Source organism: Muntiacus reevesi, chromosome 19, assembly GCF_963930625.1.
Source record: "Muntiacus reevesi chromosome 19, mMunRee1.1, whole genome shotgun sequence".
Lineage (NCBI taxonomy): Eukaryota > Metazoa > Chordata > Mammalia > Artiodactyla > Cervidae > Muntiacus > Muntiacus reevesi.
The window spans coordinates 49,182,724-49,715,488 of record NC_089267.1 but is presented as its reverse complement, the minus strand read 5'-3'; the positions used below and the strand labels follow the sequence as shown (position 1 = coordinate 49,715,488).

Sequence of the window (532,765 nt, the reverse complement as noted above, 5' to 3'; positions counted from 1 at the left end):
GAGGATGTGACAAATTCACGAAGGTATTTCATAAGCAACCCAGAGTTTTGAGATTCTACCTTTTATCTGTAGAAGCAGGACGAAGCTTCATAGCTCACACATTGCTAGCCTGACTGTGCAGAGACTTCACTAAAAATGAAAGGTGGTGAAGTGGATAAGTAAATCCTTCGGAGTTTGATCATCACAAATTCTGCTTCTAGTACCACCGTGATGGAGGGACACAAGGAGATTAATTAGCCTCTTCAACCCTCACTTTCTCGGTCTGTAAATTGAAAATAAGAATGAAGTGTTATGAGGATTAAGACATTGATCTAAAACAGTCTCTGATACAAAGCTAACGTCACGTGCGTGTTACACTGTCACTAATGACACAGTTTGTATTTTCTAGGTGTTCTTTTATCTCATTCCCTTTTAGAAAATTGTGGCATAATAGGCAGCTAATTTGAAAATTTTCCTCTTAGAAATATAATTAACAATATTCAATATCGGTGTCCTTGACAGTCAGGGGTTATTGTTTTCAGAATGAATTTTTTAACAAGTGAAGTGGTTCTCACCCTGGTGATCGTAAGTTTTATCACCTTTTATGTCTTCTCTCCCTCCGGGACCTCAGCATTAAAAGCTCAGGAGTCCTAACCACTAGGCCACTAGGGAAATCCCATTTTATCTGTTTTATAATGACTTGTTTTTAATACAATTGATATTTTTAAAAACAATTATAATTGGCTTTACAAAGAACTTTTAAAGAATATTTAGAAGTTATAAAATCTCAGTATTTTAGCTTTTTAAAAAGATAAACATTTATTTGAGCTAAAAGGAATCTTGTTTGAATATTTTGGTTTTCTTGGAAGTAAGCCGAAAGCCTCCATTTTGGAATAAAAATCACTAATAAAAAACAGTTATCCTCAAAATTACCATATAAAATCATTTTCATTCCTTATTTTACATAATTATGTATTTTTCCAAAGAAGATATATAGATGACTAACAGGCACATCGTGAATTACTAGAGAAATATAAATCGAAACCAATATGAGATAAAATATGACACTCGGGTTGCTTCCAAATCTTGGCTATTGTAAGTAGTCCTGCTATGAATATTGGGATGCATGTAAAACCCCAGCGAGATACCACTTCACATCTGTCAGAATAGCTGTCATTAAAAAGTCTACAAATAACAAATGTCAGAGAGGATGAAGAGAAAAAGGAACACTTGTACACTGTCAATGGGGATGTAAATAGGTGCAGCCACTATGGAAAATAGCAGGGAGGTTCCTTAAAAAATTAAAAATAGAGTTACCATATGATCCATCAATTCCACTCCTGGACATATATCTGAAAAAAAGAAAACACTACCTCAGAAGGCTACACGAGTTTGGGGGAGGATGGATGCGTGTATGTGTAAGGCCGGATCCCTTCGCTCTTCACCGGAAATTGTCACAACACTGTCTGTCAGTTGGCTATAAGGCCAAAACCAAATAGGCTTCCCAGGTGACTCAGAGGTAAAAAAATGCACCTGCACAATGCAGGAGCTACAGGAGACCTGGGTTCAAACTTGGGTCAGGAAGATCCCCTGGAGAAGGGAATGGCAACCCACTCCAGTATTCCTGCCTGGAGAATTCCATGGACCGAGGAGTCTGGCAGGCTACAGTCCATAGAGTCTCAGAGTCATCCAGGACTGAAGCGGCTGAGCATGCATGCACAAGCAATACAAAATAATTTTTTTTTTAAAAAGCAAAACACAAGAAAGTATATGTGCACCCCAATATTCATAGCAGGACTATTTACAATAGCCAAAATTTGGAAGCAACCTAAGTGTCATTCAACAGACACGAGTGCATAAAGAAGATGCGATATATATAGATACACATGAAATATTTCTTAGCCATAAAAACGAATGAAATTCTGCCTTTTGCAGAGATGTGGATGGACCTAGAAAATATAATTGTTAGTGAAATGTCAGACAGAGAAAGACAATTATTGTATGATATCCCTTATAGGTGGAATATAAAATACAAATGAATGTATGTGTAAAACAGAAACAGACCCATAGACATAAAAAGTAAAATATTGGTTGCAAATGGAGAGAGGGAAGGGGGAGGGACAAATTAGTAATATGGAATTAGCAGCTGTAAACTACTATTCATGAAATAGATAAACAACAGGATATATTCTACAGCACAGGAAATTATTATCTCGTAATAACTTTTTCATTTTTTTATCTCGTAATAACTTTTTTTTTTAATGTTTTAGAGTTTTGTTTTTTTTTTTTTTAATTTTTCAGTGGGTTTTGTCATACATTGATATGAATCAGCCATAGAGTTACGCGTATTCCCCATCCCGGTCCCCCCTTCCACCTCCCTCTCCACCCGATTCCTCTGGGTCTTCCCAGCCCACCAGGCCCGAGCACTTGACTCATGCATCCCACCTGAGCTGGTGGTCTGTTTCACCACAGATAATATACATGCTGTTCTTTCAAAACATCCCACCCTCACCTTCTCCCACAGAGTTCAAAAGCCTGTTCTGTACTTCTGCGTCTCTTCTTCTGCCCTCCATATAGGGCCATCGTTACCATCTTTCTAAATTCCATATATATGTGTTAGTATACTGTAATGTTCTTTATCTTTCTGGCTTACTTCACTCTGTATAATGGGCTCCAGTTTCATCCATCTCATTAGAACTGATTCAAATGAATTCTTTTTAACGGCTGAGTAATATTCCATGGTGTATATGTACCACAGCTTCCTTATCCATTCATCTGCTGATGGGCATCTGGGTTGCTTCCATGTCCTGGCTATTATAAACAGTGCTGCGATGAACATTGGGGTGCACGTGTCTCTTTCAGACCTGGATTCCTCAGTGTGTATGCCCAGAAGTGGGATTGCTGGGTCATATGGCAGTTCTATTTCCAGTTTTTTAAGAAATCTCCACACTGTTTTCCATAGTGGCTGTACTAGTTTGCATTCCCACCAACAGTGTAAGAGGGTTCCCTTTTCTCCACACCCTCTCCAGCATTTATTGCTTGTAGACTTTTGGATAGCAGCCATCCTGACTGGCGTGTAATGGTACCTCATTGTGGTTTTGATTTGCATTTCTCTGATAATGAGTGATGTTGAGCATCTTTTCATGTGTTTGTTAGCCATCTGTATGTCTTCTTTGGAGAAATGTTTGTTTAGTTCTTTGGCCCATTTTTTGATTGGTTCATTTATTTTTCTGGACTTGAGCTTCAGGAGTTGCTTGTATATTTTTGAGATTAATCCTTTGTCTGTTTCCTCATTTGCTATTATTTTCTCCCAATCTGAGGGCTGTCTTTTCACTCTCGTAATAACTTTTAATGGAGTATAATCTGTAAAAGTACTGAATCACTATGCTATACACCTAAAGCTAATATAATTTTATAAATCAACTGTAACTTCAGCTTAGAAATATGAAACAGAAAAAGTGAAAACTAATGTAAGATTTGTGTTTTGGTAAGTCAAAGCGATAATAGCAGTGCCCACTATAGGAAGAGAAAGAAAAGAACTATTTCTAACTCCTAGGGGAAGGGGTTGGGGAATGTGAAGGAATGAATCACTGAACCAGAAGCCTCCCTAAGGAACATGTCATCGTTTGGGAGACTAAATTGATAAGGCCAGCTGATTTAAGCAAGGCTTTTAAGGCTTAGATGACAAACATTGAAGAATATTCCAGAAGGGAGATGCTGGATTGCATGGTGGGATGTTCTTGCTCCTGAGAGAAACAAAGAGAAAGACAGTGAAAGCCAAAAAGAGGAGGAAGAAGGAAAGGGAGATGGCCTGTGTACAACTAGAATTTAACACTGCTGAGAATCTCTGGAGCCAGGGCAGAGCTAGCACTTCAGAGTCAGCATTCTCAAGGATGAGGGAGTTGGGGTATTTAGCTTCGCTGTTGGCTCGGTGGTAAAGAATCTGCCTGCAGGGCAGGAGACATGAGTAGATGTGGTTCCGTCCCAGGGTCAGGAAGATCCCCTGGAGGAGGAAATGGAAACCCACTCCAGTATTCTTGCCTGGAGAATCCCATGGACAGAGGAGCCTGGTGGGCTACAGTCCACGGGGTCTCAAAGAGTCGGACATGACTGAGCACACACACACAGTCACTAGTGTGTGAGTAGGGAGTGGCTGTTCTCTGGAACTCCCAGTCTATCTGTGCTGGGAAAGAACTGACTTCCGAGGTGGGCAGGAGCCCACAGGCGGAGATGCAGGTTCTGGCAGTCAGACGTGCAGCTAGCCTGCATGCAGGTAGTACTGGCCAAGTAGACTGAGCAGGGCTGTGACAGCATCTTCTACGTGAAGACTTGCAAAGGAGTCCCACAGAAGTCACCAAGTCTGGACGAAGGACAGCGTAGCCTCGGGTGGGGGTAGAAACTTGTATGTATCTGGTCAGTTAGGCAGACCTAGGCTTGAATCCCAGCCCCGTTCTCTAGATTCTGTGCAACCACAGAAACTTATTTAGCCATTTTGTTCTTCAGTTGCCTCATTTGTAAAATGGGGATGTGCTAAGAACTAGCTTGTAGAGTTGGTGAAAACTGAATAAATAAATATTTGTAAAGAAAATAAGAAATTGGCTAGGACAGAGAAGACAACACAATAAGTGGTAACTAATATTAAGGCTAGTTATTTTATTACGTGAGATAAACCTGAGAGGGGGACAAATAGGAAATAAAAGGGAAAAGTTTTCTTTTTTTTCCCTCCCACCACTGTATGCTATAGGGAATCCCTCCCCACCCCCAACCTTACCCCTGGACCATAGGTCAAGCAGAGTTCCTTGCTCTAACCAAGTGCTAATAACCACTCAGTCATGTCTGACTCTTTGCAGCCCCATGGACTATAGCCCACCTTTCTGATGTAATTATTAAGAAGTGTTGGCTATTAATTCAAAGTTTTAATTGAACTGGAATAAACTTAAATAAACTTTAATATTACTTTTGTATTATGAAAGTTTTCAAATAGACACAGAAATAGAATCATACAGTAACCCAAGAGATCTCTTCTTTAACTTCAACATCTATCAGCATTATATCATACTAGAATTTTAAAAATATGAAAAATGTGTCTTCATTCCCAAAAGGAGTCCTGTTTTAAGTACTACATCAAGTCAGATTCATTAAGTTGTAAGGCATATCTTGATTTCATACCAATTGGCTCAGTGCATAAAGAATCCACTTGCAATGCAGGAGACACAGGAGATGTGGTTTCATCTCTGGGCTGGGAAGATCCCCTGGAGGAGGAAATGGAAACCCACTCCAACATAACTTACTGTTAGGTTGGTGCAAAAGTAATTGTGGCTTCTTCATTGTTGAATTTTGCCATTTAATATTGGAATACATTTTAAATAAATGTGGTTATGTTACACATCATTTTAATGGACATTTCTTGCTTTATGATTTTTTTGCTAGTTACTTATTACTTACTGTTTATTTTATATTTATTTTAGACTAGGGAAATGATGTTAGACAAAAAGCAAATTTGAGCAATTTTCTTATTTGAGTTCAAAATGAATCATAAAGCAGCAGAGACAACTCACAACATCAACAATGCATTTGGCCCAGGAACTGGTGATGAATGCACAGCCCAGTGGGGGTTCAAGAAACTTTGCAAAGGAGACAAGAGCCTTGAAAATGAGAAGTGGCCGGCCACCGGAAGTTGACAGCAACCAATTGAAAGCCATCCTTGAAGCTGATCCTCTTACAACTACACAAGAAGTTGCCAAAGAACTCAATGTCGACCATTCTATGGTCGTTCAGCATTTGAAGCAAATTGGAAAGGTGAAAAAGCTCAGTACGTGGGTGCCTCATGAGCAGACCAAAAATCAAAAATAAATCCTCATTTTGAAGTGTCATCTTCACTTATTCTATGCAACAATGAACCACCTCTTGATCAGAGTGTGACCTGTAACAAAAAGTGAATTTTATATGACAATTGGCAATGACCAACTCAGTGGAGAAAAAGAAAGTAGGGAAGAGAAAACAAAGGGGTTGGAAGAACAATTAATAAAATTGCTGCAGAGGTTCAGGACAGTGACTATCTGAGGAAAAGTTCCCCGAGCAGGAGGAGCATCAAGGCCACGCCTCTTCCTGATCCTGGAAGTAAGAGGCATGTAAGAGGCCACGCCTCTTCCTGATCCTGGAAGTAAGAGGCCACGCCTCTTCCTGATCCTGGAAGTAAGAGGCCACGCCTCTTCCTGATCCTGGAAGTAAGAGGCCACGCCTCTTCCTGATCCTGGAAGTAAGAGGCCACGCCTCTTCCTGATCCTGGAAGTAAGAGGCATGTAAGAGGCCACGCCTCTTCCTGATCCTGGAATACTCAGAGAACAGAGACCAGTGCACCTGCAGAAGGGGAATGGGAAAGATGAGGTCAGTATCTCCTGAAATGTGTTCCAAATTAGTTCCTTAGTAAGTTTGGGAACTACTACAGTCTCTCTTCCCTTTGGAGAATCACAGTGTCCTCTGCATATTAAATGTTCTAAGAACTCCTGCCAAAAGCAACCTATTTAATATTTATAACCCATGCGATGGACAAAATGTTTGTGTCCCCCCCAAATTCACATGTTGAAATCCTTATGCCCAGTGTGATGGTATTAGGAGGTGGAGCCTTTGGGAGGTCATGAGGGTGATGCCCCCTTCTGAATGGGATAGAGTGCCTTACAGAAGGAGCCTGGGGTGTTCGCTCACTCTCTTTTTGCCCTGTGAAGTCACAGCAAGAAGACAGCTGGCTATGAACTAGGAAACAGGCCCTCGTGCATGCATGCATGCTCAGTCGCTTCAGTCGTTTCCAATTCTTCGTGACCCTATGGACTGTAGCCCACCAGGCTCCTCTGTCCATGGGATTCTCCAGGAAAGAATACTGGAATGAGTGGCCACTTCCTCCTCCAGGGTCTCTTCACAACTCAGGGATCGAACCCATGTTTCCTGCATCTCCTGCATTGCAGGCGGATTCTTTACTGCTGAGCCACCTGGGAAGCCAAAGCAGGCCGTCATCAGATACCAAATCTGCTGGTTCCTTAATTTTGGATTTCCCAGCTGCCAGAACTATGAGAAATACATGTTTATTGTTTAAGTCACCTAGTACCTGGGATTTTCGCTATAGCAGTCCAAGCAGGACAAAAATCCCTGCATTTCTCAAACCTTCCTGACCACAGATCTCTTCTACATTGTGCATCCATTTTTTGGAATACACATTTTGAAAAAGATTATTCTAGCTTGTGAACTCAGAATAAAGACAAAGTGTGTTCTTCTTTGTATCTGTTTAAGTACATTCTCTGTAAATATTTGTTGGGTGGGTCAACCCTCATTATGTCACAGTTATCTACCTACCATGCTATTGTGTCTTAAAGGAAGATTGATTGTGTTAAACCAACCGTTTTCTTTAGGTCATGTTCCTGTGTGCAGTGGGTAAGCTTTTGGCCTCCTTTAAACAATCTCCCCATCAGATCTAGACATTCTCCCCTGTCCTTTCCTGGGTTAGGAATTAGGTCCAGCAGCCTGGATATACTTAATTCAAGTGCATAGCAGATACTGCTTTGGCTTAGCCGATTCCACTTTTACTCTAGTTTTGACTGAACTTAGGGTTAACACCCAAAAAAAAATGTCTTTTTCAATATAGGGGACTAGAATGAAAAAGTAGGAAGTCAAGAACACCTGGAGTAACAGGCAAATTTGGCCTTGGACTACAGAATGAAGGAGGGCAAAGGCTAATAGAGTTTTTCCAAGAGAATGCACTGGTCATAGCAAACACCCTCTTCCAACAACACAAGAGAAGATTCTACATATGGACATCACCAGATGGTCAACACCAAATAAGATTGACTATATTCTTTGAAACCAAAGATGGAGAAGCTCTATACAGTCAGTAAAAACAAGACTGGGAGCTGACTGTGGCTCAGATCATAAACTCCTTATTGCCAAGTTCAGAATTAAATTGAAGAAAGTGGGGGAAACCACTAGACCATTCAGGTATGACCTAAATCAAATCCCCTACGATTATACAGTGGAAGTGACAAATAGATTTACGGGACTAGATCTGATAGACAGAGTGCCTGATGAACTACAGACAGAGGTTTGTGACATTGTACAGGAGACAGAGATCAAGACCATCCCCAAGAAAAAGAAATGCAAAAAAGCAAACTGGCTGGCTGAGGAGTCCTTACAAATAGCTGAGAAAAGAAGAAAAGCCAAAAACAAAGGAGAAAAGGAAAGATATACCCCTTTGAATGCAGAATTCCAAAGAATAGCAAGGAGAGATAAGAAAGCCTTCCTCAGCAATCAATGCAAAGAAATAGAGGAAAACAATAGAATGGGAAAGACTAGAGATCTCTTCAAGAAAATTAGAGATACCAAGGGAACATTTCATGCAAAGATGGGCACAATAAAGGACAGAAATGGTATGGACCTAACAGAAGCAGAAGATATTAAGAGAGTGGCAAGAATACACAGAAGACCTGAACAAAAAAGATCTTCAGGGCCCAGATAATCATGATGGTGTGATCACTCACCTAGAGCCAGATATCCTGGAATGTGAAGTCAAGTGGGCCTTAGGAAGCATCACTACAAACAAAGCTAGTGGAGGTGATGGAATTCCAGTTGAGCTATTTCAAATCCTGAAAGATGATGCTGTGAAAGTGCTGCACTCAATATGCCAGCAAATTTGGAAAACTCAGTAGTGGCCACAGGACTGGAAAAGGTCAGTTTTCATTCCAATCCCAAAGAAAGGCAATCCCAAAAAATGCTCAAACTACCGCACAATGTACTCGTCTCACATGCTAGTAAAGTAATGCTCAAAGTTTTCCAAGTCAGGCTTCAGCAATATGTGAACTGTGAACTTCCAGATGTTCAAGCTGGTTTTAGAAAAGGCAGAGGAACCAGAGATCAAATTGCCAACATCTGCTGGATCATCGAAAAAGCAGCAAGAGAGTTCCAGAAAAACATCGATTTCTGCTTTATTGACCTTGACTGTGTGCATCACAAAAAACTGTGGAAAATTCTGAAAGAGATGGGAATACCAGACCACCTGACCTGCCTCTTGAGACACCTGTAGGCAGGTCAGGAAGCAACAGTTAGAACTGGACATGGAACAACTGGTTCCAAATAGGACAAGGAGTACGTCAAGGCTGTATATTGTCACCCTGCTTATTTAACTTATATGCAGAGTACATCATGAGAAATGCTGGACTGGAGGAAGCACAAGCTAGAATCAAGATTGCCAGGAGAAATATCAATAACCTCAGATATGCAGATGACACCACCCTTATGGCAGAAAGTAAAGGAGAACTAAAGAACCTCTTGATGAAAGTGAAAGAGGAGAGTGAAAAAGTTGGCTTAAAGCTCAACATTCATAAAACTAAGATCATGGCATCCGGTCCCATCACTTCATGGCAAATAGATGGAGAAACAGTGGAAACAGTGGCAGACTGTATTTTTTTGGGCTCCAAAATCACTGCAGATGTTGATTTCAGCCGTGAAATTAAAAGACACTTGCTCCTTGGAAGGAAAGTTATGACCAACCTAGACAGCATATTAAAAAGCAGAGACATTATTTTGCCAACAAAGGTCCATCTAGTCAAGGCTATGCTTTTTCCAGTGGTCATGTACAGATGTGAGAGTTGGACTATAAAGAAAGCTGAGCACCGAAGAATCGATGCTTTTGAACTGTGGTGTTGGAGAAGACTCTTGAGAGTCCCCTGGACTGCAAGGAGATCCAACCAGTCCATCCTAAAGGAGATCAGTCCTGGGTGTTCAATGGAAGGACTGATGCTGAAGCTGAAACTCCAATACTTTGGCCACCTGATACGAAGAGCCAACTCACTGAAAAAGACCCTGATGCTGGGAAAGACTGAAGGCAAAAGAAGAAGGAGACAGCAGAGGATGAGATGGTTAGACAGCATCACCTACTCAATGAACATGAATCTGAGCAAACTCTGGGAGACAGTGGAGGACTCAAGAACCTGGGGTGCTGCAGTCCATGAAATTGCAGAGTCGGACACGACTTAGTGACTGAACAACAATAGCTATTTTCTACAAATAATTTGAAACTCAGATTCCTTCTCTGAAATATCCAAAGTTAATACAGGTGGGATGTTTCTATCAACACCCATTTCCTATTCATGCAACCATGCCTTTCCTAACAAGTCTCAAGTTTTACAGCCTCTTGCTCTATGCCTTGCTACTGCAGCTGGAGGGTAGGTTTGTAGGGTCTGAAAACAGACTACCCTGTTCATCTTCCTGGCTCCTCCTCTTAAGCAGGGTGACTTACCTAAACTTTCTGTGCAGTGGTCATGTCATCCTAAAACTGGGGACAAAACAATAACAGTGCCTAATTCACAGGAGGATCAAAGGAATTTTTTTTAAATTCCTTTTACAAATCAATGGGATTTTAACATTTACAAAGAAAATGTAAAGTCTATAGAATATAGAAAAAAACATAAGTTGTGGTTTTAAAAATAAAAATAGCCATTCACAAGTTGCTCTGTGACACACATTGGGTAAAGTTGATACTTATGTTATTCAGGGCCGTCATGAATAAGAGAGTAACTCTTGCCCCTCTTTCGAGGTCATTGTACTTTAGAGAAGCAAACATCTTGGCTTCCGGCCCTTCCATGGCCACAATTTCTTGTACCCATGAAACCATCCTCTTTACCGTGTCATCCTGGGTCACCGGTCTCAAGAACCCACTTCCACACCCAAGTTATCTACTGGGCACAAACCTATTACTTTTCTCCACTTAGCTAAAATCGACAGAGGATGAGATGGTTGGATGGCATCACCAACTCAATGGACATGAGTTTGAGCAAGCTCCAGGAGTTGGTGATGGACAGGGAAGCTTGGCATGCTGCAGTCCACGGGGTCGCAAAGAGTCAGACACGACTGAACGACTGAACTGATTGAAGATGGATCTTCTGTGCTGATAGGCTACAAAATTTCATTTTCATTCAGTATCAAATACTTTAGGTTTATAAAAATATAAATGCCATATTTTAAAAACAAGAATTCAGGAAATCTTGAATTACAATATCAGAAAAAAGACTGAACCACCCTTGGTTACCCAAAAAGCCAACATATCCAAAATGTGATAGCTCCCTCGCCTTTTGCTTTATGGAATGAATGAAGTAGTTTCCTAAGTGATGAGACTACATGACATGTAAATTCAGTGACAGAACACATCTAAAAAGGAGAGAATCCAAGAAATCTTGGTTTGGAAAACATGACATCAGAAAATAAGCTGACATTTACAAAAATTTGCACCTTGGCCATGACCTGTAAAATGTTATTCCTACTATAATAAAAATAAACATTGTTTTCTGTTACAGTACAATTTTAAATTTTCTATTATACATAGACAAGAGCTTAAAGATGACAGATAAAAATGAAAACAGATGGAGATGTTGGAGGATATGACTGTGAGAAGATCATTTTTTGCCTTCACTTTCCTTTCATATGGTTTAGAAAATAAATTTTAAAACAAAATTATAGGAAAACATTGTTTTCTCTTTATTAACTCAAATGCTGCTTATGGCATTCACTATTGAATGTAAATTTAACAGTAAACATTTTAATGATGATCATGAAAAGTCCTCCTAACTGAAAACAGAACTGAGAAAGTGAAATAGTATTGAATGACTCAGAGTTAAATTCAATCCATAATTCCAGCAACTTTTTAGACTGTAAGTACCTCCAAGAGTCTATTCATTCAAGAGAAAAAGCAAACTGTCAAATGTAGAAGTGCATGTTAATTGCTTCAGAAATAAAAATAACTTGATAAAATAAACATCTTCAGTTCCCAACTATTACACTGAAATATTCATTTTAAATGTCCTAAATTTCCCTTTCTTTGGTTAAAGCTGATCTTGTCAGCAAATAAATGTGGAATATAAGTACAAAACTTGAAAACAAAACAATAAACTTAAGAAATACCGATTCAATGGAAAACATGGGAAACATTCGAGAGATAAATTACTCGTCAGCAGAGAAAAGTAATTCCATTGCTCCCTCTTAAATCAAAATGAACGTTTCAGCCCTCAACTTCTTTCTCAGCCACATAGTGAAGTTTTTTTTTAATGAAACAAAAGACGAATATTTTTAATGAAAAAAGGTACAATTCACAAAGAAGATAGACATCATAACCATTAGCCACATTAACAACAAAGAAACAAAGATACATAAAACAAAAATCAAAAGAAATATAAGGGAAAAGAAAAAATACGTAATCACAGTGAGACATTAACATTTCTCTGAGAACGTTTTATCAAGTGCAGTGAAGCTCTTTGCCAGAGCCTCAAGCAGTCTTATCTCCTTACACAGCCATTTGCCTACCAAAGATGAATAGACTAGTGAATATGTCTGCTTAACAAAGAAATTAGAATGAGGACCACCCGTCAAATACCGTCACCATAGTACTGCCATGACTGCTATAGACGGGGCACTACAGAGATAGTAGATGACTCTGCCTGGGCCTTAGGGACGGCTCTACAGCTAAGATGGGAAATGAGTCTCCTCTTAAACTATTACCCACAGATGATGGCTCACAGGGAGTCTGCGGAGATGGATTTTGAGGTCACCTCCATAATTAGTCAGTGTCTGTGTAGTGGATGGAGGTGCAATTACAGTTCAAGGGCACATATTTTATATTCCTGGAACATCTTCAAGCCATGCCTAATCACCTGCAGTTTCCTCAATGTACCCTGTTCCCTCCAAATGTGCCTTTGCTTCTGCAGCTCCCTCTGCCTGCTACACCCTCCTGGGTCTGGCTTCACGGCTACGTGGCTCTGCGAGTTCCACGAAAAGATGGAAAGTGAGTAGAGACAGACGCCTCTCCCCTTTCTGTTCCAGGCCAAAACAATTAAGGAAATGTAAAAATAGAGACCAAGGATTCCAGCACTGGGAATGAACCACTGAAATAGCAGAAATTTCAAGAGGTATCTATCAGATGCAGAGCAGACCTGTCCATACTGAAGAACAGCACAGAATTTGGCTATCCAACCATCACACAAAGGAAGAAGCCTGACCTCTGAGAAAATGAAGTAGGGGAAAAAAAAAACAAAAAACCTCACAACTAATTCCTTGATTGGAAGGGCAAAAGCAGGTTGTGAGATAGACAGGAGGAGGTGAGGGAACAGTTCAGCCTGATTGGTTCTGGGTGTTGGGAGAGAGGGTAGTGAAGGTGGGTAGAAGTCCCCAAAGCAAGGGCAGCTCCAGTGAGCCAGAAGCCAGCAGTGGAATGGGAACACACCAAGCATCTGAAACACAGCTGGAATCTGGGCCAGCCATGTTGAGGGGTCAGAAGCCAAGTAGACAAGGTCTCTACCTTTACTTCATGGTAAATACATGGGGTAACAATGGAAACAATGACAGGAAGAGAAGGGGACGACAGAGGATGTGATGGTTGGATGGCATCACCGACTCGATGGACGTGAATTTGAGCAAGCTCTGGGAGATGGTGATGGACAGAGAAGCCTGGTGTTCTGCAATCCATGGGGTTGCAAAGAGTTGGACATGACTGAGCAACTGAACTAAACTGAACTGAGCTACCACCTGTGACACTTGTTTATTTTTTCCCAGAGAAAATTTTTAAAAACTTTTTTAAATAAAAAAGTTTTGAAAATAAAAGTAATATTAAAGTTAAGGAAAATCAGAAATGTATAAAATACAAAGCTGCCTCTGGTTTCTTGTTCAGCATATATATGTGTGTGCGCATGTGTGCTAAGTCATTTCAGTGATTTCTGACTCTTTATGACCCCATGGGCTGTAGCCCTCCAGGCTCCTCTGTCCGCGGGATTCTCCAGGCAAGAATACTGGAGCTTGCTGCCATGCCCTCCTCCAGGGATCTTCCTGACCCAGGGATGGAACCCACATCTCTTTATGTTTGCAGGTACCCACCTAATAAATTTTGAAAAGATCACTTTTTATGACCTGCATTATATTACTCCAAACTTGTTTTGTGCATATAAATCTCTACTCACATATTTAATAAATGGGTTCACACTATTTTACAATCTGGTACTTTCACTCAAAACATATTTTGAAAAGCCTTCCATGACAGCACATTTGGATCTTTTTCATGATTGTAGAGTATTTGTTGTATGAATATAACATGACCTATCTAATTTGTAATATATGAATAGCTTTTCCCAATATTTCTGCAAATATAAACAATGCTTCTGTGGTATATATGTGACTATTTCTAATGGATAAATGTTTCTAAGTAGTGTCATTTGCTCAAAAAACATGCATATTTTAAATTTTAATAGATATTGTCAAATTTACATTCCCAACCACAATATATACAATATAGGAGATCCTTTCCTCACACCATTGACAATAGAGAAATATCATCAATCTAAGTGCCTAATAGCAGAGAAATGCTTAAGGCAACTTTATCATATGCACATGAGCAAATTGAATGCAACAACTTAAAATTATGGTGTGAAAGAATATTTAATCATTTAAGAATATGCTGATGGTATATTTTTAAGGAAGAAAAAAGAACAGTGTAAGAAAATACTATTCCTATGCTTATATTATGATACTGTTCTTATGAAGCTCTTCTGAACTCTAATACAATGAAGTCCCATTTTGATAGAAACAAAGTGAGATAATTCTCTTGAAAAAGATAAGTAAACCACAAAGTTTCTGACAAATGATGTGTCTCTAATTGAAGCTAATGTTGACATTTTCCCCAAATCTGTGAGTCAAGGTATAATGCAGACCAAACCCACCAGCTTTGTTACCTAGAGGGCCAACCGGAGACATGGTGAATGGACACAATTTTTGCTCTCTCTGTTGGCTGCCTGACGACTTGACAAACGTGGGGACCTTGCGGACTTAAAGACTCCACATGGAACAGTCTGCACAGATTTGCAGAGGGTGCGGGTTTTCCCTCAAGAGCTCTCCCAGGCTCCTTTTCTTCACATTTCCAACCTACCACTTCTAAGAGCATTCAACTTTTCCACAGAACTTCTGTGGAAAACGTGCCATGGACCAGAACCGCCCAAGTCTCAAATTATTTTTTCTTTTTTTTCTATTCTTCTATACTTCCGAACATTCAATCTCTCCATGCCTTGCTCAGATACTTCACTGCCATGCATGTCAGCTTCGAGTCAGGCAGATTCAGTCTCCATCTTTGTCCTACCTGGGTCGCATTTGACATGTGTGACCTTAGGCTGGTTGCTTATCCTCTCTGGGCCTCAATTTCTTCATTTTAAAAATGGGGACCATTAAGTTTATCTTAGAAAAGATTATTCATGTAGAGTACTTTATATAATGTCTACCACAGATAAGACTGCAATAAACGTTAACACTGTTATTATTGAGATTATTTCTAGCATACTTAAAGGCGTGTGGCAGATCTTATCTCAACAAGATTAAGTATACAATACTTGTTTTAAATGAATTTATCTAGATTTATATACCTTTTATAAACTTGGGCCAGTATTATTTTCTCTAGGCGACAACATTTTGTACAGGTTCATACTCAATATCACTGTATTAAAATAATGAAACACAAGAGATTACAAATGGAAAGGCAAACACTTCTTTGGGCTAGAAGATGGGGGGTGGGAAGCTGAAGCAGGACAGAACACGCAGAAGAATATGCATGTTTCTCAAAAAAAAAAAACGTGCCATGGACCTGAATTATTAACCAGGCTGACTTGAGTCAGGAGAAGAATTAAAATCTTCACAGCAGGATATAAAACATTGAGAGCTGAGATACATACATATATAAATAGATGCTAGATAAATATAGAATATGGACCAGATGCCTCTATGTATATCTCAGCCCAAGTTGAACTCTTCAGCATTTGTATCACATTACGAGCAGTTCCCTGATATCGTAGTTCCCTCTTAATCAACCAAGTAAGTGTCAGTCAGAGTTTAGGTCTCAGCAAAACGTCTGGGCTAAAATTTGACTTAATGATGTCAGAGAGTCTCAAAGCAGTTTGCGCTGAGTGAAGCAAAACATCGCCTCCGGTCTCCAGGGTGCTAACCCTCAGCGGAGAGGTGCTCAAGCATAGGGTAACATTTTCAGCAGCAGTTCTCAGGTTCAGAATGATTTCAACAACTTCAAAGTCATCCTTTGTTTCACGTAGCCCTATTTGCATGTTTCTAGCCCAATCATGGGAGAAATGAGCTGCCTGGTTTTAAACAACATCCCTCCTTTGCGACTGGTAACAAGCGGCATCTGGGCAAGACTGCTAATTGGCAATTTTAAAGACACGCGGGGCCAACAAGGTCTCCTGAGCAGTGATCAACAGACCTGACATCTAGAGGGAAAGGGAATATTGGGGATTCATAGTAGAATGTGTCTATTTTGTCTTTTTATCTATTTTATTTATTTCAAAGGGATGAATTTAAAAGAGTAAGCCACACAAAGATTCCATTTCTTATGAAAAGCACAACCTGCATTTTAATGCCCTATACTTAGTATGAAGTAAGTTGCAATATATACAGTATGACATTATTTTAACCCCACTAAGTGCTTTGATGTGGAACTGCTCAAGAAAGTTAAATTCATTAAGCTTACCCAATGTTTGGTTTTTCTCAGACTCAGTTAAATTGGTATTTCAAATATAAGAAGAACTAGATTTATAATAGGAGTTCAGTGCCACATTGGGTACTGATTAAATATTTGCCTATTTGCTAACCATAATCAATTGCAAAAATAAAATCGATGCACTCGGATCATACTCAGAAGTTTAATTCTTCCTATTAGGGTAGTGAGTCCTTATGCAAGACAGGAGAGCAGAGAAAGAGAAAGCAGAATCCATTTACCTAGATAGGACCAACACCCCTGGGGTCAGCTACTGAGTACTGTAGCTGCTGAAAATATTCCACAGTTTTAACACTATAACACCCAGAAAATTAGTAGAATAGAAAAGGTTATACACCTATTTCCCAGAGCACCTTGGCCTGGATTTCTGTAGATCCTTTCTCCACTTTAGTAGAAAACTCTGGCGAGGTAAAGATACAGGACAGAGTATCCGTCCATACACCCAGTATCATCTTTTACGTGAGGGGAAAGTTGGGGTCGGAGCTCATTTTTATTTGTCTTAGTTAAACCTATTGAAGGTTTTTAAAGACACACATTGTAAATTTATGTGAGGTTTCCATGACTGATCCTTGTAAACTTTATTTTAAAAGAAAATAATGTTTGAACATAATTTTGAAGGTATAATAACACTGAAAGCATTTATTAATATTAAAATGAATAAGGAAAAATATACCCTTATAAATATTAATATAATCAGAGATCACTATAGTATAGTTCTACCTTTCCTTTGGGTTTATTTCTCCATAAGTGAGATTTTTATTTTAAAACTATATGTCACATTAATTTGCAGGGCCACAACTTTGTATATTCAAAATTTAGAGAATAAATCTCAATGTAAATTCAGTATACTGCTTTCTGCTATCATTGTCTTCTTACCACCTAAATGTGGAATATAATTATCTGTTTTAAGGTTAGAAAAGTGGAAGCTGAAATTGAGCTATTTTAAACATAACTAAATTACTGATTAAATTTACTCAAGAAATAATGTTTGCTGGAGACTGTATTTGATAACATATTTCAATAGTCTCCATCTGGAAAAAGCTTCAGGAGAATTCCTGGCTGTCCTAGGGCTCACCAAGTCATCTGCCTGGATGCAAAGAAGTGAATGAGAAGACTTTAAGGATCCCTTTGAGCTCCTTGAGTCCATAAAACCTCAACAGTAGAAGCAAACCGTGAATTTCCTACATCTACCTGGAATCACACAGAGCGACCTATTCTTACTGAGGACACAGAACCTGACCTCTCTTTACGACGGAGAGGCCTCTAACAGAGCCAGCAGGTCGCCCTGTTATTAAACTAACCTGTGATGAGTGCCTGCTATTATTAATAATGCATACAAAAGCATAATGTTAGGGGCTAAAGGGTGTAAAAGATGGACATACTTCCTACCCCAAAGAGGTGCAGAGAGTGGGAAAGGTTTAATCAATACCTATTTTCAGCTTTGCTACATGAGCAAAAAGCTATACAAAAGATATCAGAAACATTGAACAACTAAATTTCTCCTTTATACAAATATACATACAAACGATCCCCTAGTCTCCCATAGAGGAAAGTTGAGAGGAACTACAAAATAAACATATAGCTACATACATCACACATATTTACACATATATGTAGGAATAAGTGGTGGCTCAGAGGGTAAAGCATCTGCCTGCAATGCAGGAGACTCGGGTTCGATCCCTGGGTCAGGAAGATCCCCTGGAGGAAATGGCAACCCACTCCAGTACTCTTGCCTGGAAAATTCCATGAAAGGAGAAGCCTGGTAGGCTACAGTCCATGGGGTCGCAAAGAGTCGGACACGACTGAGATATGTCACTTTCACTTTAAGGATAAACACACACACACACACACACACACACACACAACAGAGAAAGAAGGCCAGATGCTCAGAGTAGGAATATGTATTTAGTCAAATTAAAATTGTTTTTCTCAGGGAACCCTCCTACACCATCAGTGGGAATGTACACTGGTGCAGTCACTATGGAAAACAGTATGGAGGTTCCCTCAAAAAGCTAAAAATAGAGCTACCATATGATCCAGCAATCCCACTCCTGGGTACATATCCAGAAAAAACAAAACTCTAATTTGAAAAGATACATCCACCCCAATGTTCATAGCAGCACTGTTTACAGGAGCCAAGACATGGAAACAATCCAAGTGCCCATCGACAGGTTACTGGTTTAAGACATGATACAATGGAATGTATATGATACAATGGAATATACTTTTTCCGTTTAAAAAAATGAAATATTGCCACTTGCAGAAACATGGATGGACCTAAAGAATATTATACTTAGTGAAGTAAGTCAGAGAAACTTAAATTCTCTATGATAGCACTTACATGTGGAATCTAAAAAATAATACAAATGACTACATATAAAACAGAAACAGATGTATGACAAAACCCACTGAAAAAAAATAAATAAAATAAAAAATAAAAAAACAGAAACAGACTCACAGACACTAAAAAAATGAACTTTTTCTTGGAAAGGAAGTTGAGGGGATGGATAAATTAGGAGTATGAGATTAACAAATACAAACTACTATACACAAAACAAGCAGCAAAGATGTACTGTATAGCACAGGTAATTATATTCAATATCTTTTAATAACCTATAGTGGAATATAGTCAGAAAAAAATAACTTTGCTGTACACCTCAAACTAATACAATGTTGTAAATCAATTACACTTAAATAAAAAAAATGACTTTTCTCTTTACATTGCCATATTTTCTAAATAGTCAAAATCATGTGAGTTTTGCTTTGATAATTACAAAAAGCTTTATTTGATAATTACACAAATTATTAAAATATAAAATAAATTTAAGTCTGGACTTTAAATTTTTTCCATATTTTAAAAATTCATCTTCATGGAATTTGAAAGCATATTTCTAGTCCAGAAATAAAATAAAAGTGTTACTAGTGGAATAAAACCTGCATTTTTGGATATCATATCTAATCTACCCTATTAACATGATGAAAGGAGAACAGAAAGTAAAATTACAATTTGTATTCTAGTCCAAAATTTTTCTGGGCTTCCAGACACTATGATGATGAGTACTTTAAATGCATGAATGAACCAAAATTTAACATGAAATCACAAGTGCTTCTATCACAAATATAACCAGCTGTGTTTAGAATTTATGTCTTGATATTTTCAAAAACCAACAAATTTAAATGCACCATAGAAGCTAATTACTTCCACAACTTACTTCCTGTGGCCAGTGACAGAAAAATTTGCAAATAAAGCCAGGTTTATTTACTCTCATTGCCTTATTCAACAAATCTTTAAATAATATTTGTTCATGTCAGTCAGTATTCTCAGTCACCAAACACAGGGAATTCAAAAATTAACATGATTAGTTAAGAAGAAAGAAGACAATCCCATTTCTAAAATATGTAAGACACTTGAAGAGACATTTTGCAAAAGAGATTCAAATGGCCAATAAGCAAATTACAGTGTTCAACATCATTATTCATGAGATAGATACAAATTAAAGCCTCATTACATATCCAACCAAAAGACTTAAGATTAGACAACTGGCCATACCAAGGACTGGTGAAGCCTTGGACCTGCTGCAAGGCTCATTAATGGTGGGACAGTAAAATGTCTAATCACTTTGGAAAAGTATTAGGGAGTTTCTAATAAAGTGAAACATATGTCTCCCTACGATGCAGCAATCCCACTCCTAGAGAAATGACTGCATGTGTTCTAAAACAAGACATGTACAACCAATGTGAATATCAGCTTTATTCATAACAGCTCAAAATTGGAAACTCAAATACACATCAACAGGAAAGTGATACACTCATGCAATGACATAACAAATAAGAATCTAAAAAACAACCAGCTGATACAGTGATACAAATGGACCTCAGAAACATTATGCTGAGCAAAAGAATGTACACTGAATATTTCCATTTATACGAAATTCAAGAAGAGGCAAAGTTAATCTATATAATAGGGATCAGAACAGTGGTTACCTAGAGCGGGGGCAGAGGCATTTTCAACTGTTGACCGGGAAGGACAAGGAGAGAACTTCCTGAGATGACTGCACGTCTCTGAAATCGTCTATATCCTCGTCTCGGTACTGGCTACATGGGCGAGTACAGAAGTACAAAGTAACTGAGCTGTCTGCTACTGTGTGGTTGTTTGACCACATGACAATCACACCTCAACATTTTTTAGCAAAATTAACATTAGATCCCTATCTTCAAGAAATTATAATAAGAGAGGACTAACTGGGATTTTCTAGGCAAGATTACTGGAATGGGTTGCCATTTCCTACTGCAGAGGACCTTTCTGACCCAAGGACCAAACCTGCATCCCTTGCGCCTCTGATGCTGGGGATTCTTGACCACTGCGCCGCCTGGTGATGTCCACTCAGCGGCAGTGGGGTCTAAAGACACATGAGAAAAAAAAACAATTCTCGCTTGCACGTTCTTCAAAACTTTTTTTAACTTTGAGTTGATTTTTTAATGTGTTACATCAATTCTAGATATGATATGTGCTGAAATCTGTCTATATGGAAATCTGCTCCAGTCTGAATGTGTTCATTCATGTAGCCACTCAAAAGTCATTTATGGGTCATTTTCTCTGTTCCATATTAAAGGAAATGCAGAAATATAAAAGACCACTCTACTTTCAAACAGAGGGAAGACCAACATCTAAAACTCATATTTTTTCTTTTTCTTTTTTTTTTTACTTCATGAAATCCTCACTCTCTATGGGGCAAACACAACTAACACCCAGGAGAGAGCTCCTTGGCACAATCACAACGTCCTAAAAAGGCCGCATGAAGTGGGATGGTGGAGAGTATGTTAAAGGAGAATCACTTGGAGTATAAAATATTTTTTTTTAATTTTTTTTTTTAAAGCAAAAACTTGAAAGAGTTGATCTGTTGCTCTCATCCACAAGGACTTTGAGGATAACTTTCTTTCTCTTGTTATTTCAGATTTTATAATCATCATGTCCTCAAATACAAGAATCAAATCATTTTCAAGAACCCAACCACCATTATTTAAAAAGAAGGCACTGCTGTTGTAAGCAAAAATGGCTTATGTAAATGTCAGTATCTTTTTAAATAATCTAATTTTTCTTTCCCTAGGAATCATCACACAGAGATCTTTTTTCAGCATCTACGGTGGGCAATGTTGTCTGCTAGAGAAGTAAAAATATAGTTACCAGATCTGCTTTTCTGTCAAAAATGATTTGGCTGATCATTTTTACACATTTGCCATTGACGTTTGCATCTTTTTTCTAGTCTGCATTCCAGTCACAGCCTTCTGGCAATATGATGTTTTTGAGCACAGATTTGATATGCAAAAGCCATCCGTTTTTCCGGTGATTCACAATCTGTAATTTTAGAAAGACTTGGTTCTTTATCACTTGTCTCACTTTAATAAAAGATCTTTGCTTGTATTCTCTGAAGTCCTTTTGGAAACAAAATTCCCTAAAAGATTTCCAGTCTGTGAAAGTGACAAACTCATTTAAATAATCATTTCAACATTTCTGCTTATGGTAAAAATGCTGCTCTAATATTTAAAGTGGCTTAAGGAAATTCAACCAGTGAATATAAAATTAAGCATAACTCTTTCTTCTCTGAGAGGGCACACAGGCTGCAGGGAAGCTGGCAACTTAGAAGACGTGGAGTGTGCAGCTTTGCTCCAAGGAGCCATGCTGAATGCTCAGAAGGTTTTGCACTTTGTAGCCTATATTTATTAACTGGATTCTCAAGCTTCCCCTTCCCTCTTGTGGTAACCTGCTTATCTATGCCATCACATTCACCATTCTGAGGCTCCTGATCTTTCACAAAAGTCCATATACAGTTTTACACTAAGAAGAACATTTTCTGCACCAAGGCCAGAGTTTTGAAAATGTGGAAAACTCAGAAGCTAAAGTTGTACAATTTGACTCATTTTGGATAAAATATTGACTGTTCAGTTGATTATTTGAGAAAAATGAGTCTGGTGGTTCAAGGGCATAAAAGGGAACTACAGCAATTTTCCAGATAATTGAGGCTTGATTGTTGCTGTTTAGTTGCTAAGTCACATCTGACCCTTTGCGACCCCGTGAACTACAGCGTACCAGGCTTCCCTGTCCTTCACCATCTCCCGGGAGTTTGCTCAGCTCATATCCATTGAGTCAGTGATGTCATCCAAACATCTCATCCTCTGTTGCTCCCTTCTCCTTCTGCCCTCAATCTTTCCCAGGGTCAGGGTCTTCTCCAATGAGTCGGCTCTTCGCATCAGGGGCCAATGTATTGGAGCTTCAGCATCAGTCCTTCCAATGAATATTCAGGGTTGATTTCCTTTAGGATTGACTGGTTTGATCTCCTTGCTGTCCAAGGTACTCTCAAGAGTCTTCTCCAGCATCTCAATTTGAAAGCATCAGTTCTTTGGTGCTCAGCCTTCTTTATGGTCCAACTCTCACATCTGTTCATGACTTCTGGAAAAACCATAGCTTTGACTATACAGACCTTTGTCGGCAAAGTGATGTCTCTGCATTTTAATAGGCTATTTAGGTTTGTCATAGCTTTTCTTCCAAGGGGCAAGTGTCTTTTAATTTCGTGGCAGCAGTCACTGTCCACAGTGATTTTGGAGCTGAGGAGAATTCCCTAAAACACCTGGGAAAGTTCTCCATTAACTAGGGCTCTCCAAAGCAGGCTCTGCCCAAATGATCTGACTCACTCAGAAGGGCAGCGACTCCAGGGCCTCAGGGGGAGACACGTGGATTAGAGAGGAAGCTGACCCAGGCCTCTTAACACAGGAACCACCTCCCTCTAACTGTCCTCCTTCTCTAACAAGACTCCCATCTAGAGAAGGGGAAAGTGCTGTGACCTAGGGCAGGGATGGATCCTGTGTGGTGAGACCCCAGGGTGGAAATTCCGGCCCTGCTCTTGGGGATTCAACTTCATCTCCATGGAAGTTTTCTTGCCATTTAGCAGGAGGTAGGCATAGCAGTCAGTCACTCCACCAAGGCCAGCTGCTTGGCCTGTTTCTTTCCTGGATCAGTACATTAGAGTAACAGCAGTCTTTTTCAACTGTTTTTCCACATTCTGAAAACCACAGCCATCTTTCTGCCTCACTCACATTTGCTAAAAACCTCACATGGGTGGCCAGTGCAGATGTAAATTACTCTGTCTCTTAATTCCATTTTCTTCATCAAATTCAACAATGACTCATTATGGGTTGAAATGTTTATTCAGAACCAGTGAAAGATTACAGCTGGTAAGGCCAGAGGGCCTTTTTCATCACAATGAGAAATAAACATTGAATTCTGATGGTAACAAGCCATGTACTGCCTTCAAACAGGCATTGCAAGCATCTGATTTCAGGAAAATCTGAAGTCCTTTTTCAGGTTAAAGTGAACCAGAAATGTAACAGCTCAGGGCTGTGTGCAATTTTAGATTGAGTGTCCTCATTATAGGGTAAAAATAGAAATACCCAGATATTATTATTGTGTTGTTCTGAGGTAAAGTGGGAAATAAGCCTGTGGGACTTCAATGTCTTCTGGAATCCTGAGAATGAGATATTTATGAAGACCTTAAGTATACAAAACAATGAAGAAGATAAATGATGTGTTAAATTGTACACTACACTGAAAAGGTAAACATGGATTTGGGATTTTGCAAAAATACAAAATAGACTTCTGGGAAAGAGCTTGAGTCCTAGAGGAGGAAAACAGCTTAATCTCTTTTCTCTGTGCCCTCTGCCATGACAATGGAAGTAAATCAAGACTGCGGCAGAGAGTTACACTATTTTAAAATTTTCATACTGGTATTTTTATCTCTCTCCTGCCCTTTCTCAAAAATGATCACTTTCCTCTTTCACTTTTAGAGGAGAAGTATTTATATGTGCAAACACTGTTTTTGAAAATCCAAGGAAAAACCATCTTCTTCAAATTCTTGCCAACTTTTCCTTGTTTTCCTTTTCAAAACAGGACCCATACTGGTGAACCTAAGTGGAGGGCAGCAGTGGAGATGCAGAAGGAAGAAACTTGCGGACACATTGGAGGAAGGAGAGGGTGGGATGAATTGAGAGAGTAGCGGTGATGTATATACATTAACATACGTAAAATAGATAGCCAGTGGGAATTTACAGTACAGCACAGAGCTGGGTGCTTTGCGACAAGCTAAAGGGGTGAGATGGGGTAGTTTCCAGAGGGAAGGGGCATTTGTATACCAATGTCTGCTTCATGCTAACGTGTGGCAGAAACCAATACAACACTGTAAAAAAATTATCCTCCAATTAAAAATAAATAAAATTTTTTAAAAAAGAGAGACCAGAGCTTCTTACTCCTAACTGACAATGGGCAATGAGTGTAGGGAATAGATAAATGATAAATTAGATGGCTGTTCCACCTTCACCTTTCAACAAAAGGCTTCTCATATTGTGGTGTCCAATTGCTTTGTCTTACTATTTGATGTTTCAAATAGGCCAGAAAGAAATCTAGGCCAACCCCCTGTCTCCCCAGATCTTGAGGTATTATAGCAGACAGTGTGCAAGGAGGTGATTCATCTTTCATACCCAAAATTTTTAGCAGTACACTCTAATGTCTGATTGACAGGGTATCTTTTTAAAAAGACATTCTATCACAATCAGCTGGGAGGAGAGAAGCCCAGGTAAAGTTACGTATGATGTATGGCTATTCAAAACCCTCTCAGTCAAAACTGCTACATATGAGCAGGAAGAGGGTCAGTTCAGTTCAGTTCAGTCGCTCAGTTGTGTCCGACTCTTTGCGACCCCATGAACTGCAGCACGCCAGGCCTCCCTGTCCATCACCAACTCCCGGAGTCCACCCAAACCCATGTCCATTGAGTCGGTGATGCCATCCAACCATCTCATCCACTGTCGTCCCCTTCTCCTCCTGCCCTCAATCTTTCCAGCATCAGGGTCTTTTCCAATGAGTCAGGTCTTCCCATGAGGTGGCCAAAGTAGTGGAGCTTCAGCTTCAACATCAGTCCTTCCAATGAACACCCAGGACTGATCTCCTTTAGGATGGACTGGTTGGATCTCCTTGCAGTCCAAGGGATTCTCAAGAGTCTTCTCCAACACCACACTTCAAATGCATCAATTCTTCGGTGCTCAGCTTTCTTTATAGTCCAACTCTCACATCCACACATGACTACTGGAAAAACCATAGCTTTGACTAGACTGACCTTTGTTGGCAAAGTGATGTCTCTGCTTTTCAATATGCTGTCTAGGTTGTTCATAGCTTTCCTTCCAAGGAGTAAACGTCTTTTAATTCCAAGGCTGCAATCACCATCTGCAGTGATTTTGGAGCCCAAAAAATTAAAGTCAATCACTGTTTCCACTGTTTTTCCACCTATTTGCCATAAAGTGATGGGACCGGATACCATGATCTTAGTTTTCTGAAGAGGGTCACATTTGCCAAAATCTTAACCAATAGGGTGGATTAATTCTGCCTAAAGAAGTTAATAACTGAGCCTTGAAAAATTATAAGGATCAAGTGTTTACTTGATTATGTTTTAATCATAAGTCTTAAAATCAGACACCTGAGCAATAGAACTAGAGAAATAACTTAGAAAACGTTAAATGCTGTTAACATATAAGTGACCTATCAGTACTGCTTTCAGGACATGACTATAATATGAGTCAAGAGGTTTAAGTGATGACAGAGACGAGTCAAAAAGTCAGAAAGTCAGACTAGACTAGAAAGAAACCAAGAACAAACATCATAATCCTTTTCTTACTTTTCCAGTATTCTTTGAGTATATTCATTACATATGGAAAACGTACCAGCATCACAGACAGAGGTGACATGATAACCAAGGCCATTTACTAAAAGTGAGATCCGGTACAAGATGCTGAAGCCTATTTCCCTCTCCTCAAAGCAAATCTCTTACCACTTCTTCCTTGCTAGGTTTCCTCTCTGTTTATCATCAGAATAACCAACTAAGCTGCCATAATTAACATAATCAGATGTTGTCAAGAGAGGAGAGAATTCCTGGTGCATATCTTTAAGAATCTCATTTAGGGAGCTGACCTTTCTTTTCTGAGCCCTTAAGACGTCTGAATATGAAGGTCCAGTCAATCAGCATTTGAAAGCCTCTATCAGCATCTCATCACCAAGGATACTATGCAGAACCATGTGTGTGTACCTCAAAGGCCAGCACTGATTCATCAAAGATGAGGCAACCGGCAAGGCCACAAAGACTCTCAAGACAGAGCGTGATGTTAGAGAAGCTCTAGCAATACAAGATAGCTGAGATCCTCTAAATCTGTGAAAATAAAGAAACCAATCCTCCCTAGGGGGACAGAGGCAATGTAGGAGAAAAGAATATAAGGCAAACTACTGACCCATACTCAATAAATACATAAACACTGGGTAAAATGAGTATTTCCAGTCTTTATACGTTATTCCCTCTCTCTAAACTAAAAAGAAAAAAAAAAGTGCAAGTGTCAGTTGCTCAGTCGTGTCTGACTCTCTGCGACCCCACGGACTGAAGCCCGCCAGGCTCCTCTGTCTGTGGGATTCTCCAGGCAGGAATACTGGAGTGGGTTGCCATTCCCTTCTCCAGGGGATCGTCCCGACCCACACATGAGAAACCAGGTCCCCTGCATTACAAGCAGATTCTTTACCATCTGAGCCACCAGGAAAAGCCTTCCTCCAAATTCCTGGCTCTCCTTTTATGTGCAGCCCAATAACCACTTCTCCTGTAAGGTTCATTATGGCATATCACTTCACGCTGCAATTTATCTTTCTGGGAATCCTTACGTAGGTCATATTTGTTTCCAGCCTCAAAGTTAGAGTCTTGCTTGTGTGCTGAGCATGACAAGTAGAATCTAGGTGTGGTGATGGTAAAGCAACCCACCACCCCGACCGTGGTCAAGGCCAGGGCTTTGGACCAGGACTTGCATCTGGGATAGTCCCTCCCCCACCAACTTACAACATGACTGGCAATCAAGTAGATACTTAGCATTGTAACATCCAGTTTTCTCACCTGTGATCTGGGGATAATAATTTTTAAAAAGCTACCATAAAGACTTCCCTGGTGGTTCAGTGGTTAAGACTCCACGCTTCCAATGCAGGAGGTACAGGTTCCACCCCTAGTTGGGGAACTAAGATCCCACATGTCTCGTGGTGCAGGAAGGGAATAAAAAGCTACCATATAGAGTAACTGGGAGGATAAAATGCAATAAGAAATGTAAAGTACCACTATGTCCAATAAATAATAAACACTGTAAATATATGCCACAAAAATATTATTATCAACATTAGTATGATGAACTCAGTGTTTCACATATTTGTAGTACTCTGCAAAGGAAAATCCCCTGGAGAAGGGCATGGCAACCCACTCCAGTATTCTTGCCTGGAGCAATCTCATGGACAGAGGAGCCTGGCGGGCTACAGTCCATGAGGTCCTAAAGAGTTGGACATGACTGAAGTGACTTAACACGCATGCATAAAAGAATAAGGACTTCCAGCATGGTGCTAGTGGTAAAGAACACACCTGTCAATGCAGGAGACACAGAGATGTGGGTTCGATCCCTTGGTCAGGAAGATCTCCTGGAGAAGGGCATGGTCACCCACTCCAGTATTCTTGCCTGGAGCAATCTCATAGACAGAGGAGCCTGGTGGGCTACAGTCAGTCCATCGGGTCACAAAGAGTCGGACAGGACTGAAGCAACTTAGCATGCATGCACGAAGGAATAAAACATTTTATTTTGGGGTTCCCTACAGATTATTTATTTCATAAAAATTTACCATCATCAGAGTTAGATTGAAATCTCCCTAATCAAGCTGACAAAATTGGTAAATGCACCAATGATAATGTTTTTAGGGAATTCCTTGCAGTCTGGTGGTTAGGACTCAGTGCTGCCACTGTTGAGAATCAATCCCTGGTTGGGGAACTAAAACTCCATAAACTGTAGCACAGCTAAAAATATTTTTTTTTCCTTTAAAGGCATGCATTTTTTTCTCATAAATTCACAGGATAAGCAAAGATATGTAAACATACACACTTTTAAAATAGAAGTCATGTTAGAGAAAAAGTAATCACACATTTGTAATTAGCATAATCTCCTCAAATATATAGTAATATATTAAGTCTGTAAAGCAAATTTTAGTTTTAAATTTATTCTCCAGAACAAGTTAAATGTGTTCAAAATTTGCTCAGCAACTATCATTTGCTTTCTTCTTAGAAATCACTTTTTTTAAATGGTCTGCTTCTGTCCAGTACTAGCAAATAATAAAAATCCCAAGTGATAGAGTCTGATTATATTACACTAAGTATCAAGTTAAATAATTAAGAATTAATCTTCTTTCTAATGTCTTATATCTCATAGCCTCTCTCATAACTCATCACAAATCAAGTTTGACATTCCTCTTAAATTCATATTCTTACACAATTCTCTTTCCTTTTAATTAACTCCCAATTAGTGAAACCACTTTATTTTACTTATAAACTGTATTGTCATTTCTGAAAAAATTTCAAAATTATAAAAAATGTTTATAAATGTGGAAACAGATACGAAGTAGGAAGGATTTAAATTTACAAAGATATAAATACAATAATAGTGTGAAAAAAGAATTACCACAGACCCCAAAACCATTTTTTAATCACTATCACAGTTATGATAGAGAAACATAAACATGATACATTGCTATGATAAGGGATTTTTTATTCTGAAGTTTACAAAAATTAGACATTTTATTTCTTATTTTGATATATTTTCACAGCTAAATATAGGGGAACTTCATTGCTGGGGGAATGAAATTGAGAATGTTTATAGTAACTTTCCAATAAGTGGTAGAAGCTGACACTTGAACACAGGTACACCTTGCTAATATGCTAAATAACCTCTAGTTCACTTATGAACAATTAACAAGGGTATTACACACAGATTGTAAATATTTTCAAAGCACTAGAATACAATTAAATGCCTTAAGCATAAAACTAGAACTATTACTAATTTTATTTCTGATGACAAAAGAGACTCTTACACTGTTTGCAAATCACCTTTAGGAAACTAAGTAATCTTACAATGGAGGTCCAATACTGTATGGTGAATTGGGGAACCAGGACCCTGAATTCCTAGACTCTGCTGTGAATTGTTTGACTTTAGACAGTGAACCTGCAAAATGAAGGTGATGAACCCAATTCTGGCTAAAATACTATCCAATGCAATAGGATGCTTCAATAGACAGAAGTCCTCACTATCATTAATAGAAATGTGCATTCTAAACTGCTGCATAAACCAATTTGAACTTTAACCAATACAAAATACACCAAGATTGAATTATGTCCTTAAAAAAATAATTATATACAACTAAAAGCTGACATAGGTTGCTCTTACTGGTTGAATGATGTTGCCTCAAACTTCACTTGTTGAAGTCCTAACACCAAACACCTCTGAACGTGACTGTATTTGGTATAGTGGGGGTTGTGGTGATGGCTTAGTCGCTAAGTCGTGTCTGACTCTTGCAGTCCCCTTGACTGTAGCCCGCCAGGCTCCTCTGTCCATGGATTCTCCAGGCAAGAGTACAGGAGTGGGTTGCCGCTTCCTCCTCCAGGGAATCTTCCCGACCCAGGGATCGAACTAGCATCTCTGCACTACAGCGGATTCTTTACTGATGAGCCATTAAGACAGGGCCGTTCAGAGTGGGCCGTAATCCCATGAGACTGACGTTCTTGTAAGAGGTGATCAGGACACAGACAGGCACAGAGGAAAAACCTTGTGAAGACACGCAGAGAGGATGCCTCCCTTCAAGCCAAGGAGAGACAGCCATGACAACGCTTTGCTCCCAGACTTCTAGAATCTAGAACTATGAGAAAGGTGTGTTTGTTTCAGTCACCAAGTGTGTGGAACCTTGTTATGACAACCCTAGAAAATGAATACAGTTGGCTCTTCTATAGCAGCTATATAATCAAAGCATTCTAATGTACATAAGTACAAATATTAAGTAGAAGGAACACTAGGAATCTAATGAAATGTGAAGGTCTGAGAGGTCACATCTTCTCCATAAACATTAAAATAATCCCTCTCACAACAGCTCACTCAGCACCAAAGCCCTCTAGTGAGCATTAGAGAGGGTGAGCCTGCACTGCCTCAGCCACAGCAGTGCTCTGCAAGGAGAAAATAAAAATGGAAACAGCAACCACCAGCGTAAGAAAATAGAAACCTACAAAAGGCACATACCTTCAATAACCTCTCGAGAAATGTGAAAGTATGTTACAGGGAGTGAAAGACCTCCTGTTTGCACAGCCACCAAATACGCCACCCACGTCAATGGACTGGGTTCTCTGGAACCTTAATTTTATGACTAGCTAATCACATTTATATGATTTTCCCTTTCATTTTCCTTGAGACGGTAGCATTAATTAAGACAAATAAACCTTGCTCAGCAGGGTTCTCATCTATTCCTCCTGTGAATTCCCATTGCATTTTATTTCTAATTCTTAGGGCACTTATTAAATTCTGCCCTAGGGTGGGGGTGGATTTGTACCCTTATTCCAACAGGAAGCAAGGACTTCATTCATTTCTTGTCATAACTCTTACCTCTACCTATGTCAGAGACTTGCACGCAATTAACACTCAAGTACAGGATGCGGAACACATGTAAATCCATGGCTGATTCATGTCAATGTATGGCAAAAACCACTACAATATTGTAAAGTAATCAGCCTCTAACTAATAAAAATAAATGAAAAAAAATTAACACTCAAGTAATATTTATCAAACTGAAGTGAACTGAATTACCATTCAATAAACCACTGAAGTATTATTTTGCCTTTTAGGTCATAGACCAATAGTACTTCAGTAGGAAATTGAGTACAGAAGACTGTGTTCACACCGAAAGTCATGAGAAATGAGTTTAAAGAGATTAAGCAGGCATGGAGCTCCTTAAAATTCAAGAAAGTTGTATTTTATCCTAGGGGTGATGAAATGAATTTAAAGCAGGGGAACAACAGTTTCACATTTGCATTTTTTAAGAAAAATGAGTCTGGGTGTCAGTTGGAAAATGAATATAGTCATGATGGAGGCTGGAAGCTGCAGGCAGAGTTGAATTAAAGAACAGTGAAGAGAGGTCTGAGTGTTTTGGTCTTTGTAACTGGGAGACTAGTGAAATCATTGTCAAATCTACCAAAGTACAACCAGGCAACATATATAGATGAAGATTTAAGACTTTTTTTTTTAACTGAAATATTAAGCCTATTACACTCAAGTGTGTAAAATGCTTTATTTTGAAATGAATGGCTTGATCTTGATGTATTTGTACCTAGGTATATACTAAATGCAATGTCCTCCAAGATCAAAATAGACAATACTTCAAGTACCTCTCATACCCCTTCCTAATCAATAACTTAATAATTACAAGGGGGAAAAAATAGTGATTTTACAGAGAAAATATGGCAGATACCACCTTAACCAAGCTGTCAAAGTTAACATCATCCAAATGACAAACTGACAGTATGCACTTCCAGACGTGATGCACTGCAAAGGGCAAAGACGACAACAAATTCTGTGACCCTCTCCCATTGGGAGTACGGCCGGTGCTCCCTACCTGGAATCCCTACCCACACTCTCTGACTGCACTGACAGAAGAAGTGATGCTCTGACAAGTTCTGACAATTCTACTTTCTTTGTCCTGTACTATTTGCTTTTGGAACCCAGTCAGTCACCACGCTATAAGAAGCCCATGCCACATAGAGAGCCTGCCTACAGATGTGCTGATCCAGTCTTAGCTGAATTCTCAGTTAACACCAGCAACAGCTGCCTGCCACGTGTGTGGGCCACCTTGGACGTCTGGCCCAGATCAGCCTTCAGATGGCACTAGTTCTCACCGAAATTACACGAGAGATCACAAGGGAAAACTGCCCAGCTAAGCTCCAACAATCTGCAAAACCTTGGAAGATAATGAGGAATTGTTTTGGGTTTTTTTTAAGCTGCTAGTCTTTTTTTTTTTTTTAACATAGTTCTTTATTTGCCTGTGCTAGGTCATGGTTGTGGCACAGGGAATATTCATCAAGGAATGCAGAATCCTTAGTTCTGGCATATGAACTGTTAGTTGTGGCATGCAGAATCTAGTTCCCTGACCAGGTATTGAACTCAGGCCCCCTGCATTGGGAGCACAGAGTCTCAGCCACTGGACCACGACGAAGTCCCTAAGCTGCTAGATTTTGAGATGATTTGTTGTGCAGCTACAGATAAGTGAAACAGTGGCTAACGTTGTAAAACTGTAAGCTTCATGATGTTATCTTCCCTGTGTTCCTAGCTTCTAGAAGAGTGCCTGGCACACAGTAAATAGAAAACTAAATATTTGTGGTGATGAATAAACAAATGAATAACCAGCAATATTACTGATTCGAGGAAATGATATGAAAAGCCACTTCTCTATTCAATACTATGAAGCAAAGGTGAAATGTTTGACTTCTCGTGCCTTAATAAATTACTTGAGCAAGCAAAGTTTTAAAAGAATCATGCTATTAATGCTGTATCTACATTCAGAAGTGGGTCATCCATTTGACCTACCTAAAAGCGGGCCCCTTAAAAAACAGAAGGTGCAAAAAACCTAAATATTTAACAAAGGTCTCATTCAGGATGCTGTTTTAAAGGCTTTAGAATCTCTCAAAATCTTTTATCTTACCTTTTGTTATTCCTCCTGAAGCAGTATGGTCAGCAACAAGAGGAAAAGATGTAGCAAGAATAACCAAAGAGAAGAAAAGGTACTCATTTGCTTCGGTGACATTGTGAAATGTTAAGTGTTCTTTCATTTCTAAGCACCTTATCTGAACCAAAAGCATCAGTGTGGGCCAACACTAGGGACGGAAGGCTGAAATAGAAATGACTGTGTAACAAAGAGATAATAGCCTGAAGCACAGAGTTCGTACGAGTTGAATATTCTATGCAGGGCTTTCCCCATAGTAATAGAAATTTAGGTAATATATTAAATTTAATATTAAAACAAATAAAATAATATTAAAGTAAATATAAAGTAATATTAAATTTAAGTAATATAATATATAGTAACATAGTACAAATACAGCCCATTTGCACTGTTTCTTAATTGAATAATTAAAAAGCAGCATCTGTTTACATACTCACCAATTCATAAAAATTTATGTGGAACCATATGCCATATATTGAAAAAAGCAAGGTAAAAGGAAAATACAATTTAATTCTTACACAAAAATGTACTACTGTGTAATAAGCATCACTGAAAAATGAAACTATAATTACAAAATGAGATAATCTTCATTACATATTTCAGTTAAATTATTAATTTATTTGAATTATTATACCTTCCTAGAAATGCAGGAAGGCATTTAAAGAAAAATCTGGCTATAGTATTTCCCATACATAAGGTATACTAAAGTAGCAAATTTGCTCAAAATCATTCTAAGTGGAATTTTTATGACAAAACATACATGTATTAAAAGTAATCATTACTTATTCTTTTGAAAAAAAGAAAAAGGCCTGAGGCTTATTTTACAAATAAATCAAATATTACTTTTTTCCTCAGTAGCCTCACTGTTTCCAGATGTAAACGTCAGGAATCAATCCTATGCATAAATACTTTTATTATTTTCACTGGAACCAGAAGCAGAGTTCATTGTCACTCAGGTGCATTGTTGCAGCTCTCTTCTTTAAAAAAATGCACCTTTCCAAAGGTTATATTCTCTCAAATAACCAAGAAATCTTTCTGCTCCTCAAGACTACAATGCTGCCTATTTCCTCTCATCTCAGGAATTACTTCTCAACATCCAAGTACTAGCTTCTCTCGTTTTGACTGAATTCTTATCCCCAAATTATTCATCTTCATAGTGACCTACCCATTGCCTTTTCCCTCACAGGAAGAAGGAAGAATTCATTTGGATGTCACCTGCTATGTACTTCACAACATTCATACATTAAAACTTACAGAAACTCATCTCTGCTCAGGATTCTGTTCTAACTCCTACAGTTCTTCCGAAGACACAGTTCTATTGTCAGAGTGCAGACAACCGCAATGAAAAGCCACAGGATTAGTCACCTATATGCGCTGAAGGTAAAGCTTTGAGTTTCTACATATGGACTTAGATCTAAGAGCTTCTGTTATTTCACCATTTCTCCTAACAAGTAACTCAGCTCTATTATAATATTCCTAAAGCAGAAGAAATGGAGAAGCCAGATAAACAAACGGATAGTGCTCTCAAAGCATTTAATGGTCTGTCGAGACAAGTAAGCTAGAGCAGCTATAAAGTGATGAGCTGTATAATGTGATGGCTATTTAGGATGCATAAAATCATTTTAATCCTTCGTGTTCATCTCTTATACATTTTCAGCTCATACTCAGTAAGCTGTCTGTAAGCTCAGCCCCAATTCAGGGCACTCTGTGCCACTTCAGTTCAACCCCTGGAGGTAAGAGTACAGAAGTCACCATACTAAGCTAAACCTCCAGGGCCCCACTCCCCTTTCCTTGGGATTATGGGTGTTTTAGAGCATGGAGTAGACATGCAGGAGGGGATGTCCATGCCTAAGCATTAGTTGGGACCAAGAAAAGCCTTCTGGCACAGACAGGAGCCACTCCTGACCAGCTAATGCTGAGGTGCTAAACGTTGACCATGTGGAGCTAAGGGGATTGCAGCCAGATCACAGGTGGCCCAGCTCTCCATGAATGCCCTTCACCATACCTCCTAGCTTGTCCAAGATGTTCCAGCTTACACCTGTTTTCCTAATGTAACTGGTGCCCTCTTCACTCTCAAGCGTCTCAGTTTGAGCAATAAATTATATGGTGACCCTATTTATGGCAGAACTTTGCCAAATCCGCCCCGTTGGGCAGCTTTTCTGTATCAGCTTCCTGGATCCCAGTTCTGGTCATCCTTTGATTAACCTCCCTGTCTTCCCCCAACCCTGCTAACCACGAACCTCCAGGAATTATTTCCTTCTTCCTTTTTCATGCCCCATAAAATTTCTCTCCTTCAAACTCCCTCAAAATTACCCTCCTATCTCCTCTCCCTTCTCTTCTTTCATAGGAAACTTTAGACTCAGACAATGTTGATATTTAAACTGCACAGATGGTCAGTGCAACACGCTGGTCATGAAGTATTTTTAAGACATCCCTGATCCAGAGCTCATCAACAAAGAAGTCTCTCAGCCTTACTAAAGCAGTCTACCACGGCAGAGAAGACCCCAATGTGTATTTTTCCAGAGGTCCACAGAAGCTTCTCACACTCAGGGCACTGCGTAGGCCTGGCCTCACACAGCCCGGGCACTTCGCATGCCATCGCACTTAATTTCTATAATCCCACAGAGAAACAATGAAGGGAGTGCGGTCAGGGGCACAAGGTTGTGAAAACAGCTTATTACGAGTTTAAATCTGGGTTCCAACATTTGCTAGGCAAACTTTTACAGATCCCCGTACTTCAATTTTCCTTGTAAAATACAGTAACAGTACTTATCCTCCTACCAGTGGTAAATATTAAGTTAACACATGTAAAGTACCCAGATCAATGGCTAGTACAGTAATTGCTTTAAAAATGCTAGCAATTGTTACCTGTTTTACAACTGAGGACACTTCCAACATCATGCAGTACTACATAACCACAGCCATATTTCTAGCTGCCTATCCACAGTGTAGATCTGAATAGTGAAGATGGCTCAGAAACAGCATTACCATGATTCAAGTACAGGTATTGACCTTTATTTGGTAAAGAAAAACAGTTTTGATGATTTGAGTTACCAGAGTTTTAAAACACAATTTTAAAGACAGAATTCTTGTTTTCTTAAAAAAAATGGTTTTGAACCAAATATGGTCTAGGTATAGTTTATTCACATAATGAAACTGCATCTGAACACAGCTTAAAACTCCCATCTCTGTCAGTTTTTCTCTTAGCATTACAAAGGCCTCATTCCATCACCATGCTTCATTCCTCAGCACCTTCCGTATTATTTCCAGGGAAATCCTTGTGAAGTAGGGGATGCCTGTCTTCCCTCAGAAAAACACTGATAACTTGAAATTTTCCTTACCACGTTCTATGAATATCCCACAGCTCACAGAAAAAATATACCATGAGGATTTTAAAATCCTAAACTCTGGGCCTGACTACGTCATAAACTACAGAAAAATTGTAAATAGGTCAGGAGACTTCTCCGGGTTTCTCATCTCAACTACAAAAATTCAAGCCGAATTTGTTCCATCCTCTGTAGTTATATGCATCTTCACAGTAACCTTTGACTTAATAAAGCAGCACTATATTCATTTTACAGAGGAAGCAATCTCAAAGAGGTTGTGCAATCTACCCAAACTCCCGGAGGTATTAATACGACAGAGCTAAACTTACTCAATCTTGCTGAAGATCCGGGTACTGGCCCACACTGCTCATAAGTTTGTTAAATGATCAAGACAGCAACTTCCCAAGTCTTTTCCAGTGATCACACTTTATATTTCTACTTGCTCTTTTTTATCTCATCTTTCAACCAGTATTTATATCGGAAAAAAACACATGTATTTGATCACCAAATTCAATTTACCATGGTTTGATTTAACTATGCTTTAAAATTTTCTTATACTTTTACATTAAGTCCACAGAAAACTTATTTTTTTTTCAGAGAGTTGCCACCACCTGCCTCTCTGAAAGCTTTCAGACTTACCTGTTTGGTTGTCAAAGCAGAGGCTGACAATTAGTGTTTATAAACACTAATTCTGGCTTGTATTTTTTAAAAGTTATTTTATATGTAAAATTCATTCAAAACAAAGTAAGCCTCCACTAGTTCTTTTTCTCTGGAACAGTAATAAAAATATATTTTCTACCGTTTTGTACCCAGTCTCCTGTCTGCCTTTATTCAGGAAACACTGTTATTGGACTTCAATGTCAAGCGTCCCTTTTCTCAACAACAACAAAAAAAGTCCCAGTCTTAAGAGTCAGGAAAACTCTTCCTTTCACTATTCCACAGGAAGAATAAACCAGTCACCTACACTAGAAGATGAAGCTCTGAATGTTAAACGAAGGATTCGGGACACTTCCCAAGAGGCTACATGACCAATTTAATGCTGATGATAGATCTGCTTAAGACACAGTAACTTTTATTTACAGTAAATTTATACATGTGATTAGTCATGTTGATATTACATAAGAACACAAACTAAACCAAAGTTTAAAAGAGAGAAAAATCAATCCTATCAGGCATCCTGAAAATTCAAAAGAGTTCATAAATAGCAAGCTCTCACCAGGAGGGAGCTCAACACAATTGGTAATTTATATAATTTAACATGCTACAAATGAGGAAAATAAACAGGGCATCTGGACAAGGACAGGAAAAGTCCTGTCAAGATTCTCTTCATTTTGATTGTATTGCTTTCTTGCCTCCAGGGGGGAAGATTTTTACTTCAAAAGTAACAAAATATTTGAGAAGGGAATTTACATCTTGCTGTTCTAGGTGGTATTCTTCAGCTATTTTCTTAGCAGTCCATGTGTCTGGATAAAGTTTATGATTATTGAGAAGTGTCAATGCCTCTACAACGGTAATTTTGCCTTTAGGAATGTTCTCAACGTTCATCATGTCAAACTGATGGTCTTTCGGCAACCTGAACTCCTTAGGCTTCTGATGTGTTCCAGCATCCTTTACCTAGTATCAAAAGACAAAAACCAAAAATGAGGCTTTTAGGATGAGAGCAAAGATTTGACATCTACTTCTGTGCCTTGAATCTCTATTTTTCTTCTTCAAACAAATATTACCCATGCGTCTCCAAACTACATTTTCTCTTTATAATGAGTCTTAGTTTGATGGCGCTTTCCCATATTTCACAACCATAGTTCAATCATTAAATTTAGGTAGAAAACAATCAAAAGGATATCATCCAGTCACCACATTAGTTCATATATATTAAAAGAATAACAAGTTGATTGGAAAAAATAAACTGCTTTAGAAAGGCAGGAAACTGATCCTGCTCTAAGAACTTACCTGACAATCTTCATCCTTTTTCCTAGTTTTCCTTTCACATTCAGTTCAGTCGCTCTGTCCTGTCCAACTCTTTGCAACCCCATGGACAGCAGCACATCAAGCCTCCCTGTCCATCACCAACTGCTGGAGTTTACTCAAACTCATGTCCATTGAGTCAGTGATGCCATCCAACCATCTGATCCTCAGTCGTCCCCATCTCCTCCTGCCTTCAATCTTTCCCAGCAACGGGGTCTTTTCCAGTGAGTCAGGTCTTTGCATCAGGTAGTCAAAGTACTGGAGTTTCAGCATCAACATGTCTTTCCAATGAACATTCAGGACTGATCTCCTTTAGGATGGACTGGTTGGATCTCCTTGCAGTCCAAGGGACTCTCAAGAGTCTTCTCCAACACCACAGTTCAAAAGCATCAATTCTTCGCCACTCAGCTTTCTTCATAGTCCAACTCTCACATCCATACATGACTAGAAAAACCATATCCTTGACTACATGGACCTTTGTTGGCAAAGTAATGTCTCTGCTTTTTAACATGCTGTCTAGGTAGGTCATAACTTTTCTTCCAAGGAGTAAGCGTCTTTTAATTTCATGGCTGCAGTCACCATCTGCAGTGATTTTGGAGCCCCCCAAAATAAAGTCTGCCACTGTTTCCACTGTTTCTCCATTTGCCATGAAGTGATGGGACCAGATGCCATGATCTTAGTTTTCTGAATGTTGAGCTTTAAGCCAACTTTTTCACTCTCCTCTTTCACTTTCATCAAGAGGGTCTTTAGTTCCTCTTCACTTTCTGCCATAAGGATGGTATCATCTGCATATCTGAGGTTATTGATATTTCTCCCAGCAATCTTGATTCCAGCTGGTGCTTTCTCCAGCCTAGCGTTTCTCATGATGTACTCTGCATATAAGTTAAATAAGCAGGGTGACAATACACAGCCTTGACGTACTCCTTTTCCTATTGCAACCAGCCTGCTGTTCCAAGTTCAGTTCTAACTGTTGCTTCCTGACTTGCATACAGGTTTCTCAAGAGGCAGGTCAAGCGGTCTGGTATTCCCATCTCTTTCAGAATTTTCCACAGTTTATTGTGATCCACACAAAGTCTTTGGCATAGTCAATAAAGCAGAAATCGATGTTTTTCTGGAACTCTCTTGCTGCTTTTTTGATGATCCAGCGGATGTTGGCAATTTGAGCTCTGGTTCCTCTGACTTTTCTGAATCCAGCTTGAAAATCTGGAAGTACACGGTTCACGTATTGTTGAACCCTGGCTTGGAGAATTTTGAGCATTACTTTGCTAGCGTGTGAGATGAGTGCAATTGTGCGGTAGTTTGAGCATTCTTTGGCACTGTCTTTCTGTGGGATTGCAATGAAAACTGACCTTTTCCAGTCCTGTAGCCACTGCTGAGTTTTCCACATTTGCTGGCATATTGAGTGCAGCACTTTCACAGCATCATCTTTTAGATTTCAAATAGCTCAGCTGGAATTCTGTCACCTCCACTAGCTTTGTTCATAGTGATGCTTCCTAATGTCCACTTGACTTCCCATTCCAGGATATCTGGCTCTAGGTGAGTGATCACACCATCATGATTATCTGGGTCCTAAAGATCTTTTTTGTACACTTCTTATGTGTATTCTTCCCACCTCTACTTAATATCTTCTGCTTTTCTTAGGTCCATACCATTTCTGTCCTTTATTGAGCCTATCTTTGCATGAAATATTCCCTGGGTATCTCTAATTTTCTTGAAGAGATCTCTAGTCTTTCCCATCCTATTGTTTTCCTCTATTTCTTTGCACTGATCACTGAGGAAGGCTTTCTTATCACTCCTTGCTATTCTTTGGAACTCTGCATTCAAACAGGTGTATCTTTCCTTTTCTCCTTTGCTTTTGGCTTCTCTTCTTTTCTCAGCTATTTTTAAGGCCTCCTCAGACAGCCAGTTTGCTTTTTTTGCATTTCTTCTTCTTGGGGATGGTCTTGCTTCATCTCCTGTACAATGTCACGAACCTCTGTCCATAGTTCAGCAGGCACTCCAGCAGATCTAGTCCCTTAAATCTATTTCTCACTTCCACTGTATAATTGTTAGGGATTGATTGAGGTCATACGTGAATGGTCTAGTGGTTTTCCCTACTTCCTTCAATTTAAGTGCGAATTTGGCAAAAAAAGAGTTCATGATCTGAGCCACAGTCAGCTCCCAGTCTTGTTTTTGCTGACTGTATACAGCTTCTCCATCTTTGGCTGCAAAGAATATAATCAATCTGATTTCGGTGTTGACTATCTGGTGATGTCCATGTGTAGAGTCATCTCTTGTGTTGTTGGAAGAGGGTATCGACTATGACCAGTGCATTCTCTTGGCAGAACTCTATTAGCCTTTGACCTGCTTCATTCTGTACTCCAAGGCCAAATTTGCCTGTTACTCCAGGTATTTCATGACTTCCTACTTTTGCATTCCAGTTCCCTATGATGAAGAGGACATCCTTTTTAGCTGTTAGTTCTAGAAGATCTTGTAGGTCTTCATAGAACCGTTCAACTTCAGCTTCTTCAGCATTACTGGTCGGGACATAGACTTGGATTACCGTGATACTGAATGGCTTGCCTTGGAAACAAACAGAGATCATTCTGTCGTTTTTGAGATTGCATCCAAGTACTGCATTTTGGAATCTTTTGTTGACTATGATGGCCACTCCATCTCTTCTAAGGGATTCCTGCCCACAGTAGGAGATATAATGGTCATCTGAGTTAAATTCACCCATTCCAGTCCATTTTAGTTCGCTGATTCCTAATATGTCGACATTCACTCTTGCCACCTCCTGTTTGATCACTTCCAATTTGTCTTGATTCATGGGCCTAACATTCCAGGTTCCTATGCAATATTGCTCTTTACCATTTATATTCTGTGCCTCCAAACACCTTGAGTGAATTCAAATGTTGCCAGAGATCTTGCCTCTTCCGAAGAAATGAAATAACGCCTACAAGACCTCCACAAATATAAATAAAACCACCTATCCACACCCATCTTTCCACCCGTCTGATCCAAGCTTAATCCTCGGGTTTGTGCTCGTATTTCATTCCTCTATCAGCTTCATCAACTACAGCCCCCCGCCCCTTTACTTTCCCTTTGAAACGTGCCCTGCCTATTACTGCTTTTCAGTAAAATTATGAAAGTGCCTTGGCTGGTGCATAAATAAATTTAAAAAAAAAAGAAAGTGCCCTGGTCACCAACTTTTACAAACACTCATCAAACCCAACAACAACTCTTCTTTTATGACCAGTTTCCTTCTTTTCAGTTCAGCTTTAAAAATAGTACTTGTGATCCCACAGTTAGAGGATCACATCTTAGCCCAGAGGACACCGTTTGAGCCAACGCTGGCCGCCCCCACATGCCCCCAACTATCTTTTTTGGTTTCTATACCACCTCTCTCCTGGTGTTCCATCTGTCTCTGCGGAGGTTCCTTCCTTGGGGTCTATTTCACTGCAGCTACCCTGGAAATGTTAGTATGCCCCCGAGTTCTGGCCCAGGCCCCCTCTCACGCTACACATTCCCCCCAAGCAATCCCACCACCCCCTTATTATTATATCCACACATCAGTGACTCTCAAATATGGTCTCAAAGCTTGACCTTTCTCCTGACTTTCTGATCCCAATTCCCAAATGACTAACTACATTTTTACTTGATAACCTATAAGTACCTCAAAGATCAACTTGTCCCTTTTCTCTGAAAATACAATTTTGTCCCCATATTCTCTAGCTCAGTGACCAACCCCACCCACCTCCCATAGCCCACTTCAAAACTCAAAGTTTCTCTTATGTTATAGTTGACACTTCCCTCTCCTCACTCATTACGACCAACCAATGACCAAATCCTGCTCATGCTTCTAAGTCCCTCTCAAACCTGTTCGCTCCTCTCCCAGTCGCTAACTACCCTTGTCCAAGCCAATGTCTCTTATAGGGACTACTGCAAAAGCCTGGTCTGCTCTTCACTGGATAAAATGCCTTTCCCTCCCTCCCTCCCTCAAAACTGCCCTCAGAATGAAGCAAATCTGAAGTCACTCTTCCACAGGAAACTCTTCAATGACTTCCAACTGCCCTCAGGATAAAAACTCAAATTCCTTAGCAAGACAAATAACGACCTTCATGATCTGGCCCCTATTAACTTTCTACCCCAATACTTCCCTCTAACTGTGGGTGTGTGCATTCTCAGTTGTGTCCAACTCTTTGCAACCCCGCCGGGCTCCTCTATCCATGAGACTTCCCAGGCAAGAATACTGGAGTGGGTTGCCACTGCATCCCTCCTCCAGAGGATCTTCCCCACCCGGTAACGAACCCACGTCTCCTGCAGATTCTTTACCACTGAGCCACCTGGGAAGCTCCTAACTGTACTCAACTCTAAAGGCACCGCACACTCTCCTACCTTCATATTGCAACTCTGGCTTGAATCACTCCTAACAACTTCACTTTCCAAAAACTCAAGTTTCCCTTATCTTCCTAGTCCTGTATCTTCCTACCACCTAATACACACTTTTTGTATTCAGTTTTCCCTTCTGATTAATATTAAATACTAAAATTAATATTATGACACTGAAAAAATCTCATAAATTCAACATCCTCTTTTAATTACAAAAAAAAACTCTTAGAAAATTAAAAATAGAACAAAACATCCTAACTGTGATAAAAGTATTTTTCAATCAGACCAAACTACTTTATTTTAATAAATTACAGGCACCCTATGCAAGGAAAGAACAGGACAGAATAACAGACACAGCAAGAGGAGAATTAAGTATAAATACTAGAAAGACAGAAAATTGTAATTCCATTTCAATGTATGAGAATATCTTTAGAAAAATATAAGAGAATCAACTGAAAAACAAAGAGAAATAATAACCTAGCAAAGCAGGTACCTGCAATACAAAAATCACTTTTTTGTGTGACATGGTAGCAATAAGTAGTTAAAAACTCAGGGAGAAAAGAGACCCCATAGTAACAATCTTCTCTCTACCCTTCAAAGACTCAATAAAACAAAAATGTTAATTCTCCTCAATTAATCTATAAATTCCAATTCAATTACACTCATAATCAAACTAGGACTTTTTAAGAACCTGTTCATATGGGGAAAAAAATGTGTGGCAAGAGTCAAAGAACTTCTGAAAAGAAAGAAAGAAGATCATAACAGGTATCAAAATACTTTGCAAAGTTTTATTAATTAAAATAGTATAATTCTAGTGTAGACACAGAAAAATAAATAGAACTGATGAATCCATTAACAGACTTAAATGTGTATGTATTAGCATTTTAAACGAGTGGGAAAAGGACTGGGTTATTCAAGAAGTTATATTTAGACAACTGACCATCCAGTTGAAAAGTTCTCCCTCACCAAAAACTTTATTTAATGCCAAATAAAGATTTTAATATAAAATATATAATCATAAAAGTACTGAGAAAATATATAAGACTGTCTTTGTTAGACTGAGTCCACACAATGAAACACAAAAAGGCTAATATATCTCACAAAATTTTGAATAGCGATAAAAAGTCGGACAAAAATAAATTACTTGACATAATGACAGCCACAGCACCACTGAGGTCTAAAGACATCACAAGTCATTAAGAAAATTATGAACTGCCCAAAAGAAAAAGAAACAAACATAAATAGGCACTTCAGCCTTTTCTTCACTATCACTTGCCCATGAATGAGTCTTCAGATTTTCCCTAATTCCCCTTCAAGAAATTTTAACACCACTGTGTATCTCCTAAGTATTATATTTACATTCCTGTAATTTACACATAAGAAGTATTAAATGTTTTTTGTTCGCCAAGAGTTAATTTTATTTTTTTTAAGAGTTAATTTTAGAATGAATAAGTACATGTGAGAGAAACAATACAGAAGTGTTATCCAACACCTGTCTAAAGATAATATAAAGAACACGAACATCAACCCCTATATATTTGTTTGTGTGTGTGAACATCTGATAACTGAACCCTGTAACTGTTGTTGTAACAAGCTACAAACCTTATTTTACATGTGAGTTTTCTCTTCCCTAGTTAAAATTACACTAATAACTATTAACATATCTGTGCAGTTTATTGCCTATCTACAGAGAGAGACATTGCAGAATTTTAGAATGAAAAGGGAATTGTCACTGGCACTTCCCTCTCCTTTAATCAAACTCTTCTCCATACTTAGAAGCTTCCTGCCCCCATGAACTCATCTGGCTAACACCCACCCATTGTTCAGGCCTGAGTCTGAATGCCACTTCCTCAGAAACCATCCCTGATCCTTCTACCTCAAAAAGCTCCCTGATACGCTCAGTGCCTACGCTTCTTTACAGACTTAGTAATTACGTACCTGTGGTTGCTCATTTGTTTAATGCCTGTGTCCCTCACAACACTATAAGCTCTGTGAGAGCAAGGACTAGAACTGCCGTGTTCATCACTGGACACAGAGCACCTGTGCCTGATATTTACAGACAGCTTCCCACTCCCAGTGTATTCTGCGATCTCTCTGTTTTTACAAATCCTATCTGAATATTTTCTTAAAAAACAACAACAAAAAAAAGCTCACCAACAACACAACACTAAAAAATGCTCTGAGATCAGAACATACCTCACACCATTGAAGGAAGAGAAAATAGTATTAAAGCTCTCTCGGTGTCATTCAAATGTCATTCAAGTGACCAATTGTCATTTCGTAGAAGTTCCCTACCAAATCCTATAAACTCTGAAATAACAGGTGCATTCAACCAATACTTTCACAAGTCTGTTACTCATTTTTTCACAAGTCTTTTAGATTTCAGTAAATATCCAATGAACGGAGGCATCTGTGTCTTGCTTAGACCTCTGTGCTTCAACTTTGCCAAAGCTCCGCATTCTGGTTCAAAAGTACACTGACACTTTTACACTTGCAGAGCCCTCACTCCCTTTTACTATTTGCCACACTTCTCTACGTGATTCTCCTGGAGCTCCAAGGAGTTAAATTATATATTTACTTAATGAAAACACACATTACCTGCAAAGAAGACACAGGATCTTGGGAATCAACATACACGTCTTTTAGTAATGACAGCAGTTTGTCATCTTTTCTATCAATTTCTCCCTTAATTTCTGGATGGCCTATGGAAAGAAAAAGAATGTTACAACTGTAAAGCCAAAGAAAATTTCCTGTAAGATCCTAACACTTAACAGTCACTTCCCCCCCTCCAATTTTAAAAGTTTTATTTTGTATTGGGGTATGGCTGATTACGGAGAAGGCAATGGCACCCCACTCCAGTACTCTTGCCTGGAAAATCCCATGAATGGAGGAGCCCGGTAGGCTGCAGTCCAAGGGGTCGCTAAGAGTCAGGCACTACTGAGCGACTTCACTTTCACTTTTCACTTTCAAGCATTGGAGAAGGAAATGGCAACCCACTCCAGCATTCTTGCCTGGAAAATCCCAGGGACAGAGGAGCCTAGTGGGCTGCCGTCTATAGGGTCGCTGAGTCGGACACGACTGAAGTGACTTAGCAGCAGCAGCAGCATAGCTGATTAACAATACTGTATTTCAGTGAAATACAGTGAAACAGTGAAACAGTGAACAGTGAACAGTGAGGGACTCAGCCATACACATACATGTATCCATTCTCCCCCAAATCTTCCTCCTATCCAGGCTGGCACATAATATTGAGCAGAATTCCATGTGCTAAATAATAGGTCCTTGTTGGTTCCCCATTTTAAATAGAGCAGTGTGTACATGACCTTCCTAAAGCCCCTAACTATCCCTTACACCCCCACCCCCACCAACCATAAGTTCGTTTTCTAAATCTGTGAGTTGCTTTCTCTTTAGGACAGTCACTTTATTTTTTGCTTAATCAACATTCACAGGAACACAACAGGACGTGTTTTAAATGTAACTCATAATGCTAGGTCAAGTTCAGTGTCCACTGTTCTGCGAAGACGTCTAGAGAGCTCTCCGGCATACGATTCCTTCTGATTTTGATTCCCTGTATCACGCCGCAAAGCGCTGAAGCCGGGGAGGGCGGGGTCAGCATGGGCAGACGCCGACACCCCCAAGACTACGGAGTAGGCGGAGCCGCCGGCTCCGCGGGAGCAAGGGGACAGGCTCAATGTCACCAGCCCGTGGCTCCACCTTCCCGAGTTCGGCTGACCCGGGTGACTGCAGCTGACCCGGCCGCCCCCTCCACTGCGCCGAGGCCCACCACTCAACCCGCACCCGGAGCCCGAGCGCCGGGGCGCACTCACTGCTCATCTGCTCTCGCAGGAGGTTCTTGGTGGAGGGGTGCCTGGGAGCGGGGGAAGGCTTCATTCTGCTGATTTCCCGCTCCGCCCGGCTCTCTAGGTTGAAATTCCTGACTGCGCGAGCCACCGCAGCCCCCATCTCTTCACAGCATGATGCCCTGAGTTACACCACACGTGGTTAAACTGCGGCGCCGGCGACCTCCGGGGACGCACCGGCGCATGCGCACGCCTGGGGCGACCCGCGCTGGAGCTCCACAACGCGCGCTGAACGCGTGCAGCTCGCCCCCTAGCGGTCGGGAGGGCGCACGCCGCGGCTCCACCCAGAGCATCTCAAAGGGAGCGCCTCCCTCTGCGGCGGAGACACGCTCCCACCTGCGGCCGCTTCCCGCGGCTTGGGGCGGGACTTAGGGCTTGGGCACACCTTGTTTTTACGCTCTACGGCCTGGTGGGGTTGGGCGGGAAGCTTTAAAAAACAATTTTCCTGCCGGGTTTCCCCCCAGGTTTTCTGATTTAATCCCTCCCGAGTGAGGCCTGCCGTTGGTTCAGGTTTCCCACGTGATGCCAAAGTTGCAGGCTGAGAATCAGTCTAAGCAAATTGACCTTGAGTCCTTTCACAGGTCGGTGCAACCAGAGGAAGCCAATAAAAATGGAATTAATGGCTAAAGGAAGGTGCTAAAACAGACCTTTCCCCCTTTTGTGGAAGGAAAATAGTGAAAGTTTACTCACTCCCGATGAATATTCGTTCTGTCGCTCTTTTGTTTCAATGTCGCTTATTTTCCTGTCCCGTTTCCTGCTGCGTTTGAATCTGAGCCCTGTTCTCTTTTTCTGTCATCTGTTACATCGCGCTCTCGTGACGCATTTCACCTGTCGATTTCCCTTATGCTCTCCTTTTCCTTCTTTTTGTGTATTTTTAATTCTGATTTCTGTTGTGTCTCTGTGCCATTAAGCATTGAGGCATTGCGTCATTCCTTAGCCTATTTCTCCTTTGTTCTATACCTTTCTTATTCTTTTTAAGCCACGGAGACCTCCGTGTAACTTAGTGAAAGGAACAGCCAATAGGAAAAAAACAGGCAACAGCAGAAACGAGTGGTGGTAGATGTTTTCTTAATCTTCCTCTTTCTCTCTCTATCCCTCCCTCCCCTTCTCTCCCTTTTCCTCCTCCCTCTGAAAGGATTACTGTGTTGCTTTTATTTAAGTCTTCAAAAATATTGTCGTTACTTCATAAAGAACCCACTAAAAAGTAGCAGAGTTTCCAAAGTTACAGTATTTTTCAGACTGTAGCTGCAAGATCTGCTTTCAGGGTTCTCAGCTCTCCTTAGCAAAGTGAGGTTTAAAAGCAGTGAAATGATAGAACAGTAAGTTAAGTAATGATTTTTAAAGGAATCTCAAACTAAAGAAAGGGCTGTTTTCCTTAAAGGAAACGAATAAAATTATTGCATATAGTAATCACAGCAAAAGTTCTACAAGGAACATAGCTTCCACCATTGACTATAATGAACCGTTTTTCCTGGAATTGGTATTTGGAATTTACAGAGGCTAAACCCAGTGTTCTGTGGTACTGTTAATTGCGAAGTTATCCTGAAGGTGGCAGGCTGCTCCAAGAGTTCCATCTTTGAGACAAGCACGCCTAAGTGCTTTATAGCACAGGTATTCATATTTCTACGTATATACACCAAAACATTTTCCTTTGCCTCACACGTCTATGTGTTTCAACAGTTATGGTAGTAATTTCATTCACTGCCTGTTAAAAATGTTTTAAAAGTGAAAAACTCATTTTCATAGAAGTTCCACTGTACTTCCGGCAGCATGGAAAAGTAATGTGAAACAGAAGTTATAAGAAGTGTAGGGAGCTATGGGAATTACCCACATGAAAGAATTTATTGAATTTGCATATTTAAAAAGACTTTGGATTCAATACATCTGTATCAGGTGGCTCAGACAATAAAGAATCTGCCTGCAATGCAGGAGTCCCAGGTTCGATCCTTGGGTCAGGAAGATCCCCTGGAGTAGGAACTGGCAACCCACTCCAGTCTTCTTGCCTGGAGAATTCCATGTGCAGAGGAGCCTGGCTGGATACAGTCCGTGGGGTCGCAAAGAGTCGGACACAACTGAGAGAATCACACACACATACTTGGATTCAGTATTTAAGGAACACCCCGTCCAGGACCGCTGCCTTGCTGGGCCTGGAGTGTTCAAGTCCTCAAGGAGCAGGACAGGAGGCAGAGGTACTTGAGAAATACACAATTGCCTGTCATCCCGTGGGAGTCATCTAGAGCTAAAACCTGCATCACAAATTCGTAAGTCCAGCCCTTCTTGTTAAATATGCAAATTAACACGAAGTGTGAACTCGGAACTCTCTCTGGGCTCTTGTTAAGGTTGAAGTCAGGTGCCCATGGAAAGTATAACTAGGATGTTGCTCAGAATTCATCATCTCTCTGACTGCCATACGATGTATATATATTGCTGAATATCCTAGGCTACCAATGAAGTAAACCCAGAGTCTTGCCAACACAAAAGAACGTAAATTTTTTGAGGACAGTAATTATTGTCTTTGTTCACTGCTGTCTGCATCTCACTGAACAATGCCTCGTACACAGTAGGTACTAAGCAAATGTCAGATAAATATTGGTGGATAGTGGTTGTTCAGTCACTAATTCATATCCAACTCTTGCAACCCCGTGGACTGTAGCCCTGCCAGACTCCTCTGTCCATGGGATTCTCCAGGCAAGAATGCTGGAGTGGGTTGCCGTTTTCTTCTCCAGGGGATCTTCCTGACCCAGGGATCAAACCCAGCCTTCTGTATTGCAAGCAGGTATTTTATTGCTGAGCCACCAGAGAAGCCCAGATAAATATTAAATGAACCCAAAGATGAGCAGGGCTTCCCTGGTGGCTCAGATGGTAAAGAATCTGCCTGCAATGCGGGAGTCCTGGGTTCAGTCCCTGGGGTGGGAAGGACCCCTGGAGGAGGAAACAGCTGCCCACTCCAGTGATTTCCCTGGAAAATCCCCATGGACCGAGGAGCCTGGCGGGCTATGGTCCATGGGTTGCAAAGAGTTGGACGTGACTGAGCAACTTTCACTTCACAAAGATGAGCAGAGCCCTCAAGAGTCTAGGCCTTGAGTCTAGGCCTAGTCAGATAGGTTTCTGCCTGAACACCAGAAATGAGTCCTTGTGAAAGTCACTCACTCTGGTTATGCTCACTTCATCTTAGAACTGGGACAACAGTAGTTATCTAATGGATTTCGCACCATTTAAAAATATGAAGTGTCTGATACAGTGCCTAGCTCACAATATGATATTGAGTATTTGCATTGGTTTCCATTTTCCAGAGGAACAGAGAGAAGTTTGAAAAAGAAGCAGATATTCTGAAGCCCTGGTCTATAGGTGAGTAAAATGAATAAAATAAATATCTGAAAGTAAAGTAACTCAAGTTCTTCAAGAATTTAATTTAAAAATACAAGTATTCCAGTTTCAGTTTCTATTCTCTGATTAGCATGCTCTGCACACAGCATTGCTGGGCCCGTTAAGGTGGAAAATTGGGTGGCGTCATTAGCTTGCCACCAGGCTTTGCCTGGCATTGGCAGCAGAAACAGTCCCTCCTTGCTCCCTTCCTTCATCCTCAGTCTTTCTGTCTCTGTCTAGATTTTTACCTTCCTGCACTCCTTTCTCTTAGAGGAGGAAATGGCAACCCATTCCAGTATTCTTGCCTGGGAAATCCTATGGATAGAGGTGCCTAGCGGGCTACAGTCCATGGGGTCACAAAGAGTCAGACGTGAGTGAGTGTGCATGCATGCCTTTCTTTGAACATAATTCAAAGGCACTCTGTGTTCTCCAAAGGATGACAGTCACTAAACCCACGTGACAAGTGACTCAAGACGCTCAGGAAAGTCCCCAGAGGTTTCATTGACCAAACCCCAATTACAAGTGAGCAGCATGGCGGATTTGTGGAGGAATAGCTCATCCTGGCAGAGCTGTCCAGGTTCAGATGGAACTTCTCCAGGTCCTGGATTTCAGGACCAGGGGCCAAGGAATTTGTGAGTCCAGCTGAGGTCATTTACCAGATTCCCAAGCTTCACCGGTTCCATTATGATGTACAGTTGTGCATTTGTGAGACCTAGAATATTTCAGAAAAAAAAATCCTGAAAACCAGAACAAACTAGGCCTTGGTAGATCCATTATTCATATTGAGAAACTCTAGTAGGTTTCATAGATTAGAATTATCAACCAACAATTATACCCAGATGCCCACTCTACGGCCACCACACTCATGACTTTTGGTATTGTATTAGTTTCCTATCGCAACTAACAAATTACTGCCAAATAGTGCCTCAAACTGGAGGAGGAAATGGCAACCCACTCCAGTATTCTTGCCTGGAAAATCCCATGGACAGAGGAGCCTGGCGGGCTACAGTCTATGGGGTTGCAAAGAGTTGGACATGACTGAGCGCTGCTCAGCAGCAGCCATGCCTTAAAACAGAGCAAATTATAATCTTGCACTTCTGGAGATCAAAAGCCGGAAAGCTGGAAATGGGTTTCCGGAGACTAAAATCAAGGTGTCAGCAGAGGTGTCTTCATGCTGGAGGCCCTGGAAGAGAATTCCTTTTCTCGTCTTTTTGGGCTTCTGGACGCTTCCAGCGTTTGACAACCAGCAAATGAATCATTTCATTGTAATATCTCCTTCTTTATGACTCCCCTGCCTCCCTTTCCCCTCTATTACACCCTTATGACTACATTGGTCCTAATGTGGTAATCCAGGATGATATTCCATGTCAACATCTTTAATTCAGTCACATCTGCAAAGTACGTTTTGCAGGTTCTGGGGATTAAGAGATGGATGTCTTTAGGGTCCATGTTCTGCCCAGCCCAGTCACCATCTTCAGAACATCTGTATCTACCTGTGTGTCTATGATCAAATTAGTAAAATTCAAAACTAGAACGATGGAGAGAATGGCTAGTATGCTTTGTTCAACCCCACAATGCTTATATTCCAAAGAAACAACCTAGCTGTTGAAAGAATAAAGCCATTTTGTTCAGGCAGGTGTATTCTTTCTTTTCGAGTTTGCCTAAGAGCCATAGGAAGCTTCCTAGTAGATTAGTCAGTACCTTGCCAGATCTCTACACTGCACTGAGAAGCAATTCTTCCAGGGTCCCATTCTTTCGCCTCCTCTGGAGCACCTACGTCCAACAAGCTTCAGCGAGAAAGAGTATGTACTGGGTTGGCCAAAAAGTTTGTTTGGATTTTTCTATAACATTTTATGGAAAGCCCTGAACACACCTTTTGGCCAGCTCCATCATCTCCCTTGTATATAAAGCAGCGTGACTGCTTAGAGACACCAGAATTCTACCACCTTTCTCTCCTTCCCACTCAGTTACTTTCCTCTCAGTTTAGAATTTCACAATCACTCACCTATTCCTTTGTTTGCATTAATTTTTTTTTTTTCCCTTTTCTCGACCTAATCCACTTTGAAAAGGCAGGTACGCTTGGGGAAGGCAGGCCATTTGTGGAAAAGTTCATCAGTTCTTTGGACTTGTACTGGAAGAAGAGAGCTGTTGAAAAGTGGGAGAGAGAGAAGAGTGAGAGGCTACTGGGAAAAGTGGGAAAGGGAAGGAGAGAAAGGAACCAGAGAATAATCAGAGCAGAAAAAAGGCGTCGACAGCCCTCCATGGGGCTGAGAAAGCTCCACACCCAGCTCCTCTCCCACTAGCTTTTCCTTCTGCCATTCTCCTTGTGTAAACTCTTTATGAATGAACAACACTGAAAGAAACAATTATCCAAACCTGTGGGATGTAGGCAAAGCAGTACTTAAAGAAAATGTGTGTGTGTGTGTTTCTATTAAATGCATATGTTAAAACACTAGAAAGATTGAAGATAAATGAATTTGAATTAAGCATCCTACTCAAAAGCACAAGAAAAAGAATACAAATCCAAAACATTCTTTAAAGGACTGAAGATAAAGCAGAAATTAATTACATAGACAACAAAACCAAATAGTTCTTTGAAAAATTAAAAATCTGACCTATCTAAGTAAAAATAAAGGCACAAATAAAAAACCTTAGGGATTTTTTTTGGGAAAGAATATGATCACAAATATAGAGAATTTTTTTAAATGAGAGAAAGTGATAGATGCAACTTTATATACAACTTTAATATATGATCTCCTCTTCTTGAGTGACTTACTTATAGCCAATGAAATGTGGGAACTGTGAATAAAATGAAGTAGGACAGGATAGAATCAAATAGGCATAGATAACCCCCGGAGAAGGAAATGGCAACCCACTCTAGTATTCTTGCCTGGGAAATCCCATGGTAGAGGAGCCTAGTGGGCTACAGTCCAGGAGTTGCAAAGACTCAAACATGATTGAGCAACTAAACAGCAAACAGAACAGACAGACTACAGAATAGAATACTTCACTCTCGTGATAACCTTACATAAAGACTCCATCTGAGGAATCAGGAGTGAGAACCTTCTGTTGGCGTTGGACCAGCAAGCTGCCGTGTTGTTAGAGGGTCTTTAGAGAGCCTGTATGGATGTGAGGGGTCATAAGGAAGGCTGAATGCCAAAGAATTTGACGCTTTCAAGCCATGGTGCTGGAGAAGACTCTTGAGAGTCCCTTGGACTGCAAGGAGATCCAACCAGTCCATCCTAAAGGAGATCGGTCCTGGGTGTTCATTGGAAGGACTGATGCTGAAGCTGAGGCTCCAATACTTTGGCCACCTCATGTGAAGAGCTGACTCACTGGAAAAGACCCTGATGCTGGGAAAGATTGAGGGCAGGAGAAGGGGACAACAGAGGATGAGATGGTTGGATGTCGTCACTGACTCAATGCACGTGAGTTTGAGCAAACTCAGGTAGATAGTGATGAACAGAGAAGCCTGGTGTGCTGCAGTTCTTTGGGTCGAAATGAATTGGACATGATTTAGCAACTGAACAACAGGGAACCTGTAAGAGGCCACGTGGGAAAGAACATCAGGGGCCTCTGGGAGATAAGGGCAGCCCCCGGGTGACAATGAACTGAATTTTGGCAACAACTGCATGAGCCTGAAAGAGAACCTCCAGAAATTAATACAGCCCAGTCAAGTACTGTATTTCAACTGATTCACAATATATACTTGGTTAAATTCAATACCCATTAGTAGTAATACGGTTAGTCGAGAATAGAAGGAAGCCTCCTCTACTTGATAAAGGGTACATATCAAAAAATTGTAACAAATATAATTTGGAATGGTGAATATTAGAAGAAAGACCAGTAAAGGCAGTACTTTTTGCTACTGGTCCTATTCAACATTTTGCTGGAGGTCCTAGCTAATAAAGAACGAATAAAAGAAGTAAGAACTATGTTTTCTTTTGAACAGTCAGTGTCTCTATCTTCCCAGAAAATTTTGGAAATCATTCAAAGAATTATTAGATTTTAAAAAGAATTCAATAAGCTAGCTGTTCTGTACACCAGTGAGAGACTAGAATGGCCAAAAAATTTCATGTGCAATGGTCACAAAAACTATTATGCATCTAGGAATAAACTTCCAAAAATGTGCAAAACCGAAATTAAGTAAACCACAACGTGTACAAAAAGACAAAAAAGGAACAAGTGGTAGACATAGCATGTTCCTTGATGCAAAGTCTCAACAGTGTAAAAATGTCAATTATTCCACAAATTAATCCATAAGTTTGACACACTTCAAACTTCCCTGGTGGCTCAGATGGTAAAGCGTCTGCCTACAATGCAGGAGACCCAGGTTCAATCCCTGAGTCAGAAGATCTCCTGGAGAGGAAATGGCAACCCACTCCAGTATTCTTGCCTAGAAAATCCCATGGGTGGAGAAGCCTGGTAGTCCATGGGGTCACAAAGAGTAGGACCCTACTGAGTGACTTCACTTCACTTTGATACACTTTCAACTGAAATTTTAAAATGAAATTTGACAGCTCATAAAGTTCATCTGAAAGAGAAAGTGTGAAAAAATAGCCAATAATATTTTTTCACAAATGTAGCATACAATATATACTGTTTTGCCCATTTGTTCTTTTTCTTTTAAAATAAATTTATACCAATTCTCTCACTCCCCACCTCCTGCCTCTAGAAAACCCCAATCAGTTCTCGATATTTATAAGCTTGTGTTTTTGGCTTTGTTTTAAGATTTTACATATAAGAGAGGTTGCATAGTGTTTGTCTTTCTCTGGCTTATTTCACTTAGCATAATTCCCTCAGGGCCCATCCCTGTTGTTATAAATAGTAAGATTCCATTCTTCATTTACGGCCAAGTAATATGCCATTGTATGTATATGTACATGATTTCTTTATCTGGTTTTCCATCAGTGGACACTTACGTTGCTTCCATATCTTGGCTATTGTAAATAAGCTGCAATGACCTTGGGGGTGCATGTATCCTTTCGAGTTAGTGTTTTCATTTTCTGTGGATAAATACCCTCAAATGGGATGACTGGATCCCACGCAGAGCCAGACACCACTGAGCGACTGAACTGACTGACTGACTGATGGTAGTTCTATTTTTAATATGTTGAGGAACCTCCAGTGTTTTCCATGGTGGCTGTACCAACCTACATTCCCAAAGCCAATACACACAGATTCTCTTTTCTTCACATCCTCTCTAACACTTGTTATTTCTTGTCTTTTTAATAATAGTCATTTTTACAGGTTGTGGTGATATCTCACTGTAGTATTGACTTGCATTTTCCCCTGATTATTAACGATACTGAGACTCTTTTGATATACCTGTTGGACTCCTGTATGTTTTCTTTGGGAAAATGTCTGTTCAGGTCCCCTGCTGGTTCTTAAATCAGATTGTCTGTTTTCTTTGCTGTTGAGTTGTATGGATTGTATATTGGATATTAGCTCCTTATTACATATATGATTTACAGCTATTTTCTCTCGTTTAGTAAGTTGCCTCTTCATTTTGTTTGTGGTTTCCTTTGCTGTGTATAAGCTATTTATTTTTGCTTTTGTTGCTTTTGTTTTTGGTGTCAGATTCAAATAATAATCACCAAGATCTATGTCAAAGACCTTATGGCCTCTGTTTTCTTCCAGGATTTTTATGGTTTCAGATCTCACATTCATGTCTTCAATTTGTTTTAAATGTTACGTATGTGTAAGATTGTGTTCGAGTTTGATTCTTTAGCGTGTGGCTGTTCCGTTTTCCCAACACCATTTATTGAAGAGACTGTCCTTTCCCATTATATATTCTTGGTTCCTTTGTCATAAATTGACCATGTATCTGTGGGTTTATTTCTGGGCTTTCTATTCTGTTCCACTGATCTGTGTACTATACTGTCTTCATTGCTGTAATTTGTAATAATAGTTTGAAATCGGGGTGTGTGATGCCTTCAGTTTTGATGTTTTTCAGCATTGATTTGGAACCAACACATTTTTGAAAAACAGCAATAAGGAAGTCCTACCCTACAAGATATCAAAGTACAGTATAAAACCTTAAAGTGTGATATTGATCTAGGACTAGGTAAATAAATCCATAAATATAATAGTGACAAGATGGATTTAATTACATACTACATGCCATTTAAAATCACCCAGTGATGTAAGGATCTAACATTTTTCTCTCGTAAATGGATAGCCAGACTTCCAACATCATTGATTTACCAGTCCACCATTTCCCCTTCCCCATGATCCCACCTGTCACTTGCTTCCTTGTCTCTTAATATATTAACTTTATTTTTGGCAGTGCTGGATCTTTGTTGCTTTGTAAAGGGTTTCTCTGGTTGCAGGGGCTGAGCGGGGGCTACTCTCCTTTGCGGTGTTTGGGCTTCTCATCACAGTGGCTTCTCTTGTTGCAGAGCGCAGGCTCTGGGGTGCCCAGGCTCAGGGGCTGCAGCGCTCAGACCCTAGAGCGTGCGGGCTCAGTAATTATGGCTAATGCGCCCTGGGGCATGGGCTCAGCAGTTGTGGTGTCCGGGTTTTGTTGCTCCGAGGCATGTGAAATCTTCCCAGACCAGGGATCGAACCCACGTCCCCTGCATTGGCAGACACATCCTTGTCCACTGTACCACTAGGGAAGTCCCCCTGTCTTTTTTTTCCCTTTTTCTTTTTCCCTAGATGTGGCAGCTTTAATAGTGTATCTATCCTTCAAATACCCACTTTTTGCTGCTTATATAAGTAGGGAACATTTAGTCATGGCTAGGTTTTGGTTTAATTCCAACAAAGTAATTTTGTTCGGTCAACAGCAATTTAATCAGTACAGTAATTCTCCATCTTGGCCCCAGCCACAGAAGGTACTCCTGACAATTTGGGAAGGAAAAAAAAAAGAGGGGGGGTGGGGAGTCAAAAAGAACAAGCAAATACTCAAGAACTAATTTTCACATCAAACATTGTGAAAACAAGGTATATGAAATAGAATTTCAGAAGGACTGTGAAAAGTAAATTGCAACTAAAGCAGGTTACCTAAGCTAGTGAGCCTAACCAGCAATTCCAGAGCTTGGGTCTTCCATTTATGTGTCCATCTTCAGGTCTTTCTCCCCAATTGCAACTGTCTCTCTGACTTTTTCCTTAATGACCATAGAAAAACATAATGATCACTGTGAGGCGAGCAGAAGTAACGCAACTTAGATTAGGAGTAGGCCTTCCTACTATCAGGTAGCTTTCGCTTAACAATGACCACTGTTTGCCAATTAGGACCAATTAGCTTTCACTGATGTTTGCCAATTAGGAAATGGGGCGGAAACCCCCAGGAAAGTCCCGCGCGTGCGAAAGTATTGACCAATGAAATTGTTTTGCAAACGTGTAACCAATCCGCTTCCCACTCTATAAATTTGTGTAACAGGTTGGGCTCGGGGCTCTCTGACCCGCACCACTGCGTTGGTTGCGGCAGGGAGTCCTGACTCGAGTCAGTAATAAACTTCCCTTGCTGCGAGTTGCATTGTCTCGGAAGCCTTCTCTCTTCCCGCTCGGGGATTCGGACATCGGGCATAACATTTGGGGGCTCGTCCGGGATCCCTTTACCGGGGGAAGAGAACACTTCCAGGACAGAAGGGAAGGATAGATAATAGCACCGGTGCTCAGGAAAACTCAGGGGGCTCAAAAACCCAGCGCTGTGTTGTCAGCTGTCCGTGTGTTTGTCTTTGGTGTGTGTGCCGGCATTGTCTCAAGACAGGAAGCCCAGAGTAATTCCGGGGCCCTGCTGTAAAGCAAGGGAGGTATCTGGCACAGGAGAAAGCTTTCTCTAGCCGGTGTAAGGCCGAGGCCAGCAAGTGCACTGGAAGGCAGCCGGCTCTGTGGGAAGGAGAGCTTCTCTCCTGATCCTAAGTCTGGTCTAGTCTGGTCAGGGGGCCCGGAAAAAAACTCAGTGCTGTTATCGGCCGACGTTTGTCTGTCCGTGTGTTTGCCTTCGGCTCTCCGTGTTTGTCCGTGTCTGTGTGTGTGCCGGCATCGTCTCTGGTCTCGTTCCTACTCTGACTCGAGTTTCAGTGAACAGGCGAACGTTTGTGGGCGCAATTGATGAGTCCCGGCCAGGGCTACACTCTGGCGGACTCTGAAGGCCCTACAATAAGTGAGCCTCAGTAACTAGAGCTCAACCAGGTGAAACTCTCCTTTCACTACGATTGTCAGCAGCTGTTGCAGGAGCGAATTCTGGCAGAAGCGCGGAAACGGGTCCCAGGGGTCAACGGGAGGCCAACCGCCCAGCCTCATCTCGTGGACGAGGGGTTTCTTCTGTTGTGGTGTAACTGGGATTTTGAGCGAGCGGAAGGTAGGGAGCATCTCCGAGTGTACCACCAGACTCTAATGGCTGGCCTGCGGGCTGCAGCTAGAAAGCCGACAAATTTGGCGAAGGTAAATTTAGTAAGGCAAGAGCCCACTGAAAGCCCGGCAGCCTTCCTAGAGAGGCTAATGGAAGCTTTCAGGCAATATACACCTATGGACCCCCAGGCTGAGGAGTCACGTGCTGCAGTCCTGTTAGTGTTTGTAAATCAGGCAGCACAAAAGATAGAGGGATTGGGAGAACAGACGATACAGGATTTATTGAAAGCAGCTTAAAAGGTATTTAATAATAGGGAGACCCCAGAAGAAAGGGAAGAACGAATTCGACGGGAGGAAAGGGAATTAGCTGAGAAGATCAGGAAGGAAGATAGAGAATATAGAACGAGGGAAAAGCGGAAGAACCAGAGGGAGCTAGCCCAGACAGAATTGAGGGAACCTCGAGACCCCTGGACGAGAGAAAAGGAGAAACCAAAAAAAGCAGGCCCTAAAGAAAGATCAGTGCGCCTACTGCAGAGAACAGGGGCACTGGAAAAACGAGTGCCCTAAGAGGGACCTGAGGAGAGGTACGACCCAGAGACAGAGAATCTCCCCTGGAACTCGAGTTCTATATGCGGGGGAAAACAGTGACTAGGGGAGTCAAGACTCAGCACCCCTCCCCAAGTCCTGGGTAACGAAAAGTAGATCTGGGGACCCACCAGGTGTCCCATTCGTTTTTGGTGATACCAGAATGCCCAGAGACTTGTTGTGGCCGATGGCATTCCCTGTGGATGCAGTCATGAGGAACTGGAAAATTCTGCTGAAGATTAGACTGTGGATCATGGGGTTTGCTGAGAAGGCCCAGCCCTTGTATGAGGGAAGTAAAGAGACCCCAAACTGGACTTGGACTGAGCCAATGAAACAGGCTTTCCAGACACTCATATGGGCCCTACTAGAAGCCCCAGCCCTTGCCCTGTCTAACCCAAATAAGCCATTCCAGCTGTTTGTAGCTCCATGATTGCAGCGAGATACTGGCGGAGGCCCTGGCGGCACGAAAAGACTTAACTGATGTACCCCTAAACAACAGTGAGCTAGTATGGTTCACCGATGGGAGCCGCTACACACACTGCTGCTGTTCCTCTGGATTTGGTGAAATGCCATATGCAGGCGGACCCACAGAAGTACAAGGGCATTCTTAATGGATTTTCAGTTCCGTGGTTTGGCCAAAGGATGGGCCCCGACCCTCATTGGCTACTCCCTGCAGGGGCTCTGCAAGTTTGGTTTTTATGAAGTCTTCAAGGTTTTGTACAGCAACATGCTTGGAGAGGAAAATGCCTATCTGTGGCGCACATCACTGTATTTGGCTGCCTCTGCCAGTGCTGAACATTGCTCTGGATCCTATGGAAGCTGCTAAGGTTCGAATTCAAACCCAACCAGGTTACACTCTGAGGGATGCAGCTCCCAAAATGTATACAAGAGGGTTGCTCCTCTTTGGATGCGACAGATCCTGCTTTGAACGTACTGTTGCTGATTCTGTGGTGTCTGTGTTGAATAAAGAGAAGGGTAGCAGAACCTCTCAGGTCCTCAAGAGACTTGGATTTAGAGTTGTATGGAAGAGACTCTTTGCCCGCATCATCATGATCGGCACTCTGACTGCACTACAGTGGTTTATCTATGATTCTGTGAAGGTCTATTTCAGGCTCCCTCGCCCTCCTCCCCCTGAGATGCCAGAGGCTCTGAAGAAGCTTGGGTATGGACTGAATAAAATACAACTGGATGAGAGATAATCCAGGCTTGCAAAGCGTGCCAGCTGATGAGGACAGGAAAAAAGCAGCACACGGGAACGAGGTACCGAGGGGAAGAGCCAGGGCAACACTGGGAGATAGATTTCACTGAGGTAAGGTCACGCAAGTACAGGTATCGCTGTCTGTTGGTTCTGGTAGATACCTTCTCAGGGTGGGTGGAAGCCTTCCCCGCTAAGGGAGAGACAGCAATAGTGGTTGCTAAAAAGATCTTAGAGGAGATAGTGCCTAGCTATGGGCTGCCGGTGACTATGGGCTCTGATAACGGACCTGCCTTTGTGAGTCAGATGGTACAAGGGCTGGCCCAAGCTCTGGGGATGAAATGGAAGTTATATTGTGAATATAATCCCCAGAGCTCAGGACAGGTTGAGAAAATGAATCAGAATGAAGTTGACAATAGAGACTGGCGGGGACTGGGTGATCCTCCTTCTCTTCGCACTCTTTCAGGCACGTAGCACCCCTTATAAGCTGCCCTTTTGAGATTCTGTATGGAAGACCCCTCCTGTGTGTATTAGAACCTAGATGGAAAGGCCCTTATGTTGTTCTCCTTACCACTCCTACTGCTGTAAAGGTCGACGGGATTGGACTCTGAGTTCACTGCAATCACGTGCAGCAAGCCACACCGGAAGAACAGGAGCAGAATGGAAGGCAAGACCTCACCCGTACTCATCTGCTGGGAGGTCTCCTAATTCTCCTGCTGATTATTGCAGGAGCTGAAGCTGTATAACCTCTTGTGATGGGCCCCGGGAATGGGACGTAGGAAACAGATTTGGTAGACCCCGAGTGTGGCACAACCCGCAGGGCCAAGTACCTCAGATATGGGTGAATCAAGCTTTACTATCTCTGCAAGGCCAAGGGCTTTCCTACGAGCTGCTGTAGATGACTTGATTTTTCTCCAACAGGGTAGGGTCTGCAAGGTTTCTATGCAGACCATACAAGAGTGGTAAGAGAATCAATCAGTCATCTAGAGAAGTCTTTGACTTCCTTGTCTGAGGTGGTCTTGTTTAGAAAGAGAACGGGAAGCCCAGCAGAGATGGTTTGAGTCTTGTTTTCAACTACCTTAATTTCCACCCTCCTGGGTCCACTTATAGTGTCAGTGGCCCAAGATGGAAAAGAGGAAGATTCCTCTACTTGAACAACAGACAGGGGGGAATGTGAGGCGAGCAGAAGTAACGCAACTTAGATTAGGAGTAGGCCTTCCTACTATCAGGTAGCTTTCGCTTAACAATGACCACTGTTTGCCAATTAGGACCAATTAGCTTTCACTGATGTTTGCCAATTAGGAAATGGGGCGGAAACCCCCAGGAAAGTCCCGCGCGTGCGAAAGTATTGACCAATGAAATTGTTTTGCAAACGTGTAACCAATCCGCTTCTCACTCTATAAATTTGTATAACAGCTTGGGCTCGGGGCTCTCTGACCCGCACCACTGCGTTGGTTGCGGCAGGGAGTCCTGACTCGAGTCAGTAATAAACTTCCCTTGCTGCGAGTTGCATTGTCTCGGAAGCCTTCTCTCTTCCCGCTCGGGGATTCGGACATCGGGCATAACAATCACAAACAGGCATGACACTAGACGGACCTGCATTTGAACCTTGGCTCTATCTTCCTGAGTTTATGCTTTGGGGTATTTTTCATAACTTTTCTGGTCAACAGTTTCCTTGTCTATAAAATGGGAATAACAGTACTGCTCAGCAGAGAAGGTTACTGTGAGACATAATCCTTGTGAAGGTATAGGACTTGACATGTAGCAAACCTTCAAAACCGTTAGCTCTTCTTTTACATAAAAAAGATATTAATAAAATATGAAAAATTTGGATAGTAATAACATCATTTGGTTCATACTTTATAGTTTAGAAATCAGTATTTTCAGATACATTTCATTAATATGTTCTGGCAACACTCTCTAGAATTTTATTCACATTAGACATATTTTAGAAGGTGCGTTTAGCTGCTTGTTATTTTTAAAGTGGTGGGTATGGCCTTCCGTGGTGGTCCAGTGCTAAGACTCCGCACTCCCAATGCAGGAGACCCAGGTTCAGTCCCTTGTCGAGGAAATGGATCCTGCAAGCCACAACTAAGAATCCCACATGTTGCAACTAAGACCCAGCACAACCAAATAAATAAAGATTTTGTTAAATAAATAACGTGGTAGGTATAGGAAGTACATGATATGCTCTTGCCCATGGGCTTTGGAGAGCAATTTTTTATTGCTAGTGCTTGCCTTTGCAGGCACAATTCTATCTTTTTACCCCAATAGGCTCCGCTTTTACTAGCTTCACTCCATAAACTTTAGTGCACACAACTCCCTTCTGAATCTCATTTCTGTTGGATGTGACATTGTTAGCAGGGAGGCAGAGTTCTGTGACCACTACTGACCCTAAGCAGAAAACCCAGACGAGCTGGCCTGGACTTATCACCTATGGAACAATGAGATAAGAAATGGATATTGTTTTAAGCTTCTATGTTTGTGGTGACTAGTTATGCAGGGATAGAAAATGAATACAGCAGCAGGTGAAAGTAAGGTGGAGGTGAAGTAGGTGGTGGTGGATCCAAGCAATCCTAAAGTCTGATGAAGATGTGCCCCAACCCTTGAACCCACAAATCCAAGAAAATTCAAGGACTGCATCCCCTCCCCCACATCTCATGCAACACACCCAGTGCCTGACAACTTGCCAAAGCACTGTATGGGGCACGAGGTATAAAGTCAGGATCAGATTTTGTGACCAAAGGTGACAGTACTGTGATGTAGTGTTATCACATGAGACTAGTAACAGAAAGAACAGGCTCAGAGCCAAAAACACAAGAGAGTAGGGGTGAGCCTACATGAAGTTACACAAAGGTTTTGCCAGTGGAAGGGGTCAATCATGACATACTTTGTATAAAAACACATGCCAGTGATTTTGTTTAACTCATAAATGAGGGAACCAGCAAGATTTACAACCAGTTCAGAGAATCAAGACACATGTCATCAGGGATTTAAAATAAAAAAGGAGAGAGGTGTTAGGAATAAAGAGGAAGGGCAGGAGAATGGGAAGAAGCTGTTGTTGAGGTCATCACAGGTCAGCTAATAGATGTTTTTAAATGATGGAATAGAGAGTTTAATCTTCATTCCATTTGTCTTAAGTTCTCTTGAATGGAAGTCAGAGAGTCATAGACCTGTTTTAGAAAGATGATTGACATCTACATAAAGGATGGTTTGTAAGAGAGAGACCAGATAAGATGCTGTTTTTGTAGTCCGAATGGGAGGTAAGTTTTTTGGTCCGGTTTTCTTAGGGATACCTATTTAACAAGAGGTATTTGTAGGGAACTCTTTCCATATGTCTTCCCCTTAATCTGGATGAATAGATAGGATTCAGAGACAGGGTTCAGAGGTTGGAGCATGAAATGTGGTCAGCTATTTTCCTAATCTCATGCCACTCTTGGTGTTGTTAATCTTTTTTAGAGCTTTTGATTGAAGAGCTCAGAATGTCCCACTGTGATCCTGTTGACTTTCAGGCTCCCAACCCATGGCCTCAGGCACATAGTCCTTATACTTCCAGAGAAAGCTAAAAATGTCAGTTCTGTCTACAGGTCTCAGCTGTGTGATCTAGTAAGCTAGCATATGAGGTTTCTGTTTCTGTCAAAAAAAAAGCATGCACTTGGCTATATTTTGATAAGCAGTTTGAATGTGTTTACTATAAGAAATTTAAATGTTTATGCAAGTAAGAGGTAAACCTGTTTTTTACCAGTGTGGTTTTATTAGAAAACTGGTGGTAGCCCTTTTAAAAATAACTTTTGATTATGAAATTTCAAATACAATTAAATATACAGTTAGTATAGTGAATCAACATGTTACCCATTAGCCAGAATTAATCATTATCAATTCATGGCCAAGCTAACTTACTCTTGTATATACCGTCCCATTTTCCTGCCTTGCGACATTATTTTGAGACAAATTCTATTCATCTTATCACAATTCTAAGGGCATCTTGCCAAACAATCATAAGATAATGGCAGTCTTTTTCAAAGAGCTGTGAATGAGAAAAAGGTACAGAATTTTGGATGGGTATATATTTGGTAAATTTGTTATTATTGCTTTCACTGAGCTTGAGCAATAAAGTCATGGTATGACTGTTAAACGCTGCATGCATTTGAAGCTCTTGAAATTGTGTCTTGCCCTTTCTGCAACCTCACTGCCCACAGGCCTCCCTTTCACTGGTTTTCCTCCCTCGAAAAGGCTCTAGAGTTGGCTGTTCATCAGAAGAGTGACTCACATGAGGCCCAAACTGAGCTTACCCAGCTCATTTCTGTCCTGCTACAAGGCCATTTTTGCTGTTAACTAGTTTGTTGATCCAGATGACAAATGAAGTATGATTCACGTGAATGTCAACATCCCATTCCTGTCTCCTTGCCAGTCCCCTAACTTCACCCCCTGAAATCAGGGTTTGGGTTAGTGCCTAAGATGTACAAATGAAGAAGGAATTCATAGGGTCTGGACTCCATCTCAGGCCTGTCCGTGCTGATCGTACTCGGCCACCTCTCCAGTGGACTCTGATCTCTCTGCTTAGTGCCTGTGGGAACGACAATGGAAGGATAAGACCCCCTCCAGACAGGGGAACCTTGAAGATCATATCCAGATTACTCATCACCTAACAGAGAACAGACACTAATCACCCCTGCCTCCGGACACTATCTATCAGAATGTAAGCACAGGCTTATGGGTTATTAATTGGTTGGAATGTAACCGTGGGCTTATTGATTATTGACTGTTTGAACACATAACACGTGAATGATGGGGTTATTGTAGTTGTATTTACCCTTCCTTTGTTTATGTAAGTCTCAAGGGAATTGGGGTAGTGGGTTTGGACACGTACACATAATACACATGGGGTATAAAAGATTTTCACAAATGCTGGTTGGGGTCCTTGGCTAAGAGGAGACTCTGCCTTGGGCCTGCCGGTGTAATAAACTGCACTCCACTATCTGCATTGTCCTTCTGAGTGAGTTTGTTTCCCGGAAAGCATGGCTATAACACAACAACAGCTCTACTTTGCATGTGAGTGACTAATCAATTCTTTCATCGGAATCCAATAGAACAGATAGACGGTTCCTGTCCTCACAAATAGTAAATCATACAGCAAAATTCCTAAACTTAACACACGGGTCAACTAGGATCTAGAGGCATGGTAGCTGAATAATGACCCCAAACACATTCCGGTCCTAATCTCTGGAATGTGTAAAAGTACCTTGTCTGGAAAAAGAGACTTTGCAGGCATGATTCATTTAAGGCTCTTGAGATGAGATTATCTCACTGGACCTTAAATGCCATGATAAATTTCCGTAAAAAGTGGAAAATAGAGGAAGGTTTGACATAGAAGATGATATGATGAGTGAAACAAGATGCTATATTGCTGGCTTTGAAGATGGAGAAAGAGGCCATAAGTCAAGGAAACAGATTCCTCTCTAGAGATTCTAGAGGGAACATGGACCGAAAGACACCTTGATTTTTAGCCCAGTTAAACTGATTTCAGATTTCTGACCTCCAGAACTGTAAGCATTCCATTCCACTATTCCAGTGCTTTCTAGGCAACTCCAAGGCTTGCTTATGAAAAGCAGGATGGGATACATGGGGTTTTCACAAAAGACACACAAACAAGGGAGGTAATAAGTACATATTAATAAACAGGGCACCCACAACATCCTGGTGTGTATGACTGTGACCCAGAGTTCATCTGCAAACTGCTTCCTGCCTCTCCCAGCTCTCAGAACAGCCACAGACTGGACAGTTTGGCTTTACTCTTCTGGCTGTCAAACACCCAAAATATTTTTACTCTTTAACCTTGTTAATTTTCTTGATGCTCACAGGTGGACCCTGTCATCTTTTGCTAAAGCAGTGGTCCCCAGCCTCTGGGATCTAATGCCTGATGGTTTGAGGTGGAGCTGATGTAATAATAATAGAAATAAAGGGCACAGAAAATGTAATGCACTTGAATCATCCGGAATCCATTGCCCCACCCCCACTCCATGGAAAAATTGTCTTCCATGAAACCAGACCCTGGTGCCAATAAGGTTGGGGACAGCTGTGGTACAGAATAGCCTTAAGAGAGTTGGAGTGAGAGAAATCCTGAAGGTCAGGCTCATCTCACAGCTTTACCATTCCCTGGGGCTCCTCGGCCATGCCTTTCCTTGCCCGAACCTGGGCTAACCTCCGATGGGTGAGCACCCATGTGGTCTGCCCCAGGACACCTAGTCCAGGCCTGACACCTGTCATGTGCTCTCCTAATGCTGAAAGCGTTCCTGAGCTCTGATCCTGTAGTCAGTCATCTGATCACTCACTCTTAGATGCTCATAGTGAGAACTCTGTCCCAAAGGACAGGAGACTTTGAATCAAGGGGTGAAATTTCTGATGGTGGGATTTCAGCCTGTAAGACAGACTGCCCCAGGAAAACCTTGGAAGGGGGCTTGCTTTACCTTCTCAGGTCTCCTGTGAAATGCAACCTTGAGGCTGAGCCTTGTCGTGTGCCTTTAGAAATGTAAACGAGGACAACTCTGGGATGTCTCAGCTGGAGGCTGAGATGCCGCCATCTGGTGACTCAGGTCCAGCTGCCTTGTGCTACTGGAATTTTTCCACCCCAGGTGTAAATTCCCAACAAGAGGACACGAGTTGACTTGATGCAGGTTATGAAGTGGGTCATGGGGCATTGGGCATCCTCACCTGAACCTTATGGGCTTCCCAGGTGACATTAGTTGTGAACAACCTGCCTGCCAATGCAGGAGATGTAAGAGATGCGAGAGACATGGGTTTGATCCCTGGGTAGGGAAGATCCCTGGAGGAGGGCATAGCAACCCACTCCAGTACTCTTACCTGGAGAATCCCATGGACAGAGGAGCCTGGTGGGCTGCAGTCCAGGGGGTCACAAAGAGCTGGATACAACTGAGCATGCACAGGTACCAGAACCTCATGGAGGCGGGGGAGGTAAAGATCGACACACCGCCTAGAGAAAAACATTCCTGTCAGCTCCTAAAACTAACTCTCTGCTCCCTGGTTCTCTGACGGTAAAGACCCACGCAATGCAGTGCAAGAGACCCAGGTTTGACCTCTGGAAGAGCTTGATTAGTTTGATCCCAGTTTGATCCAGGGGAGAGCCCCTGGAGAAGAAAACAGCAACCCACGCCAGTATTCTACCCTGGAGAATTCCATGGACAGAGGAGCCTGGGGTCTCCTGGCAGTCTCCTCATGGACAATCCATGGGGTCACAACGAGTCGGACATGACTAAGTGACTACCACTTTCCCTGGAATTTCAGGCGTGTCACAAAGGCTTGTTTTGGAGCCTCTTTATGGCTTCAATGACCTGGTTTTTGACCTTGTGTGATTGGTCTTGATTTCGGTTCTGGACTGTGGTTAGTTGTAATCCAGTTTATCCCACAACTTTAACAAGAGCCAGTCTTCGACTGCCTTGGTCACCTTGTTCTGGGCTAACCTTTAGCTAAGTCAGTCCCATCTCTGAGCTCCATAATCAACAGCCGGAGAGAAAGGACTCATGAGAGATGAGAATCTAGGAATGGTTAGGGAAGGTTCAGAACTAGAACCAGTATACTGATTCCCCATCCAGTGCTCTTTCCTTCCTCGTGGACTGTCAGTCCAGCATTTGAGAGCTATCATAAGAGGAATCCAGACAGAGCTATTGGCAGGACCTCAGCATGTTGAGAGGAGTTGAATGCTGTGCCTTTTGTGTGCAGGCATGGGATCGCGATCTGGGCACATTAAAAGTGAGAGACAGGAACTTCTCTGGTGGCTCAGTGGTTAAGAATCTGCCTGCCAATGCAGGGCACATGGGTTCGATCCCTAGTCTGGGAACTAAGGTCCCACATATTGTGAGGCAACTAAGCGTGTGTGCTATAACTACTGAAGCTTGCGTGTCCTAGAGCCCCTGCTCCACAATGAGAGTAGCCGCTGCTCCCTGCAACTACACCCTGCACGCAGCAACGAAGAGCCCGTGAATGGCAACGGAGACCCATTGCAGCTTTAAAAACAAAAAGTGAGAAATAGAATATCAGCCATTTGTCCTGCTGGAACTGCGTAATTATTAAGAAGATGGATGATAGTTTTGAGTCAGAAGATTTAAATGACTTTGCACTTTTCCATACACGTGACGGTGGGAACGAGGAGTGGCAGGAGGAAGACTGGAGGTGTGTGCCGGGAGTTCAGGGACAAGACACATGGAGCCAGTTGGGGAAGCCAGCCAGGTTACCGAAGCTCACTGCAACTCTATTCTGAGATGGCACTTTTGCCAGACCCTGCACCAGCAGCCTCTCACTTGAGGAGTGAAGAGCTGCACCGGGTTCCTGCACCCTCAACAGACCTCTCCACTACCTACAACATCCCCCTTTCGTGGGGTCTCCTTCCTTTGGAACCAGAGAATGGCATCTGAGAAGGTTCACACCTAGGACCTCTCTGTTTTTAATGACCCTGGTCCTACAGAAGATAAGCAAAAAATAAAGGTTTCCTCTTTTTCACAGTTGTCAGAGAGGTTTCTCATAGGACAATATCCAAGGATAAGTTTATATGAGAGAAGATTGACTCCCGTGCTCAAAAATGCAAATAGCATTACAAAAATGTAAACAGTATTTAGATAAACAGCAGCATTTTGTGTGACATTCTAACTTGTGTTCTTACTGTTTCTACTTTTGCACTGACTTTCCCAGCTGTATTGTAGGACCCATGGAGAGGTTATCTCCGTCACCTCCTCCATCACTATATATGGTGATCTGAAATACATGCTTAATAGATATCTGTTCCTGATAATAAAATGCAAGTTTATAATTTTTGTTTACTTTAAAAGATCAATTTTATCTTAATGGGAGTTACTGATTTATTCCTCAATCTTTGCTGCATTTCCTCATGTAATCCGTTAAGCCTTTTAGGTAAATCCTCAGTTATTAATAGAAATATGATTTGAATCTGGATTACTATGAAGCAATTAGATTTGGCAGTTTGTTGATAAAATTAGAGAGACACAAAACTAGAAGAAACTCAGCTTTGACACCCAAGCAGGTGCTTGTGCAGAGTAAATAACTGTTTCTTTAAAACACTACTATTTGCTAAAGTTATAGTTATTTATGTATGATTAATTTGATATGAATATGACTCAGGGAGCCCAGCCTGGCGCTCTGAGATGATCTAGAGGGGTGGGATGGCGGGAGGGGAGGGAGGCTCATGAGGGTGGGGATATACGTATAGTTGTATAGCTGATTTGCATTGTTGTAAAGCAGAGACCAACACAAATAGTAAAGCAATTTCCCCCCAATTGAAAATAAATTTTAAAAGATAAATAAAAATATAAGATACAACTGTGTTTTAAATATCATTTGTAAAACTACGTTTAGTGCTTTGACATTCTACATATAGTGTGCTAGGGCTGTCTTTAAGTACTGCAGACTGGATGACTTAAACAACAGGAAGTTATTGTCTTTGCAGTTCTGGAGGCTAGAAATCTGAGCTCAAGGTTTGGCAGGGTTGATGCCTTCGGAGGGCTGTGGGAGAATCTATTCTAGGCCTCTCGCCTGGCAGCTGGTGGTTTGTCGACAATCCTTGGTGTTCCTTGGCTTGCAGAAGTGCCGATCTCTGCCTTCATCCTCACATGGCATTCTCCCGTGTGTACCGATATCCAAATTCCCTCTTTTGATGAGAACAGCACTCATATTGGATTAGTCACTTTTCCCACTGCAGGATGACCTCACCATAACTAAGTATATCTCCAGTGACTCATCTCCAAATAAGGTCATCATATTCAGAGGTATCTGGAGTTAGGGGACAGAGTTCAACCCACTACACATTCTTCAGTCAGTTCAGTTCGGTCACTCAGTTGTGTCTGACTCTTCGAGACCCCATGGACTGCAGCACGCCAGGCTTCCCTGTCCTTCACTATCCCTAGGAATTTGCTCAAACTCACGTCCATTGTGTTAGTGATGCCATCCAACCATCTCATCCTCTGTCATCCCCTTCTCCTCCTGCCTTCAATCTTTCCCAGCATCAGGATCTTTTCCAGTGAGTCAGTTCTTCACATCAGGTGGCCAAAGTATTGGAGTTTCAGCTTCAGCATCAGTCCTTCCAATGAATATTCAGGACTGATTTCCTTAAGGGTTGACACATTCTTACATTAAGAAATTCTTCTTTATGTCTAGAGACTTACCTGGTGGTCCAGTGGTTAAGACTCCATGCTCCCAATGCAGGGGCCCCGGGTTCAATCCCTGCTCAGGAAATTAGATCCCACATGCTGCATCTAAGACCTGGTGCAACCAAAGAAACATAAAAGAAAATGTAAAAAAAAATTTTTTTTCTTGATGTCTAACTAAATGATTGATTTGTTCAAATCAGGTCCCATTTCTTTTCTTCCTGGAAAGAAGGCCTAATTCTGCTCCTTAACTATGGCAGAGAAGATGAACTGTCTTTCTACCCCATTTTTAGCTCCCACGTAGGAGCAGGAAGAATGATTAATGTAATTGATAAACATTCTTTAGGTCACATTCTTTTGGATGAAGCTATTATGCCTTCAAGGCAGGACCCAGGCCTGCAGCTTCCTCTTTCCCGGCACTTCTGGATATCATCCTGAAAACAGACCAGCCAACTGTCTGCTCTTTCTCCTAGAGGGCGCAGTTCTGGCCAGCTATCCCGCCAGTAGTTCCAGCTCCTCGGCCAGGATGCAGCCGGCCCATTCCCCTCCCTGACAGATGCCTTCACGTCCCAGGGTTAGAGAGGGAATCAAAAGCTCCTGGCAGGCTCTGTAGCTCCTGGGCCGAAGCCTCCTGCATGCTTACCAGTCACTGTATGGAGGACATGGAAAGGGGGTGGTTTTTATCAGGGCCTGTTCTGCCAATAATGACCCCTAGCCCTGGTAAACGTGCTTCAGACTGGGCTTTCTCTCAGTTATTGGTGAGATCTCACACTTAAGGCTTAGGAGTCAAATGGGCAGATTCAGGAGAGAAGACATAGGATGCTCCCCAAGTAACCTTAAATATGAGCACTGTGTGCAGCCTCATGTTTTTCCTCTGCTTTGAAATTTCTTGGGCACTTGATCAAATATTAGGAAAGCTGGTATGTTGTTTCACTGTGGCTCTTGTTTTTCTTGAACGTGCCTCTGATACAAGCAACTCAGTGATATGTAAAGTCTGTTGGCATCTTCCCCTCTTCTTCCCCCATACTTTACTGCTGGAAACAAGTGGAGTCATTCTCCACCAAGAATAGCACTATGAGGGTGGGGCAAACTGAGAGAGTAGCGTTGACATATATACACTGCCATGTGTGAAATAGAGAGCTGGTGCGAGGCGGTTATATACCACAGGGGTTTCAGCTTGGTTCTCTGTATTGACCTAAAGGGGTGGAATCGGGGAAGCGGGGTGGGAGGGAGGAAAACTCAAGAGGGAGGGGACATATATATCCTTACAGCTGATTCATGTCGTACAGCAGAAACCAATACAAATTTAAAGCAATTATCCTTCAATCAAAAATAAAATTTAAAAACATGTGTTCCAAAAAAAGACAAAAAAGAAAAAGAGCTGGACTGTAAAGAAGGCAGAATGCCAAGTAATTGATGCCTTTGAGTTGTGGTGCTGGAGAAGACTCCTGAGAATCCCTTGGACAGCAAGGAGATCAAACCAGTCAATCCTAAGGGAAATCAGCCCTGAATACTCCTTGGAAGGACTGATGATGAAGCTGAAGCTGAAGCTCCAGCATTTTGGTCACCCGATGCAAACAGCTAACTCATTGGAAAAGACCCTGATGCTGGAAAGATTGAGGGCAGAAGGAGAAGAGGGCACCAGAGGATGAGATGGCTGGATGGCATGACCAATGCAATGGACATGAACTTGGGCAAACTTTGGGAGATGGTGAAGGACAGGGAGGCCTGCATGCTGCAGTCCATGGGGTCAGAGTTGGACACAGAAGGGCAACTGAACAAGACAACCACAGCTCTCCAGTGTTCAGCCAAAGTTTCCTGCCACTTCCTCACTGGACCCATTGCTGCCTGTTCTTTTCAGCAAGATTTCCCAATCCCTGACCGCCATTCCTAGCTTTTCATAACTGTCTCTACTCTTAGATTTGTGATTCCAAGGGGCACTTTCCATGATTCACTGATTGTGTATTCCCATTCAACTCTCTGCTCTGAGCACTCCATCTGATGCTCTGGACAGTTTGGGAAAGTCTTTAACCTAGAGAAGCTCAGCCGTCAGGCCAGCCCCCCTTTCTGTAAGCCAGGGCAGAGGGATGTGAGGCCTCTGCTGTAGACCTCTATCCTGAGTCTTTCGACACCAGGAAGAAAAGCAGGTGATAGAGAAGCCACGTCTGCACTGTATAGAATGACAGTGTTCACTTTCCAGCATTCATGGCTCAGCTGGTACAGGGGCAGGGGGACCCGCCAACACTTGCACTCACAAATGGCCATCAGTCAAAGCCTTTTCCACACCACTGTTACTCCCGTATTCTGAAAGGTGACAGCAACTTTTTCTAACACTTTCCCACAGTGTTATATCTATACAATTCCAGTTGGATTCCTGGGTTGAGAAGATCCCCTGGAGAAGGGATAGGCTACCCACTCCAGTATTCGTGAATTTCTCTGGTGGCTCAGATGGTAAAGAATCTGCCTGCAATGCAGGAGACCTGGGTTTGATCCCTGGGTTGGGAAGAGCCCCTGGAGGAGGGCATGGCAACCCACTCCAGTATTCTTGCCTGGAGAATCCCCATGGACGGAGGAGCCTGGAGGACTACAGTACACGGGGTCGCACAGAGTCGGACATGACCGAGCGAATAAGCCCAGCCCAGCATACCTGCGCTTACACAGCATGAAATATTACCTAGAAACAAACCACTGGGCCCCCTGCTTCCTGGATGCTTCCTCCCAGGCGTCCTATAGGCCTTTCAGATGTGTTTTGAACCGGAACTTATCTTCCAAATCCAGGAAGCAGTTACCTTTCCTCCTGTGTTTCCCATCACAGTGATGAATGTAACCACCTCTCCAGTGATCCGAGGCAGACCTGGGCAGCATCCTCAGCTCTCACCCCCTCTACACCCCCTTCACTATGCATATTCATTCCTTCTCATCTCTTTCCTGGATTACATGTTCCTCTCTGGCTTTTCTCCCTCTGCTTCTGTACTTACACTGCAGTGATTCTTTTAAAATAAACCAACTTGCTCATTATCTGCAAGCAAACAAATGAACATTGCTTATTAGGTCCTTTATGATCTAATCTGTGCTTTTCTTGGTTGCTTTCATAGTTCATCACCCTCCACTTGAATGTTTAATCAGATAAACTTGTTTTCTTTTCCTAGAACCCATCCTGACTTTCCGTATGCTATCCTCTTTACAGGAACAATCTCTCCACCATCCCCTAACTCAAACTCTCCCAGTCCTACTCCCAGTATAAAACCTTGGGCAACTTTATCTAACTTAGCTGTGTCTCAGTTTCCTCATTTGTAAAATGAGGGTAATAATTATACCTACTTCATGGGTGTCAGAAGAACTAAATGAAGTAAAATGAGTTTAAGACCTTAGGGCTTAAACTGAAGCATGGAAGTAGTCAATAAATATTAGTTATTATTGCTACTATTACTACTACTTGTTGGATTCAGCTTATTTGTCACTTCATTCAGGACTTCTTGCCTGACCCCGGGCAACCTCAGTAAGTTGACCCTCATAAAAATTGAGTACTTCCAAGAACCAGTCACCCTGCTTTGTAATTACTTATTCATTTGTCTGTTTTCTCCTCTACCCTCTGCCTGTAGTCATGCATACATACACACACACACTTCCCACCAAGGTAGCCTGTGATCCCTCTATCCCCAGTACAAGCTCAGATTTTTTGGTTGACTGTAAGAATATGGATGAAACATGATTCCAATGTAATATTGGATTACATGATTCCATATTCCAATGGAATATTGTCTGCTGTTGGAATGGAATACTATTCTGCTAATTCTCTATTTCCTGGATGAGCATTGAAGTGCTTGAGCCCTCATGAAGGGTGGATTTGTGGATGTTTGTAATCTTGTTAAGATCAAGATGTACCAATATTATTCATGGAGGAAGACCTTCCTGGCATGCCCACCCAGCTTAGGTACATCATGACTCCGATTGACCTTGGCAACACCCTAGCAACTAATAAACTGAATTCTGTGTGTCCTACTGGAGAGCAGAAGCTCATTAGACAAAATTGTAATATATAGTTTTAGTGTTTGTCTGGGAGACCCAGACTAATTGCAGCAGCCAGCTACTATCTTGGAAATGAGGTGGGTCCCAGCCATTTGCTGATGATACTCACTTTAAGTTCATGCATACTCAGTGGTATGGCGGATGTGTAATAACTGTATCTCCCAGGGCAAAGGCTCTCATTTGCAAGGGTTTGCTCATCACTATGGTGTTAATAGTCCTACCACAGCCGATGTCACCCTGATGTTGCAAAATTCTTGAAAATGCAATAAAAGCTTTTTGCAAGCCTTACAATCTGGCTCTAGCATACCAGTCTGGATGAGTGCGGTAGAGGAACTATGTGAACTCTATTTCCACAAATAAACGTTCATCATGAATGGAAAAAAAAAGTCTGAGAGACAGTGAGATTTTTGAGACTGGTCTGGCTCAGATGATCTCTGGGCTTTCCGTGGATATATTTGCCCCTCAGTAAGTAGGGCTCTTATCATGCAATGGAGATCTGATGCCATCCCTCCCAGGGAAAAGGGTGTGGTGAACAGAATAATGACCAACCCAGGTACCCATGTCCTAATCTGTGCAGTCTGTGAATATGTAATCTCATGTGGCAAAGGAGAGTTAAGAGTACAGGTAGAATTAAAGCTGCTATTCAAATGACTTTAAAATAGGGAGATTATCCTGGATTATCTAGGGGGCCCAATGTAATCTCAAGGTTTATTAAAAGTAGAAGAGAAAGCTAGAAGAAAGAGAACCTGAGAGAGGGCATCCTAAGCATGAATTGTCCCAGGGTTCCTTGCTTTGAAGATAGAGGAAGGGTCCATGAGTGAAAACCATGGACAGCCTCTGGAAGCTAGCAGAGGCCAGGAAACAGATGTGCTCCTAGTTCCTTCAGGAAGGAACTCAGCCCTGCTGACATCTTGATACTAGCCCAGTGAGACCCCTGGTGGACTTCCAACCTACAGAACAGTAATATAATTAAGCTCGTGTTATTTCAAACCTCTATTTTTGTGATCATCTGTTACTCCAGCAATAGGCAATGAATACAAAGGGATATCACTATTAAACACTACCAAGGACCCTCTGCATTTGTTAAGGACTTGTTTAACTTTGACTCCATGTCCTGTGGCTTTGCAACCTTAACTACGATTCTGCCCTTTGGTCTTACTTGTACTCCATCTTGCTGGCATTTGGAACCTGGCTTGACAGAGGAATTGTCTAACTCCCTGCACCACTGCCCATGTACCAGGTACCAGTCTGGTCACCTTGCATCATGTGCCCATGAGGCAGAAGGGCATTAATCTAGTGACAACCCCAACATTGCTCCTTCCCTGTCCATTTCCTCAGCCCCTGCAGCCACACGCTCAGCACTTAAATCCTATACAATTATACAAACACTTCCTCCAACCCATTAGGAAGGTCAGCCCTCCAGAAGAGAAAGAATTAATATCACCTGTGCCTCTTGGCTAAAGTACAAACATCCTAAGTTGGCATTCACAGCTTCTTATAGTTTTGCCCCAGTCTACTTTGCTGAAGGTATTTCTCAGTATTCCTCTACTGAGTTGTATGATCCCTATTTCACTGCTTCACATCCATGCATTCATCTATCCACTTAACATCTAACAAACATTTACTAAGTACTCTTCTAGCAACTGTTCTGGGCATGGGAAAATGTAAGACCAAAAACAAAAGTGTAAAACTTTCAGCCTAATGGAGGATGTTGAAATATACACACGAAAGTTCAGTAACTTATGACAATGAATGCTAGGGATTTATATAAGTTTCCCTGAGAGTTCGGTGGCCAAGATGAGGGGGCGGGCAGTGAGTGGCCTCATCTGTCTTCTCAGGGATTTCCTCCTCCCATTCAGAAGCAGTTGCACCTCAATGAAAATGACTTTGAGTTTGTGAGCTGGAAACCTGATTTTGGCCCCAGTTTTGCAATTAATTTCTTGAGGAATTAAGTTGAATTGGCAAGTATTTATTCATGAGGGAAAAAATGGTATAAAGAATATTTATAGAACTATGAGTAGTAAGAGTAGAATTAAGAATGCTCTGTCATCTGAATAATGTAAATAAGATTCCAGTTTACTTATGAAAAGAATCAGAACATGCCACCCCAAAATATGCCTCTTTGGTCTATGGATTATTTTTTGCTGAAAGCAATTAAGAAGCAGCAAACACAGAGTTCTTTTCCCTCCATCTGCTCGAATTTTCCTTTGTAATAGTGTTTCCCCTCCCCTCACTGACCAGGTGTTGACTTAAAAAATAGTCACAATGAAAAAGTTGAGAGTTATGTTTCATTAGGTGGGAATGTTTAGAACTTCAAGCCCAGGAGACAACATCTCAAGTAACCCTAAGAGAACTGCTCTGAGGAGGCGAGGGGAGGAGTAAGGTTATATGAAGTTTAGGCTTTTCTGTATATGGGAGGATGCAAGACTCTGGGTTCACTGAAATTGTTCTTTCACCTGCATCTCAGCTATCCTGGGCCAGTGTCCTGTGTTTTTTCCCATGCTGAGCTCCCTTGGGGCTCACCGTGGGGAGTGACTGCAGTCCTGGGGGCTGCTAGATGGCAGGTATTCATCCCCTTCCTAAGTGCCCTTAGGCTCGGGAACTCACCCTGGAGGGCTGCAGTTGCTGATGACTGTGACATCCTTGTTTACTGAGATGGCAGGAGACACTCCAGTTCTCACAGGAGAACAAGGCTTATCACCGGAGCCAGAAAACCAGCACAGAGATGGGTCTGCACAAACATACTTCACTTAAGTGACCCTTATCTTCCATTTGTTCCCCCAATATTTACCTTCCCACAATTTACCACCCTGAAAACCCAAACCTCCTTTCCTTTGTCTTACTGCCCTTTGTTTAAAAAATGTTATATAGCCCCCAAGTGTAACTAATTCTTGTGTCTTCACTCTTTTCCATGAGGACCTCCATGTGAATAAAAATTAAAATATTAGCATCAAATAAAGTTTGGATGCTTTCTCTTCTGTTAATCTGTTTTTTGACAGTTTAATTCATGGGTCTCAGTCATATAAGAGAAGCGAGTAGAGGAAAAGCTTGTTTATTTTTCCTCTTCTATACTTATTTAAATAAAACCCATTATTAATGGCTGAGGTCAAATATCATTTCTTTTTTTCTTTCCTTTAAATTCCTTTAATTTGCTATTTAACCCCCATGTGGCTCAGCTGGTAAAGAATCCACCTGCAATGGGGGAGACCTGAGTTTGGTCCCTGGGTTGGGAAAATCCCCTGGAGAAGGGAATGGCTACCCACTCCAGTATACTGGCCTGGAGAATTCCATGGACCGTATAGTCCATAGGGTTGCAAAAATACGGACACGACTGAGCAACTTTCACTGGTGCTCATCATAAAGGAACTGCTTTTTCCATTAAACAAATATGCGACTCAATGGATAGTTGTAAAGTGAACAATCTCGAATCCTTTCTAGAGTGCAAAACATAAACAGAACCTCAGCAGCCCTGTATGTACTTCACTGGGGCACTTTTCACGCTGCACTAGCTGAAATTTGGCCTCTGTACACCGGTATACAGAGTTGAATCTCAGAGTTTGGGGTAAAATAGAAAAGAATAGCTTTATTGCTTTACCAGACAAAGGTGGGGGCTACAGCAGGCCAATGCCCTCAAATTGTGTGTCCCAACCTGGAGGGTGGTGGTGAGGAGCTTCACAGTAAAGGGAAGAGCGTTATCACCTTGTGGACCTTCTTCTGATTGGTTGATGGTGAGGTAATCGGTAGTCAGCATCATCAACTTTCTGTTTCCAGACAGTCTGGGGTCTACATGCTTATGTGTGTGCTTAGTCATATCCAAGTGAGGCAGAAGGCGGATGGGAGCCCCCCACCCACTGCCCCCTGACCCCCACCCCAGGTAAAGCAGTTGGAGATTCACTCCCTGTGGACCGAAACTCCAAGACAAGAATAGCAGGACAAGTAAGGGAGAAGGCTGGGCCCTGGCGAGACCACGTATTTCTTGTTCGTGAAGCCAGGAGACCTCCCTGACTACACATGCACAGAAAAGTTTCCTGGAAGGCTAAAGGGGAGTTATGTAAAGGGGTGTTCCCTACCCATATGCCTTTTCAGTAAGATCCATCTTGGCTAAGAGACTCGTGTACACACACGGCAGGACCCTGAGATATACCAAGTATGGACTGTGAGCCACGCGTTCCGGGAAACAAACTCACTCAGGAGGACCATGCAGATAGTGGAGTGCGGTGGGCCCAAGGCAGAGGCTCCTCTTAACCAAGGACCCCAACCAGTTTTTGTGAAAACCTTATATACGTACCCAAAGCCACCTCTCCAAATTCCCTGAAACTAGTCTGAACAAAGGGGGAAAAAAAGATACATCAAAGTTAACCTGTGATTCGTATACCTTAAGCCTAGGTGGTTAACCGTAGACAATTATCAATAGGCCTGTGGTCATACCCCAATCAGCATAATAGAATGTAGGATTCTGTTCAGTTACACAGATAATTAGGGTATTCTTTTAAGCTACGGAGAGTCTAGGTAGGAGCCCCGGAGCTCTTCCTTCCGGGGGCCTGGTTTTCCAGTTCGTAAGTGGTTTCCACAGATACTGGGCATATAGCTCAAAGTCCACAGTCCGGCCCAAGATGGAGTCCTGCTTTCAAGTTGAGCCTGTTCTGTTTCCTCCTTCAGGCAGGAACTCAGGGAAGGCCTTGGAGGCTGAATGCAGCCTGTTTCCTACAGGCGATAAAGGGAGGGCACAGAAAGACTCTTTTGCCCAGGAGCCGGGCAAGGTCCTGCTCCAGTTTAATCTGCTACTCTATACTACTGTATTGAATTATAAGGATTTTGAAGACACGTGTATTAGCCAGAATTCTTACGATGGATGTGCTAAAGACCCTGATTAACCTAGCTTAAACAGAAGATGAAAACTGCACATAAAATCAAATGGTAGGATGCATGGAAATCGAACTGGACTTGGGAAGACCTGGGATGCAACCGCTTACTTTCTCTCACTTCCTCCTCTCTCTCTCTGTAGGAGAGCCTCATTATCTCAAGATGTTTCCCCCCAGAGCCTCTTACTATATAGCCATCAGACCAGAAAAGAGATTCTCTTTCCTCAGCTTGAGTGAAAAAGAAGAACCTGGGGAAGGCCTATTGTTTGACTCACTTGAGTTATAGGCCCACCCCTGGGGGTCAAGGCAGCAGGATCTGCTACCAGATGGAGGATGGGGCCGCAGAGAGTGTGGTAACAGAAAACAATAGCTATGTCAGAGAGACTTTTGTTGAGTGTCTCAGATGATCATTACATTCTCTAAAGAGGAGGAAAGTCGGCCTTTAATGTTGCAAGACTCCTATCATCCTCAGGAGAGGCAAAGAGGAGGAGCATGTTTAGCTTAAAAATACCAGAGGTGATTTTTGAGAACGGAAGACCTACTTTTCCTCAGATTGTCCTGTAGGCCAGCTTTCTGAGACTCAGGTCTCTCTGCCTCAGCACTATTGGCATTTGGGTCCAGTTATTTCTTGTGAGGAGCTGTTCTGTGCATTGCAGAGTGTTTGGTAGCATCCCTAGCTCTATCCTGTAGATGCCAGTAGCATCCTCCTTCTGCAGTCATGAAAAACACTAACACCTCCAGACATTATGCCTCTGGGAGGCAAGATTGCCTTTGTTCTGGAAGAAAGGAGGTGTTAAGGAAAAAAAAAGTCAGTAAAAGGACAAGAGTTGATGTCCGAGGCATGAGTGGACGCCTCATGTGCTGTGTCTGCAGCAAAGAGGCTGCCTCTTCTGTTACCAAAGATATGTCGGGTGAGTCATCAGAGCTTCTGGGTAAAATTCCTTTGAGACAACTTGAAGTGGGGCTGCTGCTTTCTGTTAAGTGGCAGGCTGAAGCTGAAAAAATATTTTTGTTATTTTTGACAGCTGCACGACCTATTTTACCTTTAGGCTGATGTGACCTGGGAAACATTAGTAATGATTGAATGAAAGGATGAATTTAATGAATGAAGTTAATTTTTTTTCTTAATGGCATGCTTAAATTCATACATTGCTGCTGTGGGATTAGAATTTTCAAAGCATTAGGAACTTTCATCTGCATTATACTACTGTAAGACGGTCTTGAACTTTCTGTGAAAATTGATCCCACACAGATAGTTCTAAGATTAGAAACTAAAATTTTGATATATCATCAAGTGTTCCATTTAAATTCCACAATAGGTGGCCTAAACATAAGGGAGAAATTTTTCTAAACAGGGTTCCTGAGGTGTCATCCTTGTATTTAGTAGGTTGCTCTTCACTTTTAAAAGAATTTACATCACTGAAAAGAATTTTGGAGACTTCCCTGGTGGTCCAGTGGCTAAGACTTCCCACTTTCAATGCAGGGGGCCCAGGTTTGATCCCTGGTGGGAGAGCTAGATTCGACATGCCACAACGAAGAGGTTATATGCTGAAACTAAGACACAGCACAGCCAAATAAATAAATACAAATTTAAAAAAGAACTTTCATTAATTTGCTTCAAAATAGCTTCAATCCCATCTGAAATATGTTTTGAAGCAGATAAAGGGTGGGAGAGTAGATAATAAACATGTTAGGTAGTTAGAATAGGGAAAAGGAGTCCAAAATGGCGGTGGCTAAAAGACCTGGAAGGGAAAAACACACAAAATAGAAGAAAGGAAGGTCCGAGGACCCGAGTGAGGACCTCAGATAAAACAAACAGCACTCCTGGCTGGCCCGATTTACAGAGGACAGGCCTGGGGAGAGAGAAACATATAAAAAGAGCAGCCAAAGCTCTCTCTTTCTCTCCCACGTGCTGGGGCGCTCTTCTCTTCGCGTCTTTGGATCGAAGTGTCCTCATGCCTTGAAGATGGACTTTCCTGCTATCTTCTAAATAAAATAGAGCTGTAACACTGATTTGTCTCAGAGCTATAACACGGTCTGTCCAAGACCCGAGAGCTGTGACCCGCCGAGGGGGCTTTAATGTCTATCACTCCAAATCTTTGTTGTGACGACGAGACAAAGAACCGAGGAGCATACACTCGTGTGACAAAAGGAAATAAAAATTCTTTAGTTATGTCTCCATCTAAACGATGGCAGTAGTGGACAGTCACTGGTTTTGTTTGCCCAGCATCCCTTGCCTTTTCTGGGGGGTAAGAGAACTTCACTACTCCATTCCTTTTGGGAACCACTTCTTTCCCATTCCATTCCATATGGTCAAATCCATCCCTCACCACTGCCTCTCCAATCACAAACCACATCATGATGGACTTAGGACTTGTGAATTGTGAAGTCGCTCAGTCGTGTCCGACTCTTTGCGACCCCATGGACTGTAGCCTACCAGGCTCCTCAGTCCATGGACTTTTCCAGGCAAGAGTACTGGAGTGGGTTGCCATTTCCTTCTCCAGGGGATCTTCGAAGCCAACCCAGAGATCGAACCCGGGTCTCCCACATTGCAGGCAGACGCTTTACCATCTGAGTCACCAGGACTTAGTACTTAGACTGGCTCAATTAGATTCTCCTGGCAATTTGAATCTTGGCTAGAATGATATTATTTTGGGTTTCTGGTCTTTCAAAGCTTGGCTCTTTGGTCTTTCCCTCCCAGCCCTTCTCTATTTGCTGAGTCATCAGTGCCCTTGCTTAAGGCATTCTTGCTTAAGTGATTCAGAATCAGTGTCTGCCACTGAAAACAAAATTCAATGAACTGTGACTAATACAGGAGACTGAGAAAAATATTGAGATTGGTTTGTGACCATGGCCACAAAGAAAAGGAGAAAATCAGGAAAAAGTATGGAATCAGAGTTGAAAGGGAGAAATCTTGGGTCTTTGTTTACCAAGTGTTGGAAGTATAGGGTCAATTTTATATATATTTGTGTTTCTTTGTGTTTTAGTCTTACATCCTTATCAGGCTTATATGCAGGTAGAGTTATGTAGAGGGCTTCCCTGGTGGTTCAGCTGGTAAAGAGTCTAGCTGCAATGCAGGAGACCCGGGTTCTATCCCTTGGTTGGGAAGATCCCCTGAAGGAGGAAATGGCAACCCACTCCAATATTCTTGCCTGGAGAATTCCATGGATAGAGAAGCCTGGTGGGCTACAGTTCATGGAGTCGCAAAGAGTCAAACACAACTGAGTTATGTAGTTGCCAGTGTGGCCTGATCAATGTCAGGACTTCCTGACTGCTTGAGATTCACCTCTTTCCACCTGAGCCAGTAAAATGAAAAAAACATACTATTATGTACACATCTCCCTCCTTTCCTCCCATTCTTGCTCTGCTTTTATACAAGCTAGTTCATATTATTGCTATTGATCTTCAACTTGCTTTTTTAGTTAGTAATATATTGTTGACATTAGTGTTTAAAATCTACTCATTTTTTTAAATGACCACTTAGTATCATAATCATTTGACTTGTCTCCAAATGATGGATTCTAATTCTCTCCACCTGGCCCCCTCCCTCTCCCTATTTTTTCCTCTTTCCCTGTTTCTTTTGGCTATTACCAAGCTATCATGAACATTCTTTTACACAGAATTTTGCACTTTTAAAAAATTAGTTATTATTGTTGTATCACTGATTTACAATGTTGTGTTAGCTTCTTCTGTATAGCAAAGTGAATCAGTTACACACATACACATATATTCACTCCTATATAGGTCATTACAGAGTATTGAGTTCCCTATGCTATACAGTAAGTTCTTATTATCTATTTATATATAATAGTGTGTACATGTCAGTCCCAATCTCCCAATTTATCCCCCCCCAACTTTTTCCCTTGATAACCGTAAGTATGTTTTCTACATCTGTGACTCTATTTCTGTTTTGTAAATGAGCTCATCTGTACAATTCTTTTAGATTCCACATATAAAGTGATATCATGTGATATTTTTCTGTCTGACTTCACTCAGTGTGACAATCTCTAGCTCCATCTATGTGGCTGCAAATGGCATTATTTTGTTCCTATTTATAGCTGAGTAATATTCCATTGTATACATGTACCACTTTTTCTTTGTCTACTCCTCTGCTGATGGACATTTATGTTGCTTCCGTGTCCTAGCTATTGTAAACAGTGTTGCAATGCACTGGGGTACATGTATCTTTTCAAATTATGGTTTTCTCCAGATGTATGCCCAGGAGTGGGATTGTTGCATCATAACATAGCATGAGGTTATGTAAAGGTATCTCTATTTTTAGTTTTCTAGGAACCTCCATAATGGCTACATCAATTTACCTTCCCACCAACAGTAAAGGAGGATTCCTTTTTCTCCACACCCTCTCCAGCACTTATTGTTTGTAGACAGGGAAGCCTGCTGGGCTACAGTCCAGGGGGTTGCAAAGAGTTGGACATGACAGCAACTGAACACACACACATTTTGATGATGAGCATTGTGACCAGTGTGAGGTGATACCCTGTTATAGTTTTGATTTGCATTTCTCTAATAGTTCATGATGTTGAGCATCTTTTCCTGCACTTTTTGGCCATCTGTATGTTTTCTTTGGAGAAATGTCTACTTAGATCTTCCACCCAGTTTTTCATTTTTCCATGGAGGTAAGTCCGGGAGGAGGTCATGGAGAGAACACAACCACTGGTTGACTCATGAGATGGACTCAGGCAACTGAAAGCTCCTCATCTCCTCCCTCATTCTTGGAATGCATGTTCTGCCCATCTTTCCTACACTGGGAGCTGTTCGAAGGACATAGCCTTGAAAGAATAAAGCATTGTTGAGACTGTCTCAATGACGTGTGTGATGGAACTCCATTAAGGCCTCTATATAAACTTTGAAGGTTGTGGAGGGCAGGTGCAGAGATCTACTCCTGCGTCAGTTCCCTTGCTTATTAAAGCAGCCACCTCCCAATCTGGAGTGGCCTGCCTCTTTTTTCAGTCTCTCCTTGCCCTCCATGAATGAGGACCAGTTTGCAAACCAATAGTAACCCCGGGATAAATTCCTAGAAGTGAAATTGTTCTAACAAGAGGAGTGGGCATTTAAAAAATGTAAATACGGACAAGTTGTCATCCAAAGTGTTTGTACCCGTGTTCATTCACGTTCTTATTTACCCATATTCTAACACTGGATATTATAATCTTTTTACATCTTTGTTAATCTGATACATGAAAAAAATTCAATTTATTTTAAAAGTTGCCTCCCCTAATGATGACTAAGAATCCCTTTTGTATTTTGTTTGTACTTATTTAGTAGAGCACTTAAAATATTCTGTCTTGTGGGCAGGGACTATTTTGTGTTCAGAACAGTAAATATTTTCTAAGTATCCATTATGTGTCTACTTGATTACACTGAATCAGGCTAAAAACAACATAAACAACAGTGTTTGGTACCAGATAATGTGGCAGAGAATATAAATATAAAAAATATTAATGGTAAAAGATTTTCCCAAGGCATTATTAGTTTTGAGTGACAGTAGCTCCCAATAAGTAGAAGGAATTAGCTGCAAAATGTACCCACCAGGTAACTGAATAAATTGAGGTGTTTTGTTAAGCTAGTTATTTTGTATTTTCCACTTGAGAACTACAGAGTATCAGCCAAAAAAAATCAATTTTGGTTTAGGCATAATTTATAATGACCTGTTTCCCCTGGAAGAATAATTAGAAATTTGGCTCAGCAGCTCCTTCATGTCACTATTGGCTTAGGACAGAAAACCATGACGGGCAGAATGACACTGAGCTCCTCGTTGGCTATGGGACAAGACAGCCACGACAGGTGTTTATTCTGGAGCTGAAGCTTCTCTCTCATGTCACTAGACTGAAACAGGGAAAACATCTAATTATTGACAGTTGAAGTCCTACATTGATCATTCTGTGAAATACATTTTAAGAGCTCAAAATTTTTTTTGCATAGCTTTTGTGAAGCATTGTTTTCAACTATTTTCTTAACAAAGAGAACCACCATATGTAGTGGCGCCCAAGGGAGAAACGGTGCCTAAAATCTATTTGCTCTGGTAGCAGAGCATATTGGAAAACACACTGGCATTGGGTTTTTACGGCTGTTTAACAAAATGTCAAGTCTTATTTCAGAGAAATAAAAGACTTTTTATTTTATTTTTTTTCAGAGAAATAAAAGACTTTTTAAATTAAAAAACTGTTCTTTAAATCAGTTTAAAGGAGGCATTTAGGAGAAAATTGCCCTCTCTGAACTAAACATTTTAATAGACAATTTAATATAATTTTCTTCTTTAAACTTCAACAATGCATCAACAATATTTACTGAACTCCTAATATATGATTGGCATTCTGCTAGCTTATAGGAATACAATGATGAACAAGGCAGACTAGGCTTGAGCAGTAAGAAACCCTTCTATAGTTGCACAGATGGTGAGTTGGTGACATATTTTTTCTCTGTAAATAGTTATATTCTTTGCTTTTCTATTTTTTTTTTTTTTAAATAAATGGTTTCCATTTATTCCAGTGAAGGACAGGGAAGCCTGGAAGGCTGCAGTCCATGGGTTGCAAAGAGTCAGATGCGACTTAGCAACCTAGTGACTGAACAATTCTACAAACAAACAGATAATCTAATCATTATACTATAAATGAGTTTAAATTTTAAGCATGTTCAAAATACTTTATTAATGTTAAGGGAGTGTTGTGCTTATTGACACTAAGTCATTGTCAGTATTTTGGGTTCAAGCATGGTTCAATTTGAACTTCTGGTATAAAATAACACTTCATGGAAAATATAAAACTGCTTATGAAAAATTCTAGAAAATGACACCGCATCTAATGTTTGTAACAGTTTGTCATTCTCCCTCTGCCCTTCTTGGTGTCCAGGACTGCTAGACAAGTAGGCCTGAGGCTCTGAAGTCCAAATTTCAAGACAAATGCAATGAAGCACTGAATGGCCATAGGCTACAAGGGAGTGAGCATGGGGCAGCCTTAGAAAACCTGCGGGTTGAAAGTGAAAAAAAATTGCTGAAAGATTGATTTGAGACTAGTAGGAATGTTAGGGACACCTCAAATAGATCAGGGCACTGTTCCCTAGCCCAACAGTGGAAGTGAAGAGACTCAACTGTGAAATTCCATCTTCCTAAAAGTTAAATCCTGATCTTCTACAAAGCACAGTTTACTTCCATTTAGAGTTTCATTTCACTGTTACATGCATGCATGGTTAATTCGCTCCAGTCGATTCTGATTCTTTGTGATTGGATAGGCTGTAGCCCTCCAGGCTCCTCTGTCCTTGGGGATTCTCCAGGCAAGAATACTGGAGTGGGATGCCATGCCCTCCCCCAGGGTATCTTCCCAGCCCAGAGGTCAAACCTGTGTTTCTGACATCTCCTGTATTGGCAAGCGGGTTCTTTACCAGCAGCACCTCCTGGGAAGTCCCATTTCACTGTTAACTGGCTGCATAATTCCACACTGGATGAAATTTTTTCAATTCCAAAGTGAAACAAGTAATATTTTACCTATCAAAATCATTCACTTTGCTTCTAAGCATGCTTTATACAAAAACGACATGAATGACACACAAGTGACACCAGAGTGGGCCAGGCCCCGGAACTTAATGGTGGTATTCTGGGGATGCTGTCTGTTTACAGGTTTGATGCTGGGTTAGCTGCAACCAAATAGTCTTCCTCACTCCTCAGGTTCACGGCTTCCACACAACCCTGGGATCCCCTGTCATTTAAAGTTACTGGAAAGCCCTTTTCGACACCACCATAAAGTGTATTATTCTAAGGAGGGCCGAGATGTAGGCCCTGCAAAGCGGCCACTAGGAAACGGGGAAATTTGAACTTCACAAGTTAGTTGGGGCGGGGGAGGGACGCAGAGGGCCAGCGCTCGCGATCGCCCCAAGTTGGGGTCACGGGATGTGTTCCCACAGGGCGCTCTCCAGCCCTGGGAGGCAGTCTGGGAGCAGGCAGGCTGGCTCACGGTGTCTGGGTCGTCGCAGGAGGCAACGCTGCTGAAGCTGCGGGCGGTCCAAGCGCCCCAGCAGTGAGCAGCGCCGGTGCCAGACAGCAGGAAAGGTGCGGCGCGGGGGCGGCGGACTTCCGGGGAGGGCGGGCGCGCGCCGGCTCGCCTTAGCAGGGGCCGCGGGTGCGCGGCGTGCGCGCCTCCCGGGCGGCGAGGCTGGGGGCGGCGGCGCGTGCTCGCCGGGGGCGGGGCGCGCGTGCTCGCCGGGGGCGGGGCGCGCGTGCGCGCTGGCTCGTCCGAGGCGCGAGGGGGCGGAGCTGTTCGCTGTCTGAGCCGCGCGGGCCCGCGGGGGTGCGTTCCCAGCCTGACGCTGTCGCCTAGCGCGGAGCGAGCCGGACGCGCCACCCGCAGGGCTGGCTGCTGCCTTTATTTACTAGGAAACACCGCTTCCCCGCGGGAGAGTCGGGGAGCGCGCAGACACACACACACACGCTCGCACACACGCTCACGGATACACACACGCACACACACGCTAGCGCGCTCGTTCCTCACAACTGCATCCCCAGGCCGGCGGAGAGAAGCTACTGCGGTTTCTCTTAACCTCGGTATCGGGCATCGCGGGGCGACGCACGACCATCGTGCATCAGCGAGAGCCAGGCGCCTACGCTGCCGCCTCGGGTAGGTAACCCCGCAGACAGCTCACCCTCTCTCCGCGTTACCTGTTCGGAGTTGGTCCTTCAAACCGGTGGGAGAGGGTGGGAGTCTGCGTGTGAGCCAGTCGGGGCGAGATCGGAGTTGAAATTTCAGGGGCTCTGCAGCCCGTGCAGCTTCTAGCAGCGTCTTCTAGCGGGACCAGTTACTACTCCCGCTTACTTATTCTACCCACCCCTTAGAGTTGCTGTCCTTTTTTCCCTTCCTCCTAGGCCAAGATGTACTTGGCTCCTTGGTTGCCAAGGAAACTTGCTTAAACATCAGCCTTGCGGCGTCCGTTGAAAAAACTGGTTTTCTTAAATAATTCTGTTATTTACTTTGATTTTTTTTTAAAAAACAAAACGTACACTGAGGACCATGTGGTAATTTGACACTCGTTAATCAAGAAAAGCGGTAATTGCCCTGCATGAAGTGCTTTAAAGGGGATTCGTCAGAGGGATTTTTCAGCGGATTGTGTCTTAAATCATAAATTACTCCCATTTTGGTGATCTTATAAAGAAAGCTGGTTCCAATTAAAATCCCTTCTTCTCCCATTATGTGTTGCAGTTCACTCAAGCGTGATTGTGTGATTGTCTTAACATTAAAAAGCAGTAAATGAATTAATTGTGGTTCCTCACACAAGGATGATCTTCTGTTGTAAAATGACCGGAACAGGAATGCACATGTGAATTCTTAATGTAGGGAGATAGCGTTCATAACATACATCTTTGCTAACATTTCTGTATTTATGGTATCACTCTGTAAGTGCAGTTTTCTGCTCCTCTGCCCTGTTTCTGAGAAGATTCTGTTTTCTTTTAAAACTCTTATTATTTTTCTCTAGGTGATTAGCAGTATTTTTTTGTTGCGGTATAGTTGCTTTGCAGTGTTATGTTTCTGCTATACGGCAAAGTGCATCAGCTATGTGTATACATATATCTCTTCTTATTGGCTTCTGACATACATCTATATGTAGATAGATATAGATATAAAATGTGTGCCCTGGCTTAACATACCAGATTCTAAGGTTTTAGAGCTTATATTAACATATAGAGAGGAAAGAAGCCCAGAAAAGCTTTGAAGATCCTTTTGGGTTTTTTTTCTGATGGACTGGATCCTTTCCTGGAGCACTGCGTGAGGCCCAGTGAAGAGGTTTGTCTCACAGGAACCCCTAATAACTGGGCTGTGAGTTTTACCTTGAGGCCTTAGGAGCCTAATGTGAACTTATAACACAGCACTCGGAGAGATTAGCAGTCCAGTAGTTAAACTCTGCACTGATTTCATGCCTTCATTACAAACAGAAATGACCACTGGCATTCAGCAGTTCATTTTGTTTTCCTTTGATATTTGTTCATCTTTTCTCTCTCCAATTAAATGAGGCCAGGAAATGCATCAGATTATTTTTATTTAGATTTTAAGCTGTGTTATAGAGTGTAACAATAAGAGAAAGAAAAAAACAGTAATAACTGAGGTAGGTAGAGGGGATTTGTGCAACTGACGGGGACTGAGAAATGAATAATGATGACAAACATTTTGCAATTCCAGATTACAGAGTATTTTTTGTGCATTTCTATTTTAATCTGCATGAGAACCTTGTAGGGTCACGAAATTATCCTCGATTTAAAGCTGAGGGATCTAGGCTCAGAGCTTGCTGAAGGTCACAGAGCTAGTGAATGGGAAAGCCCTTTTTGGATCCAGGCTCTTTGCCTTCAAGAAAATCCTGTGTCTGCTTGTCCAGTGTGTGCAGGTGTCTAGCAGGTAAGGTTAGGCCAAGCAGGGGGCACGTGGGTGAGGGGTGTGGACTGTGACCTCTGGAACCTGTGTGCGCCTCTGAATGGGGCAGCTCTCACTGGCCTGTTGCTGGTTGCCACACTGTCTCTAAAACGTTCTTCTTTCAAGAAAAAAAGTAACTTCCAGATTTTTTTTTGTTTTTTTGAAGTGTCTTTAATTTAAAAGGGCTTCCCTGGTGGCTTAGACAGTAAAGAATCTGCCTGTAATGCAGGAGACCCAGGTTGGATTGCTGGGTTGGGACGATCCCCTGGAGAAGGAAATGGCTACTCCAGTGTTCTTGCCTGGAGGACTTCAGGGACAGACGAACCTGGTTGGAAAGAGTCGGACATGACTGAGCGACTAACACTTAATTTAAAAAACTGTAAGGACCGCTTTAAAAATATATCTGGGCCACAAGTGGCCTGGGGCCTACTGGTTTGCTATCCATACCTGCTGAAGTCTCATTCAATTTAAGACTGTTTTTCTATAATAGAATACTAATGTAAACAAATACATCCATTATTATGAGAGTGATTAAGAGTTTCCTGATTTTGATATTAAAGTCTCTAGCAAAGTTGCTCAACATCCAATAAACATATCCAAGTTTGTCTCTGAGGGTTCCTTGGTCTCTTTCTTATACCTCAGAGAAAATGGAAGAGCATGAAGTGCTCTGGGAGAAGAATTTTTGAATATGGTGAAACAAAATCATTTATAGTTTAAAATATTTCATGCTCCTCATTTAATTTATTCTGCATACAGAACGAGTTGGTCAGTTACCTGTCATTGTAGGAAGAGGTAGAATGAAAAGTTGAACAGAAAAAAGAAGAGCATCCTGAACCTTTCAGTGAAAAGTTCCTTTTAAGGATTTAGGTAATTAGTTAGCTAAAACCTACCACAAAATATTGCAAGATTCCAAAGGAACAAATGTAAATGGAAACTCAAAGAGACATTTGACTTTAGGACCCTGGCAGAGAAGATGCTGTTTGCTCCTTAACTAATCTTATAATGAAGCAAATATTTTTGAGAGGCTGCCGCTTTCTCATATGTCTGCTAAAAGTACAGAGATATCCGTAGATTTCATCAAGGCAGACCTGGTGGTCAGAAAGGAGTTGTAGTTTATTTCCATCGTTTCTTTTGTGGATCCAAATAAGGTCTCATTGAAGAAGAAAAAGCCAGCCTTTGGACAGTAGCTTCTGCTAGTTCTGTCATTCTAAAATTACTCTCTTGAAGGAGGCTTTAGTGATAAATAAGTGAATTTCAGCTTTCAGTTCTTGAAAGTGTGTGGCACATGGAGTAAAGAGTCAGGCAGATGTCAGTCAGTACTAATAAAGTCCTGGCTGGGTGCTGTGGAGATAACACCTCTGCCCTTGAAGATTCAAAGCAAACAAGCATATTGTTCCTGGTAGCTTTTACTTTTCCAGAACCTTCTGCATGCAAGCTGCTTTCCCTGTTGTCTTCATAACACCCCGTAAAGCGAGCATGTTTTTTCTGTTTGACCGCTGAACAGGATTTTTTGAAGTTAAATTGGACCAATGAAAGAAAACTCGAAACCTCAACAACACTCCTCACTTGACACCCACACTTCTCTGCCAGTTTCCTAATGGGTATTATGGATATGCACATAATTGTGATTTTGAGGCAGTTGTGTGTTAAATGCTATGACAGAGATACAGAATTCCACAGAAACACAGATATGAGGAAAATCTTAAAAATATTCTGATTCTGGAGGTCAGGTAAGTCCTGTGTAGAAGGAGAATTAGTGCTGGACCTTGATGGCTTTGTGGGTCTGATTATAGTAAATGAAGATCTCTTTAGCTGTCAAAACATGGAAGCCAGACAGTCATTTGGAATTGTGCATTGAGAGGATATTGTACATGATCTCTGATACTGATGAGCTCATCATTGTAGCTGAAGGGATGATGCAGGATGTAGGCAGAGATATTGTCTCCAGCTGGAATGCAGCAAGAAGAAAGAACTGGGGATGTAGAGAGGGGATGGGGGAAGTCGGGTTGGTGAACAAGACCAAGAGGGTAGTTGTAGACAGAGAGAGAATCCAGAGAGTGTAGTACTGATTGTTCAGAAAGAGTGAACCTGAGGCAAAGGATGAATCAAGTGTTATGATCTCTGTACAGAGTCTGGTACATGGCAGATACCAGCTAACTACAATGGTGTGTCTGTATTCTTAACATCCAACATCTGGCATGTAATTTCATCTCATATTATCACTTTTCTGTGGAAACAAACATTTATAAATATTTTGTTGTTCAGTCACTCAGTTATGCCCAACTCTTTGTAACCTTATGGGCTGCAGCACACCAGGCTTCCCTGTCCTTTACCATCTCCCAGAGCTTGCTCAAACTCATGTCCATTGAGTCGGTGATGCCATCCAACCATCTCGTCCTCTGTCATCCCCTTCCCCTCCTGCCTTCAATCTTTCCCAGCATGAGTCTTTTCTAATGAGTCAGCTCTTTGCATTGGATGGCCAAAGTATTGGAGCTTCAGCTTCAGCATCAGTTCTTCCAATGAATATTCAGGGCTCATTTCCTTTAGGATTGACTGTTCTGATCTCCTTGCAGTCCAAGGGACTCTTCAAGAGTCTTCTCCAACAACACAGTTCAAAAGCATCAATTCTTCGATGCTCAACCTTCTTTATGGTCCAATTCTCACATCCATACATGACTACTGGAAAAAACATAGCTTTGACTAGACGGACCTTTGTCGGCAAAGTTATAGATATTTTATATAAATGTGATTAGAATGGACAAATACTTGAATTTTTAAAAATGGCAAAGAGAGTGTGAAAATCAGATGAGAAAAGAGCATTTATTAGTGTAAATATCAGTATAAACATCATAGGCTTGGAGGTTAGAGAGTCTCTTGCAAATAAGAGATTTTAATGTTAGGTACGTCTTTGACTTCATCATCCCTCATATCTGTTGGATAAGTGAGGAGAAATGTATGGTGTGTTAGCTGTTTGGAAATCTGTACTCACACTCAGAGAGAAGCCTTTAGTGACAGATAAATGTACTCTGTTCTTGATCCTGATTGGCTCAACTTTTTGTTACTTGAGTGGAAATATGAAAAAATGTGACAAGGGAAAGTTAGGTTTGAATTCAAGTCCTCAATCTGGAGTGACTGGGTGGGAGAACTGTTCGATGCTGGACACAAAGTAAGAGGATGAAATCAGATAGAAAACGTGGCGTAGCCAGCTAGAGTCTAGCGCTGAGGACATTCGGCTTGTCAGGAGTTCGCTTTGAAGTTGGAGGGATTTTAATTCCAGTCAAGTGCAATATAAGCCAATGTGATGATTTGTTCTTCACAGATATATTTGGCAAGTAATGGAAAATATTATGAACAGGTGATGTTAGGAGCCCTTCTTTCAGGCTTCAGTAGAGTGCTGACTCAGTAGTTGGGGCTCACACCGGCTTAGCTGCACCGTGGCATGTGGTATCTTCTGGGACCAGGGACCCAACCCACATCCCCTGCACTGGCACCCGGAGAGTCCCCTGCCTTCTTATTAAATGGAGCTTTTGGTGATGGTGGAGACAGACCTGGTTTTGTCTCTGTGTTAGGCAGAGCCTTACTCGCCCTTCCATCCTTCTATGCCTGATTTCTGTTATCTGAGAATTTCTTCCAGTTTGGAGAGTAGAACTTGAGAATTTATCCCAGAATGCCCTCTTGGGAATTAATAGTTGAAATTAATTTTGTTCACTTATTCCCTGGTTCTGTACTTCTGATAGGGTCCTTCATGCTCATACCTACTTGCCAAGATCTTTACCTAGGAGGGAGAAGAAGCACTCAGCTTTCTTTGTCTTTGTTTTGTCTTGTTTCATATGCACGTTGTGATGCATTAATGCATTTAGCTTAACTTGGTTTAGACATATGGTGCTGTAAATCTCGGTAAGGTTTTAAAAAGAACTATGTATAAAAAAATAACAGTTTTGCAAACCTGACTTGGAGTCAGATTAGTTCTGCATATGGTGAAAGCCCAGAAAGCTGTGAATTTGCCTAACGACATTTTGCAGGGTTGGAATTACTGACTGATAAGATGATTTTTAAATGAAGAGGGAAAATCTTTGGCAGTTTTCATCGACTCTTGACTTACTCCTACATGTTTATTTGAGGTATAATATATTCTGCTTTCTATGCCAGATGAGCTAGTTCCAGTTACTTAGAAGCAGGACTTGCCTGTAATCCCTCTACTCCCCAGCACAGCCTGTCTGGCTTACAGGATATTGTTCCAGTAAATAGTCCCATCCCGGTTGATTGCTTCAGTGGGAGCACAGTCACTGCTAATGGGACAGACGCCAAGAGCGGTAGAGGAGGCATTTTGCAATTGTTTTTATGATGTGACTTCTGGTGCCTCATTTTAAATCATTATTTAGAAATCTTATCATTTATAAATTTTGGTTCTTCCAGTTCTTGTGCATTGTCTGTACAAAGTAGCATGACATAGCCTTGGAGCCTGGATTCAAATGCTCAACCTGACACTTCTCGGCTCTGTGATCTTGGTACTGGCTCTGGGATCGAGCTCTATTTCTATCTCCCCTCAATCTCATTTTCCTCATCTGTAAAATAGGAACTGTATTACGCTGATGACAGGACTGTTCTGAGACTAAATAAGATATGTGTATTAAACATCTAGCACAATGCCTGGTGCATAATAAAATCTCAGTACTCACTAATTCCTTCCCTTTGTCTCCCCTTTCCCGCCTACCTTTTCCTTCCTCAACATGAGGGTAGAATTCACTTAAATTTTATATTCTATTAGTATATAAAAGGCTTCCCTGATAGCTCAGTTGGTAAAGAATCTGTCTGCAATGAGGGAGACCTGGGTTCGATCCCCGGGTTGGGAAGATCCCCTGGAGAAGGGAAAGGCTGCCCGCTCCAGTATTCTGGCCTGGAGAATTCCATGGACTGTATAGTCCATGGGGTCGCAAAGAGTCAGACATGACTGAGCGACTTTCACAGTATATAAAAGTCTTACTCAGCCTTAAGAGAGGAGCAGCCTCTTTTTGTGTATTGGAGTTTGAGTGAGCAAGGAATGTGTATGTTGGGATTATGTCTGTCAGAGGCTCTGGCGAGCCTCCCCTCTCTTTCCCGCTGTTCCTGGAGCCGCAGGGCAAAGGAGGGAGGGTCAGTTTTCCCCTCGGAGGCAGTTGGCTGGGGCTTTATTTTAGGATCTCTTCGGGGGCCCCCTCTGTGGAAGCACAGAGCTGCCTCTTGTGTCCCGTGTGGATTAGTAAAAGCAGCACCTAGTACTTGGTGGGTACAGACCTCTCAGCATTTCTGTGGGGTCACGTTCTTGCTGCCAACATCTTTCTATTCAACCTGGGGTTTCCCTTCATGCTGAATTATGTAAATCTTATGAAAAGGTCAAGAGCTCCCCAGGCTCAAAGAAAAAACTCCTCAAATTCACTTTCAAGTCAGATAGGATTAAAAGTCTTCCTGAAGAGAATACTTTCTAAAAGTTAAATCTGTTTTTTTCCCCTATTTCCTCTGTACCATTTTCTGTCCCCTCTCCCCTACCCCCGCCAAGCAAGTCTCGTCTTCGCAGATGGCAGAGTGATCTCCCTCCTGTTTTGGGTATCATGAGATTCTCTGATAACCTAGAAGCGCAGGTGAGGTTAGTGTGTCCTGAATTTCTTCAAGGTTATCCCCTAGCTCACAGGCCTGAGGTAACTCGGGAGGCAGTGGAGACCCTGGCAGCCTCCCATACTGGTGACTTTTGTAGTATTAGTAACAAAAAATATTTATAGAACAGCACCCACTCCAGTGTTCTTGCCTGGAGAATCCCAGGGACGGGGGAGCCTGGGGGGCTGCCGTCTGTGGGGTCGCACAGAGTCGGACACGACTGAAGCGGCTTAGCAGTAGCGGCAGCAGGAGCAGTAAGTTTAGGAAACTGTATACCCCGTGGACTCCGTGGACAGGAATTGGGGCAAACTTCGGGAGGTGGTCAATGACAGGGAAGCCTGATGTGCTGCAGTCTATGGGATCCCAGAGAGTCAGTTACAACTTAGCGACTGAACAACAAAAATACCAAGCTAAGATCTGTTTTTATCATACAGTGAATTACAGAGCATTTCATTTACAGAGAAGACTGTTTCTCGTGCTACATGTGTCATTTGAGAAACATGCACATTTAAGAAACCCATACGTATATGTATGCATATATGTATGTATTTATTTCAGTGTTTCTTTAAATGTGTTGCAATTTAATAATTCAAATGTATGTTTAGTAGTTAGTAAGTAACATCAGTTTAGATACCTAAAATAAGGGCTTAGGGAATTTGTTCATGCTGAATTTGTGATCGTTTTTCAAGGACAGAATATCCATTACCTATGTCTTTACTCTCTAAGAAGCCAGAAGATAATATAGTAAAACTTTTAAAAAGTTTCAGTATGTAGTAGATATTAATTACAGTGAAGTGTGAATTCTAGGATGAAAAATATGGTAGCCAAGATGATATTAGTACCAGATCTTGTGTTTGCATCCAATCCAGATACTAACAGAGTTCTGAAATCATATTGCTAAGGAAAAAGAGCCTTTAAATATGAGCATATTCTTAACCACGTCCCAAGTGACAGCTGTGCTTATTATTTTAGAGATTTATGTTCATAATTGAGGTAGATATCCAAATGGAAGAGATTTATTTTGATAGAGTCTCTCATTGACTTGCATCCTCATCTGTTCTGTCTGACATTCCCTGAAAGAGACTTTAAAAAAAAAAAAAAAAAAGGATGCTGTTTTTGTGAAAGGCAGTAGTGTAGGTATAATCCAGTAACCCCTCAACAGCAAAGATTCACTAGTCTTTCTCAGACTGATGTCTTTGAGCTGATATGGCTGATTTTTTTTTTTTTTAAAAGAATACAGAGCCTAAAGAATTATGGAATGAAGGTTTTGGTTTTTTCTTCTATGGAAACATTAATTAACTACAGTCTGATTTAATTTGGGCACAGCTTATCGTCTTTAGCTTTAGGTCAAAGCTGTTTATCATTTCCTGAAGGTATTTCATATCATCTAGAGACAAGGCTTCCCAGTTGATCAAATATCATTTGAGAAACTCATGCATAGCCTTTAGGCCTTTCTACACAGCGTTTAACTTGACTTTTTACTGAAACTCTATGATTTGTGAATGTGTCATCCATAGGGTTTTATGGTTAAAATTTTCTTAACTTGTCATATGTCACAGAGTTGTCAACTTCTTATTTCTGTTTCATGTTGTTCTATCAATATTGCTCTCCAGAAGTTTGTGGTTAAGTTATAGTCATTGCATATTATTAATTGCTTTAAAATGGAATATTGATATATTTAATGCATGTAACTGCCAAGGGGTTTGTAGATGTGGGTGGAACTCTTTGACCAGCACCTTCTGTCTTTGTGGCTGAACATCTGGTAAGCATGGAATTGGGACAAGAGGAGCCAGTACATGGTTCACCTACATGGTAGCATCAGCCATATGTATTGCCTTTGTAAATGAGGACATACTTTGCCCTTGGACCTAATGGAGCATGATATTCCCAGATCCCCTCAATATATGCCTTGCTTACTGTGTTCTTTTCAGGCACTCTATTCTTAGAGTTCTTCTACTTCCTCTGCGTTGACCCCGTTTTGGAAAATATCAATATTCTGTGATTGCTTCAGAATTTTTTGCTGTCATTGTTTGCTCATGTGCAAACTTGCAGTGCCTCAATCTGCAGCTATTGGTATACTGTTCCTTTTGTTTATTTTTGTGTTGATTGATGAAGAGACAGAGGCAAGGATGAAAGAGGACCTCTTGTATCTCAGCATTAAGTGAGCCCATTAAGTGGGTTGGGCAGTAACCAGTGAGGACCAAGATATTTAAGAAGCCCAGATAGTATCACTGACTCCAGAACTTTTTTAGCTCTCTTCTCTTCTTATCTGGAACCTCATGGTTGACCTCAGGGCTGGGAGTGGAATGAGAGTTTCAGGAGAGGGTTTTTCTACATGGTGGCAAAGCACCCATCAGTATCTTAGCCAGCAAAGAGAATCTCACAAGAACCAGCCATATTTCCCTCCCAGGCCAGCTCCCAGGCTTTCTGAAGGCAGTGCCAGTATTGATAAGGCCTCTTCTTAAGGCTGCTTTTACTGTGGTTGCTTGGGTCCCGGGGCAGAACTGAAAATCCTTCACCGATCGTATTTCTGCACATGAGGGGAGGCACAGCGAGGTGGATCAGGAGAGCAGGGGCGCTTGGACTCGGAGTGTTCTTGTTCCTGGCTCTGCCAGGGGAGCTCTGTGCCCGACTCTCCTTTATAAACTGGGATAATAGAATCATGAGAACAAAATTGGATATGTTTTTTAAAAGCTCTGTTTACTAAAAAAAAAAAAAAAAAGCTGTATTATTAGCTTGTTTGGCTGTTCTGGAACCTTGCTTTAGAAAATCATACTTGATCACTGTTCTGCAAGTTAAGTCCAGCCCTAACGTTGCAACCAGGCTGATCCTCAGAAGGACCTGAAGTTGTTTTAAAAATACAGGTTCCTGGAATCTCTATATTTTTTGTGTTGGAATCTCTATTGGTTGCTGAGCCCTAGTGTATTAGGACACCTTTCCTGAGTGATTCTCATGGTGGGCCTGATCCCAGAGCTGCAGGTCAAGAGCAGAGGGACCTGGTCACACTCTGCTCCTATTCCTCGCTCCCAAGGACCCACCAGGCCCCCTGGATCTGGGCCTCAGTTTTTTTTTCATTCACACTTAACAAAAAATAACACAGCAAATAAGTCCTGAGTCACAATGCTCTCTGGATCCTCAGTCAGCGTTTAAATATTGTAGGCAGTTCTTTACTAAACCAGTGCCCTGGATGAGAGTTGTAATGTGTGATTAACATCTCCACTGCTGAAAGAGAACTTAGGATTTTCCACTCAGATTTGTGTACAACTAAATCAGGTGAATTGCTGCAGAGAGCGTCTTTGTAAATATCCTCATTGCATTATTACCCAACATTGAAGTAGTTTGATTGATTTAAAAATGGACATTTCTTTGTGTGTGCTTAGTCACTTAGTCATGTCCTACCCTTCGCGACTGCATGGACTGTAGCCCGACAGGCTCCTCTGTCCATGAGCTTCTCCAGGCACAAATACTGGAGTGGGTTGCCATTCTCTTCTCCAGGGGATCTTCCAATCCAGGGATCAAACCCAGGTCTCCTGCCTTACAGATTCTTGAGACCTGGTTTTGATCCCTGGGTTGGGAAGATCCCCTGAAGAAGGGAATGGCAACCCACTTCATTCTTACCTGGAGAATCCCATGGGCCGAGGAGCCTGCTGGACTTTAGTCCATGGGGTCACGAAGAGTTGGACATGACTAAGTGACTAACACTCCTCCCTTTTAAGGGATCAGACTGTACGTTTCTGCACAAGATGAAATGAGATGCTTTTTATTTTATAACTTTTTAGATTTAGAGCATTGATGGTAATTACATGACATTATATAAGCCAAATGGGGAATACGATTTCCACAGGGGATGAAATCCTATGAGTCATTGATTAACAGTAGTGAATAGTGTGACAGAATAGTGTAGATCTTTACAGCAGGATTTTGTGAGCAGAGAAACCATAGTTTTGAATTGTCGTTTGCTCTTTGTTTCAGGGATAGTTTAGAGGGTGTTTTGCAGGGTTTTTTTTTTTTTTTAATATAGGTTTTTAAATTTAATATTCTGTTCTTAGAAACTGGCTGAAACAGTGTGACGATGTGTATGCATTTTCTATGTCTGAGGGGAATTTCATGACTGTCTTAATTATCATCATCTTAAAGCATCAAAATACTTGAATATCAGGCATTTTGAGGAGACATGCAACTATTAAGCACCAGCATATATATAAGGAGAAAAGGAAGCCTTGCTATGAGACATTTATGAAATTATACATGATTTTGATCAGAGAAAATGATCAGAGTTATGAATGGTGAGGATGTTGCCTATTTATAAATATAAGAGAAGTCATTTTAAGGCACGTGAGTATATGAAAGAAGGGCAGATATCATACTTATATTTATTTGTCTGTGATCAGTCTAATCATTATTATGACTGCTGTGATGGTTTCTCTGTTATTGAGTTAGGTACAAATCAGCTTAATCCCTTTTGCAGGATTATTTTTGAGTTGAAGGGAAAGTCTTTGACCTAAAGAATGACCATTTTAGAATTGGAATTGTTTTGTTGAGTTACCTTTTCCTCCCTGGAAAGTGAGATGAAATGGTATGTTTAGAGCTTTACCAAATTGGAGTTAGGGTATACGCTTTCTTCTGCCTTTTGTGTCAAGGACAGGAGAGACAGAGAGAAGGGTGAAGTCAACTGTATAATTGTATTTACCATCAGTTGGTTTTTAAGGCTGCAGCTTCATTAGGTGGTTAGCACTTGGCTGTTCTGCCAAAAGCATCTTTTTGGCCATCTGTGCCAAATTAGAGGAAGTGATGGCCTTGGGCACAGCTGCTGAGTCTACTGTGTATTTCTAACTCATTTATTAATGATAATGATCACATGGAGAAGTCCGGTGGCCAAATGTTTAGAATAAATTGAGGGAACCAAATACACACATAGAAATTTAGAGGTGCAAGAAAGAAAACCCTGTGTTTTACATCGTGAAATGAAAGCAGCTGTTATTTAAATCTGCAGTGAGGAGTTGGACGTTTTCTACCTTCATCTCCTTGTGGTAGCTTTCTTCTGCTGGTTTGGTGGTTAGTTGCGAAGTTGTGTCTGACTTTTGTGACCCTGTAGACTGTAGCCTGTCAGGTTTCTCTGTCTGGGATTCTCCAGGCAAGAATGCTGGAGTGGGTTGCCATTCCCTTCTCCAGGGGATCTTCCCGACCCAGGGATCGAACCCCCGTCTCCTGCCTTACAGGAAGAGTCTTTACCATGTGGGCCACTAGGGAAGCTTTCTTCTAAGGAGAAATAACTACAGGAGAGACTGACCTTGATTTTCAGCACTTCTTTGTGATGCTTCATGGATTTTGCTCTGAAGTTGATATTTTTATAGGAGATGAAGCTCATTAATACATCTCAAAATTCATTGATTGGGCCTTTCCTCAGCTCAGCAGCTCTATTAAGGAGGATCACTGAGGGATGAGTGACTGGCATTGGTTTGGCTGCTCTTCTTTTTTTGGTTCACTCGAACCAACAGCAGGACCTTTCCAGGCAGGGTAAGTCTGATGTCATTAGAAGTATCATTGAGGAATTGTAAGAAAATAAGCTATTCAACAGTCCTAAGGTTAAAAACAAGGCCACGTATCAGGATTTTAAATAGACATTTCTAAATTTTGCGTGGCCAGTTCATTCTCTAAAGTACCCCAACTGATGAATGTGTTGGAAGGAAACCCTGTAATGAAATTTACCTTTAAGAGAAAGTCACCAAAGTTGTGTGTTGTGACTTTGGCGTATGTCTTGTATTTTAGTAGCAAAGTTCCCCGTACATGCTTTTTAATTTTTTTTCCTCCAACCTGCCTCCTCCAGATCTTCCCCATCTTTAGTTACTCAGGTGCAGAGCCTTGTGGAGTCAACCTTGCTTCTCTCTCGGACAGCTCACATCCAGGCAGTCAGGAGATTCTGTTGGCTTTACCTTCAAAATGCACCCAGAGTCTGACCGTCTCTCACCATATTCCTGCTCCCACCATTGCCCCGGTCAGCACCAGCTGACGCTTAAATTACTGTAAGATTCTCAGCTGGTCTCCTTTGCCTCTTGTCGTCGTATTCATTGCTCAGTCATGTCTGACTCTTTGCGACCCCATGGACTGGAGCCCGCCAGGCTCCTCTGTCCACGGAATTCTACAGGCAAGAATACTGGAGCGGGTTGCCACGCCTTTCTCCAGAAATCTTTCCCACCCAGAGATCGAACTCACATATCTGTGTCTGCTGCATTGGCAGGCTAATTCTTTATCACTAGCGCCACCTGGGAAACCCTTGCCTGTTGAAGACTGTTTCCAGTACCACAGCCAGGGTGAGATCCTTCTACACCCAGAGTGAGGTCACCTTCCTCTTTTGCTCAAACCTCCAATAGATGCCATCCCAGGAAGCAACACAATCCTCACCATCTTTCCCCTCCTATCCCCTGTCCTCATCTTCTGCTGTTTCCTGTCCACCCCTGCCCCGGTCTCGCTGGCCTCCTTTTCTGCTTTAGAACCTCTGCACATCGTCCCTGGTTTCCTGTGCCTGCTCCTCTTCCAGCTTGTCCCCAGACTCCTTCCCTGACCTCCTTCAGGTCTTAGCTCAAATGTCACCTTCTCACTGAGGTCCACTGCGATCACCTACTGAAAAGGTAAACTATCCCCCGCCCTGCTTCATTCTCAGTTCTCCTTACCGTGTATCACTGTCCTCTTTCCACAGCTCTCATCACTTTAAAGAACAGATTTATGGAGGGTTCATTACAGATTGTAAGTGTCCAATTCAATAGTTTTTAGTCGCTGTATATAGAATGGCGCAGCTGTCGCCTCGGCCCCCTTTAGAACATTTCTATCAACGCCCAAAGCCGCCTTCTGCCCCTTCACAGTTATTTCCACACCCCGCCACCCTCGGTAACCTCTCACCTCTGTATCAATAAATGTGCCCTTTCTGGACCTTTGAATCTCCGGCTCCTCTGACTTGGTATCACCAGTGCTCAGGAAGTGTGGGTTAAAGGAGCTGGATGTTTGTGTGAAATTCAGTCATTACCCTCCTCGAGTGCGTCTGATCTGTGGCCGAGCAGGCTGTCAGCTCAGTATGCCGTCCCCAAGCCGCTCAGGCTCTCCTTCCCGCCGCTCCGGTGCCCCGACTCCCCTCTGCCCTGGCCACTTTTCTGATTCCAGTCCTCAGCACTGTCGCTTCTGTACTGGTCTCTGTGCTGCTTTCTTTTTTCTTCCATCCCTTCCTGTGGACTCTGTCAGATCGATATCTTTGGAAACTTGGCTTTATTTAGCGCATTCTTCTTTCTGAAAACCTCCTGCGACTCTCTAAGACCTGTGGCTAAATTAGCCTCAAAAAGCATTTCCCCACCTGCCTTCTAATTCTTCCCAGTGTGAACCATCTCCCTTTCTCAGACTTTGTAAGTAAACAGGCTTTCAGGAGGTACTGATTTCTCTGCAACCTCTAATTGTCTGATTCCTAAGCCTCTTTGTCGAGTAACATGTGATTCAATTAAAAAAAAAAAATCTTTAAAGCTTCTGGGAATTGGCTGTTTAAAGGAATCCAGTAATTTGTCTCTATTATAGTTCCTTATGTTGAGTATTCTCAAAGCAACTCTTCCAAACTTGCTTTATATGCACTTAAAAAATTTAATCAGGGGTTTCTCTGGCCACCAGTGTGGTGAAGAGAAGTTATAGGATTAATTGCACAGTGGAAAGAAAACAACACGTGTCTGGCTGAGGCCCTCCAGCGTCAGGAACAGCCCTTGGCTCTGCTTCTCTGTTCTGTGTTCACTGTTGTTCCCTGCTGGAGGGAGCTGGGCGGGACTGGGGTCCACAATGGAGACTTTTTCTTCTGGGATCCAGCCTTCTCGTGTACTGCGGATGCTACACCCCACCTTCTCCGTGCTGGTACTGATTTCAGCTGCTCTGGCCCTTTGTGATGACTGGTGATATTAAAACTGTCTTTGGACTACAGTGTCCACCAGCCACTCCCCCTCCACAGCCACAGGGGCTCTGATTGCTCGTAGCTGCCTTTGTTATTTTGTGTATCAGCAGCGGTGAGGTGGTGCATCCACGGGATGGCTTTAGAGATGGACAGCTCGTATGTGGAAACCTGGTTCATTCTTTTACAAGTTGTTTGGTCTTGGGAAACTTATTTATCTCTTTGAACCTGAGTATCCTCATTTCTACTCTGGAGACAGTTATCCCTACTCTGCGGTATAATTATGTGGATCAGATGCAATAATGTATATATGTTATTCTCGTTCAGCAAGGCGGTAAGCACTCAATAAATTTTTTTTCGCTCAGTAAATCTACTTCTATGATTATTCTTAAGCAGAGTCAGGAGGGCCTGTTACTGGAGAGAGCAGTCTTTCTTCCTGTTATCGCCTCTCCCTGGGTGTGAGGGTAGTGAGGATGTCAGCAGTTGTGTTTTGACTGTCACCTCTGTTTTCCAGTATTCCGGGTCGAAAGCTGTGATCCATGGGCCACACCTGGTTGTGCCTGTATGACCCTAGTACTCTCATTTCAGGATGAGAAGTATAAAAGATCCTGTGTTGTTGTCATTTATTAAATATGCTGCCACTGGTGTTTTTGCTTACGAAAGCATCACCGGTTTTCTCATTAATATTATCCTGTTCCGTCAGGAATGCTCATTCGGCACATAGTTATGAGGCATCTGTTCGATGTCAGGCTCTGTGCCAAGTTCTGCTAATTCAGTGGTGAGGAAAACAGATCATAGCTTCATCATCTTGGAGCTGACACTCTAGTGGAAGTGACGGGCATTCCTCAGACAATTTCACAAATAGGGTAAAATCACAATAGAGATAAATGCTGAGGCTCTTGGCGTTGGGAAAAGTGTAAAAAGGCTTTTGACCTGCTCTGAGGTGGTGGTGAGGAGGCCTTCCCTGAGCCGGTGGGGTCGGGGGTCTGAAGGACGTGACGAGATAGTGACGTGAAAGCCAGAGGGTGGAGAATGCACAGATAAGGAGAGAAATGCATGTGCAGAGGCCCAGGGCAGCGTGAGGGGCATGTGGTGGCAGTGCAGTGCAGTGGGCGCTGAGAGCCGGGCGATGATGCTCCAGGGTGGGGAGTGCAGGACCGACCACACCTCGGTCTTTCGTCTAGAAACCGTGGAAGCCACCGAGGCGGGCTTTTAGTCAAGGCTTGACGGCACCTGGGAGCTGACAGTGGCTTCTGATTGGAGGAGAGCAGCATCGCTATAGGAAGGCGTTACCGTCTGTTGCTCTGGCTCAGGTCAGAGAGGATTGGAGTAGCTCGGTGAAAGGAGGTGGCGAGGAGGAGAGAAGACCATTAAAGGGCTGGGGAAAGGTAGAATTTTCAAGTCTTGGTGCTGGATCGGATGTTGAGAATGAGGACCCTCATGAATCCTGGGTCTCTGGGGGTGGTGCTCTTCCATAGAGCTGGGTGGGTGCAGGCAGCGTTTGCAGGTGGTGAGACGAATCCATGCAGCTGCGTGGTGGTGACGTCCGGTGTGCTTGGGTGTATGTTGGTAAAATTCATCAAGAAAGGAATTCTGGGAGAGGTGGGGGGTGGGTGGGATGGGTGAAGGAAATTCCGTGTGCTTTTGGCAGTATTAAATTTGAGCTGTCTTAAGGTGTTCAGCTGAAGATGTCACACAGGAGGTGACATTTTGTGTGTTTGGTTATCATAGAAAACCCTGGTACAGTTTTTAATCGGGGTTGGAATTGCCTAGAGATAAAGTGGACCACTGAACTCTGAACCTCACAGAACTGCAGCACGTAATGATTAGGCAGAGAGGGTGGAGCAAGAAAAATGTGTAGCTAGAGAGGAAGAGGGAAAACCAGGGGAGGATGGAATCATAGAATCCAAGGAAGTTGCAAGATTCAAAAAGAGAAAGCATTTATCCACTTTGAATGCTGCCAATATCCATTAAGTCAGGGACTGAAAATGATGTTTGGATTTAATGACAGTCAAGCTAAGGTCCACACGGTGGACTTGGAGACCAGAGGCCCCTGGCAGCCCAGGTCACTATGCCACCATGTGAATCCCAGAACCACATCATAACTCTGAGCAGCCCCGAGAGGGCAGCGCCTCCCAATGGGTAGAACAGAAATTGAGTTGTAGGAAGCAGGGGGTTAAGCTCTTAATTTTCTCCCACACGAGCTTGCAGTAAGGCTCATACCTACTCTTGAGACAGTGTCTACTTATTCATTCAGCAGACTTTGTGAGGTCCTCTCATGAAAGCTGGGTGAGAGGTGGTCTGTGTCCGGAACGCACTCACAGAACAGCGGAGAGGAAAGATGCAACCACAGTGCATGTGTAACCGTCATCTCGGCCTAATGTACGCATCCCTAATGCAGGCGCAAACTGTAGGAATTCAGAGAATGGAAGGCTTCGTAGAAGATCTGGAATGCACAATCAAAAATAGAAACATGAAATGCACAACCAAAAGCAGCCTATTTCAGGGCCAGAAGCCCCCTGGAAATCTGAGATAATTAACACCTTAGGATTTACTTCAGAGTCACTGGTTGCTCATTAGACTTTCTCAGGTATTGCTTTTTCCTTTGTACTTTTGCAAACAAATTTTCAAAGGTTTGCTTACCAGGTTGAAATTTCAAAAAATAAATTTTTCTGAAAACTCTTTTAAACTTTTTTAAACTCTTTTAAAGGCACAGCTTTTATGATTCATATGTTCCAATAGCAAACTAAATTTAACTGAAGTACCCAAAAAGTCAACACTGCTTTTGGTAGGAAATATAGTGGAAAAGGTATGTCTTTGTTCTTTCAACCTGGATTGACTCTAGTTTTTTAATATTTTGAGAAATGTCCCTACTGAATAAGTGGAAGTGGTCAAATGTGGATTTTGATATTTGACTTAAGAAATATGATTCTTGCTTTTTTTTTTTGGAAGTCTGTTTGTATCTCCACTAAGAATTAACTGTACATGATCTCATTCCTTAAATGTTTCCTGAAGGACTTAAGACACATTTTATGTGAAATTTTAGCTCTGAGAAACTGGTTTTATAATGCAAAAGAGGTTTGATATGAGTGGGTAATCATAAAACAATTCAGGATAGCTGAATTGTCAGTTCTTGTAGCTGACTTCGCATAGTCCATGAAAGCCCCTTTTATTAGCACCTCCCTGAAAGTGATCCTGGAGAAGCGCCTTCTCAGTTTTCCCTTCTGGGTTCCCTGCTGTGCAGGGATCACTTGGGATGGTGCCTCCCAGCCACTGTTTTCCTCTGTTTTTCCTTCACTTTTCCCGCCTGTACCTCCCCACCCACAAGGAAAATAGGCAAACACTTTCTTCTACTGAATTCTCAGTTTTCCTGTGTTGTGTTTGGGTGGGATGGGGGTCAGGTGGGGAAAGTGGTTGTCATACACCTTTTTCAGAATTTAATAAATTCCTCTTTCTTGTACAAAACGCTGCATGCTTGCAGCTTCAGGAAAAGAGTGGCACAGACGTGCTTGAAGTCTGTTCATGGATCGCAGGTTGGAACCTTCTGCTGTGACCATCCCGGGCACCAGGATCTGAAGGCGCTTTCTCAGACACATCTTTGATTGTCGTAGTCTCTTGCTTTAGGGGCTTCCCAGGTGGCGCTCGTGGTAAGGAACCCGCCTGCCAGTGCATGAGACAGAAGAGATGAAGGTTCGATCCCTGGTTTGGGGAGATCCCTGGGTCTGGAGGAGGGCATGGCAGCCCATTCCAGTATTCTTGCCTGGAGAATCTCCGTGGACAGAGGAGCCGGGCGGGCTAGTCAACTGAAGCCACTCAGCACGCACGTGTTTTAGAGCCAGTGGTGACTCCGCAGTTGCTACTCCTACATCCTGGCACTGTGCCATTTGCAGCCCAAGGTCATCTGACCCTGCGTATCCCGGTCATCACGCCTGGCGCTACTCCCAGCACGGTGGCTGACCCCCCTTGCTGTCTTTCTAGCTCGTGCCCTCCTGCATATGTTTGATCCTGAGTGTGTGTGCCTGACCCCTGGCTCAGCGTGGCTGTACCTCCCTCTCATTCTGAGATCTGTGCACCCAGGTTTAGTGCCACGAGTATTTCCTCCGTGAAAACCCTGCTTCTGATTAGCTCTAACAGGGAGTATTTTTCCTTACTTCCGTTCTCATCGACTTGCCACTCAGTTTTCTACATAGCTATGTGGTGAAGCCTTCTGTTGTTCTCTGGTCATTTTGAGAGTTTCCTTAATTAGAAAGTGCATCAATGACAGGAGCAAAATCCCACAGCGTCAGAGCAGGAAAGGACATCAGTAGTGAAATCCTTCATCGTTTATTCCCCTAGCAAAAAAGTGGCAGTAACTTATAGCTGTGATGAGTGTGTGTATGTATGTATGTGTGTGTGGGTATGTTAAGACTATCCTTTCAGGGTCATATAAGAATCTCAAGGAGGGGGAGAGCAAGGAAAACGTGTAGAGAGATTGAAAAAGCCTTTCCTCAGGTGATTCTGATGTCCCTGCCTCCCTCTCCACCACTATCACTAATCCTCTACTGGCCCCCATCTGTGAGACTCACTCCCTGATGCAGACTGGCTTCTGAGCTAGCCTGGGAAGTCAGTAGGCAACCTGTTTCACCTCTTTCTTGTCCACTCAGTGCCAGAGATTTAGAGGGAAAAGAGGAAGAACTGAGAAATGAGTGCTCTGTGGATTGTCTGTGCTCCGGTCCACCCACTGACACACACATCTGCATACCTTTACACACATTTGCACACACTTGTGCAGCCCTTACCCATGCACACACATTCTCATCCCCCCTTCTTTTTGTAACAATATATTTGATTTATAATAGATGCAGATTTCCGTATTCTAGGGGTTAGAAGGACTTACAGGGTGGTGGTCTCACAGGACCCATGCGGTGGTATGATCTTCTGTGGCTGGACCTCTGTGTCCATAGGATCTCCATCACAGAGGACTGACCACGGGACTTGAGCACCTGTGGATTTTGGTGTCTGCAGTGGCTCCTGGAACCAGTCCCTGGTGGATATTGAGGGGCATAGCTTTACCTGTTTCTGCTGAGCTTCACATTGGATGATTTCACATAGGCCCCAGAGAACTCTCCAGACTGATTTGAGTTGGATCGAACTACTGTCCCCATGAGAAAGCAGAAGCACGGGGGAGCAAACTGGCTTATCCAAGGGAGACAGAGCTGGGGTCAGGACATGGGTCTCCCAGACTTTTCATTCGTTGGTCGGTCTTCTTTGGTTTCATAGTCCCTTTGGCGTCTCACACAGGACACGTTTTGTAAGCCTTCCCTTCTTTTTAAGGACTTTGAGCTCCTGCTGTTCTTCCCTTGCCATATGCACAGACACTCACCCCAGCCATCTGGGGAAGGGAAAAGTCATATCTGGCAGGGGAATGAGTATGCAGATGACTTCTTTTTATAATTACCCAGAACAAGGTTGTTGAAGGTATGAGTTATTTAGCCAGCTTCTTCAGATTTAGATTCAAAAGCTGTTCTCATGTTCAGAAAATATTTTATTTTGTACAAAACCCTCGGGACATTCATTCTTTCCCAATCTGTGATCTCACTTTTCAGCATGTCTCTCTGGCTTTGGTAGCTCACTGAAAGCTTGTATACCACCAACATTAACTTGACCCCTGGCTGAATTCTTTGCCTGTCAGCCCCTGTCCTCCAGGCTGTTGCTCATGGTAATATCAAAGATGGGAGCAGCTGGAATCAGATGCCTGTGATTATTAAGACAGTAATTACTGATCATGCTGACACCAGCAATTGTAACTAGTGCCTGAATAATTGAAAATGTTACCTATGAGGCAAGCAGCGATTCAAGGTGTCAGAAAAAAAGGCATTCTATAGAGTAGCCTAGGCATAATAGAAGGGCTTCCCTGGTGGCTCAGTGGTAAAGGATCCGCCTGAAATGCAGGAGATGAGGGTTCATCGCTGGGTCAGGAAGATCCTCTGGAGAAGAAAATGGTAGCCCGATCCAATATTCTTGCCTGGGGAATCCAATGGACAGAGGAGCCTGGCGGACTGCAGTCCATGGGGTCACAAAAGAGGCGGACACGACTTAGCGACAGGCAATAATATCATGTTTTCATTCTTGTTTTTTCGCAGATAGTCTGGCTAAAATTGCTCTGTGGAGGTGATGAACTTTGAGTTTAACCAATTGTCTCTTTTAACTTCTTTACAAAATAGAGTTATAAGATCTGGAGGAGCGCTGTGTAGGGCGAACAAGTCAGTTTTCTTCACGTTGTCAGGTTACTGTGAGATAGATAAATGCCCCATAAGCTGCGGAATGAGTACACCCGCTAGAGTGAGTTTGATGAGGTTGTTTGCTTACACTGCACATCCAAGTGTAGAAAGTATGTTCAAACTCATAGTTTCACTTAATGTCAGTGAAAGCATTTGTGGAAGAAGTTGTTTTACCCTGTCTTAGGGAGAAGTAAGTGTTGGCTAAGAAAGGCTAATTGATTTGCCCAAGTTACACAAATAATACAGTGTGAGGTTAGGTTAGAATGTCAGATTTGTTCATGATTTCATAACACTTTCCAGATTTGTCAGGTGGCAGAAAATTCTGTAATATATTTTTGCTATATTTCTAGTATTTAGGGGATAAATATAAGAGATACTGTCTTCTTTGGAGGAATCTTTTGGATCTGATCTTTATCAACAGAATAAATAGTCACAGGAAGGAAAAAAATGCTTTTAATAGACTTGTAAAATTTTCTTCACCGGAAGGTTGATTGTTTTTGCTCTTACATTTATACCGGAGTGAATGAGTGAGTCGCTCGGTTGTGTCTGACTCTTGGTGTCATGTTTGTGTCTGTGTCCCCATGGGCACAGCCCACCAGGCTTCTCCACCCATGGGATTCTCCAGGCGAGAATACTGGAGTGGGTTGCCATTCCCTTCTCTGGGGATCTTCCCGACCCACGGATTGAACCCAGGTCTTCTGCATTGCAGGCAGATTCTTTACTGTCTGAGCCATCAGGGAAACCTATAACTCTTAAGAATATAACTCTATTTTGATAACTGTTTTTACGTGTAGGATATGACTACCCTATATTGGATGTTCCCGTATTTTTGTATTGAATTTGTAAATCTCTTATTGTGACCTACCCTCAAGTATTGTAGTTTTAGTTTGGAAAGCATTTCTCTGAGCTATTTGATGTAGCTTCCCAGCCTTCATTGTTATTTGTTGTCTTTGGTCCTGACCCCCTTATCTCAGCACGTTGCTGGGCCAGCTCTTCACGCTGGTGTAGACAGTGCATATCAGGGCCAGCTCTTCACACTCTTCAGTGCGACCTGAGGCCGTCTAACCCGTAACTTTGCTTTTTCTCCCAGAGAGCTGGAAGCCCACATCCAATCCCATAGATCTGAAATCCCAGGGTGTACCCTAAGACTGAAGCATGTCAGGAGGACGTTTTGGGGCAGGCTCTTCTGGATGTCACAGCCCTCATGGAGAGAATCAAAGCTTACAAGCTTAGTTCTAGCCTACTGGGCCAGTGTCAGAGCAAAAGCTTGAACCCAAGTACAACACAGTGTCTGCCTCCAGATTGTCCTCTGGCCCAAGTCCATGTGGACTCAAGCCCAAGCTCTAGAAAGGGAGGGATTCTTTACAGTGAGTGAGAAAGATAATGCAATGGTTGAATTCTCTAAGGGATCCTGAATACGTGGTAGCATTGGAGTAGTGGCCTGTGCTGGCACTTAGAATTCTGGTCATTTTAGGAAAGGGTACTTTTGGGCAGTGAGTACTTCAGATGAGTGTCTTTGTGGCGTCTCAGGACTGTCGTGAGCCTTATGGCCACTGTCAGTGATTTTAGCAGGAGCCTGTGCCCTCTGGGGTATGCATCCGTAGGTTCAGCAGTGGGCATTGTTGCACAGTAGACAAGTGAGAATGGAGGGGCTGAAAGGATGGTTATGTTTTTTTGAGAGTCCATGAGATACACCCTGAAATTGACAACCTGTCTTCCCTTTGTAGTTGGAGTTTCCAAGTTATAGGTGTGGGTGCAAGACCAGAGAGGAAATATAACAGTTTCTGGAATCCTAGTGTGTATGGAAGTGCCTGAGGAATAAAGGGTGTATATGAATGATAAGATGTGATTTAGTTTGTTTTATGAAAAAGTAGTCACTTTACTGAAGAAATGTCAACAGAATTAATGTTTCAAACATTTAAAATGTGAGTTGAGGACAAAAAATCTATTTTGGAAAATTGATATGTATCATTCTAGCCAACATAACCATTCAAAGTTATTATAGTATTTTCAGTTTCTACTGAAAGTTGTTTTTTTTACATAAAACCTTCACCCAGATCCCATTTAGCTTGCTTGATTTTTTCATATCACTTATCACTGTCTGACACACCCTGTAATTTACTTATTTGCCATGGTTATGGTTTATATTCTCAGGTATAAGTTAAGCTCCATGGGGAATGCATTTTGTCTGTTCTGCTTGCTGATATAAAATGAAATGCCTGAAACATGGAAGCACTCAGCAAATACTAGTTGATTATTAAGTAAAAAAATCTATGAACTTGGAATTACATGTGTTTTGTGAGGAAGAGACAGCGAAGAATAGGGACATGGAGAACTCTTTTATGAGCTAGATCGTTGGACAGATTACCTATGGGTGAGGGTGTAGTTGTGGCAAGCTACTTTCAAATTTGTGATTTTTAGCTTATGCTTTTGCTCTTCCTAAGCCTCCCCCTCAGCAGCAGATGCCAACCCTGCTCTTACAGTCCTGGAGGAAGATCCTAGTGAGATCACCACTCTTACTTTTATTTCCTTTCCTATTCATCCAGATACTTTGTTTCATACCTTAGTTATTCAAAAGAATAAAATTTAACTTGATGCAAATTGGCTGGCTAAGGAAAAAGAAAGGGGATGGCCACTAAATGAACCAAGAGCAATTACAGGATGATACATACCTTTAGGTTCCAGATACTAAGTCAGGGGGGAGGGGGGGCGGATATGGTTCATTCTAAATGTTCTTGGCAATTTTTGTAAAATGTGAGGTTTGATTAGTTATTTGATTTAAAGAATTTATGAGTAAAACAAAACCCCTTGTTCAGAAACATCAGTACAATTCATTTCTTTATACTGGAGAAAGCCAGGATAAAGAAAGCCCGCTCCAGATTCTAATTGAAAAGAATGCTGTTTAATGAATGTCCTGAACAGTGTCTTCCAGGGATCTTTCCAGGGTTATCACAGCACCTTCTCTAGGCTTTTATTCACATTATGCTTTAGTAGGTAGAGTGGCAATAATTTGAAGGTACAGATGAGGAGGTATGATAGTGTTGAAGTCTGTAGCTGTTTTTACTCCGGTGTTATTTAATGACGACAGCTAGAACTTTTGTTGATTTTATGTTCTTAGCATTGTTCTTAATATTTATACGGCTTCTTAAACCCCTGTAACTATGCTGTGAGGTAGGTAGTGTTATTAACGTCATTTTATAGAAAGAGGAAACAGACACAGAACGGTTACATCCTTGTCCAAGGTCATATTGCTAGTGGGCTGGGAGTTGAAACCAGACTATTTCATGATAATATTTGCACCGTCATCCTTGTGCTAAATGCCTTTCTGAAGCCGAAGACCAGATTTTAAAGGGTCCACAAGAGAAATGGTTATGCTGAATATTTTCCAGAAAATTATCTCTGATACCTGACATCTTGGGAATTATTGACCATTTCTGAAAGAAATTTTTGCTTACTTGAAATCCCTGGAGTCCAGCTCTTCTGCATTGCTCATTCAGATGGCAGCACAGTCTGAGACTGGGGTGTGAACTCAGTCAGACGTTGCTAGGTCCTTAGTCCCAGCTCTGCCACTCACTAGCTCACTGACCTTGGGACAGTTACTTCATATTTACCTCAAACTTGACGTTGGATTGATATTCTCTGCTCGGTAGATTCCTAGCGGTGGCATTCTTAGCAATTTCCCCAGAGAGACTCAAAGTTCTTGTTGTTTTTAATGGTATGTGGATAAAAAGTATTTAGCTAAGACATTAAATAGTTCCTGGGACTTAAAATTTTTGTGATGTCAGTGGGAAAGTCTGTTTTTCTCTTCTGCAGAATTATTGAAACCATAGGATACAATTGTGGTGTGCTTTCTTCATGAAATAAAAATGGTGGTTTTGTTTTACTTATATTTTATAGCACTATATACTGTGTATCCTGTAAGAGGTAGAATATCACCAAAGAGCAATAATGTCTTCATTAGAAAATACACTTAAAAACGGATCTTAGATTTGGCACATTGGGAAAATTAGAATTGATAAAGAAAGGATTCTACTTCAGTCATTGTGAAATACCAAACATGATGGATTTGACAGCCTTCCCCCCCTTCCCCAACCTCCCCCACACTCTTCTCTCTGAGATTTGTCCTCCCACTTGTTGAGCCCACCCGAGCCTATTGACTGAGCCAAGAAAACAGACTCCTCTCCTCCTCCTCTTCTGACTCATGCCAAAAAATCATGGAGCAATTCAAAACATGCCTCAAATCACAAAATATAACGTGGAAAACTTTCTTGTCTGACTTTGGAATATTCTATCCTATTCTTTTGTCATTAGTGATGTTTTAGATGTACTTCATTTCTTCAGAGATCTCCCTGACCGCTCAGACCAACACATGCATCAACTCCGTCACATCACATCATTTTGTTCAGTGTTGCCCCAAAGTTTTAAACTCACATTAATTTTTAAATAAAATTTGGATTTCTTTTTGGTTTTGATATCTTGGTTAAGATTATGTGCGTATTCTGTAAAAGACTTGTAGTGCCTTTTTAATGACAGGGAAAAGTGTTTTTGGAGATGTTTGGAACTTCTGCATTTGTGATAAAACTGCATTAACTTCCTGAACAATAACTATTTTATAAACAATTCATTTTTTACCAAGTCTTCTGGGAACAAAGTTCCTTCTTACCCAGAGATCAGCGGGACATGGTCCCTATCCCTGTAATTCATAAAGATATCAGTTAAGGTGCAGCTCAACGCAGCTGAAGGAACTTAACCTCATGCCCACGCCCTTTCTTCTACTTTACATCTCTTTTGTAAAAGAAAATTATGCTTTAAAAAGCAGTAGCTTTTATCACTTGTCATGTTCGGAAAAAAAAAAAAGACATTTTGTTTTACAAAGTCATTGTAATCTTACTCTTTTACATGCCATCCTAGCATATGGTAAAAGCAGTTTAAATGTTGAATGAGTGAGAGAGAAGATGCTTAGTGAATAGTTATAGTAAATTCTTTGTTATTCAAGCCTGGTCAGATCTCTGTTTTCATGGAAAACCAAATGTTGTGTCTGAGAGAATTAGCATGTTTGTTATGAGATGGGAAGTGCAGCACACTCAGAGATCTGGGGGCTTCTGTTATACTTTTGTAAAATAAGAACCGTGTACAGCTGGAGATGCAGGAGAGCTTACCAATTAAAAAGAGTGGGTCTGGATATAGACTGCTTCCCAGGTGGTGCTAGTGGTAAAGAATCTACCTGCCAGTGTAGAGACGCGGGTTAGATGCCTGGGTCAGGAAGATCCCCTAGAATAGGAAATGGCAACCCACGCCAGTACTCTTGCCTGGAAAATTCCATGGGCAGAGGAGCCTGGTGGCCAGCAGTCCAGAGGGCCGAAAAGATTCGGACATGACTGGGTGACTGAACTGTATTACTAGGATGCAGACTGCCTACCTAGGTTTTCACCCTAGCTCCCGTACTGGTTGTGTAACCTTCCTGAAGTTACTTAATTTCTCTAAACCCTGATTTCCTAATCAGGAAAATGGGCATAAAACAGGACTTACCAAGAGGGCTTCCTGTTAAAGATGGCGGACTGAACACGTGTCTACATTGCCTCTTCAGCTGGTACAGAGTTCTTATCTTACAAGAGTATAACTTAGAAGCCTCCTTCCATTTCAGTGTGTTGTCCTTTTCATCTGGAAAGCCTCCTCTTCTCTCTCTGCGTCTTTCAGTGCTCCTCCACTTAATAACCTTCCTCCACTATTCTAACCAACATCCAGCTTGCCTTTGGTAGGGCGATGTGGTGCAGCAGAATGTAGCAGATGGATTTGAGTCTCAGCTTTACCAGTTCCCAGGTTTTTTTTTTTTTTTTTAAACCTCAAGCATTTTAGCTTGCTGGGCCTCTGCTTTTTCTTTGGAAAAAATGGGCCCATAATTCTTATAATGTTAGGTCAATGTAAGAACTATATGTAATATTGCATGTAATCCTAGCCTCTTTATTTAAGTACTTGAACTGTGATGCTTCACCAGTTTTAATGCTTTTTGCACATGTGAGATACATATCAGCTTTTTAGCACATCAGCAATCAATTTAAAGTACAGCTTCAATTTTAGAAATTGTAAAATGAGAGGAAATTGTGAATCTCCCAGCTGAAGAAAATGCAGAATGTCTTGTACTATTAGGGTGATGCCAATGTGGATGTTATGCCTTAGCACTAGTGGTAAAGAACCTTCCTTGCAACGCAGGAGACATAAGAGAGACAGATTCGATCCCTGGGTCAGGAAGATCCCCTGCAGGAGGACTTGGCAACCCACTCCCGTATTCTTGCCTGGAGACTCATGAACAGAGGAGCCTGGTGGCCTGCAGTCCACGGAGTCACAAAGACTCGGACATGACTGAAGCTGCTTCGCATTCTATGTGGATGTTATCCCTTCCTTAAAGGTTATAAACTATTTGAAGGACAGAAACCATTTTTAATTCTTTTATGTCTGTCATCATATCTTGTTCAGTGATTACTGGAAATATATTAAGCCTTTAGTAGATACTTGAATGAATGAAGAGTCCATGTTTTAAAATTTAATGGTAAAGCTTTCTCTGTTTGAAAATGGAGTTTGGATTACATCTAGATCATATGTTAGGGGACTGTGAACTAAATATTTTCTATTTGTTAGAAGGCAGTCATTAATAAGAAGAATGGTCATTCATTGTCTGAATAATAATTTTTTCACACCGATTTTTTAATGAAATAAAACAATTATATAAATGTAGCATATTTTTTCCATATTTTTGTCATACAAATATTTTTATATATTCAAGATCTACATTTTAACCATCTACAGAGATGCAAATAGTTGGTTTAATTTTCAGTGGTCTGAGAACTATAAGAAATTCTTTAATGAAAAAGTTTTCATGGCAACATATTTAAAAAGCACATTAGGATGTTATAATTGCAGGTTAGGTTATTTTGACAAGACTGTGTAACTGATCTAAGCATTTTATGTTTCTATTCACAGAGGAGTGATGGATCTAAAAATTGAAGAACTGGAAAGGGGTGTGTTAATGTGATTGGAAGAACTGACTTAAACGTATTTTATTTTGGTTCACAAGGTCTCCAGCTGTATTCATGAGGGTGACTGCATATTCATCCTTGTTCTCACTAGAGGGATTTTTAATATTCAGTGCAGCATTTCCTTTTAGGGCATGCATTTTGATAGTATGGGCTTCAGAGGTGGTTCAGTGGTAAAGAATCCATCCGCCAGTGCGGAAGATCTGGATTCAGTCCTTGATCTGGGAAGATCCCCTGGAGAGGGAAATGGCAACCCACTCCAGTATTCTTGCCTGGGAAATACCCTGAGGAGCCTGGTGGGCTACAGTCCACGGGGTTACAGAGGTGTCAGACACAGCTGAGTAACTTAACAACAACATTTTGATAATAGTCACTAAAACATTGTGATTTAATACTTGCAAATAAGCTGGCCTTATGATTGCATGTTTTTCATTCTAAAACAGGTATACATTATGCTTTTTCTACTTTGGGGGATTTTGTGGGAATAATTGTAGTCCCAGGGGGTTCAAGATACTGAGCAAGATATAGATCCTGCCTATGTAGACAGGATGATCAAATTATTTATGATTGAAACTGGAAAACCACAGAAAATAAATGGGGGTTCAATTAGTAATTACACTGGAACAATAGGCAAAACTATGGCTACTCCAAGATGGTTCATTCTCCTTAAAGAGCTCACTGTCTTGGGGGGGGGCTAGGGGCAGAAATGAGGCTAAGACAATAGCTTCTAACCCCCCTTCCTCAAAGAAGTAATCATATAGAGTGCTAATTATGCTGTGTGTTTGGATGTATAGGTGTTATTAGAGCTCATAGAAGAGTAAGGACCTGGGACCTTGGGGAGTTTTAGGGAAGGCTTCCCAGAGGAGGTGACCTCTGGGACTTGCAGGATGAATAGGAGCTAACTAGGTAAAAAGGACATGGGAAGTTCTGGGCAGAGAAGATGGTTGGTACCAGTATCCTGAAGGGAGAGAATAGCTCAGTGTGGATGAGTGGATCTGCATGATAAATGCTGTATCATACTAGATGCTTTCAAATACATAAAATGTGGAATAGAATAGTATAGAAGAGCTAGAAACTCTGCTGCGTGAGCTTTCATAGATTCCATGGATATTGGCTCTCCTTTCCTAACTAGATACATGTGGTTTCCTATCACCCTGTTCAAAACAATTGATGATTTGATGTGTCCAGTAATTTTAAAAGGATTTGCTTTCTCCCTGTTATGAGTATCTGTTTATCTGGCAATATTGTGCTGGGTCAGTTTATATTAGCTTTGTGTCCTGGAGACCGTTAGTGAAATCCAGCTATGAAAAGATATTTATTTAACTTTCTGTCTCTCCCCCACCCCCCCACCCCCATAGGATAATAAATACTCAGTAGATCATTATATACCTATTTATGGCTTATATTGTTAAGAAGATCTTAGTGACTCTATTTATTCTTTAATTTTCATATAATCTATATATTTTGATTTTAGTGTGACTTCAAAAGTAGTAGTTTTATGATTTATTATAAAACTTGGAATTAGAGCAGAATAATTAAGAGTACAAACTTTGGAGTCAAACAGTTTTGATCCCTGAGACTACCAATTTCTAGTCCTGTGCCTTTTGTGAATTACTTATACCCCTGGTTTCTTTATCAATAAAATGAAAATGATATCATCCACATTAGGTTGTTGTGAGTATTAAATGAGCTCATGCATATGAAGTACCTCTTACTGTAAGAACAATCAAAGAAAGCATTTGGCTTGTGGTGGTGGTGAGCTTTCTTTGGCATTGCCTTTCTCTGGGATTGGAATGAAAACTGACCTTTTCCAGTCCTGTGGCCACTGCTGAGTTTTCCAAATTTGCTGGCATACTGAGTGCAGCACTTTCACAGTATCATCTTGTAGGATTTGAAATAGCGCAACTGAAATTCCTTCACCTCCACTAGCTTTGTTCGTAGGGATGCTTCCTAAGGCCCACTTGACTTCACATTCTAGGATGACTGGCTCTAGATGAGTGATCACACCATCGTGGTCATCTGGGTCGTGAAGATTTTTTTTTGTATGCTGCTGCTGCTGCTGCTAAGTCACTTCAGTCGTGTCCGACTCTGTGCCACCCCATAGACGGCAGCCCACCAGGCTCTTCCGTCCCTGGGATTCTCCAGGCAAGAACACTGGAGTGGGTTGCCATTGCCTTCTCTTTTTGTATAGTTCTGTGTATTCTTGCCACTTCTCCTTAATATCTTCTGCTTCTGTGCTCATCTTTGCATGAAGTGTTTCCTTGGTATCTCTAATTTTCTTGAAGAGACCTCTAGTCTTTCCCATTTTATTGTTTTCCTCTATTTCTTTGCATTGATCACTGAGGATGGCTTTCTTATCTCTCTGTGCTATTCTTTGGAACTCTGCATTCAAATGGGTATATCTTTCCTTTTCTCCTTTGCCTTTAGCTTTTCTTCTTTTCTCAGCTACACAACCACTTTACTTTTTTGCATTTCTTTTTTTGGGGGATGGTCTTTCCCTGATGCTGGGAAAGATTGAAGGCGGGAGGAAAAGGGAATGACAGAAGATGAGGTGGTTGGATGGCATCATTGACTCAATAGACATGAGTTTGATTAAGCTCCGGGAGTTGGTGATGGACAGGGAAGCCTGGTGTGCTGCAGTCCATGGGGTTGCAGAGTTGGACACGACTGAGCAGCTGAACTTAACTGAGTAGGTAAAGTGCTTATTATTTATAACTGTAAAAATTAAAACAAAATAGCAGATATTTAATAGAGAGGTTTTAACATTATGATCTCAGGAGTAAAGCCTGAATGATTCTCTTTTATAGATTGAAAGAGTTGTAGGGTTTTGTAAGAACGGGACAGTTGTGTTCTTTTGGCCTCAATTTCTATTCAGCTGGTAAACTGTGCTCTAATCACACATTGGACCTTTCCTTTTAGAATTAAGCCATCTCCACATCTTTTTTGTTTGGAGGGAGAGCTTAGATGTTTTCACCCTCTGAAAGGGCAAGCATCCTTGTTACCTTCAGGAATGAGGTTCTATGCAGGAAAGTATATCAGTGGGGATCCTTGAATGTTTACCTTTCAAACTAAAGGGATATCTAATATCACTTATTGCACACCATGTGATGGTGTACTGGTATTAAAATATACTAGTTTACTGGTATTAAAAATATAGCAATTTGTGAAATAATCAGAATTAAAGATAAATTATCATATGCAATAATCTAATGATACTATAAAATAGATGTAGTAAAGTATAAGAAATATTAGTGAATAATAAATAACAATAATTTTCAAGGATTGATTCATCCTTTAACTCATTTTAACTCCCAGCCTTTAAAATGGTGTTCATTTCACTAAACACTGTAGAATGGAACAGATTGTAATTAGAGAATTTCTGAAGAGAACTAATTTAGTGAATTGGTCTCCAAATAATAAAGGAAGTTATCTTGAGATTTTTAATTGCTATATTTGAAATGTCTGAAAATATCAATAAAGTGTGTCCTTTAATTTTGGATTGTTGTAACTTTTAGGATTATTATTTTATATTCACCTAGTTATTGGGAGCATTTTAAAATATTAGAAGTTGAGAAAGATTAAGGTTTTTTCACGTCTCTGTAATAATAATAATAAGTATTTTTATGCCATCCAGGCAATAAGAACCTGGAGTTTATAACCTAGTTTGTGAAAGGAATATGTAGCAGTGATAGGTTGCTAGGAAAGTCTCTAAGCTAGTTAAACAATGTATCGTGAATTGTTCTGATCCTCTTTATTGCTCAGTTGTAGTGAATTAATTGAAAATGATGCTCATTTTTAGATTTGTCAAAACTTAGAAATAAATGAAAAGTGTAGGTATCCTATTTTCAATAATTAAAAAAGCAAGAAATAAGTATGAATGTATGACATGTTTGAAACAACCTGATGTTCGACAACAGTGAAGTGAATCCTCAGCAAATTATGATATATGTGTGTGAATTAGCATAGTTTGAAGGTTTGGATACAGTGTAACAAATACTATATTTTAGGTTGGAAATCATAAGTCTCTGTTTTATAAAATTAGCAGAAATAGGCACAGCTTTATATATTTCTTTCATGTGATTTTACACTGTTTTTACTTTTCAAAATGAAACTTAGAAGAGAGCCTGTTTAAGATGACGCAAATGAGTTAATTTTGATACTTGGGTGTATTAGAAAATGGGAGCTAGGGCCTCTAATGAGAGTTGTAAAGCATAGTCATGGATTCAGTGTTTATATATATAAATATATGTATTTTATATTTTCTTTTTCTGAGTCTTTTCCTTTATAAGTATTATAAGATACTGAATATAATTCCTTGTTCTATATTGTAAATCACTGTTTATCTACTTCGTATATAGCTGTGTATATCTGTTAATTCCATACACCGAGTTTATCCCTACTTCCACTTTGGTAATCATAAGCTTGTTTTCTGTGTCTGTGTGAACCTGCTTCTATTCTGTAAACAGATTCATTCATATTATTTTTTTAGATTCTACTTATAAGTGATATCATGGAATATTTGTCTTTCTCTGACTTTATTTAGTATGGTGATCTCAAAGTCCATCCATGATGCTGCAAATGAAAAATGTTTTTTTTTTTTTTTTACGGCTGAGTAATATTCTTTTATACACACACACACACACACACACACACACTGCATCTTATTTATCCACTCATCTGTTGATGGACCCTTAGGTTGCTTTCATGTCTTAGCTGTTATAAGCAGTGCTGCTCTGAGCATTGGGGTACGTGTGTCTTTTTGAATTAGAGTTTTAGTGAGTTTAAGGAATCGCCATACGGTTTTGCATAGTGGCTGCACCAGTTTACATTCCCACCAACGGTACAGAAGTCTTCTCTTTTCTGCACACCCCCTCCAGCATATATTATCTGTAGACCTTTTGATGACGTCCCCTCTGACAGGTGTGAGTCGTCAGCCAGGTACCTCACTGTCGTTTTGGTTTGCATCACTCTAATAATTGGTGGTGTTGACTACGTCTCATGTCTCTGGTGGCCATCTGTGTATCTTCTTTGAAAAACTGGCAGTTTCTGCCCATTTTGGATTGGTGGTTTGTCTTTTTGATATTGAACTGTATGAACTGTTCATATATTTTGGAGATTAAGCCCTTGTCATGTTGTTTGAAAATATTAGTATTTTCTCTTAGTCCGAAGGTTGTCTTTTCATTTTGGTTATGGTTTCCTTTGCTGTGCAAAAGATTGTTTGATTAGGTCCCATATGTTTGTTTTTGCTTTTATTTCTGTAGTGAGTGTTGTTTGGAAAGCTGGGCTGCTACATGTATATCAATGAAATTAAAACACTCCCTCACACCATAAACAAAAAGAAACTCAGAATGGGTTAAAGACTGTGTCCATGGGATTCTCCAGGCAAGACTGCTGGAATGGGTTGCCTTTTCCTTCTCCAGGGCGTCTTCCCGACCCAGGGGTTGAACCTGGGTCTCCTGCATTGTAGGCAGATTATTTACCGTTTGAGCCACAGGGAAGCCCCTAAATATAAGACATGACACCGTAAAACTCCTAGAAGAGAACATAGGTAAAATGTTCTCTGGTATAAATTGTAACAATATTTTTTCAAATCTTTATTTTTCCCTCTGGCCATCTGATGTTTTAATTTTTAATGTAACTCTTTAGCTATTTTTGGTTCTCAAATTTTAATTTTTAGTCCCTGAGATTCTAATAAGGTGAAAAACTTTAAAACTTACAAGCATTCTGAAACATTGCCTATCACAAGAGTATTCAGTCAGAGTGTATCTTGTCTATAAAACTCTTCAAGATTCTAAAGTATTAGCATCATGAAGGCCCAGAGTATGTTTGTTTTTTTTCTTTTTCGCATTTAAGTCACTGTGCTTTTCTTTCTTGTCTGTCTTTTCATTTAGCTGGAATGCTTGCCGACTCCTCTGCGACCTTCTAAGGCTGAGACCCTGAGGAACCCAGCTGGAGAATGCCGTCTGAACGCTTCCTCAGGTGGGCGCTGGGGTGGTGAGCCTTGTGTGACTCGAAATCCTCCTCCTGCAACGTCTAGGACCCGGCACCGGGAAGGCACTCAACAAGTATTGGAAGAATTAAAGCAAACCAATCTGTTAGTGTGTGTGAATTTAGTTTGGTAGCACAAGGGCTAACCACTAAGATGTAATTGCTGCCCAAACTTAGATATGTTTAATGGTTAAGTATTTCAAAGAGTACTTTTTATCTTTTTTATCCTTTTAATCTCTTCTTTATTTAGGATGCTAACCTCTCTCAAACTAACGGTGTACATCCATAAAGATATATTATGTAATGAATAATCAGAAGATCACATATACGTGACTGTTGTCCCTTTTAAAGCAATCATTTGACATGTAATCAGTATAAAAATATTAATGAGATGTTTTTGCATTCTTCTATTTCATACTGTGTCTTTGACATCCAGTGTACATTTTCCACTTAGAGCCCATCTCAATTTGGACTGGCCACGTTTTACTCAGTAGCCACATGTAGCTAGTGGCTATTATATTGGACAGTGCAGGTTTAAGGAGTTCCCCAGAGGGAAGGGTATTGGGGTTGCCTGGCCGAGGCCAGGTCACAGGTCACCCTCTGCACTCACTTGTGAATTTCAAGGTGGCGCTATTGCTTCCATGGAAGACCTTTCCCAATTTTAGGATGACCTTCAAACCTGTATACCCTCGGAAAATGTGGCTCCTGCCTTGTGTTTTGTTTGCTTGTTTGTTTAGTATTTTAGGAAGTTTTAGGAATATGTTTTTCCTTCCTTCTTTATCCATTCCTCTGTTGATGGAGGTTTAGGTTGCTTCCGTGATTTGGTTGTTGTGATCTGTGCTGCAATGAGCGTTGGGGTGCATGTATCCTTTCTGATGATGTTTTTTCCAGATGTTTTTTCCAGGGATTGCAGGGGCATATGGTAGCTCTGTTTTTACTTTTTTAAGGAACCTTCCATACTGTGCGCTGTAGTGTTCTGTACCAGTTTAGATTCACACCAACAATTTAGAAGGTTCCTTTTTCTCCACACCCTCTACAGTACTTTCTGTTTGTGGATTTTTTTATGACAGTCATTCTGGCTAGTGTGAGGTGATATCTCACTGTAGTTTTGATTTGCATTTCTCTGATAATTAGCAGTAGTGAACATCTTTTCATGTGCCTCTTGGCCATCTGTGTGTGTTCTTTGAAGAAATATCTATTTAGGTCTTCTCTCTGACGTCGTTTTTGGTTGGCACCAGGCTTGGAGGTGCTATTGGCATCTAGTGAGTAGACGCCAGGGATCCCTCTAAACATCTTACAGTGCGCAGGATAATGCCCATAGCAAAAAATGTCAGAATGTCAGTTTCACTGGGGTTGAGAAGCCCTGCTCTAGATCTGGCATCCAACCAATATAGCACATGGAAGGAGACCGTGGTATCGGTCTGCCACCACTAAGCAAAGTGCTTTATTTCTGGCTACCACGATCCATGTGGATTCTTCTCTAAATTATTTTTTACTTTAAATTTGCCATGTCTGACAAACTCTGATCCCGCTGCCACCTGTCCTCCCTAGCACCGTCATCTCCGCGGTGGACTTTCCTTCCCTGCTGCAGCGCAGACCTTCCTTCCCCCCGCTTTCTCACTTTCCCTGTGGCCTGTGGACCTGTCGCACCGGCGTCCTGTATGTGCTCCGCTGTGTCATCTCCCTCGCCCGTGGAAGCTCTGAGCACCTCCTGCCTTCACTGGGCCCTGTCTTTGTCCGGGCACCGCTTGCTTGGCCGCTCTCTCGAGAGGTGGCCTTGTTTTCTCAATTCTCATGGACTTTCGGGATGGGTGTAAAGAGCTTGTTGTCAACCCGGGGCATAGTTTTGCATCTCCGTCTTTACTCCTCATGTTGGTTGTTTGAGAAAGTGACAACACAGACGGGCTCTTCTGAAGGTGGTGCTCTTCAGCTCTTCCACCCTCTCCCCCTCCCCACGCCAGCAGGTGACTTGCTGTCATCCACTGTGCGTTTGGCGTTGGGCCGACAGTCTCCTCTTCACCACTGACCCTTTCCTACCTCCCGGTGCCCTCCGTATTCACACGGAGGATCTGCCTGACTTCATGGCCTTGGGTCTTCTACCTGCGTGTGACCTTCTCCCTCCCTGAGCCACCTTCTCCCGTGGTCACGCCATGGATCTTGCATCCCCGGAAGTTGCTCCGTTTCTGAAACCATTTTGTTCCTACCAGGGCCTGATCTCCTTCTAGCTTCCTGATTTACCTACCCTCACCATGGTGCTACTTTGACCTCATCGCAGCGTCTCATTTAGTGGCCGGGCCACTCCACCAAATCCATCAACATTTTCCTTCTCTCCTGTTTCCCTTCTTAACCAGTTTAGAATCTGTCACTCTTTTAAATCCTTAGCTGCTCTTGCTCTCTGCGTTTGCCTGACAAAATCCCAACCCAGATGACCCCAAGTATCTGTGTTCTCCTGCCGACACTGTCCAGGGGAGGTTGGTTCCACTGAGTGTTAAGATTCAGCAAGCAAAAAAATAAAACGCCTTAGGTTTTAATGCATGTTTCTGCCTCATTTATTCCTTCCCTCCTGCTGCTCAGAAAGGAGGCGTTTCTCACAGCTGAGCCCAGCCCTGCTTCTGTCTTTTGAATCCTGTCTGTCTTGTCTTCCCGGCAGCTTTTGACTGCTGGTAGTCTCTCAGTCGTGTTCCGGAGACACAGCTGTGCTTCTGTCGTTCTCTCCATCCTGATGAGTTTTGCACCTCTAGCCAAGACCTCTTTCTGAGCTTCAGATCCTGCTCTGGGCCTGTGCCTGTGCTCAGGGTTCCAGCCGTGCGTGTTCTGTAGACTCGGTGTCAGGGCCTTGCCCCCTCCTGCCACGGGCTCAGAGCACTTGCTGTTCCTCTGCCTGTAAAACTCTGCTCTGTAACTTGTTCACATCCTTCAGCCTGCAGCTCCAGCATGACTTCATCAGAGAGGCTAGCTTATTTGATTAAAGTTTAACTCCCTCACAAAACTGAGGGTTCTGTGAAGGCTGCTATGCAGATAAAGTGTTCATCATCTTACCTCCAGAACCTGGTACAATGCCTGGCCCAGGATAGTGAATAAAGGAAGGAAGGAAGGAATGAAACAAGGTTATCTATTTATAAACACATTCCTTTCTGCGTCGTCTTCATTATTTTTTTGGTCATTTACTAAGCATACTGTATCTTCTTTGCTTATTATTTTGACCTTACTGTTGTTAGCATTAATTGAGAAGTATTTACAAATTGTAAAGTGTTCTATTAAAAATAAATTTAAGTTCCTTGGTGGTTTTTTTTTTTTTTTTTTTTTTTAACAGCCTGTCCACTTCCCAGGTGATATTAGTGGTAAAGAATCTGCCTGCCAATGTAAGATACATAGAGACGTGGGTTCAATCCTTGGGTCAGGAAGATACCCTGGAGAAGGAAATGGCAGTCCACTCCAGTATTCATGGGATTCTGGGAAACCCCATGGACAGAAGAGCCTGGCAGGTTACAGTCAATGGGGTCTCAAAGAGTCCGGCATGACTAAGCAACTAAGAACCACTTAAATAAATAGGGTTCTTTTAATATTAATATATTTAATTTGTATTAAAATATTTTCACTGTAGAATGGAAGTGATTAGGGCACAGTTTATCAATAGACTAAACTGAGATAATCATGCATTATCCTAGTTCTCTTAGGTTTTTTGGTCCAGTCCTTTTCTTTTTGGTGTAATCTATTTAGGAAATGAGGATCCCTACAGTACTTGACTCTGTTTCATATACAAGTATGCAACACCTTATTGGTAACCTTACTTGAAGACTACTTGCATATATCTTGTGTATCTAAATACTAAGTAAACATTTATCTGGAAACTGACTTGAATTTTTAAATTTGAATTTCAGATATTTAAAAACCAGATAACCATTCTGGAATTTATATATTATAAACTGAGTGATCTCAGTCAAAATTTATGCTATAAAAATGAGACTCTGAGAGATTTCTGTAATCAGAAACGTTCACTCTGAGCTTGAAGTAGTGGTTTGTGATAACGCAGTGCTTCCCTGTGAGCGAGCTGAACTGTGTTATGAACTTCATGCTCTGCATTTGATTTTTTAGTTTTTATCATCAATTTCAGAATGAAAGTTAAAGATTTAAAGTCATGAATAGTTCTGTTCCCTGAGATCTCATTTATTTATCTACCTGTTAACTGGATGCTACATTTGACCAATCAGATGGTTGCTCCCTGGCATCAGTAAAAAGCAATTTCTTGCTCAGGGAGTCTGGGGCTTCCTGTGTTGTACTTGAGAGGGGCTGGGCCCTGTGAGAATCAAGAACAGCCAGACTCATCAGCAGCCTGATGGGGTATCTGAAACCCTTATACGGTCCATGTGGAAAGAAATGAGGAACATATCCCCAGGGAACTTGTAGACTGTCCCATAAAACCATAACATGAAGTATATATATCATATAATCTTTTCAAGCAGACACTTTTTTTTTAAGTGAAAGGAAACTAGTAAAATGAATTTTAACAATATATTTTTTAACCCAATATACCCTAGATATTATCATTTTGACATGTAATCAGTATAAAAATATTGAGATATTTTTGCCTTCTTTTATTTAATTCTATGTCTTTGACATCCAGTGTACATTTTCCACTTAGAGCCCATCTCAATTTGGACTGGCCACGTTTTACTCAGTAGCCACATGTAGCTAGTGGCTATTACTTTGGGCAGTGCAGGTTTAAGGAGTTCCCCAGAGGAAAGGGTTTTGGGGTTGCCTTGCCGAGGCCAGGTCACAGGTCACCCTCTACACTCACTTGTGAATTTCAAGGTGGCGCTATTGCTTCCATGGAAGACCTTTCCCAATTTTAGGATGACCTTCAAACCTGTTTACCCTTGGAAAATGTGGCTCCTCCCTTATGTTTTGTTTGCTTAGTATTTTAGGAAGTTTTAGAAATATGTTTTTCCATCCTTGTTTCCCAAGGACTGGCAGGGCACTGTTCTTCTAAGTTGGTAGTTTGCTAATTTGCAGACGTTTGATGCCAAGGAAGCCATTTGTGGGATATGTCTCTCCCCACCCTAGTTCAGAGATGGTGCACAGTGGTCTTCGGGTCACCGCCTCCCTGGCTTATGATTATTGGCTTTATCCTCTGGACCTGTGGCCTTGCAGCTGTGACCTGTGGCTGCTCGTGCTTTCACACTTAAAGAGTTGAGGGCTTTTGCAGATTTACATCTTGAGAGTTGAGTGGGAATTTCCTTTCAGAACATAATACAATGACTTGTTGATTAATAGGCCTTTATTTCTTGCCAAATGTTGGAGTATTTGTTTCTGCTTTTAAGGATTCCTAACATATTGGTTCCAAAACATTTGGTATCTTGTGCCAAGTGTTGCCTTAAATATTTAGCATGCTGTTTTCTTTAAGCTTGAATATTTCAAGCCCAGCTGAATGATCCTGTGAAATTGTGCAGCATCCCAATTGTTTCAGAGCTGAGCCCTTTATTCTTTGCCAAATTTCAGTTTACAGCTGCTCTTTCCCTGGCAAGATTTATTCTCTGTCAATAGATATCTGGAATGCAAACACTGATTCAGTCTTAATAATACGGATGTGAATTGTGGCTCTATATTTGGAAAATGAGTAAGGAAACGTTATAAGACAATTATTTTAATATATTCTCCTGTTCCACTACAAATGAAATTTCAAAATACATTTATTTGGCATTTAAGGTATACTAAAAGGGAGAAAAGTTATGAGAGTTTCACATAAATGTTCTAAGATTATCATAATTAAAATCTATTTTCTCTCTCCAAACTTAATCATTGCAAAGATAAATGTTTTTAAAGCATGATTTCTGACTTTTCTTATCACTATCTCATGTTATTATGCTAATGTGTATTATTTTTCAAAGATACTTTGATTTTGAAATTATGCATGGTCTAAATATATAACTAATATGGACTTCGTGATTTTTTTCCCCCTCTAGCATAGATTTTTGAGATCTTAGATCATTGCTTGCATTTGTTTCAGTTTTCTTTGGTTTTATTTTTTAAGCAGGAGGACAAATGGCATTATTATATTCATGGTAATAGATTCTCAAAATGCCTGCTCTTGGGCCATCAAGAGCATCTCTGTGAAAAAGATATTATTACCTGCCTCATAGTGTTGTTATGAAGATTAAATGAGTTAATAATGTAAATCACTAAGAATAATTCATGGAACATAGTAAGGGCTTTGTGCTTGTGAAATGTATAAAAATGTCATCCTTTTAGGAAGGATTTTTCAGACTGTCTTAAAGCTTATTTAGCTGATATACTACTTCTATTACTACTCTGTTCCTTCATTTCTTTGAGCCATGCTAATGAACGCCATTCTAGCCTTTGCATAGCAGTATGTATGAGTTATTTATGCTTCCGAGCATGATTTTCAATTACTGACTTTAAAAGTCTGCCTATAGCTAGAGATGCTAGATGAATATTTGATGACAGTAACCATTTCAAAACTCACTGCTGTATTTCAGCTGAAAATAATCCTCCCACCTTCCCACGAGAACTTACTATATCATCACCTCCTGTCAAATTTTTTTTTCTTTCAGTAGTTCTGACATTTCTGAGGCTCCCCAGTCAGAAATGTCCAATAAAGCTTATTGGCTGCACTCTGGCGTTTTATGGGAAGCGTTTGGTTTCCTTGAAGATAGTGATTTATGCTGAACTGTAATTTATCAGCCAGCTGACACCACAGCCCTGTCAGATAAACCAGCCATGCAGACTAGACTGGTGGTGATGCCTTGGTCCCCCTGAGCGGCTCTTTCACATTCAGAGGAAGGACCTGGATACAGGAGTTGTCAGATTGGGAGACACAAATCTCACCCATTCCTATGGCGTCTTTACTCGACTTCAATAAGAGTCCGCAGGCCAGAAATAGAGCTTATTCGTTCTTGTTCTCATCTCCTCTTAGTCCAATGCCGATTCTGAGATTCATAGAGTGCCATGGAAATCTTCATGTATCTAAGTTGGAATTGTTTTTAACTATCTACACATTCAGTTTGCATTTGGTGTTTATTAGCATTACTTCCACACTCTTTTAGGAAGATGTGGGGTTTCACCCAGGGGTTTTGAAAGGACGTGCAGTGAATATTTTAGGGTAGGGTTGGGAGTGAAGAGGAAGGTTTCACAATGAGCAAGTTTAGCAGTTGCGGAAAATAAAGCAGAAAATAGATGGCATCGTCATTCGTGAGTCTAGTACAGTGACCACACATAGATACTGCAGGCTAATAATACAGATGCAGTTTACTTTCAGCCTTAAAGTTTTTCCTTACAATGGCATTTCTTTTGATGCACTCTTAGTGATGCATAATTTCCCAAGTTTAATAATAAGCTGCTACGGCTTAATTCATGGCCTTTTGCATGAAGTGGTCACAGGCAGCCCTTTTTATACCCTACCCAACACTTGCTCAGTTTCGTCTTACTTATTAACAGAGTATTGTGTCTTGTGAGGAGACACGGTGACTTCTGCGTCTCTGGTGAGTCCCGTGGGTCCCTGGACTCAGCGCTGGCTCGGTGCATGCCAGAGGTCCGGTTCTGAGCTTGTGCTCACCTCACACAGGTGGTACAAAGCTAGAAAAGGAATCCGAGGCTAGGAAGGGGGTCCCAGAGTGGACGGAGTCACACGCGTGTGTGCATACACATCCAGAGATGTGTGCGCACATGTCCACACGCTGGGGAGGCAGAGGCCCGGAAGAGAGGTTTACAGGCCTGCAGATATGGGCCGACACACAGCAAACACGCATTCTGAGGGGGATAGGAGGAAGGGGAGAATTGCTGTGGGGCGAGGAAAAGGGAGAACTGGAGACAAAGAAGGCACGAGGCGGCGGCTGGGGCGGCCACCCTGTCACAGGCTGGAGTCCGCCTTCCCTGAGTTGCCGGGAGGGAGAGCGTGTGGGGGTGGCCGGGCTGCTGAGAGGAAGAACAGTAACTTGCTCCCTCTGCCTGCAGTGTTCAAGAAATGTTGACAGGCCAGAGGCTCTGCCAGTCGGAGTCGCACAACGACAGCGTCCTGGCAGCCCTGAATCAGCAGAGGAGCGCCGGCGTCCTCTGCGACGTCACCCTGATTGCCGAGGAGCAGAAGTTCCACGCTCACAAGGCCGTCCTGGCAGCCTGCAGCGACTACTTCCGGGTGAGTCACGGCGGTTTCTTGTTTCTTTCTCGCAGGGCATTACACAAATAGAGGGAGGATGACGGTTTCCTGAGCTGTCACAGAACCATCAGCCAGTTAGGTAAGAGTCCCCAGAGCGGTGAATGTCGGGGGGCTTCCCTGGTCAGGCTGAGATTGGGGTGCTCCTCGGACCTGATGGCCCCCAGTGGAGAGTAGGCCTCTCCTTTGCACCTGAGCTGCGGGGTGTCCGACGGTTCACCCCCGTAAGGAAGTGTGTTACAGGGTGCCGTGACGGGAGTGCAGGCCGGCCAGGGTGTTTCTGCGTTGAGGACCAGAAGGAGAATCTGTGAAACAATGTATTTTTTAAAAGTCCCTAAGTATATGTCGTGTGTCTGATTTTTTTATTTTCTATGGTTCTTGTTTTATTGCTTTCCTACTCTCTGCTCCAGGGAAAGAGATGCAATCAGCCCCATAAGGAGTATTTATGGTTGACATGTGGGCACCCGCTTCTCTGAGGACATGTTGTCTTGTTTAGTAGAACTTTAGATTTTTGTTTCTAGTGGCTAATGATATGTGATAATGTGTTTGTTGCTGTTATTTTGGAAGGTGAATATATGGGATGGTTATAGCTAAATTTAATGTTATTTATTTAGTATTTCTTATGATTCAGGTCTAGATAAAGGACTTTAAATGCATATCTCGTTTAATCTTCATAACAATCCATTTTATAAACATATACACATACTATAAAAATCGTTTTACATGTAAGGAAACTGAATCTCAGAGGTTAAGTAATTTGAGGTAACTCAGAGTTTAAGTAGTAAGTCACACGGTTTGAAGTGGCAGATCTTCAACTGAAATCCACGCCCGAGTCTTAACCAGCACTCTGTACTACCCCTGATGTGGATAGAGGAAAGAAAATCATGACAATTATTAACCAGATTTTTTGAAATATTTAACTATGAATGTACATTACTTAATTGCTATTTAATTTTTTTCTATCTTTTATCAGTTAACTAGTGAGTAGGTAATATTTTAAAAATATAATAGCATACAATCTTTTTCAAAGTCTCAAAATGATAAACCAACTCCAGTCTGAGTCAATTTGTTGGTTTGATTTGGAATTTCTTTTTTCCTTTTTTGGCCATGGTGTATGGAATCTTAGTTCCCCAACCGGGGATCAAACCCATGCCCCTTGAAATGGAAGCATGGAGTCTTAACCTCTGGACCACCAGGAAAGTCACTGATTTGGAAATTTTCAGTAGTAACCTTGTTTTTTGATGTTTATGAGACAATATCAACTGTACACAATTAAATGCTGATTAGCATTTAAAGAGAATTTTCAAAGATGCCAAATCATAAAAGAAAGATTTTTTTAAAAAGTGCTTTGGATGTGGTGAAACCTGGTGATGTAAAGGATAAATATCTTTCTTAAATTGAACTTAAAATATCTATCTAAAGTTAAGAGTAGGGATTTAATTTCTAAAGTGCAGAAATGAAGCAGTGTCTGTAAAGTACCCTTCTGGTTTCATAAATATAATTTACATTTTATCCACTTACATTATCAGGCATTACTCTTCCAGAAAGCTTATATTGCTTGGAGGGCTTTTGAAACAAAATACTTTGGGTTGTTATGTATAACTTGTGCACATTATTTAGTATGAGTGTTGTCTTCTTATAGATCATAATGTAGCCCTGCTGGTGCTTAGCTTTTTTCCTCCTCAATCTTTGTGGGTTGCGTTTTGAATTTAATTGGGGTTCGATTTTGCTCATGTGTGTATATGAGAGAGAGAATGTGCAAGTGAGTGCATGCATGTGAGCCCCAAAGAGCACGTTGCTAATTGTTGGCATTTAACAATGTTTGCTGCTACTCCGAGTTTATCTCATTGCCGCATTGCCCCTCATACTCTGATGGGTCTTGCACAGAGTGCCTCCTTTAAAATACTGACGTTATAAAGCCTGTGAAGAAAGCTTTTTTATTCCCATCCTGCAGATACAGAAACTAAAGTGCAATATGTGTAAATAACTTGCCCAAGGACTGCCAGATACTAAGTAGGAGAGCTGATTTTCATCCATCGGAGCATTTGTCTCCTTAGGTACCAAGTTGTGCTTTTTCTACATAATGATGTGCCCCGCTGGATTCATACACAGTTCCTTCAGTCTCAAGACCTGCTTGTGAGGTGAAATTTCAGTGCCTGTGTGTTGATTATTTAGATGAAAAAACTAAGACAAACTTGGACCTACTGCATTTATTTCCTAGGCAGTTTGCTAAGTGCTATAGTTATAGAGTATTTAACCAGACATAAACTGAACCCTATAGAACTTGTAATACAGTTATTACACTGGCAGTCATTTTTCCCTTGTACCCTGTATCTTTATTAACCTGTGTTGCATAACAAAAGACCCCAGAACTTAGAAACTGGATCGTTCCTCTGGTCTAACAGCTCCCCAGATCTCTGCTGGCTTCATTCTCACATCAGCAGTTAACTGAAGAGTCGGCTGGAGGTTGGATGGCCTCACTTGGCTTTGTTTGCATGTCTGGTGATTGGTAGGGTCACAGCTGGGGTTCACGGGGACACTTGGCATGTATTTCTCGTGATCAAACTAGCCTGGGATTTTTCACATGACAACTAAATTCTAAAACCAGCAAGTAGGCTAGCTTCAACACTCCTGTTTGTGTCCTGCTTACTAATGTCTCATTGATCAAGCAAGTCACATGGCCAAGCTGAATCAGTGCAAGAGGGTATCCTAAAGGACATGGATGCAGTCAGGAGAAGAATTTGTTACCATTTTTGCAACCTCCCACTGTCAAGAGCTGTCAAGGATCTGTGGTTTATCCAAGTTGAAAGCCAGCAAGTAGATCTATCACAGGTTCAGGGATACTGCTAGAAGAAATGAAACTCTTTTTTTTTTTTTTTTTTTTAAATGTTTTTTATTGTGGTAAAAGTCACATAACATAAAACCTGCCATTTTAACCATATTCAGCTGTATGGCTCAGTGGCACCCAGCTCACCCACATTACCATGCAACTCTCACCATTATCCATTTCCCCAGCCTGTCACCCTCCCAAAGTGAAACTCCATCCCCACCAAATACCAGCTCCCCATTCCCTTCCCCCTGCCTCCACCCCTGGCATCTACCAGTTCATCCCTTGAATCTATGAATTTGACCACCGTAGGCACCTCATACTGGTGGAATCAAACAGTATTTGTTTGAACTTAATGTATATTAGCGGAGAAGGCAATGGCACCCCACTCCAGTACTCTTGCCTGGAAAATCCCATGGATGGAGGAGCCTGGTAGGCTGTAGTCCATGGGGTTGCTAAGAGTCGGACACGACTGAGCAACTTCCCTTTCACTTTTCACTTTCATGCACTGGAGAAGGAAATGGCAACCCACTCCAGTGTTCTTGCCTGGAGAATCCCAGGGATGGAGGAGCCTGGTGGGCTTCTGTCTATGGGGTCGCACAGAGTCAGACACGACTGAAGTGACTTAGCAGCAGCAGTAGCAATGTATACTAGAATGCTTTTTTAAGGTTATTTTTGAAAATTTTTTATGTATTTAATTTGGCCATGCTGGGTCCTTGTGCTGCTCGCGCTCCCCTCTAGTTGTGGCAGGGGGGGGTCCTGCTCCTAGTTGTGGGGTGAGGGCATCTTACCACGGTGGCTGTTTTGCTGCGGCCGTGAGCTCTCAGGCACGTGGGCTTCAGCATTTGTGGACCCTAGGCTCTAGAGCACGGGCGCCATAGTTGTGGCACACAGACCTAGCTGCTCCGCAGCGTGTGGGATCTTCCTGGATCAGGGATCGAACCCCTGTGTCCTGCATTGGCAGACAGATTCTTTACCACTGAGCCACCTGGGAAGCCCCGAGGTTATCTTAATATAAGGACATGAAATTCACAGTGGATTGCATTATAGGAGAGGATCATTGAACTTGGGGAACCTGAATCTTTTGTAAATGGGTGGGAAACACGCCTGTCCTTTGCTCTGGAGGAAAACATTACTGTGCTGGACAGTAAGCATGCCTTTATTTTCTTGGGCTCCAAAATCACTGTGGGTGGTGACTATAGCCATGAAAGTAAAAGATGCTTCTTGGAAGGAAAGTTATGACAAACTGAGAAAGACAAACCTAGTATATTAAAAAGTAAAGACATTGCTTTGCTGACAAAGGTCTGTAATGTCAAAGCTATGGTTTTCCATTTGTTGTGTACAGATGTGAGAGTCAGACCATAAAGAGCGCCAAAGAATTGATACTTTCAAATTGTGGTGCTGGAGAAGACTCTTGAGAGTCCCTTGGACTGAAAGGAGAGCAGACCAGTCAATCCTAAAGGAAATCAACCCTGACTATTCATTGGAAGGACTGATGTTGAAGCTTCAGTACTTTGGCCACCTGATGGGAAGAGCTGACTCATTGGAAAAGACCCTGATGCTGGGAAGATTGAGGGCAAAAGGAGAAGGAGGTGGCAGATGATGAGACAGTTAGATAGCATCACTGACTCAGCAGATATGAATTTGAGCAAACTCTGCGAGATAGTGGAGGACAGAGGCGCCTGGTATGCTGCAGTCCACAGGGTTGCAAAGAGTCAGACACAATTTAGCGACTAAGTGACAACAGTGTTCTGACATCTGGCAGATTATTTTGAAGCTAAATTGTTCTGATTCAGGAAATTTGGGACAGCACAAGTGAGAAGACCCAACTTTGGATGTAAACGGTTTCTTTATATTGATATGAGAGATGGTATCAGCTTTTCTGGCTTAAAATATAAATAATGAGCAGTGGAGCACAAAGTCCTGTGGCTTTCTGTAATCATCAACATTTTAAATGAAAGAGTAGAGGCACATTCTTCAGCCAAGTAGTAAAGTCTTCTTTAAAAAAAACAAGTTTAGGCTTAATAGCAGCACAGTATGGCATTAATCAAAAGCTATAACTGTGTCAGACCAAGGGCACCTTTTATAGGAGTAAACCAACAGTGGAAGGAAGAAACAGAGGAACGCAGAAGTCAGATCTGAGTTTGAAGGTAGTGGGAGGGAATGTATCTCCCTGTTGACCCTTGTTTCCCACAATCCCTGACAAATAGCGGATGCTCTTCTAATTATTATTGTTGTTGTTATTCACCCTCTTTCACTATTTATTCTTTGATATAGACCAAGTCCTCTGACTTCTGTGAACCTAAGTTTTTTTAATCTGTCAATTGGTGATCATAAACCATAACTCTCAGAATAGATTGATACAGAGATTCAAATATGATAAGGTCTGTGATGCACTCAGTGCTGTATCTGATGCGCAGCCGACCTTCAGCAAACATTCTCTGTTTCATTTGGAATTCCCGGTCAGTCTGCCTGGCCACTGTAGGAAGAGAATACTGCTCATCATTAGGCTTACCTGGCTTCAGACTCCCTTACCTTTTGATGGGTCAGGATGACCTTTTGGATTCATCCTTTGCTATCTTAGGGCTTCCCTGGTGGCTCAGTCAGTAAAGAGTCTGCCTGCAACGCAGGAAACTCGGGTTCAATCCTTGGATTGGGACGATCCCCTGGAGAAGGAAATGGAAACCCACTCTGGGTTTCTTGCCTGGAGAATTCCATGGACAGAGGAGCCTGGTGGGCTACAGTCCATGGGGTCACAAAGAGTCAGACACAACTGAGTGATGTATCTGGGCCATAGTGTTTCCCATCTTGTCATTTTCTGAATCTGACACCTTCCTTCTTGCTTAGAACATTCCACCAGCTGTTTAACTTCTTCCTCCTCTGGTTGTCCCTCGGCCAACCATTGTGCGGATGACTGTGTGATGAACTTTCACGGCCCTGCTCAGGTCCTCTGGAGATCCTTACTGCGTGTCTGCCAGGCGCCTGGAGTGGCCTCCGTGCTGTTATTATCATTCATCCTCATCTGTGTTCTCCCATCTGTTCATTTGATCTTGAGGCCATAACTGTTCTCCAAACACTCTATTCCCACTAAGGGCTTTTCCTCCTCTCAGCCTTGCTGGTTACCATTCCTTCTACCTTAATTTCCTGCTAACCTCTGGTCTGCCTTCTGTCTTCGAAGGTTTATTATCACAATCAACAAGTGTGATGTCCTCCACACAGCCTTATCCTGGGCACTCTCTGCCACTTCACTAAATTCATACAGAATGTCCCTCTCTTCTGAAGGCTTAAAACTATAGCTTGTCTTCCTCAAGGAATAAACGGTCAACAAGAACGAAAGGGCAACCTAATGAGTTAATACCCAAAATATATAAGGAGCTCATGCAACTTAATACCGAAAAGCCAAATACTATGATTAAAAAATAGGCAAGAGATATTAATAGACATTTCCCAAAGAAGATACACAGCTAGCCCACAGGCATATGAGCCTGAACAGGTACATGTTTCACAACACTAATCAGGGAAAACCACAGTGAGAAATCGCCTCACACCTGCTAGGATGGCTATTACCAAAACAAGAGATAAGAAACGTTGGTGAAAATGCAGAGAAAAGGAAACCCTATACACTGTCGGTGGGAGTGTGAACTGGTATAGCCACTATAGAAAACGTAGTTTCTCAGAAAAAAATAGAACTACCACGTGATGCGGCAATCCCACATCTGGGTATATTTCAAGAGGAGATGAAATGAGGATCTCAAAGAGACTTCTGCCCTCCCATGTTCATTGTAGCCTTATTCATAATAGCTGAGCTGTGGGAACAACCCAAGTGTCTGTCCGTGGATGAATGGGTAGAGAATATGTGGTGGTGTGTCTCTGTGTGTGTAATGGAATGTTATTTACTCGTGAGAAAGAAGGAAATCCTGCCATTTCAACAACATGGATGATTCATGAGAACATTAAGTGAAATAAGTCAGAGAAACACAAATATTGTGTGATCTTACAGAAACAGAATAGAATGGTGGTTTTCAGGGCTGTGGAGTAGGTAAAATGGGGAGATGCCGGCAAAGGGCGCAGACTTCCAGTTATACAATGAGTAACTTCTGGGGATTCTACTGTGCAGCAGGGTGACTATAGTTAATAATACTATATTGTAGACTTGAAAGTTGCAGAAAGAGTAGCTCTTAGAAGTGCCTAGTACACACTCAAGTTAACTATGTAAAGTGATGGATGTGTCACCTAGCTTACTGTGGCAGTTGTTTCAAAGTATATGTGTGTATCACCACATTAACAAATTGGAAGATAAAAACCATATGATTATCTCAATAGATGCAGAGAAAGCCTTTGACAAAATTCAACACTCATTTATGATTAAAACTCTCCAGAAAGCAGGAATAGAAGGAACATACCTCAACATAATAAAAGCTAGATATGACAAACCCACAGCAAGCATCACCCTCAATGGTGAAAAATTGGAAGCATTTCCTCTGAAATCAGGAACAAGACAAGGATGCCCACTCTCACCACTACTATTCAACATAGTCTTGGAAGTTTTGGCCACAGCAATCAGAGCAGAAAAAGACATAAAAGGAATCCAGACAGGAAAAGAAGAAGTGAAACTCTCGCTGTTTGCAGATGACATGATCCTCTACATAGAAAACCCTAAAGACTCTTCCAGAAAATTACTAGAGCTAATCAATGAATATAGTAAAGTTGCAGGATATAAAATTAACACACAGAAATCCCTTGCATTCCTATATACTAACAATGAAAAATCAGAAAGAGAAATTAAGGAAACAATACCATTCACCATTGCAAGAAAAAGAATAAAATACTTAGGAGTATATCTACCTAAAGAAACAAAAGACCTATACACAGAAAACTATAAAACATTGATGAAAGAAATCAAAGAGAACACAAACAGATGGAGAAACATACCGTGTTCATGGATTGGAAGAATCAATATTGTCAAAATGGCTATTCTACCCAAAGCAATCTATAGATTCAATGCAATCCCTATCAAGTTACCAATGGTACTTTTCACAGAACTAGAACAAATAATTTCACAATTTGTATGGAAATACAAAAAACCTTGAATAGCCAAAGTAATCTTGAGAAAGAAGAATGGAACTGGAGGAATCAACCTGCCTGACTTCAGACTCTACTACAAAGCCACAGTCATCAAGACAGTATGGTACTGGCACAAAGACAGAAATATAGTTCAATGGAACAGAATAGAAAACCCAGAGATAAATCCATGAACCTATGGACACCTTATCTTTGACAAAGGAGGCAAGGATATACAATGGAAAAAAGACAACCTCTTTAACAAGTGGTGCTGGGAAAACTGGTCAACCACTTGTAAAAGAATGAAACTAGAACACTTTCTAACACCATACACAAAAATAAACTCAAAATGGATTAAAGACCTAAATGTAAGACCAGAAACTATAAAACTCCTAGAGGAGAACATAGGCAAAACACTCTCCAACATAAATCACAGCAAGATCTTCTATGACCCACCTCCCAGAATATTGGAAATAAAAGCAAAACTAAACAAATGGGACCTAATGAAAATTAAAAGCTTTTGCACAACAAAGGAAACTATAAGTAAGGTGAAAAGACAGCCCTCAGATTGGGAGAAAATAATAGCAAATGAGGAAACAGACAAAGGATTAATCTCAAAAATATACAAGCAACTCCTGAAGCTCAATTCCAGAAAAATAAATGACCCAATCAAAAAATGGGCCAAAGAACTAAACAGACATTTCTCCAAAGAAGACATACAGATGGCTAACAAACACATGAAAAGATGCTCAGCATCACTCATTATCAGAGAAATGCAAATCAAAACCACAATGAGGTACCATTACACGCCAGTCAGGATGGCTGCTATCCAAAAGTCTACAAGCAATAAATGCTGGAGAGGGTGTGAGAAAAGGGAACCCTCTTACACTGTTGGTGGGAATGCAAACTAGTACAGCCACTGTGGAAAACAGTGTGGAGATTTCTTAAAAAACTGGAAATAGAACTGCCATATGACCCAGCAATCCCACTTCTGGACATACACACTGAAGAAACCAGATCTGAAAGAGACACGTGCACCCCAATGTTCATCGCAGCACTGTTTATAATAGCCAGGACATGGAAGCAACCTAGATGCCCATCAGCAGACGAATGGATAAGGAAGCTGTGGTACATATACACCATGGAATATTACTCAGCCGTTAAAAAGAATTCATTTGAATCAGTTCTAATGCGATGGATGAAACTGGAGCCCATTATACAGAGTGAAGTAAGCCAGAAAGATAAAGAACATTACAGTATACTAACACATATATACGGAATTTGGAAAGATGGTAACGATGGCCCTATATGCAGGGCAGAAGAAGAGACGCAGAAGTACAGAACAGACTTTTGAACTCTGTGGGAGAAGGTGAGGATGGGATGTTTCGAAAGAACAGCATGTATATTATCTGTGGTGAAACAGACCACCAGCCCAGGTGGGATGCATGAGTCAAGTGCTCGGGCCTGGTGGGCTGGGAAGACCCAGAGGAATCGGGTGGAGAGGGAGGTGGGATGGGAGACCGGGATGGGGAATTCGTGTAACTCTATGGCTGATTCATATCAATGTATGACAAAACCCACTGAAAAAAAAAAAAAAGTATATGTGTGTATCAAACCATCCATTTTATTCCTTAACCTTACACAATGTGATGTGTTAGTGATGTCTCAGGAAAGCTGGAAATTTATTTTTAAAGGAATTGAAGCTGATGTGTCGTGTTCTCCAGTCCCTTTCACCAGGGATGGCTCTGAGAGTGACCATGACTAGCTGAAGACTAGTGAGGTCGTCAAAGTACCGTTGGACAGAATTGAATGAGGAAGTACTGAGCCAGAGATAGCAAGAGGAACTGGAGGCCTTATGATCTGGAGTGTGTGTGAGAAATGGGGGTGAGTCAGCCTCTCACCCTCTCCCCCATGGCAGTCCTGGGCCATGGACCACCCTGCAGCTTCTGGAGGCTGTTTAACATTTGCTATCTCCAGCTTCCGTCTCCATGAATGCCTACACTTTCTGGCCAAGGAAACAGATGTCTTGACTGTCTAACATAGCTTTGCATATGTGATGGCAAAGTGATTCAAATATGACATTTTGGAGAGTTAAATATTTGAGCATCATTTTTCACTAGAACCTCAGTGTGCTCTGCCTATAGAATTTTTAGTTTTGAGAGATGAGGAAAAGCCCATTATAATTAAAAAAAAAAAAAAAAACTGTGTTCCCTATATTTTTATAATCATAGTCTCCAGTCACTATTTGATTACCATGGCACTGCTGCTGCTGCTAAGTCACTTTAGTCGTGTCCGACTCTGTGCGACCCCATAGACGGCAGCCCACCAGGCTCCCCCGTCCCTGGGATTCTCCAGGCGAGAACCCTGGAGTGGGTTGCCATTTCCTTCTCCAATGGCACTAAAGGCTATTAAATAAGTATATGATATATGATTACAAAAAATTTTTTTTAATTCAGTGAGCTTTTCTTACATACCTACTATTTTCTAGATGCAGAATGAATTAATAGTCTGGTAAGAGATGCAGACAGGTGATCAAATAACTACAGTGTAATGTAATTATATCAATGATTTGCATGGTGGTGGTGGTTTTTCCAGTGGTCATGTATGGATGTGAGAGTTAGACTGTAAAGAAAGCTGAACGCCAAAGAATTGATGCTTTTGAACTGTGGTGTTGGAGAATACTCTGAGAGTCCCTTGGACTGCAAGGAGATCCAACCAGTCCATCCTAAAGGAGATCACTCCTGGGTGTTCATTGGTAGGACTGATGCTAAAGCTGAGACTCCAATACTTTGGCCACCTGATGCAAAGAGCTGTCTCATTGGAAAAGACCCTGATGCTGGGAAAGACTGAGGGCAGGAGGAGAAGGGGATGACAGAGGATGAGATGGTTGGATGGCATCACCAACTCTATGGACATGAGTTTGGGTAGGCTCTGGGAGTTGGTGATGGACAGGGAGGCCTGTCATGCTGCAGTTCATGGGGTTGCAAAGAGTCGGATACGACTGAGCGACTGAACTGAACTGAACTGGAGGGCTTGAACCTTGTTTTAAATCCATCTTCCTCACACCCATTATATGTACTATCTATCTGTTTAACACATTCAGTTCAGTTCAGTAAGCAGGTTTCCTATAAAGATTTTAAGGTAATAGCACTGCTGACATTAAAACATATAAATGAGGGAATTCCCTCGTGGTCCAGTGGTTAGTTCCATGCTTCCACTACATGGGTTTGATCCCTGGTCCAGGAATTAAGATTCTGGCAAGCCTTGAAGCAGAGTAAAACAAAAACAAATTGTTGGGTTCATGCTGTCTCTTATTTGCTTGTTTTAGAGACTCTTCATGAATGGTTCTGATTTTCAGAAATCCTATATGAGACATACTGTGTTTATCAGATTGAGGATAAACAGCATCATTCTGTTGACAGTTACATTGCTTCTGGCTGCCAAGCCTGCAGCCTCTTGCCTTTATTCCTTGCCCGTTCATGAGCTTTCCTCACTGATTCTGTGAGTGCCCAGTGTTTCCAGTAAACTGTCTTTTTGCTTAAACAAATAAAATTAAGAATAAAATTACATGTACATGGGACACTGTCCATGCTACCTGTATAAATATCAAAGGACTTTGCATAGTCCGTTTTTTTCAGTCACCCCTGCCACAGTGGGTTATCTTCTGGGAACCTTCTGAGCAGTCTCTCGGCTCCATGCTGTAATGAAGATTCACTCTTTAGATCCACAGGGTTGTTGTCACAATCTGATTAGTACAGTCCTTAAAAATTAATTGTTAGCTAGGAGTAATTTGAAACTAACCTCCTTTTCAGGAAAAAAAAGGAATAAAAATAATAGTAAAATAACCCTCAAATCCTTGAGTACATATAGTAGTTATTTTTAGTGTATCTTTTTGATGGTTACTGTAAATATCTAAATATCTACTACTGTCCTAAAGACAGTACACATTGTACAGTTTTTTAACTGAGTGCTTGAATAGCTCTAAAATTAAATCCCATGATGTTCAATATTTTCCATAGTCGGTTTACACTGGCCTGTGATTAATTACCTTGCTTTGGGCCAAATGAGCACTGTGGAGTTCTGTGGTTATTGGGTGTTGATGCTGAAACACCAGCCTTCTTAATTCTTGCGTATTTGCACACTGCTGTGTTCTTTCCTTGATATCTGCATTTTGTGTATCAATCACAGATGCACCAGAATATGGTTTTCATAGTACATTTGACTTAGGCATTGTATGGTGAAATGATGATTGTTTTTCATCAAATGAGTACTGTTTTAACAAGGGAATATTATTTGGCCATGGGAAAGAAGGAAGTCCTGTGATTTGTGACATGGGTAAACCTTGACGGTATTACGCAAAGTGAATGTACATCACAGTGCCTATAGTTAACAGTACTGTATTGGAGACTTAAAAGTTGCTAAGAGAGTAGACCTTAATAGTTACCACCCACACACAAAAAGGCGTGTGGTGATGTGAGGTTATAAATGTGTTCGAACTTCGCTCAGTCGTGTCCGACTCTTTGAGACCCCATGAACCGCAGCTTGCCAGGCCTCCCTGTCCATCACCAACTCCCGGAGTTTACTGAAACCCAATAAATGTGTTAACTAACCGTATTGTGGCAACCATTTCACAAGATACACATTATCACCAAGACTGACGTCCAGGAGTTTACCACCTATGTTTTCTTCTCGGTTATTGACAGTTTTTGCCATGAAAGTGTTGAATTTTGTCACATGCTTTTTCTGCATCCACTGAGATGATTATATGATTTTTATCTTTAGTTCTGTTAATGTGGTGTGTCACATTTAATCTGCATACGACAAACTATCCTTGTATCCCAGGAATAAATCCCAGTTGATCATGGTGTGTGATCCTTTTAATATGTATTTGAATTTGATGCTGATATTTTCTTGAGAATTTTTGCATCTATATTGATTAAGATTGTTGGCCTGTATTTTTCATTCCTTGTAGTGTCCTTATTTGGATGTCAGGGTAACAATTGCCTCATAAAATAAGTTGGGGAGTATTGTCGCCTCTTTAGTTTTTTGTAAGAGTCTGGAAAGGATGGCATTCATTCTTCCTTACATGTTTGGTAGAATTCACTGTGGAAACCATCTAGTCCTGGACTTTTCTTTGTTGAAATTTTTTTGATTACTGATTCAGTCTCCTTGTTTGTAACTGGTCAATTCAGACTCCATTTCTTCATAACTCAGTCTTAGTAAATTGTATTTGTAGGAATTTATCCATTTATTCTAGCTTATCCAATTTGTTGGCTACTATTAAACTACTATAATTATTTATAGTAGTCTCTTATGTTCCTTTGTATTTCATGGTACAGCTATAATCTCTCCTCTTTCATTCCTAATTATATAAAGTATGGTCCCACCATACAATGAAATATTATTCAGTGACCAAAAAAAATGAACTATCAAGCCATGAAAATACAGGGATGAACCTCAGATGTGTATGACTAAGTAAAAAAAGACAATCTGGAAGGTGCATAACTATTTGATTCCAACTATGTGGCATTTTGGAAAAGGAAAAATGATGGAAACAGTGAGAAGGTGACTTATGCCAGGGCCTGGAGGGAGGGATATATAGATGAAGCATAGGTGATTTTGGAGGCAGTGAACTTTATCTGTGTGGTATGATAATGGTAGATGTAGGTCATCATACATTTTTCGGATTCACAGAATGCACTGCACTGAGTGACCCTTAATGTAAACCGTGGGCTTTGGTTGATAATGACGCGTCAGTGGCACTTCATCAGTTTTGCCACACTGGCATGGTGATATTGGTGGGAATGGGTCACGTGGAATTCTCTGTACTCTCTGCTCAGTTTAACTGTAAAGCTAACTGGTCTAAAAATAATTCTATTAATTTTTAGTTATTAACTTTTAATGAAAGAAAATATATTGCAGATACGTCACTGCTTTCTTATAATTGTTCTGTTGTTTTCAGGGAAGATGACCTTCCAGTCCTGTTTTTTTGGCACTGAGTGAACAATTAGGTTGTGAAAATGAAACGCACCCCTTTCGGAAATAGGCAGCTCTCGTAAATAAGTCATGATTCTTAGATGAGCAGGATTGGGTGTGTGAAGGTGGCGAGCAGCGCTCTGGAGATGATCTGACTTGCTCTTCCATGAAAGGGCGTCACCATCCTCTGTACAGCGGGCTGAGCAGCTGTAGGCATAGGACGTTATACCGACCGCTCCAAGAGGATGGTGCAAGTTCCGGTCTGAGTTCAAGCTGGAAGGCAGGAGACTGATGCCCCAGCTCAAAGACAGTCAGACAGCAGGAATTCTTTCTAACGCGGCCTTTTAGTCTATTCAGGCCTTCAACTGCTTGGATGAGGCCCACCCTCGTTGGGGAGGGCCATTTGCTTTACCCAGTCTACCGATTCAAATATTAATCTCCTGAAACAGCTCCATTGCCTACCCATAAATAATTCTTTACTTGGCAATCCTGTGACCCACTCAGGTTAACACTGTGACCATCCTGTAGACTCTAGTTAGGGTTTATTTTTTTTTTTCTTTTTTTTTTAGGATTTGATTTTTACTTCAGTGAGGTGGGAAGTGCTTGGACAGTTTTGACAGAGAGGTAACATGACTTCACCTCTGTTTTGAAAAGGTGATTCTCCAGTTGCTGTCAGGAGACGAGGGTGGACGTAAGGATTCTGAAAAGAGGCTGTTAGATTGAGACAGGAACAAGATGGTGGCTTACCCTGGGACAGTGGGGCTGGAGGTGGTGAGGACTATTGGAGGCATTTTGAAGGAAGTTCAGTGCAGTTCAGTCGCTCAGTCGTGTCCGACTCTTTGCGACCCCATGAACCGCAGCATGCCAAGGCCTCCCTGTCCATCACCAACCCGGAGTCCACCCAAACCCATGTCCACTGAGTCGGTGAAGAGCCTGGGGAATTTGATGGGGAGCTGGTCTTGGAGTGTGAGAGGAAGAGAAGTGTTAAGGCTGATTCCAAGGCATTTGTGTTAGGCATTGGAGGGCTGAAGTTGTCTTTACTGTGATTAGGAAGGTTGTGGAAAGACTAGTTTTGCAGTCATTCGGTTATGGTGACAAGAAAATACAGGCTTTACCACCTGTTATCTACGAGTTGCGCGGATGGTCTCGCCCACCACGGGGAGGCTTTCGTGAGCGGAAAGGTTTCGGTTCTCGTCATAGGATCTTGTTAACTTCAGTGCAGCGCCTCACACATGGCTTGTGCTCACTGAGCACTGGAATGAACATACGAACTTGGCTACAGGTGATTGCAATGTAAGCGCCTTCTGGAGTCTGGCAGAGCAGCTGTATAGAGTTGGGTTTCTATAGTGGTGGTGGGTTTGGTACAGAAGTAGGGTGTTATCTTGGTAATGCAGTCATACAAAGGTCTTGAGTCTCTGTGGAACGGAAGCATCAAGCAGATGATATTTTTATGTATACAGCATTGTGCCAGGCCAAGAGCTGGGCTGAAAGTGCTAGCTGGAAGCCTCCTCTCGTCTGATAGGGGCCGAGCATGCATACTTCAACAGCAAGAGGAGTGTGCCAAAACAGTACAGCCCTGACAGTACTGATAGTAATAGTAATAATGCTTACCAAAAGCACTCTTGTTTGATTCTTGAAATAGCCATTTAGGTAGATGTTTTTACTCATGGTTAAAATACCAGGCTCACTACAGTAAGCATAGCTTCATCTTCATACAGACTGCATAGCTTCATCTCTTTGAGTGTCCACTACCTGGGGGAAAAACTGAGTTTTTTTCAGTCTTCTGTATTACCTAGCAAAGTATCTTGAGCATAGTAACACAGTGAATGTTTTTACAGAATAAATGGGTGAAGAAATGAATTGTTTTGAAGGATGGAGAAACGCTGGTCTGTAGTTAGCTGGGAGACTTCTTGGACTAGGAGGCTGTTACCTATACAGTAAGGACTTCCCTGCTGGCTCAGATGGTAAAGCGTCTGTGCCTACAATGCGGGAGACCCGGGTTCTGATCCCTGGGTCAGGAGGATCCTCTGGAGAAGGAATTGGCACCCCACTCCAGTACTCTTGCCTGGAAAATCCCATGAACGGAGGAGCCTGGTAGGCTACAGTCCATGGGGTCGCAGAGAGTCGGACACGACTGGGTGACTTCACTTTTCTTTTTCACGCATACAGTAAAGTCCCAGGAGTGCCTTCCAGTCTGGGGAAGCACTTGGGTGATAGTGGAGGTGAGGGCAAGCAGAAGAAATCATGGGCAGCGCCTCTTGTTTTTGTGGTGGCTGTTGTACCAGTGAGTTACGCATTCAGTCTTGTTTGATTGTGACATCATCCAGGTGTGACAGCTATGCCCACCTCCCCGAAAGAAAATTCAGACTGAAAGCGTTGGGGAAGTGTCCTAAGGTCCGGCGGTTATCAAGTTGTGGAGCAGCAAAGCAGAGCCAAGACTGGCGTTTGTTTTATCACGTTGTTTACACCATGCGGCAAAGGGTGCCCTGTCCCCTTCCCTCGCTGGCAAATGAGAGGAGAGGCCTGCCGCAGGCTGTTTCCTTCCGTTCCCTGCAAGTGACGCTGGGGAGCTCGTCACGCTTGTTGGGGGAGCTGCCTGAGCTTCTTGAGGCCGGCGGGCTCTCGGGTCCTTGACATGACTCACGTGTCCCTGGTTGCCTCTAGTGACTTCACTTTTTAAGGTTTCACTTAAAAAACTTTATTTAAAAAAATGTCATACGGCATAACAGCAAAAGAGAATGTATTTTTTTGTATTCCAGTAAGGAACTCACATTTCTATAAGAATTATAGAGTCAATACAGTTTTAGACAAAACCAATCTGATTTGTAACTGCTTTCTTCAAATATTTTCTGACTGTATATAGTCCTTGTGCAAACAACTTTATCTCTAAGTCTCCTTTCTTCTCCTCCACTTGTTAAAGTATGAATTTTCACTGACTTTATGGGTCTGATGTGGAAATTAAGTGAGATCATAAATGTCATGTGCAGACCATGGGTCTGAAACATCTTGGGTGCTAAATTGATGGTTTACTGGTATTAATGTTAGTTTTTATTTTCCAAGCAGAGGAGAGGAGTTTTGGTTTTTAAACTGAAAATTCTGTTAAGAAGAAGCCTTATTTTAAGACTACTCAGCAAAGATAATTTTTGCCAGTTTTGTCTGTTTCTTAGATTTTAATGCTTCTTTTATTTAGAAATTATTTTTCCCAAGGCAGTACTCTTGAGTTCTAACTCTTCAGTCTTTTGAAATGCTCCAAGGCACCCCAGATTTTCTTCACAGTTAATTTCCTTAGGATTTGCCAGGCATGGGTTGCTTTTGCTTTAATTTTCAATCCAGGATACCTGTAAACATAATTTTAAATGTCTGTGAAGTTTTTTATGGCATTAAAAGGAATGCAAGTGAAATGTTCCTTTGCTTCATGTTTTACAAAAGTGGAATTTGTGTGTATGTTTTGTTGTTGGAGTGCGTTTGCTGTTTTGAACAGACTTTGTTTTCCACTTTGAATTCCTTGTTTGATAGAAGTGGGATGAGCTACTGCTGGATGGTAGAAAAGAAGGCTGCGTATATTTCATGCTCACACCTCCCCAGTATCGTATGATTTCACATATTAAAAGTATGTCAGGGATTTCTTGACCTTAATCCTAGTGTCTTAAAAATGTATACAGAGATTAGCTTTTGGGGGTAATTTACGGTCCTCATGAAAGAGCGTTGATACCGTTTCTGGGGACTGAGGGGCGTTGTCGGTCCGAGAGCTTCGTGCACAGGCTTCTGTGTCACCAGCCTGTAGACTGTGAGGACTTCTGTTCAGCCTTCTACAGAGAAAGGCAAAAAATCGAGCTGAGATGGTCCCATCAGGCTACTGATTTTTTCCCCTTGACTTTGGAGCAGAAAGGATTGGGGACTGTTTTTTTCTTTTTTTTTTTTAAGCAGGCAGAGTTGCCCAGGACTGAGCGACTTTCACTTCACTTCCTAGGAAAATATAGAATGCCTAGGTCATGCTCCTGGCTCGTTAAAGATTATCAATAAATGAAAAATAGTGGAAGCCACAGAACAGGTAGTGATAAAAGGACAGCGATTGAGGGAAAGACTGGTAGGTTCTGGTACAGCTTGGGGTGGAGGGCTGATGGTAGAAGAGAGTCAAGACCTGTACATAGGTCTGTTCTTCCCTTATCTCCCTGACCCTCACAGAATACTCAGCCCTGGCCTTTTCACATAACTAGTGCAGCAAATATTTTTTGAAACATTTATGAGCATCATTCACACCATCACAAAATATTATAAACTGAGGCCTATACAATGCTTTGTTTTCTTAAATTATTTCTGTTGAGGCATCATCATGTTATCTTAGATACAGAATTTATTCTTTATCTTTTCTCAGTTTTGTGTGTGCATAAGTGAAGAAAGTACTGATAAAGTGTTTTATTAAAGAAACAAATCTGTTAATAGCCTATATGTTACAATTGGTTCTAATATTGAAAAAAATCCAAATGACTTTAAACCTTTCCACCTAGGAAAGGAAATATCATTTTTTTTGATCTAAGAAAACTAACTGGGACTTCCCTAGTGGTCCAGTGGCTAAGACTCTGTGCCTGCAATGCAGGGGCCCAGGTTTGATCCCTGGTCAGGGAGCTAGCTCTCACGTGCCGCAACTGAGACCTGGTGTAGCCAAATAAATACTTCAAGGAAAGGTAACCTAGAAGAATAAAAAGTACATTCCTCTATATCTCTTATTCGTTTTTTTTTTTTTTTTCTTTTTCTTCTTCTAAGCAGTAAAATAGTCGCTAGTTTCACTGAGTCTTGGGCAGCAAGTTAAAAATGTGGAGTAGCAAGGTTATTGTTCTTTACTGGAGATTTTCCATCAAGGCAAAGCAAAAATATTTGAGAATGTGTGAAAGTATTTTCTGGACCTTAGCTCTTACATCTGGTATATGTTGCTGTCTGCTTATAAGATTCTGCTTCTAGCTGGTAAATCAGAGATTCCCTGTGGAGTGTTAATTATATCAAGGGGCAGGGATAGGAGGAGGGATAGTGTTGGAATGCGATGTGTTTATCATATATGCCATGAGTTTGTTACTGGGTTGTTCATCTCCTGTGTAGCCAAGTACACATTAAATTCCATTAGGTTAGCATTTGAGGTCATATAACATTTCTGGTTTTTAGAGGACATATTCTTCTTTGAATGCTGCAAGAGGTGGCTGCTGAAAATAATATGAACCATATCTTCATATTGTAGCCAAAAGTCAGTTTCAAGAAGTTTGTGATAAATCACCTAGAATAAACAATGAATTATGTCCTGATAGCTGGAACGAGACAAGCTTTCTAATAGAGATGACAATTATTACTCATCACAAAGTATATGTGTGATGGGAGCTAATCTCAAAGCTATAATAAAAAGAAGCATGTGCTTTTTAATATAATGAATGAAAATGTCACTTTAAAAGGGCAAGGAATAATCTTAAATTATAAAAATGTTGAATTCCTTTGCCATAAACTTTAAAAACTCTATAAATTCTTCTAAAACCCCAACTCACTCAAGTATTTTTTTCAGAGCAGTAATTTATCTTGAATTAAAATTAGGCATCAGGATCACTGCAAATGAATCTCCTAGTTATTTAAATATTAAAATAAACTTATTGGAAACTGCTTAGGGGAAGAGAATATTAACAGTATAAGGATTGGCCAGGAAATGAATATATTTCTTACTAAGGAAGTAATAGTTGTTATTCATGCTGCAAAGTCTAAGCATTTGTCCATTTATGTCATTGAGTTAACATCTGTATTTGTTTACTAGCCTCAGTTCTCCGTGTGTTCACATTCCTTATCTTCATTTAATCCCCCAGTAACCATCAGATATGGATATCTACAGCAGCCTTACAGACAAGGAAATTGAGCTTGCTCAGTGTTGGATAATTAAAGATTGAACAGTTTCTCCATGCCTCAGTCAAATCCAAGGCTAGGGCGACATGTTTCCCAACTCCCTAAATTTTCCTTGACACCAAGCTGTGTGAACCTCAGAATTTTCTGCTGGTTCCCACTAGATGCAGGCATTGTTAGGCAGAATAATGGCCTCTGAGGTGTTCACATCCTAATCCCTGGGGCCTGTGAATGTTTCCCCACATGTGAAGGGACCCTGCAGACGTGATGAAGGCCACTGAGGTCAGAGAGAATTCTGGATTATACAGCTGGCCCAATGTAATCGTGAGGGTCTCTGAAAGATGGAAGAGGGAGTCAGAAGAGTCAGGGAAGATGTGCCAACAGAAGCAAAGGTTGGAGTGATGTGATTGCTGGCTTTGACGAAAGGGACCCTGAGCCAAGGGATGTCACAGCCTCTGGAAGCTGAAAAGTCAGGGAAACAGATCCTTCCTAGAGCCTCTGACACTGTGATCTTAGCACACTGAGTCCATTTTGAACTTCTGACCTCCAGAACTGTTAAGATTTGTGTACCACTAAGTTTGTGGTAATGTATCATAGCGCCAGTAGGAAACTAATATAAACATCTTGACAATAACTAGCTGGAGTGGTTTTTCCCTTGATGTTTTTGTGAATTTTCAGATATGGTTTTGCTTACTATCAATTCTGTAGCCCGCCTGTCACAGGGCTGCCTGATAATGTTAGGAAATGACAAAATCTTAGGTCTCAGATTTGAAGAACAATTTAACTATATATGTGGATCATTGTATAAGAAGTGATGGGATTCCTGTATCTCAAAGCAAAATATCACAGGAGTCAGATGGGTTTCGTGTATTGGTGCAGAATTTGTTATAGTTACAGTTATTATTATTTTTACTGTTCCTTCCTGAGCACCATAATTCAGAAGGAGCCCCTAATTAATGTTTCAGCTTTGCCTTGTAAATAACAAGGGATCCCTGTGTGACCAGTGAACTTTCTAACCTTGAATAGAAGAAATCCCGTGACTTGTGGTTTTGTGAGAAAAGGATATCCCCTGTCCTTTAAATAAGTGAAAGATAGTAAGTGCTCTTAAAATAAACCTTGTGTGGAATCACACTCTTGGTACTTTGTGAAGAAAAGATCTGTGACGTGGCCTGTTGTAGTAGAAGACGCAGATTTCAGTAGTTAGTATATCAGAGCAGTTTGAAATCAGAAAAGCACTCTGGGCTAGTGTTGGGTGAGTTCTGTTTTAGAATCTTCTGTCTCTGTTGTTAACTTGCCACATTATCTTAGGAGAGCTATTTCAGTTCTTGTGCCTTGGCTCCTTTGTAAAACTGGGATAATATTATCGTACCTGCTCTGTTATCTTGTTGAAAAACTGCTGAGATAATAGAAATTGCTGACGTGTGTCAGTGATTGGAAAGGAATAATAGCCTCACCAACGCTGGGTAGTATTTTGCTATTAGTAAGAAAGGCCCTGGTTCATACACACAGGCACATTCACACACACATACCCACACCAGCTCTAGCAATGAAAGATGCAGTAAAGCCTTTGGAGTCCGTGAAAGGATAAAGTAACATTTAGTAAATGACGAAAGTGTTTATTAAGAAGTTATTCATTGTTTTGATATAAGCTCCATGAAGATCTTCAATCAGAATTTATATTAATTTTTCAGTGAGCCCAGAACTGAAATGTTTATTGCCTACTGAGGTAAAGGAAGAAAACAGCGAACTATGGGAATTAAGCCAGCTTTGCAACTTGCTGTGATTTACTGACTCAGATTATTTTCTTTTGTCACAGTTTTTGTCAAAATGGATAAAGGATTAGTTGTCATGAAGTTTAAAAGTGTGAAAAATTAGCCTAAGTGCAGTGGTTTCTCACACGGAGCTTTGTGTACCCCTCAAGGGGCAGATGAGTCCTGGGTTGTAGGAAAAACTTACTATCTGTAACTTTCATATCCATTTAATTTCTGCTTTGGGGTTTATTTTATAATGTATGTAAACAGATTGGTATATAATATGTCTACATAATTTATAAATTATATGTATTAGGGCTCCTGCTCAAAACATGTCAGTAATGTTTGTAAAAGCAAAAAGCTCAGAGAGTACTGCAGTAGCAAAACGGAGTACTGAATGTAATATTGAGCATTCTAGCCTTTTCATGTATGAACTAGGATTGTAGTGATGCATGTATTCAAGGTCACAGCTTTGCTAACATTGTCAGAAACTGAGAACCAAGGTAAAAGGAAATTGTTGGCAATTTAAGTAATTGGCAGTTAGGTTGAAAAGTTACTGCGCAGTAGAGGAAAGAAACCTCCATTCCATAGACAGATAACTCAGTTCCACTTGAAAGCGTCATCAGGGCAGAGATTTTGTCTTTTTTATTCACTGCCAAACCTGCAACACTTCTAACAGAGCAGAGCATGTAGTAAGCACTCAGCTAAAGTTACTGGGTGAACATATTAATTTGAATGTATTAATTTGCTTGGTTGGTGTTATATACCAAGAAGCAACATGCCATTTTGCTTATAGGTGCAGAATAGCCATAGTAACATGTCATAAAAGAACATGGTTGTTGTTACAGGAAAGTTTGACTCATTTTTCTCTCCTTTGCTTGAATAACTAAGGTGAGTACACCTCTTGGGCCATGGTACTCTCTTTGATATTCTGCACTTTTTTTTTCTAATTTGCTGTCTTGGCTGTTTCTGGATCTCTCTGTGTGTCTGTTTGCTTTACTTTGTATCACTATTCTCTCTTTTCTTCATTTTTCTTTTATGTTTTTTCACTGATCTTCCCCTTAAAAATCTCTCCCTAGATAATAAATGCACACTTTGCCTTTATAGTGAGTAGATTTTAAAGTACATGTTGATAATTTATCAGTTGGACAAATGGAAAATATGTTAGTTAAATTTTTAGTTAAGGGAAAATGTTTTCTTTTTAGGTCATTGTTTAGATTATTGTATCTAATATAGCGGTGTGAAACCTTATGTGAAACTGGTCTGCTTACCTATAAGTATAAATTATTGATACAGTAAAACACAGACATGTGATTTATCATATAAAGGGCTAAGCCATTCTGATGAAGTTTCATCTTTTTGAGATTCAAAAACCATTTGGCATTTTCCCTGCCTTAGGGTGTCTAATACAAATTTCAGTCCTCATTTATGTTGCCATGGAAACAAGAAGTAAATAGGCTTCTTAGATTTTGGATCCTAGATAAATAGGAATTGACTTTTTATGGTGAAGTCATGTGTGTTGCTAAAAGAATCTATCAAAAAGGATTTAAAATTAAAAGGCAGTGAAAACATATAGCAAAGTTAACTGTAAAGACTGATGGATATAATTGTCAGAAAGTAAATAGGTGTGTTTGGGACTTGGGGGATTAACAAGCTGGGTCTGGTTGTGTCTAAAAGATTTTACTTGAGCTCAGAGACAGATGGCAAAGCGAATTCCAATGGGAGATTTCTTTATTCCCAGCATTCTTATTCATGGTTTAGGCCCACAGAGGGAATGCCCTCATCATTGGGAGAGTAACTGGTTTGCTTACCTATAGCATCCCAACGGGATGCTGATAGCATCTCATTCTGGAGAAGGGCTGATGGAACAGATAATGCCAAACACAGAACAGAAGGCTGGGATTCATGCAAGGATTAGGTGGGTGAGAGCGCGGAGCATAAAGAAATGAATTGTGCACGCTAAGGGGCCAGGGTTCTCCTTGCTTGAGGTAGCGATAGACAAACCAAATAATCAGGAAGGCAGAGAAGCCGGAATGTGGCAGATGCAGCCAGCTCATCCCGTCCCCTGCTGGAGTGGTTGCTTTTTAGTGTCTGCTCAGTTGCAGTTTTCATTTTCTAACACCCCTTACACCTAGGTGGGGCCGCCGGACAAGTTCTTGCCAAAACGATAGGAGGAAAATGTGTAAGTTGCTCTTGGGACAAAGTGGTTTTGAGCAGATACACCTGCTCCACAGTCTACTCCTCTGTCCAGAAGTCAGATTGGAAGGACTCGGAGAAGAGCAGACCCGTGAGATGAAAGGGCCCTAAGCAGCCATGTGCATGTGGCTTACGGAATGTGTCGTGAGTGAAGCCATGGGGATTCGGGCTTGATCTGTTATTAATATAAAACTACCTAATGTCACATTGCCTTAATACAGAATTATCGCCAGGCTCAACAAATGGTTGAAAGTGTGACAGAAGTGGAAAATGGTTATTGATATAGTCAGAAAGAGATTTTACATTAAGTATAAGTAATACTGAAAGAAGAAAACTGTTTTCAATGCTACATATATACAAAGGGAAAAAAGAAACAAAAATCTGAAAAATTATAACACAATGTAAGATGGTAGAAGTTAGACCAAAACAAACATTTTAGTAGTAATATTTAGTGATAATGATATATGTGAACTGTTCAAAGTCATTCACTGGAAGGAACAAACTTAAGTTGATTAAAAATATAAATCTATGTATATTTTGTTTATAAGAAGCATACCTCAGAAAAATATATCAGACAGTAATAACATATGTGTGATAATATGACCCAGACTAGAATTCAAGAACAGAATTCAGTTCAGTTCAGTTGCTCAGTTTTGTCTGACTCTTTGAAACACTATGGACTGCAGCACGCCAGGCTTCCCTGTCCATCACCAACTCCCAGAGCTTACTCAAACTAATGTCCATTGAGTCGGTGATACCATCCAACCATCTCATCCTCTGTCATCCCCTGTTCTTCCTGCCTTCAATCTTTCCCAGCATCAGGGTCTTTTCAAATGAGTCAGTTCTTTGCATCAGGTGGTCAAAGTATTGGAGCTTCAGTTTCAGCATCAGTCCTTCCAGTGAATATTCAGGACTAATCTCCTTTAGGATAGACTGGTTGGATCTCCTTGTGTCCAAGGGACTCTCAAGAGTCTTCTCCAACACCACGGTTCAAAAGCATCAATTCTTCAGCCCTCAACTTTCTTTATGGTCCAAGTCTCACATCCGTACATGACTACTTGAAAGACCGTAGCTTTGACTAGACGAACCTTTGCTGACAAAGTAAAGTCTCTGCTTTTTAGCACGCTGTCTAGGTTGGTCATACCTTTTCTTCCAAGGAGCAAGCGTCTTTTAATTTCATGGCTGCAGTCACCATCTGCAGTGATTTTGGAGCCCCCCAAAATAAAGTGACTATTTCCATTGTTTCCCCATCTATTTGCCATGAAGTGATAGGACCAGATGCCATGATCTTAGTTTTCTGAGTGTTGAGTTTTAAGCCAACTTTTCCACTCTCCTTATTCACTTTCATTAAGAGGCTCTTTAGTTCTTCTTCACTTTCTGCCACAAGGGTGGTGTCATCTGCATATCTGAGGTTATTGATATTTCTCCCAGTAGTCTTGATTCCAGCTTGTGCTTCCTCCCGTCCAGTGTTTCTCATGATGTACTCTGCATATGAGTTAAATAAGCAGGGTGACAATATACAGCCTTGACGACTCCTTTTCCTGTTTGGAGCCAGTCTGTTGTTCCATGTCCAGTTCTGACTGTTGCTTCCTGACCTGCACATGGATTTCTCAGGAGGCAGGTAAGGTGGTCTGGTATTCCCATCTGTTTCAGAATTTCCACAATTTGTTGTGATCCACACAGTCAAAGCCTTTGGCATAGTCGATTAGAAGGGACAGTAAGTGACATTCTGACCAAAGTAACAGTCCATCAAAAAGGTACGGTTATGAACCTTGTTGTTGTTCAGCTGCTCAGTCATGTCTGACTCTGCAACTCCGTAGACTACAGCACCCCACCCAGGCCTTCCTGTGCCTGACCATCTCCTGGAGTTTGCCCAAGTTCATGTCCTTTGAATTGGTGATACCATCCAACCATCTCATCCTCTGTTGCCCTCTTCTCCTTCTGCCTTCAGACTTCCCGAGAATCAGGGTCCATAGTTTCAGGGGTCATTTCTATAATTCGTTATGAACCTATATATCCACTTAATAAAGAATATTAGGAAAATAATAAGATCATAAGGATAAATCAACAGATTCTCAATCATAGTGGGAGATTTTTAACGCTCTTCTCTCTGAAACTCACAGATCATATAGACTCAAAGTAATAAAAAGGTAGCTACAGGATCTGGATAGCACACACTCTCAACACATACGAAGTAGTTGTAGAAATTGTAAAGTAGGTCATTCCGACCACATTGTAAGTAGGTCATAAGAAACTCATTAAAAGCAGAAATCAGTAACAAAAGTTAGTGGTCTTACACCCCATATACTTGGAATTTTTTTTCTTAAAAAGCACTCAGTCAATTCCTTATTTAAAAAGAAAACATCAGAATTACAAAATATTTAAAACTGAATCTTAATTAAAGCATTGTTCTTAACATGAATTTGAAGAAGGACAATTACAGCCTTCTTTGCAGTTTGGGTTCCCTGGGAAGACTTTGAAGTCAGCACCCACAGAGGGAGGTGGAGAAAGCAGGGTTTAGGAGGAGAAGCTGACCTTTGATGCCAGTCCAGCAACAGTCTCAGCTGAGTCTACAGGAAACTCTGGAGCTGAATGCGCTTTGGTTTTGGGCCACGGTGTCCAGGACTTTATATTCTTGCACTGACCACTCACTGACTGTGGGCCACCCAGGAGGGGGCAGGACCTTGGACAAGGTACTCTCAGAAGCTGGTCAGTCCCTGAAGAGGCTGGGGGCCGAAGTCTGTCTGCCCACCGTAATCCCAGTAGCTGGGGTCACAGATTTCTTCATTAAAGGTGACTGGGGGGCCACATCACAGTGTCCTTTCCAAGCCATTTGCATTTATTTAAAAAAATAGAAAAGATCTAGAATGATGAACTATGCTATCAAATCCAAAAGCTGAAATTAGAAAACAAACCCTAATAAAATAGTTGGGAGGGAATATGAGTAAAAGCAAGTATTCTTGAAACAGCATACATATATATTTTTATGTCCAATATTCTTAAGCTGTATTTTAATATTATTTAGATAAGTTTTGGCCAGATTTATAAGAATTTTAGAAAAGGAAGAGTCAATATATAAAAAAATGTTTTTAATTTATATAAAATGAAAAAGGTGACATTTATAGATGAAGAAAGGAAAAATGATTATCAAAGAAACCATAGAAACTTTATATCAATAAACACCAGAATCTTAGTGAGCATATTTCTAAGAAAATATAAATTACCACAGTTGAATCAAAAGAAAAGGGAAGAGATAAGAAATTGGAGGAGTGTCAAAGTAGCTATATACCTCCTCAGAAAGGCAGTGGGCCCAGATTTTTTACATACTGGTACCACTAACTGTTTATGTAACAGCTGTTTCCCATAAACCTGTTCTAAAGGCTAGAAGAAAATGGAAAGCTACACACCTAATTTTATAAGGCTGATGTAATTCTGTTACCAAAAAAAAAAGGGCAGCAAGAGAAATGAGAACCTAATCTCACTTAAGAGCATAACAGAAATTGTCAGTAAAATAAAGCCAAATTCAACGTCTGTTTCCAGTCTGCTTTTTTCTAACTCATCCTCATCTCAATTACTTCCTGTTCGTTGAAGCACTGTCTTCACTTGGCTTTGGGGTTTTGGTTTTATAACCCACTTATTGACTGATGTTTCTCAATATTCTTTGCCTGGTTTGTCTCTTCTCACCAACTTCTTAAAATGAAGTGACCCAGACTCGGTCCTTACACTTTTCTCTGTCTGTAGCAGCTTTCATGAAAATCTCACACTGTCTTATGTGTGTGTATATGTGTGTGCATGTGTGTATTATACATACGTGTGTGTGTTAGTTGCTCAGTTGTGTCTAACTCTTTGTGACCCCATGGACTGTAGCCCATCAAGCTCTTCTGTCCATGGGATTCTCCAGGCAAGAATACTGGAGTGGGTTGCCATTCCCTTCTCCAGGGGATCTTCCTAACCCAGGGATCAAACCCTTGTCTCCTGCGTTGCAGGGGGACTCTTTACCATTTGAGCCACCAAGGAAGCCCCATTATACATATATATGTAATATAAAATGATATCTTATTCAGGGTTCTTTATAGAAACAGAGCCAGTAAGATTTTATAGAGAGAGATTTTTTTAATAAGGGATTGCCTCATGCAATTACAAGTCCCAAGATCTACCCAGCCAGCAAGCTGGAGACCCGGGTGAGCCAATGATGTAGTCTCAGAGTGAAAGCTGTAGTCTGAGACCCAGGAAGAGCCAGTGTTTTAATTGTGTCCAAAAGCAAGAAAAAGCCGTGGGAGTTCTATGGTGGTCCAGTTGTTAAGACTTAGGGCTTTTTACTGCCATTGGTCTGGGTTCAATTCCTGGTCAGAGATCTAAGATCCCACAAACTGTGTGGTGTGGCCAAAGAAAAAAAAAAGAAAAGCCAACATCTCAGTGTAGAGGCAGCCAGGCAGAGAGTCATCTCTTATTCTGCCTTTTGTTCTATTCAAGCCTTCGCCTGGTCATATGCGGCCCACCTGCATTAGGGAGGGTGTCTGCTTCACTCAGACTGTCAATTCACATGTTAATCTCATGCGGAAACACCCAGGCTAACGTTTGACCAAATATCTGGGCTTCCTGTGACCCAGTCAAGTTGATCGTAAGCTTTACTATTACAGATGATGACTCCCAAATTTGTATCTCCAGAATGGACCCTTCCCTCTATCCAACTTCTTGCTTAGTATCTCTGCTTGGATGTTGAAGAGGCATCACAAATATGTCTAAATCAAGCTCCCAGTTTCCTCCCACTTAGCTGCTTATTGCACAGTATTCTCCATTTCAGTTAACAGTGACTCTCTCGATAGTGCAGGCCCCAAACTGCTGGGTAATTTGGGAGTCCTTTCTTTTGCTTCCAAACTACCAGTAAGCTGCATGGTTCTACTTTCAAAATATATTGAGACCCCAGCCATCCCTACTCCTACCACCCTGGTGCAAGCTGGGATTTTTCCTGGAGTTTTTCAGCGTCCTCCTATTTTATCTTTCTACTTTTGTCCTTGAGCCCTTGGAGTCTATTTTAGTACTTCAGCTGCAGCGATCTTCTTGAAAGCAAGTCAGATTATATTGCTTTTGCTCAGCATCCTCTGATGATTTCCACTTTCATTCAGAGTAAAAGCCAGTGTCTTTTAGGTTACCTGATTCTGCATCATCAGGCCTCTTTGCCATGACTCTTGCCCTTCCATCCCCATCACACTGACCTCTTTGTTGTTTCTCAGACATGCCTGGCATATGCCCACCTCAGGGCCTTTGCACAGCTGTTTCCTCTGCCTGCATTACTCTTCTCTTTGATAGCTACATGACTTTCTCCATTGTTCCCTTTAGATCTTTGCACAAATACTACTTTCTCAGAAAGTAAGACTTTAATTTTATCTATGGTAACCTTGTTTTTAAAGAAGACTATGTATTAAGTATATAACTAGAAAATAGTAAAGACAAAAGCCACCATTTAGTTTTTGTAAACTTTTGGAGTCATACGTACAGTCAGCCAAATCTTTTTCCTAGGGAATTTGGACTGTATTTATTCACCAGTGACAGGAACACCTGTGTCCATATATACAGTTGTGACTATAAAACTGATCAGGGATACCTTTTGGAGAAGGCAATGGCAACCCACTCCAGTACTCTTGCCTGGAAAATCCCATGGATGGAGGAGCCCGGTAGGCTACAGTCCATGGGGTCGCGAAGAGTCAGACATGACTGAGTGACTTCACTTTCACTTTTCATTCTCATGCATTGGAGAAGGAAATGGCAACCCACTCCAGTGTTCTTGCCTGGACAATCCCAGGGACAGAGGAGCCTGGTGGGCTGCCGTCTTCGGGCTCACACAGGGTCAGACACGACTGAAGCGGCTTAGCAGCAGCAGCAGCTGCAATGATACCTGTTTCAGCTTTCACAAGTAAAAGCGATCTTCATTAATACTAAGTAATATTTTTGTTTTTATCTGTCCAGATCTCTGTGTTTACTAACTGGTGTGAAGGTAGGGGAGCAGAAGGATGGCCCAGGGACTCTGGGACACTGACTTTGTTTTCTTCTCACACCTGAGAATGTGGCCTTACTGATACGGAGATTGAGTTAAAACCTAGGAGAGTGATGATTATACTGGCTCCCCAATATAGAACTTCTTAGATTCTCTGTGGATATGTACTACTGGAAAGGGAACATAAGTGCTGAATGCCAAAGACTTGTGACCCGGCAGACGTCTTGCTGTTTTCTTGGATCCAGCTGGCCTAGTTGGACATGTGCAACATCACCTGAAGCTGATGGGGAATTAAGACCCTGGGAAAACTAGAAACTAGCTACTTGTAAGTTTTAGAGTCATTGGCTAATTAGTTGGGGACCTAATGCAGTAGCATTTGGTTGCATCCCTTCAGCTTTTAATTCCCAAAATACTAGAATCTGGTCCAGAAGAGGTACTTAAAATGCTGCAGTATACTTCTTTGGGTGATTGTGACTTAAAAAAAAAAAAAATAACCCTGCAAACAAACAGTGCTCTCCAAGGAGTCATAGAAATTGACAGAAATAATCGCAGTTGAAAATGTGTTGAATTTCTCACCTAAGTCATAAACACGTGCTATCTGTGAGTAGATGTTGGCGTTCTGGAACTTGTATCCGCTGATTAGTCATTTAGTTAATATCTACCAAGAAGAGGCCTCATGAACTAGCTTTTAAATTTAGCCAGAAAAAATAGCACCATTAATGATGGCCTTGACATTCAGCAAAGCCAAATTAAGCAGTCAATCTGACATTTTATAGACAGCCTGTTACAGAGCCTCACACCCGTTGGATGTTCGATAAGCATTAATTGCCTGGCTGACAATGAACAGCCACACATCTGTCTGTTACAGAAGCTGCAGTGCTTGAGTAACCAGGAGAAGGCTGATTTTAGATGTACTGTGAGATAGGATCTTGTGGGCACCAATATGTGCATGGGGTTGCGGTTTTGTTTTGTATGTTAAATTAAAATGGATTCATAATTTCCTTTTGAAACTGAACACATTCATTATAAACAGTATTCCCTTTGTCTATTCAAGGTGAGGTACCAGTTCATAGTGGTAGTGATCAACTGTTATTTCCTCTTTAATAGAAAGCTGAGAGCTTCTAAACAATCATTGTCACATCCCCTTTTAAAATTATGTACATCAGTGCCAGAGAAATCATTAACGTTTTGGATCAGATAGCCATTAATTTCATTATTGTGTTGTTAGTGCACTGTGTTCATTATAGTGAGTGGAGAATGGTGAACTCTGGTCTGCATTTTATTCCTTTATTTAAACTGATTCATTTCTACTGAATATAAACACTATGAAGCTAGATAAATACTTGTAATAATAGCAGCTGATTTTTCCTCATTTAATTCTCTGCAGTCATTGTGCTAGGCTCTTTGTATGTATTTAAGTTTGTATTGAAAGATTTTTTTTTTGCTTGTTCTGCCATATCTTTTTTATGCTTTTAAATTTATGACTTTCACACTGCTTTATTTAAAATCACAATTTCACTCATGCTTATTTAATCACAGTAATACAGTCAACCTTAGCTTCATCGGAAAGAACAAGAACACATGTTTGAAGTATAATGAAGCTGATGAAGACTTTAAACCTTTAGAGATTGACTACTGAGCAGAGACAGATGTTTTGTAATAGCGGGACATGATATAAAAGATAGCTGATCATGTGAATCTGATGAGTTGGTGAAAGAATTATTGGAATCTATAGATCAGCCTTGATTCTGTTTATCATTTTTATTTTAAAAAAAACTGCTTCAAAATGAATTGTCCTCACTGTGGGATGATCCAGCGGATTGCCAAATCAATTGCTTTTAATTAGCTTATCTGATGTTGATTGGATTTTGGGCCTGCATGCCTAGATAGGAGTCCAGGATTGAATTATCAGTTTTCTTCTCATTTAGAGAGATGTGACTCTGAAGTGGTGAGAGTGCTTTTCATATCAAATCATTCATATCACTTTAAAAATTATGTATCTATGCATATATATTTTCATAGGATTAAAAGAAGTTCTCCATTTAGTTACCTTTGAAAGTATTTGAGCTCTTGCGGATTATTCTTAAACTGTTTTCCTCCCGTTTTGTAAGATGTAGAGACTTATCATGTAGCCCACATCGACAAAGCATCAAATGTGTTTGCAGAAGGAGTGAACTCAGGGATGACCCAAACACTTTAGATTAAACTGGCCTGTTCTGCCTTGCATCAGGAAGGCTCCAGGGAAGTGGTTGCCTGGCAACTAATGGAGATGGAGAAAACTGCGTTAACTGCCGGGCCTCTTGCCGCCTCTGTGTGAACGCCTGACAAGGGGAGAGCTGCTTCAGTGTATATTGCCTGATTCACAGCTGTCAAACCACAGTGGTGAATAAAAGGAAAGACTGAAAAGAGATGGCACAGCTGGACTGGGTGCTTGTATTTATAGCCTTACACGTCGTCTTTTATGTAAGCATGTTGCAGAAAAAGATATTAAGGGAGGACTTTGAAAATAAAAGAGGAACTGTTGAAATTTGGGATTAAGTTTTTAAGAACAATCATTAACTTACATTGAGTTTTTAAAGAGTAGACTAAAAAGTGATAATTGAGGTGTTCCCACGCTATTATCTCAACATTCTTCAAAAGTGTTCTGTATAGAAAAGAGGTAAAGCATTTTATATGATGAGGCCCTCAATTTTAGGACAGAAGCTGTGTTTTAGTGATTGTGCATATGCATACTGTAAGGTACAGGGCTGGTACTTCTGCTCCTGCTCCCTTTCCATCCATACGACAGACGTAATAACTCGATCCTGGTTGGTCTCACTTGAGCCTGGACGGGACCTCACAGCTCTCAACAGGACTCCACCAGCCACTACCAATATTAGTCTGGGCAGGCAAGAAAACTACCTTGGTGTTCTTTTTTTGTTTTCTTTTTTTTTTAAGTTGAAGTATAGTTGATTTACAATATCATGTTAGTTTCAGGTTACAGCACAGTGATTGCGTGTTTTTGCAGATTATATTCCATTATAGGTCATTACAAGATGATAGCTGTGATTCCCAGTTCCATACAGTGTATCCTTACTGCCTGTCTGACTTTTACATAGAGCAGTTTGTAGCTGTTAACCCCATACCTCTAGTTTGTCCCTTCCCCCTTCTCTCTGCCCTTTGCTGACCACTAGTTTGTTTTCTGTATCTGTGAGTCTGTTTTGCATATAGAGTCATTGGTGTTACTTTTTAGATTCCACGTATCAGTGACACCATGCGGTGTTTTTGTTTGTCCAACTTATTTAACTAAGCCTAACACTCTCTAGGTGCATGCATGTTGCTGTAACTATCAGTATTTCATTCCTTTTAATGGCTGAGTAAGACTCCATTTCATCCCACACATGTACTACCACTCAGAAGTGCAGTTGTCTGTTATTGGACACTCGGTTGTTTTCTTGCCTTGGCTATTGTACATAGTACTGCTATGAACACTGAGGTGCATGTGTCTTTTTGAGGTGCATGTGTGTTTTTGTTTTTTTTCCATATATTTATTCCGGAGTGGACTTCCTGGATCATATGGTAGTCCTGTTTTTAGTTTTTGAGGAAACTCCATACTGGTTTCCTTAGTGCTTGTACCAATTTAAATTCTAATCAACAGTGTACAAGATTTCCCTTTTCTCTTAAGTCCTCACCAATATTTGTTGTTTGTAGACTTGTTTGATACTAGCCATTCTGATAGGTGTGAGATGATATCTCACTGTTGTTTTGCTTTGCATTTCTCCGATAGTTAGCAGTGTTGAACATCTTTTCATGTGCCTATTAACCATCTGTGTATCTTCTATGGAGAAATGTCTGTTCATGTCTTTTGCCCATTTTTTGCTTGGTTGCCTCGCCATTCTTTATGGCAAATTGAAAATCCTTAAGAGGTTCTACTTTTAGTAGAGGGATTTGTGTCAGTCGTAACTTTGAGGTGGCCACCCAAATTTCCTCTTCAGGAAAATATAAGAAGGAGATAGACCAGAGAAAGTCAACTGAAGTAGTTAGGAATAGGAAGATAAAGTGATGGATTTGAAGGCTCCTACCACTGCCGCCATCTAAGAACATGGGATAATTTACTCCTTTAAAGGCCTTGTTCGTGGAACTGTGGGTCTGTCCTTAACTAAGCAGTAACTTCCCCTCCCTTCACCGTAAATCTGGAGATCAGTTCTTGCTTGCTAGAATTTGAACTCCAGTCTCCTGCCTGGATTGCAGGATTTCTAACATCGACCTTGAGTGCTAACATATTATGAGCCAGATAATATGGAGTAGGTGCTGTTTCCCATAGACTTAAGAGCTGTTATCACATATTGGAAAGGCCATTAAGCAGAAATGAGAGTGAGTTTATTGACTTTCTACTGAGACCAAGGGGAGAAGGTTGTCAGGAGGGTGACTGTGATTCAATATTCTGAAAGTATTGCTAATGCTTTGCATTCTCCTGTGAAGTATTGGGCTTCCCTGATAGCTCAGTTGGTAAAGAATCCGCCTGCAATGCAGGAGTCCCCGGTTCGATTCCTGGGTTGGACAGATCTGCTTGAGAAGGGATAGGCTACCCTCTCCAGTATTCTTGGGCTTCCCTTGTGGCTCAGCTGGTAAAGAATTCGTCTGCAGTGCAGGAGACCTGGGTTCAATCCCTGGATTGGGAAGATCCCCTGGAGAAGGGAAGTATTGGGTGTCTCATCACTGCAAATACTCAGATAGGCAAGGAGGGTTGAGCGGATAGAGTACTGACCACAGTTCTGTCTTTCAGACTCTGAAGTGCATGTGGGTTACTAGGGGCTCATGTTAAAGTGCAGTTAGGTGTGGGTGGACCTGAGATTCTGCATTTCTATGAAGTTCTCTTTGATGCCAGGACTGCTGGCCTTGGGACCACATGCTGAGCAGGCCTTGGGACCACATGCTGAGCAGCGAGAGGCCAGTGATCTCTAAAGTACCTTCCAATTTAAAAATTCTGTTTACAGAAAAAAAAAGCTAGAGTTTTACTTCTGATACTTAAGACACTTGCTGTGCAGCTCTGATAAGCCACATCAGAGCCCCTTACGTGTCTTACTCACAGAATTCTCCCTTAACACCTATTATATTTTAATCAACACAGAATCTCTCAGTCTGCCTCCTCAGTAGCCCTACCTCTTCCTTTTCTCTTAAGGCTTTCAAAGTTGTCTGATATTACAGCCCTGTAAAAATGTCCTTTCTTCCTAGCGACTTCCCCTGATTCATGCAGACTCTATTTCACATCTGCATGGTCACCCCTTCATGTGGACCCCAAATTCTGCCTTTTTAGGACAGCTGTCAAAATGTAATCCCGGTTTGGTCTTAGGCCTTGTGTCCGTAGTAAATTTTGAAAGAAAGGATTGTGCCACTGTCTGCCGTATGAGGACAGACCAAAAAGGTCTCTGCATAGGAAAGATTCATATAATAATAGCTTACCAAGTTTATTCAGTAAAAGTGCCATCCCTAAGTATCTGAAAGACATTTAAAAAGAATGAGTTTCTTTACATGGTGAATAGTGAAGTGTTGAAATCCCATACCCATGGGATACAACCATAGACTGGAAGGTACCATAGGCCTTTCCTGGTGGTTCAGCGGTTCAGAATCTGCCTGCTGATGCAGGAGACGTGGGTTCGATCCCTGGGTCAGGAAGATCCCCTGGCGAAGGAAATGGCAACCTACTCCAGCATTCTTGCCTGGAAAATCCCATAGACAGAGGAAGCCTGGTGAGCTGCAGTCCATGGAGTCCCCAGAGTCGGACACGACTTCGCAACTAAACAACAACAAAGAGGATAACATAGAAGCATCAAAGGAATGAGGCATCTGAAAGGGTGACCCAAGGCTAGAACCAGATGTGTGGATGCCATTTTCCCGAGTATCTAACTGGTGACAAAGATAAATATAACCTGACTTCATGATGGGCAAACAGCTTCTGGTTTTCATGGGTACTGTCTCTTTAGCTAAGAAAACACCTTGATTTGTGTCCTTTTTCCATTCCATTCTCCCTCAGCGGACCCAAGTAGTTGAAATATGGTCACATCTAGGAGGCGGAGAGTTCTAAGGAGAAGTAGGATAAACCATCATCATGCTGGTTTTGAAGGGCTCATTATCACCTTGTAGTTAATTTAAGAAGTAACGTGCCAAGAACAAAGCTGTGAAGCACAGTTAGATTCTTGGAGTAAACAAGCTACATATTTGAAGATGCTGGGGAAATCATTATGTTTCACAGTTTTTAGCATACAAGGTGGATTTTTCCTTTACATGGTTAAGGTGAGGGAAAACGGGTATTTCAGAAACAAATTCACTTTTTTTTCTGTCTGATTCTGTTTATAGTAATATTATTTTACCATTTTTATTTGTTCTGAAATTTTGTTCTCTGAGAGTATTCCTATATTGTTTGAGGAAGAATTTTAAAAAGCCATACGTGTACAAGGAAGAAAAGACACTCCAGCCAGATCTCCCCCCTCTTTCAGGCCATTAAGCTCCTCGAATGGCTTGGATTGCTTTTTCATTTGTGAGATAAAGAAGGTAAATAGTCCAGTTTGAAACTATGGTCAAGACCCTTCTATCCTTAAAATCAAGGAAATGGGCTATTGTGTTTAATTGAACAGTCTCATCAACTGAGATTTACTACCTGTTTTATATGTGAGGTGTAACCAAAATGCAATAAAGGATAATCACCATTAACACTAAATTGAGCAAAATGTAATCTTTGTTGATTCAGAGGTTAGTTCTGATCTCTGTGATGCCTCATGGCCATTGTAAACAATCACTAATTACATAATATATAAAAGGCTTTGGGGATCAGGCTGGGTCTGCCACAGTCTGTGAATTGCTCTTTTCTTTTTTTTTTTTTTTTTTTAAATTATTTTATTAGTTGGAGGCCAATCACTTTACAACATTTCAGTGGGTTTTGTCATACATTGACATGAATCAGCCATATAGTTACACGTATTCCCCATCCCGATCCCCCCTCCCACCTCCCTCCCCACCCGACTCCTCAGGGTCCTCCCAGCCCACCAGGCCCGAGCACCTGACTCATGTATCCCACCTGGGCTGGTGGTCCGTTTCACCATAGATAATATACATGCTGTTCTTTCAAAACATCCCACCCTCCCCTTCTCCCACAGAGTTCAAAAGTCTGTTCTGTACTTCTGTGTCTCTTTTTCTGTTTTGCATATAGGGTTATCGCCCCCATCTATCTAAATTCCGTATATATGTGTTAGTATACTGTAATGTTCTTTATCTTTCTGGCTTACTTCACTCTGTATAATGGGCTCCAGTTTCATCCATCTTATTAGAACTGATTCAAATGAATTCTTTTTAACGGCTGAGTAATATTCCATGGTGTATATGTACCACAGCTTCCTTATCCATTCATCTGCTGATGGGCATCTGGGTTGCTTCCATGTCCTGGCTATTATAAACAGTGCTGCGATGAACATTGGGGTGCACGTGTCTCTTTCAGATTTGGATTCTTCAGTGTGTATGCCCAGAAGTGGTATTGCTGGGTCATATGGCAGTTCTATTTCCAGTTTTTTAAGAAATCTCCACACTGTTTTCCATAGTGGCTGTACTAGTTTGCATTCCCACCAACAGTGTAAGAGGGTTCCCTTTTCTCCACACCCTCTCCAGCATTTATTGCTTGTAGACTTTTGGATAGCAGCCATCCTGACTGGCGTGTAATGGTACCTCATTGTGGTTTTGATTTGCATTTCTCTGATGATGAGTGATGTTGAGCATCTTTTCATGTGTTTGTTAGCCATCTGTATGTCTTCTTTGGAGAAATGTCTGTTTAGTTCTTTGGCCCATTTTTTGATTGGGTCGTTTATTTTTCTGGAATTGAGCTTCAGGAGTTGCTTGTATATTTTTGAGATTAATCCTTTGTCTGTTTCCTCATTTGCTATTATTTTCTCCCAATCTGAGGGCTGTCTTTTCACCTTACTTATAGTTTCCTTTGTTGTGCAAAAGCTTTTAATTTTCATTAGGTCCCATTTGTTTATTTTTGCTTTTATTTCCAATATTCTGGGAGGTGGGTCATAGAAGATCTTGCTGTGATTTATGTCGGAGAGTGTTTTGCCTATGTTCTCCTCTAGGAGTTTTATAGTTTCTGGTCTTACATTTAGATCTTTAATCCATTTTGAGTTTATTTTTGTGTATGGTGTTAGGAAGTGTTCTAGTTTCATTCTTTTACAAGTGGTTGACCAGTTTTCCCAGCACCACTTGTTAAAGAGATTGTCTTTTTTCCATTGTATATCCTTGCCTCCTTTGTCAAAGATGAGGTGTCCATAGGTTCGTGGATTTATCTCTGGGCTTTCTATCCTGTTCCATTGATCTATATTTCTGTCTTTGTGCCAGTACCATACTGTCTTGATGACTGTGGCTTTGTAGTAGAGTCTGAAGTCAGGCAGGTTGATTCCTCCAGTTCCATTCTTCTTTCTCAAGATTACTTTGGCTATTCGAGGTTTTTTGTATTTCCATACAAATTGTGAAATTATTTGTTCTAGTTCTGTGAAAAATACCGTTGGTAGCTTGATAGGGATTGCATTGAATCTATAGATTGCTTTGGGTAGAATAGCCATTTTGACAATATTGATTCTTCCAATCCATGAACACGGTATGTTTCTCCAACTGTTTGTGTCCTCTTTGATTTCTTTCATCAGTGTTTTATAGTTTTCTATGTATAGGTCTTTTGTTTCCTTAGGTAGATATACTCCTAAGTATTTTATTCTTTTTGTTGCAATGGTGAATGGTATTGTTTCCTTAATTTCTCTTTCTGTTTTTTCATTGTTAGTGTATAGGAATGCAAGGGATTTCTGTGTGTTAATTTTATATCCTGCAACTTTACTATATTCATTAATTAGCTCTAGTAATTTTCTGGTAGAGTCTTTAGGGTTTTCTACGTAGAGGATCATGTCATCTGCAAACAGCGAGAGTTTCACTTCTTCTTTTCCTATCTGGATTCCTTTTACGTCTTTTTCTGCTCTGATTGCTGTGGCCAAAACTTCCAACACTATGTTGAATAGTAGTGGTGAGAGTGGGCATCCTTGTCTTGTTCCTGATTTCAGAGGAAATGCTTTCAATTTTTCACCATTGAGGGTGATGCTTGCTGTGGGTTTGTCATATATAGCTTTTATTATGTTGAGGTATGTTCCTTCTATTCCTGCTTTCTGGAGAGTTTTAATCATAAATGAGTGTTGAATTTTGTCAAAGGCTTTCTCTGCATCTATTGAGATAATCATATGGTTTTTATCTTTCAACTTGTTAATGTGGTGTATTACGCTGATCGATTTGCGGATATTAAAGAATCCTTGCATTCCTGGGATAAAGCCCACTTGGTCATGGTGTATGATTTTTTTAATATGTTGTTGGATTCTGTTTGCTAGAATTTTGTTAAGGATTTTTGCATCTATGTTCATCAGTGATATTGGCCTGTAGTTTTCTTTTTTGGTGGCATCTTTGTCTGGTTTTGGAATTAGGGTGATGGTGGCCTCATAGAATGAGTTTGGAAGTTTACCTTCTTCTGCAATTTTCTGGAAGAGTTTGAGTAAGATAGGTGTTAGCTCTTCTCTAAATTTTTGGTAGAATTCAGCTGTGAAGCCATCTGGTCCTGGGCTTTTGTTTGCTGGAAGATTTTTGATTACAGTTTCGATTTCCTTGCTTGTGATGGCTCTGTTAAGATCTTCTATTTCTTCCTGGTTCAGCTTTGGAAAGTTATACTTTTCTAAGAATTTGTCCATTTCATCCAAGTTGTCCATTTTATTGGCATAGAGCTGCTGGTAGTAGTCTCTTATGATCCTTTGTATTTCAGTGTTGTCTGTTGTGATCTCACCCTTTTCATTTCTTATTTTGTTAATTTGGTTCTTCTCTCTTTGTTTCTTAATGAGTCTTGCTAATGGTTTGTCAATTTTGTTTATTTTTTCAAAAAACCAGCTTTTAGCTTTGTTGATTTTTGCTATGGTCTCTTTAGTTTCTTTTGCATTTATTTCTGCCCTAATTTTTAAGATTTCTTTCCTTCTGCTAACCCTGGGGTTCTTCATTTCTTCCTTCTCTAATTGCTTTAGGTGTAGAGTTAGGTTATTTATTTGGCTTTTTTCTTGTTTCTTGATGTGCGCCTGTAATGCTATGAACCTTCCTCTTAGCACTGCTTTTACAGTGTCCCATAGGTTTTGGGTTGTTGTGTTTTCATTTTCGTTTATTTCTATACATACTTTGATTTCTTTTTTGATTTCTTCTATGATTTGTTGGTTATTCAGAAGCGTGTTATTTAGCCTCCATATGTTGGAATTTTTAACAAATTTTTTCCTGTAATTGAGATCTAATCTTACTGCACTGTGGTCAGAAAAGATGACTGGAATGATTTCAATTTTTTTGAATTTTCCAAGACCAGATTTATGGCCCAGGATGTGATCTATTCTGGAGAAGGTTCCGTGTGCACTTGAGAAAAAGGTGAAGTTGATTGTTTTGGGGTGAAATGTCCTATAGATATCAATTAGGTCTAGCTGGTCCATTGTATCATTTAAGGTTTGTGTTTCCTTGTTGATTTTCTGTTTAGTTGATCTATCCATAGTTGTGAGTGGGGTATTAAAGTCTCCCACTATTATTGTGTTACTATTAATTTCCTCTTTCATACTCGTTAGTGTTTGCCGTACATATTGCGGTGCTCCTATGTTGGGTGCATATATATTTATAATTGTTATATCCTCTTCTTGGATTGATCCTTTGATCATTATGTAGTGTCCTTCCTTGTCTCTTTTCACATCCTTTATTTGAAAGTCTATTTTATCTGATATGAGTATTGCGACTCCTGCTTTCTTTTGGTCTCCGTTTGCGTGAAATATTTTTTTCCAGCCCTTCACTTTCAATCTGTATGTGTCCCTTGTTTTGAGGTGGGTCTCTTGTAGACAGCATATATAGGGGTCTTGTTTTTGTATCCATTCAGCCAATCTTTGTCTTTTGGTTGGGGCATTCAACCCATTTACATTTAAGGTAATTATTGATAAGTGTGGTCCCTTTGTCATTTACTTTGTTGTTTTGGGTTCACGTTTATACAACCTTTCTGCATTTCCTGTCTAGAGAAGATCCTTTAGCATTTGTTGAAGAGCTGGTTTGGTGGTGCTGAATTCTCTCAACTTTTGCTTGTCTGTAAAGCTTTTGAATTCTCCTTCGTATCTGAATGAGATCCTTGCTGGGTACAGTAATCTAGGTTGTAGGTTATTCTCTTTCATTACTTTCAGTATGTCCTGCCATTCCCTTCTGGCCTGGAGGGTTTCTATTGATAGATCAGCTGTTATCCTTATAGGAATCCCTTTGTGTGTTATTTGTTGTTTCTCCCTTGCTGCTTTTAGTATTTGTTCTTTGTGTTTGATCTTTGTTAATTTGATTAATATGTGTCTTGGGGTGTTTCGCCTTGGGTTTATCCTATTTGGGACTCTCTGGGTTTCTTGGACTTGGGTGGCTATTTCCTTCCCCATTTTAGGGAAGTTTTCAGCTATTATCTCCTCGAGTATTTTCTCATGGCCTTTCTTTTTGTCTTCTTCTTCTGGGACTCCTATGATTCGAATGTTGGGGCGTTTCACATTGTCCCAGAGGTCCCTGAGGTTGTCCTCATTTCTTTTGATCCTTTTTTCTTTTTTCCTCTCTGCTTCATTTATTTCCACCATTTTATCTTCTACCTCACTTATCCTATCTTCTGTCTCCGTTATTCTACTCTTGGTTCCCTCCAGAGTGTTTTTGATCTCATTCATTGCATTATTCATTTTTAATTGACTCTTTTTTATTTCTTCTAGATCTTTATTAAACATTTCTTGCATCTTTTCAATCTTTGTCTCCAGGCTATTTATCTGTACCTCCATTTTGCTTTCAAGATTTTGGATCATTTTTATTATCATTATTCTAAATTCTTTTTCAGGTAGATTCCCTATCTCCTCCTCTTTTGTTTGACTTGGTGGGCTTTTTTCATGTTCCTTTACCTGTTGGGTATTTCTCTGCCTTTTCATCTTGTTTAGATTGCTGTGTCTGGAGTGGGCTTTGTATTCTGCAGGTCTGTGGTTCCTTTTTATTGTGGAGGTTTTACCCAGTGGGTGGGGTTAGACGATTGGCTTGTCAAGGTTTCCTGATTAGCGAAGCTTGCGTCAGTGTTCTGGTGTGCGGATCTTGATTTCTTCTCTTTGGATAGCAATGGAGTGCCCAGTAATGAGTTTTGAGATGGGTCTATGTGTTAGGTGTGACCTTGGGCAGTCTGTATGTTGACGTTCAGGGCAATGTTCCTGCGTTGCTGGAGAATTTGCGTGGTATGTCGTGCTCTAAAGCTTATTGGCTCTTAGGTGGTGGTTGGTTTCGGTGCAGGTATGGAGGCTTTTGGACGGTCTCTTATTACTTAAAGATCCATGTAGTCAGGAGTTTTCTGGTGTTCTCAGGTTTTGGGCTTAAGTCTCCTGCTTCTGGATTTCAGTTTTATTCTTCCTGTAGTCTCAGGACTTCTCCAACTATACAGCACTGATAATAGAACTTCTAGGTTAATGGTGGAAAGTTTCTCCCCCGTTAGGGAGACCCAGAGAGGTTCACCAAGTTACATGGAGAAGAGGAGAGGGAGGAGGGAGATAGTGATGGGCAGGAGGAGAAAGAGGGGGACTCAAGAGGAGAGAGACTGATCTACGAAGTTGTCTGATCCCAGAGTGTTCTCCGTAGCCCAGACACCCACAAAGATTCACAGAATTGGATTGGGAAGAGAAGGGGAAAGGAGGAAATAGAGGTGTTCTGAGGTAGAAAAGAGAGTCAAGATTGGGAGAGAGTAATCAACACACTCCTGAATAAAAATGGGAGCTGAATATTGGATTCTTAAATGTTCACAATTTATATCATATACTGAAAAACAAAAATTAAAAATCTAGAGTATAGGTTAGACTCTTAAAAATACTATATTAAAAACAAAAACCCAAACACACAAAAGAAATTTTAGAAATATATATGAAGTTTGGTATAAAAATAGGGCTTCTCTTCTTCTTTTTTTTTTTTTTTTTTTTCTCTTTCTTCTGCAAGGTTATAGTGTATTGAAAATGAAGATTAAGGCATAGTAAAAGGAGTGCTAGAGGGCTTTAAAAGAAATCAGAGAAAAAGAAAAAGAGAAAATAGAAGAGAAGAAGAAAAAAGAAAAGAAAAAAAAAGAAGAAGAAAAAGAAAAAAGAAAGAGAAAAAAATTGTTTTGCCTAATTAAAAAAAATCGTAAAAATCTATGAAAATGAAAGTTAAGGAGTAATGGGGGAGTAATAGGGAATTTTTAAAGGAAAATAAAAGAGAACCAAGAAAAAAGAAAAAAAATTTTTTTTTTTTTCCTTACTTAAAAAAAGAAAAAAAAAAAAAAAAAAAAAAGAAAAAATATATCTAGGAGTTTCCCTGGAGCTGTTGCGGTCAGTGTGGGTTCGGCTCAGCTTCAGATAGCTCCTCGTTCCAGCTTACACTTCTCGATATCTACAGGCCCTTCCGGTGTAGTCAGTCGGTGGTTTCTTCAGGGATTTTAATCTGTTGCACCGGTCCCTTCTGAAGCGGTTCCCTTTGTTTATTTGGGTTCTGTTGCCGGTCTCTTCCGCGCCTAATTTCCGCCCTGACCCAGGGGGCGGAGGTGGATTCTTATTCAGGTAGCTAGTTCCGTCGCGCTGCGGGGAGGGGCTGTGTGGGGAGGGGCCGGCGCTCCCGGGAGAGGCTTGCGCTCTTTTCTCGGTCTGCGCTGCTCAGGCTCCGGGCTGCTCTGTCTGAAGCGCGCGCCACGCTGCGCGCGGCTCCAGCCCTCGGGCGATTCACAAAAGCGCGGCACACAAAGCCGGGTCCGCGCTCCGTCCCCACGCCGCCGGAGCGGCCCAGGCAGCCAGGCGCTTGACGGGCGCTCTCTCCCCTGAATTGCTCTTTTCTATACCTCCCTTAGACATGTTTACTTTTATTTATCTCTCACAAAAGATAAGAGTTGAATGTGCCCCAAGCAATCCAGTTATTTCATCTGTAAAATCATTCGTGTTCCTGATAAAATGAGAAGTCACGATACATCTTGTTCCTATCCAGTGCAACTCCAAAGCTACATGCAGCTTATCGGGTAAAGAGGTCATATTTTGCCAACTAAGTGCCTAACGAAGTCTGTCATCTGTCATTCTACTTATCTTGGAGGATGTAATAGAATTGCCATCGGTCAGTTTTGTGGCATCATGTCCCAAGTCCCAACCTAAAGTTGGTTGTAGCCCATCTTGTGACTCCATGACAACTAATGTGACCCAAGGAAACTTAATTCATGTACTATGATTTTAGGACTCAATTCGTGTCATTTCCGTGTGAATTACAGAGGAATGACACGTTATAAATCCACAACTCTATCTGTGGTAGGCACTTCAAGTGGATTGCATTCTCACAAACTGGGTTTTCCATTAGAAAGATTTGTGGTGGTTGCCGCACATCATCAGCCAAGAGTAACCTGCGATGATTGTAAATCTCAGTCTGGCCAAGGCTCTCCCGAAGACAAAACAGTGTGAACCAAGAGAGAGCCTGCAGTGTTTTCCTGTTTCCAAGCAGAAGCCTCCCATGCTTTGGCAGAATGCTGTGGCCTGATAGAGGACACTGCCATATGTTGTTGCTTTTTTCTAAATGTCTAGCTTTGAACTAATTTGGTAGGTGCTCTTTCTCTTTAACTTTTTTATCCCAGGGTCTAAAATGCCTTACATCCGGAAATTCTTTCTTACGTCGAATTATTTTTGTTTCTGATGATGTAGAACAGCTGGTCACTATCTGCAGTTGAATTTTTAAAGAGTTTGTCAGGGCATTCATTCATTCACTCATTCATTGCCCTGTATTATTACTAAAGTCATGTAATGCTCGGGTCTAGGGGCTCCATGGTAGAGAAGGCAAATATGGTGCTCACTTTTATGTACATTATAGTTTAACTTTTCAGTAAGTTTGATGCTACAAAATAATGCCCTTGGTCTCACCACCTCTTCTGCTATGGAAGGAGATTCTGTTCTTCCCCATGGGCTCTAGCAGGTCTCCAGACATTGTTTAACAAGCTTAGGCAGCCGGCATTTCACTGTGTCAGAGGGCTGGATTCTTCCTCATTTGGTGTTATCCAATGAGGCACTTCCTAATTGAGGTGCCTGGTAAATGTATTAAACTCACGCCATTGACTTTGATTTCTTAGTTCCCTTTTTAAAAAGTTGATTTGTTTATTTTTGGCTGCACTGGGTCTTTGTTGCTGTGTGCAGGCTTTCTCTAGTCGAGCCAAGCAGGGGCTGCTCTTCATTGAGGCGTGCAGGCTTCTCATTGTGGTGGCATTTTTTGTTCCTGGGCACGAGCTCTAGGTGAGCGGACTCAGGAGTTGTGGCACACGGGCCTAGTTGCCCCACAGCACGTGGAATCTTCCTGGACCAGCGATCAAACCCAGCCCCCTGCATCGGCAGGCAAACTGGTCCACCAAGGAAGGCCCCCCTTTTACCTCTTAATTAATGAGCTCTGCTGATTTTTAAAAATGATGTGTTGTTTGTAACATTAAGTTTCTAAGACCAAATGATACGATATCAGAACGGAAGTTGGGCGTTTTTAGAAATGGAGGTGATGGTTTGTAGGATGGAGTCAGTCCTTAAAGTAGGGTTTAGGGGTATGTGGCGAATGTGAAGTCCTGTGCCCAGACATAGGAATTTTGAATGGAATTGTCACTAGGAAGGTCTTTGAGAGGAATGGATTTGGGCAGAGGGCGGGTGGAGGAGGCTGTTTCTTAGCTCTGGATTAGAAATAAGAGTTTCTATTTAATGAGCATCTACTCTGTGCCAGGGATTATGCTTGACATTAAGCCTAATTGTATCTAAACATCAAGTCGACCCTGTGAGGTTGGTATTGTCCCCATGTACAGATAACAGCCTGAGGTTCAGAGAAGTTAACAAATTATCCAAAGGTCATGTGTTCAAGGTAAATAGCCTCCATGACCAAGTAGGTTATAGAACCAGGATATGAATCAGGTGTGTCTTCCTACACAACCTATAACCTTAAAAATATGACAGTTTTCAAAAGACAGTTGTTAGGAATACACAGGTAACACATGTTCATGATAATGATCCAAATGATGTTATATGTAAATGGAGTAAAATAGTAGTTCCTTCCTTTCCTCTATAGTTATCGCTACAATATAACCACAGTGACCAGTTTGGTGTTGCTTTGCTGCTTATACAAACATGTAACATTTTTTAGTGGTTGTATTCTTTTCCCAACTCTGCCAAGCCAGGTTTCAGGTTCATAGCTCACAAATCTCTGGTTGAGGATGGAAATCAGTTCTATGTATCATTGTCCTGGTTGCTTTTGAATGACCATGAAAACAGATTCAAAAAGCTTCCTTGGCAGGTTGTTCTGTTATCTAAACCTTACTCTAAAAAGGAGCATTTTCTATTTCATTAACTCAGATAATTTTTTTGCAGTTTGAGTCATTTCTGTCCTGCTCTTTATATGGGTTGATGGAGAGCAGCTGGTTACCATATCAGGGGCAATTACAACTTGGAAACCTGAAAAAAATCAAATTAATGTGGGGAATATTAAAAACTGAAACACTTATCTAATGTAAAATAAAGGACACTGAAAACAGCTGAAATTTCTTTCAGTTTCTTTTAAAAGAAGCTGTAAGAAATCTAGAAACAAATTTAGAATTACACAGATTGAGAGCTTTGTATTGTAACCTGTGCTTTTTAATTTTTAAATTTCAGATCTGCAGATGCCTAACAGAATCCACTTAACATTATATCTTTCCTATGAGCATTTTTATCTATAGCCCTACTTGATTTAAAAAATAAAGCAAAATAAAAAATTCTCAGACCTGATACTTCTGATATGTCAATCCTTTAAACCAGAGAATACATAGGAGAAGCTTCGTTCTACTTCATTCTTATCATAAAGTATAGATAATTTCACTAAGAGCTTGCCATATATCAGGTACTCTACTGACTACTTTATATGTACTATTATATAATCTTCAAGTTTATGAATGGGTACAGTTTTTAGCCCCATTTTTCAGATAAGAAAACTGAATCACAGACAAGGTATGTGTTTATCCGAGTCACCTGTGATTGTTCAAACTCTTAATTTTTGGTTACAAGTTTGCTGTTTATCACTGTTCTTCACCTGTCAAGTATTATGTAATTTCGCCTCTAGTGTTCTTAACCTATGCATAGTACCTTTATTGCCAGTGGCATCAGTGGGAAGTCAGATCAACTCACTAACTCACCAAGTTGTCAAATTTGCTGATTGACCATTCACCCTGGACAATTTCTAAACAGATATTAGAGTTCATTTATTCATGAAAAGGAAATTTTTGAAAGTTAAATGTATTCTAAATGTTTGCTATTTTATCTTACAAATACAATTGCATATGCTACATGTTACATACTCCCAATGTCTTTAGGACACTTTGAATGTTATTTTTTATTTCCTCACATTGTAAGCATTTAAAATATTCTTTACACAATTTCTCAAATGGTAAGAGAACAGTAATTGTGTGTTTCTAACAAGTTATAATGTTAACTGTAAGTTATCAAAGAGAATCTTATTCACTGTGAAACTTAAAACTCTACTGTGTGGAGCAGAAATGAGGACCTCGGGAAAGAACGTTGTTGTCCAGTCACTAAGCTGTGTCTGACTCTCTGCAGCCCATGGACTGTAGCCTGCCAGGCTCCTCTGTCCATGGGATTTCCAAGCAGGAATACTGGAGTGGATTGCCATTTCCTTCTCCAGGGGTTCTTCCCAACCCAGGGATCAAATCCGCCCCTCCTGCATTGGCAGACAGCTTCTTTACCACCCCCTGGAAAGAATAATGGACCATCAATTAAATCTACTCATCCCATACATATTAATTTAAAACATAAAGAATTGTGAAGATCAAAAATGAACTTGTCAGAATAAAATATTGCTATAATATGGATATTAATCCATTGGCAAGACAAAAAAATCACTTTTTAAAATTAAAAATATTTAGTATGAGGTTAAATAGTACTCTCGTGTTCAGTAATTTGCTTGAAGGTCTCATACAACTCACTGAAAGCTTGTATACTCACAGATATGGCTTATTATAAGGGATAAAAATCAGAACCTTTGTTTGAGGAGGACTTACAAATAGCTGTGAAGAGAAGAGAAGTGAAAAGCAAAGGAGAAAAGGAAAGGTATACCCATTTGAATGCAGAGTTCCAAAGAATAGCAAGAAGAGAAAAGAAAGCCTTCCTCAGCAATTAATGCAAAGAAATAGAGGGAAACAATAGAATGGGAAAGACTAGAGATCTTTTCAAGAAAATTAGAGATACCAAGGGAACATTTCATGCAAAGATGGGCTCAACAAAGGACAGAAATGATACGGACGTAACAGAAGCAGAGACGTAACAGAAGCAGAAGATATTAAGAAGAGGTGGGAAGAATACACAGAAGAACTATACAAAAAAAGATTTTCACGACCCAGATAATCACAATGGTATGATTACTCACCTAGAGCCAGATATCCTGGAATGCATAGTCAAGTGGGCCTTAGGAAGCATCACTACGAACAGAGCTAGTGGAGGTGATGAAATTCCAGTTGAGCTATTTCAAATCCTAAAAGATGATGCTATGAAAGTGCTGCCCTCAATATGCCAGCAAATTTGGAAAACTCAGCAGTGGCCATAGGACTGAAAAAGGTCAGTTTTCATTCCAGTCCCAGAGAAAGGCAATGCCAAAGAATGCTCAAACTACTGCACAATTACACTCATCTCACATGCTAGTAAAGTAATGCTCAAAATTCTCCAAGCCAGCCTTCAGTAGTATGTGAACTGTGAATTCCAGATGTTCAAGCTGGATTTAGAAAAGGCAGAGGAACAAGAGATCAAATTGCCAACATCCATTGGATTACCGAAAAAGCAAGAGAGTTCCAGAAAAACATCTATTTCTGCTTTATTGACTATGCCTAAGCCTTTAACTGTGTGGATCACCACAAACTGTTGAAAATTCTGAAAGAGATGGGAATACCAGACCACCTGGCCTGCCTCCTGAGAAATCTGTATGCAGGTCAGGAAGCAACAGTTAGAACTGAACATGGAACACCAGACTGCTTCCAAATCTGGAAAGGAGTATGTCAAGGCCGTAAATTGTCACCCTGCTTATTTAACTTATATGCAGAGTACATCATGAGAAACGCTGGGCTGGATGAAGCACAAGCTGGAATCAAGATTGCCAGGAGAAGTATCAATAACCTCAGATATGCAAATGACACCACCCCTTTGCCAGAAAGCGAAGAAAAACTAAAGAGCCTCTTGAAGAAAGTGAAAGAGGAGAGTGAAAAAGTTGGCTTAAAACTCAACATTCAAAAAACGAAGATCATGTTATCCAGTCCTGTCACTTCATGGCAAATAGATGGGCAAACAGTGAGAGACTTTATTTTGGGGGGCTCCAAAATCTCTGCAAGTGATGACTGCAGCCATGAAATTAAAAGATGCTTACTCCTTGGAAGAAAAGGTATGACCAACCTAGACAGCATAGTAAAAAACAGAGACATTACTTTGCCAACAAAGGTCCATCTAGTCAAGGCTTTGGTTTTTCTAGTAGACACGTATGGATGTGAGAGTTGGACCATAAAGAAAGCTGAGCGCCAAAGAATTGATGCTTTTGAACTGTGGCGTTGGAGAAGACTTTTGAGAGTCCCTTGGATTGCAAGGAGATCCAACCAGTCCATCCTAAAGGAAATCAGTCCTGAATTGGAGGGACTGATGTTGAAGCTGAAACTCCAATACTTTGGCCACCTGATGCGAAGAGCTGACTCACTGGAAAAGACCCTGATGCTGGGAGGGATTGGGGGCAGGAGGAGAAGGGGACGACAGAGGATGAGATGGTTGCATGGCATCACCGACTCAGTGGACATGAGTTTGGGTAAACTCCGGGTGTTGGTGATGGACACAGAGGCCTGGCATGCTGTAGTTCATGGGGTCGCAAAGAGTCGGACATGACTGAGCAACTGAACTGAACAAATCAGAACCAGCCAAGGGAAGAGACACAAAGGGCAGAGTCCGGAAGGGGACCCAACCTGGAGCATCTGGCCCTCCTCCACCTGTGAAGTCCTAGCCTTACCCACTCTTGACCAGACTCTGTGACAGTATGCATAGGGGACTGCCAACTAGGGAAGCTCTCTCACGGTTTTGGTGTCCAGAGTTTTTACTGGTTACTCACAGTCATCTTATGTGGCTGACCTTTCATCTCTAGTGTCTCCTGGAGGTCAGACTACTACCTTTGGTCTCTTGCTCTTCTGGACATGACAGCTGATACAGTATGAACCAAAGCTCCCGTCATAAATCATGTTGTTATACTGTCAGTGGCCATAGCCCCAGAGAACAGAGATGCTCCTTTCAGGCAGGATACTTTTAGGCCTGGAGAGGTCGTTTGGATAAGGTTAATTCTTTACTACATAGATGTACAGTTTTCTAAGTAGTGTATTTCATCATCAGTGGTCGAAAATAGAATATTCTCTTTATTACCTGTTAAGTCGAACTTGTTATAGGTGTACAAATTAGTGGTTTTCATTTTTTCAAATTTTATTTATTTATTTTTGGTTGTACCACGTGGCTTATTGGATTTTTAGTTCCCTTACCAGGAATCAAACCCATGCCCTTGGCAGTGAAAGTACGGAGTCCTAGCCACTGGACTGCCAGGAAATTCCTGCATTTTTTTAAATTTCAAAATTTTCATTTGACAAACTGATTTTCAATCCATTGGCCATTTGGAGAACTGGTTTGGGGGCAGATTGATTTTCACTGAATATCTTAAGACAGTGGTTCTCAGATTCCGGTAAGCATCAGAGTCACTTGGATGGCCTGTTAGAACCCAGGTTACTGGTAGCCCGCCAGGCTCTTCTGTCCCTGGGATTCTCCAGGCACGAACACTGGAGTGGTTGCCATTTCCCTCTCCAATGCATGCATGCATGCTAAGTCGCATCAGTTGTGCCTGACTCTGTGCGACCCTATGGACAGCAGCCCACCAGGCTCCTCTGTCCACAGGATTCTCCAGGCACGAACACTGGAGTGGGTTGCCATTTCCTCCTCCAAGGTCTAGGTTGGAGCCCCATCAATTTATACTCTAAAGAGTTCCCGGGAGATGCTAATGTTGCTGACCCAGGGGCTCACTTTGAGACCCACTGGAATAGAGTGTGTGATGTGTGTCAGGTGTGAGGAAAGAGATGCGTCACTGAAATGAGGCAGGAGAAAAGGGCAGCGAAGTCAGGAAACAAGACACTACTCTCCGTGGAATGCTCCCATTTCAGCTTAGCTCTGGGCCCCGGATGGAGACTGTGAGTTCAGGGAGCGAGCCTGAGCCCGAGGCTCCCCCGGGGCACAGCTGTGGGGTCCGGTCTCTGTGTGTGAGGCACCCGGGGCCCGGTCTCTGTGTGTGCGGCGCGCGGGGCCCTTGTGAGTTCCTGTAAGCGGACGCCAGAGTGAGCCGCAGTGGCTTGTGCGAAGGACGCCTTGCAGAAGCGTTTCAGAAACCAAAATCCGTCCTTAGCTTGTTTCTTTCGTAGTTTCTCGAGGACTTCACTGTGTTCCCTTGCTTTTTCAGTCCCGTAACTGTCTTCCTTTCTCTCCCACCTCAGGCCATGTTCAGTCTTTGTATGGTGGAAAGTGGTGCTGACGAGGTGAATCTACGCGGTGTGACCAGTCTTGGCTTAAAGCAGGCCCTGGAGTTTGCATACACAGGACAGGTATGGTACCAGATGTCACCCAAGAGGCTTAACTTCACATGGCCAGAGGAGATTATCCTCGAGGAATGAGGTCTAGGTATTTTTCTTGTTATTCATGTCCATGTTAAAAAAAGTTTTGCCTCCACTTAATAACTAAAATAATAGAAAGGTAAGTAGAACACTTTGATTTTAAATATGACCCAGGAAACATAGTATTTTAACCTTAGCTCAGTGGCTTGCTGATATGATTTTTAAATATCCTAAGGGATTATTATTATGGGAAAGAGTTTGCAAGATAACTCAAATTTTCCTTGTTATCAGTTCACTGAAGCTCAGTGACTCAATCATGGCTTTATGGACCCAAAAGATCAAATTAAAGCTTTAAAGAGCTGTGTCTAACATCTTGGCACCCTATCCTCTGCATTTATTTCAGGGTCAGGGCCTCAAGTAATAGATTAGAATGTGATGGTTTAAAAGCCAAGGTTTGTTCAGCACTAAAATCATTAGAGGACCTACAGGGATCTCCAGAGAACATTCATTTTATCTCTTGCTTTTTAAATGAAAGAATAATAGTGACAACTAACATGTGTTAGTGTATGACTATCAGAGAAAATCAAAACAAAACTGCATAGGAACAATATGAGCATAGATCTGAAACTTCATCTTTCTTACCTAGTTACATGTTAGTGAAGCAACTAGTAGAACACACGAAACCTATCCTTATAGAATTTTTTTTAAATTGAGATGTAATTTTTTTAAGATTTATTTTTGACGTGGAGCATTTTAAAAGTCTTTGTTGAATCGGTTACAATATTGCTTTTGTTATTTATGTTCTGGTTTTTTGGCTACGGGGCATGTGGGATCTTAGCTTCCAGATCAGGAATCGAACCTGCAGTCCCTGCATTGGAAGGTGAAATTCTAACTACTAGACTGCCAGGGAAGTCCCAGTTGCGATGTAACTGACATATAACATTGTATTAGTTGCAGGTATACAACAGAATGATTTTCAGTATGTACAGCAGAATGATTTACAACAAAACGATTACTGTAATCAGTTTAGTTAATGTCTGTCACCACACAAAGTTGACAAATCTTTTGTGTGATGAGTGCTTTTAAAATCTCCTTTCATAGCAAGTTTTAGATATACAGCACAGTATTGTTAACTATAGTGGCCCTGTTGTACATTACATCCCAGGACTTATTCATCTTAAAACTTTTATATTTTATAAAAGTTTGTACCTTTGACCCCCCCTTCACCCATTTTGCCCACCCTCGTCACCCCCTACTTTCATTTGAGAGCTGCTCAGCTCCGTCAGATCAGATACTGAGCAGTTGTTTATCTCCTTTTACAGAGTTTTGTTCTTTCATTTCATTTCATCCAGCTTATGTTGAGAGTCTTCTGTGCTCAAATAAGGGCTCCTTCTCTTGGCAGGCTCGCGTCCTGGTGGGGAGAGCTGCATACATAATTCCCTGTCCTCACGGTGGTGGGAGGTGTAATAGGAGCAGAATACAGACACAGTGGGGACAAGAGGATGTGGTTAGATCGGTTCCTCAGTGCAAACCTTCGCAGAGAAGGTGGTATCCGGGCCTTGAAAAATGTTGGGAGTGGAGTTTCTGACTGGCGTTCTTTCTTCAGAGGCACATTAAGATATATGATACTGTTCATTCTCCTTTCCAGAACTGGTAGAATGTGAGATAGGGTTCGTAGAATAACTGGGGCAGCTCTGGCACCTGGAATGAAAACAGTAGGTAGAAAGGGCAAAAATTAGCCATCAGGTAGTGGGTACAGAGGAGGATACAGAGGAGATGGATCACGAATTCAGCATCGGCCCAGCCACATTTCACGCCTTGGGGAAGCAGATAGTGATTGTTCAGAGTTGTCAGAACGTGTTCTGGTGAGGTGAGTGAATAATGCGTTGTGTGCCGTTTGGCTCATAGATGTAAGACAGACCTCGGCTCTAGCTTGTGTCTCGTGTGCTTTTCTCTCCCCACACCTGAATCACAGCTGCACCTGCCTTTGCCTGTCTAAAGCACGCTTGATAACCCACAGCTCATACTTCACTGGTGACCAGTGGGGATACAACAGTAAATATTGTTTCTTTTATAAACCTGCCCAAATTAGTACTTTCTGTATTTAGATGCCTTAACAACAAAATGGCTTAAGCTTAAAGGCTATAGGGTGCAAAGCGTGTTTATATCACTGGCAAATGGCAGAGCATAAAAACTGCTGTGAATGCTGAGGTAAAACCCTCGAATGTTTAAGAGGCTGCCTTATTGTTTGCCTCGTTTTGTGGTTTCTTTCACAATGGTTAAGTTCACATATTATATGTATTGAATATATGTATAAACTTCTGTGTATATATGCATTTATATACTTATGTATTTCCTTACCCTGAAAGTCCCCTTTTCTTCCCCTGTTCATCTCTCCCCCTCTCCCCTTGACAACCAGTAACTGTCTCTATAGTTTTGTCTTCTGAAAAATGTCATATTCTTTTTGGAATCATACAGTATGTAGACTTTTCAGATTGGCCTCTTTCACTTAGCCATATGCATTTAAGTTTCCTCTGTGTCTTTTATGACTTGATAGATCATTTTTATTGCTGAGTACTATTGCATTGCATGGATATATGAAGGGCATCTTGGTTGCTTCCAGTTTTTGGTGATTATGATGAAGTTTTATATATACACACACACACACACACACACACATATGCACACATATACACACATGTATGTATATACAGAAATTGGAAATGACCCCAATGCTGGGAAGGATTGGGGGCAGGAGAAGGGGGAGACAGAGGATGAGATGGTTGGATGGCATCACCAACTCAATGGACAGGAGTTTGAGCAAGCTCTGGGAGATGGTGAAGGGACAGGGAAGCCTGGCGTGCTATCATCCCTGGGGTCACAAAGAATCGGACGTGACTTAGCGACTGAGCAACAATACACGGACACAGTGTGTTGTGTGTTTAGTGTACCTGTGGCACAAAGGACCTATGGCACTTGAGCTGAAGGTTAGGGCATTAGGGGAGCTGACTTTTGAAGGGTAGTGAAAGTTGCTGTCATGTCCGACTCTTTGCGACCCTATGGACTATATACAGTTCACGGAATTCTTCAGGCCAGAACACTGGAGCGGGTAGCCATTCCCTTTTCCAGGGGACTTTCCTAACCCAGGGATCGAACCCAGGTCTTCCGCATTGCAGGCGGATTCTTTACCAGCTGAGCTATAAGGGGAGCCCTTTGAAGGGTAAGGAGACTGCTAGGGAATAGGGAAGAAGTTTGCAGAGGAAAAAATGTGTGTGCGTGCGCACTTAAAAACGAAGTTCTAGGGGGAGACTTGGAGTTGCATTTATCCTGCCCAGTGACCCATTCTTGATGTTGCAGCCACACAGAGGGGGCAGTCCTGCAGCACGTCCAGCAGTAACTCAGCTTTTCAGATCGTGCGCTGAAGGGACAGGAAGTGGGCTGGCATTTCATGGAGCACCCTCTGCGAGAACAGGGGCACTGCCCCAGGCATTTCAGGTGCGCTGTGTGGCCTAATACCCCAGACAGCTCTGAGGGATTTAGTGCCCCTGATGTAAAGATGACAAGCCCTGGAAGGTGCAGTAAACGACTAAGATCAGTCTCCCAGGGCATATTGACCCAGTGACCCAAACCCCGTCCTCTTAATTTCAAATCCTCTTCATTTATTCTTAACCCTTTCTTAATGCTCTATGTCATTAAGAAAAGATTAAGTCATATTTCTTGTACCTTGATTGAGGAGGTGGGGAAATATTTGGACATTTTAGAAAGCGAGCTCTTTTTGATGGCTCTCCCGACCTGGGTGCTTTTCCAGGGCTGAGTTCATGAGGGCTCTGAGTTGTTGCATTTGTACTTTCTATGTGATTATTCTTTGCTGCAGAGCAGAAGTTGGTACAGTCTTTCTTGAACAACATCCATAGCAGTTTGGTTTCTTAAACACCAAAATGACTTTATGATGAATCTGTTTTCTGTTTGAAACATGAACATGCTGCTGCTGCTAGGTCACTTCAGTCGTGTCCGACTTTGTGCGACCCCATAGATGAAGGCAAAAAATGGAATTGTAGTATACTTGGGAAATGCAGAAAAGCTTTGTCTTACTCGAGAAATGAAATGAACATTAAGCAAAGAGTTTAGAATAAAAACATGAATAAAAGCATGGTTCTTCAATTTCTTATTTGTAATTTACTATTGTGGACATTTGCTGAAAGATGCTCTTCAGCCATATGTATGTGGATTTGTAAAAATCTGAGTTAACATTTACATTATCTACCTAAGCTATTCCTACTGATAGTTGATTATACCTTCAGTCTGCTGTAGTAGGCATAGTATAAAATGTTAAGTATTTTAAGTGCCTGAAAATCATTCCTGCCTTGGGAAGGAAATTGAAAGTATAGAGTGGGCGTGATGAATGAGTACCACCGTGTAACAAGGGGTGTGTGTGTGTTCCTCCTACACACTGTTCTAAAGCATAGCCTTCTTAAAATTGGTCACAGGTATCACCCAGGAAATTTTAAAGAAAAATCAAATTGTCCTCCTAATGCTAATACATCCTTTTCTTCTCAGGGAGCACACACTCCGGCTTCACGCACATTAGAGGCGCACCTTCCTGGGGGAAGACGCTGCTTGGGTCACGGCCCGCGCGGAGCCCCGCTACCTGGCAGGGCTCGTGGGTGACCTTGCACAGCCACACACAGCGGAGCTGGCCATGAGCAGGGGAGCCAGGCTGCACGTCCTGTTCTGGGCTGGCTCCAGGAGCTAGCGTAAAAGCAAAGGGTGTGATGCAAAAGTGTCACTGGGCGGATCTGCCAGAGGGAGGCAAAGGCAAAGGGAACCCGAGAAAATGCCACCTTTCACTCACCGGTGAGCAAGGGAATCCTGTTCCCCTGCTGTCCCTCAATCTCCTTGCTTTCCAACTCTGGCCAGGAATACATCCATATTGCAGCCCAGTCCTCATAGAAGAGACATGAAAAGGAAGGGGAAAAAACTGTCTAGGGATGGGAGGAGGGAAGGAGGCTCAGGAGTGAAGGGATATATATATATATAATTATAACTGGATTCACAGTACAGTTGTTCTGTAATACTGACTATTGTACCACAGAAACCAACACAAAATTATAAAGCAAAATATATATATAAAGCAGCGTTCCACTGCTTAAAAGATAAATAAAACTTTTTTAAAAAAAGAAAGAGATTGGGATTGACATGCACACTACTATATATAAAACAGATAACCAGCAAGGCCCCACTGTATAGCACGGGGAACTCTGGTGAGTACTTTGTGATGACACATATGGGAAAAAAATCTAAAAAAGAGTGGATATATTTATATGTATAACTAATTCACTTTGTTATACAGCAGAAACTAACACAAGATTTTAAACCAACTACACTTCAATAAAAATTTTTTTTAAAAGAAGGATTCTAATGGAGATGATGCCTGCCTCAGATGATGCCTCAGAAAACCCAGCCAGTCAGTGAGGAGCAGCTAACACCTAACACTTACCCTTTCATAAGGATATGAGCACTGCTCAGCAAGTGTTAAGTGAAAAAAAGTGAAAGTGTTAGTAACTCAGTTGTGTCCAACTCTTTGTGACCCCATGGATTATAGCCCACGAGGTTCCCCTGTACGTGAGATTTTCCAGGCAAGAATACTGGAGTAGGTGGTTATTCCCTTCTCCAGGGGATCTTCCTAACCCAGGGATCAGACCCAGGTTTCTGCATTGCAGGCAGATTCTTTGCTGTCTGAGCCACTAGCTCAGCAAGTGGAAGAACATGCAATCCTAAAGGTCTTTGATTATGCCTCTTGGAATTTGAGTAGGGACCAAAAATGAAAGCAAATAGGACTGAGAACTACAATAAAGTTTGCTTTGTTAACACTCTGGCTGCCATGATGTTAAGGACGAAAGACTATATGCCAAGTGCTGTGATAGAGTGCAAATTGCTCAGTCGTGTCCAACTCTGCGTCCCCACGGACTATACGGTCCATGGGATTCTCCAGGCCAGAATACTGGAGTGGGTAGCTATTCCCTTCTCCAGGGGATCTTCCCAACCCAGGGATCAAACCCAGGTCTCCTGCATTGCAGGCGGATTCTTCACCAGCTGAGCTATCAGGGACTAAATGCCTTCCATGTAGTAGAGCAAGGGGTTCAAGCTCGTTAGCCTCCTCTGAACTCTCCTGAGAGCTCTCTGTTCTGAGTGTTCTGTCCCTTGCTGCCTGACGGAGCATTTCCAGAAACCCAGTAAAGAGAGGCTGTGCACTCAATGACAGGTTTGTAGTCCCCTCTGAATTTCCCAGCGTACCCCTCTAGGTACGGCTAGCTTTGTCAGCCATGAACCAGGCGCATCGTTTCTGGGCAGATGAAAAGGATTCTTTGATATCTGTTGTTGCCTTGCTTTTCTTTTCATAGCCAGTAGCTGCAGCCTCTGGTTCCTCAGCATCATGGAAGAACCTGTCTCTGTGGGGGCACACATCCTGATTACCGTTCTCTGGTGCAGAGAATGCTTTAGTCGACTCTTCACAAGGATATTTTGTATAACTGTTAATGTTAATATTTTGAACTCTTTGGAAATCTAGAAAAGTATGACACTCTGTGAAGTGAGGAAGACTTTTTTTTTTTTTTTTTTTTTTTAGCTATAACTGTGCTCATGTAATTAGGAATTGAAAACTAGAAGACATAGCTCCTTAATTTTCTTGCTCTTGTGTAGTCCAGGTTTTCTTCCTGATTCTCATTTGTTTATCTAATGTGTTCACATGACTTTTTTTATAGCCCTGATAAGCCAGACACTATAGCCTTATTTTGATGATCGTTGAAAGTGTATTTATTCTCTGCAATGGAATACTTTTCTCTGGAGACCTCAGCATCAGGCCTGGTAGCAGAGTGACAGGAATCTTAATCGGAACTGCCTTCTCGTAAACCATTCCTTCAGGAAAAGATGTATCACTTTACATGAGAAAAAGTCCCCATCAGATTTACTTATTATAAACATAACCTGGTGGAGCTAAATGTTACTAGCACATGGAAAAAATCTGGGAGAAATATTTTTTAAATGCTTCTCTTAGGAGTAGCATTAGAACCATTCAATGGTTTAAATATTTTAGCTGCAAAATTCTTTCTTCACCTGGCAGTACCTGCAGAAGCCTGGCAAGTAAGAGGCCCCCAGGGTATGCACCCTGTGCCCTGGGCTCCAGGACACACAGTCTACAATCCACAGTCTAAGGAAGAATATTTTGAATTGTACAGAAAGTGATTATTTTCTTCTTACCTTATTTCTTGTCAGAGTTGTGCCAGAGTCCATAACTGGATTGTTGACATAGAAAAGTTTGAGAAGAGTGAAATGAAGGGGAAAAGTTTGAATTCCATCAGTGAGTTTTCATGTTCTTGGATCCTTTGAAACTCTATATTATTGCCTTTAAAGAGATTTTCTTTTTTTTTTAATCAGTGGATTATTGAAACAAACGAGCAGATGTGTCTGCTTAATGTTTCGGGGTGAGGATGTTACAGGTTCCCATGCATGGTTTCCTAGAAAGTGTCAACCAGCTTGACAGACAGGAACCACCATATGCCAAATGAAATTTTTATGGCGTCTCAGGATGTCAAGTAAAACGATAAATACTTGTTGTGGTTTGGTAGTCAAAACTATAAAGACAGGTTGGGGACCTAAACATTTATTGTGGAAAACTGAGAAGAGAGATTTTAAAAGTTCCGATCCTGGCTGACCCCAGAAGCTTACTTTTCTCAGCTGAGGACCCAACAACAGTGTCAGTAGATCCAAAGTCTGTCTGTTCCTTATGATTGACAGCGATTCAAAGCGAAGGTCTGTTGGGAGTGCCGCTACCTGTAGAGCAGGGTCAGTTCTAACTGACAATCTGCCTGTGCCAGCCTGTTAACCCTTTCAGTTCAGTTCAGTCACTCAGTCGTGTCTGACTCTTTGCGATCCCCTGGACTGCAGCACGCCAGGCCTCCCTGTCCATCACCAACCCCCGGAGTTTACTCAGACTCATGTATTGACTCATATCCCTTTATCCCTCGTGAAATCACTGTGTGTGTCTGCTCAGAGAAGACTCAGGCTGTGGTTTGTACTGCAGGCATTACAGAGCCATCTGCTCAGCATAGCAGTGTCTAAAATGTTGCAGAGTGAGGAAGTCTAACTGTGGCCACACTTCTGAGGTCAGCTTTCCAATTTGGTAATAAAACTGATTATTTTGATTTTAAAAAAGGTATTTCCTGGCTTTTTCTTTACAATTTGTAAATTTAGGATTTCTTAGTTGTCTGATCGTCACTCTGCAGAAACAGAATGGCCCCCTCATTCACTCTGCGTTTGTTGCAGTGTTGAGACTGATAACAGCACGCATGGACCAAGAGGATAGGAAAGGGTTTGTCACTCACATAGCGAGACTTTCGGGGCCAAAAGGGTGGGTTCCAGTAGGTCCAAATATGTCCTCAGAGAGCAAGTAGGGGTGATCCATCAGCGTTGGTGTTTATTGTGGTTAGGAGGTGGGGCTGGAGGATTCTCCGTGTAGCCAGAGGCTTGTGTGGTCTGAACTTTCCACCAGCATCAGGGGAGAGAGACCTCAGACTTTTCCTGTGTTTTCCCCCAGGTGTGGAGCAGGCAGGGAAGAGGGAGTGGTGGGGCTTGAGAGCTGTCACCAGTGGAGACGGACTCCATTGCGTTAGTGTAGCATTTTGCTTGAGTGATGGTCACATTTTAGGCACAGACATTTTCCTTTGGCACACTGTGGAACTCAGTCACTTATTGAAAGCAAAATGTGTTTGAACAGTATGCTTACAGCATTGATAATCTTTCTTGGCGGAAGTTCTGTGCTGCGGGACCCCTTGTGGACCAAGGTGCTTGAGCTCGTGCATAGACGTGCAACGGATGGCGCTCAGAGGGCCTCTGGATCTCTGAGACCATATCAGATGGCAAGGGTGAGTGTGGCCCCTCTCGGTTCTAACCTTGTCTTCATTACACAAAACTTCATTTAAATGAGCTGGATTTGTTCCTTGGGTCCTCCTCTCTCCCTCCCAGCGCCGCCCTACTGCCAGGATGGGGACTAGAAAGAGAAGTGTCTTCTGTGTGCTCTTGATAATGGCTTTATTGTCTCCAGTGGAGCAATAAACAATCATTTCTTTTCTATTTGATGTCCTCCAAAGTAGAAAAAAATAATATTCAGTAACTCAAAAGAGTAGGTCAGCCCCTTTAAGCTAACTCAGGGTGGATTTTGCACTTCTGTGCACTTGTTTCTCTCTGTTTTGGCAGAAAGTCCCATTGCTAGACACTTTTCATTTCATCATGTCCATCTGAATTTTTCCTTGGCTATGGCAGATGAGCAGCAACTCCTGTTCGGAGTATTTCTAAGCAGACATCATTGCAGCTGTGTTCTTTCTTGATGATTGGAATTGCTAAAGTTTGGCTGTACTCAGAATCATTCCCTAAGGAAATTGTGACCTTTCCTTTAGGTGTCTCATGAAATCATCTCCGTGTAGAGAGAGCTTACCAGTTTATTTAGCGGAGATTCTTGATTAGCTCTTTAGTTACCATAAGATGATGTCAGCCTATTGATAGCTCTTTAAAGGATATGAACTTTTCCACCTATTTAGCAAAAGAGAATAATTACACTCCAGCCTCAGCCTGTTTGCTAGAAAGCTCTCACTAAAAGTTGACTGGAAGGAATTATACATACAATGAATTCTCAGAAGATACGCAGCCTGCCAGTCTGACTTGGTGATTCTCAACCTCATCTGTGAAGCCTTAATATATAAACAGGCCAACTTTACTATCCTGAAATGAAATTCCTAATAATGTAACTTACCCATGCAAATGACTCTAAACACTCGTAAGAATATCTTGCGTGTGTGTTAGTCACTCAGTCATGTCTGACTCTTTGCAACCCCATGGAGTGTAGCCTATGGCCCATCCATGGAACTCTGTAGGCAAGAATACTGGACTGGGTTGCCATTTACTGCTTCAGGGATCTTCCTGACCCAGGGATCGAACCTGGGTCTTCTGCATTGCAGGCAGATTCTTTACCATCTGAGCCACCAGGGAAGCCAAGAATATCTTAACCATATATAAATAACAAGCAGAAGGAAAGACAGTATATTGAAAATAATGTGTAGTTCAGTATGTAGAGGTTGCACGCACACACATGTCCAGCAGAGCACTCAGATATGCAGGGTTGAGGGCGGTTCTTTGCATTTGGCGGCTGTCCTGTGCTTTGCCTGGCTACTGTCAGTAAAGGCCAGTAATATCCCCCTTCCCGGGACAACCAAAAATATCTGTATGCATTTCCACATTGCTCCCTACAAGGCTGTACTGCCTGCTTTAAGAGCCACTGCTCATCTCCTCTAAATCTTATGTCTAGATCAAGATATCAAGGGAGAAGATCAGAAAACTACATCTGAATTTTGAAGAATCTCTTTATGAACTTTTACTTTTTATGTAAAGTTTACAAAATACACTTACATTTTTGTTAAAAGTATCACCAGGTAGGTCATTTAATGATAGTCATAATGTCTGAAGGAAATCTTCCATTAGATGTCAGGGCCTGGAGAATCTAGAGTTCGTTTCAGTATTTTCATCTTTTTATCTTGTATTAGGCTACATTTTCTTTTTTGATTTTAATGCTAGGAGGCTTAGAGCCATATTTGCAGGCCATTACTAATAGTTATGAAGATGTGTGTATACGTATCTCCTCTCAACTTCATTTGTTTCCTGTTTTCTCCTGGCTCGAATTATGTTTCCAGTTTTTAAATGCTTGTGTGGATGCCTCAGATCCTTCTGGAAATGAGTACATGTAAATAAGAAAAGTGAACGAAAATATTTAGGAGCTCTATCTGAAAATTTTTGGACTCCCAGGGGGTACTTTAATGTTATTTAGGCATGAATAACATGATGTTACATTCTATTAGTTCTGCCTCCAAAAATGAAGTGTCCCCAGAATCCCAGGTTGTTCCACAAATAAGCCATTCTACTTGCTTCCTAAATTTTTTCCACCCCTATTTTCAGAACTAAAATTAAGAAGTGTGCTAATTTTGTAAAGATAAATTACTATTTTTCATCTTTTGAAAATGAAAAAAATCACCCAGATGTTTATACAAATATAAAGAATGAAAGTGAAAAACCATATTCACTCAAATTCTCACTAACATACTGTATGTTATTTTTCTGTTTTTTTCTCCTGGCCTTTCCCCATCTCCTGAGTAATTTAATATAGATTTTTTTTGTGATTATAATTTAATGTCTTTTCTGGAATTAGATAAAAGTACATTTATCCACAAATTCATAGTATATGCTCCTTTATTGTAATACAGGTTTGCTTTTTACAGATTTGGAAATTTGTAGACCTGGAATTACTTGATCAAGAAAAACATATTTTTTGTGAGAGTACCTTCGGAAGTTTTGCAACAGTTGCTGTTGGACAGTGAATTTTATAAACTTCTTGTCTTAAAAAAGAATTCTTGAGCCCTCTGCTGGAAACGTTTAGTATTTCTGTTGAGTTAGTAATGGAGTTTTATAATTCTAAATGTAAGATTTTTTAAAAGAAAACAACCTGATAGCAAAAATATGTGGGCCTTGTGGTTAATTTCAAGATAAAAACATAAGTAGCCAAACAAAGCTTTTGAGATTTATACTGCAAGTTGATGTTCCATTTGAGTGGAATAATCATGCAAACATTTCAAATGAAGAGCTAATTCAAATACACTGAATGTTCTAAGTTAATTTGTGAATACTTTATTTTCTTTGTATCCTTTATAAAAAACCATTTATAGTTTATTCTCAAATTGAGATCCATTAATTCAGCAAATGGTTAATGAGCACCTACTATGTGTTAAGGACTCACGAGACATTAGGGTTGCATTGATGGAAGTAATGCCATGAATGCTTTCTCAGGGTGGGCTGAACAATGAAATGACAGATCAACACACCATTGCATTTATTGGAAATGGATTACCATGGGCCTGAATTATTCATGTATGGAGCATGTTGAAGTATCTGAGAATGTTCAGTGCTCCAAAAGTTAACACTAATTCAGATAGGAGAATGAATAATTGAGTTGGAGTACTTTATGGAGTACTCCAACCAGTCCATCCTAAAGGAGATCAGTCCTGGCTGTTCATTGGAAGGACTGATGCTGAAGCTGAAACTCCTATACTTCGGCCGCCTCATGAGAAGAGTTGACTCATTGGAAAAGACCCTGATGCTGGGAGGGATTGGGGGCAGGTGGAGAAGGGGACGACAGAGAATGAGATGGCTGGATGGCATCACCGACTTGATGGACATGAGTTTGAGTAAACTCCGGGAGCTGGTGATGGACAGAGAGGCCTGGCGTGCTACGGTTCATGGGGTCGCAAAGAGTCGGACACGACTGAGTGACTGAACTGAACTGAACTTGCAGTTAACTTTGCAGGGAGAAAAGGCAGCCATTTGACACATAGTCATTGAATAGATGCAGATCTTGAACAATTAAATTGTAACCATGCATCCTTATGGTATTATATGTGTATCAGGGTAGTAACAGTTTGGAACAACCCAAAGAATATAGTCACTGACCTAGAGGGACGCAAGCATGATTCCAGCCTGTGGCAACTTTAGAGAATTGTTGACTGATTTCCACTGTAAGTATCAATGCTGCTGACTGTTGCTGGAAAAAGTTACCATTTTCACTTCAAATTCAGATTCCCAAATCTCAGTTGGATGCTCACCCTAGCCAGGCAGTGTTAATTTGTTTCGCTAGTAAATTTGCTTTCCTCCTCTTCCTGCCAAGTTTTTCATTTCTTCTCCTTTTTTCAAACCCTGTCACCCTCTCATTACCCTGCCCTGGTACACATACTGCAAGGGAAACTCATCTTCCATTGAGAAACATGCAGACAGGAAATACATCTTTTCACTATCCCCAAACTTCCCACATTCTGTGTCTTCCCATCTTTTATGCTGGAAGAGACATCCTTGCTTTGTGAGAGGCTAATCTCTCCACTTAAGCTCTGGATCCTCCTTCCTCTTAATGCTCTCAGACATCATTCCTAAATCCTCATGTCTGTCTCGTCTGTCATCAGTTTCTCCTCCACAGGCGTATTCCCACCAGTGTAAAAACATGCTTTATTCTTCATCTTTCAAAATTCCCTTTCTTGTTTTTCGCTTCTTCCTCAACTATCATTTATTTCTCTGCTTTCCTTCACAGCAGAACTTATGAAAAGAGTTGCATAAACTTACTCACTCTTTCTCATTTTTACTCCCTGTTCCATTTATCAGGTCTGGAAGTTTCCATCTTCAGCATCCCACTGAAACTGATCTGATAGTCACAGATGTTGGTGGACTGGTTCATAGGTCCTCTCAGCTGCATTCAACACAGTCAGTCTGCCTCTGCATTGAAGCCGTTTTGTGAAGACACCACACTCTGTGGGTTCTTATTCTTATTCCCCCCAGCTCTCCTCCCCATCATTCCTTTTCAAGTGTCTTTGCTTGCTCCTCCTTCCATAGGCTCTGAGTTCCTCATGTGTCAAAACCCTCCTGTTTATGTCTTACCCACTCCCTCAACACTATCATCCAGACCCATGTTATTTGGTACAACGTTATGTTCTTGACTGCTAGTTCCCACGTGCACTCCAGACTAGAGATCAGCAAGGTTTTTCTGTGAGGGTTCAAATAAGAAATAATTCAGCTTTTGCAGGCCATATCCAACTCTGTTGCAACTATTCAACTCTACTGTTATGGAATGAAAACAGCCAGAGACAGATAGGTAAATAGATGAGCCTGGCTATGCTCCAATAAAACTATTTATGGATGTTGAAATTTGATTTTTCATATTTTTTTTTACATTTGTTATTCAGTCACTCAGTTGTGTCTTTGTGACTCTTTGTGACCTCATGGACTGCAGCACACCAGGCTTCCCTGTCCATCACCATCTCCTGGAGCTTGCTCAGACACATGCTCATTGGGTCAGTGATGCCATCCAACCATCTTGTCCTCTGTCATCCCCTTCTCCTCCTGCCTTCAGTCTTTCCCAGCATCAGGGTCTTTTCCAGTGAGTCAGCCCTTTGCATCAGGTGGTCAAAGTAATGGAGCTTCAGCATCAGTCCTTAAAATGAGTATTCAGGTCCGATTTCCTTTAGGATGGACTGCTTTGATCTCCTTTTAGTCCAAGGGACTCTCAAGAGTTTTCTCCAACATCACAAGTCAAAAGCATCAATTTTCGGCGCTCAACCTTCTTTATAGTCCAACGCTCACATCTGACTACTGGAAAGACTAGATAGACCTTTGTCAGCAGTGTCTCTGCTTTTTAATATGCTGTCTAGGTTTGTCATAGCTTTTCTTCCAAGGAGCAAGCGTCTTTTAATTTCATGGCTGCCGTCACCATCTGCAGTGATTTTAGAGCCCAAGAAAATAAAATCCGTCAGTGTTTCCATTGTTTCCCCATCTGTTTGCCATGAAGTGATGGGACCAGATGCCATGGTCTTTGTTTTTTGAATGTTGAGTTTTAAGCCAACTTTTTCACTCTCCTCTTTCACTTTCATGAAGAGGTTCTTTAGTTCCTTTTTTGCTTTCTGCCGTAAGGGCGGTGTCATCTGCATATCTGAGGTTATTGATATTTCTCCCGGGAATCTTGTATCCAACTTGTGCTTCATCCAGTCCAGTATTTCTCATGATGTACTCTGCATATGTTAAATAAGCAGGGTGACAACATATGGCCTTGACATATTCCTTTCCTAATTTGGAATCAGTCTGTTGTTCCATGTCTGGTTCTAACTGTTGCTTCTTGACCTGCATACAGGTTTTTCAGGAGGCAGAAAAGGTGGTCTGGTATACCCATCTCTTTAAGAATTTTCAAGTTTGTTGTGATCCATACAGTGAAAGGCTTTAGTGTAGTCAATGAAACAGTAGATGTTTTTCTGGAATTCTCCTGCTTTTTCTGTGATCCATTGGGCTTCCCTGGTGGCTCAGATGGTAAAGCGTCTGCCTGCAATGTGGGAGACCCAAGAGGCTAAAGAGCCTCTTGATGAAAGTGAAAGAGGAGAGTGAAAAAATTGGCTTAAAACTCAACATTCAGAAAACTGAGATCATGGCATCCGGTCCCATCACTTCATGGCAAATAGATGGGGAAACAGTGGAAACAGTGACAGACTGTATTTTTCGGGGCTTCAAAATCACTGCAGATGGTAGCTGCAGCCATGAAATTAAAAGACGCTTGCTCCTTGGAAGAAAAGTTATGACCAACCTGGACAGTATATTAAAAAGCAGAGACATTACTTTGCCAGCAAAGGTCTGTCTAGTCAAAGCTATCAGAGAAGGCGATAGCACCCCAACTCCAGTACTCTTGCCTGGAAACTCCCATGGACAGAGGAGCCTGGTAGGCTGCAGTGCCTGGGGTTGTGAAGAGTTGGACATGACTGAGCGACTTAACTTTCACTTTTCACTTTCATGCATTGGAGAAGGAGATGGCAGCCCACTCCAGTGTTCTTGCCTGGAGAATCCCAGGGATGGGGGAGCCTGGTGTGCTGCTGTCTATGGAGTTGTACAGAGTTGGACATGACTGAAGCGACTTAGCAGCAGCAGCAGCAGCAGTCAAAGCTATGGTTTTTCCCGTAGTCATGAATGAATGTGAGAGTTGGACTATAAAGAAAGCTGAGTGTCGAAGAATTGATGCTTTTGAACTGTGGTGTTGGAGAAGACTTTTGAGAGTCCCTTGGATTGCAAGCAGATCCAACCAGTCCATCCTAAAGGAGATCAGTCCTGAATATTCATTGGAAGGACTGATACTGAAACTTTGGCCACCTGATGTAAAGAACTGACTCATTTGAAAAGACCCTGATGCTTGTGAAGATTGAATGTGGGAGGAGACGGAGCATGAGATGGTTGGATCGCATCACTGACTCGATGGACATGAGTCTGCACAAGCTCTGGGAGTTGGTGATGGACAGGGAAGCCTGGCATGCTGCAGTCCATGGGGTCGCAAAAAGTCAGACACAGCTGAGCAACTGAACTGAACTGAACTGATGTAGATAATAAAAAGATTAGTGGTTGTCAGGGGCTCGGGGGAGGTATGGATGAGTAAGGCAGAGCACAGAGGATTTTGGGGGCAGTGAAAATACTCTGTACTCACTCCTGATGTTCATCTAAACCCCAAGCCAAAAGTGAAGCCTAATATGAATTGTGGAGTTCAGGTGCTAATACTGTGTTGGTGTGGGTTCAGTGATTGTAACAAACGTACCATCCTGGTGGGAACTGTTTGTAATGGGGGAGATTATGCATGTGCAGGATTAGGGAGTATATGGGACTCTGCTTTCTGCTCAATTTGTTGTGGACCTAAGAGTGCTCTAAAGGATGAAGTTTATTAATGAAAAAAATAAAATTTAAAAAACGCAAGTAAAATTTTTGTCTTAAACCGTTTTTTTCTTAGCTCACAGGCCATATGAAAAGTATGTGAAAGAAAAATTTGGTCTGGGACTTACAGTTTGATAACTATACTCATATATTTCTGACTACTTGATATCTCTATTTGGATGACCAATAGCCATCCAGTAAGCCACACATTTAACATAGCTCCAAAGTGGAACTTTTGATATTTCCTTCAAATCTGTTTCTTCCTTTGTTTTTACTCTTGCCAGTTGATGGTACCTCAGTCTATCCTAGTGGCCAAAGCCTAGATTCTAAGTACTGTACAATGAGGAAGCTTGTTTGTCTTGCTCATGTTCATACCCAGGTGCCTAGAAAGGTGCCTAGACAGTGTAGCACTCAGAAAAGATTTTTCTGTTTGAATGGGTGAATTTCTCTGCCTTCAGTTTCTGCATTTGCCTTATGGGGTTAATATTTACCTTGCAGGAGTGAGGAGTGGGGAACAGTATAAGAAAGAGAGATAACATGTATGAAATTACCTCCCATGACACCTGGTCTGTAGTAGGCAATGTAAACATTAAAAATAGAAGTCATCATTTGTGAAGTAATTATTTTCTGTTCATGGAATTAACAACAGTAACAATAGCACCTATATTTTTTACCCTGTGAAACATGCCAGGGATTGTTCTAAAATTTTTACCAGGGTTATTCCATTTCATCCTTATATGAAGACTTTACAAAAGTAGGTCGTAGTCATCCCCCTTTTTAAAAATTTAGTGATGCTAAAAGCAAACATGTCAGTAACTTGCCCATGTGGCTCCGGTGGCTCCTGAAGCCATCCTTTTACTCCCATTTCTTATGAAGCAAATACAAGGACGTCCCCAAAGGAACATGGAGCTGAAGATCAGTGAGGTGTTTCTTCACGTGAAAAGTTATTCTATAGGGACTTCACTGGTGGTCTGGTGGTTAAGAATCTGCCTTGCAGTGCAAGGAACACCAGTTCGATCCCTGGTCTGGAAAGATCCCACGTGCCAGGGAGCAACTGAGCCCGAGCTCTAGAGCCCACATGCTGCAACTACTGAAGCTGTGTGCCTGGAGCCCTTGCTCCACAACAGAGGAGCCACTGCAGTGAGAAGCCCTTGCAGAGAGTAGCCCCTGCTTGCCACAACTAGAGAAAGCGCGAGTACAGCAATGAAGACCCACCATAGCCATAAATAAATAAATCTTAAAAAAAAAAAAAAGTTATTCTACAGCTTCCTTCAGTGACGTGAGGCGTTCCCAGCCAGGTGCTCCGGCAGCATCCTTTGCCCAGGCCGTCATAGCCTGAAGCATAGTGTTTTAAAGTAATGTTCTTTTTCCTTTGGCCATACAAGCATTATAAGAAACTAGCTCTGTATGGAAAAGCTCAGATTCATTCATAAAGCTTAATGGAATGAAACCTCCCGTGTTCATCACACTTGAAAGAGCACTGGTTATAAAAGTGAATCTTAATAATTAATTTGGCATTTCTTATAGCCTGTAATGACCTTCATGTTTCATTATATTTAATTGCTGGGACTGCTTCTTTCTCTTGGAATTAAAAAACTCTTAAAAATTTGTTCTGCCTTTTGAAATAATTAAGCCATATTTTTAAAGTAATGTAAGTATATATAATTCATCTTTACATCTTTTTAAATAATATATTTTGTTAATTTAAACACAATGAAGAAAACTGTTGGAAGTGGCTATCTGACAGAATTATTGATCTTAGAGCTTTGAAATACCAGAACTATGAAAATGGAAAAGGGGGACAAAAGAAAATGAGGCTTGCTCATGCAATCTGAGGGGACCAAGTTTTTTGTGTGAAGGATTATTTCACAGCTTCATTGAAATGAAGCACCTCCAGCCAAGTGCTCCTATAGCACCCCTGTGCCCGCTACCATCTTAGCAGCTTAGTAATTCCATCTGACTCCTTTTTTCTCTCTACTTGAGCACCTAGCTCGAGGATTTAATCCATCACCCTTTCACGTGTCCTAAAATAGGAAAGGAAGAATAAGGAGCAACATATGTAGACTTTTAAAGTTTCATTAATGGTAATAAAATTCTTGCAGGGCAGCTTGGAGTATCCTAGCAATATAGCGGTGGTGGTTCAGTCACTAAGTCATGTCAAACTCTTTGTGACCCCACGGACTATAGTCCATCAGGCTCCATCCATGGGATTCCCCAGGCTGGAATACTGGAGTGGGTAGTCATTTCCTTCTCCAGGGGATCTTCCTGGACCAGGGATTGAACCCGTGTCTCCTTCCTTGGCAGGTGGATTCTTTATCTGCCTATAACCTTAGAAACTTCACATGAAGCAAATGAAAATGTGTAAACTTGTCAAGGAAAATAATAGAATCTCCAAGTGATTATCACCATACTTTTTTTTTTTTTACTAATATGTTTTTTATTGTGGTTTTACCTTTGTGGTTTTAAGCAGTTTTTGCAAGATATTCTGAAAATCAAGTCTCATTTTCTCTCTTTTTTGGTATTCTAATAGATGGAAGAGTTGATTGCTTTTACATAAATTGAAAATCAATTAGTATATTTAAGTGTTTGATATTAAGATCATGTAGGAATTTGTACAAGTGTACTATGTTTGGAAGAAAACCACCTGACAAAATTTGAAACTTAAGGAATCAATAATCAAATCACAGATTCAACATGCGGAACATCCAGCCCAAAGGTGACCTTTATTTGTGCACATTACTATGACTGTTAGTTGAAATGTCTGTTGTGTCCTTTTGTTTAACTCTTTCAACTAGATAATCCTTGATTTGGGTCAGCATGTGACCAGGCTCTCTCATGGAGGCTTTTGACGTCTTCTAACATTTTCTCCAGGACCTGTATTTTTCACTCCTATAAATTTCTTTACTAAATAATTCCTGAGGTATTCTTCTAAGGTGTTCAACAGCAATGAACATGAAATAGGATGGACCCTGTCATCATAGTCTCATAGGTAAGACATAAAATAAGACACACATACACACCTAACTAACTCAAGGCAAACCAGTCACATGAAAAAGAAACAGATAATGGTTATTGCAGATTTATATAAGCAGATACTCTGCTAAGAGTCATGGCCTATACTTTGATTGTCTGCACAACATCCATTCCCTCTTTCTTCTTTATATCAAATTCCAATGTAATTTGGGACAATAGTGCATCTAGCTATAAAAACTCAATTTCCCAGGTTCTTTTACAGTTTTGAGTAGCCACATGAACTAGACTTGGCAGATGAAATGTAAATGGAAGTCCGTGTGGTAGTATTTTTAGGAAATCTGTTATTTCCTGGTAAATAATATCAGCTGGCATACTATTTCTATTCCTTTTCCTCTCATTTCTTCTGTTTTGAGTGCAAATGCAATGGCTGGAGGTGTGATAGCCTTTCTGTGACCATGGAACCACAGGCTAAGATTGGAGAAGTAGGAAATTGCAAGGAACCTGATTTGTTGACACTCCAAGCTGTCTAAATTTATGTTTCATGAGAAAAATAGGTCCCAAATTGCTTAAGCCATTTAGCTAACACAGCCATATACAGTTGTAATGACATATATGCATTTTCTCAGTCTTTAAAACAATTTTTTGAGATAGGTTTTATAATTTCATTGTATTAAATGAGGAAACTGAGGCAGAATTGAGTAGTTATCTCAATCTCATTCTGCCAGCTGGGATTTGAAGTCAGGTGGTGTGACCTGGAGCTCATGGTTTTAGTTCATTAGACATCTGTGGTAGTTTGGAGTCCCAGGAGATTAATCCCAGTCTCAGAGTAGCGTGAAGGGAAATCTTGCAAAGCTTTGTATAGGAAGTGGACTTCACTGAATCTTGACAAATGGGTAGGATTTTGATACAGAGATTAAAGAAGAGAGAAGGGCATTCAAGGTGGAGAAAAAGGTATTGCCTGTATGTGGAGGACAGTGGGCTATTGGCTTTAGGAAAGGAACCATAGGGTTGCAGAGTTGGAAGGTTTATAAATTAGGTTGGGGCCACATCCTAAGATTTCTGAATATAAAGACAAGAAGTTTGAACTTCTTCCATTCATAAACCGGGACCTGATTTATGGAGAAATACTGAATTCTGATTGATGTCACGCGTATTAAGTGTTTCAACAGAAATGTTTATGAACATTTCCCAGAATTATAGATACATCTAGAAAGTTGAATTCATACTTTATTATCCTTATTTATTATTTTTCTTTCTTAGAAATAAAGTGTCTCTTATAAAGTAACTCTTCCTAATTTAGAAAATCCTTTTACTTTAATCTTGGGCGCCACCTTGTGGTTTAAAAAATCCTTAGTGTAATGGTTTTGAAAGAAAACTAAACTGATGGCAGTTTTTCATAGCTGAATCTTGAGGTTCAAATTCTGTCTATTGGAAGTCTGTTGAGCTTTATACAAAGCATTTTATGTATCCTTAATATCTGATAATTTGAAAGTTATTTACACTGTTGTATTCAGTTTACTTGTTTTTATTTGTAAATTCAAATTGTGATAATTTGCCATTTTTGCTGTATTATACAGAAAAAACTTCCCAAAGAAACAAGTATAAAGAAGAATAAGTGTGCTCATTTATCCTTATAGTCTTAAGCCGCATCTCATTCTCACTTACACGAGAGCTCGCAGAAGTGCCTGTGTTCTGTGTGCACAGTTGGTTTGGTAAAGACCTTCGTTGTTTGACTTCAGCATGTTCAGTTCCTTCAGACTGCTCTATCCGCAAACCCAGAAGTAATTTAAACATCTCCTGTAGCAAGAAATGAGGAAGAGAGCTTTGAAGAACTGAGATACAACATTTTTTTGAAGATGCTAACTCACCTGTTCATAAAGCAGGATGAAAGCTCACACCAAGACTTGCCATGGCTGTTAAAGACAGTCCCGACCAGTAGCAACTCCAAGAAGCAAGGTAAAGTGAGAGAAAAAAACAAAGAGAAGAAAAACAATAAGAAGGCAAAACTAGAAGGATGAACAGACACCTGGTGATCTGGGAGAAGGAGCTGCAGAAGGAAAGGCAGGAACGCCTTGGCGTCTGTGCGCTCCACTCGCCCGAGCTCTGTCCTCCCGGAGCCCTGCCGGGCGAGGACCTGGCTCGTCTTGTAGCCTCTGCAGACTCTCCCCTCTCCCCCACGCTCTTCTTTCCTAAGTTTCTGGCCTTGTGTCCAGCCCGAGGATATTGCTGGGACCCGGAGCCCCAGTCTCGTTCCAGTTTGGAAGGCCTTGTCAGAGATCGTGCAGCTCCCCAGGTGGCGCTAGTAGCTAAGAACCCGCCTGCCCCTGCAAGAGACCGAGAGACGGGGGCTCGATCCGGGGTTGTGAGTATCCTCTGGGGGAGGGCATGGCAGCCCACTCCAGCGTTCTTGCCTGGAGAATCCCGTGGACAGAGGAGGCTGACAGACTCCAGTCCGTGGGGTCACGAGAGTCAGACACAACTGAGGGACTTAGCACACACAAAGATTGTGCAGATCCAATCTTGCTTAGATCAGAGGCCGGAGGACACCTTTGGCCTGGGGATTCAGGAGTGTCTCCTTCTGGCAGGGCGGTTGGACCCTTCATGCCTGAATTCTGATGTGGTCACTCTCACTGGTGTCTTTAGAGACCACCGCCTCCAACTGTAGTTGTGGCTTTTGCCTCTGTTGCTTCCTCACACTACCCAGTGTCACCCTGACTCCAGCCACTGACCGCTTCTTATCCTCAGCCGATCACAGTGAAGGCAGAGTCTCAGCATTTGGGGCAGGGGTCAGCAGTGGATCTTCACTCAGCTGACACGGACTAGCTTGCCACCAGCTGCAGGAAAGCGTTTGAAATAGGACTGTCCAGCTCCTCTTTCAAGTTCAGCCCTCTGTATTCTGTTACCTGGAGGTCAGGTGTGAATGGGTGGCAGGGAAAGCATGTTCCATACGACGGCCTGTGAACAGGCAGCTCGTGCCCACCTGAGACTGCATCAGAACCTCTTTGAACAGTCTGAAGACACCCCACTTCTGCCTCCACCCAGGCAGGGGAGCATCTCTGAGGAAAGAGGCAATGCCAGCCCAGTTGGATGGCCTTAGTGTTTTTCTGGACTACTTGGCTTTCTGCATCCTGCATTTCTTGATCTTTTTTGTTATTCAGCCATTGGCCTTGTCCTCTGTCTCGTCTGAGCTAAGCTCCTCCAGTTTGATGCTGGACGAGGTGTGTCAAGCGCCGGCTCTCCTACTCTGTGCTCTGAACCGTCAGGGACGCCCTTCCCTCCTGTGGCTGGTCCTGGAGTGATCCTTCTTCCCATCTGACCTGCTTTGAGGGCCAGACTAGATGTGGGTGGCTATGCATTCCTGAAAGGCCTAAGGGTAACCAGCGTGTGCTCTGCAACACTTAAGCTTAGCGATCTCCATTGTCATCTGTCAACTGACGTATGGGAGAGCCCTTCCTTCTACAGAAGGCCGTTTTCACCCGGCTCGTCTAGACAACCGATCGATTGGCCATATTGTACACCATGATGAGATCCAACCTTTGTTTTTATGCCCAAACACAAGTTCTCTGGAAAAATACATGAGGACAGCCAGTCACCAACAAGCTACAGAACTGACTTTGAGGGCTTCCCTGGTGACTCAGATGGTGAAGAATCTGCCTGCAGTGCGGGAGACCCGGGCTTGATCCCTGGCTTGGGAAGATCCCCTAGAGAAGGAAATAGCAACCCACTCCAGTATTCTTGCCTGGGGAATCCCATGGACAGAGAAGCCTGCCAGGCTACAGGCCATGGGGTTGCAAAGAGTTGGACAGCGACTAATGTAAATAAATGTAAGTGGAGCTTCGAAATGCTGGTTCTGTTTCTATAAGTGAGACCCAGCTTTTCTAGTAGGTTTTTGTTTTTGTTTTTTCAAACCACTTCCTTTAAAATCACCAAGGGATTTTCTGTGAATAAAGCATTTTTTTTTTTTTTTTTTTTTTTAGAGAAACTTATGTTATAATGAGAGAAGAAAAAACTACAGAACAGAAATCAAGAAACAAAGACAAAAAACAATCCCAGTATGGGTTTCTCTTCTGAGGTTTCTCCAGGTGGCCCGCTGGACGTGTTACACGTGCTATGGAATATTCATCTTGTCTCTCTGTGATATCTGTCTTTGTGTTTGGCATTACTGAGCCTTAGAGGTTATCATGAATGCCAGTTGTGTGAAATAAGCGCAACTGACAGGATTTAAAGGCTAAGACTAACCTTTCTAATCCATCTATTCCCCATTCTGCGCCTTAGGCCATGCCTCTTCTGCAAGAATACACTACATCCTTGCTTCTGTGAAGGGAGCTGCAATAATTTCCTGAATGTCAGTCAAAGCCTTTCTCCTCGAGGAGTTAGAAAAATTCAGATTTTTCCCTCTGACTAGACAGGAAAGGAGCTGTAAAGACTTTTCAGAATAAGATGAGTGTTGGTATTTTTGCCACACATGCTTAACTTTTTCACTTCTTTGATCATTGAGAAATAAAATGTATAGTCCTTTTCCCTCTCTCCTCTCATGTTAGGCTTATTAATAAAGTTAATTCTGAACTTAAAAATATATCTAGAGGACTTCCCTGACTGTCCAGTGGTTGGGACTCCAGACTTCCACTGCAGGGGTTGCAGGTTTTATCCCTGGTTGGGGAACCAGGATCCTGCATGCCGCCTGGTGTGGCCAACAGTAAATAATAAATAAATAATTTTTAAAAATTAAAAAAAACATGTCTAAAGATAAATTCTTGATAGCTCAGTTGGTAAAGAATCTGCTTGGAATGCAGGAGACCCCGGTTCAATTCCTGGGTTGGGAAGATCCCCTGGAGAAGGGAAAGTCTACCCAGTCCAATATTCTGGCCTGGAGAATTCCATGGACTGTATCTATAGTCCATGGGGTCGCAAAGAGTTGGACACAATTGAGCAACTTTCACTTTTCACTTTCAGAGATAAATTAATTCAGTAAATTACTCTAAGGTAAATTCATCAATGTTAAGTGAAAGCTTTTTGTTTGTTATTGTTCTAAGTGCTAGGGATACAAAATGGCTCAAGTTCTTACTCTCCTGGATCATGTATCCTAGAGAGTGGAGGAACAGAAAATCATCAGCAAGACAAATATGTAGTATGTTGAGAGATGTTAAGTTCTATGAAGAAGAATAAAGCAAAGAGATTGGGGATAGGGGTGATGGGGAGTGAGGAGTGGGGTGCTGTTTTACATAGGATGGTCAGAGAAGGCCTCTTAGGTAAGATGCTGTCTGAGCAGAGGTCTGAAGAGCATGAGGGAGTGAGCCTCTCTGATATCTTGAGGAAGACCAATCCAGGCAAAGAAAGCAGCTAGATGTAAATGCTAAGGTGCTCTGTGTATTTGAAAGGTTCAGTTCAGTCGCTCAGTCGTGTCTGACTCTATGCGACCCTATGAACCGCAGCATGCCAGGCCTCCCTGTCCATCACCAACTCCCAGAGTCCACCCAAACCCATGTCCATTGAGTCGGTGATGTCATCCAGCCATCTCATCCTCTGTCATCCCCTTCTCCTCCTGCCCTCAATCTTTCCCAGCATCAGGGTCTTCTCAAATGAGTCAGCTCTTCACATCAGGTGGCCAGAGTATGGAGTTTCAGCTTCAACATCAGTCCTTCCAATGAACACTCAGGACTGACCTCCTTTAGAATGAACTGGTTGGATCTCCTTGCAGTCCAAGGGACTCTCAAGAGTCTTCTCCAACACCACAGTTCAAAAGCATCAATTCTTTGGTGCTCAGCTTTCTTTATAGTCCAACTCTCACATCCATACATGACCACTGGAAAAACCAGGAAAGGAACTTATTTGAAAGGAATTTATATGATATAGTGAACACTATATCATATAGTGGCCTTTTTTCCAGTGAGATAAAAAGTTGGGCAGTTCTGAATGAAAGAGTGACATGATTTCATTTCTGTTGTTATTTTTTTTATTTTTTATTTTTTTCATTTCTGTTTTTAAAGAACCATTTGATTGATATTAAAAGCAGTGCAAGAAGGCAAAGGAGAGAGCAGGTCAACTAGTTAGGAGGCTGTTATATAGGAGACAGTAGGTTGGACTAGAGTGATAATGATGAAAGAGGTACTGAGTATGTTTGATTCTGGAACTATTTTGAAGTAGAGCTAACAGGAGTGTCTGATGGGTCAGATGTGAGGTATGAGAAAAATAAGAGGAGTCAGGAATGACTGGGGTTATAGTGTAAATAACTGAGTTGTTTTTTGCTGAAATGGCTGGATTGGGGTAGGAGCAGGTTTGGTGGTTGGTAGAGAGGATGAAGGGTTCAGTGTGGAGCACTTTCAGTTTGAGCTGTCCATTAGATATCCAAGTGGTGACACAGAATAGGTGGTTGAATATTAGCCTGAAGTTCAAGGGTGAGGTTGGGGGCTGGAGAAACAAATTTGAATGTAATCAATGTGTGGATAGTTTTAAAGCCATGGGATTACGTGAGGTCATCCACGGAGTTAGAAGAGGAAAGAAGAGATGGGGGACTGAGCTCTGAGCATGTCCAACGCTTACAGTTTGGGAAGGAGATGGAAAGGCAAAAACCGAGAGAGAGAGAGTGTTGTCCTAGGGGCAGGGGAAGAAATTGTTCAAGAAAAGGAGCAGTCAACTTTGCTAACTGCTGCTGGCTTGAGTAAGATTAAACATTGAGAAGTGGCTCTTGGATGTAGAAATCACTGATGGCCTTGATGAGAGCATTTTTAGAGAAACCATGGGAACAAAACTCAACAGGTATAGATTTGAAAGAGAGCAGAGTAGAGCAAACAATGGGATTTGATATAGACAACTTCCTCTGAGGAGCTTTGTTATGATGGGAAGCATGAAGGGTCTTTGGGGTCAAGGGACAGGATTTTTATTTCTTAAGAGCTCGAATGGCATATTTGTATGCTGGTGAGAGTTATCAAACAGTAGAAGAGAACAGCTGATGATACAGAAACGAGAGGGGAAGTGTCAGGCAAAGAGAGATGGGATCTAGTCTGGAGGAGAATAAAATGTGCTGGGACAGATATGAGTAGGTGGGTTGGTAGACTTGGTGGTGGGCGCCTTTGGAAGATCATAAGGTTAGCGTAAGAAGAGAGGCAAGGAGTTGGAGGCTTGAGGAGAGAGGAGCGTGAGAGGAGGACTAGAGGGAGAGAGCGAGCTGACTCCATCAGTGTTTTTCTGGCTTCGCTGGGCATTGGAAGCTCCAGTGGGGTTTGTCAAAACACCAACTGCTGGGCCTTACTTGAAAGTTTCTGATTCAGTTAGGTCTGCGGAGGTGCCTAAGAATTTGCAATTTTCAGGATTTCCCAGGTAACACTGATGCTGCTGGTTCAGAGACTAGACTTCAGGAACCTCTGGGCTTGGAAAATGGGTGAGGAAGACTGGAGCAGCACTGAAGTCCTCCTGTGCCTGGCAGTCTTGGATGTAAAGTGAATTTAGTTAACTCAGTTGTGTGTTTTTCTCCAGTCCTGTTTACCAGCTCAAGAGCTGGCAGCTGTAGGCCCAAAGTTGGACCTAATCAGGAAAAAATGGAGTGCTATTGCCAGTATATCTGGGACATTTTGCTTCCTCTCTGATGCCTTTCTATACTAAAAATACTATTTCTACATCTTTTATTTGAAACAAAGGATTAGAGAATCAGAGATCGAGAAGGAAAAAAAATGAAAGCTTGTGGTTGAAGTTATTATAGGATTTAGAAGTAAAATGGAGTAATATCTACCTCTGGTTTCGTATTTCAAGGAGAAATGTAAGCCCTTTTCCCTCAAATACCTGTTAACTGTACTGTTTCTGCAATTTACTGAAGAAAAACATTCTGAAGTATACGTTGAAAAACTGAAATTCAATTCTTCTGTATTTATAAGATGACATTCATCACAAACTGAATTTTAAGACTATTATATTGGTCTTTGCAAATGTTCATATCCTCCTGCAAAAATAAGTGGTTAAGTGTGGAGGTTTGTGCACAAGAAATGAGTATTGGAAATGAGAACTCAGCTGTTAGAATGAGGGCCACAGCTCATTAATCAGAACAGAAAAAAAGGACTGTCTTCCCTAATAAGAAGCGGTATTAATTCAGATGTAGTATGTTAAGGAGCAATTTAAATATAGTATATTTGCATATTAGGCAAGTTTTAAGTAACTGATTATTTTCTTTTATTAAAAAAAAAAACAACAGATTTTGTTGGAGCCAGGCGTGATCCAGGATGTGTTAGCGGCTGGCAGCCACCTACAGTTACTGGAGCTTCTCAATTTATGCTCTCACTATCTCATCCAGGTATGTAAGCTTGCATCCTGCTAGTCTGCCCTGCTCGTTCCGCCCCCTGCAGTAACCCAGCAACTGGAGCCCAGTGACAGATGAAATACAAGAGGGGCGGGTGGGAGATGTGGCCTGTGGTGGTGGAATTTTTCCAGGACACAAACTGAGGCTTCTAGGAGGGCAGCTGCAGCTCTCAGCGTCCCACCTCATGTCCCCAACCGTCTCCGCCCACCCTAGGCCTCCACCCTCCTTGGGCAGCAGGGCAACTCAGCAACCACAGACAGGGTTCACTGCAGGGGCCCTAGGAGATGACACCGGCAAGGGGCTGGACTTGAACCAGTGCTGTCTGGTTGTGGAAATGCATGAAAAGTTGGATAGTCATTTCAGATTTCGGTAACAGTAGCTAACATATCATGAAGTCATACATAATTAATTGCTGCATGAACTTCTCAGGCAGGAAATTCTGGAGAAGTGATGAGTGATCTGTGCATTTTTGCCCTGATTTGCTGGGGTTGCAGGAAAGGCTTTGCGAAGGGGAGGGGGAGAGTAGCCCGTCCACTGAGCACCTGCCGCTTGCTCACTGATGCTTCACGTTTGGCCATCGCAACAGGGTGCACATTATGATGGGTAAAAAATCAAAGATTTGAAATAATCCCAGTGTGCCCATAGCTGGTGAGTGATAGGCCTTTCTGGTTCCAAAGACCTTTTTGTTTCTCCTTGGATGAAAACCCTTTGTTTCAATAGGAAGACACGGGATATCTTAGGCAGGTAGTACATCTTATTTTGCAGAGAGTTAAGTACCAACCTCCTATCTTGAGATCCTCCAATTTATTCTGCTAGTATGACTGTTAACTTGCATTTGTTACATGATTATAACAACAATGAAAGTAAATTTGAAAAAATAATAAATCTACATAATTTAATTCTACTATCCTTGTGCACATGACATGTTATTAGTAAGTAGAAAAATCCTATTTTTTCTACCTAATTATTTCCTTCCTAATAATTTCTCTAATTTTAAGTATAGCCATTCTGTTACTCATTAGGTCATTTCCAAAGCCCTTTCTCGTATATCATATTATTTCATCCCCCCAGCAACCTCAGGAAATAGGAACCAGTGCTCCCCAGGGAGACAGTTTAAGGAATGTCAGCAGTGTTCAACCAAGGGGCAATTCCAATACAGCGGATGAAAGTTTTATCATTATCTCAGCGCATTTAATCTAATAGTAAATGTTTAAATGTTTTATCTTCTTTTCCTTCCGATTCCCCTCAATATCACTGGGTGATATGGGATAGCTATTTAAATCCCTTTCTGCAAGTAACAAATGAGAATAACATTGGTTATAAGACTTCGAATCTGTATGTTCGATTTGTGAAATTGAAATTACTTTTATTTGACATTTTTACAACAAATATTACAACTTGTGCTTTCAGCATCATCACCTGATTCACTTTTTTCCTGGTAGATAATAATTAGTGATGTGTGTTGACAAAAGTTTGCGTATGGTGCTCGCTATCATGATGCATATTAAAATAGTGTGTATATACAGGTGTGTGTGTGTGTGTGTGTAAACTACAATTCTCTCTAAATGAGAATTCCAGATGAACATGGTACGTTCATGAGTATTTTTCCCTACCCATCAGATGAACCTGTCAAAATGTTGCCTAACTTGTGTCACTTTGGAATTTTTAATTCTTGCAGTTCATTGTTTGCTCTGGAAAAAAAGTGTAACTTGCATATAGATGTGTTTTCTGGATAGGTCATTTGTTATTAGCCTGCCTAATCAGGGGTTAAAAATTTCACTTTCTTTTCACCAGTGTTTTCATTTCATTCTCTTACATAACTTTCCTTTTCCTTTTTATCTCTGATGTTACAAGATGTTCAACTTTTAGAAGGAAATTTGACTGTAAGTGGATTAAAACCATTGGTCTGCAGAAGCCTTCATTGTGTCAGTCTTTTACAGACATATCCCCTGCCTCTCTTTTAGGATTATCAAATTACCAGAAGGGGTCGGTCTGCTTTTATGTTTTGACAGAGTCAAATAAGTATACCTATTTATGATTTTTTTGGTATTTTTGCTTAACTAGTTTTTAATTTCCTATGGAATCATTTTATTGGGTATATAAAACATTTCTGTTAAAATGAAAAATCTTTAGTGATTTAACCGTAGTTAGAAATTAAGACCCATCACCAAAGCTAGTATATTCTCCATCCTTGTTTGGTGCTTGCCAAGTCGCTTCAGTCGTGTCCAACTCTTTGCAACACTATGGACTGTACCCACCAGGGTCCTCTGTCCATGGGATTCTCCAGGCAAGAGTACTGGAGTAGACCTTGTTAGGTACAACAAAGAGTTTGTGAAGCCATTTTCCTAAGATGCCTGCTATTATTTTGTTGTTCTCAGAGTACCATTATTTCAGAGATGTGAAGGGTCGACTTGGCTTTGGTGCCTCCTCCTGTCCTCTAGGGCTCATTAAAAAGCATATGCTAGGAGAAGTGCTGGGTGGACACTTCCAGAAACCCACTGCCCCACCCAAGCCACCCCGAGCCTCCCCAGCCATCAGCTGTCGTGTTGACCTGACGCTTCTTCGGCACATGCCTGGAAGCTGCTGCTGTCCCTCAGCCAAGGGAAGGGACACTTTGAGGTCACTGTGTGGCCTCCTTTCTCTTGCTTTTTCTCTGGCAGGCTGTTGAGGGCCAGGAGCCCACATCACAAGAGCAGCATCCCTCTGTGTCAGGGAGGATAACCACGAATTAGCCTCTCAGGCTGTGAGGTCTTCGCTTATTCACTTTTGGCCCCAGGCCCTCTCACTGAACCTCTCATTGAGAACACACGTGGTCTCAGTGCGTGTTGGTGGGATTAACTGGTAGCGTGGCCGTGTAAACAGCTAACTCATTGAGGACAGGATGGCTGCAAGGACGAGTGGTTACTGTAATAGCCCATCATCCAAGGTGAGGGGTTTATAGACAGCTCCTCAAGTGTGCATCCTTTCTCACTGCTTTGCAGTGAAGTTCTGTAGGATCCCATCCTGTATAGCCTGTCGTGCTACATGTTATTAATAAGCATGACCTGCTATCTGAGATTCAGTCTCAAATGAAATGTGAACGTTGCTTTCCCTGTTCCACTTTCTGCTCCTCTTTCTTGCCCACTGTACTCTTTTTAAAAATTTCATCAGAAAAGTGAGCCAATTCACTAAAGAGCAATATTTCTTTTAAAGTAGGCCCAGTAAAACATGTAAATTTTCTTATTTTTCAGAGTATGCATGTGTACACACATGTCAGTCACTATGTTAAATCTTATAAAGGAATCTCTGCAGACCATCCTCAGGACATGGGCTCTGAATAAAGGGATTCTAATGTGGCTGCTGATTTACTGAGTCCTTCAGATAAACATTACTAACTTTTTGAGTCCAGCTTTCCTAAACTTTGATTTTTCCTTACCTTTTTAAAGTTAGCTTCTGAACATCTCTAAGCATCACACAGGCAATTCAGATCCAACATGAGAAAAACCTATCCTTTTCTCTCTTGGTGGTACCATTGATCTGTTAGTTGTCTAGAAATTTGGACGGAGTCTGAGAACCCCCTTCCTCATCACTGTATCCAGTCAGTCATCAAGTTGCATTGATTCTGCCTCCCGAATATCTCTCAGACCAGCTCCTTTCCTCCAGTGCTCATTTTCTTACCTTTCTTTAGACTCTCACCATCACTGGCTGTATGTTATGAGTTCATCTTTCCTCCTAAGGGGCCTGCTTGTTTCTCACCTCTGTCTATGCCAAACCATAGTCCCCAGAGCCATCATTATCTTCCACAGGAAAGAGAACCAACATTTATTGAGAGCCTGCCTATACTGAGCCTTTTGCACAGAGATTCCCATTTCTCCTCTGCTGAGAAGAGAGGAGAGTTTCTCCTTACAGGTGGAGAAGCTTAAAGTCAGAGCTAGGATGTTGATCTGGTTTGGAAAACCCTGCTAGCTTCCCTAACGACCCTTGGGCCACATCACTGCACCCACAGAAACCCTTAGCCCGGCCTCCAAGGCCAGGCCTGATCCTCCTGAGCCTCATATCTTGTCCTCACAGCTTTCCTAGTCTGCTCTGTTCTGGACACTAAGGCCTTCCTTTGATGTTGGAACTTGACACTGGGAGGAAGGGCTAGGTGGTGGAGATCCTCAGTGGAGAGGCAGCACCTTCAGTCCTCACCTTCAGATTGTACCAGGGGTCGAGAGCAGGGAACACACACAGACACACACACACACACACACACGACCCTCCCCAAAACTCCCCTAGCATAAGATCAGGGGTCCTGGCCACTCGATTTTGTGCTGTATCCTCTGAAAGTCATGTATTAGGAGATACACATACTTTGCTCAAAATGACTTTTTTTATAGTTAGCTTTGTAGATTTTGTACTCAAAAAAAAGGTTTGTAGATTTTGTCCTCCCTCCCCTAAATAACACAGGGTAGATCCTATTATTTGATGAGTAAGTGATCTTTTGGTTTGCCAAGTATCAGCCCTTATTATGAAATGCAGTTTAAATATACTGATGAGAAAGAACTCTCACTAGACTTTCTGAATAAGACCACCAAAGTGGTGAATTAACTCCTTTTGATAGGAATATGCTTTTAGTATCTGCTCCTAGGCAGCAGGTGGCAGTGTGAATCCACCAGAATTCAGTAGTTAATTTAAAGCAAAAATCAGAAAAAATGAAAAGAAAAATTATTTATTTTGCTACATATTAGTCTTCTGACCTAATCAGTAAAAAAGTCATTATTCACACCACACTGGGCAATATGCATTGTAATTTTTAACAAATAATAGGAAACTGTTAATGTGTTCACAGGAAATACAGTTTTGTCTTGGGCTGCTGTGGTCATTTATCACCACACTTTGTGAAATCACTCATTTGTTCTAATTTGAATGTAAATGACTCTAAGGTTTTACAAATAAGGTGACAGACTCACATAAATGTAATTGCAGGGTTCATCTCCCTCTTTTTATATATCACTCATTAGGTTATGAATTAAATACATCGTATTAAACCAGGGGCATGTCCAATGATGATATTGTAATGGCAAATTACTCTATGCTATTAGAGGTGTATTTTTTATTCATGGACATTAATTTGTCATTAAGCGGCATTAGTTTAGCACTTTTATGGGGAAGACGTGACCTGAAAGAGGAGACGTGCTGCTGCGATGTGAGAGGCAAAGGGTAGGAGTATTTCATCACTGTAAGGAAAACTGGGTGGGGGGCGTCTTTTTTTAAAAATTTGTTTTGTTTTCTGTTTTCACAAGCATGAAAGAGCATTTCCCCAGATTGAAGGGATTGTTCTGTTTATGGTGTGGATTTTTGGATCTCGTAAAGCGAAGCCCAAATTCTCACTATTAATCATCCAGAAGCCAAGAATTAAAGGGAGCAGGAGGGAGGAAGTGACTTCCTGCCCTAAATCTCCCTCCTCTGTGACTGATGCTTATTAGTCATCCCTTGTCTTCCTTTAGTTTTACGCTAAATGGGCTGCCGTGAGAATTAGTCATCTTCTGTCTTCAGGGAAGGTACAGAGGTGTAAAGGATGTTATTCTCCCATGATGGTATTAGGAAGAATTCTGGGTATTATGGGTTTTTGTTTTTCATAAGTGGTGATTTTTTAGTGTTCTTTTACTTAGGAATTGTTTTTTCCCTTTCAACTTCGAGAAGCGCTGGATCCTTGAAATAACTTCACAGCAGCAGAAAGTATCTGAGTGCTGGTTTTGCATCACTTTCCTCATGGGCTAATGTGGTTGAAAGTGTCTTACCCACCCCAGTTATACTGTGGGGCTCTTGAAAGCAGGGATCATACCTGACACTTCCTTATTTCTTACCCCCTCCCTCCTGTCACATCACAGGGGCTCAGTGTGTTTACTGGTCACCTCAGGCTACCATAACAAAATACCACAGGCCGGGTGACGTAAACGGATCTTTATTTCTCACAGTTCTGGAGGCAGGAAGTCTAAGATCAGGTGCTAACGTGGTTAGGCTCTGATGAGGGCTCTCTTCCTGTCTTGCACGTGGCCACCTTCTGGCTGCGTTCTCACATGACAGAGAGACAAGCTCTCTGGTGTCTCTTCTTAGGAGAACTCTGATCTCATCATGAGGGCCCCACCCTCATGACCTCATCTAAACCCAGCTGCCTCCCAAAGGCACACCTCCAAATACCATCACACTGGGGCTTAGAACTTAAACATACGAATTTTGGAAGGATGCCGTTCAGTCCATAGCAGTGTGTACTGAGAATGCTACACCCACTCAGCAAACTTCTCCTGCTTAAATACTGAAATTTTGTTTTATGGGCAGAAAATATGTTAATAAATAAGTCTTTTGTTACCCATTGAATACAGTTTTTTTAAGTTAAAAATACTTTCTATGGGGATTGCATTTAGCACCAAAGATCTTGCATATTTTACAGTATTTTAATAGATTGTCATTTTTTAACTAAGTAATATGGCAATGACTTATAGGAGGTTATCTCTTCCAAACAATGTATTATTATAATTTTAATTATTAAATTAGCACTGTCTCCTAGATACATAATATATAGTCAGTGTTCTAAACGGAATAATTTATCCTCAAGGTTGAGAAGTTATAACTTACATTCATTTTTCTCCACCACTGAGCTATTTTTTCCCACATTAGATAAGACAGATGATTGTACCAACATATATATTTAATATGCCCCTAATCAAATATACTGTGTGCTATTCCATAGTTCACTAGAGCTGATGCTTTTGTATTTGGAGAAAGTTAAAGTTGAATTTTGGAAAATACATTACAAACAGTTTAATCTTTCAGATTTTTTTTTTTTTTTAAGTCAGTGAAAATGATCAGAAAGGGTAAGAATGTATCAGCCTTACTTAATCATCGCCAACTACTAATTATTTGTTCTAATCATGACTATTTGCTGTCTGGCATGGGTAAGCTAGACTGTCATATTTGCCAAATGTCATTAATATTTGGCTCTAAAATATATCATAAGTTTTTTAGTAGCCATTTTAGGATCTCAGTCAATTTTTTTCACATGTTATTATGTTGGCTCCTTTTCCCTAAGCCCACTCCAAAGGATGTCAGTGACAGCCCAGAGACATGCCGGCTGACCAAGGAAGTCATTTTGTCATTTTAATTTGTTATATGGATAATCTAGGGTTCACCATGTCTTCTTTGTTTGTGAGTATTTAAGGAGAAGGATGTCTTGAAGGATTTTTCTGATGTTCGTAATTTCTGTTTTCAGTTAACTATTTGCTGTCCAGTGGGCAATTGTAAAATCACTCTCAATGTATTTTTCTCAAAAATAAAATGCTTCCAATGTTTTACTAATGCCAGAGTTCAGAATCAATAAAGCAAACGAAATCAATCACACTTAATTCCACTATCAATACTCAAAATTAGAGGCATTAAAAGAAAATCTATGTTTCATTTAAGATATTCATCCTCCTGCCCACCCTCCACCTGCAAATATTTCTGCCCGTAGTTAAATGTCTGCTCTGTTCTGAGGCTGAACTGCCTTTCAGCAACTCGATCTGTCAGGCACCGCCTGCGTTTCCCATAGTTCCAGTATCTTCTCCGCTGGTACCTTTGTTTCATTTTTCAAATAGGATCAATAAGATGGGAGAAACTTTTCTTCTTCTCTCATCACCACGACCCTCTCCTATTAACTACCAAACTGGGAACAGTGTCTGTGTGTCCTTACCGGTTATTCATTCTTCAGTTCTATTGAACTCAGTCCTTGGCCTTCATTACTCCTCAAAGGCTGCTCCCGCAGAGGTCACCACAGCCTCCAGACTGCCAAAGGCAGTGGGCCTTTATGGCCTTTAGTGTGACCAGTCTATGGCCGTTCAGTTCTGGTAGCTCCTTTCTTTCCTGCACCTCTCTTTCCTCAAGGCTCTCTCCTAGTTCTCCTTTTCAGTTCTTTCACAGACTCTGCTATCAGCTCCATGAGTAGCCCCTGGGTGCTCTGGCACCACATGGGTGCTCATCTCTTCTGCTCGCCGTCGCTTCTTTCGTCCGCGCCTGGAGGCCTCTGTCCCCTCGCCTGCACTCCAGCTTCAGTGTTCAGCCCTGTCTCCTGGTTACAGGCTGTGTTTCCAACCCTGTCCTTTTCCTCTCTCATCTCCTCAACGTGCCCGATCCTTACTGTACTGAATGGCGTGTTTTACCATCTCTAAGCCAGCTGCTTAGTCAGCATTTCCTCTTGGATGTTCCACAGACATGTGACCCAAGCCAGAAATTCAGGAGTCATCCTAAAATACTCCATCTTTGGCACACAACCTTTCAGTCTTACCTCCTTAACTTCTTGTACTCTTATTTTTGAAGAGGAGTTTTAGGTTCATGACAAAATTAAGAGGAAGATACAGAGATTTCCCCTGTACCCCAACATGTGAATAGCCTTCTCCATTATCAACATCCTCTACCAGAGTATACACATGTGTTACAGTCAATGGACTTAACGTCACTATCACATCACCATCACCCAGAGCCTGCAGTTTATGTTAGGGGTCGCTCTTGGTGTTTTACCTCCTGTTTTAGGTTTGGACAAAATGTGTATCTACCATTATAATATGATAAGAGTAGTCTCACTACCCTAACAATCCTCTGTGCTCTGTCTGTCCATCCCTCCTTCTCTGTCTTAACCCCTGGAATCACTGATGTTCTGTCTTCATAGTTTCATTTTTTTTCCAGAATGTTGTATAGTTAGGTTCATATAGTATGTAACCTTTTCAGATTGGTTTCTTTTGCTTAGTAATACACATTTAAGTTTCCCCTCTGTCTCTTCATAGCTTGATAGCTCATTTCTTTTCAGCTCCACATAATATTCCATTGTCTGGATACCACAGTTTATTTATCCATTCATCTACTAAAGGACTTCTTGGTCACTTCAAGTTTAGGCAGTTATGATGAGCTGTTATAAACATCTGTGTGCAGGACTTTGCATAAACTCCCTTAATTTTTAAAAATCTCTATCATTCTATTTCTGTTACCACCATCTTACTTCAAATCCTCAATACTTATTTCCTGGGCTAGAGAAACTTCCTGATAACCAGTGAACCTACCTGTCTTCACTGTTGCCTCACTCCAAAACAAGGTTTATTCATCTTAAAATGATTCAAATGTTGCATTTTTTAAAAAAAAAATCGTGGCGTGCAGCATGTGAGATCTTAGTTCCCCAACCAGGGATCAAACCCATGCCCCCTGTATTGGGAGTGTGGTGTCTCAACCACTGGACCACCAGGGAAGTCCCAGCACAGGTTCTATTTTTACTGTGAAACATCCTATCTCTTTAGCCTTTTAAAAAACAGTTTACTTCCCACACGCTACAGCACGGTCATTGCAAACTTCATGCACGTCCCCCTACTCAAACCTCTTTACATGAAGCCTCCTTCTCCATGGATTATTCTTCTCTCACAGTGTCACCCTATGAGTTCCTCTTTAACCTGCAAGGACTTTGCTCACATGTCATCTCCTCTTCCAGAGCTGATCAGTCCATCTCGGAGTTAGATTTCTCTCCTTTTCATTAATTACGGGGTACCCTTCTGGGGTGCTGATCATACCATATCACCTGTGTTGATTTGCTTCTCTGTCTCCCTGTGATACAAATTCATGTCTGAGTTGTGTGACCTTGGGCAGAGATCACATAAAAAGAGGTTACACAACCTCTTTGCCCACATGCCCCATTCATAAAATTCAGATATGATATCGTATATACAAGGTACACCTTAGGGGCGTTGGCGTGTTCATGCTATGGTGCATGCACAGTGTGTTATAGCATAGTACCCCACACACAGTAGGTATCCTGAGAACCAGAGCCAGTACGGTGGCATACCCATTTCCATCACTCCTGTCTTCCTTCATTCCTGGAAATGTCACAAACTTTACTACCTACTTCCAGTCAACAGCATATCGGACAAGCCTGTTCCTGGAAATTTTGGAAATAATAACCGTTCTGGAAAATGTATTTTTCCTATGGGCTCCTTCTCTTGGCTTTTATAGAAGTGCATGTATTATTTTAGAAAAAAAGTCACAAATAATTATATGGACCATCTCTTTCTCCCTTCCTTCTAATAAGTGAAAACATAGCACTGAACTGATACTTTAATAAATAGTAAAAATTGATGCTTTTAAAAGCAACGTAGTAGTTGGTGCTGCTGCTTTGTAGATAGGAAGTTTTTGTTTTATTGTTTTCCCCCTGCCCTTCTTGTAAGTAAAACATCTTGCTCCTTCCTCGTTTACAGGATTCAAGGAGAAATTAGAAAACTCTTTATTTCTAGCTCTAGTGCATCGTAGTTGCTTAGAAACACGTTTGTTTGAATTCCTTCTCCATGTGCCAAGTGAGTCCCCTGTGAGAGGAATTTTTTGCAGTATAGCCGCATGGTGTCCTGAGTTCCCTGATTAGGGGATGTATAAGCAGTGCATCTGTTTAACAGAGGAAAAGTGTAAGTTACTCCTTACTGGAAGACTGCCATCCAAATGTCTGCCTCCCTCCAGGCGTCTTTCCTTCCCCGACGTCTCTCCCACCTCCACGTCCCACTCTCCCTCCACAAATATCCTGTAGAGCACGCTGCCTACCTTTTCTTGCTGCATCTCAGGGGGCATGTGCTCGGGCCCTAGGAAATGATTGCTTATCTGTGTCATTAATTTAGCTCCAGGTACAGGTAAGTTCAGTGGTAAAGAATCTGCTTGCCAACGCAGGAGACACGGAGATGCAGGTTCGATCCTCAGGTTGGGAGGATCCCTTGGAGGAGGAGATGACAACCTGCTCCAGTATTCTCTGCCATGGACAGAGAAGCCTGGTGGGCTACAGTCCACGGGGTCGCAAAGAGTTGGACATGACTGAGTGAGCTCACACACACACACGGACGTACCATGGCCTCAGTCCCACACATTCATATCCTACATATATCATACAATAGATCCCACTTCAGAGTCTGGGATGAGGGACTGGGGTTTGCAGCTTGTTCTGTCGCTTGAATGTGTTTTTGCAGGTTAGAGCTCTTCCTTTTTTCACTCAAATGTATACTCTGTATCAGGGGTTCTTAAACTTGACCATGTGTGGAATCACCTGAATGGCTGGTTAAAACAGGCTGCTGGGCCTGCCCTACAGTTTGATTCAGGAGATATCTAAGGAGCCTGGATATCGGCATCCTAACAAGTTCCCAGGTGATGCTAATGTTACTGCTCTGGGGACCACAGTTTGAAAGCCACTGTTAGACGCTCTTGCCACCTCACTGCACATCAGTTCTCAGCCTGTTAAGTAACTGATTTCAGATTTTGAAAGTGTCATAACATCTAGATAAATTTGAACTGGTCCCAGTTATAAATATATAAACATTTTACATTACATAACAAAATTTGTAAATGTGATGTAAAATATTGATATTATATGTCCTGCATAGCATCCAAAATATAAAAAACCAAAACAATACAGAGTTAAACAAAAACAACCCTTACCAATCTTCATTCTCATGTATAATAATGATTGACAAAGTCTCTGTGAATAAACTGAGAGATTGTTGAAATTCTGCAGCACTGAGCTAATTTTCAGCAACTGACTTTGAGTAACACAGCTTATGATGTATGTAAATGCATCATAATTACTTCCAGGCTCTACTATTCTTTAAAAATATTTTAAACTGATTTGGCCTCTCATCATTCAAAAAAGGTTTGTGATTCTTGAAATTTTCATTTTAAAGCCCCAGTTGCTCAGATAGGCTATTTTTCAACTAAAAAAAAGAAAAGTATACATTAATTTCCTCTATAGAGTCCATAATTTAGTGGCAGTCGCCTGAAGTGCTGAGGCAGCTCTGGTAAACTTTTTGATAGCATTTTGCAGCACATCGTGACCAGGGCCAGAATTATTAGTTGTTGATGATGGCTGTGTCTCTGTACTTCCTTCATACTGGATTTCCAGCTTACTACAGACTTTTCCAAGGAACAATATAAAATTATTCATGAGCCTTGGATATTTATGCATACAATTGATTATGAAAATGTACTAGTAACCTAATTGTAGAGTTCCTCTGTTACACAGCACAAATATATTTATACAGGCCTTCAAAGACTTCAAGAATTGGAGCATGCTGGGGTTTTCCTTATATTTTTGAATTGCTTCTAATATCTTGTTTTAGTCTAAGCACACTGTATTTATGCATATTTATATCAATACACAAATATATAGTTGCATTTGGTTGTCCATATATTTTTGTTTGTATACAAATATATCTTATCTCTGTATATTTATACAAATAAAAATATCTGGTTTTACATTATTTTATCATATCACAAATAATCTGGCCTGCATTGTCAGTGATTTGCTCCTCTTTTTTTTCCATAACTATTAGATTTTATCCCATCAACTCTAATATTATGGAGAAAGCTCACAGGTTCCTTTACATGCTTGATATGTCCGATGACTTTTTTCTACATGATTCATCTTCAGGCATTGGATTTTATTTGTTTCAGCATGTTCCAAAGGGCCAGCTCTTCACCACACATCCACGACAAAGCCCTTTATGTTGCTTTCTCTAATCCTGGAGTGCAATCCTTTTCTGCAGCACCAGGTCATGTAGTCACATAATACCTTGATTTATAACTCGGTTGTAATCCAAATAGGAAACAGGTGGAATCACAACTGGGTATGGTGCCTTGGATATTAATGGCTTGGCTCAGCAGTGGAATTTCTAAAGCTGTATACACTCTTTTTTGCCTTAATTATGCATTCATTAAAAGCTTTTATACCCAACAGAATAAAGTAAATATTTTTTGATCTCCATAGTGTGCTCCCAGACTGTAGATTTGCACAGCAGGGTCTTGATAATCTGAATAAATTGTATTTCCCCAAGGAGTTTATCTTTCAAATAAGGTCATAAAGAAATGCAGCTCCTCCATCCTTAGATTTCTCTGTGTGCCTTTCTGGCTGTATGTAATACAGAGCATGGGAACCAGAGTATATTCTAGTAATGCCCAGCTGGTGATGGTCTGGTATAATGTCTCAGTCCATTCTCCCTTTTTATCCCTGATAAAGTGTTTTGTAAGTACAAAAGTAATGATGGTTTACAACAACTATGATTTTTGCTGTCATTTGTAGAAAAATAAAGTCTATATTAGACATTCAGCATTTTCCTCTCTTTACCCTGTCTGTGAGTAAAATCTGTGGAATATGCAAAGCTATAGCTTAAGAAGAGTTAATAGTATTTTAAAAAGGAATAACAATAATGGTGATTTAGTCACTAAGTCGTGTCCGACTCTTGCAACCCCATGGACTGTAGCCTGCCAGGCTCTCTCTTCATGGGATTCTCCAGGCAAGAATACTGGAGTGGGTTGCCATTTCCTCCTCCATGGGACCTCCCCGACCCAGTAATCAAACCCAGGTCTCCTGAGTTGCAGGCAGATTCTTTACCGACTAAGCTACAACGGAAGCCCATGAGTAACAATAATGAGATAGCTTATGTCGAGCATCTACTATGTAGAAGGTCCTTTACATATGTTTTTGGCAATCCTTACCACAGATCACCTTTCCCATTTTTCTAATGAAAAAATTAGACTCACCATTCCATTCAAAGAATTGGACTTCCTTTTTCCACTTTCCTGCTGAGAGGTTCATCACTTGCTAAGGTCATCCATATGTATCAGCTTCAACGCATATGCTTTCCCTGCCACACCAGACTGAAGATGCAGCCAGTTCCTTGTCCACACAATTTACAACCTAGAGAAGGAGACAGGGAAAATATAAAATTGTAGACTCAAATAAACATGCAGAAGTTGAACTTATCATTTTTCTCAGTTATAAAGAACAGCAATATACCTACTATTGAATTGTAGCCCCAAAACGACATACGGTTGTGAAAAGTTTAGGCAATAGCTATTTTTTTTCTCTCTCTCTTTCTGGGCTGCCATATTTGTATAGTTATTTATTTTATTTTTGGTTGTGCTGGGTCTTCAGTGCTGGGTGTGGGCTTTCTCTAGTTGCATCGAGTGGAGGCCGCTCTTCCTTGCGGTACCTGGGCTGCTTGTGGTGGCTTCTCTCATTGTAGAGCGTGGGCTCTGGGCATACAGGCTTTAGTAGCTGTGCTGCGGGCTCAGCAGCTGTGGCTTCCAGGCTCCAGGGCGCAGGCTTAGCTGCTCTGCAACATGTGGGATTCTCCCAGACAAAGGATCAAACCCATGTCCCTCTTAACCACCAGAGAAGCCCCCTGGCTACCATATTTTTTTCTAGTGTGGCTAATGTTCTAGGCATTTTAAATATTTATATATTAAAAATATTTAATCAGTTTAGTATATAATAAATTATTCAAGTATTTTTAAATATTAGAATACTTCTAGAGAAGTAGGATAATCAGTGTTTTCCCTGTAAACTAAGAAGTAAAGGCAATAGAAGTTGAAATTTTAAAGGTCTGATAGTCTTTATTATTTATTCACTATCCACCAATCAAAATTTATAAAGTAGCCACTTGATGAAGATAGAGAGGAAGATCTAAAGAAGTACAGATTCAGTCTGCACCTTTACACACAAGTGAAAGTGAAGTCGCTCAGTTGTGTCCGACTCTTTGCGACCCCATGGGCTGTAACCTACCAGGCTCCTCCGTCCATGGGATTCTCCAGGCAAGAGTACTGGAATGGGTTGCCATTTCCTTCTCCAGGGGATCTTCCCGATCCAGGGATTGAACCCCGGGTCTCCCGCATTGCAGGCAGACGCTTTCACCTCTGAGCCACCAGGGAAGTCCCCTTTATGCACAAGGTCTGAGTAAATGGCTCAAGTATACAAATAGCTCCTGAAATTAGAAGTCAGCAGAGGGAACAGGCCTTCCAGCTAGAGTGGTTTGGCTTTCTTTTAGGAAGAGGAATCTGATCCTGGTTGTCATCCTCCTTCCCAACACTGATGGTGTTTGTTGTACTTCTGTTATACAGCATAGACACTTATATATTCTGGTTATCACTCAATACAGAGAGAAGTAAGGTTCCTTTCAGCATTCTAAGAAGCCTGTGAAAAGACAGAAGACCCAAGATTCACTGTGGAAGCCAGGCCTGATACATCTGGCACAAGTGGGTGTTGCCCCATGTTTATCAGTTTTATAAAAGCCATGATGGGTAGTTAGCATCAAGAGAGATCTAATATTGAAGTTCAGATTTAATACTTGAGAGCACCTTTCTCAGTTAATTGTGAGCAATCAGTTAATGTTGCTCTGTTGTAAAATCAGACCTGTAACCGAATTGTCTTTTTTTCTTTCCACTTGAAGTCATGGATGTGGTTTAAAAAAAAAAAAAAAAAACTTCTAAAAAACGTGTTGCGTTTTTTTTTTTTTTAAAACAAGGGAAGTGTCTCCTGGATTATAATAGGTTAGAAGATAGTGGATCCAGAGGACCTTTTATAATCTATCAATGAGGCTACCCTGGAAATTAACACCTGGAGTGGCATATCAGTGAGAACTTTGGCCTAATCTGGGAGGAGCCTCTCAGCACTGTGGGACAACAGCTGTCATGAAGTGTCTCCCACATGTTGGTCAAATTCCTGACCAAGGGGAGGGACTGAGAATTGGAATATTTCCTGCCGTATCAGTAAACAAGCATGTCATAGTCATCAGTGATTGCAGCCCTCCAGGGTGAGTTCTGAGCCTAAGGGCACTGAGGAAGGGGACAAATACCTGTGATCTAGCAGTCACCAGAACTGCAGTCACTCCCTACGGTGAGCCCCAGGGGAGCTCAGGATGGGAAACACAGGATACTGGCCCAGGATAGCTGAGATGCGCATGAAAGGAGTGATTTTGGTAAGCCCAGACTCTTGCATCTTCCCATGTGTAAAAAAGCACTAAATTCCTTAATTTGAGATCTCTGGTTTTCTGCCCTTGTGGCTCAGCCAGTAAAGAATCTTCCCACAATGCGGGAGGCCTGGATTTGACCCCTGGGTTGGGAAGAGCACCTGGAGAAGGGAAAGGCTGCCTAATCCAGTATTCTGGCTGCACTCATGAGTTTGTGACATGACAATAGAAAGTGGGAGGATGGTGTTGGAGGGAGGTCCCACCTGACTTTTGAATGTCACAATTGTAAACACTTAAGAGAGCAGAAAGGATAGCTGAGATGCACATGAAAGGAATGATTTTGGTAAGCCCAGACTCTTGCATCTTCCCATATGTAGAAAAGCACTGAATTCCTTAATTTGAGATCTCTGGTTTTCTTTAATTAACAATAATCTGATGTTCAGAAAACCTGCCCTTTGTTGTAATACTTCTATATAACCTGACTCCTCCCTCCTCACCCCCTCAGAGAACCTGGCCTCCTCAGAGCAGTTCTCTTAGGTTTACTTGAGATGCTATCTCCTGGGCTTGAAGTCCTAAAAATTTCCACCAAATAAAACATAACTCTCAAAATACAAAAACCAAATGTGTTGGTTTTTAAAATTCATAATCCAACAAATATTTTAAAATTACAATCTGTGATAAAGCATTGTCATTGGTATTGTACAGGATACAAAAAGCATAAGATATAAAACCTACCTTTTACTAGCTTACTGGAAGCTTTTTACTTACTGGAAGATATCTGCATGAACAGCTTGGTGACAAGTTCATTGGGATGTGACAGGAGACTTGAAGTGGGAAACATGAGGACTTAGTGACAAAAAGCTTCATATTTACTATGTCTGACTTGGTACTTGGTCTCTATAAGCAGCCAATACAGTGTTTTTATTTAACTTCTAGTTAACTTACTAAAAATCAGATCATACTGGTTTTACATGTAGAGTAACTGTAGCAGGCTATTTTGAATCTATTTGTGAATGGTTATTTTTTTTTTTAAGACTTCTTGACTTCCATAGCAAGATGACTTATCATTTAGAGACATCTTCAGACATTATCAACATTTTATAATAGAACTTCAAGTTTCATGCATGCTATTAGATGAGAGGCATAGAAACCACTATCTCTCCTGACCATCTTTATCTTAGTAAAGTATTGACATGTGGTAATTGAGGTGACATTTTGAAGGGAGGTATAAATGAAGGGGATCAATAATTGGAAAAGAAAGGTTATAATTATAACAATGAAACACAGCATTGTCAAGATAGTCACATCTTTTAAGTATTATTACCTAGAAAAATTTGGAATCCCATTAAGTTTGGTCTTCTTGTGAGGGAGGGGTGGGGAATTCAGGAAATCAAAGAGCATTACTTTTAATTTGACCTTGAGAGAGGTTGTTTATCTTGAGCATAATTCATAGTTTTCCATTCTTATCATGCAGGTTGTTGATGCTCACTTTTGTTTCGTAAGTCAATAATGGTCTCAGAATTACATAAAGTGACAAGAGAAATAGGTGTTATTAAGGCTGTGTTTTGCATAGGTATCCATGGTATTAAAGCATCTTCATTAGATTTCCTAATCTTGTCATTTTAACATGGACTCCTAGATTTGAGGAAGAGTATGTGTGGGGCTGACATTGGGGATACACTACAGTAGATGCAGTCACAAGACAATTAGTATTTTCTGTGCTCTGTATAATTCCCATGCCAGGGCTCTGATTAAACTTCTGTGCTGGATGGGCCAGGGGCTGCTGACAGTTAGGCCAGGATACACGTGAGTGTGTCTGAAACAAAGACAGACTACATATTAGAAATACGCATTGTTGATTTCCATCTTGTATCAGTGTTGGCACATGTCAACACACATCTCTAGGCTGTGGCGTACATGAGCCAGGCTGTGGGTTATATACACTGAACCTGCAGACCTCAGCTGTGAGGCTGCAGCATTTTCTCCTGTTCAAGAAAGTGTATTAGAATGCAGTGTCTGGGTAACACTGGTTCAGGGACGGGCTTAAATCTTCTCTGACCTTTCTTTTGTCTTGTATGAACTTTCATCACTAATTATTAATAGTTGCTTAATTAGGATATTGAAAGACACTTGCTAATACATAAAGACCAGTCGCTAAGATGGTTACAGATGAGAACCCCGCCACCCATCACAAAAGTGGACTTATTCTGTCTCCCTTGGCTTGGTAAAAGGGCCAAAGAGTTCACCCACAGCCCCCAACCTGCCCCCACTTTCACTCACATCCTTACCGCCTGATAATTTGCCTCACAGAAGTAATTACCTTTGAATATAAGCCAAAATAAGATAGCAGTTTTCCTTTCCTGTGCTTTTTTTTTCTCTACTGTGTATTCAATAGTTAATCTGGGGAGTAACCATTTTTAATTAATTAAGGAAATAGGCCACACCAAAAGTAGGAATTTGGGGAATATATAAGGTTTAAGAACTATTGTACTTGCAAAACTGGTGTTTCTTCCATAGCTACTCTAGTATTGGGGACACATTTTATGGCTCTTCTTTTGTTATTTAACTTGTCATTCACACTATAAGAAACAAATAGAAGGGAAGAGAGAAGCCAAATAGCCCTAAACCAGAGGAAAATAAATACTATTTAAAAAGATTCCCCAAAGAACAACAATGTATACACCATAATTCTGAATAGAAAGTAAATTTCAAGTGAGAAGCAGTGTGACAGAAATGAAACCTTTTTAGAAAAATAAAAGATTTTCCTTTTACTCAAGAGAGTTTCTTGCTGCTGAGCTATAACTTCAATTCAAAACCACTGCCTCTCCTTGGTTACTTGGATTTCTAAGTCACAGTATATAAGAGAAGGGAGACCATCTCATAGCTAGAAGAAAGTATCATTTGAAAAGCTACTTTGATCTGAATAGCCAGTTGATAGAGAAAGTAATTTTCTTGGGCTCAAAAAGAAATTTTGGGTGGATTGAAATATTTGAATTTTTTTCACAGCAGATCTACTATATTGAGCTCATCTTTAAACACTTTCAATTCTAGATATTAGTAACAATTTTCCCATTTGGAAAACTGGCCATGGGCTTTGCCTTGTGTATGTGTAGGAAGACCAGAAAGAGACAGGGAAGATGAGGGAGGAAAGTGAGTTATGAAAATGGCCCAATTTGGATGATATTCAAAATTGGGTAGACATGTTGGAGAGGCATGGCCCATTCTGGTTTTGCTCGGTTATAACTAGTGGAAAAAGCTCACGGTTGTTCTTTGACCACATTCCTATCCCTGATAAACACCAGGGGTGGGGCACAGTACAGTCCTTGGCACCTGGCACTTTAGATTTAGTAGACAGATCTGTCATCAGAGGGCGTTTGCTTCCAGTGACAAGTGGAGGGCTAGAAATCTACAGGGGACAGGGTGGGGGCCCAAAGAAGGAAGTGGTCAAGGAAAGCTGAAAAAGGAAAATGGATCCATTCATTCAGTAAGTGTGGCTTGAGCCCCCACCATGTGCCTGCCAGTGTTTGGGGCGTTAGGGATATAGCAGTGAGCAAAACAGATAAGTCCCTTTTCCTGTAGAACTTGGGACTTGGGAAAGGGGACACACACGTCATGAATAAGTAGGCAAATAAATGCAGAAGATAATCTCAGATAGTGATGCATGCTCCAGGCAAAGAAAGGGGAGTAATGTGATAGAGGGAGGCATGGAGAGGAAGGGGGACATGCCACTTCAGATAAGGTCAGATAGAAAGATGCAAACACAATTCCTCATCCGTAGCAATTTTGCAAGTGTTGCTTCTTCTGGAATATTCTCCCTCAATCCCATCACCATCCTGTTTTAAAATGCAGGTTTTATTATATTCAGGTATGGTGAAACCAATCTCTTGTGGGCTCTGCTCCTGTCTCCCGGGTCCTGGTGCACTCAGGTTTTGATTGAGTCTGTTTCCCCAGGCCTGTGTAAGTTCTGGTGGCTCTCTGCCCTTGCAACAGGCCACTGCTAATCCACACCCCCCAGGAGACACTCAGACACAGTTCTGGCCCCATCTCTGCGGGGTCTCTGGGTCCTGGTGCGCAAGGTTTGTTAGAGCCCTCCGAGCGTCTCTGGCAGGTATGGCCCTTGATTCTAAATGTGACTTTTCCCCTCCTACTGTCTTGCTGGGGCTCCTCCTTTGCCCTTGGACATGGGGTATCTCTTTTTCATGAGATCCAACATTCTTCTGTCAACGGTGGTTCAGCAGCGAGTTGTAATTTTGGAGTTCTCGCAGGAGAAGATGAGCATGTGTCCTTCTGCTCCACCGTCTTGTAGTCAGCAGGCTTGGCCCAGACTTGTCCATGAGTATCTAGGAGTCTCTGACGGAGGTGTGGGTCAGCGGTGGCCTGCAGCGGGGTCCGGGGCACTGAGTGAGTGCAGCAGGGCGTGCATGGGACCTTTTGAAGGGGGTCATTGTCTTCATTATCTTCATCACCTCCACCATAGTTTGGCCTCAGGTCAAACAACAGGGAGGGAACACAGCCCTGCCCATCAACAGAAAATTGGATTAAAGATTTACTGAGCATGGTTCCGCCCTTCAGAGCAAGTCCCAGTTTCCCTCTCAGTAGGTCTCTCCCATCAGGAAGCTTCTTCCTGATAAGCCTCTTATCCTTATCCATCAGGGGGCAGACAGAATGAAAACCACAGTCACAGAAAACTAACTAAACTGATCACATGGACCACAGCTTTGTCTAACAATGAAATTATGAGCCATGTTCTGTAGGGCCACCTAAGAGGACGGGTCATGGTAGAGACTTCTGACAAAACATGGTCCACTGGAGAAGGGAATGGCAAACCACTTCAGTATTCTTGCTTTGAGAACCCCTTGAACAGTATGAAAAGGTGAAAAGATGGAACACTGAAAGATGAACTCCCAGCTCAGTAGGTGCCCAATACGCTACTGGAGATCGGTGGAGAAATAACTCCAGAAAGAATGAAGGGATGGAGCGAAAGCAAAAACAACACCCAGTTGTGGGTGTGACTGGTGATGGAAGTAAAGACCGATGCTGTAAAGAGCAGTACTGCATAGGAACCTGGAATGTTAGGTCCATGAATCAAGGCAAATTAGAAGTGGTCAAACAGGAGATGGCAAGAGTGGACATCAACATTTTAGGAATCAGTGAGCTAAAATGGACTGGAATGGGTGAATTTAACTCACATGACCGTTATATCTACTACTGTGGGCAGGAATCCCTTAGAAGAAATGGAGTAGCTATCAGAGTCAACAAGAGTCTGGAATGCAGTACTTGGATGCAGTCTCAAAAATGACAGAATGATCTCTCTTCATTTCCAAAGCAAACCATTCAATACCACAGCAGTTCCAAGTCTATGCCCCGACCAGTGATGCTGAAGAAGCTGAAGTTGAATGGTTCTATGCGGACCTACGAGACCTCCTAGAACTAACACCCAAAAAAGATGTCCTTTTCATTATAGGGGACTGGAATGTAAAAGTAGGGAGTCAAGAAACACCTGGAGTAACAGGCAGATTTGGGCTCGGAGTACTGAATGAAGCAGGCAAAGGCCAACAGAGTTTCTCTAAGAGAGCACACTGGTCATAGCAAACACCCTCTTCCAACAACACAAGAGAAGATTCTACACATGGACATCACCAGATGGCCAACACTGAAGTCAGATTGATTATATTCTTTGCAGCCAAAGATGGAGAAGCTCTATACAGTCAGCAAAAACAAGACCAGAAGCTGACTGTGGCTCAGATCATGAACTCCTTATTGCAAAATTCAGACTTAAATTGAAGGAAGTAGGGAAAACCACTAGACCATTCAGGTATGACCTAAATCAAATCCCTTATGATTATGCAGTGGAAGTGACGAGTAGATTCAAGGGATTGGATCTGATAGACAGAGTGCCTGAAAAACTATGGACAGAGGTTCATGACATTGTACAGGAGGCAGTGATCAAGACCATCCCCAAGAAAAAGAAATGCAAAAAGGTAAAATGGTTGTCTGAGGTTGCCTTACAAATAGCTGTGAAAAGAAGAGAAATGAAAGGCAAAGGAGAAAAGGAAAGATACATACATTTGAATGCAGAGTTCCAAAGAATAGCAAGGAGAAATAAGAAAACCTTCCTCAGTGATCAGTGCAAAGAAATAGAGGAAAACAATAGAATGGGAAAGACTAGAGATCTCTTCAAGAAAACTAGAGATACCAAGGAAACATTTCATGCAAAGATTGGGTCGATAAAGGACAGAAATGGTATGGACCTAACAGAAGCAGAAGATATTAAGAAGAGGTGGCAAGAATACCAAAAGAACTATACAAAAAAGATCTTCATGACCCAGATAGCCACGATGGTGTGATCACTCACCTAGAGCGAGACATCCTGGAATGCGAAGTCAAGGGGGCCTTAGGAACCATCACTACGAACAAAGCTAGTGGAGGTAATGGAATTCTAGTTGAGCTATTTCAAATCCTGAAAGATGACACTGTGAAAGTGCTGCACTCAATATGGCAGGAAATTTGGAAAACTCAGCAGTGGCCACAGGACTGGAAAAGGTCAGTTTTCATTCCAATCCCAAAGAAAGGCAATTCCAAAGAATGTTCAGACTACCGCACAATTGTACTCATCTCATATGCCAGCAAACTAATGCTCAAAATTCTCCAAGCCAGGCTTCAACAGTACATGAACTGTGAACTTCCTGATGTTCAAGCTGGATTTAGAAAAGGCAGAGGAACCAGAGATCAAATTGCCAACATCCATTGTATCATCGGAAAAGCAAGAGAGTTCCAGAAAAAAAAAATATGCTTTATTGACTACACCAAAGCCTTTGACTGTGTGGATCACCACAAACTGTGGAAATTCTTAAAGAGATGGGAATACCAGCCCACCTGACCTGCCTCCTGAGAAATCTGTATGCAGGTCGAGAAGCAACCATTAGAACTGGACTTGGAACAATAGTCTGGTTCCAGATCAGGAAAGGAGTATGTCAAGGCTGCCTATTATCACCCTTCTTATTTAACTTATATGCAGAGTACATCATGAGGAATGCTGGGCTGGAAGAAGCACAGGCTGGAATCAAGATCCCTGGGAGAAATATCAGTAACCTCAGATACGCAGATGACACCACCCTTATGGCAGAGAGTGAAGAACAACTAAAAAGCCTCTTAATGAAAGTGAAAGAGGAGAGTGAAAAAGTTGGCTTAAAACTCAACATTCAGAAAACTAAGATCATGGCATCTGGTCTAATCACTTCATGGCAAATGGGGAAACAATTCAAACAGTGAGAGACTTTATTTTGGGGGGCTCCAAAATTACTGCAGATGGTGACTGCAGCCATGAAATTAAAAGACGCTTGCTCCTTGGAAGAAAAGTTATGGCCAACCTAGACAGCATATTAAAAACAGAGACATTACTTTGCCAACAAAGGTCCATGTAGTCTAAGCTATGGTTTTTTGAGTAGTCGTGTATGGATGTAAGAGTTGAACTGTAAAGATAGGTGAGTGCCGAAGAATTGATACTTTTGAACTGTGGTGTTGGAGAAGACTCCTAAGAGTCCTTTGGACTTCAAGGAGTTCCATCCAGTCTGTCCTAAAGGAAATCAGTCCTGAATATTCATTGGAAGGACTGATGCTGCAGCTGAAGCTCCAATATTTTGGCCACCTGATTCGAAGAATTGACTCATTTGAAAAGACCCTGATGCTGGGAAAGAGTGAAGGTGGGAGGAGAAGGGGAAGACAGAAGATGAGATGGTTGAATGGCGTCACTGACTCGATGGACATGAGTTTGAGCAAGGTCCGGTGGTTGGTGATGCACAGGGAAGCCTGGTGGTCCATGGGGTCGCAAAGAGTTGGACACGACTGAGGAATTGAACTAAACTGAGGGTAAAACCAACAAATCAGGAGACCACTGCCATTGAAATGACACTTTGTTACTTACAGTTCCCAAGAGGAGGCAGCATGGCAAAGCCCATGGGGCCACAGGGGGAAGTTCCAGGGTTGAGCAGGAGGTGGAAGGAGTGAAGGGAAATAGTGGGCAAGAGCATTTGCTGTGGCTTCCTCGGGAAGGACACGGCAGATAAGCAGGCTTAGCCAGTCTAAGGTATGTAGGCCGTCTCTAGGTGTCTGCTACTTATCCCTGGGTTCGTTGAGCGTGTGTGTGCTCAGTCACTTCTGTAGTGTATGACTGTGGACCTCATGGACTTTAGCTCACCAGGCTCCTCTGTCCATAGGATTTCCCAGGCAAGAATACTGTAGTGGGGTGCCATTTCCTCCTCCAGGGGATCTTCCCAGCCCAGGGATCAGACCTGCATCTCCTGTGGATCCTGCATTGGCAGGTGGGTTCTTTATCACTTGAGACACCTGGGAATGCAGAGGAATACTGACAGCCGGAGTGTAGGAGCCAGCTAGAGGAGTTGGGTGGCAGTTTGGGCTCTTGGTTGGTTACTCTGCATATGAAAGGTGCATCCTTCTAAAACTTGACTGTCCCAAGGGAGAGGCGGTCTCTCCCCTGTCAGTGAGGCCTCTGATGCCAGAGCATCAAGATACAAGAAAATATAGTTAGTATGCACCCCACCCCACCCTTTGCCAAGTGAATCTGCTCTTCTTCAGTTATCAGCTGCATGTTGGCTCCCATGGGCCACCATTAGTATCTTTCCACTCCAGGTCAAATCTGTCCACTGGGCATTATATAGCTCTCTGTTCTACCCTTTGTCACCTTTACCTCAGTGATAACTTTCCATTTATTTTCAACGTTTTTTGTTAATGGCTTACTCTTCCAGTAGACTGTACACCTTATGAAGCCTAGGACCTGCCTATTTATCTTCGTCTCTGTTTTATGTATGCCTGGTGTGGTTCTGGCCCATGATGTGAATGTGTAAGTCATTGAAACGGTGGGAGCCAAGCAAAGGTGTGTGGGACTCTTACACTACAGGGTAAGCAGGTCAGCAGGTTATGGAAGGCTCCGCATTGTAACTGAGTTTGGACTTTTCTCCATTAAGCAAAAGGATACCTGTTGATGGGTTTTAAACAGATGATCACTATGGTTCGAGTCTTGTAAAAAGAGAGGATTGAGAGTCTGGTACTGGGAGCAGGAAAGTGCAATTCAGGACGCTATTGTAGGAAGTCTGGATAGGAGACGGTGAACAGAACAGGAAATGCTAAGGAGGAAGAGCAAACAGAACTTGGTGACCAGCTGGCTATGAGGGAGGGATATGGGCCACCTTTGGGGACCCTGCCGTGGGGACAGAATGTGGTCATTCTCCAAGAAGGGGAATATAGGAAAAGGTGCAGATTTGCAAAATATAAGTTCACTGTTGGTATGTTGAGTTCAGTATGGCTGTGGAATATCCAAGAGAAGATGTCCTCTTATCGGCAGTTGGGAAAATGAATTCAGAGCTTAGGAGAGAGGTTTGGGCTAATAATACAGATGTGGGAGGCCTTAACATCATTCAATTTATGACTCAGTTTATGACTCAATTGTACGGTTTTTACTTGGCTTGCCTCCTTTTCCCTGACTTAACTGGTGCAGCTTATTTAAGACTTTGATACATGAAGGGACCAGATTCTTCACTTTGCCCTCCTTGCATCAGTGATGAATCAGGGCTTATGGATGCCAAAGAACAGTGCTCAAATGTACTTAATGTTTCCCTGCCTGCCAAATCTACTGTCTGCTTTCTGTGGACCAAGCTGTGTGGTAAGTGCTTTTCTCTCATCTCTATAACAGCCCTATGAACTGGGTGGACTCTCCATTTTGTAAATGAGGAAGAACAGAGGTTCAGTGACTGATCCAAGGCCATAGCCAACAATAATAATAATTAACACGCTGGATTTGAACCAGGTCTACCTGATTCTGTGGGCTTTGCTCTTTTCCACCAACCTGGATTGCCTCTGAGTGCCTGTGGCTGTTGATGGTTTCTTCTGCTCCTGAATACAATTGTTCTTTCTCTTTCTTATACATATAAAAGAGTTCTTTCAAAACAAGTCTAGAAATATGTACAGAAACATTAATAGTGATTATCTCTGCATGGTGAAATAGGAATGATTTTTGTTTTCTTTTCCATACTTTGTACTTCCTGAGTTTTATGAAATGAACAAATATATTACTGTTTATAACCAGACACATAATGGCACTATTTCCATAACAGTGATGATTTTTTTTTTCCATGCAGAGAATTATAGGTGAACATTCAATGCAGTTTAACCATTGCTTCCCACCTCCCCCATCACATTAATGGGAATCCTTAAAAGCAGCACTATTTTTTGCTTGCACATGGTCTTAGCCAATAGAACAAGAAGTGATGATTTTGCTCAAGACTCCCATGAGCACATGGCCCCAGTAGGAGGGATGTATATTGTGGTATCAAGACCTCAGGAAGGTTTTCTTTTTTCCTCTCAATTCCCCACTTTACACAGTGTGACTCCCGAGGTGCTAAGTATGCATAGCAAGGGGAACCAGGAGCTTGGACAGAGAGAGCACTGGCAATTTGGGGAAATTATGCTTTTAAGCAGAAGAGAGGAGAAATGAAAAGGTAAAGGCAGGGGGCAGACTTTTAGCTGTTGTTTCTCTTCTGCACCAGTACATGTCAGTTGAGTTTGCCTTTGCTCTTCACTCAAGCACTGACACTTGTCCATTTAGCCTTCGTTCTCCACTAATAACAAATGCTTTGTTAGATTGGATTTGGGAGTGATATAAAATTATACCCTTAGGAAACAAAAATATTTCAGGACTGGAAGTAGGAATTAAATGATTACATTCAAAAGGAACACAGCAGAAGAGAAACACACTTTTTAAAATCCCATATTAAGTTAATTCTCTGGTCCTCTGCAGTTTTGAACTGGACTGACTTCTAATCAGCAGAAACCCAGTATCTCTATACAGAGATACTTAAAAAGAATATTTGATTGCACTGCATAATCCAGCCCCAAACTCATGGCGTGTACACCTTTTTGGCAGGATGAGTGGGAAAAAAACACCGCCCTGTGCTGTGCGCGTTCATCTTTTCCTTTGCGGAGCTTGGCGGTTCCTGCCTCTGCGAATGCTGTCTTTCTGCGAGGTGCCGCTGGCTGCCCCGCTGAATTGAGGCGAGGTTTGGGCGTGCGCCCCCGGTGCCTGAAAGGCGCCGACACCCCACGCTCCTGAGGACTGCAGAGTGACTTAGCAGTGGTAGCCAAGTCGCTCAGTCGTGTCCGACTCTGCGACCCCATGGGCTCTACAGTCCGTGGAATTCTCCAGGCCAGAATACTGGAGTGGGTAGCCTCTCTCTTCTTGGGCTCTTCCCAACCCAGGGATCAAACCCAGGCCTCCTGCATTGCAAGCAGATTCTTTAGCAACTGAGCCGCCAGGGAAGGCCTCAGAGTGACTTACCTGGAAGCTAAAATCGTATCCAGGGCCCAGTAGCAGTTAAACTTGCTTCCTAGATGTACTGACTAGAGATAACTTACTCATTCCAAGAAGATGGTCCTAAAGTTGGCTGTAGAAGCTCCACGTGCAAGGGTTACCTATTCTTTTCTTCCATAGTAGAATTTACCAATCTGAAAAGGTAAGACTTGGAGAAGGAGTTTAAACAGTACTTAAAAAAATTGGTACTGGAGGCAGAATCTGCAGTATTCCTTTGATAAAGTCTGCTGAATGGAAAGCCAGCATATTTTAATTGAGTGGCTGTGAGTGGATCCTTAGATATTTTGAGTTGCAATGAATTTTAGTGGTTAACTGTAGTAAACCTCATTTCAAAGACAAGTTATTTATTCTTTTTCAATTGTGTTGGCAAATAGAGCTATTAAGAGCCAGAATCTTATGTCTGATTCCTGAAGTCATGTAGCTTGACTCCTGTTAGGAATGTAATTAAAGTGTCATCTCCCACCAAAAGAAATAGAATCTAAAGAAAAAGAATCAGGTGACTGTGATGATGATGCAGCTGTTACTCCGAGACCTGTTTTTACATCTTCACTATACTTTTCATTATTTAGAAAAACATTGTACAGTAGAAACATAATGGAAGTCATATATATTAATTTTAAATTTTCTAGGAGCTGCATTAAAAGTAAAAAAAAAAAAAGGTGAATTAATGATAATATGTTTAATCTACTATATCCAGAGTAATACCATTTCAAGATATAATCAATATAAAATTATTAATGAGACATTTTACATTCTATTTTTCTTACTCTTTGCTTTCATATATATTTAACATTATGCATGCATGCTTGGTCAGTCACTCAGTCATGTCAGACTCCCTGTGACCCCGGGGACTGTAACCCGCCAGGCTCCTCTGTCCATGGGATTCTCAGGCAAGCAGTACCGGAGTGGGTTGCCGTTTCCTCTTCCAGGGGATCTTCCCAACCCAGGGATGGAACCCACGTGTCCTGCATTGGCAGGTGGATTCTTTACCACTGCGCCACCTGGGAAGCCCATATGTAACACTCACAGCACATCTCACATCACACTAGCTACATTTCAAACGCTGAATAGGTACATGTGGCTGGCTAGTAGGCTACCAATCTGGACAGTGCCAGTTTAGAACATATTCCTTTAAACCTTGAACTATTATGGAAACAGATACATTAGAATATATAGGTTTTAGAAAGAGTTCTTAATACTTTTTAGATTACTAAAAATAGGGCTAAGTATGTTGAAAATAAATCAGTCAATGGAGTAAAATAGCCGTCTGATGGTGTTCTGCATTCCTTAAGTTACTGGGAAATATTGTAATAATACATGTTGAAAATCAATCAATCCATGGAGTAAAATACCTATCTGATCGTGTTCTGCACTCTTTAAGTCATTGGAGAATATTGTAATAATAATTGCAAGTTGAAAATGAGGAGAACTAGGACAAAGCCTACTTTCAGTCTGCTTGAAATAGGTAAGTTTTCTATCAACAAACCTGTGTTCCCAATATGGTTCTTGCAGAGTTACAAGGCAGAGGTTTCATAGATGCTCTGGCTTCTGGGGGCCTTATTATATAGCTTGGCTATGAGTTTGAGAACTTGTAGAGACAGGTAAAATCCCACCCCACCCCCTCACAATGAAGCATTGCTATAGAAACTCTGAAAAGATTGCCGTTGACTGTCTGAATTGTTGAGGCTTCCAGAAAGCAAAGAACAATTATAAATTGTTCATCTCAGGTGGGTTCAGTATAGAATTACTCAGGACAGGAATCTTTTCTGGGAGATTTCCTCATTCCCTGAGACTTTACATGTAAAAATCTTTGTTTTAATTCATTGTCAGTTGTTTTTAACTCTGTGTTTAATTTGGGGTTTTGGAAAAAGAGTAGGGCTCCCATTCTGCCTGCCCTCATTTTATCTTTAGTGGAAGAAATGTATCACCTGAGAGCTATAAAATGAAAAAATTGTTTTCATTGGGAAAATGTTCCTAAAAGATTGCAAAGTAACATTTTTGCCAGTGAAACCAGAAACCCCTTTCGGTACCTTTTATTTAGACGTCTTGAAGTACATGGGTTTTAAGAGGGGCAAAAGAAGGGGAAAAAAATGTTAAATTCTAGAACACCAATTCTCTGCCCAGATCCTCGTCATGAGGATTTTGTTGTTTTGTATAGTTCCCTTTCTCCCACTCCTGTGATGCAAACTTCAGGGAGTCTGAATTTCTTGCTTATTCTTTCTTGGATTGATTTCTAAGAGATCTTTTTCCATTTTTATTTTTATTTTTTTGACACCCAGGAATTAAATAGCTTTAATTACTTGGATCTGTACAGACTTGCTGACCTCTTTAACCTCACTTTGTTGGAGAAGGCAGTGATCGATTTCTTAGTGAAACACCTCTCTGAGCTCCTGAAGAGTCGGCCGGAGGACATTCTAACGCTGCCTTATTGTCTGCTTCAGGAGGTTCTGAAGAGTGACCGCCTGACCTCCTTGAGCGAAGAGCAGATCTGGCAGGTAAGAGCACTCTGCATGGGTCCTCCTCCGGCGCGAAGTCGTGGGATGATTAAAAGTTAAGGGATTGAGGAACAGTGACAAGTATTTTGTCTGGTTTGCTCCACACTGGAGTTGAAGTCTCTCAGAAGTCATGTCCTTGATGGGCAAGTAATTGGAGAACACCAGCCCTTGAGGCTTCATCCCGCTCAGCTTAACTGAGGGAATCACAGGCAAGATTCCTCAGACCTTCACCATGGCTTTCCAGAACCTAAGGGGGTGACATCAGAAAGAGTCAAGGGTTTCTATCCTCTTGCCAAGCATAGTTACTGAAGCTGAATATGAGAAGGACAGGTTGTGAAGTGGTATTTATGCCTATTTAAGACCAATGGAATCAGAATAAACTCTGGGCTTTCCTGTAAACAGTTCAGAAACAAGCCTTCATGCAGTAGAGAGCAGCTGGGACCGTAAATGAGACGAAGCTCTTTCTGCCTCACATTGGGAAAGTCTCTTTCCTTCCTTCATTCTGTGCTCCTTGCTGTTTTCCTAAGCCCTGCCTTTTCGCCTGACATAGCATTCCTTTCAGGTGCCCTTTGTTTAGGGGACAGGGGATGTTTTGTGTCTTCAAGTTGATCATCCCGTTGGAATCCACTGTGCTCGTCGGCAGTGACTGTACCTGAACAATCCACAGTGTCTTTGAAACACTGTCACCACAGTCTGGCTGTTTTCCAAGGACAGTCAGAGTCCGTCTTTCCCCGCTCCTCCTTACACTCTCCGTCTTCCTCTCTGAAGCAGTGGCTAGCCGTCTTGTTACTTCTTGGATTCCGTACCTTCAAGATTTCACGGTCATTTGAAAAATGTTTATATACAGCATACAAGGGAAAATATGAAGTCTTCTATTAGCTGATGAGGCACCTTGTATCTTATCAAAAGACATTCAGAGAATACTTTAATTCTGGCTGAAATGGAGTCATAGATAGTTGTGAATTATCCAATGTCTGATTCTCTGATGGTGGTGATTTAATTGCTGAGTCGTGTCCAACTCTTTGTGACCCCATGGACGATATAGCCCGCCAGGCTCCTCTGTCCATGGGGATTCTCCAGGCAAGAATACTTGGGGTGAGTTGCCATTTTCCTTCTCCAGGGGATATTCCTGACCCAGGGATCCAACCCACGTCTCCTGCATTGGCAGGCAGATTCCTTACCACTGAGTCACCTGGGAAGCCCACATCTGATTCTACTGATGGCTAATTTTCCTGATGCCTTTCTCCCGAATTTCTTTATCTTACTTTAATCAGCAACTTTCCTCTTCACCACTGCTTCCACCAGTGAGGATAAGAGCTGCGGTGTACTGAGGGCCTTCCAGGACCCAGGCTCTTTGCAAACTTACTAGCCTATCATCACAACAGGCCGGAAGGCTGGCTGTTGTCATTCCATCCTCCGGACAAGCAAGATGAGGCTTCAGTGTCTTGCCTCAGGGTTACAGAACAGAGCCAGGCTTCAAATCCATGTTTGCTGACACCTGCCCTCATCTTTCAAGTATCCCACGCTGTCTTGACAAGAAAATATAAGTGAAAAAAACAAGCCACAAATTATTTTCTGCTTCTTAGGTATACCTCCTAATGTTTCTTCAGGCAGAGGTCAGAGGTGTTGGTGAGGATGAGTTTGGGCTATGAATTTTAATTATCTGTGGAAAGCACAAATCATCAGACTTACTCTGGTTAATTCAAAGTGAGGAATTGTCATATTTTTCTTGACTTCCCAAAGGGAAAAAGACTTAGAATGAATTCTGCATTTGATTATTTCTAACCAAATTGAGACGTGGGCCAACCATCCCTGTGGCTTCTGTCTCTTTTTGTGGCATGGTTGAAAGCACTGCCAGATATCAACATGGTAATGTACAGATGTGCGAGTGTCCAAAAATTTCACGCTATTCACATAGGAGTTGCTGTAATTGCCTCTCTAAAGGTTACTAATATTATAATGTAGAATCTCAAAAGCTGCTTTCTGCTGCAGGCAATATTTTCTTAGACCTGGTACTAAAGAAAGAATTAAAAGACTCACAGAAATATTATCAATTTAGGCATTCAACGGGCAATAAGAAACTGTTTTTGCATTATCTTAGTAAATAAGTAATTCCCTTGTACTCAACCCAGTAGAGAAAAATCAGATCAGTCCAGTTATATCACCTCAAGTATAGTTAAGTTCATCATTTTTGCTGAGGTTATACTGGTAATGCAATATACCAGGGAAGAATCTAATATTCAGCCCAGGGTGAAGATTGGGTATGCCAGAGGATTAGTGTCAGGGTGACTTTATAGAAGTGAAACTTGATGGACAGGTTGGAGACAGATCTACAGAATCTCATTAAATTGCTGAATTGTTCATTACGGAACGTTCTCACTGTAATAAAGTGCTCATTGACTTTGACAAATCCCTATCCCATGTCCTAAAGAACAACAGTGAATCTTAGGGGTGTTGGAGAGGAAAGAGAAAATTGGCACAAAGGAGGACAAGCAATAGGAAGCGGATGAAGGCATGGTGCGGTTTGATTGTGTGCCGCTGGTGACTTATGTGAGCGCTCAGTAAACACACACATACGCCTTACACGTGTGGCCCTTCCACTCTCTGGCCTACTGGTAATGTAATCCGGGATATCCACCTCATTTGGCAAAAGGCCCAATTTTTATTATTCACCATACTTCACACAATTTGACTCTGAAGACATGTCATGAGGACTGTCACTTTATCCTGACTGAACAGGCTGTTTTTTTTTTTTTTCCTGCTGTCCCTTATCCAGTCCCTTTCCTGCCAAAATGTGCTAAAGCCCGTGATAACCATTCTGTGCATCTGAAAAACCTGTGAAATCCCCTGAGATTATGCTTTTTGTCTGCTCTCTTTTCTTCTACCTGGCCTTTTAAAACTTTATCTTAAGTCTTCTCTCTCACAGAGGCTTCTTTATCCCCCCTAAACAATTATTTTCTCCCTTCCATAGCCTGAAACTGCTGGGTCTGTTCATTAACTTCACTTTATATCCACGGGTACAGTTGAGACTTTACATGTACACACTTTGGATATATAAAGGCAGAGAAGTCCCCTCAAAAAACCTTTTTTTTTTTTTAATTCAGTTCAATTCAGCCCAACAATTTGGTGTTAGAGTTCAAGGCCAGCAATTTCTCAGATTCCAGATGAAAGATACCAGATTGGTCATTGGGTTCGAAGAAAGAGCAGACTAAAAACGAGCCAATCAGCGGAGGAGGAAGCATGGGGGCGTGAGGTCACTGGCATCCCTGACCCGGCAGATCTCCACCAGTTTTACTTTGCTTTCAGGTTTTAGCTTTGACTTAGGACCTTGTTTCAGCAGGGGCCTGCTACATTTCTCTCCTTAGATTCAACATAATAGTTTCAGACTACTGAGCCAGGGGTCCTGCTCTAAAACTTAGAGTGAAACCATGAAACAGTTCCATTCCACTCCCACATATTGGGTCTGTTCTCATTTCATAGGAGGTACTGGATAATCCGTTTTTTTCCTCAGGAAGGTACACTCTCTGCCCTTTCTTTTTTTTTTTTACCGCAGTCTCTTTTCTGAGAATAAAGGGGAAGTTACCTTCTGTGACAGTGGTAGAAAGACCTATATATTATGTAAATTCTTGTATTTGCTAGCGTAGGGAGAAAGTGTGGCTGTCCACCTATCAGTATTTTTTTTTTTCAGCTGCGCCACATGGCATGTGGGATCCTAGTTCCCTGACCAGGTATCAAACCCACAACCCCTGTGTTTGAAGTGTTGAGTCTTAACCACTGGACTGCCAGAGAAGTTCCTATCCACCAGTATAAACTGAGCACCTACTAAATGGCCCAAACCACTAAATGTAAGGCAGAGGACAAGCTAGCTAACTGCATTTCCCTCTCCTAATCCTCACCCCAACTGGGAGGGATCCTTCCGGTTTTAAACCATTACCCAGCTCTCTGGATTATTATTTCGTCTCTGAAGTAGCAGAAACAAGGATATTTAAAAATGGGTACAGTAGATTGTTGAATTACAAATGAGTATTTATAGTATACCTGTTATGTGCTCGGCACAGTTTTAGAAGTTAGATCCTGGGATAAAAAGTTGTTTAAATGTGTTCAGTTGTTGGGTTAGAGAGATTTAGCTTAGCTTTATTTCTGAACAGGGAAAAGTTTTGTTTATCGTTAATTCTTAATTAACTATTTCCTACTTTCAGTGAAAAGCACTTATTATTTAATAAGTGTTAATTATACATCAGTGGTTTTCATCCTTTACTTTTTCATCCCTTGGCTTGAGGGCTCCTCCTTATATTTTGAGCCTAACTTTGCCTGGACTTCAGTAGATAACAAGAGCAAACGATTCAGTGGTCACATCACTGATGTCAGACAAGACCAGACCTTGGCAGGGGAAGTCTTTTTTATCCCAGTCATGTCCCGTTTTAGTTTGGCAAAGACGAACCGTGTCATGTGGTTTGGGGCTGGGGGGATTGGAGTAGGTAATCATGTTTACATTTGTCTTTGATTCTTCATCCCCAGAGCCAGAGGCTGTACCTGTAGGGTTTGTGTTGAATGCTACCTTCTTGTTCTTTTACACTCTATAAATAATGAATTAAAAACAATAATGTATAGTTTTCATATTAAAATGTATTGAATGGATAATAAGGCATCCTACTATTCCTATAAAAGGCTGGATTTATTCTAAGAAAATTGGTATACTAAATGAGTTCCACCTTTTAAAACAGCATTTTTTTCCTTGTGTTTTGGTTGGAAATTTGCTTCTGTAAGTCATACTGTTAGTAACACATTCACTTTATATCTCTAGAGATGTAAGTCACATATTGTTTAGAGTAGTCAACAACCTCTGATGCAGTGATTTTTTTGACAGGCCCCTCCTGGGCTTTCATCTACTCCACAAACTACCCACCTTAGGTTTGATTTAATCATTTCCCTCAAAAGGAGTCCCAGAAAGTGAACCCAAACAAAAAGCTACTGTCCCTTTATAGTTGGAAAATAGAGGACACTAGCGATGTGCTCAGCGTTCGTCTTTTATCTCTAAGATGATAAACTGTCCCAGATGCACCCCTGGCCAGGGAGAGGGAAGGACTTCAAACAGTACTGTGTGTCCAACAATGCCGTCGTAACACTTCACGTTTGAATATCACATCCCGGTTTCCAGAATGCGCCTGGATTTTGCATTGCTTTGTGCTCCTGTGGTGCAAATGGGGAACCTGAAGTAACAGAGCTAGAGATCAAATTCACGTCTTCTCATTCTTGGGTTTTTCCCACTTTGGCCCATAGCTCCCAAGTTCACAACTGAAGCGCAAAAATACTTGGAGTGTTGTAAAAAAAAAAAAAAAAAATACTTGGAGTGTTGTAGACACAGAGGTGCATCAGGTTGGTCCTGAAAAGAAATCGGGAAGGGCTTGGCTGTCCCTGTTCCCTGGCATGGTGCCAGCAGGTTGAATGGGTGGTGGCCAGCTCTGCGCCTTCATGCCTGTGGCCTGTGGCTGACTCTGACTTTCTGCTGCCTCTGCCTAACTGGGCACCCCCACCCACTGCCTGATTGCTTCCCAGTGGGGACTGACCTCTGCCAAATACAGTAGTGGTTTCTTTGCTAATTTGGGGTGTATTGAAATGGTATGGGTGGGTTGGAAAATGAAATTCTTTTGCTTGGACATACGAGCATCACCCAGTATCCCTTTGCCTTTTCTTCAGTGCTTTATTCATTGTTAATTCTTTTTTAAAAATATTTATTTATTTATTTGGCTGCACTGGGCTTTAGTTGCGGCATGTGGGGTCTTCTTTAGCTGTGGCGTGTGGGATCTAGTCCCTGCCTGGGAATCGAACACAGGCCCCCTGCACTGGGAACGCAGTGGAGTCCTAGCCGTTGGACCGCCAGGTAAGTCCCTCACTGTTCATTTTTGTTCACTGTACGTACTCTCGTAAACAGCTTTGCAAACCTTTGTCAATCACTGCAGTAGAGTCCAAACCTCAAAAAAATTAGACCGTGGGTGACCATTTAATCAAAAAGCTCCATAAGCAGCGTCCTCATTCTTACACTTGGCAGCTGGAAATGAAATAAAATATTGTGGCCTGAGAACTCTTATCCCCACCCCCTGATTACAGTCTTTCATTATATCCCTCCCCTTCCTCAGTTTAATTTCATATATGCGTGTATCATTACCATTTTTTCAGAGAGGCCCTTTCTGGGCATCTTAACTAAATCTGTACCATTTCTCAGTTTTCTTCCTGAAGCTTCTGGCAGTCCCTCCCAGATACTTACAGTCTTTTCTGCAAATGTGATGAGGGCATCTTCACTTCCTTTTTCCTAGATGCTACCCTGAGAATAAATAGTGGTTCGTTCACATCCCAAATAGCGCCGTGCCCGGAGGATGTTGGATCCCGGGAGTGCCCCCAGCTGGACACTGAGCCCTTCTGCTATTTCAGGTCTTGGTGCTCAGAGGGGCCGGAGTGTGTAGTCAGCCCCTTGTCCTGATTCACATGCGGCTCATTCCTTGTGAGGACTCATCCCCGACGGGCTTGGCTAGTGGTCCCGCTGTTGCTCGTCTGGGCTGTGTGCCTTGGAGAGACGCACGCCACGTTCGTTTCAGAGGGACTTCGCTCCAGCTAATCCTCGTGCTGGAGCTGCGCGCTGTCAAGAGGCCGTGCAGGGCAGTGATTATCAGAAATTACGGGAGACCTGACTTGTATTCATGGGCTGCTGTTCCCATGAGTTAATAGTTTCTTTTTCCTTCCTTTTATTTTGTTTTAAATGAGCACAACAGAACAACCAGGTGATTTATGAGATATGACATATTTATGTTCTCTGCTTCTAATTTTCATTGTGATTCATGTTGTTTCCAGACTGATATTTTTGTTGTTGCTGCTGTGAGAAGGAAAAAGATGACTGGAGAATATTACTTATGCATTGGTAGCCTGCAGTCATATTCCTGCTACCTGCGTTATCAGGGATTTAAAAATAAAACCCAAACTGTATGCTAAACATGAGGTAGAAACCTCGAGGCCAGGCACAGAAGTTCATCAATAATAATAACGGCAATAATAATTTTTACAATCCTTAGAGAGCTTTATACTTTTTAAGCATTTTTACACACATCATTTCATTCACATTTCCCATCAGCCTTGTTAAGGTCGATAAGGCAACGCTCACCCACATTTTAACAGGTGAGGAAACGAGAACTCACGGAGGACAAGTGATTGACTCCCTCCACAGTGGTTTCAGTGGAGGTCTCACTGTGTCCTCTGCAAATACTCCAAGTCACTAGGAAGACAGGAACTCAGCGTACCCAATCCAGGTTCTCAGAAGGCGAACCGATCTGTTGCTCTGTAATGCGTGAGCCAGCAGTCTACATTTCCTAATAAATTACCAGTTTTCTCTCTCACCTGTTGTGCTGCTTTGTGGGAAGTTGCAAAAATGACTCTTAATAAAAGTCATACAAAAAAGTGTCGCTGAAGGTCTTTCTTTTCTCAGAGCCTGGAAACTTGAGGCTCTAGATGGTTTGGTGAGAAGGAGTGAAGGGAGGACCCTGGCAGAGGTAGGGAACCACCTTCCATTCCTTGCAGGTACAGAGTGATCAAGAGCAGGAAGAGACATCCCATAGTGGAGGATCCCTTAAAATCCGACCAGGAGATTTCGATAAGTGTGAAAAAGATCTTAGAACACAGTTATTTCTGTTGCAGCCCTGCAGACTGAGTGATGGAAAGTCTTCAGACTGTTGTGAGAGTGAGGATGGATCAGATGGAAATTATTAATCCTGATATCTTCATTTTATACTTGAATATTAAAATTGAGAAATTTACGTAGTAGAAAATGACATCTGGGTAATGGCCTACATGTGGGATTTAAGAGAAAGGGAGAAAAATATTAATTTATTAACACTGATAAATGATAGTGTCTTTCCGGTAGAAATGAGCCTGTACCCCATGCCCTGCATTGCTAGACTATCTCTATAGGAATCCTTACCAGGCCAGTTGGGTGCCCGTTGCCATGGTGTTTGTGCCAGTTGGCCATATCAGACCGTGGAGGTTGCCTGTTCTGGGTATTCTAGAGGAGAGGCTCTCAACTTAGCCATGGAATGACCCAGAGGCTCTAGGTTTGTTTATATAACAAAGAGATGTCTGGGGAACCTTTGGCATTTATTTTTAAATGCCGACATCCTTTCACTCTGCTTCACTCACCCCTGCCTCCAGGACTTTGGCTACAGGTAAAACTAAAGAATAACATCTCTCAACTTACCTGAAGGGGAAAGGTGGCCATTCTAAGATAGTACTCATGGGCAGTCTTCAGATACATGAATAGTTGAGGTTCTCCTCTTTAATAGGACCACCTCTTTGTTACTTGGGGGTGCCACATTGGACAATGAAAACAGATTTCAATATTCCAGTAGACAAAACATAATCAGAAAGAAAAATTCTCTTAGGTAAAAAATCTTTGATGAGTTTTAAAGATAAATAGCACAGGCTTTTGCATTGTTCCTCTTTGTCTCTAGGAAGTCAGTTTCAGTAAATGGTACAGATACTACTTATGTTTCAAGAACAGAAGCTAAAAAGAGCCGGGCCAGCTGGAGGCTGAATACACTTATCTTCCTTGTGTGTGTTCTTGTTGATGAGAAATGCCCACACACCAGCTCCTCTGGCCACACAAGGAAGTCAGGAAATTGAAGTAGTGATGGATGGTGTGCTGAAGTTTAAACGTTTTAGGGGGACCTATCTTATTAACACTTTAAAACAAGTGAGCATAATATCATTAATTTTGATTAATTCATTTGCTCTTAATATAGCTTTTAATTTGTAATTCTAGGTGAATTACAATGTAATTTGGCATTAATTATACTAAATTGACTATAAGTCAGCCAATCACAAGGGGAAATTACTCACAGCTGAAAGTAAAACTAGAATTCTCCATCCAGAAAGGACAACGCTTAGTTCAGAGGCAAATAGACTTCAGACATCCCTCTCTTTGGCTGTGAGAATGACGTTGAACCTGCCGAGGACTGTAAGCAATTTCTTATTCTGCTCACTGCTGGGACCGTATGCTCTGGAGTGAAGCCCAACACAGAGAGTAAATAATAAAGTAAACAAAGGGATTGATTTGTCGGGTTGCCGGGTCTCCTGAAGAATCTTTCTGTTCTTCCCATCTCTTGTACGATTTAAGCCACGTAGAGGGGCTGTGTAGTGCTTTCGAACGATGAATTCCACACCTCTTGGATTCAAGAAGTTAGAACAGACACTGACCCAGGTCGGCCTGCTTTTCATCCTCCTGGCCTGTGAACCAGCTAAGGAAATTCTCTCTTAAATCCCATGTGCTGGCAGTGTCCCAATGCCACTCTTTTTTTTCTTTTTTAATACATATTTTTATTTATCTATTTGTTTGGCTGTGCTGGGTCTTGGTTGCGGCATGTGGGATTTAGTTCCCCAACCAGGGATCAAACCTGGGCCCCCTGCATTGGGAGCTTGGCGTCTTAGCCCCTAGACCACTAGGGGAGTCCCCCAAAGCCACTCTTAACTGACCAATATACAAACTACCTTCTGGGCAGAAGGACATCTGTACCTTAAAAGACCAGTGCTACTCAGGGAGAAGAAGGGAACCCTCGGGAGATGCAGAGCCTGGTCATTAATAAAGCTTGTTGGAGGCCCCTGTGCACACACCACGAGTAAGATGGCTATGATAGGATGGGCCGCCTGAGAAAGTGGTGGGAGAGTGAAGATGGTTTTGTAAAATAATTGTGTTTGAACCATTTGCCAGATATCTTTCTAAGAGAGTTGTCTCCTAAAAACAGTCAGAATGAAAACTTTGAGATGCTAGAAAGTCATGTGCAAATTTAGCAATATCCTGTTTGAGGTATATGTGCATGTAAGTAGAACTATGGAAAGTTTGTACATTCTTGATACTTTTGTGGTGAGCACTTGACCCATAAAATGAGATCTAGCTATGAGGAGACTAAATATTGCATGGAAAATTCCAGGCTGTTTTTAATCATTCTTTTTACTTTGTCTATTATGTACCCGTCGTATCATTCCAACTCACAGTCTAGCAAATAAAATGGCCCAAGTTTTATGTAAAAGTTTTGAGTGTAGAGTTTAAAAAGTGTCCTGCCCCTGTCTCTTCCACACATCCAGGTGGGGTTCACACCACACACACAAACACACTTGCGGGTAGACAGACACATACACGCACATCACAGATTGCGTGCATGTTAATTTTTACAGCTAAAAAACTTTCCTTTGTTTTGCACTATTGACCTGAATCATAATACTCTCATGATTGGCTGGTTGATCCCAAGATGAAAGAAGAAGATAGAAGTTAGAAACTTGTTTTTGCTACTCCAGGTGTATATTCTATTATCATAAATTATTTAAGAATATGAATGACGATAGTCTGTGTAGTTGCCACATGAATGCAGCAAAAATCAATTTTTTCCAGATCTCTTTGTGCCAAATTTCGCCTGGCCTATCACAGAAATTTTTATTCCTTTTCCTCAACTATTCTTTTTAACGTCACCATAGGTTTGGTTCCACCTGCCCCTGTGGTTCCCAGTTCAGCTACGTGTTCCTAACTCAAAATCACACTTATTTGATCTGTACCCTCTGATGAATGAGCGCCTTTGAGCTCCAAATGTGGTGGTCCTTGAGAACAGGAAAGGATTTGGGGGCAGAGAAACTGGTACTGAAGTCAGCAGACCAGAGGGATTGAGAGAAAACGTTTACAAGATATTTCTGCGCTCGGTTTAGAATGCCAGTGGAATAAATGGGTCTGTTAATCAAACAGCACTGAGAGGTTAGGTCATTGGCAGCCTTTTTAGTCATTTCGTGCTTTTCAAGAGTGAATTTGTTAGAATTATGGTGAATACCCACTTAGAGCCTCAGCTGATAACCCTACCTGTGTTTTATAACTCTGCACTGTCAGAACTCATAATAAGTCAAACATTCTTTCAGTGGTGCTCATAAGGGAGGAAAAAAAAAAACCGCACAAATTTAAGAGTAATTTCAGATTGTAAATGAAAAGGAGAGGCACGACTGTTCATTTGCACCAATCATGCCTCCCTTTCATCTGCTCTGATTAGGCCTGGTGCGGTTTCATCAGACCCCTCCATCACTGAGCTGTCACTCCAGCCGTCTGTTGATTGAAAACAATCAAGGCTCTGATGGCACAATTATTCTGACCCTTTAACTAGAGGCTGCTGTGATAATGAAAGGTTGATTATGATAGTTTGTGCCTCTTTCAGTTTGCCAAGAAGGTTAATTTGGGCATCAGACGGATGTTTAATGGGCGCTTGCTGGCTACACTGAGGTAAATGAGAACGTGCGGTCTTGGATATTGCACGGATATAGTTTGGCTGTCAATCATTGTCATTTGGAGTTTGTGCCTCGCACTCTGGAAATCACATTTTATTTTTTCCTTGGGATTTAATTTATTCTGTGCCCCGAGGAAGTTCTTTCACTCACTGACCTTCACAGCAGCTCTCTCTGCCTTTTTTTTTTTTTTTCCTTTTTTCAAATGGAGCTCAAAGGCACAACACATCTAGAAGAGCATTTTTCTTTCATTTTCACTTAAAAATGGAAACTTTAAAAAATCCATCCTTATCGCTGCCTTCCAATAGAGCAAATGTTCCCGTCCTGGCTGTGCAGTAGGGGAGTGTAAGTGACAGGGGTGCTTTGGCCAGTTTGCTAAGGGAGCAGCTCCCACAGTTGTGCACCGTTTCCTACACCAACCAGCAAAGCTGGGAAATGCACAATGGGCGCACATACGAACTGAAGGCTCCATCCTCCTCATGGTCCTCTCCCCAGCGTGTCTCACAGCAGTCTGATGGATTCTTGTTTCCAAGGGCAGCGTCAGACGCCTTTTCCCTCCTTGGGAAGCATGAGGGGAGGGGTTGAGCTGGGGAGACAGATATTTGTCCACAGACCAACCAAGGTTATTAAAAGTTGCAAATTTCAATTTGTATCATCCCAGCACCTAATCTTGTTGCTTTTTGAAGCGTAGGGTAAAAAAGATGCAGGCATCTAATAGTGCTGGTGTTTACAATGCATAGCTCATTTTAGTCCTCTTTTATGCACACCTTTTAAAACAAAAAATAAAGGAAAAGGAAAAATAAAGGAAAGCCTTCCTTTCTGTCTCCAAGCTCTGCATAGCGGTCTCATAGATTAGGGACCTGAGAGCCAGACTCACTCTTCTGCGTTTTCATTTATGTTGTCTTCAGGTCCTCCCTCCCACACTGTGATCATTCAGCAGCGTATTTCTACTTAGCTGTGGGACATTTTTTCTTAACATGTCAGTTGTAAAACAATTAAGTGTATAGATGTTAAAGTGACAGCGTCATAATGATTATAATTTTACTTCGAGTGTTCTATTTTCACATTATTTCTTGCTTTAAAAAAAAGCTATTCTTTTTTGAATGGTAAAAGGAGTCATTAAGTGATAATTCAGTCTCACGTGAAGAGGCTCAAAAAAATGAATTAAGTCATTGAATTCAGTTACTGTTTTAAGGCAGCCCTTATTTAAGTAACAGTGCTGTTTAAAATATTTAAAAATATATGAGAATAGGGTCGTGCATGTATGTGTATATAGTCTAACCAGATTCTTCATTGCACTAGACCACGAATAATTATTTTTGTTTAGCTCTCTGGATAGCATGGATAAAATCACCCTCAGGGATGCTTAGTAAAATTACTGATTAGTTATGTCTTGTTTTTATTTCAGCAGTAGAGAATAAAAAGGTAATTAGGGGAGAAAAGTCTCAGTCAAATCAGTCAAGAGAGGTTTTTTTCTTTATTAGTATTTAAAAAATAAGATGACTTGCCACAGTGGTGTCTATCTTTTATTTTTAGATTTATTCTGTTTGCAAATTAATGAGACTAAAGCAAAAAAAAATTTTTTTTTGAAGTATAGCATTATTTCAAATCGTTTTTGGTCCAAGCCTGACTGTGTTTCTACCTTCCCCCAGCCTGCTGAACCCTTTGTGGAAAACTAATACCTAAAGATAAAGAACTTGTTCTGTGTCCTTATGAGCTCCCCGCCACATCCCAGAGCCGCGCTCTCGTGGCGCCTCCGTTCATTGGGACCACATCCCTCAGCGGTGATGTCCCGGTCCCAGGGGCCCAGAGTGTCTCACCCCTCACCTCCTGGCCTCTGCTCCCAGGGCGGGGCTTGCTTACTAATGCCAGTGTCTCTTTCCTCTTCAGCTCTTCTGTCTCCACCTTCGAGGTCCCCCTTGTTGTTTCAACGCATTGTTCCTCCGAATGTGGTCACGATGTCTTGGGTCTGTGACTTCTTCATATTGCAGTCTCTCATAATTCCTTCAGCAAATTTTTAGGCCATGGGACTGAAACATGCTTCCTCTCTCAGGATCACAGCTACTGTTCATTCCTCCTGGTGCTCCTTCCTTCGCCCGCTGCAGCCCTCCCCCCCAAAGCTTTTCTGAGATTGTCAAGCCGCTGGTTCTCCTGCACTGGGCCTGGCTTCCCACACACCCATTTTCCATTGTTACTGTTCAGTCACAAAGCCATGTCCAGCTCTTTGCGACCCCACGGACTGCAGCATGCAGGCTTCTCTGTCCTTCACTATCTCCCAGAGTTTACTCAAATTCATGTCCATTAAGTCGGTGATGATATCCAACCATATCCTCCTCCGCCACCCTCTTCTCCTCCGGCCTTCAATCTTTCCCAGCATCTGGGTCTTTTCCAATGAGTCGGCCTTTGCATCAGGTGGCCAAAATATTGGCGCTTCAGTATCAGTCCTTCCGATGAATATTCAGGGTTGATTTCCTTTAGGATGGACTGGTTTGATCTCCTTGCAGTTCAAGGGACTCTCAAGAATCTTCTCCAACACCACAGTTCAAAAACAATTCTTCAGCACTCAATCTTCTTTACGTAACTACATCTATATGTAACCATCCATTTTCCATACATGGCTATTGCAGATTGGCTTTCTAAGTCACCTCCTCCACTCAAAAAAAATCATAATTGTGCTGAAAAGAGTGTATCTTTTTTGAAAAAAATCACTTTTATATTATATTCACAGGTGCTTCAGGGTATGAACAGAGGATTCTGTGTTCCCCATTATTTGTACTGTGATGAAATGAAGGTGAAAAATGCAGTGTGAAGTATCTTTCTCACACATTAGTAGCCAGGCTGAAATTCACATGGTGAAGGGGGTTCAGTGGTCAGCATGGCATCTATGCATGTTCTTTGCAACTTACTGAGTGTAGGCCCTGGTACCCCAGCCCACCACTTATTACCCCCTGATAATAGAGGCTGGCCCCTGGCTATGTTTAGTCATGTGCTCTAGATAGTGGGCTCCCCACTCCAATCACTGTGCTCTCAGCTCTAAATTAATGTTTAAAGTAACCTTTGAGGATTCTTTTCTTTTTCTTTGGAGGCTGCCAGCATTAACCCTTACCTGCAGCTTAAGTACTTCCTGAACATCGAATTCATCACGGTACCCTTATTTGAGGGATTTGACTGTCTCTGTGTCTGTGACCTGGGGCAGCTGCTTAGGCCTGTGAGCTCCTTTTGGTCATTAAAGGTTTCATTTCAGGTGGGGAGTGTATGTGCCAGTGAACCTGTAATTGATTCATTATTATCGAATCAGTTCATAAAGAAATATTCAAAGGTTTGATGCTCTCAGGATGCTCCAGGGCATGTTTACAAATTAAACAGCTTTAAAACAAAACAAAACAAACTTTAAAATGTATAAATGTACCAGCAATATTTAAAACACCCGTAAGGGACATGGCAACATTAAAAGATGGTTTTTGCTTGTGTCTGAAAATCTGCCTACAATAGACTGAAGCTTCTAAAATTGTAGGATTTTTCTTCCTCTAATTCAAGCTCAACATTAAGAAAACTAAGATCATGGCATCTGGTCCCATCACTTCATGGGAAATCGATGGGGAGACAGTGGAAACAGTGTCAGACTTTATTTTTCTGGGCTCCAAAATCACTGCAGATGGTGACTGCGGCCATGAAATTAAAAGATGCTTACTCCTTGGAAGGAAAGTTATGACCAACCTAGACAGCATATTAAAAAGCAGAGACATTACTTTGCCAACAAAGGTCCGTCTGGTCAAGGCTATGGTTTTTCCAGTGGTCATGTGTGGATGTGAGAGTTGGACTGTGAAGGAAGCCAAGTGCCAAAAAATTGATGCTTTTGAACTGTGGTGCTGGAGAAGACTCTTGAGAGTCCCTTGGACTGCAAGGAGATCCAACCATTCCATCCTGAAGGAGATAAGTCCTGGGTGTTCATTGGAAGGACTGATGCTGAAGCTGAAACTCCAATACTTTGGCCACCTGATGCGAAGAGCTGCCTCACTGGAAAAGACCCTGATGCTGGGAGGGATTGGGGGCAGGAGGAGAAGGGGACGGCAGAGGATGAGATGGGTGGATGGCATCACCGACTTGATGGACATGAGTCTGAGTAAACTCCAGGAGTTGGTGATGGACAGGGAGGCCTGGCGTGCTGCGATTCATGGGGTCGCAAAGAGTTGGACACGACTGAGTGAGCTAAACTGAACTGAACTGAATTCCATACTCCCTGAGTATATTTTACAGGGATACGTTAAGACACTTGAGGTCAAGAGTAAGGCTTGAGTTATATGGTACTAACAGAACTTGGACTAACAGAACTTGGAAATGAATGGCAAGTAAGACTGTATATATATATAGAGAGAGAGAGAGTGAGAATTTCTTTCTCACTGGGTAAGTTCCTGGCACACAGTGGACACTCAGTAGGAAATTGAAGGGATTTCCCTGGTGTCCAGTGGTTAAAACTCCTGCTTCCAGTGCAGGTATAATTCCTAGTCGGAGAACTAATATCCCGCAGACTGCACAATAAAGTAAGAGAATTCTTGGTTTATCATAAAAGAAATACAAATTTAAAAAAAATAAATTGAGGATGGATGAATAAAAATACTAAAAGATTCATGATTATATCATTTACCCCAGAGCCAAAAGAAGAAGAAAGTAATCAACTTAATCAATCATTATTTTAGTTTTCTCAAGTCAGATAGATTAGTGTATACATATAATTTCCTTGCACTAAGTTAACTGAGTTGAAATTTAAGGGAACTGATGGACTTGAATTCAAATATTTTTAATGGGACACTCAAACCAAGTAAAGAAAGTGAATATAAACTGACTGTTATGCAAAGACAGCTAAGTTTATGTCTGTGTCTCTCTTTTCATTCATTTGTTCATCCACTCATTCGTTCTTCTCTTACTTGAAATTTAACAAAAATCCTGTATCTTTAATTACTGGGTTAGAATTATTGAATTCATTGGTGTAGAAATAGGCTCATCTTAAGGGCTAGATTTTAATCTGCAACAGATTATCTGCTGTGATTTTACTATCATTTTATAATGTGAAGTATTTTAATAGTGTAGCAAATTCCTTATCATCTCTAGAGATATCTCAAAATTTATGTCAATATTGCACAACATTTTTTTATGTAAAAATTGTCAGAATGTGCTGGCTTTAACGTGAATTCAGAAGGATAATTGAACTGAGAATTAGCTCCATCTCTTGGTGGCTCATTGCCATCATCATAATTCTGTTTATTGTCTAAATGTCATAGTTTTCCAGGCACTCTCACATGTTATCTCATTCAGTCCTATGTGGACACTGTGACATAAATAACATCATCTTTGTTTTGCAGATGATGAGACCTAGGCTCAGTATATTTGTGTTTTTCGTAAACTCTCAGATACGTTAAGAAACCTTTTCTCCTTTTCATTGTGTCACATTCACCTCCATGGGCATGTACCAGTTAGCGGTAGGAAAAAAGCATCAGAATTTCCCTGTCCTTTCAGTTGACTTCACCCTGATAATGCACCCTCATTGCCTGCAGTACCTGGGAGATGATGTGAAATCGTGTGACCCAGGGAGGGTCACTTCTGCTCCCTGTTGCCAGCGGGATACCGTAGGATTTTCTTCTTTGACCAACTTGGTTTTCTCTGATTTTCCTGCGTTGTTCTGACAGTATAAGCTTAATATCTCACCACCACATGCAGTGTCCCTTTTATTTCCAGCATGACATCATGTATAAATATGCATCACTAATATCTTACTTATATATAAATGTGCATCACTAATACCTTACTTAGAAGTTTCACCCATCAATCTAGTATCAGGTGATACTCTGATGCCATCGGCAGTTAATAGATGAGTATTATCTTTTTGGTTCAGACCATTATTAGACCATTTAAGTCAAGTATAAGAAGTTATTTCTAAATGTACTTATATCTTGCTAAGTGTGAATAGACCAGGAATGGGTCTCATTTTTCCTGCGTCGGTGATGTTGATTGTCTTTATTGTCCCAAGGGACGTTCTTCCCACCTAAAAAGCTTTGTATATTCTAGATATGGGGATGGTGTATTTAAAGCCTCTCCTGAGGTAAAGCTTTACGTGACTAGCTTATTAAATATTTTCATTTTCTAAATAAAATCTCATTCTGGGATTTTAAATAAATAACACCTTGAAGCAGCCGCCTTACTAGTTTGAAATGTGTGTTCTTTGGCTGAGATCATTTCATTTCTGTGTGGGCCTGTGTTCACATGCACTTTGACCTGCCAAACACAGGTGTATGTTTCTGGTGAGTTCAGAATTATAGACAAAAGCCGTCACTTCGTTGTTCTGAGAAGATATTTACAAAAACTATTTGTGCTATGGAAATCTGTGGCTTGGATACTAGACACAGTGATTAGCTTTGATTGTCTTTCCTACCTATAGAAATTTTGGAGGTTTCTGCTTTATGTTTTTAAATTTTCAAAATTTTAATTAAAAATATTTCATTATTATTTTGTTGGTATTTGCCTTACATATTGAGGTGCTCCTATTGTTGGGTGCATATGGATTTATAATTGTTGTGTCTTCTTCTTGGATTGAACCCTTGATTATTATGTAGTATCCTTCTTTGTCTCTTATAACAGTCTTTGTTTTAAAGTCTATTTTGGCTGATACGAGTATTGCTACTCCAACTTTCTCATCACCCATCCAGTCTAGTCTTTTGGTTGGTGTATTTAATCCATTTACAGTTAAGGTAATTATCAATATGTATGATCCTGTTATCATTTTGTTTATTTTGTGGTTTATTTTTTGTAGACCTTTTCCTTCTCTTGTCAAGTTTACTGACTATAGAGAAGTTCCTTTAGTGTTTGTTGTAAAACTGATTTAGTGGTGCTGCATTCTCTTAGCTTTTGCTTGTTTGGAAAGCTTTTGGAAAGGGTCCCTATCAAATTTTTGTTTGGAAAGGGTCCCTATCAAATCTGATTGAAGGTCTTGCTGGATAGAGAATTCTTGGTTGTAGCTTCTTCCCTTTCATCACTTGGAATATATTATTCCATTATCTTCTGGCTTGAAGAGTTTCTGTTATGAAATCGGCTGATAACCTTATGGGATTTCCCTTGTATGTTATTTGTCTGTTTTTCCCTTGTTGGTTTTAATATTTTATCTTTGTCTCTAATTTTTATCACTTTGATTACTTTGTGCCTTGGGGTGCTCCTCCTTGGGTTTATCCTGCCTGGGACTCTTTGTGCTGGATTTGGTTAACTCTTTCCTTTCCTTTGTTTGGGAAATAAAAACAATTCACTATTATTTATTAAGTACAGTTGATTTACAGTGCTGTGTTACTTCCACTTGTAGAGCAGAGTCATTCAGATATATATATATACACCCACAAGCTGAAATCAGAGTTGCTGGGAAAAATATCAACAACCTCGGGTGCCGATGATACCACTCTGACAGCAGAAAGTGAAGAAGAACTCAAGAGCCTCTTGATGAGGGTGAAAAGCTGGCTTAAAATTCATCATTCAGAAAATGAAGATTATGGCATCAAGTCCCATCACTTCATGGCAAATAGATGGGGAAAAAGTGGAAACAGTGACAGATTTTTTTCTTGGGCTCCAGAATCACTGTGGACAGTGACTATAGCCATGAAATTGAAAGATGCTTGCTCCTTGAAAGAAAAGCTATGACAAACCTAGACAGTGTATTAAAGCAGAGATATCACTTTGCCAACAGAGGTCTATCTAGTCAAAACTATGGTTTTTCTAGTCGTCATGTATGGATGTGAGAGTTGGACCATAAAGAAGGCTGAGCACTGAATAATGGATGGGTTCAAACTGTGGTGTTGGAGAAGACTCTTGAGAGTCCCTTAGACAGCAAGGAGATCAAACTAGTCAATTCTAAAGGAAATCAATCCTGAATATTCATTGGAAGTACTGATGCTGAAGCTGAGGCGCCAATACATTGGCCCCTTGATGTGAAGAGCCAACTCACTGGAAAAGACCCTGATGTGGGGAAAGATTGAGGGCAAGAGGAGAAGGGGGTGACAGAGGATGAAATGGTTGGATGGCATCACTGACTCAATGGACATGAGTTTGAGCAAACTCAGGGAGATAGTAAAGGACAGGGAAGCCTGGTGTGCTGCAGTTCACAGGGTCGCAGAGTCAGACATGACCTAGTGACTGTAAACAACATTCTTTTTCCAGATTCCTTTCCCTTTTAGTTTTTTTTTTTTTTTTTTAAATGGAATACAGTTCTCTACCCTATAGCATAGGTCCTTGTTAGTTGTCTGTTTTACATATAGTAGTGTGTATTTGAGGATTCTACTTTAAAATATTACTTTTTGGTGGATTTGTAAGTGACATATATCCCAGAGATAAACAGACTCTGGCATCAACTTACTCATTTTACAGATGAGATGCCAAATGACTGGTCCAGTGTTGGCCATGTATTCTTGCTGTTCTTTGTATTGACTTTTTAAAGATCAGCTCAAATTGGTGGCTAGTTCTTATAGATGGAAAATATATCATGGTACACTAACTTCATCTCTTTTTCCTACTTTTGTGTTTCTTTTTTTTGATATATACTTTCAGTTCAGTTCAGTTCAGTCACTCAGTTGTGTCCGACTCTTTGCGACACCATGAATCACAGCACGCCAGGCCTCCCTGTCCATCACCAACTCCCGGAGTTTACTCAAACTCATGCCCATCAAGTCAGTGATGCCATCCAGCCATCTCATCCTCTGCCGTCCCCTTCTCCTCCTTTCCCCAATCCCTCCAATGAGTCAACTCTTCACAGGAGGTGGCCAAATTATTGGAGTTTCAGCTTCAGCATCAGTCCTTCCATTGAACACCCAGGACTGATCTCCTTTAGGATGGACTGGTTGGATCTCCTTGCAGTCCAAGGAACTCTCAAGAGTCTTCTCCAACATCATAGTTCAAAAGCATCAATTCTTTGGTGCTCAGCTTTCTTCACAGTCCAACTCTCACATCCATACATGACCACTGGAAGAACCATAGCCTTGACCAGACGGACCTTTGTTGGCAAAGTAATGTCTCTGCTTTTTAATATGCTATCTAGGTTGGTCATAACTTTCCTTCCAAGGAGTATGCGTCTTTAATTTCATGGCTGCAGTCACCATCTGCAGTGATTTTGGAGCCCCCAAAAATAAAGTCAGCCCATCTATTTGGCTGAGATCATTTCATTTCTGTGTGGGCCTGTGTTCACATGCACTTTGACCTGCCAAACATCTCCCCATCTATTTCCTATGAGGCGATGGGACCAGATGCCATGATCTTAGTTTTCTGAATGTTGAGCTTTTTAAAGATTGCCTTGTGTTAGAAGACTGAACCAAAGGACAGCTCAAGCCCTCGTATTTGCCCTCACAAACACCTGGGACTTAAATGGGGCAGGCCTCAGGGCACTTTTCCTGTGGTTCCTCCAGTCCTGTGTGTTTGTCCCTGTCTCTGGGAGACATCCTTGGTTGCAAGGGCTCTTACTTTTGATGCTTGGCAGTATGTATTTTTTGAGCCAAATGTGTATTAAAGCTGGTTAACAGGCACTTTTTTTGTTCTTTCAATTTTCTGTTTCAAAATAATTTCAAACTTAGAGAAAAGTTGCAGGAATAAGAATAGTAAAGAACACCCATATGATTTGCTCATTTCTTAGCAAATTACTTCATTTGCTTTATCATATGTTCTCTGCCTCCATCTCTAGATATCTATCTCTCTATAAATATCTAGTAGGAGAATAGCTATTTAGGCAGAGAGGGAGAGACACACATGTGTGCTTTCCTTCTGAGCCATTTGAGGGTAAGTTGTATACATCATGACTTTTTTTTTTTTAAGTGTCTAAAAAAACTCCTCATCACTGTTCTTTTCCACGGATATCTTTAGTAAAAGGCAAAATACATATATGATCTGAAGAGAAGCTAGAGTATTATCAAGCACAATTTTTTTGCTAAAGGTGAAAATAAGAGCATTTGTCAATCTTTCAACTTCATCAAGTTTTAAATGAACGATGAAAGAATATGTGTTATTACCATACCTGCTAAGCTGAATATTCTATTTAAAATCTGTCAGGTCCTTTTTTTTTTCCTGACAGTATATGAACCTGGGACCTCATCAGTTTTGATTCAACTGAAATATATTTCTCAGAGGAAAAAACAGCCTATGTGTCATATATAAGTCTGTAGTCAGCTGTAATGGTTAATGTACAACCTCCCTTGAAAACTGTTTTACAAGCAAAGTGTTGACACAGTTTTAATTATAGCACTCGAGTGAGCACTGTTGTAATTTTTAATATTCCTCCATTGTAACATGTTCATTGTTCTGGTGGAGCAACGTACTCTGATCTTATGTCCCTAGTTTCTGCTGCTTTCGGATAAGATTGTTGCCTTTTTGAACAGAAATCTTTCATTTCATCTCAAAGAGGAGAATAAAGCTGAAAAATTCTGTGCATTTATTTATTAATGTGAACTTCCCTCTATGTCAGTCATTATTCTGGTGTAGTGCGTCACTATTTAGAGCTTGCATGACCCATATTAAATAAAGGAGCTTCTGTGTAGTTGAACACGGCAAATCTCAACACCTCTTCACTTGCATGAGGGAAACTTCCCACATTTTTCATCTGAAGAAACTGTGTATAATATTTAAGGGTATCTTGCTAAAGTGTTAACAGTTTATTGAAATTTAAGGCGTTATAAAATAACATGAATTAGTGTATCTGAACACAACATATGTAACAGTCAGCGCAGCTCCCCTCGGAGGCCGTGTATTAGAAGATGGTGAGCATCCTTGATCCTCTGTTAGGAGGGAAAACTTCTCAGTGCATCGTCACTCATTCCATTAACACCTGCTCTGCTCCCCACTCCTTGTTTCCCAAGCAGCCTTCTAACATGCCAGGTTCGTTGGTGGAGCTTCAGGAAGGCCAGGTGGTCGCTGACTTGCTCTGATGCCCTTCCTCTGTTCCTTTCTGACTTTGCAGGAGTGTGGAATTTGCGCTGCCTGTCGGTCACTGAGGGGAGATGGGTGCCCTATCATCAGTAGGATGACAGGACGGGCAAGGATACAGACGCTTGTGTCTTCACAGCAGGGCGCCTGCAAAAGGCCGGTCTCAGTTTTCTCCATCAACAAAGCAGTTTGCAACCAAGCTTTAGAATAAGAGAGTAATTATAGCTGCCCCGGGCCAAGGGGGTAGAGTCGGACTGTGGGCAAAAATGCGGCTTCTTGCTTACTCAGCTTTGGCTGATGCGTTCTGGGATGAGAACATCCTCCAGTGAAAAAGAATACTTGTGAACCAAGAGAAAGGGAGAGTTACTGCTTTCGACAGGGCTTTACCTTTTGTTAGTGTTGGTTAAAAATACTCGATCACTCATCTGATGAGAACTGCTTTGTAAAGGTCATTTTAATACACATACTTGCAAGATATAAAGGCAGTTTTATGGAAGAGCGCATTGATGTGTATTCTTGCATTTGGGATAACTTCCTAATTCATATATTTTCCAGAGAATCTGTGAATATAAAATTTCTTATTGCTTTGGCATTGCTTTGGGGGTCATGTTGGGCAGTACACGTACTGTGGACATATATAAGCAGAGGTAGATTTCAAAACAGCAGCTTCTTTCAGAGGATCAGGAATTTTATATTTGAAAACAGCATCTTCTATCTCCGTGTGTTTGAGCAACAGTAAAGGAATTTGGATCACAGCTTGAGGGCTTATCGTGTTAGGAATGTGACGTCCGTTCATTTATTTCACATATTTGTGAAATACATCTACATAGGTTGCATACTTTAATTGAATCAGAAAATTTTACATAATTTAAAATTATATACTTTTATATTTAGTATTGTATATTATATTCATAGAATAGCAATCAGTGGGGATACACTGAGAAAACTAAAAGGAGGGGACTATTTTCCATGTATTTTTGAGCCAGGTTTAGTTAACAGGGGATAACCTAGAATTCAAATATATATTCCCATTAAAAAGTGAGACAGAAGTTCAGTACTCAGAGGAGCCCATTCCTCTAAAGACTTGTTCTTTACTTACAAACTCTATAATTGGCACCATTAAATCATGGTTTTTATGCAAAAATAATCCATAAATGAGAATCATTGAAAAACATTTTCACCTATCTAAAACAAAACATGCATTTTTTTAAAAACAGACTTTTTTCTCTACTTTAGACAACACAGAAGTTGGGTTTGGTTTTGAGTGCCTGGATTCTATCTTAAAATAATTTTTGATGGATGAATAATGATTATATGATATAATAGAACATATTTATAATTTGAAAATGGCATTTCTGGTTCCAGCTATTCCATTAATCAAGTATATGACTTAGAGTATGTCAAATAACTTGTCCGGATTTGATTTCTTTTTATAGGATTTAGAAGTTTGAACCAAACATACTCAAAAGTTTCTTCTTGCCCTGATATTTTACAATTTATTTGAGGGATTAGCATATTGCAATGTGCATTGCATTGCTAATAATTTCAAATAGAGGTGGCCAGCACCAGTCGTGGAGGGAGTAAAATGAGGACCATATATAAATAAGCCCAGTGCAGTACATGTTGCCTTGTGAAGTTTTGAGAGCTTTTAGGGCTTTCTAGGAAAGCCACAAAGATGAGATAATGAAATAGGAAATTGAAGCCTGTGATAGATAGATCAGTCATGTCTGACTCTCTGCGACCCCATAGACTATAGCCTTCCAGGCTCCTCTGTCCGTGGGGATTCTCCAGGCAAGAATACTGGAGTGGGTTGCTATGCCCTCCTTCAAGGCATCTTCCCAACCCAGGGATTGAACCCAGGTCTCCCAGATTGCAGGAGGATTCTTTACCATCTGAGCCACTGGGGAAGCCTACAGATAGACAGATATGGATATATACAGAATCTGATGTCATTGCTTCAAAAGAAATGTGAGAAATAGCCTAAGAATAGTTATAAAGAATTTTCCATTATGCACCAAATGTGTGTTGCCTACTATGTGCTAGACATTTTTATCAAGAAACTGAGAGATATGTTGACACTGGAATAAGCAGAAGCAAATGCTCCCTTGAGGAAGAAACAATTGTCCATCAGGGCAAGATGAAATGGATTGGGTTAGGCAAGGTGCTTGGGAGATCTCCTGTGGTCTTTGGACATGGCAGTCCCTGTGTTTCAGATGGTTGAGGAAACACCTCGCCTAATGCCCTGTTTCCTAAGTACTCTTTGATCTGTCCTCCCAGCCTGAATCCTTGTGTTCTTTTCCACTGTTGCTATCTTTGCAACCTAAGCAAGTGAGAGATAAAACTTTCACTATATGCTCCACCCCCCACCAATTAAAATATTCTAGAAATTAGGGTGATGGGAATGTCGGTGCGTCAGAGTACTAAGATAGAATAGGATTTTCGCCTTCCCTAAGTTATGCTTTCTAGGTATAGTATCACCAACAGCCAAAAGCTCCTTAAGTAAACATTTGCAAATATAAGCCCCAAAATACACTACAGAGCTGCCTGTGGTCTTTGGGTTTCATGATGCCCAGTGGTGAATCGGCCTTCTGTGTAGCTTCTAGTGGTGGTGGCTTAGTCCTAAGTCATGTCTGATGCTGCAACCCCATGGACTGCAGCCTGCCAAGATCCATGGGATTTCCCAGGCAAGAATACTGCAGTGGGTTACAATTTCCTTCTCCAGGGTATCTTCCCGACCCAGGGATCAAACCCAGGTCTCCTGTGTTGCAGGCTGATTTTTTACTGACTGAGCCCCCAGGGAAGCCCTTAAATGGGCTTCAGGATTGCGTGGACCACCGTGCCCTTCACTCAACGTGGCGATGGATAGTGCTCCAGTGAGGTTCATGGTATAGAAGAGATTTTAAGGTAGCCCAGTGGTTTGGATTTTCTTTGCCATTTCTTCCATTATCTGGATAGGTAAGAGTTATCCACGGTTTCAATGACTTTTCTGTTTTATATTGTCATCAAAGGAAAAACTGAGTATGACGACACTTTTATTTATGTATTATTGCAAAAGCAAAGCTGCAGAGTGTTTCTATGGCCTCCCTTATGCCATCAGAATCAGGCGCTGGTTTATAGAGCCAAGGTCTGAAAGGATGCTGTCTTGCCCATAGTAAGATCTTCCCCATATCTTACTATAAAGGAAACACGTTGTCTTACCCGTAATATTAGCTACACATGCCCTGTATCTTTATTAAAGCATCCTTATTAAGTTTCAGTTGATTTTAAGCCTTTTAAAATTTGAAACAGCAAACTTCGTTTACTCTAATCCAGCAGCAGTTTACAGTCTCACGGATGGGAATCTGTCTAAAACCTTCCTGCTCAAAATGTGGTTCTTGGACTAGCAGCATACACATCACCTGGGAGATGGTTAGAAACGTGGACTTGCAATCCTTCTCTTCCTCCTACTGAATCAGAATCTCTATTTTGACCAGAAACCCCAGGTAATTCATGCACATGTTAGGTTTGAGAAGCACTGGATTTAAATCTGTCACTAATACTCTACCTAGGTGAGATTGGTTGAATTCGGCAGAACTGTAAGTTATATTTACCTTTGATCTGGAGAAAAGATAAACCCAACAGATATGAATGACTATGTAGTCTGAAAATATTTATAAATAATAAATGTGTGAAAATTATATGAAAAATGTGAGAAGTTAGACATACTGGCAGTAAGTAAGAAAAAGAGCCCAGAAAATGCAGACTAAATGTGTGTGCACAAAGTTTTCTGTAATACATAATATTTGGGGAAATTAAGCATGGACCCTCTCATGATATTTGTGACGTAAGGGGTGATGAGTAGGCAGAAAACCAGAAATGAATCAGTGATATATCGCAGTGGTCACTGCGCTACTGCCCGTTTGTTTCCTTAGAAATTTTCTTAAAAGCAGAGCCTGGCTGCGGCTTATGTTCCTTTCACACAGTAAGTGACAGTGTTCACTAGAAAGATCAAGGTAGATTGGGCAGTGTTAGGAGATGGGCTGGAAGATTGATTAGGGCATGGGAAGAACTGATTTATGAGGAAGGAGGGAAGTAATTAAATGGGCCGCACTGTGCTATAAAAAGAGGCTATAGAGACGTGAGCATTTATTGGTAATTCTCCAGAGCTGTTTTTCTGTAGTATCCATGTGCAAGATGCAAAACATTAGGCCTTAAGGATTCTGAGAAGTTTGTTACAAAACAAAGCAATACCAGCTGGAATGGCTCAAATGTGGAGCAATATGAAGGATCAGGTTTCAGAAAATTTTACCTGATAGAGGAGTGACCTTCAGTGGGATGACTTTATCTCTGAAAACTTTTGAAAGCTCTGTGGGACAAAGAATGGAAAATCATTGATTAAGTTGTAGAATTATCTCCCCAGGGAAATAATTGGGACCCATTTCTTGAAACTTCTAAAATTAGGGTGGAGGAAAACCAGGATGTTGCCCGTGGGAAAACTCTGCACTTCTGGCAGAGACCTGGTGATCCATGAGTGACCTGTTTCTACTGCACTGTCTTTGATTATTACTGTCTTACTGTACACAGGTAATTTTTTTCATCAGGCTAGTATCTTATTTAAATAAAAAAAAAATACTAGTTTCTGGAAAAACAGCTAAAGAGTGTCACTCATCTGCCCTCTGTGGTGTCTGCCTGTGTGGCATCTATCGGCTCCCTGGCAGCCAATGACATTCTTTTTCCATTTCTCTTCACTCATTATTCATTAAGAGATGCAGTTTAGCATATATTGGAAGCAGATTCACTGGCTACATTCTCTTCATCTGGAAAACTAAAAAGACATGCCCGAAACATGCCTTGCCTTTTGGGGCCGTTTGTCAAATGGATACAAGTCAGAAATTATCTAATGCTTCAGAGAGTTTAGCAATCCTTTTCACCAGGATGAAAACCCGGCTTATGTTTGTCAAGGAGTAATGGTCTGAGGCCATGACATTTCCTTCTGTCTCTGTAGGTGTTTTTTCTCTAGTGCAGTGAATCAGCTGAAAAAGGAAGCCCAGAACCCCAGTTCCATTGGTCAGAAAGCAAGTAAAACACAGTAAAATTAGTCAGTATTCTATTTCTTTTTTTAATGCAAATTCTTTCAGGTTCACATTTATATTGCTTAGGAGATCTAGTTTAATATCGGTACTATTAAGAATAAAGGGCTTCCCTTGTGCCTCAGCTGGTAAAGAATCCGCCTGCAATGCAGAAGACTTGGGTTTCTATCAAATATGTTGACTGGAATTATTAGATATACTTCTTTATACTGGTGTTTGACAAACTTTGCCAAACTTAAATATTAAGTCTCATTAATTAACTTACTATAAGTACTCCATATCATGAATTGACTTTTTATTGCTATTGTTTTCTAAACTGTTATTCAATTTTGTTATTTATGACTTAGTGCCTGCTTTAGTTTAAAGAAATTCTATTTTTCTGTAGCCAAAAGTTTTTACTTTTTCCTTCTTGAAAGATTTCTAGACCTAAACAAAAAGGCTGGGATTAAATTCTGCTCTTGTGTCCATAATACAAAGATAATTTCCTCTATATCCTGTTTTTATGAAAATAGCTCTATCAAATTGCCGTCTCTTACAGTGCAAACAACTGTCTTCAAAATGAAGACTAATTGAGGAAAAATAAAATTGATAGGTTGCAATCTTTCCTTTTCTTCTCTTGCTTCCTGACTGATACATCTACCAAAGGAGCAGGGGAAAAAGAAGTCCTTTTTCTTTTTAAATCATGCTACTAGTGTCATATTGATTTTCTCTCAAGTACACCCTCTGGTCTCAGATGCTCACATATTTTCTCACATTACTGGCACTGATTCAGCACCTTGACTCACTGGTTGACATATGTTGCTTACATTGATGACATGTTCACTGCTGACATTTCCTGGTCGGGGTGCGGGTGGGGGCATCAAGCCTCTGATGCCTAAAACCCAAGAGAACAGGTTGTTGCACCACCATCTTCTCATTTTTTGGAAAGTAATTACTGTTCACCCCCAGTGACACTTTTAAGCCTTTGTCAGTTTTATTTAACATTTTCCAATCTCTCCAACAGTGTTTTGAGTTCTTTGTGTCTCTGCTGATGCACAAAGGGGAGAAAACATCCCTCCAGGGGGTATCACAGTATTTGAGTGGTACATGGGTTGGAAGGAAAAGAAGGCAATCATGACGGGTCTGAGGGAGCAGGCGGCCGGGCCGGCGCGCCCCCTGGCGGCGGCTCGCTCTTACCTCCGCTCTCCGCCCCCTGCCTGTTTCAGCTGGCCGTGCGGTGGTTGGAGCAGAGCTGCCACCACCAGTACATGGATCAGCTCCTGCAGTACGTCCGCTTCGGCCTCATGGACGTGGACACGCTGCACGCCGTTGCGCTGTCCCACCCCCTGGTGCAGGCCAGCGAGACGGCCACGGCGCTGGTCCACGAGGCCCTGGAGTACCACCGGAGCATCTACGCCCAGCCCGTGTGGCAGACCCGCAGGACGCGGCCGCGCTTCCAGTCGGACACGCTGTACATCATCGGCGGGAAGAAGCGCGAGGTCTGCAAGGTCAGGGAGCTGCGGTACTTCAACCCGGTGGACCAGGAGAGCGGCCTCCTCGCCGCCGTGGCCGACTGGAGCGAGCTGGAGCCCATGCCCGCGGCGCGGAGCCACCACTGCGTGGCCGTCATGGGCGACTTCCTCTTCGTGGCGGGCGGGGAAGGCGAGCAGGCCAGCGGGCGGACGTGCGCCGTGCGGACCGCCTGCCGCTACGACCCGCGCAGTAACTCCTGGGCCGAGATCGCGCCCATGAAGAACTGCCGGGAGCACTTCGTGCTGGGGGCCATGGACGAGTACCTCTATGCCGTCGGGGGCCGAAACGAGCTGCGCCAGGTGCTGCCCACCGTGGAGCGCTACTGCCCCAAGAAGAACAAGTGGACGTTTGTCCAGCCCTTCGACCGCTCCCTGTCCTGTCACGCTGGATATGTGGCTGACGGTCTGCTGTGGATATCAGGTAGAACATGCTTCCTGGGTGGGGTTTATTGCAAAACACTCTCATCATGAGTTGAGAGGTCGCGCTTTGCTAGTTGTGGCCACGTGTGTCTGAACGATTCAGCCAAGGATGCCACTGTAGCTAATTCACGTTCATTTACCGGCACCTGTTTCTACAGAGAGCAGTGTAAGGGGAAGTAATTGACCTTTCTGTGACTTTCTGAGTGATCAGTGGGGTAAAATTTCAGAAATGGAAGTGAATGGCCCATTACATCTCTTTTCCTACCAAACCTTCTATTGTTCAGATTGTCGGCTTTTCATGTTCATGGATTGTACTGCTCTCCTTGTGGGCCTTTGCTTTTCCTTTCCCCTCGGACTGTCTGAGGAGGAGCCAGTCTATCGGAGACAGGGCAGGTGAAGAAAAGCCCAGTTAATCCGTATGGATGGGTGTGGCAGTGGGAAGAGATCCAGGTCAGAGCCATTGCTGTGCATTGAGGGAAGAGGTTTAAATTGTTGGCTAAAATAGCATTTCCCTTTTATCTGTGAATTATAGTATCTTCCTAATTACTTGGGGTTCTGATTATTTTGCTTCTTTTTGTATTTGGTTTTTTTGGAAGGTAATATAATGAATCCCATGCTCCTATCACCCAGCTTCAGCAGGTACCTGCTCGGGGCCAGTCTTGGCTCATTCACACCCCCATGCCACTTCCAGCTTCTCTTGCCTTTGCATTGCTACAGAAGGAACCTGTGAGGCATGTGTTATTAACATCACATTATCAACTTGTGTTTCCAATCCTGTTATTGAAAAGAACCTCATATGTACTCTTTTGAAAGCTTTGCCTATTAGGGAAGAAAGTTGCATCTCCTCTCAGTTGGAGGATACTCATTTTGTGCCCCAAATGGAACTTATTAGGTTTCTGTGTCAAGGACAAAGAGGAATAGTCAAATCAAATAAATACTAAGAGTAACTTAGAGATGTTTGTACTTGGAAGAAACAATCACTTTTAAGTACACTGGTGAGGACTTCTTTCCTTCAGTAATCTTCTCTAGTTTAAAATCTGCTCCAACAAAATACTCCCTTGCATTTAAAGTAAATTCACTGAACTCTGCCCATTTTTCCTTCTGCTATCTTCAGTAACTAGGGAGACAGCTGTAGTCTTGGCGTCTCTGGGTAGTGCCTCAGTTATTGGCAATTCACTGATTTTTATTGAATAAACCTGGCTCTTGTCTGGATTTAATTGCTCAATAATTAATGAATGAAGATTGAGGCCAAGGAAGAGGGTAAATGAGGATAAATTACTGGTCTTGTATACCAAATCAACATTAGATATGAGTGTGTATGCTATTATATGTCGATATAGATAAGACCTCATTTATCTGGTGACTTACTCCTTTTTCTTTAAGTATATATTTCAGCAGATAAGGAAAAAAGCCACCAGGACTATATCCTGTTAGATTTGTTGAAGAAACCTTAAACTTGGCTACAAGAGAGTCATTGCTATTAGGAAGAACGGATCTGTACTTCACTTAGATAACAAAACATTAATGGACTTATAAAATCAGTGTACTTTATGTTGTCTTCTAACTTAACATTCCTTCTGTTGACTCATTCAGTTTTCACCTATGGCTAAGGTATTGCATTCCTAAATTTTGCATTGCCTCTTCTAAATTTTGTATAAACTTCTCATAATTTAATGATTATTCCTTATTTTTAATTTTGGATATAAAACTTTTAAAAAAATGCTGGAGTTTCCCTTACATAGTCTTAGAGGTATAACTACTTAACACTTTCTTGAGTGAGGCCTTAAGAAAGCCGAGAAGCTTATCTTAGCCTAGATCTAGATCTCTCAACCAGGTATCTAGCTGACTTCTCTCTCCATGTGGGTCTGTATGTTTCCTTTTCCGTTTTATTAAATGTATCAGTTTATTTCAGTTCCTGCTGCTGTATCACTTTGTTTTTTCCCTATCATAAAAGGAAATAATTTCCTTTGTTCTCTTTTTGCACTAATATATTCTGCCTGTGTTAACCATACTTAATGAAAACAATCACAGTTTTCTCAGGTTTGTTTCTCCCTACTGTGTACTTGAGATGAAAAGCTTACTTCCCTGTGTACGGTACAATACCTTTAATTGGAAAAAAGAGGAAATCACCAGTGACATTTCTAATACCCTCAGTCGTCTGCCTATTTCCTCAGGCCCAGCTTATAATAAATCAGTTGTGAATCTAACCATGGATAGGAAAGGGTTGCTAGGGGGTCCTTTAAAAAAAACAGAAAAACAAAAGGTATATATAGTTCACCCTGACTGTCTCTGATTTAGAAGTGTTACCCTGATTTCTTTCTGGAGTAGATAAAAATATTTTGGGCTATTCCTTATCCTTTACCAAATAATTAATATTTTCCAGTTTAACTGATGGTGGATTGGGCCATTGGCATCCTCCTGGTGTTTTGTAAACTTTGCCTGCGGTGACGTGGATTTTAGGGGCTTATTTTTGTTCCGTAGAACACAAAATGAACGCCTCTCTAGAGACTCACTATTTCCCGAGTGCTCACTCTCTCCTCTCCCCTCTCCCCTTCACTGTCCGTTTTAGGGTCAGGACGCCTGGAAACCTGCCCCTGGTTTTTAAAATGAGACAAGCAAAAAATAAAATAAAATGAGACAAGCAGAGATGAATTCAGAAAATCGGGCTGCGTGGATATGCCCATTAGCATGTGATTTAAGATGTTAGAGACAGATTTTACAGGCTCCTCTAGCATATGACATCGTGACCCAGTTCACAAACGCGCACATCATTTCTACTTGAAATTCACAATCGTTAAGCATCCCGCTGTTGTACTTTTTAGAGGTATGCTCTCCACTGCAAGAGATTGTTTGTGAACTACTGAAAAGATCCTTTTTCAGAAAATGTGAGTGAAAGTGAATCGCGAACTCATCTTGCAGAATAACTTACTTTTCATTTTTGTCAAATGGCAGCAGGATAATGGGACGCCAACCACAAAATTAGCGCCTTAAAACTACAAAGACAAGACAGATGGTGCTGCATTTCCTCAAAAGTGCACTTAGTGCTGTCTCCATTCTCTCAGCAAATGGTCTGTTCTTATTAAGTCAGTGCTGGATCAGGGATGCATAAGATTAAATCCGCAAACACACTTCCTGCCCTCTAGGAGTGGACAATCAAAGAGTTTTTTTTCAGCTATTTCATGCGTGAAAGAACATTTGCTGGGGCTTCTTTAACTCCCTAGAATATATGTTTATTTTCATCTTGATTAAATTTAGATGAAGTTTGCATTTGCCCCATTTAAAGTAACTTTTATTTATTCAAACGCACTAAAGGGACTTTAATTTTTCTGGTATGCATTATAATTAGAACAATATAAAATATAGTAAGCATTTTGAAAATGCCATAGCTATAGCTTTAATGTGCAAATATTACTGCATCTAAAGAAACTGTATAAGAAAAAAAGGAAAAAAAAAAAAGAAACTGTATACAAAATCCTGGGGACAAGCAGGGGACATGCCTGAGGCTGGTTGTGTGAACTGAGGTCTCAGACCGAGGGCTCACGCGCGTGTGAAACTTGCTCCGCTCTTTGCCAACCAGAAAACTGAGCAGGTTTCCTCGCCTCCCTGAGTCTGGTTCGGGGCTAGCGCTGCAGCCACGAAGACTCAAAGGCAGGTCCCACGCCAGGCTCACAGATTTTAAATGGATGCTTACAGGGCCGTGTGATGTGTGTGCGACGAGAGATGTCTTCCCAAGATGCAGAATTAGCGTGAAGCAGGCAGTGGCCAGTGTAGGGGAGCCAGGGGCGTCGAGGAGGTTGGTGGCATCCGCAGCCTCCCTTGGCCCCAGGTCCCTTGGCTGCTTCCTACTTGCCGTTAACCCCGGCCTGTGCTCAGGCTTGGGCTTCACGGCCCAACCGTTGCCAGAACTCTCTCAGCCTCTGGCAGGCACCCCGTGCTGGAAACCCTGCGGTCCACTTTGTACGTGGACCTGGGCAGCCGAGCTCGCTGGGAGGACGCCAGCTAAGGGCGCTTGGTATAGATATCTGCTCAGCCCCCAGGTCCTCGCTGGACCCCACCGCTAGGGTCCCATCTACCTCCTTCGCTAGCTTCCTGCCTCCTGTTTCTCAGAGCAGACGAAGTGAGGAGGTTCTCGCAGCAAGTTAAGTACAAGAAGGTGGTGAAGAATCCGAGGAGCCAGAGGAGCGGAGATGGTCTGGAAAGGGGCAGAAGGTTGGGAAACACTAGCGGGGAGCATGCCGAGGAAGGAGAACGAGGGAAGGAGCCTGAGAATGGTGATGGCAAGGCCGGAGGAGGAGGAGCATCCTAGAAAGCAAAGCCGGAGCGGAAGGGTGGCTGAGGGGGGTCCAGTACTCTGGGGACGGCCAAGTCCAGAATGTTTCCTCTGCATTTTTCAGCCAGGAACTACTTGGTGGTTTTATTGGAAGCAGTTTCAGGAGAATGAGAGAAGGTAGAAGCTCGAATGCAGTGGTCAAAGGTGTGGATGGAGAGTGAAGACGGGAAAGCTGCACGTATAGGCCACCTTTGCAGAACGCTGGGATTTCATCAAAACTTGACTCCCTGAACTTGAGCCTTCCCTCAACTTCCCCATCACCATGCTCCGTCCTGCAGGGCGACAGGTGCTGTGCTCGGTACACGCGTGCTTCAGGCTGCGTGAGCTGCACTTCTCATCACACGTTAATAGCATTTTGGCTTTAGGAAGAATAGAGGAGGAAAGACGGAAGGAAAGACAAAGAAGTTTGGCTGAGAGAATGGAGATAGCTAGAGGAAAAACAATCTAGGTCAAAGGAGGGACTTTTTTTGAGGAATGAATGCATTAAGCAAATTTGTAGGTAAGGGGGAGGACAGAGTGAATTTGAAGTGAAGGACTAGGGGCGTCTTCTGGTTGGTAAGGGCTGAGAGCAGCTCATGGGTACCGGGAATGGGAATAAGTGGGGGGCATGCAGGTTTGACTGCAGACACAGGGTCCCAGACAGGACAGTGGGCGTTAGGCAGGGGCCCAGCTTGGACAGGAGAGACCCCCCGCCCCGCCCTGCTCCAGGGCAGGATGCAAGCTGGGTCGTGCCCTTTCAGGGTCCGGAAAGGGGCCCGAGGGCAGCGGACTTGGGAAAAGTTTCTGAGAGGAAACAGAGGGAACTAACATGTTTCTACAAACTGTGTCAGAACCCATGCTGAATGAGAAAGCACAAAGTTATGGTGGCCCAGTATGCCAATTTCTGTTCTGTTTTTTGGTGGTACTCAGCAGAGCTGATGAGGGCAAATCCTTGAATTCACTCACGACGGAAAGTTTTTAGACTGGGGATGGCCCAGAGGATCTACTGGGAGAGTTCAGCACGCTGGGATCCCAGTTAGGTGGGGTCCAGGGCCTCAGGTTTGCTTGAGGGAGAAATAAGTTTGTTGTGATGTGGAATGGCTGTCTAAGAGGCTGTTTTTTGCTCCTGAGGAGGAGTTTGGGACTTCATAGCTTGACATTCCCAGAGAAGGCAATGGCACCCCACTCCAGTCCTCTTGCCTGGAAAATCCCATGGATGGAGGAGCCTGGTAGGCTGCAGTCCATGGGGTCGCTAAGAGTCGGACACGACTGAGCGACTTCACTTTCCCTTTTCACTTTCATGCATTGGAGAAGGAAATGGCAACCCACTCCAGTGTTCTTGTCTGGAGAATCCCAGGGACGGGGGAGCCTGGTGGGCTGCCGTCTATGGGGTCGCACAGAGTCGGACACGACTGAAGCGACTTAGCTGCAGCAGCTGCAGCTTGACGTTCCGCTAAGAAGTTCCTGAAAGTGTTAGTCGCTCAGTAGTTGTATCTAACTCTTTGCAACCCCATGGACTGTAACCTTCCGGGCTTCTCTGTCCATGGGATTTCCCAGGCAAGAATACTGGAGTGGGTTGTCATTTCCTTCTCCAGGAGATCTTCCTGACCCAGGGATCGAACTAAATCTCCTGCATTCCTGGCGGATTCTTTACCCTCAGTTTCTAGTAAGCTGGAATTCCACAAAGAATGAAATCTTTTTGTTGTTTTAGGTCCTAGCAGCTAGCTGGGCCCAGCAGTTACTTTTTCTTCTGTTGTTTCCACTCCCCCCACCCCCCCAATTATGCTCCAGCATTTACTACTCCCCATCTGAAAGAGATTAAAACAAAACCATTACAGTATTATACTGAGATGGAAGCCGAACAGAAATGAACCATTCTACAATGCTTTTAAAAGACTAAATGGTTCAAAGAAAGCAATCAGATCACCTACACATTCTCCAAAATAATCACCAAAGCTTTCATCCTAAACTGACTTCCTTTTATTCTGAAGCAGCATTTGGTTTCCCCTCATATTGCTTCTGAAGAAATGATGCTTAAAGAGGTTAAGTGTTTTTTTTGGATAACACAGTGATTATTTGGCAAAGAAGGAATTTAATTTCTGTGTCTCTGGTTTTTGAAAACCATAGTTTTCCCATGAAACCAGACAAATCAGTTACAAAAAAGAAAGATCTCAAAAACAGATGCTTACATTGTAAAAATAACTTCCAAATGGCATGACTGAAAGTTAATGATACACAGAATAGTTCATACCTGGACATTTGTGTAGGATCAATGATCATTTGATTGTCTTTAATTAATTGACCATCTTAGGGCACAGAGTTGATCTATATTATGTCTTTCTTTTTGTGTTTCTATAGTTTAGATTCTGAAACAGAAATGATATAAAGTTAAAATGTATAAAGGAACAGTGATAATATGGACTACTCTAAAGTATCAATATATTGGCTTAGATTAGAACATTGTTTTCTGAAAGGATTACATATTATAATATAGTAGCCTAATGACCTTTCAAATTGGTAGCTTAAGTAGGTAAAAAAAAAAAAAAGCAGTTGGCTCCATTTCTTTCATGGTGAGAACAGTTTTTGTTCAGATGATCAATTTGTGTCTGTCTAGATGAATTTAGAAAAAGAAAGTAGAAAAAAGAGTGAGCTGAATTGTTCTATGTAAGAATATGAGAAATATGTCATTTTTCTTTATGCCCAAGAGGAGAGAAGAAGAATAAAGCTATTGGGTGGGCCAAAAAATTTGTTCGATTTTAAGTGAAAATACATATTTTTCATTTTCACTAGGAACCTGATTGAAAAACCTATTCACTAACCAAAAAAACTTTTTGGCCACCCCAAAACATCATAGAAATAGGGAATGGGTTGAAGAGTTTGTGTAATAGCAGGAAAAAGGTGAAAGATTCAAGAAGAAAACAGCAAAAGCAGGGCACTAGAGACAGGCAGTAGTGACCTTTAGAGTTTAATCCTGGAAGCTGCAGAATCTTTGGAGGCAGGATTCCAGCTTCCTACAGAATGAGGAATTGGAGTTAGAGTGGATTTTATTGAGATTTTAAAGGTCAGCTGACATCTGCATTGTAGTAGATGTTACCATCACTTATTATTTCATTTAGTTAAAATAACACATGGTGCATACTTTACATATTTTGGGTTACACATTTGTATCTGCTCACTCTAGGTAACATATATATATATATAAAATTTATATTTTCAAGTGCATCAATCTTTTCATTATAGGTATTTTATAAATTTGAGACTTTCTTTGCAGGGTTTTGAATGTATTAATTACCTGTCCATTTGTGTGGTTTCCTCAAGTGTGACAGAAATAATATGGATTCTAGTCTTAATTTAATGCATGGATTAAGGATGCTTCTATTCAAGATGCTAATTTAGTGGAAAGAGTCTTGGCTTTAATTGTTTATTTGGCAGTATTAACACTCCCAAAATATGGGCAGTATAATATCATGTAAAAAATAAGATAATAAAATGTTTATTTTTGCATTCATTATAAATATTCTCATGGTATCCCTTTATTAAGGAATATTAATGTTTGGCTCTTTTAAAAAACAACTAATATGAACTTAAATAATGCCAGTATATTCTTTTGATAATTAGAATATGAGTGTGAAGTTTTTAAAAGTCTTTTGCAAATTGAACCAAGTTTACATACAGAGCAGAAGCTAAAACTGTTAAAAAGGAAAAAGTCTTTGATGCCCTTATAAACCGGTCAGTAATTCTGGTTATTAGAAAAAAGAACTATAAGGAATTTATTTCAGGCTGCAAAATTCATTCATTTATTAGTTCAGTATTCCATACTGGTTACTTTTTCAGTATTCCATATGTACTCATTTGTACCTTTTATGAAAATGGTTAGAAACCTTTATGAACAAACTACTACAATATCGTGGTAAACTTCCCTTTATGGAGGGCTGCTATTCCAAGTACTCTCATTCATCTGAAACCTGAGAGAGAGGTTTCTGTCTCCATTTTGCATATGAGGAACCTGGGCTTGGCCGCTCAGTGGCTTGCCCAAGAAGAGAGTCATAAAGGAGCTGTAAGGGGGTCACACATGACAGAGTTTGTGCTGAAATTCTCCCTCCCCTACCCCCGGGTTACTGTGAAGCTGGCACTGCAGGCCTTCAAGGGAATTGCAAAGAACTCTAGATGGTTTTCCACAATCTTGAACTGGCTGACAGAATTCCAGCCTGGAGCATCTTCCCCAAGAGCATTGTTGTTGTTGTTCAGTTGCTGAGTAGTTCCGACTCTTTGGGACCCCATGGACTGTAGCATGCCAGGCTTCCCTAGCCTCCACTATCTTTGCTCAAATTCTCAAAACATTTCTGAGCAAAGATAGACAGGAGTGAAACATTTTTCTTAAGCTTTCCTGTTCAACTTCCCACAAAACGTTGTGACAAATGGATGAGTGCATGCCAGGGAGAAGATGCCAGGTGACTGCCACACAAACAGCCTTTGTCTCCACTACTGCGAGCTCACTACTCCTAAATTCATTGTGCTCAAAAGCAACAACTCACCAATGCTGACAGTGTCTGTGAAATAGTGTGGGTCAATATATGTTAGTCAGTTTAGGTCAAGTCTGTTGGCCCTGGTTTTTTTTTTTTTTTTCAGGGATCTCTGTTGATAAGTAGAGAGTACTGAAGTCTTTAGTAGGAATCTGTGGTACCTAATGTAGTGGTAGTACCCCTACTGGAACAGAGCAGGATGCAAAGAACTGAATGTGCCCGTGCTCTTAGCTGAATCAAGATTGCCAGGAGAAGTATCAGCAACCTCAGATATGCAGATGATACTACCCTAAGAGCAGAAAGTGAAGAGAAACCAAAGAGCCTCTTGATGAAGGTGAAAGAGGAGAGTGAAAAAGTTGGCTTAAAACTCAACGTTCAAAAAAAGAAGATCATGGCATCCGGTCCCATCACTTCATGGGAAATAGATGGGGGAAAAGTAGAAACAGTGACATTTTCTTTTCTTGGGCTCCAAAATCACTGCAGATGGTGACTGCAGCCATGAAATTAAGAGACGCTTGCTCCTTGGAAGAAAATCTGTGACAAACCTAGACAGTATATTAAAAAGCGGAGACATTACTTTGCCAACAAAGGTCCATCTAGTCAAAGCTATGGTTTTTCCAGTAGCCTTGTATGGTTATGAGAGCTATGCCATAAAGAAGGCTGAGCGCCAAAGAATTGATGCTTTCGAATTGTGGTATTGAAGAAGACTCTCAAGAGTCCCTTGGAGAGCAAGGAGATCAAAGCAGTCAACCCTGAAGGAAATCAACCTCAATATTCATTGGAAGGACTGATGCTGAAGCTTCAATACTTTGACCACCTGATGCAAAGAGCTGACTCGTTGGAAAAGACTCTGATGTTGGGAAAGATTGAGGGCAGGAAGAGAAGGGGGTGACAAAGGATGAGGTGGTTGGATGGCATCACTGGCTCAATGGACATGAATTTGAGCATACTCCAAATTTGAGCAATGTGAGCAAAGATAGTGGGGAAAAAAAAGCAGAGCCAACAGACTTGACCTACCTTGAGTAACATATATTTACCCACACTATTTTATAGACACTGTCAGCATTGGTGAGTTGTTGCTTTTGAGCACAACGAATTTAGGAGTAGTGAGCTCGCAGTAGTGGAGACAAAGGCTGTTTGTTTGGCAGTCACCTGTCATCTTCTCCCTGGCATGCACTCATCCATTTGTCACAACGTTTTGTGGGAAGTTGAACAGGAAAGCTTAAGAAAAATGTTTTACTCTTGTCTTGATGATAGAAAGCATTTCTCACTGCTGGTAGCATGGTGGTAACTTTTCATTCCTTCTGGCAGTTTTTAAAGACTTATTTGACTTTGAGGGAACCTGCCGTATATCTTTAAGTCACAGTTCAAAAGTATAAGACAGGGTTGTTCATTTTCAATTTTGGCTGAAAAGTCTTAACTTTGACTCTGGCACTTCAAAGTTAGGGAAAACTTGGCTTTAAAAATGGTTGCTGATACGAGATGGCATATTTAATGACAGATGTATCTATAGAAAGCTGTTAAGATGCAGATTATCCCCCCTGGGGTGGGGGAGGGAGATCAAAACTGCCAATCTATAAAATATACTCGATAGAGGAAGGCATGGAATCTATCTTTGCAAGTGCTTTGATTGCAGGGGACAGTATAGCAGCGTGTGGCATCATAACCCAGAGCAGACAAATCAGCTTGATGACTTTCAAAGCCAGGAATACTGCTGCAGGCAAGGGTACTCCAGTCTAGGAGAAATTAAAACATATAGAGACTGTTATTAATTCCATATCTATTTTTGTATAGTCAAATCTGTATGCAAATCCTTAGCATCTCATTTCAGAAGATTAATCTAAAAGTGAAGAGTGTTATGTGAAGGGAATGTAATGATAAAGCTCTGAAAATGAGTAATACTGCTAGAGAAATGTGGGCTGCAAACTTGGATGCTTTTTTAAAATTTATTTTTTGTACTGAGTAGAAATGCTTTTTATTTATATGCTCATTTGTAAGTTGTTTCAAAGGGGGAAAGCAATAGAAACAATTCTTAAGGTTTTTCCCTCGCCACCCTGACTTGGCAAAAGTTACAGCACTCGGCTTTTTAAGCACCTCCTGTGGTTTAACATTCTAGAAGTAATCAACCAAGTAACTAACTAGGACTTTTATTCTTACCCCCAACTAGTAACCCAATATCTCATTTCTAAACATTGTCATATGAGCGAAAATTTGTATGTAAGGGTAAGGAATCTAATTACTGGGTGCAGATTAAGGGGGAAAATTGTATTATAAAGGCATCTGAGGAAGACAATAAATAGTAATTCTGAAAAGCAGGAAGATAAGTGGTGTGCCCTGCTTGGGAGAGAGGGTTCAGTGGCTGCATTCTAATCCACTGGTTGTACATTTAATCTATAATGGGCAGAGTCTGATACGTATTGTAGTGTAAATATCTTCAAATGGTGTCATAAACAGATAGTTTACTGCAGTAGATATTAATTCTGTCTCATATTTCTAAAACAAGTAGAGAAGCTGTCAGAGTTTTGAAATAATGTGGGGGGAGTTCACCTTCTGTTCCCTCTCATTTGGAGAAATGATTATAGGCGAGCTGGACATTAATCTGGAGGTTATGGGCCAGATCAAAAGCACTTGGCAATCATTTTAACCCTGAAGACTTGTGAGGTCTCAATAGATTTGATTACTTTTCTGTAGTTATGCTGAGAAAGAATTATTGGACATTCAATTTTTAATCAGATACAATAAAGGAAGGTTGAGGGGAAAGCAAACATCCCTCTGTATTTGACATACGTTTTGACTCTACATAGGCATTTCAGCCTCAGCTTTCTTAAGTGTATTATCTTTTTCTTTGATTTCATCTTTAAAAATGAGACATTCAGTGAAAAATCCAGAGAAGACTATTTGAGGGCAGGAAGCTTATTTCTCTCTGTTCTTTGTGGATTTCTTCTGCAGACAACCCACTTTGCTTGATCTTGAAAGTGGTTGCAAGCTTCAGAGAGAACTTACAAAAAAAAAAAGCCTTCCAGTTAATAGTAGCTATGGTCAGTTACGTGAAAGATATACTCTCCTTACAGGGATTGAGGCAGTAATGGTTGGCCTGGGCTGTTTCCTCTCCTTTATATATCCATTAGTATTGATTGATTATTCCACTTTCGTTAAGCTGATGCACTAATTCTGTGGTGTTTGGTTGATTTGACTTCTGGCCATGGAGTTGATAGTCGTGACCTATCCAAAGTATTTGAACTACCAAAGCAAAAATTTTACTGGACAAAGTTAAACAAGGGAGACTTTATCCAAGACTATTGCACTAGGGGAGGGAGATTAGAGTGCAGTCTGAAGTCAGCTCCTCTGAAAAACAATAGGGTTTTTAAGCATTGGGGTGAACTAGATGAAATATCCTGAAGTGCTTCTGGAGGAAGGTTGATCCGTGTGATGTGTTGAGCACATTCAGTTATCCTGAATCTGTAAATGTTTTTCTCTGTGGCTTGGTCATTTGTGTTTCCTGATTTGCATCCTTCAGAATTAGGCTCCTAGCCTCCATAGAAACTGAGAGATGGGAACATTATCTTCCTTGATGATAACATCTCAATGGGATGGCTCCCAGGTCTTCGAGGAAGATATTCCTGGGTTGTAAAACTTGTAGGAAGCTTCATAAATGATTTATGTCATTCCGCTTACTTCATCTCATCAAGTAGGTTATATCATCCACATCATCATCATCAGAAGTACAGTACAATAAGGTATTTTGAGAAAGAGTCCACATTTACGTAACTTTTACTAGAGTATATTTTTATAATTGTTCAAATTCATTATTAGTTATTGTTGTTAATCTCTTACTGTGCCTAATTTGTAGATTAAACTTTATCATAGGTATATGTAAATATAGGAAAAACAAAGTATATACAGTATTTGGTGCCATCCTACACTTTAAGGCATCCACTGCAGATCTTGGTACCCCTCAGAGATAAGGGGGGGATTATTATTTAGAGTTAAATTAAATTCATATTAAGTTTAAAGTAAAGGATTTCTTTTTTCTGTTCAATGTGACTACTGGAAAAATTAAAATTGCATGTGTGACTCCTGTTTGTGGTGCTTATTCTATTGGACAGCACTGGCTCTGGATCTCTTTTGATAAGTAATGTGCTTTTTTAGATATGGTTCTTCCAAAGAGACATCAGGATATCACTGTGTCGGGACTTGCCTGGCAGTCCAATGGTTAAGGCTTTGTCTTCCAATGCAGGGGTATGGGTTCGATCCCTGGTTGGGGAGCTAAGATCCTGCATGCCTCTGGGCCACAGAAGCAATATTGTAACAGATTCAATAAAGACTTTAAAAATGATCCACATCAAAAAGTCTTAAAAAAAAGAAGACATTACTGCTCACTGTGTTAGCAGACCTAAGACTACAGCTGTAAGATGACCAGTTAGCCAAGGACGAGAGTTTTCCGTATAGCTATGTCCCCGGCATAAATACTGTAGAGATTTGTGTTGAGTGTGGTATGCTTGCTCCCACCCCCTCACCATATTTTGCTCCTCATTCCAGCCATGCAGGGCAGCTTGCCAGAATTGGGCGCCTCGTGGTAATCTCAGCGTGCTTGTTGCTTGCTCTCAACTGGATTGCTTCTGAAATGTTTCTTGAAAATGAAACTGCTTCAACAATAAGCTTAACTATGTCATGGGTTCACCACGAGGGTGTACAAACAGATCCTCAGCAGTAGCTAATTTTGCTTTAATTGTATCTCGTTCTTATGTTGGACTATCCCATTTCTTATTCATGAAAGCGCTAACACGTGCTAATCCGTTACAGGTGGAGTAACTAACACGGCACAATATCAGAACAGACTAATGGTGTATGAACCTAACCAGGTAAGACTCATCTAAGAAAAGCTCATTACCTTAATTAAAATGAATTTTTAAAGATTCCTCCAGTAATTAGGAGTTGGAATGCCAAGTCTATACACACACATGCATCTTAAACTTATATAGAGAAAAGGAAGCATCTGGATAAACTGTTTTTGGCTTGCTTTTTTTTTTTTTCCCCTTACAAAACATGAAATCTCAGCTCTTTTTGTTTTATGCTCTACTCAATGGTTAACTCTTTCAGAGTTTTGCATAATGTAGGAAAGAGGGAAAATATGTTGATGAGTTAAATGCCCTTATTTCCGTTTATCTCAAGTGTCTTTGAGATCCTAAGAAAGGATTTGCACTGTCCTGTTGCTGCAGCCTTTGAGAAGGCTTGTCATGCTAGGAGGGGAGCACGCTTATGGTTTTGTTATTCCCAAATAAACAGTAGCTTTTATTTAACCCTATATAGTCAGCATATCCCAGGGCATTGCGAAGGATAAATCAGAAGTATCTGAAGAGTTGGAGTATGTTTTTCATCTAAGAGCTGGGCCTGGACTGGGCACATTGGGATGGTGCCTGTCCCTTCTGCCCACTTCTCATGCACACTTCATGACTTCTTTCCCCACAAAAGAACTATTTTTCTTTTCCTTCTACCAAAGTATCTGTAACTGTGACACATGTTTGCTGAATTTTGCCATTTCTGTGATTTTGGTAATGTAAGTATTTTTCCTGGTTATGACAATATTCCAAAATGATTTGGAGGTCAAATCTTCATCAGCGAAGATACTGGAACTGGGAAACAACAGGTTGGCTTTGACAGTCTAGGTCGGGATTAGCCGTCAAATGTATGTTCACAGTGACCTCAATCTATTTTGTATCTTTTACTTTTTACAATTCCTTGATTCTGAGTGTAACAAAAGTATTTCTGTCTTTGCAAGTGTGTTTCCTGATGTCATTAGGAGCTGTCGATTTGGGAGACCATGTGTTCCTGGGCTGGGTGTCTCAAGGGGTATCATTAATTACAGTTGCTTGAGTTTGGTGCACACGTGGTTAAAGAGGAAGAAGGTGTTAACACTTCTCAAATGAGTTCTCTTCCATGTTTGTACACACATGCTCTTTTTTAAAATTCTGCTGGCATATTGTTTACGGTGGTACTGGCAAACATCACATCTGCTTGCATCTTGCTCAGAATCTCAATAACTCTATCATTCAGCCCTGGTGCTTATTTCTCTGCTAGGCCTTTGTGGAAAGTCAGTAATGCCTGCCATCTGCCACAGAGCACATCGCTGCCTGCCGACAGGCAGGCCGGGGTGACCTCTGCTTCCCCAGCACTGATTAGGATTCACACGCTAGCTTATTAGGGATGACCCCGCCAGGCCTCTCTGTTTCTCTGCCTCTGCAGCGGTTGGCGGCTCACCTGGCAGGCACGGCAGTGAAGGAAGCTAAAGATATAATCAGGGGATGCAGGCAGGCTTTGCACAGCAGATGGCATCCAGAGTCCTGTGGCAGGGGACTGGACTGCTAGTGCAAACACTGCGTCCTCAGACTGTGACGCGTTGCCTCATAGAAAGCACCTCCAGGAAGCACCATCAGTGTCTGGAGTTAAATCCACTCATGTGTAATGTATTAAAGGTAGCTCTTAGAATATCTAAAAGAAAGGTTTAACTGTTCTATTAAAGATACAATTAATTGGAAGGAGATTCTTATTGTGACATGTTTAAAAACTGGTGGAGCAGATGAATGCAAGCCTTAAACAATTGGACAAACCACTTTCTTTTTTCTTGTGAGTATATCTTTAGAAGAGAAATTAGAAATGAGCCAGTCAGTATGCCATTAGTGAATGGACCAATATTTATACAAAACTTCTTTTTTTTTCTGATTCTGCCTTTATACCTCTGTGAACTGGTGAAATTGTATGTATTCAAAACATGATGATTTTTCTGGTCGAAACCCAAATTTTTCTTGGCAAAAAGAAATTATCTGTGTTCTTCCTGTATGTTCAGTGTTTATATAAAAGGAAAATAGTTAGGCTTATTTACTTGTCCATTACTTGAGATTTAAATTAAAGTCATATTTGATTTTCACCTATTTTTATATTTTAAATAACCTTATTAGAGAGGAGTTGAGGATACTTTTCTTAATCCTGAGAGTGATATAAAACCAAACATTAGAGGTTTCACCATTTCCTAAAGAAATGGTCTTCTGTAACAGAAGACCAAATAACAATATGCCTGGAAATAACTTTTCCCAATTTGGTGAAGATGTGAGTGTAAATATATTAAAGGCTGTGAGGGGTTTGTTGCTGAATCAACACTTTTCTCTTCCCTTGACCTCAAGAGGTTCATCCTGGAAAGAACAGCAAAGCTGCCCTCTCATTAGCTTATCTAGGGTCCCCTCTGAGCCAGTGATTTCATCACAGTAAGTTTTCTAGTTCAGTTCAGTCGCTCAGGCATGTCTGACTTTTTGCGACCCCATGGACTGCAGCATGCCAGACCTCCCTGTCTATCACCAACTCCCGGAGTTTACTCAAACTCATGTCCATTGAGTCAGAGATGCCATCCAACCATCTCATCCTCTGTCATCCCCTTCTCCTTCTGCCTTCAATCTTTTCCAGCATCAGGGTCTTTTCAAAAGAGTCAGTTCTTCACATCAGGTGGCCAAAGTATTAGCATTTCAGCTTCAACATCAGTCCTTCCAATGAATATTCAGGACTGATTTCCTTTAGGATGGACTGGTTGGATCTCCTTGCAGTCCAAGGGACTCTCAAGAGTCTTTTCCAACACCACAGCTCAAAAGCATCAGTTCTTCAGCACTCACCTTTCTTTATAGTCCAACTCTCACATCCATACATGACTACTGGGAAAACCATAGCCTTGACTAGACGGACCTTTGTTGGCAAAGTGATATCTCTGCTTTTTAACATGTTGTCTAGGTTAATCATAACTTTTCTTCCAAGGAGCAAGTGTCTTATTTTCATGGCTGCAGTCACCATCTGCAGTGATTTTGGAGCCTCCCAAAATAGAGTCTGTTACTGTTTCTACTATTTCCCCATCTATTTGCCATGAAGTGATGGGACCAGATGCCATGATCTTAGTTTTCTGAATGTTGAGCTTTAAGCCAACTTTTTCACTCTCCTCTTTCACTTTCATCAAGAGGGTCTTTAGTTCTTCTTCCCTTTCTGCCATAAGGGTGGTTCATCTGCATATCTGAGGTTATTGATATTTCTCCCAGCAATCTTGATTCTAGCCTGTGCCTCTTCCAGCCCAGTGTTTCTCATGATGTACTCTGCATATAAGTTAAATAAGCAGGGTGACAATATACAGCCTTGACGTACTCCTTTTCCTATTTGGAACCAGTCTGTTATTCCATGTCCAATTCTAACTGATGCTTCCTGATCTGCATACAGGTTTCTCAAGAGGCGGGTCAGGTGGTCTGGTATTCCCATCTCTTTCAGAATTTTCCACAGTTGGTGGTTATCCACAAAGTCAAAGGCTTTGGTGTAGTCAATAAAGCAGAAATAGATGTTTTTCTGGAACTCTCTTGCTTTTTCGATAATCCAACGAATGTTGGCAATTTGATCTCTGGTTCCTCTGCCTTTTCTTTTTTATTTATTTATTTATTTTTCTCTGCCTTTTCTAAATCCAGCTTGAACATCTGGAAGTTCACAGTTCACGTACTGTTGAAGCCTGGCTTGGGGAACTTTGAGCATTACTTTACTAGCGTGTGAGATGAGTGTGATTGTGAGGTTAGTTTGAAGATTCTTTAGCATTTCCTTTGTTTGGGATTGGAATGAAAATTGATCTTTTCCAGTCCTGTGGCCACTGCTGAATTTTCCAAATTTGTTGGCAAATTGAGTGCAGAACTTTCACAGCAGCATCTTTTAGGATTTGAAATAGCTCAACTGGAATTCCATCCCCTCCACTAGTTTTGTTTGTAGTGATGCTTCCTAAGGCCCACTTGACTTCACATTCCATTGCTGACTGTGGCTTAGATCATGAACTCCTTATTGCCAAGTTCAGATTTGAATTGGAGAAAATAGGGAAAACCACTAGACCATTCAAGTATGACCTAAATCAAGTTTCCTAAAGTGCACATTATCAGACAAGTGTGCCAGGCAGTGTTCTAAATGCTTTAGGTGCATTAGGTCATTTAATCTTCACAACAGGCTTGTCAGTTGGGTGCTGTTATCTCCGTTTTACAGAGGAGGAAGCAGGCACAGACAGGTTAAGTAAATTGCTAAGCTCACACACAAATTATAAACTCAGTATTCTGGATCCAGAGCCTGTTTTGTTATCATTACACCACTGTACACAAATACCTATGCATGAGCACTCCTAAGTCATTTGTAGGAGTATGTTCTCTCAACTGGGAGGTAACTATCATGAAAACTTCTAAATTCTCATATGCTCCTCTTATAAATGCAAAATGCCCTCTAAAATGCAGCCCAAACAAGAGGAAATGCCTTATGTAAATTGCAAAACAGAGTTAGAACATGTGGAATCTTCTGCACTTGTTCTCAGGTAAGACACCTATTCCTTTCAAACTAAGTAAACAATATTTAAATAGAATATGGCCCACCTACAACTACTAATGAGGCACCGCTGTTTTCTGCCATGGACATCTCCAGCTAACCGTTCACCTGCATTTCTTTTCTTTTCAGAACAAGTGGATAAGCCGTAGCCCCATGCTGCAGAGGCGGGTCTACCATTCCATGGCTGCTGTTCAGAGGAAGCTTTATGTTCTTGGAGGCAATGACCTGGATTACAATAATGACCGGGTCCTTGTGCGGCATATAGATTCCTACAACATAGACACTGACCAGTGGACGCGCTGCAATTTTAACCTGTTGACTGGCAAGTACCTTTGATTACGTAAACCAGGAGAAAGAAGAGATTCAGGAAGTCGACAAACTTGTTTTTTTAGACATCTTGAGGGCAGCTCTAAATATTAAATGCATGATAGTGGAACAACTTGGTTTTATTACCAAAGGTGAACACTGTTTCTCTCTGACTCAGTTAAAATCTGACTCAGTCCATTGGCTGAGCATCCAGCTTCTCAGGGCCTGTGTTTACCTCTGTGTGTGTTCTCACATTGTCGAGAGAGGCATGTCAAGTCCATTATTGTCAATCAATATTCATGTAGCAACACTGGTATAAGTAGGAGGGATCAGGTGCTGAAAGAGTTAATGACTCTATAGCAGCAAGTTATTTTTCTCTTCTCACTTTTAGTCTTATTTCTTATGAGTTCAGGAGAATGGTCTTCACTGTTTATCACTGTCAGATATCATTTTTTGCCTGTATTTTCTTAAAGAGAAAACGCTGGAGATGTTCTATGTGTAGGGGTTTGGCAGCACTTCTGACCACACCTATCCAGCCATCACCACGAGCAGCACTAGGGGGCGACCATCCTCATCCCAAAGTGAATGATAAGAAAGCAGCAAATAGCCCACCCCTGACATTTCTTTATGAAGTTGAAAACTTCCTCCCTTCTTGGCTTGCGTTATTAAGATCCCTTCCCTTCCGTTAAGGTCACAAACTCAAAAGGTGGGCAGGACTGTGGCCTGAAGGCATTTTAATACGCTGAGTGGGTGCTCACAGCCCCTGCTGAGGAGGCCACGTTGGGGGCCTAACCAGTGTGAGAGGATTAGATGCTTTATACTGAGCTCCTGTTTTTTTGGAAAATGATCTGAGGCCCACCTACAGCACTTAACTCTGAGTTCCCGTAGTGGTACCTTAGCCCCTCGGTCCCCCGATCTGTGATTCTGTCTGCTATAGGATCCAGCTTATTTATTACCCGAGTCAATTCTGTGTCAGCCCATCAATAAGAAGAGACTGTCTCTCTCTCTGATGGCCTCCAGGGAAGAATATGTGGTAGTGAGTTATTCTTTTTTTTTTTTTTTTTTTAATGGAGGAGGAACCTTTTATCATTTTGGCGTGTCTATATCTAGGGACTACCCAGGCTGGTCCCAGCTCAGGAACTTTATAATATAGTCTTAAAACTGTTGTGTATGTAAAGAAAAAGGAAAGTAGTAACTATCAGTCTTTTTCTGTCATTTGTCTTCATTTGGGGCACGCTAGGGGCTTGGCTCTGTTTTATTTGCTTCTTGGGTTTGCAGCTGTTACAGATGTAAGCACTTGCCTTAGAAGTATTTGTATTCAGTAGAACAAGAGGTGTTCTACATTCCTCAAATATACTTTATATCCATTAGTATTAATTAATGGCATACAACATGGTATTAAACTCTTCTATACGGCTTATTATTGCTGTCTTTAATGCTGTATTTACTAATTTGACTGGCTGTTGAGTGTTATCACCCCGTTCTGACCCAACACTGATTCATTCTCTGAGAGTGGTTAATTCTTCCCTCTGAGACCTGGGAGGCAGGGGTTAGTTGCGGCAAAAATCCTGTGAAGTATACACGTGTGCCCCGGGGGAAAACTACCCCTCAGTGGCAAAAGGGTTAATTAAGACATGCAAGGAAATGGATTTATTTTTCCTCTTTTATTCAATTCTCTTTACTTTAGGCCAAAATGAATCTGGAGTTGCTGTCCATAATGAGAGAATATACTTAGTTGGTGGATATTCGATTTGGACAAATGAGCCTCTGGCTTGTATCCAGGTGAGCGGTTGAAGTCCCCTTTTGAAGTTCATTCAAGTGGTTCAGTGAGGTGATTTTTTTGCAGTGCTGAATTGAAGGAAGAGAATATTTACATATAGAAAGAAGATTGAGCTCCTTTGTGCAGCTAGTTCAGCCACTAAACTTCATTCTGCATCCTAAAAATGATATCTAATGATTGAGTCCTGTTGAAAATAAAGATGGGAATGAGCTTTTTAACAGTATACATAATGTATACGGGAAGTGGGGGAAGTGGAATGCCTTTCCCTTTTTTAAAACCGAAACCTGTTGAAATCTTGGTAACTGTACTTTCACATCTGCAAAACTTATTTTCTGTATATTCCAGTTCGTTCATTTAACAAATGCCCCCTACAGGGGTGTTCTTTCCTAGCAGAAGTGAGTAGTCGTGTTTTGTGATTGGTCTGCAGGGGGAATCTCTGCCCCCAGAGTATCCTTGGCTCATCAACATATGAGCAGCTCAGACTGGGCAAGTTGCTAGCTGGGCTGTTCAGAACAGCCATGGCTATTGTTGATATATATATAAAGTCAAGGTGGTATTATTTATGGTTTGTTTGTTTTACAATTCTTACCAGAGCTGTTTTTCTACTTTGAGTTCTGTGATAGCATATTGACATGTGTTAGCCCTGACCTTTCCCTGATCTCCAGAAAAACATATCATTATAACTATTCATAATATCTAACCTCATCTTTGTGGGAAGATTTTAAACAGATGCTTCAATGTCTTTAATAGTTGCAGGATTATTAGAACTTTTAATTTCTTCTTCACATCTCATAAGGTATGTATCCGTTTTTCAAGACACTTTTCCATGTTTTCTAAGTTTTCAAAAATGTTAGTATATAGATGTTGAGTTGGTTATATTCTACTTTACATTTGTAATATTGCTTTTTTTTTTCCCCTTCCATTCTTGATCTGTCTTGCCCAAGATTTGTCTGGGGATTTTAACTTATTTCTACTGTTGATATAGATAAGTAGTTTTAAGTCAGCAAAGGTAGCATAGAAATGAATATTTAACAGACTTGTCCTGATGGATGTAGTTTCTGATCTAACAGAGGGAACGTAATGTGTTAGTTTAAGGTATATGATATAATTTTGTATACCTATACATTGCTAAGTAATCACCACAGTAAACTGAACATCCCTTACCTCACATAGTTGCACATTTGTACTTTTTTCTTATGAGAACTTTTAAGATTTACTTCCTTAGCAAGTTTCAGACATGCAATATGCAATATAGTATAGTCAACACTAAGGACACTGTATCCCTGAACTCATCACTTTTTTGAGGTATCTTTTGACGACCTCACCCATTTCTGTCACTCCCCACTGCTTGCCTCTTGGAACCACCAATCTGTCTTTGCTTTCTATTAGTTCAGTTTTTTTTTTTTTTATTCCACATATAAGTGAGATAATAGAGTTTTGCCTTTTTCTGACATATTTTTTTGGATTGGCCAGAAAGTTCGCTGGGGTTTTTCCATAAGATGGTACAGAAAAACCTGAACGAACTTTTTGGCCAACCCATTACCTAGAGTAATGATGCCCTCAAGGTCCATATATGTTGTTGCAAAAGAAGGACTTCCTATTTTAATGTCTCTTTCTGTATATATATGTTTGTGTGTGTGTGTAGATAGATATATATCTCACATCTTTATCCATTCATCCATAAGTGGACACTTAGGTTGTTTCCACATCCTGGCTATTATATACAATGCTGTAGTGACCATGGTACAGATGTCTCTTCATGATGCTGATTTTGTTTTCTTTGCATAAATACCCAGAAGTGGAGTTACTAAACTATAAGGTATTTTTAACTTTTTGCGGAAACTTCAAACTTTTTTCAATAGTAGCTGCATCATTACTAGGAAGCATTACAAAGCGAGTGGATAAAGGTGATGGAATTCCAGCCAAGCTATTTAAATCCTAGAAGATGATGCTGGTAAAGTGCTACACTCAATGTCAGCAAATTTATCAGTTTTCATTCCAATTCCAAAGAAGGGCAGTCCCAAAAATGTTTGAACTGCTGGACAGTTGTGCTCATTTCATATGCTAGTATGGTTATGTTCAAAATCCTTCAAGCTAGGCTTCAGCAGTATGTGAACTGAGAATTTCCAGATGTACAAGCTGGGCTTAGAAAAGGCAGAGGAACCAGAAATCAAATTGCTAACATTCACTGGATCATAGAGAAAGTAAGGGAATTCCAGAAAGACATTGTTTCACTGACTATGCTAAAGCCTTAGACTGTGTGGATCACAAAAAACTGTGGAAAATTCTTCAAGAGACGGGAATACCAGACCACCTTCCCTGTCTTCTGAGAAACCTGTGTGCAGGCCAAGAAGCAACAGTTAGAACCAGACATGCAACAACGGACTGGTTCCAAAGTGGGAAAGGAATATGTCAAGGCTATATATTGTCACCTTGCTTATTTAACTTATATGCAGAGTACCATGAGAAATGCCAGGCTGGATGAATCACAAGCTGGAATCAAGATTGTTGGGAAGAAGTATCAACAACCTCAGATATGCATATGATACCACTCTATGGCAGAAAGTGAAGAGGAACTAAAGAGCCTCTTGATGAGGGTGAAAGAGGAGAGTGGAAAAGCTGGCTTGAAACTCAGCATTCAAAACACAAAGATCATGGCATATGGTCCCATCACTTCATGGGAAATAGATAGGGAAACAATGGAAAGAGTGACAGACTTTATTTTCTTGGGCTCTGAAATCACTGCTGATGGAAACTGCAGCTATGAAATTAAAAGACGTTTGCTCCTTGGAAGAAAAGCTATCACAAACCTAGACAGCATATCAAAAAGCAGAGACATCACTTTGTCAATAGTGATCCACCTAGTCAAAGGTATGGTTTTTCCAGTGGTCATGTATAGATGTGAGAGTTGTACCATAAAGAAGGCTGAGAGCCAGAGAATTGATGCTTTCAAATAGTGGTGTTGGAGAAGACTCTTGAGAGTCTCTTGGACAGCAAGGAGATCAAAGCAGTCGATCCTAAAGGAAATCAACCCTGAATGTTCATTGGAAGGACTGATGCTGAAGGTCCAGTACTGTGGCCACTTGATATGAAGAACCAACTCACTGGAAAAGACCCTGATGCTGGGAAAGACTGAAGGTAAAAGGAGAAGGAGGTGGTAGGAGATGGTTAGATAGAATCACTGACTAAATGGACATGAGTTTGAACAAACTCCGGGAGATAGTGAAGGTCCAGAAAGCCTTCTGTGCTGAAGTCCGTGGACTTGGGAAGAGTCAGATACCACTTAGCAACAGAACAACAGCAAAGCCACACCAGTCTACATGCTTTCCCTCCCTGCAGTGCCCAGGGCCACTTATCGTGTACACTAATTAACTCCTCATTACACCTGGCTGTTCCCAAACAAGTCTGTTTTCAAAAAGATGGAGGAGTACATGTGTGTATCTTAAGCCACTGAGGATATTCTAGAGTAGCCTCAGGATTAAGGTGATTCTGAAAGAGGCAATTCATACATTTTAATCAAGTAAGTTTTAATCAGAGCTTGTGTTAATGGAATAAATTTCATCTCTGAGATTGGACAATAAAAGATTCTAATGTATCTGCTTTTTTAAAAAAAAATGAGCATTCTGGGTAGTTCTGTGTTCTCGTAGCTACCTTGAAGTACCACATCAATCAATCATTTGCAAAAGCTGTGTTTATTTCCTTGGCTGGCATGTTAGTCCCACAAAGCACAGATAAACTTGATAAAGGCTTTTAAGAGCCTTTATTGTTTGTAGATAATAAGTTCATATAAGCATATGAATTGTCATTTAAAGAGAGGCTTGGAGTGTTAAGTCTTCATGGATAACAGACTCATCATATATCTTCGATTTTAGCTATGGACAGCTGATTATGGATTACATTATCATTCATTCTAAACCAAGGCTGTACAGTCTCAAGTATTTATTTTTTGGGTGACTACATAACTATTTATTTTGGTTCATTAACAGTAAATATGTTGATGGTTGAAGAGACTAGCTACATGTTCAAGCCATTTCCTTACTACTTTCTGGAAGAATATCCAGCAGAGAAGTAAGCTCATGAGAGATTGAAATAGTATTTATAAGAAGATACTGACTAGACAGTAGAAATTCCTGAGTACATATCATCAGGTTGAAAATCACAGGAGACAAGACAAGAGGGTGGAGGAGAGGACATGAGCTGACCTCGTCTATGGAAATACTAAAATCACAACTTACTGCGAAACAAACTCTGACAAATGCTGGAAGCTACCAAAAAGATACCCTACATCCACAAGATGGTAGGAGGGGTCAATTGTGATAAAGTTCAATCCCATACATGCTGGGTGGGCACCCACAAACCAAAAACTAATTATATCACGGAAGTTCTCCCATAGGAGTAAAAGTTCTGAGCCCCACATCAGGCTCCCCAGCCTGGGGGTCTGGCAACAGGGGGAGCTCCCAGAGAAGCTGGCTTTGAAGGCCAACGTGGTTTAGTCACAGGAATTTCACAGGACTGGGGAAATAAATTCCATTCTTGGAGGGCACTCACAGAGTCTTGTGTACCAGAATACAGGGAAAAGAGTCGTTGTCCTTGTAAGAGATTAGGCCAGACTTACCTGTTAATATTGGAGGCTCTCCTGCATGGGGGGTGGGGGTGTGTGGCTGTGAAGTCAGAATGATGTAAATCACTGCTGCGGAAAAGAATAAAGAATGAAAAGAAATAAGGATAGTCTAAGAGACCTCTGGACAACAGAAAATGCACTAATACTTGCATTATAGGGGTCCCAGAAGAAGAGAGAGTGAGCGAGAAAGGACCTGAGGAAATCTTTGAAGAGAGAGTAGCTAAAAGCTTCTCTAACATGGGGAAGGAGACCGTTACCCAAGTCCTGGAAGCACAGAGTCCCAGGCAGGATGCATTCAAGGAGGAACATGCTGAGACAGTAATAAACTGACAGAAATTAAAGGCAAAGAAAACATGCTAAAAGCAATAAGGGAAGAAAATAATGTACAAGGAAACTCCCGTAAGGTTATCAACTGATTTCTCTGCAGGTAAGAAGGGAATGTGGCGTGATACATTTAAACTGATGAAAGGGAAGAACCTACAACCTACTCAGCAAGGCTCTCCTGGAGATTTGACAAGAAACCAAAAGCTTTACAGACAAGCAGAAGCTACGAGAATTCAGCAGCACCAGACCAGCTTTGCAAGAAATACTAAAGGAACTTCTCCAGGTGGAAAAGAAAAGGCCATGACTAGAGACAAAATTATGAATGGGAAAGCCCACCGGTAAAGACAAACATGCAGTAAAGGTAGGAAATCATCTGCACACAAATATGGTGTCAAAATCAGCAACTGTGAGGAGAGCACATGCAAGATACTGGAAATGCACCAAAAAGACCCCACTTACAGGCCAATATCACTGATGTGAACATAGATGTAAAAATCCTCAACAAAACAATTGCAACAATACATTAAAGGGCTCATACACCATGATCACGATTGAACCCTGGTGGCTCAGACGTTAAAGCGTCTGCCTACAATGCGGGAGACCCAGGTTCAATCCCTGGGTTGGGAAGATCCCCTGGAGAAGGAAATGGCAACCCACTCCAGTATTCTTGCCTGGCAAATCCCATGGACAGAGGAGCCTGGCAGGCTACAGTCCATGGGGTCGCAAAGAGTCGGACACAACTGAGCGACTTCACTTTCACTTTCACAACCATGATCAAATGGGGTTTATCTCAGGGATGCAAGGATTTTTCAATATCTGCAAATCAATCTGTGATACACCACACCCACAAATTGAAGAATGAAACCCATATGATCATCTCAATAGATGCAGGAAAAGCTTCTGATAAAATTCAACACCCATTTACAAAAAAAAAAAAAAAATCTCCAGAAAGTAGGCATAGAGGGAGCCTACCTAAAATAATTAAAGGCCATATGTGACAAACCTACAGCTAACATCATAATCAACAGTGGAAAGCTGAAAGCATTTCCTCTAAGATCAGGAAAAAGACAAGGATGTCTACTCATACCACTTTATTAAACATAGCTGTGGAAGTTATAGCCATTGTAATCCAAAAAGAGAAATAAAGGGAATCCAAATTGGAAAAGAGGGAGTAAAACTGTCACTGTTTGCAGATGACATGATACTATATATAGAAAATCCTAAAGATGTTACCAGAAAACTACTAAAGTTTGCCAATGAATTTGGTAAATGCAAGATACAAAATAAATGCAAGGAAATCTGTTGCATTTCTATACAGTAACAATGAAAGATCAGAAAGAGAAATTAACATAATCCCATTGCATCAAAAAGAAAAAGATAACTTAGGAATAAAACAAAAGACCAGGACTCTGAAAACTGTTAGATGCTGATAAAAAAATTGAAGATGATACAAAGAGAAGATATACAGTATCTTTGAACTGGAAAAACATCATTATAGTTATTAATAAAATGACCAATAATGCCCAAGGCAATCTACAAGTTGAAATGCCTTCCCTATCAAATTACCAACAGCATTTTTCACAGAACTGGAACAAAAATTTTTTTAAATTTATATGGAAGCACAAAAGACCCCAAATAGCCAAAGCAATCTTGAGAAAGAAAAACAGTTGGAGGAAAGAGGTTCCCTGACCTTCGGACAGTACTACAAAGCTACAGGCATCGAACGGTCTGGTACTGGCAGGAAAACAGGAATATAAGTCAAAAGAACAGGAGAGAAAGCCCTGTGGTCAGTTACACACCAGTGGTCAATTAATCTACAAGAAAGGAAGCAAGACTGTATACAATGGAGAAAACACAGTTTCTTCAATAAATGGTGGGAAAAATTAAATTACAGTTTTTAACACAATACACAAAAATAAACTCAAAATGGATTAAAGACCGAAATATAAGACCCAATACTGTGCACTCCTACAGGAAAACATAGGCAGAACACTCTTTGATATAAATTGCAGCAGTATCTTTTTTGATCTGTCTCCTAGAATAATGGAAATAAAAACAAAAATAAACAGATGGGAGTTAAACTCAAAGCTTTTACACAGCAAAGCAAACTATAAAAAAAAAAAAAACACAGCAAAAAACAACCCACAGAATGGGAAAAAATATTTGCAAATGGTGCCTCTGACAAGGGATTTCCAAAATTTACAGACATCTCATGTGGCTCACTATCAGAAAAACCCAAACAAAAAATGAGAAAACCTACATCGGTGTCATGTGTCACAGACAGCCACATCTGCCACATCTTGGTCACAGATGACCAAGAGGCACATGAGAAGACACTCAACATCGTTAAAAAATAGAGAAATGCAAATCAAAACCACAGTATCACCTCACACCAGTCAGAATGGCCATCATCAAAAAGTCTACAAACAATAAATGTTGGAGAGTGTGGAGGAAAGGAAACTCTCCTACACTGTTGGAAATGTAAATTGGTACAACCATGAGGGAGAACTGTACGGAGGTTCCTTAAAAAGCTAAAAATAGAGCTACCACATGATCTAGCAATCCAACTCGAAGGCATGTATCTGAAGAAAACCATGTTTCAAAAGGATACATGCACCCCAATTTTCATTGCAATACTGTTTACAATAGCCAAGAAATGAAATCAACCTAAATGTCTATCAACAGGAATGGATAAAGATGTGATACATATATATAATGGAATATTACTCAGCCACTAAAAAGAATGAAATAATGCCATTTGTAATGACGTGGATGGATCTGGAGATTATCATGCTAAGTGATGTTGGAGAAAGTCAAATTATCATATGATGCTATTTTTATGCAAAATCTAAAAAAAAAATGATACAAATGAACTTATTTACAAAACAGAAACAGACCCACAGACTTAGAGAACAAACTTATGATAACCACTGTGGCAGAGTCGAGGGGGAGGGAGTTTGAGATTGGCATGTACATGCTACTGTATTTAAAACATAACCAACATGGAGCTACTGTATATCACAGGGTACATGGCTCAATACTCTGCAACAACCTAAATGGGAAAAGAATTTCAAAAAGGATAGATACATGTATAATTGAATCACTTTGTCATATACCTAAAACTATCGACATTGTTAACCAACTATATTCCAGTGTAAGATAAAAATTAACAACAAAAAACACATTTTTTAAGCTCCAAAACACTGAATAAATTGAGATATGATCTGTGAAGGAAAAAAGTATAGGAAAAAAAAAGAAAAAAGTATAAGAAAGAGTGGAGAAAATAGTATAGATGTTAAAAATATCAAAAGTTTTAAGTTTTTTTAATAAGTCACAAATATGTAGAATTCTTGGATCCTAAAGCCATGGCTGGCTAAGATTAGTGAAAGTCACACTTAAATAGTTCAGACTGGTCTGTTAACATCCAGAAGGACTAGTCTTTTTTTTTTTTTTTCCCCCAAGTTGAAAATACCAGCCAATAACCTGTCTATTAGACTGACCCTTCTGGGCTCATCATTAAAGTTTACTTAACTATCATTTGTAGGATTCAGCCACACAGGGATGAAGCATGTCAAATGTTGAGAAACCATACTTTTTTATCTTCTTTTCTGCTATGTGACTGACCACAAACTGTTTAACCCATTATGAGGATAAACAAGAGAAAGCTGAGATGCTCTTAAATTAACACTTTGAAGATTAAGCTTTGGACTTGTTAGTGACACTTACCCGTGGGAGATGTTAAGTCCTGAGGAGTCAGGTGCTCTCGTTAGTTCAGTGGGGTGTGTAAGCAAGCAGCTGGCGCAGAGCTCGACTCTAGCCTGGTGTCCCGGGGACGACAAGCATCAAGGAGCAGCTGCCTCGGTGATCAGTCCGTGCTGTCAGGTCACCTCCACCGCTCTTCACCTAGGATTACTTCTTCTTGGTTGGAGGATGTGTTGCCAAATTGGCACCTCCTTCTCCCCAATGCCTTCTGTCTGCCAGCTTTCATGGGAGTGTACTGGAGAAAAACCACCAACCCTTTTGTTTCCTCCATCTCACGGATTAAATAAATTACATCTGCCTCGTGGCTTCCCAGGTGGCACAGTGGTAAAGAATCTGCCCGCCAATACAGGGGACGCAAGAGACAGGGGTTTAATTCCTGGGTCGGGACGACCCCCTGGAGGAGGGCATGGCAGCCCGCTCCAGCATTCGTGCCTGTGACTGCCGTGGACGGAGGAGCCCGGTGGGGTACAGCCCGCGGGGCTGCAGCGTTGGGCTTGCCTGAGCACAGAAGCACTTACCGTGAGCAGTCCTCTCGGTCCAGGAAACCGGCCCAAGTTCTCTGGATGTGACTTCACCTTTCGTGTTCTAAAAATGCATTCAGTCGGGGAGGGGATGTCACAAAATGGCATGAAATCCTTATTCTTTCTTGGGTTGCAATCCTGAGACAAAAAACTGGCTCTACCAGCTGTGTGACCCTGATTAAGTCACTCAGCTAGTCAAATTCACAGGGTGGGGGAATAATACTTGTCACATTGATCTTTAAGTTTCTCCAGGAGAGAATATAAGAATAACCAAGAAATGCTTGAAAATGAATGAGACATGCTCTTACCCAGTCAAAGGAACTGTAAATGTGCTACTGTAGGAAGATACATAAATCAACAAAAGAGAACAAAGAAAAATCTGTATGTAGCATGTATTGAGCTATCTGAAATGAGTAGTGACAGGGCATATTGTTCAGTAAATGGGATGGGACAGCTAAATGTCCATTTGGGGAAAAAAGCTACAGGTTTGATCTTTCTTTTATTCTAGGCCTTACTGATGTCCTCTTCTTTATGGGCTTGGATCCCCAAATCTCAAGGGCCCCTTTAGTCTGAAATAATGCATTATTGCATTAAAAATGTAAGAATTATCCACGTAGGTGACAGATGTGGGCATCAGAGTGGATGAGGCCCCTTAAGAGTGCCACAGGGTCTGTGGTTGGAATATTGGGGCATGTCTGCATTTAGGAGGTGGCTGGAAGAAGTGGACCAAAGTGGCTGGCAACAGGACCATATGAATGACAAACTTACTTTTTTTTTTAAGGTCATAGAACCCAAGGGAGGAAAAATTTTAAATGAAGTTAGAGGAAGCTCATATGAAGAGAGGATAAGATGATTTAGGGCTAGGAGTTTTATGGGTTCAACAAATACGACATGACCAGCTTGTCTTATAAAAGCATCTTCCTAGTAGTAAAATTAAACCAGAAATCAGTGAGGTGGCAGCAGGCACTGACTGACAAAGATTCTTTTCCATGTAAGGAAAGAGATGAAACTCCAGCTTAACAAGGAGATAACTGGGGAAAAATCTCCAGAAGCAACTGATTTTCTTGAACCTGCTATGAAGCTATAATATTCTCTGTGCCAGACCCTGAGTGAGATGATCTCACCAGTGTTCAGAGCAAAGCTGCAAAGTCAGTGTTTATTTCACACTGCAGATGAGGATTTGTAAGCCAGCATACAAACAACGCTTACTAGTTTGGGCAAGTTACTTAACCAGTCTAAGGCAGTTTTATTAAAGGACAATAATGCTGCCTACATCTCAACGCTTGTTCCGAAGGCTAAATTATTATAAATATATGTACATACACATAAATGTGTAGAATAGCATTTTACAGGAACTAAATACATATTTCTGGTACAACACTGTGAGAAAAATAGCAATATGTAAGATATAGTCATGTCAGCGTAACTGAAATTAACTGCAGGTTTTCTTTCATGTGGACACAGCTTTACTTTGAACCACCACCTTTAACATACAGATTTCTCCCTTCCTTTGTAGGTACTCGATGTAAGTAGAGAAGGCAAAGAAGAAGTATTCTATGGGCCTAGACTCCCTTTTGCTTCCAATGGAATAGCAGCATGCTTCCTCCCCGCTCCGTATTTCACGTGCCCTAACCTTCAGACTCTTCAAGTGCCTCATCACAGGATTGGCGCGGTCTGAAAAGCCAGTGCTTTAAGCATCATGAACAGGAGGACAAAAAGCCTGGCTTTTGGATACTGGGCATGAAAACACTCAGTGCTCAATGCTTCCTTGTTCTGTTTTCTAGATCTTATTATATTCAGATAAACATAAGCAAAAAATGAAGTTTTCTAAAATACACATGACTGAAAACGCCTGTCACTCTCCTCCGTGTGCGTCAATATATAGTATGTGTGACTTTTACTGCGGTGTTAGCCGAGAGCCGACTGAACGGTCTGTGGGACTTTAAAGCATCCCTTATACACCTTGTCTAATGAGTGCTGTCCAGGACACTACACTCTTAGTGAGGCAGTTTATTTCACAAGTACTGCCGTCCGTGATCTTCAAAAACATTGTCGGTACTTAATCTCTTTATTAAACCCTGGGTTTGCAATTTTTCTGTTAAAAATCCAACATTATACAATACTGCTGTGGAAGCAGAGTCCTCGCCATTATGACATCATAAATTTTTAAATGCCGTATTTTATTCACGGTAATATGAATAACCGAGGTGCACTGGGACAGCAGATGGAGGACCTGGATTTTCCCCCTTAGTTGCTCTGTGACCTTGGCTTAACTTTACAGTGCTTCAGTTTCCTCACTTTTTAAGGAGGGCGATTATTGATTTACGTATCAATTCAGAAGAACGCTGTGAGAATTAGACAAATGCTCTGAAGTACTTTGCCTAAGAAAAAATATCACTCAAATTACAAGGCATTTTACTGTCTTTAGAAGAACCGGGAGATTATTTTTGAAGTTTAAAACTTACTGGATAGAACTTGGAAGACATGCTATGAGATGATTCTGAAAAGCGTGTGAAAGAGACATACTAATTAGAAAACAGGGAGTTTACCAAAGCCAAAGATTCCTACACTTTTACAAACCCTTGCCTCAAATTCATTTAAGACTGTTTAGTGAAAAGTGACATTTTAAAGCTAAAAAAAAAAAATTAGTTGGACTAACTTTGGTATCATAAAGTGCTTTGACATAAATTTGAACCTAGAATTGGTAGTTCTAGTAAAAGTTTTTCCACTTTGTTAAAGGTTATGTCAATCTTCAGCGCTTGTGGGATTCTTCTCCATCACCAATACATATTACTACCATTTTTAATAATACAGAAGAATTTTTTTAGGCTAGGTTTTTGGATTTGCTTTGTCTATAACAAAATGTTAAAAAATTAAACAACTCAGTAATCGTATTTGAACGTAAATTCCATAACTATAATGTGAGTTTCCCCCCTTTCTCTAATCTTGTTATGATAGGTCATCTTTCTTAAAAGGAAGATTTCACTATTTTTCCTTGGTATAGTTTAAGCATTCAGCAATCCTTGGCTTATAGGAAACTGTCATTTTGTTCATGTAGCCACTTTTAGTAAGCAGAAGTGAATGAAAATATTTTTTATCCTAAATACAGAAATCACTAACTTTATATATTATATAATACCTAAAACACTTATTTTAAATATATATTAAATATCAATATATTAAAAATAAATATATAATTTTTGGCTGTTCAGATTAAGAGGGGAGGGGAGACTAGGGTAAAGAGAGTGGTAAAATTTTAAAAGACTTTAAGTTTAGACAAAAAACCTAGAGGAGTATTTGTACAGTTCTGAAAGTTGACAATTGATATTTAGAAGGAAAACAGAGTCGCTCTGTAAGGTATAAACCATCCAAATTTTTAAAAATGCCTTACTTACAGTGTGAGGAGAGTGGATTCCAACATTTCAGAAATCTTTCCAACAAGGACCTACACAATTATTTCAGATTTACTAAAATTTCTACTTAACACACAGATTTCTTCAGGAATTTTACCTTATAAAACAATCTATTTTTTTTAAACATTCTGTTTTTAATCCTAGATTCTCCACCCAATTATTAAAAGGGAAATGGTCTTGAAGTGAACTTGACTGATAAATGGAAAGGCAGTCTGAGATTATTCTCATTTGTGAAAACTTCTAACCATTTAAAACAAATCAGTATATACTATCAAACCTTTCCTTGTATAGTATTACTCAGTAATAATTGTATAATAGTAATGATACTATAAAATTGAAGTCAGAATTTTTATATAAATTTTACATAATTTTCAGAAACATATAATTGTAAACAAAGAATAGCATCCAAAGTACAGCAAACCCTTCCCCACAAAGAGAAATTCCAGCTCACTGAGAATTTGATCCTGTCCCTCAAATTACCAATCGTAAGAGCTAATAAGAAAAATTCTAGAGAACAGTGGTTGGTCATAAAAATCTAAGTCCACCGAAACTAGTCAGATACACGTTTTCTACCACAGTGAACTATTCCACAGTAATACATCATCCATTTGCACTCTTCAAAGACCATATTGTATTTGTATTTATTAATTTCAATTTCCATGAAACGTAAAACAATTTAAATATTACTTCAAGATTGTACTTTAAAAAAGAAAAAGCAGTAACACAGATATTAGCAGTGTTCTTACTCTAGGAGGAAAAGTCAGAAAAGACATGAATCTCTAAAATAATATGTATGTAAAACGCAGTAAAATTCCTTAGATCTTTAAGAGCAAAATGCCAATTTGTTATTTTTAGGGTATTTTCCACACCATTTCTCTCTGTATTTTCCTCACAGTGTAGCCATATGTATGTTGTATACCCTCAGCCATTAAAATAGCTGAAAACTTACCTTTCTTTTGTTAAGGCAGAGTATAAAAGCAACAGGAGTAAATAAGATAAAAAATATTCCTCAAGGTAACATGGTTCGTTTTTATTTTGCTTTTCAAAGAGTCAATCTGTCATGAAGAGGAAGTTGAATAATCACAAGTGCAGTGCAAGTTGAATATATGCATTTTTATTATATCTCATTACTTTGTACACAAATAACTTAAAAGTGTGTATAAAATAGAAATGCCCGGAATTTTTCTAAAAGCATAATTCACAAGTGCAATGAACTGGGTAACTATCTTCACACCAGAAATGTCAATAAGCAGAAGTTGGTCTGTTCTAATCATTCGATACTGATTTTGGTAAACTGAACAATATAGTTTATCACAGAATCAAAATATAAATCTCATATCTTACATCAAATATGTGAAAGAATATACTATTTTGCTAGTTCCCCAACTGTTTTACACAAACAGAGCCTATTATTTATAGTAGCATACTCTCCATTTGACTGACAACGCAGTATTTTTAACCCTAGGAGGAGGAGGCAGGAGATCAGTTTTTGGAAGATAAAAGGTTTATGTAAAAAAAAAAAAGAGTATGAATCAAAACCCAGTGGTTTAGAACAGATAACACAGTTTTGGGTGAAGTTTCTATGATATCTGCCTTTATCTCTGAAAAAAAGTGTTAAGTTGATGCGCAGAACTTAGAGAAAGTAGTTTTCTTAAAGGTTTTTCCCAACTGTAACAGCTTGTCAAGTTCTTATATGATTATATAATCCTAAAAATAAAAACTGCCAAGATTCTATGAATGTACATGGAAAGGAGTCCATGTAATTAGTTATAAATAGTAGTTTTAAAGATTTGTGATGAAGTGCAGAAGATAAAAATAACAATGTGTAGTGAAGATACACACCTAACAACCACAAATAATTTTTTTTACTTACCCGAAAAAAACAAAAAAGTCAAATATGCTTAGTAAGAAAATAAAATATGCTAGGGATAAGGAAAGATGTAAAAGTTTATACTGTGAAACTCTTCCAGTACAAATGCACTGAATACTGAATGATTTTGTACAGGGACAATACACCCATGTTGTCTTCTCCCCTATGAAAACCTAATTAAATGTTCAGTTGAAATTTAAATCATAACCAAATCTGAGTGTCTAATAAAAGTCCTTTTGATCACTGTGTTGTCCTCCAATCATCTTTTACACTCCACCTGATATTTTAAAGAAACTGACTGGGATACTTACGTATAGAAAGTGAAAGTGTTAGTCACTGAGGAGTGTCTGACTCCACTCAGTGTGAAGAGCTGACTCATTGGGAAAGACCCTGATGCTGGGAAAGATTGAGGACAGGAGGAGAAGGGGATGACAGAGGATGAGATAGCTGGATGGCATCACCGACTCAATGGACCTGAATTTGAGCCCACTTTGGGAGATGGTGAAGGACAGGGAAGCCTGGCCTGCTGCAGTCCATGGGGTCGCAAAGTCGGACATGACTGAGCAACTGAACAAGTGTCTGACTCTTTGCAACCCCGTGGGCTGTAGCCCACCAGGCTCATTTGTCCACGGAATTCTCCAGGTAAGAATACTGGAGTGGGTAGCCATTCCCTTCTCCAGAGAATCTTCCTGTCCCACAGATGGAATCCAGGTCTCCTGCATTGCAGGCAGGTTCTTTAACATCTGAACCACCAAGGAAGCCTAACATGTATATTTTAATTTTCCTAATTGAGTATCTTAAAGTTAGGTTTCTGTAGAAATGGTGGTAAGCTGGCAAACTAAATGAAGCCCACAGTGTAGAATGAACATGTCCTTCAGCGAAAGTAGCCAAGACAGTCTACTCTCTTGCTTGAGTCGAGTTTGGAAAGAGAAAGTCTAGTGTCAGGTGGCAGAAATTCTCCTGACAGGAGGGCTTCAATGTCAGATTAACAATGGGAAGTAAATGGAGGTCCTTGAGCAGAAAAGTAACAAGATGAAAGTAGTCTTCTAGGAACATTAACGTCAGAATTAAGTGAAGAATAAATTTCAATAATCCGGAGATAAGGAGGCGATTATAGTGCCTAATAAATTTGGATGCACGTGATGGCAAAAAGAAAAAAAAAGCAAAAGCTTGTACTGCTGATCAGATGAAAAGTGGGGAACAATGAAGAATCCAAGAAACATCAAGGTTAAGTGAACTGGGAAAGTGGTGTATGCTCTGGGTAGAAAATGAAGGCAAAGACTGTCACCTTCTCTGGAAAAGAAGGTGACAAAGGCAGCTCGATGTTGCCCTGAGATTCCAGGAGAATTAACTAGATAGGTTTAAAGAAAAAGTAGTACTAGATACAGATGTGAAAGATAAAGTTATTAGCTAGTCTTCTCAGTTCACTACCAGAAGAATGTTGAGACAGAGCGGGTGAAGGGCCAGATCTTACCAGTAGGGACAAGAAGAGAAACTGTGTATGTAGGAAGAAGCAGTATCGCTGAGGAAGGCATAAGAAGATAGAAGAGAATGCAGTCACAGAGGCGCCAAAGCCCAAGGAAAATGAGAGCACATTCCAGATTCGACCACAAGAGACTGGCTTACCTTAACAATGGTAGAAGCAGTCACCTCAGATATTACAGGGATTTTAGGGGGAAAAGAACATGAAGGAAGCAACTACAAGGTTATTCTAAGTCTGGGAATGGAAAGAGATAAGACTATAGTCGTAAGGGTCAGTGAAGATTTTTAAGAAATGGAACTGAATCATAAATTTTCTTTTTTCTTCAATGAATAAAACAGTTTAAAATTTTACTGATACACAAATTAAAAAAATATATCTACATATACATGTTACAGACTTTCTTGTTATGAGTTTTAAGTATAAATTTATTCTTAATATACACAGGTACATATCCTAATGCATGATTCAGTAACAGATTTTCTTAACCCTTAAAAAGTTTCATAAGCTAACAGCAAGATTATCTAAGACATCTTTATCAATTTCCCTTGGGGAGGAATACACACACACACACACACACACATAAATAACCCTTTAAAGGCACTCCATTAAATATTTTAAATTTCAACTGCTAAAACTTGCAAAATAATACATCATTAGTAAGTCACTATTATAATGAAAAGAAATTCATTGCTATGACGTCTTCAGTAACCTTAAAGAGGCTTTTATTCATCCCATTTATTGAATTAGTTTATTTAGGGGTAAAATAGACCATTTATAGGTCATGAAGTCCTTTAGACTTCACAAATTCCTGTTAGGAAAGGGCTACTAACTATAGTTTCCTGACTGTAGTGCATTTCATTTTAAAAGATACTTGAGCCAGAAAAGGGCTGAAAATGTTTTCCTGAAGGAATAGTAAAACCATGATAAACATTAGAGCCCCCAAAGAAAACAAATTATTTCAAAGTTAGCAAACATGACATGTAAGAAAACACTGAAAAGAAGTAGAATCATTCATCTAGGACATACCATTAGAGAAGAACAAAATTGAGAAGTTTCTTACTTTTGTGCATGAGATACAGGAATCATGTCTGTATGTCTAAGAGAATGTAGGTCACCAAATACTTTCACATAATTTTAATTACATGATTATAAATCGGTTATCCCACTGATTCTTACCAGAACATGGTGAAATTTCAAGAAGTATTATTACTCATTTTTCTCCATGAAGAAACTAAGACTAAGAAAAGATTAGGAATCTGCTCATGGTCACAAAGTAAGAGCTGAGTGGGAATCTGCTCATGGTCACAAAGTAAGAGCTGAGTTTAAGACCCCCATGGGTTCTCTCAGCACTAAGATTGGAACTGTTTTTACCCAATAATGCTCACTAGAGAAAGGAGTCAAGGACAAAGCTCAACCAGTAAAATAAATCTGAAATTTCAGATAGTTAAAGGGTTGAGAGATGAATTGCTATAGGAAACTAAGCTGGTTCCCTGCAAATATGTAAGATGCTAGTTTATAAGAGGTTCTAGTTGAGGAGCAAGTAGATAATTCGGCTGACTTTTCAGAACTCTTCTGTTAATTTGTAACCTTAAAAAATTTCCATAATATTACTTATTCTCTTTTTAAAGGCTCTTATTTATCCTCCTCTTGATATGACAATTCCAAAAGAAAGGATGAATAGAGAAAAACATCTGGCAACTGTTGGACCCAAAGTATAAACACTGTTAGCCCAAGTTAAAAAAAAAAAAAAAAAATATATATATATATATATATATATCTGTATAATCCCTTAGCCAGATTCAGTTTCACTGCTCAGAGTTAAGTGTGCTCTGAAAGAATTTTATTAACTTGCCTCAAACATAGTATAAAAAAGGATCACAAATATACAGTCCTATCTCCTGACCATTCCTCAGAAGAAACAAAACAATAAAAACAAGCAAACAAGAAAGCAACCAAGTGACAAAACCAGCACAGGGAAGCCAGGTAATGTGAAATAGTGTCATGATTAAATATAACTTGTAAAGAAACAAAAAATAGAAATAAATTACTTGCAAGGCAAAAAGTCAACACTACAGTAAAATGCCCATGGATCAAACCTGCATAGACATACACAGACAACACTCCCAGATAGGAAAACTTTCTTTAGGTTTCTTTAGTTTACTAAAACTGCTTCAAAACAGAATGCAGTTTTACCAAGTTCCAAGGATTCTATAACATATTTAACTCTTATTTCCTTATTTATATACTTTATACTTACAGGTATGTACGGAAAAGATCCTATAAGGTATTTTAACAGAACATTATACAATTAATGAAGGTAGGAGTCAAATGGCACAAAGTGGCTTTAGGTATTATAATTAATGTTGAGGATGAAATCACAAAATAGATTCGACATGATCATTTTGCAGGTTCTGTATCTCATCTTGTCCCACTTGTCCTAGCTGAGATAAAAGCTTGCTATAGGCTTCCCTGTAAAGACAAAAGAAGAGAGAGATATATGTTTATTGCTGTTGTGCAGTCGCTAAACCGTGTCTGACTCTGTGAAGTCATGAACTGCAGCATTCCAGGCTTCCCTGTCCTTCACTATCTCCCAGAGTTGGCTCAAACTCATGTCTATTAAAGTCGGTGATGTCATCTAACCATCTCATCCTCTGTTGCCCCCTTCTCCTGCCCCCAGTCTTTCCAGCATCAGGGTCTTTTCTCTTTTAAAACAATCTCTTTAGGAGATACAGACTTATCCCACCATGTTTCATTACTCTAAATGGCCCAGCACTATATTCAGTCATAAGCCTATAGGGAAAAAAAAAAAAGAGCTTTTATCTATTTTTGACCAAAAGCATATTATCTAGTTGAGTCACTAACCCTATTCACCAGAATAGACTCCAAATCTTTATAAATGGGAAAATAGGCCATTACTAGAAAATGAAACTAGATTTTATAATCATTGTCCAAAAGGATATAATCAAATTATCAAACATACCTTTGTGCAGTATTTCTGCCAAGGCCCCATTTCCGCTCTGAATTCTTCAGAGCCTGAGTAAGGGAAGGAACCAAGTGGATAACAACCTGCGGGTCCAATGCTGCTACTGCTTCTAAAATGCTGTAAATCTGATAATCATATCCCATACCATAATCTTCAATAAACTGCCTGAAAGTAAAACAGGTTACTTAGAATTACTCTTGGGGCAGTTGCTCTGGCTAGTATCTATCTAGCCCAATTACAGCAACGAGCTGTAACCTGAATGCAAGAAAAATACTTTATGTAAGATTATCATAAGGATCTATGACAGACGCCATACAAAGACTGAAACTTGAAAATATAAAAAAGAAATGGCTTCAGCGTGAGCCATGACCAGAGTGAGGGCATTAAGAGGGAGAGGGAAGAGTTGGAATCCCAAGAGGAAGAATTAAGAGGGAAAAAAATCTAACACCAGGGAATTTCCGGCTACACTCTGCATGTGGTTAATCTGGGTGGTAAGGGTGTAGCGTACTAAAATAGAACACGAGTCCAGCTTCCTGGTTATTTTGTGTATCTTTTAGTTAATTTTTCCTATCTCTAGATAAATCAAACAGTATTTCTATGAGGAAAGCAAGTTAGTTCTAATAATTTTTATATTCCTTAATTGAACAAGAGACTTTAGACCCACAGAAGAATAAAATATGAAGAATACATAATAAAGAATTATATTTACATAATTATACATATACATAAAGAATATATCATTCTATTATATAAAAAAGAATTATATATTTTAACCATAAAATTTCTAGTCTTCCCACCCTAGCCAAAAGTCACCTCTCTTAGTAAACTGTAGTTAACAAACATGTAATCTTTGTTCATTATAAAATCCTTCCTCATCTCTTAGGGTTTTACAGTTTTCTTAAACCCAGTATTTATTTCAAATGATCACAATTTTTTAATTAAACCTAGTATTTATTTCAAATAATCACAATTTTTATATTCTATAAATAAACTGTAAGCAACTGACAAGTTGCAACTACGTGATAAGAAAGCAAGCCGAGGAATCAAAAATCCCCCACAGAAGGAAGGAAATGGACCCAAACTATTCAACAGTGGTGCTATGGTAGAGATACATGAAACGAAGGTCAATGGGTAGAAACTAGGAGAAAGATACACTTTAAAAGTACTGCCTTAACAGAAAGCCTAAGATTCTATATGGTGCAAGGCAGGAAAATAAAAGAGAAAATGTTCTACAAGTTGCAGTTATTCTGATGAAGGGACAGCATCTACATATAAAGTCTGTGCTTCACAAATTACATCCAATGGAGCTCTGTGGGTTCACGGCATCGGAAGTGAACAGGAAGACCAGTGACAGGCACGTCCACACCGGATGCTGAGTGGCATCTTCAGCAGCTCCAAAGCCTGTATACCTGTTAACCATGCCTCACGTTTTCCACTTTTCCCTCTGAAACACATGCAGGCATCTTCCTTACTAAATTCTCAGGTAATTTTAAGTCCTCTTTCTCCCTAGTAATTTTATTTTTTAATAAAACAACAACGTAGCAAAACTACTGCCAAAAACATCATAATTGGAACTACAAACAAGTAGTAACACATTATGTTTTGGATAATTAGTTATTTAAAAAACATGTTGACTGTCAAATGGCTGGCAATAGTCTCCTTGCCAGTTGGCATATTTTCCAGTTACCTAAACACAGAAGTCAGCTGGGCGGCAGGTTCTCCTCCTGACCCCACTTGGCAGGCTTTGACCATGCATTGCAGGTTCTCGGTGGCCAGCCTTTTAACTAGGAGGGAAAATTACAGCATTACACATTGTGCCTGAATTCACCATCTGGATCCTCATTTTCATGAGCACTCTAGATTTAGAAAAACATGTTGTTTTCTTAAAGTATGTACATGCTTTTTTGTTATTTTTCAAAGTGAAATAGTTATGAGCTTTTTGTTTTGTTCTAAAGTCTATCTTCCATTTTAAGAAAATATAAAACACTTGAGTCTATTTTTCACATGTGACTGAAAAAATACTGTAACTGAAAAAATATATGTGAAGATATGCATTTTTTGTCAGAAAAGAGTCCATATTCAAAAATGTTCTACCATCCTAATACTGTAAACACTGCTACACACTGACAACAGATAACCTTTAATAATTCAGCTGACTTACAGATTGATTTTTTAAATTCATATTCCTTCCATTCACAAATACATATGTTCAGTTCAGTTGCTCAGTCGTGTCCGACTCTGTGACCCCATGAACCGCAGCACGCCAGGCCTCCCTGTCCATCACCAACTCCCAGAGCCCACCCAAACCCATGTCCATTGAGTCAGTGATGCCATCTAACCATCTTATCCTCTGCTCTGTTGTTCCCTTCTCCTCCTGCCCTCAATCTTTCCCAGCATCAGGGTCTTTTCAAATGAGTCAGCTCTTTGCATCAGGTGGCCAAACTATTGGAGTTTCAGCTTCAACATCAGTCCTTTCAATGAACACCCAGGACTGACCTCCTTTGGGATGGACTGGTTGGATCTCCTTGCAGTCCAAGGGACTCTCAAGAGTCTTCTCCAACACCACAGTTCAAAGGCAAAATCAATGCTTCGGTGCTCAGCCTTCATTATAGTCCAATTCTCACATTCGTACATGACCACTGGAAAAACCATAGCCTTGACTAGATGGACCTTTGTTGACAAAGTAATGTCTCTGCTTTTTAACAAGCTGTCTAGGTTGCTCATAACTTTCCTTCCAAAAAGTAAGCGTCTTTTAATTTCATGGCTGCAATCACCATCTGCAGCGATTCTGGAGGCCAAAAAAATAAGTCAGTTACTGTTTCCCCATCTATTTGCCATGAAGTGACAGGACCAGATGCCATGATCTTAGTTTTCTGAATGTGAGCTTTAAGCCAACTTTTTCACTCTCCTCTTTCACTTTCATCAAGAGGCTCTTTAGTTCTTCTTCACTTTCTGACATAAGGGTGGTGTCACCTGCCTATCTGAGGTTATTGATATTTCTCCCGGCAATCTTGATTACAGCTTGTGCTTCATCCAGCCCAGCGTTTCTCATATGCAGTAAATTAGAAACTACTAATAGTTCATCTTTTCTTAAAATTAGATTTATATATTTGTTGTTGTTCAGTCACTAAGTTGTGTCTGACTGTGACACCATGGACTGTATATACACATAAATCCGTCAGTTCATGGTATGTGTGTGTGTGTGTGTATATATATATATATATAAAATCAAGTATTGTTGATGCTAATTTCCTTTTGAAAGGCAGCAAAGTTACAAAGAGATCATTTACGTTCTTTCAGTATTTAACCAAATCCTTTACAGCTGTGCACTTCCACATAAAAACGGTTAAAAAAAAAAAAAAAAAAAAAATCAAGAAAGAACCAAAAATTCACCATGTTCCAAGTGCTAATACGTTTTTTATGCTGTTTTTGGCATATTAAGTAGCTGGGGAGAAAAATTACTTTCTCTAAAGAATAAAAATATTTTCATGAAGTAATTAGCCTCAACTAATAAATGAAAAAAAATTTTTTCAGAAACTGTAATCCACTATGGCAAGAGTACACATGAACCTAACTTAAATAAGTAGCAGATAATGTTTTCCATAGCATGAGGATAGCGGAAAAGGAAGAGATAGAATACTTGTCTTTACTGAACAAGTAAGTTATCATACTAGATGCAATTCTAGAGCCAGTATAAATGATTCTTCTTAAAGATGCTTCTTTGAGAAAAAAAAAAATCCACAAGTTCTTTTGTGGAAAAAGTACCAGAACATGAAGAAATACAGTTCATAAAGTATTAATAGTAAGCACTGTTTCTTAAAAATAACAAATTTAGGTATAATTCACATATAAAAACTAACCTTTTAAAGTGTACAGTTCATTGGCTTTTAGTATGTTCAGAAGAATTGAATATACTTGGTGAAGTATATTCAAGTGGTGAAGCTGTCACCACTATCTTATTTCAGAACATTTTCATCACCTCCCTCTAAAACCTTATAACTATTAGCAGTCATTCCCCATGTTCTTCCTCCCTCAGCCCCTGGAACCACTGATGTACTTTTTGTCTCTATGGATTGTCTGTTCTGGGAATTTCATATAGATGGAACCATACAGATTTGGTCTTATGTAACTGCCTTCCTTTCCTTAGCAAAATGTTTTAAGGTTCACCCATGCTATAGAACACGTTAGCACTTCATTCCTTCTCATGGTTAAACACCATTCCATTATATGGATTTACTTCATCTTGTTCATCAGTTCACTAGATGATTAGTTGATGGATATCGGGGTTGCCTCCATTTTGGCTATTACAGATAACACTGTAGTGAGCATTAGTGTACATGGTTTTCAAAAAAAAAATCTATCCTCTTTGTTTATTTCTTTAAGTGAACTGGGCATTGTTTTTAAAAACTGGGTTATCTTTCAGCTTTTTTTTTAATAACAGCTTTATTATCATATAATTTATATACAATATAATTCACCCATTTAACACGTACAATTCAATGGTTTTTAGGATGATACACAACTGTGCAACTATCACTGCAATTTTAGGACATTTTCTTTATCTTGAAAAGAAACACTGCTCCCTTTAAAGCTCTTACCTCCTATCCTCCAGTACCCCCTCAGCAACCAGTAATCTACTTTCATACCCCCTAAGCAACTGCTAATCTACTTTCCATCTCTGCAGATTTAACTACTCTGTATATTTCATATAAATAGAACCATATAATATATGGTCTTGTGTTAAAGTGGCTTCTTTCACTTATAATAATGTTTACAATACATTCTATAGCAATACACACCATAGCAATACTTCCTGCAGCATGAATTAGTACTTCACTCCTTATATTGAATATATATTTAATATTATATCTAAATAATATTCTCTTGTATGAATAGATCACATTAAAAAAAATCCATCCATCAGCTGATGGTGAGTCCACCTCTGGCTATTACAATACTGCTACAAATATTAAAGTACAAGTTTCTGTGTGGACATATGTTTTCGTTAATCTTGGGTATATATTAAAACTTAGGAGTGCACTGCTAGGTCACAAGGTAACTCTATGTTCAACTGTTTGAGGAATTACTAGACTCTCTTCCCAAGTGGCGACACCATTTTATATTCCCAAAAGCTGTAAATGAGGATGCAGATTTCTCCATGTTCTTGCCAATTCTTGTTATTATCTTATTCGTTATAGCCAACCTAGTGAGCGTGAAGTGGTATCTCATTGTAGTTTTGATTTGCAATCCCCTCTTGACTAATGACAATGAGCACTTTTTCAGGTGTTTTAAAGCCACTTGGTTATATTCTTTGGAGAAAATTGTATTCAAATCCTTTGCCTGTTTTTTTAAAAAAATTCTGAATTTTATTCTTCATATACTCTTGATACAACTTCCTTATCGTATCAGTAATATGCAAATGCTTTCTCCCATTCTCTGAGTTGTCTTTTTATTAATACTTTTTTGACAGTGCTCTTTGAAACACAAAACTCTTTTATTTTGATTAAGTTCAATTTATGTGTCTTGTTCTGTGGCTTGTGCTTTTGATGTCCTGTTTAAGAATTCATTGCCAAATCCAAGATCATGAAGATTTACTCTTGCTTTAAGAGTTTTATAGCTTTAACTCTGACATTTAGGTCTATAATCCTGTTTTAGTTAATTTTTGCATATAGTGTTAAAATAAAGGTGCAAGTTCAATCTTTTGAATTTGGCTATCCATTTGACCTAGCACAATTTGTTGAAAAGACTATTTTCCCACTATTGAATCATCCTGGCACCCCTGTTTAAAGAAAAGAAAAAGTCAGTTGACCATAGATACATGGGTTTATTTCTGGACTTTCAATTGTATCTCACTGATCTATATGTCTACCTTCATGCCAGCACCACACTGTTTTGATTACTGTTGTTTTGCACTAAGTTTTCAAATTGAAAAGTTTATCTTCCAACTTTGTTCTTCTTTAAGATTTTTTTTGCCATTCTAGCTCCCTTGTAGTATTGCATGAATTGTAGAATCAGTCTGTCAACTTTGCTACAAAGAAGCTTGCTGAATTCTGGTAGGGAACCTTGCTGAACTTATTTATTAGTTCTAATAGTTTTCACTGGGTCCTTAGGATTTTCTATATATATATGATATCATATGTATATACATATATATCCATATAGTATAGTCAAAGCTACAGTTTTTCCAGTAGTCATGTATGGATGTCAGAGTTGGACCATAAAGATGGCTGCGAGCTGAAGAACTGATGTTTCTAAACTGTGCTGCTGGAGAAGACTCTTGAGAGTCCCTTGGACTGCAAGGAGATAAAAAAAGTCAATCCTAAAGGAAATCAGTCCTGAATTTTCATTGGAAGGACTGATGCTGAAGCTCCAATACTTTGGCCACCTGATGTTAAGAGCTGACTCAGTGGCAAAGACCCTGATGCTGGAAAAGATTGAGGGCAGGAGGAGCAGGGAATGACAGAGGATAAGATGACTGGATGGCATCACCGACTCAACAGACGTGAGTCTGAGCAAGCTCCGGGAGATGGTGAAGGACAGGGAAGCCTGGCGTGCTGCAGCGCATGCAGTCACAAGGAGTCAAACTCTACTGAGCGACTGAACAACAACAAAATGATATGATGTGCAGACATGGATAATTTTCTTTCTTTCTTTTCAACCTAGATGCCTTTTGTTTCTTTTTCTTCCACTGACTAGAACTTCTAGCACAATGTTGAAAGGAAGTGGCAGGAATGGACATTTTGGTTTTGCTCCTAACCTTAGGGAGAAAGCATCTTAAGTGTGATATCAGCTGTAGGATTTTCAAAAATGTCCTTTATCTGATGGAAGCAGTTCTCTGCTCTATTCCCAGCTCACCTTTATGTAATGCCCATCTTTGTGTCTGATGGTTCTTCTTGTCCTGAAGTCTGCTCTGTGTGAAATATAGCTACACCTGTGATTTGAATTGTTAGCACTGCATATATTTCTCCATCCCTTTACTGTTAATATAATTGTGTCTTTATGTTTAAAATCCATTTCTTATAGCTGACATTTAGTTAAGCCTTCTTTTTTATCCACTGTCAGTCTCTTAATTGGTTTATTTAGACTATTGATATCAGTGATTATTGAAATAGTTGAATTAATATCTACTCTATACATAGTTTTTCTAGTCTTTGCTCTGGTCCTTTTTTTTTTTTTAATCTTTCCCTCTTTTCCTGCCTTCTCTGAAGGTTTTAATTGAGCACTTTGTATGATTCCATTTTCTCTCCTCTCTTAGTACATCCTTTACCTCTTTAAAAAATTACCTACTACAGGTTAAAACTAAACAGAAAGGTGGATACAGAGAATCACAGCTAACCAGGAGCAGAAGCCTTCTGATGTAGCTGGTATTGGTAGGAATATTTAAGCTGAATTTGACAAACTGTTGTATGCTCAGTTTTGAAGGCAATGATTTACCCTATGACCTCCATTCTCTGATGCACCTAAGAATTGTTATTCAGGCTGTCCAGAGTTTTTCCTGTGAGGGTGAGTGATGACTTCCAAGCTCTTTATTATTATAGCAGAAACCAAAGTTCCTCCAACTATTACTGTGAATTATTTCCCCCTTCATGTCTCTTAGATTTTTCTTCTTGTATTTTGCTATTATTAGGTACACATATATTTATAGTGGTGAAATCTTCCTGACTCACCCTTTTATCGTTATAAAATGTTCCCTCTTTATTTCTAGTAATATTTTTTTTTTGTCTAATGTCTTTTCTGTCTGATGTTAGTATAGCTACTCTGGCTTTCTGCAGTTACAATTTGCATGATGTATCCTTTTCCATCCTTTAACTTCCAATCTTTGAATCAAAAGTATTTGCTACAGATATGGTACCAGTGCATGGTGGCCTCCACAAGTTTGATATTCATTCAACAAATACTGGTTAAGTACTAACTTCGTGCCAGTCTCTGCATGGTTACTAACTGGAATACAGCAGTCAACAAAACTGATACTGTTCTTGACCTCATGGAGCATGCAGTCTTGTGTCAGAAAGATGTATCTGTAAGTACTTTTGAAGATGATTAGAACATTAATAAAAGGGCAACCAGACAATCCCATGAAGACAACTGGAAGGTTTAGTAGACATCAAAGGAATGCACCTAAAATCTGTTAGCAATGATACTTCTGCAATAAGCTGATACATAAATATGTAGTGACAATATCACTTAGAGAAAATAAGCAAAATAAACCAAAAAAAAAAAAAGAAAAATTCTCATAATCTCTGTCTTTTGATTGGATTGTTCAACTTTTCACAATTAATATTACTATAGATATAGTCGGATTTACATCAGCCATTTTACCTTTTGCTTTCTAAATGTCTTATGTTTTTTTGTCCATCTAATCTCTCTTCTTTTTGCATTGAGTATTTTCAAATGTAGCATATTAGTTATTTTAATGAGTGTCCATTAGTTTTGAATTATTTCCTTAGTGGTTGCTCTGGGTTTATCATGTACATTTTAACTCTTCAGAGCTTCAGATTTACATGAACCTAATTCCAGCAAAATATAGACACATCGTTCATATACAGTTCTACTCACTTTCCCTTCTTTTGTGGTATTACTGTTATACATATTACATCTACAAATTTTAAAACTCAGTGATACATTATTATAATTCCTACCTTGTAAAATTCCTATGTTTTCAAAGAAGCTAAAAAGGAGAACACATATATATTTTGGGTTTTGTTAAATTTACCTTCTTACTTATCATTTATTGTTCTCATCACTTGTTCCTGTTTAAGTTATCATCTGAAGTCACTTCCTTAGTCTAATATTACTTTGTTCCCACCATCTCCTTTATACTGTTATTGGTAAATATATTAAATTTCTATACATTATAGGACAACTATATACATATTATTTCATACACTTTTAAAATCAGTTGAAAGAAAAAAGGTGAAAATATGCATTTATGCTGCCTTTCAACTACAACTGACCCTTGAACAACATGGGGCCTTCCCTGGTAGCTCAGATGGTAAAGAATCTGCCTGCAATGTAGGAGACCTGTGTTCATTCCCTGGGTCAGGAAGATCCCCTGGAAAAGGAAATGACAACCCACTCTAGTATTCTTGTCTGGAGAATCCCATGGATAGAGGAGCCTGGTGGGCTACAGTCCATGGGGTTGTAAGAGCTGGACACGACTGGACAACTAACACTGAACAACATGAAGGTTTGGAGCGCTGACCCCCCATGCAGTTGAAAATCCATGTTCAACCTTACAGTCGGCTTTCTGACTATAAAGTCAGAAAGGGTTCAGTCATGGTTCCACATTGACAAATTCAACTACCCATAGTTTGTACAGTAATATAGTACGGATTTGTTGAAAAGAAACACTGCAAATAAGTGGACAGTTATTTGTGGCGTTCAAACCCATGCTGTTCAAGGGTCAACTGTACATAATCACCTTTGTTGTTCTTTTTTTACTCGGAAGGATTCAAGTTACTGTCGGAGCCGACTTTCATTCTGAAGAACTTCCTTTAGTAATTTTTATAAGGCAGGTCTGCTAACAACCAATTCTCTCATTTTTTATCTGCAAATATCCTGAGTTCACTGTCATTTTTGAAAGGGCAGCTTTGCTGACTACAGGATTCTGGGTTGACGGTGCTTTCTTTGATCACTCAGAGTGTTATCCCACTGCCTTCTAGTTTCCATTGATTTTGCTGAGAAGTCAGCTGTTAATCTTCCCAGGGTTCCTTTGAAAGTAGACTTGTTTTTCCCCTTGCTGCTTTGAAAATTTTCTCCTTGCCTTTGACTTTCAACCTCCCCCCTCCCCACCCTCCAACTAAGTTGCATCTGTCTGTGGATCTCTTTAAGTTTATTCCATTTGGAATCAGGTGAGCTTCCTGAATGTATAGATTGGTATTAGTCAATAAATTTGGAAATTTTCAACCATTACTTCTTCAGCATTTTTCCTGCTCCTTTCTGGCCTCTCTTGATATTCTATGTAGGACGGTGTGCTTAATGATGTCTTGCAGTTCTCTAAAGCTCTATTCATCTCTTTCATGTTTTTTTTTTGTTTGTTTGTTTTTTGCAATGCATAACACCTAACAATTTATCTTCAAGTTTGCTAATTCTTTCATCTATCAATTCAAATTAAACTTAAGATTTTCAGTTTAGCTTTTAAACTTCAGAATTCCCAGTTGCTTATTTTTTGTTTTAATAATTTCTATCTCTCTACTGATATTCTCTGATATGACATTGTCATCACATCTTCCTCTACTTTATTAACATGATTTCCTTGAGCTTTCTGAACACTTTTATAATGACTACCTTGAAGTTCTTTGTTTATTAAATCCTCTATCTGATTGCTTATACTGACAGGATCTGTTGACTGATTTTCTCTCAGTAAACGAAACTGTATGATCTTATCAAATCCAGGCTTTTTTAAAGGGGGGATTTCTGAGATTAGTGTTGATATTTGTTCTCACCCCAGGGCTCTTTGCAGCCAATTCTCTCACTAAACTAGTTCACCTACAGATTAGCTTACACCTCCAATAAATCTATCATTCTCCTACCTATTGCCTTTTAACCACAAACTCCACTGCTTTTGACAGCACCCTCAGGCTTGAACTTTTTCACATTTCGTTGTAAATGAAGTTTGTTCCTTTGGGAGAGATTCAGAGTTATCTGTCCTATGGCTTTCTCCTACCCCCTCCCACTCTCAGGCAAAATTCAGAGGTGAAGTTCTGTTGCTGGGGACAGGGATCATGGGGTCCACTATTTTCTGACTGACATACCCACGTTAGGTGCTGCATGCTTGTGGAAGGAGGGGTATTAGCTACAGATCCTCTTGGTATGAATTCTCTACCTCTAAGCTGCAGCAAGGACAATCAACACTCCAGTATTCTCACTGATAACATACTCAGTATAGTCCTCCCATCTCACAAGTGGGAGCTGAGTGGAAGAATGAAGGCCTCACTTCTCACCCACACTCCCCTGGAATATAACCTTAGCATCAGGTGGCTAGGAGGCAGGAGGAGAAACACTGATACTCTGCCTCTCTTAGGAAGACAGCCCTCCTCCTGGAAGCTGCAGGGAGAGGGAACCCTCATTCTTTAATTTACCAGAGTTGCCATGCCTCTGAGACAGGAAGAGAGAAGGTAGTAGTCTTGGTTCAAATATCAAAGACTTGCTGTTCCTACCAAGCTTCAGTAGATTTTCTTAAATACAATTTCTCCATTTGCTGTGTACCCTTTTAGGACCATTTCCAGAGAATTTAAACGCTTTTCTTTTAAATAATTTTCACCAGTTTTTCTGAGGATCAAGGCTGCAGAGCTCCTCATGTCACATGCTGGAAGTGAACTCAAGCTGTTGTGTACAGGTAGTTTGGCCAGACACTGAAATATCCTTGGGCATAGCACTAGTTTTTACAATTTCACAAACTGTCCTTCCAAAACACTGAGACTACAAGGAGAGTCAGAGGATCTTCTCTGAGCCAATCACACACACCTGTGTTTAAACACTGCTCCTTCAGGTTGTAGGACAATGTGGAGACAGAACACTCATTCTGTATACCTGCTGTTTGGAACATGCAACGCACCACTAGCTACAGACGAGCAGCAAAATTCCCCTCCCCAAACCTGACCTCCTTCATGATAAATATTGTACTCACTGAAACAACAGGCTAGCTAAAAAGCTATACTGTCTGCTCTGTCTCAAATTTTTTACTGTATAGTACAACAGACTTTCACTGAAATTAAAAGCATGCAAACGTTTTCAAAGAAGGTAAAATTTCTAAAGAACAATCTGGGATCTATCTCTGGATATTCTTTACTGAAGCAGTGTTACTATGAAGTAAGGGTATTTTACGTTAACATAATAGAACACTTTTCACAAAACCAAGCTTGGAAGCAGAGAAGACCGTTTTTAAATATCAAAATAACACGGATTAGAACAAAACATGCATAAATTTTTGAGATAAAACAGGACATTTCAAAGAGCTGTCTGAGCTTTTAGCTGCCACTCTGCATGCTGCCCTTGTATTCTTTAGGATATATACTGTACTCACTTATCACAGTAGTTAGAAGTACTTAAGCAGAAGCATTTGAGAAGCCTGCCCCAAACGATCACATTATAATGATAAATACACACACAAAACATCTATTTACACTAAAAATCCCTTCAGGATAGAACTACAGCCACTATTCTGCATATTCCCAATAAGCTTGTTAAGGCCTGCTACTCACAGCAGGGACTAAATAAATAATATTTTTAAGTGATCACAGGCAGTAAGGCTGATGAGACTGAAAACAAAAGGATCAACATGTACTTACAGGTTTGTCCAGAGATCAGCTTACATATTATAGCAGAATCTAGAATAGGAGAAAGTAGGCTGCCCGCTCACCACTTGATATTTAGCAAGTTGCATTCAGTATCAGAGACAAATTGAACAAAAATTAAATAAACATAAATCAACAACTTGGGAGGGGGAAGAAAAAAAAAAACTAGACTGAATCATGTCAGTTTTTAACCATTTTATCACACCCAACCTCAGCTACTGGCTGGAGTTCATTCTTTAGTTATAATAAAAATTAAGTTGATATGAAATAACCATATATTTTCATAACTGTCAATTTAATTGATAGAATTGAATATTTTCTTAATTTGTGAACACAAAAGTATAACAAATACAAACTCTTAAATGAACTAACCTTGAGGTTCACTGACCAGCACCAAGCATTTTAATACTCCAGGGAGGAGTAGTTCAATTTCAGAAACATCAGTGTTAGTTTCCTTAACAAGCTGGAGGATGAAGGCCAGAATGGATGCCAAACGAGGAGGCAGCAAGGATCCTTTAAACTCAAAGTAGGACTTCCTGAAAAGAAGCACAATTTTGTTCTTCTTTCTCTTTAAAGTTTCAATAGAGCAGAATCAAATGTCATACACTTGAAAGATGATGGCCTATTTTATCTCTGAAATCCACAAAGCACAATTTTTAAAAGCTATGTATATTTTACCATATTTTCTTCAAACCTAAGATTTTTGAATCAATGACTGCATATCCTACTGGCATGCTATAAAGGCCAAAGCAGAATACAGATACAAACTAAATATGAAGCAACCTGGTCTTAAAATAAACAATCAAAATCTAATAAAATCTGTTAATTTTTTTTCTTTCTAATATAAGCTTTATCTCCCCTATGAGCTCCTCAATGATACATTTTCTTAATCTGAATAGCATAAAGAGTCTCTCCTCAAATTTATTTATCTATGGATTTGAAAGAGAGTCTTCTTTTTCCAAATAAATAAGAGAACTATACTAGAAATCATCTTTCCATTCCAACCTGTATCCTTCCTTCCCTTATGAAATAAAAGAATTAAAGAGGCAATTTAGGATTTAATATCTTCTTTTAAAGCAGGACAACTTTAATCATTTGAACTCAGAGGTCGTAAAGATAACTCATCTGCCTCATCTTTGTATCTCTACCTCTTAGAACAAGTCTCAACTCATAGCAAGTATTCAGTGTACTTTTTTATGTGAATGAATGAAAAGTGGAAACTGCAAAGTTTCTAGAAAGTCTAGACAATATGAAAAAGTGCCAAATATAGCTAAATCTAAACCAGACATCTACATATATTTTGCGAAGTGACATAATTTGCCAAAATGGGGCATAGAAATCACTAAATATTATAAATTCCTTAAGGGCAGAACTATGCCTTCATCATTTCTACTCCATACAAATATTAACTTCCAACAAATATTACATATTAGAAAATTCATTTGTTCTTTGAGATCAATTGTTTTATGTGTTTTGTTTAATGCTGAATTTCTAATGCCTAGAACAAACATTCATTGAGTATGTGGTGTGTTTGGTAAAAGTTTAAGAACAGAAAGTAAAATATGGTCTCTGAAAGCAATGGCTCACAGTCCAGTGGAAAAGTTAGACAAGAAAGAAAAGAACAATTATAGTGTGATAGGTGCTTTGGAAGATAATCTCAGAATTCTTGGGAATTCAGTAGAAGGAGTCCTAAGCTAGGGAATTATAAGAGTAGAGAAGCTTGGAATAGAGGAAGTCATAGGAGACAATCTCTCTGTCTTTCCTGAGTGTTAAAAGAACAAAAGAAAAAGGAATTGCTACTTGTTTAGGTCTTCAACTAGAAACAGTAAGAAAAACATTTTCACTATATACAAAGTGAAGAGGAAAGTCAAGGAAAAATCGCCAGGGTTAAACACTGGGCGTTAACAGCTTTAAGGTCTTAAGGATTTGATTCCATTTCAGCACTTGCCATTTGGTTTACTAAAATTACCTATCCAGTGTCTCAAACACAGTGGTAGAGGACTATAATCATGCTGCAAAACTCATATACAAGTTTGGCAAAACTATCATGATTCTGAGAACTGAATTACACAGAGCACATGGCTCCAGAAGAAGGAAAGAAGTATCATGGTACACTGAGATATTAGGTGTAGGTCCCATAAAGTCTAGGAGTATTTAACCCAGTAGATAGCATTTTAATGGAGAAAATGGTCTGAACAAAGCTGTGATATAGGGAAATGTGAAGCATTCTGGAAGGGTAATAATTAAACCAACATCATTAGGGTTTGTATATGATGACACATATATAGGAAAGTTAAGTGACAGATCATGGACAGCAAACAAAGAAGGTTTGAGTGCAAGGAAGTGTCATACTGGAAAAACATTTTAGGCAAATAGATGCGGAAACAATGGAAACAGTGGCTGACTTCATTTTTCTGGGCTCTAAAATCACTGCAGATGGTGACTGCAGCCATGAAATTAAAAGATGCTTACTCCTTGGAAGGAAAGTTATGATGACCAACCTAGACAGTATATTAAGAAGCAGAGACATTACTTTGCCAACAAAGGTTCGTCTAGTTAAGGCTATGGTCTTTCCAGTGGTCATGTATGGATGTGAGAGTTGGACTAAAAAGAAAGCTGAGCGCCAAAGAATTGATGCTTTTGAACTGTGGTGTTGAAGAAGACTCTTGAAGAGTCCCTTGGACTGCAAGGAGATCCAGCCAGTCCATCCTAAAGGAGATGAGTCCTGGGTGTTCATTGGAAGAACTGATGTTGAAGCTGAAACTCCAATACTTTGGCCACCTGATGTGGAAGAGCTGACTCATTGGAAAAGACCCTGATGCTGGGAGGGATTGGGGGCAGGAGGAGAAGGGGCAACAGAGGATGAGATGGTTGGACGGCATCACCGACTCGATGGACATGGGTTTGGGTGAACTCTGGGAGTTGGTGATGGATAGGGAGGCCTGGTGTGCTGCGGTTCATAGGGTTGCAAAGAGTCGGACATGAGTGAGCAACTGAACTCAACTGAACTGAATCTGGGGGAATTGTTTAGGTAAGACTGGAAGAAAAGCCTAGAGATAATGAAATTAGTTATGACACTCTGGCAACAGTGTAGGTATAATGTGATAAAAAAGGGATGTGAAAAGGGAAGGAGACAGTCATTTGCCAAAGGCTGAAAAGGGAGAGGAAACAAAAAATATGAAGCTTTCAAACCTGATTAACAGGACACTAGGAACACACAGAGAAAGTCAGAGGGAGAATAGATCTCAGACATGGAATTCTGTAACATGAGGTGACAGATTATATTAGGATATTCAAGTTATCAGATCATTAAAAACACAGGAAAAAAACACTAAGAATAATATATATCACCATAGCATCTTAAAAGTTTAAAAACTAATTTCATATGAAGCTAAATACTTCATGAAGACAAAAAAAAAAAAGGTGGTTTCTAATGTTGAAGTTAGAAGATATGGAGTTTAGTAGAAAACCTAAGAAGTTTCATTGACTCATTTGCCTAATAATAAAACTGAGTTATTAAGACAGAGAAGACTAAAAGAAAAAGGACTTCACATTGCTTCCTTTTTCATATTAGCATTCTTTTCACTTAACTATCTCTTATAATTACTTCATTTTGTACAGTACAAAATACAGTCAGTGTTTAACTGATAAAAAGTAATACATATACATGTTGTTATTTAGTTGCTAACTCATGTCTGACTTCTTTGCAACCTCATGGACTGTAGCCCACCAGGCACTTCTGTCCATGGGACTTTCCAGACAAGAATACTGGAGTAGGTTGCCCTTTCCTTCTCCAATACATACATACATACATACATATAGGACATATATGGGCTTCCCAGGTGGCTCAGTAAGAAAAGAATCTGCCTGCCAAGCAGGAGATGTGGGTTCAATTCCTGGGTTTGAAAGATCCCCTGGAGAATGAAATGGCAACCCACTCCAGTATTCTTGCCTGGCAAATCCAATGGACAGAAGAGCCTGGTGGGCTACAGCCCACGGGGTCACAAAAGATTCGGACACAACTTAGTGACTAAACAGCAGCAGCAGGACATATATAAGAAAAATAATAGCAATACAGAGAAAACAAGCAATTCAGAGAAAACAATCTAAAGAGCTCTGTCTTAGGCTGCCAAGTCATTCTGATAAATTCTGAGATACTTCCCAGGAAAAGTTTCTAAACTCAGAATCCTACAGGTTGCCAATACTTTTGTTATCTTTTAATGGAGAAAATTATTATTTAATAGAGAAAATAAACTATTCTGTTTTTAATAGAGAATAATACATTGTAAACACCACTTATTCTTAATATTTAGATGTACCTTATGACATGGACAATGCATTTCTTTAGCAGTGACATCGGTGGAACACTGGCTGAGTTCTTCAACGCCAACAGAACGGGATGTTGTCCAACACCTAAAACATGAGCTGAGGCTGGAAGAAATCGCCCGATATACTGCTCGATAACATTCCCCAGCAACTGATTCAGATAGGCATTTGGATTTTGAGACTGACAACACACAACACACATGCCCTACAGGAGAGAAAAAAAAAGGGAAGTACTAGAAGATAAAGTTTAAAGAAAAATCAGGAAGTTACTAACTTTGCCCCCGGCATTGATATTTATATCAGAATGTGTGACTTAACACAGTCAACAAGAACGCCTTCCAGAATCAACAGGTAATGCTTGTAAGAAGCTCAGGGAGCAGCTGAGTTTGGTTAACTTATGTAATGGTACCCAATCGAACACGTGTTTGGGGCACACCCAGAGGAGGCAGGGGAGGAAAGTGGGAAGACAGATGAAGCTCCCTTCTGGGTCTCATCTTCAGGAAACTTCACCACCACACTCATCAATGAAATATATATGTAATTACAATGTTATAAAATACACATTAGGACTATTTTATTTAATATAAATTTATTTAATTTTAATTGAAGGCTAATCACTTCACAGTATTGTAGTGGTTTTGCCATACACTGACATGGATCCACCACGGGTGTACATGTGTTCCCCATCCTGAACCCCGCTCCCACCCCCCTCCCCATCCCATCCCTCTGGGTCGTCCCAGTGCACCAGCCCCGAGCTCCGTCTCATGCATTGAACCTGGACTGGCGATCTGTTTCACACTTGATAATATAACATGTTTCGATGCCATTCTCCCAAATCATCCCACTCTCATTAGGTCTATTTTAAAACTTATGGTACTGGTCATTTTATCTGAATAAGACTATAAAATTTATGCTAAAAACTTTCAATGTTAAGAAACATAATACATTTTTTAAATAAAAATAACAAAAGCAGAGAAATGCAGAAGATTAAGACTCGGAATAATGACAATTGATTTTGAGGTTTTTTTATTTTTTTTTTGCTTTTTTTTTTTTTGAGGTTTTTTTTTTATATGTCAGCACTGTGCCGCATGTTTTGTATTCATTATTTCATTTAAATTTCTCAAAAAACATCCTCACTGACTTAGTGTTATATCTCTGATTTTACAGCTGGAGAAATTGAGGTTTAGAGAAGAGTTTGATGAAGGTCAAACAGAACTCATAACGTCTTATTATATGTCTGTTGATTTAAACTCTTGTATTTGTATAGAGTTAATGAGATACTTTCACATGGATTGCAGTGTTTGATACTTAGAAACAAATCAACACCCTAAAAGTTTTTTTCTGCTAATATTACTAAATATTGCATTTTACTAAATAATCACCAATAGAGCAAAAAATTATGCTCTAAAGGTTCACCTACAATTTGGTACCTTAGTGACTTCACAATGTGGTTTTTCCAGAGAAATAATCAGAAATGACTGTCATGTCTCTATTTTAACTATAAATGGTATTTGTCTAGTAAAATTTTGAAAGTTTATTTCTAATGAAAAACAGTACAAAGCTGTTAAAACATAAGCACTTAAACAATTGAAAAAAACAAAACAATGGACTCCCCCACCCATTTCTTTCATGCTCTGTTTGAGGAAAAGCATATTACATCAGAAGATAAAATAATAAATGAGTACTTCTAAAAAAATTCTGATGAGAAGAGCTTATACCTTTAAGAAGCTAAAGATAGAGCTCCAAGTCAGTTCTGCCAAATGGATAATTCAACTAATTTTTAAACTTAGGAAGTTTATAAGAATTCTTAAGTGAACTGTCTTGGTATCAGAGGGCCACGCTGGGGCAAGCACTCCACACAACTACTGATATAAGCAGCCACCATGGAAGCTAAGAAGTATTCTATTTCTTTCTGCGGCTCTACAACACTCACACTCAGCCACTCTGTGACTGGTGATCCTAAATGTTTCTAAAATCTGTGTGCTCTGCACCCACTGCCTTAGTTCCATACCTTCAGATGATAAACTACCCGCTGACTTCCAAATCTCCAGTCTAACCTCCTCGCCAACTTAAATGTGGCCACCAGGAACACCTTTCTAAGACGTAAATAGGGTTTGTCACTCCCACTTCTCTGCTCGCAATCCAACAACATTCCCCTGGTAGGAGGGCAAGTGCAAACTTTGTAACAGTACACCAGACTCTCCGCTGCGGGCTCCTCCTGCATGAGCCTCCAGCCACAGAAGAATCACTTGCCTTTCCTCATGAGTCATGCTTTCTTCTAGCTTATGCTCTCCACATGCTGTTCCCTCTGACAGTCCTGTCCTTCAGCTCCTATCCACTCTGCTCTTTAACACCTAATATCCTTTACTACAGCTATCTTCTCTTGCATCTCCTCGGCCCAGTCTGGCTGACAGACAGCGGAGGCCTCTGAGGAAAAAAATGCTGAGCCAATGCAGGATTGTCTACGCTAGTCAGTCTCTTCGCTCAACTTTAAGCTTCTTGAGAGTGGAGGTTTTGCCTCTTTCATCTTTGTTTTCAGAGCTCAACATAAAAGAATTTTAAACCTGTTCAGTGGAAGTACATCATCACACGTGTACATGGAATACAACGTATGGCTTTGAAATCTGCAATTAGTAAACTGCTTTAAGGCAAGCGTCAATTTTTTTTTTCCTTTTAAGGAGTCACACTTACTATACCTGGAGATACAAAGGAAGACTCTTCTGAATTGCAGTCAGCATAGGCGCAGGCAGTTCCTTCTCTTGCTGTAACACTGTATGCGGCAGCAGCAAACAGTCTATGATCCGGAATAGTAATTTTTGGGCTTTAGAGGTGGCAAAGATCAGTGCCCATGATTTAACTAGAATTCCTAACAAAGAGGAGTGGTAAGAGAAATTATGGTTATCTTCTAGTCAGAAAATTTTGTCATTCCAGTTTAAAAAAAAAAAAAATACAGAGGACCAAGTTAAAGCTGGCAATAGGAAGAAAGATGTATTAACAGTCAAAAGACATATGTGAAGTATTTCACTAAAGAGGCAACTGTCTCAGAGTTCTGGGCCAAGAAAAACATACATTTCCTGTGCAACTGGCATTTAATACATACACACAATGTGTGGTTATACATTATGTGAAGTTAATGACAGAATGTTGCAATAAGCCAGATCTTTCTCTCTCTCTTTGCTCTGGCTGCTAGGAAACTCAGAGGCCAGTCTGCAGCCGAACCTTAAGAACACTGAAGACCATATATTATGCTTTTATGTGTATATTCACTTTTCCCTGGGCTTCTTCATGCTACTGTAAATTTTACTGATAGTCTTATTTCTTTATATTTTGAATTACATTTTCACCCAGTTTGCCACAAGAGGGATCGCTAAATTTAACTGTTGAAGTAGGAAAAAAGATTAGCTGTAACATCTTGAAGCAATCACTTAACCTCTTGGAACTTCAGTTTTTGTAATTTATATCTATTTAACATAAACACTGAATTTAAATTTTGATTCTAAAAGAAGAGAAATGGACCTCTTTACTACATGAACTCTATTATATGGTTTCCTAATGGTAGAAGTCTGTCAAAAAACCGCTACAACTGAATGATGGTAAATCAACAAATGAGCACTTTTTGCTTAACAAAGTAATTAAGGGCAGATATATACTTCCCTTTAGAGTATATTACTGCTACTGAGCCCTCTTTTACTGAAAAATATGAATTTAAAAGGAGATCATTAACCACTTGTCCAAACAGCAGTAGCACAGTTGCTGCATAAACTTTTATATTTTATTTCATCTTAGAAAAGCAAAAAAGAAGATAAAATTCAAAGTCATTTCCATAAAACAGAAAGTTTAAAATTCAAGCTCTGAAGGAAAACAAAAATATGCTTATAGATTAATATACAGTTGTTCTGTTGTTGTTTTTTTAAAAAAAAACAACCACTAATAATCACTTCTAAGAACAAACAGCAACATTAATCTTCTGTTGTAAAAGGAAATACAATAATCAATCATAAAGAAACACAATGCTCACTTAGCAATATTTTAAATAACGCTGGCCTGTTGCTCGTTTATCCAGTAGGTGAAAATCTTGAGGATGACAGCAATGTAAGAAGAGCTCACATTCTGAACAACATTAATACACTGGTAAGAGGAACCGTCATCACCACCACCATTTGAAATGATTCATATCACTAAGTGTCACACAGGTATTAACTTATAAAGAGCAAGGACCTTCCAACTGAAAACACCTCATGTACCCTTGTATTTTATCTTCTGCAATGGTTATAACACTACTAAGACCTGAAATTTCATGAGTTCATAGAAGGTAGAGATGATACATTTGTTTTACTGCTATCAAGCCCCTAATTTGAAAATTTGAGGAAAGAGCATTCAAGGGTATGTGGAATTAAAAATGCAAAGGAAAACAAGTTTAAGTAAAAAACTCTGGAAAAGGTTTAAATACACAGAGCAGCTTTGTAAGAAACCAAGTATTTTTCCTGGCTAAGAACTATTCCAGTATTCTGGCCTGGAGAACCCCAAGGGGGTTGCAAAGAGTCAGACAGGACTGAGCAACTTTCAGTTTCATTTTGGTTTCCTTTGTAGCTCAGTCAATAAAGAATCTGCCTGCAATGCAGGAGACCTGAGTTTGATTCCTGGATGTGGAAGACCCCCTGGAGAAGGAAATGGCAACCCACTCCAGTACTCTTGCCTAGAGAATCCCAGAGACAGATGAGCCTGGCAGGCCACAGTCCACGGTGTCACCACAGTCGGACACGACAGTGACTAAACCGCCAACAAGAACTATTACTTACTTACTGATAAAGCTGAAAACATGGGAAAACTGTAGGGAATATATTCCCACAATTGAAAGTCACACTACAAGAGTTCTTATGTATTTACTTATTTTCCACTCTATGTATATATTAAGCCTTAAAAAAAAAAAGACAATTAAGATCATTATATATTTTTAGATGTAGTTAACAGAAAGCAACTTTGCTCATTTAGTAACACTACAAAATACACTACATACTAATAGCTAGATTTATATTTAAGGTTATTAAGTTCCAGAAATATTTACTTAATATATGCCATCCTCTATACTGGAGAATCTCTTTAACCACTGTGTCATCAGTTCCCAAATCAGTGCCTGATGTATACTCAGTAAATGTTCTTATTTGTTCAGAATACAAGACGATGATGGGAATAATAAGATATGGCCACTAACCATAAGCAAGTTTAAATTTTACTGGAGGCATATCAAGTACTCAAATAATTGTAATAAATGGAAAGCTACAAAAAAAAAAAAAAAAAATAGAAGAGAAGGACAGATGAAGCAGAGTCAGGGAGAGCAGGTCTTCCTGGGCTGGACAGTGAAGGGTCATGTGTAGAATTTCAATTTGAAAGATCAAAGGGGAAGAACGATCCCAAGAGAGAAACATGATCAAAAGGAAAGTCATGGAAACAGAAAATCCACAGAAAAACCAGAGATATAAAGGATGGGAAAAAAAGGACATAAAGGGAAGGGAAGCTGAAGACACTACTGAGACATCAATCCTGCCTTCTCAGAAATTACCTGGAGACAATTAAGACCCCAGATACCTTCATCTGGAGTGATGCTGTCAAGAGGTAGTGCCTCCACCAGCAGCGGTGCAACCGAACAGCAGAGGCATTTATCCCCAGGGAGGACCCAGCCAGGTAAACAAAGTGCCAGTGTTTCAGTGGTTAATTTTCTTTCACTCTAGACAATGTGATATCCCAACGCCAACACACCCCAAACAGGTTCCAACTCTCAACAATTTGTATTTGCTCTTTCTCTGTTTTCTTCTAAACCTGTGTACCCGTAAAAGACATCTGTTCCTAATTTCTGTTGACTAAATGGGCAACTCTATAGCAGTGTACTCTATTCCAGACTCTGAGGGGTAGACAAAGGAAAGAATACCGTATCCACTGGCCATTAAATAAAAAACCAACATGCAACAAAACAAAGAAGGCCCCCTAATTCTTCATAAGGAGAATTATGTCCCAGGTCTACATATCACCAATCCAAATGATTTTGCAGTTCTTGATAAGACAATCATGTATTTTGTAAAATAAAGCCATCCTTCTAAAATCATACATTTAGCTTGGCAAAAATCTAATAGCAACTAATAAATCATAAGCTTAAATGCTGAAACACATGTTAATCTACATTTTACTAAGTTAAATTTATGATAAATTCTCACTTATATTTTTCTCTAAAATTAAAATGACCGAATTGCTACTGCTGCTTTCACTACATCCTACATCATCCATATTTACACATTTTCACATTCTCCTTTATCTTTCACAACAAAGATAAAAGGTTTCAGACAGCCCAAATCAGGTTTATTCATATGTTCACAAGATCAAAGGGAACAGATATAAGGTTTTGGCCACAGAGAAAAAAAAAACAAACTTAAATTCTGTATAAAAACTTCTAAGGATATCCTTCTCATTTCCCTTTATCCAGTTCCTATTTTTGGTTAGCAACAAGGTTTTAGTGAACAAAGATATTCAAATTACTGACTTCCTAAAGAAGGATGACCTCTGTTGTTACAGCGCAGACACAGAAGAAGATTTCTTTTCTTTTTTGAGAGGAGAAAACATATTGTGAGAAACAAGATTTGAAGCATAAATATCTTTTACCACTATAATAAATCCTTTCCTGACCTCCTTCATACAGAGCAGACCATAAAAAACAGAAGTGATGGTTTTCTGAAGTTTTAAATTCTAACAAAGCCTAGATAAGTGTTGGAAAAGGGTTCATTTTAATTATGCAGGCATTCACAATGTGAATGATTTACAACAGACTATCCGTAGCAAGCTGGAGCTGGTGTGTTTTTTGTATTGATCATAATTAATTTTAGTATTAACCAAGCATAAGCAAAGTTCTGAAAGGAGATAGGGCAAGACACAGATACACCTGAAAATCAACATGATTTATTTTAAACTAAATCACTGTCTTTTGGATGATTCTTAAGATTGTGTGGAGAGTAGTGACTTAGTCAGTGTATCAGTATATTCCTATCCATCATGATACCACAGGTTCAGTCTAGGGAAGTTTTAATAAAGTCGGAAATACATACCCATCATCGTATAAGTCAGGTGCAGCCCTGCACTGGAAACTTTTTTCCCCAAATAAGGTTTTATATATTTTAATATTTCACCAAGGTATTCTAAGGACTTTGTGACCATGGCAGATTTATCAGAAAATGTCTGCAGATTCCCGTAAGTTATACCAACAGCCTATAAATAAGAAAAAACATGATTTAGCTTTCCAAGTTTTCTACAATTCAGACTTCGAAAAATACAATTTCTCTTTCTACCACACACATGCACATACATAGTCCTTACATTTAAGCCTTCATCCTTAACTTTCCAATAAAAGTTCACAGCAATTAAAATCCAGAAAAAAGAATTATCTTGCCTTTTATGATTAAAATAAAGGCTAAAGGAAGAATAAAAAAAATCAGTTCACCAATAATTATGAGACAGCAAAGTATTAGTTAAAGACACATGGGACTAATATACAAGAAGCTTATAAACAAATTTCCTATTAGGCATTCCAAACAGGATGGCTCACCATATTTCTAGCATGTAACTGGGAATTCTAAATCCGCAAGTTTCTACAAGAAAGACCTACTGGTGAGGTTAATAAACTCTTACAAGTCAGACCTCCATAAAGTTCAGGTTTATGATACGAGTTGATTTTTTCCTCAGAATTTTGTTTATAAGCCAATACTTGCCAGCTTAACTTTCTCAGAGGAAAAAATAGGATGAGGTACAAAGGATATAAATGGCAAATTGGGGAGGCAGAGAAGTGTGAGATGAGGTAGTGAAAGAATAATGGTGAAGTCAGAAGAAGGAAGTAAATACGTGAGAGGCTGGTTGTAAAAAGGTTAAGAATAAGCAAGAGCTGAGAAGTTACAAAAAGAATCAAGAGAAAACTGGCTAGGGATGGGTGAGGTTTGAGGACAGTAGTGATGTTTCTGAACCACTACTGAGAACTAACAATGAATTTCAACCACCCAAACCAGACCATGAATGGCACCAGGATACATGGTTACGTGGTTTTTCTCCTGAAGCTCTCAGAAGACAAGACAAAGGAGAGAAACCGGGTGGTCGTACTGATACAAAATGGAAGGTTTACAGCTGGAACCAAAAGTCAGGGGTGGGAGATTTTGAGTGTGTTGGTTAAGAGTAGTTGAAATGAGGCCTCCAAGAGGTTTACTTGAGCTAGATAGAGAAGAAAGTGAGACCATCAGAGGACGCTGCACTTGGAAAATAGGGAAAGGAAGGTCCTGATGAAGTCAGTCCAAGAGCTGGAAGGAAAGTGGTGACAGTCAGCGAACTTTCAGATGCCCCCACCGACGCCATGGCTCAATGATTAGTCATGGGAGTGGATGGATGATTGCAGAAGGGAAGATCACCGACAGACGACTGGAGGAGACTTGACATGAGGACTCAAGGTAAGTTATCCAAGGTGGTAATAAAGTTAGCCATGTTGATGGTAAAATGTAGAATGAAGGAAAAGATAAGAAACCTAGTGAACGTGAGTGATTAGGAAGTGAACAGATGAGAACAAAAGATATACACTCAATGCATCCCCTTTTCCATTTAGATCTCTGCCCTTGGTTTTCTATACTTCTTTTCCTGGACCAGAAATTCTCAAACTTTTGGTCTCAGTTTCCGGTTTATACACTTAAAAATTGAGGATCTTAAAGGGCTTCAGTTCAGTTCAGCTCGATTCAGTCGCTCAGTTGTGTCCGACTCTTTGCGACCCCATGAATTGCAGCACGCCAGGCCTCCCTGTCCATCACCAACTCCCAGAGTTTACTCAAACTCATGTCCGTGGAGCCAGTGATGCCATCCAGCCATCTCATCCTCTATCGTCTCCTTCTCCTCCTGCCCCCAATCCCTCCCACCATCAGGGTCTTTTCCAATGAGTCAACTCTTTGCATGAGGTGGCCAAAGTATTGGAGTTTCAGCTTCAGCATCAGTCCTTCCAATGAACACCCAGGACTGATCTCCTTTAGGATGGACTGGTTGGATCTCCTTGCAGTCCAAGGGACTCTCAAGAGTCTTCTCCAAACCACAGTGCAAAAGCATCAATTTTTTGGCGCTAGCTTTCTTCACAGTCCAGCTCTCACATTATTATACTATTTGAACTATATCTATTGATATTTATTATGTTAGGAATTACAACAGAAAATTTTTAATTATTTTTTAAAATTATAAACATGTTACTATAAGTAATATATTTTTAGTGAAAATAACTTCCTTTTCCAAAACAAGCAAAAAAGTACTGAAAAGTGGCTTTTTTTAAATTACATTTCTGCATATCTCTTTAACGTCTGGCTTAATAAAAGATAGTTATTCTCATATCTGCTTCTGCATACAATCTGTTGCAATATGTTGTAGATAAAAACAAATAAGTCTCATAAATACATGTAGCTGGAAGAAAAAGTATTTTAATAAATGTTTCAGATAATTGTGAAATTCTTTTGATATTACACCACAACTTGACAAGTGGTATTTCTTAAACGCGAGTTGTCATGTGGTATCCAAAGTCACTTCAATGCAGAGTCTGTACTCTGCTACATTAAAAGCCATTGGTCAATCCTGTGCCTTGAATGCATGTTTTCCACCCATGCACACTTTCCAAAACGTCTGTACTTGTTATCTGAAAAATTTTGGTTCCCAATTTGGACAACACATTTCACTGTCTGTACTTTTTAAAAATCATATTTGTTAATATAACAAATAATTGTAGTTGTTAACACCAATGCTATCCAAAAATCTTAAACTGTTAAGAAGTTTTCAAGCTCCTGGTGGCAAATATAAGTGCTCCAAAATTCTAATTTTCTTAAAAGCTTAAATTATATTAATTAGCAAAAATGCTGTCTTTGAAGTGATTTCATAGTTGCTTTCTTTGAAATGATAGGCTCATTTTTAAGGAAATATTTGCCAAATACTCAGGTCTGAATAACCATATTTTGTCAGTTGTTCTTTCATGATAAAAGTGTCCATTCAGCTTGCAACTCAATTACATAAGTGTTTCTTATTTAAATAGTCTTTCTTCGGTGTGCAGCAAATATACTTTAAATACACTTCCTATCGCCATTCACAGAATACAAAAAGGGCATGTACTCAAGGATCAAAATTTATTAAAATCAAAAACTTTATGGCTTCATTAGTGATATTCTTAAGTGAACTGACTTTTCTCCCCCTGTGTGACTGCATGGCCTTGAAAATTATAATGATATAATTATATCTAGTACAATCTTGGGCCATGGTGTTGATTTCTACTACAGCTTTTACGTTCTTTGTATAAACACCAATATACTTTTAAGCTCACAGAACCCCTGAAAATTACTGACTCCTAGAAGTCTATGAAAGAGACGTTTGAGAAAACCAGTGCCCTAGCTTTCAGTATTTCTCTATGTTTCTCTTTAACCTCTCTGAATTCTGCGGTGTGTATTTTTCAGTGCCTTGACTATCCCCCGACCTTCATGCCATGCTATCATTTCTCTGCTAAGAAGAGTTAACATAGCAGATCCCAATGTCACTGTCCTTAGAAGGCTTACATGCAAGGTTGGCCCTTGGGTGGTTTTTGGAACCTTATATTTTTCCCCATCACTTTCTGATAAGAATGGCTCACTGTGTTTCAACAGTTTGTGCAACCAATACAGTTATGCTGCATACCTGCTTTCCTTCTAGGAATCTGGATTTTTAAAAGTGCTGAACAAACAGGGCCTAGGTGGCCAGCCCCCACTAAAAAAACAAAAAAACAAACCCCTGGGCACTGAGTCATTTAAGAGCTCCCCCAGTAAAGTATTTCCCAGGTGCTCCCAACTCCTTGCCAGAAGAATTCAGCATGTCCAGGGCAACACCACTAGAAGACGAAGCTGCGCTTGGCTTTTCTAGATGTCACCCATGTACCTTTTCTCTTTGCTGATTGTACTTTGAAACCTTGCACTGTGATAAGTCATAGACCTAAGTACAACTATATGCTGAGTTCTGTGAGTCACAGCACGTGGTGGGGGAGAGAGGTCCCTGAGCACCTCCTGAGACAATTTCAAACTAGATGGGTTTAAAATTGGGCTTCTCACCTACTGTGGCCCCATCCTAAATCATGATCTCTGCTAAAGGTCATCATTCTTCTAGTTAAACACAGTATTTCACGATCACTCAAAGATCCTCTAGTTCAATCTTCAATTCCTCCTAAATCCCCCATTAGTGCTCCTGAGCCTTTAATGGACTCTGTACTCTGTTGTTACCAATTTTCTTAAAGTCATTTGAACAAATCAGAACTACTTAAAAATTTATAAAGCCTGTTCACAGGATAAAAACTAAACTTCTTATATCAAGATGCTCTGAATTGTTAACCTGCTGATTGACCTATCAACTAATTGGCACTTACCATATCTTACTAACTTACATATCATACTATCTTATCTTATTTTAACCTCTGGGCATATCTTGTATTCTCAGACAAGTAAAAGTTCACTAAGATCAAGGACTAGTTCTTTTGGTTCTTCAAGTCCCTAAGAAATCTTCACTTAATACTATCCAGCATTTAGCGAATAACTATAGTTTAGTGAGTGGTGAAAGAGCAATTAATTTGGATAGGATTAAATTAGGAGAGCCTTTGAATATGATTGATGGGGTGCTTGACTTTTACATTCTTTTCTGGTCCAGGATAGTCCCTGGCAAAGGTGTTTAATTAGAGATGGAGATTCAATCAACAACTAAAGAAAAGGCTCCAGAGACATGTGTATTTTACATTTGCATATACTGAAGATCCCCTGGAGAAGGGATAGGCTACCTAATCCATTATTCTTGGGCTTCCCTGTAAAGGATCTGCCTGCCATGTGGGAGACCTGGGTTCGGAAGATCCCCTGGAGAACGGAAAGGCCACCCACTCCAGCATTCTGGCCTGGAGAATTCCATGGTTGCAAAGAGTTGGACACAACTGAGCGACTTTCATACTCACTTACTATACCATTATGAAATATTTTTAAGATTAATATGACATCTCTAACTGTTGTACAATTGTATTTTAACTTAATGAAAACCAATGGAAGAATTCACATTTATGGAAAGAGCTTACAGGTTGTAATGATTTTCATTGCAGTTAATATCAACCACTGTGGGAAAATAAACCAAGTTTTACTGTGAATAGCTCACAAAAACACTAATCCAAGCACATTAACAACCTCAATTAGGCTATAAAACAAGACTATCACATAAGATAGATCCCTACAAAATTAATAATTAAAAGTAAAATGTTGAATGTGACTATTTATTACAGAGCCAAAACAAAACAAATGGATTAGATTTTAAAGCCTCAACCATGTTATGGATATGAAGTAGCTGGTGCTTATGTTGAATACACACTAAAATTTTACTGTAAAATTTATAGTTTGTTACAGGGTGGTAAACATTAAGTTGGAACTATTATGGACCATATATAAGGAGATTTAAGTACCTGTAGAATATGGTTAGCCAGCAATTTTAGCAATAAGATACTCCTACAATTTCGATCAATTTGGAGTAAGGTTTTTATGTGGCATTCTTTACTCTTATTATTTTTCATTAAATGTAATTCCTCTGCTGTCCTCAAGAATGAATTGTACACTATATCTTAGATTCACATTTCTATTCTTCAAGAATTTTATAATAGCAGCAACCAATAATATGATTCAGTTTAAAATAACTCATTTTACAGAAAAACATAATGAACACTTCAGGAGTTTTGGAAAAATAATTGTAACTGACTTGGACAATTATATTAATGAATAAAAAAATACCTCAAAGAACAGAACAAGTGCTTTTTTAGGATCTTCTGGGATGGGTAAATATTCAACTTGAGACTTTGAGAAAATATTCTTTACTTCTGAGAGCTTAAATAGCAACCTTGTCAGTTCAGCCAACTGTTCCATGTAGTCCTTTTCTGTCAAAATAAATTATATGTTTATTATATAAATTTATGCTATATATATGTATATATACGTATATTCCTGGAGTAGGAAACAGCAATCCACTCCAGTATTCTTGCCTGGGGAATTCCATGGACAGAGGAGCCAGGCGGGCTACAGTCCATGGGGTCACATAGAGTCAGACACGACAGAGCATGTAAACACACACACACACACACACACACACACACACACACGGGGTTAGTGGACAGAGGAGCCAGGCACACACACACACACACACACACACACACACACACACACGGGGTTAGTGGACAGAGGACACACACACACACACGGGGTTAGTGGACAGAGGACACACACACACACACACACACGGGGTTAGTGGACAGAGGAGCCACACACACACACACACACACACACAGGGGCAGAGAATGCAGCATTCTTCATTTGTGACAATGATTTGTTTTAAAATGAACATTTCTACATTTTTGAAAACTAAGTTTCTCTCACTACAGGAAGGCTTTATTTAAAAACAAACAAGCACTTACTTGTGAACATCCTAGTGCCAAAAGGTATTAATGTAAAGCCAACTGATATAATAAAATATAAAAGTAAATGTGGAGCATGTTTTCAGTCCAGCCTTTCCAAGATTTACAACTGGCCATAAACAATAGCTTTAGGAAAAGGAAAATGCACATGCTCCAGACAACCAGAACAGTATGGAATATTAAAAAAAAAAAAAAAGTTACAAGGAAAAGGAGGAAATTATTCATAATTGGATATTCTTCTTTATAGGGTGTTCACAGTATGATATCTGGTTATTTACTTCATATCTCCACTTTTTTTTTCTGATCAGTTTCTTCAAGGTAAAAAAAATAGCTTGTCACCTGAGAGCAAATTTTTGTTCTGAGCTTCCAAGGAAATAAGTTCTTTTATCTTTATAAGAGAGAAATTTGTCATATACAGTAATGGGAAAATATCAAGAAAAAAGAAACAGACTGCAAATGGAAATAAACTTCTGTTCATATTAATACCTACTTACAAATATATATATATTTTTAATCTTTTCTATTAATTTATGTAACAAAACAGGAAATTCTAAACATACTTAGCAAGCCAGAAAGCAAAACACTTGCAGTACTTACCAACTGCCTGATCAGGATTTATATCAATGAATGAGTCATCTGGCACATGAAGGTTTTTTACATACATTTGCAAAATGCAACGGATCCATGATCTTACAGTTAGGGCTTGAAAAGATACACAGCCTGAATGAGAAAGTGCTTCACATAACATGCTGTAAAAATAAGTTGATGAATATTAAAAACAGAAACCAAAACAAAACCCTGACGATGTGTTCCTGAGTACAGAGATTGAGAAATAAAACATTCTAATACCCCCCAGTTTTGGTCCCATTTATTTTACACACACACAAATGCAGACATACTTTGCTGAAAATAAACACTACAGATACCACAAAATATTTCAGACAAATACTCTTGTTCTCATCTATAATGCCCTAATTTTTAAGTTTTCCTTTTTCCACTGGTGGCATACATATGACTTATGCCAAGGGAGAGACATGGTAAAAATGAGAAAAACAGGGAAGGGGTTTAAGCACCTTTGTGTGATAATACTGAAGGAAGTGCCAAGCACAATAAAAAACCATGGCTCTTAGAGTAAAACAGAGAAGCAATCATGACCACATACAGAAGAAAAAAGATGAAATACATTTCTACGACGGTCTCCCAACCAATCCAATCCCCCCTCTTCCTTTTCTGCTCCCCCCGCCCATAGGCAGTCATCATTAAAGAGCTCCAAAATAACATCTGAACAAGAGCTTTTTAAAAATTACTTTACAAAGTCAAAGGTCTGGCTTAATCTGATTTCTAATCATTTTATAAGAGAGGATGGGGATAAGTCTTAACCTAATTATAAATGTTGTGTAAAGTTAGACACTTGAAAAATACATAAATCATAACTCTAAAAGTACTGTTTTGAAATACTCTGAATACGCATTTTCATAAAAAAGGAGAACACAAAACAGAACTCAGATGGGTTGTTTATTACCTATACAACCTCCCAATGCTACTTAATATCTTTGCATTTCACTTCAGTTGCTTCATTTCAGTTAGTCCTTCCTTGCTGCTAACATACCAATATTATTTTAAAAACAAATCCTTTGAGATAATTTCACCCAAGTATTTAACAAATAATATAAACAAATGTTTGTTGTCATCAAAGAATTCTTAAGCTGGAAGGGATCCTAAAAGTAATCCAATTGAAGCTGAACTCCCTTACTGTGTAACTGAAAGTTAGTGAGAAAATGATTAATGAGTATGCTTAATGAACTTCCTTTTGAGAAGAATACCCCTCTTCATTTTCACTGACTGGCAAGGGGACCAGATCTACATTGGTCTCTTAGGTTTGTGTATTCATTTTATTTTCCCTTATCTTGATATTCTTATCTGAATCACCCTGATTGTTCTATACCATTTCTATTACTGATTGTACATTTTTTCTGTTGGGGTTCCTCAGATCTCTTAGGTAATGCAGACACTTAAAGACATGAATATCAAAGTTCAAGGTGATGAAGTCTCTTGTTCATCACTGCACAAAAGTCCGATCTTTAAAAACCTAGTGTGAAGAGGAAAGCTATCATTAAACTAAAACTGCGATAATAAAACAGTGTCTTACAGATTTAGCAGTATTAATTGTATAATTTCTTTCACAATGGCGAGTGCAGAAAGATATTTCAGGATGAGGGTAAGGCCGCCCTAAAAAGCCATTTTGACAAAGCAGCAGCAGCATTGTTTTAAGAAAACTTTCCTACTGTTAATACAGTCAAAATGTGGATACACAGGAAAGCAACCAATTGCCCGAGTGAGAGTGTACATAGCAAAGACCAGTTTTTATTTTGGAAACTCTTAGCTTCCTTGTGAACTAATCCATTGTGGGTTTACATTAACGTGTACACCTGAAATAAAAACACTTACCTATTCTGCAGGAAATGACTTAAATATCTGGCTACAACTTGGGGCCAGATGATATCATCCCAACCAAAGAGTTGTATCATTGATGTAACTGGCTGAGGCTGAAGATCTGATGGGGCAGTGCTGGGCAAGTCCATCGCCAGCAAAGTAAAATCTAGATTTACAATAAGAGAAACTTACAGTGTGAATGTAAAAAAGAAAGAAAAAACCACTATCTCCCTTCAAATTACGTTAATAGTGATTTTTTAAAAAATCGGCACTAAACAGTAAATGTCACGTTTTAGAAATGTAGAACAGAAAGCTAAAACTGAACTAAATTCATAATGTCAGACATTTCTGTGCTGATTATCTGCATCTCCAAGAAAGGGTCTGGAAAACTGTCTCAGCGTCATCACAATGCATCTATAATAGAAAGGCCCTTCAAATGGCAAATTAAAAAAAAAAATTATTGCTTGATTCATTGCAGTCGCTTCTCTTGTTGTGGAGAACAGGCTCTAGGGAGCACGAGCTTCAGCAGTCACAGGTCCCTGGCTCTGGAGTGCACGCTCAGTAGTGGCAGTGCATGGGCGTATCTGCTTCAAGGCATGTAGGATCTTCACACATCAGGGACCCAACCCATGTTTCCTGCCTTAGCAAAGGATTCTTTATCACTGAACCACCAGGAAAGCCCTCAAATGGCAAATTCTAAACCTGATGTCTCTGCTAAACAGCCCCTCTCACGCAAATGACCCATTACCAAAAACATTTCTAGCATCCACTCTTTTCCAATCAAGTTAATTTACTTATCACCTACCACAGACATGACTGAATGACTTCCACTTTCACTGACCACAGATGAAGAGCTCTTACTCACCATGGACACTGGACATTTTCTTCTAGTAAACAGTGATTTCCTACAATCAATCTGTGATACTCCACCTCCCTCAGAACTCACAAACCCCAGGAACCAGAATTTCTTAGATCCCCATGGTAAACAGACTTTATTTTGTGATTTCCTGGGATTCCCCAACCTAATTTGCAGTGCATCAATTTACATGCATGTGCACTCTAGTTGCGTCCAATTCTTTATGACCCTATGAATTATAGCCCACCAGGCTCCTCTGTCCATGGGATTCTCCAGGCAAGAATACTGGAGTGGGTTCCCATTTCCTTGTCCAACACCAATTTATGTTTATCAGTAAATTATTTATTAAGCACTGCCTCCTGTAATGCTCTCTCAAACGGTGGCTGTTTAAATCCTCCCACACTCTCATACACGGGACCCACAAAGGGTGAGCAACTTCTGGTCCACACTGCTGCTTCTAGACCATTCTCCCTTCCTCTTCTTGAAAACCTTTGGCTTTGAGTCTCAGGTCAGCAGATTACACCAACACTCTCTTCATTGTACCTGTCTGTTTCCTCCTTCACCACCTCTCATTCCTTGAAGACGGTAGCTCACTATCATCCTTTCTAACTGCACTCCTGTCATAGTTCTTGATGATTTTTTTTCTCTCAGTCTCTTGGCCATGAACTTCTCCCCTTCAGTAAGACCATCCTCCACTATTTTCACCACTCACTCCCATGGTGATACAGAGAACCTGACACTGCCCATAAGTACAATATCACCAAAATCCCGACTTTGAAGACCCCTCTTTCTGGCATCAAATTAGCTTTAAAACTCTCCTACTCTAGGTTCCCAGCTCCTCCAGCAATCCTTTGATTCCATGAGGACCTATGATTCATTGATCCTACAACTTTCCCTATGTTCCTCACTGACTTTGTGCCTTCCCTTCCCTTTCCAGGCAACTTGACTGAATGCTCCATCATTATACTCATTTCCATACACCATCAATTCCCTTGCCTCTTACTTGATTCACTGAACTTGCCTGGAAAAAAACACCATCTGTTTAATTACAACTCTTTGTCTTCTCCCCACGGGCACCCATGGCCAGTGTTAAGTGACCGGTGAACAACCATGTGGACCGATCTCACTTTAAATTTATGACCAAAGACGGTAAGTGGGTCCTTAGAGCTGGCCATCATTCCTACCATATTTCCCTAGTCCATTTGGTCTTTCATTCTCCTAGAGGATTACTGCATACCTTCTCTCCCCTCTCCACCATCAGTCAGCATCTCCTCCCCATCTTCATTTTCAGTTAGTGACTTTTACTATTTCACGGAGAAATGAGAAGCATCAGGAGAGAACCACCACATCTACCCTGCCACCTCCAAGTGGACCCACTTATTCTGCCTCCTCTTCTGCTACCACAGGAGATCTGAGGCCGAGTCCTCTATGAGATCCCATTTCTCCTGGGAATTAAAACACAAATGACTGTCTTGCAGCATCAAGTTTTCTCTCACTCCTACACATTCCTGTCAGCATTATAAATATGCTGGAGTTTCTCCCATGTTTAAAAAAAAAAAACCCTCCTTGACCCCACCTCCCTCCCCAGCTAACATCCCCATTTTTCTACTTGTTATAGCTGTGTATGTGGTAGTCACTCAGTCGAGTCCGACTCTCTGAGATCCCATGGACTACAGCCTGTCCATGGAACTCTCCGGGCAATGACATGGACAGAGTTGCCATTCCCTCTCCAGGGCATCTTCTGACCCAGGGATCAAACCCGGGCCTCCTGCATTGCAGGCAGATTCTTTACCATCTGAGCCCCCAGGGAAGCCTCTTTTAATGGCGATATACTCAAAAAGATTTACTTATGCTTGCAGCCAGCGATTCCTCTTCTCGCATTTTCTCTTGGATATCTTTAATGGGCCTTTGCCTCTACCCACTACAGCAAAAAACTGCTCTTCAAGGTCACCAGTGACCTCTGTCCTACAATGACCAATTCTCAGGCCTCATCCTAATTGACCCATTAAACACATTCGAAATGTTGATCACTATTCTTTCCATAAAATGCTCTGTAATTTGGCTTCCATGGCACTACATTTAATGGGTTTTCACATCACCTCACTGGTATTCCTTACAGTCTCCTTTCTTGGTTCCCTCTAATCCTACAAATCTGAACATGGGAATATCCTGGGACCTGTCTTCAAACTTCTCTTTTTACTCTTAACTCTTGTTAGCAGTCTTATCCAGGTCATAGCTTTATAAGACTATTTGTACATAAATAGTTCCCAAATTTAAATCTCCAGCTTGGACCTCTTCCCTGAAACCCAGGTACATTATCCAGGGGTCTACTCAACATCCCTACTCAGATTTTAAGGGAGATAGATATATAAAATATATCTGTATATCCAAAGTCAAAATCCCAGTCTTCACTCATAAAAATTTCTTCCTGCCACAATCTTTCTCATCTCAAACGAGGGTTTCTCCCTTTATTTTGCTTACCATATCAAACCCACTTAGAAAATTCTGTCAGCTCTACTTTCAAACTGGAAATCTGACCACTTCTCGCCACTTCCACCGCTCCCACTGTGGCCCCAGCTGTCCATCTCTAAGCTGTTACAAGAGGTCTCTACGTGACCTCCCCACCTCTCAATAGTCTAATCTCCGTCCAGCAGCCAGAGCAATCATCTCACCTCTCTGCTCAAGACTTTCAGGTCTCAGGGTAAAGGTGAACCTTTTTACAACTGTGCATAAGGCAGAACAGAAAGCAGTTCTCCACAGCCTGTGGACGGCATCTCTGACTACTCTTTCTCCATTTCTTATGCCACAAGAGCTTTGAAGGCTTCCGTGCAGTTTCTCGAACACACCAGACATGCTCTTGCCTCTGGATTTTTGCATAGCTCCTATCTGCATAGCCGCATAGCTCACCTCCTTCGGGTCTTTGCTCAAATGATACCTATTAAAAGTTTTCTGGGCAACTCTTATTTGAAGTTATAACTTGCCTGTGATCTTCCCTTGTGCTTAATAGCTCAGCTGTGTCCTACTCTTTGTGACCCCATGGACTGTAGTCCGCCAGGCTCCTCTGTCCACGGGATTCTCCAGGCAAGAATACTGGAGTGGGTTGCCATTGCCTCCTCCAGGGGAATCTTCCCAACCCAGCGATTGAACCCAGGTTCCCTATCTCTATCCTTTTCTATATTTTTCTTTTTATCCATTTATCATCATCTGACACATTACACATTTTACTTACCTTCCTTCTTGTTCTCTTCCTTCCATAAGAACATGGAGCTTATGCATGAAAGAAGGAATTATAGTTCTTTTTTCCCCCATTGATAAATGCCAATGGCAAAGTATACATTAACTATTTTTTAACGCAGGAAATTTTTGCCTCCTGTCTTTACTTCATTCAAAACAAGCCCCAAACCCACATATATTTGCTTTATATCTATATTACTATTTATTTTCAGTACCTAAGACAGTACTGACTAACTTGTATCATTTTGGTCATTAAGTGGGAGCTGGGGTGATGAATGGTAGAAAGATAAGTCATATCGACTAGTAATGGCTGCTTTGGTTAAACTGACAGTCAGTATTTCTTCTCACAGACGTTACAGTGGTTAGAAAACCATTGCCCTGTCACGGTTCTCCAATCTACACACCACGGTAACGTCTTAATTACGGAAGCACTAGCGGAATTCAAAATCTTTTCAAATGTATATCATGAAGTCTTTTATGTAATGCTTTTAGCTAAGTTTTTCTTATTCACACCAGGGTAAAATAAACCTTGGTTTAGAGCTTAGGTTTTTAAAAGCATTTACATTTAAATACATTAAACATCTTCTTAAAAACCACATTAAAATACATGTAGTCACCATATTGATCTCTCTCTATTCCAGTACTTCTTAACATACGTTGGATAAAATATCCCCTTGAAAAAGATAAAGACTTCTTTTTGGGAAAGTGCATATGTGAATATATATATTCAAATTCTTGCCTATAATTTCATCTGATTCAGACTCCCTTAAAGTCTAAGGACATGTCTATAGGCTAATAATCAAATTAAGTAAAGATTACAAGTTAAAATAGAATCTAACAGAAGTCTGAACAGCAACATTCTATGTACTCCATGTCATTCTGATCTCATTGGCTTTATGCTGAAGTGGAATTCAAGCCATCTTTTTTTTGCTCTTTATTCAATTTCGTATTTTACTAGGTATCTGCACATACAATCTGAAAATAAACGACCTGAACTAGAAGTCAAATACTGCTTTACTTTCCAAATAACGCATGAATAAGAAAAGCTCACGTACATTCAGTATTTTTAAGGTTAAAAATGATCTTTCTAGCAAATCATCACTTAATTTTTACTTTTACTAACAGGAAAATAATAAACAAGCCAAAGAGTCCTAATTTTAAAATACATAATTCTTTTCTTGCTGGTTGTCACAATATTTATTGCACTGTAATAAAATAAGAGGTTGCTACTAAGCAAACCGAAGAAAACACTGACAGAGTCTGCAAAACGAGAAGCTAACTGGCCAGTTAAGAAGGCTGACCTGCGGCCGCATCCGCGAGTTGCGAGAGAGGCACTGTCTGTGACATCCTCTGGCTCTGCAGGAACGAGAAGAAATGCCGCCAGAGCGCACCGGCCGCTGCCGCGAGGGGGCGCTCTTTAGTCGGTAATGAAGACTGCACAACGAGGTCCCCACTCTCCCTCTGAAGTTCCTGACACAGTTGTTGACGCATGCTCCTAAAAAAAAATAAATAAAAATACAGCTAACGCCCAACAAACAAATACAAAATTTTTCTTTAAATACATTCTGGGCTTTTAACATTTACACCGTGTGAAAACTGAAGGACAGTTCTATCTAATTAAAACCTTTATGCCAAGACATTATGCATTTCTGGTTATTTGATGGATGAACGATGGCATATTAAGCACCATAAAGTTAATGTTAATTACTATGTCAAGCATTAATTATATGCTTTTTAATACGTCAGATCCAAATGAGAAACAGGCAGCTTCAAAATGAAGGTTTGCATTTTGCAACTCACTATGACAAGTGATTTTACTTACAATCTAGACATAAAAACAAAAATTTAAGCCACTTCTCTTGTGAGCTTTAGGATATGATGTAGCAAGAGGAAAGTATTTATGGCTTATATGTGATATTTTAAATTAAAATACTTTCCTTGTTTAGAGCAGACATGGACATTAAGCTAGAATATAAAACTGTCCTAGATACTTAGTATTAGTCCTTTGGTCCAAAAAGACCCATAATCATTTTCACATGGTAGAAAATAATAAAATCATTCTTCTCCATAAATCAGTAAAACATGAATTCAACACTGCCTCAAGTTTTGATTTGTCATTTACTCACTTTTCCTATGCAAAGTTGAGACATCTCTAAGACCTTAACAGAAGCATAACAGGGGTGAATACCAGAAGATTTTTCTAGTGATCTGGAATAGAAGGCATTAATGCAATGTGCCCAACAATTAATAATATTATTTAATATTATTATTTAGTTGCACTAAACATGCAACTGTGATATTATTCCTGTTTCTGTATATATAACTGTAATGTTATTCCTATTTCTGTATATATAACTGCCATCTCAATCAAGTAGACATAAATGCATAAATAGCATCCTTAGACTTGTTTTCTTCAAATAAAGAGCAAACAGTGAAAATTAATCAGTGGAGCTAAGCCAGAATACTTCCTTTGATAGTAGCAGTATTCCATTAAGAAAAATGACTAGTACTTTAAAAAAAGGAGGAAAATTACATAAGTCCAACATTCCTGATCTGATGTTTCAAATCAGTTCATCAAGAGGAAGTGGACACTCAAAATAACTATATAAAATATGGAGCTAACTAATGCATGAATCTAAAGCAATTCCACAAAAAGATCAAGCTGGTTGCAAGACCACATCATCGTATTTTTCACATACCTACACAAAAGTAAAGATTTTAAGTATAAATTATATAACATTAGGACTCTAAGTCTCTCTACACTGAAATTCTTGGATAACCATGAGACACAACTTAATGCTCCTTGCAGTACTGGGGGTGGTGCCAAATACCTGGAGAAAGAATATCATAGTAAGCAAGTTTCCTAAAAACTAACCAAATATCTGCTATGTCCTCTTCGTGTAAAACTTGCCTGAGCTGCTTTCAACATGAAGTAGTGGCTAAAGATTATTTCAGGTCCTTTAGCTTTGAGTAAGATGAATATCAAACCACTAAAATCCATTTGGCAACTAACTCAATTGCCTGTATCAACAAAGCAAAATTCATGGATACATTTCAAGACACTGGAGTCCAAGTGAAATAATACCACCATTTGCAAAACCTATCTAAAGCTTTTTCAAGTATATTGGTCTCAAAGGATAATAAATAATTTACTACATTTGGGTAGGACGGATTTTACTATTTCTAAATAAAATAAGCCATTTTCTTCACTCTTTACAATGTATTCTCCAGGAAGTGGTAACATTTCTGATCATTCCTTATGAAGCTGGAAATTCTTTAACTAAAAATCAGAACAATTCTATGAGATGGGTGTCACTAATCCTCTTTATAGAGGATAAAGATGATAATGATATCCCCAAAGGTCACACAGCTAAGAAGAGCTGGTCCCATAATCTGAATCAAAATCTGACTCTGAAACCCATATTTTCCCTTATATACTAAGACACACACCCTTTAACACTAAGACGTGCATGTGTGTGTGTGAGCACACACACACATAATTAAAACACTGATCAATTTTCTTCTCTCCCTACTTGAAGAAATTTTACAAAGTCTAAGAAAAGAAGCTGGGCAAGCCACATGTAGCTTTGCTTTGTAAAGTGGTAGGGATGTAGGTTTTAAGTAGAAGATTGACTTTAAAATCATTTTGGAAATATACATGCATAACCAGCCCACTTATGTTCTAAAAGATCCAACATAGCAGGAAAAAAAAAAATCTGCTGAATGTCAAGTTATTTAAATTGCAGCTTTCACAGAAATAATAGCAACATCTAGCATTTACTAGTACTTACCACGTGCCAAGAACCACACTAGGAAGTTTGTAAGCACTGTTTCTCACCCTATGAGGTAGGTATAATTATGGTTCGAATCTTATAAACGAGGAAATTGAGGCAACAGAAGTAGCTTGTGTTGGGTAAAACTGCTGGTTATTAGCAAAGCTACACAGAGCTGTGTGACCTTAAAAAAATGAGTAACTGCCCAAATTTCATTTCTAAAGAGTTAAAATTAGGAAAAATCATTTATCATCTGCCTACCAGGGTTATTGTGAAGATTACATGTGAAGAATAACATCCTCAAAGGTGTTCAGGAACCTATCACTACACTATGTTGTTGTTTAGTCGCTAAGCTGTGTCAGACTCTTCGTGACTCCATGGGCTGTAGCCCACCAGGCCCCTCTGTCCATGGGATCTCGAAGGTAAGAACACTAGAGTGGATTGCCATTCCTTTCTCCGGGGTATCTTCCTGACCAAGGGATGGAACGTTCATCTCCAGGGTTGACAGGCAGATTCTTAACCATTGATCCACCTGAGAAGCCCATCGCTACACTATGGAAATGCCCAAACTGGTACATACTTCGTTATTCACGTGTTCGTATGCTTCTGTTTTATTAACAGCTCTGGTATCCTGCTTTTTTGGGCTTACCTCCTTTAGTTCAAGCACTTTCCTGATCCTGAACATAACTGTTCTTGTGCTCCACTTTCCAAGATTTGTTTTTTCCTGTTTTTATTCCCATGTTACTTTTTGTAGTGATTTTATATATCTCACCCTCCCACCTCCCCATCCTCAAAAAGACATCCAAATATACTGAGGCATCTATTAATATGATTGATAAGAGCTAGCAGAAAGCAAGGGGGTTAACAACAATTAATAACTGAATTCCTTTTTTAAGTTCTACTTCAAAGCCTGCCAACTTTCTTCAATCTACATCAGTGAAAAATATAATAGGAAGCTCTAAGTTTAAAAAAAGTTGTTCTAAACCACTATGAGTGATGATTCCAAGTGTCTGATGAATGTAACTAATGGAAAACTGGATGGGAATCAGGATACTCTACCATTTTTAGTTTCAGTTAAATTTACTGAAAAAAAAAAAAAACACCTTAGGTACTTTGGATCTTCTTGTTATTCTTATTCACATCTATAAAACAGGGCTATAATCTGCTTTACCACCCAGAAAGAATATAAGATAACCAAACTAGTGAAATTATCAGAAAGCAAACAAACAACCTCCCAAAAGCAAGGTTTTAAAGCTGGAAGGTATCTTAAAAACCATTTAATCCAATCCTGTCTTCAAAAAATAGAAACAAAAACAAAACAAGAACAGACTCTATGTATAAAGAGAATTCTGCAAAGTCTCACTAGAAGATAATGGGAACCTAAGTCCTGCCCCCCAATTCTGCGTACATTCAGGTATCAGGGAGACGCAACAGGTTGGAAACCAGGCTGGTGAGTAGCAGTCCAGGCATATCCCGGAGGGACTGCCTGGAATGGGGCCTCCATCTATTTGTTTGTACACGGAAGGAAGTGAGTGGGTGCTAATGACTGAGTGAATGTGTGAGGTCAAGGCAAGGAGTTTGCTGGCTGTTTTGACTATTAAGTGATGATTAAAAAAAAAGTCCAGTACTGGCAGTGATATTTTTGGTCATATATAATGCACCATCGTATGCAGGACAAGAAGCAACGGTTAGAACCGGACATGGAACAAAGGACTGATTCCAAATTGGGAAAGAAATGCATTAAGGCTGTGTACTGTCAACTTGCTTATTTAACTTTTATGCAGACTACATCATGAGAAATGCCAGGCTAGATAACTCACAAGCCGGAATCAAGACTGCCGGGAGAAATACCAACAACTTCAGATATGCAAATGATACCAGTCTAATAGCAGAAAGCAAAGAGGAACTAAACAGCCTCTTGATGAAAGTGAAAAAGGAGAGTGAAAAGCCGGCTTAAAACTCAACACTGAAAAAAAAAAAAAAAAAACCTCAACACTGAAAAGATGAAGACCATGACAACCAGTCCCATCACTTTTTGGCCAGCAGATACGGAAAAAGTGGAAACAATTACAGATTTTCTTTCCTTGGGCTCCAGAATCACTGTGGATGGTGACTGTACCCATGAAATTAAAAGATACTTGTGACTTGGAAGAAAGCTATAACAAATCTAGACCATGTACTAAAAAGCAGAGATAATCACTTTGCTGACAAAGGTCTGTAGAGTCAAGGCTATGGTTTTTCCAATGCCATGTACAGATGTGAGAGTTGGACCATAAAGAAGGCTGAAGGCTAAAGAATTGCTTTCAAATTGACGTGATGAAGACTCTTGAGCGTCCCCTGAACTGCAAGGAGATCAAACCAGTCAATCCTAAAGGAAATCAACCCTGAATATTCATTGGAAGGACCGATGCTGAAACTCTAATACTTCTGCCACCTGATGCAAATAGCCAACTCACTGGAAAAGACCCGATGCTGGGAAGGATTGAGGGCAGGAGAAGGAGGTGACTGAGGATGAGATGGCTGGATGCATCTCAATGGACACGAGTTTGAGCAAACGCCAGGAAACAGTAAAGGACAGGTAAGCCTGGCGTACTGTGGTTCATACGGTTGCAAAGAGCTGGACACGACTGAGAGACAGAACAACATAGGAGTAAAAAGCCTCCTCGGGGTGTAAGGAAAATTATCCAAAAGAACAGCTGTGTAGGAGACAGAAGGCTAGTCTGTGACCCCGGAAAGCTAAGACTTGGTTCTTCATCTGTTAAATGGGAATCCTGCCCTACTGTCCTTACAGAGCTGCTGAAGTGTCAAATTACACAACTTAGGTAAAAACAGTTTATAGGCTATAAGGCAAGGTCATATTCACTTTAGTTTTATTGTTATTCATTCTAATTTCTAACAATCATGTCCACACGTTTAGTACAGCATTACCTAGAAAGACATGGGCTTTAGAGACAGACACACCAGAGAACAAATCCTATTCTCAATTACTAGTGACATGGCCATTTCCTCAACTGTTACAAGAACTCCCAATAAACATAATCAATAAATGGAATAATGGAATATTACTGGCCAGAGAATCAAAGACTGTTTAGTGAGAATATATGTGCTACCCTATTCTGTTTTTGACCTTTATTAACTGGTTTAATTCTGTAGGCATTATTTTTCCCATTTTGTAGACAAGGAATCTAAGAACAGAAAGAATAAATAATTTGATTGGGTTATACTGTTGGTAAGCAGCAGAGACAGAATTTGAATCTAGGCAGTCAAGCTGTCATGCAACTCTGCTACAGTTACCCCAAACACCATTTTACTACCCAAATACGTAACACGTGTCTCAAATGCCATTACTTCTGTATTCATTCATTCACATGCTAAGTTCCTAAAAGGGGTAGTTACAAAGCAGGATAACATCCATTCAGATGGCACAAAGGATGCACACATATTCAAAGTTTAATAGTTCCAGGAAGTAGACAATTCTATAGGGATTCCAAATTTCAATGTCATGTGACCATTTAAAATTTTCCTGTGGAAAAAATTTCCTTGTCCCTATCCCCAAAAGCATGAAAATACATCAATAAAAAGTGATTATTTTTATAAGTTATCCTTATAATTTTATTAGTCTCATATATGTAGATGACTATGGGTCTCGAATGACTTAAAAATTATGGTGGTATTTCATTGCATTTTACGGTACACTAGTTAACAGGGATCTACTTTGGTAGTTTTCAATCTTGACTACCATCAAAATCATCTGCAGAGCTTTCTAGAAATGTGGAAGCTCTGACTTCACTGAAGATTCTACTGCATCTACAAGTCTAGGGTCAAAACTTATTATTTTAAAAACAATTCTCACTCATAGGGTCTGGGGAGGGGCCTAAGAGTCACCTGTCGAGCAGGCAGATTTTGCATGCTCATGGCCTCACTTTAAGCAGTTACCTTCCTGGCTCTCCTTGTCTATAAAATGGTGACAATAATAGTATCTACAGGATTAAATTAGTTCATTAAAATCAAACACTTAGAACAGGGTTGTCACACACATTCTCATTTAACAGTCTGATTTTCTGGCTAACAGTAACAGATATTCCATTTATTGAATATGTCTTACTTGATTCTTGCAACAGATGAAGAAATGATCATGGAACAAGTAGTCCATGAATCACACTGAGTATTCAATTTCATTCTGTATGGGAGAAGGTTGATAATCATTCCTGTACTCTATAGGCATAAGGGGAAAACAAAATTTAGGTTTTACACAATGAAGTACCATCTCATGCCGGTCAGAATGGTTGCTATTAAAAAGTCTACAAACAATAAATGCTGGAGAGGGTGTGGAGAAAAGGGAACCCTCTTACACTGTTGGTGGGAATGCAAACTAGTACAGCCGCTATGGAGAACAGTGTGGAGATTTCTTAAAAAACTGGAAATAGAACTGCCATACGACCCAGCAATCCCACTGCTGGGCATACACACCGAGGAAACCAGATCTGAAAGAGACACGTGTACCTCAATGTGCATCACAGCACTGTTTACAATAGCTAGGACATGGAAGCAACCTAGATGTCCAGTGGCAGATGAATGGATAAGGAAGCTGTGGTACATATACACAATGGAACAATACTCAGCTATTAAAAAGAAGGCATTTAAATCAGTTCTAATGAGGTGGATGAAACTGGAGTCTATTATACAGAGTGAAGCAAGTCAGAAAGAAAAATACCAGTACAATATATTGACACATATATATGGAATTTAGAAAGATGGTAACGATGACCCTATATGCAAGACAGCAAAAAAGACACAGATGTAAAGAAGAGACTTTTGGACTCTGTGGGAGAAGGCAATGGTGGAATGATTTGAGAGAATAGCACTGAAACACACATATTACCGTATGTGAAACAGATCGCCAGTCCAGGTTTGATGCATGAGACTGGATGCTCAGGGCCGGAGCACTGAGATGACCCTGAGGGGTGGGATGGGGAGGGAGGGGGATCGGGATGGGGAACACATGTACATCCATGGCTGATTCATGTCGATGTATGGCAAAAACCACCACAATATTGTAAAGTAATTAGTCTCCAATTAAAATAAATAAATTTTTAAAAATATATAGGTTTTATAGTAATTCGGAAACTAAAGATCATTGACGACAGCAGAATAAAATGGGCATGGAAATGATTCTCAGAGGACGGGTTAAGGACGAGAAAAGTGAAAACGAGGGAACTAAAAACACACAGGCATATAAATTCCACACATTTACTCTCTCTAATTCAATGCATATTACACAGGCTCCAGGCAGTAGGGATACAAAGTCATCACAACAAAGTCTCTGCCCTGGAGCTTGTGTTTTAAAGAGAGACAGACAACTAAACACAGATGTGGATCACCACAGGTTGTGGTGAGCTTTATGGATAAATAGAAATCAAGGTACAGGGATGATGGATGATGATGATATTTCAACTAGGAATATCAGGAAATACCTTCCGAAGAGGTGGCACATGAGCAAAGACTTAAATGAGTAAGGGGGAGAACCACATGGGTACACGTGGAGAGAGAGTTTCAGGCAGAAGAAACAAAAGGGCATAGGCACCTAGGCTAGTGGTTTTACGGGCTCAAGAACAACAATTAGGAGGCCAGTTGGCTGAAGCACAAAGGATGATAGGAGGAAAAGCAGATGAATCAAAGAGGAAACTAAGTTCCAGACCAAGTAGATTCTTCAAAGAACTTTAGATAAAATCAAAGTGGATAACAAGCCACAAAGCAGAAGTGTTACATAATTTCTTTTCAAAGGAACCTATGAAAAAGCAAGGTATTTTGGGAAGGGGAAAAAAAATAGTAACCACTCTGACTATAATGGAGAATTTTTATAGCAGAATTAGAAGGCAATAAATTTAAGAGTAGAAAATAAAGACAATATTGAATACTGGTTCAGTCACATGTTCTTCTCATTCACTTCACAAGAAGTTATAATGCCTGTCACTGTATGCGAAGCCAGAGGTTCGATTAAGGCACATCCTGCTCTTAAAAAAAGAAAATCTAGACTTCATTCTGAAGGTATTAGATTGGTACAAAATTGTGGTTTTTGCAATGCGGAAATCTGCCTTTGATATTGGAATACACTCTTAAATAAGTGTACTTATGTTATACATCATTTTAATGTGCATTTCTCATTTTATAGTTTTTTGCTAATGGCTTATTACTTGCAGCTTATTTAATATTTATTTTTGACTATGGGAATGTTAGACAAAAAGCAAATATGAGTGGTTTTCTTATTCAAGTTCAAAATGTGTTGTGAAGCAGCACAGACAACTTGCAACATCAACAACACATTTGGCCTAGGAACTGCTAAAAAATGTACAGTGCAGTAGTCATTCAAGAAGTCTGGCAGAGGAGACAAGAGCCTTGAGGATGAGGAGCTGATAGTGAGACTGACATCAGAAGTTGACAACAACCAATTGAGAGCAATCATCAAAGCTGATCCTCTCACAACTACGCGAGAAGCTGCTGAAGAAATCAACATCGACCATTCTATTGTCATTCAGCATTTGAAGCAAATTGAAAAGGTGAAAAAGCTTGATAAGTGAATCCCTCATGAGCTGACCGCAAATCCAAAAAAAGTGTTGTCTTTTCTTATTCTATGCAACAACGACGAATCATTTCTTGACTGGTGTGTGACATGCGACAGAAAGTGGATTTTATACAACTGGCGAGGATCAGCTCAGTGGTCAGACCGAGAAGCTCCAAAGCACTTTCCAAAGCCAAACTTGCGCCAAAAAAAGGTCATGGTCACTGTTTGGTGATCTGCTGCCTGTCTGATCCACTACAGCTTTCTGAATCCCAGAAAAACCATTCCCTTTGAGAAGTATGCTCAGCAAACCAATGAGATACACTGAAAACGGCAACACCTTCAGCCGGCAACGGTCAACATAAAGGGCCCTATTCTGCGTGACTACAGCTGACTGCAGGTCGCGCAACCAGCACTTCAAAGGTTGAATAATGAATTGGGCTATGAAGTTTTGCCTCATCCATCACGTTCACCCGACCTCTTGCCAACCAACGACTACTTCTTTAAGCATCTCAACAACTTCTTGCAGGTAAAATGCTTCCACAACCAGCAAATGCTTTCTAAGTGTTCACGGAATCCTGCAACACGGATTTTTACACTACAGTAATAAACTTATTTCTCCTTGGCAAAACCATGCTGATTGTAATGGTTCCTATTTTGATTTAATAAAGATGTGTTTGAGCCTAGTTATAATGATTTAAATTTCATGGTCTGAAACTGCAATTATGTTTGCACCAACCTAGTAGTAAGGAACCACTAAAAAATTTTGAACTGAGGAGTGACAGTGAGAACAGCGCTCTGGGAAAGATTAACCTGGCAACGGCAAACAGAATGGATTAGAATAAAAACTGAAGAGAGACAGGAGAGACCAATTATGAAGCTTCTGTAAACATGCAGGTATGAGTTAATGTGCAATTTAAGCTACTTTATGAAGAAACAAGAAAGCTAACAGTAGTTATCTGGCATTTTGTGAAGGAGAGAAAGGAGCAATCTACATTATTGTTAATTTTCGGGAGAGGAAAACAAAGGTAGGAGGGACAGTTAATTACTACACAAGAAGAGTATAATTCGATTTGCAAACAGAAAATTTAAGTAACAAAACCGCCAAAGTTTCTGGAAATCTGGACCTAGAGTCCAAGAGAACATTCAGACTCAGAAGTCATGTGTGCCCAGTAGTTCAGCTGATTTTAATGAACATTTTAATGTCTTATTAGTTACCTGAGGTAGTGTATTAGATGCAATCAAATATGGTCAGTACTCTCAAAGAACTTATAATTAAGTGAGGAGACAGAGGTATCTACAGAGTACTACGATACACACAAGGGAAACATTTAGTCCACCTGGGGGTTTGATGGAGGCCTCAAGGAGTAAATACACTATTATCAGATTAAGGCAGCTGTTAACTGAAAAAGAAAAACACACACACACACACACACACACAAAGCTTCAGGAAGTTGTAATAACATAAGTAAAGCAAACTGACATGACACTGCATGGTATGAGGAAACTCATGAACAGGCGAGTATTTTCAGAAGATGAAAAGTCGAGGGGCAGAATGATGGAAAATGAAACTATATTATTGATGGAGACCAGGTCACGGAGGGCCATGCCATCTAAAATGTTAGATATAAGTAAACAATTCTTTAAGGTGGGGAGAATTAACAGAAACAAAACCAACTTATACACCCAGCATACCCACATATGTTCTCAATATAACTTAGCGCTTATAAGCCCTATCTTTGACAAATATACATTTAAACACCCCGTGTAACTGCACAGAGCAATGTTACAATGTTATCCGTCTTTGAAATATCTTCATTAAAAAATTCAACCTCTTAAGCATGTGTATATATGACTTAGGGGCTTCTCACGTGGCTCAGTAGTAAAGAATCTGCCTGCAAATGTAGGAGATACGAGTTTGATCCCTGGGTTGGGAAGATCCCCTGGAGAAAGAAATGACAACCCACTCCGGTATTCTTGCCTGAGAAATCCCATGGAGAGAGGAGCCTGGTGGGCTCCAGTCCATGGGGTTGCAGAGTGAGACCCGACTGAGCACGCACACACACATGCATGATCTGGTACGTATACAGCTAACTCTTGAACAACGGAGAGGTTTATCTGCATATATGTCTTCCAAATCTGCAGTTCCTCTGCATCCATAGATTCAACTAACCATGAACTGTGTAGAACTGTAGTATTTATTACTGAAAAATATCTTCACATAAGTGGACCTGGGCAGTTCAAATCCATGTTGTTCAAGGGTCAACTGTACAAATAACCACTCATCACAATACCCTTTTTATATTTTTTGCCAATGCTTGAATGCTATCTTATGCTCTAATTTCATAAAACCGAGCCTGATCTGTAGACATTCATATTATTAGCACTGCTGCTACTGCTGCTGCTAAGTCGCTTCAGTCGTGTCCGACTCTGTGTGACCCCATAGACGGCAGCCCACCAGGCTCCCCCGTCCCTGGGATTCTCCGGGCAAGAACACTGGAGTGGGGTGCCGTTTCCTTCTCCAACTGCACAATGCAATGCAACTGCTGTTGGTAAATGGGGTCTGTACTGCACTATCTTAAGTTGAACGCTTAACTTTTTGTGGTCTGTTCCTGCCATTTATTCTGTTTGGAGGAACAGCTTAGCCTGTGATCAACAAGTAATAGTCCTGAACTCAACACAATGACTCAAAGAAACAGTGTCACGCTGGATATTAAGACTGAAGTTTTACAGCACCTTTAGATGCCTTCAAGGAAATAAATGGCTGAGGGTAAAGACAACATTGAGACTTGGCTAAAGTTCTTTGACATTAAAACTGAAAGAAACCATAGGCAGATGAATGTCATGACTTAAAGGGATTTCTAAAAGAACAAGAGAGTAATCATCACCTGCCTGTGACAACTCGTTTTCAAAGGAGTAATGCTACAGTAACACTGTACTGTTTATGTTCAGTTAGACCCCTTCTTTCCAGGAATTTACCCTCCAAATTTCATAGCAAGTATATGGGTACAAGATAACAAAGAAAGAGGGGAGGGATTTGGGCTCAATATAAAACTGCTTAGTTTCCAAGTTTGCCTGCTACCAGAATACTGTTTGGGAAGAACATGAATGATCCAGCATCTTTGTCCTTGATGTCAGAAGCACTCAAGAGTTAAGATCCTCCCTTTAAGAAGTCTCATAACAAAATGTACACATCTTTGATAAAATATCTATAGCTGTCATACCAGCCTTTTGGGATTTCAAACATGGTTCTCTTCCTCTTTCACTATAAGTGGGTATGTGTAATTGAGAAAGCATACATACATTAGATCTTACCAAAATAGTTATCTACAGAATTCTCATACAAGCAAAAATGAGGGGGACCTTATGAGTCGGTTGAAAGAGGAAATCAGAATGTATTTTTTTTTTTTTTGCAATAATGGTATACCTCATTTATTGCACTTCTCAGATACTGTGTTTTTTCCAAATTGAAAGTTTGTGGCAACTGTGTTATCAGATGATGGTTAGCATTTTTGAGCAATGTTTTTCAATAAAGGTTTATATGTTGTTTTTTAAGACATAATCTATTACACACTTTATAGATTACAGTATAGTATAACTGACTTTTGTTTGCACTGAGACCAAAAAGTCTCCAGCTTTTTTAGTTATCCCAAACTGAAACATTTTAGCTGAGGCCTCAGACACAGGAGAGCAGTGAAGAGCTGTCCTTGGCTTCCCATATTCTTGACCTACATGACCTGCAGGCATTGTATTATGAAAAAGTTGTTCCGATGTGTTTTATGCCACTAAATCTTGGCATAGTTTATTATGTTTTAAACAACAGGCTCCCACTATTATACTAAGTACTATGGTAGAAATTAGGAATTTAAAGATGAGAAAGATACAGACCTGATTCAAGGATTTCATACATGAGGAAGAACAAAGACTTTTTTTCATTAAAAGTATAAAGAAGAGGTGGTGTCTGCAATGGTGCACAGGAAAACTTTAAATAGCTATGTTTCGAGACCCTGAGGGACCATCTGCAACAATCTCAGAAATTCTACACTTGTTTTAAGACAAATGAATTGCAAAGACAAGATTATTTGAAGAAAGACAACTTTAGTTTCCTAACTATCCACGGCAGTATATCTATTAACAAGCAACTACTGAGACATTCTAGAGATAGTATCACATTTACTCTCAATAAATTTTACTCAGTTCAGTTGCTTTACCATTTCATTAATAATTGAGCTTTTAAAAGTGAGTTTCATTTTAATAATCCCTAGATAGAGAGCAGCTTGTTTGCAAACTTATGAAGTTCATCTTTTAAAGCTAATTAATAAAACCATCCTTCAAAAGCTAGCTTAATTTTCACCATCCCAGTAGCCGCTTCTGAAAACAACTGTACCTAATCAGCTGTACCCTCTATTTACAGCTGCAAGGATTACACATCTTACTAGATGTGTTTAGTTGCAATCTTGGAGAAAGTAGTTTGATTCAAAAGAATTCAGGATCGTTTTATTAAAGACTCAAACATTTGGGAGGTCAAATATTCCACAAGTAAGCTAGGGCTAAATTCCATTTGTGAGCACTTTTTCCTAATTGGTGGTAATAAATTCCTAAAGAGAAAGGGTCTAATGGCAATGTTGACTGATTCTTAACTACATTAACCCAAATGTTCCTGTCACAGTGAAATCTGCTCTATAATTTACCTTAATGGACTAGGTGTATCAATAAATATTGAAAATGTCCACTCTTTTTTTTCCTTTCCATTTAAATCAAATCCAATTCTATGTCAACAGATTGTACCAATGTATAATTACAATAGCTAATGCAATGGGAAAAGTAGTGTTCCTTGATAAATATTTTTTCTAAAACCTCTCAGGCATTCTGCATCTTCAATATTTCTCTTACATTCAAGAAATGTAAATTACAAAAAACAAGACACCATGACCATTGCCAACTGTGATAATGGATCTGATAAACCTCATCATCAGCCCGACTAACTGACCAGGTTTTCAGGTTTCAAAACTCAGTCAAGCAAAAGAGTTAAAAAGTACCTAGGGATGTAGAAGAAAGAATGTGTGCTCAGATGCTCAGTCATGTCCGACTCTTTGTGACCCCCATGGACTGTAGCCTGCCAGGCTCCTCTGTCCATGGGATTCTCCAGGCAAGAATACTGGAGTGGGCTGTCATTCCCTTCTCCAGGGGATTTTCCCGACCCAGGGATCAAACCCGCATCTCCCAGGTCTCCTGCATTTGCAGGCGGATTCTTTACCACTGAGCCACTTGGGAAGCCAATAAGAAAAAATATTCTTTATCAAAAATATAACCAAACTCTAACAGGAGTAACAGCTTAATCACTAATATAATGCAAAACCTGGGGTAGATATGCTTTAGAAGTCTACAAACCCCTTGAAATTATGAGTAAAGTTTTGTGTAGATATATTTTTGTGATGATAAAGACTGTAGGTTTCATGAGACTTTAAAAAGGGTTTGCTTCAAATGAATGAAACCCACTAATTAATCCTGTTTCCCACTAAGTGTTTCCCGTACATTTCCACCCCTGACTCCTCTGCTCCCTCCTTTTCATTTCTACACTCTGTTCTTCCCCTGTCCTCAACAACCCAGCTGTAACCTGTGTATCAAATGTCTAACTTGGAAAGTTTCATCTGAATTCTATACAGAGAAAGCAGTTGCTAGTCAACAAGTAAGATCAACTATCAAAATAAATAAATGTATAAGCTTCTTAGAACAAACCTGCATGTTAACAGCCCATTCATTCCTTAGTTTTAATTTTGTAGTTATTTCATATGCTTAGTTACACATTCATTTCTTTCTGGAGACCCCATCTGCCACCTTTAGGACAGTTCTTTAAAAGGGAGGAAAAGATAAAAGGGGAAAAAGTTTTGCTAAAAGATTACTCCTTTTGCCAACAATCTGTGAGGGTTACTATGAAGCTCCATTACTAGGGTTGAGAGCCTCAAAGGCTTTTGTTACATCACTAATTTTTTTTTTGCAAGGCTTCAGCATATGAGCTGATTTATTTGGTTCTGCATGTTTGAGGCCTGATACATGCTATTTGTACATGGCAGGTTTCATCTGTGTAGCATAATTGATAATATTTATCTGCACAGCAAAAAAGCTCATCTCCTGACGCAAAAAAAAAAAAAAAATTGTGCATAAACTGTGGTAAGCAATGGTAAAGAGGTGAATAAAGACTTATTATCTCTCATAAAATAGAACTAAACTACAGGAAAATCACCAATTGTGTATGAATGTGCAACAGGGCGAAAGGAGCAAATACAGCACCGAAAAAGAAGGACTGGAAAGACCCTTGCTTACAGTGATAAAATAGAAGGGCTTTGTTACCATTCTGTGAATTTTAACCAGAAATGAGAAAAAACTAACTTACTTTAAGCAAGAAAAGATGAAACTTTATGACCAAAGGAATATTTCAAAATAAACTTTAACATAGCTCCCATCATTTATAACCAGCAGAAGAAAATTAACCCCTGAAATTTACTTTCACGGGGAAAAAATGTTTAGATTTTTGTTGCTGTGGCTCTTAATTGAAAAGCCTTTGATAAAGCTTAATGTCTTTAAAGGAAAGTAACTTTAAGAATACAGAAATGAAAAGGTAACCAAATGTAAAACCCCTTTCCTTTCAGAAATGATAATCAGCCAAAAAGCATCTGTGTAAAAGATTCTGAAAGGAAGGCACATCCTACATATTCTAATAACAAGGTTATTTCCAAATTTCCAACAGATGACATATAACACAATCCTTTTGCGAAAAAATCAGTATTTTTCTTTGTGAAGAAGGTACACATCAAGTTAAGAGTTTGCTCCTGTAATTCATCATCTTTCAGAACCTGAGGTTACATTAGGCTTCAATCACCCCCTATCCTACTGTTCTCAGCATTTGGTAATATAGATAGTAGAGCTAATTTTCTGTCATTCAGGAAGAACTGTTGGATCACTAAACTTGTATCATCATCACCTCTGAAACACAGTAAAAATCACTGTTAGAACCAATGGTTTATTAGGTCGAACCCACCATCAACAATGTCAACTCTGCCTGGTCGTGTTAACAGGAAAATGTTTTACGAGTTCCACCACTGGGCATCAATTTAACTCCTAGCACCAGCTACACTGTAAAACCGTGAACGTAATTTATATGGTGACCTGCGTGTGTGGGAAGCAATATCTAGGTGAAACTTCTCACAGTCTGACAAAATGCTTTGATTTGCACCATTCAGATGATTGAGCAAAAAGAGTTTAAGCAATCACCACCGATAGCCTTTATCTCCAAATGCACTAAAAATTTATTACTCTATGAGTACAACCTATTGCTTTAGAGCTAGGCTTGATAGAATAGAAATGATTGGATAAATATTACATTTTCAACTGGTACACATCTTGTCCATTAGGTTTAAATATTGGACAAGCTATGTGTTTAAGATAAACATCAGTCTTGGCTGATTCCATCACACAGTACATTTAGAAAACCTACGAATGTTTCCATAGTAACATTTTTGTGCTTACACATAGCTGAGGATACATGTTCGCAGCCAATTAGGAGAAAGTAAATGGAGAGACCGCTGAACTCTTCTTAAACGGTATACCTTGGTCTTTTACTTAGCACTTAATACAGCCGACAGTGTTTACACATCTATTGCTGTGAACGTGTCAACCAAATAATCACTCAAGTAGGAATGAACATAAATACATTGCTCACTTACCTTTCCTAAATACAAGTTTACGGTTCAGGCCTTCTTAGAAATTTTAAACTAGCCTAGCTTTCATACTCCACATGGTTTTTCCAGTAGCTACTTCCATGCATGAAGGGAAAGGTATTGACCTGGCAACCTCTATCCACCTGCCCAAGATTTAGACACCTTTAAAAATGGCAAAGGGTGTTTCTGATCTACAGGTGCAGAGCAAAGCTGTCATGATTACCGCACCACAGCTTTTAAATATCCTTTCTAGCGGCATGGGAGGGATCCCACGCACATAATCTTCGATGCCTCTGCGTTCTGGAGCAACTATAGTAGCCTTGACTAGTGTGATTAACTCAGTGTTATGTGGTACTATGTTCTAATTTGGTTTGCTTAGATGCTGTATGGTAAATAGTATCTCTACTTGGTGGTGAAAAAAATGGACTTAGGTTAAATGACTTGATCAATAAATAACAGAAGTGGAACAGGTGTGTCCGATTCCAAATCATTTTCCTCTATAAGCCATATTGAAGATCCCTAGTCAAGATGAGACTGCAGTAATTAAAATCTTACACCTGAAGTTTTCAATAAGTGCTTAATAAAATAGTAAAACAAAACTTGAACATACACAAGTTTATTTATAATTGGTATATCTTTATTATACTCCTAATCACCAGTCTTCATTCACTGAAGAAATATACTACTAATCAAGGGATCACCAAGCAAAATGACTACTGGTTATTAACTCTGATAGTTGAACTCTTTAATTAAGTTTTCCAGTCTTGCTTTCATGCATTCTGTTTGCCATGCTAAAAATAATAACTGCAGTGGGCAAAATGGATATAAAACAAAAACTTAGTATTTAGAAACAGATCATCCTATATTCCATACACAAAGCCACTTGTTACAGTACAACTAGAGACTTAAGCATTTAACTTGGACTATCTAGCAAGATCTTCTAAACTGTTTTTCTTATCTTGTTCTTCAAAATTAGAAACTAGAAAATCCCACCTGTCTAGAAAGAAAAAAAAAAGAAGGTTGTCTCTTCTAGGGTTAACAGATGCTTTTTGTTAAGATTTTAGGTAAGATTAACCTTTTGCTCGCAATAGGACTGGTTATTGGTTTTATTTTTCCTTAGTGTCTTTAACTCAGGTAAAAATCAATATAGAGCGAGACAAAGGGCTCTAGAGGGTCTGGCTACACCAGCTTTGGGTTTGGCTCTTGCACAATTCTACAACACGCTGAAGCTGGGAAGGATTAGCCTGCTTGTGTTGAGTAAACCGATGATACTCAATAAACAGCTTCTGTTGTAAACCCCTTAGGACGTGCAAAGCCACACTAGTTGGCAACAGACCAGATAAGCTGCAGAACCAGCTGTAATCTCATTTAGACCTGAGCTGATCCTCCTGTCCTTTCATTCCACAGGATCAAAGCAAAGCACTGAGGAGGCAGCTGTCTTGTAGCGGCTTCGCGAGCCGGATGCAGCAAGCACTTCATAAATTCCACTCCTTGAAGCAAGTCTCTACCTAATCTACCCAGAGCTAGGACAATCAATGAATTTCTGAATTCATTAGACTGATTATTACAGGGTAACCATTTTCTCTTTGGAGAAATGTGAAGACTGTCTGCCAACTGTACAAAGCGGCTCCTGTTTCTGCCCTTGCTTTTTTCTTGAAGGGCCCAAAATGCCTCCCACAACAGTAAATAAAAATGGTTTAAAATTTACTTAGCTCATTATCTTTAATGCATATTAACAAGCCAACAATAGATGATGGCAAATTCCTCCAACTGTCATAGCTGACCATCATTCAAACGCATCCAAGCTTTAACAGTGGTCCGTAATTCCACGTTCAGTGATATGGGGGCAGGAAAGGCCAACCCTTACTGTCATATAATACCATATGTCAGCCAAAAGTAACATTCAGAAAGAATTTATAGAAAAGGTTTCTGAAGTTTGTTAGAAAATTTTATTTAACACTTATGTAACTTTTCTACAAAACTGCACAACTTTTAAAGCATTCCAAGTATTTCAAATAAGTGTTTCTTCCCTTTCGACACAACGGACACCACAATCTCATTTTAATGGAAATTTCCTTTAACAGAAATCTAAATTTCAAGTAATGGTTCTTTAAAAAGTAGTCATCATTCCCAAATTTAAAAGGATACTAACTGGATTCATAATGGGCTCGGAAGAGAAGGTTGTGGGTCTCAGATGACTCTGAATAGTAAACATGAAAGAAGTGAAAGCCCAAACAGATGGGCATGGCTACATATAAAACATCAGCATTAAAAAGAAATCAACTAATAATCTAATGCCGAAAGCCAAGAGTTGAGGGAAACCCTATGAAACATCTAGTCAGAGAGTTGGCACAATTTTCTTGGTAACTATTTCGGCCTTGCAGACCACATACGGTCACCTGTTCCTGCTATTTTAAAGTTTAAGCAACGTAAAAACCATTGTCAGCTCAACGGCGGTGCAAAAACAGTCCATGGGCCAGACATGGCGGGCAACAGCTTGTTCACCAACCCTTTCTGGTCCAAATGACTCACTTTACAGGTGAGAACACAGAGCCTCAAGAACATGAGTTCTTTTTCTGTCAGCATCGCAGTTCAGATCTACCGAACCCCACTCTGGGGTTTTCCTATTGCTTCCCGACATTTATTCCACCATTGCTTCCGGGGTGGGGGGGGCGGGGAATGGTGTGAAGAATCTACTGTACTTGAGAAACATTTGCGAAAGGCCGACCAAGAAAACACCGGGACTTCTCAATCCACACAGTGTACCCAGTGGTCACACAGGGACTGATTCAATCATTTCCAAGCTAACAAATTCTGCATCGAATGGTCTGTCTCTCTCCAATCCATTCTTCAGACATAAAAAGGTCTCATTTAACATAATCACATAATAACAGCAAAAGTAATAAATATCAAAACCTTAACTCTTCTAATATTTGCAAAATCCAGATCTTGGTAATAATAACACCACGATAGGAAACCGCAAAACTGTATAATTATACTTTAATTGTATTGTGAGGCATGCATTAATCACAAAGTTTAAGTACCAAGGATAGAATTATAATAATTCTGTAAAACAAATTTAAGCTAGCTAAGTAGGTCAGAACCACTAACATGCAACAGGAGACCTCTGGGAATTTATCAGTTAATGGCTATTTATGTGCAAATGAGTGCCCTCCAACCCTCCAAAATCCTGTGTAGCTGAAGGGTATTTCTGTTAACCAGGAGCACTGCTTAACTGCCGAGGCATAAATTAAACCATTTTATTGGAATGATTTTTAATTCCTCGACTTTCCTCTTACCACATTCCCCGATACCTTTCTAGAAGCACAATTTACAGAACATATCTAAAGTAAGAAGAAAAAAAGAGGTGGCAAGAGAGTTTTCAAAACTGGTCTCTCCTATCATCTACATGCGCATGTACACTATGCTTTCAGTAAAATTACAACATTCCATACACACCTTCTAAAAGAAATTTACACTCTCAAAAAACTACAAGTTTCAATACAACACTAGACTAACACATCTTACAATGAATTAAAATAAATTCTGTTCTATAGCCTTATATTTTTATCTTACAGAGGACAAAGAAATTCAATAGTTTGCATATACCATAATTTTTTTCACAATAGTCAAATGATATACTTTCAAAGTATACTTTAAGGGATGGGACATTAGCTTTTTCCTGTTTCTTTAAAACAACCCCTTATTGCCTCTAAAGAAAGTGAAGCATTTGGGTGGGGGAGAAGACAGAATAAAATTTCTCAGTGTGACATAAATACAGTTAAAAGAAACCACTGAATATCCATTATCAGGACCATGCCAAGCTTACTCAAATACAGAGGTAGCATAAGTTAGCTACTAACTTGTATATTTTGTGTGTAATAACTGTTATATAAATTAGTCTTTTAATATAGCAGCAATTTTAAAATTTCAATTTGTGCTAGCACTCCCTTTCTCTCCCATCACTAGCTGACAAATAAAATACAACCTAATGCTAAGTAAAAGATGGAGAGACCAAGGTAAGACATAGTGTCTTTAAAATTACAGTATTTTATAGCAGAGGTAAAACCTCAGCAATTCAAGCTAGAGACAAAAAAAATACAATACTTGTGGGAACTCTCTATTTTAAACATACAACTAATAAAAGTTTGTGGTAAACTTCTTCCAAGAGATAAGAAAAAATGTTCCACTCATCTTTTCATAATTGAATTTTCCAGGGTTGTAAGTAAATTATAGCAGAGCAGATGATTATATCAAGTTTGCTTCTGATGAGTATGCTTTGAAAACTGGATTTGGAGAGCGATCATCAAAGGTATCAAGTGCTCCACTGGACAATTATGTTTGCATATGAAACAAAGAACAGAAGACTCCAGCCTAACACCATGTGTTAGGCTTAAATGCATAATATGCATGAGTCATAGAAATTAAGATGCATTTACAGCCTGAAAACATAATTTCATTACAACTGTCTGCTTTTAGGAAGAAAAATATTAAGTACAAAAGATAAAATTCTCACACAAATGTGACCATCTGTTAAAAGTCATTGCCCTGCTTCAAAAGGGAACTCTCAGAAGCTGTATGTACTGTAAGGGTTCTCTTGGATCCACCCCCCACCCCGGCCCCAATATTTCTATCCTTTTTGGATAGGGATAAACAGCATTCATGCCAATCTTCCAGTCACAGGCAGATTTTCTGTCAGATCTCTGTGTACCCAGCACTGCCCTAAGGCTTAATTAACCCTGCCCAGAGATAAACAGGACCTTCTCTGATTGCAGAGACAACAGATACATAGCCAGCCTGCTGAAAAAGCATCAAAATTAAGAGATAGGTCTCATATTTGGACAATTCCCTTCAAAACTACATAAGAACATCACACAAGGAAGAAAACTGTCCAGGTACTATATAGAAGACATTGAAAATTACAACCTCTGCATTTACATGGCTGAAATACCAGATGAAATAACATCATATTAAAGGTTTTTTTCTACATCCTTAGGGTAATGAGATCAATACTACCAATGAAGGAAATCACAGACCACAGAACAAATGAAAAATTTCAGCAGTCTAGAGGAAGTCGCTAAACCTAAAATGTCCATAATAGCTCAAAATGTTGCTTGAATATTATTGCCTGATTACACAGCCCCAGCCTGGGTCATCAGATCATGCCTTTCCATTATTCCCTATATCTTTTAGTCATGACTTCAAAACTAATGCTCTTTGCTACCATACTGCACTTTTAAATCGCTTTTATTTTTTAAAATATATTGTCGTATTACCAGCTTAAAACAACAACAACAACAAAAAAACCCCACACACAATAGCTTTCTACTTAGATTCCTTAACTTTTTAATCCATCATGACAGAACCATCAAAGACTTACTGCGCAACATCATATGTTAGGCACTTTAGCTGGATATCTAGTGCTGAAAATAAAATTACAAGTAAGACAAAACCCCCGCCCTCAAAAAGTATCCCTCCAGTGAAGAGGATGGACAAAGACAGATGATGGTGTTTCACGTGAAAACACAAGAAGGCACAAGGGAAGAAGCCACTTGCTGGCTGGGTATCCACGTACCTTTCACCCACTCAGCCTACTTAGTTAAAATTTGTTAATTCTTCAAAGTTTTATTCCCTGCACAGGAAAATAAGAACTCAAACTGACTAGAAGCTTTCATCAGACATGCTGTTTAGTAATGAACTCTGACTAGGCTATTATGCCTCTATCTTAAAAAAAAGAAAAAAATAACCTATGCAAAGTACCAACCTAAGTATTTATTAACTTATTTTTAAGTTAACTAAAAACCACCAACTACTGGCCAAAGGAAAAATATTTGATAGTACTTGCAGTGCTATAAGTTGGTGCTAAAGACAAGTGTTTTCTTATGTCATTCTTTTTTTGTATTTTTATTTTGTGCATGCTACATGAAACAGGGGGATAAAAGCAGCTGCACATTAAGCAGAATACAAAAATGAAGTCAATTAAGTAAAATTTAGTTTAATCATGTTCAGTTCAGTTGCTCAGTTGTGTCCGATTCTTGCAACCCCGTGGACTGTAGCACACCAGGCCTCTCTGTCCAACACCAACTCCTGGAGTTAACTCAAACTCATGACCATTGAGTTGGTGATGCCATCCAACCATCTCATCCTCTGTCATCCCCTTCTCCTCCTGCCTTCAATCTTTCCCAGCATCAGGGTCTTTTCTTTGCATCAGGTGGCCAAACTATTGGACTTTCAGCTTCAACATCAGTCTTTCCAATGAATATTCAGGACTGATTTCCTTTAGGATGAGCTGGTTGGAGCTCCTTGCAGTCCAAGGGACTCTCAAGAGTCTTCTCCAACACCACAGTTCAAAAGCATCAATTTTCCGTGCTCAGCTTTCTTTATATAGTCCAACTCTCACATCCATACATGACTACTGGAAAAACCATAGCCTTGACTAGATAGACATTTGTTGGCAAAATAATGTAAAACTGCTTTTTAATATGCTGTCTAGGTTGGTCATAACTTTTCTTCCAAGGAGTACGTGCCTTTTAATTTCATGGCTACAGTCACCATCTGCAGTGATTTTGGAGTCCAAAAAATAAAGTCACTGTTTCCACTGTTAAATCATATTTCCATTTATCAACTCTAAAAAGAAAAGCAAATTTACCCCCAAATATTAAAGCATTCAACACATAATTGATAGATTCTGAAACACTGAAGTAAGCTAATCCAAGCCTTTACCCTTCAGGTGAAAGAACTGAAATATGGATGTCACCCTGAGGTCCCACCGAAGTTACAGTACTAAAAGATCTTACTATCATTTCACATCCCATCTCAGTTTGCTTCTCCACTGAAATTTACTGTATTCTTAAACCAGCAGTCTCACCACTAAAATGTAAATACTGTATCGATGAATATTTGAGGACATATACAACGTATTTAATAAGCAAGATTACAGGTGAGCACCAACAGGGAGCGATTTTAACTTTTTCACTAACTTGGAAACTTTGTATTAAACATGAAAAGAACTGAAACAAGAGTGTGTAAAGGATCTCTAACTTCTGTGATTCCAAAATAAAAGGTGTAAAAGACAAGAGAAGTAACGTATGAAAATTTAACCTTTTTTGTTCTCTCTCTGTTGTCAGCATCATTATTCCAATGGGAATAAATATATCCATCTGCTATGGACTGAACTCTATCTTACCAGATTCACATACTAGGAAGTAACTAAAGTTAAATGCAGTTATAAGGTTGGGGCCTGACCCAACAGAATTAGCATCCTTGTAGGAAGAGACACCAGAGTCTGCGATAATGTATCCGCAGGTAAAAGTCACATGAGTACAAAGGGAGAAGCCCCTCTCACTAGTAAAAGAACTCTCACTAGAAATGAGCAATGCCAGGACCTCGATCTCAGACTTTCAACCTTCGGAACTGACAGCAAAGAAATTTCTCTCATTTAAGTGAGCTAGTCAGTCTGTAGTATTTTGTTACGGCTACTTGAACAGACTAAGACATCATCTGCCCATAGTTTTTAAAAGGTTATATATTTAAATGATACAAGCTTCCAGTGCCTACTAGTCCTAACCTAAATGAAAAATGTGGGAGAGTATCCAAAAAGATAAGACATATGACTTATGACTATGTCATGATATGAGATATGACTATATCAGTCCATATGAAAATGGGAAAACAGAACCATGTTTACGATCTCTAAAGCAGGCAAGATGGACTTGTCTTCTGGGAAACCGGGCTATATAATTACATCTTGTCACAAAACTCACACTGTAATGTTAATTCTGAATAGCCTGGACCATTAGTTTGGCCCTACCGAACTACCAAACCTACCATTTTACATGTGTAATCTTCAAAATATAAGAAAACACCATTCATATATTGGATCAAACTAATGGTTCAGACCTTTTAGAAATCTGGAAAAGAGCAACTGTGGAGATATAAAAATGTGGAACCATTAAATAGCTGGTTTCCACTGCACTGTAGCTCTACAAGTATAGGATACAGCTTCACGCACCCAGAACACTTGTTAGTTCAGTACTGACACAGAAAGTATCCAAGAAATGTATGCTGAATTGCACTGGAATTCCTCCCAGAAAACCAATAGAAAAAAACTGTCAACTGTTAAATATGTGTATGTATATACACATAAATATTTTTAAAAGATTATGACACTTATGTACATAAAAGCCTTAAAACTTCTATATATCCAAAAGGAAATGTAAAATGCACATTTCAATGCATTTGAAACATACACGATGTTCCTAAAGTTGATGTATTTAAGCCATTATATGTAATTTGCTATGGTAGATTATTATTAAAAATCAAACAGGGTTCATTATTGAGAGGTCATTAGAACAATATCTCATTCAGTGTTACAGACTCAAAGAAAAGTTCATTTTATAATAAAATTTCTTCACTCTCCCCCAGAATAAGAAAAATGATTTTTCTTTCCCCAATTTTTTCTGAGGACCTTCCTCTCAAAGCTTGCCATCATTCTATTTCAACCTGGAATGGTGGTTGCCTGGGCCAGACATAAAACTGTTTTCCATCCCTTCACTATTCTATCCTGGAGTCTTCATTTCTTGAACCCAAGATGTTCCTTGTTCTTGGTTAAATCCTTTGTTTTCCTGTAGGACATTTTCTCTGATAGTGTATCTCAAAAGTATAAAACTAAAAGAAAATAGATAGTGGCACAGTTGTACACAGCATCTCTGGTATGACAGCATTTATGTAAACTTTTGAAAATATACAATGCCAATACTATGTATTGGTTTCAGGTTCTATTTTGTCACATTAAATTAATATTAAAGTACGCTGCCTGAAAAGATCAAAAGTTTGTAGAACATTTAAAGAGGTGGGAAGAAAAGATACATTAAGGTTTCGGAGAATGGGAATAGGAAGAAAATAGATGTCAGAAAAAAGAAATGCAGAAAAATCTATCAATGACATAGTGCTGTTATTAAAAATTCACCAAAGATCATTCCATATGCTTATAAGCGGCTAGGTTATTTTTATTAATAGAGGAAGAATGTTGAAGATGTCAAAAACCATATGAAAAACTTTTGAACAAATATCTACCTAAGCACAAGCTGCTCAACACTTAAAATCTAATTTTTCTGCCACCAATCAGCTATGAGACAGACACAGTGTGAATGATACTGCCAAATAATCACATACAGTATTCCGTACAGGGTAATCTCAGAGAAAATTCTGTAAGTGATATAGAAGAGTTTTAAGAAGAGTCTCTTCAACACTTTTGTATCGATCACTGTTATTTCCTTGTTTATATGTCGGCTTCACTACACTGTGGGGCACTTGAGAGCAGCGATCTGTTTTCAGCATCTGTTTCCTCCAACACCAGCACAACGTCTGCCGCAGCAGGTACTTTCTGGGCACTCAGGAAAGGAGGACTGAATGAAAAATATAGTTATTCTGTTTCATGCAAAGGCACAAAACTAATACAGTCAAAATTCTCCAAGTTGTAAGAAAAAAAGAGGGGAAGGGAGACACTACGAAGAAAGAATAATTTCTGCTTTCACTTTAAACATAAAGAGCATTTTTTTCAGGGAATAAAATTGAACTGATTGTAAAAATCTTGGAGTGGGAAACTCTGTCTTAAATTTACTTGTAGTGTAATACATTCTTTCACCTCAGTTCTCTGAAACCAGAGGATAAGCAGTAATGGTAATAAAAGCAATTGACTTACGTTATGTCTTTTGGGCTTCAAACCAGTTCTTTAATATATATTATTGCACACATTTTACAGACTCGAAAAATTGAGGTTCAAAGAGATTACACGACTTGCTGAAGATTAAAGTGAAAGAAAAGTGGCAGAGTCAGAAATAAAATTCACATCTGCAACCTTTGAAAAAAATACAGTAATATTTTTCACTATAAGCAAAAGACGTAATTCCACGTGTGATTCACAGAAATTAAAATGAGTGAAGAGGAAACGTGCTCTGCTGGTTTTGATGCTTGATATATTGACTCACAGAATTGAACTACAACTAATATCCTGAATAAACTGAGCAACCTAAATTTTCAACCAGGATCTTGATAAATCAGATAGAGGTACAAGAGCCAGGCAAACTTAAAATCACCTATAACTCCTAAACGTTCACAGGGGTTAAATAAAGTTTATTATACAAAAAGAAACTATGAAGTCTTATACAATATGTGTATCTAGAGAGATGCCTTTGATATCCCTTTCATTAAAAACAAAAAAAAAAAACCTCTCAAGTTGTAGAAATTTCCAAGGTACAATCTAATCCCACTTGAAATAACAGGTGGTAAAAGAGGCAGCATGGATAAGAGAAAAAGCAGCAGCAGCTTAGAAGAACATACCGCAAAATGTTCACAGCACTTCCCTTCATGGCAGGCAGTTGTAGGAGGGGAATGACTTTTATTTTCTACAGCATACAACTGTACATTATTTATATTCTTTAAAGGATACATGAATTTTGATAATATAAAAATAATACGGAGAAGCACTAAAAACCCTCTCTAGAGGCTTTGAGTGCTTAAGTTATATTGAAAACTTTACAAACTCTACAAGTTTTCTATCTCTGTAGTTTTCTATAGAACTATAGTTTGGCTCCAAAGGGCAAAATCTTAATTTTTCTAGTCTAAGGTTTTCTATTACTAGTTGAAAATTTGCTTCTACAGAATGTATTCAATTATGTATTTTCTGTTGTCTGGTTGGTGGTGCTACCTAGCCATCTCATCCTCTGCCATCCCCTTTTCCTTTCGCCTTCAATCTGTGTAAATATAAACCTTGAATATAATTAAATCATGGCTCCCAGTTCAGTCGCTCAGTCATGTCTAACTCTTTGTGACCCCATGGACTGCAGCATGCCAGGCTTCCCTGTCCATCACCAACTCCTGGAGTTTGCTCAGACTCATGTCCATCGAGTCGGTGATGCCATCCAACCATTTCATCCTCTGTTGTCCCCTTCTCCCATCTCCCAATTAAAAAACAAAACAAAACAATGTCTAAGGCTCTATATTTTAAACCTAATCACTTAAAAAGTATCTTCCACATATAATCAAACAAGCCCATAGAGATCAAAGTCTCATTTACAATGTTGAGAATGGCACTTTTAGAGTTGTGCAGTACACAATTTGCACAACAGTTCTTAAGAACCCTACCAAGAAACTCAAAGAGACATTCATTACAACTTTGTATCTATTAGAGAAAATTTCAAACAGTGTAAGTTTTTACCAGTAAGTAAACTATGAGAATATTGTGAAATCACCAAAAATAATGTAGATGTCACTGATATGGAAAGTGATTGATGATACATTAAGTGAAAAAAAGCAGGTCACTAAACAGTATGTAACCCCATTTTTTCACTCTAAGTTTTATATCATAAACATAATAGCCTAACACTGATTTTTTTTTTAAAATCACAACTGCAGGAATAAAATGAAACAAAAGTATTCCTACATCATAGGGCTATTCCGGGTTTTGCTTTTTTTTTTTTTTTTTTAAATCATTGACTTACAGGAAAAAACTTTTTCTTCCATCCCATCCCCTCCTTAGGAAGGAGATTTATGCAACATAAGCTACATAATCAAGAGCATTTTTCACTTAGTATTGATATTTTTATCAGGTACCTTGGAAACTGTGCTAACACTGGTTGGTAGTCTGAATTAGACTTTGAAGATTGCTAGTTAAGTGTTGTTATTTATAAAAATACATAATTGAGAGAGAAACAAACCCAACTGAGGCCCCTGAATGAAAACTACTACAAGAAGAGTATACTGGGCTTTCTTGCTCTGGGTAGATTCATTTCATAAATGCATTAACTCTTGATTAACTAGAAAATTTCTGAACAACCGATTTCTCAATAATAATGTTTTTTAAAGCAATTTATTATTAAGTATGCTCTAAAATAATACCCTTTTCCTTTGCCTCCTATCATGGGCAGCTTTTCATCACCAAAGAGTTCCAAATTCCTGGAAATCTATCAAGGATGCTCTTTTCTTCCTTATCTTTTATGCCGGTTTCCAGGAAAACTGCCGGTAGGAGGCAGCAACGGCTGGTGGCAACGGCGGCGGCCTCACTCTGCACAGTAGTTAGCTGCTGGCTTCATTCTTCTGTCATTATAGAAGCAAGATGACACTGTTCTCTAATCCAGCCAAAGCTGATAAGTACCATCAACCTGTCACTTCCTACATTTCAAATTCTAACATCACAGCATCAAAGAGTTTTTACATTTCGATTTCTTTTGCTGGCAGCAGCCGGTAGCCTCTCATTCTCCCACGGTGTTCTAATGCTGCATTTGCACACCGGGGTTACTCCCAGACTGAATAGCAGGTCATCCCCTGCTCACTGAGCTCATCTGTGGCCCATGTGCTAGGCAATTTAGATCCAATCAGCCCTTATTTAGCTCAAGAGTAATGAGCAGCATAGTGACACAGACTTAAGCCTGACCCTCAGGATACTGCTCATCAAGCAGTAAAACTGTGACAAAATCATTCATCTTCCACCCGCTGGCAAGAAATAATACTCGCACTCACTGTATTACTTTTCAAGATAAAAAAAAAAAAAAAAGTCCTGAATTTTCATGATGTGAGACATTAATTTGCAGAAAGCTGAATTCCCTTAAACCCCCCTGTTGCTATGAGCTCACCAGGGGGAAATAGGCCTTAGGAGACTGAAATGGAATAAAGAAAATTGCTCTAGCTTTCTTTTCATTTTAAATAAGCCTTAAATCTGACAAGAGATATCCTAAAGAGAGAAAAATATATATCTTGTAAGGTAAAGAAGAAACAATTGAAATTAAGAGTTCCAAAGGCTAGTTTCACTCCTTATAGTTGTTCTCAATTTTGTTAAAATATAAATAAAATTTGAAACAGAGCAATTACTTACCCTTCTCCACAAGGTAGATGGTGAAAGGTAAGGAATTGTTCCTTACAGGCCATATGATGGCAAAAGTAAATCCGTATCATAAAACAAAAATGTATTCTGATGTTTTCTAAGAAACACATCTTAAAATAACTTTAGGGGAATTATCAGAAGATGGTGAGGATACCTAGGAACATTTAAAAACTATAATAAATCTACTTTTCCACAATTTATAGTGCCTTCTGAGGCCTTATTAATCTAAAAAGAATGGGATAATTAAGAGATCAGTTTCCTTCTCTGACACATCACATCACATTAAAAAACAGTGAGTGGTTTACTGTACTACACTTATTGAACGTAAATGCTTAAATTATTACTTGCTTCCTCACTTGTTTCTTCTGAGCACTTCCCTTTTAAAGCCAAAAGCCACAACAGTAGTTTATCTCCCGAGTTTCTTAAGACTGGGTCCGCCTACTGAAATCATAATTTCAGGTCTTTTTATCCATTCCACAGTTGGAAACAAGTTAACTTCAGCAAACCCATCACAAATGGGATTTACCGGTCTTCAATATATTTATTGCAACAACTTTTCTTTGGTTTAAGAAACATAGCCCTGTGTGGTGCCATGAAAGAGCACAGTAGCAAATGCCTTCCTATAAGCCTACCGAATTTCATCCAAAGCTTCAAAGATCTGGGTGGTCCAAATACCTGTAATGAACCATGGAGTTCAGAAAAGGAATCACAGGCATATAAGACTGGGGAAAGTAACTTTCACGTCATCCCAGCATCTTTTGATTTATTGCCATTTTGCTAAAGAGAAATATCCCAGTGCTTGGTATAGAAAAGAATCATGGCACTTCTATTCCTTGAGCTCATCCACTTTCAAAAGAATGAAATGTTTCCTTTCCAGAGTGTATTTCTTTTGCCCTTCTCCCTTTTCACCCTAATGTTTATCACAATTTGTTTCAGTGTTCTTATGCCACTGTTATCTTCCTTTTCCTAATTATGAGAGGTGGAATTTACTGCTTTCATTCAAACTTTGCAAACAACTATGAATCAGAAGTCATGAAGATCCATTCATCTACTTCTTGAAAGTAATCTTGAAAAAAAATCTATAAAGTTCTATTCACTTCTCTACTTTTATAATTTTGGAGATGAACCTAAATATTAGATCTGATCCAGGTTATAACTGGAGATTACATCAGGGGCACAGTAAACAGAAAAAAATAGAAGATTAAGAAAAGTGGCCAAGACTGAGAAGTTCATGGACACGTTGATACCATTTTCTTGTACCAAGGCTTCTGAAATTCACACAGCTGTGCGTTGCTGTTAGTCTTATTTTCTTACATTGTGCTGCAGTCACTCAAAAGGCCCCTTCAATAAGGAATCTTCCACTCCAGGGAACTGCTTTAAATTATTTTATCAAGTATTTCCTCCACTCCATTATTTCAGTTCCCTCTTCCAAATATTTAATACCTTGCTTCCAACACAATCCAAATACAGATGATCTCTACTTTTACATTCAAAGTGTTCCTGTGGACCCAGCCTCAATGGAGAGGTTCTGGAGACTCTCAAAAGCAAGGGAAAAGCTCAAAGGCCCACTTACTCCACCTGTTTCCATATTTTAGTGGGAGAATAGTTTTGGTTATAAAAAAAAAATGGTCCCAAATTTTCAGCTAGGGTAGATATGAGTTTCATTTTTCTATAACATCAAAAACCTTCCAATTAATTGAGAAGAATGGACTCCTGTCATTCTCCTGCAAGTCCCTCCTGCCCAATGGTGCTTAGAAGAAAAAAAGCAGAGTTGAAATTCAGATTATGTATTAAATCCATTAAACCCATAGCCTGGCTGCACAGATACTGCTCTCTACATTCATGTGGATACTGGCAAGAATTGTTGGATAAGCAGGTAAAATCTGGGGACAAGTATAAATCATTATCAAATAACACTGAATGGTTGAAACAATAAAATAAAAATGATGAAAAGGTGATGGCTTCAATAAACACTTAAAGTACCTTTCTATTTTCTCAGTCTGTCTTTCATGTAATAAATACATGAGTTCATATCATATACACTGCACTTAACTGGTTTACAGATGTATGCCAAGTGCCCGCCTACAATAATGCCTGTTATCACTACAGGCACTCACAAATATTAGCTGGATTTGCTGAATAATTTGCTTGATGTATCCTCTGTAGGAAAAAAAAAAACACAAAGTAGAAAGCAATAAAGAGCATTTGAGAGAAAGTGTTAAGGAAATTTCAAGGAAAGTGAGATTATTTCAGACTAGATACATGGACAAGCATACGTTTCAAGAGAAGTTTGGAATAAAGGATAACACTGCTGACATAAAAATGAAGAAAACGTAAATGAATACAATAAACATGCCGAGAAATTATTATGGTCAGTGGTCTGGGGAGGCACAGCATCTCGGGCAGTGCTGCCCACCGCAGCGGCCACTAACAACGAACAGCCCCTGAGCACCCGGTAAGAATCCAGTGTACCGGAGGCACTGCATGTCACATTATATTCATTAACTTAAACTGTCACACACAGGTAGTGTGTATGGACAGCAGAGACCTAAGCAGATATTCATACACATCCTATAAAGTAAGGACTATTTAGAAACTTGCAACTGAAGCTTAGAAAAGGTTACGTAGCTTCTCAAGATTGCACTGTTGGTAAGCAGAGGAGGGACGATTTGATCTCAGGTTTACTGACCCTAAAACTCCTGCTTCTTATACTATGCTGCAATAGGAAGAACACACAAACACTTCCTTAACACGCAGAAGAAAAAAAGGACAACTTACGGGTGGGGATTTGTCCACTACCGCCTGAAATCCTGACTAGTCCCATGTACAACGCTCCTACCTGAAGCTCACCGATTCCGTCTCTAGCCCCGATGTAGGAACTACTACCTTCTCAAATCACCTTTTCCTTTCCCCAGATCCCTCTAAATAAGTCTTCTGAGGTTTTTCCCCTTTCTTTTCCTGTACTCTGCCACCCCATCTCGTTGCCTACTGTAACCAACACTGACCATTTCTGACTTATGATCTTAACAACTGCTTTCACTTCTTGAATTTAACCCTTTTCAAATCATTGGTTATCACATATCTGCAGCCCATTCAGTCCTCAGATCTAACTCTGCTGTCCCGGCCATTCTCTGATCTGAACCCTCAACTGGTTTTGACAGGAAAATGTAACAGTAAAAAAGATTTGGGAGATATCTTGGTAATTAATAGTTTCATTTGATCAAATGAGAACCACAAGAAAAAAGTACAGAAATAATGTAAAGCCAGACTGTGGATAACTTCAAAAACTGTGATAAGGAATTAGACATTACATTTTCTTTGTGTCTTATCAGGTTGTCATTAAAGGTGTTAAAGAATGACATAGCAGAATTGCTCTCCAACAAGATAAATATGGCAAGAATATGAGATGAGCAGAAGCAACAAATGAAAAAATAGATATATAGGACTTCATTAAAATTTTTAAAATTTATGTTACAAAAGATGTGAAGAAAGTGAAACGGGACTTCCCCAGCAGTCCAGTGGTTAAAACTCCACCTTTCAATGCAGGACGCTCGGGTTTAAATCTGGGTTGGGGAACTAAGATTCCACATACCACATGGTGTGGCCAAAAAGTTTAAAAAAAAAAAAAAGAAAGAAAATTAAAAAGATAACTCATAAAATGCGAGAAAATATTTGTGTATCATACCTGATGAGGGATTTGTATCTAAATATATTAAGAATTCTTATAATTCAGTAACAAAAAGACAAATAATTTAAAAATGGACACAGGGTCCAAATAGATTATTTCTCCAAATAAGACATAATGATCAATAAGCACATGAAAAAAATGGCCAGAATACTGGAGTTGGTAGCCTTTCCCTTCTCCAGGGGATCTTCCCAACCCAGGGATCAAACCCAAGTTACCTGCATTGCAGGCAGATTCTTTACCAGCTGAGCCACAAGGGAAGCCCAAGAATACTGGAGTGGGTAGCCTAACCCTTCTCTAGCGGATCCTTCCCAACCCAGGAATTGAACTGGGGTCTCCTGCATTGCAGGAAGATTCTTTACCAACTGAGCTATCCACTTCATGAAAGGTATTACATTAGGAATGGGTTAAGGACCATCTAAGTCCACACACACACAAACACGTGAGCACGCTGAGGCTGCCAGGCATAAAGTGTAGCACAAAGAAATGAACACATCATGGCCTCTTTTGAAAACAGCAATAATAATAATAAAAGCAACATCCATTTATTGAACAATTACTAATATGCCAGGCACTGTGTCAGTACTTCACATTACTAGGGTTATATTATATTTAACCCTTAAAATAACCTGATGAGGTTTGTGCTATTATCCTAATTTTACTAATAAGGCTGAAATTTGGACACATAACTTTTCCCTTATAATATTTAAAACAATCACTTTGTACTTATACAAGGAGAATGCATACCTATTAATAGATCTAGTTGGAGACTAAATAAATGACCCAAATATTAACTCTTATGCATGAAAAATTAAGTAAATAGCATATGTTTCAGCAAAATACAAAAAAAAAAAAAATTTCCAAGTTATTAGGGTAAAAGGTTTATATTACTGCATGAATTTATAAAATATGTAATATAAAAGGGCTATAGTAAACATACTTTGTGCAATTCAAGCTTGGCAAAGAGTACATAAGCAAATAAAAAAGTTAATTCACAGTATACATGTAAAAACCTCATTATGAACTATTTAATGAAAAGAAATCCATACACTTTATATATTTCCACAATGTTAATACTAGTATATTCCCTTAGAGATGCTTATGCTTTCTCTGAAGCAACCAAAACTGGTAGATGGATCATTCTTAGTGAGCAACACAACTGTCTGATTTTTCAAATAAAAACTGTAAATGTATTTTTCCATGGGACATACTCATGTGTTCCCTCTCTCAAATTATTAGAACACTGTCCTAAAAATCTGTATCAAATCAAAATCTGCACAAACTATACAACTCATATACATAGTATAAATGATGTCCCTACGTGTATATAGCCACACATACACATATATGCACATATGCACAGATGTTCCTATATACACATGATGAAACAGCAGAAACCCAGACGCTCTGGGCAATCTGGGATACACTAATCAAACTGCAAATAAATAACACAAAGTAATTCGATTATTTTAAGAAATCATATTGGTTTTAACTTGTTTTGTAGTAAACAATTCTTCAATAATGAAAAGCTGTAACCCATTATACTAATAGAACACCCAATAACAAGAGGAGGAAAAGGCTTGCATACTGTCAACAGTTCTCTATTTTTTTCTGAAAAATCATGTAAATTATTTGGCGATCAGCAGAAGAATATTTCCTTTTGAACTACCTCTTTCTCTGCCTAGAAAATCTCCAGTTCTCTCCCAAAGATTAAAATAAAAATTCTTTTAGAATAAACGATGTCATGCCAATAAAGATTAAAATAACTAGAACTATTGAGCATGGAAAATATTTGAGGAGAATGCTACACATAGTTCTTATATAATGTGTACAAACACACACACACACACCCAAGCTAAACGTCAAAAAAGATATATAACAGATGAACTTGCAAGTTCGTGGAAAAAGAAGAATGAAAAAAATGTATGTATTTTCAAATGTATTTTGAAGCCAGGAAAAAGAATCAAACCTTTTAAGGAGTCGCACTTGAGCACATGCAATATCAAAAACAGGTCATCTTCTCTTTTGAACTATTTCTTAGTCTGCACATTTGACATCTTAGACAAGTTTTCAGCTGCCTTTAGACTTCTTTGAAACTAGGCTCTAGTTTAATACAAAATAGGATGTCAGTTGATCAATATCCATTTGGCTTAAATTCACAAGTCCACAACCTCCCTTAAGTGGTAGAACAAACAGGTACAAAGCCTGAAAATTTATTGTTTCTTTTTAAACTCTGAATGATATTTGCAGATGCCAAAAGGCATTTTGAAATCACTCACCTCTACTTCAGTAAAAATGAAACAGGGGGATGGGGAGGAGGGAGAATCTCATGAGGCCTTGTATGTCAAGTTCTTGCCCAGAGCTAATTTTCAGAGCTGTGCTATAAAACCCTGAAAATGGAGGTTTATAATGGAAATGCTGACAGACCCTTAACTATAGCAGCATGAATGGATATAATTAAAGAAAAGCTTTTGGCTACACCTAACTCCACAAATGAAAGGCTGCCATTTTTATATTAACCTCAAATAACAGCCAAGTGAGAACTAGAAATGTGATTCCAGAAAGGTAATGTGAAATGTTAAAGATGACTGCTAAAACTATTTGACATTCGGAGTTTTAAACATGGAGGCATTTAGTTAACATAACCAAGTCAGTATTTTCATAATGCTACTTAATCAGCAATAAAGAATGCTCTGGTGAGCCATCAGCTCCAGTTAGCTGAAAGTGGCATATGAAGTTATTATTTCTTAACAGCCTAGAGGGAGCCGCTTCTCTCTTTAATCAGTGATCTTAGTTCCTTCCTACCTATAATTTCACTGTCATACAGTTATAAAACTATTACCCAGTTCAACACACACACACACACACACACACAAGCACATATCCTGCGCACACATTTATGCAAGGACTGGTAGCTTACTCCCACCTGAATTACAAAACAGAAGAGATTGCTAAGGTAAAGTATTTCATTCTTTCCTTTGTCGGGGATGCAGTCAGGAATAAATATCATCAATCTATGTAACCCACCTTTCTCTATCTAAATCAAAATTCAAAGAACTTAGCTTTGTTCTTAACTTAAAAGAAAAAGAAAAGCTTGTGCTTTAATTTTTAACAACTATTCAAATTATTTTTGAACTTCTTAATAATATTAATAGTAAAAATATCATAGCATACCCAAAAGAGTCCTCTGGAAAGAACTTCAATGAAGTTCTAAATCTGGAGTTAAGAGATCAGGAACACATCTCCAAATGATCAAATACCTAGAGGACTTTTCCTGTGTTTCCCCTCCCTCCCTCCCTTCTTTTTTTTTCTTTTTAAGGTAAACAATCCTGAATGATCTCTGGGGCCCTTTCCCTGCAAATATCCCACACTAAAGCAAGTCTGTCTTGACAATATTTGCTTGGAAGTATTGAAAATTGATGGAATAAAAGAAAACCATGCAAGTCACAGTTCCTCTTATTATGTCCTGCACTCAGTCTCATTGAAGGACTCTTGCAAATTACCATGCAAGCTTTAGAAACGTAAAAGATGGCAGTGCCTGTACCATGACAGCGTTAATAATGACCTGCACATTACTGCACCATCCTTATTCACACAGACCTCATACTTCTGTTAAAGCTGCTTGATAATGGTGACAGAAAGTTACACATGATTTCACATTCTCTTATAGCAATTGCTTTTGATCACAGTTGAAGAGTATAAAGCAAAACCAAAAATAAACATTTCTACAAGAATTAAATATTATCAGCATAAACATTTGTGTCCTTTTTTTATCGGTTGGTCCTGTAGAGCACATACTCCTTGCCCCCTGTTCAAGATGACACCAAATTAACACACTCAAACCAGATCCAGTTTTGAAGAAATTCTTAATATAAATGTAAAGTTACTCTCCTTTTATATAATTGACAGTCTTCATTATGCCCTCTTGATTCCTACCTCTGTACTTCTGAACAGTGACCCTCATGGGTTCAACAAAAATGCATTATAGTGAACAGCTTACAAGGTACTTGCAGCAATATTTTCCCAACACTCCTGGAACTGCTTTGGCTTTAATGCTAAAAACGTCTATTCCTTTGCCCAGGCTGCAGCATCACCAGGCTGGTTTAGACCAGTTCCCTCTTTTTCCTTGTTTGTTTATTCAGATGAATATAAATAAACAATCCAAAAATGGTACCAGAAATGTGAAAATCTCTAACCATGCCCCAAAAGCACAGGGAAATACTGCTTACCACTTATTTAAAAACTGAACAAACAAAAGGAATTTGGCACTTGGAAAAGTATAGCATCTGCTAATAGACTCTACTAGACTAAGAACAAACATATGTATTTCATGGAGAAGATCCAGAACCAGTAAAAGCTTCCTCTAATGAAGTTGGCTTTTCATTTACTTATCTATCTATCTATCTATCCGTCCATCTAAATATTTGATTCAGCTTATATCTAGGGATATGGGGATGATTATCTGATCAAGAACTAGAGTACATGAATATAAAAACTACAGAAAACCTAATGAGTGAAAACCCGTGAATTGATCTCTATGAACACACAGACCAATGTAAAGTAAATTAGGTGAAACTGCTATGTGGAAAGAGCCTAAAGGCAATAAACAGCATGACCACTGTTCTCACCCGTTACTGTTTGGGCCTGAGTGCATCTGCACATTTGTGTAAGTCACGTAGATCTGAGAACACTTAGGTTTTGTATGGATGACTGGTGGACATCATCTACACAAAGCTTGCTGTGGAGCAGTCCTAGCTCACTCTTAGAATATACTGCTTCAGCTGGGAGCATTTCACGTGTTTGGGGTTTCCCTGGTGGCTCAGTCGGTAAAGAATCCACCTGCAATGCAGGAGACCTCGGCTAGATCGCTAGATGGGGAAGATCCCTCAGAGGAGGGCAAGGCAACCCACTCCTGCATCCTTGCCTGGACAATCCCCATGGACAGACAGAGGAGCCTGGCGGGCTCTATAGTCCACAGGTTCACAAACAGCAGGACATGACTGAGTGTTAAGCACAGCTCATTTCATGTGTTTGAGGCTACAACTCTGCAGCAAACTATTTAAAGAAAATAACCTTTTTTTTTTTTAATGGTACAACGTGGCCAAAATCTCCTTAAGTACACCAAACTGTGTATGTTTCAATGACAGTCACCTCAGATTTGGGTTCATGGTCTTGCTTAGAATGTCTGAACTATCCCTCTGGATAATAATGTTTTTAGGAGAGGTAGAGAGGCAAGATGGGGCCAAGAGGCATGGCTCCTGGATTGCACCAGAGCTGAGTTTTGTAAGCTTGCATGTAAGCTTTCTTTCAAAGCAGCACTGTTTGAAAGGACAGTTTGAAAACTACTGATTTATACTACATTGCAGTAAAACTTCCTTTAACTACTCTCTTTACAACAGAATTTCATGAGTATGTCAAAAGGAAGACTTTAACATAGAATCAACACAGGTAATGATATAAAGCAAATTAATACATTACCACATTACTGGAAAACATACCTGATTCTGGCCAGAACAGCTTGTAGAAAGTTCAATACTGTCCTAAGTTCAGATTCTTGACAAGCTCGTAGAAGCATACTAAAACCATCATTAAGCAGTTTTTCATGAGAAGGATGCAAGCAATGGCTTGTCTCAAACACCTCCTGAACACTGTCCATATATATGGAAAGAAGTGTCCACAGAGTCTGTCTTTGTCCCATTTCATCATTCTTAGATACCAAGAACTCCTTTGCTTTCTCCCGGAAAGCATTTGAAAATTTCTCAGCCAAAACACCAATGTCCAGATTTTTCTGAGTATACATCAAGAGGAAGGCCATCTGACCATTCCAGATGAGAGGAGAGGTTTTAAAAGTAGGCTTGAGGAAATCTAGGAGGCCTAAAACATGACTTGCTACATCTTCCACCTCTGCCACAGCTGCTAACAATAGGAAAAGACTGAAAAAGTTCTGCAGACCAACTTCAGTTAGTTCTTCCATTCTTTTTTGATGGAATTTAGAATATATCCTGTAAAATTAAAACAAATAAATTCTTAACACTGTTTCATTCACAAAAATCCATCTTTTAAAATAACATTTAACTCAATACTTATGACAGTCTCATCACTTTAAATTTTTAGCTATTTCTACATAATGGGGGTTATTGTATCACTTTTGTTGCTTAGAAAACAAAACTCACAGATTATGCCTCCCCTCTCAACCTTCGAATTTCTCAAGGATGCAGCAAGCATCTATAAGTGAATCAAGATTCAGTGGCTTTCCCCAAAGGACAGTAGAAATACTTTTTTCTATATAGTACTTGGCTTTTCCTTTTAATCTCCCTGTTACCTTTCTTTTCCAATGTTTATTGACAAATAAGAATATGTAATTCTTTTAAGTACAACTTGATGTACTTTATAGAACTCTTAACAGGACAATTTTATATAACAATGTTCCTTAAATGCTTTCTCTCTCTAGCGTTCACAAAGACCTGGCTTTATACTTATATGTTAAGACAATGCAAAATACTGGAAAAATTATTTTTACCCACTCACAAACAAAAATTATTAGTGCTCAAATATCCAAGACTAGCCGTTTAAAAATCTGTTGTCAACACTACTTAATATAATTTAAGAGTTGATATACCTTAATTAATTAAGGGATCAGAATTGAACACCATTCATTTTTAATCTTACTTAGAGACTGTTAAGTTTCTCTGCAACTTTTATAATTGGTTTATTCAAAACAGAAATGATTAATGGTTATGAGAGGTTAAATGTTTATTCATAAATAATGAAGCTGATAAGCTCCTGAAGATAAAGATCTAATTATCTTCATATCTTCCCCATCACACCCATGATAGGCTTGGTATACAGTCTTGTTATGAATTCCAATTTCTTTAAGCAATAAAGTTCAGAGTATTATGCCTTGAATAAAAATATTTAAGATTCCAAACCAAACTGGCAAACAGAACAAAAGAAAAGTTAACTACTGTTTGAGCTACCTAATTACTGGAGGTTTAACAAAGATACCATTAAAAAAAAAGTATATTCTAAATAAAAAATCCAAACTGTATCACCATAATGTTGCAAGAATTATTCATTGTGTGACTCAAACAGGAATTTCATTTAGAGATTATTGAGAAGTATCTACCAGAAATCATAAGTATTCTGCTGCAAGAACTTCCATTGCTTAAGCTAAGTAAGCGGTGGAGAACAGTCAACTGCACAGGGCTAGAAAAGGGGCTCATGGGCAAAAGCAGAACAAGGGAAGAAGTAAGAATCACACCCATTTAACAAGCAAAACTCTCAAAAAAGGACAACACTAGACAAATGTGACCAAACGTTTATTTCACCACACCAGATATGAAAATGGCATACTCCTCAAAGGAGAACATCAGAGATTTTGGCTCTATTATGTTCTGGTTAGTTTTCATTCAAGAAAGCTGGGCTTTTGAGACTGGTGAACTCAAAGAACACAAAATTTTATAGACAATCTATTATTTGCCAATGCATAATCTGGACATGATTTTTATTTCTGTAAGTTTTAATAAAATATATGCAAGGAATTACATGAAACATTACAATTAACTTTGGCAAGAAAAACAACAGTTCTCTTTTATACCTGCACTTAATATATGGGATTTCATTCTTTAGGACTGATGAGATAAACAAGAAACTAAAATCTTCCCCAAGTTAGGGACATTAAGTTGGTTTCTTACTGTAACAAATTGGCAAGATCAAAATGCTCCATATTTTGCTGTCCTTTAACAAATACATTTAAGATGTAAACCATAAAGACATCCAAGTACAAATTAACTTAAAAAATACAAATAGTAAAACTTCTCCAAAGATGTAAATGGACATTAATGACAAAGAAAGATATGGCACGCACCTTCCCTTGACTTGTTTCCAAGGATGAGGACCATTGTTTTTCATTGCTTTCTTGACAACTTTTGCCAAAATGCAAAGGAAAATAGTGTAACTACTGCTGGATTTACACAGGTCATGATCTTGTTTATCACAGCAGCAGGTCTTCACCATTTCTAGCATAGACAAGGGTGACTTAATGATATATGTAAGGCCTTTTAAAGGAAGCCAAGAAATACTGAAAGAACTATTCTAAAAGGAAAAAAACAGAAAACAAGTATTAAATCTCTGAATAAATAACAACAGAAAGCTGTAAATCCCAACTAGCTCATTAAAATTCTGACTCTTAATCATAAAAAGTACACAGTCATTTCCACATATTCCTCCTAAAATAAAAATTCCATTCAAGCAGAAAATACAAGGGGTGTTTCAAATTCCTGAATTATCCCCCAAATGTCTTTTTAAGAGTTAGTCTGTTCAAATTAGGATAGTGTCAAGATTCATACATTGCATTTGGTTGACATGCCTCTTAAATCTTTTATCCTATAAAAATTTCCAATGCTTTCATCATATCATTTAACAGGTAATTTATTGTGCATTTCCTAAATGCTGATTTTAGGGGCTTACATGTTCCTACATTTCAAGATCTTCCTAACATCTTCCTGGAGTCACTTAATCTAATGTATTCTTTCATCTGCTATCTTTTCTGTAAACTGGTTGCTCTAGCTAGTGGACTGATCAGATTCAGGTCAACTTTTTGGTGAGAATCTTCCATGGCAGTCCTGAGTACTTCCTATTTCAATTAGCAAAGAGGCACGTAAGTTCTGACTTTCATTCTTTTTGTGATGTTAAGACTAATCATGCTGATCGATCCGTTTGAGTGATCCCCACCGTTTGAACAGCCAGGGATGATCATCATCCAGATGGCTTATTTCAACAGATGTGCAAGATAGTGATTTTCTATCACTCCTTCTAAACTAGCTCGAAATTTGGTATTCTAAAATATAGTTTATATTTTCCTTTATTTACAGTTTCCAGAATAACAACTTTTCTAAAAATACCACAAACTCGAGGATTTAAACACATAATCCACAGCTGTTGTTATTCTTTATCATGCCCAAATTTACCCAGCACTGGTGAATGGGAGTTCCTTAAAGCAGGCTCCTGTGTTCTTTTGACACAACTCCAGCTTACTTGGATACCTTCTCTGTTTTCAGGTATAACAAGACATTACAGACCCATCTTGTATACATTCTGCCTGAAAATTAGAATTGGTCATTTCTCCAGCCGGACTGACGATATGTTTCAGAGAAAGGTATTTTTCTCATTTTTAATAAGTTCAATTATCTACAGACCCAAACTTATAATTTACTTGTAAGTCCTCCATATTTTTTTCTATCTATCCTTTAAATGTTCTTTAAAAATTTTCTCTTCCAAACTTACCCTCTCTTTTTAAATTCACTGTCCCTATTTTAGTTTTCATTTGCTGTGCTATTTGCTTATACTACCATACTGGACTACTATCTCATCTGTATCCACCTCCTTTATACTACTTTCAGAAAAAACCTTTCTCATACACATACATATTGCGTCACATCTTTGCTTTCCGATGTCTCCTGGATAAATCATAACTCAACTGCATGTCATCTTTAACCCTTCAAAATCCAGCCCTGGGCAAACTCTTCTACTTTCTTCATCTCCTGTATTTCTCCAATCACCTCAGATCCGTCATTTAGAACTATTCAACACAGGAGGCATAAACCATGTTTTTTCATGCCTCTATACACTTGTCCAGACTATGCCTTTTGCTTGGATGTTCATTTTCTTCTGTACTTGGAAAATTCTACTTATTCCCCAGGCCAATTTAAAAAATTATGAGTTCATCAAGTCTTCTACAAGCCCATACACTGGGTCAGATACTCCCTTCTTCTAGCATTCCAGAGTATTGTAACTCTTTTCTTTTTTTTCTACAATATGTGTGCTTCTGCCTAGTAGCCTAGAAGCTACTCAAATGCCAAGACTAGTTCTTATTCAAGATAGCATTAACTGTTCAATGTGTTGCAAGCAATCAGCAGTTGTTAGAAAACATTTATAAATGAGGATTTAAAAAAATATCTTTCTGGCACAATTCTGGTTTCTTTGCTTAATCTCACCCTTAAGAGAAAAGGGACGTCAGATGCTCTGTTCCCCTACGTCAATGCTCTTTAGACAAAGTGAAACATAAAGATATTTTTTAGTTACTCTAATCTACTTTGAAAAATTAATTTTAAGAAATCTCTGTAATTATATATAATTAAACCATAAAAACATTCCTCAAATACCATGTTCAAATTCTTCAAATTCCTGGAACAAATTCATACTCTATTTACTCACCAGGTTCTTACTGTAATATTCCCACAGAATGGTGACAATTGCAATGTTCGGCTCCCAGAAATCACAAAGGGTCAAACAACAGTGAAGATACATTCGTAACTGCTCTTCTAGTATACCATCCTAAAAAATAGAAATTGTGAGGAACGAAATAATGACCAACACACATTATTATAACTTGACACTGCAGCAAATAACCTGCTCCTGGAAAGAATATAAATGTATATCACCAAGTCATACCCATTCTCATCTTCAGACCAGAAGGTCTGAATCAGCATAAGGTATATAACTTTGCTTTAGAGAAGGTTAATATGGTAATTGAAATTACATAACTCAGTTAGACTTTTAACTCAATTATTTAACTACAATAGGTATTTAATAACTAAATAGTGTAGAACCCAGAGACTGAAAAGAAACCCTAACCAGAAAGAAGCATAAGTTATCTAAAAATACAGAAGACTCGATCATCCTTAAGCAACTCTTTATAGAAATGCAGGAGTTGTTCTTCTCGAAACCAGAGCATTGGTAGAGCGCATGTGCTTTAACCTTTTAGAATGCGGCAATAGGTAAGAGTAAAAAGGTGACACTTTAAACTTATATATCAAATAACATGCATGTTTGTTAAGAGCTGACGTAACACGGAATTCCAATCAGTTATTCAAAACTTACTATATATCAGGCACTATCCTAAGGTTCTAGGCAAAATGCAATAAATGAGTCAGATGTGGTACACACACTGATAGAGGTTACACTTTGGGGAGAATGGAAAAAGAGGACACAAACAAGGTAAATGTAAACAGTTACAACCACCGCAAAAGGCAAAACAAAAGCAGAGTAATGTGGCAGAGTAACTGACAAGCACGCGGGCCATTTTTTAAAATCAGGGACTACGAATCGAAAGGCCTTTTTGAGGGCTAGCAGTAGTAGTGTCGGTTGCTCAGCTGTGTCCGACTCTCTGCGACCCCATGGCGTGTAGCCTGCCAGGCTCCTCTGTCCATGGGATTCTCCAGGTAGGAATACTGAAGTAGATTGCCATCTTACTCTTCCAGGGGATCGTCCACACCCAGGGATGGAACTCTGGTCTCTCGCATTGCAGGCAGATTCATTACCATCTGAGCTTTTGAGGGCTGGAATTTGGGTTCAATGATTGGATGGAAAAGAGCCAACCACATACAGAAATGAAAGTAAAGCAATGATGGCAGAGAAAATACATGGAAACTTCCTGAATTAGCACTAAGCTTGGCATTATAGGATTAAGTCAGAGATAGTCAGGAACCATATCTCATTTAAGGCTTTACAGGTCACAGTCAGAAGTATGGACTGTATTTTAATTATGTTGGGAAGCCTTTACAGGACTGTAAACACAGGGGTGGCATGAAATGAAGGTTTCAAAAATGCTACACTGGATCAAGCAAGATGACAATAGCAGATAAGAACAGAGGTATAAGATCAGTTAGAAGAGCTGAGAGAGAACTTCCAGTGTAATAGAAAAGCAGACAAAGGTTAAGTACAAAGTACACATGCTGGAAATGTGAAGGTGCCTGGTAAACAGTATGCTTTAACTAAATAATTGTTGAATGGATTCAGTATTGTCTCTTTTCAACAAAGGTACGTGGTTATTTCCTCCCAGAAGATTAAAATGTCTCCTTTTTTCTACTTCCTTCTCCTCCCACCAACTTAAAATTCTAGGAGATAACTGTGAAACTCGAAGCTTAAGACAGGCAGACAATTTTAGAGTTATGTTGATGGGATTTGTTGATGATTTATATTAAGATATGAAGGAAAACATAGCAATTAAGGGGAATTCTTAAGTTTTGGCTTAAGAAAATAGATTGATGGAACCACTTCTTAAAGTGGCAAAGAACAGGGAAGGGACAGATGAGAGAGTGCACAGGGAAATGAGTGGAAATACTATACAATTTACAGGTCTACAGCTCAAGGAAAAAGTCAGAGCTATTGGTACAAACTCAGATATTACCTTCATATTGATGGTTTTCAGAGCTAAAAGTCAAGATAAGATCAATCTAGGAAAGACTGTGGACAGAAAACAGAAAAGAACCCAGAACTGACAGTTGATTGCTATTCCAAAATTTAGGTATCAAGAAAAAGGAGGCCTGTAAGCAAAATCCAATAAAGTAGGCAGGAAACCAGGCATCATGGACTCAGAGAGAAGTATTTCAGAAAGAGAAGGGGATCACCACTTTCTGTACAAAGTTACATACCCTCATCAACACATCACACACCATTCTTACCTTCCGATCTGCCTTCAAGTCTATGAGTTCCCTAAGGACTGCGATAATGCTCCCTAGGCCTAGCGCAGTGCCTGCTTCACCAAAGAGACTCCGTAAATGTTTTATCAACAAAACAGATCTGAGTTCTAGTGTTTCTTTTCATCAAGTAGTTCTATGATTTAGGGAAAGATATTTAGTTCCTCTGATAATTAAACTCATTTAACCCTTGTTGGTCACTAACGTTCTGATTTTATCATGGAAGTATTAAACTAGATGTAGGTTTATTCTCATGGCACATACTGATGTGAATTAAAACATAGTAATTTAATTATGTTGCAAGATTAAAAAGTGAATTACATGAAAAAAGTGGGTTCATTTTGAAGAGTTTTGTATTGCTTTGTTTGGTATCTGAAAATCATTTTACATGTAAAATTCACAAAAAGGTATTTAAACCATAAAAATATACAAAGTTTGGGAAAAACAAAAGGCTAAATATCAACTATGTGTCTGGTATTATATGATGTTTTACATATTTTATTTATGTATGTCTCATACCATCTCAGTTTTACTACATTCATTTTACCAAAAAACAAAGGGTTGAGGTTCAGAAGTTATAAATGGCTTACTTGGCCAAGTGCATATGGGAAGGAGTTAGGACTCATGACTCCAAAGCTTGTTAGACATTCTATACTACACTACATTCCAAAAACATGAGGGAAAAAAATTAACATCTGATCGACACCAGATTTGATCAAGATTGCTCTTAGTGACCAGAGCAAGATTTGAATCAAAGTTTGTGAGACCAAAGCCCATGCTCTTTCCACTGTAACCAATCAAGAAGAAATTAAATACAGTATCCTGGGGGATTTTTCCTCTTTTTTTTTTTTTTTTAAGGAAAGGAGATAAATTTCCCATCCTTTTCTTGCTAGTGGCTACAGATTAAAATGAAAAGAATTATCTTATAAAATACCATTTTCTCCATAGTTCTGGCAGGGTAAGTCAGTTGAGTGTGACTTGAAAAGCAAGTTTCTCTTTTAAATTAATCACAGATAGTATTTGTTGTAAAGCACATGCTTATGTTTTGTATATTCAACCATTATTTTGTTTTGAACCATGTTCCCTTAGTTTTTCTTAAAAATTTCCATTAAAAATTGTGTGGGTGGGCGCACATCAGCTGAATTAAACGATTTGCCTATCTTCAAGTTCAGAAAGTCAAAGAGATAAGAATTTACAACAGTTAGAAGTAGAGGAGCCAACAGACATCTTAGTTCAAAGTCATAATAGAAAAACAGCTGAAATATGGTGAGGAAGAATATTTGAGAACATCTGAGTATATTAATTTCTTCCTACCTTGCATTTTTCTCATCACAGACTTACTGGAGAGGGAGAAGATCACAAAAACAAATTTAAAAAAGTGGAAAATTGAGATAGTTGCTTTCCACAAGTATTACCAAAACAGATCTTACAAATCAAAGTACGTTACTAATCAAAGACATAACGGCAAAGAAGTTTTAAAACAAAGTTTTAAAATAATGAAAAAAAAAAAAGCAGAGTTTTACTAAGAATCTTACAAGATCAAGTGTTTTGAGGGAGTTTGGAATGACTTCCCTCATGGCTCAGACGGTAAAGCGTCTGCCTAAAATGTGGGAGACCCGGGTTCGATCCCTGGGTTGGGAAGATCCCCTGGAGAAGGAAATGGCAACCCATTCCAGTACTCTTGCCTGGAAAATCCCATGGGCGAAGGAGCCTGGTGGGGTACAGTCCATAGGGTCGCAAAGAGTTGGGTATGACTGAGCGACTTCACTTTGGAATGACTAAAAAACACATATGAAGATTCAAATTCCAGCTCCACCACTAGCTAGCTGAGTGAGCCTGGGCAAGCCTTAGTGTCCCAGCTGTCTAAAATGGAACTCCACAAGACTGTCCCAAGTGGAAAATGGGCACTTGGTGCTACGGACAGTGCTCACACAGCAACGGCTGACACTGTCAATGAATTTTTTCAGCTGAAACATTGAATCTTGACAATCATATGATAAATGCAAATAAATAAATAAATAAATGCAACATATTCACACTATTGTACCTTAAGTGGACATATTTTAATTTTGTGTGTTGAAGCCAAACTCTACCTAAACCAAGAATTTTGATTAACGTTATCTAAATCTACGCTCTCTGACTTTTAATAAACCAGAAGGTCCGTGGGGCTCTTTTCCATGTAGATTCAAACCTACCTATCTCAAATCCAGAGCCCACACTACTCTTATTTCTACATTTATCACAAGATCCTGTGGGCTCTCTGGGTGTCTCATCTCAGCTGAATGAGTACTATAAACTATTTCATATAAAAAAGCAATCCTAGAATACTCCAGGGTCTGCTGCTGATCTCTGTCCTTTTAAAAACACTTCCTAACACCATACACAAAAATAAACTCAAAATGGATTAAAGATCTAAATGTAAGACCAGAAACTATAAAACTCCTAGAGGAGAACATAGGCAAAACACTCTCCGACATAAATCACAGCAAGATCTTCTATGACCCACCTCCCAGAATATTGGAAATAAAAGCAAAAATAAACAAATGGGACCTAATGAAAATTAAAAGCTTTTGCACAACAAAGGAAACTATAAGTAAGGTGAAAAGACAGCCCTCAGATTGGGAGAAAATAATAACAAATGAGGAAACAGACAAAGGATTAATCTCAAAAATATACAAGCAACTCCTGAAGCTCAATTCCAGAAAAATAAACGACCCAATCAAAAAATGGGCCAAAGAACTAAACAGACATTTCTCCAAAGAAGACATACAGATGGCTAACAAACACATGAAAAGATGCTCAACATCACTCATCATCAGAGAAATGCAAATCAAAACCACAATGAGGTACCATTACACGCCAGTCAGGATGGCTGCTATCCAAAAGTCTACAAGCAATAAATGCTGGAGAGGGTGTGGAGAAAAGGGAACCCTCTTACACTGTTGGTGGGAATGCAAACTAGTACAGCCACTATGGAAAACAGTGTGGAGATTTCTTAAAAAACTGGAAATAGAACTGCCATATGACCCAGCAATACCACTTCTGGGCATACACAATGAGGAATCCAGATCTGAAAGAGACACGTGCACCCCAATGTTCATCGCAGCACTGTTTATAATAGCCAGGACATGGAAGCAACCCAGATGCCCATCAGCAGATGAATGGATAAGGAAGCTGTGGTACATATACACCATGGAATATTACTCAGCCGTTAAAAAGAATTTATTTGAATCAGTTCTAATGAGATGGATGAAACTGGAGCCCTTTATACAGAGTGAAATAAGCCAGAAAGATAAAGAACATTACAGTATACTAACACATATATACGGAATTTAGATAGATGGTAGCGATAACCCTATATGCAAAACAGAAAAAGAGACACAGAAGTACAGAACAGACTTTTGAACTCTGGGGGAGAACGTGAGGGTGGGATGTTTTGAAAGAACAGCATGTATATTATCTATGGTGAAACAGACCACCAGCCCAGGTGGGATGCATGAGTCAAGTGCTCGGGCCTGGTGCACTGGGAGGACCCTGAGGAGTCGGGTGGAGAAGGAGGTGGGAGGGGGGACCGGGATGGGGAATACGTGTAACTATATGGCTGATTCATGTCAATGTATGACAAAAACCACTGAAATGTTGTGAAGTGATTGGCCTCCAACTAATAAAATAATATTAAAAAAAAAAAAAAAAAACTCAAAAAAAAAAAAATAAATAAATAAAAATAAAAGAATTTAAAAAAAAAAAAAAAAAAGGTATCTTCCTAGAACTTTTATTTTGAAAGATCAAATGCAGGCATATTAAATTTGAGTATATTCCATGCACCAAATTGTTTTACTGAACTAAAAACAGAAACATCTTTTAGCTTATTTTATAGAAATGGCAATATAACAACTGGGGGTTCATTTTTTATGCATAACTAACTTGCCTATCAGAAACCATCTGGAGAATGAAACTTACGTTCAAGCTCAAGAGTAACTGTCAGTCTGATGGGATTTTACCAGGATTGGATAAAGAGAGTTAGTGGCTGGTGACTCAGTGGTAAAGAATCTGCCTGCCAAAGCAGGAGACATGGGTTCGATCCCTGGGTTGGGAAGATCCCCTGGAGGAGGAAGAGGCAACCCACTCCAGTATTCTTGCCTGGGAAATCCCATGGACAGAGATGCCTGATGGGCTACAGTCCATGGGGTCACAAAGAGGCAGACACGACTCAGTGACTAAACAAAGAGTTAGATTCAATACTCCACTCAAAATCCTTCTGTCCAAGAAACGCAGTAATTCTGGATTAGCAATTAGATTATTGACCCACATTATTCAGAACTAACCATATTCTGAGTTGTTTTTAGCCTTAACTCTCAGGATTCTTTGACAAATAAAAATATTTTAAAAATATTAGGCCTGCTTAGGATTTCTTCTTACACCCTTTCATGACCTTTGAAAGAAAATTGTTGTGAACACAGAAAATAATGAGGCTTTATTTAAAAAGTGGCATAAAACTAAAAATGTAGCTTTTCACATGGAAATAATGATGTTGTAAAAGTAGAACAAATGTTTACTGTTAGTATTCACAAATATTACACAGGATTATCTCATAAGAATGCTTTTAGAGCAAATACTTAACTATTCAGTTTAAGCAAAATTTAACAATATATGTTCTCTTTACTAACAAAGTCTCAGTGTTTGTTTCTGGAAGATTCTCTATGGCTACAAAAAGATTTGGAACATTATTTGCTTAATCGAAACTACAGAGGAATGCCTACCAATTTTATTTGAAGACTGCTGTATATGTAAAACATTTTTTTTTTTTTAATATTGCAAACAGACTCTTTCTTTCACAGTTGGAAATGAGGTCAAAAAATACAAGCACGGTCAGATTTTAATTTACCTCAATGGGGGAAAACAGATCATCACACTGAGAGCTCTATCCAAATATATTATTTATTCTTTATGACCACCTAATGAACCCACAAAATTGGTTTCAAGAACTCCACCAAGTAGTCCTATACTACTTATAAAATCTAATTTGATATAATCAAGGCAAGACAAAATTGAGATTACTAGAGAGAATGGACCGCTTTTTTCTGAACATTACAATGACCTCTTCTCTCACAGGAAAGGTATTTCTTTGACTTTATGCTAGACCTAAATTCAGAGAAAGTTTCTTAGATTAGCTGTTCTATCCTTGCTTCTAGGATGATTGACTTGGCCCAGTTTTCTCAGGTCTTCCCTGGTTTTATCACCAAAAGTCCCACATCTTGGGATATCCTAAGCCAGGTAAATCTACATGGTCAGTCTACCTCCTTACAAGAATTAGGGATGTATCTTCACAACAGCTTTAGTAGATACCATTAAAACACTGATGATGTAAATAATGGCCACTTTTTAAGGATTCCATACATTCTTGAAGTAAAAAAAAAAAAAATACATGTCTGAAACTTGGAGCTACTAAAATCAGTATGTTCTCAAAAAGAACACAGGAGAAAGCCAATTAAAATGATACAAAAAAAGAAACAACAATTTTTACAATGGTTGAGATAACAGCTCTTTTGCTTCAGATACAACTGATGTATTCACAGTTCTTTGGCATTCTAATCTAGAAATCTTAGCTCATAATTAGAAGTTTTATCTTATAACTAAATGTACTTATATTTTCACCTAAAAAAGTTAACAGTAATGATAATAGGGAAAACAAAATTTTAAGCTATTAAAATGATTTTCAAAGATATGGGTAAAAAATAAACGTATGTGTACATGTGGGGCAGTCTTGTACTACTATATTTTTTATTCCTCTTCAGGTTTTTAACAATCCTCATTTCTTAACAGAAAATGAGTCTATTACCCACACTAAAAAAAATACTAAAATTTCCCTTTAGAATCTTACATAAACAACTTATGCCACAAAACTTTACAGAACTATAATACAATATGTTTAAAGAGATGATGAAGAACTCACTTAAAACTATTTTAAAAGGAGGTCAAATCTGACCTCTGGGCCATGAAGCACTGCATTAACAGTTGTGCAGAAAGAAAAATGATAAGCTATGAAATGAGGCTCAGAAACTAGGACCTTATCAGTCAGAGTACGATTCAAGCCTGTAAGACAAATTGCCCAGCAAGGCAAGTCGCCTTCCTGCTGTGACGAGGATACAGCTGAGTTTCCAATGCCACTGACTATCTCCCTCATCGTGTCTCCTAGACTTGATATCACACAGTCAAGGAATGGCTGATTCTGAAGCATCTGCTCCTTATTTTGAATACATTCTGTCAAAGTCAGCAACTAGGATAATTATCTTTGTCCTTTAACTGGAAACGCAGTGCTAAAATAAAAGCCTTCAAAATAAAAACTATTGTACGAGGACCCTGCCTTAACAAAGAATGCTGACTCTTATCTCAGGTTTCTAATAAGTAAACCAAGTTTGTTATTTAAATCATCTTAACGGTTTGCTTGGTCCTTAAAAATAAAATCTGTAACATAAAAATTTAGCAAAGCCCACAAACCATCTCACTTTAAATGTGTACCTGAACACTGATGGACTTTTTCAGCAGTTCTTCTACAAAGCTCCAGTTTGATTCCATTTGTCTCTAGAAAGGGAGAAAATATTGCAGTAAAATTATTGTTCTTAAATACTCCAATTATCAGGAGTTGTTTTATTAAAGTGGTACTTCTATAAAATAAACGTTTTAACAAATAGTAAACTTCTGCTATCAATTATTATCTAATAGGAAATAGAGTCTTTTACACCACCGAGGGTCTTCCTTATTCTGTACTTTACTCAGTAGAGATTTTTACCTTTCTTTTATGCTAACGGCCTACAAAATGGTCTACTCTAGTAGACAAGTAACTAAACAATTCACATTTGGTACCTCATTTAGCCAGTGGTCACTTACCAGGCAACCTCAAATATCCAGAAGCCTCTACAATAAACAAAGGAAAAAACAACTCAAAAAGCCAACATATTTTCACAAAGGCTGAGCAATGAGAACAACTCTACTTTTCCAAAGGGAAAACCTGGAGGAACTTTTCACAGGATGCCTGGTTCACTTGATTCCCAGATGGATCAGTAGTAAAAAGAACTGCCTGCAGTGCAGAAAAACCAGATTTGATCTCCGGGTCAGGAAGATCCCCTGAAGGATGAAATGGCAACCCACTCCAGTATCCTTGCCTGGAGAATCTCATGGACAGAGGAGCCCAGTAGGCTACAGCCCACGGGGTCGCAAAGAGTTGGCCACGACTGAGCACGCATGCTGGTTCACTTGATATTCAGTTCTTAAAGATCTGGATATATGGATACTGGTCAAAACCAGAAGCCAAGAAAGTGCATTCATAAAGATGCAGATCACAGGAAGTTTCAAACAAGGGAAGAACAAAAGGTGCAAGAGCAAGCCTGAGACCTCAGAAAGCTAAGCCAGAGGCCTTAAAGAACAAAGTCAAAGAGATTCCTCACACCCTCCTATCCCTATTATAGCATCCATGCTGTTCATAAGGATGAACTCCAGTGACCAATAAAAAGTTAAAGCACGTTCAGATTTTAAGTGACTGGATAATGCTCATGTAAGATGGATGCTAACGACAAGAAATCACTGAACAAATATTTCCTTAATAAAGGTGCTTAGTGACTGTGGTAGCCAGCTCTAAGACAGCCCCTAGAGATCTCTGCTTCTTGGAATTTATGCCCTTATTCAATCCCCTCCCACGCTGTTGGTCTGTTAATAGAAGACTACCAGCACTAACAGTACTGAAAGTATGTCAGTCCCAAGATTAAAGGACACGGAAGCTTCTGTCTTAATGACGATCTCTCTCGTTGACTCCTGGGAAAAGTTATGCTAAGAACAGTACCGAAGAGGCTTACATGATGGGTAATTAAGGCCTTCTGTCAAGGTTAGCGAGAAGATAAGCAAACCCTCCAGCCCCAGAGACTGAGGTGCCAGGGTACAGTTTGATTACAAACTCATGAGATTCTGAGCCAGAACAACCCACTTAGGCTTCTACTGGGTGTCAGACCCTCAAGAACTGTGTGAGGTGTTCATTCTTTTAAGGAGCAAAATTTTGTTACACATCAGTAGATAGCTAGTATTGTACAATGATGTAGTTTTCAGAAAGGAATTATTGGTTTTCTCAACTATATTTATGTAAATAAAGTACATGCAAAATATTTATCAGGAAAAAACATTTAATATAGAATTTGCCCTGGGCCAAAGAGAACTACATGGACATCATCAGATGGTCAATACTGAAATCAGATTGATTATATATTCTTTGCAGGTGAAAACAAAGAAGCTCTATACAGTCAACAAAAACAAGACCTGGAGCTAACTATGGTTTAGATCATGAACTCCTTATTGCAAAATCAAGATTTAAATTGAAGCAAGTAGGGAAAACCACCAGACCATTCAGGTATGACCTAAATAAAATCCTTTACGATTATACAGTGGAAGTGACAGATTCAAGGGATTAGAACTGATAGAGTGCCTGAAGAACTATGGATGGAGGTTCGTAACAGGAGGGGGTAACCAAAATCATCCCAAACAAAAAGAAATGCAAAGAGGCAAACTGGTTTTCTAAGAGGTTTCACAAATAGCTGAGAAAAGAAGAGAATCGAAAGGCAAAGGAGAAAAGGAAAGATACAGAGTTCCAAAGAATAGCAAGAAAAGATAAGAGCCCTAAGTGAACAATGCAAAGAAATAGAGGAAAACAACAGAATGGCAAAGACTGAAGATCTCTTCAAGAAAATTGGATACCAAAAGAACATTTCATACAAAGATGGGTACAACAAAGGACAGAAACAGCGAGGACCTAACAGAAGAGATTAAGAAGAGGAGGCAAGAATACATAAAAGAACTGTACAAAAAAGGTATTAATGACCCAGATAACCACAAAGGTGTAGTCACTTACCTAGAGCCAGACATCCTGGAGTATGAAGTCAAGTGTGCCTTAGGAAGCATTACTATAAACAAAGCTAGTGAGAGTGATTGAATTCCAGCTGAGCTATTTCAAATCCTAAAAGATGATGCTGCTAAAGTACTACACGCAATATGCCAGCAAATGTGGAAAACTCAGCAATGGCCACAGGACTGGAAAAGGTCAGTTTTCATTCCAAACCCAAAGAAAGCAGTGCCAAATGTTCAAACTACTGTACAGTCGAGCTCATTTCACATACTAGCAAGTTAATGGTCAAAATTCCCCTGCATACCGTCACACGTTGATGCTAATAGTTTAGTTTCAAAAAACTAAAATCATGTCACCCAGTCCCATCACTTCATGGCAAATAGATGGGGAAACAATGGAAACAGTGACAGACTTTATTTTTTTGGGCTCCAAAATCACCGTGGATAGTAATTGCAGTCACAAAATTAAAAGACATTAGCTCCTTGGAAGAAAAGCTATGACAAACCTAGCCAGTATATTAAAAAGCAGAGACATCACTTTTGCAAACAAAGGTTTGTACAGTCAATGCTATGTTTTTTCCAGTAATCATATACAGATGTGAGAGTTGGATCATAAAGAAGGCTGAGTGCCCCCAATAATTGACGCTTTCAAATTGTGGTGCTGGAGAAGAATAATGGGGAGTCCCTTGGACAAAGGAGATCAAACCAGTCAATCCTAAAGGAAATCAACCCTGAATACTCATTGTAAGGACTGATGCTGAAGTTGAAGCTCCAATACTTTGGCCACCTGGTGCAAAGAGCTGACTCACTGGAAAAGACCCTGATGCCAGGAAAGATTGAGGGCAGGAGAAAAAGGGGGCAACAGAGGATGAGATGGCTGGATGGCATAAATGACTCAATGGACATGAGGTTGAGCAAGTTCCGGGAGTTGGTAACGGACAGGGAAGCCTGGTCTGCTGCAGTTCATGGGGCCACAAAGAGTCGGACATAAGAGCGACTGAACTGAACTGAGTCTCCACGTCCAGCCAACTACGTAACCTGAAGCAATGCTCATTTTAAGGTTGTATTTTACACCTTTATCTAACCACTATTCCAAAAGTTTCAAAGACAAGAACCAGTTGGCCAGACTGATTGTACTGATGATCCCTGCAATGTCCCAAAGTAATTATTCTCTTTAAACTATATTTGCTTTTAAAATAGGTGATTAAAATTGTAAGAGGTAACACTCGTCAGGAGCAAGGCAAAGATGCCCACTTTTATCACTTTTAACTGGAAGAAATCAACATTGTTAAAATGACTGTACTACCCAAGGCAATCTACAGATTACCTATCAAATTACTCATGTCACTGTTTACAGAACAAGAACAAAAAAATCTTATCTGTATGGAAACACAAAAGACCCCGAACAGCCAAAACGATCTTGAGAAAAAAGAATGGAACTAGAGAAATCATGTGCCCTGACTTCAGATTATATTAGAGACCTATAATAATTTTTTAAAAAGTGTGGTACCGGCACAAAAACAGAAACATAGATCAATGGAATAGGATAAAGTCCAGAAATAACCCCCCACACTTCCGGTCACCTAACCTATGACAAAAGAACATACAATGGAGAAAACAGCCTGTTCAACAAGCAGTGCTGGGAAAACAGGGCAGCTGCATGTAAAAGAAAGAAATCATAACATTCTCTTAACATCATATGCTAAAATAAATTAAAAATGGAATAAAGACCTACATGGACCAGATACTATAAAATATAAATAAATCACAGCAACGTTTTTGGATCCATCTCCTATAGTAATGGAAACAAAAACAAAAACACACAAATGAGAGCTAGTTAAACTTAAAACCTATTGTACAGCAAAGCAAGCCATAAACACAATTAAATGACAACTCACAGAACGGGAGAAAATATTTGCAAATGATGTGACTGAAAAGAGATTCATTTCCAAAACATACAAACAACTCACATAGCTCAATATCAAAAAACCAAACACTCAATCAAAAACTGGGCAGATGACCTGTACAGACATTTCTCTAGAGAAGACAGATGGCCAACAATCACACGAAAAGATGCTCAATATTGCGAATTATTAGAGAAATACAAATCAAAACTATAATCAGGTATCACCTCACATTATCAAAAAGTCTACAAATAATAAATGGTGGAGAGGGTGTTGAGAAGAGGAAATCCTCCTATACTGTTGGTGGGAATGTAAATTGGTATGGCCGCTATGGAGAACAGTAAGGAGTCTTCAGTCTTTGAAAAACTAAAAATAAGAGTTACCGTATGATCCAGCAATCCCACTCCTGGGCATATACCCAGAAAAGGCAAAAACTAATTCAAAAAAATACATGTACCCCAATGTTCATAGTAGCACCATTTACAATAGCCAAGACATGGAAGCAACCCAAAGTCCATCCACAGATGAATGGATAAAGAAGAGGCTGTGTACACACACACACACACACACACACACACACACACACACACACACACACACACACACAGGAATATAAGTCCATCCACAGATGAATGGATAAAGAAGAGGCTGTGTACACACACACACACACACACACACACACACACACACACACACACACACACACACACACAGGAATATAAGTCCATCCACAGATGAATGGATAAAGAAGAGGCTGTGTACACACACACACACACACACACACACACACACACACACACACACAGGAATATTACTCAGCCATAAAAAAGAATGAAATAATGCCATTTCCAGCAACACAGGTGGACCCAGAGATCATACTAAGTTAAATAAGTCAGCAAAAGACAAATATTATATATCACTTACATGTGGAATCTTAAAAAACGATACAAATGAACTTATTTACAAGACAGAAATAGACTCACAGACAAAGAATACAAGCTTATGGTTACCAAAGGAGAAAGGGGGAAGATATAAATTCGGAATACAGGATTAACAGATATACGCTACTACTAACACACTACTACATATAAAACAGATAAACAAGGATCTACTATATACCACAGGGAACTCTATATTCCGTATCTTGTATTAACCTATAATGGAATGGAATATGAAAAAGAACACTTCTGTATACCTGAAACACTAGAAATCAACTATATTTCTAAAGAATAAAAGCAAAACAGTTGCCTGAGGTTGTAAGAAGATAACAATCTAGGTTGGGAGACAAGCATTAAACAGAAATATATGAATATGTAAAGCCTCTAGAATGAAAAGGGAGATACAGAATTTTTCTTATAAGCCAGTACTAAGCAATTGGCAAGTTTTTATTTAAATACACATATAGCTAATGACTAGATTACAAAAACTTAAAAAAAAAAAATCAACCATATCTGAAATCAACCTAAAATGGAAAGATTTCACATTAACCTTCAGGGCAAAGCAGTTTACATTTAAAAACTGAAACATCTTTATGATTATCACAAGACTGGAGGTAGTTCTCTGCTGCAGAATATATGACTAATCATTGTTGCTTTCTATCATCCTCTCACACCAGGTAATTCTTTAGTGGAATAAAGCATGATCGATGCATAACCATTTTCTATACAGCAGCCAGCTATGCTAATACATCATAAAGAGAAAAGAAATTCAGATAATTTTCAAAACTCTCATCTAAGTAGATCTCAAACACAAATTAACATCCTATAGAATCTCTGAAAGAATGAGTTAATATACACTTATGATCAAAGATTAAAATAATTATATGATTTATAAACCAAATTGAGAAACTTCTGAGAATAAAAGGGGGAAAACTAACCAGATGGAATGAGGGGGAAATGGACACAAACTGTGATTGTCCCTGGCAAATTGGTACACATGGTTACCTTCCCAGAGGTATCCATAAGATGAAGTCCTCAGAAAGTTCCTAATATCGAATTTATCTAAGTAATAAAAAAAAATAGGTTGCTATTTTTCCTTAGTAGCAACTATTTTAGTAGCTATTGTTTTTTAGTTGTACACAGTACAACTACTGTGTACCTCAGTCTCTTTACCTGTAAAATGGATATAATACTAATCTCTCGCCTACTTCCTAACACTTCACTGAGATAAAAACCAAATAGTCACTCTGAGATATTAAACACTTTGCAAATGCAAAATGCTGAAGGTAACAACCCTAATGAAAACCATCATTAACTGGAGAGTTTGAGTTTTTCTTTTAAAGCCGTTAAGAAATCAAGAAATGTTTGAAACTCTTTGAGGACTCATGAATAAAGGCAGAATCTGTTTGACATATATACACAAGTATGACACAACTTTATTATTTTTATTATATAAAAGTAGTTTTTCCCCCAAATACTCTGGCTCTCTTTCGGAGCAGGAAATGGCAACCCATCCCAGTATTCCTGCCTGGAGAATCCCATGGACAGAATAATCTGGTGGGCTACAGACCACAGAGTTGCAAAGAGCCGGACACGACTGAGCAAGTAACACATGGCTCTCTCCTCTAAATCTCTCTACAACTTATACATAATTTTAAAGATTAAGATTAAAAACATATGTATCTTGACAAAAGCAAATCATACAAGAACTACTGGCAATCTTAAAAGACATAGGTTAATCTATTCTAAACACAGACAATTCTTTCACTATCTTGATCCAGAGCTAATAAAAGCAATAATGTCCCATGGAGTTCTCTGTATGAAACAGAAGAGTGGTTTCAGCAATGGCAACTGAGGGTTGTACCAGTACAATTCAACACTACAACAGTAATAGTAGTGATATATATTAATGTGGCTAGATTACCTACCATACTGGGAGTATGTGGGGGTCAATATCAGCCACTACTGCAATGTACTGCTTATTGAAATAAGTGTTAATGGCAGTTCCAGCAAGCATTAATAACTTGAAAGCATATTACTTGAAGAGGCAGCACAATTTATTTCATGAGTATCCTATCATGGGCACCTATTATTTTGATAGCCACTCAACAGGAATTCACGAAGTGCTTAACTAATTGCCATATTCATTTACAGTGATTTAAAAATCAGAAATATGTATTTGGAAGAATTAAGGCAAAAGAAATAAAAATGCTTATGAAAAGACCTTTGAATTATAGGTAAATTTTTTAAGTTGTTGTTCTAGTATTTTAAGACCTAAAAGAAGTGAAACATAACCATATTAACTCCCTTAAGATACTCAATAAGAGCACTTCTGCAGTAATAATAGCATTTATCCTTTTCCACACACCAGTATGGGAAGGACTCACAAGCATAAACAAAGGACTTACGACCTTTCTCCGAGAAGCTCATTCTATTGTTCTCTCTCAAAGAGTCAGTAAAATGCTTAAATACACTGATCCTGAGCAGTATATGGACTTGTCGGAGCACTTTCTGACTTGACTTACTTTATCTTGGGCTCTCCTAAAGGATCTTTTTTACTAAGGGATCACTTAGAGGCCCTCCCCATTTCTAAAACACTATGTCAATACTAACTGACCCTCAGATTTCCATGGATGATTTCTGGGCTCTGTCCAGTATTCCAAAAAGAGAAAAATATGTGAAGTCCATCAAGGAACATATTTCATAAAGCAGTGGTTTCCATACCTGAAAGAGATTCACGGAGCTTTTCAAACATAAGAATTCCCAAACTCCAGATCAGATTATAGTACTAAAACAGGATCTCCAGATTTTAAAAAATCTGAATTTTTACAAGCTCACAGAGTAGGCCTGTTGATCAGAGAGCTTTGTAATCATCCCCACAAAAAAAGACCAATTTTGAAAATATAGACACATTGGTTTCAAGATTCTAGATGCTTACTTTATGGAACTAATGGCTTTATACAATACTAAACGACTTCTGCGGAGAAGGCAACCCACTCCAGGACTCTTGCCTGGAAAATCCTATGGATGGAGGAGCCAGACAGGCTTCAGTCCATGGGGTCGCCAGGAGTCGGACACAACTGAGCGACTTCCCTTTCACTTTTCACTTTCATGCATTGGAGAAGGAAATAGCAACCACTCCAGTGTTCTTGCCTGGAGAATCCCAGGAATGGGGGAGCCTGGTGGACTGCTGTCTATGGGGTCACACAGAGTTGGACATGACTGAAGCAACTTAGCAGCAGCACCAAGCTACTTCTGACAGAATGTGGTCCACTGGAGAAGGGAACGGCAAACCACTTCAGTATTCTTGCCTTGAGAACCCCAAGAACAGTATGAAAAGGCAAAAAGATAGGACACTGAAAGTTGAACTCCCCAGGTTGGTAGGTGCCCAATATGCTGCTGGAGATCAGTGGAGAAATAACGCCAGAAAGAATGACGAGAGGGAGCCAAAGCAAAAACAACACCCAGTTGTGGATGTGACTGGTGATAGAAGCAAGGTCTGATGCTGTGAAGAGCAATACTGCATAGGAACCTGGAGTATTTGGTCCATGAATCAAAGCAAATTAGAAGTGGTCAAACAGGAGATGGCAAGAGTGAATGTCGACATTCCAGGAATCAGTGAACGAAGATGGACTGGAATGGGTGAATTTAACTCAGATGACTGTTAAAACTACTACTGTGGGCAAGGAAACCCTTAGAAGAAATGGAGCAGCCATCATGGTCAACAAGAGAGTCCAAAATGCAGTACTTGGACGCGATCTCAAAAATGACAGAATGATCTCTATTCGTTTCTAAGGCAAACCATTCAAGATCACGGTAATCCAAGTCTATGTCCCAACCAGGAATGCTGAAGAAGCTGAAGTTGAACGGTTCTATGAAGACCTACAAGACCTTTTAGAACTAACACCCAAAAGAGATGTCCTTTTCATTACAGGGGACTGGAATGCAAAAGAGGGTAGTTAGGAAACACCTGGAGTAACAGGCAAATTTGGCCTTGGAGTACTGAATGAAGCAGGACAAAGGCTAATAAGAGTTGTGCCAAGAGAACACACTGGTCATAGCAAACACTCTCTTCCAACAACACAAGAGAAGACTCTACACATGGACATCACCACACGGTCAACACCAAAATCAGATTGATTATATTCTTTGCAGCCAAAGATAGAGAAGCTCTATACAGTCAGCAAAAACAAGACCAGGAGCTGATTGTGGTTAAGATCATGAACTCCTTATTGCCAAATTCAGACTTAAATTGAAGGAAGTAGGGAAAACCACTAGACCATTCAGGTATGACCTAAATCAAATCCCTGATGATTATACAGTGGAAGTGAGAAATAGATTAAGGGACTAGATCTGATAGAGTGCCTGATGAACTAAGGATGGAGGACATTGTACAGGAGATAGGGATTAAGACCATCCCCATGGAAAAGAAATGCAAAAAAGCAAAATGGCTGTCTGAGGACGCCTTACAAATAGCTTGAAAAGAAGAGAAGCCAAAACCAAAGGAGAAAAGGAAAGATATTCCCATCTGAACGCAGAGTTCCAAAGAATAGCAAGGAGAGATAAAAATGATCAATGCAAAGAAATAGAGAAAAACAACAGAATGGGAAAGACTAGAGATCTCTTCAAGAAAATTAGAGATACCACGGGAACACTTCATGCAAAGAAGGGCTCGATAAAGGACAGAAATGGTATGGACCTAACAGGAGCAAAAGATATTAAGAAGAGGTGGCAAGAATACACAGAAGAACTGTACAAAAAAGATCTTCACCACCCAGATAATCACGATGGTGTGATCACTCACCTAGAGCCAGACATCCTGAAATGTGAAGTCTAGTGGGCCTTAGGAAGCATCACTATGAACAAAGCTAGTGGAGGTGATGGAATTCCTGTTGAGCTATTTCAAATCCTGAAAGATGATGCTGTGAAAGTGCTGCACTCAATATGCCAGCAAATTTGGAAAACTCAGCAGTGGCCACAGGACTGGAAAAGGTCAGTTTTCATTCCAATCCCAAAGAAAGGCAATGCCAAAGAATGTTCAAACTACCGCACAATTGCACTCATCTCACATGCTAATAAAGAAATACACAAAATTCTCCAAGTCAGGCTTTAGCAATACGTGAACTATGAAATTCTAGATGTTCAAGCTGGTTTCAGGGAAGGCAGAGGAACCAGAGATCAAATTCCCAACATCCGCTGGATCATCAAAAAAGCAAGAGAGTTTCAGAAAAACATCTATTTCTGTTATTGACTACGCCAAAGCCCTAGACTGTGTGTATCACAATAAACTGTGGAAAATTCTGAAAGAGATGGGAATACCAGACCAGCTGAACTGCCTCTTGAGAAACCTGTACTCAGGTCAGGAAGAAAAAGTTAGAACTGGACATGGAACAATAGACTGGATCCAAATAGGTAAAGGAGGAGTATGTCAAGGCTGTATATTGTCACTATGCTTATTTAACTTATATGCAGAGTACATCTTGAGAAACGCTGGGCTGGAAGAAGCACAAGCTGGAATCAAGATTGCCGGGAGAAATATCAATAACCTCAGATATGCAGATGACACCACCCTTATGGCAGAAAGTGAAGAGGAACTAAAAAGCCTCTTGATGAAAGTGAAGGAGGAGAGTGAAAAAGTTGGCTTAAAGCTCACATTCAGAAAACTAAGATAATGGCATCTGGTCCCATCACTTCATGGCAAATAGATGGGCAAACAGTGGAAACAGTGTCAAACTTTATTTTTTTGGGCTCCAAAATCACTGCAGATGATGATTGCAGTCATAAAATTAAAACACGCTTACTCCTTGGAAGGAAAGTTATGACCAACCTGAATAGTATATTTAAAAGAAGAGACATTAGTTTGCCAACAAAGGTCCGTCTAGTCAAGGCTATGGTTTTTCCAGTGGTCATGTATGGATGTGAGAGTTGGACTATAAAGAAAGTTGAGCACCAAAGAATTGATGCTTTTGAACTGTGGTGTTGGAGAAGACTCTTCAGAGTCCCTTGGACTGCAAGGAGATCCGATCTAGTCCATCCTAAAGGAGATGAGTCCTGGATGTTCATTGGAAGGACTGATGTTGAAGCTGAAACTCCAATACTTTGGTCACCTGATGTGAAGAACTGACTCATTGAAAAAGACCCTAATGCTGGGAAGGATTGGGGGTGGGAGGAGGAGGGGACAACAGAGAATGAGATGGCTGGATGGCATCACCGACTCGATGGACGAGGGTTTGGGTAGTTGATGGGAGTTGGTGATGGACAGGGAGGCCTGGCGTGCTGCGATTCACGGGGTCGCAAAGAGTTGGACAGGATGAGCGACTGAACTGAACTGATACTACTTCTGAAGATGGAAGAAGTTATATACAAATAAGGTGTCAAATGAATACATCAACCAGCTGGTTTTTATTTCATAGCACTTTTTAAATGACACTGAAAAAAAATGTTTCTAACTAGAAATTAACATACGAGTTAAAACCTGTCTTTTTATTTGAAGTAAACTTCTTGGTTTACTTCTTGGTTGTTTAACAGATTAAAGTATCTCCCCCCCCAAATTCTCTAACTCATTTCTGGAGATGTAGGCTTTCCCTTTGGCAAACTTAAGCGATTTTAATTATCACTTTTTAAAGATTTACAAAGATTCAGCATGTCTAGTTTCAAAAGCTAAATTTATTTCTGTAGGATTGTAATCTGATTTTTATTGTTTCTGCTCACTTTCTAATTTAACAAAAAAATATATTAACTAATAATTTAAGAAAGTTTAAAAAAATAAAATCTTACCATTTCATCTGGTGTTCCATGGCGATCGAACTGATAAAATGATGCTACATGAGTAGTAATCCACCAACTAAAACCCAATGGGTCTCTTGGCTGGACTATAAGCACAGATCTTCTTTGGTCATTTGATTTTTCAAAAAGCGTTTTGAGTAGCTTATTCAACCAGTTCCAAAATGACTATAGAAACAGAGGCATCATGATTTAATTAAATTCAGACACTGATCCAGAAACCTTGATTTGGGTTTTTTCCTTCATATTTATAAGGAAATACACACAAAAGAAATCAAACACATATGTAAAAGTCAGAGAATAATAAAAATACCAGGTTGAAAATTAGAAAATGACTAGCTCTTGCAGCTCCCACAATCACATCTTCTCCCACCCAGGAGTAACCATTATCCTGACTTCTATATCATTTTGTAAGTTTTTCCACTTAAATATACAAGCCTTAATTACACATTGTTTGGCTTCATCTTTTTTTATGTGTTTGTATTCTTATGTAACTTTGTTTCCATTCTATAACTTGATATATATCTTTTCTTATATCTTTTACTATCAGTTCCAAATTCTTCTGAACTTTTTAAAGATTCTCTTATAAACAGCTTACAGTCTTTGACAGCATGTTTTAAATGAGCAATTAGTAGTCCATTTCAGTTACTGTAATGATAAAACTAAAATCTACCACCTTTCTATATTTCTATTTATACACCTTTTTCCATCTACACCTCCTTCCTGCCTTCTTTTTGGTTGACAATATCACTGTTTTCCCCTTTATCAGGCTTTAAGTTAAACAATCTACGTTTTCTTCTTTTAGTGAAACCTTAGAAACAACAGCACACATTCAAATATCTCAGTAAGTTAACATGTATCTTGCTCTTCTCTTCAACTAAACAAAGACTTTAAAGTACTCTCATTTATGCCCTACCCAATTTATAAGCTAGTATTACTGTGTACTTTATTTCTTAACCCCACTCGATTATAATTTATACAAAACATTTACCACTTATTACTCTCTTCCTTCCTACAGCTCAGATAACCTTCCTTTTTACTGGGGCATCATTATTCTTCTACTAAATTTATCTTTCAGGATTCCCTTTAATTCTGCTTCATTGAAAACTGTTTCATCCAAGTCTTGAAAGATTGTGCTGGATGAAGAATTTTATGTTGAAAATTAGTTTGTTTCAGTAAAATGATGATACCATTCCCACTGGCCTCCATGGCTGTTGAGAATCAGCTGCCAGTCTAATTGCCATTCTTTTCAAAGCAGCATTTTTCTGTCAGAATGCTTTTAATCTCTTCTGTCTCCAATGTTATTAAAATTTAAGTTATTATTAAAATTATATAGAATATTTTCACTGTCCTAGAAGTCCCCTTGGAGAGGGCAATGGCACCCCACTCCAAGTACTCTTGCCTGGAAAATCCCATGGACGGAGGAGCCTGGTAGGCTGCAGTCCATGGGGTTGCTAAGACACAACTGAGCGACTTCACTTTCACTTTTCACATTCATGCACTGGAGAAGGAAATGGCAACCTGCTCCAGTGTTCTTGCCTGGAGAATTCCAGGGACGGGGGAGCCTGATGGGCTGCCGTCTATGGGGTAGCACAGAGTCGGGCACAACTGAAGTGACTTAGCAGCAGCAGCAGAAGTCCCCGTGCTCTGCCCACCCCTAGAAGCCAATGATCTTTTTACTGTTTTCAGTTTTGGCTTTTACAGAATGTCTTGTGGTTGGAATCATACAGTGTGTAACCTTTCAGGTTAGCTTCTTTCAGTTAGTAATATGCATTTAAGGTTCCTATGGCAACCCACTACAATATTCGTGCCTGGAAAATCCCATGGACAGAGGAACCTGGCAGGCTCCAGTCCATGGGATTGCAAGAGTCAGACACCACTGAGTGACTAAACCAATACCATCTCCACCATCATGTCTTTTCATGGCTTGATGGCTCATTTCTTTTTAGTGCTAAATAATATTCCATTGTCTGAATATACCACAGTTCATCCATTTACCTACTGAAGGATATCTTGGATGCTTCCACATTTGGGCAATTATAAAATAATTGATAAATGAAGCTGCTATCAACATTTATGTGCAGGTTTCTGTGCTGACATGGGTTTTCACTGGGTAAATACTAAGGAGCACACGGTTGGATCAATATGCTAAGACCATGCTTAGGTTTGTAAGAAAAGGGCAAAATGTCTCCAAAGGGGCTGTACCATTCTATATTTCTACCACAGTGAATGAGTTTCTATTGTTTCACATGCTCAACAGCATTTAGAGTTGTCAGTGTTCCCAATTTTGGTCATTCTAATAAGAATGGTATCTCTGTTCTTTCAGTTTACTTTTTCCTGAATTTGTAGTGTCTTTAAAGAAATTTTTAGAATATTACAATTGAGTTTCTGATTCAGAGAGCTACAGAGGAGTTTTGTTTTTATTTTAATTTATGGATAAAGTCTTGAAAATGTATATAGGAAGAAACCATTCTAAATTCCTAACTGAATAAGAACATATAAACCACTTTAAGTATCATTTTACAGTTAATTATTTGTTTACTTCTGCATATGGCTATTTCTCTTTTCCCCCTAATCCAGAACACTTGAAATAAAATAAAGTCCCATTCTGAAGACCTGATTCAGTGTGAGGTAAAATAAAATTTGCCACCTTCCCCTTTGTGTTTTTCTTTCTCCCTTCTTGAAATAAGATACTGTAAAATTGATTAATAAATCTAAATCTGCCTCATTTCTTGACTGTTTCCTGAATTACAAGAGCATTTTTTAAGTATTTTAGCCTAACGGATTCTTGATAGAAAAAAAAAAAAAAAAGAACTTGAGAAGATAAAACTGAGTCAAATCTCATACCTGTCTTAGAATTTTCATATTGCCAATTTAGGGTTAAAAATACAGTATTTAGTACTCAGTGCTCTGTTTATAAAGAAAACAGCTTTGTAAGATTTCTCTTTGCCAAACCAACTGCATAAATTCAATGTAAGGGTTAGTAACAATAACTAACAGTTTTATAACTTACTTCTGAGAGAGACCATTTACTTCTGTGATTAAGAAGGTGAATGAGTAGAACCCATAATTCTTTAATGCACGGACATGAGCAATGGTGACTCATTAATGCCTCAGAAGGCCTAACCTTCAGAAAAGAACCAAAAGAGTACATTACAAGATAGCAGAATTTTACACATCACATATCTCCCCTCAAATGTTCTAAAAGATTGATTTTGATGACTTAAAATTTATGCTCAATTACATAAAATTGCTTATAAAAAACATACCATTTCATTAACTTTTAAAATAAATTTCCATCTAAAAACTAAAGTACACAATGAATTTATTTCCAACTTAAAAAAAAAAAACGGCTTTAATCATCTCATCCAATGGAGAGCAAAGTTGTTCTGTAAAGGGCTAGACTGTAAATATTTGAGTTTTTAATAGTGAAATAGCCTTTGTTACAACTATTCAACTCTGCTATTGCTCTGCAACTTTAGTCATAGACAATGGATGAAAAGGATGGGAATGTGTTCCAGTAAAACTTTATTTACAAAAAGTTGATGTGCTAGATTTGGCTATAGGGTCATGGTTTCTAAACCTTGATCTAATCCATCAGTCAAATAAAAAGACTTCTAAGAAAATGATTAGAGGATAAGTTTAAATTCACTGTAATTAAGACTAAAATTTTTTTATAATTAAGCAAACTTATTAGGAATTCATAAAGATTAGATGATTTTTACCATTTTTGTAACAAATATACCCTCAATGCTCCTAAATATACCCTCAGTGGCATACAGAGAATATGCACTATATTTGCAGGGATAGTCAGACTTCTGAAATTCATTATGTGTTCATTATTTCACATATTATACAATTTTCTAACATAGTAAAATAACCATCAAGATATTACTTTATCATATCTAGTTAACCTACTAATTACATTATAAACACAGAGTAGATTTAGACAATATATAAAATATGATCTAAATTTTAAAAAATTAAAAATCCCGATTTCCCATAGGTAACAATTATGCTTGTAACCTGAAGCTCTGACAGTCAACAGATTTCCATCGATTGAAAATAAATGTATACCATAGCACTTTTAAATCACTGCTTTAAGCACTACGATAAGTAATTTAGTAAAAACACATAATGTCCTCCAATTCTAGACCTTTTATGAAAACAAACAAAACCACTCTAAATGTGCCAACTAGCTTTACCTAAGTACTCATTTATTTTGTTATATAACAATAGGTTATTAAAGGGCTGGTCTCTATTTGATGAGAAATTTCCAATCATCATAAACATTGTTTTATTTGACCAATAGAAAAGGCTTATCTTTTAAACACCAATACTAGCCTGTTTTAAATGTTTAACTCAAATTCTTTTCCCAACCAACTCCCAAATAAAATATAAAATTAGAAGAATTAACAAGTAAATCATTTTAGGTTAGATTCTTATAGAACAAATCACATGCATTAAGTACTGTCATTAAATACCAAAAATGCAAATAAACTCTTAAGGAATTACCTTGTCATACCTGTTGAGGGACAGGTTTATTAGATCACAAAGAAGATTTTCACAATGTTCTTCAAATAAGCTGACATTAGTTAAATTGTCACCTGCCAGATTCATAAACTGATGACTATATACAACTTGTTCTAAAAATGAAATAAATTGTTTAAAACTACAGCAGTTTTACTAATTCAGAAGAAAGTGACTGTACACCTTTAAATTGACATAACAAAACTGCAACAGAAACAATTAAAAAATTTTTTTTCTGCAAATAAAAGTTTAATGTGAAAACAATTCCTTTCTTATATGAGCAGTGATGTTTCAATCCTCCCAAGTATCATTTAATAGATTTTCTTTCCTTAATATGGCCATCTAAAGAGCAACAATGCAACAAAAGAGAAAAAAATACAAGGGAAATACTAGAAAATCTTTACCCATATTTCTAACCAATAATGACTTTAAAACATTTTTCTTTTAACAAATACTGATAAACTAACCATGTACAAGTCTTTTTGGCATGACATAGAGCAAACCAAGGTAACAGATACCAAAATTTGTACCTGTGTCAGAGTAAGTTCACCTAACTATTGCTTTAAAAAAACATTATTTGAAATAGTCAACATGAGGAAATGACATTTGTGTATACCATTCTATGTTCATATGTATGCATGTAAGTACTCACATACACATGTATACATATATGTATTTTTGCATTAATTCACTGAAAAACTGGTACTGAGGTAAAGAATGTCTTTAAAACCTAAATAATTAATAATTTACAACTAGATAATATGTATAACAAACAAGACCAAGAATAAATAGGCAACATGTGAAATAAAATTTTATCATCCATAATACATACAAACTACTTCAAAAGAAAAACAGCAAAGAGTAAAACAAAAAATAATGCAACATGTTTTGTAAAATATAATGAACAAATACTTAATAAAGCAAATATAAAGACAATAAAATTAAAGATCCTTCAACTTCACTGATAATCAGGAAATTGCAAAACAGATTCAATATCATTTTTCACATATTAGTTGGCAAAAAATAGAAATAATAATAGCCACTACTGGCAAGAGTATGAGGCAAAGATATGCTCATGGTTAAGTGTATAAAATTGGGGAATCTTACTATACAACATCAGAGCAGCATATACAATATTAAAAGTGCAATATGCTACTTCAATTCCAAAAACCTATTGTACAAAATAGCTTGCACAAGTATTTGAACATGTATATACACCCAAGGATGCTCAGTGAAATATAATTTGTAATGTTAAAACAAACAGAAATAACAAAAATATTAAAAAAGAGTTGGCTAAAATTATGATAGGTCCATAAGATCTATAACATAAATCAATCAAGTAAAACTGTATGTACTAACATGAACAGATTTCTAAAAGCACTGTTAAATAAAACCCTCCGCAGAACAATAGGACAGCACTTGTGGTCAGAAACAAAAACAAGAACTCTCCCTGTGCACGCTTCTATGCATGTACACTAACAGTAAGTATGGAAGGGTGGTAAATGGGCCATACTTGCCAGTAGTTATCCTTAGAAAAAAGAAGCTAAGACCTTCACTTTCTAGTTTCGTTACTGTTTGACGGAAAATAACCAGAAAGCACTTATTGCTTGTATAATTTTAAACAATTTAGATTAAAACATGTTTAGATTCAAAAAAAGGACATAAATCAGAAATCTATAAACTTACTCAATTTTTCACCAAGCATGTGAAGAATTTCCAGCACCAGCCAATGGATATCTAGGTGGAGATGTAATAAATGCCACGACGGTGGGTAAAGCTGTGAATGATATTACCAACTGTGATTGGAAATTCATGATACTTCATTAGGTATTTTATAGCATGTCACAGCAATCCTCCCTAAGCACAAGTTAACCTACCACTATTCAAAAGTGCAAGGGAAACCTCTGTCTTGTTTGTGAAGAGGATTTTCTTCACGAGAGATATTTAAAAGCAGGATATAGGATAAACTCTTAACTGATGTTGCAGAGAGACCCACCCTGGGGCTGCTGAATAGAACAGGCTTGCTTAGTAAAGGTTCCTACCAACCAAGAGATATTCTACTACAGCTGCAAACCAGTAAATGAATTTTTTTAAAACACCATTTTCATGATTTTATTTTAGACTTTAGCCAGGAAGTATGGTTTTAAATGTAATGAATACCTAGCAAAGTCCATAAAATATTTTAACAAGAACTTTTAAATCATTTAAGACACTACTGTCACGTCCATCAAGAAACTAAAGTTAAAAGTGGTGAAGAAATTTACCCCTCAGTCCATTCCTTAGGATTCAAACCTAACTCTATTCGATTCAAAAGCCAGTGCTCTTTACTGTGCTGTGCAGGTTATCAATAAATTTTCTCCAATCAACATTTTGATTCACTGAAATACAATGATTCGTACTTTTTAATTAAGACATCTAAGAAGGACAGAGAGGGATCTTGCCTTATCAAACATACAAACAAAACACTAGTAAAACAACACTGACTCAGGAATAGATGATAAACAGCAAACATAAGGAAGAGAGAAGTGGACACACATTCAAATCAGTGGGCAAAGCATGGGTTGTTCAGTAAGAGTCAGGATTATTAACTTACTCATTTGCAAGATACTAGATTTCCTACTTCAAGGTATATTTTTTAAAACATGAATTAGAGATAAATGTTAAAAAAAAAGTGCATATTTTACAAGACCATAGGAGTTATATCAAAGAAAAAATTGATAAATATAATTCCACAGAAAAAAATGGTGTACCTAGCAAGTCAGGTTAATTGTTGAAAAAGATAAATGAAAATATTTGTAATACATAATACCGAGAAACAGTATTACTAATTTTAAGAAGTCCCTTAAAAAGAATAAAAGACAGATGTTCAACTGAAAATAGCAATTAAAGCATTATGTTGCATATGGGAATGGCAAAACATAAGAAATATGTAAAGTCTTGAAAGATGCTATTTCATGATTTTTTGGTTTTGCTAATGTTTCAGAACAGTATTTCAGTGTATGACTTTTTTGTTTCTGTGCTGGTGATTCCATTTAAGTAACCTATATTTTCAACAAGTCTGTCTAATTAAAAGCCTATGAAAAGTAAAACTTAGCTTGACGACCCTTGTGTCCATCTTTTAATTTCTGCTTCTAGATAAATTATTTTTATTTTTCTTAAGCATTTAATGGAAATTCAGAAAATAAAAGCCAGTCCAACTTACAGAGTAAAAAGTAAAATTATTCTCCTCCTCACAATCCATCCATGAATCCTTATTAACTGACATGATTAAAAACAATTACCTAATTGGTTTCTAGGGATTAGATATATTCACCAGTGAAAACACCTGGAACTCTATTTACTTGTATTATCACATATATTGATCCCTGAGAAGTTGGATTTTTAATTGCTAAATTTCACAGATATATTAAACACTTTATTGTACCTTAGGTATTTTGGCAAAGACTCATTCCTACAAGCTGAATGTTATCCAAATTGGTGAAGTCAAATAGAATAGACATAACTCAGGAAATCCCATGGGGAATTATAATCACTCACAGAAGTTCACATTTTCCTATGGAGAATTTGTTCAATACATCCACAGGCTGGGTCATGCTAACAATATAATTTTTTAAAAGCCAAAATTCAGAGAGAATAACTATCACAGACAGAAAAAAAATGGCAGGCATGGTCAAAACATTCATATTCTGAAAATATCTCAAAAGCCAGAAAACATAACAATGTGGTTTTGAAAGCCTAACTTTTTAAAGGTGATGATCTTAAATCCTCCTATAAAATAAACTAGGGTTTGCCCATACCTTGATTAATGGGGGATAGGGTACAAATTTTAGAACATAAAGGTTATTTTATTTGCTTTGAAATGTTTAAGTATTTGTACTATTACAAATTAGAAGAGCTATCAGTGATTCAACATAAACTATTTCTAAGTACTTAATGTACTTTACTTTATTCAATTCTCCCAATAACTCCAGGAAGCTAAACCAATTACACAGATGAGAAGACTGAAGCAAGAGGTGCTATTTGCCCAATGGCACATAATTAATAGAAGGAGGAGCCAGTATTTCAACTCAAGCAGTCAGGTCCAAGAACTACACTCTTGACTCATTTCCCTCATTCTTGGGTGCATATTACGTGTAAGAAGAAAACAAAAACTGGTACTTCAAAAATTAAATATAACAAATCAAACCTTAGTCTGGTTTTGATTTACAAATGCTCCTGTATTCGTAGTGGGAAGTTCTGACAGGTGTCCTATATACAAGAGTAACCCATGAAGCTCATCAACCAACACTGAGGGAAGCTGTGCCTCCAAAGTCTCGTAGGGATGGACAGGAACATGACTTTCAGCATTGTGTACTTGCAGGGACCTAAGACATGATGAGATCCAAAGGCAGTTAGAGTCTGGATAAATTTGCACTCAGAAATTCATGTATTATTCGTATTACTCATCTGACAGCCTACCTGAAGATGAAAACTTTAACATAATGAAGAAATGTTATGCAGTTCTGCCTAATATTGTGTGCCTTGCAATGCAGCGTTGATATCTTCCCTAAAACCAAAACAGGTAACATTAATCATGGTTTAAAGAATCAGTGATCAGTGACAAAAAAATTCTGTAAGCTGTATAAGCAGAAATTCTCTACCTTTTCATTTGTTTCAACTGATTCTCACTATCCCCCCGCCCTTTCCCCTGAAAAAAACTGCTCTTATTAAGGTCATCAGTGAAACCCATGTTATCCAATCTAATGGACACCACCTGTCTTCAATTAACTTGCCCTTACAGAAGTATTCCTTACACCTGGTTCATTGATACCACATGCTGCCAGTCTTCCTCCTCCTCACTTTCCTATAATCCTCATATTTTCTAATTCTCATATTTTCTCTGCTTTTGTTTTCTGGCTGACTCATTTTCCTTAGAGTGGTTATGAATGTTTTGCATATAGTAACCACACAGATAATTTTTGCTGATGTAAATACTGAAGTAAGGGAAAGATGGCATGGGTTGAGGCTGAATGAAAAACAGGAGTAAGTGACAGGCAGCCTTACAAGTCATTATGAGTTCTGATTTCATTCTAAATACAGTAGATGGCCTTTCACTGGGTTCTGATTTAGGAGGAACGGGAATTGATATACATTTAAAGCAGGTTTCGCACTCAAGATTATAGAAGTGCTAAGGAGGATGTGTTAAGAGACCTGTAGCAGTAATTCAAGAGCTCACAGGAAAATGGATAGGTTGAAAGTATATTTTGATCATAAATCTACTGGGAATTTGATGAACTAGATATGAGTTTAAAGGGAATTTAAGAATCAAGAATGACTTAAAGGCAACAGTTAGCACCAGGTAATAAGTGGAGAAAATATGGGCAGCATGAGCTGGTTTTGGAGGATATCATGGATGTACTTGGAATTGAGCAATCCAAGGACAGATGTCAGGCAGTTAGACAAGCCAAGCCTGGAATGCAAGCCTAGAATGTTTCAAATTTTGTTGTTGTTACCATTTAGAAATAAAGGAACTGATGAGATGGTTCCTGTAGGAAAAGATGTACAGAGAGATTTGAGGAGCCTGATTATCAGCAGTAGACCTGAGGAGAAAGGGGCTTCCCTGATAGTTCAGTTGCTAAAGAACCCGCCTGCAATGTAGGAGACTGTGGTTCAATTCCTGGGTGGGGAAGACCCACTGGAGAAGGGATAGGCTACCCACTCCAGTGTTCCTGGGCTTCCCTTGTGGCTCAGCTGGTAAAGAATCCTCCTGCAATGAGGGAGACCTGGGTTTGACCCCTGGGTTGGGAAGATCCCCTGGAGAAGGGAAAGGCTACCCACTCCAGTATTCTGGCCTGGAGAATTCCATGGAGTTGCAAAGAGTCAGACAGGAGTGAGCGACTTTTGAGGAGTCATCGAAATAAGAGAGGCAGGAAAAGGAGGAAAAACAAACAAAGCTTCTTACTATAGGCAACGAATTCATATTAAACATAAAGCAAAAGTTATTTTTTGAGCAAACATGGATACCATTTTGGCAAAACACGAATGTTAAGTGTAAACATACTGTGCATGTATCTACATATCATCAAGCACAATGCACTTCTACAGCTTAATTCTGCTTTGCTTACAGAAGTCATAACAATCTCCCAGTGGCACAATTCTCAGCCCAAAAGGGCGGTACTCTTAAAAAAACAACTGCTGTGAACTGCTGCATCCAGCCAAAATGGAGTAAAGGGAATCATATTTACTCATCTCTCATCTTAAACTAGAAAACTAAAAAAAAAAAAAAAAGAAAAGAAAAAACATCCATAAAAGAAGAGTTTTCAGGCCTTGGATAAAGGCAACACAAGACTGCTAATCAGAGAGGAGATGAGTTCCAAGATATACCAGCTTCCCACCTAGAGACGGTTTCCAGGCTGCAGCACAGGGGCAGAGAATTCAGAGACCAGATCATTGACTTGAGAAAACTTGAGATCTGAGTGTAGGGAAGTCTAAATTTGCAGGGCAAAAGTACCAAAGAAGAAAAAAAAAAAACGGCTACACAAAAAAGAACCTGGAGATGTGCAGAGGGTCCCTTTTGAGTCTTTGGCTAAGTACTGATCTGCAGGCCAGAGAAAAATACCAGAAAACAATTCCCTACAAAGCTTATGAAGATCAAGAACAGTTCAAGTTCCCACTAGCAAGAATTTTTAAAAAAGTATTAAACCAGAAAAAATCCTCAGAAGCCTTACTAGCACTGAATAACATTAGACTAAAGGCTACTTTTCAAAAGTCCTAACAAAATTTACAAGCTTCAAAAAGATCCAATGGATTACAAGTACTCAACAATGAGCCAGAACAAAATTCAACACTAGTTTTAGGAATACAAGACAACTCAGAAAGCAGCGATGTAAAAGCTACAAAGTCCATCACACAAGAAAAAAATTACTAAATGTTCAAAACAGCAGAAGAATATATCCTAAAACTAGGAGGAAAAAGTCAATGCAAACAAACCTGGAAATGACAATTATGAAAGAATCTGTAGTTAAAGTTAAAAATAGCAGCTATAGATATACTCCAATATGTTAAAGACAGAACAGAAATGGAAAACATAAAAAAAAAAAATCCAGATGAAATGCGTAGAGACAAAAAAATATAATACCAAAAAAGGAGTAACATTAACAGCTATATTTAATACCAGGTAGCAGTAAAAAAAAAAAAAAAAAAAAATTATATTACATATACTATTCTGCCTCAAGAGGAAAGCAATCCTTGGAGTAAAATCAACAGGAGAACAAGAACCATGTGTCCATCAGTAGCTGACCCTAATAAGGGCTTCCTGGAGAGGGCTGAGGACCAGGGGTTTACAGGGGTTTACTAACAAACCCCTGGTACAGCTGCATGGAGGGGTAAGCTGATGCATGTGTGCTATGCACTCAGTCGTGTCCAACTCTTTGCAATCTCGTGGACTGGAGACCACCAGGTTCATCTGTCGATGGAATTTTCCAGGCAAGAATAGCAGAGTGGGTTGCCATTTCCTACTTCAAAGGATCTTCCCAAGCCAAGGATGAAACCTGCGTCTCTTGCACTGGCAGATTCCTTACCGCTGCACCACCTGGGAAGCTCAAGCTGACAAAGGGATAGTCTTCAATACTGCTAACTTGCCCAATAAATCTATCATTGCTAAAATGTCAGTGTACAAGTAACCATTTCAACAGATGGCCCACTGTAGTGATTTTAGGTCCATAACTGCTTTTCAAGGAATTATCCTGCATAATAAAAGCCTTCCACAAACCCAATTTAATTAAGTCATTCTATATAGTAAAGGTATTTTCGCTGTTTCCACTACACTCTTGTAGAGGCTCCCCAGGGGTTTAAAAGTAAAATTGTGACTTTTTGGCACTGCTTACAAAGACACCTATAATTGCCTCCCTTCCAAAAATTAATCCCTAACATAGTCGGGTCCAATCTACATAATTACCACTTACTCCCTTTTCTCCCAGCTTTTATGTTTTTACACACGCCAAATGTCTTTGCCACAAAGTTATTTCATACCTGAACTCAGCCTATCCCCAACACTTCTCCACAAGCTTTTGCCTGGCTCAGGCCTCCTCATCCTTGAAGCCCCAGATCTGGTATCATTCAGCAGTGGGCACATAAACAGATAAACCCCTCGGTTCCTGTAGCAACTTGCACGTCTTTATTATTACACCTTTCCATTTCCCATGCCAATTATGCTTGTTTATCTGTTTTACTCAACTGCAAACTTTTCAGTAGCATAATTTTCCTCGTTGATTCATTACCACCTTGCACGTGAAGGAGGGACTTGGGTGACAACGGAACAGGAATATTCAGTATTTACTGAGGACAAACTGAGAAAGCAGAACAGCCCTGGCAGCAGACAACAATTAAGGCCATGAAGTTTTCTAATGAAATTAAACAGTTATACATTATCAAAAATAATCACACAAAGTCACTCCATGATTTTGGCGAAACAACAACAAAAAAACCGCCTCAGTGATCATGTTTGACACAGAAACCACGCGAAAACAAGGTACAAAAACAGAATATTCCCCTCTGCCAGCTAACGTGACCACTGCCTCATCACTACCTAGAACCTACCCTTGCCTCCTTCTGCTTGTTCCACCTTCTGGATAAGAATTTAAAATTACCATACGCTGTCACCAAGCCGCTCCAGCTTCCTAACAGCATCAAATCCAGAATAAAGCCGCAGGCCCCTTAAACTCTACCCAAAATTAGTCCTCGCAAGCGCATACCCTACACAAGCCCCTCCCTAATTCTGCTTGCTGAGAGGCCCCAGCTGTTCCTCGTGATGCGTTTCTCTCCCTCGCTTCCTAAGCCAATAAAACACTTCTTTGACCACAGGTGTGTTTCGCGTGATCTGTGGTTGCTGGGCGTAACAACAGATCCTAGGCTGAGCACCTGACATGCATTATGCCATTCAGTCCTCACGAGAACTCAGTGAGGTGGGAACTATTAGGAACCCGGGCTGACCACACAATCATGATTCTGAAGACTATACTGCACCGAAACTGTTCAAAGGAGAGGCAGCTAGCCTGTACTAAAACCCACTGCCCTTCAAGTCCCTTCACTACCTTAATTATACCAATGACCCCACAATAAAAACAACAACAAAGCAGAAAAGGCAAACAAGAAGATGGCATGCGGTTTGGCACTTCACGTTTTCACCACACTCCCCACCTCCAAAGCAAGTTACTAACTCACTTCAGAGATGTTTAGGCTTAAATCAATTTTACTTGCAGGTTTGGAAAAAATACCATAAATCTACGAGCAAAATTTAAGTGTCATACTTTTTCTGAACACTAAATATAACTGTCTCCTGAACTTCTGAACTAAGACTTCCTTTCACGTTATGATGATATCCAATGACATCTCATAGGCCCATATACAATCCACTGAAACAAGAGAACCATTTCTTTTTGTCTTTAAACACTTAAAACTTACCAAAATCACAGCTGGCCTGTACTAAGGTTTCCAAATTGTAGAGCTGTTGCCTAGTTTGAAAAAAGGTAGGGTAAGAATTAGTTTTCCAATAGTTTAAAGCATGTAACAATTAGTTACAGATAGTGTTTCCAAATCTCTTACACAGCTTCAATGCCTCTCATTCCTGAATAATGTTTGATGCTTCCTGAATGTTTATTAGCATCACCTTCAGGTAGTAAACACTTTGAGAGAAGATAAAACGTGCCTATGTCTGTCCTCCCCAAAATATATAAGAGCTACATTTATCTCAAAAATTAAATATCATAGATTTCAACATCAATAAGATACTGTTTATATCTCTAAGTAAACATCCTAGGTTAACAGTTACATAAGGAAATGTTAAACTGTGTCATGTAATTACACAATAGGAGTTCTGAAAAGGAATAGAATATGTAATGTAGACTAATCAGAGGAAATTTTAATTTATGATGTTCCACCTTAATTTCTCAGAATAATCTTCTCTTGCCATTCTTCCTAGTTGCCTTTTTTAACTCCCTAAAAACAGAGCCGTATTTATAACCTATGTCCTGGATAAGACTAAACTCACTCTTTAATGTTTAAGATTATACAGAATCACTCAGACTGTTTTCCTAACAAAACATATAACATGGCACAGGTTCCATGGGATCAGGGTGAGAGGAGAAATCACTCAACCTTTTTATTTTCATTTAAATGTATCATGTATACACTTTTTTCATTATGTACATTTCAAGTATACAACACTATAATTCCGCATCTATGTACACTACAACACGATCACTATCACAAGTCTAATTACTCTCCATCACCATACAGTCGACTCGATTCACCCTTTTCACCCAGGTCCTCAACTCCTTCCCCTCTGGTAACCACTAACTGGTTTTCTGTATCTATGAGTTTGTTTTATTGTTTGTTCATTTGCTTTATTTAGATTCCATGTGAAGTCATACAGTATTTGTCACTCTCTGGCTTATTTCATTAGGTGTAATACCCTCAGGGTCCATCCATGTTGATGCAAATGGCTGGATTTCATTCGTTTTTAAGTCTGAATGATATTCCATTGTGTATTTATATGTATGCATATATTCATCCATTCAGCCATCGAAGGACGCATAGGTTGTTTCTATATCTTCACATCCTGACTACTAAAAATAATGCTAGAATGAACACAGGAGATGAATATATCTTTTCAAACTAATGTTTCTATGTCCTTTGGATAAATACCCAGAAGTGGAATAGCTAGGTCATAGGGTAGCTCTATCTTATTTTTTAAAACCTCTATACCATTTTCCATAGTGGCTTTAACAGCGATTTACATTCTCACCAATAGATCACAAGGTCTAATGGTCTATAGACCAATAGGTCTATAGGGTCTATAGACCTATATGGGATCTTTTCTCCATGGCGTCTTCATTTTGTTATTTCTTTTCTTTTTGATAACAGTCAGATGTGAGGTGACAGCATTTCCTTAAGTCATGTTGAACATCCTTTCATGTGCCTATTGACTGACTCCAACTATTCTTTAGAAAAATATCTACTCAGATTCTCTGCTCATTTTTTTCACATTTTTTTGTTGTTGTTGAGTTAAATGAATTTTTTATATATTTTGTATATTAACTCCTTATATTAACCAAATATATCACCATCTCCCCTCCAGGAGGGTGCCTTTTCACTTTGATGATTGTTTGCTGTGTGTAGTTTTTTAGCTTGATGTAGTCACATTTACATTTATTTTTTGCTTGTTTCCCTTGCCTTTAGAGTCAGAGCCAGAAAAACATTGCTAAGACTGATGTCAATGAGATCACTGCCTTTATTATCTTCTAGATATTTTATTGTTTCAGGTCTTATATTCAAGCTTTTAATCCAGCTTGAGTTAATTTTTGTGTATAAGATGGTGGCCTGGTTTCAGTCTTTAACATATGATTGACTAATTTTTCCAACACCATTTATTGAAAGGACTGCCTTTTCTTTATTGTATGTTCTTTGCTCCTTTGCCATAAATTAACTGTCTCTATTTAGGTGTAGATTTATTTCTGTTATCTCAATTCTATTCCATTCATCTGTATGTCTGTTTTTATGCCAATAACATGATGTTTGTTTACTATACCTTGGTAATATAGTTTGAAATCAGAAAGTGTGATGACTCCAGCTTTGTTCTTCTTTCTCAGGATTGTTTTGGCTATTTGGGATCTTTCGTGCTTTCAGGTAAACTTTAGAATTACCATGTATACATTCTTAATGTATTTTGAGACAATATTTGCCTTTGATAAGTAACTCCAAATCTCAAATCTGAATTATGGACTGGGTTTTAAATAATAATGAATCATTTCAATTTAATTAATTGTGATAATGAGGTAATGTTTATTTCTTTTTAAGTTCATATTTTTAAGAGATACATACTGAAGTATTTAAGGGTGAGATGGCATGATATCTGGAATCTGCTTTAAAAATATTTAAACCAGAGGAAGAGGGAAAGGGACAGAAGGAAATGTGATAAAACCATGATGTTCATCATAACTGATGGAAGGTATGTGAGGGCTCATTACACTATTCTCTCTATATTTGAGTATGTTTAAAATTTTTCATTAACATTTTTTAATGTCCAGATTAATTAATCATATTTCTATTACACAGTCTGAAAAGTCTGAGTTCATTCTCTAAAGATTACTGAAAAATTATGTCTATTAAGCAGCCCTAATGCTAGGAAGATTGAGGACAGGAGAAGGGGGCAACAAAGGATGAAGTGGTTGAGTAGGATCATCGACTCAATGGACATGAGTTTGAGCAAACTTCAGGGCATAGTGAAGGCCAGGGAGGCCTGGTGTGCTGCAGTCCACAGGGTCACAAACAGATAGGACTGAGCGACTGAACAACAAAAAGCAGCAAAAGTATTTTATTTTTCTTCCAAAGTTATGGTATACTTCAAAGCCTTAAGTATTTGTTTTCAGTAAATGATGTCAAGCATGTGTGTGTGTTTAGTCGTGTCCAACTCTTTGTGACCCTATGTACTGTGGCCCACCAGGCCCCTCTGCCCACGGGATTTCCCTGGCAAGGATACTGGAGTGGATTGCCATTTCCTCCTCCAGGGGATCTTCCAGACCCAAGGATTGAACCCATGTCTCCTCCGTCTCCTACATTGCAGGCAGATTCTTTACTACTGAGCCACTGCAGAAGTCCAATGTCAAATAAAGCAGAATAAAATTCTGCAAAACCACTAAAAAAAATAAACTCATTAAAACCATTACTCCATTAAGCATTACTGCTTAAGTGTTGTTACTGATAAGATAACCAGGTGAGCAGCAATCACAATCCTACAGGTGTTTTTGTAATATCAGTATTAGAAACCACCCAGAATCGCTTCTCGGCCTTTTGGCTAAGATCAAGTGTAGAAACCACCCAGAAATGTAACTTAAAGCAAAAAACAAAACAAAAACACAAACTGAACAGCATATTCATTCAATGGCAGTTTTTAAAAAAAGACAAAACATACCTGAATAGATGAAACAGAACTCTAGATGAATTCACTAATGCTGTTTCAGTAACCCACTGAATGCCAAATATTTCCACTGTATCCTCTTCAAAATTAGTTGGCAAAGGATCAAGATTCAAAATTACCCTGAAATAAAAATTCTGATTCAATTTCATGAAATGTATGCTGTATCTCATACTATAGCAGGAGTTTCTGGCATTATATGAATCCATATTACCCATGACATGTCAGCAATGTTAAAAGTCAGGTAATGCCTTGGTACCCTGTATCTCACTAATATTACAAATGAACTATATTAAGAATTCAAATCTTGTGTTTTTTAAAAAGAAAAGTTTAGCTAAAGAGCACTGTAACTTCAGGGAAAAAGGTAGAACATACTTTCCATAGGGGACATGCTTTCCATCTGTGTTCAACAGTGGTCTTCGGTTGTAGAATTTCACCCTTTGAGGGGACATTTAATATTTAAAACAGTTAAAGTTATTCTGAGTCCTGTCTAAAGATGGGCATAATCAAGTTGAATAACATCTTTTAAGGTCTGAAAGAAGGTACAATTGTAAAAATCAACAAAAATGGTTTCTGTTCTGAAAAAAACTGCCTCAGCAGGTATTTCCAAAATATTTCAATAACAGCAGATTTACTGAAATATGAATATACAACTGTTCAAGACAAGAGATTTGAAGAATAATATTTCTGTGAATTTACACAATCTGGAGCATTTACTTGAAAGTTTAAAAAAAAAGCTTAAAAAAAGACTATAAGACTTCTCTATGTATAAATATACAGAATTAGAAGACTCTGGGGCAACAAAAAAATGTGCCACTTCAAAAAGTCCAGATAGTTTATAATTCAACTTTAAGTAAAAGGTAAAACTAGTGTCCGGGTCCCTACTCCAAAGCTGAGGCAGCGGTGAGGTAAGACAACAGCAGACAGCAAGGAAATTATCCTTCCAAAAATCTTTCAGGTATGTGTATGCTCTAACAGGAAACCAACTGAACTATTAGCGTATATCCGTATGGTAATTCGAGTCGATTTACAAAAACAGTGCCTGATGAACATTAAAGTTTAATTGACTGAAGTCTATTAAATAACATTCCTAAACAGACTCCTAAACTCTGAATAGGGAAAAACAGTTTCCGATTTTTTTTTAACCTACCGCTTAAGAGCTCCGCTGGAAAGGTAGGACTCGCCAGAAAAATGTTTTCCTCCTCCTCTGTTGTCAAAATCACAAGAAAAGCAAGGGGGGCTGCACCATTCTGTCTCCAGTTCCAGTTCCAAGCTGTCGGTCAGAAACGTGGACGCAGGGGGACAGTTATCCATTATTCACCATGTCCTGAAATGTTTGGAGTTCATTAAAGACTATCAGTAGGGGCTCCAAAGAAGTTGTGATGTGATTCCTGGAGGTGGGGAGGGCCGAGAGATTTGGGGTGACCTCAGGAAGTTCCCCAAACGCCCCCCACCCCCAGCACACAGGAAAAAAACGAGAGGCGAAGTAAATCCTCAACAAATATATACCCTCCCACACCCCCCTGCCCACCGACTCCCCGATATCAAGGCTGTCAGAATTTACACTGCGCCCCGGAATGGCTGTGGCAGGAACTTAAAAATCCCCTCTACGTCAGATCCTGAAGCCCAGTACAGGGTGAACTGGGGGAGAAAAAGAAAGTGTTTGCAGGACAGATTCAGCCTCAAGCCCAGAGCTCGGCTAGACCTGCGCCCTCCGCCAAGTTACTACACCGCACTGAGCCAGTTTCCCCGCAGGGTCGGAACTGCAAGCTCCCGGCCGACTCCAGGCGTGGATCCAGTGGGCCCAGAGCAAATCCCGGCTCTCCCCGCCTGGGCACGTCCCGCCAGGCCCGCACAAGGCAGCGATCTGCGCGGGCCGACCACAGGGCGAGGGGGTCCGGTGTCCTGCACACCCCAGCGCCCTTGGTTTGGTACTCATCGTACCTACTCACTCTGAGTCCCCGAGACCCGCCCCAGCCGTGCCGGCCAGAGCCAGCGAGTCCGGGGGTCTAGATCCCAAACAGACGAAATTCCCGCCAAGACGCCGCGCTCACGAAGGGCGGGGCTACGGAGAAACCCGCCCCCCGGAGGTGCGCTCGCGAGATCTCTGAGGGACTCGTCGGCACGCCTCAAGTTCTCGCGAGAATCTTCCAGTCGAGGACTCCGTAAGGCTTTTTGCATTTTCACTTTCTCCTTATTTTTTTCCCCCCCTTGCTTTGGTAGTTTTAATTGGTACTTTGGGCCGGAAGGCGGGGCCTCACTTAAGAAGGAAACGGGCTGAGGTGAGCAAGGTTTAGGGACCGCGGGGTTTGCAGTCTGGGCGAACTTAAGAAAAGCGCTCCGCTGGAGCCAGTCGCAAACCAGTGTCTGAGGGCCGCGCCTCAGCCTCTCATTCCTGGGTTAATCCCAGCAACCGCTTTGTTGAGGTCGAAGATGCCTTTTGTTCATGGATAGTGGACAAGGCAGGTGCAAAAATGAGGTTACTCCAGTGGGTGGAAACACTGAGTAAGTCACATGGAACTTGATTTCGGTATAAAAACTGTTGCGCGACCCCCCCAACCCCCCAACCTTTAACAACATTATCGGGACAGGTTTAAGACACTTAACCTCGGACACTTTTGTAAAGACTTTTCAGTCTAAATCAGAGATAACATCGTTCAGCCGTCTTCAGCGTCAAGAAAACATGGGAATTTCTCATTTAAATGTCCTGCTGTAATTTGAGTATTCTCTATTGCCCTTTCGTCCACATACAGTTTGTCTTGGGTGTAATAGCGAAATAGACCCCCTTTTCCTTTTTCAAGTGTCTGTTTGAGTAGTCAGTTTGGTTAAACAAGTGAGTGGAGTGTAAAGAGTTAATAAATTCTCTGAAATAATTTAAGCTACTACTTTCATAGGTGGTGTATCAGTATGAACTCCCAGCAAGTAACAGATGACGTGCTCAAGAGAGGGAGTTGTAAGGTGCTTAATGAAAGGGCACATTACAAAGATGTGGGTGGTGTTACCAGGAAGCAAAAAGTGATGGTGAAGCTCCCAGAACTCATCAGAGACATGATTACTTTTAGACTTAAGAGGTAAGGGAAAAGAGATTGCCAGGACCCAGGGAGACTTAACTGCTGCTGGAGATGCCGCCCAGCTGATAGGCACCTTTGCTACCTTAATGAAGGAGTATAGCCAATGTCAACCTGAACCCAGCAGGAAGGAGCTAAAGGATTAGGTACAGGCAGACCTCGTTTTTGTGGTGGTTTGTTTTCTTGTGCCTCCCAGATAACTGTGTTTTTACAAAGTAAAGGTTCGTGGCATCCCTGCATTTAGCAAGTCTATTAGTACCACTTTTCCAATAGCATTTGCTCACTTCATGTCTTGTGTCACATTTTGGTGACTATCACAGTATTTCAAACTTTTTAATTAGTAGATTTATTATGGTGATCTGTAAGCGTTGATGATACCATTATGATTCCTCTTGGGTGCCGCAAGCCAGGGCCATGTAGGACAGCAAACTTAATCAATTGTTGAAGTGACAACATACGATTTAGACTAGTACATAAAATTAGCTGAAAAAGCATCAACAGGGTTTGAGAGGATTGACTTCAGTTTTGAAAGGCATTCTAGTGTGGGTAAAATGCTATCAAACATCATTCTCTGCTACAGAGAAATCATTCATGAATCATCAGTATGCCAAACTTCATTTTTGTCTTATTTGAAGAAGTTGCCACAGCTACCCCAACCTTCAGAAACCACTACCTTGATCAGTCAGCAGCCATCAACACTGAGGCGAGACTCTCCATCAACAAAAAGATGATGACTTGCTGAAGGCCCAAATGATGGTTAGCACTTTTTTTAGTAATAAAGTATCTTTTAATTAAGTTATAGACCTTATTTTTTAAAGACTTTGTGCTATTGCACATTTGATAGACTACAGTATAGTGTAAACACAGCTTTTATACACACTGGGAAACCAATTTGTGTGACTCGCTTTATTGTGGTGGTCTAGAACCAGACCCGCAATATTGCCAAGGTGCACCTGTACTGAAATCTCTTTCCCTCCTCAAAGTAATAGCTAAGCAGTGTCCCTCATCACTGGTGGCCAAAGCCAACTTAAAAGCAGAGGGCAAGGATGTAATTTATAAAGTTTAGGCTCATGGAGTAGAGTCCAGGCTGAAGAAAAATAGAGTGAATCTGACAGAAATGGAGTTAATTTCATCAAGAAGATAAAATATTCAATGTATATATATATCAAATAACAGAACCTCAATGTATATAAAGAGAAAAATACTATCATTTATAGAAGAAGTAGGATTCCCTGGTGGCTCAGCCTGTGAAGAATCTACAGGTGCTATAAAGAATCTCCTGTGCTATACAGGAGACCTAGCTTCAGTCCCTGGGTTGGGATGATCCCCTGGAGAACGGCATGGCAAACCACTCCAGTATTCTTGCCTGGAGAATTCCATGGACAGAGGAGTCTGGTGGGCTACAGTCCATGAAGCTGTAAAGAGCTGGACACGACTGGGTGACTGCAGAAGAACATAAGACACTGAAGTCTTCCCTGGTGGCTCACTGGGTAAAGAATCCTACTGCTAATGCAAGTGACACAGGCTCGGTCCCTGGGTCGGGAAAATCTGCTGGAGTAGGGCATGGCAGCCCACTCCAGTATTCATGCCTGGAGAATCCCGTGAACAGAGGCGCCTGGCAGGCTATGGCCCATCGGGTCCCAAAAAGTTGGACATGACTGAAGCACTGTGGCATGCATGCACTTTTCCACAAGGTCTGTGTACATGTTGTTCTCTCTGCCTCCAATGTGCTTCCTTCCCCTTCGTAGTACTACTGCACATCCTTCAGATCTTTTCTCATATATCTAACCCTCAGAGAAGTCTTCCATGATGTCTGTAAATTATACCAACTCCCTCTATTATAGGTATCCATGGAGCTCACTTTGGAAGGACTCACCACAAGTGCAACTTTATAGTAACATATGTAATTGGCTTCCCTGGTGGCTGAGAGGATAAAGCGTCTGCCTGCAATGCAGGAGACCTGGGTTTGATCCCTGGGTCGGGAAGATCCCCTGGAGAAGGAAATGGCAATCCACTCCAGTATTCTTGCTTGGAGAACCCCATGGACACAGGAGTCTGGCGGGTTATAGTCCATGGGGTTGCAAAGAGTCAGACACTACTGAGCGACTTCACTTTCACTTTCACTTTTCATGTAATTGGTAATATTTATATCCTACACTATTTACCTGGTGGCTCAGACGGTAAAGAATCTGCCTGCATTGTGGCAGACCCAGGTTCGATCCCTGGGTCAAGAAGATCCCGTGGAGAAGGAAATGGCAGCCCACTCCAGTATTCTTGCCTGGGAAATCCTGTGGACAGAGGATCCTGGTAGGCTACAGATCATGGGATCACAAAGACGTGGACACAACCGAGTGACTAAAACACATACTACAATGTAAGCTTCAAGAGAAGAGGAACCATGTCTGCTTTTACATAACATTATACCTTCAAAAATGCATCTTGAGGATGTTCAATAAGTTGATATTAAAGAGTAAATGGATATTAAATGAGTGATGGTATTGTTGAATTGGGTTTTAGGTGTGGTAGAAAGACTCAAGATGATTGTATAGGTAGGTCTGTCTCATTTCAAAGCCTGTCTCATTTCCCATTTGTACCTCATAAGCTTGTTGTGGCAATTACATTAAAAATGTAAGTAAAGCTTCCGACATAGTTCAGTATAAGCAGTCTGGCCTCCTTTCATGTCCACCTGAAACCTTACGGCTGGTGATAAGGTAGAAGGTCCCTGGTGGCTCAGAAGATTAAGAATCTGCCTGCAATGCATGAGACTGACGTTGGGAAGATCCCCTGGAGAAGGGAATGGCTTCCCACTCTAGTATTCTTGCCTGGAGAATTCCATGGACTTGGGGTCCATGGGGTTTTAAAAAGTCAAATATGACTGAGTGACTAACACTAGACTACGTGGTCGTCAGAAGATGGTAAGCCCTGTGTAAAGACATATAAACACACTAGAAAAACATTACACAAGTCAAGAAAAACACATTTCTAGGCCAAGCTGGCCTTCTGGCTGCCAATTTGCAATCCCTGAATTCTAGTCTATGTCAGAGTAACATTGTGAAAATGAAGATGGATTGGAAAACACTTAGTTTAAACCATTTTGTGCCCTTTACTTGGAGCTTCTCAGGTGGCTCAGTGGTCATCTGCCTGCCAATACAGGAGCCGCAGGAGGTGCGGGTTCAATCCCTAGGTCAGGAAAATCCCCTGGAGGCGGCAAAGGCAACCCGCTCTGGTATTCTTGCTAGGGTAATCCCATGGCGAGAGGAACCTGGCAGGCTACATCCATGGGGTCACACACAGTTGGACACGACTATCCATGCACGCACACATGCCCTTTCCTTCCTGCTTCTTAAGGTATGCATTAATATATGGTTCTATTCAGAGTTAGAAAGTGGATAGGGAATAGGACACCTTAGTTTATAATCCCTCTAAGAGAACAGGAAATGAAAGAGGTGATTCTCCAAAGCAAAAGCATAATGTTGATGCCAAAAGAAGGAAGATGAAATGCTGTACAGGCAAATCAGCAGATGCCCAACACTCCTTTCCTCTTCTCTACCCGGGGGGATTATCTTCTTATGTGACACTTCTTACATACCACTTCTGTGCTGTCACGGCCTACCACGACATCTCCCTGTCTGGAAAAAAGAAAGTATTCTCCTTTTTACATTTGTGTAAATGTGCTACAGCAAAAAGAGCTGTGATGCATCTGCCTGTCTGAGAGACAGCTTCCTCCAGAGAGAACTTTCCGCCCCACAGACCGCGTCCTGCTTCCTGCTCTGCCTCTTTTATTCAGTTACCCAGTTACCCTTTTCCTGATGCCTCCCCAAGTTACATCTCTTCAGTCCTGTTTCTAGCTAAGACTTTGGCCATTTTTTTGCCTGGCTCAGGATATCATCTTAGGGTCTGCCTTACAAAGTCCTCAGCTCTGGCCTTCTGGTTCTCTGCTTCTCTGTTCAGACTACATCGAAGGTTCTATTCTTTCCTAAACATCCCTGAGTCAGATTTTCAGGTCATACAAGTAGAATACATAACTTTTATACATAGCATGTATATGCAGGATAATATACTTTGTGTACACAGAGTAAATTGTGCCATATCTGTCTCCTCACTAGGCAGGAAGCTTGAGATTTGTCCATTATTATGTCCTCAGCGTCTGGGATAGTACCTTAGTAGGCCCTTTAAAAGACTTTTGAATAAATGAATGAAATGTTGCCTCTTGTCTTTATCAATATTTGTATTTGGGGGGGGTCATTTTGAAAGTTGTTATACTTTATTAGTTTTGTAGTTTCAACTGAGACATCACCCGGAGAAAATTAACTATAACCCAATATTCTATCTGAGGTAATAGATCATTATTGCAAAGTAGGTAGCCAAAATTTGGTTTTATCATTGTTAACTGATCATACACCTTTATATATATATATATATAAGAATTCACTAGGGGCTAGACTTTTAAGAGTGAGGATTTCTTTAGAGAGTAAGCATAGAAGTGCTCCCCCCCCTTTCTTCACGTCAAGGGAGGAGAACTTCAGGAACCACTTAAATGGGCTGAAGTGTATTCCCCGGTGTTTGGGGGCACACACGTCCCTGTCTGTGCTGACAACGCCGAAGATTGGCATGGTGGCAGAGTCAGGAGAGAGTGCTGTGGAGGGAATGAGCTGTAATGCCTCTGGGGTAAATACATGGTATGTGGCTCCTGAAGGAGGGAGCAAGACCTGAGATATCTCGGGAGGAAGTTTGTGAAGAAGACTGCCTGAAGGGCTCGGGTGACGCCAACAGAAAGAGGCTAGGTTCCTTGCCCATATAGGGTATTATAGAATACTGAATAGAGTTCCCTGTGCTATACAGTAGGTCTTTGTTGATTATCTGTGTTGTATATAGTAGTGTGTGTATGGATATATGTATATGTATAATTGAATCACTTTGCCGTACACCTGAAATGAACACAACACTAAAAATTTATAAATTTTATAAATTATAAAATAAAAAAAAATAAAAACAGACTGGAGGTAGGCACAGGCAGTCAGGCTCCGAGGGGCAGTCATTCACACTTGGCAAGGGGAGGTGCAAATCTCTTGGCTATTTAAAATCTGTTAGTGGCCTCCTGTTGTTCTTAGAGCGAAACCTAACTCGTCACTTTTGTGATCTGACCCCTTCCTATGTCCACCCTCCACCTCTTTCACAAATCATCAGCCATGCTGGCCTTCTCCCAGTTCCTCTTACACACTATATTCTTTCCTGTCTCAAAATGTTGTGCCTTATGCCAGAATTGATTTTTTTCCTCTTGGTTTTTCTAGGCTTGGTTCCTGTTTGTCCTTGAGATCTTAGCTAAAATCTCTCTCCTTTATAGAGGTTTCTGTTGAACTCTCAATTTAACATAAATTTCTGTAATACTTTGAGTTGGGCAAAGCTGCAAATGGCATAAAACCCAAATTAACTGTATTTTTCTGTAGCTCAGCTGATAAAGAATCTGCCTGTAATGCAGGAGACCCCAGGTCGATTCCTGGATCAGGAAGATCCCCTGGAGAAGGGATAGGCTACCCACTTCAGTATTCATGGGTTCCCCTGGTAGCTCAGACAGTAAAGAATCTGCCTGGTATGTGGGAGACCTGGGTTTGATCCCTGGGTTGGGAAGATCCCCTGGAGGAGGGCATGGCAACGCACTGCAGTATTCTTGCCTGGAGAATCCCCATGGACAGAGAAGCCTGGCGAGCTACAGTCTGTGGGGTCACAAAGACTCAGACACAACTGAGCAACTAAGCAGTTCATTTCCCATGAGTGTCATGAAATCAGTCTAGACCTGGTGCTTTTGGATGGTTTCGGGATTCCAGGATTCTTATATCTGTGTCTACACAATGTGTGGGCTTCAGTTTTAAGTTTATTTCATGGTCCATAAGGGCTGCTTCTGTTGTAGCCAGCACATGTACGTTCCAGCTGGCAAAAAGGAGAAAAAGGGTGAAGGGCATGTATCCTTTTAAGCTCAGTTCTAAAAGTTGCTCATACAATATTCACTTACATATACTACATGATAGAGCTTATTTTGGAAACAGTAATACTCACCCCCAGTTGTACCTAGGCATTTCATCCAGTTTCTGACCCAATTCAGTACTTCCTTATTCTTCATTTAGCTCTGTCACGTCTAGCTGAAAGTTAGGCAAGCTGGGAAATAACAATCTTTATCCTGTCACACTAAAATTAGGGAACAGATTGAATATGATGGACAACTGGAAGTTGCCCCCACAAACACCCATCAGTTTTATTTTATTACAACACTGTTATAGAGGCTAAAACTCTTCTCCCTCATAGAAATTTCTTTTAATCACTCAATCTAAAGTAAATTTTTATAATATTTTGGGTAACAGAAAATTCATCTTGAAAATGATCTCCCAGGAAAAAGGTTTTATTATCTTTCACATGAAAGTCACACAGTCATTCTAGGGTTTCCATGGTGCTCTGTGGTATTCAGAAAGAGAATGAGTTAAATTTCATGTAATTCAGTTATATTAGTCAGCAAACTATAACCCATGGGTCAAGTTTGGCTTGCCACCTGTTTTTATAAGAAAAGTGTTATTGTAACTCAGACTCACACATTCGTTGATATATTGTTTGTGGTTACTTTCTCACTACAACTGTGAAGTTAAGGGTTGCAACTAAGAGTATACAGTCCACAAAGGCTAAACTATTTATTGTCTGGCTTTTTATAGAACAGAATTGCCAATCCCTGAATTACATTAATAAATTTGTTGAATAACATCTATTTAGAGTCATAAATTTCCTTGGAGCTTTAAGATTATCCCTCTGAAACCCAGCCATTATTAGTAATTATGTTCCTACAACACACGTTCCCCCTGCTTAGTATCATCTTTAATTTTAAATTTTCTATGGGAGGTGTGTGAGTTGAAGACCTTTTTAATTTTTCACTTGGAATTATTTTCTAGTTAATTGTTGTGATGCCACCAGAGCTGGAGCAATCTTAGAAGTCACTTTATGGGACTTGGTGTACCACCAGGATTCCCCTTCTAGCTGCTGAAATGCTCGTTAACGCCTGCTTATCAGTTGTTTTCAGAATTGCCTTCAGTAAAGAGAACTTGCTTGCCCAAATTGGGGCATCTGGAATCTGATGACAATGGCATGAAGGTATAAGTGCTTAGCCCTTCTTCTCCCTACCCTAAGCTGGGATAACTGAAGGGTGATCTCAACTTCAGAGCTCCCATCAGTTAGCTGAGGGCTCATTGAGATTACATTGCAGTCATTATCTCCCTCTGTCCATTCCTACTTTCCTTCCCTTTTCTTGTACAGATGGTTGTTTCCGAGAGCATTCCTTAATAAACTTCTCTCCTCTTAAGCTCTGCCTCAGAGTCTTCCCACAAAAAAAAGCACCTAACCTAATTTCCTGATTCTAGGAAGCTGAATCTTATAGATTTCACAAGGCACACATTTGAAGGGGGAAGAACCAGAACTTTGGGGCTCGAAAGGTCAGTTCCCTTTCTACAATAATATGATACGTTAATTGTAAGGGAGCTCTCATTGCTATCTAATATCTTGGGCTTCTGTAAGAAGCAAAGACAGAAGTACTGTAGCCTCCTCTTGATATTTTGAAATTCTGATGTCAAGAGTCTTTGTCAATTCAGCTTCATTGGAATTTGTTCACCATGTTATAGGATAAGCTGAAGTGGAGATCATTGTTTGAAGGACACTTCATAGATCAGCATACCTAATTTTGAATCCCACAGTCTGTGTTTTCTAGTTGTATGATCTTGAACAAATTTCTTAAACTCTGAGTGTCATGTTTATTACCTAAGAATTGGAGAATAGTACTTATTAGAGGTATGGGGGACCTTCTTCTATTCCATTACTTTAGTTTATCCAACATGTAACACCCACCCTATTTCATTTCATTCTATTCCAGAAGGAATTACAAACATTCTAAGATATTTCTATCACTATGATACTTAAAGAATCATGAGAAGCCATGATTCCTGTCCTCAGGAAAGCTCTAATTCTATTATACAGACAAAACCTAAAATATAAAATGATTAGAGAAATACACAATTCAGAAACAAAGTTCAAATGGTATAGAATGGGCAATATGTTAGGAAAATGAAGACCAAGGTAGAGTTAGTGAAAGTTGCTCAGTCGTGTCTGACTCTTTGCAACCCCATGGACTATACAGTCCATGGAATTCTCCAGGCCATAATACTGGAGGGGGTAGCCTTTCCCTTCTCCAGGGGATCTTCCCAACCCAGGGATTGAACCCAGGTCTCACACATTGCAGGCAGTTTCTTTACCAGCTGAGCCACAAGGGAAGCCCAAGAATAGTGAAGTGGGTAGCCTATTCCTTCTCCAGTGGATCTTCCCAACCCAGAAATCAAGCCGGGGTCTCCTGCATTGCAGGCAGATTCCTCACCAACTGAGCTCTCAGGGAAGCCCTGATAGATAGTTGAAGATAGATTTAATGTATGCTAAATTTTCATGATAGTGGTTTATAATTGTTCTTCAAAGTATCTATAGGTATAAAGGAAGTTGAATTATCATTTTTCAAATTGAAAGAATGGAAGGAACTTTTCCTTTCCATTCTCTCCAGTTGAAAATATTAATGTAAGAAAAGTCATAGTGAAATAGTAACAAATTTTAACTTAAACTTTTGTATAGTAAAATTGACTCTTTGTTGTCCAATTCTATGAGTTTTGGTAAATCCATAGTGTTGTGTTCAGTTCAGTTCAGTCACTCAGTCGTGGCCGACTCTTTTGCAACCCCATGAACCGCAGCATACCAGGCCTCCCTGTCCATCAGCAACTCCCGGAGTCCACCCAAACCCATGTCCATTCAGTCAGTGATGCCATCCAACCATCTCATCCTCTGTTGTCCCCTTCTCCTCCTGCCCTCAGCATCAGGGTCTTTTCCAAAGTGGCCAAAGTATTGGAGTTTCAGCTTCAACTTCATTTCCTCCAATGAACACCCAGGACTGATCTCCTTTAGGATGGACTGGTTGGATCCCCTTGCAGTCCAAGGGACTCTCAAGAGTCTTCTCCAACACCACAGTTCAAAACCATCAATTCTTCGGTACTCAGCTTTCTTTGTAGTCCAAACTCTCACATCCATACATGACCACTGGAAAAACCATAGCCTTAACTAGACAGACCTTTGTGGACAAAGTAATGTCTCTGCTTTTTAATATGCTGTTTAGGTTGATAGTAACTTTCCTTCCAAGGCGTAAGCGTCTTTTAATTTCATGGCTGCAATCACCAGTGATTTTGGAGCCCAGAAAAATAAAGTCAGCCACTGTTTCCCCATCTATTTGCCGTGAAGTGATGGGCCCGTATGCCGTGGTCTTTGTTTTCTGAATGTTGAGCTTTAAGTCAACTTTTTCACTCTCTTTCACTTTCATCAAGAGGCTCTTTAGTTCTTCACTTTCTGCCATAAGGGTGGTGTCATCTGCATAGCTGAGGTTATTGGTATTTCTCCCATCAAAACTTTATTACTCCCCCTGACATTTTCTCATGCAAGCACTTCAATCAGACCTTCTCTCCTCCTTCCTCAACTCCTGACAACCACTTATTGATTCTCTGTCCCTGTGTTTTAGCTGATCCAAAATATTATATAAATTATGTTCTTTAACATCCAACCTTTTAATATGGCTTCTTTTACTTGGCAAGTGTATTTTGGGTTCATTCATGTTGTATGTATCAATATTTTGTTTCTTGGCAACCCACTCCAGTATTCTTGCCTGGAGAATCCCTTGGACAGTGGAGCCTGGTAGGCTACAGTCCATAGGGTCACAAAGAGCCAGACATAACTGGAAATACTTGGCATGCATGCTACTTTCTGAATATTATCAATATAGCTGCTATGAACATTTGTATACAAGTTTTTTAATGTAGATGTATGCTTTAATTTCTCCTGAGTAAATATGAAGTAAAAATAGTATTTCTGGTCTTAAGGTAAATTTATATATAACATTTTAAGAAGGTGAAAAACAGTTTTCCAAAATGGCTGCAGTGTTTTATATTTTCATCATCAAGATATAAAGGTTCCCTTTTTTCAGTATCCTTGTCAATACCTGTTATTGTCATCTATATGACTTGGGCTAATTTTTCATGACACTATTGACCATTCATATGTGTTCTTTGGTACAATGTTTTATCATGTACATAATTTGTAGTTTTGTTTTCCCAATGTGTGGCTTAACTCTATTGTTTTTCTTTTTTAAGTTTTATTACTTTCTGCTTTTACCTTTAGTGTTTATTTACTTCTCTTTCTTCTGGTTGTGATTTAGTGTTTATTTCTAGTTTCTCAAGATGGAAGCTTAATTATTGATTTCAGACTTTCTTCTTTTCTAATAAAAGCACTTAGTGCTATTAATTTCCCTCTAAGCAATTTCATTCCATATTATGATACATGGTATTTTCATTTTCACTTAGTTAAGAATGTCTTCCAGTTTCTCTTGAGACTTTCTTTCTGACCTATTGGTTATTTAGTATTGTGTTGCATAATATCGAAACACTACAGGTGCTGCTAGTAGTAAAGAACCTGCCTGCCAATGCAGGAGACTTAAGAAACATGGGTTCAGTCCTTGGGTTGAGAAGATACCCTGGGGTAGGACATGGCAAGCCATTCTAGTATTCTTGCCTGGAGAATCCTATGGACAGAGAAGCCTGCTGGGCTACAGCTAATGGGATCACAAAGAGTTGGACACGACTGAAGTGACTTAGCACACACAGGCAACAAAGGGCTTCCCTGGTAGCTCAGCTGGTAAAAAATCTGCCTGCAATGCAGGAGACCCTGGTTTCATTCCTGGATCAGGAAGATCATCCAAAGAAGTGATAAGCTACCCATTCCAGTATTCTTGAACTTCCTTGGTGGTTCAGATGGTAAAGAATCCGCCTGCAATATGGGAGACCTGGGTTCCATCCCTGGGTTGGGAAGATCCCCTGGAGGGGGCCATGGCAACCCATTCCAGTATTCTTGCCTGGGAAATCCCCATGGACAGAGGAGCCTGGTGGGCTACAGTCCTCGGGGTTGCAAAGAGCAGGACTTGACTTGGCACAGCACAGTACATGCAACAACATCTATCTTTTCTGATATTAATACGGCCACTCCAGCTTTTCTTTCACAAATACAATGAGTTTTCTTTTAGTATGTGTCATATTATTAGTGGATCTCTCACAAAAAGTGGGTCAGATTACAAAGAGCATATACTTGGATTTTGTTTTCCATTCAACCTGACAGTCTATGTCTTACTTGGTGTGTTTAGATAATTTTCATTTAATATGATACAGTCATATTTTTTAGTTACTTTTCTCTTTGTTCCTTCTGTGTTTTGTTGTTATTGTTCCCATGTTTACTCTTTCTTACAGTCTCTTGGATTATATTTTAAATACTATTTTAAATATATTTGGCTATATTTTAGTATTACAATTTATCCACTAGCTTTTTTATATATCTCTTTGTAGCATACTTGAAGTAATTTCTATAGGGATCACACTGTACATACTTAATCTTTAAGAATATCATTAGTAAGTAAGTAAGTAAGTGTTAGTCACTCAGTCGTGCCTGACTCTTTGTGACCCCAGGTTCTGTGACCCCAGCCCACCAGGTTCTTCCATCCATGAGATTTTCCAGGCAAGGATACAGGAGTGGGTTGCCATTTCCTTCTCCAGGAAAAATATCATTAGAGTTAATATTTATCACTTTACATAAAATGTAAAAATCTTACCACCATTTCATTGCTGTTCAGTCGCTAAGTCGGGTCCGACTCTTTGCCAGCCCATGACTACAGCATGCCAGGCTTCCCTGTCCTTCAGTATCAGAGTCGGACATGACTGGGCGACTGAAGAACAACAACAATCCATTACTAAACATCATTATTGGTTACCCAGGTTTCAGTTTTCCAGTTAGCAGCTGTGAGTACTAAGATAAAAAGATGTGAACCTAACATAATGTAAAATTAATTTGTTTATGTCTACTGATTGCCACACTAAATATCCTCCTCTGATGTGTCTTACCTGTGTTGTTGCTCAGTAGCTAAGTCATGTCTGACTCTTTGAAACCCCATGGACTGCAGCACACCAGGAATCCATGTCCTTAACTGTCTCCTGGAGTTTGCTCAAAGTCATGTCCACTGAATTGGTGATGCTATCCAAACATCTCATCCTCTGTTGTCCCCTTCTCTTCCTGCTCTCAATTTTTCCCAGTATCAGGGTCTTTTCCAGTGAGTCGGCTGTTTGCATCAGGTGGCCAAAGTATTGGAGCTTCAGCTTCAGCATCAGTCCTTCCAATAAATATTCAGGGTTAATTTCCTTTAGTACTGTCTCGTTTGATCTCCTTGCTGTCCAAGGAACTCTCAAGAGCCTTCTCCAGCACCAAAGTTTGAAAGCATCAGTTCTTTGGCACTCAGCCTTCTTTATGGTCCACTTTTCACATTTCTATACTGGAAAAGCAATAGCTTTGACTACATGGATCATTGTTGGCAAAGTGATGTCTCTGCTTTTTAATATGCTGTCTATGTTTGTCATAGCATTTTCCAAAGCACAGACATCTTTAAATTTTGTGACTGCAGTGAATGTCCACAGTAATTTTGGACCCCAAGGAAATAAAATCAGCCATTGTTTCCACTTTTTCCTCATCTGTTTGCCGTGAAGTGATGGGACCAGATGCCATGATGTTAGTTTTTTGAATGTTGAGTTTTAAGCCACCTTTTTCAATCTCCTCTTTCATCACCATCAAGAGGTTCTTCAGTTTCACTTCACTTTGTACCACTGGAATGGTATCACCTACATATCTGAGGTTGTTGATATTTCTTCCAGCAATCTTTTTTCCAGCTTGTGAGTCATCCAGCCCATTGTTTCCCATGATGTACTCTGGATAGATATTAAATAAACAGGGTGACAATATACAGCCTTGGCATGCTCTTTTCCCAATTGTGAACCAGTCCATTCTTCCATGTCCAGTTCTAACAGCTGCTTTTTAACCTGCATACAGGTTTCTCAGGAGGCAGGTAAGGTGGTCTGGTATTCCCATCCCTTTAAGAATTTTCCACAGTTTGTTGTGATCCACACAGTCAAAGGCTTTAGTGTAGTCAATGAAGTAAAAGTAGATCTTTGCATGGAATTACCTTGCTTTGTCTATGATCCAGCTAATGTTGGCAATTTGATCTCTGATTCCTCTGCCTTTTCTAAATCTAGCTTATACATTTGGAAGTTCTTGGTTCACGTACTGTTGAAGCTTAGATTGAAGGATTTTGAGCATTACCTTACTAGCATGTGAAATAAGCACGATTGTACAGTAGTTTGAGCATTCTTTGGCATTGCTTTTCTTTGGAGTTTAAATGGAAGCTGACCATTTCCAGTCCTGTGACCACTGCTGAGTGTTCCAAATTTGCTGGCATATTGAGTGCAGCACTTTCACTGTATTATCTTTTAGGATTTTAAATAGCTCAGCTGGAATTCCATCAGTTCCACTAACTTTGCTCATAGTAATGCTTCTTAAGGCCCACTTGACCTCACACTCCAGGATGTTTTGCTCTAGGTAAGTGACTACATCATTGTGGTTATCTGGGTCATTAAGATCTTCTTTTTGTATAGTTCTTCTTTATATTCTTACACCTCTTCTCAATCTCTTTTGCATCTGTTAGGTCCTTGCTATTTCTGTCCTTTATTGTGCCCATCTTTGCATGAAATATTCCCTTGGTATCTCCAATTTTCTTGAAGAGATGTCCTGTCATTTCCATTCTATTGTTTTCCTCTGTTTCTTTTCATTGTTCACTTAAGACTTTCTTATCTTTCCTTGCTATTCTCTGGAACTCTGCATTTAGCTGGGTATATCTTCCCTTTTCTCCTTTGCCTTTCACTTCGGTTCTTTTCTCAGCTATTTGTAAGGTCTCCTCAGACAACCGGTTTTCCTTCTTGTATCTCTTTTTATTTGGGATAGTTTGGATCACCACCTCCTGTACAATGTTACCAATCTCATCCATAGTTCTTCAGGGACTCTGTCTACCAGATCTCAATCCCCTGAATCTATTTGTTACCTCCACTGTATAATCATTAATGAATTTGATTTAGGTCATACCTGAATGGCCCAATTTAAGCCTGAATTTTGCAGTAAGGAGCTCATGATTTGAGCCACAGTCAGCTCCAGGTCTTATTTTTGCTAACTGTATAGAGCTTCTCCATCTTCGGCTGCAAAGAATTAATGAGTCTGATTTTGGCATTGACCATCTGGTCATGTCCATGTGTAGAGTTGTCTCCTGTGGTGTTGGAGGAGGGTATGTGCTATCACCAGTGTGTTCTCTTGAAAAAACTCTGTTTGCCTTTCCCCTGCTTCATATTGCACTCCAAGGCCAAACTTGCCTGTTACTCCAGGTATCTCTTGACTTCCTACTTTTGCCTTCCGATCTACTCTGATGAAAAGGACATCTTTTTTTGGTGTGGTGTTAGTTCTAGATGGTATTGGAGGTCTTCATAGAACTGTTCAACTTAACTTCTCTGACTTTTGTGTTTGGGGCATCGACTTGGATTACTATGATGCTGAATGGTTTGCCTTGGAAACGAACTGAGATCATTCTGTTATTTTTGAGATCGCAGCCAAGTACTACTGCATTTTGGACTCTTGTAGACTCTGAGGGCTGCTTCATTTCTTGTAAGGGATTCTGGGCCCTGTGTGTAGCTATAATGGTCATCTGGTCTAAATTTTCCCATTCTTGTCCATTTTAGTTCACTGATTCCTAAAATGTCGATGTTCATTCTTGCCATCTCCTGTTTGACCACATCTAATTTACCTTGATTCATGGACCTAACATTCCAGGTTCCTATGCAGTATTGTTCTTTACAACATCAGACTTTACTTTCACCACCAGACACATCCACAGCTTAGCATTGTTTATGCTTTGGCCCAGGCTCATTATTCTTTCTGGAGTTATCTTATCTTCCCCAGTAGCATATGGAACACCTACTGACCTGGAGGCTCATCTTCTGGCGTGATGTCTTTTTTCCTTTTCATGCTGTCTGTGGGGTTCTCGAGGCAAAAATCCTGAAGCGGTTTGCCATTCCCTTCTCCAGTGGACCACGTTTTGCCTTACACGAGGCTAGGATGCATGTGATCATTTTGGGTAGCTTTCTGTGATTATGTTTTCGTTCTGGAGGCTGTGGGATTGTAGTTCTTGCTGCTTCTGTCTGTCATCTGATGGGTGAGAATAAGTGGCTTCTGCAAGTTTCTTGATGTGAGGAACTGGTTATGGGGAAAACTGGGTCTTGCTCTGGTGGGCAGGGCCATGCTCAATAAATCTTTAATGCAATTTTCTGCTGAGAGGTGGCCTGTGCTCCCTCCCTCTTAGTTGTTTGGCCTGAGGCGACCCAGTTCTGGAGTCTACAGGCTCTGTGTGTTAGTCACTCAGTCGTGTCCGACTCTTTGCGACCCCACAGACTGTAGCCCGCCAGGCTTCTCTGTCCATGGAATTCTCCAGGCAAGAATACTGGGGTGGATTGCCATTCCCTTCTCCAGAGGCACTTCCCAACCCAGGGATTGAACCCTGGTCTCCTGCCTCACAGGCAGACTCTTACCGTTTGAGCTACAGGGGCGTCGCTATGGTACGTGCTCTATGGTCGGGCCAAAAGTGAGCTTCACAAAGACTTATGCCAGCACACGCCTCACAGCACGGCTGCTGCCAGCACCCCAGGCCGTGCGGCGGGCCGCTGCCAGCACACACTCTGCAGAAGGCCCTCAGACGCTCAGACAGGCCTGGCTCAGTCTCTCCGGGGACCCCCGCTCCTTTCCCCTGGGTCTGGTGCGCACAAGGTTTTGTTTGTGCCCTTCAAGAGTCTGTTTCCCCCAGTCCTTTGGAAGTTCTGCAATCAGACGCCCCTGTCTTTCAAAGTCAGATTCCCTGGGGGTTCCCAGTCCCCCTGCGAGATCCCCAGGTTGGGAAGTCTGATGGGGGGCCTAGAATCCTCACAACAGTGCGAGAACTTCCTTAGTTTATTATTCTCCAGTTTGTGGGTCGCCCACCTGGTAGGTCTTAATTACCATCCTACAGATTCCTTTACCCTCTACCTTTTATGTTGTAGTTTTCATACATATATTGAAAAATTACCCAATGTTATACTTTTTTATTTCAAGAGTCATTAATGCTTTTCTAAACTTAAGATATAATAAATTGTTTATTATTCTTACCTGGACATTTGTCATTTATGTTGTTCTTCCTTCATTTCTAAAGTTCCAGATTTCCCTCTAGTATCATTTACCTACAGCCTGAAGAATTAACTTTCTTTAGCATTTCTTTTAGAGTAAGTCTGCTGGTGATAAATACTTAGTTTATCTTCATTTTATGTGTCTTTATCTTCATTCCTGAAGGATATTTTCAGAAGATATATTGTCCTGGTTTGATAGTTTTTTCCTTTCAGCATTTTAAGGGTGGTATTCTATTGCCTTTTGGCCCTAGTGTTTTCTGATAAGAAATCTACAGTTGTTTGAATAATTGTTTTCTCATATGCATGTGTGTGTGCATGGTAAGTCGGTTCAGCGATCCTATGGACTGTAGCCCACCAGGCTGCTCTGTCCATGGGGATTCTTCAGGCAAGAATACTGAAGTGGGTTGCCATGTCCTCCTCCAGGCGATCTTCCTGATCCAGGGATCAAACCTGCATCTCTTATGTCTCCTGCATTGGCAGGTGGGTTCTTTACCACTAATGCCACCTGGGAAGCCCTGTTTCCTTATATATATCATGTCAATTTTCTCCAGTGACTTTTAGGTCCCCACCCCCGACTTTGGCTTCCCCTGGTTTTATCATGTCATATGTGACAGAGTTTCCTTTGTTTTGTTTTTAGGATTGATTTATTTACTTTTGGCTGCACTGGGTCTCCCTTGCTGCATTCAGGCTTCCTCTGTGGTGCATGGGCTTCTCACTGTGGCAGCTTCCCTTGCTGCAGAGCCCAGGCTGCAGGGTATACAGGCTTCAATAGTTGTGGCTGCCTGGGCTCAGTACTTGTGGCTGCCTGGACTTAGTAGTTGTGGCTGCGTGGGCTCAGTAGTTGTGGCTGCCTGGGCTCAATAGTTGTGGCTGCATGGGCTCAGTACTTGTGGCTGCCTGGGCTCAGTACTTGTGGTTGCCTGGGCTCAGTAGTTGTGGCTGCCTGGGCTCAGTAGTTGTGGCTGCCTGGGCTCAGTAGTTGTGGCTGCGTGGGCCCAGTAGTTGTGGCTGCGTGGGCCCAGTAGTTGTGGCTGCGTGGGCTCAGTACTTGTGGCTGCATGGACTCAGTAGTTGTGGCTGCCTGGGCTCAGTAGTTGTGGCTGTGTGGGCTCAGTAGTTGTGGTTCTCTGGCTTATTTGCTCTGCAGCATGTGGGATCTTCACAGACCATGGATCTAAGCTGTGTTTTCTGCATTGGCAGGTGAATTCTTAACCACTAGACCACCAGGGATGCCCCAGCATAGTTTCCTTTGAATTTATCCTATTTGAAGTCCAATGACTTTCTGAATTTTGTAAATTTATGTCTTTCATAAAACATGGGAGAATTTCAGCCATCATTTCTTTAAATATATATATATATATATATTTTTTTTTGCATTAATCTCTTTCCCTTTTCCTTCAGGAACTAAATTACATGAATATTAGGTCTTTTAATATTTTTCTCATTTTCCTCAGTTCTTTTTCCCTGTTCTTCATAATATACAATTTCTACTAATTAAGCATCAGGTTTATGGTTTTTTTTTTCCTCTGTCATCTTCATTCTGCTATTTCACTTATCTAATGAACTTATGTACAATTTATAATTTTTAATTTCAAACTACTTATGGACTTTTTTCATTTTCTACTTTTCTGTAGAAAACTATCTTTTATTCATTTCAAGAGTGTTCACTTTTGCGACTCCATGGACTGTAGCCTACCAGGTTTCTCCGTCCATGAGATCTTCCAGGTAAGAATACAGGAGTGGGTTGCCATTTCCTCCTCCAGACGATCTTCTCCACCCAGGGATCGAACCCGGGTCTCCCGCATTGCAGGCAGTTGCTTTACCCTCTGAGCTACCAGGGAAGCCCTTTACCTCTTGTAGGATGATTATAATAGCTGCTTTAATGTCTTGTTTGATAATTTAAATATCTGTCTTTCCAGGATTGGTATCTCTTGATTGTGTTTTTCCTGAAATTTGAGCAGAGTTTTGCGAACTTCTTTACATGTCCAATAATTTTGAATTATATCTCCTGAAGTTTGTCTTTATGAGACTTTGGGAACCTGTTAAATCCTCCAAATAATTTGTTTGCCTATTTTGTTTTGAGGTTTTTATCAATTTGTTTGTTTTCCCAAGCAATAGTCCAGTTAGGTTCCAGCTGTCAGGTTTTTTTTTCACTTTCTCTGTATGAATGTGTTTTCAGTTTTAAAGGATTTGCTATGCTGCTGGATCTGCCCTTTTCATGTGCCCCTCGGGGATTAGTTTGAGGTTTCGGAAGTAGTTTATATATATGTTCAGTTCTCAAACTCTTTGCTTTGTTCTTCTGGTTATGCTCCATACACGCATAACTTAGGGGTGAACCTAAGACTTCTGTTGATTCACACACAGAAGTAGATGATCTCTTCCAGCTCTCTCTTTAACAGTACTTCCCCACATTCTCTGGCTTCTAGGGACTCTTTTTGCTGGTTCTTTATGCTAGAAATATTGAGTCCTCTCAGGTAGGGACTTCTTGAACTGTCACATAGTTCCATGTGCTAAGGCCCCTCTCCAGAAAAGGCAATGGGAGGAAGGAGAAACAACAATAAACCAGAGGTTCAACACTCCTCCACACACTCTTTGCACAACACAGGCAACTTTCCCTTGTTCTTCCATTCCAAGATGTGGGTTTTAGCTCCAGATTATGGGTGCCCACCCTGCCTCAACTATGAAAATACAGCTATGATTGGGGAAGGGAGGGCTGAGAAGGGGCCCCTTTTTCTGATCTAGTGAGAAGGACGGACTTCTCCTGGACTTTTGCTGCACCTGCTCACAGTAGAGTTTCCCAATTCAATCCAGCCTTGGATCAAAGCTCGAGATACGGGAAAGACACTAGGAGTTTCTCATTATCACCATACTTATCTTTAAATATTGACTTTCATCTCCAGTCTGCCTGTCATTCTTTGAGTTTCAGAATCCTTAGGTATTTGATTTTTGTATTTGTCCAGAGTTTTTGGTTGCATTTGGAGGAAAATATGGGCTCTAGTGTATACGTATTCTATTTTAGTCAGCACTAGATCATATGTGAACTTATTAAATATAATTTTAATATTGGGTTAGAGGATGCAGAGACCAATCAAAAAGATTGTCATAGGAAAAAAAAACCTATTATTTAACTTCAGTTTCTTCATTTATTAAATAGAGAATATGCCTACTTGCTGTTACTTTTTGTTTAAGGTGTGTTTTATGTTGCAGCTTTACATGTGTAGTATGAACTCATTTATATATCACACCAATGTTATATCTGTGTGATTACACAGAGACTATACCCTCCAAAATTACTAAAGTTTGAAAGATGGAAATAAAGGCACACGTAACAAGTTTGTATTATTGAATATTAGAAATGACCAAACCAACCTAAGAAGAAAAAAAGAATCCTCATGATTGTTTACATCTGATTTCTAGTGGCAGTAGATGCCTTTAGTGGTTATCTGCTCAGTTCATCACAAGCTTCTTTTTTTAAGAATCTTTGTGCCCCATGTCCCTCCCCCTATACCTTCTAGACACCATTCGGAAGCTATATGTAGGGTAAAGGGCACTGCCTCCCTGACCATCTAAAGAACTCTCTTCTGGAGGATTTGTAATGGGAACTGAAAAGGTCTAGCTTATTCTGGCCTGTGCACTTGATCTGAGGTGATTCTGATTCAGGAGCTGCGGGACAATCACCTTTCACCACATATAGAAACAGAGAAAGCGAGATACCTGAGAGAAGAGAAAAAAAGCCATAAAAAAGTACAAATAATAGACTATGTGTTCAAAGAGAGGGGAGAGAATTAAACATAATGAGACTGAGAGTAAGCAAAAACTAAAAGCTGAGTTGTTCTTAAAGGCTTTTAAATTTCCTAGTTCTGATACCTTTTGTAACCTATCAACACTTTACCCTTTTATTCAAGGATCCATTATGTATCATAATAATTATCCCATTTTCCTTAAACTGTCTTACTAAGACATTAGATTTCTCTCCTTGAATAGAAAAGCAGCATCCTAGGAAACCATGACTTAGTCATTTACAAGAGATTTGCTTTTAATTTTAAAAATGAAGAGTTTGTTGAGACAAACTCATATATGCAACAGCTCTAAGAAGGTATGAAGGATAATCCAGGATGCTAACACCACGGCCAGATCTTATCTTTAATGGGAAGAACGGAACAAATACGTAACTATAGTAAGACTAGGAAGGGATGGGGACATGTGAACTGATTAGGAAAAAGCAGCTTTCAAAGAGTTCTTTAATTAGCAATCTATCCAGAAAAAAAATTACATTCATTTGTTCAACAGATATTTTGTTTCTGAGAATCTATTAAAAACCAAGAATTGAAAAACAAACAAACAAACAAAAACACCAAGAATTGTAATAAGTGCTAGAAAAAAAGCATGAGGCCTACTCACATGGAGCTCAAGTTGTAGTGGGGGCAGGACCAGCAATAACAGAAATACAGGTGAGAGCTATTAAAAAAAAATAAAAGCAGTGGCAGGGGTTAGAAAATGCCTGGGCAAGTATGGTATTTTATATATGGAGACCCAGAGAAGCCTCTCACTTTTTAGAGTGGCGTATAAACCAAGATCTTGACTGAGGTAATGAACAAGCCAAGTTGATTTCTGGAGAGTGTGTTCACATGTTTGAGCAAGAGCAAGTTTCTTATGAAAAGTAAGAAAGAGAGAAAGTAGTAAATGACTGAATTTTGGAATGTGTGTATAATGGGGAGGGTCAGATTCTATTGACCACAGGATTCTACTTTTACTTTGAGGACTATTGGAAACCATTGGAGTGTTTTGAGCAAAGGAGTAAAACAACCCAAATCCTACCAAATCACTCCAAGTACAATGAGGAGAATAAACTACAGAGAGCAAGTCGATCAGTGGGGAGACCAATAGAAGGCTCTTGGAATACTCCAGATGAGGGAATTTAATAACTTCAGTGTTAAAGTGGTCAGATATAGTTGAGATACATTTGAAGGTGGTACTGACAGGATGGACTGTTATGACAGTTGTGAATTGTGTGAGAGAAGAGTTTCACTTATGCTCGATTAAATTTTTGACTTAAACAACTGGATGATGGAGACATCCTTAACTGGTATAAGGAGTCACAAAGAAGATGCCTGTCTGTAGCAATACACCACTTGGAAGACACTTGGCACTTTATAAGACATGCTTTAAATGCTCTAGCTCTTTTAAGAAACTCTGGGAAATAGATTAGTAATATTTACCCATTTTGCAATTGAAGAAACTGAGGCACAAGGACGTTATTATCCCTTGGCTAACTAGGACAGAGCCAAGTTGGTATTTGAATCTAGAGAGCCTTGCTCCAAAATCTGCCCAAGTATCTATCTAACTGGATGCTTTGGCAGGCAGTTGTATACAAGGTCTTCAATTCAGGATGTGTAAGATCTAGGCAGAATTACACGTAACATTTTAAGAGTTGGCATATTGATGGTATTTGGAGCCATGATCTTAGCTGAGATAATTTAGAGAAAGAGTATAGAGAGGAGAATAAGTTCAAAGGCTAAACCCTTGGACATTTCATTAGTTAGAGCTCAGCATGATAGGAGGCTCCATAAAAGAACATAGAGGATTAGAATAGCCAGGAGAAGAACCAAGAAAGTGTGATGTTTTGAAAACCAAATGTAGAAAACATTTAAGGAGGATAATCAGCTCTGTCAAATAATGCTCTAGGGAGCTGGTTAAGAGAGTATAAAAGGAGGGGAAATGGCTTGGACAACTTTTAGGGATTTTTGTTGCTGTTGTTGTTGTTATAATAAAGGAAAGCAAAACTAAGTTTGTCCTCTTTTTCTTCTCTTCCAATGTTTTCACACCCACTTCTCCACGCTGTGACTGTCCATCATTACCAAAATTGTAACTGCCAGAGAAATCATCTCTGGGTGCCTTACAAATCAGGGTTCTCAGAAAGACAGTTCACCAGCAGCCAATCATACGACTGGTTTCATCTCTGCCTTTTTTTGGTTCATGGGCTGGTTATCTCTCCAGTACCTGACGTTACTAACCCAGATGACACCCTCAACTTCAACCTCAACCCTTTAGAGTGTGACCAAACTCCCAGACTGGGTTGGGTATCTGTTCTATGATCATAGTATCTTGCACTCAGCTTTATAAAACTTACAATAGTTTGTATTTGCACATATTTGTTTATATGATTATTTCATTTATGCTTGTCTTCTTTCTCTCTTAGACTGTGCTAGGAGAATGAACTCTGGAGTCAGACTTGCAAGGTACAAATCCTGGTCTATATGCTAGCTGGGAGAACTTAGGTTAGTAACTTAGCTACTCTGAAACACTATTTCCTCATCTGCAAAATTAAGGTTAAAGTAGCATTCATCCCATACAATTTTGTGAAGCTAATACTATGAGTAAAGATACTTGGCACTCAATATATTTAAAAATCATTGTTAGCATATTAAAGTAGAAAATACATGTGTTAAAATATATCGACACCGGCCCCCATAATGAATCTCTGTCTTTCTCCATTTACTCTTCTCTCTCTCTATCCCACTTTTGCCTGAATGTGTTATATATTAGCCACATTTCTTAAAAACCCTTTTATACCTGATTGCAAAACCCATTATCTTATTGAATTTTCCAGCTGGTAGTTTTTGTTTTTGTTTTTAACAGTAATGGTTTAAAATGTTAAAAGAAATCCCACCATTGTTTTCTTTCCACAATATTGAAGCTTCTTTCTCTTTTTTTCTGGAATACCTACTAAGTAAAAGACGGTCACTCATCTACTGCTCCACAACAAACTATCCCTAAATCCAGAGTCCTAAACCAATGATTTATTACAATTTACTGTAGCTCTGTGGGTAAACTGAGCTATCGCAATAGTTATTATGATTTTTTTTAATCTCATACTGTGCTGTGCTTAATCACTCAGTCATAACTGACTCTTTGCAACCCCATGGACTGTAGCCCGCCAGGCTCCTCCGTCCATGGGGATTCTCCAGGCAAGAATACTGGAGTGGGTTGCCATGTCCTCCTCCATTATTTCATACTGTTTCAGACAAATAGAGGCTGGGCTTGAATCTGTAGGCTTGGATGCAGAGGTGGTCAGATGTGGTTTCTTCACTCACATGTGTTGGTGTCTCTACTAGAGTGGATGGAACAGCCTTGGACTGGCTGTGCATTTCCATTTCTCTCTGTTTCTGCCTGTCACACACATAAGTATTAATCCTTTCTGTCTCTCTCCTTAGGCTTCCCCATTTGGTAGCTTAGGCTTTTTAACAGTATGGAGATCTCAGTGTATTCAGACTTTTTACCCAGTGGATGCCTTTCCCAAAACAAGCGTTGCAAGAGACTCAGGTGGAAACCACAAGGCTTCTGAGACTCTTGCTTCAGAGGTTACACAGTGTCACTTCTGCTATACGCTGGTGGCATAGGACCAGCCCAGATTCAGGTGGAGGGGCACACACAAGAATATGAATTCTGAGAACCATGGTTTATGGGGGTCATCTTTTGAGGATAAGCTATCACCCTGAGCCTATAATCATACTTAATAAAACCACAAAATCCCTTTCTTTCAGAAGCTTATGGTATAGTACAGGGCAGAGTATCTTTACTTTGGCCCTATTGACTTTTTAAAAATTGAATACTTTTTATTAGGACAGTTTCAGATTTGCAGAAACATTACAAAGATAGTAGAGAGTTCCTCTACACTTGTACCCAGTTTCCTCTATTATTAACACTTTACATTAAGGTGGCATGTTTGTTAAAATTTTATTTCTTGGCCGAGATCTAAAATCATCCTTTTTTCCAAGGACCCTTGGTTCCTTTTTATTAGAAACCAATATCTGGGTGATAGTTGGGCTCATTGTTACACTGTTAACATTTTGGGCCTTTTGGGATCTGTTCTTTGTATCATAGATTGTTTAACACCATCCCTTCCCTGTCCTTATTAGATGCCAACAGGAACCCTCCTTCTCCAATTATAAAGATCAGTAATGTCTCCAGATACTGTCAAATATCCCCTAATGGCACAGAATGGCTCCTGGTTGAGAACCACTGGTAAAGACCTGCTGAAAATGACAAGGATACAACATAATGGAGAACAGTGGGAGACTTGCGGGAGAAGCCTCTGAGCCTATTTGTAGATATTGGGGAAGGATTCACAGAGGTGGTGCCATCTGAAATGATAATTGATTTGATATTTTTCAAACTGTTATCATGAGCCAAACAAAAGGTGATATTTTATTTTTGTTATCTCATATCCCAGACTTCAAAAGCAGGTATTTTAGAGGTGAAGAAACTTAAGTTCAAAGGGACAAAGTAACTTTAAGCTGATCTTGAAGGATCCCATCAGCCATGAGGATGGAGAGGTTTGAGGTCACTGACATCTCCTCACTGCTCAAATCTAGGCTATCTGAACTGCTCTTTTGTTTATAAAAGTGCAACTTCACCTCATTTTTAGTTTAATTTCCCCGCTGAATTCTGGCTTCATGAGGGCAGAAACCATGCAGTGTTCATCTACAATGCTTGCCATATTGTAGGTGGACTAAACATTAGTCCATTCCTTGAAATTCCCCATTCACAGATTATAGAATTAACTTATGCTTCCTTCTGGTCAAACTGCTACCCAACCAGCACCTCCGTTGGAAGGCCCGTTGCCCAGAATACCAGCCAACTTCCTGTAGTCTTGGTCACTCTGCCTCCTCATTGTTTTACTCCCAGCACTTCAAAAGGAGTAGTTGGCTATGTGACTGAGAACCTTAAATTGATTATAGCCAGTAGCACTTTGCCATAGGTTAGAGCTGCAAAAGGTGTATCTCCAGAAGGTAAAAACCATACTATGGGTGTTAGTCACTCAGTCGTGTCTGACTCTATGTGACCCCATGGACTATAGCCCACCAGGATTCTCTGTCCATGGGATTCTTCAGGCAAGATTACTGGAGTGGATTACCATGCCCTCCTCCAGGGTAGCTTCCCAACCCAGGGATTGAACCCTGCATTGCAGATGGACTCTTTATCATCTAAGCCACAATGCTATACTTCTGATATTAAAATGCAGGGTATGTCACTAGTGGCTTTCACATGTAATGCCAATTATCTATTTTTGACATTTCCTTTGTCCCATATGATTCTTCTATCTTTTAAGGAAAAATTTTACACAGACCATGAGTGGTGTTTTTTTCCTCCCCCTTCTTTTCAAATGCTTTACAGTCTTATCCCAATTTTCTTGTTTATTTATTTATTTTTGGAGCTGGGGAGGTTTTCTTGTTTATTAAAACAGGAGAAAATGTCCTTTTTTTTTTTGTGGTTGTTGTTATTGTTCCTTTTCTTTTTCCTGCAACTTCTAGATCTGCTGTTTGCAGTTGCTATGAAATTTTAAGTCTGTTGAATTAGAAGTTTCTGTCTCTGGTTTCAAGACTCACTTTCCTCCTTCCTTTCCTTTGCTAAAATTCTGGTCTAATTAAAAAAACAGTAGATCCTAGTTAGATAAAACTGTACCCAGGATCACCCTGATTTCCATATGCAGATCTATCTGCACTGACAGCCTCCCCCCTTACACGCACTCCCGCTCTCATTCTTGTCCTGCTCTCCACCTCCCTATTGCATTGTGTCTGACTGATTTTCAGAGCACCTTCGCTGTTTCCCTCTTCTCATTCCCTTTCTGTAAAATATGTAGACAGGAAGGAGGTGGCTGCAGAAGCTGAACAAACAGTCTGATATTCTGCCTGCAATGTCATCGCTTCTCTCCCCCATTTTAGGGGGCTGAAGTTGCCAGGAAGGGGATGCAGAGGAGCTGAAAGGAAGGAGGGAGCTCTCCAGAGGCAGCTGCGGGCAGGGGCAGGGACTGCCGCCAGATGTGCCTGCCTCTCTGGGCTTTGATGCGAAAGGGGCAGCAGGAGGAAATATTGGGAGACAAAAGCCCCGGTTTAAATGATCATTTTCTTTATTTAACATGGCAGCAGACACTCTCTGCGTAGGATCATCATGCCGAGCATAAACTGGACTTTCCCACTTGCCTGGCAGGAGTGAGACAGATCACTGTGTGCTAACTGAGCATCTGAGGTAAGACCCACTCTTATAGATACTTGATTTTTTCCTAATCAATTAATTTTCTTTAAGATATGTTTCAGCCTCAATCATAAACAGTATAGTGGGGGCAAATCTGTGTTAATCTGCATCTAAGGATCCAGGAAAAAGCAGAGGTATAATATATTCAACTCAATTTGGGGAGGTTAGTTACTTTGTCAATTTTGTGTGTGCTGGTTTTTTGTTGTTTTTTTTTTTAGAAAATATATTTGCTTTAAGAATAGATTTAGTGTCATCATAATACACCACTGGTGATAATACTGATGTTCAGACTCTTAAAAAAAACTTTGCAAAAAGACAGTGAGCTACAGATGCATGTGCTGTATTTTTAGCTCGCATACAAATATTAGAACTCTTATTAAAATGATAGGCTTTTTTTTTTTTAGCAGAGAAGGAATGAATGCTGCATAATTAAGTACAGTATTTAATTTGGCTGTTGTGAAGCAAAAGAATAAGGTAATAATTTTTATTGTACTAATCAGTCTCAAGATGTTCTCTGTGTTAATTGGGTTAAAAAAATTGCAGTACTTATTAGAAATTCTAATTTCACAATGCAGCACTGACAATAAGCTCAGCCAGTGAATTATTCACATCTTTAATTTGCTCACTTAATGACAGTGTTCTGTAATCAGAGTGCAGAGACTGCTGCCTATGCATTATGTATGATGCTCAGGACTTAAATGCAGGACATTATGAAGCTCTCAGTGGTTCAGTAATTAGTTTTCCACAAGACAGGATTTAGATATTCACAGATAAAAGTCCACAGTTGGATAATGCTAAGGTTGCAATACAAAATAACAAAGGAAAGGAAGCTCAAAGTTTTAGACTGAAACTTTGTCTCTCCGGCCTTGTACACCCTGGAAACAGAATCAAGTCACCTGAAATAGTTGCCTAGCTCTGATCACATGTTTGAAAACTGTTTTTGAACAAAGTTGTAGCAGACAAGGCATTTGAACAATTTCAGTGGACCAGAGGGGAAAGATAAAACCTTTCTAATTAGTGCTCACAGAAGCCCTGCAACATATCCTCCTAATAAGTCTGTAGTATGCATAGCAGGCATTTTCAATGTGCTTTGTAACTTAGTGCAAATGCAAATCAGGTTACAACAGTGTTTGGCTGTAATTGTGTTTGTAAAAGGGTTACATGCCCAAATGGAGATTGAGCTTGCTCATGGTTTTGTTCCAGTTGCTTCTGAGGGGAGGTTTGAAAACCAAATGAGATATTAAGTGAATCTGGGCATGAAAGGAAGCAGATCTGAATTGTCGGTGCAACTTTGGAATTTCTTACACTTGTCAGTTTAGAATTGTCAGGTTTTCTTTAGTGATCCTGCCATAAGTGTTCTGTCATAAATGATAAAATCTTAGACTATCCAGAACTCTTAACAACACTTTGAAAATGTATACTAACTTTGGGGAAGCATTGCGCAGTATTAGTTCTAAAGTTTAATGACTAAGTTGAGATCTTTACAGCGATTTTTTTTTTTTTTTAAAGAACATGCTGATGGTTTTTGGGATATATTTGAAGACTAATATTAATCTTTATTAATAAGATCTTATTGCTTTATTATTTGATAGTTTAAGATCTGTGCTCATTTCCAAAACCCAAGTATTAGGATCCTTAATAAATATTGATATCTAAAATGGGAATGCATAATAACACTTTAAAAAAACTTCACTTAATCACTCAGAATATTTTTTTAAAGAAAGTTGAGAAGTCTATGGGCAAATGTAGCATTTAGTGAATGAATGAATTAGTCATCTTTTTAAAAATTACATTCCACCATAATTTGAAAAAATTTAAATTTAATAAAGCCATATCTCCAAATTTGACTTCTGTCTTCTAGAACTGAAAAGTTTAACAAAAGGATTTCCTCTGTGTTTAGGAAACTTGCTTTCTGATACTTAGAACCTTGTATCACAAAGTTACTTTAACAAAATAAATAAGGTTTTCCTTTATGTCTATGAAGCTGTTGCTTTTCTGATACTTTTTGGGAAAGGACACTTGGTTAGGGAGGATTTAGGATATTGGGCAGTTGAGTAGGTGACCTGGCTTTGACTTGGGCTTGGATACAGGGTAATATGTGACAACCAGATGGTGGTAGTGGTAACTATGGTATTTCAAAGAAAGGGCTGGAAATTAGAAAAGTTGACTCTATCTGTCTTTCTGCCTCAAACCAGCTATGTGACTTTGAGCACTTAAAATCACTTTCCATTTCCTCAAATATCAGATAGGAATAACAAAGTTTTCTAGGCTTTAGGAAAAACAACAACTATAGAGTTGTTATGGGGATAAATGAGGTAGAAGGAGTGAGCATTTTGTGAAAATTTAAAAGCAGTAGACAAAAATAAGGAAGTTATTTTAAGGATTAGCCTAAAGCTAAATGTGCTTTTTTGAATGTGTATTGTTTATTATGGCAGAGATTCTCATCCAGATTTTCCATACTCTATAATGCAAAACAGTCTAAATGTTGTCAAGTAAATAAATTTAAATTTAATTTAATGAAAATAAGCTGTGAAAAAATTGTCATCTTAGGTATAAGGTTTGGGGTAGAATTTAGAGAGCTTTGATAGCTCATAAACATCATTTTGATGTCACTTCTCCAAAAAGGTTAATAGTTCTCTTGCTTTAGCAGGTTCTTTCACCCATCACTTTAAGAGAACTTGCATATTAATACTCTTGGAAATCTTATACCTGGAATGCCTGCCTGCCAGTCACTAAGATTTCAGTCTTCCCATTAGATTATATGAATCAGACTGAAATCATTTACACCACCAGAATTTTGGAACTATTTTACACCAAAAATTAATATATCAACCAATCAATCAGTAATTGATGATCTTATTTTTTCTTTCATTGTCTATTGAGCACTTACAGTGCTATAAAGAATAGCATGCTAGATCTTCCTGTTTCTTATGAAGCAGTTATGTCTGTATTCCAGGTGAGAGACGGAAGCACAATATCTCATGGCTGGTGAGTGGAAGTGAACCAGCTCTTAAGTCCTGAGGTGTCAACCGATAGACTGTGTTATCAATTACTAAGACCCTGTGCTCATTTCTGAGATACGGTAATCACAATTCCTGCCCTCAAACTGCTCACAGTGGTAACACTTGAATTTCTTCTGTATGCTCAATTTTACGTCAAGACTTGCTTCTTATACTGTGGTCTACAGACTAGCAGCATTAGCATCATCTGGAACCAGGTTTGGGTGCTTTGCAGATTTTGATGTGGCTTTTAAATCACCTGGGGATCTGGTGAAAATGCAGATTCTCATTCAGTAGGTCTGGGATAGGGCCCCAAATATTTTCTAATGTTTACAGATGATGCAGTGTTGCAGCCTCCATTTGGTGACTTCTAGAATTACTGTCATTTCCCAAAGTTTGGTATCCGGTGTGTCTAAGACAGGCTAGGTGTACTGGATTACTTACTGAGTCCTGCTCTCCCTCCAGTTCTGATGTTTCTTTGGCCAGCATAGAAGAGCTTCCATCTTGGTTTCCTGACTTCAGCCTTCTGCTGCCCTGAATCTCAGTCAAATACCCATGACCCTGGATACCTGCTTAGCTTAGGCTTAGACTAACTCTTGCGGGTCTGATCTCACACTCCCAGTCACTTTCATCGATTGTTCTCTATCTATCGTGACCTCGGCCTAGTTGAGGTTGTTCACTGTCTTTTTTGCAGTAGAATCACATGCAAGCTTATTAAATAGCTTATTAAAGCTTATTAAATACCTCCAAGCCCTTCATCACTACTGGCATAGATTTGGACTCAATATACCTGGAGTGGGTCCTTTTTTTTTTTTTGAAGTCGCTCAGTCGTGTCCGACTCTTTGTGACCCCATGGGACTTTAACCTTCCAGGCTCCCCAGTCCATGGAATTTTCCAGGCAAGAGTACTGGAGTGGGCTGCCATGTCCTTCTCCATGGAGTGGGTCTTAAGGACCCTTTTAAAAAAGATCTTTTACAAAGCTTCATAGTTGATCTGATGGGCAGCAAATGCTGAAAACATTATCCTTGGGTTCCCCTGCTGTGCCATGACCAGATGGGAATTATTTGGAAAGTGATATTGCCGTAGCTTGGGTTCAAGTTTGCTGTGTACTTGGAACATTTTCTTTAGCAATGGGAGCAAAACATAGAAAGTATTTAAAACTTTGCAGAGCTAGTTTCAGGGAGGCTTTGCTGAATGACTGACCTTTGAATTGGCAAGTCAATGAATAAATGTGTCTTTTTTTCAAGTCAAAGGAATAATAGCTTACACAAAGACAGATAAAAATGAGAACAGTATCTTTAATACTGAGACATCCTTTTTGACAAAAGTGCTTGTTCAACACACATAAGGGAGGAGTAGGAGATAAAACTGTAAATGTAGGTAGTCTCAGTTTTAGGACTTTATGTGTTATATCAGAGAGTTTACACTTAATTCTGCAGACAGAATTACTGGAGGTTAAGATGGAAAGCAAGGTGATCAGATGTGTGTTTTGTAAAGATAATCTTGGCATTGAGGCATATGAATATTTTTGGCTGTGCTGTGGGGCATGTGGGATCTTTTTTTTTTTTTTAATTTTATTTTGTTAGCTGGAGGATAATTACTTCATAACATTTCAGTGGGTTTTGTCATACATTGACATGAATCAGCCATAGAGTTACATGTATTCCCCATCCCGATCCCCCCTCCCACCTCCCTCTCCACCCGATTCCTCTGGGTCCTCCCAGTGCACCAGGCCCGAGCACTTGTCTCATGCATCTCACCTGGGCTAGTGATCTGTTTCACTATAGATAATATACATGCTGTTCTTTCGAAACATCCCACCCTCACCTTCTCCCACAGAGTTCAAAAGTCTGTTCTGTATATCTGTGTCTCTTTTTCTGTTTTGCATATAGGGTCATCGTTACCATCTTTCTAAATTCCATATATATGTGTTAGTATGCTGTAATGTTCTTTATCTTTCTGGCTTACTTCACTCTGTATAATGGGCTCCAGTTTCATCCATCTCATTAGAACTGATTCAAATGAATTCTTTTTAATGGCTGAGTAATATTCCATGGTGTATATGTACCACAGCTTCCTTATCCATTCATCTGCTGATGGGCATCTAGGTTGTTTCCATGTCCTGGCTATTATAAACAGTGCTGCAATGAACATTGGGGTGCACGTGTCTCTTTCAGATCTGGTTTCCTCAGTGTGTATGCCCAGAAGTGGTATTGCTGGGTCGTATGGCAGTTCTATTTCCAGTTTTTTAAGAAATCTCCACACTGTTTTCCATAGTGGCTGTACTAGTTTGCATTCCCACCAACAGTGTAAGAGGGTTCCCTTTTCTCCACACCCTCTCCAGCATTTATTGCTTGTAGACTTTTGGATAGCAGCCATCCTCACTGGCGTGTAATGGTACCTCATTGTGGTTTTGATTTGCATTTCTCTAATAATGAGTGATGTTGAGCATCTTTTCATGTGTTTGTTAGCCATCTTTATGTCTTCTTTGGAGTAATGTCTGTTTAGTTCTTTGGCCCATTTTTTGATTAGGTCATTTATTTTTCTGGAATTGAGCTTCAGGAGTTGCTTGTATATTTTTAAAAATATGGAACGCTTCACGAATTTGCATGTCATCCTTTCGCAGGGGGCATGCTAATCTTCTCTGTATCGTTCCAATTTTAGTATATGTGCTGCCGAAGCGAGCACGCATGTGGGATCTTATTTCCTGTACTGGGGGTCAAATCCATGCCCCCTGCAGTGAAAGTGCAGAGTCTTAACCACTGTGCCTCCAGGGAAATCCCAAGGCATATGAATTTAATGGGGCAAAACTGAAGGCAAAGAGACAGGTTAGGTACTTGTGGTAATAGAGTGCAAGTGATAGGGAGAGATGTTTTTCTCAGGCCCCAAGCTTGAGCCCTGAACTGAATCTCCTCTGTCTCAGACACTGATGATGTTTCTTCATCATACTTATATTTTATAGTAATAACTTACATGTTAGACTTTCAAATGGCATGGCCTTGAAAATTCAGAAAACTAAATGCTTTTTTGAGCCATCACTGGTTCTTCTTCCCTTGATTATTTTACCTTATAATGCCAGGACATCTAGCTCTAGGGTTTTTTCCTCAGGAGCTGCTTGGAAATTTCAGGTAATTATTTGTTAGCAAAATCTTCTACATTGGTCTAAGAGAAACTTGAAACCAGCTAATGAGTAGCAGTAGGAATCCCACTGGTTGGGAAAATTATGTCTTGGTCTCTTAAATGTACTGCTATTGCCCAAGCTCTGCAGAGAGATTTGCATAGTCCATTAGGCTTGACCCAGCTTAATTTTTTATGTCCTGTGTCTGAATTTGTCCTTCTTGGAGTGAATCTCAGATATGCTAAGTTATTTCACCCAGTTTTTGACCCACTTCAGTACTTCCTTGTTCATAGCTAAATTTTCTTCCTTGACTTCAACCTATATATGCTTATGTGGTAGACTGCATAATGGCTCCTCTAGATAATTACCAGAACCTGTGAATATGTTACCGTATGTGGCAAAAGGGAATAAGCAGATGTGACTAAGAACCTTGAGATGGGAAGGTCATCTTGGATTATCTGAGTGGGCCAGTGTCATCACAGAGATCCAGTCACGGTGGGCCAGGGTAATCCTTTTCAGAGAGAGGTAGGAAATCCGAGAAAGAGATTGGGAGAGGCTATCCTGCTGGCCTTGAAGATGGAGGGAGGGACTATGAGCCAAGGAATGCAGACATTCTCAAGAGCCTAGAAAAGGTAGGGAATCAAAATTTCCCTTAGAGACTCCAGAGGGAATCAGCCCTGCCAACTCCTTGACTTTAGCCCAGTGAGACAGATTTTGGACTCTTTACCTCTAGAACTACATGACGATACATTTGTATTGCTTTAAGCCGCTAAGTTTCTGGTAATTCGTGATAGCAGCAATAGGAAACTACTCGTTTATTACATGCTTTATTTGTCTTGCTACCCAGCTTGTCCCACAGATAGCAGTTTTATTGCTTTGTTTTTGTTTTTTCTTGAGTACTTCTTTGTTAGTAGGCCACATATTTCTTCTGAGCTTCAAATTCCTCAGTGACAAAGGAATTGCCTAAAAGATTGTGACTGGTGGGGTTGTATTGAGGTAAATGAGATAAAGTCAGTAAAATACACAGTGTTTGACATAGGATAGGTGTGAAATGAATGCAGTTCCTGTCTCTTCATGGGATTCTGGTCAACTAATCATTAGGTTTTTTTTTTATGCTTTGGGGGAAATTCAGTAGCTATTTTGCGAACTAATGGCTCACAGGTTTATTTAGGATTTAGATTAGTTGATGCTTAGTACTAATAACAATTATTTTTGATCCATTTTGAATTTAATTTAAAAGATATTTTGATTTTGAAAGTTTTTGGGGTAAAATATTATTCATGGCCATTTCTACATTGTGCAAAGTAATCTAACTAAAGCTTAGCAAAGTATTCTTTTTTTTTTTTTTCAGAATTTTACCCCTCCTGCCCCATTTTAAGTGTTTTTCTACACACACACACACAGACACACACACACACACACAAACACACAGTGTCTACTTAAAATCTGCAATACACCTAATGTCCTATGTATAAAGATGCTGTGAGGGTTAAATGTGAATGCAGTTGAAAGTAAATGGCTGAATCTTTAGGAATACAATACAAATTGTTGGTGCATCTGTTGTACTGACAAAGTTTTGAGCTACTGGGGAAAAGATGTATATTGTATCTTTGCATCCCCCAGTTTCCAGTGTAAGTGTGTCCCAAATATTGCATCAAAGTGAATGGCATTGTTTTTTGTTTTTTTACCTTTAGACTCCCTTCACCCATTTTCTCATCCCCTTATCTCTCACTTCTGTTAATCACCAATCTGGTCTCTGTACCTGTGTACTTTTTTTTTTTTTTTTTAACATTCCACATATAATAGAGATTATATGGTATTTGTCTTTCTCTGGCTGACTTATTTCATTTAGCATAATGGCCCTGAGGGCATTACTGTTGGCTGTCAGCTGAAGGCCCACTCCATCCTCTAGAGACCACTTGCATTCCTTGGCTTTGGTCCCCTTCCCAGTCTTCAAAGCTTGCAAAGGCAAGTTGAATCCTTCTCATGCTTCAAATCTCTCCTCATTTTTCATATCCTCTCTCTGACCCACCCTTCTCCCTGTCTCTTCCAGTTTCAAGGACTCATATTACTATGGTGTAACCACCTGGATAGTCCAGGATAATCTCTGCATCTAAAGAGCCTTAACTTAATCACAACTGAGAAGTTTCATTTGCCTTTAAGATAATATATTCACAGATTCCAGAGATTAAGAGGTAAATGTCTTTAGGTACCCATTATTCTGCCTACCACAGTTCATACTGACAGCTTTTGTGTTATAGGTGTTCTGCATTTTGTTTTCTAATTTGTGCAATATTAGTTTTAGTCTCTCTCTGAGTCTCAGTTATGTCGTCTCATAACTTTATTAGGCGTTTCATTCAAATATTTTGTCAATTCAGCTCTTCTGCATTGTAGTCATTTTTCTCCCAATTTGTTTCAATTCAGTTAGATTCAATTCAATTCAATAAGAATTTATTGTCCACTGAAAACATTTCTAGTATGATAAGGTAAGATAGGGAGTTTGAAATCTGTTTTAGAAATCGGATGTATTCATCTGAGATAGAGAAAAATGCAAGAGAGAATATAATCACCATGAGTGGATGACCGACAAAGGTGCTAGAAGGAGATTCGTATGCATTGGTGGGATTAGGAAAGCAAAGTTGTGATTTTGCCTGGCTAAAGTCACTTAATTGATGTGATTTCAGGAACAAGGGTCAGATCTTTCTGTTTCAAAATACCTCCCTATATATCTTGAAATGTTTGCTTCATTTTGTCACTGTTATATACATTTAGCATTAAAATCAATCTCTTTTACCAAAGCATTCTGTAGAACTCCTACTCAGGTTGTGTGTGTGTGTGTGTGTGTGTGTGTGTGTACCACATATATATGTAGTCTTAATTGTTCTTAATTGAATACTGCTTATCCATCGTTGTACTTTAGTCTGAAGCAACTTCTATAGACCTTTAAATTTGTTGTCCTAGTAACTGAGAGGGTTTTTAGCACCAGGCATTTTGGTACTTCAGTAGCATATACATGGAGAAAATCAGGACCAGGTGGGGACAAGACTTGGAAAACTGAGCCAGGACTCCTATTACTCTCTCATGATACCCGTAAGGGGATTAACATGGCAGTAGGGCTGACTTCCATGGGGTGGCCAGAAGTTCATATTCCGTTGTTCAAGGGCAAGTAGTGCAAGTCTGAGACAAATTACCATTAATATCACAGAAGCTCTTAAAATGATAAGTAGTGATCAAGCCATAGAATTATCTGGAGAGAGTAGAAAATTATAGTCAGGTAGAGGTAGCTTGTAACTGGGAAAATAGATCCAGATAGAACCTGAACCTGTTTGTTACTGAGGATACAGAAATCTAGGGTCCAGGCCCATTAAAGAGGCACGAGGTAGGCAAATATTTGGATCCCAGGCAAATGGCAGAATTCAGGACAGGGAGCTTGCATATAAAGTGGAAGGCATGACTGAAGCTGAAACTAGACTTGGTATGAGTGGTGGGACAGAGGTTCCAGCAGGGGACTTGCAGTCTCTGTGGTCAGGGAAGACACGAGCTTCTGCTGATAGACACATTCCAGACTTCGGGGACCATGACTCCATCCAGCCAGGCCTCTTTCTCATTGGTTCAGGCAGAGCAGGCCTCACTGAGTTATGTTCCTCAGGGACTGCACCTGGCCGTCGGCATTCAGGCTTGATTGTCAGACTGTGGGGAATTGCATGTGCACAGTTGGTCTCTGTGAAAAACTTCCATGGATATTTGTTCCACCTGTGTTGTGGAGTTTGTCTAATGCTAGATGACTTCAGGCACAATTGAATTTAACAAGTCGTTTGCTTTGACTATAGTGTTATTCCAAATCTGGACTCTGGTCATTAAATTATTTGGTTATTTTGCTAATTTTCTAAGTTAAAAATTTTGATTGAGTTTTGTTAGAATAGGTGAAATCCTAGTAATCTATGCTCTCTGAAGTTAAAGTGAGAGGGAGTAAGTTCCCTGAAACTTGAGGAATTAAAACATTCATTAGATGACCACTTGGCAGATGTTATGTTAAAGCATTAAACAGGTGACATTTTAAAGTCCCTTCTAATCCTAAAATCCTATCTAATTCAGGATAATGTAAAATGTCTAGACTTCACAGTTTATTTATTGAACACCTGGCTTCTTTTAACTTTTAGAAAAACACTTAATTAATTAGAAAGGAGATATTAAAAGTGATAATTTTCATTAAGCGTGCTTGGCCATTTTAAATTACTTTTTTCAATTTAAAATCCCCTTAATTCACTGATTACTTATTAGATAAACCAATAATCTTCTATGATTTGTGGTAAATTACAAATTTATGCATAAATATTTAAATGTTACATATAGTCATATCCATTGAGGGTCCATTTTTTTAAAACATAAAATTCATAGTGGTATATTTTATTACAAACTTGTTTAATGCTGGAATAAACTCAAAGTCTGTCTGCTGGTTGCACTGAATTTCAATGGATGTCTTAATTGCAATTAAGATCACAGTTTTCAAAGTGCTTTTGGAAGAAGGGTCTATCTGTATTTAAGATGTGTGTTGCCTTAGGTAGTGTTGTCATCCAAACAATTTCTGCTGTGTCTGGCAGGCAGTCTATGAAGAAAGAAGTCCATGAAAACAGTGTGTGATTTGGGGGTTGAGATCTATGCCTAGGAATGGGATACTGTGGGAGAAGGACTTTCTAAACTTTTGGTACCTTAAGTTTAAGCCTAGAATCACAGAATTTACATGCTTCAAAAGTCTTTAGTGATAACTCTTGTGCCTCATCTTACAGATGAGCAAACAGTTACGGTGAGGTTGAGTGGCTTCTCCATTCATATATTGCACTTAGAAGTTCTCCTAGCTTCTTTACATTCAGTTTACCCTGGCAGCTCACTCAATTATTACTCTTAAAAAAGAGGAGAGACCAATTAAATTGGGTCAGATCACAGAGGCAGTGCATACTAGTCCTGCTTCCTCCACTTGTGATGCTGGAATATAGCCCTGCGCAATACTTTTTTTCATCATTATTTCCCTGGTGACTATAAGGTGACTAAATCAAACCTTATTAATCTGAGGGTAGGTTAAGAAAGTTACAATATACCCCGTTCATTGCAAAATAGTGTAAGATTTGGAAGTGCTGAATACAGCTTTTTCCTAAGGAATTTAGTAGACTTATTATTTGCAGTCTATATCTCATAAATAATATTAGATGCCAATTACATATATTATCTTGATATTTAAAGGTTCAGCATACGTGGTATTTTTCTTAACAGATTGCTTTTTATTTCATTTATTGCCTTGCAATCACTGTTTTTGATGAGCATTGATATATGTATGATAAAAATTCACTAATGTAAACTGGGTAATGATGCCAGTCACAAGTTTTCTCGAAATTTGAATTTCATAATGTAGTATATTGTAAATAATTACATTTATTTCTTTTGATCTCTTTATGTTGATCTTTAAAAATATTCTTAACTGTCTGCCTAAAGCTAGTGGTAGGCAGGAGTTTTGATTGCAGTGTTCTTATATCTTGTGTCCTAAGAAGTCACTTTTCCAAAGAAAAAGCATTTCTCTTACTTTTCTTGAAACCCAAATGTGAAGATCCTGCAGTCTATCTGTTGCAATGCAAGAAGAGCTTCTTAGCATAGGGAAGATGCTTCAAAGCCACTTTCCCTCGATATCCATGTTTATGTCTGTGCTCACTGCTGGGCTCATCACAACATGCTATCTCTTCTAATGTTACAACATCCCTGAGACCTAAGCATTGCAACATGATGGTTGTTGTTCTTGTTGTTCTCAGTTGTGTCTGACTCTTTGTGACCCCAGGGACTGTAGCCTGCCAGGTTCCTTTGTCTTTGAAATTTTTCTGGCAAGAAATACTGGAGTAGGTTGCCATTTTCTACTCCAGGGGATCTTCCCAACTCAGGGATTGAACCCACGTCTCTTGCATCTCCTGCACTGGCAGGAAGATTCTTTACCACTGTGATACCTGAGAAGCCTATGCCATTTTACAAATGGGGAAATTGAGTTTCTGAGAGGTTGAGTGCAAAACCAATTCAAGTTATTCTTTATACCACAACAAACTTCTTGTTTTAATATATTTCCTTTTGAGAGAGAGAGAAAGAGAATAAAAATGAGATCAACAATGGCACTTCACATTCATATAGCACTTTAGAAATTTCTCTAGCCCATTGTATGTTATATATGTATTACATTTTTTTCCAGTGAACTAATGTGGTAATGACAATAGTAATATTTGTTAAAAACCTACTATATGGAAGGCACTGTGCTAAGTGCTTCATATACATTATCTCTTCTCATCCTCACAGCAGCCCTATGAAGTAGAAATTATTATCCTCATTTTTAAGATGAGAAAATGAGGCTTAGAGAGATTAAATAGCTTGCCCAAGGTTACTGCTGTTTAAACCAAGCAATCTAGCTGCAGATTCCAATCCCCTAACCGCTCTGCTGCTTGCAGTATACCTAAGGCTCTTCTTTTTAGCTACGTACCATTTCTTCTTTTTTATGAAGGGGTTGCAGAAAAATGACTTCTGCACTAGCACTGTACTATTAAGAACTGCTGCTACTGACCAGTGTCCTCAAGATTTAGTGTGCATAATCATTATCCGAGTTGTTTCCTAAGGCAGATGGTACTAGACATTCCTGGAATTTCATACTGACCTTAAATTTAAAAAATTTAAACGTGAACTAGAGTTGCATGGTGGGTAAAACCCCAAAATTTGATATTGACAACAAATATCTAAGTAAACAATCACCTCTTAACTTAATTTTTTATATGAAGACAGATTTTTATGATGTCAGTTGCTTTAAGGAAACTATGTGGTGCCTTATCTTTATAATTAATACAATCAGAGGACATAAGCCACAGTGTCTTTACTTTTGTCTGTTTGGCCCTTTAAATTTCTCCAGTGGCATTAGCTTGTCTACTGCTAGATAGAGATGTGATCAATTCTATGGCTTTTCTGTTCTTTCTCTCGGGATCCTACATTGTGGAGTTTGAGAAATCTCCATACTGTTTTCCACAGTGACTGCACCAGTCTGCATTTCTACCAGCAGTGTACAAGGATTTGCTTTCCTCCAGATCCTCTCCAGCGTTCGTTATGTGTGTTCTTTGTGATGATAGCCGTTCTGACAGGTTTCCTCCCTCATGATTAGCAGTGCTGATCTTCTCATATACCTCTTGTCCACCTGTATTTCCTCTTTGGAAAAATGTCTATTCAGTTTTTCTGCCCAGTTTTAAACAGCTTTTTTTTGTGATGTTGAATTATATGAGTTATTTGTATATGTTGTATATTAATTCCTTATCAATTATAGCATTTGCAAATATTTTCTCCCGTTCAGTAAGTTGTCTTTTCATTTTGTTGACAATTTCCTTTGCTGTGCAATTGCTTTTAGGTTTAATTAGCACCCATTTGTTAGTTTTTGCTTTTATTTTCTTTAGGAGACAGATCCAAGAAAATATTGCTGAGATTCATGTCTAAGAGTGTTCTGCCTGTGTTTGCCTCTAGGTGTTTTATAGTATTGGGATCGTACATTTAGACCTTTAATCAATTTTGAGTCTATTTTTCATACGATATTAGAGAATGTTCTAATTTCATTCTTTTACATGTAGCTGTCCAGTTTTCCCAGCACCACTTACTGAAGAGACTATCCTTTCTCCATTGTATATCTTGCCTCCTTTGACCATAAGTGTGTGGGTTTATTTCTAGGTTCTCTATCCTGTTCCATTGATCGATCTGTCTGGCTTTGTCCTGGCACCATACTGTTTTGCTTGCTAGAGCTTTATAGTGTAGTATAGCTGTATACTGTACTATAGGAGCATAATTCTTCCAGCTCTGTACTTACTTCTCAAGATTGCTTTGGCTACGCATGATCTTTTGTATTTCCATACAAATTTAAAAATTATTTCTTCTAGTTCTATGAAAATTGCCATTGGTATTTTGATAGGAATTGTATTGAATCTATAGATTGCCTTAGATAGTAGGGTCATTTAAACATTTACAATATTTAAAAATTTATCCATGAATCTGTTCCTTTATGAGGAAGATTATCTCTTTCCCCCTGATCTCTTGCCAGTGTAGAGAAGTCTGGGGATTGATTTGGAGCTTATTAGTATTTTTTAATATCCAAATCCAAAGAATAAGATCATGGGACCGAGCTACAGTTACAAAATGGGTAGAACTGCTTGATTATTACCTAGTGAACTGAACCCCTCTTAAATACCACTTTATATCATCTTAACTCCATTTCGTCATCCACTCACTACTATAGTAGTCAGGTCCACACACACTTTGACCAGATTTATATAAGCATAGACTGACACTGCCTCAGCCTTAGCCAGTTGCTTCTTTTTTCCCATCTTGTGTTTCTCTGACTACCTTAGAATAGTTGGGCTGTCATGCATGATCAACCAAAAGAATGGAGGCAAAGGAGTTAATGCCCATAGGGCCATTCTTGGCTAGTAGAGAATATTCCAGATAGATAAATGTTTTTTTCCTTTCAATGCCAGGTTGGCAATTCTGAAATGCATGTTCATAAAACTTCTTCTAATCTGTTATTGAATTGAGTAATTATTAACCATGGAGGCTTTCAACTAGATAGCACATCTTTGTAATGACTTTGCCTTCTTCCCCACAGATTCCTCCATCTCTCACTACTTTTCCCTGAGGTCAATTCCTAAACAAACTACCTGCCTGCAAGCCATTTTCTAAGGCTTTCAGGGTGACTCAGGCCAAGACTAACTATCAATACTAATCCTTCTCATTTTCTGTCTCTTGACGATTGGTGCAAACCCAGATATTCAAAATTATAAATTCATATGAAATTGGCATGTCTATAAAAGAGGAGTGCCTGTATCCTGTTGGCTTCAATTGAATAATTCGACACCGAGCATTGAAATTGCTCTTAAGTAGTTCATGAATGTGGGCAATAAGAGCTGAAATACCATGAAACTGCCATCCTCTCTAGGAAGCAGAGGACTGAACTAGATAACTTTTTTTTCTTTTTTTTTTTAAGATAGCTTCTTTCAGGAACACTGAGGACATCAGTGACTTTTATCAGATGCAGGAAGGTATCAAAAAGGCATGTCACTTAACTGGGCTTACAAGCAGCCGTATACCAAAGAGATGCTGTACCGTTTGCTTTAATTTAAAAGTAGTATATTCTCACCACAGTTCAGAATTTTCCTGGTGATAGTGATGCCGATGTCACTTCCACCCGGGTTTATGCTACAAGGGAGAAGCTGAACAGATGTTTTTCCATTCTGTCTCAGAAACTCCTGTCGTTGTGTGACAAGGTACTCTGTAGTTCTTAAACACTGGCCTATTGATTGACTATAGCATAATCACTAAGTAAGCTTTTCTTTCTTTTTTTTAAGCTTTTCCAAAATACGTGTTCTAAGTTCTGGAGATCTGAATTAGTTCTGGGGTTGGGCAGTGGTAGGCTGGAGCTGATCTGTCTAGCTTGTGAGAGCCTATCGGGCACCTCTCTAACTCTGCCTTGCATAACTTCATTTTAGTAGCTTGAAATCAACTCTAGTGAGAGAGTTTATTCTATGGAAGTTGGCAAATACTAAAATCAGAGATTCGTATCCCCACTTGCTTCCCCTGCCAGAGGAGCACATCGCTGGCCTGGGCCAAAAACCCAGGATAACCTCTCACTCAGGTAAGGAATCTATTTTAGGTTTTTATTTAATAGTAAATCAAAATTCATTTATAAGGTTTTTTTTTTTAACAAATACTTTAAAGGTAGATCTGTTAGCCTTTTTATTTAAAATAGTATTATTAAAATTAACAAATTACCAATTTTGACTGTGTAATTATAAATTTGAACACCTTGTCCTATAGCAACTAATGTAAATGGCCTCCTCTTGGCACTAGGTTTTCTAAAGGCAAAGCAGTTCATATTAATTTAATTCCCTATGTGAGTTGTAAAATTATTTTACAAAATTAAAATATTTGTCTGCTTTGGTTTAATCATAGTTTTTAAACTAATTGCTTTAACAGAAGCTTGGAGTATCATTAGCCTCCTAATTATTATAATTTAACAAATAATTGCTATACTAAAACCAAATGGTTATCATGGAAAGATTTTATCTGGAGTCTGGAGATAGGAAGGGTGGTCCATTAGAGTGGGCTTCCTATTTCTCCTCCCTATTGGTACCCCTAATTTTTAAACATTAAACATAGTGAGACAGGAGAATTCAGTACCTATTGACAAAGAGGACAGTGATTCTCAGGACAATGCCTGTATTTCTATACCTGGCAACAGTGACTTAAAGACTAATTAAAGGTGATAAAGAATTATGCTTGCATTGGGAGCTTGAAAATGATAAAAATCCTGCATTTTGTTTGGAAACAAACTTTCTAAAGACTAGGGTGGGTTAGAATGGGAACACTAACCTCTTTTTGTATGTGAGTGAGTGAAAATCACTCAGTTGTGTCCGACTCTTTGCAACCCTATGGCCTGTACAGCTCATGGAATTCTCCAGGCCAGAGTACTGCAGTGGGCAACCATTCCCTTCTCCAGGGGATCTTCCCAACTCAGGGATCAAACCCAGGTCTTCCTCATTGCAGGAAATTCTTTACCATCTGAGCCAGTAAATCATAGTATATATCATGTAATCCTTAAAATAGGCCTTTAGGTCATTACTCAGATGGAATAAGCTTGTTTTTTATGGCTAGATGATTATTTAGTTTATCTCCCGAAGAAAAAAGTCTTCATTGCGGTGTTTTGTTTGGGTTTTTAATTTAAAAACAAAGCAAAAAATTATTCTAGGGTTAAGAAAACTTTGAGGAAAATATAGCAATTAAAAATATCAAGTTTTCCAATATTAAAAAAAAGAATTGTGTTTTTAAGCATATCAAGGTTTTAAATAAAATCCTACAGGGAATTTTATTCATTTGTAGGCAGTCAAAAAAAGCATCTCAAGTTGAATGGAAGAAGGAAGATTCTAATACTTGGAGTTAAGTGTTTCTTTTATGGGACAATTTTCTCAGAAATTAAGTACAAATTGCTTTATATCCACACTCATATGTAGTCTAAAGTGTTTAGATCATTAATAAGAATAGTTTATATATACTCATTAAAATGATAATTAATATAAATAAATTTGTAAGTTTAAAAACAATAAGCAAGCATAAGGCAGTATTATTATTTGGGCATTTTCTGAGTTTATTCTGTAAATCAAGCATTGTTAGGTGCTGTGAAAGAGGTATAAGTCTGTGTATTTTGGAATATTTATTTTAAATGATCAGTTGGTTTATAATTTTAAAAATACATAGAGGTACATAATAAAAACACCATGAAAATTATTGCTTTCCATCTGTTTCCATCCCCAGAGGCAACAAATATTATCAGTTTCTTGTGTATCCTTATGCATATAAGCAGATACAAGCCAAGAGGGGGTCATTCTCTCCAACATCTGGGTTGTACAGTCTGCTTTACACATATAGTAACATATCCTACACATAGCTCCAAATCTTGCTTTTCACACGCATATCTTGGAGATTATTCCATAGCCCAAGTAACAAATTATCTCTGTTTTTATGGTTGCAAACTATTTCCTTTTTGGAATGCTCCGTAATCTATTGGAGCAGTCGTCTGTTATGGACACTTCGGTAGTTTCCAGTCTTATTATTACAAACCACATTGCAGTGAATAACCTATATATGAGTCTTTTCACCCATAAGTAAGTATGGCTTTAAGAAAAACACCTTGAAGTAGAGTTGGGTTAAAGGGTATATACTTCTCTAATTTTGATAAATATTGTCAAATTACCTTCTGTAGACGTGCACCAGTTTGCAGTTTGACTAACAGCACACAGAAATGTCTGTTTCCCACCTGTCTGGCCAAACAGTATTATTAATCTTTTGTGTTTTGTCCATCTGATAGATAAATAATGGTATACTAGTGTAGCTTTAATTTTAATTTTTCTTATTCTCTTAGATATGCATTTAAAAGTTATTTGTGTTTCATTTTCCACAAACTGTCTGTGCATATTGTTTACTTATTTTTCTATTGGGCCAGTCATTTATTATCAAACAGTAGGTGTTTATTGGTTTGTGAAATGAGTTGCAAATATTTATCCCAGCTTGCCATTTTTCTTTCACCATTGTTTATTATAGTTTTTGCTATAAAGATTGTTATACTTTATGCTGTAAAATTTGTCCATCTTTTGATTTATGGCTTCTATGTCATATTTAAATATCTTCTACATCAAGATTATAAAAGATTTCTCCTAGGTTTCTCCTAATACTTTTATGCTTTCACTTTTACAATTAAATCTTTGATTCATTTGTAATTTATCCTGATGTAGAATATGAAGAATAGCTCTAATGTTATTTTTTTCCTAGATGGCTACCCAATGGCATTTATTGAATAATCTATCTTTTCTTCAGTAAGCTGAGATGCCGTCTTGCTACCTTTTGTTATATTAATAATTATGGAATGCACACTATGAATCAAGTGTTGTGTTAGGTACTATGGTAAATTTTAAAAGTGTAATACAGTTCTTGTAGCAGAAATTACTGTCTAGTTAGAGCCACAAAACTAACACTCATGGAAAAAATAAAATGGTGTATTATATCAGATGATTTGATGGAGGGGTGGGCATCAGTTCTTCCCTGATGGTTGTAAGGTGGGGTTAGAGAATAAAAACACACAAAAGAGAAATAGGGGAACAGAAGAAAAGGAGGATACTTGCTCACACTCATTAGATAAAACTGATAGGTCTAGACAAGAGACAGGCTAAAGGTTTAGTAGCAAATATTCATTATGGATGTATTTCTGTATGGCAAATACTTTTATTTTGTAGAAATACATCTATCATATGTAAGTTGAAAATTGCCATTGTAAGATGCTGTGATTTCTTAAATTCTTCATTTTTAATTTAAATGTGGAAGTATCTGTAGAAAATGGCTTCAACTTCAAAAGCCACTATCACAGCAAGCATCTTGTTAGTTAATCTGGAATTATTTGGTTATATCTGAAGTTTCCTATTGCATTTTCTTGCTTGTTTAATATTGAATCTCTTTGTATGAAATTAGTGATACTAGACTCTGTAACTTTAAATGCTTTCATGATGGAATATTTAGAAATCTCTGTGGTACATAATACAAATATATGTATTCTCTTTTGTTCACAGTTTTAACATTTAATCTTAAAAATTTACGATAAGATTTTTTTGGCTGTGCTGCGTGACTTGTGGGATCTTGGTTTCCTGACCAGGGGTCAAACCCAGACCCTCAGCAACGAAAGCACGAAGTCTCAATCTTTGGACTGTCAGAGATTTCCCAAGATGTGATTTATATGTCATCAAATTCACCATTATAAAGTGCACAATTAGATGGTTTTGTGTAAATTCATGAGATTATGCAGCTATCACTTCTGTTTAACTCCAAAATATTTCCATTAGTTCATAGAGAAGTTTTGTATGAGTTCTTAGTCATTCCACATCATCCTGGCTCTCCAGCCCCTGGCAACTGCTAATCTCTTTCCTGTTTGTGTAGATTTGCCTGTTTGGGAAATCTCATATACATGGAGTCATAGAGCATGTGGCTTCCTGTATTTGCCTTCTTTGTATAAGGCATCCATGTGGTAGTGTGTGTTGGTGATTTAGTCTCTTTAATGGCTGAATAGTATTCCATTGTGTGAATATACCACATTTCGTTTATTCATCAGTTGATGGACATTTGAATTATTTCTGCTTTTTGCTAATATGAATAAAGCAGCTGTGAACATTTGTAGGGTTTCCCTGGTGGCTCAGTGGTAAAGAATCTGCCTGCAATGCAGGTTAGAACCCCATGTGGGGAAGATTCCCTCAAGGAAGGCATCACAACCCCCTCCACTGTTCTTGCCTCTAGAATCCCATGGACAGAGGAGGCTGGTGGGCTACAGTCTACAGAGTCACAAAGAGTCAGATGCAACTGGAGTGACTGAGCGCATATGCATGCTGGAACATTTGTATACAAATTTTTGTGTGGACATATGTTTTCATTTCTCTTGGATATATACCTAGAAATGGAATTGGTAGCTCCCATGGTAACTCTATATTTAAAAATTTGAGAAACAGTCAAACTGTTTTCCATGTTGACTGCATCATTTTACATTTCCACCAGCAATGTATGAAGGTTAAAATTTCTTCAAATATTTGCCAGTACTATTCATTTCCCCCTTTTAAAAATTATAGCCATCCTAGTGTGTGTGAGTGGTGTATTGTAGTTTTGATTTGCAACATTCCTGATGAGTTGAACATCTTTCCATGTACTTGTTTTCCATTTCCATATTTCTCTGTAGAATCACCTGTTTAAATTCTCTGGCCATTTTTGAGTTGGACTGTCTCTTCATTATTTAGTTGTAGGTGTTCATTGCACATTCTAGAAATTAAACACTTATCAAGTCTATGATTTGCAAATGCAAATGTTTCCTCCCATTGCTTAGTTTTTTGTTTTTTTTTTCATTTTCTTGGTAGTATCTTTTGACACATATTTTGTTGTTGTTGTTGTTGAAGAGACTATGCTTTCCTCACTGAGTGATCCTGACATCCTTATTGAAAATTAATTGACTGTGTAAATGTAAGGTATATTTCTTGATTCTCAATTCCATTCCATTGAGGTATTTGTTGTTGTTTAGTCACTCAGACATGTCCAACTCTTTGCGACCCCATGGACTGTAGCCCATCAGGGTCCTCTGACCGTGGGATTTCCCAGGCAAAATTACTGAAGTAGGTTACTGTTTCCTTCTCTGGGGGATCTTCCCAATCCTGGGATCAAACTCAAGTCACCTGGGAAACCCCTTCTAGTATTACACATTCCTGATTACTGAAGTTTTGTGGTAGATTTTGAAATGAGGAAGTATGAGTCTTTCAATGTTATACTTCTTTTGCAAGATTGTTTGGCTATAGTAGATGACTTGTACTTATATATAAATTTTGTCTTATTTTTTAATTTTATCCTTTTTTCTATATAAATTTTAGGATTAGCTTGTGCATTTCTGCAAAAAAAAAAAAAGTTGTAATTTTGACATGAGTTGCACTGAATCTATACATCAATTCAGGGATTACAAGTTTGCAAATAAGTTGATTTTTACTATTTTTAAATATGTAAATATTCTTACAACTGTATACTTTTCCCTAACATTTCACCTAAATTTTAAAGCTAATTTTTTAGTTATTTAAAAATATGGTATGAATTCAGTGGTCTTTTCCAGTGGCTACTGCTAGCACATGCTTATTTTTGCTGCTTTTCTGGAAGAGCGTTCTGTCAGACTTGAACTTACCTAATAGTGATGACGATGGTTATGGTAATGGAGCTGGTACATGTGAAAATGACCATGATGGTGAGGATGACAACCTGTACTTCCCGAGTGCCAGTTGTGAACCAGGTTCCTTGCACATCATATTTAATCCTTGGTCATTACTGGGGAGGGCGATAGAAGCATCACAAATTTATAGGTGAGAATACTGAGATTGAGTGTGATCTGATAAAGAATCTGAGACCTAGGAAGGTAAGTGACTTTCTCCAGGTCTCAGAAAGCTGATAAATGCAAAACTGAGATTTGAACACTCCTTTTCCCCTCATTACTCTATCCTCTTTACCTATGAGCATCATATTTAAAAAATTTCAGACTAGTGTACACTCTCAATGGGCGATTTTGACTTCCTATAATTAGGTATGAATGATGAAAATAAAATCATCTAGTAGGAAGAGATTTTTAACATAATTAATATGCCTTCCCTTTTCAAGATATGCCAGCCATAATGACTCTCTTTCTCCATATCCTACATTAATATACGAAGTTCATCCTTACCTAGAAGGCTTTGTACTTGCTGTTTTAATTCTCCTCTTCTTGGAAAGTTTTCTCCGGACATTTGCATGGTTGGCACATTTTTCATTTTTGAAATCTTGGTCCAAGTATCTCCTCAAAGAGGCCCCCTCTGACTACATCTAGTTAAATATTTTTATTTCCATTCCATGTTGCCATAGTTATTTTCTTTCCCATGTTAGATTATATTATTATCTTCATAGTCATCCTTATAAGTAACTGAAATAATTTTATTCATTTATACATTGATTATCCTTTTCCTCAAACCAGAATATAAGCTCTTTGGAGACAGACAATTTTTTGTTTTTGTTTTTACCAAAGTGCATAGTCTTGTTTCATAGACATTTTTCAAATATCTTTTGACTAATTGTGATTAATTATAAACTTTACTCAACATGTGCCCCGGTTTGTTTTCCATTTTTGCTTTCATTTATTTTGGAATAATTTTGGCATGTGATTTACTTTTCCCTCTTATTTATAAACTTAGTTTTTAAAGATATTTATCTAAATCAAACTTTTGTGTCTTCATGGCTAAGAAATGCAGGTGTTTAATCACATAAATAAGCTCTCAATACTTAGAGAATTTTTTTCTAAGCTATGTAAACTGTTTCTCTTCATTTTAAAATTAATGATGGGCTCCTTGTGCTAGTTTCTATCGTTGAACTTTTGTCTCAAACTTTTATTCTTAATTTTGTTTCTCCTGTGTATTTTGTGTTGCTACATAGGTCATAAGCTCCCTGGGGCAGCCACTGGACACCTGTAATGCTGAGTGACTGAACCCAGGGTTGAGCTGCTCAATAAACTCTGCTTGATTGTTTTATTGCAACTTAAGAAATGAAGAGAAGACAGTCCAACCAACCAAACATTGTTAATCATGATCATAATATCTCTGTAACAAACTTTTTGGAAGAAGGATTTGATGCCATTTTCTCAAATATTGTTTATGTGTTTTATTGCAAAACTCCCTAAATAAGTTGTCTTCATTAATTGAAAGTTAATTCCCTGTTTTCATGGTTATAAAGGCATGGTCTCTGTAGGTGGTTGACCTCTATCACTCAAAGCCTTCCAGAATACCCATGAAAAAAAAGCAACTTGGTACAGAAAGACACTAGAATTACACTTCTATTAGTAAATCTTTAACTTTTTTTTTTAAACCAAGAAAAGCACACAGTAAATGTTTCAACATCCTGGTTGAGTTATCTAAGTGGAGTTAAATGTATAAATAGGTAAGCAATACTCTTTCAGGAAAATCTGATAGAAAATTACTCTTTTGCTACAATTGAAAGAAATGTTATTACATTGCAGCATTTGTGATATGCTGAATTTATTTGCAGTGTTTATAATAGCTCTTGTATATTTTATAGAAGTAAGAGTTTTAGTATGTGTTTATCAAATTAAAAACTGCCTCAGATTGTTCCTTCTGTTTTCTAAATTTTATCACTGATTATAGATACAAGGTACTTCTATCATTTATTTTAAACACTGTTTATTAACTTGTCTTTAGGCTAGCTAAGATTGCATAGTGCTAAGAAATTAAGTGCTTTGGACAATCAGCAATTTGCATAATTATTGTTTTGGAGATAATTCTGTAGGGAATAGTCTGCTTCTATGAATATTTATAAAGTATCTGATTTATAAGCACAGACAATGAGTATAAGGTATTGTTATCTAGTTGTTTGAAAGATAATAAAATGTCCACAGAGAATAAATGTAATATCTTTGATGTAGTTTAAATGACTTCATCACTAATTATATAATAGAAAAAAGAAAGAGAGTAATGGGAAATTTTCCATTATTTAGCTTACTCTTATGCTTTTAGGCCACAGTCCCTGAAATATTCTATGTGATAGTTTATGTCTGAGTATACGTATTTATGTATGATGACATATATGTAACAGGAATATGTGTTGGGCATCATAATGTAAGTGATGAGAATTAATCTAGATTAAGGTTGGTAAATTTACTCAGTTGAATCTGACCCACTGCCTATTTTTGTGAGTAAAGTTTTATTGGAACACAATGCTCATTCATTTGTGTATTATCTGTGGTAACTTTCATGCTATTACAGCAGATTTGAGCATGGCCTGAAAAGCTATGCCCTTTAGAGAAAAACTTACGCCCCCTGATCTAGATATTATCACATAGATTCAGCTGACCCTCATACTCCAGGGGCCCTGTGTCCTGCATTTTAAAGAATTTTTCTCTATATTCTTTTCTTCCTAACATAATGTGACTACTAAAGAGAGTTTAGAGTTATTGGCTTAAACAAGATCCAAGGAGTCTTTTTGATCCTTAGCGTCTGCCTATGTTTATAATCATAAGCATTAAAATTGGAAATAAATAAAATACATTAATACAAAATCCCGGGATTTTGTCATAAAGTGATCTAAATTCTACCAGTGCTTTTTGAATATCCAGGGTTTACTTAATTAGTAACTTGGGAATTCGAAATAAAAGTTAGCAGACTCTTGGTTACGTGTACCATGATCCTTCAAAGCCACTCCTTCCAATGCCAGAAGAGTAGTTTCCAGTATTCTCCTTCCTCACTTATCTGTGAATGTTAAGTTGCTTCAGACTCTGTGTGATCCTGTGCTGTAGCCTGCCAGGCTCCTCTGTTGATGGGATTCTCCAGGCATGAATGCTGGAGTGAATTGCTGTGCCCTCCTCTAGGGGACCTTCCCGACCTAGGGACTGAACTTGTGTTTCTTACAAGTCCTGTTTTGGCAGCAGGTTCTTTACCACTATGCCACCTGGGGAGCCTTCCTCACTTATCTACTAAAGACAAATGAGGAAAACAAATTCCATTTAATATAAAAGTACATTATATCTTGATTTTAAGGTTTCTAATTTCAATAAAAATAAAATGTTGGGTCAATAACTTCTAAGATTTCTTTATAATTTTAAAATTTTATGATTTTTTTAAAAAGCTAGTGTAAGCATTTATCAAAGAAAAATAAATGCATTCTCTTAAAGAATCAATTTAGTTCATCATTAGTAGTTAAGATAGTTCTTTTTCACAAGTTCATTCTCTATAGTTATAAATCATAAGAAAGGAATTGTAAAAGAAGAGCTAAATGAGTTGAGCAATATACCATGTTCATAGATTGGATCTCAATATTATTAAGATGTCATTTCTTTACAAATACTATAGGTTCAGTAAAATCTTCCCCATTTTCTTTTGTAGAAATTGGCAAATTGAGTCTAAAATTTATATGTGGACAGAGAGAGATTAGCATCATATGGTATTCCCTATATGTGGAATCTAATGAATAATACAAATGAACTTTTATACAAAACAGAAATAGATCCACAGATCTATTTCTATTCTATAGAAAACAAATTTATGGATACCAAAGGGGAAGAGGGGTGGTTAAATTAGGAGTTTGGGGTTAACATATATACAAGACAGACGTGTGTAGCATAGAAAACTATACTCAACATTTTGTAATAACTTGTAAGGGAAAATGGGCTTTCCTGGTAGCTCAGTTGGTAAAGAATCCACCTGCGATACAGGAGACCTGTGTTCGATCCCTGGGTTGGGAAGATCCCCTGGAGGAGGGCATGGCAACCCATTCGAGTATTCTTGCCTGGAGAACCCCACGGACAGAGAAGCCTGGCGGACTCCATGGGGTTGCAAAGGGCTGGACTCAACTGAGCGACTAAGCACAGCACAGCGCATAAGAGAAAGCAGTCTGCAGAAATGTGCGTGGCTGAATCCCTTTGATGTATACTGGAAACTAGCAGCATTATAAGTCAGCTGTACTTCGGTTTTTAAAAAATTCATATGGAAATGGAAAGGATTTAGAATAGTTTAAAAAAATCTTGAAAGAACAGTGTTGAAGTACTTACATAAAAGCCTTGATTTTAAGAGTTACATTAAAGCTAAAGTAATGAAGATAGGTGTCTATTAGCATAGGCATAGGTAGTTAGATCACCTGAACAGAATTGAACACAAACATACCAAATTGTGCTTGTCAAGGCTAAATATTGTTACCCTGCCTATGTAACTTATATGCAGAGTACATCATGCAAAATGCTGGGCTGGATGAAGCACAAGCTGGAATCAAGATTGCCGGGAGAAATACCAATAACCTCAGATATGCAGATGACACCACCCTTATGGCAGGAAGTGAAGAAGAACTGAAGAGCCTCTTGATGAAATTGAAAGAGGAGAATAAAAAAGTTGGCTTAAAGCTCAACATTCAGAAAGCTAAGATCATGGCATTCAGTCCCATCACTTCATGGTAAATAGTTGAGGAAACAATGGAAACAGTGACAGACTTTATTTTCTTGGGCTCCAAAATCACTGCAGATGGTGATTGCAGCCACGAAATTAAAAGACGCTTGCTCCTTGGAAGAAAAGTTATTATCAACCTAGACAGCATATTAAAAAGCAGAGACATTATTTTGTCAACAAAGGTCTGTCTAGTCAAGGCTATGATTTTTCCATGTACGGATGTGAGAGTTGGACCATAAAGAAAGCTAAGCATCAAAGAATTGATGCTTTTGAACTGTGGTGTTGAAGACTCTTGAGAGTCCCTTGGACAGCAAGGAGATTCAACCAGTCCATCCTAAAGGAAATCTGTCCTGAATATTCATTGGAAAGACTGATGCTGAAGCTGAAATTCCAGTACTTCTGCCACCTGATATGAAGAACGGACTCACTGGAAAAGACCCTAATGCTGGGAAAGATTGAAGGCAGGAGGAGAAGGGGATGACAGAGGATGAAATGATTGGATGGCATCACTGACTCAATAGACATGAGTTTGAACAAGTTCCAGTAGTTGGTGACGGACAGGGAAGCCTGGTGTACTGCAGTCCATGGGGTCACAAAGAGTTGGACACTTATGAGCGACTGAACTGAATTTGCAATAAATTGATTTTGAACAAAACCACCAAAGAAGCTCAGTGACAGAAAGGAAAATGTTTAACAGATGGTTCTACAACAACTAGAAAATGCACCTCTATCCCTTCTTCACAATATAAAAAGAGTTAATTCAAGATGTGCCAAATTTAAGAGCCAAAACAGAAAGCTTCTAGAAAAATAACAAAGGAGAATCTCATTGTGTCTTTGACGTTTGAAGATTTCTTAACATCCTACACCCACACACATGCACATCCTAACCACAAAAGACAAGATATAGATGAACTGGATTGTACAATGATATAATTTTTCTCTCATCAAAAACAAAATTGTTAAGGAAATAAAATTGAAACTATAAACTTGGAGACAATATTTGCAACATTTATATCTGTTAAGATAATTGTTCCAGAATCCTACAAGTCAATAATAACTATCAATTCAATAAAAAATGAACAGAGAACAAATACTTCAAAAAGAAGAGAAATGAAGGACCAATAAGCATATGAAAGGGTCCTCAGCATAATTGTGGAAATGCAATTTAAAATGTAAATTTAAATTTATTTACCCAGATAAATTGCTAAAATTAAAAGTGACAGTATCAAAGATTGGTGAGAATGTGAAAAACTGGGACTCTCATATTGTTGGTGAGTGTTTAAAATAGTATAATTATTTGGAAATAGTTTGGCAATTTCTTGTAAAAATTATATACAGACCTAACTTGTGATCCAAAAATTTTTTTCCTAGGTATTTACCCAAGAGAAATACAAATGTAACATAGTTTATAGTTGCTTTATTTATAATGGGCAAAAGTCCAAGCAACTCAACTGTTCATTAATGGAACAATGAATATATAAATCATGGAATATTCATACATACTACTCAACAATACAATATATACTACTCAGGAATATAAAGAAGCAAATAACTAAAACAAAAACATGGATAATCTCAAACATTTATTCGAATGAAGGAAAGCAGACACAAATAACAATATATTTAAATTTATATGAAGTTATAACAAGCAAAACAAACAGGAAGCAATCTGAACATCCGTCAATTGGTGAATAGATAAAATGTGGCATATCTGTACAATGGAATATGAAATATTATCCATAAAAAAGATGAACATCTGATAAACCCTACACTAGAGAAAGCTAAGTGAAAGAAGCTAGACACAGAAAGACTACATGTTGTATGATTCCATATGTACCAAATTTCCAGAAAAGTCAAATCTGTGCTCGCGGAATACAGATCAATGACTGCCTGGACTGGGGAGTTGGGGAACACAAACAGGCGTGAGGGAGCTTTTTGAGTTGATGGAAATGCATAACTGGTTCATGGTGATGGTTGTGCTAGTCTGTAAATGTACTAAAAAAAACTGTATACTTGTGATGGGTGAACTTGATTTATTTTAATAAGGCTATTTCAAAGGGTAAGGAAAGAGCAGACAAAGCTAACATATGGTGATAGAAAGCAGAACAGTGGTTGTTTCTGAGTAGTGGAAACTGACGGGAAATTAGGAGGGAATTTTATGAGGTAATGGAAATATTCTATGTCTTGATTGGCCTGGTAGTTATACATGGATGGTTATTATTGTCAGAATTTATGGAATTCTGCAGTTATGATTTGTGTATTTTTATAATATGTAAATTATACCTCAAATTAAAAGAAAATGTTACTACATGTTTGGGGTTTTTTGAATTGGAAGAATGTAGCAGTGACTTACCCACATTAAACTTTGCCAGTTTTGAAGGATAAAGGAATCAACCAGAGAGGAAGATGCTAATTATGTTGATTTTCTATTATGTGAAGTAACTTCTGGGGCAGAAAATAGGCAAGAGCTTATAAAGAACATCATGTTTTTTATCTACCTTTTTTTCTTTCCAGAAATCAGTTTTATCCTTCTTTTGCTTCTTTTAAGGGTATGACTAGAGATTTATTAGGAAGCTTTCTATTGTCAACTAAGCTATTATGTCCATTAGTTGTTATCTCTGACATCGATTTTTCACCTCATTATTCTTAAAATCAAGAAAATTAGAATTCACCTAAGTGTACAGGAGATAAACAGTAAATTGTTGACAATGTATTCGGTTCAGTTCAGTTCAGTCGCTCAGTCGTGTCCAACTCTTTGCGACCCCATGAACTGCAGCATGCCAGGCCTCCCAGTCCATCAGCAACTCCTGGAGTTCACCCAAACCCATGTCCATCGAGTCGGTGATGCCATACAAGCATCTCATCCTCTGTTGTCCCGTTCTCCTCCTGCCCTCAATCTTTACCAGCATCAGAGTCTTTTCCAATGAGTCAGCTCTTCGCATCAGGTGGCCAAAGTATTGGAGTTTCAGCTTCAGCATCAGTCCTTCCAATGAATACCCAGGACTGATCTCCTTTAGGATGGACTGGTTGGATCTCCTCACTGTCCAAGGGACTCTGAAGAATATTCTCAACACCACAGTTCAAAACCATCAATTCTTTGGTGCTCAGCTTTCTTTATAGTCCAACTCTCACATCCATACATGACCACTGGAAAAACCATAACCTTGGCTAGGTGGACCTTTGTTGACAAAGTAATGTCTCTGCTTTTTAATATGCTACCTAGGTTGGTCATAACTTTCCTTCCAATGTATTATGGTGTTTTATTGCCATTATTATCTGTTATAATGTTTCTGATACTTGTTATATTTCTCAAGAGTCAGGGTGAAAGAGAACAGAAAATCTATTTTAGGAAGCCATTTAAGCTTTTCTCAGTGTGATAAGGAATTTAGAATGGTTACTCACTCATTCTCAGGTCATTTATACTTAACCTTTATTAAATATTTTCAAATCCTAAACATGGTTTCATGGTAAAAGGCAGAGAAAATTTTTAAATGTGTGGTGAACAGAAAGTGTTGTAGATTTTATTTCTTTTCATTTTTTTCTGCCTTATTTTGTGTTTCTCATAGTCCTAATACTGTTTGTCTCTCAAATTTTTTCTTCCATTCAAGCAAGATCTTCAGTAATCTAAGTCCACCCTTCTATTTCTGAACTGTATTTGATGCTAATGCGTACTACCCAGAAATCCTTTTATCTTGCAACGGTCCTCATTCTCACCTCAGGACCTTCTCCTTACCTCCAAACACAATGGTATCATCCAGTTGCTAAAATTTCCATCTGAAGACCTCAGAGTGGGAACTGCCGCTGTGGATGCTTCTCACATGTGCTCTCAAGGACCCATGAGCACTGCAGTGTCTTTGCCATGTGCTCTTCCAAAGCCTAGTTTTAACATTGCTTTTGAATTCCTTCATCCTTGGATTACTCCACTACTTCTGAGGCAACACATCTTTTTTTTTTCTTGCAAACTCGTTTCCTTTAGAAGCGAGACCACTCTCTGTTTCTACCTCCATTTGGCGTTTCTTGTCTCCTTTCATCTAGGTTTTTATAAGGACAACCATTTTTCTTCTATCCTGTCAGATTTGGACTTTGCTGAATCTGAGCTTCCTTCTCTTTGTTACAATTTTTACCTTAATACCAAGAAAAAAAAATTTTAAACCTGTTTTTTCAAGTGTTTCTACAGAAGTTTCTATTACCTTCAAAAGCCCTAGCAATTATTTTTATTTACATAATTATGAATTTGGTTTCTCTGTGTGTGTGTGCGCACGTGTGTGTTTTGTAGATTTGCTCAGTTTCTCTGCTACTACAACCAAATCAGATTCTTAGAAAAGATTTCTAGGCACAAGACTCAAATACCTCTTTTGCCTGGAAATATTGTCCAAGAAGATGGCATCCTCTATCTGCCCCCAGAACCCATTCTTACTTTTTCATTCCTTGTTGAATTTCACTTTGGATAAATCTGTACTCTGAATTCTCAACATTAGTGACAATACAAGAACAATAAGTGGATAAAGATAAATAGGTTTTGATGGGAAGATAATAAAATTAGTTTTCAACTTTACCATCCTCTTAAAATTTCACTAAGTAGTTTAAAATACAGGCCTGGAACCTGAGAGAAAAAGTAGAACTAGAAAAAGATTGGTAAGTTTTCTGCATAAAGCATTTAAAGCCATGAGAGTAGATGGAAGGACATGTAGATTAGAAATAGTATGTATCTGAAATCAGAATACCTGGGTTTAGTTCTGTATCTGTCACATTTTAGCAGAGGGACTTTGGGCAAGTTATCTAACATCTCTGATCCTTAGTTTTCTCATTTTTTAAATGGAATTTGCCATAGGCTATCTTTAAGTTCTGCTTTAGCTCCAAAACTCTACTGTCTTAAGAAATTTTTAAACATGAAAGTGCAGAAATAAAATACAGACAGCCTGTAAGTAGTCAGTGGAATTGAGACTTAAGGCAGATTTCAAAGCTGAGAGCACTTAAGAATGTGCATATTTGAATGACATTATTTGTTTCTTGATTAACACATGAACTTTTTTCTTTCCCCCCTGATGGGTATTAGGACCCAATTTCCATTAAAATTTTCTCTTTGCAAAGTAAAATGCAGTACTGTAAAGGAGATTACCAATAACTGAGACTAATGATGGTTTAAGTATCAAAATTAGAATAAAACTAATGAATTTTAGGGATAATGTTCCTATGATAAAATAGGAACTGATTACAACCTGAATGTAGTATGAGAGAAAGCAAAGTGAATTGATTCCCAGATTGCATACCTATGATACACTGTATTTGAAGATGTAGCATATGAGGAAATGGAAATTAAGGAGTTTTAATCATATGGGTGTCTTAATGGAGAGGTCAGAACTTTTGCAGACATAAAAATTAATCCTTATTGTACCTTTTAGAGGCAGGTACGAGAATAGGCATTATTTTCAGCTAGACACTGAGGGCCAGTGTTATGGGGTAGGCACGTGGCGTAGGCAGAGGCAGTCAAGTTATCGTGTCTGAAAGCATGCTGCTGTGATGTTGGGGCCCTCCCACACCATCCATCTGCAGTGCCTCATTGGGCAAGTTGCTTATTTGGGCTTCAGTATTTTTTTCTATGAAATGGGATTAATAACTATTATTAGTGTGGTTGTTAGGGTTAAATAATTTGTGTAAAGTGCTTATAACGGTGTCTGCCACATAATAATGTAACCAATATAGATTGTAACCACTACCACCATTATCTTAACTACTACTGCTACTATAATGACAGTGAGCATGATACAGGTGTTTATTTGTGTGAATTGTGTGTATATGTAGAAGGGAATTGATGTTTCTTTATTCTTTTTTTTTTTTTCTTTTTTTTTTCTTTTTCCGATGTTTCTTTATTCTTATTTTGGGTTCCATTCTGTTGAGTGTGGTCTGGGGAGAACAGAGGACTACGACAGTCCCCCACAGTTCTCACTGTGGTCTCTATCATGTTAATAGTAATGATACAACAACACCTTAATTTTTTTAAGTATGAAAGAAACTTATCTGACATTTCATTGAGGAGAGATGGAAGCAATGACAAATACTAAAATTTCACCCTGTTAATTGTGGATTGTGTTTTTAATGGATAGTGGTAGCAGGAGTTATACTGGAGAGGCATTGTTTACTTGAAGGACATTTCTCCTCATAAAAAGGGTCAATGCAAAAGCAAAAGCTTGGGAGATTCTGCTCTAGACTATACCAGCCAGATAAAAAATTGCTAAGTAATATTGCAGGAAAGAGGCATGAATAAAGTTGAGTCAATAGCCTGCTGCATAGTCTTTCAGATTCTAGTTCCACTCACACTACTTCAGGATTTATTTCTCTTTCCTTATAGGCAAACCTTCTGCCCTCCGAAATACTCTCCTTCCTTATAATCTGTATCTTTTTGACCCTTATAATACATGATTTAAAATATTCTGTTGGCTTCCCTCACTCAGATCACACACTGAATCACTTCAGCATACATATAATAATTGTACTGTTTTAATTTGCAATGATTAAATTCTATATTTTCTTGGAAACCCTATTTTAGTCTGTTTATACAGTGTGAATAATCAGTACTGTTGACAGTTCCTTGATGTCAGAGACTGTATCCTCTGTTCATTGTATCTCCCTAGGGTCCCTGTCATAATGCTCAGAAGTATTTATTAAGCACCCAGTGATACTTAATGAATGTTATTGACTGACAGGACTTTCATCCAATTGGGATAGCAGCAAGACATCTGAGAAATTTCTTAGACACAAGCAGAGAAACAGAAGCTAGAGGTGAACAAATCTGAATTTTATCCATGTAATGAAAGTAGTTTCACCAGACAAAAGTCCTGCTTTTTCTTAAACCTTTCATGCATGTAAGTGTTCCATGTCTTTAAAGCATTTTCAATGTCTCTTTTGGTATACTCTTAAAAAATTTGTATGCCCGTCTCTCCAAGAAAAATGACCCTAATTGAAAGGTGAAAGAACACCATAATTTCTATAATGGCATTATATTTTCTTTCTAATATTCTTCAATTATGGGAAGCTTTAAGATTGTCCCTGTTAGCTAACTATGTCATGTTCTGTAATTTTAAAAAGTGAATTCATCTTACCTTTTTTATCTTCTTGTGACATATCATCATCAAATTTTCAACAATGTGTGTGACTAGCATGTAAAAATCTAAAACCATACATTCTTTGAAAAATATGAAGTATACTTAAATTATAGATATAATTTGGTATATATCTGGGTAAAATGTGGAAAGCATTCTGGGAGACATTTGTATGTAAGAATAAAACAAAAGAAATTTAATTTTTCCCAAACTAATGCTAGAAGTGCCAGAGAAAGAGAGAGTATTATGCATGCAATGCAATATATGCTGAAGGTGGATTCTTGCAAGGAAGCACTGGTGCATAATTGACTCAGTAATTCTGTACCATGAAAAGTAATCAGATGATCTTCACTTAAGACAAATCAAATGGACCATATGTTAGACGTAATCACAACGTACGTTTTCATGCACTATTTAGCATTTATGTTAATATATATGGTAACATCTATGTATGTGTAATATGTGTATATATGTTTGTTTACACACATTTGTAATGGAGTCTGATTAAAATATATTGTGGAAATGCCGAGAAACCTTTAAGATAGTAATTTCTTTTTGGATGACCTTCAAGAAAAGAAAAAATAAGTCTAGTGTTACAAAATGAAATTTACTATTTTATGAAAATTATCATTGATATTAATGCTGTCACCCATGGGATATAGTGTATGAAAGAGGACAAGAGCACTGAAACAAATATGTTGTCAGCAAAACAACATATTCATAGGTATAAGCTCATGTCTGACATTAAATAAATGTGGTCCACTGTACCAAGCATATCAGGAATTCATTTTCAATTAATTATATTTCAGGGGCTAATATGTAACTAAGGTTAATGGTTCTTGGGCCTCAATCTATTCAGTTATTTTAGTAGCGCATGTCTTTCACTTCAGGTGCTATTGGTAATATGAGATATTAAGATAACAATCAGATAGCCATAGTTAAAATAAATGAGGGCTTATTTGCCTCAGAGTGATTAGAGTGACTTTTTTCATTTGTTTTCACCTGGCTGCTCTCAAGTATCATTACTTTCACTCCCTTGTCCAGGTGAACAAGGCACAAGGTCTAATATAAGTAATTTTCGTAGTCCCCGATCACAGCTCGTTTTGAAGAAATTGTGTATTGGATTGTTTGTGGAGTTTGAACAAGCCATTGAAATGCAAATAACAGATCCTTTAATTGGAATAGCTTTATGAATTGTTAGAATAATTTTTGTTATCTTTTTAGAAGATATTTTAATAGTCCTTCAAATTTTTTGTACAGTACTACTATGAATAGGCTTTATTATTTTATAGAAGAAAGCAAGGTAGTCATACATTTTGTTTTATGTACTTGGGTTAAGAAAGAAAATTAGCGTCTCTTTCCTCTCATCCATCAGTGTATTATGTGCAATATTATCAAAACCATGACTAGGAGTAACACAAAGTTGTGTGGATAAAAAGCAAAATTACAAAAATGCTGGGGAAGGTTTGTTTTTGTTGATACTATTTTCCAAACATCTGGAATCTGCCAAATATGTAGTAGTTTCACAGGCAGGTTAATGTGAGAGGAAAAAATATTGAGGAAAATCTTAAATATCTGAAGGGCGTGCTGATGATATCTGGTTTTGAGACGGCTATGATTTAGAATTGTTCTGTGTTTTTTTTTTTTTTTTTTCAAAGCAAAGAGAAGTGAAGGAAATGCTTTGAAATCCTACCAGGTATGTTGGTGGTACGGGGTATCTCTTGAGAGTCACATTAAGACAAACACGCCCACGTGCGTGCACACACACACAGACACAGAGGCACTTCCTAAAAACTTAATTTTGAATGAGCGACCACATGGCCAATATCATGTTTATAAAAGTATAAAGGCTGAATATATCTATATTCAATTAACTCCCTTAAGACTAGCAAAATTAAAACATTTATTGTTCTACCCCAGAAATTTAGGGCCACGATGCCTTAAACTGCAGCCCCCCAGATTCTGACTTAGTTTGTCTGAGGTGGGACTCAAGCATAAGTAATTGTTTCACACTCTCCAGAGGATGCTAGTGTGAATACAAGGTTGAGAAGGACTCTTGTACCACCAACCCTGAAAGAAAGCAAAGACTTTGGGGAGGGTTGTCCCTCACCTGAACTCCTGGCTCTGCCAGGCTCGCCACTGTGTGTCCCTCTGCAGGTTACTCTAAGAATGCTTCCTCATCAGTGATAGGGAAAGTACAAATCCACTAGACTTCTAGGTGAATTATATTTAATACTTATAAAACCCTCAGCAAGGCTCAAATATACTTGCTCCTTCCTATCTGTAGTGCATTTCTTAGAGTCTCTCATCACCCCAAGTATAAGGTCACTTTCTGTTATAATATTAAGGTAAAATTAGCATTATCTCCTCCAGTATATTGTGGAGTAAAATTTTCAGCGTTTTGGAGATGATGTTAATGTGTGCAATTATTTCTGATTGTTATTTACTGCTTTTAAAATTACTCTCTTCCTCACATTTTGTTCTTTGCCTCTGACTCCATTTCTACCCTGTTAACTACAGGACTCATTGGAAAAGACCCTGATGCTGGGAGGGACTGGGGGCAGGAGGAGAAGGGGCCGACAGAGGATGAGATGGCTGGATGGCATCACCGACTCGATGGGCATGAGTTTGAGTAAACTCTGGGAGTTGGTGATGAACAGGGAGGCCTGGTGTGCTGCGATTCATGGGGCCACAAAAAATCACTGAACTGAACTGAACTACAGGATAGGGTCCCTATTCCTTTGCTACAAAGTATTGTCAGCTGTACCCGACAAAAGGTTTATTATTCAGCAGACAATTTAAAATTTCATCTCAGTTAACCGTTTTCTTAAAAATCTCTCAAATTTCTGGCTCTAAAAATTTTTATTAGTTGTCTCTTCTGCTGGGGGTCTGACCTCCTTTCAGGTTGCTATGCCCTTTTTGTTTCTCCTTCAAATGCTGTCCACATTTTTTCTAGATTATTCTCCCTTTGCTAGATTATTTTCACAATCCCCAAATGCCTACTTTATTTTTAGTTATCTTTTTGGTTAACTTATTACTCAATTTTGCTCTGAGTAATATTCTTTTGCTGAGAGTAGCCAAACAAAATATTTTACTAAATAAAAACTACTTACTTCAAAGAATTTTGCCAATTACTAGGAATAATAATTTTCCTCCCTACTGTACAAGATTATACAGTTTTAAAATTATAACTGATTATAATTAGCATTATCTTATATTTCTTTTTATTTTCGTTCTCTAGAATAAGTAGCAGGTTGTTGGGTATAAGTATATCAAACTTTAGTGGTCATAAGAATAGCCTAATCTGTTTGCTAATCTGTAGATTCCTGAGCCTTGTCCAGAGATTTTGATTTAGTAGCTTAGCAGTTTAAACTTTAATGGACATCTCTGATGTTTCCAAGGTGTTTCTGTGTGTTTTATAGTGAGTAACACAGGCATGATTTGGCTCAAGTAAAACCTAGTTTATTTGGTTCAGCTAGAAGGAAGATCTCCTTGAGAAGGAAATGGCAACCCACTCCAATATTCTTGCTTGGAAAATCCCGCAGACAGAGGAGCCTGGCGGGCTAAAGTCCATGGGGTTGCAAAGAATCAGACATGACTTAGAAGCTGAGCACAAGCACACACAAGGTCCAGTATTCACCAGCAGTGATCAGAACAAAGCATAAGAAAAAACACCAATGTCAGCATTAAGATCATATCTTTTGGTTATCAAAAAGCAACTCTGTTAAAAAGGAATCACTTCACCAGAACACCTGAATGGGATCAGATAGGATTTTAGGGAGTGGCTATTTGTTGACTCTACACATGGACCTCACCAGATGGTCAACAAACGAAATAGGATTAATTGTATTCTTTGTAGCCAAAGATGGAGAAGCTCTATACAGTCAGCAAAAAGCAAGACCTGGAACTTACTGTAACTCAGATCATCAGCTCCTTATTGCAAAATTGAGGCTTACATTGAAGAAAGTAGGGAAAACCACTAGACCATTCATGTATGAACTAAATCAAATCCCTTATGGTTATACAGTGGAGGTGAGAAATAGATACAAGGGATGAGATTTGGTAGACAGAGTGCCTGAAGAACTATGAATGGATGGTTCATAACATTGTATAGGAGGCAGTGACTGAAACCATCCCCAAGAAAAAGAAATGCCAGGAGATAAAGTGGTTGTCTGAGGAGGACTTACAAGTTACTGAGAAGAGTAGAGAAAGGCAAAAGTGAAAGAGAAGGATATACTCAACTGAATGCAGAGTTCTAAAGAGAAGCAAGGAGAGATAAGAAAGCCATCCTAAGGGAACAGTGCAGAGATGTAGAAGAAAACATAGAATGGGAAAGACTAGAGATCTCTTCAAGAAGATTGGAGATACCAAGGGGACATTTTGCGTAAAGATGGACACAATAAAGGACAGAAATGGTAGGGACCTAACAGAAGCAGAAGAGATTTAGAAGAGGTGACAAGAATACACTGAAGAACTCTACAAAAAAGGTCTTGATGACCCAGTAACCATGATGATGTGTTCACTCACCTAGAACCAGACATCCTAGAGTATGAAGTCAAGTGAGCCTTAGGAAGCATTACTACAAACAAAGCAAGTGGAAGTGATGGAATTCCAGCTAAGTTAATTTCAAATCCTAAAAGATGATGCAGTTGAAGTGCTGAGCTCAATATGCCAGCAAATTTGGAAAACTCAGCTGTAGCCACAAGACTGGAAAAGGTCAGTTTTCATTCCAATCCCAAAGAAAGGCTATGCCAAAGAATGCTCAAACTACTGTACAGTTGCATTCATTTCACATGCTAGCAAGGTAATGCTCAAAATCCTTCAAGCTAGGCTTCAGCAGTATATGAACTGAGAACTTCCAAATGTACAGCTGGATTTAGAAAAGGCAGAGGAACTAAAGATCAAATTGCCAACATCCTTTGGATCACAGAAAAAGCAAGGGAATTAAAAAAAAATCTACTTCGGCTTCACTGACAACGCTGAAGACTTTGTAGATTGCAACCAACTGGAAAATTCAAAAGAGATAATACTAGACCACCTTACCTGCCTCCTGAGAAGCCTATATGCTGGTCAAGAAGCAACAGTTAGAACTGGACATGGAACAACAGACTGGTTCCAAATTGGGAAAGGAGTATGTCAAGTCTGTATATTGTCACCCTGCTTATTTAACTTAAATGTAGAGTTCAGTTCAGTTCAGTCATTCAGTCATGTCCAACTCTTTGCAACCCATGGACTGCAGCATGCCAGGCTTCCCTGTCCCTCACCAACTCCCGGAGCTTACCCAAACTCATGTCCATTAAGTTGGTGATGCCATCCAACCATCTCATCTTCTGTCATCCCCTTCTCCTCCTGCCTTCAACCTTTCCCAGCATCAGGGTCTTTTCAAATGAGTCAGCTGTTTGCATTAGGTGGCTGAAGTACTGGAGTTTCAGCTTCAACATCAGTCCTACCAGTGAACACCCAGGACTGATCTCCTTTGGGATGGACTGGTTGGATCTCCTTGCAGTCCAAGGGACTCTCAAGAGTCTTCTCCAACACCACAGTTCAAAAGCATCAATTCTTCTGCGCTCAGCTTTCCTTATAGTCCAACTCTCACATCCATACATGACTACTGGAAAAACCACAGCCTTGGCTAGACGAACCTTTGTTGAAAAAGTAATGTCTCTGCTTTTTAATATGCTGTCCAGGTTGGTCATAACTTTCCTTCCAAAGGAGTAAGCATCTTTTAATTTCATGGCTACAGCCACCATCTGCAGTGATTTGGGAGCCCAGAAAAATAAAGTCAGCCACTGTTTCCAGTGTTTCTCCATCTATTTACCATGAAGTGATGGGACTGGATGCTATGATCTTAGTTTTCTGAATGTTAAGCTTTAAGCCAACTTTTTCACTCTCATCTTTCACTTTCATCAAGAAGCTCTTTAGTTCTTCTTCACTTTCTGCCATAAGGGTGGCATCATCTGCATATCTGAGTGCGTCATGCAAAATGCCAGGCTGACTGAAACACAAACTGGAATGAAGATTGCCAGGAGAAGTATCAACAACCTCAGATATGCAGATGATACCCCTTAAATGGCAGAAAGTGAAGAGGAACTAAAGGTGATGAAGGTGAAACAGGAGAGTGGAAAAACTGGCTTAAAATTCAGCATTCAGAAAATGAAGATCATGGCATATGTTCCCATCACTTCATGGCAAATAAAAAGTGAAAACAGTGACAGATTTTTTGGGGGGAGTTCCAAAATCACTGCAGATTGTGACTGCAGCCATGAAATTAAAAGATGCTTGCTCCTTGGAAGAAAATCTATGAGAAACCAAGACAGTGTATTAAATAGCAGAGGCATCACTTTACTGACAAAGGTCTATACAGTCAAAACTATGGCTTTTCCAGTAGTCATGTATGGATGTGAGATTTGGACCATAAAGAAGGCTGAGCACCAAAGAATTGATGCTTTTGAGCTGTGGTGTTGGAGAAGACTCTTGAGAGTCCTTTGGACTGCAAGGAGATCCAACCAGTCCATCCTAAAGGAGATCAGTCCTGGGTGTTCATTGGAAGGACTGATGCTGAAGCTGAAGTTCCGTACTTTGGCCACATGATGCGAAGAGCTGACTCATTAGAAAGACTGTGATGCTGGGAAAGATTGAGGGCAGGAGGAGAAGGGGGTGACAGACTGAGATGGTTGGATGGCATCCCTGACTCAGTGGACATGATTCTGCACAAGCTCCAGGAGATAGTGAAGGACAGGGAAGCCTGGCATGCTGCAATCCATGGTGTCACAAAAAGTTGGACATGACTTAGGGACTGAACAATAGCAATTTGTTCCAGAACAATCTTTGTTCTCTGCCAAATGGTTCAGTACTTGTTTATTTGCTGATTGTATCCATTCTTGTACCTTCTTACAAAAGATACACTGAATTGAGGTTGAGGGTAATAAGCCCATTCTCATCCCTGCGGTTTGAGTGGAGTGAGATTTACTCCATCTTAGATCTAGCTTAGCCCCCTCTCACAGAAACTAAAGAAAGCCTGCATCCAGCAGCAAAGATCCAGCACAGCCAAGATGAGTAAATAACAATTATAAATAAAAAGAAAGTGGGCTGCCAAAGAGCACTAGCCCCCAGAAGTGTGAAGCACTTCTAGATTGGATGGAAATTGCAACTACTTTGCTGGCCATAACAAGAGCAGCCCGAGATGAGGTCACCCCTCAGATGTAGGAGAGACAAGAAATGAGTATGCCGCTTAACACCTCATTCAGGGAGTACCTGAGGCTCGCCCTTCCTTGGACTTTGTAGATAAGAGAGCCAATAAATTCTCATGATATTTTCAGTTTTGTCCTACAATTTGCAGCATAAATGATCATCTGATACACCTGAACATGCTCCTTATGTATGAGAGTTCTCCAGAGAAATAGAACCAATATATAATTTATAATAAGGTATTGGCATACAGGATTATGGAGGCTGAAAATTCCCACGATCTGTTGTCTGCAGCTGGAGACACAAGAAAGCTTGTGGCCATTAAAACGTCTGAGAACCAGGAGTGCTGAGGGTAGGAAGAGATTGATAATTCAGGTTAGAGCGGGGACAAATCCAACCTTCCTCCACCTTTCGTTCTATTAATGTTCAGGCCATCAATGGATTGGATGAGGTCCATCCACATTGGGGAGGGCCATCCGCTTTAGTCAGTCTACCAATTCAAATGCTAATCTTTTTCAGAAACACCTCACAGACACATGCAGAAATAATATTTAACTAGATATCTGAGCTTCTCTTAGCTCAGTGAAATTGATACAAAAAATTAACCATCACACCTTACAAATGACTTTATAGTGTTACTTAACTTTTTAGGATCTTGAGTTTCTTCTGCCGTACAAGAGAATAGTATCTATTATAGCCTCAGAAACAATGTCTATAAAGCATAGTGGATAGTATATGTATACTGTACACCCTCTGCCACATGGGAGTTAAGTGCTGGTGGTACCGAGATGAATAAGACATAATTTCTGTCCTGAGGACCTCACAGACTTCTTGGGGTCAAGGAGTCAAGGAATGATTATAGTTCAGGGTGGGAGATGCAGAAGTGAAGTGTACTTGTTGTCTAGGGGAGCAGAAAGCAAGAAGTGATGTGCTGCAAGGGAGGTGGTCAGGGCACAGTTTGCATAGGAGGAGGCACTTGGGCTGGTTCCTGAGGGATGTAGAAGTGGGCTAATATGAGAGGATGGAAGACTGGGGGATACTTGCTTCCTTAGTCTTGAGATAAAGGGAAAGATCAAAGATGCACACCAGGTTGGAAGATGTCATTAGCCTTCTTGAAGTCAACAGAAGCCTATGGGGCAGTTGGACATAGTGATTTATGAAATGAAGTTTGATCAACATGAGATACTTTTGGGTTAAGCTTGCTTAGTAGCTAATTGCATGTTTAACAGTAAAATAAACCAAAGCAAATCTTTTTTTTGCAGTACTTGTATTTTTCTATGCCTATAAAATATAAATATGCTGACTGAAAAATTATGAAAATATAGAAAAAAGGCAAATAAATAACATCCAGGTGTAATCACTGTTAACATTTTGATGTACACATTTAAAAAATCATTCTAAACAGACAACCATCCTTCAAGAAATGCAATTAGAGAATGCATATGACTTTTTACCTGTTTCTTCTCACCTAATATATCATGAAAATGTTCCCAAAATAAATATAAATTAATATTTAAAATAAACATAATATTCTATTGTGGATATGCCACATTTTTAGAAACAGATTCATCTCTTCTTGTACATTTGAGGTTGTTTACCCTTTTTTCCCTGTTAAACATAATTCTATAATAAATGGTCTTTTAAAGTCATTTCTGTTCACTTCTTTATTTCCTTTGGAAAAATTACTGGGTTAAAATGTATGCACATTTCAAATGCTGTCCAATTGGTCTGGAAGTTTGTGTCATTTTATTTCTGTCTTCACTAAGCAATGTATGAGAGTATAACCTAACTAAATCTTATTCTGACTTAAATTGCTTTTCTTGTAAAGGTAGCATTATTCTGCTTAGAATAAAACCATTTGTGCCAATATACTTAGGCTCGTTATTAAATTATAAATAAGTTGAGAAGAGATCAATAGATCTATGCTTCCTAATTTATTCCCTCGAGAATGTTAAATGAAAGTGCAAAAGACAGAATTGAATGTAAATAAATTTAATATAATTTTATATATTTATGTAACACTTTCTCTAAAGAATTAATAGATTTATTTAAGTCAGATATATTATCGGGTTGTCTTGATACTTAGAAGCTTCACATTTTCATGTTTTTCATTATTGAATAATAAGATCATCCTCAGATTTTTGTACTCAAAGCCAGTGTTCTTTGTCGCTGAAGAAATTCACAGAATATGTTTTGCTAACTCAGATAACTTTATCTTTCACTTGACTAAACTCCTACTTATTTCCGCGTACTAAGTTAACCCCTAGTAATATAAAATAATTAAGACAGCTTCTCAAAGTGTACAACTCATTACTAGAGTGTTTCAAACTAAACAAAACCAAAAAAACCCTGTAGGTTTATGAGTGCTTTCATTATTATTGTTATTCAGTATCCAAAGTTGAAAAGAGAACTATGTTAACTTCCCAAGATTTAATAGTAATTCAAAGTTCTATATTAATATATAAATCAATTCCTTATAGTTATGATGAATCTATTGCTTAGCTGTCAAGAGTACTTGGTGAATGACCATTTAAAATAGCCATTTTCTGAATAATACAACATTTTCACCTAAGAATAAAAGATATTTCAGAATTATGTATTACCCAATCTTGACTTATTTAAACAAGCCTTAGATAAGTGTTATACACTATCCTGTTTTATTGTCCTCAGGACCTTATGAATTTTTTGTTGCTCATGCTAATTGATCTCATATTGCTTTCCTGACAACTCTTGAGCCTGCTTTTTTATTTTTGTTTTCTCATGCTCTCTGTCACATTTTTCTGTCAATGTACTGCTTCCTCTTTTTTCTATTTTGGTAGTGCTAATCTGGCGTAAATAACCATGCCTGTTAAGATTATAAAAAGCAAAAGTAAATGAGAGCTGAAAAAGGACATTACAACATCTTTTTGAGTAAAGAATAAGCATTTCCCTCTATAAATATCTGTTTTTATTAATATAATGATCTGTTCAGGAGTATATTTTTCTAATTTCTGACTCTGGCTAAATTTTGAACAGATAAGCTACTTCTCTTACTCCAAGTGTCCCTCTTAACCAAAAGTAAATGTCAGACAAAGTGAGTTTTAGGAAAGGCACAGAAGAACTGTCCTACCATCCTCCCACACAGTCATCACATTAAGATGTAACTTTGCCTTAAATTGCATCAACTGTATGCAAATTTCCATGATTTCTGTGCTCTTCCAAGCAACGACTGATCTCTGCCCGTGAGTTTCTTTGAGTTTATAAGCTCCAGGTTTTATTTTACCCCACTTTACCCACTTTCTTCAATTCTACTTTGATTTTTCTGTTTGGTAAAAATTGGAGCATGTTCCAGGGGCTTTAGTGAATTAACTAATTCTGTAAAATTCAGCAGAAATAGACATAATGTATATTTAGGGATATTTGAGAATTGGATTTTAAAGAAAGCTGAGCGCCGAAGAATTGATGCTTTTGAACTGTGGTGTTGGAGAAGATTCTTGAGAGTCCCTTGAACTGCAAGGAGCTCCAACCAGTCCATCCTAAAGATCAGTCCTGAATATTCATTGGAGGGACTGATGCTGAAGCTGAAACTACAGTACTTTGGCCACCTGATGCGAACAACTGACTCATTTGAAAAGACCCAAATGCTGGGAAAGATTGAAGGCAGGAGGAGAAGGGGACAGCAGAGGATGAGATAGTTGGATGGCATCACCGACTCTACGGACATGACTTTGGTTAAACTCCGGGAATTGGTGATGGACAGGGAGGCCTCGTGTACTGCAGTCTATGGGGTCACAAATAGTTGGACATGACTGAGCGACTGACTGTATACATATCTCCAGATGGCTAAAATTACTGGGTTAAATTGGACTTAAAGTTCTCTTTTGAGTTTACTATGCACTGAAATATTTCTTTGTCTAAAAGCGAGTTGATAGACTGGGCAATGCACTTAGAGATGAGGAAAGAGCGCTTATAGGAATCACTGATCATGGATATAAAGTTGAAAAAAGTTAGAAAGCATGTCTAATGATACATTATTATAAAAAATAAGTTAAAAGCCCAGTCTCCTAACCAATATTTGATATTGATTTTTCTTTGTTACCTAGTTTAGGGAACATAATTATGAAATAAATCAAAAGAAGCAGTAGCTTTAGGGAGCATTAGAAATGACATTTAGGTACTGTGCATGACATTGAAGCACCTGAACCCTGAGGCACCCCCTTATTTAAGTTAGAGACAATGTGGCTAAAGCTGACTAGATTATTTTCTGGTATGTAAGAAGCTGTTTCTTGTTAGAAAACTTCTGCCTAATTTACTTCCCATTTTTACTAAGAACAGGATAAATCACACATAATATACACTTTATTCACTTAGAATTCTCTTTGGAATGGTGCCTGTAAGAGGCACGGGACTCCAAGAGGCTTATGATTCTGTTTTTAAAAGACCAGAATCTTTTAAAATGATTCTGTTTTTAAAAAACCAGATTCTGTTTTTAAAAGACCAGGGAAGCCTGGCGTGCTGCAGTCCATGGGGTTGCAAAGAGTTGGACACAACTGAGCAACTGAACTGAACTGACTGAACTGAACGAATGACTGAAATATTTTCCAGGTTGAACATTTATTCCTTCAACAGTTTTTTTAAACATCTTTATTTGTGCACAGATTTAAATTTGTATGTAGCCAAACTGATCTTTTTCTTTATGACTTTCTCTTTTGCCTTTAAACATAGAAAGTTGTTTTCCTTAGAGAGTTTAAATAAATATTCATATAAGTTTTCCTCTAAACTTTTGAGAGTGTGACTTTTTGCATTTAATCCTCCAATCATCTGGAATATGTTTCAAATTGGCTAATGATACATCCTTAGTAATTTTAAAGAGTAAAGATATATATACAATGTCTAGAACTAAGTTGGAGAAGGCAATGGCACCCCACTCCAGTACTCTTGCATGGAGAATCCCATGGATGGAGGAGCCTGGTGGGCTGCAGTCCATGGGGTTGTGAAGAGTCAGACACGACTGAGCGACTTCCCTTTCACTTTTCACTTTCATGCATTGGAGAAAGAAATGGCAGCCCACTCCAGTGGTCCTGCCTGGAGAATCCCAGGGACGGGGGAGCCTGGTGGGCTGCCGTCTATGGGGTCGCACAGAATCGGACATGACTGAAGCGACTTAGCAGCAGCAGCAGCAGCTAGAACTCAGCACTGTGCCAACCTTTTGTCTGGTACTCAATACATTTTTTTGAATTCACCCTTCTCCCATCCTGCAGCCAACCAGCACATGTATTCAATCAGTGTTTCAGAGGACAACATCTAAATCATGTCAAAACATTCACCAAAAAGTACAGGAAAAGGAAATGCAAACAAATGATTTTATGTTAATTTTCTTTGGTGGAGCAAGAAGATTGAAAAACTTTCAGAGGAGTGGGATCTTACCCACTTTCTGTGTATATAAGTGTGCAAGTGGCATGGTTCATTCACAATATTTAATTTTTACGTATCTGGTACAATTTTTAGAGCATGTATAGTGTTTCTTTCGTGCAATTTCATATCTGAATAATTAACAGTCCACAGTACTACAGATTGGTCCCAAATCAACTGAATATCTAACTTCTGGTAATGCTCAGATCATGTGGGTTGGAAAGTTTGCCTGAACATCCCCATTGATTTAGGTATGATTTCGTTTCCTTAAATATTTGGAGAGACTTTTGTAGTGTGATCATGGAATAGCGATACAGCCTTGGAACGTGGGACTACGCCTTATGAATTACCTTTGCTCTGAGACAGAAAAATTATAATGAACTGTGCCAATACCTTTTTTCTTTTTCAGTTTTTACAAATGTATTCGATACCATTAGCACTCCTTTTTTATCATTTATGTATTTTATTTTTGACGCGCTGGGTCTTTGTTGCTATGTGTGGGCTTTCCTTAGTTGTCGAGAGTGGGGCTACTGCCTAGCTCGGGTGAGTGGGGCTTCTCGTGGTGGTGGCTTTTGTTGTGGAGCACAGGGGGGTCAGTAGCTGCAGCTTGCTGGCTCGATTGCGTGTGGACTTCAGTAGTTGTGGTGCACGAGCTTAGTTGCTCCATGGCATGGAATCGTCCCAGACTAGGGATCAAGCCGGTGTCTTTTGCATTGGCAGGTGAATTCTAGTTCACTGTACCACCAGGGAAATCCAGTGTTTACTAAGCAAATGTGGCCAACCATGAAGTCAATTAGCATCCTAAGCTAACCTCTCAAGTTATTATTTGGGCATTTCAGAGCATTCGGTACCTTCTCTAATTTGTTCTCTAGTTTGGACGCCAATGTGTGGCCTGAACAGAAGTTACTGGAGTGGCATAAGTGGGGCCCCAGGTGTTTGTGAATGGTGATCTTCAATACCCAATGGTGATAAAGCTGCAAACTGAATTTGCCTGATTTATGAATAAGATATCGGGGACTGATTCTGCTGGGGACTCTTGAATCATTGAGAACTGAGTTGACAGATAGATTAAATCTGTGATAACTGGTGTTGCGTATTAATATTATCTAATTTATAACATGATGCTGATGAGGCCTTAGAATATTTGAATTATGTACTACTGACCATTATCTTGACAAATATCAGTTGCAGTTTCAGATTGATGGCTAAACCAAACATAAACCAAACTTGTTAAATCACGCAAAGTTTACATATCTAAGGAAGTGCTTTCCAATTATCTTTACTTCATAGAATGCATAAAAGATGATGTATTTGGTACTCAGGGGTAAAGTGGAGGATTTTTGGAAAGGCATCTGACATGGGGTTTGGTAAAGAAAAATTGTTTTCTTTATGTTATATATTTATGATGGAAGAGATAAACGCAAAGTGTTTTGAAAGATGAAAATTAAATATATGTAAAACTTTCAAATGTTATCAACATTTAAATAAAGTTGACTTGCTTTAGTGAACATATAACTTCTGATTAAGACATTTTAATGCTAATCTCTTCCATATTTGATAGTCATATATTGCAGATAAGAAACTTCATTTTAAAACTCTTATTTTTACAGCCACCCCAATTTTTCAAAAATTAAAATGAATATCTAAAGATTCATATAGCTATTATTTTTCTTTCAATGGCAAATATAATGGTAAAATTTACTGTGATGAATTCAAATGAATTTCAATTCCAATTTTGCATTTTTATAGCAAAGATCTCAAAACAGCAATCAAGTTCTAATTGCAGAATGTATATGCACTTTTTTTTACTTGTAGTCAGTATGAATGCCCCTCTATGGGCGCAAGCAGACAGAGGGATTGAGTATATGGGAAGACAGAGACTGGAGTTCCCCCAAATCTCCTCTGTAATTCCAACATATTTTTGGGCTGTGGTCCTCTACTTGTAGGGTGTGAACTCTTCCATCAGTTCCACAGGACTCTTGAGCAAGATGAAGAGTGAAGGGGTCTGCCCCAGGATGTTAATGCAGATGTCCAGGTCACAGACCGCCTCTCTGGGGAGCTCTTAATGCCATACAGGAGTGGTAAATGAACACACTGTCACATCTTTTGCTCCCCATCTGTGGGTACCACGAGGTGAGCATGGTCCTAATCTCTTACCCTTCCCTGAGGAGTCCTGGAAAATAAGCCATCTAATCGGGGGACTTCAGTCCTGAAGTCTGAATGGACCAGCATTTCTACACCTTCTTCTAAACCACTGGATGTGCGGTCATGCACTTCAATTCACCCTGTGGTAAACTCTGATATAAGTCCTACAGAGGACAGTAGTACAGTAAGAATATCAGCTGCTGCTGTGACAGACTGAGGTGTTTCTGGGTCTCCCGAAGGTATTTCACACAATTGCAGATGTTAGATCTGGGCTAATAATGATCAGATCGAAACTTCTGGAAGCTTAAATGATCCCGTTATTGCCCAACCTTAATTATGAGAGGTTAAAACATTTCAGAATACAACTTTGCTGGGATATGTGCTCAGTGTTTCCACACACTGGCTGGGTACATCATTAATCTCAGCATCATAGAGTGCAAAATGTACAGTGTACAGGGTACTTGGACCTGAATATACTCATTGCCCATCACTTTCACCCTCCCAATAGGACTCAAATTGAGCCAAAAACATCTCTTTCTGTGGCAATTGAGCAAGTGGCAGTTACCAAGTTTTCTGGAAATTCCTTCCCATATTTCTTGAGGGAAGACCAATTGTGCAGCATATGATCTGTCATTCCTGAAAAATTAAAAACATAACTGGCTAACATAAAAAATTAAGTGTAGGCAGTATTAGATAACAATTCCTAGCCTCTCAGACTGAGAATATTTTTCCTCTTTTGTGGAAACAATGAGAAGAGGGGGGAATTTTTAACTATAAAGATTGAGTTATCTTTTTTCTTAACATTTAGATGCATAGATTTATTTCAGCTTTATTATTTAAAGGAAGAGAATGTCAAGAAGAATTTAGAAGCAGGAGATTATGTGAAATATACATTACTCTTTCCATGGAAATAGCTACTCACAGGACAATGGGAAACCTCATTCCCTGGGGAGACTTCAAAAAAATATTTGTCAGATGTCTTATAGATGTTGGTGTCCTGATTCTGAATGCAGCCAGGAGATGCTTCTGGCACTTGTGAAGTTTTAACATTCCTTGTCTATAAAGTTGACTTATGCCCTGGAGCCAACAAGGCACATTTTTCTTCCTCTCTCCTCTGAACTTTCTGGGTTAATTAGAAACTATCATTATCACTGTTTCAGCAGCTGACATGCTATAAAAAAGAGCTTTAGCGATGGATTAATTGAAATGCAGAGAGTTATTTCAGAAATCTTAAGTCAAGAGGGAATGTACTTCCTGGCCTCCTAAGATCATACAAGAATCAGTTCACATACAACAGGCCTTATTGGGTCCACAGATGTCTGCCAGGCTATGTGTCTTGGAAACCTTGGGTTTATCCTTCAGTGTATGGGTTCCTTATTCTGATTCTTACCTCAGAGCCAGGAGTCATAAGGAATTGCCAGAGGGCATCTGGCATTTAGCAAGCACAGTGTGGAATCTTGTAGAGTCCCCCAGAGCTAAAAGATACGTCCTTCCTTCTTTCTTCCTAACACAGCAGGAGTAGAGCCTACATTCTGAAAATGTGCTAAGTCTTTGCTCTTCATTGGCAAGTGGTATTTATTTTTGAGACTTCTTTTTCAGGATCTTAGAGCTAGTTCTCACTGTTTGGTGAAAGAAGAACCTAATTCTTATTTTTCCCATTTCAAACTCAGGCTAAATGACTTTTGCCTTTGTTGACTTGAGGTTGTAATTATGTTTTTTGTCCTTTTGTTAAGCTAATATGAAGTCATGTTGTTAAATTTCAAAATTCTGCTTTGTTTAGGAAGTAACTTCCTAAAGTTACTTTTAGGAACTTTAAAAAAAAAAAAAAAAGAGGGTATTCTATTACAAATATCTACCTTTGAAATAAAAATTCCTAAGCACCCCAGGAATCTCCTTTTGATAGAGTAAATTCCGTGTGAAAGGCTTATCATGGTTCTAGTTCCAGATCAAATATTTTTTTTTAACTTTCTTTAAACTCTCCAGACATAGAAAATCTTTCCCTCCGCTGTGCTCCAAATCTGTCCTTTGTTCTTGTTTCTGTCATAATAGTTGCCACGTTAAATGCCACCAGAGAAGGCAATGGCACCCCACTCCAGCACTCTTGCCTGGAAAACACTATGGACGGAGGAGCCTGGTGGGCTGCAGTCCCTGGGGTGGTGAAGAGTCAGACATGACTGAGCGACTTCACTTTCACTTTTCACTTTCACACATTGGAGAAGGAAATGGCAACCCACTCCAGTGTTCTTGCCTGGAGAATCCCAGGGATGGGGTTGCACAGGTTCGGACATGAATGAAGTGGCTTAGCAGCAGCAGTAAATACCACAGTTACTTGTTTGTGTGTGTCGTTCTCTTAGACTATGAACTCCTAATGGGCAGTTAGAAGTATCTTATTATTCTTTGTATCCCAGGGTCAAGCACCCAGAGAGATATAAGGGTTGAACGGATAGAAGAAAGGATGAAGAAACGGTTTGTAATAAACCCTAACCAAAGGGTTTTAGTTACTTAGGTATCAAGAAAACTTTAGAGTTATTAGTTCCTAAGATTATGGCTCTATTGATGTATCAATATTTGTGGAAAATTAAAGCTCTTATTTGGTTAATGTAAATCTATATGCAAATGAAGATATTTGATCCTAAAAGTATATTTATACCAATATTCTTTTGAAATGCTGCCATTTTGATAATATCTTATTTTGTTAGTCAGATTTAGTGCTTTGAATGATTCTCTGATACACAAATTCATACTGTAATATACTGTCATCATTCTACTTAAATAGGAGACAGGATAGGGCTTGGAATTTGGGATTTGACATATTGTTTTTCTAATACTGAATATATTAAAAGTTGATTACTAACCTTTGCCTTTACGTAATTTGGCAAAATTTACTTCCTTGAGATACTGAAAAAAAGAACTTTGAGACATCAATTTTAAAAATTTTATATTGACTTCTTCCTGAAAAGCTGTCATAAATAATTTAAATAATTTCTTTAAATTCATAAATTCCTTTAAATAATTTTAAGGAATTATTCAGAATATAGGCCAAAACTAATGAAAGCAAGTAACAGTCTGGATTTTTTCTTCTACTCTGGTATTGCATGTATAAGATCTTTGACAGATTTCTAGGTAGTTTAATGAAAGAATTGCCAAATAGTAGGGTTTAATCACCCATTGTCGTCATGAGATAGGCCAAAACTTTGTATTTCTTGAGGCAAAGATATTACTAAAAGAGCTCATGTTTCCTTTTATCTGATATTATCTGTTTAAAATATGCTTTTATTTTCCATTTTGTTGGGATAATAGTTAACCAAATCATGTATTTAGAGTGGAGATTGTAGAATTAAGTCCAACTCATCTCCAACATATGCAAGACTATGAATAATCAACCAAGGGAGAAGTCTTGATCTTCAGAGTGCTTTCAGGGAGAGATTAAAAAGTAAGATGTAGAAAACAAGGTTATGGTTGCCAAAGTAGATGGGAAGTTAAAATTAGGAGTTTGGGATTAACATACACACACTACTATATATAAAACTGATAGCCAACAGGGACTCGCTTTTATAGAACAAGGAAATACACTCAATATTTTGTAGTGGTCTATAGGGGAGAGAATTTGAAGAATATATATAACTGAACCACTGTGCTATATGCCTGAAAACAATTCAGTATTTTAGATCAACTACATTTCAATAAAAAGAAAAGATGTCTAGGTTGTACTACAGAAAGGTGAAAATGTGGATCACAACAAACTGTGGAAAATTCTTGAAGGGATGGGAATACCAGACCTCCTGACCTGCCTCCTGAGAAATCTGAATGCAGGTCAAGAAGCAACAAACAGAACCAAACATGGAACAACAGACTGGTTCAAAATTGGGAAAGGAGTACATCAAGGCTGTATATTGTCACCCTGCTTATTTAACTTATATGCATAGTATATCATGCAAAATGCCAGGCTGGATGAAGCACAAACTGAAATTAAGATTGCTGGGAGAAATATCAATAACCTCAGATATGCAGATGACACCACCTTTATGGCAGAAAGTGAAGAGGGAGTAAAAAGCCTCTTGATGAATGTGAAAGAGGAAGTGAAAAAACTGGCTTAAAACTCAACATTCAAAAAACTAAGATCATGGCATCTGGTCCCATCACTTCATGGCAAAAAGATGGGGAAACAATGGAAATGATGACAGACTTTATTTTTTTGGACTCCAAAATTTCAGCAGATGGTGACTGCAGCCGTGAAATTAAAAGACGTTTCTCCTTGGAAGAAAAGCTATGACCAACCTAGACAGCATAGTAAAAAGCAGAGATGTTACTTTGCCAACAAAGGTCTGTCTAGTCAAAGCTATGTTTTTTCCAGTAGTCATGTATGGATGTGAGAGTTGGACCATAAAGAAAGCTGAGCAACGAAGAATTGATGCTTTTGAACTGTGGCTTTGGAGAAGATGCTTGAGAGTCCTTTGGACTGCAAGGAGATCCAACCAGTCCATCCAAAAGGAGATCAGTCCTCAATACTCTATGGAAGAGCTGATACTGAAGCTGAAACTCCAATACTTTGGCCACCTGATGAGAAGAACTGACTCATTGGAAAAGATCCTAATGCTGGGAAAGACTGAAGGCAGGAGGAGAAGGGGACAACAGAGGATGAGATGGTTGGATGGCATCACGGACTCAATGGTCATGAGTTTAAGCAAGCTCTGGAAATTGGTGATGGACAGGGGTCGCAGAGAGGTGGACATGACAGCCATTGAATTGAACTGATTGATTAATCACTTTATAACCTCAGATCAGTCCTCTTTCAAATCTTTCTCTTTTTTATCTTTTAAAATATCAAATGAAATTGTTATGTGGAATCTGGAACTTATTCATGATAATTTATCCTTAGGTTCCACATGGTAATAAGGAGCTTTGTGGCCTGTATCTACCCAGTTTCAGGTTCAGCTGGAAAAGGACATGCCTCTTTTTCAGAATACACAGGAAAATCTGAAGACTAGGAGTCATTGGCTTGGATAAAGTCATGTGTTATTTTTGAATCAAACCCAAGATCAAGGGAATGAGCTACTTGGACTAGCCAGACCTGAGTTACATGACTCATCCCTAGAATAATAGTAGATTCACTTATAAAAGAGGCACATAATTCAGAGTTGGGGCATACATGATCCCACATAGAAATATTGGAATTGTAGAATTTCTGGGATGACTAGAGAGGCAGTAGACCTTGGGTGGAAAATACAATTAATTTCTTCTACAAAGGTATAGTCATTGTTACAAAGATAGTACATAACATCACACATATTTGATGTTAATTAAATGAGTGTATAGAGAATTCAGTTTAGGAGAAAGCAATACTCATTGGAAACACTTCTGAAGAGATTTAGGCTTTAAATGGGAAGGACACTGCTTGATACTAGGTGGATACAATGTGAAGATATTGTGTTAAGTTCTTTTATTATTATTTTTTATTCTAGTCTTGAAAATAAGTGAAGTGAAGTTGCTCAGTCGTGTCCGACACTTTGCGACCCTATGGACTGTAGCCTACCAGGTTTCTCCGTCCATGGGATTTTCCAGGCAAGAATACTGGAGTGGGTTGCCATTGCCTTCTTCAGGAGATCTTCCCGACCCAGGGATTGAACCCGGGTCTCCCGCATTGTAGGCAGACGCTTTACCATCTGAGCCACCAAGGAAGTCCAAGTAGTACAGTAAATATATATTACTTTCCTTTTGTATGTGACAGGCTAAAGTTCAGAGAAGTGAGGCAGCCTAATAATGGTGGTGGTTGGTATTTATTAGTGCTTTTTATGTGGGCTTCCCTGGTGACTCAGTTGGTAAGGAATCTGTCAGCAATGCAGGAGACCTGGGTTTGATCCCTGGGTCAGGAAGGTCCCCTGAAGAAGGAAATGGCAACCCACTCCAGTATTCTTGCCTAGAGAATTCCATGCACAGAGGAGCCTTGGGGGCTACAGTCCATGGGGTTGCAAGAGTTGGACACAGCTGAGCTACTAAACCATCACCACCATGATATGTTAGAAAGTGTGAAAAGAGCTTTAATTAGTTATATGTATGTAGTATCTATCTACATAGATAGTATGTATGTATGTAGTATATATCTACATAGATAGATAGTATGTTCTATCTACATACATAGATACTACATCATCATCATCATCAAACCTTATTTAAAAATAAAGAAATGGAGAATTACGGGTTTAATCCTGGTTAAGTTACTTAACACACATGATAAGTAGCATCCCCGAACTTTGAAAGAATTGAATCATGAATCAATGGGCTCAACCTATACACTAAACTGCTCTTTAAAAAAAAAAAAAATTATTTCACTGTGCCAGGTCTTAGTTCCAGCATGCAGGATCTTTAGTTTGCATTGTGGCATGCAGGATCCTTAGTTACAGCATGTGGGGTCTAGTTTCTCCAAACAGGGATCAAACCCATGCCCCCTACATTGGGATGGCAGAGTCTTAGCCACTGGACCTCTAGGAAAGTCCCTAAATTGCTTTTTTGAGTGATTACATAACCAGTAAGAGATAGAGCTGGAATTTCTATTTCTGACTTGCCTGACTGCCAAGCTTATGAATATTTTCATCTTTATTGTTGGTAAAATTTAGGTAGTTAAATAAGAGAGTATTTAAGTTAAAGTGTTAGGGTTGTAATTACAGTAAACTAATGTTCCCAATAAATGATCTCAAAAAGAGTCATGCAGCTAAAAAGGTAGTTATCAATCTATTTCTTAAGTGATTTGGCTGTTATTGAGTCCCATTTCCCATTTTGATAAACAGAATTTTCCCTTTCATCTGTTCCTTTCCAAGTATTTATTCTCGACCCTCCACAATTCTAGACAGTTTTTGCTCTGGTTTTTTTACCAGAGTTTGGTCCTGCTATGTTTGTTTTTCCCCTTAATCCAGCTCTCTCTTTTCTAATTTTTAACCTTGGGTTCTTTATATATTCTTGGAGGACCACTAGCTAATCCAAAAAACCAACATATGACAGAAGATTAATGGAAGTTCTACTTGCTAGAAAACATGTCTATTCTCTGTGGTCTTCTTAATCATCTATCCAAGAAAATGATTCTAATGGTAAGAATTTTAAACGTGTTAGGAGAGAGCAATCTTCTGTCACAGGGTCTCACTTGCTGAAACCATCAGGCCAACCACATCAGATTTTAGGGGTTATTGCAGTTATGTTTATGGATTTTTAAATAATAAACTTGAATAGTGCAACTAATCCTGCTTTGCTTCCATCAAAATCATGAACTAAAAGTATCGTGAGAATTTTAGGAAGCAAGAGTACCTCTGTCCAAAATATAGATTTTCTCTTTAATGCTATTATCTCAGAAAATAGTGCTCCATATGCCTTTATTATTCTAATTTAATTGTATTTAAGTCTTTAAAAATTTCCTCTCCATGTGTTTCTGTGTAGCTTTGATTAGCCAGAAGATGGAACAACTTGTTGCTGGACTTTATTTTTTGTTGCAAAATAAAAAATGCCCATATTTAAATTTTCTCATTCCATTTTTTTGTTCAATCAGTGATTCTTTCTCTGAGTGGATATAGCAAAGTAAATTTAGATGAGGCTAAGTCAGTTTATTGGGAAGGTGCCATGGAGAAGGGAATGGCAACCCACTCCAGTATTCTTGCCTGGAGAATTCCATGGACAGAGGAGCCTGGTGGGCTACAGTCCATGGGGTCGCAAAGAGTTGGACAGGTATGACTGACTAACACTTTCACCTTTCAAGCCAGTTTATGAGGGACAGTTTAAAAAATAAAAGCCTTTATTATCTATTTGAGGATCTGACACACACACAAGTATAACAGAAGAGACCTGTACCATTTCAATACCTATGTTTTAGCTAAAAAAGGACCCTTAAAATATTGAATCAGTTAGCTCTGACTGGGATTGCTCAGAGCCTTCTTACAGCTTGCGTCCAGAGGTGCAGTTTAGGGAGGGGAGAAGGAATGGAGCCATCTACAGAGCATCACGTGCTCCTTATGCAGTAGCCATAGGCATGCTACTTTCACCCATCTTGTGTAAGATTTAGTTTTAATAAAGATTTGCAGAATTAAAAAAGTGTGAGACTCACAGGTCCAATACAACCCCTGTTGTTTCACAGATGAGATAGTTGCCTGAAGTCAAGATAAATTATTGGGCTGCCCTCTGAAGAGCTTGGAGTTTAGGGAAGGCTTAAGCTGGTTCTATTAATGTCTTGATACTGTTGTGGTGAATGCCAGCGTCTTAATATCAGATATAAAATGTTTGATGTAAATTAGACTTTATTTTTAACCTGCTTTATACAAATGTGATAGATGTTAAAAATGTAGAGTACTCATCTAAGATCTAAAATAAGCAGCATTTAATTTTTCACCCTTTTTTTTCTGGTCTCTCATATACAAGTAGTTTTTATATAATTATAACTATACTCTAGATATATATTTTTATTTTTTAACCTATTTTATGACAAGTATTTTTTCATGTTGCCATAGACTTTATAAGTTTTGCTTGTACAGTGTCCTTGTGAGTTGATACAGCTTACTTTATTTAATCATTTCCATATTGTTGGACCCAGGACATTTTCAATTTCCTTGCAATTTTGTTGCGTTTGTGTACGTTTTCTCTACTTTGGATTATTTTAAAAAATAAATTGTGAAGAGTGGTATTACAGTATCAAAGCATATAAACATTTTTGTAATTTTTGTTACATTGCTTTCTGAAAGGATTGTGTAATTATCAATTTACCATAGTCTCCTACCTATAGGAATTACCAATATTTTGAAATTTTCTTAGTTTCTTTAGGTAGTACCACACTGATGTTTTGCTTTGTGTTTTGATTATTAGTGAAGATTATTATTTTTATTATCACTATAATATAATAAAAATCACTAAGGTGAAATTATTGCATTATCGCTATAATTAAAAATATACCTATGTGCAAATTATCATCTGTTGAGTGGATTGTTGGTTTATATCCTTTCCTCTTTTATTTTGAGGTTCTCTTAATTTGGTTCTTTTGAATTGTAAATATTTGTATATTTAAATATAATCTTTTCGATAAAAATATATTCATAGTCACCATCTAATTTTGGTTTATATCCTTTCCTCTTTTATTTTGAGGTTCTCTTAATTTGGTTCTTTTGAATTGTAAATATTTGTATGTTTAAATATAATCTTTTCGATAAAAATATATTCATAGTCACCATCTAATGTTTTAAGAGTCACCATCTAAGTGACTCTTCTATGTTAACTCAATTTATCATTACTGTTGCTGCTTTTAACTCACTTTAACAATTAGCATGAAAATGTTTCTTTTCTCTTGCTAGAAACTGTCTTATTTTGATGAAAATGGGAGTATACTTATTATAAAAGAATTAGCTGCATTATCTAATAAGCACAGAACATTAATTTTTGACTAGGTAATTTGAGTAAACAATAAAATTTGTAAAACTCAGATGTTTTAAACTCTGCCCTACAACTCATCATATAAAACACATGTATTTTCAGCTTGTTTTATTTTATTTTTACTAGCAAATTTCCTCTTTTTAAACCAGTTCACATCATTGACAATTCTAATCTTATACTTTTATCATTTATAATTCTAGTTCTCTGTTGGAATCAATGAAAATTCCTTATTCTAAGAATATCCCCCAAACAAACAACAATTTATCTAAATAAAATAAGCAAAAAATAAAAATATTCCTATGCAAATAATCATTAAGCTACGCGCTTGAGTTGGTAAAGTTCAAAAGGATTCTTCTTCATTTGAGGAAGAATATTCTTACTTGATAAACAATGAATATATAAACATGAAGGCATTATCTTTTCCTTCTTTTCTTCTCTTAACTCTGCAGACAAAAAAGAGAATGTTTTAAAAATTTGACCCTCATGCACATATTATCCCGGTGGTGTGTCAGGGCTTCCAGAAACATTAAATCCAATTGGAATGCTCAAAACCGTACTTGCTTGCCACTGCAGCTGGTACAATGAACTAATTTTTCTGAGGTTACTGGCCCCTAACCTGAATTTCTCTTTAGCTGCTTTCATCAAACGGAGTTAGTCTTTTCCATTGCTGTGAGGTTAATAGCATTTTCAGATTCTAATCTAGTCTCTGGAAAATTGTCTTTTAAAAAAATTAATCAATAATACTCATTTTTACATCAGTATGTCAAGCAAGGCAGAGACTACCACAACCAGGCGTTTCTGCCAGTAACTGTCCTATCCAGTAGCTATTCCTACATGACGGAAGTCAATAAACTCCCCATGCCTGCAGCGTCGCCATTCGTTCGTGCTTTTAATTCACTCATGTATTAAAGAGAGCCTGAAAGACTGACTGCGCAAAGACATTAAATTCCCCTGAAACAAATTTTTTAGGAAAAGTCTTAAATACATTTTCATGTCTGTGTTCAGATTTATTCTCCTTGGGGATATTAGACAGATGCTCTCTGAAGACAATTTATGTGTATTGCCACAAAATAAATAACCGATTAATGTATTTATTTCCAAAGTGACCTGGAGGCCACATCAACACAGGTCTATTTAAATAAGGAATGGGAAAGAGTTGCTTTGAAGATTGAATTAGATAATCATGTAAAAGCACAAAGTCCAGTGCCAGACACACCATAAATACTTGATGTTAATAATAATGAGCGTTATTAATTATTATTACTTCCATTATATCAAAGAACAATTATAAAGTATAATTTGGACTATGGATAGGGCACTCTTAAGCATAACTTTCCATTGTTGGTCTCACCATGTTAATATTGAGTGTCAAAAAGGTAATGTAAATGCAAACCAGAAATAGGATGTTTCTTTTTGCAATGAGAACCAGGCTGGCCAGAAATAGATTTAACTGTTAATATAATTATTCATGGGAGAGATTCTTCATTAAACTTATTATGGAGTAGAACTTTTAGTTCAAATTAAACTGATGTTGAGGCCCTGTTAGGGGTCAGGCACTATCCTATATAGATACAGTATCTAACTTTTAGCTCCTATCTTTTTAAGGGACTATAATCAGGTATCAGATGTAGGAATGTAAATTAATTATATTGCAGTGTAGAAAATGAAATAATATAATATGTGGGATATAGCAGAGGACAAAATAATTAACTATTAGCAAGATTAGGAAAGGCTTCATGGAAGAATATCCAAGGTGGACTTTTGAAAGATGTAAAATTAAGTAGCATGTTTATGACAGGTAGTATATCTGTGAAAAAACTTGAGTCCAGAAGAAGCATGATACTTGAGGGAAATTAGGATGGCTATAGTGGTAAGTATGAGACAGAGATGAGTGAAGAGAAGTGAGGCTGCAATACTAAATACAGTCCAGATTTTTTTAAAGGGTTTGTAACTGTTACGGAATTTGAACTTAATTTCAAGGTTAACAGGGAACCATTGAAGGGTTTGAATCATGCGATAGACCTGACTGATCATTCTTAAATTTTATAAAGAAGTCTCTAATTCTGAAGTGTGAAGAAGGGATGGTAGAAAGGTGAAAATGAAGGCAGGAACTTGTGCACTTTACTTCATTCACTACAATAGAATCTTATAAAACTAAAAGTGATTAAAAAAAAGGTCTATTTATCAATAGATTAATTAACCAATGGTTTGTGGCAATAGTAATACAATTTTTTCTCCTGTCTTTGGAGAACTACTACGGGGATCTTAGTAAGCTGGCTGCATGCTTTATTTTTATTTTCTGATTTCAGGAGAGATGTTAGGAGGCCACTAAATGCCTGAGACAGAGATAATGAGGTTTTAGGCTCAGGCAGGGCAGAGGGTAGAGGAGGTAAACTGGAGATAGACACATAGGTGGTTAACAGGGGTATGGATGTGGGAGCAAGAAAGAGGGAGGGAAAATGCCAGAGGAGCAGAAATGGTTAATGAAGACAAATCTCCTGAGAATAAGACACAAATGATCAACTCATTTGCAAGTATGTTGTTTTTCAGTGGTGTCTGACTCTTTGCTGACCCCATGGACTATAGAGCAGGCTGGGCTCTTCTGTCATCCACTCTCTCCCGGAGTTTGCTCAAATTTGTGTCCATTGAGTCAGTGATACTTATGCAAATGATATTTTATTATTAACTCAATGCCATTATGTATGTAGATTTTTTAATAGATAAATTTTGAGCACATATCACACAAGTGGGGCATGAAAAGACATAAGAATGAGTGGATAATTTTCAAAAGGAAACCTCTCAGTAAAGAAAATCAGATTGCTTGCTGCTTGCCTTATTTAAAATTAAAGTATTTATTAAAAGAATTATTTATATTTGCCTAATATCTCACAACACTTTCTTGGTCTACCAAATATACTCAAATTCAAGTCATAGAAGGTATGATGTGATAATTTTTTGCCATCCTCTGACTTTCCTGATACTCAGATTGTTTAAAAGTATTAGCATTTGTTTGTCCAGTTAAAATGTGAGCCCTGTTGCTAAATGCTATGAATTGTAGATCTGTTAATAAATAATGTTATTAATATTTAAATGAAACATTTTCTGATGGAAGGAACCAATGTCATAAAGAAAAGTAAATTCTTTATATATAATAAGTTGATGAATGACTCCTTTTGATAAGGAGAAAGAGGGACTGTTCGTTGACCATAAATGCTTTTCTTAGGTTTTTGACGTGTATCAGGTTTTTGGTGTGTATCTGAGAGTAGATTTGAGATCTGTGAGGTGAACGACATTACTGGAACCCTTAGACAGGGATGCACCACCTCATTTCCTTTGAGGCCTGTTTCTTAAACTGGGAGAAGATAGATCACTAACCCAACAAAGGGGAAATTAATCTCATGTTAAAGAGTTCAAGGTAAAATACAGTGTGTTCAGTTTGGGAGTCTGTAGGGTTAGACTGAACTGCTAATTGTATAGCTAATATTTAATCAGGCAAAACATCAATTAAGTATCATGGGAAACATTTAAAGCATATTTAATATTTATTTAAATAATAATTACATTTCATTTGAAATAATTTTCAAAAAGGAAATTAGTTCTGATTATAATACTAACAATCTGTACTTTAAAATACATGAGCCAGTGGATTCAAAGAACCAGCAGTCCAGCATAGAACCTGGAAAAGAGATTCATAGATTCAGTGAACAAATGAATGACAGCTTGGATGTTAGGAAATGGAGTTCCGGCTGCTGAGGCCACAGCACTGAGCACTACCCCCACCTAGCGGCAGTCTACCTGGAGTGCAGGGGTGATTAAAACGTCAGTGAAAACAGGCCCCTCTGGGCGGGGTTATACGTGCTCAGACTTTTTGCAGAGTGACCCCTTACCTACATTAAATTACTCTTTCAACATTATTGAACTTCCTGAGGGAAACAGCCCTATAAAATCCAATTCTCAATTTTCTTTGAAAATGTTGAAGATTTTGTTCCTGACATTCATCAGTCAATGTAGCTTAATGGAAGCTATAGTCTTTTTTTTTTTTTTTTTGTACTTTATTTATACTTATTTTTAAAAATTAATTTATTTCTTTTAATTGGAGGCTAATTACTTTGCAATATTGTGGTGGTTTTTGCCATACATGAGCATGAATCATTCATGGGTGTACCTGTGTTCCCCCATCCTGAACCCCTCTCTCACCTTCCTCCCCATCCCATCCCTCTGGGTTGTCCCAGAGCACCGAAGCTATAGTCTTTTATTTAAGAAAATTGTGCCTGGAAATGAAAAAGAAATAGATCATTTATATAGTAAAATATAAATTGCCAATAAACACGAACACATTTTCAGCCTCATTAGTAGTGAATACACATTAATACTATTTATCCCTATCGAAATAGCAGATTATAAAAAACAATACTCTGCTGGGAAGGAAGAAATGAAGAAGGTACATTCAGCAATTGTTAGTGGCAGAGTAAGTTGAAACTGTCATTTTTAAACTTTATATTTGCAAATAATTTTAAGCTTATAGAAAAGCTGCAAGAATGTGATTTGTGTTAAAAAAAAAAAAAAAAACAGTTGCATAACTTTTTCCTGGACTCATCTATTATTAATATTCTACCCAAATCGCTTTAAAATTGTTTTGTGGAACTATTTGAGCTGAAGACTTCAGAGTGTATTTCCTAAGAATAGCAATGTTCTCTTACATATCCACAGTACAGTTATCAACTTTAGTGAACTTAATATTAATGTTATTATTTTATCTAACTTAGCATTCATTTTATAATTTTCCCACTGGCTGAATAGTTTTTTTTTAATTGGAGTATAATTGCTTGACAATTATACTTCCGCTGTACATCAGAGTGAATCAATTATATGTATACACATGTCCCTTTCCTCTTGGCCCTCCTTCCCACACATCCCCCCTCAGCCCACCCATCTAGGTCATCACAGAACACTGGGCTGGGCTCCCTGTGCCTTACAGCAGGTTCCCACCAACTATTTTACACACAGTAGTGTATATATGTTAATCCTAATCTCCCAGTTTGTCCCACTGTCCCCTTCCCCGCCACGTCCACATGTACATTCTCTTTATCTGCATCTCTATTGCTGTCCTGCAAATAGATTCATCTGTACCATTTTTCTAGTTCCCACGTATATACATTAATATATAATACTTGTTTTTCTCTTTCTGACTTACTTCACTCTGTATGACAGGATCTAGTTCCATCCATATCTCTACAAATGACCCAAATTCACTCCTTTTTATGACTGACAGTTCACTGTATATATACCATATCTTTATCCATTCATCTGTCGATGGACATTTAGGTTGCTGCCATGCCCTGGGTATTGTAAATAGTGCTACAGTGAACACTGGAGTGCATATATCTTTTTGAATTATGATTTTCTCTGGGTGTATGCCCAGTAATCATATTCCTGGGTCATATGGTAGTTCTATTTTTAGTTTTATAAGGAACCTTCATACTGTTCTCCACAGTGGCTATATTAGTTTACGTTCCTACCAACAGTGCACTTCCCTTATAGCTCAGCTGGTAAAGAATCCGCCTGCAATACAGGAGACCTGGGTTCTATCCTTGGGTTGGGAAGATCCCTCGGAGAAGGGAAAGGCTACCCACTCCAGTATTCTGACTTGGAGAATTCCATGAACTGTATAGGGGTTGCAAAGAGTTGGACATGACTGAGTGGCTTTCACCAACAATGCAAGAGAATTCCGTTTTATCTACCTCCTCTCCAGAATTTATTTTTTGTAGATTTTTTTGATGATGGCCATTCTGACTTGTGTGAGGTGATGCCTCACTGTTTTGATTTGCATTTCTCTAATAATTAGTCATGTTGAACATCTATTCATGTGCCTCCTGACCATCTGCATGTCTTCTTTGGAGAAATGTCTATTCAGGTCTTTTAGAATGATTTCTTCCCCCTTCAGTATGGGATCCTCCAGTCAAGACCAGGTATTACATTTAGTTTTCATGTCTCATTAGCCTTCTTTGTTGTTTGGTTGCTCGGTCATGTCTGACTCTTTGCGACACCATGGACCGCAGCACGCCAGGCTTCCCTGTCCTTCACTATTAGCTTTTTTAATCTGGAATATTTCATAGCCCTTACTTTGTCTTTTATGACCCTGACATCTTTGAGGAATATAAGCTGTCCTTTTTTTTTTTTTTAAGAGCATTTATGTTGTGTGCCTATCGAATGATCCTCATTATTAGATTCTATATTCTCAGTTTAAATGTCTTGTATGTGATGCATACTTCTCAGACGATTACATCTGAAGGCACATGATGTCCATCTGCCCCTCACTGGTAATGTTAATTTTGTTTATCTGTGAAGAATGGTCTGATTTTGGGCTTCCCTGGTGGCTCAGTGGTAAAAAAAATCTGCCTGTCAATGCAGAGGAAATGAATTCAATCCCTGATCCAGGAAAATCCCACATGCTGCAAAGCAATTAGGCCCGAGTGCCACAAGTATTAAGCCTGTGCTTTAGAGCCGCGGACCTGCAACAGCTGAGCCCACTGGCCTCAGTTACGGAAGGCTGTTCACCTTGGAGCCCATGCTCCACGACAAGAGAAGAACCCCAGGCACCGCAACTAGAGAGGAGCCCCCATTCTCCACAACCAGAGAAAAGCCCACGCAGCCATGAAAACCCAACAGCGCCAAAAGTAAATAAATAAATAAATTTAAGAAGTTGTTTAGGAATAGTTGCTTAAAAAAAAAGAATGGTCTGATTTCTACATTGCATAAATATTACGATTTTTTCTGTGGAGAAACACTTTAAGATCACGCAAATATTCTATTCCTCATAAAAATTCCCCTGAGATTTAGCAGCTGGTTCTGCCTGTTTCAGTCTCTGTTATGAGAGATGTAAAATGCTAATTTTCAATTTTTGATATTCTGTGCATCTAACCAGTGAAATCTCTTTCAAGATGGACTTTTTCCCCCTGGATAACAAAGAAAGAAAAAAAAGAAAAATTGCATTTGTAAATATATACAAACTTTTGTACTTTTAAAAAATGTAGCAATATTTTCTGAAAATCATTCCATATCAGTTCAGTTCGTAGTGATCTTCCTCATTCTTTTGCATAGCCACATAGCTCTCAATTTGGAGCAATTGTCTCTAACAGGAAAGCGTATGAAGAATTTTAGAAGTGTTTATATTTATTGACCAAGTAACTTCAAATTCAGGAAGGTCTCCAACGGGAATTCTCAGATATGCATTTAAAGGTTAATGCACAAAGATGTTCAATAAAGCATTATTTATAATAGCAAAACTTTAGAAATAATGTGAATCTCTTATATTGATTGAATGGTTAATATACTATGTCCGTGTAATGAAGCTTTATGCACTCATTAAAAACACTATGCCTTAATTTAATATCATGTTAACTGAAACAAATAGATCTCAAAATTATACTTTTATCTCATTCATTTAAAATGCACCAAAAAGAGATTGGCAGGAAATGATTAAAAAATCATTGCTTCTGAGGGTAAGGTTTTGGATATTTAAATTTTCCTCCTTTTTCTAATATTATTGATGCTCTTCAAATTATATTCAGTGAACATACAATCTTACCAGTTTCCTAAAAATTGTAACCAGTAATCTAGTATTATAAGAAGCGTTTTCCCCTATGGAATTGGGCTTTTCTTCACTGGGTTTATTATAGGTCTTTATTATGTTGTATGTTGTATTTCTCTTTTTGCTCTGAGTGCCAGGAACCCAGTTTGAAGGTCAATCATGACATTTTTTAAAACTTGATTTCTCTTTTTCCCTTTTTATTGATTTTATAATGTCTGTTTTCTTAATGTTATTATGATGTCTCTTGCTGCAAACTATCTCAAATCCTTTTTAAAAAAGAGGTGAAAGTACAATTAAATAGAATATAATGAAATTCCTGCACAATAATTGTCCCAAAACTTCTGAAATAGGCATTATGTATCTACTAGAGATTTAGTTATACTATTTATCTAGATATTTATTTAGAATATTTAGTTGGGATATTGCATACCACAGCAATCAAATCCTAGAACTGATGGGCATCTGCTGGGGGTGGGGAGGCATTTACTCAGATTGCTGTCTGTTTTCCAGACAAATTAAAGAGAGAGGGAGAACGAGAGAGAGAAAGTAAACACAAAATCCATGATGTTGAGTTGACATTCTGCAGTTGGTACTATGGGAAATGTAATGGAAAAGCAAATTGAAATTTTACCTTAAAAAGTTATGTGATATCTTTGGAACTGCGTCTTCTGTCAAAACATAACCTGCTTCTCTTTGGTACTGTTCTCAGTTGTCCAGCTCTGCTAAAGTTAAACATGTGCTTGCTGACCTGCTCTGCTTTTCTCTGCCTAGTATTTAGGAATCATCTACTCTAATCTTCCATGTTCTCATTTAAGCCAGTTCTTTGTGGTGTTGGCATCTGAGGCCAGGTAGAACAACTGTCTGATTTCCATGTGTTCTTTCATGAGAATGAACACAATTGTTAAACCCAGTTGCTCTTTTCCTGTCACATTGTTTTTCAGAATACATTTAAATGAAAGATAATTGATCCTATTGCTTAATTATAGGGAAATAAGGACCAACTAAAGATCTTGTAGGACCTCGAGAAATCACTGAGTTTATTCCCCCATATCCACACAATGTCTGATACAAGAAAATGTCATCTATTACTAAAGTAAGGGAAAACATTCTTTGATTTAATTTTTAGGGTAATAATTTATTTGAAAACTCTTGTAATACGACACCTCTTACCCCTCAGTCAAACCAACCCTTTATGCTTCAACTTGAGCCTTTGTTCTCAGTGGAGACAGAAAGAAGCAGAATTTATGTTGCTGAATTTACCTGATAACTGTGATTAAGTTTCTTTTGATTTTTCTGTTTTCTGGGTTTAAAAGCCTAGCCCTTTAAACTTTTTCTATAGATATTATTTTCCAATCAGTTTACCATATTTGCAACTTGCTATGAATTATTTCCAGATTGTTCACATGATTCCTTTGCTACACATTTAAAACAGGACCCTGTACTATAAACATCAAGCTGGTACGGTAAACAAGGAAAATTTCTTCTCACATAGTCTGTGTTCTTTCAGTTACTGAGTTTGCTTCTGAGCTTGGTTTTATGAAAATGCTACTTTATTACAGATTTCTGTTTAAGTGTGCTAATCAATCTGTAATTACTAAAACTCATCATCTAGACTAGTAGCCATCATCTACCATCAGGGGGGAGATAACCCGCTTTGTTTTGCTAATCATTGTATTTATAGTTCCTGATACACAGAAGACATTTAATATTTGTAGACTGGATGAAATTTTATGCAGCATTTCATGATTTGTAAGACAATATTTTTAAAGAGCATTTTGTTTAATTTCCAAAGTTATTTGTAAGGTATCTATTACAAACTCTGGGGACTAGAAGTTAAGGTATCTGCCAAAGGTTGCACCTAACCAAAAAGTAGTGAAACCAGTGATTTACCCACCGCAGTTTTCTGTGTATAGGCAGCAGTGTGACTTGGAAGGTGGAATAGTCTCAAGCTGCAGAGCAGCCGGGTCCCATTGAGTGTCTGTGTAACAGGTCAGGTCAGGTCCAAGGGACTTCAGAATATGGTATGGAAATGTTGGGGGACTGTGTCATTTCCTCGGTTCTGTCTAGCTGCAACAAAAATTTGAAGTGACAGATGGACCAGTGTTATAGCCCCATGTAATTTCCTCAGACAGACCAGTGTTATAGCTTCATGTTACAGCTCAGTTTTGTTTAGAAAGCAAAGCAAAATACATCCTTGAGGCGTGAGGGCTGGTTGACCCAAAAGACGCGAAGCGAAGAGAAGCCCCCGGCCCACTTTTGGCTCCTCTTTTTATATGTTTTTCTCCTCCCCCTGAGCCTGCCGTGTGTAAATTGGGCTAGGTAGGAGGGCTGTTTGTCTTACCTGAAGTCCTCACTCCAGTCCTCTGACCTTCCTTTGTTCTATTTTCTTGGGTTTTCCCCTTCTTTGTCTTTTAGCCATTTTCCTTTCTTTGTCTAGCCACCATTTTGGACTCCTTTTTCCTATTCTAACCACCTAACAGAAACTTAGGCAAAATTTTCTTCTTATATATGTTGGTTGCTTGGAATAAACTGATGTCTTTGAGTCTCAGTTTCCTCATCTGCGTAATGAGGAAAATGGTGATACTAATTCACAGAGCTGATGGCATGAACATGAGGATACAGACAATGCATGGATTTGAAAGCCCAATGGAAACTGTAAAATGCAGTGCTCTTTCAGGGGGATGCCACTGGTATAATTACATCCCTTAGTATGTGGCTAACCCATAGTTTCCCAGGGAAATGCTCCTATCACTGACAGGAGGTACTCAATATACCTGCTCAACAGATATAATCTAAACTATATTTTTACTTTTAAAGCGATTTCTGTCCTTGGCTTCTCTATCTTATAGGCTGTCACTGTCATCACCAAAAACATAGAAACACCTCCCTACCCCCACCGCACCATCCTTATGCATTATAATGAGAAGACAAAAGACTTGCGTTGCTTTTGGTGTAATACCATGGACTTTTAATATAAACACCATATTTAGTAGACATTTGCTAACGCTAGTGCATTCAGTGTTTGTTTCTAAGTATGTTTCAAGGCATCAGTTATTATCTATAAATTCCTAAACAGTTTAGATCTTTTTTCTATATGGACAACTCAGTGTAGCGACAGCACTGTGGAAATTAATTCTGAGGTTCATTACCTGGTGACAGGAAGAATTGTGGAGTTTGGTGGAAGCCTTAATTATTCTTGGCAGGGAAATCCAGCCTATCGAGTTTGGGAGCATCTTTACAAGTGCTGCTTGGTGTTGTAATATATGATGATGGCTATTGCTGTTGTGCTTTTTGTATTTTAGGTAAATCTTTAATGTTTGCATTTGCACCTTTAGGCAGTTTAATCCTGAAATATTTACATATTCATAAGTAAAAAAGACACAGAAATAAGAAAAGTTTTAAAAATGTGTATATATTATGCATGTAGCCACACACACACACACACACACACACACACACACACACACAAATTCCTTTTCAAAATAAAACCCAAATAAATAGAATAGCAGGCCAGACATTTTTAAAATGACCTTTTATAGTCTACTCTGAAGAGTTACCTTTTCCTATTATTGAGATTATTTATTTATTTTCAAAATCATGGGATTGATTCTTTAGAAGTGTATTCTTCTCTGTGATCTCAAAATCACTGCCTAGCAAGCTGATGTTTCTGACTGAGTCATGTCTCTCAGTTGTGTGGGAGTAGAAATGATGTTTGAGAACAAATGATTGCAGGTAAATATGAGGGTACTATTCATCAAAATGCAGTCTATTTTTCCAGGATGCCAGAAAGAGAGAGAAAAAAATGTGGAAAGAGTATTGTGAATAAAAATGTAGCTTTAGGTGGAATATAGTACATTTAAAAGAAATGCTTACTAAAGAAAACTTTGAGGGCATTGTACTAAGTGAAATGTAAGACAGAGAAAAACAAATATCATATGATCTCACATATATTGAATATAAAGAAAAAACTGAGTTAATAGATATAAATAACAGATGTGGTTGCTAGAGGTGAGGGGTAGGAGGTGGCTGGGGTTGGTGAAGAGGATCAAAAGTATGAACTTACAGTTATAAAAAAAATGAGTCACTGGTGACTATAGTTAATAATACCAAATTGTGTATTTGAAAGTTACTAAAAGAATAGATTGCAAAAGTTTTCCATAAGGTAAAAAAAAAAAAAAAGATCTTTATAACCATGCTTAGTGATGGATGGGCTTAGTTACCCAGTCATCTCTGACTCTTTGTGAACCCAGGGACTCTTCAGGCAATAATACGGCAGTGGCTAGCTATTCCCTTTCCAGGGGATCTTCCTGACCCAGGGATTGAACCTGGGTCTCCTGCATTGCAGGCAGATTCTTTACCATCTGAGCCACCAAGGTCCAATAACTATGCTACAGTAAGGTAAACATTTTGCATATATACACATATTATATTTGTAGCATATGTATATTTACTAATTCTTTATATTTTCTCATAGAATACATTGAAGTCTAAAAAATTTTTTAAAAACTTAAAATTCTACAAATAAATTGATTAAATGTTTTATTGAGTCTTAAAAATATCACCTACCTTCGAAATAAGCTGCATAATTTCAGCTTAAATATGCAAAGTCAAACACTGTGGATGGCCCTTTGCAGTATCTTCTTTATGAGCAGAATCATTAACTGATGTTCAATAAAGCAAGATACTGTTCCACTTTTCACTCTCCACACACGTGAAATAAGTCTGCAAAAGTATTGGCTATGACACAAGACTTTTCACTGAACTGCTAGTTCATGTGTGGGAGGTCCTTATGTTTGCCCTTTTAATACCCTGGGGTTTAAAGAAGGACAGAAAAAATCTGACTTAATCACTAGGTCTGCAGCAGGGCCACCAATCAGAAGAGCTGATATTTTTCAGCTGCTATACTGTTCACAGTTTCCTCTGAGACGTGCATGTTCTCAGAGGTAAAACAGTAAAATGTTATCAGATTGGGTTGGATCTCACTGAGCACCTATCGTCTTTTTCCTCTAGGATCTTCTTCAACTCAGAAGAAAATGCTTCAGCTTGGCACCTAATCTGTTTCCTCTTGTCACCTTCTATCTGGCAAAAAGAATAAAAATACTTCTTAAAATTCTTTGACCAAACTTTGCTCGTGATGAAAGAAGCTTCAGTAACTGTTCTTCACTCCAGGGGCCATTCAGGCTTTCTTCTGAGAGTCTTGATTTCCATGAATAGTCACAAACAGGTTAACTATGTTTCCAGTGTTTACTGAAGTTCTACCCATCACTTGGTGAATGAGTTTTTCATTACTGGAACACTTATTTATGGTGGATCTACCAGTGCCAAAGTTCAGACTCAACAGGCCTAGGCCTGTTGCATTCTATGCTCTACCCTTTAATGTATTCTAAACTTTTATTTTCAGACAACAGTCATATTCTAAGAATTTGTATTTTCATTCTATTTTCTAGCAGTTAAAGATTTCCTGGTGGCCAGTATACACAAAGCAGCAAAGTTAAAATCACTCACTCACTCACTGTTTAAGCATTACTGTACTTGTATGAGTAAGTCAAGAGCAAAAAAACTGGACACCGAGATCTAGGTTTACTTGTTATTCAAACAGCTCACTCTTGCTTGTCTGAGTCAGACCCTTGCCGCTGTAAATCATGAATGACCTCATATTCTGGACCTATATGATTGTTTGAAACTGTTGAGTCCCCCTTGAAGGATAAACTATGGTTGACCCAGTTTGAGATATTAAAATGTTCTGTGGAACAATGAAATTGCATTTCAAACTTTTTATAAAATTTCATTCAATTATTGATTTAAATTAGTAGTTATTAACATTAAATTCCAATGTGTGATGAAGGAAATACTTGAGTTGTAGGTGCCATGGGTTTATAGGCAATTAAACCTAACTTTCCTTAAGTGTTGTGTTTTGTATAGAATGTGAGCTAGAAAGTAAGCAATATGATGTTTGTATAATTAAGTGAGGTGTATTTTTTCAACTACCTTCTTCTTGTAGAAATATGATAAATCATCATTCTGTGATGATCTGTGAACTGGATATTAACATCCTTAAAAATGCTATTTCAGACCTCTAACTGGCAACTTGGTAATGCATGCTTTTGTGATAATTTTTTGAATGGTCATCATTTAACTCCTATTAATTTATCTTCTTTTCCAAATGTCTTCTTACCAATATTATTTATACTACTAATTCATTCAGTTTTTTTGAATCAATATAAAATTCAACTTTAGTCTCAGTCTTAAATGAAAATACTTTAAGTTAGTTTTTTTTTCAGGCCTGGAACTTTTTATTTATAATATCATTAAAAATTATTTCTCATTTGAGTTAAGTGCTCAATATCTTTTGATGGATGAGTTTCTCATTGCATTTTTAAAAGTACTATGAATGGCATTTATTTTTTCATAGTAAAAATACTATGAAAAAGCTGGCTTAAAACACAGCATTCAAAAAATGAAGATCATCGCATCTGGTCCCATCATTTCCTGACAAATAGATGGGGAAACAATGCAAACAGTGACATACTTTATTTTTTTAGGCTCCAAAATCACTGCCTACGGTGACTGCAGCTAGGAAATTACAAAATGCTTGCTCCTTGGAAGAAAAGCTATGACCAACCTCGAGAGCATATTAAAAAGCAGAGACATTACTTTGCCAACAAAGGTCTATCTAGTCAAAGCTGTGGTTTTTCCAGTAGTCCTGTATGGATGTGAGAATTGGACTATAAAGAAAGCTGAGCACAGAAGAATTGATGCTTTTGAACTGTGGCGTTGGAGCAGGCTCTTGAGAGTCCTTTGGACTGCAAGGAGATCAAACCAGTCAATCCTAAAGGAAATCAGTCCTGAATATTCACTGGAAAGACTGATGCTGAAGCTCCAATATTTTGGGCACCTGATGCAAAGGAGTAACTCATTGGAAAAGACCCTGATGCTGGGAAAGATTGAAGGCAGGAGGAGAAGGGTACGGCAGAGGATGAGATGGTTGGATGGCATCACCAACTCGATGGACATGAGTCAGAGCAAGCTCCAGGAGTTGGTGATGGACAGGGAAGCTTGACGTGCTGCAGTCTATGGGGTTGCAAAGAGTCAGACCCGACTGAGTGACTGAACTGAACTGAACTGATGAAAGGCATTATAAGAAATCTAATGTAGTAATATGTATACTTCATTTTATGAAATTTAAATACCTATCCACATTTTTGTTTGTTTGTTTTATTGTTGTTCAGTCTCTCAGTCATATCTAACATTGTGACTCCACGGACTGCAGCATGCCAGTCTTTGCTGTCCTTTACCATCACTCAGCATTTGCTCAAACTCATGTCCATTGAGTCAATGATAACATCCAGCCGTCTCATGCTCTACTGTACCGTTCTCCTGCCCTCAATATTTCCCAGTATCAGAGTTTTTTCCAATGAGTTGGCTTTTTGCATCAGGTGGCCAAAGTGTTGGGGCTTCATCTTTAGCATCAATCCTTACAATGAATATTCAGGATTGATTTCATTTAGGATTAACTGGTTTGATCTCCTTGCTTGTCCAAGGGACTCTCAAGAGTCTTCTCCAGCACCACAGTTTGGAAGCATCAATTCTTCTGTGCTCAGCCTTCTTTGTGGTCCAACTCTCACATCCATACATGACTACTGGAAAAACCATAGCTTTGACTACACAGACCTTTGTTCGCAAAGTGATATCTCTGATTTTTAATACACTGTCTAGGTTTGTTATAGCTTGTCTTCCCAGGAGCAGGTGTCTTTTCATTTCATGGCTGCAGTCACCATCGGCAGTTATTTTGCAGCCCAAGAAAATAAAGTCTATCACCATTTCCATTGTTACCCCATCTGTTTGCCATGAAGTGATAACTAACTAACTCACCAACTAATGGCACTGGATGTCATGATCTTTGTTTTTTGAATGTTGAGTTTTAAGCCAGCTTTTTCACTCTCTTTTTCACCTTCATCAGGAGGCTCTTTAGTTCTTTCTGTCTGCCATTAGGGTTGGTGTTATCTGCACATTTGAGGTTATTGATATTTCTTCTGGCAATCTTGATTCCAGTTTGAACTTCATCCAGCCCAGCATTTCACATGATGTACTCTGCATATAAGTTAAATAAGCAGAGTGACAATTTGCAGCCTTGTCATACTCCTTCCTCAATTTTGAACCAGTTGGTGGTTCCATGTCCAGTTCTAACTGTTGCTTCTTGACCTGCATACAGGTTTCTCAGGAGGCAGATAAGGTGGTCTGGTATTCCCATCTCTTTAAGAATTTTCCACAGTTTGTTGTGATCCACACAGTCAAAGTCATTAATATTGTCAATGAAGCAGAAGTAGACGTTTTTCTGCAATTCTCTTGCTTTTTCTATGATCCAGTGGATGTTGGCAACTTGATCTCTGGTTCCTCTGCCTTTTCTAAATCCAGCTTGTACATCTGAAAGTTCTCGGTTCACATACTGTTGAAGCCTGGCTTGAAGAATTTTGGGCATTACCTTGCTAGCATGTGAAATGAGTGAATTGTGCAATTTGAACATTCTTTGGCATTGCTCTTCTTTGGGACTGGAATGAAGATTGATCTTTTCCAGTCCTGTGGCCACTGTTGAGTTTTCCAAATTTGCTGGAGTATTGAGTGTAGCACTTTCACAGCTTCCACATTTAGAGACAAAATTTAATGGATGGGTTTCAAGTGGAAATTTTCTCACGAATAGTTCCTGCTTGAGCAGCACCCAATACACTTCCTAAAATCAAATAAAAGGAAATGTATCAGATGCTGTTCAGTATAAATATTCAAATAGATGATACAAATATAAATTTTGTCCAACTGTAAGTTGATTTAATTTATTACATTTCAATAAATCCTCAAGTATAAAAAAGATCATTCATTTAAAAATGGTTGCTAATTTTCCTGACTTTTTATGTTTAAAGCTAAGAGAGATAAGCTTCGATTCTGTTCATAAAAGTACGTTTTTTGATGGGTTTTGTACGCTTTTTTGTATCTCAGATCCTTTTAGTTTCCATAGAAAATGTATTGATGGTACTAAATGTTATAATTTGAGTCACCTGGCAAGTCTATGCCTATTGACTATGAATACCACTTGAATTTTGCTTAAAGGAACATGATGTGTTTGTTTTTCTTCCTAAATCCTAATTTATAGAAAAGCATGACAACTTAATTTCTGTAGTGATCATTTAGGGCTATAGCTTCTGAGTATAAATCAGAAAATAAATGATTAGTCTCCTAAGGTTATAGCATCACCATTCATCTGTGAATGAGATGGTTTGGGAGATTATGTTCCCTCATAGACTTAACATTTTCTGTTCATCATCTTCTTTATTATATATTTGTATACTATTGAGTGAACAAATTGCTGAGACCAAATAAGATAAGGTATATAATAATACATTTCTAATTTAATAATAGTAATAACAATGGTAACAACTGACCTTGAGTGCCTATTGAATGCTAGCATTGTTCTAAGCACGTTATAGGTATTAAATTACTGATGCTTTGAAACAATATAATGAAGTAGAAACTATTGTTATCTCCAGTTTACAGTTAAGAAAAACTGAGTCTTAGAGAGATTAGATGATTTGTCTAAATTCACAGAGCTGCTAAATAGTAGAGCTGTTTGTATCTGAATGTATTTTCATTTTGTTTTGTTTGTGTGGGTTTTTGCTTTATATTTTAGATTCCATGTATAAGTGAGATCATGCAATATTTGTCTTTGTCTCACTTATTTCAGTTAGCATAATATTCTGTGGATTCAGCAATGTTGTCACAAATGGCAGTATTTCATTTTATTTCATTTTTTATGGCTGGATAATTTTCCAGCACGGGCTTCCCTGGTGGCTTGGATGGCAAAGAATCTACTGGCAATTAAGGGGACCCAGGTTTCATCCCTGGGTTGGGAAGATCCCCTGAAGGAAATGGCTACCCACTCCAGTATTCTTGCCCAGAGAATTCCGTGGACAGAGGAACCTGGCGGGCTATAGTCCATGGGGTCACAAAGAGTAGGACAAGACTGAATGACTAACACTTTCACTTTCACAATATTCCAATATATGTACACTCTATCTTCTTCATCCTTTGATCTGTTGTTGAGACCCTTGGTTGCTTCAGTATCTTGGCTATTGTAAATAATGCTTCAGTGAACACTGGAGTGCATATATCTTTTCATATTAATGTATGGTAGAATTTAAAATAAAGCCATTTGGGTCTAGATTTTTTTTGAGATTAGGTTTTACATAACTAATGTAATTTTATTTTTATAGGTATATTCAGATTGTCTCTATCTTGGAGGAATAGAGAAAAGTGCGTCTAATACATCTAGCCAGAGTGTCTCTCAAAATAGGTCTCTATCTTAGAGGGATAGAGAAAAGTACATCTAATACATCTAGCCAGAATTGGAAGTACTATATACCAACTTGTAACTATTATTTATTTTTTTCTCTTTATAATGGAAATTCAAAAATGTGTACAAGTAAAGAGAAGATAGCATGATGAACTTCATGTAGATATCATAGAGCTTCAACAGTTTTCAATATTCTGCCTTTTTTGTTTCAACGTTTTTCCTTCCAAGATACTTTTTTGGGGAGGTTCAGATAATATAAATCAAATTTTATTTAATTCTAAGTTTTGTATAATAGTCTTTGGCTCTTCATTAAATTGTTACTTTATACTTCTTTGTACAAGGATTCATTTTTTTCTTCCTTGAGATGTTTGTATATGTTATTAATTGAAACTGATTGCACACACATATAATATTCCGAGCTACTAAAATGCTGTCAAATGTGTTTATTGGATGTGGCATGATGAGACTTTGTTGACTTCAAATAAATGTGGTTAATTAAATGCTAGCTCTAATTTTTAAAATGCAGAAATGAACATTTTGTCATTGTTTAAATGACTCAGAACACTGGTTTGGGGAAGACTTTAATGTAGAATTATGAACTTGAATTTATGAATTATCTGCTTATCTGTTGGTGTTAGACTTTAAAGATGAGTGCAAAATTTAAAAATTTGCCT

The 532,765-nt window shown here is 39.5% G+C and overlaps 3 protein-coding genes, 1 non-coding gene and 1 pseudogene across 8 annotated transcripts; 1 reads left to right on the top strand and 4 right to left on the bottom strand.

Annotated features, from left to right (window-relative positions):
• Positions 1-37,546: 37,546 nt before the first annotated feature.
• NDUFAF4 (NADH:ubiquinone oxidoreductase complex assembly factor 4) lies at positions 37,547-46,892 on the bottom strand. The gene is made up of 3 exons (XM_065911371.1): positions 46,678-46,892; positions 45,449-45,552; positions 37,547-38,128 (listed from the first exon to the last, which is right to left on the bottom strand). Exons 1-3 carry the CDS (start codon positions 46,811-46,813, stop codon positions 37,841-37,843), a joined length of 528 nt encoding a protein of 175 aa, XP_065767443.1. The 5' UTR covers positions 46,814-46,892; the 3' UTR covers positions 37,547-37,840.
• A 40,681-nt stretch (positions 46,893-87,573) lies between these two features.
• KLHL32 (kelch like family member 32) lies at positions 87,574-304,285 on the top strand. 3 transcript variants are annotated; one of them, XM_065911353.1, is made up of 11 exons: positions 87,574-87,844; positions 122,355-122,442; positions 130,423-130,603; positions 181,915-182,022; positions 209,501-209,599; positions 239,179-239,232; positions 267,740-268,466; positions 282,101-282,159; positions 286,799-286,991; positions 288,663-288,757; positions 299,500-304,285. In XM_065911353.1, exons 2-11 carry the CDS (start codon positions 122,420-122,422, stop codon positions 299,659-299,661), a joined length of 1,701 nt encoding a protein of 566 aa, XP_065767425.1. In that variant the 5' UTR covers positions 87,574-87,844; positions 122,355-122,419; the 3' UTR covers positions 299,662-304,285. The 3 variants fall into 3 exon arrangements, with proteins under 3 accessions (XP_065767425.1, XP_065767424.1, XP_065767426.1); XM_065911352.1 differs by having other exon boundaries at positions 239,017-239,232; XM_065911354.1 differs by lacking the exons at positions 87,574-87,844; positions 122,355-122,442; positions 130,423-130,603; ... (1 more) ...; positions 209,501-209,599; positions 267,740-268,466 and having other exon boundaries at positions 239,200-239,232.
• On the bottom strand, positions 260,344-260,453 carry LOC136150978 (U5 spliceosomal RNA; annotated as a pseudogene).
• A 1,744-nt stretch (positions 304,286-306,029) lies between the features above and the next one.
• Positions 306,030-429,522, bottom strand: MMS22L (MMS22 like, DNA repair protein). 3 transcript variants are annotated; one of them, XM_065911348.1, is made up of 25 exons: positions 429,404-429,522; positions 428,610-428,786; positions 427,457-427,582; positions 423,949-423,998; positions 418,966-419,053; positions 418,694-418,871; positions 416,194-416,284; positions 414,493-414,623; positions 412,991-413,104; positions 409,972-410,145; positions 397,986-398,048; positions 389,203-389,322; positions 386,855-387,081; positions 384,486-384,989; positions 345,674-345,867; positions 340,298-340,448; positions 338,447-338,598; positions 337,173-337,315; positions 331,446-331,605; positions 327,051-327,220; positions 324,348-324,559; positions 320,401-320,564; positions 309,420-309,516; positions 307,730-307,897; positions 306,030-307,218 (listed from the first exon to the last, which is right to left on the bottom strand). In XM_065911348.1, exons 2-25 carry the CDS (start codon positions 428,771-428,773, stop codon positions 307,125-307,127), a joined length of 3,735 nt encoding a protein of 1,244 aa, XP_065767420.1. In that variant the 5' UTR covers positions 428,774-428,786; positions 429,404-429,522; the 3' UTR covers positions 306,030-307,124. The 3 variants fall into 3 exon arrangements, with proteins under 3 accessions (XP_065767420.1, XP_065767421.1, XP_065767422.1); XM_065911349.1 differs by having other exon boundaries at positions 429,412-429,520; XM_065911350.1 differs by lacking the exons at positions 418,966-419,053; positions 423,949-423,998; positions 427,457-427,582; positions 428,610-428,786; positions 429,404-429,522 and having other exon boundaries at positions 416,194-416,244; positions 418,694-418,823.
• A 32,798-nt stretch (positions 429,523-462,320) lies between these two features.
• Positions 462,321-462,427, bottom strand: LOC136150982 (U6 spliceosomal RNA). The gene has a single exon (XR_010659970.1). It is a non-coding gene; the product is annotated as a U6 spliceosomal RNA (small nuclear RNA).
• Between the last annotated feature and the right edge of the window lie 70,338 nt (positions 462,428-532,765).

What these genes read in the sequence shown, in the direction of transcription:
- KLHL32 (XM_065911352.1), top strand. Translation starts at nt 122,420, where the DNA reads ATGCCGTCTGAACGCTTCCTCAG. An exon ending in GCTCTCACTATCTCATCCAG is followed by an intron (nt 209,600 to 239,016) that starts GTATGTAAGCTT and finishes TTTGACACCCAG; the next exon opens with GAATTAAATAGCTTTAATTA. An exon ending in CAATTTTAACCTGTTGACTG is followed by an intron (nt 286,992 to 288,662) that starts GCAAGTACCTTT and finishes TCTTTACTTTAG; the next exon opens with GCCAAAATGAATCTGGAGTT.
- NDUFAF4 (XM_065911371.1), bottom strand. Translation starts at nt 46,813, where the DNA reads ATGGGGGCTGCGGTGGCTCGCGCAGTCAGGAATTTCAACCTAGAGAGC. An exon ending in CCTGCGAGAGCAGATGAGCA is followed by an intron (nt 45,553 to 46,677) that starts GTGAGTGCGCCC and finishes TTCTTTCCATAG; the next exon opens with GCCATCCAGAAATTAAGGGA. An exon ending in ATCCTGTGTCTTCTTTGCAG is followed by an intron (nt 38,129 to 45,448) that starts GTAATGTGTGTT and finishes TTTTGATACTAG; the next exon opens with GTAAAGGATGCTGGAACACA.
- MMS22L (XM_065911348.1), bottom strand. Translation starts at nt 428,773, where the DNA reads ATGGATAACTGTCCCCCTGCGTCCACGTTTCTGACCGACAGCTTGGAA. An exon ending in TAAATCAAAACCAGACTAAG is followed by an intron (nt 416,285 to 418,693) that starts GTTTGATTTGTT and finishes TATCATTCACAG; the next exon opens with CTTTACCCACCGTCGTGGCA. An exon ending in CCCTCAACAGGTATGACAAG is followed by an intron (nt 413,105 to 414,492) that starts GTAATTCCTTAA and finishes TCTTTTCTGAAG; the next exon opens with GTTAGGCCTTCTGAGGCATT.